This window comes from Natator depressus, chromosome 7 (assembly GCF_965152275.1).
Source record: "Natator depressus isolate rNatDep1 chromosome 7, rNatDep2.hap1, whole genome shotgun sequence".
NCBI lineage: Eukaryota > Metazoa > Chordata > Testudines > Cheloniidae > Natator > Natator depressus.
Window position 1 is genome coordinate 27,667,964 of NC_134240.1, and position 560,415 is coordinate 28,228,378.

The 560,415-nt window shown below is 40.1% G+C and overlaps 6 protein-coding genes across 9 annotated transcripts; 3 read left to right on the forward strand and 3 right to left on the reverse strand.

Moving 5' to 3' along the window:
• Positions 1–6,536: 6,536 nt before the first annotated feature.
• Positions 6,537–25,150, forward strand: ACTR8 (actin related protein 8). Its single transcript, XM_074957781.1, has 13 exons — positions 6,537–6,738; positions 7,840–8,010; positions 9,052–9,162; positions 9,398–9,502; positions 10,393–10,566; positions 11,340–11,433; positions 16,116–16,248; positions 16,634–16,787; positions 18,205–18,300; positions 19,750–19,890; positions 21,582–21,846; positions 22,238–22,401; positions 23,129–25,150. Exons 1-13 carry the CDS (start codon positions 6,616–6,618, stop codon positions 23,270–23,272), a joined length of 1,875 nt encoding a protein of 624 aa, XP_074813882.1. The 5' UTR covers positions 6,537–6,615; the 3' UTR covers positions 23,273–25,150.
• Positions 25,085–62,504, reverse strand: IL17RB (interleukin 17 receptor B). Of its 3 annotated transcripts, XM_074957782.1 has the most exons (11): positions 47,620–47,766; positions 45,589–45,613; positions 42,448–42,588; positions 38,527–38,654; positions 37,361–37,487; positions 35,531–35,578; positions 34,196–34,347; positions 32,120–32,185; positions 30,697–30,781; positions 29,556–29,660; positions 25,085–26,714 (listed from the first exon to the last, which is right to left on the reverse strand). In XM_074957782.1, the coding sequence occupies exons 1-11, from the start codon at positions 47,689–47,691 to the stop codon at positions 26,140–26,142; spliced, it is 1,524 nt and encodes a 507-aa protein (XP_074813883.1). In that variant the 5' UTR covers positions 47,692–47,766; the 3' UTR covers positions 25,085–26,139. The 3 variants fall into 3 exon arrangements, with proteins under 3 accessions (XP_074813883.1, XP_074813885.1, XP_074813884.1); XM_074957784.1 differs by lacking the exons at positions 42,448–42,588; positions 45,589–45,613; positions 47,620–47,766 and adding exons at positions 62,191–62,254; positions 62,362–62,504; XM_074957783.1 differs by lacking the exons at positions 42,448–42,588; positions 45,589–45,613; positions 47,620–47,766 and adding an exon at positions 62,191–62,504.
• Positions 62,505–62,668: 164 nt separating this feature from the next.
• CHDH (choline dehydrogenase) lies at positions 62,669–88,409 on the forward strand. Of its 2 annotated transcripts, none has more exons than XM_074957786.1 (8): positions 62,669–62,787; positions 66,367–67,196; positions 67,532–67,683; positions 74,970–75,099; positions 80,949–81,083; positions 82,483–82,625; positions 83,337–83,439; positions 84,125–88,409. In XM_074957786.1, exons 2-8 carry the CDS (start codon positions 66,437–66,439, stop codon positions 84,541–84,543), a joined length of 1,842 nt encoding a protein of 613 aa, XP_074813887.1. In that variant the 5' UTR covers positions 62,669–62,787; positions 66,367–66,436; the 3' UTR covers positions 84,544–88,409. The 2 variants fall into 2 exon arrangements, with proteins under 2 accessions (XP_074813887.1, XP_074813888.1); XM_074957787.1 differs by lacking the exon at positions 62,669–62,787 and adding an exon at positions 63,030–63,235.
• A 4,588-nt stretch (positions 88,410–92,997) lies between these two features.
• CACNA1D (calcium voltage-gated channel subunit alpha1 D) lies at positions 92,998–422,315 on the reverse strand. Its single transcript, XM_074957788.1, has 48 exons — positions 422,194–422,315; positions 419,621–419,939; positions 416,332–416,437; positions 287,697–287,836; positions 278,585–278,727; positions 276,531–276,683; positions 274,971–275,167; positions 253,987–254,090; positions 235,289–235,458; positions 220,992–221,079; positions 220,143–220,169; positions 213,246–213,406; positions 212,427–212,652; positions 212,080–212,287; positions 209,569–209,689; positions 208,222–208,336; positions 207,458–207,527; positions 206,587–206,656; positions 204,764–204,908; positions 202,485–202,614; positions 197,517–197,576; positions 192,217–192,323; positions 190,009–190,096; positions 188,664–188,771; positions 188,424–188,476; positions 187,876–188,022; positions 184,853–185,054; positions 183,381–183,539; positions 179,666–179,776; positions 171,891–171,974; positions 161,519–161,557; positions 160,974–161,102; positions 159,562–159,627; positions 158,445–158,536; positions 153,330–153,489; positions 151,789–151,916; positions 151,576–151,672; positions 149,282–149,384; positions 148,286–148,387; positions 142,573–142,703; positions 114,670–114,786; positions 113,343–113,710; positions 112,878–112,904; positions 111,751–111,900; positions 109,320–109,483; positions 99,308–99,429; positions 96,375–96,695; positions 92,998–95,107 (listed from the first exon to the last, which is right to left on the reverse strand). The coding sequence occupies exons 1-48, from the start codon at positions 422,234–422,236 to the stop codon at positions 94,814–94,816; spliced, it is 6,465 nt and encodes a 2,154-aa protein (XP_074813889.1). The 5' UTR covers positions 422,237–422,315; the 3' UTR covers positions 92,998–94,813.
• Positions 422,316–492,836: 70,521 nt separating this feature from the next.
• Positions 492,837–541,897, forward strand: DCP1A (decapping mRNA 1A). The gene is made up of 10 exons (XM_074957789.1): positions 492,837–492,996; positions 494,507–494,547; positions 497,297–497,424; positions 507,442–507,508; positions 518,411–518,549; positions 521,536–521,658; positions 528,819–529,577; positions 531,832–531,897; positions 534,705–534,923; positions 538,070–541,897. The coding sequence occupies exons 1-10, from the start codon at positions 492,862–492,864 to the stop codon at positions 538,145–538,147; spliced, it is 1,755 nt and encodes a 584-aa protein (XP_074813890.1). The 5' UTR covers positions 492,837–492,861; the 3' UTR covers positions 538,148–541,897.
• Positions 541,898–555,505: 13,608 nt separating this feature from the next.
• LOC141991410 (uncharacterized) lies at positions 555,506–557,128 on the reverse strand. Its single transcript, XM_074959700.1, has 3 exons — positions 557,080–557,128; positions 556,587–556,983; positions 555,506–556,007 (listed from the first exon to the last, which is right to left on the reverse strand). The coding sequence occupies exons 1-3, from the start codon at positions 557,125–557,127 to the stop codon at positions 555,721–555,723; spliced, it is 732 nt and encodes a 243-aa protein (XP_074815801.1). The 5' UTR covers position 557,128; the 3' UTR covers positions 555,506–555,720.
• Between the last annotated feature and the right edge of the window lie 3,287 nt (positions 557,129–560,415).

Here is a 560,415-nt window from a genome sequence, read left to right on the forward strand (position 1 = left end):
ATGTATTGACTATAAAAGATAGATTTTAAGTGATTATAAGTGATAGGCAAAAAGTCAGAGTTAGTTACCAAAAGAAAACAAAATATAAGCATGCAGTCTAAACTCTCAACCCTATTAGACTGGACAACATCTAGGTTAAGCAGTTTTTCTCACCCCACTGGATATTGCAGTTCATAGTACACAGGATTCACCCTTGAAACCTGGGCTGCTCTCTCCTCTCTTGGACTCTTAAGTCTTCTCAGTGTCCTTGTTGCTTGCAGCATAGGTGGGGGCAGGAGAAAGGCCAAGCGTGTGGCCACTGTGTTCTGTTTTATACCCTTAGTCGATGTGCTTGGAGAACACAAGTCCAGGCATTTCTGGTGGGCATTGCTAAGGGCATGTCTTCACTAGCAATGTTAAAGCACTGGCCGCAGCAGCACTTTAACGTGGCTGTGTAGTCGCGTCATAGCGCTCGGAGAGAGCTCTCCCAGTGCTATTAAAAAAACAAAACAAAACACTTCCACGAGGAGAATAGCTACCAGTGCTGGTGCACTGTCTACACTGGCACTTTACAGCACTGAAACTTGCGGTGCTCACAGGGGTGTTTTTTCACACCCCTGAGCGAGAAAGTCGCAGCGCTGTAAAGTGCCAGTGTAGACAAGCCCTGAGTCCCCAAGCAAGGTTGAGCAGTTCCCCTGGTGTGGCGTTATGCAGGGGAGTCATTGAATTGTAACTCCCTAGCTGGACAATGGCTGTGGATGGGTTGTCTGACACCCCGCCCGGACATTGATTACTTTCCTTGCTGTTGTCTCTGGGGAGCTAATATCTGGCTGATTTCCCAACTCACATCATGTTTTAGTGACAACCGTACAACGCAATTCTCATAACTACATATACATTAATGATATACATATATGATTAGAAAAATGACTTTCAGCGGATCGTAATCTTTCCCCTGATACCTCACATGGCCCACTTTATATGTGAGATCACAGTTCTATAGAAATGAGGAATATGGGGATTACAGGGCACTCCTGCAAGGTACAGAATGTCACACGCTGTACTTAGCCTTTAGATCTATGAATTGCTATTTCCTTTGTTTAAAATGGGTGCTTTATGTAATATAAATGTAAAATAGTAGGGCAAACAAAACTTATTTTACCATTTATTTGTAGGTAAATGCCTGCTTCTTAGGACAGGCAACTGGACTTACACATTTGCAAGACTAAAGGGAAGAAGCATTAGATGATGGACCAAACGAGTGGGAATGTTGTGAATGTGTATGCCTAATGGAAACTGCTCTGCAATTAAGCAGATAATGAAGTTGTGCTGGGAATTCCTTCTTCCGGGATCCAGTGTAACTGAAGTGCAGTGTTATTAAATGCACATGTTGTTTACTGTCTGTCTCAAAGCCTTTTTGTATAGTTTGTGAATATTTTATTGTAGTGGCAAAGTAATAAGCAAATATATTTGGCTTTGCAAAACATTGACTCTCTTCATCCTTGGTTAGTAAGAACCATTAAAATAATTCTATTGATAATACAGTAAGTATGTTCATGACCAAAGAAAATTCATTCACATGCCACTTTTTAGCATTTGGTATAGAAGATCACACAAGGGACAAACTTTAAGAAGGGGTATTTCTTGGCACATTTCATATCTAATATTGTATCTTAACAGAAACTGACAGCATTTTCCTTTCCATTTCTTATATTTCTGTTAGACTATATATTATGTAGTCTAACAATGTTACCTTTTCAACCTTATACTATTTTTGAGACCTTTTGTCATGCAACGTTTTATACTGTTTCCTTTTCACACATCAAAAAGATCACCTTTTCATGCCTAGTAACTGGATATGCAGCATATTTATCTTTTAAGATCTGTGTCTGTGATGGGCTAAACAACTTCTAGACTTCAACTGAGGGCTTGTCTATAGGGCTAGTTAGCGGCCAGGATGTGAATATACAGGGCACTAACTGGCTGTGTGGACCCTGCTACTTGCACCAAAAGTTCTCTAGTGCATTTTGGCATACTCCCATTTTAAAATACTACTCGGGCAGGAGCTCCATTTGTTATGCTTATACAAAGCACACAAGATTTTTTTTTTTTATAGGGGAGAGGGCAACATGCCGCATTTATTGAAGATACAACAATTAGCATATGCTTTTTCGTTACACATACGCACACCATGCACACTGTCCCGCCAGTTGATGTTATAGTTGCCAGCTAGGTTAATCACCAGTAGGGAGGAGCCAGGTTCTGTCGGTCATGACATGATGCTCCGGGGAAGTCTTGGCAGGACGAACCCAAAGTTTTATGGCAAGGCAACCCGTTTATATAGTGATTTTTCCTCATTGGGACCAATGAGTTTTGCTCCATTATGCTGTAATTAACTGTTGTTTGACGAGTGCTTGCTTTTGTTTTTTTAAATTGTTTTTGTTTTTTATCACAGCTATTTTGTCCCCATTGATAGGTGCCTGTCTCATCTTTAGAGTAGTCAATTTGCCATCCTCTGACATTTTAAGAGGGGCATGTTGCAGCCTTCTGGCGCCCTTGCGTCTGTTTCTGGTTTCTTCCTTGTACATCTGGTTTAGCTATGGCCTTTACACTTATTTTTTAACACATTTTTTATTTACACACAAAACCGTTCTTTAGAGAATTTGTTACCTTCAAAAGGTAACAAATAGTGTTGAACAAAAAAGGCACTGTAAATTAGGCCTTACTAAATCTTGCAACTATCTTTTTCTACATTGGGGCCTAGGCCTTCAAAATTTCTCTAATCTAATTAACATAGACACAGACAAGATTCTGTCTGTTACTTGCAAGGCATGAATAAAAAGAAAATGACTAATACTAGTATCATAGAATATCAGGATTGGAAGAGACCTCAGGAGGTCATCTAGTCCAACCCGCTGCTCAAAGCAGGACCCAATCCCCAACTAAATCATCCCAGCCAGGGCTGTGTCAAGCCTGACCTTAAAAACCTCAAAGGAAGCTCTCCCTAGGTAATGCATTCGAGAGCTTCACCACCCTCCTAGTGAAATAATGTTTCCTAATATCCAACCTAATCCTCCCCCACTGCAACTTGAGACCATTACTCCTTGTTCTATCAGCTGGTACCCCTGAGAACAGTCTAGATGCATCCTCTTTGGAACCCCCTTTTAGGTAGCTGAAAGCAGCTATCAAATCCCCCCTCATTCTTCTCTTCTGCAGACTAAACAATCCCAGTTCCCTCAGCCTCTCCTCATAAATCATGTGTTCCAGTCCTCTAATCATTTTTGTTGCCACTATTCTATTTATTTTATTACCTTAATTCTTACTATAAAACATACACTGTATATAGCCAAAACATAACCAATTATATAGCACAGTACCTATGGTACAACATAATCCCACTTTTGACCCCTCAAGAACAATTCTTGAGTGGGTCATATTTTATATAATTGTTTCATAGCAATGTATTGGGAGGCAATTTGAGCTTGTGGTTGCAACTTAATGAACTTTTTTTTTTAATCTAGCAACACCTACAAAACATTCCAATTAGGTAAGAACAGGATAGTACCAATACAATTAACAATGGATGAAGCATAATTGACAATATGCCTTTGGAAGTGGGTGACCAGCCTGTAAAAACATCATACCAATGATATGCAGTGAGTTCTTTTTTAGAATTAGTAATTTTAATTACTGGTATATCTTCATTTGCATGTGTTGTTTTGATAATTTGTTTTTCCACATCCTTTTGGGTTTCTTGCAAAAATGGAGTTACTTTTGCTTCTAGAAGCAAATGATCAGCTAATTCCTGCCAATCCAAACCAAGGGAGATGTGGAAAAATTAACGAAGAGGGCGATCACAGTACTTTGAGCTTTCTTTAGTTTAGGGAGGCAATAAGTGTGGTTATTGGTGTATATAAATTGGTGTATATTTTGATATATTGCATCCTGGAGAACAATATTTTTTGAAAATATTGTTCTCCAGGATGCAATACACACACATTGTTCCATATATAAAATATGGGTTAAACTAAAAAATGTATCCCAAACTCATGTGCCTAACAACATACCCTTACTGCATGGTTTTGTGGTGGCAGACAGGGAGAGGCATACCCATTTGCAAGAGTCCCACTCTGTACACTGTTGTGTGTTTAATACTATTCTCCCCCCCGGCCCACTGACCCATAATGTGAGGTAATCAGAAAGATCCCATGGGCAGTTTTGGTAGTGGACTGACTTTTCATAGCTCTGCCTCCACAGATTGCTGATGTGCAATTTTGACAATAATTTCTCCTAGTAGCAGTTCAGGCTTAACCATGTTGGAGACAACCGGGGGTGAATATACCTAGACAGTTTGTGTGTGTCTGTGTATATCTATCTATCTAATCTGTATAGTTTTCCCCAACAGATGGGTCAGAGAGAGGACTTTAATCCTCCCCCTGTTGCCCAATCCTGCTACGATTGGGGGTATACCCACCTTTAATTATTTTCCCCCAGCAGTCCGGGGTGGAGAGAGGAATGCTAAACCTTTCTTCTGTTTCTCAGCCCTGCTACGACCGAGGTTGTGTATACCTTTTTAATCATAAAATATTTTAATTCATAAAATACCAACAGTGAATACACTATTAACCACAACTGGTTCCCTCTTTACTGCCTGGTATCTTTATGAGTGGGGGTGTGCACACCTGAATGATCTATCACCTTTAAATGTATGGTATGCCTTCTTAGCAGTATTGTTAACAATTACAGTGCATATTCTTCCCCCTTTCGCAATTCTCCAGCAAAAATGTTATGCTTATACAAAGCACACGAGATTTTTTTTTATAGTGGGGAAGGCAACACGCCGCATTTATTGAAGATGCAACAATTAGCATATGCTTCTTAGTCACACATATGCACACTGTCCCGCCAGTCGATGTTATAGTTACCATTCCGGATCAACCTAGTGGCCAGCTAGATTGATCACCGGTAGGGAGGAGCCGGGTTCTGTTGGTTGTGACACGATGCTCTGGGGAAGTCTTGGCAAGACAAACCCAAAATCTTGCCTGTCTCATCTTTAGAGTTGTCAGTTGTATTTGGTGCTGTTCAAACATGTGAACAGTTTTTTCTTCACAGTGAAAACAGGCTAAAGAATAAATACAGATTTATTGCCATGCGTTTTCATCATAGAGGAGGAGGAAAAAGAACTTCTCCCAAGTTATGTGTAAATTTTGTTTACCACTTTCACCTATATTCTCAGACTGAAGATACTGATCATCTTGTTGTTTAGTCCCTGATTCAACATGCGAGTGTTCCTGTTGACTTCAAAGGAACTGCTCATGGGCTCAAAGTTAGGAACACATTTAAGTACCTGGCCAAATCAGGATCAGATGCCTTATGTATTATTGTGTGATTGTTGATTTGAACTTTTTTCTAAGCATCTGAGGCAGTTAATTATTGTAACAACCGAAGCTATACCTTAGAGTAGTATAAATTCCTTGTTTATTTGATTATGCCATAGTCACCAGATGGCAAAACGAGCCCTTCCTGTAGTTCAGAACTATGACTTATAGGCATTTAAAGCAAAGTTGCTGTCTGTAGTGAGCTTTCTTTCTAGATTTCTTTTTAAACCCCATCTCTTGTAACAAGAAAAACCTATTTCCCAGCATATCTGGTGGTTAGATGGAGATTATCCTTTAAAAAAAAAAAAATCCTGTTAGTGGTCCGTAAAAAGAGCTTCCTTCCCACCATGGAAAACAGGTGGAGAGATACACACCATGTAGGTAGTTAATGTTTTAATATTACGTAATGTGCACAGAATAACTATGGGGGGAAATAAGCATAATATTAAAAAAAAAAAAAACCTGTCTGAATTCTGGATGCAGTTTCTAAGAAAGGTAGCTTTCTACATTAGCTTGATGAGTTTTCTCATCAAATCTGACTTGCATGTTTTCCTAAATAAATAGTGTGGAGTATTCTTGACTTCTGAAGGGATTAGACCTTGAACAGTTAAGAGCTGAGGGTTTGCCTGTGCAGTTTCAAATTTTGAGCAAATGTTCCCAAGGGGAGGGAATGATACCATTTTCCAACTTCTGTGACACACGCAGCTTTACCAGATAAACACCACCTCCCCTCTCCCCCCCCTTGCCCATAGAGTGCTGTTCTGGCCTTCGAGCTGCAGTAAAGCATTGCACAGGCTGCTTACAGAGATGCCAAGCCATGACAGGCTGGTCAGTGGGAATGTGACAGTATCCGCCCTTGCAAAATATTCGACCCTTGCAAAATTGTAAACTGGGGGAAGGGGGAAAGAAGGTGGGAATAATCATTGCTGTTATTGTGACAACTCAGTAACGGGGGGACGGTGACCGCTGGCCCTTGGGGCTGCAGGAGGAACCCGACCCTTTGTCGGAGGGTGTGGGTGCCTTGGCACTGTACCGCCCCGGAAGGGGAGGCCTAGGCCGCGGCTGGAGCAAGGGGCCAGGCCTGACTTTCCCCTGGGAACGCGGGGAGGGGCCGTACGCGGGGCGCCGCGCTGCGCCGGCCCCGGAGCGGGCGCAGGGACACGCCGGGCGCGCTGCCGGTCGGCCTGTCTCCGCGTTCGGCGTCGCGCGGCCGGCGGGGAGGGGACGGGGACGGGGACGGGGACCCGCGCGGGCGGCCATGACCCAGGCCGAGAAAGGCGAAGCGGAGAACGGGAAAGACAAAGAGCGGGACAAGGAGCGGGAGCAGCGCGGGGCCAAGCGGCCCATCGTCCCCGCCGCCGTGCCCGAGTCCCTGCAGGAGGTGAGCCCCGGCGGGCAGGTTAGACCGCCCGGCCCAGCGCCCTGCGGCAACTTCCCCAGCGCGGGTCGGCCCCGCCCCCTGCCCTCGGGTCCTCCCCCCCCCCAACCCTCTCTCCCCTCGGGGCGCGGGTCCCCTCGTCTGCCAGCCCCCTCTGCTTTCGGGGTGCAGGTCCCCTCCTCCCCCAGCCCCATCTCCCCTCGGGGTTCCCTCCAGCCCCTTCTTCTCTCAGGCGGCCCCCCAACACTGCACGTCACTCAGCTGTCTGGCCACCTCCGTCTCTCCCCGGCAGGCTGTTCCTTTCTCCTCTCGGCTTCTCGCTCCTATGCCTTTGCTGCCCCCGGCGCGCCCCCCGCTTGCTGCACGAGCAGCTCTCTCCTTTCTCCTCGCATTGCCCCTTCCCCGCTGCACGGGTGCTCCGCCTTGTGCTGGCTCTTTGTGCCTCCTTCCCCGTGGCGGCTGCACTCGCATTCTCCGCAGGGAAGACCCCTGAGACGGAAGGGAAGGGGCTGCCCTATGAATCCAAAGAGATTCCCTGTTGCCCTCTCTGGTGAACCCTGTGCTAGTTGGTTGTTTTCCCCTTCACAAAGACTTTCCTCCCCTGTGGGATCGTGGCAGGCCTCTCTCTTTCTATGGTACATGGGGTACTTCAAAATATGTGCTGGGGACATCCTCAGAACTGTGCAATTGGCATTGCCGAACTTATCTAGGACTAAATCTGGAGCAAACATCAGTTATAAGCATTAGTTGTGGAGTGGTTTTGAGATATTAAAAGTTTAGCATCTGCCTGCATTACACACACTTTGGCATCCGGAGACAAAATTTTCTCAGTGTGAAGCATTTTGTGAGTATCCCTGCTGGCTGTCTTTTTCCACCCCAGACTTGCATTTCAGTGGTTTTGTATGTATATATAGCACTTTGAAATCCTTTGGGATAAAAGGCACTACTTTATAATGTACATTTAGTAGCACTTCATTTGTAGAGGGTGGCATCTCAGGGAGAAGTGACTGTAAACTCAAGAAGATATTAGGCAATTATAGGCAGACGTGGACTACACTTATGGACGTGCATGTAATATACTACTGTGTATTTCAACGTTTCCAGCAAATACAAAGCAACTTCATTGTTGTGATACATCCTGGATCAACAACTCTGAGAATTGGGAGAGCCACTGACACACTTCCTGTTGGTACTCCCCATATCATTGCAAGAAGACAGAAACATCAAGGACAGCCTGTGTACAAAGATAGTTGGCTCCTAAGAGATGGACTCAATGTAAGTGCCATGTTAAATTTTAGAAATTGTAACAATTCAAGGCCAGCTAAAACTATTTCCATTTTTTTCATTTTACTTTTGGTTGTGAATTGTGGGTTTCGTATTTTCCATGTTGTTAAATTCAAACATACTTTTCCGAAGAAACACCAAAGTATGGTTGTTTAAAACTAATATCAAAAGAATGAAAGAAAAGACAATTCAGTAAAAATTGTGACTAAACAACAAAGAAAATATATTAATAGGCATTTAGGTGAACTTGTTATTACTGGTGGTCAAGGTTACCGTTGGTATAAGCAGGTGCCATTCCACTGAAGTTAACAGAATTGCACAGTTTATGCTGTTTGAGCACCTCTGCTTGTTCTGAGCACATTAAATGAAAGAATCATATGCACACTTTAACAGATCTTCCTATTTGCTCCCATCACACTTTACATTCATATTTTGGGAATGGTGATTGGAGTGGAATAAAGTTAAAATCTGATGACTTCATTTGCAGCATATTCATTCAAAATGAAGTTTGTAATTTATTTAATACATTACACTGTATAATCTTTTCTAAGAATATGATTGAACAAGCAAATTTAGTTTAAATAATTTAAATGTACACAGTAATGTTTATAATTTGAGTCTTTAATGTAAATTAATTCACCAAATTAGCATCTTAAATATTTTTAAATTTTATTTTCTGAACAGAGTATTACTTAAACATGTTACACCTATCATTTTATATTTGTAGAATTTAATAGACAATGTCACTGAGCTCCATGGAATTGGACCCAGTCCAGTATCCATTAAAGTTAATGGAAAGACTCTGATTGACTCAAGTTGTGTGTTAGGGCTCGTGAAACAAATGTGTGTTTTCCAAAAGTCAGTGTACATTCACCATACTTGCATTCTCATCATCTCTTGTCATTTAATCACTGTAGGGATCTCACATAGTTTACTGACTGTCAGCTTTAGTATTCATTATACAGAGTTGTATACTTTACCTGTATTTTGAAAGAGAGCTTTTTATGCTGTATGTGTTTGTTTTTTGTTTAGAAACCTGAAAGTACCGAGCAAAGACAAAATGGCCTTAAAATGGTGGACCAAGCAATATGGTCCAAAAAGATGTCAAATGGTGCAAGGCGTATACCAGTGTCACCTGATCAGGTAATTCATTCAGAATAGTTTGTTAAATTGTTCTGTTATACAGTAGTTCAATTTGATATCTTCTAAAGAGTAAAAGGAGAGCAGTTCATCCAACAATAAGCAGCAGATGTTCCTTGGCCATACTGAAGAGGAAAGTGCATTCTCAAAATGGGCCTTCAGTATATTTTTCCACTTATGCATAAAAGATGATTGGCAAAATATTTCCTAATAATGCATGACTTAATTTACATTACAGTCTCGATCATACAATAGACAGATGCGGCCGGCTATTCTAGATCACAGCTCTGGGAACAAATGGACAAATACATCCCATCATCCTGAGTATCTGGTAGGAGAAGAGGTAGGAGTTCATTATCCCCTTGAAACAAGGTGCTGGTATTGTCCTTTAATGCAAATATTTAAATTCACAATTTGATATAATATGTATCAAACGGCAAGTTATCCTAAATATTCAAACAGTAGATAATGATGAAATCTCTAGCTGGGGGAGGGATCCTCCCAAGGAGGCTACATGACCATTTAGTGTCATTTAGCATGACATGAAAATTCCCTAACCTGGAAAAAGTGCTTATTTGTTAATTAGAGTAAACTGTAGTTCTTTTAAGAATCCTTTTCCTCCATTGTTTTTCCCTCATACAAATAAAACATCAATGATTAACACAAGAAACTTTTTAGTTAGATGTTAATAAAAGCAATAGGTCAAATCCTCAGCTAGTGTGTAAATTAGCATTTCTTCATTGACTAAATTAAACTGTCCCATTGTGTATAATGTGCAGAAAAGGCAAGAAATCGGTGACTGGATCAGCACAAGGCACCATATGCTGCATAATTTGTTCATTGGTTACTTCAGTGCTTCAGAGTGTTTGGTTTTTTTAAGCAGTCTTTTTCTCTCTGGTCTGGTTTAATACTTGAAATTTGTTACCAACCACTCCATGGGGTTACTTCTATTATTATGTGTATTCAGATTTCTAGCTTCAGATCTTTAACTACTTACCCATTTTTTTCCTATTCTGTATTGGATTGTCCAATCATGCTCCCATTGCTGTAGTTGGAAAGGCCTTTCCATTTGAGAAGAAGTTACTTTTAAAAGTATTGCAGTAGTGTATAGGGGCCCCAATCCTGGATCAGGGCCACATTGTGCACTCTGTGTGTGCAATCTGTTGTATCTGCTAATGAACAGAACAAATTGTTAGCGTTAATTATTAACCTTTCTTTCTCTTTTCTCTTCAGGCGCTATATGTTAATCCTTTAGATTGTTATAATATTCATTGGCCTATCCGAAGAGGACAGTTAAACCTTCACCCGGGGCCTGGCGGCTCCCTTACTGCAGTACTAGCAGATCTTGAAGTTATCTGGTCGCACGTAATACAAAAATATTTGGAAATACCACTGAAAGACTTAAAGGTGAGCTCGTGGTGACTTTCAGTTCAGCTGACTAAGTTTGTACTACACCCACATCTGAAACCTCTTATTTTAGCTCCATCTCTTGCATTGTCTGGAGGGTTCCAGGGGGTATCAACTGAAGAGCCACCTATCTTACTCTTGTCGCTGACAGTGTTGCCTCTCAATCTTTCAGTAAATTTTGTCCCCCAGCATGCATTGCTCCCATGGATTTTACTTGGAGTTGTGTGCACTTATCTGAGGGCAGCATTTGGTACTGAAACTTTAAAAGTAAGTTGGATCGTCTTTGAACATTCAAATTCATAAAATATTTCACTTCATTGTTCTGTCTTCATAGGCTGATTAGAGTTTTTAAGGGACTGAGGTCTAGAATCAGAGTCTAAGGCCAGAAGGAAACACCAGATCATCTACTCTGACCTGCATATCACAGGCCACCAACAGCACACCCAGTCTAAACCTGCTTAATTTTTCTTATTGAGCAGGTAGCTTTTCTTGTGTCTGCCATGTCTATTACATGAAATGTTTTTAAACATTTCTTGAGCTCCTGTAAATACAGACATTTGATACCACATTGAACTGAATTTTTAAATGATGAAAATAAATGTTTTCTTACATTACCACTGTCTCTCCAGTCGTTCTGCTTCTTCTCAGTGCCTTTACATCTGTATTTTTTCAGTAGCGTACCATGGGGCATCTAGCATTCTAGCATATATAAAGGAATTGTTTTGAACTCTACATTGATTTGAAAGCTGCCCGTAATTTGCTTTTGTCTTCAGTATTACAGATGCATTTTACTAATACCAGACATCTATAATAAACAGCATGTGAAAGAACTGGTACATATGATCCTAATGAAGATGGGCTTTTCAGGTAAAAGTGAATAAGTGAGCATTTAATATTCATTTGTATAGCTTAAAGATTTTTTTTTTAAAGGCATCTGATTTCTGAGCCAGACCCACTTTCTATTCTGAGACTGGCACCCCTTGCTTCTTGCCAGTCACTATTGCAACTCTTGTCTCTTTTGGCAGGGCTAACTAGTAAGCCAGCATTATGGCAAGTTACTCATGCTCTTTGTTTACTTGTTAAAAGACCAAACTTATCACTTCAGGTGAGGCTTGCTCCCGACCATCTTACACAAAGTAAATCATAAAGCAGCTCTTGAAATGGGATACAGACGCCCCCCAACTTACACAATCGTTCCATTCCGGAAAGCCTTGCATAACTTGAATTTTGCATAAGTCGGAAATGTATATCCGTACGTTACGCAAAAATTTCCGCAACTCGAAAATCCTATTTCTCACTTATGGAACTTTTTCCGTAAGTGCGAATTTGCATAAATCGGGTCTTGCATAACCCAGGCAGCATCTGTATCTTGCATGGTAACAGACTGATGTCTGAAGCCTCATTGCCTTCTTATTACTGTTGCATTTTAGTGATGGGTTTAAGTGTCCGTGCAAAGAATGCTGAGATCCTTCAAGGTTTGAAAAAAAGGGTCTATATAAATGCAAGGTGTTATTCTCCTTTTCATTGATGGATCGTACAAAAGGAGTATCTGGATGACCTAAATATTTACACTCGAAGCAGGAGAAGATTTTTTTTTTTAAAATACTTATAGAGTAAAGTACATTGATTTTTGAACTGTTGAATTGTTTTCTGTTCAATGTTTTTCCCCCCTAGTTTGAAAGTCCCTTCTTTTTACAGGAAATAAGGAAATGTAATTCCTTCCAGTTCATAAAGCTAACAAACTTTCCGTGTAATGTAATGATTTTTTTTTTTTTTTGAAAGTCCAAGACTCACTTTGTGTCATATTGTGTTTTGTTTAGAGGGTCACCATAGCACTGACAGTGTAACTTGATGTATGAACAGAGTGCGTAAGTTTAAACTTATCAAACAGTCCTTGCAGGAGCCAGAAAGTCCACTTCTGTGTTAGGCACTTAAAGCTCTTAAATAGATTTGAAAGCTCAAAAGAGAGGCTTAGAAAGTGGAAACAAATAAGTTTTACAATAATTTACATACTAAATGATAACATGAGGTTAATTGCAAGCCATTAGAGCATATCTACCCTTGTGAGCCTTTTATGTTTAATATCCTTTATTGTTGAGCATTCTCACAGCAACAAATAGTTTCCTCTTCCTTGCTAGACACCAGTAGTATGAACTTGCTTAGCCTTTTCTGTAGCCGATAAAGAAAATTCATAAGATAAAAGGAAGGGATTTAAATAGGTGGAAGGAAAACAACCTGCAAAAGGCAGAGCGTCTTAATACATGTATATGAATGAAATTGATTTGCTGCTTTTTTTTTAAGATGAAATAGCCAATTAGGTCCCTTCCTCACTTTACAGGTGTTTTATAACTTATACCTGTAGTTTTTGGTTGGAAGGTCTTACTCTTAGGGGTGCATACCCTAATGAGGAGAATACTACATGTTTAATGGTATGTGGAAAGAAAAAATGTTCGTTCTTTGACAGTAAAGGCTTATGTCTACATTGCTGTGCATACAGGAAAAAGTAACAACATACAAGAGGCTGGGAGAGACATTTATTCAATTCTTCTAAACTTTCCTCCTGTTCCTCTAAGTCTGTTTGATGACAAAGTTTAAAAAAAATAAAGCCTCCATTTTTAGATTTTGTTTGGCTAAGTCTGACGGATTACACAGTGTACATGAGGGTGCATGAGTATGAAATACTGGAAATTTATAGAAGTTAAAATATTATCAGCTCCACTTGAGGGCGCCATTTCCTAAACATTAATTCAGTGTTAAGATGAACTAATTACTGAATAGGAGTACTTGTGGCACCTTAGAGACTAACCAGTTTATTTGAGCATGAGCTTTCGTGAGCTACAGCTCACTTCATCGGATGCATAGCATATCGTGGAAACTGCAGAAGACATTATATACACACAGAGACCATGAAACAAAACTTCCTCCCACCCCACTGTCCTGCTGCTAACAGCTTATCTAAAGTGATCATCAAGGAAGGCCATTTCCAGCACAAATCCAGGTATTCTCACCCTTTCCCCCCCCCCCCCCCCGAGTTTGTATGTGTGTCTGTGTGTGTGGGGGGGGGGGAAAGGGTGAGAATACCTGGATTTGTGCTGGAAATGGCCTTCCTTGATGATCTCTTTAGATAAGCTGTTAGCAGCAGGACAGTGGGGTGGGAGGAAGTTTTGTTTCATGGTCTCTGTGTGTATATAATGTCTTCTGCAGTTTCCACGATATGCTATGCATCCGATGAAGTGAGCTGTAGCTCACGAAAGCTCATGCTCAAATAAACTGGTTAGTCTCTAAGGTGCCACAAGTACTCCTTTTCTTTTTTCTTTTTACGAATACAGACTAACACGGCTGTTACTCTGAAACCTGTAATTACTGAATGTAACTACTAAACTCCGTGTCTTCTATTTAAAAGACCTACATTTAAAATTAGTCAAAAGAAAAGGAGTACTTGTGTGTCACAAGTACTCCTTTTCTTTTTGCGAATACAGACTAACACGGCTGTTACTCTGAAACCTTAAAATTAGTCCTTACCTATTGTTCTACAAACTACTTGCCTAAAATGAGCTATTCTCTTCCTTCAGAGTTCAGAAGAAGGGGATTTGAATGGAGTCTTTGTTTAGTACTCTTCAAGTGAAAGTGTACGGCTGGGATGTAAACATGAAAAATGTGTTTGTGAGGGTTGAAAGTGGGTTGAAGGGGATGCATAGAAGCATGGTATCAAACCTTGTCTATCCATTTAAAGAACTTACTCAAAACGGAAATGATCAGATTAAAATCAAAAATGCAAGAAAAATGTCTTCCTTGTGTGACAAAGAGGCCCATTAGTGGCTCACTACTTTGTGTCAGGTTTCAGAGTAGCAGCCGTGTTAGTCTGTATTCGTCACAAAAGCGTATGCTCAAATAAATTGGTTAGTCTCTAAGGTGCCACAAGTACTCCTTTTCTTTTTACTTTGTGTCAGCAACTCTTGTCAGGCCTGACATACTCAGTATATACCAACTCACTGTTGTCATAATCTGTGTCTAAAAGGTATCATAGAATATCAGAGTTGGAAGGGACCTCAGGAGGTCATCTAGTCCAAGCCCCTGCTCAAAGCAGGACCAATCTCCAATTTTTGCCCCAGATCCCTACATGGCCCCCTCAAGGATTGAACTCACAACCCTGGGTTTAGCTGGCCAGTGCTCAAACCGCTGAGCTATCCCGCCCCCCTCGTGAGGTGTATGCGGGCTGGTAACATGCTGGTTGTAAGAGTTGTTAAATACACTCTAGAATTATGTTCTTAAAATGTGTTTGCCAAGCAATGCATAAATCTTGTCAGTCTTAAACAAAGGAATGCATATTTGGTATGTCTTAAACAAAGGTATGTCTGACCAGCCTGATCCTCAGGAAGGGACAAGGAAGGTACGTTTACATACAAGATAAACATAGCCATCAAATTAGCAAGTGGGTTAGGTAGCCTTTTAACTCTCACAATGAGAGGAAAAGACTGCAAAAATTAACAGCTCCCTGGTGGACACAGCAAGCTGAGTCCCCAGCATGGCTTCTTGCCTCCTGAAGCAAGGTCATTGAATTTTGGAAAATATAAGCAAGGACAAAAAGCCATTTTAGCATCCATCACTTGAGGGAGTGAAGGGGCCAGAGTTCGTGAAATCACAGAACTTTGGTCTATCAGGTAAGAGGGCTGAAGTCTCTGGAATCTGAGTGTAGGTGAGAAAACTGCTTAGGCAAAGATTGTAACTTACTGAAATTAAGTTTGTTTTAGAAGCATATTTCTACTTTTGTTCATTTGTAACCATTTCTATCCTTATTCCTTCTATTTGATGTCACTTAAACCTATGAATTTGTTAGCAAATGTTTTATAAACCAGTGCAGTGCTTTGATTGAAATAAGTTTCTCAAACCCCAGTTAAAGTAATGAGCTGCTGTTTACTTTCTTTTTAAAGGAGCAGAAAACTTAACTTCTGTGACTGTTCCAGGAGAGGTGGACACCACAGGACAGACAGTTTTGAGGAAATTCGGGGTTGGGGGAATGTTGGGCTCACCTTGCAAAAAGTAACTGGGCAGTGGAAGCCAAGGTGTGACCTGCATGCTTGTAGGCTGGCTGTTGGTGTCAGGGCTGTGAACCCCAGCAGCATAGCATTTAAGGCACTCAGAGTTGCAGGGCAGTTGGTGACATGACTCCTTAATGGTCTGGGTTGAACCTCAAAGTGTCACAGCCTGCTACTGGTAATTGAAGCCCTTTAATACCCACTACAAAATTAAGGTTAATGTTAGGTCCAGATTTTTTCCTAAACCCATAAAAGCAAGGAAACTTTCAGTGTAGACTTCCACTTCACCCTTAATTTATCTTTCCTAAAGGCTTAAAATATCTCTTCACCAATGGGAAGATAAAAACTTTTCCTGGCAAATGTGGCTATTTTTGCACAATTTAAACTTTCAATACAGGATCAGGATCTCAGTGTTATATATTTTAAAAATGTACTACACAAAAACTAAGTATTTACTTTAAATGTCTGGAGCTTGGTTTAAAACCAGACTTAATCTTCCTCTCATATTTTTAGGTATAGTGGTCCATCAGGAGTCTGTCTGTGCTACTTTTGGAAGTGGCTTAGGTAGTGCGTGTATCGTAGATGTAGGGGATCAGAAGACAAGTGTTTGCTGTGTAGAGGATGGCGTTTCACACCGTAACACCCGGTAACTTTTTCTTTATGAGCAAAATTACTACAAAACCACTAATGAGGGTGGGGTGTAGATGTTTTATCTTACATTACTTGTTTTTAAAGTAAGAAGGATTTATTAATAGATATACATAAGGGCAACACTGTATTAATGTAGTTAATTGTTTTTTGGTTTAATACTTATGACTTTCACAACAGGAGCATCCCATTCTACTATATGATCCATATTGGAGAGTTTTTGCTCCTGTAAAGAGAGCAGGAGCTGGCCCTACGTGCCATGTAAACTGTGTGGAAGTCATGAGCACAGTATTGTACATGTTCATTTTTAGGCTGATACATAATGTTAGCTTTGGGCTCGATGAATAAATTAATGTTCATTTGTTACTTTCTCTTTGTTTTAGGTTGTGCCTTGCATATGGTGGGTCTGATGTATCGAGGTGTTTTTACTGGCTTATGCAGCGAGCTGGGTTTCCTTACAGGGATTGCCAGTTAGCTAATAAAATGGACTGCCTTCTCCTTCAGCACTTAAAAGAGACATTTTGTCATTTAGACCAGGTGGGGAAAAAGTCTTAAGCTTAAGTTGTTGATTCTACATGACGGTTTTTGGAACAATGATTATCTTGTCTTCCTGAGTTGGGTGAGGATTTGCTTGTGCATTATTAGTAATTAATTAATTAATTCCCCGTTAGTATAAAGCAGTGGTCCCCAACCTTTTTGTGGGAATAGCACATTCCTATTCCCAACAGACTGTGGTGGGCGCCAAACACCCCGCCGCCAAGAAGCGGCAACGGAAAGAAGCCTTGCCACTGAAATGCCGCCGAGAAATGGCAGTGCTTCTCGGCGGCATTTTGGCAGGCGGTTCTCAGGTGGCCGCGCTCAGCGGCGGCATTTCGGTGGCATGGTGTCCTGCAGGCGCACACAACTTCCCTGGCGGGTGCTATTGCACCCACGGGCACCACGATGGGGACCTCTGGTATAAAGTATACTTAAAAGGCTTCTAATGTTAGTATCCAGTTGTAGCATCAAATGACCTTGCTATATTTGTGCATAAAACATTTCATCGTCCTATAACCATGATACCAGGCAGTTAGTACATGAACTCTTGCATTTAGATACAAAATATTTGCGCACATACATCTCTAAAGGTGTTTGCCATTTCAACATTTAAGAAATCAACAAAAGTTTAAAACACTTCCAACTCCACATGTTTTTCCTGGAGTTCAAAAACACAAGCAGAGATTTTCCTTTGAAAGGAAGGTGTTGGTATAGCCACTTTACAATTTAGATTTATGGTCTGATAACACACACTACATTCTTTTTTCACACTTTGGCCTGTACTTAAAACATGCATGTCTGACATGGTTTGTTGTTTTGATATTTGCTTGTCCTTGAGAGATGGAAGCAGAAACCTTCTGGAATTTCTTTGATTAGCTTTAATATTTTGTAACATAACTAACTAAACATATTCATTGTTATGTTTCCAAACATCCTGGCTATCATGTACTTGAAGCTATGTCTTAATTTTCAGTAAAGGTGCAAACAAGTTTGTAATGTCCTAATTAAAAATAAGTTAAAATTTTATTAATATAATTTTTGCATCAGTATTGAGGTCTCCCCCCCAGCAAGCTTCTTGCTGAGCTCCTTCCATGTGGTTCAGTTAATCCTCTGGGTTGTTGAGTCACGTAGTTCCCATTTTAGGCCTCGGTCCTACAACAGGATCTGCTAACATGGATTCCACTACCCAAGCACAGCCATGTTGACTTCAGTGGGAATCTGCATGCAGAAGAGGCTGCATTAGCAGATCCTGTTGCAGGACAAAGGCTTTGGAAAACAGGAAATACAAACAAAATTCAGATTCATAAGTGAATTTCATTATTTGTTTGTCTTGATGAATACAAGTAAAAAGCTTTGAGATAGGAATCTTAGACTGTACAGAATTGATTACCTTTTTGCCATATTCCATTAAAAATAGGATATTTCTGGATTGCAAGACCATGAGTTTCAGATTCGTCATCCAGACTCTCCAGCCTTATTATACCAGTTCCGGTTAGGGGATGAAAAACTACAGGTAAATTCAAAATGTGTGTGCACAACAATAGAACCTTGTGATGAAGTCAGTCTGGATGGGTGCAAGAGGGTACTTAAAGGTCACTATATTAGCCCTAGAATGTTAAAGGCCCTTTTTCCTATAAACTGAGAAAGGGTTACATCAGGTCAAATTAGGGACACCTGAATCCACTTAAACACGCTCTGAGGCCTTAAAAACCCCTCCTCTGGGGAGAGCAAAGGAGGACACACACACACACACCCAGTGGCAGCAGGGGAATAGGCTATTCCAGGGTGAGAGGCTGTGTTCCTTCCCATAGGGGAAACAGCCAAACCTGAATGCCTGCTAGGGGAAGGATTGACACCCCAGGGCAACCAACCAGATGATCCCTTGCCCCAGCGAGGGGGGCAGCGAAAGGTACCCCTCTGGGGTTTTTGTTCAGGAGACTGTTTCCTTTTGTTTGGTGGAGGATCACCCCTTAGGCCGACTCTCAGACCTATCCTGAAAATATGATCAAGGGAGCATAGAAGGGGGATGACAAACCCTGGCTGAGTGGGGCTGATTACCCCAGGCCCACCATCACGAGAGGGGGAAACACTAAGTCTGGCAAGAGAAAAGAGGTGCCTTGCCACAACTTTAAGAATGGCCATTCTGGGTCAGACCAATGGTCCATCTAACCTAGCATGCTGTCTTCTGACAGTGGCCAATGCCAAGTGCCCCAGAGGGAATGAACAGAACAGGTAATCACCAAGTGATCCATCCCCTGACGCCCATACCCAGCTTGTGGCAAAAATGTACGGAGGATGCATATCTGTCACTACCCTCCCACAGCATATGCCCCATTGCCCAGTACTCCATGGAATGTCTTACTAAGCTGCCTCACATTTTAATGGATGTACCCTACAGAGGTTGTATGCTTTACCCGTACTTAAGGGCACTTTGTTAAAAGCTGTTAAAATCAATTTGCTGTAGATAGGAGCATCTCTGATACGTCACTGGTGACCACCTCATTACCTCTCTGTCTTGTGGCTAATACCAATTAAGTATCTGACATGCCTCCTATCTGTGGTCCTACCTCCTATACTTGATGAGTGGTGATATATACGGTTTTTTTCATCTCTCACTACTATGACTTTTTGTAATACACTTGTAATGCTGATGAACACTAGTTGACAGTCTGATACCATTTAACATATATATAATGTGCGTGTGTACTTGTTTTTTTTTTTAATGGTTTACAACTTCATTTTTTAAAGAAAACTCAGTTACTTCTCCCTGTTAAAAGGCTATTTGAAACAAAGTAGTAATCTGTTGATTCTGAGGCATGAGACACTTTACAATTGTAAATTCAGTAAAAAATTATTAGGCTTTATTTTAAAAAGAATATTTGTTAATGGACAAACATTGAACTTCAAAAATATTTGTTTAAACAGAAGATTGTATTAAACTTTTTCATCTTTTACTACCCAGGCTCCAATGGCTCTGTTTTATCCAGCAACTTTTGGAATTGTTGGGCAGAAAATGACATCTTTGCAACACAGGTCACAAGGTGACCCAGAGGATCCTCATGATGAACATTATCTATTAGCTACCCAAAGTAAACAAGAGCAGGTGTGTTAATGTTTAGTTTTCACAGAAAACTACCATTTACCTAGGAAAAAGAAAAGGAGTACTTGTGGCACCTTAGAGACTAACAAATTTATTTGAGCATAAGCTTTCGTGAGCTACAGCTCACTTCATCGGATGCATTCAGTGGAAAATACAGTGGGGAGATTTATATACATAGAGAACATGAAACAATGGGTGTTACCATACACACTGTAACGAGAGTTATCAGGTAAGGTGAGCTATTACCAGCAGGAGAGCTGGGGGGAAAAAACCTTTTGTAGTGATAATCAAGGTGGGCCATTTCCAGCAGTTGACAAGAACATCTGAGGAACAGTGCGTGGGGGGGAGGGGAAAAGGGGGGAATAAACATAATTACTACCTGTGTGTGTTTCACTCACAATTGAAAAGCAGCCATCTCTTAAGTTGAGAGATGGCAGTTGTTCTGTGTCCAAAGCATTAAAGAACAGGTTTTAGGCAGGGAAGTGAAGAATAACTTGTCCACTAGAAAAAACAGAGGCAGCTTACATAGGCCAAAATGTAATTGCCCATCTTAGAATTTACCCAGAACACTGAAGCTAACACAGTTTTGCAGAAATTGCCATGGAGTTTTCACCAACTACACCTAGTCAGGATCTCTGCCTCATCTCATCTGAAAGGCAGCACCTTCAGCATGCTTTGTAATAATTGTAGAAGGTTAATTTTGTAATTATGTGCTAAATGTCACTCTTGGCCTGAGTAGTGGAGACATTCAGCACGTTTTCGTAGTAAATGAAATCTCTCATAATTAGCATTTTTTTCACAAAGACTTATTAAAAAAACCTGTTTACAGTGAATTATAAATAATTTTAAATAATTATACAGCACTTGGAGCACTTCATAAATATTAAGTAATGGGAATAATTAAAAATGTACACAAATCCTTTAACTACTATAAAACTTATGGGCTAAAAAAAATTAACTGATTTGTAACAGGCAAATGTATAGGATTTTGTATCAATTTAAGGCGAATCTACAGAGTTTTTGTACTGTTAAGACTATATGGGTTTAGAAAATGTAGTGAGAATAATGGCTTGTCTACACTTGAAACGCTACAGCGGCATAGCAGCAGCACTGCAGTATAGACACTATCTACGCTAACAGGAGGGGTTCTCCTGTCAATGTAGGTAATCCACCTTCCTGAGAGGCATTAGCGAGGTCAACAGGAGAATTCATCCATGAACCAGGCACTGTCTACATGGGGCCTTAGGTCTGTTTAACTATGTCACATAGTGACCTAGTTTTCTAGTGTAGACCAGGTCTAAATTAAACTGATATAAGCACCTCTTATACAAGTATAACTGTATCCACACTAAGGGGTTATACTGTTTTAACTATGTGTAGACAAGCCCATAGATAAAACTTCTGTATTTGTGGAAACTACGTTATGACTTTATGCTATGATACCCATTTGAAATGTTTGATGGACTTCGAAAATGATTTTTTTTAAAAGTCGTGGTTTAGAATAATATTTGTATGGGGTGGAAATGCAACATTCAACAGTTCTTTTCAGCAAGCTAAAGAGAAGCAAAAGAACAATTAGTGCTATATTATTTGTCATTAGAACGCTGTTCCATGCCAAAGCAACCTGCAAGGATTTGAAATGAATTTTTTTAATTAATAAAATTAACTTACCAATTTATTATTTTGTTTTTAAGTCTGCAAAAGCTACAGCTGATAGGAAGTCCATGTCCAAGCCTGGTGGATTTGAGGGAGACTTGCGTGGCCAGTCCTCAGACATTTCAGAGAGGATGTATCCACAAGAAGTGGAACTGGGATCCTCTCAGAGTGATTGTATAATAGCTGGAAATGAATCTGAGGAACCCCTAGCAGCACACATGTCCAGGAAAACCGCTATATCCCAGTTTGAAGGCAAAGCACTAGGCCTTGACAAAGCCATTCTTCATAGTATTGACTGCTGTGGTAAGAACTATATTTGCATAATACTGTCATTAGAGCCCAATCACTTGGTCCAGATTCATACCAAATTCCGACATCTTTCATTACCTTACAGAAACTAGAATTCTCTCCTTTAGCTCTGTCGTCTAGAAAATAAAGAATTCATCCATCTAGTCTAGTCATGTCTTCTAGAAAATAAAGTGCTGTACGGTCTCTCATTTCCAGTGCTTTATGAAAGCCCATTTTTGTTAAATATCTTCATGCTTTTAGTAACTGAGAAATGTCTGCTTCTGCAATAACTTTCACTCATCCTAACTACTTTGACTTTTATGCAGTTCTTCATAATCCAAGTTTAGGTAGTATTAGCGATTCATTTATTTATATATATATATAATGATCTATCATATCATTCCAGCATCTGATGATACCAAAAAGAAGATGTATAGTTCTATCCTAGTAGTGGGAGGAGGTCTGATGTTTCATAAAGCTCAGGAATTTCTTCAGCACCGAATTCTCAACAAAATGCCTCCTTCTTTCAGAAGAGTTGTTGAAAATGTAGAAGTCATTACAAGACCTAAGGTATGATGTTAATGAAGCTGAATTAATGAACTATTCATAGACTATTTGGAATCTAAAGGTTTAAAAATCTATTATTTCAGAACTATCACAGTTTAGTTACATTCCTTATGGGAGACCTGAGATCAGATTGTTTTTCAGATCACTATACTATGAGCTACCACTACAGATATATGTATCTGGAGGTAGAATGGTTAGTTATAGTAGCCTTACAATTGATAGATTAGCGCTAATTACTTCTTTCAGAATAAGAAACATAACCAACAGCTAGTAAAGTTAGTTTTAGGAAAAGGGACTTGGAGTGGCCATGAGAAATATGGTAAAAGATAACTAATCCTGTCTACTTGTCAGTAACATGAGTTAACATTAGCAAAGAAGGAAGAGTAAGAAATATAAGAGGATGCATAGTATTGTGTGTAAATAATATTTGGCATTAATCAGCTAAATTTCTAAAACAAACTCTAAGTATTCCCTTTTTCATTAGTTTTACTAGCGAGGGTTGATTTTCCTTGTTGACATACTGTAAAATCAGTGACTTCCAAGTTCCTTAATAAATTAAACATGGTGAAAATATTTAGGTTTATCACACAAAAACATTTGGAGAAATTGTTGGCCTGATTTTTCAAAGGTGCTGAGTGAACTTCCATTACATTAAATGGGAGCTGCCCGTATTTAGTACCTCTGAAAATCAGATCCGTAATTTTTATGCAATCCTTGTTCTTAATTTTAGGATATGGATCCACGCTTGATTGCATGGAAAGGAGGTGCAGTTTTGGCCTGCCTGGATACAACCCAGGAGCTATGGATCTATCAGCGAGAATGGCAACGCTTTGGTGTCCGGATGTTACGTGAGAGAGCTGCATTTGTGTGGTAATCTAACGAGATTATAGTGGAACCTCAATTAACTGAATATTACTTTTCAAAATTGTCCTGTTGTCCGAAGAAAGCTCATTTCCCCTGCTTGTGGTTTGAGACTTTTTTTTTTAAAAATATGCTAGTTTTTGGCTGAGGTTTTTCAGAAGAGCCTGAATTAGGTGCCAAAATCCTATTGAGTCAAAAGGGAAGTAAGTGCCTAAAATGCATGGGCACCTTTAAAAATCCCAAGTTTTTGGCTTTTTACATACAGATTTCTGTGCATATGGGTGCTCCTGCTTTATCCAAATAAATTATAAACAGTTAGGTCACAAGTCAAACTTAGTGTATAAAATACTAAAGTGGCATACAGACAGACATGCATTTGTAAATAAGTAACATTATACTGAATGATTTGGTCTTAACTTTAGAAGCAGTAAGTCTAGACCTGGAAGCTTTTAAAGGAAAATTGCAGTGCCTCTCAATAGGACTGATTTAAAATGTAATGGATATGACTCCTTTTCTTAAACATTTTAAACCATTAAGACCAGAACCCTGTGAAAAAGTGAAATTAAGTACCGTTGAGGAATAAAGTAAGTATCTTAACACAGCTTTTTCCTTCTGTATGATCTTCATGAATTTTATTTAATGCAATGTTACTTCTCACACTTCTTTTATTCTTTAGAAAAGAATCCATGTAGAGTTTTTGTCCATATAAATATACAAACTTCTGGTGGTTACAAATACTTTAATTGGACAAGTTTAATGAAAAAAATGGAACAAAATAAATACAAGATATACATATCATCATCCCTGTTAAATGTTTAATAACTACTAAAATGAGTAGCAGCTTACAGCTACTCTTCCTAGTGGTGTGTTTTCTTCCAGAATCAGTGCTAACTTCAAAGAGAGAGACCATTTCTCTATAACAATTGAACTGTGTTTCACCTATTTTCTTGCATGTTTTCACTGTCAGGAAGACTTGTCAACATCCAAAATCACTGACACAGTTTTTGGCTCCTACCCCCTTAAAATATCCCCAAAACACTGCATCTAAGCCAGCACACCAATGTTCAGTGCTATCACAGTACAGGCAGCAGGAGCTCACCTTTGATAGGTAGCCCTTATTCACACAGAAGGATGAAGAAGATCATGAAACTGAAATCCTTCTCATTACTGTCCACTGCATAGATAGGCAAAAAAGCCGTACACTAACTGTAAAAAGTTATCAAATGTTATCTGAAGTGACAGTTTTGAAATCTCCAGCTCACCCACAGTGGTACCACCCTGCTACTGTTAATCCCACCCCACAACTAGTTGATGGCAACATTCAGCATTATGGGGGAGTACGCCCAGACCATTCCTGCACTGCTAGTGCTTTGTGTGTTGTTACTTATCCCACCCTGCCTGTTGTAGCAATCTACTCTAGACTATAAATACAAACCTCATAGGGATACTTCCAGCATTTTAGTGACTACCAAAGAGGCATCTACTTTTTTAAAAACAGAAGAAAATTTTGTTCTTTTTAAGAGCTAATTTTCCTGTCACTGAAAGTTCTCTGGGAAAATGCATTTATGTTAAAACATTGGTGTAATCTTAAACTAAAAGCAGCGAGCTATATCAGTGTGCCATTCCTGTACATTTGTTGCAGGCAGCTGAAGACAGTCTGTCTCTGACTTTTTTTCGTCCCAAGGTACTGGAAGCATAACCAACGAATACCCAATCTGGTATCTTTGTCTGTCCAAGTTAAATATTGTTGCTAGTTTTGCTGTAACAAAAAGGGTCCACAAATCTAACTGTATAAAACAATTATTTAATTTTTTAAAATGTGGTAGCTGAACCGTATTACAGAAAATGTACATATTTACAGAGATCATATTTGATTGATAGACTTCAAATGGGTTCTGTACAATAAACGTTTCATAATTCCACATGGTTATCAGTATCATCAATGGGGCTTGACTTGTACATGTGACAGATGATTTCATGAACCAAACATGGGTATTAATGGCCTATCCAGTTGTTTCCTTCTTGCAGTCAGGGTGGGAAACAAGTGTTGCTTCTTAAATACACTTAAGTTCCTTAGCATTTGAGTGTCAGGAACTCCAGGAAGAGAACTGCTATAACCATTACATAGATGTATTAAGTCCTTTATTTACACTACAAAACTTATTCAGACACAAATTTATCGTATAGGAGTATAATAATCTTTCATAGCATTAACAGTCCAGAGGAGGACATTAAATTTTAGTCCAATTAAATTCAGTAAGTAGATAAAGGGAAAACCCGCTACCATAGGCACAAGATAAATTTAAACAATCATATGCACAAGATAAATTTAAACAATGAAACATAGAAAATTGTAATTTTTCTCCTCTCATCAGAAAGTAATTCAAGATATTTTCCCCTCATGTTTTAATTTACCTATTTTTCTCCTTTTTTAGAATGTGTTTTAAACATAAGACCAAATCATGCCCCAAAGTCTATAGGACCATTAATTTTTAAAAAGTTTGTTTTGTTTTCCAAATACAATATAGTAACAATGATAATTCCATGTCAAACTGACCATACCTAGCTTTTCATTCTATACTCTTTTCCTTAATTTTAAAAACTAGCTTTACAATTAAATGACTAGCTTTAAATATTTCTTCCTAATTTACATAAAGGAGTTTACAATACACTGGTGAATGGGTAGCTACCTCTCCTATGTAGACTTTTATAGCTTCGGTTTCTCTTTACTTTCAGCCTCTTAATTGCAGGATCAGGGCAAAAATCAGTTAAGCATGTTTTATCCAGAATTAATTTCACCCAAGCAAACTCATTTTAAATCCATCAAGTGCCTTACAAAATCATATTCTTCTGCTGCTGAAACCTTGTCTATTGTATTCCTCAGCTTGTTATATATTTGGTGCTAGGTCTCCAGCCACACACTAATTTTGTATTTGTGCCATGGGCCTGCCTATGTGAACTAGAAAGATCTCTACGAAAGATGTCAATGTCCTTCATAAGACAATATTTTGGACAGGTGTTCAGAGCACCTGGGAGAGTGTCTTCTGAATTTATTTCATTGAAAGAAACCACCATGTATTTGTGCAGAGAAGACATATTTTTCATATCGCTGCAGAAGAGGTTAAATGCAAGAGTGAACATACACTCAGAGTTATCTTTGTGGCTGTCTATGCTTTTGTAGCAAACAGTATCACACTCAGTAATGATATAGCTTGAACTGAGGAAAATTATCTTATCTGCAGTTTCTTTCTGAATAGCAAGCCATTGTACTGGGCCTTGATCAGCAATTCTCCTTCTCTGCCACATATCGATAATAACATCACTTTGACAGTGCTTGTGCAGAAATTCAGCAAAAGCCAGGACAGTATGCTGAAAACACACTTCTTTTGGATATATAACCAGTACTTTAACAGGTTGTTGAAGCTCTGCATGATGGAAGAACATTTTCTTTGTATCTGTTAATAAAAAAATATATATACTGTATTGAATTTAAACATTTTTAGCAGCAAATAAAATCAACATTTGAATGACTTCCTAAACTAGGTATGGAGGAGTTATGTACTTGTAAAAAAAAAGATTTATTCCAGAAGGTTCATTTTTAAAAGATTAGATTATGCAAGTCAATCACTAAATCAACCCTCATTTTGACTCCAAACCCTGTCTACTAGGAAACTGCTGACACTGGTTGGCAAATAAGTCAATGCGTCCCCATGAACCAATGCTGAAAGTAGATTGACAAAACAGTTTTTACTAGTACAAGACAGTACACGTTCCATTGTGTCTCAGTCACCTTTCTGTAACAGTGCTGTAAACAGTTTTGTGCCATTTAATGTAAAACTGTGTCCTCACTCTGAAAACTGCAATGTTATTTTCAGAATTCAGTGGTACAGAACTATTTTTATGGCTAACGGAGTTTCTCATTTTGAGGATGTGGTTTAAACTTCTCCCTGACAATGGGTGGAGTCGTTATTTCCAATTCATTGCCATGACTTTTAAAGCAAAGGTGAGAGGAAGTGTAATAAAACATAGTGTGCTGAAATAAAGTGCATGCTACCTATACAGTGAGTATCCAAGAGCTAGTCTAGGAATTTGTGAAGTGGTATAATCTCCAGCTAAGACCAAAGATGTTCAGTTTAGTAAGGACTATACCCCCAATTTTGTTTCTCTGTATTTTAGAAGCATAATTCTAGTAGGTGAAGTGTGGGATGGAAACTAGGAGATCTAAGAGGGAAATTAGCTAAAGAAACTCTCAGTATAGCTGAAGCAGGAAGATTACATGAAAATGGGTGGGTTTGCTGAACTACCAGAGAGCTAAGAGGGAGCATTTGAGGAGAACAAGGCCATCGCAGAGACGTTAAATGGTTTCTTTGCTTCATTCATCACTACAGAGGATGTTGGGGAGATATCTACTCTTTTCAGATAATAAAGATGAGATGCTGTCTAAAACTAAGGGGGTTAGAAGGTGCTCAGCAAACTGAGATGAGCAGCAAAAAATTACCAGGACCTGATAAGCAAATAGTTCTGAGTGAGGAATTATGGGGTAACAAAAAATAGGCACTAGGTACTATATCAGAAGACTGGAGGGTAGTAAAATGTACCTATTTAAAAAAAAAGGTTTCAAGACTTATCCTTGCAATTCCAGACTAGTGACCTTTACTTAAATGTGAGGTAAACTGGTTGAAATATTTAGGGTTATAAAATACCTAGATTAATGTGATAGTATAGGGATAAGACAGTCCTGGCTTCTGTACAGAAAAATTACGGCACGTTAGTAGAATTCTTCATTAAAAAAACCAGTGGATTAAGGAAAGCATCCAGTTGATATAATTTATTTGGACTTCCTAAGAGCTGCTAATAAAGTCCCTCACCAGAGGCAATTAAGGAAAGTAGGTAAGAAGTAAAGAAACTGGTTAAAAATCAAAGCAAAGAGCAGGAATAAATTATCAGTTTTAAACATGGCAAAAAGTTGGGGAATATCAATGTTCCCTAATAGGACTGGTGTTTACTATATTTATTATTCAAGTGGAAAATGATCGGGAGGGTAGGGGACAAAACTTGCTGATGACATTTATTTAGGTTAGTCAAGACTGGCAAAAGCTGTCATGAGTATCAAAGTGAGCTAAAAAAGCTAGGAGAATGGGCAGCACAATAGCTACTGAAAGGCCATGCTGACAATTACAAGGTCATGCCCACTGAAATGAAAAAAATTTAATAGGCATTGTGGGGTACAATTAACTACCACCAAGAGATGGAAGGAAAAAGACTTGGGCATCCTTGGGACAACTCCACAAAAACCTCAAAAAGAACAGGAGTACTTGTGGCACCTAGTTAGTCTCTAAGGTGCCACAAGTACTCCTGTTCTTTTTGCGGATACAGACTAACACGGCTGCTACTCTGAAACAAAAACCTCAGGCTTCTGTTGTGATATATGACAGTCAATGAAACTGAAAGATGACCTGTAAAACTGGCAAAAGGAAATACTTTTTTAACCCACTGAATTATTAACCTGTTTAATTCATTGACACACATTACCACTGAGGCAAGAGAGAGCCTAGTAGCATTAAAAAAAGATTATACTTTTATGTTGATGATGAGAACATCTACAGAAAATCAGAGGTATAAAACCCTTGTGTTTCAGGGCATAAACCAAGCCAGCCACTAATCTTGGGGGTTTAGGAAGAAAGTTCCCTTATGTGCAGGTTATTCTATAAGTGAAGTCTCTTGTACTTTCCTCTCAAGCATCTGGTACTAGGCGCTGTCATAGATGAGATACCGAACTGGAGAAATCACTGGTGTGATCCAGTATGGTGGCTTCTCTAAGTTTATCTTAGCTCTATATGGGTTTTGCTTGAGGCAGTGCTTCTTATAAATGATGTCATCTGAGACTTTTCTACTTCTGGTTTGCACCTAAAACATAAGTCTTCTCTTCCCACCTTGCCATTCTTTTATCTCCTCTAGAGACATGCATACAAAACAAGTAATGAATCTAGTGAGCCCCAGAATTGGGCACAATTTGTGTTTTAGGTAATTTTCAAACTACTGTTGTTGTTGGTTTTTTAATATAAATAATTATAGGATCGAACATTTACCCTGAAATTGACATATAAGTGAAGGGCGGGCTAAGAGTTTCATAAATTAGGGTATAGTAATGCTTGCTTGTTGTGATATTTAAAAGATATGATATATAAATGCACTGCAACACCTTTAATATGAACTGCCTCACTAAAAGGAAACTGAGGCAAAGATCAAAGAACCTTAAAGTACAGCTTTTTCAAAAGAGTGAGTAAAGGTCTTACCACAGTTCCTGAAAAATACTACAGCAGCAATCACACACACAATTACAAATAAAGCAGCAAGGATGAGACACACATATCTTCCAGATGAATCAATTGTGATGGTCCCTAAAAGAGAGAGAACCATAAGTCTTCAATGAGGAGCCTTTTGAATAATTGACTTTAAAGAAAAAAAGGCTTTTGGTTACTTAACAATTGAACTAAGCATTTCCAGGCTGTATACATGAAAAAGAAATTGCACTAAAATATGACTTCCCCACAAAGGTTATGCAGAAATGTTAACACTTGCTGAGGAACTTGAGAAACCCTGTTCTCTACACTGCAGCAGGTGCTACCTTCTTCCCATCCTACTCCCTTAAGTTTCCTTCCATGTCCCTGCCAGAGACTGGCAAATACTTCCTCCTCCCAGCAGACTGACATCCCATGTGTCATTCTGACCTCCCTCTGCTGTTTTGTCAGCACTGATAGTTGTTAACTGGCTTTAATTTATATAGTTTAAATATGCAATGTATTTAGCATGAAAACAAACATTTTGGAAGGAGTGCTGTAAGAGGAAGGATAATGAAAGACAAAGTAGACCAAGGACTTCAAAGGGACTGCCAGAGGTACAGTATATGATCCTAGAGTGCTTATCATCTACTTAGCCTTAACATTAATCCTTCCCATGCTGCCAGATGTTGCCTAGGGTACAAACAAGACTTTCCCATCCTGGGCTATCATGCTGTTTGGCAAAATGGCGATCTTGTGTTTTAATAACTTAACTTTTTTTTTTTAAATCAAGGATAGGTTGTTGGCCTATTGCTCAACCCCCCAACCTTGTGGACCAGTGGATTGCTGTCCATCTGATCTACTACCCTTTGACCTGTCCAGTTTAGGTGGCCCTACCAGGAGTTAAAACTGCTGCCACCACAGCTCTGAGGGGCATTGGAACACAGAAGCCTTTCTACCACGTCAAGCTGCAGTCCCTAGGGAAGGATCGTTAAAGAAGTCTCTGAAATTCACATTTTTCTTTACCAAAGAGTAACTGCTCTAGACTTGAAAGCGTAAGAGACACACAATGGTAGGTCAGTGGACATAGTAAGAGACAGAACAAGCTATAATTCCTACTTCATCTGTTTTGAATACTGATAAATACTCAACTAACCATTACTGTGGTTTTGAACACACATTGTTAGGGTTCCTTTGTGCCTTCGACAATCATATTCACATTTAGCAAAATAAGGAATTATCTAAAGAAAAAAGAAAGTAGAAGAAAAATTCTAATATGCAGACAAATAAATACTTAGTGACAGCTTTATTCCTTCCTGTTTCTTTTATCCTGTTTGGCCCTTTGGTGCCCTATTCTGACTACTGAGTTTCTTAAAGAGACTTTATCGCGTGACAATACAGAAACTTAAAAATACTTTCCTTACTAATAACTTATATGACTAAAACGAAAGAGTAATTTCCTTTTCACTGTTTATTCTGCTGGTTTATCTTGTGCATGACCATACTACTGCAATGCCTAGTTTGCAAACACTAATTGGGAATATTTAAACAATACATTTGTTAAAATTAAATAGTTTTAGAAAGAGTTCCATTGAACCACCTCTTTTCATTTTAGTAATTTCAATAAAACCTAGATTTGTGGCTCAAACTGCCTGTGTCTATTTAAATGATGCACATTGATAACAGGAATAAAGAGCCCAGTATGTGTGTCTTCTCAGGCTAAAAGGCAAAATATAGTACTAGTATATGCTCTTTCTGAAGCTGTACTTAGTAAGAGTCAAGGCTTTTCTATATTCTCTGGTGGTTCTATAACTGGGAAATGCATCTGAGACTTACTGGAGTTGAGGTCAGAGTAAGGTATATAATTGAAAATAGGCTGCTATACCGTCCTATATAAACCTCAATTTGGGTACCAATAGTTTATATGGAACGACATTTTGGGCCCACACTGAAATTAATGGGAAAATGCCTATTGATTTCTATGGTACAGCTTATTATCCTACAACTTATTATGAACTAGACCGTTGTGTATAGAGAACAAGAATACGTGATCCCAACCTTAAATGGACCAATTTAGAATACAGTCATTTGTAGATGTTTTTAAGAATAAATATAAACTCCAGATAATACATTTCCCAGCTTATCTGCTTAACTGCTCTGTACAGTGAAGCAGTTTTAAGGAAATAGAAACCACAGGATTATAGATTCATCTGTTTGTCTTAGTTGTTCGCACATATATCCCCAAAAGGCAAGAATCTGGATCTGAAAAACACCCCAATAATACCAAGACCTCAGTGTAAATATATTAAACACGTTTGTCTTAAGCGTTGTAGCACAGGAGATTTATACTGTGCAGTTTATTTAATCGCTATTAGTAGAAACAAAACTTATGTCCAGTAATCCATGTCCATGAAGTTCATTTAATGCAGTACAAAGGTGAACTCGAAATCAAGAGCTACATGGTATTGCACACAGGTTTACTAGACATTAGTCAGAAACAACATAGTATTTGCATACAATTCATTCATTTTAAAGAAGCTACTTTTCCCATTGCAAATTCAATCAAAATTGAACTTTACCTGTACAGAAATATTGTTGCTTTGATCACTCACTGGTATTCTAACAGAAGTTCTGGTTTCATTGATCTAATGCAGATAGAAACCAACAAGAAAAAAAAAGTTGAAGCAAATGTGTTACACAAAGGAATAATTTAAAAATAATACATAATAAGGGGAAATATATTTAAAATATTGATCAGATTTGTTGACACTATTAAATATAATATACATTTGTTGTTTTAAGTGATGATTATATCATTTTTAAATCTAACCTCTTTGCTAGGTAAGAAAAAATTTCAGAATATCTCAGCATGTAACCTTCATTAAGAATAAGTTTGAGTTTAGGTAAAGCTTATTTAAACTAGTACTGTATTACCATTTTACAGTCTATTATTCCACCTTCCCTGTAGAACACTCCCAATTTGAAAATGTTACAAATCGAAGCATTTTTAAAATCTGAAAGATAAATGGGTAAACCACGAAGTAGCACCATGGAGAGCAAAATGTTTGAATCGTAGAACCATAGAAGATTAGGGTTGGAAGAGACCTCAGGACGTCATCTAGTCCAACCCCCTGCTCAAAGCAGGACCAACCCCAACTAAATCATCCCAGCCAGGGCTTTGTCAAGCCAGGCCTTAAAAACCTCTAAGGATGGAGGTTCCAACACCTCCCTAGGTAACCCATTCCAGTGCTTCACCACCCTCCTAGTGAAATAGTTTTTTCCTAATATCCAACTTAGACCTCCAGCACTGCAATTTGAAACCATTGCTGCTTCTTCTGTCATCTGCCACCACTGAGAACAGCCTAGCTCCATCCTCTTTGGAACCCCCCTTCAGGTGGTTGAAGGCTGCTACCAAATCCCCCCTCACTCTTCTCTTCTGTAGACTAAATAATTCCAATTCCCTCAGCCTCGCCTCATAAATCATGTGCCCCAGCCCCCTAATCATTTTCGTTGCCCTCTGCTGGACTCTCTCCAATTTGTCCACATCCTTTCTGTAGTGGAGGGCCCAAAACTGGATGCAGTACTCCAGATGTGGCTTCACCAGTGCCAAATAGAGGGAAATAATCACTTCCCTCGATCTGCTGGCAATGCTCCTACTAATGCAGTCCAATATGCCGTTAGCCTTCTTGGCAACAAGGGCACACTGCTGACTCCTATCCAGCTTCTCATCCACTGTAATCCTCAGGTCCTTTTCTGCAGAACTGCCACTTAGCCAGTTGGTCCCCAGCCTGTAGCGGTGCATGGGATTCTTCGTTCCTAAGTGCAGGACTCTGCACCTGTCCTTGTTGAACCTCATCAGATTTCTTTTGGCCCAAGCCTCCAATTTGTCTAAGTCACTCTGGACCCTATACCTACCCTCCAGCGTATCTACATCTCCCCACAGCTTAGTGTCATCTGAAAATTGGCTGAGGGTGCAATCCATCCCATCATCCAGATCATTAATAAAGATGTTGAACAAAACCGGCCCCAGGACCGACCCCTGGGGCACTCCACTTGATACCAACTAGACATCAATCTGTTGATCACTACCCGTTGAGCCTGACAATCTAGCAAGCTTTCTATCCACCTTGTCATCCATTCATCCAATCCATACTTCTTTAACTTACTGGCAAGAATACTGTGGGAGACCATATCAAAAGCTTTGCTAAAGTCAAGGTATGTCACATCCACTGCTTTCCCCATATCCACAGAGCCAGTGGACAGTGTGTGCTGCAGATTATTGACTAGACCTTCCAAATTAGCAGAACTCAAATACTCATGCTCTGGGATTTTACACAGTTCTCTTACCACCTGAAGCACAAAGAAAAACTTGCTGCCTTCTTGGAGAAAAGGAGCATAATTATTGGAGCACAGCTCTTCCTAAAGTTGGCTGTCATTCTCCTAGAACCCGGCACACAGACTTCTCATGGACTGCTGGCCAGTTCCTCTAATTTGTCTGAAAAAAGCATGCCCCCCGCTAACTTGGTAAAATGTGTTGTAATGTAGATTGTGATAAAGGAGAGGAAAAATAAAAGAAATTGGATTTACCATTTTTAGGTATCTAAAAAAGCATGTGTATGTTTTAATGTTAGCTGTTATATGTACAAGAAAAATACCTTTGTCATCAAATCCCTTTCAATAGGTACATCACATTTCTCACACTCATAGAGAAGTATGGTATATTTGGTCCCAAGGCTACTTGTTGTAAAATTCACTTCCACTTCTGCCTCTGTTTTACATGCAGTTATATTTGGATTCCACAGACTTCCTGTGGGTTGTAAAAAATACAGTTTAAAATTCTTAATAACTGCCTACGTGCTGAAGGTTGTTCCCATTTGAATGTAGTGCTCATAAAAGGTGCCAGACTGACAGCCCAAGAGACTGGCTGCCTGTTTGGACAGCATGGGCAGTGGGAAAACAATTGCTCCACAGTGCCCTAATTCTGACCAGCGGAGACAACCTTTAGAAGTGAGAAAACAGGCTAAATTCCACACTTGTTGGCCTCTCTGCTGAAGTGCCCTACTGGGGGGAGAGGGGGGTGTGTCTCAGAGTGGCAAGTCAGAAGAGTGGTTGGTCAAAGTAGCTATGTTGCTGCTGAGTTCAGGCACTGATATTTTAAAATGAAAGTGGCAAGCATGTCCCGCATATTTAAGACTCAAACAAATTCACAAAGGCTTTTTAGCCTCCTCCCTACCAGATCCTGTATGGAATTCCTTTGCCTCATCACAGGTGCCTTTTGCAATCTGGGACCTGTCCAGTGGTAACTGGACTAACTCTACCATCTTATAAGCACATGCCAAATTAATCTCTTGATCCCACAATATATTAGATTAGGAAGTATGGAAATATCCTCTAATTTAGACTGTGCCTACTGCTACTTTAGGAATGTGCAGGATTCTCAAACTTCTGATTTCAGGGGAATTCAAATTTGGTACCAGAAGCAAGATTCAGATTTAGGTCTCTGCTTCCTATTTAACAGCAGCAGCATTCACTTCATCCTTCATAGCTGGGATTGCGGTTGGCACATGGTCAGATCTGATATCACACACAAGACACCAGATATCAGCATAATGCTATCACATTCTTTATTACAAAGAATGTCCAAAAGGATACAAGGAGGGCTGTTTGTCAAAACTACAGGGGACAAGATAGTTTGATTTCAATATTTGCACATTTACATGGGATTTTTTTTTATTTAATTAGTCTCAAAGGGCAGATAGTCCCTTATGGGCCTATTCAAGATTGGATAAATATAATCTTGTGAAGAGTTATGAGCAGTTTTCTTTCTTCTCGTTGACTGCATGTATATCCTGGCACTGAAATTGGCCCCAACGTGTTCATCCCCCCTTTTCAGTATTTTAAAGGCTTTATAAGGTAGAAAATAAATACCAAGATTGTCCATATTGCTACATTTGTGAAAATAAATCCAAAGATACATCTATTGCACTTACCCACTTCTATGCAACTTTTGCTGTATTTCATTACATTATCTTTACAACCTGTGGATTTAAATGGATTTTATATATTTTAGCAAATATATTATCTCTTTGCAGCTATATATTTTCATTGAAGCCTATCACGTGCGCATATGAAGTTATTTCTCACCAACAAACTGTAGATATCACAATTAGAGTTATTTGCATTCCTGGGCAGCTCCTATGAAATGAGCTCCACAAGCAGCATTCTCGTCTCCTCATTTAGTTCTCCCATTTTGGAAGTGTCACATCCTTCTCCCCTGTCTCAGGCACAAAAATGTGGGCAACTCTGCTCACGTATGCAGGTAACCACGCTACAGACACATGATTCTCTTCAGATAAAATCTTCTGGTGGCAATTTATGAACCCAAACAAAAAAAACTTGGCCTTTCTGATAACAGTCGAAGCCTCTTCACACGTAATACATGCATCTACCCCCACTAAGAAGGTTGGTCCCCCCACTACAGAAGGGATGTGGACAAATTGGAGAGAGTCCAGCAGAGGACAACGAAAATGGTTAGGGGGCTGGGACACATGACTTATGAGGAGAGGCTGAGGGAACTGGGATTATTTAGTCTGCAGAAGAGAAGAGTGAGGGGGAATTTGATAGCAGCCTTCAACTACTAAGCTAAGCTGTTCTCAGTGGTGGCAGATGACAGAACAAGAAGCAATGGTCTCAAGTTGCAGTGGGGGAGGTCTAGGTTGGATATTAGGAAAAACCATTTCACTGGGAGGGTGGGAAGCACTGGAATGGGTTACCTAGGGAGGTGGTGGAATCTCTATCCTTAGAGGTTTTTAAGGCCTGGCTTGACAAAGCCCTGGCTGGGATGATTTAGTTGGGGATTGGTCCTGCTTTGAGCAGGGGGTTGGACTAGATGACCTCCTGAGGTCTCTTCCAACCCTTATATTCTATGATTCTATGATATTACCACAGTTAAAAAAAAAGGCCCCTGAACTGCTTCCTCTGCTTTTTAATTATCTAATTCCCAGCAGTTAAAAATCTAAACAAGAAAATACAAGACAAGGCCATGCCTGCTTACAGTGATTTAAAAACAAAGTGAACATAGTGCTTTTTAAAGATGCTAAATTGACAGCCCTGGAAGAGGACAATCCTCTATCTGTCTACAGAACAAGTACAGCACAGGCAGCACCTTAACCCTGGTGGGGGGAGGTCCAAATCTAGATGTGAAGGTAGTGTGGATACCCATATAGCTTCCTGAGTGCCAAGATGGATGCCAGTTGTAGTATCACTTGTGATGGTGCTTGTTGTGGTATGGAAACCTTGTTCTCTCGGAAGAAATACTCATTTCACAGAGTCACCAAACAAGGATTGGTCACTCAGAATCACCTGAGCCATCTGGCCCCACTTTTTGAACACTTAGCCTATTACCAAGCTGCCTTATAATTTTAGAGAAAGCTTAATATTCTTGATTAGTTTATTAAGAACTAAAAGTGAGAATAAAGTTAGCCACAGGTGTGACATCATAAAAAAAAAAAATCTACAAAGCCGACAGTTTTCTGCCTTAAAAAACTGACTTTACCTGTTACTAGAAGTTAGAGAGAAAGAAAGTAGGAAGAGAAAGGAGAGCTTGGAAGGAAAAAGTAACTAAGGATGTGTTATCAAAGCTGAATTAATTATCTCTGCATCTGCATGTTTATTATGCAGTCTGTTTAAATATAAAAATACATTTGTTTTTGTTGATTCCTAGCTTTTCAAAACATCCTATACAATAAAGTCTGGAAATAATTTAGTATCATAAATGAGATTTTCATATGAACCAGGTTAAATAGAGACTGGTAAATTACCTGGTGAAGTTAACATGATGGATTTTGATGGAGAATCCTCATATATATTTGCTGGGGGAAGGTTGTAAGCACTGACAGAATAAGACATTTCTGGTTCTACAGGGAATCCAATGTAGTGGAACTGCCACTAAAACAAAACAATTAAAACAGCAGTTTTGAGGGCCAAATTCTTCTTTCAGTTATGCTTGGCAACTTCAGTGAACTCTGTGAGCTGTGCTGGTATAACTGAGAAGAGAATTTTCCTCTCAAATCATTAAATACTGAGAGAGATGTACATTGAAACAGTGAAAATATAATTTTAAGGTACATAGAATGTCTGAGATATACACTGCTGTGAAACTTGTTTGGTTCTTAAGATCCTGATACCAAAAATCATTCAGTAACTTTTCCAATATCAGTTTATGCCTGGTAGAATAACAAATTTCATTTCCAATCCTATATACTTGGAAAGAACTGTATTCAGAATAACACATCCAAATCCAGCTTTGAAAACCCAGGGTTTCTCTTCATCTTAGTAACAATTAAAAAACAACAACTAACATTTGAAAGATACCACAAAGCTAATCATCCCTGTCATTTTCATGCATTCACGGGAGCCAGATCAGGCATAGTTGGGGAGGTAGAAGTGCAGAAAGAAGGAGCAATGGCTTCACATCAAGCTGTCCTAGTTCCTCAGTCTTTTAGAAATTCACCACTGGTGTATCATGGGCTTGGGGTTCCACAAGATTGGAGAGGGCAGTTTGGGAGGAGGGCTGCCATCCAGGATACCATCCCCTACCCTCTGATCGTGAAATGAAAGATAATACTGAACGAGTCTGTATTATCTCATATTGGCTGCCCCTCTGTACTGTGAGCTCCAAAACACAGAGACAGCATGGGAGCAGAACTTATTGGGGAGACATGCTGCCACGGGAAAAGGCGCAGCTAGGTCCTCCACACAGCTTTTCCCTCTGCCAGTGTCTGAAAAAATGCAAGTTTGTACAGCGAAACCCGTTTTACTAAATTTTCTGAAGGAGTCCAATTCACAGCTCATTCTTTACCAGCCCTCTGTGCATTAACTGTGGCACAGAGGAATGATCTGGCCTTAATTTTTAAATGACACCTCCCTACTCTCTCCTCCCTAACAACAAATGACAAAATAATCACTTTTTTAAAAATGTTCTTACTCTTCTATTCCCAAGCATGGTTTGACTTTGAAACTTCTCTGTGTAATTGCACCGAACACACTCAAAATGTTCTCTAGTTCCTTTACTCATCACACAGATCTTTGTAGCTGTGAGTTCTTTGATGCTGGCTGGAAGTAAAGAAGAAAAAATGGTATTCATAGATATAAATATTTGCATAGATCTTTGCTGCTCATACATAATATAAATATTTGCATAGATCTTTGCTGCTCATACATAAAGAAATAAAATAAACCGTGTGCAGTATTAAACAGAGAAAACTATAGTGATACAATAGATCCTTGCATAAACTAATGAGAGCAATGATATTTTAAGGTTGTCATAATACTCTTAACCCTCTGGCTCTATTTACAGTATAAACCATGGTCTTAGCTATCACCATGTTTTTGTAATAACCAGTTGTTGCCAGACTCATCTGACCAAGTTAAAACAAACTTGACTAAGTTAAGTCCATAATGCATCTCTTTTCACAGCTCAGTCATATGTATACAGTACATCTATAACTACAACACTAACTTTTATGTGTAGCAGTGCACTCTGGGAAAATCTAGGCAGCTATCCCAGAGTGCCGTAGCAAGGTTAGAGCATCAGTAGCAATACGTGAGGTAATATGCTCTGGGATGTCCTTCCACCAAAAAGCTGTGAGGAAGGAAAAGTGGCCATACACATGTATTATTAGGTGGGTTCTCCATATACAGCAAAGAAACAATGTTATGAACTGGTTAAAGAAAAACAACTATAAACCAGCATAAGCCATTATGGCTAGGCTGGCATATGATTAGCTGCTGTGCTTACTAACTGTTTATTAACTATGTTGTGTGTGTATGATTAGAGCCAACTATGTCACTAACAAGTTACAAACTTAGTTAAAAGTTTGCTGCTGGAATATACCAGCTACATTCACCTCAGTGATGCATACAGCACTGTGAAATCAGTGAATACTTCACCCCCAGCCCCGAAGCTCATTCGTGAGATTTTCCCTCTACAAGGTTACAAAAAAGAGAGGTGGGGGGAGAGGGGGCTTAAAATGAAGCCTGGAGCCAGTTGAGTTTAAAAAAAACAATCTTTGATAGTGGCACATCAACTCCTACATTGACACTTATCACAACATATGTAGAGTTCTAGTGGTTTGTACTAAAAATGAAAAATGCTTAAAATATTGAGATTTTTTTGAGTACAAAGCAATGTCTGATTTCTAAAACTGTATTTCCATTACATTTGTACTAACATGACTATCCTTTGATTTGCATGCACATGTATGTGCTAGGAATTGCCATGACAAAGATCACAGTAACTATGATTAAATGTTAGAGCAGTGGTTTTCAAACTTCATTGTACCAAGGCCCTCTTCTGACAACAAAAATTACTACATGACTCCAGACCGGGGGCAGAGTCGGGGTGGAGCATGAGCCCTGCCACCCTGGCTGAAGCCCTTGGGCTTTGGCTTCAGCCCTGGGACCCCAGCAAGTCTAACGCTGGCCCTGGCAACCCCATTAAAATGGGGTTGCAACCCACTTTGGGGTCCCGACCCACAGTTTGAGAACCGCTCTGTTAGAGCAAACTGCACAATCCTCTGAACCCCCTGACCACATGATTCAGTTACTACTGTTAACAAAAGAAAAAATCATATGTGGGGGATGGGGAGAGTGGGAGGTAGAGAGGAATTGAAAAATGAACAAACAATGACTTTTAAGGTTGTGGTTTGTTGGCTAGAAAGCATGCCTGCAAGAGATTAACTGTAACTCAGGCCCTATGCTACCAGCACTCCCAGCTATCTTTGAGACACCACTGACTTCCTGAGGAAACTACAATCCATCGGTGATCTTCCTGAAAACACCATCCTGGCCACTATGGACGTAGAAGTCCTCTACACCAAAATTCCACACGAAGATGGACTACAAGCCGTCAGGAACAGTATCCCCGATAATGGCACGGCAAACCTGGTGGCTGAACTTTGTGACTTTGTCCTCACCCATAACTATTTCACATCTGGGGACAATGTATACCTTCAAATCAGCGGCACTGCTATGGGTACCCGCATGGCCCCACAGTATGCCAACATTTTTATGGCTGACTTAGAACAACGCTTCCTCAGCTCTCGTCCCCTAATGCCCCTACTCTACTTGTGCTACTTTGATGACATCTTCATCATCTGGACCCATGGAAAAGAAGCCCTTGAGGAATTCCACCATGATTTCAACAATTTCCATCCCACCATCAACCTCAGCCTGGACCAGTCCACACAAGAGATCCACTTCCTGGACACTATGGTGCTAATAAGCAATGGTCACATAAACACCACCCTATACCGGAAAACTACTGACCGCTACGCCTACCTACATGCCTCCAGCTTTTATCCAGACCACACCACACGATCCATTGTCTACAGCCAAGCTCTACGATACAACCGCATTTGCTCCAACCCCTCAGACAGAGACAAACACCTACAAGATCTCTATCAAGCGTTCTTACAACTACAATATCCACCTGCTGAAGTGAAGAAACAGATTGACAGAGCCAGAAGAGTACCCAGAAGCTACCTACTACAGGACAGGCCCAACAAAGAAAGTAACAGAACACCACTAGCCATCACCGTCAGCCCCCAACTAAAACCTCTCCAACGCTTCATCAAGGATCTACAACCTATCCTGAAGGAGGACCCATCACTCTCACAGATCTTGGGAGACAGGCCAGTCCTTGCTTACAGACAGCCCCCCAACCTGAAGCAAATACTCACCAGCAACCACACACCACACAACAGAACCACTAACCCAGGAACCTATCCTTGCAACAAAGCCCATTGCCAACTGAGTCCACATATCTATTCAGGGGACACCATCATAGGGCCTAATCACATCAGCCACACTATCAGAGGCTCATTCACCTGCACATCTACCAATGTGATATATGCCATCATGTGCCAGCAATGCCCCTCCACCAGGTACATTGGTCAAACTGGACAGTCTGTACGTAAAAGAATAAATGGACACAAATCAGACGTCAAGAATTATAACATTCAAAAACCAGTCAGAGAACACTTCAATCTCTTTGGTCACTTGATTACAGACCTAAAAGTGGCAATTCTTCAACAAAAAAACTTCAAAAACAGACTCCAACAAGATAGTGCTGAATTGGAATTAATTTGCAAACTGGATACAATTTACTTAGGCTTGAATAAAGACTGGTAGTGGATGGGTCATTACACAAAGTAAAACTATTTCCCCATGTTTATTCCGCCCGCCCCCGCTGTTCCGCAGTTCTTGTCAACTGTTGGAAATGGCCCACCTTGATTATCACTACAAAAGGTTCCCCCCCACCCCGTTCTCCTGCTGGTAATAGTTCACCTTACCTGATCACTCTCGTTACAGTGTGGATGGTAACACCCATTGTTTCATGTTCTCTGTGTATATAAATCTCCCCACTGTATTTTCCACTGAATGCATCCGATGAAGTGAGCTGTAGCTCACAAAAGCTTATGCTCAAATAAATTTGTTAGTGTCTAAGGTGCCACAAGTCCTCCTTTTCTTTTTGCGGACGCAGACTAACATGGCTGCTACTCTGAAACCTATAATTGATGGTCTCAATCCACTTCCCATTTGACAAGTGTCCCACATGAGAAAACTCACAGTCGTCAACAACTGACACCATGGTTAGTAGTGTCTATGGAGAAGCCAAGTGTCAAATAGGCCATGCAGACAGACTTGCTCTTAAAAGTGTTTCCTTCCATTCAAAACAGAGAAAAGATGGCAGGGCAGCATAAAGAAGCTTTCACTGCCACTATTCCTGTTGTGTGCTTGGAGGATATCGGTGTTCAGAGCTGTTAATGCAACATGCTTCACAAGCACTAAATTCAAAAGGAAATGTTATATTGTATAGTCTTATGTACTTGGATGTCACACCTACCATCCATGCTGAGGCTCCAGCTGATATTTATAAGATATGACCTGAAGTGTGTCTCCACTTCTGTTTCAATTAACTGGGCAGTGAGATTATGAAGATCGGCCGGTGTTAGATTGTGCCACTTTCTCAACTCATGAGCAGGACCTTGCAAAGATGAGTAGACATGAGTTAAAAGTAGAGCAGCTACCTAGTATTAAAACACTTTCCATATTGTCAATCAGTCTGTGAATTCTACTGGTATTTTTCACCTACTTATGAAAATAATCACTTTTTGTGTCTCAGAAACAAGAATTCACCATTAGGAAAACCACTCCTCTCCCATGCACCCAGCAGATTCTGTTTCTGACACTAACAGTTCATTTCAAAAACTCTGATTGTTTGTTCTTATGTAACTAAATGATACATTCTTTTCATGTGCTGAGAAACTTCAAATCAGATATATCTTATAAAGTCAGTCTGAGCATAAGTTTGGAAATCATGTACATTGACGACATTTGCAGTGTCTTTCCTGTATTAATAAGCACATTTAACCGCATTTAATGTAAACCAGGGTTGTTTTTTTTTTTACCAAGAAATAGAGCAATATCTAAAATATGGAGGTGGGAGGGGGGGAATGTCCTCCCAATGCCATCAACACAAATGAGATATCTCCAGGCTCTAAACTAGTACTGCTCCTGAGACAGTATTGTGAGCTGGGACAATGTAGCTGTACTCAGGGTCCCCTGTAAGAGATCAGAAATTCTGCAATGAATGAATAAAGATACAGAACTACCTTCTCTGCTGTGGTAGTGACTGAAACCACCCATACTATGTCAGTGTACCTGGCCAACAGTCAAGTGAGAGACAGTTTGGAAGGGAGTCAAGTACTTGATAGAGACTGAGAAAAGAGATGGAGAAAATCTATCCAACTGGAAACTGTCTCTTATCAGAGAGAGAAAGCTTTAAAAAAAAGAAAAGTCAACGCTAATAGCAAAGTGGCAGGAGCAAGGCTCCCCTTATCAGGCAGCGTGCCGTAGGGGTGTCACATTTGTATAATTTTTGGTGGTGCCCAAGCAGAGCCATCCCGTCCATAGGACGGACTGGGGCAACTGCCCTGGGCCCCATGCTTTGGGTGGCCCCGTGCTTCAGGGGGACACCAGGCCCCCTGCTACCCCCCCAGGCCGCCCTGGACCCCATGAAGCACAGGGCAGGGGTAGACACCACTGTGTTGCATGACGGACACTTGACAAAATTACCGGACTTAGTGATTTTTTTGGGGGGTGGGGGTTATTATGTCATTCAGTCATTCAACCCCTAAAAAAGCACAGAATTTTCCACACTGAAAAAAACCCAGTAACCTAGCTAATAATAAATAGTAATAATAATAATAATAATAAATTAAACTCACATAATTAAAAATGTGTGTATATTGAATATGAGATTATTACATGAGAAATGAAAATGAGCTTGCTTTGGGATTTTACAAGGCACTTATATCATTTAAACACATTTGGTACCCTGAGTAATGATAACACTTCTTGCAAATCACATAAATAAGGAACCCATGGTCCCCTTCCCTCACCCCATTGCAAAGGCACAGGGGTTATTGCTGGCTGCCCTAGGGTTGCAGAAAACCCTATGGGCAAAACATATGGAAAGAAGGGGATCAATTTATACAGAGGGCTGAAGGGGGACTCCCATCGTGCATTAATTAACACTTAATAAATACATCAAAATTAAATACATTACAGAGATAAGAACCTGTAATGATAGACTTTACTTCATGAGAAGCTCCAGAGAAAGCAATGGTAGGGTGAATCCTAGGGAGACCAAAGGGGCTGGTAGAGGGAGCAGACAGAAAACAAGGGTAGAAGCAGAGTCGCTGCAGGATTGACCCAATCTTGTGCCTCTCCCCTGTGGGTGAAAACACTGATCACGATCACTATAGGAGGGAACAATAGAATAGAATACCCAGAAGAATGAATGACTTGAGGACAATTTCCTGAAGGGACCCTTACCCTTCCAGGGGTTTTCTAGCTCCAACAACATTTACGTTTCTATATAAGGTAGTTTGGCACACAGAAATAAAAATCTGCACATCTTCAATGTGTTTTTGGGCCAATGGAAAAACCGGGTACAATAAATGACTTTGAAAATTGCCTATGAAACTGAGTTAACAAAATAAATGAGCTTATGAACAACCAGAAAATAGACTTCTCAAGTGAAAAACTATAAATGGACTTCTTTGTAAAGAAATCGTAAGTTTCCTTACACGAAAAGCCACAAACTGCCTGGAAAGGACAATTAGATTGAATTACTTAGATTCATAGATATTTAGGTCAGAAGGGACCACTTGCTTCTGTGAAATTAAATACCCAGAGAATTGCTGTGCCTGTGATGATGACTGGGGCTTGCTCATCTGTGGCTCCCCCTCCCCCTGCTGTGGAGACATGGTCAGGCAGGCTGCCTCAGGTGCAGCTCCCATTAGCCGTGGTGGCCAACGGGTTGGGAGCCTCCCGGCCAATGAGCTTGGGAGGGGAAGACTGTAGTGAGCAGGGGAGGCAGGGGGGAGGGGAGCTGTCTCTGGAGGCACAACGGGGGGGCTCTCTGGAGAGGGGGTGATGGGGGCACAGGGGCAGGTGGGGGAGTCTTTCGGGGGGGCAAAGGGTTGTGTGGGTCTCTGTGGGGTGGGGGGGAGTGATGGACGGAGCCAGCTGCAGCCCGGGTCTGGTCTGCGGCGGGGGGAGGGTTGCTATAGCCCCCCCAAGGAAGCCACCTCAGTACTTAATGCCAGCCCCGGGGTGCCCATCACTGCTCCTCCCCTGCCCCATCTGTCTGTCCCCACAGCTGTGTGTGCCTGTCCCTTTCTGGGCTGGGAGCTGGCTCAGCAACTCTCCGCAGCACGCAGGGACGTGGGGGTAGGGGGGCTGGCTGTCCCCGGGGTGAGAGTGCCCCCCGTTGCCAAGCCAGGGCGCGGGGCCCCCCAAAGCACGGGGCCTGGGGCCCAAACATTGGTGGAGCCGGGCCCACCTTCATGAATATTGATGGTGCAGGGGCACCACGCCCATATTACTCGCTTCCTAAACCTGAATAATCACAGATTAGCTATTTTTAATTAGGTACCTCTTTTAACAGTGTAAAGAGATCCATTTTATTTATACATACCAGTTTCAAAGCCACAGTTAATAGACTGTAAGAAAGAAAACAGCATTAAAATAAAACAAACTAAAAGAAGACAGATCTACTCTAAAGATAGAAATTCCCTATACTTTTAACATATTAAAATCCCAACTTTAAAGAGACAGCATTAACTTGAAACAAAATCATACTTCTCCCTGAAAATTATGTACATACTATAGTTACAAGCACTGTCTAAAATTTCTAACACTGAAATAAATTAGAGAATAAAATTATTGCTCTTTTTAAAACACAGGTTGCTTTACTTTAAATAAAAATATCCTGCCAGAAGTATAATCAGTTTAACAGTTTCCCTTGAAGGCTGGTCAACTTCTCCTTGCTGCAAAGACTCAAATATCAACAGAGGAGAAGAAAAATCCATATATGATATTTAAAGATTAATTTTTAAAATTCGTGACATACTATGTAATGTATGGTTTCAGAGTAGCAGCCGTGTTCGTCTGTATTCGCAAGAAGAAAAGGAGTACTTGTGGCACCTTAGAGACTAACAAATTTATTTGAGCATAAGCTTTCATGAGCTACAGCTCACTTCATCGGATGCATTCAGTGGAAAATACAGTGGGGAGATTTATATACATAGAGAACATGAAGCAATGGGTATTACCATACACACTGTATGTATTTCCTTCAGAAAATGACAGAAGTGCACCTTTAGGTCGTTGTTTCAATCATTTCTACAAGATTCTAACTCTATAAATATGCTGCTCTGTGTTTGCTAGTTTGCAGAATGAGGATGGACTGATGTAAAAAGCAACATAGCCTTCTTACTTTTTTTCTTTTTCATTCTGCATTTTACATGTCCTTTTCATAGCAAAGTTGTAGTGCACAATGACATTTTGTGACTAATGACACTTGGACATGACAGACTATCTTCCAGTTTAACAGCACGGACCCAGAAGAGAAGATCCTAAGACTGTGAAATGTTGCCTGCTAGCAAAATGTTTTCACTTCACATTGACATCTTTTAACATGGGGTTGAATGGCATCTAAGCACTGTGCAACAGAGCATCAGAGTCCGAATGAAAACACAACCAACCCACATAAAGCCAGCCAGAACCAAAGAACCTGCCACCTATTTATCTAGCAGAATTTAGGGGATGGTGAGGCCTAAAATTATCTGGAGCCACGTTTTTGAGGTACTGTTGTGCCTGGATGTCTAGGGATTTTGGTGCAATAGGAGCAGCTATTGTAAAAAAAGATATTGGAAGGGATATAAATCCTCATGCTTTGGAGTTTAAACCAATCTTTATGAGGCTGTGGGTTAGGATGAGACCTTCATAGTAGGTATATTATCCAACATCTGTCTACTGCTAGGTTTCTTTCACCTGACTGAAACGTCTGATGCTGACCATTTTTGGAGATAGGATACTGGTTTTTTTTTTTTGCGGGGGGGAACGACTTGACAGTCAGAAGTTACTGAGCAGGAGCACAGCCTGCTCTCATGCCTGTCATACACATATTATACCCTCTCTTTGATAATTCTGCCTCCTCTACCTTCCTTATGACTATCAACAAAAAAACAAAAACAAAAACGAGGAGTACTAGTGTCACCTTACAGACTAACAAATTTATTTGGACATAAGCTTTCATGGGCTTATGCCCAATAAATTTGTTAGTCTCTAAGGTGCCACAAATACTCCTCGGGGTTTTTTTTTTGCTGATACGGACTAACACCGCTACCACTCTGAAACCTATCAACAGGCATTCTTGGGAAAGCAAATGACAACTCCCCCACTAACCCCCATTAATTTAGGGAAACAAATATACTGACTAATAGGGGCTGGAAGCAGACTCTGCAGATTTAAAGCAGTGTCCCACTCAAACAGGGAGGACGGTTACACAGCTGTCACCACCCACTCTGTGACATCCATCCCTTTCTAGTGCACAAAGAATCAGCCACCTTTTGCACAGATTGGAGTGAAAAGCTCTTCAACTCCATTTGATGGGAATGGGTAGAAGCGGAAGAGGGGTGGGTTATCCTCCCTCCTTGTATCTTACCGGCCAGCCTTGTCCCCAGGAACCACAGCTACTGAGCAGCAAGCTCAGCAGGACACTGGCTGCTAGAGTCATCTCCACTTGCAGGAGCAATGCACCTTGGCTGAGATTCCCCTCTGCTCTTCCTGGGACTCTCTCTACTCACTACAAATCACTGAAAGCCTAAGCTCGGTATCAAGGGTGTAGAGGCCCCTCCACCTCCCTCACAGCCAATGTATTACTCAAAGCCTTTCCCCTCCCACTCCCCCAGATTTGGCCTGTCAGCGAGTCTGAAAACACCGCAGTACAAATCAACCCCTAAAGAGCTTTGGCTCAAAGCCAATACATAAACAGAAGAAGGAATACACTCACTGTAACTAAGAGAAGTCACTTTTACAACACACAAGGAGTAGCAAAAACAAGGCTCAGAGTAAAACCTGACATCCCCCTCCTGGACTCTTTCTGCTGTGCCTAGCTAAGCTGCAAGATCCCTCCCATTCTGGGGAAGCCTATACAATAGCTGAGGTCATGTAATTAATAAAACAGAATATCTTGCTATATTTTCAGCTTTAACTCTTTGCATGCCTTGTTTTCTGGATTTTAGAGCTGCTCACCATGGACAACAGTGAAGTGGAGTGCTCAGCAACAAAGAGTGATCAAGTCCTAGGACTGAATCCATCCCTGGTGTTACAGGGAAAGAATGGGCTGGTACTCGGTGTTGCTTTTTTGTGAGGCATAAAGAATATGTTTTTTCCCCTCCCTGTTCTTTATGTTAGAAAGTCAGGTCCTGTCTGTGTGATGGGCACTAACATCTGGAGAACTAACACAATAGTGACATCACAGGAACCAAGACACTGAAACTGACCAATTGAGTGGGGAAGGATTTTTAAGTCTGGCTGCTTGAAAGCTATAGTTTTTGTTAACCCATATTTAACTATAATAACCAACAACCATTTTGGAGCAAGGATGCCTCTGCCCACCTCTTCAGTTTGGTTTTAGAGCCCACAGTAAAGTTTCTAAAACATTTAGAAGGTCCTCCATCAAATCAGGGAAGATCAGACTTGACATTCTTAAGGTAAAAGAACATGCTGAGAAAAAAATAATCCCAAAAGAAAAAAGTGCCAAACTTGGTTTAATTGCAAGTATAGACAAGGACAAACTGTTCAGCATAATTTCAGAAACATACAGGTCTGGGCATGTGGTATACAAACATACAATTCTGATTTATAGACAAATATACTGTGGCAACTTTATCATCTCAGGTCTGTAGATTTTGGTAATCACATGAGGACTGAGTACCACTCTACACACACTTTAGGAGTAGCTATATTGCTGTAAGTGGCCTCAATGATCTATGTATAGGTGGAACGAAAACATTAGCTAGTTGGCTCTTTGGTCTGTTCTTTCTAAATTACGTAGCAAGAGTAATTTAAAAACAAATATCTTTAGAACATTTTTCAACAATTTGAAAGCCAACAAATTTAACACTGATCAAAGATTTACTTTTAACACAAGATACCATTGTGGCCAGTAACTTAGCAGGATTCAAAAAAGGATTAAAGATTTTATATGGAAAATATCCACATTTACATTGGATAGAATAAAATAATGAAATGGGTAGAAAATTTATTGTTTCTGTGCATACACTAGCTGACAGAGCTTCTGAAGAAACGGAACAGGTTATTCCAATACACCTTCCTTCACCTTCTTTTGAATCAAACAGCAACCATTGTCAGTATCCTGGCCTAGTTGATTACTAGTTGATCTGATTTGGTAAAGCAATTCCTATGTCCTATGTTCCTAACTTACAGGAATGTTAAGGTAGGTTATACATTTGAGGGTAGACTGCTTAACAATATTTTAAATACATGAAAGAAAAAAAATCAGTACAAAACATGCTTTTTAATAACTTTGAGTAGTCATCTTTTGAATAGGCCATAATGGTCTCAAGTCAATAGCATTGTTGCCCCTGGGGTTTGAGCAGTTAGCCAATATTCAGAGCCATGCTGGGCTGTTTCTGTTAGCAGGATAAATTGATTACACCAATCAAGTATTTCTTTGGTGCAGTCCTGTTTTACAAAGAATTTACACAACGTTCTGTTTCTCTGAACAGTCATTTGTGTATGCAGAATGTGCCCAGCCATTTAATGGCGTCATCATCAGCCAGGTGGAGAGCCAGTAGCCCGCTGTCGAAATAAATAAGTCGGCCCTGGACACTGTCTGAAGTTGACCACAGCTGCATTGCGAGTCATTAGAAAGCCCCCATTTAAAGAGACTAGCTGCACAGTTGCCCTGTCCTGTTCAAACTGATTCAGAGATGAACACAGGTGGCTTGGCAGATCAAAACCAGGTAGACAGATGATGGGTCAGTGATGAGAGAGTGATTAATGACTGTCATCACTGACCACTTGTTGCACCAAGCAGATTCCACCATCATGTCCTTTTTTGATGGCCGCTGCACATTGAGTGGATGTTTTCAGAGAACTATCCACAATGACTCCAAGATCTCTTTCTTGAGTGGGAACAGCTAATTAAACCCCACCATTTTATATGTATAGTTGGGATTATGTTTTCCAATGTGCATTACTTTGCATTTATCAACACTGAATTTCATCTGCTATTTTGTTGCCCAGTCACCCAGTTTTGTGAAAGTCTTTTGTAACTCTTCGCAGTCTGCTTGGGACTTAGCTATCTTGAATAGTTTAGTACCATCAGCAAATTTTGCCACCTCACTGTTTACCCTTTTTTTCAGATCATTTATGAATATGCTGAATAGGACTGGTCCCCGTACAAACCCCTGAGGGACACCACAATTTACCGCTCTCCATTCTGAAAACTGACCATTTATTCCTACCCGTTGTTTCCTGTCTTTTAAGCAGTTACCAATCCATGAGAGGACCTTCCCTCTTATCCCATGACAGCTTACTTTGCTTAAGAGCCTTTGGTGAGGGACCCTGTCAAAGACTTTCTGAAAATCTAGGTACACTATATCCACTGGATCCCCCTTGTCCACATGTTTTTTGACCCCTTCAAAGAATTCTAGTAGATTGGTGAGGCATGATTTCCCTTCACAAAAACCGTGTTGACTTTTCCCCCAACAAATCATGTTCATCTATGTGTCTGACAATTTTATTCTTTACTATAGTTTCAACCAGTTTGCCTTGTACTGAAGTCAGTTGCACCGACCTGTAATTGCTGGTATCATCTCTGGAGCCCTTTTTAAAAATTGGTGTCACATTAGCTATTCTCCAGTCATTTGGTACTGAAGCTGATTTAAATGATAGGTTACAAACTACAGTTAGCAGTTCTTCAATTTCACATTTGAGTTCCTTTAGAACTCTTGGGTGAGTACCATCTAGTCCTGGTGACTTATTACTGTTTAGTTTATCAATTTGTTCTAAAACCTCCTCTAAAAACACCTCAATCTGCGACAGTTCCTCAGATTTGTCACCTAAAAAGAATGGCTCAGGTTTGGGAATTTCTCTCATCCTCAGCCATGAAGACTGATGCAATGAATTCATTTAGTTTCTCCGCAATGGCCTTATTGTCACTGAGTGCTCCTTTAGCATCTCGATCGGCCAGTGGCCCCACTGGTTGTTTAGCAGGCTTCCTGCCTCTGAGGTACTTAAAAAAAAAAGCTATTACTTTTTTACACTTCATTTGCCAGAGTTTATGCTGCTGTCTATTTTCCTCACCAGGATTTAACTTCCACTTTTTAAAGGATGCCTTTGTGTCTTCACTGCTTGTTTTATTTTGTTGTTTAGCCATGGAGGCATTTTTTTGGTTCTCTTACTATGTTTTTTAATTTGGGGTATACATTACCCCACTGCTGGGCAGTGGCTTCCATTGTTTAAGGTATCACTTTGGGCCATTTAATAACTCCCTCATTTAGTGTGAATGAAACGTGGCTACCATGCCCCTCAACTTCAAAGAGGCCTATGATTACCCATAGCTCAAAGACACACTTGCTGGCAGCCAGCAACACGCTCCAGCAAAAGAGTACAGTGTGAATTACATAATAACTCAGCAGATTTTATGCTCAAATTTCTTCCCTTCAGTTGAGGTAAGTAAGTATCCAAGAGAAACTGGACTAGAAGAAATAGACACTTATTTAATACTGGATATTATGTTCAGTGTTAGAATGTTTTATCTGTATCTTTGGCTTATTTATAGTTACTCCTATGTTTGTGAAAGTTTAGCAAGAAGTCTCTCTGCAATGTGACCCCATATTAGCTTGGGAAGGCACTGTGGTCCAATAAGAGTTAGCATTCTTTTCTTCCTCTTTTGCATGGGAAGTTTATAAAAGACTCTTTTGTGTGAATGTGGGAGCGTGGGGGAAGGGAGAGTGTGACTCAGAGTATGCTACAGACAGATGCTGGAAAATAAGTTTTCTACTAGTAAGTGAAAAAGGCTGTGTGAATGAAATGGAAACCCTGCCAAGAAGAGAGTTTGTTCCCCCTGGTTTCAGGAGAAGTTCCACTACAAAACCTAAAAGGAGGCAGTCCTGGTTAAGTGAGTTTGTTACATTCTGCAAGCATTTTAAGAGTTGTAGAAGTAGTCCTAAATATGACTGCCTTTTCAATGCAAAACAAGAGAAGCTTTTTTGAGGGATAAACTATATGATAACATTGCGAGTAAGTATTAATCCTTTGTAAGAATGTATGCTACTTCTATAAATCCATGAGGGACCCTCACTTGTGGAGAGTCTACTAGACTTGACTGTGCTATGCAGATTAAATAAATTATTGTTAAAGGTGACCTGCAAAATTTGAAATTTTATTTGCTCCTTTACGACGTATAATAAAAGTTTTTGTAAAGTTTCTTTTCCTGCTTGTTTTTTTATGTTAGAAATATCAGAAAGATCAAGTCTTATCTAACTTTCTTCCCCCTAGTTGACTCATTAGGTAACTAAAAAACCTATTTGCTGACCTCAACTGAAGGGACAAAGGTGTGAGAATCTTTATCAGAGCTTTTCTTTCAAGTCTTTTTCAGGACTTTAAGTTAAATAGTATAACAGTCAGCCTGACATTTCCTTCCCCTAACAATTGTTCAAATTTTAATTTTGTCTTTTGCATGTCATCCTCTTGCTAATCTTCAGGTATCTGTCCATGCCTCCAGCAAAAATAGGGCACACAAAGTGAAAAAATTCTAATGTAAAAAGACAAACAAAAAAAAGCTTTAAAAAACCTTTGGGAAAAGCCCTGGCATTTGTATTTTATTTTTATTTATTTTACCTGTATAATACCTCTGTAATGTCTTTTCTTGTTGTACTTAATATTTTTAATAAAAAAAGAATGAACCAAACTCACACTTCGTAGTAAATTTTTAGAATATGCCTTTCAGACCTGATTGTGGAATTTCATAACTGCTCAATATCAGTCTAACATCAGTCAGCCTATTGTGACATTACAGTCCATTATGCTTTTGCTCCATAATCATGGCAATCAACTATTAATAATTCAGTCTACTTATCCTTGTGTTGCCAGAATATGTCAGTGCTTATGAGATAAGTTACTTATTGTTCAACTCACCAACTCATGATGTCCTGCAGAATCAGGATAATAGGGTCTGTTCTGCAGGGGCTATACATAAACAACTCTCACTACCATCAATAGCTATTATTCATTTGTTGTAATGGAAAATTAGAACCAAGTGTACTCTGAGAGAGGTACAGAGGTGGCATAAATTGACATAGCTATATTGAAGTCAATGGAGTCACAAGTTCTGGCCCTGAACTTTCTTACCAAATGTTAATGGAAAACATTAATGCACATACACAGCAGGAGTCTGTATTTCTAAAGGAAATACTTGGTAGGTTTTTTTTTTCAGAACCATAAAAGTAGTTCATCAACAAAAAGAAACTAATCACCTATAACAGTCCATTAAAAATAAAAATATCACTGAACAGAAAGCATATTCATCTTGGTCTATGTCAAAAAAGGAATGTTCCACCCATTTCTCATTAGTTTCAACAGAACAGAAACATCTGACTGAATCATCAGTGGCTTATTCCCTGCTCTTACTATAAATGGTCAGCTTTACATTCTCACCATCACCAGTCATAGCTGTTATTTTCAATTACTGTAGAACTGAAGACTATCAACCTCACAGTGATCAGGAATGTATTTCTTTTACAATACACTTGACATTTTTAGAGCACATTTTAAAAATTATTTTTCTGGCATTGCTTAAAACTAAGCCTCCCCTTAGATTTTTCCCTCATCTTCATCAGTGGCCAAAGTGAGGAATTAGTTTATATAATACATTCAGGTCCTGATTTTCTTTTCATATGGGAGTAAAATCAGGGGTAACTCCACTGAAGTCAACTCAGTTATACCATTATAAAACCCATGTATGAGAAAAACCAGCCCCTCCATCTCCACTGCTGAGAAATAAACAGTGTTCATATCTTTTATGTGACAGCAGATCACCCAACCACCATGATACAAAATCTGCTAACATTTATGACTACTAGGTCATGCGGACTGGGCTGCAGGGGAGTGGAGAGGGAAAACCGAGAAGTCTGCTGCTTGCCAGGAGCTAGGATTCACGATGTGATGGAGAGACTGCCGAGAATCATCAAGCCCTCGGATTGCTACCCCTTCCTGCTTCTCCACATGGGCACCAATGATACTGCCAAGAATGACCTTGAGCGGATCACTGCAGACTACGTGGCTCTGGGAAGAAGGATAAAGGAGTTTGAAGTGCAAGTGGTGTTCTTGTCCATCCTCCCCGTGGAAGGAAAAGGCCTGGGTAGAGACCATCGAATTGTGGAAGTCAACGAATGGCTACGCAGGTGGTGTCGGAGAGAAGGCTTTGGATTCTTTGACCACAGGATGGTGTTCCAAGAAGGAGGAGTGCTAGGCAGAGACGGGCTCCACCTAATGAAGAGAGGGAAGAGCATCTTCGCAAGCAGGCTGGCTAACCTAGTGAGGAGAGCTTTAAACTAGGTTCACCGGGGGAAGGAGACCAAAGCCCTGAATTAAGTGGGGAAGTGGGATACCGGGAGGAAGCACGAGCAGGAGCGTGCGAGAGGGGAGGGCTCCTGCCTCATACTGAGAAAGAGGGACGATCAGCAAGTTATCTCAAGTGCCTATACACAAATGCAAGAAGCCTGAGAAACAAGCAGGGAGAACTGGAAGTCCTGGCACAGTCAAGGAATTATGATGTGATTGAAATAACACAGACTTGGTGGGATAACTCACATGACTGGAGTATTGTCATGGATGGATATAAACTGTTCAGGAAGGACAGGCAGGGCAGAAAAGGTGGGGGAGTTGCACTATATGTAAGGGAGCAGTATGACTGCTCAGAGCTCAAGTATGAAACTGCAGAAAAACCTGAGAGTCTCTGGATTAAGTTTAGAAGTGTGAACAACAAGGGTGATGTCGTGGTGGGAGTCTGCTATAGACCACCGGACCAGGGGGATGAGGTGGATGAGGCTTTCTTCCGGCAACTCACGGAAGTTACTAGATCGCAGGCCCTGGTTCTCATGGGAGACTTCAATCACCCTGATATCTGCTGGGAGAGCAAAACAGCGGTGCACAGACAATACAGGAAGTTTTTGGAAAGTGTAGGGAATAATTTCCTGGTGCAAGTGCTGGAGGAACCAGCTAGAGGCAGAGCTCTTCCTGACCTGCTGCTCACAAACCGGGAAGAATTAGTGGGGGAAGCAAAAGTGGATGGGAACCTGGAAGGCAGTAGCCATGAGATGGTCCAGTTCAGGATCCTGACACAGGGAAGAAAGGAGAGCAGCAGAATACAGACCCTGGACTTCAGAAAAGCAGACTTTGACTCCCTTAGGGAACTGATGGGCAGGATCCCCTGGGAGAATAACATGAGGGGGAAAGGAGTCCAGGAGAGTTGGCTGTATGTTAAAGAATCCTTACTGAGGTTACAGGGACAAACCATCCTGATGTGTAGAAAAAATAGTAAATATGGCAGGCAACCAGCTTGGCTTCACAGTGAAATCCTTGCTGATCTTAAACACAAAAAGGAAGCTTACAAGAAGTGGAAGATTGGACAAATGACCAGGGAAGAGTATAAAAATATTGCTCAGGCATGCAGGAGTAAAATCAGGAAGGCCAAATCACACCTGGAGTTGCAGCTAGCAAGAGATGTTAAGAGTAACAAGAAGGGTTTCTTCAGGTATGTTAGCAACAAGAAGAAAGTCAAGGGAACTGTGGGCCCCTTACTGAATGAGGGAGGCAACCTAGTGACAGAGGATGTGGAAAAAGCTAATGTACTCAATGCTTTTTTTTGCCTCTGTCTTCTCGAACAAGGTCAGCTCCCAGACTACTGCACTGGGCAGCACAGCATGGGGAGGAGGTGACCACTTCTTTCTCCACAGAGGGCTGGTTCGGGACTATTTAGAAAAGCTGGACGAGCACAAGTTAATGGGGCCAGATGTGCTGCATCCGAGAGTGCTAAAGGAGTTGGCGGATGTGATTGCAGAGTCATTGGCCATTACCTTTGAAAACTCATGGTGATCGGGGGAAGTCCCGGACGACTAGAAAAAGTCTAATGTAGTGCCCATCTTTAAAAAAGGGAAGGAGGAGGATCCTGGGAACTACAGGCCAGTCAGCCTCCCCTCAGTCCCTGGAAAAATCATGGAGCAGATCCTCAAGGAATCAATTCTGAAGCACTTAGAGGAGAGGAAAGTGATCAGGAACAGTCAGCATGGATTCACCAAGGGCAAGTCATGCCTGACTCATCTAATTGCCTTCTATGACGAGATAACTGGCTCTGTGGATGAGGGGAAAGCAGTGGACGTGTTGTTCCTTGATTTTAGCAAAGCTTTTGACACAGTCTCCCACAGTATTCTTGCCAGCAAGTTAAAGAAGTATGGGCTGGATGAATGGACTATAAGGTGGATAGAGAGTTGGCTAGATTGTCGGGCTCAACGGGTAGTGATCAATGGCTCCATGTCTAGTTGGCAGCTGGTATCAAGTGGAGTGCCCCAAAGGTTGGTCCTCAGGCTGGTTTTGTTCAATATCTTCATAAATGATCTGGAGGACGGTGTGGATTGCACCCTTAGCAAGTTTGCAGATGACATAAAACTGGGAGGAGAGGTTGATTTGCTGGAGGGTAGGGATAGGATACAGAGAGACCTAGACAAATTAGAGGATTGGGCCAAAAGAAATCTGATGAGGTTCAACAAGGACAAGAGCAGAGTCCTGCACTTAGGACGGAAGAATCCCATGCACCGCTACAGACTAGGGACCGAATGGCTCGGCAGCAGTTCTGCAGAAAAGGACCTAGGGGTTACAGGTTTCAGAGTAACAGCCGTGTTAGTCTGTATTCGTAAAAAGAAAAAAGAAAAGGAGTACTTGTGGCACCTTAGAGACTAACCAGTTTATTTGAGCATGAGCTTTCGTGAGCTACAGCTCACTTCATCGGATGCATAGCATATCGTGGAAACTGCAGAAGACATTATATACACACAGAGACCATGAAACAAAACTTCCTCCCACCCCACTGTCCTGCTGCTAACAGCTTATCTAAAGTGATCATCAAGGAAGGCCATTTCCAGCACAAATCCAGGTATTCTCACCCTTCCCCCCCCCCCCCGAGTTTGTATGTGTGTCTGTGTGGGGGGGGGGGGGGGGAAGGGTGAGAATACCTGGATTTGTGCTGGAAATGGCCTTCCTTGATGATCACTTTAGATAAGCTGTTAGCAGCAGGACAGTGGGGTGGGAGGAAGTTTTGTTTCATGGTCTCTGTGTGTATATAATGTCTTCTGCAGTTTCCACGATATGCTATGCATCCGATGAAGTGAGCTGTAGCTCACGAAAGCTCATGCTCAAATAAACTGGTTAGTCTCTAAGGTGCCACAAGTACTCCTTTTCTTTTTTCTTTCTAGGGGTTACAGTGGACAAGAAGCTGGATATGAGTCAACAGTGTGCCCTTGTTGCCAAGAAGGCCAATGGCATTTTGGGATGTATAAGTAGGGGCACTGCCAGCAGATCGAGGGACGTGATCATTCCCCTCTATTCGACATTGGTGAGGCCTCATCTGGAGTACTGGGTCCAGTTTTGGGCCCCACATTACAAGAAGGATGTGGAAAAATTGGAAAGAGTCCAGCGGAGGGCAACAAAAATGATTAGGGGACTGGAACACATGACTTCTGAGGAGAGGCTGAGAGAATTGGAATTATTTAGTCTACAGAAGAGAAGAGTGAGGGGGGATTTGGTAGCAGCCTTCAACCACCTGAAGGGGGGTTCCAAAGAGGATGGAGCTAGGCTGTTCTCAGTGGTAGCAGATGACAGAACAAGGAGTCATGGTCTCAAGTTGCATTGGGGGAGGTTTAGGTTGGATATTAGGAAAAAACTTTTTCACTAGGAGAGTGGTGAAACACTGGAATGTGTTACCTAGGGAGGTGGTGGAATCTCCTTCCTTAGAAGTTTTTAAGGTCAGGCTTGACAAAGCCCTGGCTGGGATGTTAGTTGGGGATTGGTCGTGCTTTGAGCAGGGGGTTGGACTAGATGACCTCCTGAGGTCTCTTCCAACCCTGATATTCTATTCTAAAGACAAATTATAAAGTTTCTCTTCCTCAAACTCCATGTTCAGGTGGATTTTGCCACCTAATACTGTGCTAGCTCCAGGAACTCTGTCTTCTGGTGTATCATTATCATAAAGAACAACCAAAACTTCAGACATATAACCATCTGAGCTGAAAACCAATACTTTGCCAGGGAAGTAATAGCAACACTCATCCAACCTAGCTGCTAAGAAATATCAACACCCAAACTACTATGCTGGCCCCTCCTCAGCACTCAGGCCTTACCTCCTCCCTCATTCCACTCTCTCCCAGAGCTGTGTCTAAAGATAACAGGGCAGAAGCTGTACTATTGCAAATGTCACCATTCCACTGTTTGCTTTAATATATACTTTGAAATGAACAAAGATTGGCAGGCACACCTGTTTTTACATGCAGATGTGATCACAAGTATTTAAGAAAAACTTTAAGGCCCAAAATCTGCTCTCAGTTATTCACAGAAATCTATAAGGTTGGACATGGATGTTGGAAAGCAGAATTTATCCTTAACTTATACATTTAATATACTAAAATATAACTTTAGATCTTATTTAAGAGTCTGTTTCTAAATGTCTATAGTCTTATAATATTTTACACTTAGGTGCACCTTTCATCATAAAGGAACCTAAAATCCTTCATCAATTATGTACTTGACATACAACAGCAGAGAAATGCAGCCACCTTTGAGGTTTGGCATGTGACAAACAACAACATCCAGTACACTACACAACAGTAAGTGATGTCCATTTTTACCAAGGGCAAACCAGTATTTTTATGGAAAATGCCAAGGTGTTTTTATTTTATTTATCTTGGTATTTATATGCCCATCACAGTGGTATCTGAGCACCTCACAAAGATTATAGGTAATGGATTTATTCTACAACAACCCTATAGGGAATTTTTTATTATCCCCAATGTACCGACTCAGTGTGACCGGGGTCCCAGTGGGGAGCCAGCTGAGGTCACTCAATTAGGGTGAACTGCAAAGAATGGGGTAGACAATCCCCATAAAGCTGGTGAATATTCCAATACTTAGATTCACCAAGCCAGCATAAAACAGCTTCTTTATTACCTTACTGGTTACTCAGAAGTCCAAACAACACAGTTCACCTTTAGAGTGATCCAGCCTCAGGCTTCCATCCAGGTACCCACATCAAACGTGATGAAAATTTCTGCAAATCTTTATTTCATCACATAAAAGAACAGGTTCTACCAATCCCAAAGGATATGACACATTACCTCCCAGGCTAATAATGAATGTTTCAGATCTTACCCAAATACACGCTACAGCCAATTCTTACTAACTAAACTAAAATTTATTAAAAAACAAAAGAGAGTATGGTTAAAAGATCATTATACATACAGACATGAGTTCAATTCATGGGGGTTCAGATTGATTGAAGAGATGGTGAGCTTTGTAGTTGCAAAGAGTTCCTTTAGTATTCAGTTCATAGATCATAGTCCAATGTCCAAAGCTCATATTCAGGGCATACCAGCATAACTGGGACCTCAGTCTTGTGACTCAAACTTCCCCTGATGAAGTCTAAGCAGATCTGAGATGACAGAATCAGGACCCAAGGATCTTTTATACAATTTCATTTTTGAAAAGTTGGGATTTCCTCCAGGAACAAAAGGTAATTAGGATGACTTTGAAGGAGGTCCATCACCGGTACTTAGCTATACGAATTAGCATAAGGCCATTTGCTTGTTCCTCCACCATTGACAGTACATTTCAAAGAGAGATGAATTCCGAGATATCCCAGTTTACAATTCATTTAAATGATAGGATCTTCTTTTGACCTCTGAATTATCAGAATACAGCGTAGACAGGGACTGTTGATTACATTGTCAACCCTACTCATACATATATAAATACACAAAAACACAAACATTATCTCCCTATATGTCTTTTGAGCGTTATTTATTTTGCAGCAATAAGGCTGATATGTTCTATATTTATGGTAATAAACATGAACCATTATACACAAATATGACTTTATATTACAGAATAAATTAAGCTACTGAAGAAGCCATAAATCAACTAAGTCTTAATCACATCCTTTTTTCAATATTTACTCATATAAAAATATGATGGATTTATGACTCTTCCTTTTTAATATACAGTACCAAAGATAATGACACTTTACAGATAAACTGTGGAATACTAACTTTAGTATTGTCACTGAACTGATCTTTTCAGATGTCTATAAACATATCTCAGAGTATTGTTACATTTCAAGAACAGAAAAGAACATAATGCAGCTGTGGACACAATGCCTATCCTGCAATGAGAGGTACTGGTTTAAATATTATATACTATAGTCAATTTAGAATAGATGTTAAAGCTAAAGGAAAAATAAATTAGATATAGTTATAACATTTTTATTGTCAAGTGTAATAGATTCTTATGTCTGTACAAACAGGTTCTGTCCTTTGAAGTTTGTGATATCTAAAGATTTGAGATGTAAATCCTAGCTGAATTTGCAAATACGTATTGGCCCAGTAACCATAAACTTGAAGCAGAACATGTAAAACATTTAAATAAACAATAACACATAGTATGTGAGGTACCCCACAGTGAACAGCAAAATAATGGTACAATTACAGAATGATCCTATTCTCTCCCCTGCCCAGCAGTGAACTCAATGGGAAATTTCCAAGTACATTTTCCTATTGTCCTTTCCAGACCATTTCTGAATGCTCCATTCAATGAAGCTTCTAACATTCCCTATCCCAGCTTAGTTGATATTACTGTCAAATATTTTTTCTGAAGATTTCTTTAATTAATTTCATCCATCACTCACAGGGTGGAAACTGCTGAAAACTTTCCATTAAAAGAAAATAGCAGACATCCACCATTTTAATAATTATTTCTCTGCAAATTTCCAACATCCCTACTTTTGAGTAAAAACAAGTTAGGATGCCTTAAAGTAGGTTTACACTATGGGTCTTTCTCGTTTTATTTAGCTGAATAGAAAAATTGAAACTGAATAAACAACGAGGAGTCTTTGTGGCACCTTAGAGACTAACAAATTTATCTGGGCATAAGCTTTCGTGGGATATAACCCACTCCACTAATATCCCACAAAAGCTTATGCCCAAATAAATTTGTTAGTGCCACAAGGACTCCTCGTTGTTTTTACTGATACAGATTAACATGGCTACTCCTTTGAAAACCGAAACTGAATAGAAAACACCAGTGTATAGATGCCTTAGGGCTCCGAATGTTGCTAACAGGAATGGTGATAAACCAGTGTTAGTAATGGAACGACATTTTTTAAACATTTCCCTAGAGTAGTTCATACTAGGGTGAAGTATGCACCAAAAATAATAGAGGTGAGGGATTTACTTAAATGATTTATCTGTATTACAGTAGCATCTAAAGGCCCCATTGTGCTATATGCTGTATTGTACTATATCTTTGTTGTGGAGAAGATGGATGATTCAATGATTAGAGCACTAACCTAGGACTTGTGAGCATCAAGTCCCTGCTCTGCCACACACTAGCTGGATGACCAGGGGCAAGTCACTTAGGGCAGTGGTTCTCAACCTTTCTAGACTACTGTACCCCTTTCAGGAGTCTGATTTGTCATGCGTATCTTAAGTTTCACCTCATTTAACTTGCTACTTGCTTACAAAATCAGACATAAAATACAAAAGTGTCACAGCACACTATTACTGAAATATTGCTTTCTCATTTTTACCATATAATTATGAAATAAATCAATTGGAATAGAATATTCAGTGTATAGATCAGTATAAACAACTCATTGTATGAAATTTTAGTTTGTACTGATTTCACTAGTGCTTTTTATGGAGCCTGTTGTAAAACTAGGCAAATATCTAGATGAGCTGATGTACCGGATGGAAGCCAGTGTACCCCCAAACCACTGATTTAGGGAACAGAGGCACAGAGAGGTTATCTGTAAAAAGGAGATAATGGCATTTCCCTACCTCACAGGAATGTTAAGGCTAAACATATTCAAGAGCTGAGGCACTTAGACACCACAATGATCCTTGTGAGTACCACAGACTGACGTGTATAAAGTTTTGCCTACCTTAAACTTTACGATTCAGCATTTCTATGCCGTTTTGCAGCCAGAAAAGTGAAACAGCAGCAGGCTGGCAAGGGCAAAAGACATAACTGGGGTTAAACTGCGGGACACTCTTCCGTGTGTAAACAGGGAGATGTGAGGAGGGACAGTAATCAGAAAAGCGGTGGCTTTTACCGGCTGTAAAGTTACCAAGAAGTAAAGCTACGTGCTGACAAGACTGGTTTTCCAGGCAAGTCAATGTTTGAACAGCTCCCCACGCTCCGTGCAGGTGCAGGCCGGCCTCGCAGACTCGCTGCTCAGGAGGGAGACAGTCCCCGGGCTCAGCTGTAACTGGAGCCCGAACTGCGCCGCAGCTCGTGGAAGCCCCTCCAGCGCCGACGCCAGCCCTGCCCCAGCCTGCAGCCGGGACAGGGACAGGGACGGGGGGAAGGGGAGGGGGCTCGGGGCAGGAGCCCGCCCCCCTCGGCTCTGGCTGCCCTTTGGATGGTCCAAGGGCCAGTCAGCGGACTCCCGCTGTCCAAAGTTCGGCGCGGAGCTAGAAGGCTTCGGAGTCGAGCGGGGCCGTGGTTGATGGTGCTGAGGAGCCGGGCTCGCTGCCCCGTGAGTGCGGCTGGGGCCTGAGGAGGGAGAGTCGTGGGCCGGGTGGGGGCGAGACTGCGGGGGGGAGCCCCAGAGTGCGGTCGCCTTACCAGCCACCCGGGCCGAGCCTCAGCTGCGAGCTCGGTTCGCGCCAGGTGCTGGAAAGGCTCCGGGCGGGGGCGGGGAACTTCCCTCAGCTTCATTCCCTGCCCCCCCCGCCTTTGGCTGAGCAGCGCCGGCAGAGGCGCTTCATGGGGTTCAACCTGCCTCGTGGCAGCGGCGTGGCCATGCTCTGCCTGCTCCTTCCCTGGCCTACGTGGGGGGCTTCCCCCTCCTCCCTGCGTTAGGCCTCTCCTGCCCCCCTGCAAAGGGGCTGTGATGTCTCTGCTGCAGCTCCATGAAACTTACAGGCGTTCATGTGATAGCGACGCGTTTTACCGGACCGTCTTGTCGTTTGTGCTGGCTGAAGGTAAAGGCTCCCCAAAAGCAAATGGAACTAGGCCGATTGTCGCCAGCTTGTTGGGAGTCTGGCCCCCATGTTTACTTTATATTGAAAGGTTTCTCTACTGCATGAGTCACTTGCTTATGGGCCCTCGTCTGGGTGGGTAGGTTTGAACACAGACTTTTAAATACTGCAGAAACACTTTAAATGAAAGGATCCTGCCATATGTCCTTAAACAAATTAACTTCATCTACTAGCAAAATTGCTGAGAAAATTATCTAAAATGTTTCCATAGACATTCACTTAGCTGTGTTTAATATCTCACCCTTAGGTTGGAATGGAAAAAGAAAGGCAAGTCATACTTCTTGCAGAGGGTTAACCACTAGGTAATACTATTAATGGAAGCATTGCAAGAGTGAAGATAAACATCCAGGAAAACTAAACCATGATACTTTTGAGATGAGTCACAGTAAAACAGTATCTATGTTCTAACAAATCCTCGGTGAAAGTGGGTGAACTTTACATAATTACCACTGAGAACCTTATTCTGACCCTAACAAAATCTGAAAGGAATTTATTTTCAACAATAATAAAGATCTCAGTATGCCTCTCCTATATAGTCCAATACAGGTATAAGGAGATTTGGGTCATTCCCCACAAACCGAAATAGGAATTTGTATGGCATTCTATTTGAGGGATTAACAAGATAAAAGCAATGAGAACTGTGTACATTGGATTTAGATTAAGAATCATGGGACTTTTCCGTGCCCACACTAGCACTCAGATTTATTTGAATGCCTTGGTGTCTGTCTGTAAGCTGGTATCTCACTTCCATCTTGACCTTTCTGGTGTCATAGTTCATTTTCTCTGGTCAGGGATTTCCAACAGTGATTAACCCTTATTTAAGAAATTTGAAGTTGCAATATCTAAAATAAAACAGGTCTAGTTTCAATATAGAAAGCAAAACAAACAAACAAAAAACCCATGAAATGTAAATTAGAATTTAAACTCTGTTAAACTAACAGTGAAACCTGTACCAGAGATCACTCTCTGTATTCAGACGGTTTCCCTAAAGGTCTCTGACCAAATGCATCCCCTGAGAAAAGAAGGGCACCTCTGTTCCCCCTCTTAGTAACAAATATGTATTGGTTCCTTGAGCAATTATTTAAAACAGGTTTAATCCTACTACAAAAAACCCCCACAGCTAATAGGGCATATAGCTTATATTAGAGTTTTGAATAACAGTGAAACTTCATTGTATGGAAATGATTTGACCCCTTACTATTCTTGTATAACCTGCTCTTGGATGAGTGTGTTATCAGCTGCAGTTAGTTTCTCAGGAGGTATTTGTTTAGCCCTTTTAGGTGGGCACTATATTCTCTGAAACCAGACTCTCCACAGGTTTTGAGGTGTTGAACTGGATTCTCCCTGGTTAGGGTTAGACTTCAAGCTCCACCTTTTGTACTGTTGCTGAGAAATCATGAGTGATCATCTACAACTAAATGGTTCTGGAAGATTGCATCTGGTTCTAGCCTCCCCAGGAAGTAGCATTCTCTGTTTTGAAATAGAGGTTTAATTATTCCCTGGCTTCTCTTTGGTCACCCATTACTGGAGACTCCTTACAAACCTGTGTTAGAAACTACCCTAATTACATATATAAACTGGGGATGGAGAGGAGATTCACCAGCCAGGGTAGTCAAAATAAAGCCCAAACTTTTAATTTCAGTTTCATGCCTCTTTCCTCAAGGCCAGTTTTATTAATAAACAGAAGATGCAAAAGAGGTCAGAGTAATAGAAAACACTGGATAGCAGAGGCCTGTTCCACTTTCTACAAGCTAGACTGGGACAAAACATACCCTTTTCCCCCTTCATAGCCCCTTGCAGCTACTCCAGGCCACCTGCTTCAACAAGCTTACCCCCAATCCTCCTCTTTCTCAAAGTGACTCACATGCATTCTTTTAAAAGTCTCCAGCAGGCAGTCACATGCTTGATCAGCTGACCTATCTCCCTCATGTATCCTGCCTGGAGACTACAACTGTCAGAATCTTCCATTCTCCAGGGATTTACTCCTGTAACACGTACTGGCCATATCTGTAATTACATGTAAGCATTCTGTTACAAACCTCCTGCCATAAGAGACTGACACAAAGTCTCCTCAAATATGCTACACACGGTTCCAATCCAACTCTATTAGAAAATCTATCTCGAAAAGCTATGGATTGTCAGTATCTTTGGTAGCTGAAAACAGCTTTCACGGTTATACCTGTAAATTATACACAGCACAAGACCCATGGCTGACCTAACAGCAGCTACAATAGGCATGATTCTCCTCCTTTACATTGGTGTAAATCTGATGTACAGGTTTGCTGACTCACACTCTTTATCATGAGTCTCACAATATTTAGTGTTTTTCTTAAATTCCCAGATGATGGAGGAAAGAACACCTACAATTTTATTATTCTCATGACTTTTGAACAATTGGGATTAGTAATACCGGGAGTAATGGAATTACATTGATCTAAAACTAGTGTGAACGAAGGAGATTGTGGCCTGCTGTTTCTTGCCAAACCCCCTGTTCTCTGTAGCTATTCCACCCTGTCTTGTAACATCTGCAAGAGCAGGCCTGTCTTCCTATGGTTTTCAGACCCCTATTAAATACAAGGGCTATATTATATCCTTATATATCTACATGGACTGGGCACTAGGGTGGGAATCAAGACACATGGATTCCATTCTTAGGGTCAGCTATTGCCTAGCTGTGTGACCTTTAGCAAATCACTTCTCTGTGCCTCAGTTCCCCCTTAGGCAAACTGGGAGTAGTTATGCTTAGCTACCTCTTAAAAATGTTAATAAAAACAGATAAGCATTTTGAATAAACTAACACATTTAGGTGGACTGCATATAATGCAAAAAACAATGCTAATCAACTGGCATTAAACTGCTTGCATATAAAGAATAACAAAGCAGCATGTTGCAATAAAATAAATGTTTATTGTCATTCTGGCACTGCAGTTATCTATTTGGATAGCCATATAATTAATGTGGATGCCAGCTTTGCTTTAAAATGATGCATCAAAATTTTAGGCCACATGTTGCAGTCCTTTATGATTGAACTAGATGCATCATAATACATTTTTAAGATCTTTTTTGTGTTCTAGGACAAGATATTTGATGCTGCATTGTATGGGACAAGAAGTTCTTAAAAAGAGAAGACACATATAAGAAAGGATGTCTCATTTAATCAAAGGAGTTAAAAAATGTTATGGTCCTTCTATCAGACAAATGCACAAAGTAACAGGATTTCCATTTAAACCACCCCTACTCAAAAGCTTACTAGCCTACAGTGGGCAAAAATTAAAAACTTCACGTACATGTTCTAAACTTAGTTCTGAAAATGCAGATTCTTACAGTTACATCGTAGTTGGAGCTGGATCGGCAGGGTGTGTATTAGGCAGCCGATTGACTGAAGATCCCCTTAGTACTGTTTTAGTTTTGGAAGCAGGCCCTAAAGACACCCTTCTAGGTAGTAAAAGATTAATGTGGAAGATTCATATGCCTGCTGCATTAACCTATAATCTTTGTGATGAAAAATATAATTGGTATTACCACACAACACCACAAAAGCACATGGATAATCGAATTATGTACTGGCCCAGAGGTAGAGTGTGGGGTGGCTCCTCATCTCTCAATGCTATGGTGTACATTCGGGGGCATGCAGAAGACTACAATCGATGGCATAGAGAAGGTGCTGTGGGATGGGACTATGAATTTTGCTTGCCTTATTTTAAGAAGGCACAGACCCATGAGCTGGGTCCTAACCTGTACAGAGGTGGGAATGGACCGTTGCATGTGTCAAGAGGAAAGACAAACCATCCTCTTCATCATGCATTCCTGGATGCAGCCCAGCAGGCTGGCTATTCTTTCACAGATGATATGAATGGTTACCAACAAGAAGGATTTGGCTGGATGGATATGACTATACACAGAGGTAAACCTTAAAGAGTTACTTTGGGAGTGTATGTATCTAACCTATAAATGGTATTTAAGGGTCAATCCATTTTCCATTGAATTCAATGGGAGTATTTTCATTGACTTCAAAACATTTCTTCCCTTAGAAAGGAGAGAGGATTTCATAATGCTGCTATCAGCTGTTTGCATACGTTCCTTTAGTCCTTAAATTTAAAGCTCTTTCTTCTGAATGATAAATGTGGCACCCCACTCTGATTTCTGTATAGGAAGAAAGACAAGAAAATACCTTGAAAATGAGGGCACATGAACTATTTTGATGCTTGCAGATGTTAAATGAAAACACATATTTTGTAGGTCAAAGATGGAGCACAGCTAGTGCTTACCTTCACCCTGCCATAACACGACCAAACTTGTCCACAGAAGATAGAACGCTTGTAACGAAAATTTTGTTTCAAGGAACAAAAGCCATAGGGGTTGAGTATGTCAAGAATGGGCAAAGGAAAAAGGTAAGAATTTTTATTTCCCTTCCTGAAAGAATGCGGTCAAAGAAAAATAAGCCTTATTTAACAACAAATAGGAACTAAGACTGACACATCCTTTCTGTACAAAAATTCCACTTTTCAGATGTAATACTGTAGCTCAAAAACACTAGTCAGTTTCAAGAATATGATTCTTTGTTAGATAGTTATGTTAGAAAATATATTTCCTTTTTGTCATTTCAGACATCAGGATATTTTCTGTGCTGAAAGAGGGAATGATGAGAGTGTAGAAAGGAAAAGGCTATGCTTGAGGTTTGAAATTGGAACCTACTCTGTAGTCATGCACAGTTACAGTGTGTTGGCTATTGTACTGAATTACTAATGTGCTGGAAAAACAATTTAGGAAAATCTTTTAAAACTGAGTATCTCCTGTGGAGTCTGAATAGCTTAGGGGATAGATAATGGAACATAGAATCATTCTTTGTTGCCATTTTGAATCCAGTTAAGTCTAGTAATGACTAACTACTATAAGGCACATTCCCACCTGCAGAATAGACATACCCTAACTGTTTTATGGCTATTTGGTAGCCTATATGAAATGGGTTTGTGATTTCACTCCAACTTCCACTGAACAGGCATCCACATCACAGAGATCGTCACAACCAGGGGGACATGCGCTGGTAGTCTCAGCACATAAGCCAAGAATGGAATGGGAGTCAGGACTAAAATGGCCTTTGATATTAGGTTAGGATCGAGGAATATTAGCAAAACAATGAGTAACTGCCATTACTTCTTAGCTTTTCTATGGATAAATGGAGGACTTCAGTTTCGGGGGCTTTCAATTCAGTACTTTTCATAAGAAAAGAAGTATTCAGTGAGGACTTATCTACATTGTGAGGTAATGTGCTCTAGGAGGTATGATTTCTAAAGTGGACTAATGTACTGTGCATTATTTGGTCTGGATAGACCCTGCTGGTGCATACTAAAGGTTCCTTAGTGCACTTTAATGTAGTACTGTTTCAGATAGCACTATGTTAAAGCACACCAGCAAGGTCTACACAGACCAATTAATACACAACACATTAGTGCACTTTAGAAATCACTCCCCTGTAGCTCGCATTACCCCACCATGTAGACAAGCCCTTACTCTTCCCTTTTGAATATTACTCCTGATTATTACATATGTAACTAGGTAACTGCCTAAGGTGGATTCAGATATTATTTTAAAGTTCTAATAACAAGGGTGAAATGTTGGAATAATAATACACCAAAGGAGAGGAGAGCATAAATCTTGACAGTTTGAGTTCACTGAACATAAAAACGGCCATGCTGGATCAGACCAAAGGTCCATCTAGCCCAGTGTCCTGTCTTCCGACAGTGGCCAATGCCAGGTTCCCCACAGGGAATGAACAGAACAGGTAATCATCAAGTGATACATTCCCTGTTGCCCATTCCCAGCTTCTGGCAAACAGAGGCTAGGGACACCATCGCTGCCTATCCTGGCTAATAGCCATTGATGGATCTATCCTCCATGAATTTATCTAGTTTTTTTTTTTTTTTTGAACCCTGTTATGGTCTTGGCCTTCGCAACATCCTGTAGCAAGGAGTTGCGCAGGTTGGCCGTGCATTGTGTGAAAAAATACTTCCTTTTGTTTGTGTTAAATCTATTGCCTATTAATTTCATTTGGTGGCCCCTAGTTCTTGTGTTATAAGAAGGAGTAAATAACACTTCCTTATTTACTTTCTCCATACCAGTCATGATTTTATAGACCTCTATCATATCCCCCCTTAATCGTCTCTCTTCCAAGCTGAAAAGTCCCAGTCTTCTTAATCTCTTGCCATACGGAAGCCGTTCCATACGCTTAATCATTTTTGTTGCCCTTTTCTGAACCTTTTCCAATTCCAATATATCTTCTTTGAGACTGGGCGACCACATCTGCATGCAGTATTCAAGATGTGGGCATACCATGGATTTATATAGAGGCAATATGATATTTTCTGTCTTATTATCTATCCCTTTCTTAATGATTCCCAACATTCTGTTTGCTTTTTTGACTGCCGCTGTGCATTGAGTGGGTGTTTTCAGAGAACTATCCACAATGACTCCAAGATCTCTTTCTTGAGTGGTAACAGCCATCCCAGATCCCATCATTCTATATAGACAGCTGGGACCACGTTCTCCAATGTACATCACCCCGCACCTATCAACACCAAACTTCATCTGCCACTTTGTTGCCCAGTCACCCAGTTTTGAGAGATCCCCGTAGCCCTTCGCAATCAGCCCCAGACTCAACCATCTTGAGTAGTTCTGCATCATCTGCAAACTCCACCACCCCACCGCCCACTCCTCCTTCCAGATCATTTATGAACATGTTAAACAGGACTGGGCCCAGTACAGACCCCTGGAGGACACCACTATTTACCTCTCTCCGTCCTGAAAATGACCATCCATTCCTACCCCTCGCTTCCCATCCTCCAACCAGTCACCAATCCATGAGAGAACTCTTCCCTTCCATCCCACGACTGCCCACTTTGCCCAAGGGACCTTGTCAAAGGTTCTCTGAAAATCCAAATACACTATATCCACTGGATTCCCCTTGTCTTCATTCCTGTTGACCCCCCTCCAAGAATTCTAGTAGATTGGTGAGGCATGATTTCCCCCCACAAAAACAATGTTGACTATTCCCCAACAAGCCATGGTCATCCATGTGTCCGACAATCCCGCTCTCCACCATAGCTTCAACCAGCTTGTCAGGCACACCGGCCTGCAACTGCCAGGGTCACCTCTTTCAAAAATTGGCATCACACTAGCTATCCTCCAGCCACCTGGCACAGAAGCCAATCCAAATGATAGGCAACAGACCACAGTGAGTAGTCCTGCAATGCCACACCCAAGTTCCCCCGGAACTCCCAGGTGAATACCATCTGGCACCAGTAACCCACCACTGTTCAGTCTATCAACCTGTTCTAAAGCCCCCTCCAATGACACCTTAATCTGGGACAGCTCCCCAGACCCGCACCCAAATAGAATGGCTCAGGCCCGGGAATCTCCCCCACATTCTCAACTGTGAAGACCAATGCAACGAATTCATCCAGCTTCCCCACAACAGCCTTATTGTCCCTGAGTGTTCCCCCAGCATCCTGATCGTCTGAAGTACATTATACCCACAGGAATCAATATGTAGAGGGCGTTGAGTGACTGAACACCTGCTAAATGTTAAAAGATAATATAAATAAACTATTCTTTGATCTGCTAAAGCACAGAACATGTCTATTCTTTTCTAAGCCAATTAGAATGATGCTTTCCATTAATAATGCAGGGCAAAAGTTGCAGAATTCTCATTGACTTTAATGGGAGCCCCATATGTGTCTGAGAGGAGAAGTTGGCCAGAAACAGCACCTGTCACTTTACTGAGCAATTTACTTACATGAACATGAATAATCTTTCATTATTATAGAGAAGGTGTTTGGCTGAGAACGATGGCACAGGACAAGTGTACTTTTATTAGTTTTGGCCCTAAAAATAAAGTACTAGATACAGGAACATCATGTGTACTGTGTATAAATATTGATATGATTTGGTGAGCTAGTTGACCACATGATGGGTAACAGGAGACCCAGAAGCTAGTCTCATCTCTGCCACTGATTTCCTGTGTGACCTTGGATAAATCACTTAATCTCGCTGCCTCAGTTCACCATCTAAGTAAGTGCAAGACATTGTTTTTTCTCTCTCTCTGCCGAGTTATTATATATTTTAATATATTAGGGCCAAATGTGCTTTTTAAAACTTCAGCTACACAAGTCTTATTCAATATATTTTCTTATATGTTCCTGGAAAAAGAGCGCTCTGATTCCTCTGTCATTCTACCACAGTGACTGATTTTTATTTTCTGCCATTTCTAATTCAAGTGCAAGGGGTCTAGAAAAATGCATGCATTTGGGAAAACTAAATTGGGATCTGCATGACAGTTTCAAAATTTAACTTTCAGCTTGATCTCATTAAAAGTAAAAGCTTGCAAGAGTAAAAAGGTGACTCTTTCTTGCTTTATGATACATAAAAAAGATACCACAGTTTCTTCTCTCCTCCTCCCCCCCCCCCCCACTTTTTTAATATTAGAAATTGAAGCCTCGTTTTTTTCTGGGAAGATTCTAAGGATGACGGGAGAACTAATAGTTTTATGACATCAGAGAAACTATGCAAGGAAGCCTGATTGAGAAGAGAAATGATTTTTATAGACTATTTATTTAAAATTCTGTGTTATATTTGTTTAGTTAACAACTATTGAAATCAAACAGTTAGGAAAAACTATTTGATTGTTGAAGTTTCCTCAGTCTTCCCTTTTAAGTGAAGATTTAGGGCCTGATCCAAAGCACATTAAAATCCGAAAGATCCCCACAGATTTTAATGGACATTGGATATGGCCTTAAGAAAGCTCCCAGTCATTTCAGAAGTCCTTCAGAAAAAACAAATAAAATGGCCTTGGTAGTCCTAGTATTTTTTAAGTAAAAAAATCAAGCAAAAAAGAATATTTATAGGGGTTGGGGAATGCTTTCAGGCTTTTTTTATGTATCATAAACTATATATGTGTGTGTACATATATAAGGGACCAACTTGATTGTTTTTCCTCTGAGGTCACCTTTAAATGCACTATATGACTATATACAACATGAATTACAAGCTATGAATGTCTATGCAGCAGGGTTGCACTGGGTATAAACGCATAACCTAGAGCAGAGATAAGAGTACACATTTGGAAATAGTATGATTTGAAACGAGCCACATTTTCATTAGGAAACAAAAATGTGAACACGTACTTCATTTACACAGTGACTCTCTGATGATTCGCTGAAACTATTTTTGTATACATTATGCAACGTACTGTAGAGATTTTGCATAGCTGTTGTTTTATGAACCAATTCAATAAACCTGAAGGTTTTGTGTATTAGTTCTACCATACTAGACAATTGTCCAGGGCAGAAAAATACAAGGGGGAGCAAAATGTCACCACTGCATGTGCCAGCAGTAACATCAGATGAGTAGTGTGAAAACAATTAATAAAAATCAAACTTTTTGTAAGTTTTGTTCTGTTCTATCAGTCAGAAAGAAAATAGGAATAGTAAAAGTAAATGATACTTCGCATACTGGTATTGCCTGTATACATGAAGGAAAAATCAAGTTGGTCATTTTTAGAAGACTACAGAACCATGCCTAAAATACCACAGCTAAAATTAAAGTGGAGACATACTGTAGAGTCTTAAATTCTACAAAAGTAAACACTGGGCTTAAATTCTAGTGTCTGCAGATGAGCAATACAAGAGCTGCCTTCTTGAGCTCTTTTTTTGTCATTTCTAGTGATTTTATTAAATTGAGGCAAATCTCTATATACACATTTAGCAGAAGTCTATTTACATGTATTAGATGGATAATATCTATGTTTACTTTTAAGTATTTTTATTTTTGTTGATTTAAATTTCACAGTTGTGGAAAATTATGGGGTGAGGGGTGTGTGTGGTGGGGCGGGACTCACCCCTGCGGCACCTCCTGCTGGTCATCCAAGGAATTGGCGTTTCCAGCCTCCGGAGAGCCCTTTGCAGGCCGGTGTCCCGCTTGCTGCTGGGCCCCGAGTCCCTCCCGGACCCCGGTGCCCCTTTCACGAATGGGTGCTGCCCCCTGGGAGTACCCCCACTCCATGGCATTTGCTTTGCAAGTTATGAAAAGTATGTTCAAAGATGCAACACGTGCCGATTGCTCAATGTATGCTCAGTGATGCTAGATGAGATGTATTACAGGACATTGAGCACCAGTGCAGTGTTAATTTTACAACATTCTATAGCTCAAACAGGCAGTAGTAGTAGTAGCTTTAGGATTTGTATCAGATTTAAATGGCCTTTGTTTCTACTTCCCTATGTGAATACACTCCTATTTGTCCCTTTACATGTATTTCATGTAATCTAGTCACTTTTAAGTTTCTTGAATATTTCTTTCCTAACCTCCCCACTATGCAAAAGTTTGAATTTATTTCCCCAATGCTGATAGCACTTTCTCTGACCCTAAGATCTCAAATATCTAAGGGCAAAATTCTGCTCTTGCTATTCTGAACCTTATAATGGAAAGTGCTGGACATGTGGAGAGTTCCTGAGCCATTTTGTTAATATAAGGCAGGTTGATTTCAGGGGTGCAGGGGAGAAATGTGCTCTATAGCAAACTGTAATGGTCCTTTAAACAGACTGAGCTCCCCCAAAGCACCTGTTGCCAAAGACAGAATTTCTAACCTTGCCTGGAGATCAGTCCCCTTGGAGACATGGTTTCCTGTTGGACACATTCATTGCTCTCCTGTCTAACAATGAAGAGAGTGATAGATCAGAGTTCTGTCTAGCTGCTGACTGGATGTGTTGGGGATGAGGAGAGGAAGAGCAGCCTGCACACTTTTCTCCAACCCCTCATGAGACAGGGCAGGATTTTGCCCTAGATCTGCAGTGCTGATCTGACAACTGAGAGCAAGAGAAAACAAATGAATATCAACCATGAAGCTTATGGGTGGAAAGAGTCAGAGAGGAGATGATGAAGATGTTAGATAATGAATGTCTACTCACTAGGTACCGATGAGATAAATAGGTCTACCTCTGAGGTCCTCAGCTAATGGTTAGCAGCATAAGTAGTAACCAGTTGAGAGATGCACATTCTTTAGGCTGTTTAATGAAAAAACTGTCATACAAAACAATGTATGTATACATACTTATAAGGGCTCCCTGCTATAGCACATAGCTATGTGTGCCAATGGAAGTGTGGAATCCATGAGACCACAAGGGCTGTGAAACCAAAAATTCGCCTCAGTTGGACTGAGGATGTGACAATGCTTGAAGAGAGACTTTGTTGAGCTAACATATTACAGAATACCTCGGAGTGTAAAGTCTTTTTCAGGATTTTTAATGTATTAATCACTAGTGAAAATGGAACAGGCTCTGGCTGTTTCCTTGCTTGAAGTTACTGTAGATCTCTGTTCTGGAAAGAAGTGTGCAAGTGTACTGCCAATCATGCTATTTGATCAATTGAATGCTTGTGTACCCTACAGTCTTAATAAATTACAAAACTTTGTTCAGTTCACATTGTGTTCCAATGTGACATCTTAGTTATTTCTGTCCATAGAAACTTATACCAAGGTGAGCAAAACATTTAGAATAATAAAGATGGATGCTGGTATGATTCTAAAGAAATAGTTCCTTTTTTTTAAAAAAAAGCTCTTGGAAATATTGGTTGTGGTCTAAAATCAAACCTGTAATAATCTTCTTTAAAATTTATTTTTAATTTTCAGGCTCTTGCCAGTAAGGAAGTGATTTTAAGTGGAGGTGCCATAAATTCCCCACAGCTGCTTATGTTGTCTGGGGTTGGAAATGCAGATGACCTCAAAAAATTAGGGATCCCTGTTGTTTGTCACCTTCCTGGTAATCTTTTTATTGGTTTTATCTTTCACCTCCCTAATGGTCTGATCCAGAGCCCATTGAAGTCATTGGAATGACTGCCATTAACTTCAGTGGCCTTTAGATCAGGCTCTGTGGACCCAAACCAACTACCATTACAGTCAATGGAAAGACTCCCGTTGACTTTAATGGAAGTTAGAAAAAACTCTTTTATACATTGCACCTCTCCATGTAATGGTGTCCAATATTCATTCCTTTCTGAGCTATGGCAGTAGATAACTTATTTTAAAGCAAAGAAGCTGTATGTATCACTGATATTTTTAAATTAGAACTATACATTCTCTTTGATCCACAGCGGATTGCCTACCGATAGTAATCAGAATTTAATATAAGGATGGAGGGTAGAACATGGGCCTTATGTAGTAACTGAACTTTTCTAGCTAAAAGTTATCATTGCATTTAGAAATTATGCCTACCACTGTTAGAACCAGAACTATTTCTGCTATTTGTTTATATGGCTTCTTGCATGCTCCATTTTCCTATGTGTGCTCAAGAAAATTAAACAAACAATTGCATATCTAAATTATTTGAAAATCTTACTCAAATGATCATTGTTAGGTCTAAGAGTCAACGCACCATGAGGAATAACATGGGGGAGTTTTTCCTTGCATTCTGCAAAACTGGCATATGGCCTGAATAAATACCTTAAATTAAGCATGTGGCAGTTCTCCAAAAAGGGCCATATTTTTGGAATGTAATGTGCCCACGCTACACATACCCACGTCATATGTACTTTGAAAGCTTATTTTATGTACGTTTAGATGAAGTATGATGTGGTGCTGCCAACTGGTGCCATAAGCTTGTAGGTGAGGTGAAACAATGATACCCACAATGAGAAAGTGTCATTTTTTTGCACAGTTCCAGAAACACTAACATGACTATGACAACATTTTGGATAAATTAACTTCAGTACCTTAATAGTGTTTATTGATCAAAGCTACCAAATGACAACCTCTGAATAGGGGCCCTCCCAATCGGGGGTCTAAATCCACTGCTCTTGGCTACTTCCTACCACTATCCCTTCAGTCTGGATCATGGCCCTTGTAGTCCAATTCACTGGGATGGCTTGCCTCTGATAGCACCCTTTTGTGGACCTTGGGTGGTGCCCTGCCATGATCCCAGGCTCCTACCTCTTTGCTAGTCAGCACTGAACTGAGCCAGGCTCTCGCCTTTTCTCCTTTCTCCAGGCCTGGCATTGGCTGCCAGGGGGCAGGGCTAGCTGGGCCCAACGGCTCTCTTTAACCCCTGCCATGCTGGTGGGTAGTTTCTCTGCTTCATCACAGTCCAGAACTGATTTACTATGAAAAAGTACCTGGGAAAATAAACGCCTGTCACCTACAATGAACACGTCTGAATTCTCTCCTGGTGTCTTTTAAAACTTTATCTTGTGATGTCCTACCAATACTAAATAACGCTTATCATAGAATATCAGGGTTGGAAGGGACCTCAGGAAGTTATCTAGTCCAATCCCCTGCTCAAAGCAGGACCTAATCCCAACTAAATCATCCCAGCCAGGGCTTTGTCAAGCCTGACCTTAAAAACCTCTAAGGAAGGGGATTCTACCACCTCCCTAGGTAACCCATTCCAGTGATTCACCACCCTCCTGGTGAAAAAGTTTTTTCCTAATATCCAACCTAAACCTCCCCCACTGCAACTTGAGACCATTACTCCTCGTTCTATCATCTGGTACCACTGAGAACAGTCTAGATCCATCCTCTTTGGAACCCTCTTTCAGGTAGTTGAAAGCAGCTATCAAATCCCCCCTCATTCTTCTCTTCCGCAGACTAAATAATCCCAGTTCCCTCAGTCTCTCCTCATAAGTCATGTGTTCCAGCCTCCTAATAATTTTTGTTGCCCTCCTCTGGGCTCTTTCCAATTTGTCTACATCCTTCTTGTTGTGTCGGGCCCAAAACTGAACACAGTACTCCAGATGAGGCCTCACCAGTGCTGAATAGAGGGGAATGATCACATCCCTTGATCTGCTAGCAATGCTCCTACTTATACAGCTCAAAATGTCATTAGCCTTCTTGGCAACAAGGGCACACTGTTGACTCATAATATTGTTCTCATTCAGGTGATTCCATTTTGGGCTGGTTTCAACCACAAGCTTGCAACAAAGAAGAGAACCTACCCAGCAGTTGCATATTCACCTATTATGGATGCCAGACCAGCTGACATGGCCACAGTCTATACTACTGTGCTGAAATGTCAGCAACTGTAGGACAGGTGCCTTTTGTTCAGATCATGGATCAGCAGCTGTGTGCTGTCACTCAACAAGTGAAATGGACTCTCCAAATGAACTTGGTACCAATGTGATTCACCTGGATGTTTTTCACACCCTGTGCTGTTTTATTGCATGTGTTACAAAATTTTGATGAGACGCAGGATTGCTAGAACTTCTTGTTGATACTGATGTGTATGCTGCTTGTAATGCAGATCAAATGCTTGCTGCTAAGCAATTCAGTTGTGCTCTATAGGTATGTCTACACTGCAATAAAAAACCTGCTGCTGGCCTGCATCAGCGGACTCAGTCTAAAGGGCTGTTTAATTGTAGTGTAGGCATTCAGGATCAGGCTGGAGCCGAGCTCAGACACGCTCCCCCTTGTCAGGACCCAGAGCTCGGGCTCCAGCCCGAGCCAGAATGTCTACACCACAGTTAAACAGCCCCTTAGCCTGAGCCCAGTCAGGTGACATGGGCCAGCAGTGGGTGTTTAATTACATAGGGTATAGACATACCCCTATGGCTTGGCTCTAGCATTAGAGGCCTGGAGTGCTCCAAAACTTTATTCTTTTGTTAAATTGTGTGAGCAGGAAGGAGGTACTCGTGTAGTTCCAGCATTTGTCTGGCAAATGTTGGCTCACACTCAAAAGGTGTCTAAGTCTGAAGACTCAACAGTTCTTACAATGTCATTAAAGAGCTTGTTTGTGCTGTAATTCAGTATGTGCGGTCACTACTGAAGGACTTTCAGATATGTGGGTATGCCCAGTCTCCTACACTCAAGGTCTGGGATCTCCAGGTTATGTAGACACTGCATCTAAATGTCCATGCAGAGTGAGTGTGTGATTGGAAACTTCACATGACATAGCAGGTCATGCTTCAATGCTTCTTTACTGCAAACAGAGCCAACTGTGCCAGATGGATATCAATCTACATTTTTGATATGTTAAAATTTCCCTGAAGTAGTATACACTGCCTTTGAATCTGGGGGGAATTTGCTGTATGTCATACTTCTGTTTTTTTCAGTGGAATTTGGAGTGACATGGGAACAGGGAAAACTGTCCTCAAAGACTCAAAGGGCAGTAGTGGGATTGTAGTACTGACAAGAAAGAAGCCAGCTCTTGTCAGATAGACAATCACATGACATGTCCTGAGTGAATATGCAAAAACTCTGAGAGAAAGAAGTAGCCTAACAAGAAGTAGTGAAGTCTAAGTTCACAAACAAGTCCTTGCCTCTGCACTGAAGAGGAATGAAAAGCATTTTACAGCTCTTACCAACCATGTCATCAGCAATATGACAAACCCATTTGACCCTGAGTCACATCTAGAGGTGCTTATCACCATATATAATGGACACCATGTAACATCAGAGGTACAAGACTCTCTACTGAAAATAGCAGATGTTGGTGAAGAACAAATGGAGAGATTTGTGAGAGGTGCACTTGATTCTGATTGGACAGGTAACATCTTCAGCCCAGTCAAGAAATCTGGCACCAAACATTTGCTGACATGATCAAGAAAACTAAATTTAAGCCTGCCCAGGGAGGGATTATCACAGAAGCTATCAGACCAGAAATTGTTTTCTGAAGAGCGCTGTCCTTAGCAAGATGCAATGATGCTGTTTCAATGGCAACTGTTCTTAGTCACCAAGTAGGACCTGTGCCTATATTCCTCTTCCATGCTGTGGAACAATGAGAAGAACAGACAAAGCTGAATTAGGACATCATCTGGAAGCTCAAGCTGAAAGGATCCATGAGCTAAGAGCATGTGACAAAGAAACCACAGGGTATATCAGAGATGCCGTGGGTGGTCATACAAAATGATGGCTGGAGACAAATTCCACACTTTTTCAGTGAATTGGCTGCTGAGTACTTGAGGCATGTCCTAAAAGGATTTGACAAAGCTAATTCTGTAATCAAAGTCTTTGAGAGATAATGACAACAGTAACTCTGTGAAAACTGCAGAAAAATAGCGCCAGACAGGATCTAACAAGGATGCAAGAAATATCAGGTGATTGGTGGATGTCTGTGCCTCCATGGAAGAAGTTTCTAAACGTGGCATCCAACAAGCATTCATTTGTAAAATTCCTCTGTAAATATATGGTTCAAAGTGAACCTGAGGGTTTAGGAGCACACCCAACACAAATACTCCTTCTTGCTGAGGCCTAAGTAGGAAAGTCCATCATCACCAGCAGAAGTGAAGGTGCTGAAGAAGCCCAAGACTTGTACAGTATTCAAGAGGAAGCTGTATGTGCCAATATAGCTTTTGGGTCTCTTGGTGTCAAAGGAACTATAGGAATAGGTCACTTGATATAGATGTTTTGGAACTTGCTGTTCACTACTTTCCAAAAGTGGAACATATAGATAATGTGGATTGAAATAGGCAACATTACCAACACAACTGACAAGTGTTGCTTCGTACCTGTGTGTGCAGTTTATGATGCACTCACTCCTGACTTCTGCAACATACTTCCTGCTGTATACGCATTAACAGGATGTGACCTAGTGTCATTCCTGTTTGATATTGAGGGAAAAAAATCTGTGTTTAATGTCAAAACAAAGGTTCAGAGATCTTGCCAAATTAAGATAGAGTAATGGACAAGTTGTAATTTCTGCAGCAAGGAAGTTGGTAGCACTGCTGTATGACCAGAGCAAGAAAGAAAAGGATACCCTCAAGGACTTGAATTTCTTGTACCTCAATCTAGCCATCAAAAAGGACAAATGTCCAAACTACCATCATGTCAGGGCAGTTTTGAAGATCATGTCAAAAGAGCAACTTGACAAACAAAGATTTGCATGTCTTTGCAGACAGGTAAACCAGATACTGGATCACCATTGCAACATGGATGGAAAAATGGGGAGGATGAACTACTTCCTGGATTCTTCAAGGGCCAATGGAGACCTTATTTGAGCCTGTATCAGTAGGGATCACAGAAGAATCAACTGTGTCTGTAGTTAGAACAATCTTCCTTGCACAGAACTATGTACCTGCCAAGGCAATGAAGACCATGGTAACCCCCACACACTCAACAGAGAACATAACGATAAACAAGATGATGATGATGTTGACTGGAAATGTCACCAGCGTTCTACATTTAATGGTACCTCTACAAATTATTAGACTTTGTTTTACCCTTTAGATGGTTCGTGTGATGCATGGAGGTCACAAAGAAATTAAATTTTATGTCTTGAAATAGCACATAGCCATTAAACGAACAGAAACAAATGCACATATTTCAAAGTGGTCATTTTAACGTGTTGATGCTATAATTGTTTATGCCCCTTTCTGTGGTAATGGCACCACTTGACAGCTCCACATTATATCTCATCTTAAAGTAGACATAATAAAATGATGTGAGTGTGTGTAGATAGGGTACATTAACTTGATGAAATCGGTGGTGTCTGCTGCTTGCCTAAATGGGCTGGACTAGGCCCAGGGTCCATGGTGTTTGACACCACTGCCTTTGTAAGAGGTTATTTCAGTTTCCATTCAGGGTAGTTTATAGAGGAAAGTGTACCTGCTTGTATATAAACATTTACATTTTGCCTGTATATAATTTCCTGCGGTTTTTGTTTTGTTTGTTTGTTTGTACCAGGGGTAGGCCAGAATCTTCAAGATCATTTAGAAGTGTACATACAGCAGAAGTGCACCAAACCTATTACTCTCTACAAAGCACAAAAGCTTATTAACATGGCAAAGATTGGTTTAGAATGGCTTTGGAAATTTACAGGTATGAAAAAAATGTGAAACTGTCCCACTGTTCAGTTCTATAGGATTACCAAATTTGGCTTTTAGCTGAACTATGTATGTCAGAATCCCAGAGTGTCTTTCCCAATGAAGCTTTATTATTACCAATTCTGCAGAAACTGGAGATTTTAAAAAATGAGTTCAAATGAGGAGAGACTCTGCAGTTTCTTTAGCTTTAATTTGCTTTGTTTTTTCCAAATTAGAATTTATTTTAACAAACGTAATGTTTATTGTAACAAATGAGGTTGAGATGCACTTTTTTTGTAGCATTTCGTTCCCTACCCTTAAATTCAGGCAGGGAATCTTTGCATGTTGCTAAATGTTTGCATTTGTGCCTAGCTCCCATTTTGGGATATGTTCCATACTTAAATCTATGGGCCACTGAGAAAAGCTACTGTAAAAAGTGAAGTCAGAAAATGATGTATTAAGACACTGTCTAGAAAACAAATATACTGAACTAAATTCATCCTTGGTGTAACTCCATAAAAGGTAGTTATCTCATTGCATTGTCCAGAACTCTTAAAACTTACTTGTATTGTCCAGAAATAATGCATTCTCCTGTCTTATAGTAGCCCAGTCCCTAAATTACATTTTCAAGGATAAATTGTAAAGATTTTTCTTAGCAAGTAAAACAAATAAGCCAATTTCAGTGCTAAACTACCCCCCATGCAGTTTCACTGTCTTAGCGTAGTGTCACAGCAAAGCATTTGGCCCAATATATCATGTGCTATTGCATACATATGACTTTTTATTACTGCAAGTAACTATTTTTAAAAGGCTGGATTGTGACTCATCTAGTTGGGTGGCACAGAAGTTTAAAGGCGTGCTGTACAGCAGTGTGGAGGGGAAGTAGGGTCTGCAGGTGGTGTCAGGGGGCAGGGAGTGGGCAGAGCTCCCTGGTGCATCTGGGAGCATTAACTGCACTGGATATCTAGCTGCCACAGCTTATTCCCTCCCTCAACCAGCGGACACTCCCAGTGACAATCTTCCATCTAAGCTGCTTCAGAAGCATTGCAACAGTGCACTGCCCTTCATATTAAGCAAACTGTAATACCCCATTGTAGCCCAAAGTAAATGGAAAGATTTAGGAAGCTGGAGACACCTTGTGATTTTTTTTAAAGTCAAACACATTTTACCTTTATTTAGTGATAAACATGATGAAAATAATGTACATTGCACAAGTTATAAGTTAATTGCATATGGATTTGCACCCCTTGCAGTTTCACTGTCTTTGATTGACATAATTGTGTGCATTGCACAAGTGGAAAGGTGTATAGGGCATGGAGAAATAGTGCTGAAACAAAGATTTTAAAAATACACATTTTTCTTGCCTTTTGAATATTTTAGAATTTTTCTTTCTTTCTTTCTTTCTCAATCTCTAGGAGATGGAGCTACTGCTCACTTAGAATCTGGTGGATTTATTAGAAGTCGGCCAGATGTTCCTCATCCAGACATTCAGTTCCATTTTCTTCCTTCTCAGGTGATTGATCATGGACGTGTTGCTTCCAAGCTGGAAGCTTACCAGGTCAGTGGTTTAAGGACACAAATTAGCAATGTCCTGAATTAGCAAGGAGATTTACAGTTTATTGGAAACATTAATACTAGTACAGTGATCAAGTTACAGATTGTTCAGTATTGTGTAAAATATGTGACTTAATTGCCTACATTGCAAAAATATTTACAAATTGTATTTGTTGCTGGTGCCAGAATAATTTTACTCTTTATCTTTGGAAAAATACGCAATAAGTTTATTAGGGGCTATGAACCTGATTCTGTGTCATTGTCATCAGTAGTCCATAATCAAGTTCTATATTATAATATTTTGTTTTCCCTTTAACTCCTTTGTAGTGTGTCTTTTTGTTGTCTCAATATACAATGTAGATTCAAAAGTCTGTAGTTCATACTGTGAAACTGTCACTATATACAGTACATCTGTTTTCTTTGGCTGGTTTTTACTTCACGATGATAGTAATTTGGTCATCCGAACTGTCAGCTACTGCTAAACTGAAATAACATTTGCTTGTTGTTGTATTAGAAATAGTTTATTTCCTGTGCTGTGCATATAACCAAAAAACATAAGAAAAAATGTTCATATTGTGGCCTCCCTTTTCATTCTCCCTTTTTTATATTTTGTTTGGGTAATCTGTAAGAAGACTCCATGTTTTTAAAAATTGCATTGGACTCTGAAGTCTGTCTAGATGGAATTTTGTCATGTAGTGTGTTGGGGCTATTGCAGGTTCATGTTGGACCCATGAGGAGCACAAGTGTGGGCTGGCTAAAGCTGAAAAGTACAGATCCAAGGGACCATCCTGTGATTGAACCAAACTACTTGTCTACGGGTAAATGCCTGGTATCTATATTGAGTTGGTCTCATTCAGTTCCTTCCCTCTTGCTCCCAGGAGAAGTGATCTAACTACCTGCCCCTATCAGTAGGAAATTACTCCCCACTTGACACCGGCTCAACTGTGCTGGTTGGCACATTGGTATTATTATTACTATTTATGTTGTGATAGCTCAGAGGAGCCCCAGTTAATGACCAGAATGCTATTTTGCTAGGTGCTGTACAAACTCTGAGCAAAAAGACAGTTTCTGCCTGTTCCCTGCCCCTTCCTGTTCACCCCACACCCACCTGTGCAAGAGGGGGAGTAAAGGCCACCACACACCTTGCTTGCCTCCCCCCACTCAGCTGGTGATCACATAGCCCATACCCTCCTTATTCCTGTGTATCATTTTTATTCATCCTACTCTCCTGTACAAGTGTGTAGGACAAGTGACAATTTTGCCCCTGGTGAATGTATCTTGGAAAAAAGTTCCCATTGTTTTTTCTTTCAGTAAAAAGTTGAGAGCCTTTAAATTGTATATAAGCCTCCTTCCACTTTAATTTTGCTGCCTTTTCTTGGTATAGCACACTGTCCTGTACTAGCACTATGATGCTGCTGTTTGTTTGTTTGTTTGAATTATGCACAGGGAAGTATTTCTAACCAGTGTGTGTATTTACAGTCTCTTTGTCTCCTCCCTGTACAGAAGCAGATGTGTGGGAATTTCGTCAGTGTGTCAAGTTATCCAGAGAAATTTTTGCTCAGAAAGCTTTTGAAAAATTCTGTGGTCCTGAAATTCAGCCAGGAAGTCATATCCAGTCTGACAAAGAAATAGATGCTTTCATAAGACAGAAGGCTGATAGTGCTTATCATCCTTCTTGTACCTGTAAAATGGGGCAGCCGTCTGATACCACTGCTGTGGTTGATCCTCAGACCAAAGTAATTGGGGTTGAAAACCTGAGAGTTGTAGATGCCTCAATAATGCCCAGTGTGGTCAGTGGGAATTTGAATGCCCCAACCATTATGATAGCAGAAAAAGCTGCTGATATGATCAAGGGGTTCCCATCACTCAGTGAGAAAAATGTTCCTGTATATAAACCTCAAACCTTGGAAACTCAGCGATGAACAAAATGCCCACGCTTATTTTCCAGGTGAGTTTTTACCCCCATGGAAATCTTACATTGGACTTTGCCAAGAGAACAAATGTATTGCTACAAAAAATTACAGGTAGGTATTAATTCACTACCTCTCTGATATTGAGAAGGTTGTAACAGTAATTTAAAAAAAATCAAGTTATTTGCAGTAACTGGTCATTTTAGTCAAGCATTTGGGTGATGACCAGTTTTTGTAATGTAGTTTGAAGTTTATGCTGAAGAGGGTCAGTTCTGCCTTACAAAAAGAAGAGGCAATCATGTGAGCTATCAAGGAGTTCAGGACCTGTATGGCTGAGTGTGGGATGGTAGAAGTGGATGTTTGCTGCTTTGCATAGAACAGTAAGACACTTAAAACCAGTGATGAGCTGCCAAAATCTGAAGAATCGGTTCCTTCAGTCACTCCGGGTCTTCGGCAGCACTGAGGGACAAATAAATGTCAACTTCATTTATTGGTGGTTGTGTAATAATTTATAGTAAAATGGATAATGTATTATGGAGGTACTGATCACAGCTCCATTGTTAAGGTTGAGTTGAGTTTTAAACTTAAAGGCATACATATAGCATTAGGTATAGTCAAGTTAAAAAGATATCCATATTTGATATACAGATTGCCTTAATAGCTTCTATAAAAACAAACAGCTGATTATTTAAAATTTCTATAATGATAAATTCTCCATGTTCTTTGTATTTAACTTAATAAAATTCAGTTAATAACTTAATTTGTTTTGGTTGCGTAATGCAATATGGAAACTTACCTTGTTTCACTACTGTATGTTTAAGGGGGCCATGATAGGTGACTACACAGCTATAAATGATGAAACAGACTCTAAGGTCTGGATTGTTACTAAAGTGTAAACACTGGTTTATTTTTTTTAAAAAAATTACCTGCTGTCTAGAGAGATCTTTTACCACATCAGATAGATGCTTGTCTGCCCCTGTTCAGTTAACTTGAACATCTTGGCTCATTTACTTTTAGAAAGAATAAATACATCTTGGCTCTACTACTTTGATAATGCTTGCCTAATGCCCAGACTTTTTTCTGGATGTTTGCTGAGAAAAATCCTTTACAGATATCCATCAATGGCCCTTTCTTGAGTGTGTTCTAATAGCTTTCCAGATATCATTAAAGATCACAGGAGGTACAAGCCCCTGCATTGTGATGTGTTCTTGCAAGGTAGTATGGAAATCCCCATAGAATGGAATAGTGAATGGAGTAGAAACAGGATGGAAATCACAATCCTTCTTTTCCCCACCATTAATAGCAGAGGAGGGAGGGAAAAGATCTTTATTCTAGCCTGGACCTGCACTCCTTACTCCTACAAATTTGAATGGGAATTTTTGCTTGGGTAAGGGGTGCAGCCTCAGCCCTATAGCTTGTACATTTTTTTTAAAAAAAAGGGCATTTAAATCCTGTTTTATACTTCGATTCTTTTTAAATCTGCATGATGTTTAATGTAAACGAGGAAATGTGCATAATCCTTGCATAATCTGTCATTATGACAATTAAACTCCTGTGAAAGTTTTTGCTATTATGCTGTTTTAGCTTGCATAACCATCTTAATCAGCGTCATGGTTTAACAGACAAATTTCTGTAGCAGATTTCTCCATTATCTGTTTTCATAAAATAAGCTATTTAGAAATGGGAACATGTCAAAACTAAAAAAAAAATCAGATGTTAGAATGTCTGCAGAGCCCAATTAATATTAGTTCGCAGAATAAGGCTGAAATGTTTAGCATTCATAATTAAGTTCCCATAATTAAGTTTCCCATGTAGAAACTGTCTGTTGTATGAATATGCCGGAAGGAGGAGTGGAGACACTGGAGGTGGTTTAGTTAGGCTGCAACTTCATTCCCAAACATCAGGGAGTACGGGTAGATAAAAGTGCAGGTAAATCTACAGGTTTCAGAATAGCAGTCGTGTTAGTCTGTATCTGCAAAAAGAAAAGGAGTACTTGTGGCACCTTAGAGACTAACAAATTTATTTGAGCATAAGCTTTTGTGAGCTACAGCTCACTTCATCGGGTAATTCCATAATCATTTACATATGCTGGGGGTGAGGGGGAGTTGCTCTCAGCTCTTCCCCTTTACTCCTCCTGGTCCACAGCCAATCTGCACCTGGGACCTCATGACCCCCCTTCCTCTTGAATGAGGGCTGTGGGGAGAGTTGGCTCCCTGCCATACCTGTCATAAGTATCTTGAAACCCCCTATTCCACCCATTTCCGCTCCTTTATACAATACCTCTTTTAAATCCTTTACCAAGGAGCACCATGGACTTTATCTATGGAGTACCTGCACTGGACATCTGCCCCATACTGAGCTGCATCATCATAGGCTAACCCCCATTTTCACTTGGTACAACTGAGCCCCCAACACACTGTGCGGAAGGCAAAACAAAAACAAAAAAAACCCTTCACCCTGACCAATCTAGAGATGAAGGAAAAAATTCTTTCCCAGCCCCCGCGAGAAAGGAGCAATTAATGCCCACAGTGTATCATGACAAAACCTGGTGTTTAGCTGCTATCATGCAAGGGTGGGGGCGGGGATGTTGCTCCACTTGTCCCAAGTAAAAGAGGGCTTCTATAGCACCAGCATGGATCTAAATAGTCTCCCCTTTCTTCCAGTCACCTAAGGGAGAGGGAGAAATGGGTTCATGTCCTCAAACTGATCTGGTCTGAAGCTGCTGCAGCTATCTAGCCCTTAAAGGGACCACGCATCTTTTCCTAAAGGCCAGACAACAGCCTCTACTGCTTAATATACGGTGAGGTCATTTCTAGGATTCCTGTGCCGGTTTTTAAAAAGACCTGAAAAATTAATACAAGAAGAATGTGGATTTATTAAATAGTCTGTGAACTAAAAGAAATCCTACAAATATAACTCAATTATTGAGCAAGTAGATGTCAAATAATAAAGCTAGTACTCCTATGGCTGAGACATTATGAAAGATAGTATTATCTTAAGCCAGGGACTGTTACCAACATGTAAAGGACAAAAATTATTATTAAATGCAGAAAGAGAAAATGCTCACAATAGCTTAGCATACATTGGCAATTGCTGAAAGTACAGTAAATACAGGTCTTGCAGCTGCAAGTACGTAACTTTAAAGCTTGCTTGAGCCTTCCAATGAACAGTGGAATAATTTACTCCAGAAAAATGGAATTTTACACAGTTCAAGCAGGTTATAAAAAAAACCCTGCTGACTCAAAAGTTGGCTAAAGGAACAACTGCAGATGTTCAAGGCAGATATTCCTACCTGGTGCTGCTGCAAAGCACTGGTGGAGCCCTATAATTAACTGAGGAAAAGACATGCTGTGTTAGAATAATTGCATAAAACAAACAAAGAAACTGAAGAGAGAAGATGACAGCACTGAACACGCTTCCATAATGAGACAGGTAAACCATTTCTGTCTGCATATCGTTGGTAGGAGGCGAGCAATAACAATGTGTTAGGTATTAGACTATCTACTGTGTTTATAAATCAGCCTATCTGATACAACCCTGTGGGGAGGGCAGCTGTGTGTCGGATGAGACTTATATACGTTGTGCCTTTTATTGTGTAATATTTTACTTGGTACTATTGCATTCAAGATTTTCAAATAAAAAATGCACAGTATTGAGGCTCTTTCTGGCATTTAGAGTAAGTGGTACCACACCATTAAAAATAATAATATGTATCGGCCACACTTGCCACAGCAGTGTGCAACTGACGTGGGGAGCAGTTTTGAAAGGCTGCGTAGTGGTGGAAGTCCTTGTATATGATGAATAATAGTATAGTATACCAGGGTCACATTTTTGGCATATGAATTGTTGTTTATACTATTCGCAAAAAGAAAAGGAGTTGTTGTGGCACCTTAGAGACTAACCAATTTATTTGAGCATAAGCTTTCATGAGCTACAGCTCACTTCATCGGATGCATGCTGTGGAAAATACAGAAGATGTTTTTGTACACACAGACCATGAAAAAAATGGGTGTTTATCACTACAAAAGGTTCTCTCTCCCCCCCCCCCCCCCACCCCACGCTCCTGCTGGTAATAGCTTATGTAAAGTGATCACTCTCCTTACAATGTGTATGATAATCAAGGTGGGCCATTTCCAGCACAAATCCAGGGTTTAACAAGAACGTCTGAGGAACAGTGGGGGGGGGGGAGGAATAAACAAGGGGAAATAGGTTACTTTTTATAATGAATCAATCATTCCCAGTCTCTATTCAAGCCTAAGTTAATTGTATCCAATTTGCAAATTAATTCCAATTCAGCTGTCTCTCGGAGTCTGTTTTCGAAGTTTTTTTGTTGAAGGATAGTCACTTTGAGATCAGAAATCGAGTGATCAGAGAGACTGAAGTGTTCTCCGACTGGTTTATGAATGTTATAATTCTTGACATCTGATTTGTGTCCATTTATTCTTTTACGTAGAGACTGTCCAGTTTGCCCAAAGTACATGGCAGAGGGGCATTGCTGGCACATGATGGCATATATCACATTGGTAGATGTGCAGGTGAACGAGCCTCTGATAGTGTGGCTGACGTTATTGGGCCCTGTGATGGTGTCCCCTGAATAGATATGTGGGCACAGTTGGTAACGGGCTTTGTTGCAAGGATAGGTTCCTGGGTTAGTGGTTCTGTTGTGTGGTATGTGGTTGCTGGTGAGTATTCGCTTCAGGTTGGGGGGCTGTCTGTAGGCAAGGACTGGCCTGTCTCCCAAGATTTGTGAGAGTGTTGGGTCGTCCTTCAGGATAGGTTGTAGATCCTTGATAATGCATTGGAGGGGTTTTAGTTGGGGGCTGAAGGTGACGGCTAGTGGCGTGCTGTTATTTATTTTGTTAGGCCTGTCCTGTAGTAGGTGACTTCTGGGAACTCTTCTGGCTCTATCAATCTGTTTCTTCACTTCCACAGGTGGGTATTGTAGTTGTAAGAATGCTTGATAGAGATCTTGTAGGTGTTTGTCTCTGTCTGAGGGGTTGAAGCAAATGCGGTTGTATCGCAGAGCTTGGCTGTAGACAATGGATCGTGTGGTGTGGTCAGGGTGAAAGCTGGAGGCATGTAGGTAGGAATAGCGGTCAGTAGGTGGGGAGAAAACCTGGATTTGTGCTGGAAATGGCCCACCTTGATTATCATACACATTGTAAGGAGAGTGTTCACTTCAGATAAGCTATTACCAGCAGGAGAGTGGGGTGGGGGGAGAGAAAACCTTTTGTAGTGATAAGCACCCATTTTTTTCATGGTCTGTGTGTATAAAAACATCTTCTGTATTTTCCACAGCATGCATCCGATGAAGTGAGCTGTAGCTCACGAAAGCTTTTGCTCAAATAAATTGGTTAGTCTCTAAGGTGCCACAAACACTCCTTTTCTTTTTGCGAATACAGACTAACACGGCTGTTACTCTGAAACCTGTTTATACTATTGCAGCGCATTCCCTAGCTACAGTGTGGTATAACTTATAATCATACACACATCCCATAATGCATTAAGTGAATGCTGTGGTATCATAATAGAGCATTTAAAGGGTCAGGAAATGGCAAAGTTAATTTTGCATGCACCACTGCATTTGTACTTTTTTATACATACACATTACTATAATATTCAATCACATAGTTAAAAACAAGTCCTCAAATACGTTTTTCCTGCACCCAAAAATACACGTACATATTGCAATATTTGTTCACTCCTTTATCCTTACAGTATTTTCATGGTCATGCTACTCTAGGTGCTTTATTGATTTAGGCCTCAGTGCTCCAGAATGCAGGACTGCTTTGTGGCGTTCCTTTGGTGCAAAGCAGCCTTAAAGGCAGTGAATCAGCCATTGAGAATTTTGCCTACCTATGGGAATCCTTAGGGTGGTGCAGAGTCACAATAAGCGGTTCCTGTGTTACCCCCTGGCTGCTGCTGCTGTATTCCTGGTTAGGTGGGCCTCAGCTCCAACTGATCCCAGGCTGCTGTAATGGCTTCTGGGGCTATTGGTGTAATATGCTTGAACATGCTCTGGGGACTGGGCTGGTGCCTAGCAGTGCCAGCACTGGGATGTATTAAAGCCACTTTACTCCTCCATGTCTTGTTTTATCTGAGAGCACAGCTTGGCTGATCCAGAAAATCTGGCTCTGACTTTTTATATGGTAAATGCTTTCTTTGCTATGGTGTATATTTGAGTAACGTTGTTAGCCCCATCTACTTACAGGGCCTTTCCATAAATTATGTAGCAGATTAGGGGTTGCCTGAGTGGGGCCTTAATTTTGTATGACAGTATTTGTTTCAGTGTTACAAGGAGAGGTAGGTGGGTCTTGAAAAATCACCAAAAAATGTGTTACATAATTTATGGACACTCCCAAATAAGCAGATGAATCCTGCTTTAAGAGCCTTCCATGTGCTAAGGCAGTTAGTTACAACCCAGAAACTAGCTGAGCTGGGAACTTTGTCATTAAACATACCAGCATTTTCACTGTTACTCTGTGCTGTGGTAGGTGCTCTTTGTTCTTTTTGTTGTCCCCCCTAAGCTGTCTGTTGAATCTTGCTAGAGACATTACCATCATTTCCATGGCAATAAGTGTCTCAGACACAGGTCGAGGGCCCTGGCAGATCATATTATTCACGCATAAATATTCTGAATAACAAAAAGGGCTAAACAAATGAAAATTGGTCAAAAACAGCATTTTGTATCAATATTCCTATTTCATGTTTCCTTCGGTGTGGAAATTGCTTTCAAAAACAAGAAAATTAGCAATATTTGTAAAGCTGTATTTTGTTAGTCTCGGGAGAAAAAAAATCAATTAGTTGTTTCTATAACCTGAGTTTTCATGTAAAGCCTGTTTAGTCTAAAGCCTGTTTGCAAAGGTTTGGTTTCAGCTGAGCTGCTAACAAGTGATGTAACTATAATTGAAGCATGCAGCTGTCAAACACAGCAAACCTGATGGGTCGGATTGTAATACACATTTATAAAAGACTTAATTTAATTGTTCCTATCTTCATTTCAGAAACAGCAATGCATTTACTCATCTTATTTCAAAAATAAATTTAAAATGAAAAATTTTCTCAGATTATGATGATGCAAACCACTTTTTTGGATGATAGGCCTCTGTCCTCCAGGCTCCCAGAAGATATTATTGAAATACTAGATGACATTGTTCATACTTGCCTGTGTTTGGGCTATGTGTTGATGACTGGAAACTATATGTTTTATTAATCTCTAGAGCCCTATATATACAGACTCAGTGATCTCTGCCCAAAATCTGCCAAGTTGCTTAAATGAATAGTTAAGGTTACCTGAGTATTTGTAGTATTTCCTATATTTATGAGAGAAATTAGTGAGTTATCTAATCGAATTAGCAAGATTTTAATATATAGAGACATACAGAGGGAGACTATTTCACTCTTACAGTGCCATAACTGAGCAGAAAGGATGTTTTATGTATCCTTATAATATATTCTCATGATTTTTTTTAAAAGATTGAATACGTGGTATATTGTAGCCAGATTTTCAAAACCCTCTATTTTCATGCAAAATAGTAACTCTGCCCTAAGAAGAATATTCAGGGTAGACACTAATCATATAAAAGATTTGTGTGTAGCATCCCAGTGAAGACAGCGTAACTTTGTGCAGTCATGAGGTTCCACCTGGGGAGATTATGTCAGAAGGCTGCGACCTTATAGTTATAAAAATGCCATGTACAGTATCTACAGAATTTGGAATATGTTAGTAGGAATCACTGTAGTGAAGAAATTTAGTTTGAGTTTCTAAGGTGACTAGTGATTTTCAGCATCCAACTTCAGACACCTTAACGGGGCTGATTTTTCAGAGGGTGGGTGCAATGAAATCTGTGAAGCTTCACTATTACCCTCGGCCCACCCCACCCCCCTCCCCAAGAATCTGACCCACAGTAATCTCATCTGATACAGAAACTTTATTCTCTTGACTTCCAAAGTGTTCTGTTTTTGTAAGCCAGGGAAGTATAACTAAAAATGTGAAGTTACTAATGCTAAACAACCTAACCAAGCATGTTAAGAGGTGACGTGTGCATGAGTCAGTCTGACACAGTTTGTAGGGGCTTTTAGGAAAATTTTCCTATTTGTTACGTGTTACTTTTTACAAAATTCTTTGCTTGGAGTCTGATACTGCTGGCCTTTTACACACAAAATGCCTTATCAGCTTTAAATGCATGTTTTATATACTTCAGATCAACGATTCATAAAAAGTTTAGGCTAGAATAGCGTAAATCCTTAGGCGTGCATTTTCCAAATGAAAGACCACCATTTTGCCGAATGCTGCAATAAGCGTTTAACTTTTGGAGATTACAATGGTTGAAAGTGTTAGACGAAGGAGCCCCAAGTATAATAAAATTATTACACGGTTTTATTCTGAAGAACATTTTGCATTTGCTTTAATACAAAATGATGTAGGTCAAGAAATAATTTACAAACCCTTACGTTATTATCCTGGCATTTGACATAAGAATGATTCAAGAAGAGGTCTGAAAGGTATCCATAGCAAACTTTCATTATGTACAAAAATGTTTATTGACATGTTTTATATGTCACATTTTAAAAATGTGAACTGAATTGCTACCTATCTTGTTAAGTACAGGTAAACCCTGATAAGGTAACTTTGCAGAGCAAGTCAATTTTATTCAGTGTTAATAAAATAGAAGATTTTGACATTTCCCCCCAAAATTGTATTTGTATCAGGGTTTTACTGCATCGTGAACAGAACCTAATCCCTCTTTCAATTGCATAAAAATAAATCCTTTAAAGTATATAATCTGCACATAGAACAGCAAAAGGGGAGAGGCAATAAAGTAGTATTTTTACATATCAGGACTCTGATTGGTTCTGGGGAGAGTCCTTTTATCTTGTTTTTCATTATGAGCGGAATAATTAGTACACAGGATTGGAATTAAGACATTTTCATCCACCTGCAAAAAAATTTCTGCCCCATATTCTGAATACAGAATTAGGCTACCTGGTCAATTTAGTTGTGATAAAATTATAAATGTCTCAAGACCAATGAAGACTTGGCCAATTTTTTCAGTTAATTTATTATTTATCTATAATTTTAGGATATTTATAATAAAAAGATCACAGCTTATTGTCAGTCAAAAAAATTAGCAGATAATTTCCATTCTTTTAATTTTCTGAATATAGGACTGAAAATAGACATCTGTGCATCCCTTATGTAAAGAGAGATTCTTATTGACTCAAAATATTTTATAAAATCTGAATATTGTCAAGTTTCTCTAAACCTGACACTTTACCCCAAAAAGAGATTTACATTGAGTGGTGGCTCTAGTTAAATATTTATCCTATAGCTCTATATATTCCAAGTAAAAATACTTATCTAGAATTCTGCGGAGAATTACAATAATTAGGTTTCATAAATATTGCTGCAGTTCAATTACGGTACAATAATTACAAAATATAGAACATCTCTTTACAAATACAAATTATTGTATATTACAATTCATTTACAGTAATTTCTACTGTATAATTTTTAACAAACTATCTTAACTAATTCTACTTTAACCTGGTTGCAAGTGCATTAGTAAGAATGCAATTATTCCAGTATATTTTGCCCTTAACATGATAGTCATAAAACAGACTATCTGAATGATATTTTCCTATGTAAACTAATGTTACATATGACAGAAATGTTTTTAGGTTCTTTTTTCCAAAGATTTCTGGTAGGTAGAGTTTGACATATTTTAGAAGAGTGTTAAGAAAAATAAATCAGGAGGCAAGTTTGAAAACAATATTAGAATGGATATGCTGAATGCAGTGAACATTTGATATGCTATTGAATGCTGAGGAAATTACACTTTTGATTGCCATCACCTGTCTCACATAGTAGTCTTCCCCCACATATTTTTTGTGCTGGACCTACATGCATTTTTCATTCAGAAACTCCTGCTTCACTATGAATGACAGTGGCACAGGTTTGAAAGACAGGCAAGATATTACACCTCAGAACTCTTCTCTAGTCCTCTGGAAACGGGATCTTCAGAATTGGCTTGGTTTTACATAACTCTATTCCTACTGAGGAAATGAAGATTCTGTGGTAAAGGACTTGACGTACTACAGCATTGATCACATTTCAACAACCTGGAGACGCTTACTTATAAATAAATTATGGCTTCCTTGAGGTGTGACATCACTTGTACAAAGCTTGATTAGTTATTAATTCCAGCTAGTGCCTAGCATCTTTGAACTATGAGGCACTTTTTCTGTTATTAAAAATTATTTATTTGTTTCTTGCTAAATACTATAAGGTTGTAATGCATATCATTTCATCAGCTAAGTCTTCTTCATATCTACCAGTGTCTTGTTCTTCATCACTATAACCAGGACCAAAATCTTGAAGTTCATAATCTTGCCTGCTTAAAATGGGGAACATATCCCCAGTGGTCCCATTGCTAATATTACCATTGAGAAGGTTACTTGCTGCGCTTTCCATCTCGTCAATAGTCATGTCACAAGCATCAGCAATCTCATGTTTAGTAGCTGAAACAAATTTAGGGTCCTTTGCATACCGCCCTAGGCCTTCAGATATAAGTACCTGAAAAAGAAATAGGATAAATGTGGATTCAATGTTTAGAATGAAGAGCAGGTTATAAATAAATACACAGCAAGCGTCACGTTTCTCCTGGATAGCTTAGGTGCAAAGCCCAAGAGAGTCTATGAGCTGAAGTCACTAGAGTAACCAGAACAAAATCTTACGTGTAATTAACTTGCGTTTACAATAGTCAAATGGACCCAAAGAGGGTTTTATCAACATAGTAAGGATGTCACTGACAATGCATGACATTCAGTTCTTTTATAGGAGGTTTAAAATGAATCAAGCCCCTGATAAACATCATACACTAAAAACTGGTTTACTGTAATAAAATTTAAGGAAGAATTCTGCTTGAAGCCACACTAGGCAATAAAACTTCAAGCAAGTGTATAATAAAACTTCAGCTAAAATGTTTTCTGTAGATGACAATTAAGTTACATTCTGGTTCACAGCTGTGGGAGGGAACTGATGTTGGAGATGGGGAGACTGAAAATTATATTCCTGAGCATGACACATGCTACTTAGCTAGACTGATAGGGATGTTCAATAACATTTTACAATTGGGAGAGTAATGATAATGATAATTCTCAGCACCCTACATAGTATTCTTTGTTTTTAAAGCTTTGTAAACAAACAAAAAACCACTTACTAATTCATAATATTATTGAGAGTACATGCAAAGAAACAACTGTGCCATTTCTTCGGAGTGCAATGGGCATTCCCCATCAGCGCACCCCTTCCATATCTTTGCACATCCTTGTGTTCAGGTTAACAAGTTAATGCAAGGACTTTGATGACTTTGGACCTTGCATAAAAGCACCAGAAGGACAGGCACCTTCTGCCATTCCTTTTCAGTAAGCCATTATGGAAGGGCAGCGCAGTATCTAGTTCTTAGTATTTAGCCAACAGTGAAACCTTGTTTTAAGTCATATTCTTGAAGTGCTCCCAATTTTCATTCCCCTCTTTGTTTTATACTTTAATACATTAGTTCCTGGGATGAAGTTGTCAACATGTTCTCTCTCTGACACTCATGTTATGACCAAGCCCTCAGGTGGGGAGTCAGTGGACTTTGATTTACAGTAGCTGAGGATCTGGTCCATACCTTCTTTTCCCCACCTTACTTTTTGGGAATTTGAATTTGAAATACAGTATTTCTAGTGAAATATGTGGATTAAGTACACTCCAGTGTGGTCTGTTCCAGGTATACAGTAAAATTAACATAAAACTGAACAGACACACTTGGCTACTTCAGGGATTATTCAATACTTACCGCTTCTACCAAACTGTCTGCACTTCTCTGTTTGTCACTATGTTTATGCCTAAAGTCATTAGGTACAGTTAAATTGGCTGGTGTGAATGTTCGGTAGGAAATATCAGGGTCATCTGTATACCAGGAGCTCCTGTTCAAAGATGGTAGGCTGCCATTCATCTGCTCTGTAGATTCAGCCCTGTCAACTTGGATTAGAGGTGTATAATATGGAGTTCGGTCCCGGTTGGGTGGGGTAGCTGGTGGGGTGGCCCAGGAACGTGTTGAACGACTTGGTGAATGTTTGTGAGCTTTACTGGAATCCAGACCTGCAACTGCCATGACCTGGTAAAGGGAAGTAAAAATAGTACAAGAGTTAGCGCTCAGACAATCCTGTAGTCAGGCTTATTCCTCATTTCAAATCCAATCTAATTATTATATGTTTGATACCTGACAATATAAAAGACGGGGAGAAACGGAAATAAATCAATCGGCAACATAGGCAAGTATCTATCTAGTGGATCGTTTATTGACCAAACCCTATTTGATTGAATATTTGCTTAATAAAATATATTCAGTAGGGCTGTCAAGCAATTAAAAATATTAATCGCGCTTAATCGCACTGTTAAACATTAAGAGAATACTGTTTATTTAAATATTTTTGGATGTTTTCTACATTTTCAAATATATTGATTTCAATTACAACACAGAATACAATGTGTACAGTGCTCACTTTATATTTATTTTTGGTTACAAGTATTTGCACTGTAAAAAAACAAAAGAAATAGTATTTTTCAGTTCACCTAACACAAGTACTGTAGTGCAATCACTTTATCATGAAAGTTGAACTTGCAAACGTAGAACTATGTACAAAAAAAATGCATTCAAAAATAAAACAATGTAAAATTTTAGAGGCTGCAAGTCCATTCAGTCCTACTTCTTGTTCAGCCAATTGCTCAGATGAACAAGTTTGTTTACGTTTGCAGGAGATAATGCTGCCTGCTTCTTGTTTACAATGTCACCTGAAAGTGAGAACATGGCACTGTTGTAGCTGATGTCGCAAGATATTTATGTGCCAGATGCACTAAAGATTCATATGTCCTTCATGCTTCAACCACCATTCCAGAGGGCATGCGTCCATGCTGATGACAGGTTCTGCTTGATAACAATTCAAAGCAGAGTGGACCAACACATGTTCATTTTCATCATCTGAGTCAGATGCCACCAGCAGTAGGTTGTTTTTCTTTTTTGGTGGTTCAGATTCTGTAATTTCAGCATTAGAGTGTTGCTCTTTTAAGACTTCTGTTTAGCATATCTGGCACATAAATACCTTTATAATGGTGGCTACAAAAGTGCCAGACAAATACCTGTTCTCACTTTCTGGTGATATTGTAAACAAGAAGACGGCAATCTATATTTGTAAGTTGCATTTTCACGACAGAGATTGCACTACAGTACTTTAGTGAGGTGAATTGAAAAATACTATTTCTTTTATCATTTTTACAGTGCAAATATTTATAATAAAAATATACAACATATAATACAATATATATGAAAATGTAGAAAAACATCCAAAATATTTTATAAATTTCAATGGACATTCTATTGTTTAACAGTGCGATTAAAACTGTGATTAATCACAATTAATTTTTAATTGCAATTAATTTATTTGAGTTAATCGTGTGAGTTAACTGCAATTAATCGACAACCCTAATATTCAGCAAGTAAGGCAAACAGACTATAGTCCCTGATCTTTGCTCCTTCCTTCCTGCAGGAACAGGTGAGGAAGAAGCTGGTTTTAATCTTTAAATTGGCTTTAAGCTCCTTGTATTTTATGGCTGCCTGGGTCTTTCCCAGGTGGCATGATATAATTCAGTTTAAGAGCTGCTCTGGCTGCAGCAAACCCTGTGAACCATCCACCATACAATCAGAGCAGTGTAAAAGGGACTAACACTGCTCAGAATTTGTCCCATGATACAACAGCAAACTATTTCATTCTATTTGAACTTTGATCTAGAAATCATAGAACATCATGAAGTTCAACATGTCACAGAATATAGTATGTAGTTTAAACCAAATGGCATATGAGAAAGTAAACACCAATGAAAGCAGTAAGTGATAGTTGATTTATTCAGATGGGATACGGTATAAGGAGGGAGCTGTGGTGAAGGGTTATTAGTATGTATTGCCAGTATTTTTAAATGTTTTCATTATTCCAAACACAGATTCCACCATCGTCATACATTACAGTGACCACCTATTACTCTATATTCAAGGGTCTAGGCATCAGTACAGTTTTGCCATTTTTAACTACTCTTGATCCCTTATTTGATAGGTCTGAAGGGACTAAGCTTATATATTTAAAAAATGAAACAGCTGTCAAGATCTCAGACTGCATGAAAAAAAAGACCAGTCGAACTTCTCTGAAAGAAAAGATTAAAAATAAACCCGTGCACGGCAAAGTGCAGTGCCTGTAAAATAGATGGTAGTGTTGCTGCAGAGGAAGACTTTGCAAGGGCATCAGCTGTAGGGTAACCATATACCTGAAGCAGTTGTTCCAATATACTCATGTGTTAAAAAGCCTGAGGAACAGCAGTACTATTAACAGAGCGGCTAAAAGACCCAGTACCTGACAATATTTCTTAATCTGTGGGCATTTAGAATGGTTGGGAACATCATATTTTTATGGCATTCCCCAATAATATTTCTGTTGGTTGGTGTCAGATCATCTACAATATCTGAAGTTGTCATTGCTGAAGATTCAGCTTTAGGAGGCCTTGTTTCTGGCATCTACAGCAAAGATGGTGAGGTACACAACTGTTTGGAAGCAGGTCAAGGTACACAGGCAAAGTACAGAGCTTACCGATGGGTTTTCAAACAATCATGAAGCCAGGAGGTACCAGATCTAAGCTAAATTGGTCTAACTAAACATCAGTTTATAAAGATTTTTTAATTACCTGTTGTTGCATTAAATGCAGTGGTAAAGCAGTGCGGTGGTGAAAAGTAGGCGAGAGAGGTATCTCATCTTGACTGCTTTGTCTGCGGAGGCATTCAAAGTTGAAGGAAGAGTGGCGATTTGCTACAATGTAACAATGTTTCATTAGTAAAATGATTATGATCATTCTCAATGTCAAATATTTCCAAATTCCAGTATGGGTCAACCTAATACAACCCTGCAGGTATTGGGACAGATTTAAATGGGCTTTGTTGACTTACTGAAGGAGGCAGCTCAATACCCAAACTGGATATACAGGAGGTGGAAGCTGCATTTGTTAATAGAGCTAAAATTCAGGAAGGGTTCAAAGTGAGCACTTTAGAACAGACTGGGAAAGGCGCTTGACTTTAGCTGTATATTGTAAGCTTCTTGTGTATAGTTAAAATAACAATTAACTATTTATTTCTTCACTGAAGCTTTAAGTTCCTCATTGTAGCCCAGTGGGCTAGCTTGCCTTTATTATATTCAGTGGTTTGCATTATATTCAGCAGTAATGCAAGGAACCTACAGGCCTGTATCCTGTAAGACATTAGCTTCAGCAAGTTAACGTAAGACTTAAGGCCTATGACCTTTGAACAGATAAACAGCCAATGGAAACCCTAAGTATTGGGAAGCTGAAAATAGAATGTTTAAAGGGAAGTTCTGGCCACAGATACATGATCCAACCACATGAGTGTTATGGCAATGAACTGACATATAACAGGTACACAAGCTACATCCACAGATACCTAACCACAGAAGGGCCATGGTAACAAATTAACATATAAAATAATAAGTTAAGATCATTGATATACTAACCTATAGAAAAAAGATACTCCAACATTAGTAAGTTGAGGAAATACAAATAAGGAAAAGAGGGAAATCCCCTACTGAATATGCATCAAACATAGTGGCATCAGCACAACATATTATAAAAGTGACATCCCAGCCTAGGGGTGGTACGAAGAAGGAGATGTAGTACTTGGGAGGTGCCAGAATGATGGCCACTGGTGATGAGGGGGAAGGTGATGGTGATGAGGAAGATGATGGCTAACACTTCAGGTTGTTCTACAAGGGATGGTGTGAGTATATGAGTGTGCAGATGTATATTTTGTAGTATCTCTATCTACCTCACTGAGCTGGGGTGTTTGAGACTGTGCTAAATGTATTAATAAACTATTTGTAAATATAGAGGCGTTTCTATAGTGTGAATATTGCAACTGTGCACATTGGGGTTCCCAACTGTATAATAATTTGAATAATACTGGGCCTGATCTTGGGACAAAAACCTGTCGACCCTCCAAGTGGCATCTGGGGATCTCTCTCTGTATATAGATATATATAAAATCTATAGATCGGGCTACATCATGCTGAAGAACCATGCTTCCAAAGAGAAACTACCAAATCCTTGGCTCTTTGCAGGTCAATGTAATGTGTAATTTTGGAAACATTACACAAATCAAAGTAAATTAAAGTAGTAGTTTTTTGTACTAACCATGTTTTTAATATTGAGATAGATAAGAAGTAGGGCTGTCAATTAATTGCAGTTAACTCACGTAAGTAACTCAAAAAATTAATTGCGATTAAAAAGTTTAATTGCGATTAATTGCACTGTTAAACTATATACCAATTGAAATTTATTAAATATTTTGGATGTTTTCTACATTTTCAAATATATTGATTTCAATTACAACACAGAATACAGTGCTCACTTTATATTTTTATTACAAGTATTTGCACTGTAAAAAACAAAAGAAATAGTATTTTTCTATTCACCTAACACAAGTACTATAGTGCAATCTCTTTATCATGAAAGTTGAACTTACAAATGTAGAATTATGTACAAAAAATAACTGCATTCAAAAATAAAACAATGTAAAACTGTAGCGCCTACAAGTCCACTCAACCCTACTTCAGACAAACAAGTTTGGTTAAAATTTGCAGGAGATAATGCTGTCTGCTTCTTGTTTACAATGTCACCTGAAAGTGAGAACAGGCATTCGCATGGCACTTTCGTAGCCGGTGTTGCAAGTTATTTACGTGTCAGATACGCTAAACATTCGTATGCCCCTTCATTCTTTGCCACCATTCCAGAGGACATGCTTCCACGCTGATGATGCTGGTTAAAAAAATAATGAATTAAATACATTTCTGACTGAACTCCTTGGGGGAAAATTGTATGTCCCCTGCTCTGTTTTGCCTGCATTCTGCCATATACTTCATGTCACAGCAGTCTCGGATGATGACCCAGCACATGTTCATTTTAAGAACACTTTCACTGCAGATTTGACAAAACGCAAAGAAAGTACCAATGTGAATTTCTAAAAATAGCTACAGCACTTGACCCAAGGTGTAAGAATCTGAAGTGCTATCCAAAATCTGAGAGGGACGAGGTGTGGAGCATGCTTTCAGAAGACTTAAAAGAGCAACACTTAGATACAGAAACTACAGAACCTGAATCACCAAAAAAGAAAATCAACCTTCTGCTGGTGGCATCTGACTCAGATGATGAAAATGAACATGCGTCAGTCCACTCTGCTTTGGATCGTTATCGAGCAGAACCCATTATCAGCATGTACTTATATTAGCTGAATTGAAAAATACTATTTCTTTGGGGTTTTTTACAATGTAAATACTTGTCATCAAAAATAAATATAAAGTGAGCACTGTACACTGTACACTTTGTATTCTGTGTTGTAATTGAAATCAATGTATTTGAAAATGTAGAAAACATCCAAAAATATTTAAGTAAATGGTATTCTATTATTGTTTAACAGTGCGATTAATCACACAATTAATTGTGATTAATTGTTTTAATCATGCAATAAATCACGATTAATTTTTTTAATCCCTTGACAGCCCTAGTAAGAAGCCATTCCATGTTATTAGGAAAAACATATTCGAAGGCTAGAAAAGACAACTGTAATCATCTAGTCTGACCTCCTGTATAAAACAGGCTACAGAACTTCCCAAAAATTATTCCTAGAGCAGATCTTTTAGAAACACTGAATCTTGATTTAAAAATTTCCAGTGATGGAGAATCAGCTGTGACCCTTGATAAACTATTCCAATAGTTAATTACCCTAATTTGTTTATGATATACACTCTTATTTCCAGTCTGAATTTGTCTAACTTCAACTTCCATAATCCGGGTAAATTCCATCATATGTGGATTTCATGATGAAAAACCTGCGAGGTACCAATCTGTCCATGGAAACCATTCTTTGCATCTCTTTGAAAAGTACAGAAATTTGAAGATAGTGAGTAAGAAATAAGCACTTAAATCCAGATCCTCAAAGATATTGACTTCAAAGACAGTTAGGTGGCTAAATACCTTTGAGGATATCTTACGGCCTGATCTTTGCTGTACGGCCCCAAATCTCAGAGCTCCCAGAGCTGAATCTACTAACAAACTGCAATACTCACCCAAGGCACAGTGTGTTACATTAACTTGGATCTTATTTGGATGCTCATAGACATTACACTGGAGAATTTATCAGTTTTGGAATGTACACATAAATGTATCCTTCACAAACATCTCAAACATTAACTGAAATGACTTAGTTGGATCTTCCTTCTTTTAAACCCTGCTGGGGTATTAAAGTGCCAAAATGCACTGGTTTAAGTCAGTTGATTTCACTGGCGTTACCCCTGCATTACTTTGATGCAACTTAGATCAGAACCAGGCCCTAAATGTCTTTTCTGGCAAGAACATAAGATGGAACAGTCTTTCACTGGTAAATCTTCTTTAAAGACTTATCAGATTAATATTGTTTGTGACTGGGAGGACTTTAGCCCACCAACATTTTATGAGGAAAAGCTGAATGAGGCTGACAGGCTGTTACCATAGAGAAACCTCCCACTCCACCGCTCCTGAAGAGAAGAGACCATAGAGAACTTTTTAGCTCAAGGTTTCTCTCTCACTTATATGTACAGGGTATATATATTCCACTCTCATCTGAACCATATAGAGGCAAACCCCTTAACTGGGCTGAAGGGAAGAGCCTGAGATTTTCCAGTATCTTTGTTATCAGAGGGACTGGTGAAAAGCTATATAGGAGCCTGCTTCCCTGAAGGACAGAGGAGTCCCTTTCTAAGTTGGTGTTTCCTTGATGCCTTTAGCAGAAGGCTTGTAACTTTCTGGTGGCTTCACTTCTCACTCATTTGAAGGAAATTGTGGGAACATCTGGAGAGCAACATTTATACTCTCCAGTGTGATGACCTATAGGGATTTTGTGCTTTATCTCACTACCACCACCAAGGGTCCAAAAGGCAAAAGCTAATGAAGCTCAGAAGTGAGAGTCCTGCATAGATAGCATTATTAGAGAACTTATTGCAAAAACTGCTTATGTATTTGTTGCTTTTCATTATGGTTTTCTACTTTTTCTTAAAAGAGCCGCTGACCCTACCCTGGGGAGGGTGGCAGTGACCCCATTACACTTCCCTCCCACACAAAAACTAATTCTTAACACACTTCTGAATCTTAATCAGATTTGGGGTCTTCATGCATTTTCACATTTTACAAATCAAAACTGCTCTTATTTGGCATTTCTTACATAATGAGTCCCAGGGCATTTTAGACTCTAATGACCCTTCCCCACTGAAGAAAATAAGCAATAGAAATCAAATATGTTTTATGTCTAGCATTAAAAACAGAGTTACTATTTGCTTCTCAAAACAAACAAGGAAAAAAATGGTTCATACCGATGAAGTATCACAGTTCAAAGATCAAGATCCAAGTACTTCGTTTGGCTTGAAAATGCACCAGAAGACTGGCATTGCTAATTTATTTATGCTTGACTGGTATGTAAATCAGGACTACATTGGGATTTGGAGGATGAGAGGAGCAATGTTGGATGTAATACAAAAATTAGTTGGAAGCCAAAGTAAAGATTTGAGCAGTGGACAAAGTGACTGAAAAATAGGAGTACATGTCAGAAACGTGCTGGCAGCGTTCTGTGGAACTTGAAGTCTACAGAGTGTTTTATTGTCTGGTCTATGTAGCAATACACCACACTACTTCAACATAGAAACTAAAGTAGAAATGACCATTTCTGCATGCATGAGAAAAAACACAGACTAAATTCTAGTAATGTTTCTGAGATAATAAATGGAGGATCTGGTGTGAATTTCAAATAAGAGATCTTGATGATGAATAATACCAAGATATTTTAATAGGATTTGAAAAAAAGCCCATTGAAAGGGCAATGCTACCCCCCAAAAGTACTGAGGGGAAAACACCATCAATCCATTTTAGCTGTATTCAATCTGAAATTATATAAGAATATAAGAACGGCCATAGTGAGCCAGACCAAAGGTCCATCTAGCCCAGTATCTGGTCTTCCAACAGGGGCCAATGCCAGCTTCCCCAGAGGGAATGAACAGAACAGGTAATCATCAAGTGATCCATCCCCTGTCACCCATTCCCAGCTTCTGGCAAACAGAGGCTAGGGACAGCATCACTGCCTATCCTAGCTAATAGCCATTGATGGACCTATCCTCCATGAACTTATCTAGTTCTTTTTTTAACCCTGTTATAGTTTTGGCCTTTACAACATGCTCCAGCAAGGAGTTCCACAGGTTGACTGTGCATTGTGTAAAAAATACTTTCTTTTGTTTGTTTTAAATCTATTGCCTATTTATTTCATTTGGTGACTCCTAATTCTTGTGTTATGAGGAGTAAATAACACTTCTTTATTTACTTTCTCCACACCCGTCATGATTTTATAAACCTCTATCATACCCCACCTTAATTGTCTCTTTTGCAAGCTGAAAAGTCCCAGTCTTAATCTCTCCTCATATGGCAGCCGTTCCACACCCCTAATAATTTTTATTGCCCTTTTCTGAACCTTTTCCAATTCCAGTATATCTTTTTGGAGATGGGATGACCACATCTGCACACAGTATTCAAGATGTGGGCATACCATGGATTTATATAGAGGCAATATGATATTTTCTGTCCTATTATCTATCCCTTTCTTAATGATTCCCAACATTCTGTTTGCTTTTTTGACTGCCGCTGTGCATTGAGTGGATGTTTTCAGAGAACTATCCACAATGACTCCAAAATCTCTTTCTTGAGTGGGAACAGCTAATTAAACCCCACCATTTTATATGTATAGTTGGGATTATGTTTTCCAATGTGCATTACTTTCACAGTTCATAACACTGAATTTCATCTGCTATTTTGTTGCCCAGTCACCCAGTTTTTAGAGATTCTTTTGTAGCTCTTCACAGTCTGCTTGGGACTTAACTATCTTGAGTAGTTTTGTATCATCTACAAATTTTGTCACCTCACTGTTTACCCCTTTTCCCAGATCATTTATGAATATGCTGAATAGGACTGGGCCCAGTACAGACCCCTGGGGGACACCACTATTTACATCTCTTCATTCTGAGAACTGATCATTTATTCCTACCTTTTGTTTCCTATCTTTTAAACAGTTACCAATCCATAAGAGGACCTTTCCTGTTATCCCATGACAGCTTACTTTGCTTAAGAGCCTTTGGTGAGGGACCTTGTCAAAGGCTATCTGAAAATCTAAATACACTATGTCCACTGGATCCCCCTTGTCCACATGCTTGTTGACCCCTGCAAAGAATTCTAGTAGATTGGTGAGGCATGATTTCCCTTTACAAAAACCATGTTGACTCTTTCCCAACAAATTATGTTGTCTGGCAATTTTGTTATTTACTATAGTTTCAACCAGTTTGCCCGGTACTGAAGTCAGGCTTACAGACTTATAATTGCCGGGGTCACCTCTGGAGCCCTTTTTAAAAATTGGTGTCACATTAGCTATCCTCCAGACATCTGGTACAGAAGCTGATTTAAATGACAGATTACAGACTACAGTTAGTAGTTCTGAAATTTCACATTTGAGTTCCTTCAGAACTCTTGGGTAAATACCATCTGGTCCTGGTGACTTATTGCTGTTTTGTTTACATTTATCTGTGGTGTTTGCTAAAACCATATGGATGGAGACTGCCTCGGTTATATCCACAAAAAGAGAAGCATTATGAAGTACTTGTATTGTTACTGACAAAACACCTGCGACAGACAGATAATATTGTGTAATATTCTGAATAAAATTTATCAAATTAAGATAACCTTTACTGAGTTATATTTAACCTCACTGAATTAGAGCTAATACCTTTGTAGTACATTGTATTAAAAATGCAATTGTGTTTATGTTGTTGTTACGTTGTATGGACCTTCTCTAGTGGGAGTGGGGGGATGCTAATGAACTTTCTCTGTTATCAGCCTTTGAAGCCACCTCCCTGGAAAGATGCACATATACCAGTTAAAACTGGATTCCGCAGAGACCAACAGACAAAGAAAATACTTTTGGATAAAAGCCTGGCGTTTAACCTCAATCAGGGCCTTCTTTCTGATCCAGCAGATGGGCAGAACCCCTGGGGAAGAAGGGAAGGGAAGGAGGAGGATCCTGGGAACTACAGGCCAGTCAGCCTCACCTCAGTCCCTGGAAAAATCATGGAGCAGGTCCTCAAGGAATCAATCCTGAAGCACTTACACGAGAGTAAAGTGATCAGGAACAGTCAGCATGGATTCACCAAGGGAAGGTCATGCCTGACTAATCTAATCGCCTTCTATGATGAGATTACTGATTCTGTGGATGAAGGGAAAGCAGTGGATGTATTGTTTCTTGACTTTAGCAAAGCTTTTGACACGGTCTCCCACAGTATTCTTGTCAGCAAGTTAAAGAAGTATGGGCTGGATGAATGTACTATAAGGTGGGTAGAAAGTTGGCTAGATTGTCGGGCTCAACGGGTAGTGATCAATGGCTCCATGTCTAGTTGGCAGCCGGTGTCAAGTGGAGTGCCCCAGGGGTCGGTCCTGGGGCCGGTTTTGTTCAATATCTTCATAAATGATCTGGAGGATGGTGTGGATTGCACTCTTAGCAAATTTGCAGATGATACTAAACTGGGAGGAGTGGTAGATACGTTGGAGGGCAGAGATAGGATACAGAGGGACCTAGACAAATTGGAGGATTGGGCCAAAAGAAACCTGATGAGGTTCAATAAGGATAAGTGCAGGGTCCTGCACTTAGGACAGAAGAATCCCATGCACCGCTACAGACTAGGGACCGAATGGCTAGGCAGCAGTTCTGCGGAAAAGGACCTAGGGGTTACAGTGGACGAGAAGCTGGATATGAGTCAGCAGTGTGCCCTTGTTGCCAAGAAGGCCAATGGCATTTTGGGATGTATAAGTAGGGGCATAGCGAGCAGATCGAGGGACGTGATCGTTCCCCTCTATTCGACATTGGTGAGGCCTCATCTGGAGTACTGTGTCCAGTTTTGGGCCCCACACTACAAGAAGGATGTGGATAAATTGGAGAGAGTCCAGCGAAGGGCAACAAAAATGATTAGGGGTCTGGAACACATGACTTATGAGGAGAGGCTGAGGGAACTGGGATTGTTTAGTCTGCAGAAGAGAAGAATGAGGGGGGATTTGATAGCTGCTTTCAACTACCTGAGAGGTGGTTCCAAAGAGGATGGTTCCAGACTATTCTCAGTGGTAGAAGATGACAGGACAAGGAGTAATGGTCTCAAGTTGCAGTGGGGGAGGTTTAGGTTGGATATTAGGAAAAACTTTTTCACTAGGAGGGTGGTGAAACACTGGAATGCGTTACCTAGGGAGGTGGTAGAATCTCCTTCCTTAGAAGTTTTTAAGGTCAGGCTCGACAAAGCCCTGGCTGGGATGATTTAATTGGGGATTGGTCCTGCTTTGAGCAGGGGGTTGGACTAGATGACCTCCTGAGGTCCCTTCCAACCCTGATATTCTATGATTCTATGATTCCATGAAAGGCCCCAATCCTTAAGGAAGGATTAGAAGGACATGGCCTACTGAGGCCTTATAAGACTGTGTGCTTGTGCTGAGCTGAAGCACCCATGAACTTGTAATCACAAAGAAACGCTTAGGTTGGAGTGATGCCTGGTAAGATTATTAGCATACAATCAAGTTATTTTATTGTTCTTAATATGCTTTCTCTGTAGACTTGCAGAGGAAGTGCTGCATGGTAACTTATATCTCTAGCAATCACTCTGTTATCTATCTCTGAAGAGAAAGCAAGCAGGTCTGTTTAGGCAAACTGCCTTTGCTGAGAAATACATAGTGAAGGCAGGGAACTGATAAGCATGGAGATACCCCACTGAGAAGGGAGGGAGACGTGTCTCCACCCAAGAAAGGCAACGACAGGGGAGGTGGAGGCTTGAGCATGGGTGCACTTACCCACTGAGGGGAGATACAGGTGCAGATGCCCTTAACTGAGAAAACACCTTTTTCAAATTAAAAATAAATGGGAAAGCTTGTGTTGCTTTCATCTGAAAAACAAAATCAAATAAAAGCTATAATAGTATTAGCAGGTGGTGTGTCTGGTTTGAAAGAGTCATGGAAAGTGCCAGAGGGTGAGTCACTAGAGTGACAATTGTTTGGTTTGATTTATATCAACATAATAAACCTGTGAACATGAATAACCCTTTGTTTCCCTTAGGGGCGCGCGCACACACACAAAACACTTCCTGATCCAAGCTCTATGTAGGGCAAATCTCTATGTATGCTGCATCCTACCTGACCATTTTCCACTGACTTCATAAAGTAAACGGAGACCAGGGACTTTGTTTCTTTGCAATGTTTTCTATATTAGCTGGAGAAAATGCAGGACAGTCACATCATGTTAATGAAATGATGAAGGGATGAGGGAAGCAAGGGAGAATGAGAGACACATGCAGTTATATGCTGGGACCTGTAGATTCTGTGGGCTGCACCTCAAGATAGACACTTCTATCTGTTGTCTGCAAAGTTGGTAAATATACTAATCAGAGGGGTTTACTCTAAAAAAATCACAAGGAGTGATGGTGAGAACGATGTCAAGGTCCACAGGAATGTTCTCTTTTTCATCCAAGCTTCTATGTAGAACTGACCACGTATTCACTGTTAAAAATCTGACACACTTAGACATTTTTACTGTACTCACATGTAGGTGTTGGAGGTAGCAACCGTCTCCTAGGAGATCTTTTTGAATCGTAACAGATCTGTGAATCGTCGTCCTCAAAAAATCCATGTGGGTGATGGTAGCCTTTTGGCCGCTCAAAATCTAAGTCATTGCAGTGATATCTGTTGTGATAGTCATACGTATGCCTGAATTAAAGAAACATACTGTTAATAAGGGCAGTTTCAATGAACTGATCAATAATCTTTTCATTTACCAGGCCAAAGGACTCCAGGCATTGTTCTTATAATGATTCTTGCCGCAGCATGAGAACTAAACAAAACATCCAGAAAAACATGACTCATTATTAACATATTGGTTTCTGATTGTGCACTGATTATGAGAAAATTGCCATATGCTGGTCTGTTTAGAATAAGTCACACATTAACCTTCATGGTTTAATTAAATAATATTATGCTTGGTAAAAAACCACGTGGTTGTAATCCTTGACATCAATGTTACTATTATCACTGAAGATTATAACTCAAGGCCTCAATATTAGCCTCTGGTTAAAAACAACAAAACTCTTTCCTCACCCCCACCACATCTTTCCTTATGATTTCTGGGTAATTTGCAGGGCTCAGTGCAAAAAGTTCAGACTGTTGCTGCTTGAGTATTACAAAGGCCTATTTGACTCTAATTAATATTATATCCAAAATGAGTGGATACCTAATGAAATGGAAGTGGAGGGGGTTCTTAGTTACTAACTTGGATGGACCAATTCAATTTGGGGCCAGCTGCCAATCTGAGTTGTTTGGAGTGCAGGTAGGGCACAGAGAAAAAAGAAGGTGGAGACTCCACCTGAACTAGGAGTAGAGAAGATTGTTATGTTTGGCACATGTGGATATGCATAGGTACATCTAGGACAAGCAGGGAATGGAAGCAGGGAATCTGCCCTTGCAAATTAAAACCAACACATGGAGGCTGAGGAGACTTCTGAGGCTGTGGAATTGGTTGAACAGCTGGAATCTTTCTAGATAGCAACTTAGGAGAGATGATAGCAGCCTTTTGTAAGGAAGGTGGAAACAATCTACCTTTAGTCCTGTAAGTACAAATCTGTGTATAATTCATGATGAGGCAGGGGTTTCTAACAGGATGTATGAAACAGTTGACATGTTTGAAAAAAGGTTACAAGCAGTTTGTAAAACAGAGAATGTTGACTGTTGCCAAAAAAGTAGGAGACCTGTTCCATGAAATGTTAGCACAGTAAAATGACAGACCATGAAAAGACAGATTGTTCTAAATGCAAGGAAAGTCAGGAGAGGGCATACTAATGACCTAATGACTGCCCCTCGCCCAGTTCAGGGAACTGTATGAATCCAAGCTGAAGTGGGAAAGCTTGGATCTACATGGAATAGATACACACTTTTTGAATAAATCTGAGCAAGTGACAGCAATAAAAGAAGTTAAACTGTTGAATGTGAAAGTCACAAGAATTGTCGACCCTGGATCAAAAAGAAAGTTGTTAGAACAGGCCTTCTAAGGATGCTACAGGACAGAAATATTAAAACTGTAAGAAACGAGTTTCAAATGGAAATTTTGGCTGGGGAAAATCCAAACAAGTCCAAAAATGGGGAGAAATTGGGTGGGAAAACTGGACCTCAGGAATTAGAGTAGGGGCCAGGAAGGAAAGGGAAAAGGGTGTGGACTCAGATTAATGTAAATTAGAATTTCACTCAGGGTTATGAATGTGTAATAAATACAGATTCAGCAATTCTGCAAATTCAGTCCATGAAATTCTTGTGAAAGACGTGACTTGGGTGAAACAAATGTGTAATACTAAATATTTATAATGCAGTGGTGCCCAAAGGCCAGGTATCACAGTATCAACTGGTTGTACCAGGTACATGGAAAAAGGTGATGCGATTAGAACTGATAAAGGGAGGTTGTGCCTGTAGTTTATTTGGTCTTGTTTTACTATACAGGGTCCATCATATAGTTTATCTGTCTCATTATCATCCTTCCTTCTGCTGAGATTATGGAATCAAATGAACCATCATTAAAAGCTTCCCCAAGTGAGGCTGATCCGGCTGCCATTGAAGTTAACGGGAGTTATGTCATATACTTCATTGGGAGCAGGGGCAGGCCTTAAATCTTCATTTATCTCAAGCGGTATTCAATTTTTCCCCAGTAAATGTAGGGACTTCTCTGATTTTGGACTGTAGAGTTTCTCACAGTCCAAATGAACTAACTTCCTTTGTCACTACTCTGGAATTATGTATTAGGGATTTGCTGGGGTCTCATTTCATACCCCAACATGAGATGTGCTTGAGTATATTTTGCATTCTCATTCACTGTTCTATTTCCCTAAGAAAGGAATAGTGAAATTTTTAAGGTATAAAGTGTGTTTAATGTAACGCTAGGTGTACGTATATAATTTATTGACATTTTTTGTAGTTAAGACTAATAATCTCACCTGCTTCCTGACAACATATAGTCTTCTTCGTAATACTCTTCTCCGCTAAAATATTCCTGCTCTCCCATATAATGATCATCATTGCAGTAATCCTGAACTTCATGGTCTTCACGGCAAATAGTTGGTAGATGCCCATCACCGGAGTCTGACCTACAATTGGTACAGTGGTTTGGGATTTCACTATACTTTATCCATAACGGTTATATTTAAACCTGCACTTTTAGCATAGTTTTTTAAAAAAAATAAAGACAGGCATACAAGTTCTCTCGTAGCTGGACTGATGCTTTATAGTAACTTCCATTGAACTACAGATGGGTACATGGGTATTCTGTCTTTGCTTTTCTGTTTTAAAGCGTTAATCGAAGTATGGTAGATTTACTATGTTTCTGTAGTTACTGTGAGTAGTTAGAAAAGTCAAGCACATTTAAATCAGTCTTTCAAGCTGGAAGTCTACAGTACATGTATGAAAAAAGTTTCTCAAATACCTAAAATTTGTCAGTGGGCAAAAATATAAGAGCACTCAGTAAAGTCTTCCAAAGCAAAGTGTGAAAACAGCTGTGCAAATTCTAAACATAAAAACTACTAGATTAAGAAATACTTTTCAGGAGGTGCCCTCTATCTGACCTCTAATATTCATAACGCAAGCAACTCTGACAAACACTAAATAGGTTATCTTTTCCTTGCCCATAAATATCATTAGCCAATATTAAGTAATTCTTACAGTAATACCTTTAACATTGCATACTTTTTATCTCCTCCAGTCTAAGTGAAGTAGGATTAAACTTGACATTTTTTAAACAGGAACTACCCTTTGGGCATGCTCCTGTGTCCACTAAAGTCATTGCCAAACATACCATTGATTTTAATAATGCAGAATCAAGTTCAAAGTCTTGAACTTTATCAGCCCATGTGAGTCACTTACCATACAGACATGGGGTGAAATTAGTCCCATAAAATTATCACAAATTTGTAGTCATTTTGTATCTTTTAATTCCACACTTTAGTTATTCTAAGTTTGTTTCCGGTTAACTCTGGCTACTTTATTATTGTTTTTCCACTGTAAGAACACTGAGAGCTTTTATGTTGTCTCATGATTTAAACATATGTCTTAAACAATATGCACTTACCTAATGTAAGTTTCATAATAGCGTGTTCTATCCAGGAAAGCCATAAAAATGTGGAGAGAAATTTTTTTAATCAGACTATTAAAATAATTTTCAGAACTTCACTATTAATGGTGACTACACTCTTTCTATACTGTGACTGTCCAATGGATTTGTTTAAAAAAAAACATATTTTAACTCTTTGAGACAATGCACTCCTAGATTACATGGGCTATTGTGTTAAATATATTTTTCTAATTGGGTAAGAAATTAGTTATATGTTAAATCATAGTTTCATTTGTCAATACAATAAAAAAGAAAAATGAAAGCAACCACTACCTCTACCACCATCCTTAAAACAAATAGCTTTTGATATATTAGGTAATAAGTAGCACAGTATGAGTTTTGGAGTAGCACTACACCATTCTAAATTATTGCACATGCTATAGGATGTTTATTTACTGAACACAAACATATCATAAAGTTTACCTCTTACTGTTTGATCTTCTATGCCTCTCATGATCAGCTCTGGAGTATGAATGGTATCCATTTTCGGACCTATGCTCATGATTTCCAATGTTTGGGTGCCTTCCATTAGCAACTTTGGACATATTGGCATTATTGAGATTGGCATTTGTTGAATTTGGAATGTGCTTTCCTATTGAGTTGTGATTATGATGGTTATGGAAAACAGAATTTGAGGCTTGGTGGTACATATTTTTCTCAGTATTACTTGCAGATGGAATTGAAGGTCGTTGGACATGCAGGGGACGGTGTGTGGTATTGATTTGTTGAAACGAATCTCTCCTATCACTGCTAACATGATTTATATGGTTTCCAAACAGGGCACCATTCCTCTGTTTAAAAAAAAAGAAAAAGAAAGGATGTCTGAACATTTTTAAACGGGCTAATAATTAATAAATGCACTTCTTGAATGCATTTTTGCATGAATAAACATTTGTGCTAAAATTTGTGAACATTTTTGATTTTGCATATATTTAAACAAATACATGACAGCCTTCCAAATATTAATGAGAAATTAATAACATGACCCCACAAATAATAACAAACAGAACCTGGCATTCCTTTTTGAAGAAACATTCACAAACCTGCTTTTTAACTATTTGACGAGCTCTACCTTTGACCTTGTTTCTTGGATGTGGAACTCACCCTTTTATTGCTTTTAGTACCTCCTAGAGTAGACAGCTGAAGCATGCTCTCCATGGGTGCCCTGAAGACAACTCAGAAGGAGCATCTAATGTAGAAAGTAGATTCCCCCTTAATTACAAGTGTCTGCCACCACAATCAGTATTTTACATTTATTATCCCAAGTCTTCCAATTGGCTTTTATGTGCAATTCAAGGTGCTGATTTTAAACTATGCTGTCTTAGTCTGGAATCTGGCAACCTAAGAATCCACCTTTCTCTATCTACCATTGTAAAAGCTGAGACTAGTTGAGGTACTTTCACTTCCAGTCCTTGATTTGAACTTCTGGGGTAAGGTGTGTAGTGCATGGCCTTTGATGCTGGAATTTTCTCCCCCACTGGCCTAAGAGAACATGATATTGTTGACTTACTGAGCATAGCTTAAGACTCATGCCTTTTCTCGTGACTTTTCCTGTGTGGGGTAACTATAGGAAAAATATTTCAGCTAAATTTTGAAGGGGATGGAATGTGTCCTTTTGTTAAAATTGTTTTTGGTTAAAATATCTTTTAAAATATTCTGGTAGATGCAGTCCAAGTGGTCTGATGAGTTCTAGAAATATAAAAACATATAATAAAACATTCTGCCATGTGGCTACTTTCTGAGTAATTACTTTATATATATCTTCCTCTTCCTCATGATTATTTTCCTCAGGTTCATCATCTTGCAAGTCACAGGATATAGCTCGACGAATTTCAGGGCCAATGTCATGAAGAGTTCTTAGTCCTGCCTAAATCAATGAAAATATCATAATACATTAGGAATATAGTTTCCTTTTTGAAATTAAATCACAAGCAGGTAACTTATTTTAAAAGGATAGTCTATTTGTCAAGGTAAAGTCTATAAATCTTGCTATAAATGTAATTACGAGGTGCTACTTTACAGAACTAAACCTATATAGCCTTTGTCCACTCTCATTAGCACCTTGCTTACACCAGCGTAACACCGAGTCCAATATATCTCCTTTTTATCCTGGTATGAGGGCCAACCCAAAGCCCATTGAAGTCAATGGAGAGACTCCCATTGACTATACTGGGCATTCGATCAGTCCCTCAGTGCATTATTCATGGGCATAATATCCATCCTGCTGCAGAGTGCCAATACATATTAAAAATCAATAAGCTCTTAATAAAAGGTATTTCAATAAGAAAAGCATTTCATTCCAAAGGACGACATGCCCCAAAAGTTGTTTGCAGCCTTGCCTTCCCTTCAGGAAGCACAGGGAGATAACAGTAACAGGATTAGAGAAGATCTGAAAGAGACTGAGGAAGAGAGAGGAAGGTCAGATGCAAATGCCGACGAAGTTAAACCAGTATGGTGTCCAGGTCTTGCAGTGGCAAATTTCTTTCATAAAAAATATGTTAAAAACCAATGAAGAAGTGGACCTACATGCCACACAATAAGCAGACATCGCACTCCATGCCAAGAAAGCAATGCCTTTGTACAGACAGGCCTTTTAACGTGATTTTTAGGAGAGCTTTTCCCCATTTAATAAACATACAGTAAAATTGTGCTAATCAAGGCTTTGCTGGTATATGCAAGGAAAAATATCATTGTCTGGCCATCCAAAACAACGAAAATGCAGTCTGTGCAGGTAAAATGTGATTATTTATTGTCCAGAGGGCAGTCCCAAGAACCTGACTTAAGAGTTGTGATTGCTGGGATCTGAAGTTGAAAAGGAAACCGTGGCTTCCTCATCTCAATTTCTTTCTAGATGCCATCAAACTGCAGAAGAAATGGATGATTTTCCTGCTTAGTCCATTACTTTACTAAATTCCAATTCAGGTTCCTCTCAATTGCTCTTTTGGAAGCCTGCATGTGGCAGGGGACAAAGGCTCTGTCTGTGTGAGGCTTTTGCTGGGCACAGATCAGGAATGCTCTTCAGAACTCCTGTAAAAAGTTAGCAAACAATCTAGCTAGAAACGCATTATATTTTCTTTTGTTTAATGGCTGGAAAAATAGCTGTGCTATTTTATATGTATATTCCTGTTTTTGTGTCTTTTTGTAAGTTAAGGTTTTGCCTTGAGGGATTCTCTGTGTTTTGAATCTGATTACCCTGTAAGGTATTTACTATCCTGATTTTACAGAGGTGATTCTTTTACCCTTTCTTTAATTAAAATTCTTCTTTTAAGATCCTGATTGCTTTTTCATTGTTCTTAAGATCCAAGGGTTTGGGTCTGTGTTGACCTATGCAAATTGGTGAGGATTTTTATCAACCCTTCCCCAGCAAAGGGCTTGGGGGGATATTTTGGGGGGGAAGACGTCTCCAAGTGGGCTCTTTCCCTGTTCTTTGTTTAACACGCTTGGTGGTGGCAGCATAGGGTTCAAGGACAAGGCAAAGTTTGTACCTTGAGGAAGTTTTTAACCTAAGCTGGAAAGAATAAACTTAGGGGGTCTTTCATGCAGATCCCCACATCTGTACCCTAGAGTTCAGAGTGGGGAAGGAACCTTGACAGTGCCTTTGGAGTATGTGGGTTCCCAGTCTGGGGGATGCTCACACAATTACGCCTGGGGGCATTCTGTGCCAAAAAATTAAAAATTCTGCACACAATATTTTAAAATTCTGCAAATTTTATTTGTCAATAAATAAATGCAGAGGGTCCAGCATGGCAGTGGGGAGCACAGACCACTGGCTGCACAAAGGTGGGAGATCACCCTGCAGGCCCCTCACCCCTAGGACACGGACTTAGCAGTGAGGCTGCACCTGAACCTGACACAGCACAAGGTCTGAGCCTGCCCCAGAAACACTGTGGGGCCCTGCCTCTGTGCCAGGCACACCAGGTGTGGAGCAGGCAGGCTCAACCAGGCAGGATCCAAGTGTGGAGGGGCTCAGTGTGGAGGGATCCAGGTGTGGGGTGAGAGGATTCTGTGTGTGACAATCTGGGTGCAGGCAGCTCAGTGGGGGGGGTCTAGGTGTGGGGGGATCTGGATGCACAGAGGCTTATTGTGGGGGAGGGTTCCAGGTGCAGGAGCAATGGGACTTTGCAGGGGCTTCCAGGTGAAGGTGGTTTGGGCTCAGCAGAGGGGTCTGGGTGCTGGGAGAGTGGGGGTCTGGGTGCAGATAGTTGGAGGTCGGTGTGGGGGTCTGGATGTGTGGTGGTGCAGGGGGTGGAAGCATCAGGGTTTGAGTGCAGGGAGCTCAGTGTGGGGTGGCCTGGGTGCAGGGGTGGGAGTCTGGAGGCAAGAGGTCTGGGTGCAGGGGGGATTCAGATGCAGGGGTTGAGGTTCAGTGGGGTGGAGTTTGGGTATGGAGGGCTAGGGGGGTTCTGGATGTACTGGGTGAGGCTTGGCAGGGGTGTCTGGGTGTGGGAGGTCTGGATGCATAGGCATTGGATGGATGGGGGAGCAGCTCCCTGTACAGTGACCCCTCCCCACACACCTCTCCTGCCTCCAGCCTAGCCGGGACTAGCAGCTGATCCTGGCTCAGAGTAGGTGCCACTAGCTGGGGTGTCGCCAGCCCCACGGTGATTTACCTCTCCACCGGCTGCTCTGGGTGGAAGAGAGCATGGATGGAACGAAGTGTTTGTGCTGCTAGGGAGTGGTGTGTGACTGCTCTTGCAGCTTCCTATTGCTTCCCTGTCAGAAAGTCATTTTTCTGCGAGGAAGCAAAGAAATCTGTGGGGGACATGAATTTTTCACACGCACAGAATTCCCCAGGAGTAACACAATTTTTGCCACACATGCCAGAATGTGGCACTAGGAAACCATTTTCTTCTTAAATAAGAGCTGCACAAGAACTACTGTAAGTGCTATTATAATTAAATGTTATGACTGACAAGGCTGGGCCACAGACTTGAAGCACCACATATTCCAATAAATTTAGCCCTGTAGCAGAAAGTTCAATCAATGTATTCAAGGCTCAGTTCTCCACTGCCCTTGAGCATTGTTCACTAGAGTCTCAGGGGAAGAGGGAAAAGTGGCTCCAAGTCCCTTTTCCACTACTTTCAATCTTGGAGGAGGCTAAAGGCTTCTTTAACTTGCAGCAGTCTGTGATGTTCCCCTAGAGACCATCTTGCCAATAAAGATTGCTGGAGGGGTCCCACACCTTCCAACCCTTGATATGTCTCCACCCCCCATGCTAGGTTACACCCCCTGCGGGTTCTCCAATGTCAGGGGAAATCCCCCTTAGGGAAGCTTTAAGATCACTTTGTGGCACACCAATAGCAAAACTGGCCTTAATGTAAGGCAGGATCTGGTCCTCAGATTTTCCAATTGACTGTAAATTTTAATGTAAGTACTGTAGTATTTCACAAAACACCCATTTTAAACCATAGTACCATACAAGTGATTTCAAAAGAACTGGGGCTCATTCTGCTCTCATTTATATCAGTTTGACATCCAAGTAATCTCATTCGATCTGTAAATCTTCCTGACTTAAACCACTCTAAGTGACATCAGCTACATGATTTTTCTAAGTTAAAAATGTAAGGATATTTAAGAATACAAAGTTCTTTGGACATACTGGTCAATTTATCTTCAAAATACAGTGTAAATATTAACATTGGCTATATGCAAAACTGTTATACCAGAGATGCAGAGATCTCTGTAGCTTGAAGAAAAAAAAAAACATTCCATGGAATGTTCTAATATTTATGCTGCAGTCACCTGATGCCCTTTAGTAAGCTATACGCTTCCAACACATATGTTTAATATTTTGTTTTGTCCTGTGATATATGCAACAACCAATTCTTAAAATGTGATAATAAAACATGTGCAACAGAGTTTTAGACACTTGCCACCACATCTCTCTAGGGATAAAATGTTATAATTAATCAATCAAATTGCATCACTGAATTATTCATGGTGTTCTGTGATACAGGACAGCATGTGTTGTTCTGAATTTTTGGGGGAGGTAGAGATCCATGTTAGTGTATTTCAAATGGCAACAACTGTCTCACCTTTATTTAGCAGTTATGCTTGTAAAGTTGCAAAAAATAAAGGACTTTATTCAGATGATTTCTGCCCTAAATTGAATCCTGCAGCTTTTTCCCACTGGGCATGAGTAAAACTTGCTGGATAGATCTGCTTGTCTGTTAGCAAATCAATGACATATGTACTGTGTGATGAATGACATAATCACGTAATAAAATCAAGGATGTCTCTTCAATAGGTTTTTCAGTAGTGCACAAAATTATGACTTCAAATTGACATGATAATTCAGTGCAGCTGTGCTTTATGAGGCATAATAGCACCTACAATTTTTTCAAGACAGCGTAAGTCATTAATACCCCAATGCTGTGTGATAAACAACATCTCAGAAGACAACTAACGATACCCCTCTCTTTGAAAAGATACTAAGTTGAAACAGCATGTGTTCTTTTAAATGGTGAAATGATCTAACCTCAGGAAACCCCTCAACTGAAAAAATTGTCATATAACTAACAAATATATTAATTTGGGCTGGTCATTAATAGGAAACAAAGGCAGGCTTAAAAAGATACTTGAAAAAAACTTAAGCACCATGGATCATAAAACTGAAATCAATGAGTCGCTGAAATTAAAAAGGATTCTTTTAACAAATCCTACTCATAGTTCTTTTTACCCAAGTTCAGAGACAAATAAATGAAAGTTCAAGATCATGTACTTATTAATGCATTTTAAACGATTGCTTTACATATTCTATCTAAATATATATTGCATATAAAGATGACAATATATCTATAAAAATCCAGAGCCAATGAAATTTCTTGAAAACTCTACCCATATTTAAACAACTTTCACTGTTATATAACACATACACTGCTTTTAATAATTTGTGTAAATTGTTCAATCTTTATTTTTATTCCCTAATAACGTATATTCTTTCAACTAAAAACAAATAAAAATCTTCACTCTATAAAGTTAGTAAACTTTATATGTGAGCTATAATGCAATCTAGTTATCTTTTTAAAAAGACATAATTTAAGCCTATTTTTCAAATTGCATTCATAACTCTCTAGTTCAACACTTATCATAAAATTTTTATTAATTTAAAATATAAAACACACACACTCCCCACTCCCTTTGAAGATATATTTTATAGAGACATTATAAAGTATTAAAATGCCTTTAAGTTTTGCAGCTCAGATTTTAATAGAATGCTAGAGGTTTGGATATATCTCTACCTAAGTAAAAATACATCTGAAATATATTACAAATATTAATTGTAAATTACTAGACCTGAAGATCCTCAAAACACTGTAAGAACAATGAATAATCTATTTTTAGCTCAGACATGAATTTTCACAAACCTGCATGTTTTACAGCAAAGCAAATGAAAAAAACCCCAAACAAACTTGGAAAAAAACATACTTGGAAACCTACACTTTTACTTAAGCTAAGTCAGTACTAAACAAAATTCAATACCAGAACAATTCAAATAAGAATATAAATCATGCACGAAAAACCAAAAACAACAAAACTGAATGGACCTACGCTATAGCAGTTAACATAAGAGACATAGTAGTCAAGTCTTGATTCCCCAGATCTCTTTGTCTTCACAGGACCCATCTTATTTAAAACCCTCCAGCTCAGTGCACTGCACTGTAACTATACAAAGGCTCTGTGCTCTCTGTCAAATCCAGGCTCTCTCCAGCTAAGTCTTACCGTGAACACAATATGAACATGGCAGCCCAATTAAACTGAAGCTGAGCAGTGTATTAACCCTTCAGCGGTTGCCCACTAGGGCTTTTTCTTAATTTACCATCGTATTGGATAGCGCCTCTACAATTTTTATACAAAGTAGCATAGTTAGTTAAATCTGAAAGATGTCCCCGAGATTAAATCCTTGTCAGATCAATATATCAATACGTAAAATGTTGTATGATACACACGGATTACATTTCTTACATACCCACAAACATATACATACATGCATACACACACTGAAATATGTATGATGTGTATATATATTATCTGTAATAATTATCTTCTCTGACAAAAGTGGAATGAATGAATGAATGAATCCAACTCCAAGTATTAGATATAAATTAAAATTATTTACGCTCTACTAAACATTATTTTACAAGCACCGTTACTCGTGTTAGGCTCAATACAAATTTCCATCATTACAGAAGGATAGTTTAGACTAACTGTCCGGCAGCTCCCAAACTACTGTCACAAACATATTTTGTGCAACTTCAATATAAAGATTTGTTGTTTATCTGTGGAAATTTGAGCGTGAAGCATACTGTCAGAAAATGGTAAGGGAGTAATGTAATCAGTACAAAATTTCATTGTAAGCAAATCAATTAAGGGATTTTTTTGGTCTCATTTATTTCTTAGGAGTTTTTATAACATCAGAATAAAAGCATACACACAGTGTGAACTAGAAAAGGAGCTGAGCCACACTACACTTTTTTTGACAGCAAGCTGAAAACCTTGGGCCTGCAGAGTTCATTCAGATTGTTACAATGCTGATGGTTGGCTCAATCTTGAAGCAACTTTTAGGGACTATGAACCAGACATGACAAGCTGATGGCAGGTTTGAGCTAGTCAAATTGTCCTGCTTCTATTGTAAATAAATTCAAAGTCTAGGACATTGCATGTTGCAGAAAAGGCCATTTAATGACAGATAAAGAAAAATATTCCAGTAGACCAATAGTAATCTGCTGATAAAATGTAAAAACCAGAAGTCTTCACTGACACAGCAGGGCATGCTGGAGAGGAGACCTCTGCTCCAGAATTTGACTAGAGAGCAAGCTGACCTCCCTCCCCACTAAACGTTCCATCCAACAACAGCCAGGCTAATTAGTGTTCAAAAGTGCGCCCAGACATAGCCCTTTGCCTGGAGACAGTGTTCCCAGAAGTTTTTCACGTGGAGAAAAAGGAAGGAGGAGCTCCTGCCTACCCATTTCTTGGAGTTAAGGAACTATCAAACCAAAGTGCAAAGACTCCTAATTCCCTGCCTCAAACTGAGCTCCCTGAGAACTTGTCTCTTCCTCCCTCAGCATTTCTTAATTCCAACCCTGCAGAAGGCTTTTCTCCCTCAATTCCTGATGTGATGAGATTCATACCTGATGAAGCCCAGAGAGTGCAAAGCAACTAAAAGCACCTATCCATCATTTTCCATTCACTAACAGAGCAGCACAAGGTCCACCCTCATTACACCCAGAAGAGGAGTTCAGTCAAAGGGTCAGATTCTCACAACTCTTTGTATGCAAATCTCCCCATGGCTTCATGATGAAAAATGTATCCACTGCTTTAGTTTATGTCAGGGGCAGTTGTGATCTTTGATACCCTGGTCACTGCCCTATCCCTCTGAGTGTAGCAATAGCCTTCCCTCCCATAGCAGTGAATGCAAAGACACTTTCCTAAATCATTCCTAAGATTAAGAACTTTTAAAAACAACAGACTGGTTCAGACTGTGGCACCGACTCCTCACCACACCAGCAAGCAAGCAAGCAGATGAATGTGAAAGAAATAGGACGCACCCAGTGGAGGCACATATAATGTCTTCTGCAGTTTCCACAGTATGCATCTGATGAAGTGAGCTGCAGCTCACGAAAGCTCATGCTCATATAAATTGGTTAGTCTCTAAGGTGCCACAAGTACTCCTTTTCTTTTTGCAAATACAGACTAACACGGCTGTTACTCTGAAACCTGCTGAGACACACTCACTGTCAAGGTACATGGCTGCACATGGCAGGCCAACAGAGGAAAGCATTCCTTGCTGGCTAAAGGAGAGAGCAGGAATGGGAGACAGACACACTTTAAAAAAAACTGTTTCTATTTTTTTTAACTTTCACTAAGTTCTGTTAGTACTTTCAGTTAAATGTTTAAATCAATGGAAAAATTCTTTCAAACATTTATCATATTTATTGTTCTGTTAAAAAATGAACTGTTATTGATTACAATCAAGGTGTAACAATTTTCTTTCTGCAATACTTGCTTCAAGGGGCCACAGAATTATACGTGCCCCCTCCCTTTCTTTTTTAAATAACACTCTATTTGATTCTCGGTAACACTGATGATATCTTTGGACAAGTCCAAACTGCCAACCTCAGCAGAGGTATGATTTCTAAGACCAGTGCACAGGAAGTGCTACTGCTTAAATACATATTCACCAAAGTGATAGGAGAATTAATAGATATACAACTGCTTAGAGAACAGTGTTTTTCATTTTGGTGATGAGGTGATAGTGGGTTGCAATAACCTTGAAATAAGAAGTGTGCCTTCTCCCTTTATCTGTATTTGGCAAACACACAGTTCTGCTGCAAATTTAGGGCAGCAGAACCCAATGAGGATCTTTTGTAGTCCACTGCCCTGTTTATGCACTAGCATCACTGATGTCAGCAGTGTGAACACTACCTCCCCAGGACTGGTGTTTGTTAGTTACATGTTGCATAGCAGCTGGGGCACCCACACTTTGCATTTGAAGGGGTGGTGAGTTTTTTGTTTTTAAGCACTTGACAATATAATTGAGGAATAAAAAAGGAAAGGAATAGACCTGGAGAAAAGAGGATATTCTCCACCAGTTATAAAAACTTTTCAGATAACAGGTTAGTACTTGTTCTCAGCCTTGAGAATTTAGTATTGTTCCTCTAACTAGAAAGGACACAAGGATGTAACAATTGTGTTGTATTTAGGGAAGCAAGATTAATAAATCCTAACTTGTTCATTAATTCAGAAGATATTAAAACTATCATATAAACTAGGTTCAAGGTTCTTCAAACGATGGAATCAGCCTTAGCTGTGAAGCTGGTATTCACATATTGTGATTATTTTGTATTAAAACCCACAAAAAACATTCTTTAAGGATAAGAAAAAGCATAGGTGGTTGTTCTTCCCCACCTCCTACCCCCAATAACTTGGAATAGATGATAGATACTCTCTTTCTGTTTCTTGAGATCAATGAATGACTGGGTTAAATGCCAGTCAGATTCTTAATACTTCTTCGTCCTAGTTAAAGGCATACAGTTAATTTTCTACCAGTAATGTACTGGTCTTTGTAATCTTCCTTGCTTAAAATTATGACAACAGCAAATGCAGTTTCATAGATATGGACTCCAATGGAGATTTAGATTCCAAATTCAGATTCCAGTTTAGAGATTTCCTAATCTGTCTAGTTTTAAAATCAGATTCACAGCTCTTTATAAATGGGGATTAGATGACAGAGTTCTCTATAATCTTATTAGACTGCTTCAAGTTGTCACCTGAAGTTCAGGAGCTAACACCACACAGCCCTACAGTTGTAGGTTCTCATGTAGCAATCCCAAGCCTTTTCTGTGGTTTATGTGTTTTCTCTTATTCCAGTTATTAAACATGAGAAGATTTATGCCATGATCTGGTTTAATGGAATATTTCTCTCTGTAACTATACTGTCAAGTGTATAGACTTGACTGGACTAAGTGAGCTATTAGGCCTGCTTCAGTAAATCTTGTTTAAAAATCTGATCAGCTGGCACACTGACAACCCTCCCCATTCAAAATACTGAAGTCTGAGAGACAAGTTTGATGCTCATGAATCAACCCCTTCTATTTTCATCTACTGAGCAATATATAGTCAGAGGCATTGGGGAACATGCTAAAATAAATAAAAGTTCCATTCGTCTTTGGATAACACATCTACCACCAGAGCAGTCTGATGTCTTTCTCAGAGAAAGAACAAAAAAAAGTCTTTGCTTTATTCCCTGATGTGAAAAGAATATCTGAGCTTTCCTACACTGCTTAATGGCCATTCAAAAATGACATTATTCTTTATAGATCTTCATCTAACCAAACAGTTTAACTTCTTGAGGAACACTTCTCTGCACTTGTTCAAGTAGGACACATGGTTAAATGACTAACACATGCACTGATATAAAATCTAACAGGAGGGCCCTGAGCTCAGGAAATTGCATCCTGTTTTTCATTAATTTCCCTTGAACTGAATAGCAGTCACCTGGGGGCATATGAAGGCAAACAGCTGATGCTGCAGAAAGGAGCCTTACCGGGAAAATTTTTACCTTTTTCCCGCCCCCCCAGGAGTGTACCAAGCTTAACTGCCTCTTACTTTTAAAAAGGGGAACAGAGATCCAGAGAGAGGAGGGAGGCAAGGAAGAGGGGCAGTCATGGAAAAATATTTTAACTTTCCTGCAAATTAAGTGGGATAATGAGACTCTTCAGTTCCTAGCTGCTACTTTGTCCGAACTATTAAATGCTGGAAGACAGCTTGTCATTTAGAACAGATAACCACTAAGAAATGGAAGCTTGCCATATATGATAAAGAAGCTGCAGTAGACATGACTGGCCTTATGATTTGTCAGAGTGCTAAACTGCAGGAAAAGGGAAAATCAGGGCATGATTTGCCTTCCCTTCCGCTCAAGTTGTTGGATATCAGTTTTAGGGTCTGCTGGTGTGTTGTTTCCTCCCCCTTCTGCTAGAGAGGGCAGATATAGCCAGCCAGGAAGGTGTGGTGTTTGTATGGAGTTATGGGACTCCTAAAAAAGCAGGTCCTTAACCATTAACACCCACAACTGCCTCAATAGACAATTACAGATGTCAGGGGTAGGATAAGAGTATTTATTGCATATATTTCTTCTGCACAGATTGGAGGTGATGGTGCTCTCACCTGGATGTTAGCTGAGGATTTTGCAACTAGACTATTAGTCCTCAATAGAGTGACATTTGAAAATGTATGGAAATTCTTCTCAGTGATTGTCTTTGTCATGATTGTCAGGTGGGAGGGAGGATTGTCTAGTGGTTACATGGGTCAGGACTATGAATCAGGAGACCCGATTTCTATTTCCAAGCTCTGACACTGACCTACTGAATGATTCTGGGCAAGTCACTTAAGCTCTGCTGCACTATTTACCTGCCTCACAGAGACTTCATTAATTGGAAAGCACTGTGAAAATCCTCAGCTGAAAGGTGCTCTGTGAGCAAAATTAAACAAATAAAAGTTAAATAAAGTAGCTAATAAGAGCTCAGTATTTAGTAACTGTTTGCCTCTTAGGTGAAACAAAACTGCTGGGCCTTTATGCCCTGCCATACTCTTCAATCCCAGCGCTATTCTCAAATGGCTCTAGGTAAACAGTGTGCTGGAGTGATAGCCAGAGCTGATTCTTAGAGATACTTCTACTCTCCTGATTATCTGCCTCTTTAAAAACAAAAATCCTTTAGTATGTAACAGTGTAACTCACTGGAGAAACGAAGAACCATGTGTTTTCTATTCTGTTTTATTTACTGACGGCCTGGCCAGCCTTCTGCCCCTCACACGTGCTTCCACTCTTCTTTAATCACATACTCAAACATTTAACACTGAGCAATAAAAGCCTCCCTCCTTAAACCACAGAACAAACTTCCCTGAGAACTTTTTAACCCACTGTGGATCAGGGTCTTTATTGCTCTTTTAACCTTAATTGTCTTTAAATAGGCTCAGAACTCATCCCTCCTCCTAGACTCTATATAGTACTTTTCAGTTGGTTCTGCAGAACTAAAAAAGGAATTCTCTTTCCTTGAAATGGACTTCCTTTCTGCCCCATGGCGTGTTCATTTTTCACTTGGCTCTACTAATAAAATACCGTATCTTTTCATAACCATTGTGGATCCTCCCATATATGTTTTAACTGCTGGCTAAAAATTAGGAGGTACAGTGGGGAAGAGAAAAAAAATTACTGAGATTGTCTGTTTAATTCCACTGACTTAAATGTAGTTACTTCTGAATTATACTCCTGAAGTCAGATTTGGGCCACAGAAATTGTTTCCTTATCTAGGGACATAGAAACACACATAAAAAGTAATGAGGCAATAGCCACGAAGAAAAATTTTTACCTAAATATTTCTCCCTGCAGATGTACAAGAAAGACCTTCACATATAGCATTGTTGTTGTTCCCAACAGAAGTGATTTTAACTACACTTTTCTCTCATGGCTCATTATGCAACATTCCTTACGTTCAGATGTTTCTTTTTGGTTTGGTCCTCACCATTTTTTGTTTGTTTTATACCTTAACCAGTATATAAAAAGGAAAATAGATGGATCCAGTATAATCATGATAGAACAGACACTATCATCTTTCCTAGCTGGGATGTAGGGCTTGTTGACACAAACAGGACCCCTTAGTAAAGAATTCCTGATAGAGGCTATGTCTTGTTCTCCACTGCCTATAAAATTATTTTAAAACAATTGTGTTTAATCAAATATCATGTGGGAGTGTAAGAGGATCTGATAGCAGGCACATACACAGTGCACCCCACAGTTCTGCTGGATCAAGCATGCTCATGTTGTATGCTAAACATCTGGAAGACACTCCCTCACCCACATAATAAGTTTTCAGTTTCACAGAATTATATGCAGAGGCCCCACTCTAGATCTAGCAGAGTGGGTGCTAACTTCCTCCTCAACTCTGGAGCAGCCCATACAGATAGAAAAGATAAGACTAAGATTAGGTTCCTCACTGAAGCAATCAGTGCTCACTGAAGTTAGCAAATACCTTGGAAAAGGCAGACTGATGGTCACACTAAGTTAACAAAAGACCTATTTCCCAAAAAGCCAGTTTGGGTTTTGTTTGTTCTAGGTTCTAGTTAATCTGTTGATAGAAGTTGTTACATTAAGACTCTTGATGACAGACACCTAGCAATGTAACATTCTGTAGAAAACTGTTTTGCTCTTGGTTCCAAGTTCCCTGTGCATCTACCTGTTTGCAGCTGTTTATAATTTTACTTATTTAAGAGAAGTTGTTTGAAATTGTAGGGTAGGGCTCTCATTTAAGTAATGAAAGTCTCTACCAACTTAAACAAAGAACAGTAAAAGAACATAGGCAGGGGGTACTAGCTCTTCCCAGGTTGCAGAAAGTTCCCAACTCCAAAAATTTTTTTGAAAGCTTCAAAATAATTCAATTAAAAATGTTTAAGAATGAATGCAAATCCTATCCCCAAGTAACAAACTCAGATAATTAAAGCAAAACAAGCTTTCTCTCACAAAACAGCAAAGTAATCTCATTGTTCAGTCTAAGACTAAGAGAAGCTGCTAGTGAAACCCAGGTGCTTTTATATCCAGAAGAACTCCCATAATCCCCCTCTTTAAAGGGACTACCATTAATTTTCCAATGAAAATTAAATCCCAGAGAAAAACATCTTCTCTTCCCCACTGAGGAATGCACAATCTCCCTTTTAAACATGTTTGCCTTGTTACAAGAATCACAAAACATTTATATTCTGTCCTTCCAATTCTGTATTCTAGTCTACATAAGCTTATGTGAGATAAGAAAAGTACAGATCTCAGACAAGAGACAGAGTCTAAAGAAGAATATAAGTTGTCCTAGTGAGCAAGCTGCACATAGATTCATAGATACTAAGGTCAGAAGGGACCATTATGATCATCAAGTCCGACCTCCTGCACAACACAGGCCACAGAATCTCACCCACCCACTCCTGCAAAAAACCTCTCACCTATGTCTGAGCTATTGAAGTCTTCAAATCATGGTTTAAAGACTTCAAGGAACAGAGAATCCTCCAGCAAGTGACCTGTGCTCCATGCTACAGAGGAAGGCGAAAAACCTCCAGGGCCTCTTCCAATCTGCCCTGGAGGAAAATTCCTTCCCGACCCCAAATATGGCGATCCGCTAAACCCTGAGCATATGGGCTAGATTCACCAGCCAGATACTACAGAAAATTCTTTCCTGGGTAACTCAGATCCCACTCCATCTAACAGCCCATCACAGGCCATTAGGCCTATTTACCATGAATATTTAAAGATCAATCCTTTCCCAGATTTTAAACATTTTTCAAAAATGCAAAAGTGCTTTGGTCTTTGGACTCAATTAGTTACTGTACTTGGGACTGTTGGTGGCACAGGTGGGCACAGTGGTGACTTAGTGGTGACAGTCTTATACAGTTGCTAGCAGAAAACCCTAGGTATAAAGGCAAAATGGTCCTAGATTGTGGTGGAGATGGGGGTACTGTCTGAAGCCATCATCCAGCAAGAAACATAATCCAGCAGTAGATGGGCATGGTATGACAAAAGAAGAAACTGGAGGCCCAGAATTGGCTCTTCAGCAGCATCTGAAAGAACTGGGGTCCCTGTACCCGGAGAGGTGCCAGAAGTATCATCCTTTCCAACCAAAGGCACTTGTGCCAAAGGCCATGGCCAGCAGTGGTGCCACTGTGATTCTAGTGGAAGAGGAGATACTGGGACTGCTGGTGCAGGCAGGGCTCCAAAAGGTGTGGATGCCAGAGGGAAGCAGTACCACCCTATCCTGAAGTGGTCATCCTACACCCTGAAGAACAGCAGACCCAACTGATTGCAGCTTCACCTGTTCATGGAAAGGTGTACTGGTGAAAGTGTGTAGATACCCTGCAAAGAACTGGGGGTGTCTCATATTAACGATTCAGCAGGTTATTTTGTTTATTTCAGTGTTCTAATGGTATTTATTTTAGAAGTACTTTATTCAGTTCTGTGATGGTGAGGGAAGAGATCTTTGTGAGTTTTATACACAGGTAGTACTACTTCTATCACATGAGGAACTATGTGCATGAACCACTCGTGAGCTGCCTGGATTTCATCATGAGTGAGCAACTGTGTGGACTTGATGGGAGGAAGAGGAGGAAGATGGACCAAGGTGGGATGACCCCAGCAAGGATACATTTCCTGTGAGATTTAGTGGGGCTGACCCTGTGAGGATTCATATCTGGTCTGGACTGAGTATATCTGTTCCTCATAGAGATCAATATCCAGTAAGACCAACCCCAGTAGGGATGCTTATTACCCAATATCAAGCCAAAACGTCTGGCCATATGGTCCCCACCCCGGATACTGCTTGGGAGTCACCTGTATGTTCTTACATTACCACTGCTGGCCGAACCAAGACCACAGACTTTACAATCCAACCTGCCCCTGGTGAAGGGGCCCTGCAGAGATACAGACAATATCTTCTATTGGAACTTTTACAGGACCCTGTTCACTAGTTTCCACTCCTTCACTTTTGGGACAGGGACTTATGCAGGATGATTTATCTGATGGACATTCTTATTTACTAGTATCATTGCCATACACTTGCCCTGTCCAGCCCCAAACTGGAGCTCTCCAGTTGAACATGTGGCTCCCATTAATAAACAAGGATTAGGTACTGCTCCCTGCAAGTTAAAGACTGGACTGCCCTTTCATGATCATGTCACTGTAGGTGGCCTAACTTCCCTTTTCTATTTATCCTGACATTGTCTGGTTCCCCTCAGTCAGGGGAAATAGTACTGCTCCTCCTCTAGGTTTATCAACAGCCTGCATCTTGATGCAATCATTGTTTGATTATTGGGAAGTTAATGGAAATGGTGTTCAAAGATATATCAGAAATCAAATAAACTTTTTTGTCTTTAAGGGTATGTTGGGGGTGGGGCGTGGCTGGCTTGGCAGGAGTTTAAACATCTAGTCTTGAGGATCCCCTGTTTTTATCTACAGGGTGTTGGCATTCTTTCTGGTTCAGAACAGTGTGGCCATTTCTGCCATGGTTCCATGCCTCATAATGCCATTTAATAATGTTTCTAGGGAAAAAGGTGAGTCATTTGTCTGATTGCAACACCGGATATATATATATATATATAGAGAGAGAGAGAGAGAGAGAGAGAGAGAGAAGGAGGTATTAATGGAAACAACAGTATATTATTCTCTATCAAGAAATCAAATTCAAAATGTAAAGAGGCTTTCCAATAAAGAATTGCAGGACAATATTAAGGTGGAATTTAAAGATTGGTGGGCTGTTAAGAAAATCTGGAGTACGAGAGCTCTCTTTAGCTAGAACGATTACCTATTGAAAAGGTTAAAAAGAAACAGTCTAAAAATATTCAGTTAGGCAGAATTTCTGCTTCACATAAGAAGAAAATCAATGGCAGATTGTTCAAGTAAATCTTGTCAGCCTATACCTGTAACTTGGGTGAAATCAAATGGCTCAGATGTAGGCCTTATTGCTTAAGACTCATGAGTTAGTCATAGTGTTAAAGATTATAATTAAGGGACAAATAATAGGCCTAATTATAAAGCCAACTGAGAACCCTAAGCTTGCCAGAAAGCTCTGTAACTAACATCTGTGGCAACCCATTATCTGCTGACTTGTGGCTAGGCTATTTCCTCCACTCCCTCTAGAGCCTGACTGTGATCCCTACTCTGGCTATTGTGCCCCCTCACTTGTTTATGAGTCTCTGTTGCCTCTTCTGACCCCCTTTCTTTCCGAAAGCCTTCAGGATTTAGAGAGGGAATTGCGGATGGATGGTGCTCTGGCTACAAGTGGCCAGTGACAGATGATTTTATTAGTTTATTTTTAATATTTTAGTTGACTTGGAACCATCAATTTGTGCAATAGCTTCCCATGTCACCGTGACCTTATCTTTCCTACCCTTGTCCACCCCACTTCCTTCCTTTTGTTTGTCATCCTCACTTGCTGTGTCTGGCTTCAAAGTAGAATGTATACCTTCGAGAGCAGGGATCTATGTGCTTGAACAGCACCTCGCACAATGGGATCCTGATGCTACAAATTAATAACAATAACAATACAATCTATGATTCAATGGGGATATAGCTGGATGAATCTGCACCTTATTTTAACTCTGGATTGGAAGGCCCATCCTCATTTGGATGCAATAAATCACCTTTCTTTTGTTTTCAGAGGTTATCATCTAGAGGTTAGGAAGCAGATATGGTGCGTTTGAAATGGGGATAGCAAAATGTGGGCAGGATACAGCACTGAACATGACATGCTTCACTTATGCAATCTTCACATCCAGGCTAAGGCAACTCATCCTTCACTTAATGATCTAGCCTAGTGAAAAGCTTCTCTCCAGCAGGCAGAAATCAGGGTGAAAAGGAGCACTTGGCTAGTGCTAGAATCATCATTCTGCATCAAGTAGGCAGCTCCCTCAAAAGACCTCAAGATGTGACATACTTTTCATCAGCAATGATTCTGCAGGCCACTGTGGCCTGTATGTCCAATGGTTGAGTAGCTCTGCTGTATTTATGGGGATGTCTCTTTGGATTCCAACAATTCACCACCTCATGCTTCTTCAGCTGTTAGCAGGGAAGACCATTCTGAACCTGTAGTTCTTTCGGGGTGTGAAGTGCCACGTACAATCAACAAGGGCTGGAGGCTCTAGGAGCCAGTGTCAGCTTCCTATTCAGTATTTGTTTTTTGTTTTTTTTAAAGGAACTCCTACACAACTAAATTCAGATAGGATAGCATGCAAGGCAATGGACAAAACCCACCATTTGCAGTATCGACTGCTCTAACTCCAGTGTTCGGTGCCATGAACTCTGAGGAGGGAGATGAACTGACCAGTTACTCAATTATCCCTTCTCTCTCAACTTGTGCTGCATATGATGGCTTATAACTGCACATTCAAAGTGAGATATCCTGCCCTAGCAGAATTTCTTCCCACACAGCAGATCCCTGACTAGATTCTCGTGTAGGTACAATACTCACTGGTCTGACATTTGTTCTATGTTGAAGTGAACTGTCTTGCCCTCAGAACCTCCCAAGGCAAAATGCACTAGTTGGAATTTGTCTGAGGCAAACTCTATGTAGAAAAACATCTGACTGGACACTTGATAGCTGAGCTTCTATTAGTTCCAGGAAGCCCTCACCATTCACAAACAAGAACAGCTGTAACTCAAACATCACCATTTTAATCGGCTTGGAATCAGGCCAGAGAGATGAGAGTTCTTAGGATGGAATTTAGTCACTCACTGTTCTTCCAGAGAAGTGGCTGAGTTGTCGGCTTAATCCCTGACCCTTTCTGACTGTTCTTAGATGGAGTGGTTCTGGTACTGTTATTTATTTTGCCTTCCAAACTACAATGGCCCGTGCAATGACTGTATCAACTGGGTTGAAGGGTTCCTCTATGTAAAGGCAGGGGCAATTATCATTATTATTACCCATATTTATAAGGTTACAGTGCTGTGTGCCTCTGTGTACATTTTACACAGAAGGAAGCTCTCTGAGGTACATATGTTTATTTAGCAACTCTATCAGGTAAAACCATTCCTGGTTCCTGTATTTCTATGTTGGAAGAATATATCTTTGTTGATGAACAAGGCAAATGTTTCTATGATATAAACTGCAGTATTAGTATTATAAGATGCTTTTGCACATCTATAGAGAAAACACACGATAAGGTGCCCACTGCAACTTTTATGTTAGGGGTCTCTGCCTGGCTAGCTGGAAGAAAAGGGCCACTGCCTTTAAGGGCTCCCTTACAGCAGTTGGGTAGAAGGGGGAAAGTTTACAGAAATGGACAGGAAGGGCTGGAAGCAGTTGGGGCCAGGTCAGGACAAGGTCACTACACTGCTCTTCTTGCTGATCGGAAGAGTGTAGGGGGTGGGGTAATACCCTTGTAGCCCCAGAAAGGCCCTCTTTACAAGGTTTGGGTTGGCAGCACCAATTCATGAACTTGGGGAGCTGGGAAGGAATTTTTCCCTCACCACCAGATTGGAGGGCAGAGGCAGGGTGGATTGTTTTCTTTCTTTTGCCTTTCCCAGAGCTGGTTGGGGACCCCGCGTGGTGAAATGGGGGTTTAGGTTATAATGTTGCAACTTAATATGTAAAAGGATGTTCAGTGCAGTACTCAGTATGGAAGGTATACAGTTATTGGATAAAATGCATTAGAAAAGGATTTCAAGGAAAGCATCCCTTTAAGGGAGTTGAGCAAGGGGGTTTCAGGCTCCTACATCTGGAACAGCAGAGAGCCGATTCTCCTCCTTTCTGCACTGTACAATTTATTGCTGGGTACTCCCAGATTTTTAAGTGGCCTCATTAAACCACGTCCATTGCCTCCTGTCTTTCTTCCAGTATGGGCAGACAAAAAATATGTTCAGCTAACCCCCCCCCCCACAAATTTTAATTTGTAGCCAGGTATTTTGGGAATGAGGCAAGTTGTGCAAACTACATTCTCATCCAGATGTGCAGAGAATTCAAGTATATAGGATACTTGGTATGTCTTTTTAATTTTGATTAATAAAGTCCTCAGAAAAACATTTACTTCCAAGTAGTTGTTATACCAGACTAAGCGAAAATCGAAGATGGATGGTAAAATAAGCCATCATGGGCAGCAATACACTATGTGATAAGGCAGGTCTTCTTTGTTTATGGTTTCACTCTCCTATAACCCGTTCAAGATTACAGGTTTCAGAGTGGTAGCCGTGTTAGTCTGTATCAGCACAAAACAAAACAAAAACAAAAAAAAAATGAGGCATACTTGTGGCACCTTAGAGACTAACAGATTTATTTGGGCTAATGCTTATGCCCAAATAAATTTATTAGTCTCTAAGGTGCCACAAGAACTCCTCATTTTTTTTTGTTTTGTTTTGTTTTGTTTTTTTCTGTTCAAGGTTAGTTTATGTAAGCGTTTCTCAAACATTGGTCTGCAGACCACTGCTGTTTTGCAGAGCACACATGGGTGGGTGATGCTACATACCAGGTGTAGCCCCATTAAGGACACTGTTAGAATATCTAGAGGCTGTTCTAAATGGAATTTAAAAACTCCAAACCAAAACGAAAACAAAAAAATCCTGAAAGGCCACTTCTACGCACATTGCCCAGCTGTTTCATGTTCCTTCATCAGTTCTTCTTCTGGTGTAAATTAAACTAATCAAATTTGTGAATGACACCAAAACTGTAGCGGTTGCTACCACCTTGGAAGATATAACGCAACTGCATGGCGAGCTGGAGACATTAGAATAGTGGGCCCTGACAATATACAGGGGAGTTTATACTAAAAAAAGTAAACCCCATGCCCAGGAAGAGAATATGAGCAGCACAGATACAACACTGGTTATTAACAAATAAACTTCACTCACTGTATTAAGATGAGTTTATTTCCATGCTGGCTCCTTAGTACTCACCTAATATTCTTTTCAATTAATACTATATTTGCTGCAGGGAAGATGTGGAATCAGTGTGGGAAGAAGAGTTAGCCCATGAGAGGATCTGCTGCTTAAGAAGTGGTGCATTATGTGAAAAAGTAGAGAACTATTGGTTTTCTTAAAATAAACGTGTATTTATGCTGTGATGTTATCCATTCAGCCACCTCCTATCATCACTATATAATGAAAAACATGCCAAAGATTTCATAAAGTATAAATGAAATGCAACTACATATTGATGAGATGATCAGTAACAAATAACTTATTAAAGGCATCCCAAAGCATATGGAAACTGCAAATTTAATCAGATTTTGAGAGATAATCTACATTTTATCTAGGGAGATAATTCTTTCATTTGTCATTTGCTCCTAATCAAAATGCATTATCTCAATTTTTTTATTAGCTATATAACGGACTTTTCTAGTTGCATTAGCATAATTAAGGCTCTAGTAAGATTTAAAATGGAATCATGTGACTATTTCCAGATATCATTACTCGATTGGTAGTATTTTAAATTTCATCAAATGATTTAAATTTTAGGTAGAGACTTATGACACACGTAAAAAGTTTCCTCTATCACAGAATAATATGCAAAAAGATATGTGTAATATAATGATAAAAACAAATAGTATATTATGTTGCATGGTGGGTTTTTTTCACAAAAAGGATTTCCAAATACTTATAAAACTTTAAATATTCAACACTTACTTCATCCACCACAGAAATGCATTAATCTCTTGACTAGAATGTGACAATTCTTTAATAGCACACAATAGGTAAGGAAAGGAACTTTGGGGAACTGCAGGGAAATTTGATAAGCCGGCAGAATATAATTACTCAAACTGGAATTCAGCCAGGATACCTTTTGTTTGGGTCACCTATAGAAAAGCCAGTACGCTCTTGGGGGTGAGGGCCTTGGTTTTACTTCTCATCCAAAAGATGGGGGGACCAAAAGCAAAGCTGCCTCTTCTACAATGCTGAGAAGAGTGCTACTTATTATCTCACCAACATTTGAGTTTCCCAATAAGGAAAAAACAGCTCAAGATAGCATGGATTTATCAAGCAAGTTGCAAAATGGCTTCCTGAGTTGACTTTCATTTAGCTTAAAGAGTATTATGTGTAGTATGGAGGCTGTTAAATACTGCCCAAAGAGCCCTAATATGTGGCCTATGACTAAGCTCCTGGGTTTAAACAGAACTGTGACTTATCATATTTATTTGTAATGTAACTGTAACTGGAGGGCAGTCAAAAACCTAATCAGCCATAGGTTGTCATATTTCTAGTAAATTATTAAAAAAGCTGATTTTATTCATCTTTCAAGGCAGACACAAGTACAACAATATATTAGGGTTGTGTGGGATTTATTTAAAAAACAGTATGCAAATGATATGTACATCAGGTGCATCTTTCAGGCTCCAAGTGAGTATACAGTTGGAGGGGACTAAAAAGTGTCTTAAACTTTTGGCCTTTCTGAAGAGTGATTGAAAAGGCTGCAAGAGCCTTAAAAGTAGTGGCCACAGAGTTGCCTTGGTCTGGCCACCCTGGTCTCGGTGGCAGGAATTCGTGGGTACTTGAGGACATTTCTCATTCAGAAAGGTGGGAGAGGCCAACTAGTTTAGTGCTTTTATGCTGGGGGAGGAGAAGAGTGCTTTCCAAGCATGACTGTCACTCCTACTATGAGAGCTTTAGTGTGTGTGCGTGTGCATGAGGGTGGAAGGTGGAGCAACTCCCATGGATTTCTCTAGGCTAAATTCAGGAGAGGTGGTGTGAGGTACACAATGGGTGTAATGAGTCATAAAATGGATGTCACAGCAAAACAGAGATGTTTGCATCAATTTGGCATTAAGTAGATGTGTAAAATGAGGTTAATTTACATTTGAAAGAGTGTAAAAAGGGTTGTAGCAGAAAAGCAACAGAAGGGGGTAAGGTAAGTTAATGCTTTCCAATGGGAGAAGAGTTTTAAGACCAGATCTGACACACAAATTTCACTGACTTAATTGATGATTTTCTCCTAGTGATAACTGGATGTCATCAACTCTGTCCTTTTTTATTTTCTCTGTCAGCTGCCTTTGAACCGGTTGACCATAATATTTTGTTGGCTGCCTGCAGCCCTACTGGTGATAGATGGTTTTGCTCTTGGGTTAACACTTGACATTTGAAATAAAAAAGTTGCATTTTGCATGTTTTTAGCAGTAGTTGCTACAGTACTTCAGCATGTGTGATTTCAAAAATGCAATGTGAACATTTTGCTTTGCTTTTGCTAGTCGTACTAAAAAGGCTATGTCATTCTTTGTGAAAATATGTACAACTAAGGCCTGGTCTACACTTGGGGGTGGGGCGGTGAGCTAAGTCGGTCTCAAGTTACACAACTTCAGCTACGAAAATAGCGTAGCTGAAGTCGACGTACTTAGAACTACTTACCACGGTGTCTTCACTGTGGTAGGTCTACTACTGCGGCGCCCCTGTCGACGTTGCCTATGCTTCTCACTCCAGCGTCAACGGGTGAGCGCTTGGTGGTCGATTTATTGGGTCTTCACTAGACGCGATAAATTGACCCCCGCTGGATCGATCACTCCGGAAGTAAGTGTAGACATGCCCTAACAGCCCTACTGGTGATTACCAGCAACTAGCCAAATTCTACCCGCAGACCTTGCTACCCTACTGGTGTCAATAAGTTGGATTGGGTGTAATGAAGTGCAGAATTTGGCTAATATTTTGCCTTTTAGGCACATACTGCACTGAGCGAAGAACAGAGGCCAGTCCCTCCTGGAAGTTCAAGGAATGCCAAGAGAGTATTCCCCACTCAACAGCTCACTGAAGTCAATGTAATGACCAGCACTGACTATAGTGGAAGTTCAGTCATGCCCATGAAGTTGCTCTATGGAAAGACCAGCACCAATGGCAGCATGGAGCACACAGATTGCCATAAAGAACAGCCCCTGTGTAGGCGGGCAACAGGAGGGGGAAGCTCCTTGCATCCTCTCTCCCTGGTGCACCCAGGCAGAGGCCAGGCACAGTCTCCCACTTGGACTTCTTGTCATGTCTTTTCAAAAAATGCAGGAGATGACCAACATACCTCCCCTGAGTATCTGTACATGTAAATTAACCAGAGTTCTAAAATGAAGGGTTACATTACATGAACAATAGGATGCAGTTGTAGGAAAGCCTAGATCAAAATAAGGGAGTACTTCAAAGGCTTTCTTACGCTCTGTTCCATCGCAACTTTAGTGAGCAACCTCACCTCTCAAAGTTACTTCAGTGACTAGAGCAGTGCTTAATTTGTGCCAGGGCTTGCCAGGGCTGTCCCAGCTCCTCTGGGCTTGGCAGTGTATAGCCCCGGCCCCTCTAGATTTGGCAGTTCATAGCCCCAGCACCTATGGGCTTGATAGTTCATAGCCCTGGCACTTCTGGGTTTGCTGCATTAGTTATGAAAGTATCTAATTGCTTGAGCCCCGGCACCTCTTTCACTACAAATTCAGCACTGGACTGGCGGTGGTATTCTTCACTTCCTGTCATAGAATCATAGAATATCAGGGTTGGAAGGGACCTCAGGAAGTCATCTAGTCCAACCCCCTGCTCAAAGCAGGGCCAATCCCCAATTTTTGCCCCAGATCCCAAATGGCCCCCTCAACGATTGAACTCACAACCCTGGGTTTAGCAGGCCAATGCTCAAACCACTGAGCTATCCCTCCCCCCCTTGCAAGCCATTCTGTATTACCTTATGGCACTGCTAACCACTTGCCATCTTTCAGCACAGGGGTGATTGCATTGCAGTAGTAGGTAAAGGAATATATGTACCTTTCGTATGGTTTAGAAAAATATATAAATCATCTGGCAATCAATTCGACTGCAAGTGATCCTCCATATGTAAGATTATTATCATTATTACATAAAGCACATATACAGTTTATCATGGAAGTGTGGTATACGTTGCAAAAACAGTGCCACCAAGGGCACTGGAGTCGAGTAAAAGTGATATTGTATGCTGGCTACTTTCATTATTTTAATCTATTTACTGGGGAAACTTGCAAAAATTCTTTTATAAGATGTGAGGCTTGTGGGAAAAAATAAAAACACCTCTTTGTGTAATAAATTATAGTTTCTCAGGTATAACTCACAGGCCTAGAATTATAAACCCTGCACACACACCATTCAACTAAATCTCTTTAGATAGTTTAAACACAAGTTTGATGGCAGTGGTGTGTCCCTAAATTATGCAGTCTAAGAGACACTGATACACATGCTTAATAACCTTTAAGCTTCCATTTTGGGAGAGGTGATCTGAGGTGGGCTGGGGGAAGCAGACAGAATTTGGAGGCAGGCAGAGGGGAAACATGGGGCAGGGAGAGACAGATAGAAGTGGCCCCTACCATCCAGCAGCACCAGTTGCCTCATCACAGAATGGTCAAAAATGTTCCAAAAAATCATGCCATGCTCCAAATCCCACAATTATTTGCAGGTATATGAGGGGAGGAGCATCGTGGGCCGATTTTTCAGCTATTGTGTGCTGAGACCCACTGGTATGAAGGCAACAGAAAGAGTAATTCTGTCCTGTCTGTTTCTTCATTTTTTAATCCCCACATTTGAGCAATTTGCTGCAAGTAAAGTAACAATAAACAGAAAAGTCCATTCCTACTTGGAAACAGTGTTTTTTCAACTAATTATTTGATCTCTTATTAAATTAGAATGGAGAATTTTGATCATGGGCAGTGGGTGAAGCTTCCCCTTGGTGAGGCTAGCTCCCTGTCCTGCCTCTTCCGCCCACATCCACCCCCACTCGGCCCCAGACCCTGCCCCCTTCCCACTCGGCTCCCCCTGCTGCTGCTCGCCACATTCCTCCTCTCCTCCCGCTCTTCCCCCGCAAGGTCCCCACTGCCTGTCACTTGCTGTGTCCCTTCACTCCTCCACCCCCCTCCTCTGCGAGGCCCTCACCACCCACAGGGACCAGGCAAGCAGCGGGCAGGGGGTGGAGGAGAGGAGGGATGCGGTGAGCAGCAGGGACCTCCGGAGACGGGAGAGTGGAGTGGAGAAGAGGAGGAACTGGAAGGCACAGGAAGAGGCAGAGGGCAGACGTGGCCACCACAACCCAGGTGTTCGGCAGCAGGTTGGCAGCAGCTGTGCCAGGGGAGACTTGGCCTATTATACGCACCATCTGTGATTTTGGTACTGTGGCTTGAAAACTCACTCAGTGCTTTATGCTATCAGCTATCACATGTCCAAATACACAGCAGGGGGAACACCATCCTATCATCCTGAAATACCCTCTCATAGTCAAAGTAAGCAGGCATAATAGAGGGACTACCTAGAGCTGGCACATGCATGTGGGTGGAACATGTGCACACCCAATCCAGGTAGTAAACCCAGAGCCCTGCAAGTATTTGCCATTTTAACGGTGCGGTAGCTCTCATTCTGGAGGCCTGATAGATATTTTAGGATCAGGAGGAAATAAACATTTTTTTTTGTAAGGTGAGCTAATTTCTGAGCCTGTAGGTGTTAAGATTTCCACTTTAAAGAATTCCAGTAGTCAGACCAGTAACAGGGTCACCAGTAGTAAGTAAGGGCCATAACAAGTAAGCTATGCTACTCTAGGGCATGTCTACACTTGGAGCTGTGGATGTGATTCCCAGCTCAAGGAGACAACTTACACTAACTCTCATAAACCTTCCATGCTAAAATCAGAATTTAGCTGTAGTAGTGCAAGCCCTGAGTACCTGCATAGGATGTCAGACAGGTATGTACTCAGGATGGTTAACTTGTCCTGCAGCTCACGTTTCTGCAGTTACAGTCTATTTTTAGTGTACTAGCTTGATGAGAGGTACGGCAATTATGGAGTTGGAAGCCGCACCCACAGCTCAAACGTGGACAGACTGACATGTTCAAGTCCATTTGATTTAGAGAAAGATTTTGTAAACTGAAAATGTAAAATTTACATGTATAATTTTGTCATTGCAACAGTGAAGTAGAGGAATTTTGCTAGTGTCAGGATGTCCAAGCTAACAAGCAGGGAAGGAGATGTGTTATTTACAGAATTTCAATAACTGTACAGTACTGAGCAGTTCCATGAAATCTGAATGCTGTATGTCTCTCTCCACAGTGGTTTGCCAGATAAAAGAAAGGAAAAAACAGACGGGTATGTTGCAACCATGAGAGAAGAATAATTTTGAATCTATTATTCCATTCTACTTTTCTTACTGATCATAATACACTGTGGTTAGCTAATACACTGTGGTTGGCTAATATTGACATAGTTAGATTTAGACAGTGGGTAGGACTGCCCACGGTTGGGGAAATGGTCCTGCTCCCTTGCTGTCTTTCATCTCGTTTAAGCCCCTTTCCTTTGTGCTGGGAGACATTCTGATAAGACTTACAACCACACAATCCCACTGAAGTTAGGGGGGCTGCAGATGGCATAAAATTGCTCAGAGTTAGGCCCACCATCTCCCAGGTTTCTCCTCCTCCACTCACCTTCCTATCTGATCTCTCCCAGGCCTCTCTGATACCTTTCATTTTTCTCCGAACCTGGACTCCACTGTTTTTGTTTTTATCTCTTCTCAATCTCCCAGTATTTCATCTCTCCTCTGATATGCAAATACAAGATCTTGCTGCCCTGACATGTCCTATTTTCGTATGTCAACTTCCCAGGTGCTATAGTGAATGTCGGCCTGTGCTGCCCCTCCTACCTGTATGTCAACTTGGAACTACAAATCAGCATCTAGTTCTCAAGAAAACAATATGTGACCCATGTTAAAATACTCCCTGGTGGAAACTGTTATCAACTGCTTCTCAGGCTAGTGTACTAAAATTCAAGATCAAAATAAGAAGTTATCACTCTTATTAAACCTGTTTAAACTATATGGACATTTACCTAGCATTAATTGAATGTCAGAAAAGTCCTGATCCAACATAAACTGGGAAAAGTGTAACAACTGGGGGTCTTATAAGGGTAGCCTTTTGTTTCAAAGCCCAGTTCACTAATCTAGAAGGCATCTTCCTAGGGCAGAAGTTTCCAAACTATAATCTGTGGACCAGTAGTCCATAGACCACTTGCTGGTGGTTTGTGGAGAGCTGGCTGATCAAATGGAACTGTCTCTCCTTGTTTTCACTTGCTAAATTGCATTAAAAGACAGACAAAAGTACTTTGCAAATATTTATTTTCCATATACACAATTGCCAAAGTGACGTTATATAATTGCAAACAGGAGAGGAGATGGTATATGTGATTATCTGTGGGAAAGGAATTGGACAAGTCATGGGAGAGAAGTTTGTTCCTTAAGATAATCTGTCCATTAAGAGATGGTACATACTATGAAAATATTTAAGAGTTCCTGCCCTAGGACATTACAGAAACACAAGCAAAAAAACCAGTAGCTTAAAAGAAAGTGGCATGAAGAAGAGAAGGAAAATGACAGCTCAGAAGTGACACTTCATTTCAGCTGACTTATTATCAGCTTTGTCTCATATTTCTGCAATGAACCTATTAAACGTAAGCAGTTTTTATATAACTGCTTGCTACTGTTTTAGCAGCACACCAAGAAAGACATTTTGCACTTACCTTGTTATAGATAGAAAGCCTACTTCTTATGTTTTGATGAACGAAGGACCCAAAGTGTCAGTTAAATAAAATCCTTGAGGTACTACCCAATCATCAACAGTCATCTACCTGCTATTTCAAATAAGCTTACAAAATGGTTAGTTAAAATGTAAAAACAAATTCACCTGTAGAGCGATTGTGGTGTTCTTCGCTGGATGTTTCCCCACCAGTCCTTGTTCTTTGCGTTTCTTGAATTTCCTAAAGTAGTCCTGTATCAGGAAGGTGGCATAGAACTTCCCCACGGTTACCTCATCATCTAAATGAACAGACCAGACAGATCTCTCCCAAGTCAGCACATTTCACCAATAGCCTAAACACTCACATCTGATTCAGGAAAACAAATGTGATGGGTGCAACAAGCACTATGCTTTCACCTTATAATAAGATAGCCTAAACCTAGCATAAAGCAATATTTTAGCAGACAGTCTAGCTCAATATTAGAATTAAGTGAAGTAGTCCTTAATGTAGAAGAAAACAGAATATTTTACTACGTTCTAGCAGGTAACTTTTTAATTAAATCATAAACATGTTAGTATCTGCACAGGAGTTGAATTACTGGCTTTGATTACTTTGAACAAATTTATTAAAATCAGAGCTACAGAAACTGAATATGCTCAGAAGATTGACAATATAAAAATGAAATGTCCTGTTTTTAATTTATTCTTGCTCAGTTACTTCCTACCAAACCAAATTTGCACAGTTAACATATCAAAATACAATTTTTTGAACTGCACCATCAAAGTGGTCTCAAATCTATTTATCTGTCTTTGTAGTTCCTGTACTGGTACTCCACCAGCATAGTATCTGAGCACCTTTCCGGCAGCATTATATCTGCTTATTATTGCCAACCAGCAACAAAAATTCTGAAATGAGAATTTAGGGACAAATCCCACAGCCCTCATAAATTCAAAATTAATAAATAAATTAATTAATTAATTGAGAGTCTTGTTTGAGTAAGAATTTGCTCATTGGCTAGCATATGACAATAGTAGCATGTATGAGGCAGAACATGATGTTTCCTACAGCAGCATATTGACTCTGAAATGCTAATAAATGTAAAGGTATGTTTTGCCAGTTAATTATCTAGCTATAATTCAGAAGATACTGTCATTTGGTGAGCAGCATAAAAATGAGCAATTTTTACAGAGTCGCTTTTGTGACCCATACCACACTTTTATATGGAAAGCCCAGTCTTCAAATACAGGTGCCTTAATAAGATAGCCAGATCCCACATTCAAGTTCTCAGCTCAGCACTTAACTATGTATTTGCTTATTTTATGAGACCAAAGGCCAGTTTGAGCACCCAAATATGGACTTTTGATGTCCTAGTAAGGAATACATATTAGAGAGCTATGGACATCTTATTGCTTAAAAAGATCCCATGTTGGGTATTCTTTACTTTCCTGGACTTACTTTTAGAGTGAAGTTTGCTGCCTTATTTGTTTGTTGCCTTCTCTCTTGATATTTTTAACATACTGATAAAGCTGTTTGCAATGCGGCTGCTAATTAACACGGTATTATACCTCAAGGGGAACTGATGTGTTTTAGAATATTGGTGGTGCCAAAGTCTACTTTGCTGTTAGTAGGCCAAATCCTGACGGGTGCTAAGTATCTGTAACTTCTGTTGACCTCATTGTGAAAGACAAGTACTTAATACCTCTCAGGATCTGGGTTAGTAGACACAACTGTGACTTCTATTGGCTGAATTTAGAAAGACTATATGAACACTAAATACTATGTCTAGACACACTGTAACATACGTTTGTTGGGAAACATATTGTGGATTGTATATTACACACATTTCAAATGCTCCTCTGTCTTTTTTTGTATCATGTCATACAGTATCACTTTGATTAAAACTGAGTCTCCCTTTGACTTTGCATTATATGTTATCTCATGTCCTGAGAGATCCAACAGGTTAACTGGTTCCACTGCTACCTATAATATGGCATCTTTTAAGAATTTAAGTTTAATTAATTTACTCCTTTTAATAATGCTACTGCAAGTGCACATAATATTTCATTTTGATGGTCTGTTTCTGTACTTAGTTTCAGTAACTACAATGTCCTTTTTAAAAAGCAGTATAGAATTAAATCCATTATGATGACATTTTTATATTTATAGCAGCATCGTTCTCAAACTGAATTCTTTAATTATCTACTGTTCAAAATAAGCTCCTTTCAGACAAATAAATATCGGTGACAGTAAAGTCTGATGTGGGCCAAATTCACCCCAGACATAACACCATTGAGTTCAGTGGAAATACAGTAAGGATATATTTGGAGCAGCTTTTTATTTTATGTGCCTTTAAAAGTATCAAAGGACAGTAAGGAAAAAACTATTGCTAATTTGTTTAAAGTGGCTTGGGTTGGGAGCCCAGTCTGTTCCACCGTAGCATTCAATGTAGCATCATTGGGCCTGCTCTTGCCAAGTGCTGATGCCTCCTTAAAGGTACTGAGCCTCCCAAACTCCGACTGGCTACAGTGGGAATGGAGGGGGCTCAGCGCCCCACAGGAAGAGCTCATCACTGCACAGGATCAGGTCCTAAGGCAGAATGTTTTTCCTAGACTCTCTGAAGTTAGTTATTTAATCTCTGTGTGAACACTTCCTTTGTTGTACCTGTCATCACTCTTGGCAGCTGTTCAACTGACTCATTGTTCTGTTTTGAATGTTTGGAAGATTTCCCTGAAAGTCATCTAATCTCAACCTTTCTTCTTTAGTTTAATTAAGACCATTACTTCTTGAAATATGTCCTTGCTCCGGCTCCCAACATAAATCTTTCCCCATCCTTAATATTATTTCCTCTCCAGTGTTTGAACAGAGCTCTTAAGGAAATAATATGTGAAATGGTTTGTGAAAAGAACAAATGAGTAGAAGTGAGACATTGTATCACATACACTATGGGCCACACTGACAGCATGCCTCAAGCCAGTCCATGATGCTACACAACCACTTTTGCACTGCAGCTTTGTGTGCCTACCAGCACTGGCATACACCCACTTTTTCTGTGCAAATTAGACAGACTGAGTTCCCAGCTGCCTAATTTGTTTATGTAAATGTTAGTGTGTGCATGCAAAAGGGATGCACACATGCTTTTGCAGGCACAGTCAGTTGTATATGGAGACCTGGGCACAGAAAATTTGAGACTGGGCCAAAGGAAGTTATCCTTGACTTTGTTTTTGAGTAACACACATGACTAGAGATGTATAGGCAGGGAAGCAGCTAAGTAGAAGTGATCACACCACAGAGAGATTTTAATTACAGCTAAAAGGAGAGCAAAAGAAATTATTTACATGAAACATATTTTTAAAGAAGGCAGAAAGTGTTAAATGAGATTGAATGGGCTTGGAGGCAAAGGATGGGGGAAATCAGAGGAAAATTCCTTTTCCAGAAAGGAGATAGACCTTAGTGGTTCTTGGGTATGTCTTCCGCCCTAGATTCTCTTACATTAAGAACATTAATTCATGCTAAACACAGCAAACATCTAATATTTTGTCTTTTGCAAGGGACTTTCTTGAGCTGAAATCAGTTGTTAATTACTAATGATTTAATGAAATCTGTTTACAGTAATTTGTAATTTAATTTGTGCTAGTAAATATTTATTTAATTTTTTTATATTGCATCTATGTATAGCTCAGAAAAAATGTAATGATTTCTTTCCATTCTGTCAATCAGGGAATTGATTGGTTCTGATCCTGTTGTGCAGGCATACTGCATGTGTAAGTATATGAAAAGATCTAGCCTGCATCAACACAACAAAAAAATACTGCAGAAAAAATTAGTAGATTGGCCAATTTAAATACCATTGATGTAACAGATTTTGATATACTGAACCGAGATACTTTGCTCATATTTGATTAAAGACTTATTCACTTACAGATTGTTACTTAAACATCAGCTTTTGTATTGCTATCTCTTATTTTTCTATTGAATACTGTTTCAGTAAGAACTATTTTATGTTGTATACCAACTATTTTACATTCATAGCAGATATGAATGTAAAATAGTTGTATTTCTCTTTTCTCCTTTCAGTAGGATAAGATACCATTGATTTCTGTATTTCACTTACTCATCTAAATCATACTGACTAGGCTCTGCAAGGAAACAAAACAGGACTGAAACAGAAAGATTTGATCTTGTCAAGTGACTGGAAAAAGAACTTGGCCACATGGTCTTATATTTGTACTATACTATTGTAAATCTTTGGAGACAATCTGTTTTCTACAGTTTTAATGATGGTCCACATTTTTTATCTTCTGTCCTACCTACACTGAAGAACTACATTTTTGAAGTAAGAATTATGGTACTAGCAATGGATTTTAGTATAACCGAAAGTTAATATACAGCTTGTAATCAGCAATGAAATGAAACCAAAGTTTAAAAGGTGAACTATAGTGCAACTGTAGAAGATTAATTCTAAGAATATAATCTTTAAAGATTCTCTATGAGATTAATTTATGCAGGCACAGCTAGCTATTCTGAAGCATGCATCCATATTTCAATAAAAATGTAGGGGAATAAAGAGGCAAGAGGCAACACTAATTCCATGCCACCACCCTAAAACAGAATTGCTTCAGAATATTCTGAAAGACTGATAGTTGAAAGGAACAGAGGCTGCAGAAAAAGCTCAAGCACATAGTTACAACAGTAACAAAGCAATTCATATATGCCATGCAAGCACTTAGGTGTAAGGCTAAAAAGAATAGAGTAGAACACACACAAAAAGTTGTTTTAAATGTGCAGTATCAGTTCCCCTTTTGGTAGCCAAATTGTCTACATTTTTGGCATCATCCCCACTTTTAGCTGGCAGCCACCACACCAGTAGCAAGTGGCTCCCTCCAGCGCTAAAGCTAATGCTGCTTCTTGAGTCATGCCGAAGAGCAGTGCAGCCAGCATGCTCTCTCTCCCCTAGAGCCTGAGAATGTCACCTTCAGAGAGAGATCAGCCTCCACCACCATCGGGTCTGGGATCTTGAGTCTGCTTCCAAACCTGAGTCTGATCAGTCTTGAAAGTACAGTAAGCTACAAAACATACCAGATGATTACAATGGATCTGTATCTTGGATGTCTGGATGTATTACTGGTATGGATGATACTGTGCAACAGATCCTGCACCTTTAAAACTTGAAAAAGCAAGTCAAAAACAGTCACCTAACCCTACAGGATATTACTATACATGTATATATTGTAAAGAAAAGCTATATATATATATATAATATATTTATATATAAATATATAACAAAAGATTTGACGTGTCATTTTACAGTACGTAATAAGAAGTAACATACATGCCTTGTAGTTCTTGCCAACGTACTGAAATCAGTGGAATTTAAAAATCTATTTATTTTGACCCATATTCCAATCTCAGTTATGCTTGTGTAAATGTGGACCAACTCCACTGTCTGCAGACAGTGGAATTGCTCTGAATTTAAATGAGTGTAACAGAGTGAAGATTTGAGCCTTTTGGCTTAATAAATATAGCAAAATGTTATTTTTTAAACAGGAAATAGAAAGGTTTCAGTTTTCTCCCAGAAATATTCAAAATATAAAAGAATATAAACAAAAATATAATGTTAAGCTTAATTAGTACAAAATATATGTTCTGCTGAATGCACTGAAATCAATTTTATTTCAATTAATTAAAGATATTTTTGCAAGAAAGAAAATTAACAGAAAACCTCTCTTTTCTGTTTCCTCTTTTGATCAGTCCTGCCATTATATTATCTAACGTAACAAAATATAATATCTGATATATTTATTTTGGCATTATAGTTTGCTGTTGGTTAATGACAAAGTTCTGATTTTGCTCATAGTTTATTGTAAAGTTTATCCCACTAACCGCCAGCTGGAGGGACAACTTGATCAAGGAGCTTCATGCTGGTTTTCTTCCAGATTTTCTTTATAACTGCTCTAAGTTCTTCATTTGCCTGTTCTAGGTTACCTGTAGAGAGACAGACAAAATGATTATGCTACACATAACTTAGAAAACAATTACATTTCAGTTAGTGCTGCAATTAATGATTCTTTAGTCCTTACATTGAATTGTTTAGTTTAAAGAAAAAATAAATAAAATGGCTCACAAGGGTGCAAAATACCCTGAGATCCAGGAGAAATTAGGGAGATTGAGTTATTCATTTAAATGTATGCAAATTCTAACAAAAATACACAGTGAAAGGGACCTTCTCCAGGTTAGCGTGCAGGCTGCAGCCAGAAGCATTGACTAGCTTGGGTAGTAGGATTCCCTTCTCTTGCCGCACTGAGCTCAGCATATGGATCTGCCACACAATGCTACATACAGAGGCTTATTCTAAGCAGCTTGTTATGGGTAATGGAGCATGAAGTCTTCTGGGGAATGGAGGAGCCACCAGAGGATGGAGAGCAATAAGTAATCAAATACATAGAAAAATAAAAAATTAGAAGGAAAAAGGAGACTGAGACAGTAAATGACAGAACAGAGTGAAGTTGTTCAAGGGTATAGTTATCACAAATCATTTCTTGAAACTGTAATGTCTTTTCTTAATGCACAGTAATAAAAGTCTGCTAAAACCACTCAGATTCAGCCTCCACAGTATATGCCAGTGTCCTTATCTCACCAAATATAGGTCTGTAACGGTTTCCAAGGTCTCCCTGTACCTCAGCACTCTCATGCAATTTCTAACCGCAGAACAAGAAAAGAACACTCCAGCCATTTGGGAATATAGCCCTCAATCCAAAACCAGTATCAGGCTTGCTGGTGTCCAGCAAGAAGGAATTATGCAGAATATCACATCTCCTGAACTTTTCTTCACCACATATTTTGACACACAAAGTGTCATTTTCACAGATATTATCTTACCTTCTGTTTTGATCTTCAGCGCAGTTCTAACCAAGGCAAATAAAGTAGCATTGAACATGACTGTTCCGTCACTGTTCAGAGGCATGTTCATGGCTACTAACCTCTGTACGTGGAAAAAAGAAAACAAATGAATCTTTTTAAAAAATGAATTCTTGAGGGAATATATTTGGACAACAATGTTTAATTATCTTCATTTATCTAAAAAGCTGACATGTATGAAAAGAATAACACCTGACAAGGTATGTAGAAAAAAAAATCATATCCCTTAGCTGATAAACAGGCTACAGCTCTGCAAGAGAGCATTTTTGCTTGACACCAGAAATGAACCATGGCATTCCAAAGATCCATCTCAGCTGCGTACAATTTATAGATGATATTAATAACACAATTTTTTCCAGAAGAGCTGAAAATGTTCGGTGGTTTTCATATTTTAGTCACTAAGCCCCTTTGCAGACATCGGGCCAGGCCCTTGGTGAAGGCTGAACTGCACACAGCAGAAAGGTTGGGCAGTGTGGTGTAAATGTAGCTTTGTATATGCAAAAGTGTATGTTCCTGATCCTGCTGCCTCTGCAGCACCAGACCCCTGGCATTGAGCTAAAGGAATTTGAGGTCTGCTCTAGCTTACACCAGCTGCTAACAGCTCCAGGAGACCAATAAAAGCAGCTGGGGATCAGAGTAGTGCAGGGGAGTTCTAGTTACACAGCCTTCCCTCTGGCCATGCCTCCTGGTCCCTGCTAGGCCAGCAATGGGGTGGGGGTTGGTGACGTGGTGCAAGAGCCTCTGTGCTGGCTCTTTGCCACCAGGGATCCCCTGTATTGAGGAGATCCTCTCAGGGACAGTTTTGACAACTTTAGGGCCAGATTGTGCCAGTAGTGCTGCACAAAACAGCTGCACTGCATGAGAGAATTTGGCTCACTGTTTTCAGCAGCTAGCTTGTTTCAGTTGTTCGTATTCATGTGTATGCCCACCCAAGAGCCACATCATCAAAACTGACTTGCAAACGCTACTACATTTTCCAGGAGTGCTTTACACAGTATCACGCATCTCAGACTCATTTAATTAAGTAAGCCAGCGTAATTGGAAAATCAGTAATAACTATGTTGAATCAATCTGGAAAGGACCTCCTGATTCAACTAGGGAATGGCTCTGCATGAGACTTGAATTGTCATCTACTCTATCACCATCAGCATTTTAAGCAGTAATCTCTCTCACAGAAGTGCCTCAGTGAGCTTGATAAAATTACACTATTTGATCTATCAGAATTTTTTCCTATCTAATTGATATTTCCTCTGTTCTAGCGTAGTACCATGTCTACACTCCGAGCTAGGGATGCGATTCCTCTGCTGGCGCACACATGCTTGAACTAGCTCTCCTCAAGCTAGCCAGAGTATAAATAGCCGTGGAGACACTGTGGCATGAGTAGCGACAGTGGAAGCATAGCTTAGCCATGCCAAGTACATACCCACTAGTTTCAGGCCCCTGTGCAGAACTCCAACCCTTGATTAACAAATTAAGGGATGGAGTGCTCTCTCCTACACTTGTGTGTACACCTGAAAATGGAATTTCTGAGAATTTGTCTCTGTGAAATAATTGCTACAGAATGTAAAATGAAAACAGAACCATTTTTATCACAATTAGATGTTTAACATGTTCAGAAAAACTGCAGGGGCTTTGTAAATCTGACTTCTCTCCTTCTGAATGCAGGTAGCAAAAAGGCATCCTGGGGAAATGAGCTTATGTCATACATGCAAGGCCACTTGCAATCACTAAGTTAAAAAAAAGTAAACATTAAGTAAAAGCTGGCTTCCCCTCTAAAAGAGACTATTTCTCCATAGCAAAACCCAAGATTCACTGCCAAGTATAAGAGCTGCTATGGTCTCTTGTAGGTACATAGTTAAGTAGCACAAATGCTGTTTGACTGAAGGTTTATTGAAGAAAAAAAAACATATTGTTTTGTATTTCGTTGGTAAAATGATGTTTTAGCCAGTTTCTTGGAAATACACATAAACTATGACAATGAAAATAGAATAATGATACATTTATACAGCCACTTCTTTAATCCTAAAGTGCTTTATGTTGGTATAAGGACACTGAAATCAATTCACTGAAATAACAAACTGATCTGAGTGGGCAGAATAAACCCAGTGCAAAACTGGAGTAATTCGGTGGTGAATGAGAGCTTATCAGAGGGACCATTTCCCCCACCCATGAAACTGGACAGCATTATCGTGGTAATGCAGTAAAATTATGAACTATGGAGAAAAACGACAAGGGGAACTTATTTTAAGACCTACCTTGCACGCCACTCTGTGGGGGCATAATTTGCCAAAACCAAGTGGAGGCTGAATGCGTCGCAGCAACGTAACTACATCAAGATGCTTTATTCTTCCCCTACAAAAAATACGTACCAGTTGTCACATTTATACGTGCCTCTGAAGAAAGTCTTTTAACACTTTACTTTTATATATTCATTAGGGATATTTGGGCAGAGAAATGATCAAACTTACTTTGCTTCAGGATCATATTCTGACCATATTCTTTTGAATTCATCCAAATGATGTGGACCCAGAATAGACCAGTCACGTGTCAAATAATCAAAGTTGTCCATGATGACAGCCACAAACAGATTGATAATCTAAACACAATTCAAAATTTATATTTGCCTTCATTTTGCTGGCATATGTGTTTATATGAAATAATTTAACTTTCAGCAGAGTTAGAATTCAAGCTGGTTAAATAGTATCAGTGGATACAAGATTTGATAAATATTAATCTTTCTCCAGCAAATATGATATTATTATTATTTATATTGACATAATGTATGCAATCTTGTCCTGCTGCTATCCATTCAGAATACTGCTGCGTAGATCATTTTTAAATTATCATTTCCAGTTGCTTGACCATGTCACCTCTCTCTCTGAATCCTTTTACCAGCTCTCTCTTCTCTATCTTCTCAAAAACTATTTGGCATCACTTTCAAGGCCGTTCATGACCTATTCTCACTCTACTTAGCATCTCTCATTCAGTACTGAAGGTCGACTCCTGCCTCTGATTGGCCCATTTTGTCAGCCTCTATCGCCCAATTGTTATATTTTCAAACAAGCATCCTTGTTCCTTATCCCAGGCTGACCATCATGCCAGGGAGAAGCTTCTAATAAACCCTTAGAAATCCATCTCATTATCCTTGTTTAAAACCCTCCTTAAAAATCTACTTTGCCATGAGGTACAAAAATCTTGACAATGGTTAGCCTGCTTGTGAGCTGATATCACAGCCTATTATGCTGACAATATTGTCTCAGGTTATGTCTAGATTGCAGCTGGGATTCCAGCCTAGGCAGACAGACTCACACTAGTGGGACCGTAGCGAGCACATTAAAAATAGCCTTATAGATGTTGCGGCTCAGGCTGGAGCTTGGGCCCTCAAGTCTAGGAGGCCAGGTGGGCTTGAGAGCTGAGCTCCAGCCCAGGCTGCAGTGCCCATACTGCGATTTTTAGAGGATTAGCTCAAGAACCACTAGCTCAACTCTGTCTACCTGGGCTGGAAGGTTCACTCCTAGCTGCACTGCAGAGATTCTCTCAGTGTCTCCTCATACTCCCGTCAGTCTATCTGTATCTGTTGTCTCTTGTCTGATACTTAGACTATAAACTCTTGGAGCCAGGGACTTTTTGTTCTGTGTTTGTACTGCACCTAGCACAATGGAGTCCTGGTAAGTGAACAGGACTCCTAGATGGTATGATAGTACAAATCAATAATAATGATAAATTATCATAGCATATTTCATATATCTTGGGACCCAATCCTGCAAACTGCTACTCCTGCACATATGGCAAGATTGACGTCAATGGGACTTCACGCTGGAGTAACTATAACTGCTGGTAGGATTGGGCCTTTAGTTTGAACTAAAGGACTTGGGTGTCCTTTTGAAACATATAATGCTGAAAAAAATATTTTACAAACTGGATTGTGGATCTGGGTTTTTGTTGTTAGCTTATTGTCCAATCAAAATGCTAAAACTCACTTGTGTTTGTGGACACTAACTGGACTCACCAAAAATGCACAAAGCATGTAAAAACTGATGAAATAAATAATTGCAAAGTTGCTTCCACATGTGAATTCTTCCCCTGGACTATAATCAGATTCTGGATCACAGCGTTTTCCAGGCAAACAAGCCAGCATGATTTCCTGCCATGCTTCTCCAGTCGCACACCTTTATTAGGGCACAAACAAGACAAGATCCATCAAAAATTATGGTTTCAAAATGAGCTCTCCATTAGCATTCTAGCACTTGTTTTTAACTCCAGAAGAGGGCTGGTAGTGTAGTGTATAGTGTGGGATGTGTGTGTGTGTGTGTGTAGCTAGAACCCACAGAATTTATTTGAGAATGGCGCCTGTGGGATAGTGTTTCAATATCCAGAAAATACCTTGCTGTCTAAAAGTATGTCTACGTTCCACCTGGGGACGTGATTTCCAGCTTGAGAAGACGTGCTTGCACTAGCTCTCAATGAGTTAGCAAACAAAAAACAGAACGTAGCCGCAGCAGTGTGGGCGGTGGAATGGGCTAGCTGCTCCAAGTGTGTACCCATCTGAGACTCTGCAAACATTGTCTGGGCAACTGGCCCACCCTACTGTTCATGCTGCCACAGCTACAGTCTATTTTTAGCACACTAGCTGGAGCTGGGAATCACACCTGCAGCTAAAAGAGTTGAAAATACCCTAAAAGATCACACAGAAATATATGTCGCGGGTTAGGAGTTGCATGTTAAATCCTGAAAAATTGTTATTTTCACCTAAATTTGTCATTTGAATATGAAATGCAATAAGCTGTGTCATCTTGAGTTGTACTGGACTGTTTCATGGTGTCCCTGTATTGGAGTTGGAGGAGATAGAAGAGATTGGCTATCACCTAACCACTGGTAATGTCGGCAGGTGTCTTAATCAACATCAAAGCTGTGGTCTTCCCATTAGCTTCAACCCAGCAGGGATCCGACCCTCTTTGGTTGGAACTGTAATAGCTCATGAGGCTGGGACTGAGTTCTATAATATCCTCTTCCTTTTGAGGCTAAGCGTTGCTGCCATTACAAATCATTACGTAGTGCTTCTGAGCAATTATTGGTTTATTAGCTATAATTGAATCAACCTGATAATTAGATTAATTTGATACTAACCCACTTTTTTTTTCCGTATGTATTTTATGCTTTTGCTTAGTTATTTAGTTTAGTTAATGAAATACTGTATACAAATTTGGAAGCCCGTGCTGTTTGGCTGTTCCTCCCCAGAAGTCAGGTTTCTGAACCCAAGAGGTCCCTAGGGTAAACAAAGGGCAACTGTGTGACCCACCTACTAGTGGTCCACAGAACTGCCCCTACAGGGACAGTTATGGGAGGACTGAAGTAGAACACTTGGTTTTTGAGGGAAAATTGATCATCTCTCTCTATAAGCAACATGAGTTCCTGAAACTTTGAGGGACTGGTGTGGTGGATAGGAACTGGTCAACCTAAAGGCTGACCAGTTACCCATGAATTGTATACACCTCACACAGTGCTTACTACCTTGAGTAGTCTCACTGAAGTCTGAAGGGACATACTTATAGTTGGAAGCACTATGCCAAGCTGAGTTTGTAGGAGTGGACCCCTCGTTCGGTTATTTTTGTTTCTAATGTGTCACTTGCTTCTCTCCATACATACTACTGTGGTGAAGGAGTTTGTTGTACTTTAGTGTTCAGGATTGGCAGAAGAGAAGCACCCTGAATGAGGAGACAGAGGATAAGGCTGGAAGAAGCTGGCTCTTTCTGGCAGGACACCATATACAGTGTTCATTATACATACTCTTATTATAGCCGATTAACATTTTCCAAAGGGGGAGGAGGCAAACACATATTTGTATGTGCAAAGTGCGTAAAGATAACTGACTGTGCCTAAAGTACCTGCATGCCAAGTAATTTGTTTGTGAGTACATTTTTTGATTTATGCCTGAAAACGTGGTTTATTTACGGCAGGCCCACCAAAATGCCCATCTGTTGGTAATTTGCTTTAAAATATGTTGTTTTCTTGATGGATCATATTCTCCATTCACTTATACCAATGGAATCCCAATCAGTACCTGGGGGGGTTGCATGGCTGTAACTGAGGCCACTCTGCTCCCTTTTAGCGTGCTGTAGCACATCTTTAACCTCAAAAGTACATGGGGTAAATAAAAGAGATGAAAAAATTAAGTCAGAACAGAGACCAAAGCTTGGTTAATAACCCATAGAGGTCAAAAGTGTTACAATATAAATGGAAAGGTGAAAAATAGAATACTTGGATAAATGTATTAGATTAGCAAAGATTTTCTATTATTCAATAGTGCAAAAGGAGACTAAAACCACCATCCCATGGATCTGTTGAATTTCGAGTAACATAAATGTGTTAACAATTGTTATTGTTATTTGCCCAAATTTGCTAACCTGAGTGTGGCTTTGATGGGGCCAGACAGCAACTGAGATACCCCCTTTGGGTTAAAGGGCCTGTAGGTGAGGGGAACATCCTTCTTGTCTTCACCCAATTTATTCAGGTGAGGACAGAGCCACACTTTGTTGAGGGGGGAGTTGCACGCTGACAAGGGGGTACACTTTTGTGCCTACCCATCCCATTGCCATTAGAGTCCTCAAGCAGTACATCAATCTGGATCCACTCACTCCTAGCTGGGGTTCAGAAGTGGCTTCGCAGGCGTGGGCTGCCAGTGTGAGACACCCTTTTCCAGCTTCCCTTTCCCCTCCCTTTACATCAGCAGTTTTCAAACTTTTTGAGCTGAGCCCCCGCTTTGAATTACAATTACAGATTTTGAGCTGAGCACCGCCACAACCCAGAGAAAAATAGACACAATACCTCCCGCCCCCCGCAACTTGGGTTTTCAGGGTGGGGGAAGGCACATGCAACAGTCTCCGAGGGCAGAGCCAGCGCTGGGCATGGAGGCTGCTGGCAGTGTAAATCGGCACAGCTGCGGTGGATGTTGACACTGACCCATAGGCTGGGTGTCCCACTGAGGTGAATCGGGGGTGGAGGTGGTGCTCCCTCCTGAGCCCCACCATGCAGAGCTGAAACCCGAGCTGCCTAACATCACCTCTTGCCTCCTTGAACGTTCCTCAGTGCCCCCTATGGGGGATGTCCCAGAGTTTGTAAACCTCTGCTTTAGATGATTTGTCACTGGGGTGGCCAATCACCCTTGTGGGTTGTCATAAATATAAAGGGAAGGGTAACCACCTTTCTGTATACAGTGCTATAAAATCCCTCCTGCCCAGAGGCAACATCCTGTTACCTGTAAAAGGTTAAGAAGCTCAGCTAACCTGGCTGGCACCTGACCCACAGGACCAATAAGGGAACAAGATACTTTCAAATCTTGGGGGGAAAGGCTTTTGTTTGTGCTCTTTGTTTACGTGGTTGTTCTCTCTTGGGATTGAGAGAGGCCAGACAGAAATCCATCTTCTCCAACCCATCCTAATCCAAGTCTCCAATATTGCAACCAGTATAGGTAAGCCAGGCAAGGTGGATTAGTTTATCTTTTGTTTTATGTGAATTTTCCCTGTGTTAAGAGGGAGGTTTATTCCTGTTTTCTGTAACTTTAAGGTTTTGCCCAGAGGGGGATCCTCTGTGTTTTGAATCTGAATACCCTGTAAAGTATTTTCCATCCTGATTTTACAGAGGTGATTCTTTTACTTTTTCTTTAATTAAAATTCTTCTTTTAAGAACCTGATTGATTTTTCATTGTTCTTAAGATCCAAGGGTTTGGGTCTGTGTTCACCTGTACAAATTGGTGAGGATTATTATCAAGCCTTCCCCAGGAAAGGGGGTGAAGGGCTTGGGGGGATATTTTGGGGAAAGATGTCTCCAAGTGGGCTCTTTCCCTGTTCTTTGTTTAAAATGCTTGGTGGTGGCAGCATACTGTTCAAGGCCAAGGCAAAGTTTGTACCTTGGGGAAGTTTTTAACCTAAACTGGTAAAAATAAGCTTAGGGGGTCTTTCATGTGGGTCCCCACATCTGTACCCTAGAGTTCAGAGTGGGGAAGGAATCCTGACATGGGTTCTGAGGGATTTTTTCCCACAATACAGAACTGCCAAACTGCTTTGTGGTGTTTTTCATTTCCCTCCTGGCAAGTGTGGTTCTGGGCTTCACTGAGTTAATTGGCATGACTTGTGGCTGGTGATTTCCAGTGCAGATTGTAGATTAGCACAAATAAACTTGGGACCCTTCACCTCACTTGAGGTCTTGACTTGGTCCTCAATTTTTTAAGCAATTTGAATTAAAACAGAAAGAAGGTTCCTCTTATTGTCTGAAGCATTTTAGCAAACAGCGTTTGATCAGGAAATGTCACATTAGATATTGTATCTGAACTACTGCCACATGACATTTTTATCTAATAATTTGGATGTTCCTTATCTCTTGAACAAAGGACCTTCATTGTTCAAAGTTAATTAGGTAACACCATGGAAATATCAGTACTTGAGTACATCCAACATATTGAAAAATCTTTTGTTGACTTTTTTATGTGACCAAAATCCTTAGGGTGAAATTGTGGCATGAAGCAACAGTCCTACATTGGAGTAGTGCAGAACTGCATCACCACAGAAGGCATTCCGTTTTAATATTGTGGCACCAATCCCCCTGGTGTTCCTGTCAAACACAGCTGCATTGACACTGTAAAAGAGGATTCAGCACGCAGTCCCCTTACCCTTAGCAGAGGCTAGTCACAACAGTGGATCACAGCAAGTGAAGTCATCATGTCCCCACTGTGCTTGGCCCCTGTGTATGAGGGGCCCAATGGAGGCCAAGTCTCCTTTCACCCTCTCTATCCCTTGCACATTCAGGCTTGGGACAGGTATATTCCAGCCCTTAATGCATCAAGAAAATTACAATACATTTCCCATTAGATATTATTCATGGTAGCTCTCTTAACAGACTGAGTGACTTTAGGTTATTCTTCTGTACACCTTGTACACTCTTAAGACTATTCTGTGTCAGTGAACAGTAGAAAGTATGGCAGAAAGGATTACATACCGTCACACTAAATTACTTTTAACTTTCAAACAGATTTTAAGCAAACTGACATTACACAAGCTAGAAGAGTCTTCCAAATGTCAGTTTAAGAACCCGTAGGCGCTAATAAAAGCAAAGATTAAAATATATTTACCTGAACAAAAGCAGGACTGCTTGGGGAAAAGTCTGAAAATTGTTGTTTCTGTTAATTTGGTTATTGTCCCTCATGGCAACTTTACCAAATACCTGCAAGCAGAAGTCGGGATCAAATATTATTTTTGATTCCATTCTACATAATTTTGTCTAAATGAACAGTGGCCATAATCCAGCAGTATAAATTAGCATCTCTATGTATGAAAAACAGTTTTACAAATATGATAATTGCTTCATCTGATTTCTTCACTTCTTCCCTGGTAATAATGCAAATCTGACAACATGCAGTAAATATTGCATATTTACAGAATAGATCTTTAAAAATTTGGTGCAACATCACTGAATCTATTATTACACATTTTATGCATCCTCCTGTGTTCTGGGTCAGATTATGTTATCTTTATTATTTATATTACACTAGCACCTAGTGGTCACAACTGAGATTAAGATCTCATTTGTGCTTAGTGCTGCATATACTCATAGTAAAATATAATCCCTCTATTAAAGACTGTGCAATCTAAATAGACAAGACAGACACAGAGCAGGGAACTGAGGCACAGAGAGTTTAAGAAATTTGCCCAAAGTCATAGAGTCAGTCAGTGGCAGCACAGGGAATTGAATCGAGAACTCCTGAGTTCAAGTCCAGTGCCTGACCACTTGACCAGCCTTCCTTTCCCAGTACAGTATTTTAGATATTATATGATATTGTATTATATATGTATGTGATATTACAGTATATTAGAGACCATTATCCTACCTGTTTTAGGAAGATTAATATTATTATGCTGTACATGCATAATGTCAGATTAAAAATCATAAGGGCATCTGTCCCGTTCTGGTGAATGATGGGGAAAAGGGGAGAATTAGAAAGGAAAGCCACTCCATATAGGATGTTCCTCACCCCAGCCTAACTGTGGAGACTTCCCTCTTTCCTGGGCTGTGCCAAACTCTTATACCCTTTGGGGACACAGGAATTTACATGGGGATCATTCTAGCACACAGATCTAGCCTAATGTCTTCATTAGCATGGGCAAAACCCCAGTGTCATGGGAAAGAACAGTCCATCAGCAGGAATATGGCAACATACTCATTTTCAGGGGCAAATTACTCATAATTACCTGCATTCCAATAACAGCATAGATGAAAAACAGCATAGCTATCAGAAGAGCAACATATGGCAGAGCCTAAAACAATGGGAAAAGCCTTCTATTATTTTTTAGGTTTCAGAGGGGTAACCGTGTTAGTCTATATGAGCAAAAACAACGAGGAGTCCTTGTGGCACCTTAGAGACTAACAAATTTATTGGGCATAAGCTTTCGTGGGCTAGAACCCACTTCAATAGTGGGTTCTAGCCCATGAAAGCTTATGTCCAAATAAATTTATTATTTTTTAATAATTTTAATTTGTGGAGCTTTTTATTTTTTTTTTAAAAAATTTAGCCCTTCTATACAGATTTATCCAAGAGTTTAGTTTTTGTACAAATTATTAAAATGTCGGAAAAGAGCTCAAATCACTTATTACTCTTCCATGTACAATGGGGACATTTTTAGAGTTTATAGCCCATTTATAGAGATTTTGCCAGAATCTCTCCTGCTGGCAAAAGCCCTCCCAACCATAACATGCCCTCTCCCAAGATACACCCCTATGCTGGGGTGGAAGAGGCAGTTTATTCCAGGTGAGAGCTACCCTGTGCTAGGGGAACTCTCAGCTAGTTCCTTAGAGACAGATTAGGCCACTTTGCTCTGTCTAAGCAATGTAGAGTAGCCACAGGAGGGGACAGAATCTGAACTGACATGTAATATATGCACTTCTGTGGCATGGATGGCAATTCCACTCTTCAGAACCAGCATATTACAACCAAATAATAGATATTTCAGATGATTTCTGCCAGAAAGATATTTCTTTATTTCAAAACATCAGTTCTATTTTATTTTAACTACAGTTAGCTCCAGATTCTCCAAAAACATAAACACTTAATATTATACATGCCAGTAGTTCGACTGATTTCATGTGCATAAGTGTTTGCAGCTTCAGGACCTTAGACATCTATCTGTTAAAGAGGTAAATACCTCATTTACATAATCACAAAATTAAAGCATTTGAAGACATGTTCATATCCCTCTGAGAATTTTTGATCCCAACAAGCACTGGTAAGCATCTATCTTTAGTTATGTATGCTGTAGGTGAACATAGTCTACATAAATATGTCATACATAACCTATTGTGCAATTGTATGAAAAGCCATCTTTAGAATTACAAAGTCACTTCTAGAATAAGTACTCTGATCCTTATAGATCTCATTGTAAAAACTAAGATTACAGACTAAGGGTAAAATCCTGGCTGCATTGAAGTCAATAGCAAAGCTTTTATTGACTTCAGTGGGGCCAGGATTTCATCCCATATACTTTAAATTCCATGTAATGAGAGGTAACATATAATTACTAGAGTAATATTTTGCTACTTGCATCCTGAGCCATAAAAATTAAATTTATTTGCAATTAAAAGGCAGATTTAACATTATCATGCTCACCTGAAATGACTTAATAAATGTCCACAACAATGTTCTGATTCCTTCACCCCTGCTGAGAAGCTTCACCAATCGCATCACCCGGAAGAGACGGAAAAAAGTGATGGAGATTCTAGCGCTGTCTTCAGAGTTCTGAAGGGTATCACGGAGAAGTGAAACCAAGTAAAAAGCAGAACATGCAACACTTTCAGAAAAACAACAACAAACGCAATGGTGAAAGAGGTAAGATTTGAAAATGTACTTTAGGGTCTTTTCATCTTTATAAGCATGATATGAAAGGAAAAAATACATGCGAAGAACACAGGATCTGTAGAAATGCTTCACACATCACATGCATTTCCAAGTTTCCTAGTTTGTTAATAGGACCATGTTGGGTTCATTTGTAGTAGAGTTCAATAGTACACTGACAACGAATGCAAACCACTGCATACACCTTGCTAGTAGGACAATTATGAAAAATACAGAAAAATTGGTGGGAAAAATAGGCATGGTAAAAAGAATAAACTCAGGTAGAGGTACAACCACTGGGGTCAGTTTACTAATCTTACCCCAGACTCATCAGTGGTGACAGTTTCAGTTGGCTTTGGCTTTAAAAAATTAAGAACATTATATATTAAAATCAAACAAAAGATAAAAAAAATTAGTTCAACTTCACCATAAATAGGAGGAAGGACTTTCTGAATTTCTAAATGTAAATTAACAATTTTTGTTTGTAAAGTACATACTTCTTGGATAAACATGGTTATCCTTATTACAAGATACTTCTTAACGTTTCCTATGACATTACTGGTTGAGTAAAATCAAATACTACAAGCTTACTATCAAAAAGCTAAATGGAGTCACTGTAAACTAAATACGAAAATAGGACCTAACCCTGCTTCCATGCAAGCCAGTGTGAGTTTTGCCACTGTCTTCAGTGGGAACAGGATGTTTCAAATTGTAGATATAAACAATAAGTGAAACTGGAGACAAAGACTTCTGTGTTAACGCATCATCTCAAAGTGCCTTTGCTGATGAGCAATTTTTTTAGGTTTAATTCATCCTTCACTGGTTGTCCAACCATGTTCTAATCACTGGGTATTGATAATATCACATCAGGAGTTTCTTAAAGTGAAGTGACTCACTGAATTATTTAACATAACTATTCTTTGCTCAACATTCTTCTCTGCAGCGCTTAACAGAAACAGATACTACTTAGCTAGAGAGAGAAACAAAACATTTTTAATGCAGTTGACATTGTTAGGAAGACAGCCTTTGCTGCAAGCTTTGTCATTGCCAATTTCTCTTTTATTCCTAACCAGGCATGTTTTGAGTTTGATTGTTAAATAAGTCTGTTAGAATTTCAAAGTCTAAAAACTATCCATCATAGATCTAATAATTTACATGTGGGGCAGCTAGCCCCTCCTGTCGCTCACACCACTGCAGCTACTCTTCTATTTCTAGCACACTGCTAGATCAGAGCTAGCACATATATGCCTTCCTGAGCTGGGCATTATACCTCCAGCTCAAAATGTAGAGGACTTTATATCTATCTGCTCCTCCTGTTGTTTTGCCACATGATTGCACAACAGTTTGACAGCATTTTCCCTAATAGAATCATTCTTACTAAGGTGACCGTTTGCGCTGCCCACAGAAGGCTCTCCTTATCAGTTTAACATGGAAAGAAAAGCGGCTCTTCACTCATGAAAATATTTTGGTTAAAATAATAAATGTATGTTGGTCCAGTCTGTGGCATTTACATCTCTGCCCCAAGCAGCTTTATCCCAGGAGGAACACTGGGGAGACTGTACTTCAGGCATACAGTCTCTTCTGGGGAATCTCTGCACAACAGGTGTGTCTGTGTGTACCATATGCTCCATCCTATAGAGAAGATTGCTTTCCCCACCCCCAACACCCCACCTGGAATTTTATACATATTTGACAATTGTGGCCCAAATTCTAGGCTTCCTCTACTCATGGGAGGAGGAAAGGGAGGTAGAAAACCACTCCAAGGTTCTCCTTGAAGAGTTTTCCCCAGATGGTTCCATCAGAATGAAGTGATGATGAGGACAGAGTAGGCAGAGTTAGCACTTCCTAGGAATGAACATAGGGTTTCACACTCGGAACCTACAGATCCCTGGCAGAATAATACACGTGTAGGCGCTGGGCTTCCATGCTGATTCTGAAAACACCGCCTGCGCTGCAGCACTTAGCCAGTGCAACTCCACTGCAACTGTGCAAAACAAACACCAAAATATGAGAGCCCATTACAGCCAGATCATTACTAGTAATATTAAGAGTCTAAATGTTGTGTCTGTTGCTTTTTAGACAACATAGGTACTATGAAGGGACCATAAGGGGACTGTGGAATCAAAATAACCATGTTTTCTAACTATATACAACCTGCAAATCCTATCTAACTATATACATTGCTGCTGTGGCTGGGTTCTAGTAGTTTCTGAAACACAGAAAACAGTAAGGCATACTAAAGGCATTAAAAGCTATTTAAAAGGATACTACCCAATTCCTAAGCACTGCACTAATGCTAACTAAGGGCTAGGTCCTGTCCTCAGAAATATGAACAGACAACACCATGAACAGCACCTTGTAAATCAGATATAGTGCCTGTGCTCTGTAAGCATTTGTACAGAACACACAGAGAGGTTAAAAGAAAGAACAATGATATCAGATCATTGCTGCATAGGAAACCCACTGAATATATATAAAAAAGAACCCTCAAGATAAATCATTTACATAGTGACCTACTTAAATCAGCCACAGATCAGCACTAATACATACAGACGCACAGCTTGTCAAAATATTGGTGCACTTGTTATTTTCTACAGAAAAAACTATTCTTTTTCTGAACCTCTTAAAAATAAAGGGCCATGGAGCTAGGAAGATTTACACCAGTTGAAGATCTGGTCCAAAATTAGAAAATCTTCCTTGTATACAGTGTTGTTGTAGCTGTGTTGGTCCCGGCATATTGGAGACACAAAGTGGGTCAGGTAGTATCTATTACTGGACAAACTTCTGCTGGTGGGAGGCAAGCTCAAAACAACATCAGAGAAAGTGGGTAATATTTTGTGTTTGCCAGCTGATCTCTTTACACATCTAAAGACTGGGAGTTAAGATAGTAATTATAAAAGAGACTGTCCAGGACAAGGATGACCAATGTATTGGATAGCAGGCTTGAGCTCCATCTTTTCCATGTGTTATGATTTAATAAGTACTTAATTCCTATTCCTGCACAGCAAGACAAAGACTAGATTACCAAATTTGTATGTGAATAGTACCACTGCGGGTGCTCAAGAGAAGACGAGTGTAAAATCCCTCTGTTTGTTTTCCTATAAAGGACATTTGTGTACACGCACATTCTCCTCTCATAATTCATCTCTTCCCCCAGCTTCCTTAGTCTAAGTAGTCTTAATCCTTTATTTGTGACAGCTAATCTGCAACTGCTGGAGAGGGTTATGATGTCATAGACAAGGGATTATGAATTATAGATACTTGTGAGAGCAGGCCAGGAATGAGAAAAGAAAACATCCTCCTTAAAATGATATGCAGTAAAATAATAACTAGTGTAGGGCTTGGCATTAAAAACCAAAAATGAAAACATATTTCTGATGTAGTGTTATTTTTTTCTCTAGAGGCCAAAAACATTCAACATTTGTCCATTACAGGAGAGGCACTTTCAATACCAAAGCTTTAAAGTCAGACCCTTTTTATCTAATCTCTCTCTCTCTCGCTGGCATTTATAACACATCTGTCAGGTAGTATCTAGGTGTCTACTAAAATGAATGACTGTAATGAATGTAACTGTGTGATAATTCATAGAGTACACACATACACACTGAGAAGCAAAAACTTCATTTAAAAGGGATGAATGTGGTTAAGGGTAATATACATCCATTGCAAACTTTTAAAAGCAAGGAATGTCAAGGTGTGGAACATCTCTTAATTGTAGCCTAAATGTCCACACAGCATGTTTCTACTGACAATGAGTCAGTGCATCTTCACAAAAGAACTTCCTTCCACCTCCTACTGATAATCACCCTAATAAAAAATCTTAATTACAATCTCTGCAACATTAACTAATACTCACTGTTTATATATGTGAACGGACTAAGCAGGTAGCATATTATGTATTTGTGGTACAAGTATGAGGTTATAATTAAGGTTTTGGGGTTGGGCAGAGAGGGCTCTTTTTGACCTTGCATGTTGACAAAGGTGTGAGTTTGAAGAACTACTTCCTGTAGGCAGCCTGTTGAAACCTCCTGCATCAACTCCTCTGATGAAAAGGGTATATTACAGGCATCCAACCACACGGAGCATTGACTGGCGTCTGTCTGCCCAATCTGGTGGGGGTCTGTATTTGAACTCACCTTTTGTATCAGATTACAACGACATGATTGGAGATTTGGTTTGTCACTCAGTGTATCAATATTTGTCTTGGGAATAAAGCTCTGGGATAAGGCACACTCACAATCACTGACCCAAATTCTGCCTTCTGCCTTCCTTGATTGCCTCGCTGCACATAGTGGGGTGGCCAGGTATGCATAAGGTCAGAGTTTGGCCTAATGTTTCTATCTTTTCTCTCAGCCATGCGCCAACTACACCAAGAGCCTAATTCATCAAAACATTTCAACATGTTCAATTTTAAGCCTGTGATAAAGTCCATGCTTATTAATAGTGTTTTAATAACATGTGGTTAATAGTGTTTTAATTGCCTGGCCATTCTTATGTTCTGGTGACTCACAGGCCAAGTTAGCAGTTTTCTTTAAGATTAACTGAGAACAAACCTTTCCCTTACACTTCCTGATCCAACTATTCACAACCTGCTAACAATCTAAAGCCATATTTTTGTTGTTGCATACAAAGAAGTAAATATATCTCTCAATTACTTCAGTTATTATCTCAATAATAACTCCTCTGACATCTCTCACCCTGCAGTGAAAGTAAAGTGACAAATAAACCTCCTGACTTTAGAAATGTATATCTTTTAAGATACACTATATCAAACTGTAAACAATGCAAAACTGATTGCATCATGCATTTGAAGCAAACTGCAGTTCTGTGATAAAAATTTAAAATATACAGATGTACACATGTGATATGAGACAGTAGACATGAATAGACAGTGTAGATCAAATGCTTCCTGTTACAGAAGTGTACCAAAGGGCACTACATTATGCCAGGGTGTGATGCAGTAATTTATTGATATGATGCAGCAGGACACATCTGAGATACAAATATATGATGACAAGAACATAGTTTAAAAAAGCATCCAAGTTGTCAAAATATCTTTAAAAACATGAAGGACACAATAGTGTTTTTTAAGAGCATAAAGGCAGTGATTCAAATGTGGCTGTTGATTTTTTTCATAAGGATGCCTATGATCCTAATTCAAAAACCAATGAAGTGCTTACATATATATTGTTCAGTAAACATTTGGAAGCATATATTTATGTAGACGGAAATCTAATATGGGCATGGAAAATAATTATTTTCCCTCTAAAATACATGCATTCAGTACTATAAGATTATATTTTAAATGTTGCATTTATATCGTACCCATTGAAATAAGTGTGAATTGACCAGGTAACTAAATGACTGTCCCTTATTTAGTAATACTAACTAAGGCCCTGATCTTGGAAAGGGATCCATCCCCGTGGACCCTTATGTTCACATGGTCAGAGTTACCTTATATTATGAGTCATCCTGCCAAAGTAACTCAATTGTCATAACTTAACACCTCCATGAAGATAACTCAGAAAAAAACTAATATTTTAGGGGTAGTGTGTGGATAAATTATTGCAATGTGCTTTGATGTCCTTAGATGGAAAGCTCTATATAAAAGCACAGTTTTCTGAACTATTCTTAGACATAAAAAGATAAATTTGCAAACAAGGCTTAAGCTGATCCGGCAAAATATGCACAAACAGTAAATGCATTCACAAAACCAACTGCAAATGAATACATGCAAATACCTGGTTGTGACAGTGACCCTCTAGGGCCAGATTCTGCCACTGTTAGTCATGCAGAGTAGTAGCTTACTTCACAGGCAGTCTCATTTAGTTCAGTTAGACTATTCCTATGAGTAACTGCTCCCCAGCGTCAGCAAACGGTTCACAATCTAGCCTCATAGTCTGCATGTGCTAACATGTTTTTTTAGTACAGTTACCCCTGCATCTGCATATGTAAAAATGAGTAAATAAAAAATAAAGGCCTGATTCTGATCTCACACTGGTGTAAAGGAAGAGTAACTCTGGTGAAGTCAAAGGGTGAAATCCTGACCCTACTGAAGTCAATGGAATTTTTGCCACCAGTGAAAATCAGTGCAGGTGAACTACAACCCAAATGAGGACATAAAGATCCCTTCTTTGTTTTGCTTGATTTGCAACCATAAATTTAGACTGAAAATTATTCGTAAGTCAATATTATACTATTTATAGCCCTGGAATGCTAAAGTGGTATTTCTTTATGCCCATAGGACAGACTGGCCAAGTTCTATTTTTATGGGGGATCTTCCTGTCCTGTCCTACTGCCTTGGCCCACTGATGTCTGCAATGGTAGATTAGAAAATTTTACAAGTCTCACCTATGTTCATTTACAGACTCATAAATTCCAAGGCCAGCAGGGACCAATGTGATCATATAGTCTGACCTCCTGTATAATATAAGCCAAAGGACTTCCCCAAAATAATTCCAACTGGAACTATTGTGGGGAAGTTCTATGGCCTGTGTTGTAGAGGAGGTCAGACTAGAGTATCACAATGGTCCCTCCCTGCTGTCCTTAGAATCTATGAATCCATAAATAAACATAAGTAAGACTTGCAATATTTTAGACGAGGTAAGTCGAATTTGAATGGTTTTACTGGGGAAGCAAGAGCCAAGATTACTGGTACTGTCACCTTAGGTCCTGTTTCAGCAAAGCACTAAAGATGTGCTTAACTTTCAGCATGGGAATAGTACCATTGGGACTAAATAAAAGAGAGACACTTGAGACCAGGAAAGCGAACCGTCCATATTTTTTTGACATTTTAGCAGCTTGTGAACAATCAAATGTTAATGATGAAAAAGTAAAAAGCATGTGAATGCGAAGCTCTTGTAGACAATCTACCAGTGTACAACACAATGTGAACATGTTCTGAGTCACCCACTGATGGTCATCCAAACTGTTTCTCAAGTGACAAATGCAAAATATAAAATAACCTTTCTGTAACCACAAGCTCCAAATGTGTTCTGTAATTACATTTCAGACATATTTATCTTTGATTGTCTTGTGGTTAAGTTACATATGTTCAAATCCCAGACTGCAGCAATCACATTTCATGACTCACAGTCACCATTCTCTGATTTTTTAATATTTTTTTTATTTAGAAGGAACAATTTAGATGACCAAGCAAGATCTTGTGTGTCACTGGAAACTCTGGAAAACAAAATGTGAACAAAGAAATAAAAAATATTATATGGTTTTAGTAGTGCTTTTATTATTTAAATTGCTATACCGTATATATATTTATTAATATATACTTGCCTCTAAAAATTTCTAAAAATAAAATGAACATGAAAACCAATTAGGTGGCAGAAAAGAAATATTGGCAGAGGGTAGGGAGATTAAATAACAGATTAACTAAAAAAACAACAACCGCAAACTGTGTATATATTTTGCTCTGAGGTTATCTATATCATAAAATGTGTCAAGGAACACATGTGGTTCCTGGTCACGGGCTTGATCCTGCAGAGTGCTAAGCACTTTTGTGAGGTTCTAAGCACCCTGAACTCACCCTGACTTGCATGGGAGTCGAAGGCATTCAATATCTGATATGACTACAGAGCAAAATCCTCTCCTGGACCCACTATGAAAGAGAGGTTACAGGACCACAAGAGTCAATCTTCAGGCATCATATATATTATTATAAAACTTTGAAATAAACATATCTTATAAAATAACAAATTAAAAAGATAAGATGTATTTTACTAGATCTCACACTACCATCAGTATGACACTTTAATGAAAAGTCCAACCCACTCACTTGAACAAGTTGAGTCAGGTACAGATCTCACACTAATGTAAATCTGAAGTAATCCCATTGACCCTTGGAGTTATTCTGGATTACACTAATGTAAAATCAGAATGGAGCCCTGTTATTTTCACAGAATGAGGCAATTTCTATGTGGAAATATGAAGAAATGTTCAGCTGTTGGTCTGAACATCCCTATGTGTTGGCGAGACTTCTAAGACCTTGTTGACACTGATATTTAACTCACTAGTGTAGCTGCACCAGTGCCAACCCTTTATGTAGATATGATTTACACTGTTGCAAAACAGTTTGCACTGGTGCAACTTACAACTATTTTTAACTACACTGGTGTAAATAGTGTCTATACTTGATATTTGTGCGGGTGCAGCTACAATGGTGCCTGAAATTTCAAAGAGAAGGCCTTAATAACATCCTTGCGGTGCTACAGATATCCCAATATCAATCCATTTTCTATCACTGTTAGGGGGAAAACATAGTGTTGTACATAACATGTTTGAAGATGCCATTGAAAAATGTTAATAAAGGGATTTTGAAAATATAAGATTCTAATTTTAAAAGTTTTGATCAGTTGTAAGAGACTAACAAAGTAGGAATACTCACTAGAATCACAAACAGTAGCCATATAAAAGCCGAGCATTTTTATAGAGAGTCTACAGTAACTAATATTTCATGTTGGAAATGGGAAATCAAACCTAGAAACCAACTACAAGAGATCCACATTTTCACAAACAAATTAAGTGCACTAAAGGTGATACAGAGTAAAAACAGATGAAAAAAGAGTCTGTTGTGCAGTAGTAGAAGACACCAACAATAAGACTTTTCTATAGCGAGAAGGCATGAAATGCTCAGAAATGAAAGTGCTCACACTTTAGATCTAAACACAAAATACAGCACATGCACTGAACTAGAGATCACCAGCTTTATCTCTAGACAATTTTCAAGCCAAATACGTGAATTAGTACAAAGTCATAGAGTTTATCACAGATGAAAGCTTAGCAGTAATCAGTTATACTTACAAGTAATGCTGTCAGATAAACCACTGTCAACATAGTGTTAACTGCAGACTATCATAATTATATCCCGTATACTATTTTTACTACCCCTTCATATGTGACTACATTTTGCAGCTTTGGGGGAAAGCAATTTTAGGTGGCCACATTTCTGTATGTCCCAAAAGTCATACTTCCCCATACAAAACAACATTTGTGCATGCAAGCTGGATAATGAATAACTACTTGAGCTGAACTTGGAAGTCCAAGTTTGGGGCATCAAAAAACTTGGGCCTCGAAAAACCATGACAGGTAATTTTGGGCACACAAATGTAGAGGCTGCTTTTGAAAATCTAGCCAATGAAGTGCACCTATCCTTTTAGAAGTGTCTTTGTAAAAACTCCCACTCAGATTTACTCAGTCCACTAGTAAAAAGATTTCTTTCCCTTAACTGCCAGCTGTGCAAACTCTGCATGAAATCTGAAAGTCAAACCGTGTTCTTTTTGGCTTCTGCATCATCACCATTGTTCCCATACCCCCCTGTGTAGCACTAGCCAGGGTAATGAGCAGCTTTTATACTGTATATAATTCAAAATATTCTAGACTTGTCAAAACCAAATAAGAATGGAATTTTATTCTACAGTAACTTGAAATTATTTTGATCATGTTTATTCTCTTATTTGTTAATTTTCAAAAATGTCTAATCCACGTAGGAATTTCAAGTTCTTAGTGCAAATTAGCAGATACTTACTGTGTGCTGGTTTGGACATTTTAAAAATCATATTATAACCTGATAAAGCAGCATATTTGTTTCCATATCAGGTTTCAACACATGTATACATTTTATTAAATGTGTATTACAGTGCTTACCAAATAGGCTAGAATCAAAGAAGCTTAAAGCTTTGCATATTATTGTTTCTCAACTACAACCACTCTGATTTAGGGCAACCTCCATCACTCTTCTCCCCTCCCGTCTTCATGTCCCTTGAAACACTAGGAAGGAGGAGATACAGGGGCACAAGAGATATATGTATGTAGTGGAAGCTCCTTGTGTCCTGTCCTCCCCTTGCACATCCCCTCAGGAGCTGGCTAGAAGCTGGGCCATAGTTTGTTAGTTTTCAATTTATTTCTTCTCATAGTTTATCTTGCTTGGTGTAATGCCAGTAAGTGTGATACAAACTAAACAGAAAGCATTTACTTTCTATATCTGCTGCCCTCCATGGCCTTGGGAAGAGCTCTCACTCTTGCCCAAACAGTCTCATCCAGAATGTTTGTCAAGAGGCTGTGGCTCAAAATTTTAGCCAGTCTAAGATGGGTTTATGGAATTCACAAACTTTTCAAACTGCACTGAAACTCCAGAACAATTTCCTGGAGGAAGGAAAGAGGAAAAACTGACAGCAAAAAAAAGCAGTAAGTGCTACGCTTTTTCTCAGCTACTGAGAGTACCCTAATTCCACCAGCCTGGGAGACATGAATTCCTAGATCATTCGCAAACCCTAGGATTCCCACCTGAAAGTATATGGCTTATTGAATCATTGAGCCTTGAAGATCATTATTAGAAGCCTGATGGATTAGGTCAAATTACTCACAAAAATTACTGGGCTTCAAACTGAAATGGGTTAGCAAAGACCTGTTTTTTTCCTTATTAAAAAAAAATTAAATGATTTAAAATATATTCAGCATATATGTAGAAAGAAAAATTAATACTCATTGTTTTACTATTTTATCTCTGTGAGTACATATCTATCTAACTATCTATAGTTATAGCTATAGCTATATCTGTATCTGTATCAATACTTTAGTCTCTTACTCCAGAATGTAAAAAATGGATTTATGGGGAAAAGTTTACATTTTCTGTATTGATGACAGCAATTACTATTTAGTGCACGAACAGTTGTTACTTACATTAACTTCTGTTATAGCAATATCAACGACGCTACCAACAACAATTAAGGCATCAAAAGTGTTCCATGCATCAGTGAAATAGTGCTGTTAGGACAAGCATTCAGCAGAAAGAGAGCAAGAGAAAAACACAAACAGAAAAAGAGAAGAAAAGGACAGTGTTATAACACAAAACCATTCTAGACTTCTGTGATGTACCAACATACAATCTTTCTGTTTGAGATAATTGGAAGTGAAAAAGGCTATTTATTTCCCATATCAACATAACTCAGCTATGACTGGCCTGTTTCTAAATTCAAAGTTTAGAAATGTTGGATCAAAATCTGTGACTTGTCCAGATGATGGAAATAGTGGGGAGACAGAGAAAGAAGTGGGGACTGTGGGAATTATGCTGAGGTATACTCACATCGGCTTCACTGAGAACGACGTCTACTATGCTGCCAATAACGATGAGGGAGTCAAACGCATTCCAGGCATCACTAAAATAGCCCTGAACAGAGCAGGCAGGGTGCAAATGTTTTGTGATTACACATGAAATGTCAAATATTTGCATACTTCTGTTTAGTTTTGCATAAACAGAAATTACTTAAAACAAAACCTGGGGTCTAATGAGAAAACAAAACAAACAATATTGCCTACTGAAGGAAAAGTATATTTCTATGTATATATATATACACACTCACACATACATATAAGTATATATATAGCAAATATCGATACACATGTGTATACATACACACACACATCTTATAAGCACTGACATGGCAAATAGGCATTATATAAAACTCTGTTTATTAGACTCTCAGCAGTCTTGTAACAATTCTGACTTACACATCCTGACAAATGCTAACAAAATAACTTTGATGTTGGAGATATAGGTCCATCCATGTTGGGACCTCCTTTGTGTTGTGACTTCATGAAAGTCTGTGACAAGGGTCAGACGCTTCCCTTAACTACACATCCTCAATTCCCATTCAGATAAATGAGTTTGTGCATGAAGATCACCGGTAGAATTTGGTCCTATAGAGGTAAATTAATCATTTAGTGCAAAGAGTTAGGGCTTAGTAACTCAGATGTCTATATTGCAGCTGGGAGGTATGATTACTAGCTTGGATAGACATACACATGCTAGCTCTTTTTGAGCTACCATGCTAAAAAATAGCAATATGGCTGTGGTGGCACAGGTGATAGCATAGGCTAGATGCCCGAGCACAATCCTGGCTGAGCTCCGGTATGGACTCGGCAGCTAGTCTGAGTCACCTCCCATGCCACTGCCCATTCCTGTTAGCACATTAACTCGAGCAGAACCAAACTTCCCAGCGGCTGTGTAGACCTACCCAAAGTCTTAGCATTTAGGGCCTGATCCTGCACTACTGAAATCAATGAGTTTGTTTTTGATTTCAACAGGAACAGGAGCAGATCCTTAACGATGCAGCTCCAGATACTACACTGCAAAAAAGGTAGATTTATGTAAATCACTTAATTCTGCTTCCTCAGACCCCTTCTGACTTTAAATATATCCCATTAATATAGCCTATATATGTTACTCATGCACCAAATGGTCATAAAATAGGAATGACTTAGGGACCAATTCATCACTGCCCTATGGGTCCTTCACACCAGGTTGGCTGGCACAAAGAAGGAGTTTAACAGAAATGTTGTTGAGGTATTTCTCTTGGTTAAACTGGGATTAAATCCAGACACTGATTACAAATCCAGATGTTGAATATGACTCTACAGAAAATATAGATGTATTATAATTTTCTCTTATAATTATATTTGGGTCTTATCTGGTTACTGAAGCAATCCAGATGCTCTACTGCAATTTCCTCAGATTTCAATATAATTAAACCTATGGGATGACCATATGTGTTCATTTTTCTCATAGAAAGACTGTTTTACTAGCTAATCTCTTCTAATGAATCTAGAGTGGATACCAACATACGCTTTTGGAGAAATCTTAAAACAATCTGGATCTCCTACTGATGTCAGTAGAATAGAATCCTGGGTCAATTAAAATATTAGGAAAACATCTACTTTGCTTTCATAGTAACAGTGCATTTTTTAAAAAGCATTAGCTTTTTGGTTTTAGTGCAATTTAAAAAAAATAAATGTACCAAAATTGATAAGCAATCAAGAGTGCTAACCTAAAATTGATGTCTATACACCTTTCTTATTAGCACACCATTTACTGTAAAGAATTTTTTTAAAAAAATCAATAGATTATTATGTTATGCTATCATAACATAATAAGAGATATTTCTTTAATTGCAGACCCAAGCAAAATGAGAGATATATAATTTTGCTAATTTGTTTCTCAAGATTTGGCACTTCCTGGAGTTTAGATATTTTTGACAAGCTTCTACAGTTGAAAATTTTTCACTCTGAAACGTGAAAACAAAAATCTATTTTTATGTGGAAGTTTGCTCGTGAGAATTTTGAATGAGCTTCCCGGGAAGGAGACAGCTCTGTATAATGGTCTAGGCAGGGCAAGGAGCACAGGGCTGGGAGTCACAAGAGGCGGAGTTCTATTTCCATCTCTGCTATTGTCTGGCTGAACAATGATCTGTACTTATACAACACTTTACAAATATTATTTTTAACTATCAATCATCCAAGGAAGAACATAAGTATCATTGCTATTCCATATTGCAAGTGGGGGAAGGGCGTCACTCTGGTCACCACTCCTGTCCCTTTGTGTTGCATTAACTGGCTATCTGTAGTTGGCCATCAATTCCAACACAGGAAAATTGGTGTATTTAGCATCCCAAACAATCACATTCAGTTCTCAAACCTATGTTCACTCTTGCCCCACCCCTTTCCATGAACAAATCATCCCTAATGTTTCTGTTAGATATCATGGGAAACTACCTTGACAATACTGAGTAATGTCTACACTAGCACTTATGTCGGCAAAACTTTTGCCACTCAGGGGTATAAAGAAACACCCCCCTTAGAGACATTAATATTGCTGGCATAAGTGCTTTTGTGCACAGCGCTATGTCAGCGGGAGTCCCACTGACATAGCTACTGCTGCTTGTTAAGCTTGTTTTATTACCTCGCTAGGAGAGCTCTCTCCCATCGGCATAATGTGGCTACATGAGCGCTGTGTCGGTACTGCTGTGCTGCTGTAATCTTGTAAGCGTAGACATGGCCAGGGAAGCTGCTCTAACAACATTATTTTCATCCTTTTATTTTCCTAATTTCTCCTACTTATTTTTTAAATCAATATCTTCACTGATTTTTAAACAATGATGCAAAATTATATATAAAAAGAACAAACTCGAGACAAGCAACAGTTAGATGCTCTACAAAACCAAAATCCTGATGCGCTACTACACCTCCCAAAAGTGTAGGACATAAGTGGTGTATAAACTGTGTGTTGGTCTCTGTAGAAGGGTAAATTTCACTATAGAAAATATTATTTTACTAGACATTGCTACAATGTAAGCCACATAAATAACACATTCACATTTTGATTCCATATTGCTAAAATACCTTAAGACATGCTTATTGTATCAAATCTTTTCCATCAGTATAGACAAATATTGTTCAAAATAATATGTAAAGCAAAAGCAAACAAAAAACTAAAAGATAAAGATGATTTTGGAGAAGGGAGAAATGTATAAATGGACAAGTCACAGCAAATAAATATTAACACACAAATTAGTAGTTTTCACCACTGCAATCACTCAGGATCAATTCACTTACTAGCCATCTTTCCTTTTTTCTTACAAAAATCTGACATAAAACAGCATGGAAAATCATTACAAATTCAAATAATGGTTGGCTTTCATAAAACTGTGTAAACAGTATTTACCGATGTATTACTTTAGATTTCACAAAAATATTTTATTTTGTAATGTTCTAGGCACACTAGACAAATTGAGTTTGGCATTTATGAAGAATAACTTGATTTAATCAAGTCTCCCCTTTCAACTGACATTGCAAACTTTTATTCAGCAAATGCTGCAGAGTAAAAACAACTCCTGGGGAGTACCTAGGTTACAGAATTAAATACAAAATACATTTTCATTTTGATCTATTATCTAAATATTTTGGTAGTTACAATGCGCAACTGAAAAACTTAGGGCCCAATTCTGCCAGCTACTGAGCACCCTCAGGGTACATCTACACTCCAGTTAAAAGCCCATGGCTGGCCCGTGCCAGCTGACTCAGGTTTGGGCTAAGGGGCTGTTTAATTGCGGTGCAGACATTCGGGCTCGGGCTGGAGCCTGGGCTCTAGGAACCTGCAAGGTGGGGGGATACCAGAGGTTGGGCTACAGCCTGAGCCTGAATGTCTACACCGCAGTTAAACAGACCCTTAGCCTGAGCCCCAGGAGCTCAAGTCGGCTGGCACAGGTCAGCCGCAGATGTCTAACTGCAGTGTAGACATACCCTCAATTTCCAAATCAGTCAATGAAAGTATAGGGCACTCAGCTCCTCACTGCCAGATCAAGCCCTTAATATCTGACACTCATTGAAGATTTTCTATATTTCAGAACTGAAAGTCAGTCTGCAGTACCTTGATTTTACATGCCACAATATTGTACCCAGAATATCAGTGTATTTTAATCGCCATTAGGTTTGAATGGGCCTTAGAATAGGTGACCATATCTTTTACAGTATTTGACTCAAAATGCTGAAGGGACACTGTCAAATAGCTTAGGCCCAACATTTAATTAATTAATTAATTAATTTATGTGGATTTATATACACTACAGTAATGGAGTGTCTAGCCGATGCCCCTGAGAGCTTTTAAAGAAGTACTAAGGCATGGATCCTCAAAGGTATTTAAGGACCTGTGACTCTCACTGAACTCAGTGGGAGTTAGTTGCCTAAATAACTTTGAGAATCTGGGACTAAATACATAAGCAGTTCTGTCAATTCCCCCACATCAAGTCAAATAACCCAGTTACAACATAAACATAACAGAAATCAACCTCCACACAACAACCCCAAACCAAAATGTAGGTTTGGTTTAAAATTTGCATTTATAGACCCAAATATTAATAAAGATGATTTTACCAGTTTAAAAAAATGTCTTTTTTATACTTAGATTTATAAATGGCATTGACCCATTTCCTAGCCTGTCAAATCATTTACAGCAATTAAAAACACAGCCAATACTATACTGCTATATAAGTAGCTTTAAAAAGGACACTTCACAATAAAAAGCAAAGGTAAAATCTCCAGTTGATAACAAGAGCCACCTTAAAGATATTTAATGCCTTTGCCCCCTAGGTTCCCTGCTTGCTAATTGATCTCAGGCAAACCTCTGACTAAACTCATGGTCCTTTCACCATGCCCTGCTGGTCAACAAATTTGGGCTCTGCTGGACCAATGGGGGAACTGAATTCTGGAAATAAGGACTCTCTCCTGAAAATACCTTCCCTCCATCCAGGGGATCATTTCAGAAACATTCTGGGGAGGGCAAAGTTTGCTTTCCTAATGATCATATCCAAAGTCTGGAGAGGTAGGGGGGGTGGCAAAAAGTGGAAGACATAACAGAGTATACAGAACCTATGAAAGTTCGGGGTTGGGGAGCAACTGCACCTCTTACCCTATAGCAAATGATGCCCCTGCCTCCAGCCCCGGATATTCAAACATATAGACCCATGGTGATAATGTACCATCAAGAGCTCTTCATTTGGGGAGAGGCAGAGTCTCACAGAGTTAGAACCCAAACAGCACAGGTCTTACAGATCAGTATCAACATCTTGAATAGCATCCAGAGGTGAACAGGTAGTTCATGCACTCTACAGAGCACTGATGTAATGTTCTGCCATCCATAGGGCCAATGCATTTTGCACTAGCTGAAACTTCTGACCTGTCTTCAGGGATAGTCCTATGTAGAGCCTTTTATAGTAATCTCAGTCTTGATATCACAAAAGCATGGGAAAGACTCAATCTTCATGCTAAGCACAGATTGTAAAAGGCACTTTGGGTCACTAAAACTAGCAGAGACCTCAGTAGCCAATCAGCATACAGAAGAGGGCCAGGACACAGAATCAGCATAATGATGGCACTGCAGCCTAAACATCTTCACTATCTCTCTTGTGGCCTCCAATAATATTAATTTTAATGTGGCGAAGCAGCTAGTATTTGAATAAGACTAGGGATATAACAATTAAAATAAATAAATACATATACATTTAAAGCAGAACCCGTAGAATCTTGCAAGAGAAAGCCCTGTGGGTGTGTAGATGAGCAGTTATCCAAAACCTCACACTCTGGGTCTGAATACCAGGTCTTGGTTACACAAGAAAAAGTCAGGACCCTAATCAGCCATGATCAGACTAGGGATGGTTCTAGCTTCATTAGCTTGAACTGAAAATATGAAAAACATTCCCCAGCAGGAAATGGAACATGAAACATACCAGATCCAGTTGAGGCAGGTCAGTAAAACTAGACTGGCCAGTTTCACTTTCTGTTTATAGTCAGTGGGCCAAATTCTGCTCTTATTTCTGCTGGTGTAAACGGATCAAAGTAAATACTGATTTCATTGTAACTGACAGCAAAATTTAGTCTAATTTCTTTTTCTGGTTCCCATTCACTGTCACAGGTGGAATGTGAAAAGTGAAGAAACAACACAGATGATGACAATCAAATTAGATTGTTACCATTTCTTTCTGTTTTAATCCTGCCAGGCGTTGTTAGAATCAGTGGGAATTAACTTTTTAAGAACTTATGGGCCAACATTTTCAAAAGCGATAACTAGAATTTTGGATGCCTAAAATTTTGCGTGCTCAGCTTGACACAGTGGGCCTGATATTCAGAGCCTAACATCAAATGAAGGCAAGGGATATTTTTCAGAATGTTTGAAAACCAGGCCCAAAATGTTTCAAGTGGGGCATCCAAAAAATGGAAGCATCCAAAATTAGGTCCCAGACTAGCACAGAGATGCCTGAAGGTAGACCTCTGCTTCCACACGGAGCCCCACTAAAGCCAAGGAGGCTTCATGTGGGCTCAGGGTACATCTGCATGTATCTCCTTGGAGGTTCAGGCAGGGGTGCTGGAACAATTTGTATAGTGGCGATCCTGAGAGCCACTGAACCAAATTATAAACCCTGTATATGATGGAAACTCTTCAAGTTAGAGGGTGGGGCAGCACTCCCAGCAACATGAGTTCCAGCACCTATGGGTTCAGGACCTTAATGACTCCTTTCAAAAATCTGGCCATAATGTTTAGTTTGACAGTGTCCCTTTAAGGCAAGGAAACCAAAATGTCTACTCCGGACCCAGTCAGTTTTACATCTGAGTAACCCCAGAAAATTAAAGGAGTACTTGTGTGCATATTTGCAGAATCAGGCCGTATATCTGCATTTTATACAAAAAAATAAAATCATACGTAGTTCTTTATCATAAGTTAGATTTTATTTTTTTAAGCTTATCAGTATTTTTTAAACAATCGTGATCATAATTTAGTACCTGTGTACATTATGTTTGGTAGTGCTTGTAACAGGAAAGTATTTGTCTGGGTTAGACAGTGACCTTTTCATGACTTCAAAAATATTCCAGATCTCATCAATTACTCAGTAATATTTTTTTCTCTGATATCTACATCTCATTTCCTGTAGATGCATATATATATATATACACACACACACACACACACTATCAGATTAACATTTCTATGAAGATTTCACAGATATTTTACCATGAAAGATATATAGGTTCTTCTTTTATTTGAATAATATATAACTAGTGGGAAATTCATGTTATGATTATATAACTGATCTAGTGATAACCTACCAAAATCCTGTCTAATCACTTACCTTGGGTTTGAATGCAATGAGTTTCAAAACCATTTCAACAGTGAACACGCCTGTGAAAACCATATTCAGAATGTCCATTGCATCATTAAACAGCTTAGACTGTCCGTAGTGCTGTGAATTAAAAATATGACACTTTTTAAAAGTAAAGAATTAAGGAATATTAATTGAAAGTAGGCTGACATAAACCAACAGTTGTCAGTAATAAAGCCCAGTAAAGTGTAGGCCCATTACTAGCTCTGTAAAAGATTGTTCAGTGCATGAATGGACCTCAGATACAAGAATAAATTGATGGCTCCTGTTTAAAAATGGATTCATCTCAGACTGGTATTGGTTCTGGTTCAGGTACTGGATGGAACAGATTGCGCACCCCTCTGTGTATACGGAGCAGGTCCTGGGGGATGGTGTTTGACTCAGGCATAATCTCCCAAGTGTGCCTCTTGGGACAATACAGCTCCATACTGCTTTCTACTCTGAGTTTTTTAGTCGTTAGTTATTACTAGAGTTCGCTAGTTATTACGAGAGTTCTTGTGCCCCTGGTGTTTAAAATAGCTCAGTTCACATGTTTATGACATGCAGTTTTTAGGTTGAAATATTGTTGTTGATATGACAGGCATTATAAATATAGATATTTTACAAACCTTAAAAGACTTTTCAAGCCATAACCTAGGCCAAGCATATCAACAACTGGAATAATACAATTTATTTTAGATGCCAAATAATAAAAAAAGACCTGACAGTAAACAATAGCATATAAGAAAGTACTAACCCTATGTTCCAGCTAAAGCCACACAGAAAGAGGAACTGACAGGTACACACACAGGTGGGATAGAGTAGTTCTTGAATTATGTGTATTAATCATTTAACAGAAATCAAGGCAAAAATAAATTTGAATAACCTTCTCCTGAAGCCATGATCCAAAGGATAAGAAATATGGATTCAGATAGAAAACTGTGCTTTAAAATGATCAATGCAGTAAATACTATATAACTATATAAACAACAGTAATTTCCCAGGCTGTATATGATGAATTTTAAGGATTTATTACACAACTTTGTGTCACGCCTTTTAGATACCTATTTAGAATGGCCTGACATATTTTATTCAGACTATAATGCATTATTGTACGGTGACTGTAATCTTAACGGGGCACTGCCAGCATAAATGGAGATCACTAACTGAGTGAAATACAAAAAGGAAGCAAAGAACATAAACAGTGGCATGTAAACTGGATTTTAACAATTCTTTCTCTTTTGAAAATCTGTTGCGTTGGGGAAGAAGAGAGAAATAACTCAGGCAGGAAGCACAGAAGAGAGGCGACAGGTGAAAAAGAGACAATGTATATAGAGAAAATAGTAAGAAAGACAGGAAAAAACAAAAAAGGAGATCAAGACAAAATGAAAAAGAGGGAGAATATTATCTATTCTACCAGGAAGAGCTCATGTTTATAGTTACATAATGTAGGCACAGCCTAAGGAAGGGTTGAATGATGCATCAGAAGCACAGGAGCAGTAGCGATGGGCTGAATCCAGGTACAGGAAGAAAAGTGAAAGATAAAGTAAACATGAAAGGGCAGTAAATGTTTCCTTGACTACATCAATTTTTCAATTATGTTCATGGATGAGATGCCCAGACACACCCTCCCTTCTGACATTTCAGATTCTAAAACACCTCCAATTTAGATTTCACCCGTAATATCTTCTCTTCCTCTATGTCATTCTGAATCAATGGTGGTCACAGTCTACAGCTCTTCTCCATGCCCCACAGAGCACTGGGGGGTTTGTGGCTTTCATATATACACTTCACTGGGCTCTCATTACTTCTATTAGTGGGTCAAGAGCGCCTGCATTTCCAAAGATGTTGCTTGTGCCACAAAAGACATATTTTTTCTTAAACATTTGGCGAGAGAATGTCAGAAAAAATCAACACAAGAAACAGAAAGAATGGCATAGCACATGCATGAAATCAGCACTGAACAAACGCAAGTAACTAACAGGAGCTGAAGTAATACCGGCATGTGTTAGGCAAAAGAACAGAAACATAATAAAGTGTTTAGCTGGCTGAGGGAAACATGTATCCATATAAACAGGCTTCTTTGTTCTTTCTACATAATCTTCTGCATGGACAATTTTGGGAATGAACAAATGTACCCTAAGTGAAATTATGCTGAGGTGCAAATTAGCACACCGAGAGCCCTAAAGGAGCACAAGTTACCACAGAGAGGATTTGAGTTTCAGCAGGGCACTCTCAAGTGCAGATCAGATATTCACCATCTAAATGGCAAGATTACTGCGGGCATTAAAAGTACCTACAGGAAGATATACTACCACCATGACTACTACCACGTCTTCTGAGCATGTGGGCCCTGGGGTCCAATACTGCGGTCCCTGTGTTAAATGCTTGTTTTGCCTGGGAAAGGATACAGGATCTGGCATTTAGTTATTTTGGATTCAGCTGCTGCACTGATTGCTTAAACTACGCTAACTGATGAGTTTGAGATCCACAGCAGTCTAACAATTTTCTGAATTACTGCTATTTCAGCAACATGTCCGTGGTAAAAATTTTGAGGTCCATGGTAATTTTTCCCCAGGCAAGTAAGCATGCATTATTCTCCACCATTGTATAGAAGGAGGAATTTTGGTACAGCAAGATGACCTTTGATACAGTGATATCTATAAAAAAGAAACTAGACCTCCAGACTCCCCTCCCAATCTTGTGCTCTAACTGCTTACCATGCTTCTTCTTTCTTACCTACTGTTGTTTAACCAGTTATTTGAGACCTTTCTCTCCTTCAGGTAGAAGGGAGCAATTTGTATCAATAATGGAATGGTGGCAAACAAGTGTAACACAACACAAAACAAAACATATGTCCTGCACGTTTAAGGGCAGTGCTATATTCTTATCCTTACCCTCGCTAAAATGTGACTCAGAATAACATGTCACTGTGTCCAAGATTGTGCGGCGTTAGGGAGAGTTATTTAAGAGGGGGTTTTTTTTGGTAAGGCTTCACTGCTTATTTTCACTCTATTCTCCCCTGAAAAATGATGGCAATAGGGCCTCATTTTCAAACATTTAGATGTGCAAGTGCATGCACAAAAATACAAATGTATCTGTGCACCTAATTTATACTTATCTTTGTGTAGGAGTAAAGGATGCCATGGGAAAGGGCAGGGAGACTCTTTTTTCCCTCTCTAGATCCCTGCCTGGGGCTGGTGTGTACGAAGCGGGACCAGGGTGGGGATCTCTACTTTCCAGAACTCTTATTACTTGTGATGCCAGTTACCTCAGTGCTTCTGAAGAGGCTGGCAGGAGTGAGCATGAGGGAGGAGGAAGGGGGAAAAAAAGCTAAAATATGTTTTATGTTGTTTCTCTCAGGTCAATCACTCTCCCTTACTGGAAAGCAGGGGCGGCTCTACCAATTTTGCTGCTGCCGAATTGCCGCCGTGGGACACGGACTGCCGCCCCATTCTGAATGCCGCCCCAAGCACCGGCTTGGAAAGCTGGTTCCTTGAGCCGGCCCTGCTGGAAAGGCCTTTATGAACATCAGCAAGGCAGCAGGACACACTACAGGTAAGCTGCTTTATCTTGACATGGAATTTTAAAAAATGTGTCACTTTATAAAAAATGACAGGTTGACAGTGTCCTTTTAAGTCCTATTAAGCACCATCATATCATCAAAGGCTTTATACAGTAAATTGGCAGCTTGTTTTGTTCCTACCTGCATGGCCAAGCAAAGCGTGTTCAGCATGATGAGGACAAACATGATGTACTCAAACCCAGTGGAGTTCACCATATACCAGAACTTGTACTGGTAAGGATTTTTTGGGATGTATCTACGCAGGGGACGTGCCTTCAAGGCATATTCCACACACTGACGCTGTAAAAGCAGAAACACCAAAAGTTTCAGTTTAGGCTTCAAAATGAGAAGTTATGAAAACCTTGCACTTCATGTATGATTACTTCTGTTATAAATCCATGCATTGTATTTCGCAACTGAATATGATTTACTGTGAGTGCAAACAGTTATAAAATACATAGAAGCCTAAGAAATAGGCAGTGTATATTTTTATTATGGAATGTTTACTATTAAGCATATTAATCTGGTAGTTTAGCAGGCCCTGTTCCGTCTTTAAATTTGGGGTTAGTAATGTATACCACTTTGCTCAGTTGTATAAGAAAAAAACATAAAATAATGCGAAGGAAAATCCTAAAATATTCAGCATTTATTTAGTGATTTGCATCTTCAGAGTGCTAAACAAACATTAATTAATACTAATGAAATTTTCCTATTTAATCTTAATTAATACTAATAAATATGATTTATCTGGTTATAATCTAGCCCTTGTCTACACTGGGTTTTCAGCCACCCATGCAGCTGCACCAATATTAAACCCATAGTGTAATTAGCAACAGTGCAGTTCTGAAACCAGGGTAAAGCTGCACTAGCAAATTCATGCTGCACAAGTGTAAATTGTGTCCACACAAAGGGTTCTGCATCAGTGCAGCTACAGTGGGGTCTGAAATCTTATTGCAGACCAGGCCTTAAAACTGACCAGATTTTTAACTGTTTGAGGAGCGCTTAATATACCTAATTCATAGAGCATAATACATCAGTGATGCTACCCACTGTACTAGGTATGTTCTTGCTAAAATAGATGTTACAATGGACTATTAGTACTTCAAAGAACATTACTACTGTACAAAAATTACAGCAGCTTTCTCTAGTCAAACAGTTAAGCCCAAGAAAGAGGACCATTTTTTTCTGAAGGTGCAAATCATTATTTCCCTACTGAACATGAAATGAAGGTAGAACAATCCCTTTGGTGTGGGATGGCTATTCCAGAATATTATATGTACATGTTGCATTTTATATTCCTGTTCCCTGTTTCAAGATCTACCTCTGTCTGTCCATAAGCAAGTTTGAAATGGTTCTCCTTTCCTTGCTGTGCTAGTAGAAAAGTACTATATCCCAATGAAAGGACCAAAATGTTGGGCTCTTCCCCCGCCCCCCAAATATGATGACCTTTTAGAACCAGTTTTTACTAAAAAGCCTTTTTTTGTACAGTGTAGGTAAGGTAGGTGTCTAGTGCCCTCTTCTGAAACCACAGCAGAATGGATGCTGGTTTTGTGCATGGTATGAATGCAAAAGGGATAATTTTATAAATGAAAAAAGGCATTATTTAGTTTAACCTGATTTTTGTCCAGCTCACAGTTCTTATACTCTTGTTCTCCCTGTTCTTGGAATGTAACAATGACAAAACCGACAAATATGTTCATCATAAAGAAGGCAATGATGATGATATAGATGATGAAGAAGATGGAAATCTCCACTCTGTAGTTGTATACAGGGCCTATATTCTCTGCATTTGAGTCTATGGCTTTGTATAGCAGCCTGAAAAACAAAAAAGAAAAAAATATGTTTTAACTGTTGTTAAAATGACAAAACCTGTAGATTATATTTTCACTTAGAGTCAGTGGATAGTAACTAGAAATATATTCCACGTTATTTGAAGTTTGCTAGCAAAAGTTTCACCCGAAGGCCAAAACCTTTATGTGCTAACAATGGTTTCACTATTTAAAGGGGCAGGACTAAGGATCTCAGAAGATTAATTGAAGTGTAACTAAAGAGACTATTTGGCTGCAAGATCAGGACCTAAATATTATAAGATTCTTCTAATTTTAACAAGAACAACAACCAAAAAACCCCAAAAACAAATGTTGTAGTCAGGAGTCACTTGGTGCTCTAAAGATCAATTTTTTGAGCAGCCTCACACTGATATCCAATGTGCACCCCCAGCTTTAAAATTAAATTGAGTTAGCCTGCAAAGGGAAGCTTGAATGTTGACCAGAATGACTTAATGTGCATTACAAATGTGTCCACAGCCACTCTGATTGAGACACTGAGCTGTGCTTGCCACAGTGATGTCACACAATCAAAGACCATCATGGAAAGCCTGTCCTTGAATATGTAGCCATTGTCCACAACAGACTAGAAAGATAGTGAATACCACCTGTTGGAATTACCTGGATACACAATCTAAGGAATATACTAAACACATTGCACAGTTAAGACCCTCCCTCATTATTTCTGCTTCCTTGACTTATAAATGGCAAACCTGGTCTATTTCAGAAGCAGGTAGATTAAGAAATACAGAATACAGGATCGCATGCCATTGACTGCATGCCTAAATGCAAAAGATGGAGGCAGGGAGGAAAGAAGTGCAATAAGAACTGCAGTATAAAGACTAGACTATTTTAGGGCTGCCCATTAATCACAGTTAACTCACTCGATTAACTCAAAAAAATTTACTGCAATTTAAAAAATTTATCACGATTAATCACAGTTTTAATCGCACTGTTAAACACCAACTGAAATGTATTACATATTTTTGGATGTTTTTCTACATTTTCAAATATATTGATTTCAATTACAACACAGAATACAAAGTGTATAGTACTCACTTTATATTATTATTTTTATTACAAATATTTTCACTGTAAAAATGATAAAAGAAATAGTATTTTTCAATTCACTTCGCAGAAGTATTGTAGTGCAATCTCTTTATCGTGAAAGTGCAATTTACAAATGTAGATTTTTTTGTTACATAGCGGCACTCAAAAACAAAACAATGTAAAACTTTAGAGCCTACAAGTCCAGTGAGTCCTACTTCTTGTTCAGCTAATCACTAAGAGAAACAAGTTTGTTTACATTTAGAGGAGATAATGCTGCCCGCTTCTTATTTACAATGTCGCCTGTAAGTGAGAACAGACATTTGCATGGCACTTTTGTAGCTGGCATTGCAAGGTATTTATGTGCTAGATATGCTAAACATTCATTATGCCCCTTCTTGCTTCGGCCACCATTCCAGAGGACATGCTTCCATGCTGATGATGCTTGTTAAAAAAATAATGTGTCAATTAAATTTGTGACTGAACTCTTTAAATCGCCTTTAAATCGCTGCTGGAGCCCCCTGCCACGGCCGCTACCCTGGGGATCCGGCAGTGATTTCAAGGGCTGAAGCTCCAGGCCCTTTAAATTACCGCCAGAGCCCCAGGGTTCCCGGCTGCTGCCAGTACGGTTGGCTGTGTACCAGCTCTTATCGGTATGCTGGACTGGACCAGACCGGCTTACTTTAACCTCTGGAGAGGGACAAGGTGTTGAACATGCTTTCAGAAGTCTTAAAAGAGTAACACTCCGATGCGGAAACTACAGAACCCGAACCACTGAAAAAGAAAATCAACCTTCTGCTGGTGGCATCTGACTCAGTTAATGAAAATGAATGTGCGTCCCGCACTGCTTTGCATCATTATTGAGCAGAACTCATCATCAGCATGGATGCATGTCCTCTGGAATGGTGGCCGAAGCATGAAGGGACATATGAATCTTTAGTGCATCTGGCACATAAATATCTTGCGATGTCAGCTACAACAGTGCTATGCGAACACCTGTTCTTACTTTCAGGTGACATTGTAAACAAGAAGTGGGCAGCATTATCTCCTGAAAATGTAAACAAACTTGTTTGTCTGAGCCATTGGCTGAACAAGAAGTAGGACTGGGTGGACTTGTATGCTCTAAAGTTTTACGTTGTTTTATTTTTTAATGCAGTTATTTTTTACATAATTCTACATTTGTAAGTTCAACTTTCATGATAAAGAGACTGCACTACAGTACTTGTATTAGGGGAACTGAAAAACACTATTTATTTTGTTTTTTACAGAGCAAATATTTCTAATAAAAAATTAATATAAAGTGAGTACTGTACACTTTGTATTTTGTGTTGTAACTGAAATCAATATATTTGAAAATGTAGAAAACATCAAAAAATGTTTAAATAAATTACATTCTATTATTGTTTAACAATGTGATTAATCGCGATTAATTTTTTTAATTGCACAATTAATCGTGATTAATTTTTTTTATTGCCTGACAGCCTTAGACTATTTAGAATGTTTATAGGGCTGAATTCCCCCTTCATTAGTGACAATCAGGCTTTATATCCTTGGAGAAGATCTGATCTTTCAAGGTACCAAGTGCCACAATTCCCCTTGACATTAGTGTAAGCACATCCCAGGATCAGGCCCATCATCTCAAGACTCTAAAAAGCGCAGGTGATTGTTTGCCATTCAGGAAGCGTCAGTGAAATTTTATTCAACTGTTTTGAGAAATGCAACATCTGTTAAGGATATTATGGAAATAATGAATGTTCACTTACGCAGGCCAGCCTTCAAAGGTAGACACAGTAAAAAGGGCCATCATAGCAGACAGAACATTGTCAAAGTTGAAATCACTGTTTTGCCAAACCCTTTCTCTGACCATTGGATTATCAACATCTCCATCTTTATAAACAATGAATATTCCCCTGTGGAAGAAGAAAAGAAACAGAAACTGATTGTATAACACTTGGGAAGTATTCAATTAGTCACAGAATGATGCCATCCCTTCCCTGAGATATATGTTCATTTCAATCAGTTTATTGGCGCTGTCTGCTCCTGACTTCATGTGCTCTGTGACATGCATTGGCTGCCTGCTAGTTTCTGGGTGGATTTTAAGGTGTTGGTTTTGACCTATAAAAAACTAAATGGTTTGGAACCTCCCTACCTGTGTCTGATGTGCTGGAGTTTGGTTTTCTTTATAATTCTGCTAAGGTGCTCAGAGGCTTCAGGGTATGACTGTCTTATAAATCAACATATTATATTATTATTATTATAATTATAATTCAAAATAGTATATATCTGATTTATAAAATGAAAGGGTTCTCACCGGCAATCCTCAGGATTCTGTTTTGCTTCATCAGTGCATCGATAAAATTTTCCCTATTTATAAAACAAAAGAGGTAGATGGAATGTAGGGCATAAAAATTAACTAAACTTAGAATCTGATCCTGTTATTGGCTCAGCAGGGGTACAACCCAGTTCCAACACAGAACCCTACTGAAGTCAGTTGGCAGGCCTTGGTGCAGGATCAGGCCTGAATGTGTTTTGAAGGAATTCATTTATTTACCTTAAAAAGCTGTACACCAATACAGGCGAACATGAACTGGAGCAGAGTTGTGACAATCATGATATTACCAATAGTTCTAATAGCAACAAAGACACACTGAACAACATGCTGTGAATAAAAGGGAAAAATAAAAGGATTTTAGTATAATTTAATTTTGTTACTTAGCATTATTGTAGAAAAATGTACCGCCGCACACATTTTCTTAGATTTATAAGAAAAAATATATATTTATAAAATATATTTATATATTCACTTTATAAATTAATCAGTTAGAAAATATTCATTTAATGTTCACAGAATTAATTTAATGCTGCTACCAGAAATTAGCATGATTTTCTGAATGTATCAGCAGTCTGTTGAAAGTAGGCTACTTCAGATCTTAAAGTGACAGGCAGTACATATACACAGTGGAATTACAGTGAATAAATTGCAATGATATTTGGCTTGCTGCACGCATTATGTGTCAAAATCTGCCTTCAGTGATGCTGGTGACGCTCCAGATTTAAATGCTGTGACTTAGAGCAGGATTTGGCAGGGCCGGCTCTAGGCACCAGCAAAACAAGCAGGTGCTTGGGGCGGCACATTTCTAGGGGCGGCATTCCGGTGCCGGCCATGCCACCCCTAGAAATGTGCCCCAGCTCCCCTCCGCCTGCTCCCCTGAGCATGCCGCCGCTGCTCCGCTTCTCCCCCCTCCCTCCCAGTCTTGCTGTGCGCGAAACAGCTGTTTCGCGTAGCAAGCCTGGGAGGGAGGGAGGCAAAGCCGAGCAGCAGGGCGCTCGGGGGAGGTGGCGGTGGTGGAGCGGAGGTGAGCTGGGGCAGGGAAGGATTCCTCTACTCCTCCCCCTTTTACTTCCTGCGCTCCCCCCCCCCCCGGCTCACCTCCAGTCCACCTGCTCCCCTGAATGCGCTGCCTCTCCCTCGCCTGAGAGGAAGAGGGGAGAAGTGGGAGCAGGCGGAGCAGAGGTGAGCTAGGGCAGGAGGTTGGAGGGGGAGCAGCAGGAAGCAATGGGGGGGGGGAAATGCGGCACGCCCGGGGGAGGAGGTGGGGCTCGGGATTTGGGGAAGAGGTTGGGAAGGGGCGGAGTTGAGGTGGAGCCGGCGGCGTGGGGGCACGAAAAAAAAGCGGGGGCGGCCAAAAATTTTTTTGCTTGGGGCGGCAAAAATCCTAGAGCTGGCCCTGGGATTTGGACTAGCATATTTAAGAATCAAAAACTGATTTACGGCCCAGACCTGTGTCCTTATCCAGGTAAATTTCCTTTGGCTTCAGTGGGGGTTTTGCCTGCAGTAGGACTGCAGAATATCAGGGCAATAGAAACATAACTTGGAAAAAAATACAGATAAAAACCTTAAGTCCTTTTGCTCTGTTTATTGCCCTTAGAGGCCTCAAGACTCTTAAAACTCTCAGAATCTTCACAACAGAGATAGCACTTGATCTAGTGGGGGGGAAAAAAGCAAGCATTAGCCTGTTATTTCCTAAGTTTATTATTTTTCAATTGTCTTATTCTTTTACTAAAATTATCTATGTTCATGCAGTTCCCTTCTAGAAGGAAAAATTCTTATTTACTCCTTGGAGTAAATAAATATTTTGTAAGTTAGCATTTTGAAATACATCTCAGCTTCTTTACTGTTATCAAAAACACCTATTTAATTTCTCAAACATATCATGTGAGTGTGTTGGTTTCAGGAACAACTTAGGAATTAGAAGTACATGGGCTGCTCATTCACTGTAGATCAGGTATGTTTTGTCATTGGGGAAAGATACTGGCCAAAGCATTCTTCAGTATTTCTGACAAACTACGGGCTCTACCCTGTGAGATGCTGAGAGCCTGCTGCAAGATGATGAGCACCATCAGCTCCAATCAAGCGGAGCTGGAAATTTTCAGTACCCCACAAAAGATGCTCAGCATCTCGTGTGACTGGGTCCTTTATTTGTCAGAGAGAGATAATACAGAGTATTTTGCTCAGTGCTGAGTAGCATGGACGAAGGTTTCTAACCATCAGAGGAGTGAAGTTCTGGAACAGCCTTCCAAGGGGATCAGTGGAGGCAAAAGACGTATCTGGCTTCAAGACTAAGCCTGATAAGTTTATGGAGGGGATGGTATGATGGGATAGCCTCATTTTGGCAATTAATTGATCTTTGACTTTTGGCAGTAAATATGCCCAATGGACTGTGATGGGATGTTAGATGGGGTGGGATCTGAATTACTACAGAGAATTCTTTCCTGGGTGTCTGGCTGGTGAGTCTTGCCCACATGCTCAGGGTTTAGCTGATCACAATATTTGGGGTCGGGAAGGAATTTTCCTCCAGGGCAGACTTGCAGAGGCCCTGGGGGTTTTTCACCTTCCTCTGCAGCGTGGGGCACAGGTCACTTGCTGGAGGATTCTCTGCACTTTGAAGTCTTTAAACCACGATTGGAGGACTTCAATAGCTCAGACATAGGTTAGGGGTTTATTACAGGAGTGGGTGGGTGAGATTCTGTGGCCTGTGTTGTGCAGGGGGTCAGAGTGGACGATCACGGTGGTCCCTTCTGACCTTGAAGTCTATGACTGGTGTGGTACTACCTGCCTCGTTGAATAACATAATTAATGAGATACTAGAGCAACCAGTGATAGGTAGAGTAGTGGAATAAAAATTGAGGAACAAGTTAATGATGCCCTACTCTTGCTCATTTCTAAGTCAATGGGAATTTTACTGTTGATTTCAAGTGCAGCAGAATTGAGCCCTCGACAAAGTAGTGGGAGCTGGAGCCTATTCTAGGATGGCTGTGGCTTGCCTGATCACAAGGGTAAAAAAATCCTGCTTCACCACCAATTATAGTTCTAAATGGCACAAGGCTACTATTTTGTCATGGAAATCATGGTATTCTCACTAATTGTGAATTTGAATAAAGTCTGCGATCCCTGCACTGGCCAGTGATGGTGCCTTTCCCCTCCAGGTTGCAACCTGACCCACAAGGTCACAGCACCACTCAGGTTTGATGTATCTGCCCTTCCATAGATGGAAACAGAGGAGCAGATATGCCAAACCCGAATGGTACTGTGACCACATGGGTATGGTTGCAATGCCTGGAACAGGGAGCTGGTCCCAGCCGCACAGGACAGGAGCTACTGCTGCAGAGGGAGCGTGGGGTGAGCTCACTCTCCAACAGTACCCCACCCTGCATGACACATATTTCTTTTCCTGCACCTCTGCCATGAAATGTATTAACATTTTAGCCGAAAAAATCGTAGCCTTATGCATAAGCTGCAACATACCAAGGAGTAGCTCTGTGAGTTACCCCTCTCAGGCACAATGCCCTCAGCTTATCCTGCTCTGGTGTGAAGGTAGGGAAGTAGTAATTTACTGCTGGCCCATACTTGAATTATAACATTTTCTATGCCACATTTTATTGCTCTGGAGGTGGAGGGGGAGTAACTAAATGCTAATTCTGCACACCCAGACTCAAGGTATGAATAAAGGTGGCAGAATCTAATCCCTTACAAAGGGCCACTTTTACTTTAAAACCCCAGAGGAAAAAATATAGGCCACTTAAAATGTAACTGTAATACTTACTGAATCCCAAACGACACCAGAGAAACACCCACAACTAGCAAATCCAGCAAATTGAAGTAATTCCTGCAGAAAGACCCTTTGTGAAGGAATGCTCCAAAAGCTGTCATCTAAAAATAGAATGGTTACACATTTACTCTCTGTTTTTCTTCATTTAACCTGAAATTTAGGCTGTTTACAAGACATCTGTTGAGGCTGCAAATGTATAATCAAATATTTTATCGGTTACAATAATTAATATACAAAAAACAGTCTGAATATATATTCCTCCAAATTAAACAATTTGTACTTAAGCTACAGAATGAGATGTGGTAGTTGTTCCGGATATCAAAATGTTACACTTCTGTGTGTGCACAAAAGCTGAACTGATTAGGCCTTTACCATAGCACAGTAAAGGGGCTGCAAAAGCCTGGAAGAAAAATCTCATGCAGAAGCAGTGTAGGGCTGTTATATGCGGCCTTAGGCTGTCCCCCCTCACTGCCCCCACTGTAGGGGATGTGCTGGCTCACAAAGGGGTGTATCAGGGGATAGGGGAAGGAGTAGCTGTAGTGTTGAGGGCGACAGCCCTTCCCGTGTGCGAAGTAGCCCACAGGTAGCTATCAAGAGATTGCAGTTAATTAGAGCAGCCCCTGTTCTATATTATGCTAGAGACTGCCCTGGCCTTGGGTGCAGGCAGAATTTGGGAAGCACAGAGATGTTCTCGGGTGGTACAAAACACTCAAGTCTATTACAGATATCTCTAACTTAATTAAGGTTATATATTGGTTCAAAAATGGATAGATGGAAACCTATTAAACCAATTATAATCAGAAAACAGGCATTTCAAATAGAATTTTCTTTTTATGTATGGATTTTAATGGGTATAGATTGTACCACACCTAATCTGAACAAAAGTTGTGGGTACTGTCAAAATACCTGGTCATCAGATAGACCCAGTTCATCTGCTATGTGAATACAGAATCTAATCTTCTAAGGTTCTAAATACCTCTTGGGAATTGCTGAGCACCCTCAACTACCATTGAATTCAAGGAGAATTGACGGCACTCAGTATCTCTCAGGAAGTGCTTGTTATTATCTCATAGTACTGGGCCCATAATTCTCATTCATTACCTAGAAAGAAAAAGCTGCCAAACTATAACATGGTGGTCTGGCCCCTTAGGGTATTTCTACACAGCCCACAAGCCGCTAAGCCCAGGTTGATAGACTTGGGTTCATGGGGCTCAAGTTAAAAATAGCAGTACAAACATTGCAGTTTTGACGGGAGCTTGGGCTCTGAAGCCTTGGGGTGGAGATAGCCCCTGAGCTCCAGCCCAAGTGCTGACTGCACAGCTATTTTTGGCACTGTAGCATGAGTCCTGCGTCTTGACTCTGGCTTGGAGGCTCACTTCCGCAGGCCGTCACTGGCTATGTAGACATACCCTTAAGGACCAAGGGGTATGTGGGAACAGCTGGCTCTGTTCTGGAGGAAAGCCCATCAGGCATGGTCCTTGGAACCAGCAGACCCTGCTGAACAACACCCAATGATTGGGTCTGATTCCCAGCTGGAGGTTATAAATGATGGCCCCGGCTCCAAGAGTGGGTGAGGGGCACACATTCTCCTGTGGTTGCAGCAGAAGGCTGCAGGAAGGCCCCATGGATCCAAGTCCTAGGCTGGGAAGGTCCAGACCCTTCATTTACCAGAGACCAGATGCCCCACGGTCTCAGCCAAGAACAAGACTATTAATTTTGTTATTGTCCTACATTTCCTTTTTGTTTTGTGTTGGAGACTAAACAGAGCCCTGGGGAAAGAGGCTATAAACTGAACTGGGAGTGGCTCTTTGTCCCAGGGTGGTGATCAGCTCCATCAGTGAACACCTTAAAAAAAGATTCCACAAGTTATAAGTATATGTGTCCTACAACATATATCACTGTTTATGGGCTTGATCCTTGCAGCCCTTTCACACAAGAGCTCTTGTTAGCTTCAGTGGGCATTACACGCCTGAAAAGGGCTGCTGGATCCAGAGACTGTTCTTTCTTTTATATGTCCTTCTGTTCTCATCTTCCTGTTAATCTTTCCCTCTTTGTAAGCCAAATGTTGCTCACCTGCTAAATATCCCCAAAGGTAGAAGAACAAAAACCTAGATTTAATACAAGCCCGAGGCTTATTGAAGTGAGATGTATGGAGACAATAAAGTCCACATAATATTCACAACTGTATTCTCACATGATCATATAGAGCACATCCTCTACCTATCCATATATCTGTCGGTCTATTCATTCCATCCCCATCACCATAGTGTGTGAGCACCTTCATAGTTAGTGTAACGTGGGACACTCCCACACTGAAAGATAGAGTTGTATAAAAAGACAGATCTAAGTCTCACCATATTTATACGGTTGCTCTCTGCTTTAATAATTATAAGTCCCATTTGAAGTCTTTGACAAAAACCATTATGCAAAAAGACCAGCTTGTTCTTTAAAAGGGTCAAGGGCAAGGCTTGGAAGTGGATGAGAAGAGTTGAACATTGTTGCAGCTCTCACTCAATGGAAGCTCAGTAGTTGCCCAGAATGTACTCAACAGGGCGAGCTTCTACTGCTCTGTGCTCAGCTAGCGCTGCTGTCTCTTTCTTTTGTACAAAATTCCACAGGAGTGCTGACTGGCCTACATAGGTATGCCATGGGCAGAACTGGCAGAAGTCTCGCTCTGTCCGCTCTGCACTGCTCCAGGAGAGCAAACAAGATGGACAGCTGGTTTAAAGGAACCAGTTGATTGGCATAGGTTTGTATAGTTGCTTCTGTATTCAGTCTTGACCCCCACATGGGGACATGTTGGAGTGGTTGTGGCGCCAGTGAAATGGACCATAAGTGTTGTTCCAGCTGATGAAAATTAGACTAGCCCAGAAACTACTTTGACTTGCAACAGGAGCTAACCCAGCCCCAGTTCCCCCATAATTAAGGTTGAATTGGGTATTCGCATTTAAGCAGACATTCAATGTCTTTGCTATGTATGAAATTAATACTACATATCCTCCCCCAACTTACTGCACTTACTCTTTGAGATCAGAATTAGTTTTCTGAGAATTTACTTCTAGTGACACTACATGATAATGATAGAGGCTTTTTTAAACATTGATGATCCCACATTAGATTATACTTACATTTTAAAGAGTTTTTCATTCTGCCCCTCCCCTGTGGTGTCACTATAGGGCAGAGTTAAGGTTTCATGTGTGTTTTAACTGCGTATTTCTGTATCTTACTATGGATTTCTTTATGTTTTAATCTTAACTCTGAATTTTTTGGTTTTAATGCTTGTTTTGGGGATAATTATAACTTTCTTGTAATATATTTTACCTTTAAGTTACATTAACTCCAGTTTCATCTTTTTTTTTTGGTCTGGAATTTAAATGAGATGTGCATTATTGTACCATAATGTTCACTACATGTTTAACCCTGAATTAACTCTTGTTGTGAGTGTTTAGCAACAGGACTTGGCATTGCAGAAAGCACAGTGCAAAACCCAGCATGGACAGTATGGAGAGCTCTAATCCTAAGTAAGCATAGCCAAAGTTTGAGACATGTTAGTACAGCAACTTTACTGTTTTTACTTGTTTTGTCAAGTGTATAATTCTCTCTGCTCATCTCTCAGCATTGCTTTGATTTAACAATGGCAAGGACCATAGGAGGTTTTCACTTTCCTTGGCAGCATGGAGCTTGGATCTTCTGCTGGGCTCATCTGGGCATGTCTCACCTGATCAGTTCCCTGCCATTCAGTACATTGGTGACCCCTCAGTCTTTCCTGTCCTCTGTCTGGGGCTCACAGCAGTTTCATCCCCTAGGGACTGAAATGCTTTAGTCTAACCCAAGTTATTGGGTTCAATTAGGAGTATCTGGGTGAAATTTAATGGCCTGTGTTATACAGGAGGTCAGACTAGATGATCTAATGGTCCCTTCTGGCCTTAAACTCTATGGAACTATGAAATAATAAATAATAAGAATACTTAGTACTTATGCTAGCATTTTACATCTTCAGAGCTCTTTACAACTATTAACTAATTTACTATTTTCTTAGCAGGCTCCTCACTACTGAATATAAGAAATCACGGGATATAAGCAGGAGTAGGTGAACATTTACAAATATAAAAATAGTTTACTATATAAAATACAGGTTATCTTGTAAACAGCCCAAATATTGCATTATCTGGTATTAATCAAAATGCACTGTGAAAAGAACAAACCAATATGAACAAAGCTGGTAGAAGAGTTTTTGTTATGCTTAATCCTCAGCTGGAAATGCAAAGTTTATGTACGGATTCTTACTGTACCAAAAATTCACTGGTATATGTCAAAGCTAGTCAACAAGTGACTTATGGCTGTTGTTCATTGCATGAAGCTTTCAAGCATCTTGTGATGGCTATAAAATGTATATAGCTCTAAAAAAGTGTTTTATACATATCTAATTATTCTTCATGATTCATTCTCCATTTGTCACCTAGACTGCACCAGGTAAACATAAACCCTAGTTTTACTGCTGCTTTGCCCGAGTAATCTTCATATATCTAAAAGCTGAGGAGCCCCAGTGTATGGTCTTAATAATCAGTACACAAACTGTACATTCAAATATCAGTTCTGAACTCATGCATGGGTAATACATTTAAGCAAGCATATTTATGCCTTTCTGAGTATTTAAATGTATGCCCAAGATAAGGTAAAATGCAAAGTATCTTAGACTATAAATAAACGCAATATATCTTGCAAGTCCTGTTGCAAGAAAATAGTTGTCTACTATTTTAGCTCTATGAATATAGTTCAGCAAGAGAAATGAGAAAATCCATGCTCCCTCTTTAAAAGATTTATGATCTTTTTGGAAATGCCAGAACAAGGAGGAGGAAAGCTCATGCGCAGTGAATTATTTTTCCCTTTTCTGACAAACTGTAAGTGTAAAAAAGGGTAAAAAATGAATTATTAAATTGATGTGATGATAAAAAGTAGCTTCTACATGCACCCAAAGGTCAAAGATAACCAATCAAAACTATAAAATATTGTCAAATTAAAAAATCCTTTGGTTTAAAAAGAGTTTAGCTTTGATCGTTTAGGGAAAAGGTGGAGAACACTTCAAGTGCCTTTTCTTGGTAGGTGACACACAAGGAAAATCCTTTTAAACAAACTTCTTTATAAACCTGTTACCTTCAAAATGATCTCAAATGTAAACATACTAGTGAAGACATAATCTGCATACCCTAGGATCTGGAAGGTAAACAAAAAGTTACAAACATTATTGCTAAAGCTGCTATTGAGCTAACAAGGATCAATTAACAATTCATTACCTTTAACAGGATTTCAACAGTAAAGATGGCTGTGAAAGCATAGTCAAAGTAACCAAGTATCTGCAAGGTATAATATGTGCCACAGTAAGAAATCCATCTATAAATAAATATTTACAATTTAGATCACATGCACAAAAATACCTACTTTAATCTAAGAATTTAGTTGGGAAATGTAGGCAAAGTAATTTGAACTTTTAGCTGCTGCATAACTATTTTTTGTTTATTTTAAAGTTCATTAGAAGTTACTAAGTTCAAAGTGAGATTTCTTCTATCATAAAATGATAGGACCAAATATGCAATATTTTCTTTCAATTTAGACCTTTCTCCTATCAGTAGGGCCCTATGAAATTCACGGCCATGAAAAATGCGTCACGGACCATGAAATCTGGTGTCCCGCGTGAAACCTGGTCTCCCCCGAGAAATCTGGTCTTTTGTGTATATAGTATACAGATTTCATGTGGGAAACCAGCGTTTCTCAAACAGGAGGTCCTGACCCAAAAAGGGGCTATGGTGGGTTGCAAGGTTACTGTAGGGGGTCATGGTATTGCCACCTTTACTTTTGCGCTGCCTTCAGAGCTAGATGGCCGGAGAGCAGTGGCTGCTGGCCATGCTCTGAAGGCAGCACCCCGCCACCGGCGGCGCAGAAGTAAGTCTGGCAATATTGAGACTCCGCTACAATAACCTTGCGACCCTCCCCCACAACATCCTTTTGGGTCAGGACCCCTATAGTTACAACACCACTGAATTTCAGATTTAAATATATGAAATCATGAGATTTATGATTTTTAAAATTCTATGACTGAAATTGACCAAAATGGACTGTGAATTTGGTAGGGACCTACCTATCAGCTTTCAGATGTTCTTTCTTCTGATTCCAATATACTGACAGGCTCTCACACAAACAAAAGCTTATTAATAATGTACTTTTTCCATCACAGTATTGAATCAAAAAATTAGACTGTCGTATACTTTGTCAGATTTACTAAATCAGTCTAAATATTGCTATGTGTATTTTGTTGCTGTGGTAGGCAGTATGTACTGGCTACAGGATCACATAGCAAAATTAATGAATAAGTAAAGTACCTAAAATCTACTAACGCATTTACTTTTTCTCTTGTATTTTGGCATATATAGCTGTGAGTAATTTATGGAAAATTAAATAAAAATAACAGTAGAGTCAAAGGTGACGTGCAGAGCTTTCAGAATGACCTTGGATGAAATCCTCACTCCGCTGAAGTCAATGGGAGCTTTGCCATGGACTTCAAGACAGCGAGGATTTCACCTGTGTAAGGAAACAGTGCATTTATCTTTAGCACCTACCCAGGGCAACTAACGAGCAATCCAACATTAGTTTTCCTTTCAGGGGAATTACCCAACTACACATTTGTTCTTCCGGTCAGAAACATGATGCCAGTGATCAGCAGCTAATGAAATGGCAGGGAAAATTCAATAATGGACAACAGGGAAAAGGGGCCCATATTAGATTAGACACAGGGAAATCTACTTTTCATTTCAGCCAAAGCTCAGATGCTTCTGGTTCCTGCAATAGCTGAAAAAATATAAATAGCAAAGCCTTTCAGCAAAGACTGGCAAGAGACCTATTCTAGAATATGAAAGGAAGTATTGCAAACCATTACACTGCAGCATGACAACAGTGTTTTATTTTGCCTTCTGAATTTTAGCAATGGAAGGAAGAGGTCACCAAGAACCACTTTTTCCCCTCACTATATCTGTGTTGGAGCTAGGCAAAACACTGGGGGTAGCACATTTTGAACTCGTCAGCTAGCACACAGAGAAAGTATGACCTACTGGGTCAGAGATATAGCCAAGGCAGGCAGCCCCTCTTTCTGCATTCTTACTAATATAATGAGCTATGATAGCATAGGTAAAGACAGCATGGTTGTCGCTGGGGATCAAACACAGGACATTCACACCAAAAGCACCGGACACTACGGAGTTAAAGAAGTAACTCCTTCAGCTTTGAGCAGAAGGCTCCCATAGTCACATGGGTCAGCCTCTAAAAGAAGATGTGATCCTGTGCATGAAGCCCCATTAGCAAAGCTTGCACTGAACAGATCTGAGGCCTACTGGAATTCAAGACCCAGCTTGAGAGTTATTTAGAATGGGGCCCTATTTGTAGAGATATCATTTCCAGCAGCAAGGATCAAACTTTTCAGCACTTTCTGGACTTCAGCTTTCAAAATACAAGTCCCTACCACCTGAGCTAACAGAACAGCACCAGTTGCTGTCACTAATTAGAAGGTTCTTTTACTCACTGGGCCCAGCCACTGGTGGGAAACATGGTTGTATGCATTAGGTCAATGTAGAATCCAGATGCCGGAGTATAGGCGCAACACACTGCACATCTCTGAAGGGCAAGGAGCACACCTGGCCCCACCTCTACTTCTCTCAGGCGTTCTGCCTGTGTGCCCCCTGCAAAGGGATAATCCTTTACAGCCTGTCTATTCAGGAGCTACACCTGCTCAGCATTCTTCTAGCTGCAAAAGACAGTATTCAGCCCTTCAAACTGTTTCCAGAGTAAGTCTCATACTGTGGGTGGAACTCAAGGACTTGCTACTTGCTGTCTCTTCCTTATCTGTTAGTGTGACTTATTTATAAGAATATACTTAACCAGATTGTATAGATAGGAAAAGCACATACTTCCACTGAATATTTTATGAAGGAATACAAGTGTCTGTGCTCTGACCTCTTTTTACCTCTAAACAAAGTTAAGATTTTTTAAAACATTTTTTTTCTTCTATTGTCAAGCGCCAAGTTCTGTGGACCACACAGCAACCCCTCCCCCGCTCCAGGTTTCAGAGCCCAGGCTCTCACCCGAGCCTGAATGTCTACACTGCTATTTTTAGCCCCGTAGCACAGGCCCCATAAGCCCAAGTCAGTTGACCTGGGCTCTGAGACTCACTGCTGCAAGTCTTTATTTGCAGTGTAGATGCACCTTCTGAGGCCTGGAAGAGGTCAGGGGCTCTATTCAATCCCCCTCTGATCCTGCCCCATCTTCCTTCTGCAGGGTCTGAAGAGGCTATTGGAGCCGCAGAGCAGCCTCCGTACATCAAACTACAGGCAAGAGAAAGAGGGGGCCTGGTGATATAAGCTCAGTCATAGCAACCCAAAATTCCCTATATGGTATTCCCTATAGCAGGGATCAGCAACCTTTGGCACACGGACCATCAAGGTAGGCCCCTGACGGGACGGGACGGTTTGTTTACCTGCTGTGTCTGCAGGTTCAGCCCATCGCAGCTCCCACTGGCAGAAGTTCATCGTCCCAGGCCAATGAGGGCTGCGGGAAGCGGCAGCCAGCACATTCCTCAGCCCGCGCCGCTTCCCACAGCCCCCATTGGCCTGGGACGGTGAACTATGGAAACTGGCGATCGGCCAAACCTGCAGATGTGGCAAGTAAACAAACCATCCTGGCCCGCCAGGGGATTACCTTGATGGGCCGCGTGCCAAAGGTTGTCGATCCCTACCCTATAGGGTTGCTTCTTTACATTTCTTTTTCGTAACAATAATTTCATACTTATATAAAGTGTATAAAGCTGATAGGAAGCTGAGGGGCTTCTTCTTTACATCACCACTAATGCTGGATATGCAGCAGTGGTGAAATGTTAGGAGATATGATATTGGGCCGGAGTATGCACTCCTTGTATCTAACTCAGTTTGTATAAGGTCACCCATCACCATGGTATATGAGTGCCAAGCAAAGCTCCTGTTGAACTCAAGAGCACAGAGTACTCTAGATGGGTACAGTGCTTGTTTCAGCTATAGGGAGCCATTTTTAGGTAACATGGTTATTTACTTAACAAATGAGCTCCTCTTTTGTTGGATTGTAACTCACCCACCCATTTTTCATGGGAACCTTAAGGGTGCCCAGAATTATAGTGATTTTTTTTTACTCTGTGGTTACTGTTTTAAAATTATTTAAGTAGAAAAACATATGTATAAATCACATCCAACCTAACCACTTCGTAGTGGTCATTTCAGACATTTAAGATGAATACAGCAGAAGTTTTATATTTCTGAATTTGAAAGAAAGAAAGAAAGAAAGAAAGAAAGAAAGAAAGAAAGAAAGAAAGAAAGAAAGAAAGAAAGAAAGAAAGAAAGAAAGAAAGAAAGAAAGAAAAAGACAATTTCTCAAGCTGACCATTAAAAATCAGACTGCAACTGCTGAACAGTATTACTTTGTTAATGTATGAATATCTTCATACACAGAAGTGATAGGGCTGTCCATATGTCTGTGGATTCATCATAAGATAACTCTTGCATATATGAAAGAAGAAAATGGGAGAACAGGAGAAAAGAGATTTCTATTCATAGATGAATTGCATACCAATGTATGTAACACGTGGCTCTCCAGAAACAGATACATTTCTACCTAGTACCTTTTTCTTTCGTTGTCAGGGTGTATAATGTACATTTATAAGCTGAAAATATATTCAAAATCAGATTCAAATAATAACACTTTTAAAAAATGAATTAAAATGTTCTGCTTTTCATGTCATAATTTTTTAAAATTAAATTGTTCATTTGATTTTTTTATTTACATGTGGCCTGTAATTATCTGCCACCAATTACTCATGTAATTGAAATAACTAATTTGCATGAGAAAAGATCAGACCCATAACGTCAACACAGATAAAAAGTAAAATTCATTTAGAATTAAAATATGCTCTCTCTGTTCCATGCATTACTTTTCAAAGGGATCCACGCTAGTTAGTAAAGGTAGTATAAATAGTATTTTATTCTTTGTAAAATTGTAAAATACTTAACATTTTACTATGTGTAGCGAGAAAAAAAAATCAAATATATGTAGACTAGTTAAAATGTGCTATCATGTAGGTCTACACTATAAAAATAAGCATATTCCAAGCATAATGATTACTTATCAGTCAGGAGAAAGGCATAATAAGTTAAAAATTTGTTATGTAGACTCATCTATGTATTTTTGCTTACGTTATTTCGAAAAGAGTGACTGCGAATTGGGTCTTCTGCCGCTAGGGAAACACTGCTGAGCATGATGAAGACAAGGATGAGGTTTGTAAAGATGTGGTGGTTGATGAGCCTGTGGCATCCCACTCGAATTCTGAAAAAGAGGCAGAAAAATACGCATGTGTAAATAATTTACAGCAGGCAGGGCTCACAAAGAGCAAGTGTTCTAAACTTCTCTGCCAAGCTTATGGCAACAATTCTAAGAGCAGGGCTGGATTCGGCTTTCAGATATACCCAGGTAAATCCAGAGCAACTGCTTTGATTTAAACTTCGGTAAAGGATTTCAAAATCTGGCCCATAGACTTTGAGGCTAGGATTGTCAAAGGAGTCTAAGGGAGTTAGGTTCCCAGTTCCCACTGATTTTCAATGGGATTTTGATGCCTAACTCCTCTAGGTTTCTTTTAAAACCCCAGTATTGGGCCACACTGCGCATATGCAAAGGGGTCCATGCTAGCAGATATTCCTATGAAGGAGTAAAGCCTTAATTTCAGGCTCAATGAGAAAGGCTTAATTTCAGGCTCAATGAGTCTGGACCAACTCTCATTAAAGCCAATGAAAGTATTCCTAAATTGACTTTGTGGGAGTTGGACTGGACTCAGTGTCTCATTTAGATACGCCAGGGCTCTATTCAAACCAGAATTTCCTAATGAGGCTACCAGCTGTTCCAAGATTGTGCTTGCTACTAGGAAGCCACCACGTAATGCTGATTTCAGCTTTACACAGGATTAGAGTCATAGAACCCAGTTCGGGTCTCATTCCAGCTGAACACTTCAATAGAGTTACTCCACGTTTACATCAGTGGGAAAGCAGAATCAGCAGAATGAAATAGTTTTGAAAGCTTCCCATGAGAAGTCAGTGGGTTCTTAAGGAATCTATTCTCCTCTTAGTAAATAGAGGATTTCTGTATGTTCTGGTACTGTTAATTACCTTCCATGACAACAGAAGCTACCTAGGTTTCAGAGTAGCAGCCGTGTTAGTCTGTATTCGCAAAAAGAAAAGGAGTACTTGTGGCACCTTAGAGACTAACCAATTTATTTGAGCATAAGCTTTCGTGAGCTACAGCTACAGCTCACTTCATCGGATGCTACCTGCTTTACTTAGAGAAGGAAAAGCCACAAAGCAATCCTACAGTCCCTTTGCAAGCAAAATTCCCCCCAAGTCAAGAGGATTTTTGGGGTGTGTGAGGACTATAAGATAATGACTTTGGGCTATTGATGTCAACAGGATCTGTGGGTGTTCAGCATTGTTGGAAATCTGGTCTTAATGTCTGAAGAGCTCTATTTATTATTAAATTAAAGTTGAATGTGTGTAAGTTTTAAACTATTTAGTTTCAATAACTTACTTTTTTAGTGAATTTTGTCTTTCTGTGAAAAGTGCTGCTTGACAGGTCTGGAGACTGAAGTCATTTATTAACTGAATCGATATAACAAGGGCAGCAGTCGAATAAACTGCCCCACACATACACTGCTCCACAAATGTTCCTCAAACCTGACCTGGAAGGACCTCTAGTGGTGAGATGGTAACTCTGTTTCCAAGCCAAGTCATTCTTTAACCTGTATGCTGAGACTGCCAGTGAGATTGCTAATTGTGTTGATGGTTTTATAACGTGGACTCTACTCACTTCACATGCACAACTGAACAGCTACTAGATGGTCACAGGTTTCAGAGTAGCAGCCGTGTTAGTCTGTATCCGCAAAAAGAAAAGGAGGACTTGTGGCACCTTAGAGACTAACAAATTTATTTGAGCATAAGCTTTCATGAGCTACCGCTCACTTCATTGGATGCATTCAGTGGAGCTGTAGCTCACGAAAGCTTATGCTCAAATAAATTGGTTAGTCTCTAAGGTGCCACGAGTCCTCCTTTTTTTAGATGGTCACAGTTTCCATCGACTAACAAAACAGCTTTCTTCACCACTGCCCAAGTCTGGAATCATACCTAGAGATGAAAGGCTCTATATCCCAATCCCAATTCCCTAAAGCATCCAGGTTTTATTGTTTTTATTTTTATTTTTTTCATTCATCTTTGCTTTTATTGTTATCTTCAAAGTTGAATTTTGGAAAATACCACCATACCAATGGGATATAAGGAACCAAATTCATTTATTTAATGAAATATGTAAGGTCCAATCTTGCTCCCATTGAAGTCAATGGGAGTTCTGCCCTGGACTTCAATGAGGGCAGAATTTGCTCTTCAGTGATGAAGCCCCCAGGCACAGAAGTGACATTTAGAAAGGTGATATTTACGGGTTGGTGCTGCTGAAAATGAAGAAGGCACTCCCTTCAGGAATTGGTGTTATCTTCTCCTTCATATTTAGTTCAGATATTCTTCGGGGACGTGGGCCAACTGGTACCTCTGGTTCATTTTCCTCATCTTCCTCATCTTCACCTACTTTAAATTAAACACTTTTTTACTAAAAATAAAAAAGATTAAATTTTTGTTCATAACAATATACAATTATTGCTTGTATTAAAATATATATTCAACAAATGGCGTTTAAAATCTGTTAATTAATACAAAAACATTCCCATAGGTGTCAGAGACATATCTTTCATTAATCAATTTACACACCAAAGGGACTCTTTAGGGAGCTTTTCATAGTCATTTAGTGCCTAATTCCTATTGAAAGTCAGTGCAGTGAGTCAAAGTCCTTACCACATCTTAGATGGAGAGGGGTAGTGGCTTTAGGTTAATTTTTGCAATGATTGGTGGCTTTCCCTCCACCCATCCCATAACCTATCACTTTCCTGTATATAAAGTCCAAGTAATTGGACTCTGCACAATGGTGGATGTTAATGCCACTCACCTGCCTCAGTGGGTGCAAAACCAGATGGGCAGTGATTGGGACAGCCCCATTAGAAAGGGAAAGGACAGCACATTCTGGAAGTGACACCTCCCCCCGCCAGAGACTCTATCCACTCACTGGTCAGCGGGGGGAGGTAAGGAGCTGATTGGTCCGTCATTCTCTCATTTCATTAATTTAAACCCTACCCTGGGGCATGTGGAGCTCTATTTCAGCAGCCCAATCCTCACTTCCTGTAGATGTAGTTTTGGGAATGTGTTTGCAGATGCTGCAGGTCTGACCAAGTGCCTGTTTTGGGGGTCAGGAAAGAATATTTTCTTCCCGTTGGGGCCAAACTGGCAGAGGCCTGGTAGGTTTTTTCACCTTCCTCACAGCATCCTCGAAGCACAGTTAGATTTAATAGGAATAGAATTCAGTCATTAGTGGTAGTACTTAGTAGGATGTTAGTTAGTTGCAACTAGTGGACCATTAGCCTTGGTGAAAAGGCTAAAAGGGACGGTTCCCAGAAGTAAAAGACCTGGGATTTTGCTGATGGGCCTTGCACTCATGGGATAGGAGGACACCTTGTTGCCTTCGTAGGTCAAGGTTCCCCCCATTTTAATATCATCTGTCCCCTTCCTGGGGTGTGTGAAATGATTCAGAAGAGAAGGCTGAGTCCTAGGGCTAGGCTGAGAAGAATCTATCCCAACCTGTGGGTTATATGGTAGGAGCCCTCCAACCCCTGCACTGGAACCACTTAAAATGCCTAGTAGATGAGAGTATGGGTAACAAGGTGGGTAGTGCCCCTCCCCTGTGTTAAGTTTAATAAAATTGCAGCCTCTCAATTAACATCCCTGCGTCTGTCCTCACTTGCCAATGTGTCTAGATTAAGGGTTCACAGAGCGGGTGGGAGGTAGTAGGATGTATGTAACAGCTCTACAGCTGGTGAGACAGAAGCAACCTGATTTCTGACTGAAATGTGTGTTAGCAGGAAGCCATCAGAAGCTCATAAGATGACATCTACCCATTTCAAGGAAGTTCCAGATTCTGCCCCAAATCCAGATAACTATTATTAGATGAGCCATCAGACTTTATGTGTACTCTCTAAATGGGCTGTAGAAAAAGCAATAGCACTGCATTCCACAGGCCAGTATAACTGTTGACATCAGAGGGTCTAACTCCACTGACTTCAAAGGAATTGAATCAAGACAAGGTAATGGTAAATGTGACTGTACATTTACATTTCAATGTACTGACTTAAACATGTTTATAGTCTTGCTGGCACACCTGGTACGTCGCAAGGTGGATAGGGGTCTTTGTCCTCATCTTCTCCTTCTCGATATTCAGCAATTGTAACCTATGGCAATGGCAAAAAGACACTTCAGAAGAAAATTAAACTTCAGCATTTAATTGATGCATGTAGATGATCCAAAAAACAAAACAAATAAATTATTCAATACCAAAGAAGCCAGGTACATGCTTACTCTCTCAGTGTATCAACAGAGCCATGATGGTTTGATCACTTTGGAAGTGAGCAAGAGAGGAAAGCTGTAATCTTTGTTAAAAGTCTGGTTTTTTAAACCCTATATACATTTTTGTGATTCTACACTTAGGCAAAAAGATCTGCAGAATGTAATAGGGATAAAACTGGTAGGGTTCTATGGAAATTACATGGAGTGGTTTGAAAATTCCATAAGAAGTTTATAATTCAGTATTGCCTTCTAAAGGACTTTTCCAGCAGAAATCTGCAAGGAGCCTAAAGCTATAGGTTATGCTAAACCTGACAATGTTAACTTATTCTATGCTCTAAAACTCCTCTCCCCAGAGAAATTGTAGGGGATCGGGAGGAGCAGGTACAGTCATTCTGCCAGGAGCTATGCATCCGTAGGAACGGTTGGGGCCTTTGAGGTGGTCTGAAATTACATGGATCTCATGTGAACAGCAGATTCTGTGGTCCCTACCCTTTGCCCATTCTGTGAGAATGAAAACCCTGTTCCCTGACAGCTTCCTGTCCCTTATGTGGGGGAAAAACACTTAGGAGAAAATGTGGCCCTAAAAAAGAAATCACATCATGCACATCTGTGTTGAAAAGAACTTATTGGCATGAACAACAGAGCCACTTTTTAACAGTATAAAATATTTTTATAGAAATAAACACCTTATTATCCTTGGCCTTCTTTTGGTCACCTTCTGATTTGTCACCTTTTTTATTTTCCAGACTCTCTTTTCTAAAAAAAAAAAAAAAAAAAAAAAAAAACAGAAAGAAAAACAAAACCAAACAACAAACCCCATTAAGTAAAGAGCAAAGACTGATGAAAGAATGATTGTTAACTTATTCTACCCACTCTATTAAAAATGAAGAGGTCATGCCTACAGAAATATAGGTACTTGATTTGAAGGGACATTTACAGAGAAGACATACCACATACAAAGGTGATAAAGTGTGTTTCATCCCAGTGCACTAGATTCATTCAACAGATTATCCTTTTAAATATAACTCCAGAAACTAATTCCTTAAAAATGCAATGCATTGTCTTTATAGGAATACTAATGGATATACTGTGCTCTTGGATTCTTACACACAACTCTTCTGGTTTCCATGGGACTACACTGACTTCAGCTGGAGATTTGCTTGTTGTCTATGTAAGGTTGCAGAATTGGTCTAAACAGAAGTTGCACATATAGATCTAGGGATACAATCATATTCTAATTGCACAATGAATCCTATATTCCAATGTTTAAACCTCAGATGGATTATCACCATTCATTCCATCATCCCAAGATACCCAGTATGGTATCTTCTTTCCTTTTCTCTTAAATTAATAATCTATTAACCCTGTCAAGATATTCAAATAAAGGATTCAACACACTTGTAAGTGGGTGAATACTGAACTCCCAGCTAGCACCCCAGTGCTATTTTACCTGGCATTCTTTTTCCTCTGCTTTTCTTCTGCTTCTTCTTTCTGAGCTGTATTCAGGCTTTCCGCATCTGCCAAGTTATCCACAGCAATGGCCAAAAAGACATTTAGCAAGATATCTGATTCAAATAATCTTAAGGACATTATGCATTACCACACTGTGTTGGTCTATTCCTTATCAATATGAAAAAATGACAGTGTGACAGACATGAAACCCATGCTCCCAAACTAAGTATATAACTTTACAGAGCTGGATGTAGTGCTTATAATACCTTTACTTACTGGGCCAAATTAATGCCTGCTGTAACTGCATTTAAGACAACAGAGTTACGCTAGTGATGCTTTAAGCCCATTGATTCTATCACAACAAGAATATACAGCGGACTGCTGAGCAAAAGACTAGTCATTTATAACATTAATTTTAGAAAGGAAATAAAATTGAAGTTTACATGGGCATAGACAAGTTCCACCTACTACACAATGTTTTTAGATACTAATTCAGATACTTCAAGTTGATTTTTACACTGCAGTATTTTCCATATGTGCTACATTCCATGTCAAGTTCTGTACTTCAGCCCATATCAATGAAGTGTGAATATCAATAGAAGGAGCATAAAAATATAGTAAAAAGAAGTCTAATATTTTTGCCATATCTATTGACTCCTAACCTTTCCAGTACTAAGTTGTGTCTAGGAGAAGTGTATGAGAGCTTACTGGAGTTTTGGGTAGCCACTGAAAGATGCCATACTGGGGACAAAGGAGAGCTTTCGGAAGATCGGGGGCGTGGAGGGCAAACACTTTGGTGGAACTAGTGCCAAACAGCTACATATTCCTACTGCTAGGATCCCCCTGCAATGTAACCTGTATTCCCTGTGACCCACTTCCATCCATTGTCATTTGTTCAGAAAGTGTCAGAACTAACAAGGTGGAATCAGGGAAGGATGAGACATTACTGACATGGAGTTCAGAGCACTTCTGTGGATCAGGATGGGGATGGCGGCCAAAATAAGACAAGCAGACAGAATGAGGTTGTCTGTCCACTGAGGAGGAAGGGGCATATGTGCTGGTTCTTGTCAGAGTGGTGAGATGGCGACACCTAGGGAGCTGGCAGGGGTCTGATTTGTTTAGGGAAAGCAGAGAAAGGGAACGGGAGCCGGAGGGAGCTCCTGTTTAGAAGAAATGTAGTACAGAAAATGTGCATACCGTTCAAAGCAATTCACTCAGTTACACAGAGGGCAGATATGTGTCCTAAGTGTCATAATGGTTCAGTCCTCTTTACACACAAATTCACTGCTCTATTCAGAAATGCTTACAGTGAATGCCAGTGTCACTTGAAGAAATGAAAGGATACAGTTACCACAGATGAAGAGGATAATGAAGTATATACAGACGACCATTCCTGATGACGATGGGCCACCATATGCCATAATCCCATCATACATCACAGCATTCCAGTCTTCACCTGTTAGAATCTAACAAGCAAATTCATCTTTACTGACTCAACAGTCAAAAGACTGAAAGAGGATTTTATGTTTCCTCTGTACACAACACACACAGCCATTTCTATAACATGAAAATGTTAACTGATCACTCTGCATAGGATGCTTTATATAGTAAACATGGTAGTAATCTGTTTGTTGTTATGCAATATTTTAATATTTCCATTTAAATAAGAATCTCTTGGTTTAGCTTTACCAGTTTCCATCTATATAAAGCATTTATGCCAATGAACCGTATGTCTACACTTATGGTCCAAGATCTAGAAAAAAAAAGAGTTCCTAAAATTAAGCTGCTAAATTCTTATGTAGGCACCTAAGTGTCCTGATTTTCAATGGTGCTGCATATACAGCAGCTCCTATTGAAGCCTCCATGCTCAGCACCTTTGAAAATCTGGACTCTCATTTAGGAACCTAAGTATGGCTTAGGAGACTAATTTTAGGCACCCATTTTTAAAGAATGTTGGCCACAAACCCTTTCCAAAACTACACATCATAGTGTGTTATCCCTTCAAATTAAATTGTCCCAATCTGAGTCCTAACTGGAGACTGGGGTCATTACGATATTGCTTTAAATGGAGGGGGGTTTATACTGAATTGGAGCTCAAATGCTATTGGAGAATGAATAATTTTCCTACTTTCTACTGTTTCTTGCAACTTTGCTGCTGTATCAACGGATGAAATCTAAAGGAATTGATTAGATCAGAGGAGGATAGTTTACAGCTGGTCTATTATGCATTTAGCACTTTATTTTGCATTAGTGTGGGAGGCCTGATTATCAGAACACAGATTACAGGGATACTGTATATATTTTTCAGCAATTTAGAAGCTGTTAGTTTTCTCTCAAAAAAACCCCATCACAATTTTCAGAGTAGCAGCCGTGTTAGTCTGTATTCACAAAAAGAAAAAAGAAAAGGAGTACTTGTGGCACCTTAGAGACTAACCAATTTATTTGAGCATGAGCTTTCGTGAGCTACAGCTCACTTCATCGGATGCATACTGTGGAAGCTGCAGAAGACATTATATACACACAGAGACCATGAAACAATACCTCCTCCCACCCCACTCTCATGCTGGTAATAGCTTATCTAAAGTGATCATCAAGTTGGGCCATTTCCAGCACAAAAAGAAAAGGAGTACTTGTGGCACCTTAGAGACTAACCAATTTATTTGAGCATAAGCTTTTGTGAGCTACATGACTCTCTCCCCAGACAATTAAGTGACAGTGCAAGAAAGTCATACATGCACAAGGGCCACTATTTAATTCTCCTAAGTCCATATTTGGGCACCTAAATAAGAATTCTGGTTTTTCAAAGCTGTTCAGTAACCAGCAGCTTCCTTGGGAGCTGTGGGAGCTTGGCACCTTTGAAAATCAGGCCATTTATTTAGGTGCCTGGATATGGATGTAGCAGCCTGACTTTAAGCTCCTGAGTTTGGAAACACTAACCGAAGTTTTCAAAGGAACACTGTCAGGCTAAGTGTGACCCATTATTTTTAATATTTTTTAAGGAAATTTAAGACTTACAGAAATATTTCTCATTAGGATGTCTTTATTTTTAAATTCATTCCAAACAGCTTTTTCTTTGTTTGTTTCAAGCATCATTCTACGGAATCTCTGTTTGAGTGAATGGAAATTGTGACACACAACCAAATATTCACCCAAACCAAACACTGCACTATTGTGTTAATGCCTATAACCTTAAATGCAAAAATAACTAGAATAAAAAATGAAAGAGACTAGCCTAATTTCATTGCCCACGCTGAGAGAAATACAAAAAGTAAACAAACACCATAAACAGTGAAAAGGAAGTTAAACTGTAAGAATTCTTTTAGTTTTAATAATCAGTTAGTAGTAACACAGATATGAATGTTTTAAAATATATATAATAATAAACTGATAGTGTCCCTTTAAAGAAATCCATATTTAGTTTTTTATGATATGAAGTGATATGATTCACACAGATATATACTTTTACAATGTTTCTCAATTTATCCTACTAAGAAGTCGTTGAACATTAGAAATACACACATCTACCACAAAATAGATGGTTAACAAGCTTACAGGAAAAACATTAATTCAAATTAAATAACTTCCAGTTTTTATTTCTAGTCATGTCTTTGATGGACAAAGAAGACTTAATTTAATGAAGTAACATGAAAGCTATGTTGCATAGATAGATCAAATAAGATATGGAACAAATGGTACAAATGGTGCAAAATTACCAGAGTATTGAATATGATGAGCAGAATGCTACTTAAAGTAAACAGAATAAATAGTATTTGTGATTTTTTTCAGGAGACAAGATTACCTAAACATTTTTGTTGTTCAAAGGTAAAACGTTTCATAGGGGGTGAAAGAAAGTTACCTGGAATACAGTTAAAAGAGCTTGTGGAAAATTATCGAAGGTGCTCCGTTTTGTTTGAGTTTCATCAAAATTAAATTTGCCTCCAAACAGCTGCATTCCAAGCAATGAGAAGATTATGATGAAGAGGAAAAGCAGAAGCAACAGTGAAGCAATGGACTTCATTGAGTTTAACAAGGATGCTACCAAGTTGCTCAGGGATGTCCAGTGCCTATAAATTAAAATGCGTGTGTTAACACAAAAAAAAACTGTAAAAGAACAGTGCGTGATGAAATATTACAAAAGAGTTGCTGATCACCATACAAGTACCCCTAAAATTAGCAGCAGGAAAATGCATTTCGTAATCTTACCTTGTCACTTTAAAAATACGTAGAAGACGAACACAGCGAAATACTGAGATTCCCAGGGGTGACATAATTTCCAACTCCACCAGTATGGTTTCAACAATGCCACCACAAACGACGAAGCAATCAAAACGGTTAAAGAGGGATACAAAATAAGCCTGTAGGCCCAAGCTGTACATCTTTATTAACATTTCACAGGTGAATAACGCCAGAAGTACTTTGTTTGCAATATCTGGAACAAAACATTCAGAAAATTATAATGTTTTAGATATTTCTGATTTATTTTGTAGATCTCATATTCTGACTAATTTTTATCCATTTTCCATGCCAGTTATCTTATCTCTTTGGAGGGAAATACAAATTGCTTTCTTTGCATTTGACACCATTTTTTGCATGAGGTATATAATCCCTCCCTTTGATCGAAAAATGCTACATCCTTCCAACTTATTGTGTAAATTATCCCAGCTAAAAACATAGTTCAAACCCAGACTGGAATTAAGGCAAAATGATTCACAGCCTATTCTGATGTGCAAGTTAACATTTGTCCTTCCTTATCTTTAATCACACGGGTTGATAATGGTAATATGTCTAAAGCATAATGGCACATGCTTACAATTTGGCACTGTAGGATTTTGCGTGTACATTATGTCATTAAGCTGTGTTGCAGATGTGGAAATAGAAAACATTTGATCATTCTCTATATCAATTTCTTTAACCTGGATGTACTGAAGGATAGCAAATAAACTTCAAAATGGCAAAATGCAGAAGTAATCAAGCTTTCATTTTTCTGTGGTTAAAAACAGGAAAAATGATCTTTGCTTGTACCTTGGATCTGTGTCAGCCAGTCAGGTTGATTGTAATGCTCAGAAGAGATAGTTAATGTGTTCAGAAAGACCAAGACAATAACCAGCCAATAAAACGAGACAGATTTTACTGCAGCTCGACATTTTCTTCGATTGAATCGGTTCCAGCGACGCCAGCGTCGACTGAAATTTAGAACAAAAACAAATGCATTATTCTATGGAAAAATATTACAGTATCTGAACTTAAAGATTTGTGGGAGATTTGTGGGTGTACATGTGTGTGTATATATGAAACTATGAAAGAAATCTGAGAGGCAGCTGTGTGCATTACTACCAAGTGCAGCCAGAAAGATGATAATTTTGTTCAAGTTTAGAACCAAATAAAAAACAAAAAATGAAAACTTTAACAAATTAGTCTTGAACATTTCTATATAATCTTCATATCGTTTAACAGATTGTGACATCACTAGATTAGGGCATTTGTCAAAGCCAACTCAATATTGCATAACCTAGTACATGGCATTGCACTTCATTTCATAACAACATATATCTAAGTAAACCAGATCTAGATTCAGATTAAGTTTTAAGATTCAGAATTTGCGTTTCAGGTTGAACCATGGATACAATTTGGGTTTGGAATAAACAATGGAGAAATTTTATGAGATGAACTTGTGAGAAACTACCCCATAATGATGGAACTCTCACAACATCAACTGTTCCCAAGAACGGCTACTGACTTGGGCTGAAATCCTATGATGGTGGGGGGCATATTCATGAGATTTTTGATGCACACAAAATGGAGTTGTAAATTAGGCCACATCTAGTTCCTCAGAGAGGAAGGATTGTCCATGGTTAAGGTGCTACCACAGGACTTGGGAGACCTGAGTTAGTTCTCTGTTTCCTCCAAAGTTTCCAGTGTGACCTTGGGTCTTGGGTGTGACCTTGGGTTCAGTGTGACCTTGGGTATTTACGAAACTGGGATAAAAGTACTTTACCTCACAGGGGTGTTGTGTGAATAGATAAATACACGAAAGATTGTGAGGCGCTCAGATACTACAGTAATGGGGGCCATATTGGATAGATAGATAGATAGATAGATAGATAGATAGATAGATAGATAGATAGATAGATAGATAGATAGATAGATAGATAGAACCAAAACTACAGGAGTGGGTTTGGATAATAAAGCTGAGTCTCCCATGCCAACATTCTGATCCAAACCCCACTGGAGTCAGTGGAAAGACTCCTATGATTGCAATGGGATCCGGAGCTAGTTTCAAAATGGAAAGAGTTTGAATTTAAGGTTGTGGGTTCAGCCCTTCTCCAATATATTGTAATGCACTTTACAACTGAAGTTCATAAGCTGATCCTATTTCTGACCCTAAACTTTTCTATTTTGTTTTGTTTACACTCTATAATATTTAAATAAATTGCTACAAATAATTAGATAAAAAGTCTTAGTACCTTTGCTGCTCTGAATCAGCAGGTACCATACCTAGTATATATAAAATTAGAAACGTTCTAATCTGCCTCAGGTGGTAGATCCAATATGTAATGGTGTCTTCATAAAAATAAATGAACTTAGCAAAATAAACAGTCAAGCAGTGTGTGAGGTTCTTTCACTCACCTTAAACTCATGCTTGTGATTATGGAAAATAGTAATTGCTCGGTTACTGTTATGGAAAAATTTCATCGCCTATAGAGTATAATAATAATATGAAGAAAAATCTCTGCATTGAACTAACTTGACAGTGTGTTCAAGAACACTCTTGTCCTGCCAGCTATGTCCTTAGCCATTATCAGTATATTCACCGACTGGATATGCAAAAAACAGTATTTTTTACTCTTAGGGCACAATTCTGCATTGCTGAAGTCAATGAAAATAGGATAAGGCCACAAGAGCTTGATCACTCATAAGAGTTGGGGGGACTCATGGTCATCTCCAAGCACCTGATCTATGAAGTCAATGGTAAGATTCCTATTTGACTTCAATGGTCATTGGATCAGGCCCTAAATCCTTAAACAGTGAAAGTTTTGTAAAGAAATGACAACAGTTCTTTTCAAAATATTCAGTGTTTATGGATTTATGGCCTGACCCAGAGACCACTGACAGAAACAGTACAGCTAAACCCAGGAAACCTTCTGAAAATGTAGCCCAAAGGGTGTGCAATTTTAGGCACATATGTAAGGGTTGACAGGCTTTAGTGTGAATTAAGCTTACAGTTATAAAACAAAACAAAGTCTCATTTGAGGGGTATAGCACATATTTTCTTCCCTTCCTAAAATATTCACAATTGTGCACACACACACAAAAGGGAGGAGGAAGGCATCAAAGTCTGAGATTGTCCCACTGTGATGCATCTTCAGAAAAAATTGTGGAAATTTGAACTTGAAAATAATTGAGACCTTTTTCATTCAATATCTTCCTAATTTTCAGGGGAAGCACTGAAATTTTTGTAGTGAAGAATGAAATTTAAGTTTCTTTTTTATTTGACGTGAACCCCATTTTGCACAAATTTGTAATAAAGTGGAACGTCACTGTTCTGAAATTATCAAGGCATTTTTCCCAAAATGTTTGTCACAGCTGTAGTGCCAATTCTGAAGAAGTATTTAAATCAGAAGGGACACTCATCGTTAATATAATGTACCACAGCTGGGCCACTTATTCTTTATGTTCATTCTCATCTAAATAATTTACCTGCTTTTTTTCCATTCACATTTATGAACAAGTCTTGATGTTTACAAATTTGTTGGTAATTTTATTTTTATTCATTTATTTTCAAATGGTCCTTGGGCCCCAATCCTGTAATTGAATCCACACAGGTGGATGCTCTAAAGTCAGTGCAGGGGTCCACATTGTAAAATGTGAGTCTTATTTTGATTAACAGATACCAATAATAACTCTTCTCTACATTTGACTATTTATTCAGATTTGCTAATAAAGTTGTGTAAAATTAACAATTTTTTAAAAATTTCCAGATGATTTTGCATCAGCAACATCCTGCATTATATGACATTTTGCAAAATTAAAACCATATGCACAGTAGTCATTCATGAGAGCTCTGGGTGCCCAGCATCTCTGTCAGGTCACAAGGGTGTAAAGTCGGATGCCCAAAATTAGACAGCATTTCTGAAAATGTGGGCTTTAGATTGTGTGCATGTATCCAAGGCTGTAGGCAGTTACAAAACTTTAAAACCTACCATCCATAAAATATAGTACTAAATAATAAAGTAAACCAATGAACAGTCCAAATAAGCCAGTGAGAGTACAGTCAAGTACACCCACTAATGACAACTCCCCTCCAAACTATTTCTCCACCCCTCAAACCTCACATCCCTGAAAGTCAGAGAGAAAAGAGGAGCTTCTCAGCATGCCCTGAAGGTCAACACATTTCAGGCTACTGTATTTTGAACTGCTGGGGAAGTAAATTCCAGAGTTGTCAGCCTTTCACAATAGAACACCTTGCAAGAAGCTCCTTTCCATTTGAAACATGAGTACTCCTGCTTAAGTGTTTCCACTGACTACAACTGTGGCAGTTTTGTACAGTGTGAGAGTCTGTCCAAAAACTGGGGTCCAAGCCATTTAGGGCTTTTATAGTGGAACCCCCAAGCCTTAAATTCCACCTGGAAGCTGGTAGGCAGACAGTGCAGGTCATAGATACATTAATGTAAGATGGTTTTGATATAAATATCCACCTACTAAGTAGGCAGCTGCATTATACCTGTAGCTAGGTTTTTATACTATACCCATTATCATGGCATCTGAGCACATTATGAATTTACAGAAAGATACACATGAAGATCTGCCTCTCTTTGGCTTCCTTTCTTTCTTGTCTTATTGTGGGTAGGTTAGGTTGGACAAGTGAGTTTTGCATTTTGATCTGAAGGCAATGAAGTCTGGTCAACCTTATGTCTTCTGGAAGTGACTTCCAGATTAGGGAGCCAGTTGCTAAGAAAACTCTTGAGTTTATGATTCTTGAGACTAATTGTACCACTGTTCCAAAAGAACACAGCTGTTGTGGGATGTCATGACTGTGTAGGGAAAGATGTTCCTTCAGAAAACTTAAACTAGTCTCATGGAGGAGCTAGATGATGACTGAAAACTTGAATTTGACTCATTACTTACCAGGAAACCAATGAGAGTTGAACATGAGAGCAATGTGTAATTTGTAGCCTCTGCTACGGAGCAGACAGGCTGCTGTATTTTGAGCTAAATTTAGTTTTTTAGGAATCAGTGATTCCATTCCCAAATACAGAGAATTACAGTAGTCAAGCCTGAAGATCACAAATATGTGGATTACTGGGTTTGGGTCCAAATACAAAAGAATGGGGTGCAGTCTTTTTTCTTGACATTTTTAGGTGAAAAAGGAAATTTTGCAGTCATGGTTATTTGGGTATCCAGAAGCAGTGAGAAGATTAGGAGAACAGCTAGTTTGCAAATGATAGAAGGGCAGAGGTGAACAGTTCTTCAAAGCACTTTCTCTTCTCAACAGCTGTTGAATGCAGCCAGGACCTTGGTGCAAGCTGCATCTGATATGATGGTAATGTAGATTTGGGTATGATTGATTCTTCAGTTCATGCTGTCTCACAACTTCCCCTGCAGGTTCATGTAGAAGGAGAAAAGGACGGAAGAACAGATAGATCCCTGTAGGACTCCACAAGTAAGAGCTCTAGAGGTGGAGGAGCCGATGGCCATTATGACTTTCTGGAACATATGAACCCCTTTTAGTGTGATCCCAGTAAACCTCCTGCTGAACTTCTGAAGTGGGATAGCAACATTCAATAGTTGATAATATCAAATGCTGTGTCTCGCAATATAAGTATGAAAGTACAGCCCTTGTCTGTGGCCAAGAGGATTTCATCCTTCAACTCCATGAGCACTGACTTGTTCCATGTTTCAGCTTAAAGCCTGTCTTGGAGACATCCAGGGATACTGGCTGAATCTAGGGAGAGCTGGAGACTGGCTGGTGATCTACTCAGTAAACTTGCTTGGGAATAGGCAGTGATGGAGAGGTTGGTTGCATCAATTAGTGGTTCCTTACATACTGGCTGGATTATGGCAAGCTTTAGGTCTGGTGGGAACTTTCCCTCCTCAGAGGAAGTGTTTATAGTGTCATTTAGTAGAGGTCTTAGATGCTCATGGCTCTCTTTCACTACAATGGGTGTATATCAGAGTACAGTGTTGGCTTGCTTCTCCTATAGTGCTTCTAAGATTTGCTGTCACGCAAATGGGCCAAATTCAGAAAGGAGGTGTGTTATCAATCTGTTTTGAGTGTATGGTTACTAAGTCTCTGGTGGCATCTCAGAAGCAGATGTTCCTCTCTGAGGAGTAGATTAAAATAGGCTTTGCAGGAGTAGATATTGGTTTGTGGAATTAACTGGAGACAAATTAACAAAAATACTTCAGCCAGGCATGATTTAGAAGCTGCTAAGGTGGCGGAAGAGAGTAATCTCTTGGCTTTCTTCTCTTTGATTTTGCATTAGCTTCAGCTTCCAAACAATCTTATCGCATAGTCCCAGGTACAGTCCATTTCAGTTTTCTATTCTCAAGATGAAACAAGCATGGGTAAGTGTAACAAGGTATGCGTCCAAAAGAAATGGACACAATTTTTTCACAAATGCAGATAAAAAAGCACCCACCTGTTCATTATGCATAAGTAATCCTATTTCAAACAAAACTCCAAACTGTAAAGCTGCTTAACAAATGGCGACACCTGACCTTGATCGGGGGTGAGACGTAATCCACTCCAGCTCTTCCAGTTGCTTTCCACAACTTATCTATGCTACTTCAGTATATTGACTGATCCTCAACCACCTAACTCTTAAAAAAGCCACAATCTCATGCATTTGTTCCATCGCACTGTCAGGGTCAGAAGCAATGAAACACAGAACCTGGGATCATTGGCAAACTGAAATCAACTTCTCTTAATTAACCTACCAGCGAACTCACATACACGTTGAACTGTACGAGTGACAAGATGGAACTATAACACATCTCACATGAAAAGACCTTCAAAGTGGAAGAGCACCATCTACAACTACCTTTTGGGATCTCTCATTTAAAAAGGAAGAGGGCTACTCAAGAGCAAAACCCACCCACTCCTATTGGAGATACCAGGCACATCAGAAAGATGTTGTGATTAGCGGTAACAAAGCAGCTGCTAGATCTAGTAGAATAAGCATACATACAATAGCTAGGTCAACTGCTAAAAACACAATACATCAGTGTTGTCAGTGCAATTTTTGCTACAGATCCAAGCCTGAAACAAGTTTTGCCAGGAACAAGGAAATTGGAGGAGTCCAGCTTCCAGAATTGCTTTGTTAGAATCTTCTCAATTATCTTCTTGATTATCTCTATTGTTCAATGAATGTCTGTGAACAACAGTTAGCCTGTGGATTGTTTGCAAACTGGTCGTTATGAGTATTTGCTATCCGTGATTTTCTATATGTGCCACATGTCTGGTCACCTAAGTCAGATGGCATTGTTTTTGTTCCGTGATTGAGCAACCTGACCTTTATAAACAGAAGGAGTCTCTTTTCTGTTTGCAAATTTGTTTGCTATTTGCAATTTCTCAATACGTATTCTATGAAAATGAAAAAAATTAAGTAAATAAAAAGATTAAAATATTCTTGCTTGTACTCACGGCACTTGCTTTCCATGAGCATTCTTGTGAATAAAAACTCATTTGCCCGAATGTTTGAGAATAAGTGAAAAAAGAGTTGCAAATACCAGCAAAACAAATTGGGGTGCTTTATTCCAAAGAATGTTCATGAATCCTCTTCAACTGTATTCCCTAATCTCTGTCAGTAACATTTTTCATCCAATCAAATTCTAATACAGAAAATACAGAATCACGTGGTCATGATGCGTAAACCATCGCAAAGAAAAAAGTGATGGAAAAGAGAGGAAAATACTGACCTGAACTTGGATTTTGAGATAGTTTGACTAAAAGAAAAGGAAAACACAATTTTAAATATATATAGAAACAATAATTTACACAATCCCTTCTCCTCGGAATGCTGTACTTGGCAATCAAAACACTGGAATTACTCAAAGTTTGTGCATAAAAGTGTATTCTCAACATAACGCTGCATGAATGCTGAAATACTATTGTCATCTGTTTACCACTATTTTTCTAATATTATTCTTTACAAACATATGGATTTTACATGAGAAAGAAAGGAAATTAAATCTTATCCTCTGGGGACCAAAATATATATATAAAGCACAGGTATTTGCAGAGAAACAAATCCTGGATTTTAAATGGCTGTTTCAATGTGCTTTGGAAACCTTCTGAAAGAATGATGTTATATGAATGAAAGTCATTATCACAATCATTATGTTAGTGCTATATTCATATATCAATCTAATAATTATCAATTTTTAGCTACTTGTAAAATATGCATACACCAGATCATGTTTCGATTATTAAAAGACATTAGTCTCTGTTGCATTTCTTAGGTTACATCTCTTCTTTTCTTCTTGGTGCTTTTGAAGCAGCAAAATTAAAAGCTCTATAATCTTTCTAAATGTAAGGCTCAAATGGATACTTTATGAAATATATATTTGTCCTGACTTCAGAATTTTAGATAAAATTGTGGTTAGATTTTACCATGAATGACTAAAAGCCAAAAATATAAGCATCTCACAAAGCTTGAATATTTCAAAGCAAATACGTTTGAATAGGCAAAAGAGAAAAAATGGCTCTTTTTAATCCTACGATGTTGGAAACACTTTGACATCTTAATTGGAGCTCTATGTACTCACCACAGACTGCCACAGCATGCTGGGCTCTCTCCTTCTCCGCTGACATTCTCAGTGTTCACAGATTCAGTTTCACTTGTCGGCATGCTTGCTGTTAGGAGATAAAGTAAGTGTTAGATTTACAGCCAAAGCCAGCCAGTTACAAGTGATTTGCTTTTATATCTTATTAAAAGAACACCTACGCTCTACTTTTTTAGGGTTACCAAGCGTTTTATTCAACAGGCGGAAGAATAGCAGAAGGAAGCCACATTGTAGTAGACTCTTTACCAGCCCTCCTTGTTTTGGCAAAGGTAAAAGCACAGGACTTTAGGATGGATTAGAGAATGTTTCTCTTGTTTCAGCAATTTAAACTTCTACTGAAAATGTATCACAGAGCTTAGTGAAGAGACGTTGCACTTAGAAGATGCTGTATGGAAAAAGCAATATGCCTGACCTAGTTTGTGAGACCTCTTTTGTGTGATGTGTTTCAGTATCATGTTTGAGGTTCTTTCAGAGCCATACCAGAAGAATGGTAATAGTTAGGTCCCAGCTAACATGCCTGGAAATTCCAGTAAGTGCAATAAAGATCCTTTCAGACACAAGAGAAGAGAAGCCATCACACTCTGAGCAATCTGTCAAAGTTGAGCACTCTCTATTTTTATTTTCCAAATTAAAAAAGGAAAACATGAAGGCGAAGTGCTAGGGAGGTAATTAGATCTGAAAATATGACAAGAGTAGACAGGAAGGAGCACTGTGAATGGTAAAATGGGTAATACAAAGGATAAGGAGGATTGCCAATGATAAAAGGGGATTATAAAATTTGTTACACACCAGTGATTTATGATACATATGGTGAAATCACTATTGAATAATTAGCAACCGTAGTTAATTGTTTGTTAGACAAAAACAGCCGATATTGGTAACACCCACTGATCCTCAATTCTACAGAGGCCTAAGGAGATACGCACATGCTGCAACAGGAGTTAAGGAAGCAGGAATGAGTATAACTATCAGCAGTTCCAGAAATGAACATTATTTCTTTGGCTTTGCTTGTCAACATGAAAGGAAAACCTTAGCATGTGACTACAAAGGCTTACTCTTGCCCATTTATGAAGTGGGGATATCATTGTAAGTAGGAAAACCAGAGTGAGTATAGAAGTAGCATTGAAGTCACTGCGGAGTAGCAAGAACAACGGCCAATTAGACTTTTGCTTCTAGTATTAGCAACTGTTGCTGGGACCATCGTAGGCTGTTTCCGTATCTAAGGTTTTCTTACCAAACTGATAACTAAAAAGTTTTTTCATCATTGTTTTTGTGAATTTTTTGTATTTGTTACCGTTGCTGGAATGATAGTCCTGAAGCCTGAAGGGCCAAATTTCCATTTACACTAAGGGTCCTTTACACCACTCTGGCATTTTAAAGAAGCTATAGAGTGGGTGTAAATTATGCACACCTCAGTGTAAATAAGAATCAGGACCTCTAGTATTTATTCTCCACAGGTCAGGTACAGAACAGGCAGTACAAGCTTCTCCACACTGACCTGCAAAATTGCATCAAACCTGACCCTAGACAGACCATCTCTATGTGGCAAGGGTTAGTTCAATTGCATACCCAGTCATTCCTGGACTTGATGGTAAGACTGCCAACTCTATGTTAGCCAGATTCTCAGCAAATATTTGCAACAGCTGAGGATCTGGTGCTACAAATACATCTTTACATGAAATTTCACACCTCCTCAGTGTTGCATTACAGAGATAAGAAACAAGATCTAAAATGCTCATGCAATTGCTCAAACAATAGAAGACAGTCCAGTCAGTAAACACTGCAAAATATATTTTTGTTTCACAAGGTTCCTTTGTCTCAGATAGTTCTTTTAACATAATATAAGCAGCTTCTTTATACTGAACTTAAATCACACATGTGCCTAGTTACTGCATGTGCATCATTTATGATATCATGTTTTTCTTTATAAATGAGACAAAACATTTTTAAAAATCAACAATTAATATTGTAAGTCTTGTATGAAAATTATAGTTATTTTTTAATGTTCAATAGCGTCACTGGCAGTCACGATTTCCTACTTAGGATTCTGTCTCATGTCTGAAGTTTAAACAATTGCCAAGTTTTCTTCCTCTGGTAAATTCTGAAATATTATGGCATATGATTTTGCAAGCAGAAAAATCAACATTTTAGCCATGGCAAAAGAAGAAAAAATACAGTTTATCTTTTATAACATAAATTAGTATTATTGAACTAAACATGAAACAAAGCTTCGGTTGTTCTGAACAACTGGAAAACCACCACACTTGCCATACAAAGGGTAATGAAACATTAAAATATTTTGGAAAGAAGTCTGTGAATCTTTAACACACAGCTGCATTATTGTATGAATGAAAAAGTAGACCTCAGGACTTCCACTGATGAATTAATACAGGGGTTTGGTGAGACTATTCTGTAGCTGAGCATAGAAATACGTATACTCATTTGTTGAAAAAGCTTGTCATTTATGAAGATCAACTTCAAACTATAAACACACAGAAGGTGAGCTCTGTATACCATCCAAACAACTTTGTTTCGCACTATTCATATTACTCCCAAGAGCAATATTTTATTTTATTTCTGTCCGTTATAATAATCTCCTCACATGTTAAAATAGGGGAGGGGAAATAGAAAACCACTATGTTTAAAATTACATTAAGATGAATTAATGTGTAAGATACAGAAAGTATTTTAAATTGGGAAAATATTAGTTTATTATCAGTGCTTTTTTAAAAAGAAAATTAAAACATCAAGTACCCTCAGGCCACAGTTCAAGAAAGCATTTAAGTATATATTTAAGTCCATTCCTGTTCAGGTTAGCACTAAATCAGATGATTACACGTAATTGTAGCTGTGTTTCTTTAAGATATTGGAAAAGCAGAAGTACTCTACTGTACTATGGGGTTGTGGCACTTGCTATGGTAACTAGTGGGTTGCTGGATTTTTTTCTTCTGTGTAGTAGAATAAAGCAGTTATATTTAAACTACCTAATTCAGAGGATACATTAATTCTCCTTTTCTTAGACAACTTCCCTGTTCACAATTCTTCTCATATTTTTTGCATGGATACATTTTTCTCCACATTTGTTCAGAACCCCTTCCACTTCCCTCCCCCAACTCTTTTATGAATAATGTTAAGCCTGATCCCACGCAACAGTCATCAATGAGAATTATGCTTCTTATTTTAATGGGAGGAGGATAGGCTTCTTGGGACAAAGTTTCCTCTCAGATGCACCAGTGGAGTTATTCTGTATTTACACTGGTGTAACAGAGCAGAATATGACCCTCTGTCTTCTGTTGGAGTTCTGCAGTCTTTTTACTTGCCAAAACTGGGAATGGCTTCTTTGCAGATGAGGGGGGAGGGGGGAAGATTTACCAAGTGCTGATCTTGCAACTCTTATTCACTTGAATAGTCAGTGAGATCGGTACCCAATTCATAGAAATAAATGCATACTTTAGCACAACCCCTTATTTCCCTCTCACATACACCAGTGCAAATCATGAATGACTCCAGTGAGATCGGAGGAGCTGCAATGGTATAAAACAGATGTCAAGTGGAAGGGGAATTAGGCCCACTGTTTCTAGGCTGTAGTATACATACATCCAACAAAAATGGGAAATTCAGGTCCTGTGGCACAGGGCTATTGGTTGTCCTCCAGTTAGAAAACACGAAATGGAGGCTTTCTGCTACTATCCAGTTTCTTATAAAGTGTCACTCAATAAATAAATATCAGATTGTTTATAGAACAGGGAAAAGCATAACAATAATATAATTTTAAGACAAGGCTAGAGTTCAATCCTAGCAAGATTCTATTACTGGTCAATACACAGTCAGAAATTGCACCCCACTTTTCCTGAATTTAGCTGTTTTAAGAAAAATAAAGGTTCTAGGTAAAATCCTAGGCCCTGTTGAAGTCATTAGGAGTTTGGCCATTGATTACAATGAGGCCAGGTTTTCACCCTGTTTCTAACAGGGTCATAATCAATCCTATTTCAATTTGTGACATTGTAAGTGTAGTGTTGGGGAAAAGTGTGGGGAGCAATCACAGAATAATAGACAATATAGGGGAAATTAGAAACCCAACATGTATTAAACTCTAATAATAGGCCAACAGAGAGGCTTGGTAGTAGAACTATGAATGGCAGTATAGAGAGACCTAGCTTCAGGAGTGATAACAAGCCTTTCAATCCCAAGTGGAGCTCAGTAGCAACACTGCACGAGCACACCCACCCTAGCTAATCCAAACTGGCACTGGCGTCTGCACTAAACAGGCTGAGTTATATGACCACAGCCTTTTAAGGAGAAGGAGTTTATGGGGGAAAACAACAGTGTATAGGATGAATCAGTGGGAAACCTTATGAGCTTAATGAGACTGGCCTTCTGTTAGAGCTCAGGTGTGCTAAGCGAGAGACATGTTTTTCCTCCCTAGAAAATATGAATGCACAGAAATATACAGGGATTATCTGCTTTATTAAGATTTGCTCCCTTTTTTTGGTGCTCCCCTGAAAAGTTCAAGAGCACTAAAAATATCACCTGAATTCAAATTATATGAATCAATTTCAAATGTAATGTGATTGTTTTAAGCAATATAAACACCGCATGTAACGTGATATTTTCCAAAGCATACAGTATTTAGGTCAAATATATCAGCTACTGCCAGACTCTTAGCTATTATTCAACTAAAATGATTGTGCCTTTCTACCACAAAGCTGGCTGCTCCAATAATTCTGTTATATCTGGGATTTGCAACTATATATTCCTTATTTATATCACTGTGACTTGAACAAGTTGCTATTTCTGTTATTTTCTAAAAATACACAGCAGAATTTTTTTAAGCCAAGCTTATTTGTTTAACAGACACATATCTATTTGTTTATCCGCCTACATCTGGGAAGTACATGAACTTTCTAAAGGTTGGCATTTTAAAGACTGACCAGATGATGAAGGGGCAAGTTAAACAGTTTATCATTGAAAATTTCCCAGGCATCCTTAAATTGTAATTCGGTTCATTTCTACAGGAGATCTTCAATAAACACATACATCTCCTAATCCAAAGAACTGAGTAGAACTGGTGTTCAAATCATACATGATGGAATTTCTGAGGTTTTTTTCAGTTTGCATTTTTTTTAAACCTAGGAAATTACAAACAATAAAGCACATTAAAAGAACATTATTATAGTTGCAAAATCAAACACTCTAAAGTTAGGAAATGCCAGAATTAAGATTGCCCGTGCAACCTTAATTTGGCCTCCCAGCAAGTATGCATTATGATACAGTCTTTAATTATACAATTACATAATTTTTTTTATACACCAGACCCCTGCCTCATTTGTTGCAGAAATTGGAAGGTATAAAGAGAATGAATAGGGGCACTATACACCCTGACATTGAAGCCACTCAGTGTTTGTGCTTAAGAGAGCCTAACTGGGAGGGAGCTGCTCTGTGCCGCACCGTAGATATGGGATTTATTTTTCCCCTACAGAGATAGGACTTGTCTGCACTAAAGGGGGTACAAATTCTAGTGCGCACTAGTGTATTGCACACAAACTGGCTTGTATGGACCCTACTGGCATGCACTAAAAGTTTCCTGCTGCGCATTTTTCAAACAGAACTACATTAACACACATTAGGGAATTTTTAGTGCATGCCAGCATGGTCCACACAAGCCAGTTTGTGTGCAACACGCTAGTGCGCACTAGAATTTATACTCCTTTAGTGCAGACTAATGCACCATGTAGACAAGTCCTTAATGTTGATCCTGTCAGTATTAGTTCCCACAGATTCTCACTCTCTGCTGGCAACTCCATAGAAGGTCTGGTGCAGGTGGGGAGGCTTGGTAGCCTGGCTCTGGACAGTAATAGTATAAATGTGTCAGCTCTCCATGCAGATGTACCAAATGAACTAACCCTCCACAGATTACTAGAGATCTAAGGGATTACTACATGGATCTTGGGAACCTAGTACACTCAATAAAACAGATGGAGAACATGATTTATCTGGAATCAGCTGAGGAAAGAGGGCCTAATCTTGCAGTCCTTCTGCAATTTTTCCATGGAGGTGGAAGTTCATGAAAAAATAGATACGGCTGGAAGAGAATGGGTTAGGGTGGGATTTTTAAGTGCACAGTGGCAGCCTAACTCTCATCCCATTGAAGTCAATAGTAAAATTCTCCTTGACATACACAGGAGCAAAGTTAGTCCAATGCTGACTGTTTTTGAAAATCTAACTCTCAAAGTCAAAGGCCCCAATCCTACAGCCCTCTCTTACACATGAATGGTCTCAATGGTTTAGCTGGTTCACTTCCAGTATGTATGAAAAACTATTGCAGTCTTTTAGCATGTTTTTAAAAGGTATTCCAGCTCGTAAAAATTATCCAAGCCACTAGAAAAGTAGATTGAATAGTTCAAGCCGTATAAATAATTTCAAATTGAATCAACAAGACCATTTAAAATATCTAGTAAGGATTTTCCTGAAATGTTTTACATATATTTTATTCAATTAGCAGATACACTTACTTGTAGGATATAATCTAACATCAAAATAATTGACTTGAATTTTACATTTTGTTTATTTTTTCTAGTATTTTCCTTAAAATGCATCTCCTGTATCCTTTCAATTTACAAATTTCTGTTTGGATTGATATTTTTCATATCATAAAGTAACTGGGTCAGATTTGTCAACTGCACTCCAGATCTTAGCTGCTATTTAACAAAAGTGATTGCCTCACCACAACAAGCAAGCCATAGCGCTGATAATTCTGTTGTACGCAGGATTTTAAACTAGATCTTCCTAATTGCTATCATTGTGATTTTGACAAGTTGCTATGTTTGTCATTATTTAAAGGGTGTAGACCGGAAATTATTTACATTCTAACAGTTTCTCCATTGGAAAAAAAATTAACAAGATGAAAGGAAAAAAGTAGCATAAGAACATTGTATTTAGTTTGTTAAATTTTGCATTAATTGAGGGTGGGAACAACAACCGAAACAATATGATTGTACAGTCTATAGTTCTAAAACATGCTGTTCTAAAGTTACACTATAATCAGTTATACAGCTTCTGAAATGTTTTGGTAGGTTTTTTCATATCTGAATTTAAGAGATGCTTTTATATCTGGCTCACCTGCCTTTTGAAAAGGTAAGCCTACGCTTAAACTAGAACACTCTCAAACAAAGGCACACTTCAGTGGAAATCTAAATGGATAAAAATGAGCCTTTAGAAAGTTAAAGCACTGCAAACACCAACCTGTTTGAAGCATGCATTTGAAATAGCAGATCATTTACATGCATGATGCGTGTCTGCATGCAAAAGCTGTTTATTTCTATATTTTAGAAAAGGCATATATGTTTTCAAGAACCAACATATAAAATGCATCATCTGCACAAAAGAATGCTCAGCTGCAAAACAGAACACATTTTACCATGTTTATTGGAAGAACTGCTAAAGCAGCTAAATCTGCCTTTCTTCTTTTCCATTAAGTCGTCCAATGTAACCCCTTCGTGTTAAGTATATGTAATCCCATCATTTACGCAGTAGATGGCAGCAATTGCAATGCAAAAAAATAAAAATGTGTCCACATATACAATACAAGCAATGTCAGACAGAACACAGAATGAAATCACCAGCAGCACAACTAATTACAGCCTAAAATCTTTCACCGCTTACACTAATTTCTGCATTTTGGACCAAAATGTTCCTCTGAAGTCAATGGGAGTTGTTTCACTGAATTTGAAGGAACGGGGATTTGGTGCATAACAACAGTTTATGAAGTATTTTAGCAATGTATTTCTCATCTTAATAGTTAGAATGTGTGCCATTATTCAAAAGTACCTAACACTCACTGGTTAACAGTAAAAATCTTTACAGAATTACAAGGGTATCATATAAAACAGGGGTTTTCAAACTGGGGGGGTCAAGACCCCACAGGGGGTCATGAGGTTATTACATGGGGGGTGGGGTAGCGAACTGTCAGCCTCCACCCTAACCCCTGCTTTGCCTCCAGCATTTATAATAATGTTAAATATATAAAAACATGTTTTTAATTTATAAAGGGGGGTCGCACTCAGAGACTTGCTATTTGAAAGGGGTCACCACCAGTACAAAAGTTTGAGAACCACCGATATAAAATGTTTAATTTACTGAAGACAGAGGCATAGATTAAAATTTCAGAAATGATGCACTGAATGCATCCGATGAAGTGAGCTGTAGCTCACTAAAGCTTATGCTCAAATAAATTTGTTAGTCTCTAAGGTGCCACAAGTACTCCTTTTCTTTTTGAGAAATGATGAACTGACTTAGGAGCCTAAATCCCACTTAAGAAGTAGGTCACTTAGGCTAACCCCCATTGATTTAGGCTCCTAAGTGACTCAGGCACTTTTGAGTATTTTATCCACAGTTTAATTTTGCAGTGATTGCAGGACTGAGTCCCTTATTTCTGAATGTGTAGAGATCTGACAAACATCTGTGACCATGAACATTCCATGTGGAAAAGGGGCATGAATGGAGCTAGCAGGTCTACACTTTATGCTAAAGAATCCTTTCCGGAAATTAGTAATTTGTAGGAGTATATTCGGAAGGTGACCAAATTTATCTCACAAGTCTTTACAGACCTTTTCTGCAAGCTCATTATTCTGGTGCTTGTCATTTAAACTTCACTAAGCTCCCAAACCAGAAATTCAACTTCATAATGCAGACAAGAGGGCTCCTTCCTTCACCGAAGGGATCTGCTGAATATCTACATAGAAATCTTGCCTCCTTTTAGGCATACCTTCACAGGTAATCTGAAATGCAGCAGAGCACCTTCAGATAATCTTTGAGTGTCAAATGGAAGGAAGTGAGGCCACTTTGCAGCCCTTACACCTTCTTCACACATTGTCACAGATCATGCACAAAATTATATTTAGCTCTACTTTTTTAAACACATTTGCACAAATAGGCTAAGAGATTGCCTATTCAGTGGAAATGTCCATTCAGTATACATAAGTGGGCTTGCTTAGTGCCAATATGACACTGGCATATTATTAGTTTATTGTATAACAAAAACCAGTGCACTTTTGCACAGCACATTATAAAACTTTTATGACTCAAGTCAAATCAAAACTCATTTTCACTTAGTATCCTAAAGGGCACAACAACCCAGAGACCTTCTCAGATGCTTACATGTGCTTTGTTTGTTTTGTGGGGTAAAATAGACTTAAAGCCTGTGCCTCTGCCCACAGGAGGATCACCCATATCTCAGCTGCACGTGAGGTTCTAACCCATTGGTGCTTTCATGGTCCTAATTTTTGTTCATTGTTTTCATTTTCTTCTGCTTTATTTCAAAGCAGGTGGCATCCCTGCAGGCCAAGGTGAAAGTAGGAGGAAAGTATGGGTACAATTTCCAAAAGTGCCTAAGTGACTCAGTTTCAGAGTAGCAGCCATGTTTGTCTGTATCCGCAAAAAGAAAAGGAGTACTTGTGGCACCTTAGAGACTAACAAATTTATTTGAGCATAAGCTACAGCTCACTTCATTGGATGCATGCCATAGGACTTAGTGACTTAGGAGTTTTAGTGCTATTAACAAACACAGCTTTAGCAATAAGGACCCTAGGTCCTATTGACTTTCAACGAGATTTAGGCTCATATGTGCCTATGTCACTTTTGAAACTGGGACTTAAGGCTTGTCAACACAAGTTTTGTACTGATTTAGCTATAATTGGCATCTAAACACTGGCAAATTTTTAAACTGATAGAGTTAAAATGATATGAAAACTGTGTAGGCACCTAAGTCACTTAAAGAGCTTTTGAAAATTGTACCCACTGTCTAGAATCTGGCATCCTTAACTCCCAAACAAGCTCAGCTAGTAGCTAAAATACATGGACTTTTTTATTTACTTTGCAGGCACTAGGGGAAAGTTCTTTGGTGATGCTAGAGCTCCACTAGGAACAGCTGAAGAAACATGAGGGGGAAAAGTGGCTTTAAGCTACCTTTGCACTCCCTGATTTCTAGGGTTGCTGAAGGGCAATTTTGGGGTTCCTCTAAATTACATCTGGCTGCAAAGTCCCACTACAGCTTGGGAAATCTTCAGCTGGCCAGATCTGCCAGCTTTCTGGCTGCTTTCCACAGCTGGAACAGTACAAAACAGCCAGAGGAGGAACTGAAGCTCTGTCCCTAAGTGTCTAAAAGCTGAAGGCATCCAAAGGAGACCTTATCAGATCAAAGACAAAGCAGTACCAATGGAGTTCTGATAAATACATTAGGGTCCAGATTTTCAAAGAACTCTCACTGAAGTCAATAGGAATAATGAGAGTGCTGTGGTGATTAGTTAGTTCATTTGTACAGGGCTTTGAAAATGTAACCTGCTAAGTGCTCAGCAGCAGAGTTGTATTGTATTGGTTGAAGTGACTCTCCCCTGGCATTCCTCATATATTTCTCATGTTATCAATTTCATTTTGACACAGTATAAATAACCATCCTTGCCCCTGAAAGGCTGCCCATGGTCTGAACATCAACATCAAGGTTTTCCGCAAAAATGTGTTTTAATTTCTTTCCCCCACAAATTCCCTGCCCTGAAAGTATCTTCTGACAATTAACATAACCTAAAATAACATAATCATTAACAGTGTACAGACAAAGGCCGCCCCATTCTTTCCACAGCTAAGTAAAGACATGGTTCTGCTGTATGGGGGAACCTAACCCACAGGGAACCCATTCCCAGATCTCCACAGCCTGTTGCAAGCTACTGAGCACTGCTCTGGGGCAGCTCTCTCTAGGGCAGTGAAAGGATAGGTCTGAGATTAGGACAGGCTGCAGAAGGGATGCGATCTGGCCACTACGTCTGCATACTGCATGGGTTTCCTGGCCAATAACCCCATTAGTGGCTGCATGGATGTACAGCACTCTGCCATTGATTTGGGCAAGAAGATTGTGACCCTGTATAGGTCCCATGCACATGGTCTGTTTTCTCAGGATTTGTTCAGTGACCACCGTGACGTTGCACTCCATATTTTTATAAAAATATGTTTATAAGTGTGGATATGATATAACTGGAATATGCTTTATGCAAAAGATCTCTTGTAAGGTATCATTACAAAGCTTATAATCTACTGAGGGTGGTCATCCTATTTGTATGAATGTATCGTTCTTGTATCTGAAACTAGGAATATGACTATAACTCTGAGGTCCTATTGTAATTATGCAAAGTGTGGGCCATTAATGGTGGTCTGGAATCTTGATGGCTCCCATTAACTAGGACAATTGGTTGTAGATGGCTCTGTCTACTTGTAAGCCTTCCTGTATACTGTGTGCCAGCGAGTGGGTAATGAAGTCTCACAGGACATGTGAACATGTCACATGATACTGGAATCCATCTTTAACCTGGTGCTTTCCCATTTAGAAGGAGGGGGGAACCCAGAGAGACACAAAGGATTCCCACCTTGTGCCAAAGCTATAATAGGAGGTGGAACAGAACAAAGGGGTCCCAATCATGTTGAATCCTCTGCTTTTCCCCTAAGATGCCTGCTGGAACTAACAAGAACTGTACTGGGGAAAGGACTGGGCCCAGACTAAGAAGGAGTCTAATCTGTGAAAGAAGCTTATTGAAACATCTCTGAGGGTGAGATTTACCTGACTTGCGTGTTTTGGCTTTATTTTACTTGGTGACTTACTTTGTTCTATTTGTTATTACACCAGACCCTCGCTAGAACGCAGGATTTGGGATCCATGCGCGGTACCGCATTAACGTGGGGACCGTGTTAAAATGGATTCCAATTAAAGTAATTAAATTTGGGATCCATGGCCGCGACCGCGTTATATGCAAATTCGCGCTATATAGACGCGTGTTCTAGCGAGGGTCCGGTGCACTTGGAACCACTTAAATCCTACTTTTTATTCTTAATAAAATCACTTTTGTTTACTATTGAACCCAGAGTAAGTGATTAGTACCTGGGGGAGCAAACAGCTGTGCATCTCTCTCTATCAGTGTTACAGAGGGTGGACAATTTATGAGTTTATCCTGTATAAGCTTTATACAGAGTAAGACGGATTTATTTGGGGTTTGGATCCCATTGGGAACTGAGTGCCACGGTGCTGGAGACAGGAGCACTTCTTAAGCTGTTTTCAGTTAAGTCTGAAGCTTTGGGGGGGTCTGTGGGTCTGTGTTTGCAGCAGGCTAGCATTCTGGCTCAACAAGGCCCAAACTGGCAGAGAAAACGGGCTCAGAGGTAGTCTCAGCACATCAGGTGACAGTCCCAAGGGGGTGTCTATGACTGAACCCCTCACAGCCACCATGTGGACCCCAACTGTACTCTCTAAAACATACAAACTTCTTTTATATCTTAGTCTTTTATACTGAGACCCATTACGCCAGTATATGAGTGCTTTCCACATAAGATCAATAGCAATAGCAATGCCTAGTGAACTCCAGACTGTCTCTGCCTCTTCTACCTTTCAAGGATTAAAACTCTGCATGGGCTGTCTTTTATACATACACATTACCCCTTTTAGGTAACAGCACCAGCCCAAGCTTGCGTCCCACTCTCCCATAGTATCAAGGATAAAACTCTGTTTCCTCTAAGACAGTAACATGGGTTCAGACTTTATTGGCACTGTGAACCAAAAAGTCTAAAATTCTGGAATCTGGAACTCTGGGGACGGGAGTTAGCCTAAATATTATTTTTATGTAGCAATAAGTTCCAAAAACAAAAAAACGATTTCAATAATTTTCAGGAACAAACCATGCAATATTTACCAGTTGTGACAAACGTTATGCCTGGAAATCATTTCTAGCTACAACGCTGATTTGCAAATCAATGAAGTATTACACTGATGTTCAAAAGCTAAGATATTATTGAAATATTTTAAACATATGATAAATATGTTTAAAAGAATGCAGTTTTTCATAATTAAATAACAATACTATAATAGCAATATCAATAATAATGAATATGCATTAATGTGATATGGAATACTGTTCAGTTTCTGTCTATGACAAATCACTCCTTGCCAGATTCTGATACCCCTATTTATACTGAATAGTATCTTGCTGGGTAAATAGCTCCCATTGGTTCCAGTAGAACTATCTGAGGAGTACTACTCAACATAAATAAGGGTGTCAAAATCTGGCCCTCAACCTCCAAGGGTAACTGCACTTCGTTATGAAACCCCACAACAGAAATATTCTAATTCCACATGATCACTCATCCAAAGCATCATACATTTCATATTAAGACTTTAACCACTACTTTGCAAATAAAGTAGAAAGTATAAAAACCTTTCCATTAGAGGTATATTTGAAATTTCTGAGTTACACAGACTCTAACTGACAACTACAAACCATGTACAATTGTTGCAAAATCATAAAATTAACATCTTCATTGTAGGCATTTCTGCTAAGACTTTTTGGTGTAGAAGCATTTGAGGACTGTCGTGATATAAATCTGAATGCGTTAAAACATTCATCGTTACCATTGACATTAGTGCAGTACTTTATAATAGGTGAACTATATAAAGTAAGCAACAGTGATCTTTTTATAATGTTGACTAAAAGTCCCTAAAGATTTCAAGTATTTCACCTCAAGTAAACACTCCTCATAAAGATATTTTCATATACCAAATTGGTGCACTGTGGAGTCACACCCTGGCTTGCTGTACAGTAACCCACTGCCCAGACCTAGCCTTAACTGCTAGACAGGAGGGGATGTCTGAGGTGAAATTTCTTTCCTCACAGAATTAGTGGAAACCATCTTTTTTAACACAATAGAAGGCTTTAACATTTAATCTTTAGGTTTTTCTCAATGTCTCCTATTTCTTGGGCTTTGAATGTGGAGTTAAGAATGTACTTTTTTCTGAGCCATTTTCTTCTAACTCTAATACACACAGCCACTGACAATCATATATCCCTTTTGGCTATGCCAGCAAGAGTCTAGATTTGAAATGTCATTGAGATGCATGCAATTTGTATAGCCACTATTATTTTAGAAACCAAAAATAAAATAAACAACCTTTATAAAACAATGCTTTTCAAACCTTGATAGTGGGTATCAAAATAGAGTGTGGATCATGGTTTGTACAGGAGTAAAGCAGGGCAAAATCTGGGGATATGTTTCCAGTCCATTTTTTTATGGCAGTAGGTAACTGAATATTGTATTAATAAAGATATGAATGCTCAACTAATGCATATTTTTACACAACACAAAATTAGTATAGTAATATTTGATATGCTATATCCTCTCCCTTATATTAACTCTTCTCCAAGCAGTCCAATTGTCTTTCAGTGGGAGTATAACATGTAAAGAATACGTACTGTTCCGTTTGCCTTCTTCATCACCCTCCTCCTCATTCTCAGGGTCAATGTCTTCTGCCTGTGTAATCCAATCTAAATATCCCTTCAGATCCTCTTCAAGCTGCTGCTTTTCACGCAGCTTCTGAAAGTCCCCTCGGGCTTTGGCTTTTTCTCTTTCCTTGGAAAATTCCCTATTGATTTCAGATAAAACAGAACAAATATTGATTATAAGGCTGCATGGCATTTTTGACCAGGAATTTACATTGAAGAATAGATATTGACACAGCAAAAGAACTAAAGATACTATACAGAAGATTTGAAAGATTCGTTCAAAGCAAGACTGTGGTGCTAAAAGTTCATGACAAATTTCTTTCAAGCTACACTTTTCATAACTGGTAATAAATACAGTTTATAAAAATCAAGAATTCTATGTATCAAAGAGTACAGTTTCTATGATTTTGGCCTCTACACTCTTTGAAGCCTCAACTATTGTGAAGTTTAAGTCTAATTAAAAAAATTAAGCATTATTCTGTCTGGCTCCACCACAATTTATATTCCCAGTTTTAGCAGCGTACTCCCCAACTGAACTGAGGGTACTTGGAGAGAGTGCTGCTTCCAACACAAAAAGTAGATGCTGGTTTAGAGTTGCCCTCACCTTTGTTAACTCTGAGTTAGGTGCTTTGCCAAAACTATTTATGTCAGTACATGTCCTGACTATGCTTCACAGACAAAGGATCTCCCTTAGGTGGTCTTACTTTCCATTAGGTCAAGTAGAGAGGTTGCTCAAGATTTTGAACCTTTTTCCCCTTTATTCTCTGTGAGAAGGCCTCCCAAATCCTGTTACTCATAAATCAGGATTATGCCCTTTTGACTGGAAATATAATCTATCCAGTACAGCCTGTTGTGATTCCGTTCATCCCTTGTGCCACTGCTTATCATGAGATTCTCTTCAAATGGTGTGTGGCTCATACTCTGCCCTTACTTTTGCCAGGGTGTTACCACAATGACTTCCAAGTGAAGTACTTTCTTGCAACATGTACTTTGACACATGGTCCACACAGGTTTTTGAGACACATCATGCAACATCATGGCTGTGAGCTCCAGGTCTTCCTTTGCTAGAGTGTTCAAACATTTTCTAAGGTGCTTACGTACCAACAGATATGGTACTTGTGTATAAGAACCATCGGTTGCAAATAGGTCAAAAGTGATAGTACTGTCACTATAGGACTTCTTGCAAAAGATCTGAAGGGTCCTCATCTTAAACCTATCATTGGACCTAATTTTATCCACAGGTAGGCTGGCAACTCTTCCATTTGATTCAATAGGAGTTTTGCCCTTCTACCAGGGGAAGGAATTGGTTCCATTATTTGGAAAGTGAAGCGTACTCTATTGGAAAATTTCCAGCCAGTTTGTGACAGGGCACAAAAGAAGCTTAACAAAGAGGTATTAAAATAGGAAGCTCCGAAATAACACGGGCTAGATTGTGCCTGTTCGGCTGGCCCACATTTACATGGGTGATTATTACAAAAGAAAATGCCCAATGTTCAGGTTTCACTTTAAGGAAATGACATTACAGCTTGGGGAACGACTAACTGAATTTTTAATTCAATCGTTTACAAAAAATATTACAACTGCTAGGTATTAGTAATTAAATATCAAATGTAGGTATGCAGACCAGATATTTGTAGTTCAACTCCACTTCTAATCTAATTTATAAAATCTAATAGTGATCAATACATTGCACAGGAAATGACAGAACAGACACCACAAGCAAATGAACATTGCAAAAGAAATGTCCACCCACAATAATCCCACACTGGCCAATTTTTAATGTCCTTCTATTAACATTTTTGTGTGATTTCGACTTTCTCTACAGTTGGACTGGCTACAGTTACAGAGAGTGAGGGCAGGCACTATGCAAACTTCCTCACACAGCTATGCTACTGCATTTCAACGTTCCCATTATGCTACTTCTGACAGCTCTAAATAAGCCTTAGGATTACGTTATTTAGTAATTTTATTATATGGACAAATGTCTATTGACAATGACAAGTAGACAAGTAAGCTCGTTTTCATTTTTGTTCAGAACTGGGATTTGAACCCAAGCCAATGTATTAATACACGGAGGGCCGTGTCCTCAAGTCCCAACTCAGCCATTGCTCAGACAAAACTTTCATGGATTTCAGTCAGAGCAAGGACTTCATAATTGATCTTGCTGCCACTTATAATCCATAGAGAAGGAAAATGCAATAGAGAGATATATAATATTAGCTAGCTAATTAACTATTTGTGCCTGCTATCGCTTAGCTAAATACTAATATTTCCATCCACAGTTCTTGCAGGAGACGAAAGGCAGGCCCAGAATTGTGCTTACAAAATAAGGAGGCTGGGTTGAGGCTTTGCTTAAAATCTGGCTTTTCATGTGCAGTTATACTCTGAAAAGTGACTGGGAAATGGCATTGTGGGGTTCCTAGTTTCTTGAATCTATGATTTCCAGGTCAAATTTACTCAGTTTACAAGTAAAAAGATGTTTTCCCTAACTACCAGCCCTAAAAATTTTAACATGGAATCTGAAAGTCAAATTGAGCTCTTTTTGCTCTTGTGCATTATCACAAGTAAGGATTTGGCAGTGGGAAAATACTTAACATTGCTGTTGACGATGAATGTACACGCCAGAAAAGAGAGCGGCGCACTGTCCCAGTGTGGTATTGGCTCTGCAGTGCTAAGAGGAGTAACAAGTAGCAATGACTTATTTTTCTTGGTAAGCCTGGAAACGTAACTAGGAATACACACAAGTAGCAGCAGGAGCAGCTTTAGGGGAGCGTGAGAAGGTTCCTTACATTGTCATAAGGAAGAAGATAAAACATGGCGGATGTATGCATTTATAAACACACACACATTCACATGTATATATCTAAAATCAAACTGGGCATACACCAGCAGTAAATGCTATACCAGTAGCCAGCATTTGCAGGGTCAGGCCTTAAAAGATAGCACACTTCAAAAGTGGAAGAGCCATTAGTGAATCGAAACATTGCGTTTAACTTTAGTGCAAATACAAATGGCATCAACGTATCTTCTGCAAATTAGATTCTGCCCTCAGTTACACCACTGTAAATCTAGAGTAACACTATTGAAGTCAATGAAGTTACTAAGATTTTACACCAGCGCAAGTAAGAGAAGAATCTGGCCTTCTGTATTTTTAATAGAATACTGTTTGTGTTGAGATAGGTTTATTGAAAGTTAAGAAAATTAATGACTTTCTGGAAAGAAAACTGCAGACTTATGAGATGGGACCAACTCTTGGGCAGTGCACACAGGTTCTTGCACAGTGGACCTATGTCCAGTTTGGCAGGATGGATAGAATCCCTCCCAACCCAGTGGCAGAAAGTGGGACAGCCAGGGAGACACACCCTGTGGTCTCCTTAGGAGAGGAGTTTTGGCCAGTGAATTTGTGTAGCCCTGCGTCTGATGACCCACATTCCTCCATCCACTTTATTACAGAGAGTGCCAACTGGGAGCCGTGCTCCCTGATGTACAGATAGTGCAGAGTCCCCTTGGGCACAGGGCTGTATTAAGGAATAAGTATGGGCACATACCTAAGGCTTCCGCCCTGGCTATGCCATTGAAATTGCAACTTTCATTCAAAAATAAATTGTTTCTAGACCTCATGGTTGCCAAGAAAACCTTGTAAACATTACCTGAGTGTAAATAATGCAGACAGCCTGAAACAATAGTTCTGAAAGGTATGAACTGCCCTGTTCATCTTAATAGAGTATTCAGCTCCATTCTCTGAGTCCTCCCCCTGCAGAATCTTCTCGGTTGACTGGAGGCTGAGTTATCCCTCACCCATACAGAACCCAGCCCTCCTGAAGACAAGGCGCTGTAGTCCAGTGAGGGAACTGTACTCCAGAGAGGAGCAGTGGCAAGCCACCACCTGCCCAGCAGACGGATCTTGTGTGGATGGGTGGCCCCTGACACTGCTATTCCAGGGAGAGGCATGATTATGGTGCAGGGACATAACCTACTTATAACCTTCATTAATTTATTGATAAGAAAAACCTGTCAAAATATGAGCTGCAATTATTTTAATACTGTTTAAAGAATTGTGAGAATATGTAAATAAATCTAAAAAAATAAATAGCAGAGTAGAATCTATTTAGTTTTCTCCCATTTTGAATGATTGTATAATTTATAGTTTGCAGCGTTGTTGTTGCTGTGTTGGTCATGAGAGAGATAAGGTAGGTGAGGTAAAACCTTTTATTGATGGAAGGGACAAGCTTTTGAACTTCACAGGAAGAGGAAGAGCTCTGTGAAGCTCAAAAGCTTGTCCCTTCCACAAACCGAAATTGGTCCAATAAATTATATTACCTCACCTAGCTGTTCTCTCTGTATAATTTACACGTGAAGGAGACCAGTTTATACTGCTCTTATTCACTGTCGCTTTCCATGTAAATAAAAGATATTTTCTTGGGATTCACACATGATTCAACTCCAAACTATATATATTTGACCCATTATTTCAAGAGCAATGGCATTAGTATTTGGTTGAACGGTGAGCTCAATAAAGCAGCTGTACTTGTAATTGTCATGAAATCTGGAAATGTATATTCAAGCATAACACAAACCATCAGTGGCAGACCCAATGTGGGAAAAGATCCCTTTGAATTTACAACAACATTTCCATAAAATCCCTAGACTGTCCATAGTCCCTGGTAAACCCCAGTGTCCACAGACTGGCACACCTTACAGAAGATAGTCTGGATTTATGCTGACCTTTGTGGGAGTGGGAACTACAGCCGTATTGATAGAGAAAGCAGTGGGAACCCCAAACTAAATAGGAGAATATGATATCCTCACACTCTGAATTTCAACTGTTACACCCTGAAAAATTTTTCATTCCACATCACATATTTCTAAAAGGTATGGATTGTTAATACCACTAGATTTACCAATGCAGGCCCTCCACTGCCAATCCTACATTTTAGTTTGCCAACTGACAAAGTCTACACTGGTGTAAACTTCCTCAGAAATTTTCCCCTTTCGGTATTTCTTTTTTCTTAAAGGAACTACTACTTAGGGATATGTCAAGATCTGAAAAGTTCTTCCCCATTAAATTTTTATACAAAACTCAGTGACCATAGACAGTTTAGGAAGCTTTCATGAGCCCCTCCTTAAAATTAAACCTGTTCTCTCCATCCTTTCTCAGTTTGGTACAGTTGTTCATTAAGGGCTGAAATTCAAACACAGGCTGTAATGAGCAATTTTAGTATAAATTTTATGTCTCTTTATTTAGTGTAGGTTTCAGAGTAGCAGCCGTGTTAGTCTGTATCCGCAAAAAGAAAAGGAGTACTTGTGGCACCTAAGGCCACAAGTACTCCTTTTCTTTTTGCGGATACAGACTAACACGGCTACTACTCTGAAACCTGTCATTATGCAAGGCACTGAATTTAGCCATGTGGAGTGGAAATCAATCAACTTCATGAAAAAACTCGTACAGATACAGACAGACATCATCTTCCTTTCCAAATGCAAACAGATGGACATCATACCAAAAGGACTGAAGGTAAATATGTTAGTCTCTAAGGTGCCACAAGTACTCCTTTTATTTAGTGTAGGAACTGAATTTTGTCAGCCCCCCATCAGAAAATACTTCCCAGTTAATATGATATCACAGGGACAATTGTTGAAGAACTTATCCTTTTGAAGCTAGTATCTTTTCTTCACATGAAATGACATATTAGGAAATAAATATGAGTTTTAATCAACTAAGAACTGCAGAATTTAGCCCACATATTTTTAATAAGATATGTGCAACCATAGGTAAGGTATTGTGTTGCCAATACTGTATGACATGGAAATAATAGAAAGCCTCTTACTTTTAAATATTACATCTAAGTTTGGTGTCAGTATATTACCTTCCTAGAGTGGCACAAAAGTGTTCCATGAACTGCTTTGGGTCTTTCGCAAAGCAAATATATTAATTGTTTAATTTATTCAAGAATTAAAAAGCTCTTCACATGCATTCACTCCACTTTTGTCTTTCACTTGATATTGCAGAAACTAAATATGGAGGCATTTACTACAGCTCTTCCCAGTTAGGACTTAATTCAAAAAAATTAGATTTGGCATACACAGAACATAATCCTGATTTATTAGATGGTATTTTAATGAAGCTGGAGAACACCAGCACTCGCTTTCCATTTACTACTCTCCACCAAGCATCCCGAGAGGAGATACTTTAAAAGGGCATCTCCTTTTACAAAAATGTTTATGAAAAAAAAGCCACTCAGCAGATCTGTCTGAGAATTAAGTGCTTTATTAAAAATTTTAAAAAGTGTAATTGTTTGGGCAGACAGGGTCATAAGTCCTTTAGAACAGTGGTTCTCAACCAGGGATACATGTACCCCTGGGGGTATGTAGAGGTCTTCCAGGGGGCACATCAACTCACCTAAATATTTGCCTAGTTTTACAACAGGCTACATAAAAAGCACTAGCGAAGTCAGTACAAACTAAAATTTCATAGAAACAATGACTTGTTTATACTGCCCTATACACTGAAATGTAAGTACAATATTTATATTCCAATTGATTTATTTTATAATTATATGGTATAAATAAGAAAGTAAGCAATTTTTAAGTAATAGTGTGCTCTGACACTTCTGTATTTTTATGTCTGATTTTGTAAGCAAGTAGTTTTTAAGTGAGGTGAAACTTGGGTTACGCAAGACAAACCAGAATCCTGATAGGGGTACAGTAGTCTGGAAAGGTTGAGAGCCACTGCTTTAGAAAATCCTGTTTTCTTCACAGAAGGCTGGTTTTAAGCTCATATTGGATACAGAGGGTACAAATGGGGCAGTTCTCGTTTCCGTCATTTGCCAACTTAGCTGTGGGTCTGCTATCCCAGGGGTGGTATCTCTTGAGAAAATAGATACCCTGGTGTGCTGTGGAATCAAGACAAGGGACTTTTGTTGGCTGCTGCTAAGACTTCTTGATTTGCTCAATTAAGTTGTTCAAGTTTGCTTCATAAGAGTGATGGATATATGGTGTTTCTGGGTGAAGCACTATTGACAGCTGCTGCTATTGAAAGGATCAAAGTAAAATAAGTCATTTAAAAAATACAACAATTGGCAAGGATGCTACTTCTAGCAGCACTTCACTCAGGGCTGAACCAGCTACTAACTTTTTATTAAAATAAGTGCACGCAGGGAATTAAACACAGTCCTCTACATACACAGTTAGGTTTTGGGGGGTTTTGTAAACACAGCGTAGAAGTCAGGCATTGTCATGGTGAAGCATGACTGCAATTTATCAGTGGGGGGAGTTGCAGCAGCATTCTATCTCCAAGATTATGATGTTTTTCACTTTTATTTAAAAAAAACAGCTGATCATGTAAGGGAGTGTAATTCCCTTCCTGGGTCTCCATTTACAACAATGTGTTAACTTCAGTGGAGTTGAATAGGTTTAACTGAATGCAGAATTTGGCTGTATGGTAGGTTTTCTGTCACAGTACAATGGTGAAAAAATCATCCCTTAGACATACACACCTGGCCTTCTCTGAAGTTAATAGAAACCATGTGTGCATGTGTAAGAGTAGAATTTCGCCATATGGGATTAGCTTGTTATCACTATCGTCTTCATAGGTGTCCTCCCCCAAATTTGATTGGGCCAGACTCTGCTTTCACACCAGTGTAAACTATAAACTTTGGCAAAGTTACTTTGGGTTACACTAGCATGTATGAGCTCAAACTCTGGCCTATTGCCTGTAAAATCTCAGTTTAAAAATAAAGCTCTTTTAATGAGCATTTAACAAGCATATGAGTCAACAAACTTCTATTTTTGTTTTAACTCCTACAGTTTAAAAACAGCCAAACTGATTCCTGTTTCATATTTTTAAACACAACATGCTCCCAGACTAAGACTTTATAGGCCAGCATGCCTACATTGCGAGGGATATCTTTTTGCAAGTCTGGCCTAATGAGAAACACTTCTACAAAATCTTAAAATCAAATATGCTTTTCATCAACTTCTCTATTTTCCTTCAAAGTGCCTTCTTCCTTCAAAGTAACCTGCCTTTTGATTAGTGACCTATTCTCCACCTAATTCCGATTTCCCCTTTTTCCCAAATACAGCACCACTGAATCAGGAGACAAAATCTGCCTGTAACGTGACTGTCCATTGATCAAGTTCAACATGATCGTAATTTGTAGCACACACAGGTCCTTAAGTGAGCTGTAGCTCACGAAAGCTTATGCTCAAATAAATTTGTTAGTCTCTAAGGTGCCACAAGTACTCCTTTTTTTTTTAAATAATATTTTGTAACCAGAGTAAAGCTTTCTGAAGTCCTGTCTACTCTACAAAAGGCAGCCTTATTATAACTGACTCAAAGTCGGTTGGGTTCACAGTGCAGATGTGAGATCACTGAGTACAGAATTGCTTACAGATTCCCCTTCAAGAATCCAGTGTATTTAGTGACTGGACTGGCAGCTTTGCTCCTTGCTGAGTGAAAATGTCTCTCTTGTCTCTTTGCCAAATGAGGATCTGGAGACTGCCCCTGATCAGTGTATCTATGCAAGTACAGTACCACCTGCAACGAGCAATGCTGAGGCAGAAGCATACAAATTGCAGCAGTGTACATTCATGCTCTGACACTCTGGAGCAATTATTTCATGCCAGGTCTTTCTAAAGAAGCCAAATGGTTCCTGCTTCTATGCATAAACAGAGGTTCTGTCTTTACATTGGGATAGATTTTCTGCTGTGGGGGAGCATTGCTTAGCATAGCAGAGTGGAGGTGGGGGACATGCAGTCTGGGAGCTGGTTACAGCTCTGATTCTCTGCCTGGTTCAGCCCTAACTCAGGGCAGGTTAGACCAACCTTTATCTCCTAAATGAGAAGAGCCAGAACACAGCACTGAGAACCACTGATATAGTCTACCCAGCCATCAATGCAGATTCCTCAAATTCCCATTTGTCTGAAGAGAGGACTCACATAATAATGGAATTTTTTGTATTCACATATGTACAATGTGGATGAATTGTACACAGAGAGGGTTTCAGGGAGTAGTAACCAAATCAATCAATGAATTAGCAGACTCAAATCAGACAAAGAATTCAAACTTTAAACAGTACAAATAAATATACGCAAGCACTCACACCTGGTTGCGCACATACCATGAAACAGATAGACAAATAAAATAAACAAACTATAATGTAGACTATATCCTTAATTACTGGGTTTTTATATAAAGTATGGTTACTTGCTCTGTTGCAAGTCTAAAATAACTGTATGCTGGGTCCTGCAGTCTTTATTTATCCTGAACTCCTATTGATCCCAATGGGAGTTTAGCTCAAGTAAGGAGGATTGGGTCCTTTATAAGGAAAACATGATGTACAATATTCACTTACTTTATTTAGTTAATTTAGTCAGTTAAAGTTAGCAATTGAGCAAAATATACAGTACATTCTGGCCACGGCAGTCCTGGTGCAGTTCTGCTGCACAAAGGAGTGCAGCTAGAGGTGACAGACTTGTGCAGGGGTAGTGGACTCCTTGAATGGCATGGAGCCAGCTCCATGCAAGATGCTGGCTTGTTAGCACACATGACTGAAAGACACCATCAAATTAGGCCTGAATAAAGACTGGGAGTGGATGAGTCACTACAAAAACTAATTTCCCCCTGCTGATACTCACACCTTCTTGTCAACTGTTTGAAATGGGCCACCCTGACTACATTGGCCTCATTAGCACTACAAAAGTGATTTTTCCTCCCTTGGTATTCACCCTTTCTTGTCAACTGTTGAGAATAGCCCACTTCCACCTTAACTGAATTGGCTCATTAGCACTGACCCCCCCACTTGGTAAGGCAACTCCCATCTTTTCATGTGCTGTGTATTTATACCTACCTACTGTATTTTCCACTCCATGCATCTGATGAAGTGGGTTTTAGCCGACAAAAGTTTATGCCCAAATAAATTTGTTAGTTTCTAAGGTGCCATAAGGACTCCTCATTGTTATAACTGAAAAGTGGAGACCTACGGGTTCTATGATGGAGTTGTCCTGTTATGTGTGTGAGCAACCTGAAGGCACGCTGCATTTCTCCGAGGAAGGGACCTTTTTGAGTCAGCACTAAACAAAGGCATGATGGATTTATTAGCGGAATTTACACTGTGGAAGGGTGCTTTTTATGTGTGTTACTACATCTCTTAACGGGCTCAATCTGCCAATGTAATGAGCACCCTCAAGATCCATAACATTTTTGGAGTTGATAGTGCTAACCACCTTCCAATAAGTGATCAGCACTGCACAGGATCAAGCTCTAAGAAACCTGAGCAGATAAGTGAGTCCAAAATAAAGCCTGTTGTATTTCACCCTGATCCAGCTTCCACTGAAGACAATGGAAACACTTTCACTGATTTTGATGGGAATTGGATTGTAGTTTGGGTTGAGGTTGCAGATGGCTAAAACCATTTGATGAGTATTTATTGTTGGTACATTTGATCTGCCTGCCCTTTCTTTTACCAAGAATTTATTTCCCCCTCTCTTTATTTTTTTAATGTTATGGCGGAGTCAGACTTTTATTTCAGTCAGCCATGTGGTCACTCGCACAACAATAAAATAACATAGTTCAGTTCATAACCTGCAGAGTTCTAGAGCTGAATACCATTTCCTCTCCTTTCTCATGCATGCTTTGTTTATTTATATACTTTTTATCTTTTCCTTTTGCTTTTTTTTCTATTAAGCCTTTGCTCTGCCAAGAAAAGGAACACTGTCAAAATCTGTTCATTTTCCTTTAGCCAGGAGACTATGGATGAGAGTTCACTGCCATTTTCTATTTTGTGTATCATAATTTAAATGTCCTTTTCTATGATTTTTCCATGTGTCCTGCAGATAAGGGTTCTTAGGTGTACATGCTTATCTTGGCTAGCATATTTTACATTACATAAACTGATTATCATTGCAGGTGAGATTTGCATGTATGAGTGCTTTGCTCTTAGTTCCTAGAATTTTTTTACACATATATTGCTGCATTGCAAATAGTGTCATAGTAATGAGATGCAAAAAATATTTAAACTATTTTAGTAACCTGCAAGACTTTCATGTAGGAGGATATATATAAGGACATGTCAAAGCATATGCTTTGGTGTTCTTAAGTAAGGAAGTAAATGCAACTTACAGAGATTTATTAATGTATTTGAAAGATCTTCTTATTTGTTCCCATGGCTACCCAAAGAAGTACTAATGCCTTCAGCAAAAAATGCCTTCAACAGAATACAACCTCCAATGATAAGGACTGTCTTGAGGAACAGATTATCATAAATCATTAAAAGCTGTGCCTCTTGATAAATAAATAATGAAGTTTTGTCATTTATTATTTTCTTTGTTCATAGAAAAACAGTTGTGTGTATTGAATTAGTGAGATATTATTTTTACTTGAAAAGGTATCTGAAAGGTACATGTATGTTTATGCATTTCCCCTCCACACTGTGTTTTTGGGTAATGTACCTAATATTCTATTTTATTTTAAGCTGTAATGCAGATCAATACAAACAAGACCCACTATCAATTTCTGTGCCTTGTACTTTATGGGATTTATGAGCTCAGAGTGCATGGGCCCCACCTTGTGAGGTGCTGAGCACCTCTCTGGAGACCTTCAGTATCTCTCAGAATTGGATCTTTAAGGCCAGTTCCTCAGCTGTGATAGGACTACTCTGTGCTGCTCCATCAGTGTAAAGCTGCCCTAAAATTGCCTTGCCTAGTCCACCTGCCTAGGGAGATCCTTGAATGGATCAGAGCAACTGTAGTGCCTGCTACCTTACACCCACCTCCCTGTGTTTGGCCCTGTGGACACAGCTAGCAAAAGAAAGCATGACCACAGATCCCTGTACAATAGCGAATTCTGGGTACCGTCAGGACCACAGGCGGCCCTAGAGGGTATGCAAGGGGATCCAAGACAGATCATACTAGGATAAGGACAGGGGCTTCAGAGCACCATTTAAAGTTTTTGTGGAGCACAGATTTGTCCCCTCTCCCTGAACTGATCTCCTCTTCCCTGCTTAGGCATCCCTCCACTCCCCTACAACAGTCTGACCCCCGCCCCACCCTCTCCAAATATGAGTGAATGGCACTGCAACCAGGCACATGAGGTCTCAGCACCACTCAGGTTTAGCCCAACCAAAAAGTGGTCAGCCCCTGGCCTGAGTAGCTCCCCTGGCTCCACGGCTATGATAAGGGGAATGCAAAGGTGGCTAAAGACCAGCTTTGTAGCAGCTAAGCCCTCCTCGGTTTCAGGTAAGCATCTGTGTGGACAAATACTGCAAGAACAACGTGAATTTGAAAATGTGGCCCATAGTGCAAATGCTCAGCTAATGTGTGCCTGCCTGCCTGTCAGATTACTGAAGGCTATTCTGAAGGAGATGAGTGAATGTGAATGTTTTGGATCAGTCTCATGAAAGAAGCAGTTAAAATAAAAGAGCAAAAAATTATGTCATCTGGTGCACTGGCACTGCTGTTCACACCTATTGCCATGGATAAAAATGTTAGCTTTGATGACAATTAAACAAGCACCAGCATACACTTCACTTTTCTTTTTCTCACTAACAAACAGTAATTCCAATGGAAACAGCAGCCTGTAGCCAACAGCGGAGTTAGAATTCACTTGTTAATTACTTTCAGGTGTGGCTTCCAGCTGAACCCTGCTGAGTTGAGTGTAAGACTCTCTTAAGTGGTTAAATTCCCTTACAGTTATGCACCTACTTACCAAACCTATCTCTACCCAAAGAGTCAGAAAAAGATGTAAGCTGAACATTGCATTTGCTACTATCTACTTTAACTTCTGTGTCTCAAGAAATCTAGCTGAAACGAAGAGAGTCTAATTTACACTGCTTTACAAATCACATCTGAACTTGGCCCACAAAAGTCACAGCAAAATAATTATTGCATACCTATGTACCTTTTTTCCTGATTCTTACTCCTAAATTCTAGAGCTGAGTGAATGATTCACTATGAATAATTTATCTGATGAACCTAGCCTACTTTTGCACCCACAGGATATCTGGTGGCAGATTGCAATTTCCTTGAATGTATTTGTTATTGAAATTATTCTGGGGTTGGGGTTTTTTTGCCATTTTTATTAGATATGCATAATGAACAGTTCTGTTGGAGAATTGGAGACACACCATTCACCAATCAGGCTATTCTGGTTAATTGTGCTTGGTCAGACAAATCTCAGGGTATTGCTCTGGTACCTTGAAAGATTTAAGTGTGCTATATGAATATTCACATGGGCAAATTAAAGTCCAGTCGCAGTGTTTACCTGCATATGCAACTTTGAAATTCTCTTTCTGCAAATATTTGTGGCATTAAGATTGAACGCCCAAATATTCGTTGAAAGTGAACACTAAAATGGCATAAGCATGGCCGACATACAGTCATTTAAAAATGTGAGCAAATACTCATGGGGATTTGTTTGCAGTAACTGCTCAGCTCTACTTACTTCTGACATTTTACTATTATGAAGTCTCCAATATTGACTGACCACCACATTATCTCTGTTCAAAAATATTAAACCTGTGTGGCACCATTTATTCTTGCCCTGATTCAGTGGTGATTTCTACATTCTCTTATTTGAAAAACTAGTTAGTTTTATCCCAAACAATGTATTAGAGCTGTATAGTACATGACCCATTAATCATCTGACTGCCTTCTTAATGGTTGTTGCACCTTCATATGCTGAACAGAGGTGTTATGAGAACATTTAATATATGCAATACATACTGAACATGAAGAAGTGAGCCACAAACTTTTCTTAGGTAAAATACACAAAAGCTGCTTGGCTATGAGTCCTATCCAGCAGTCTTTACTCAAGCAAATCTCCAACTGACTGCAGGATCAGGCCTTGTATGACTTAGTCTCACCTGTACTGCCAGTTATTTAAACTACATTTAACATCAGATCTCTACTTTTATGACTCTTCTTTGTATTATCTGTATCTGAAAGATAAGAAAGTACCTTGTCTGGAAGATAAAACAGGGGTTGGAAGGTTTGATCCTATTACCTTACTCAGACAGTATTTATATTTAGGGGCAGATTGTGGCCTTAATCTGCATCCAGTGGTGGAGAGAGTGCAGAATGGTCACACTGCAGTAAAAGCCAGGGGAAGAATTTTGACTGACTCAGCAATAACTCTTTCTTGGGCTGCAAGGCACTGTACTTGAGGGGCAGCTCTCCCATCCTTTGCATTCTCCCCAAGTAGATCATGCCTAATTCATGCACAGAGGTGCAAGATGGGAAATGCTTCTGCCACCAACCCCTTATGCACCTGCACAGGGATGAGGACAAACCAGCCTTTGTTTGTAGTAATATCATGCAACTAAAATAGTTTTGCCATTGAAATTTCACTGTGAGAAAAACACAGTCAGGACCAGTGGTTAATAAAGAGAAAACAAATGCAAGACTTTTGATAAGGTGAATTACTGGAAAATGGTTTATGCTGATCTAATTTTTATTTGTGAATCCCTACTGAAGTTTACTATTGGAGGGAATATTTAGAACAAATCCTCTCTTGTCAGCTTGTGTCTTAAAATTAAAATATTTACTAGGTATAGAGGCCTCTCTGTGTTAGTTCTCTCATTTTAAATATCAGCCATTAAAAATAAAATTATTAATTTCATTTTAATGCATGACTACTTAAGGAGATACAATTTACACTGATGATCAGGACATACTCACCTTCAGAAAGGGCTAGATGTAAAACAAAAGATCTCCCAAATCATCAGTGTCATCCACATGTACAATATCTAAACAACATATCAAATACGCAGTGCACAAGAGAGAGGCAGTACAGAATATGATGGTGTAGGTGGCCACACAATAAGACAGGAGTGCAAGGACAATGAATGAGTATTTTAAAACAGAAAAGAGAGATAAAAACAGCAGACAGATTTAAATGTACACAGAATAATTTGACACTACAGAAAATGCCATCATAAGGAAAAAAGGCATGTTAAGACACAAATCAGATTTCAGCTTTTAAAATCCAAATATCTGTGTGCAGAGCCCTGTTTTTTAAATCAGTTGGTGTTATATTTGTACTACTAGAGTTTGGTCAGTTTAGAACAATTTGTTAGGTTTATCATGAATTAAGTTTCATTTGACATTTTGGAGAAGGTAAAAAACAAATCTGAAAGGCACGCTGAGAACTTTTCTGATAAGAATAAAGAACACTTGTGCTACACATTTTACACCTGACTCATTGTGAAAAACACTAGTTTTCTACCGATAAATACTAGTATGTTCTGAGGATTTTGCTAACATTGATTTTTTACACATAAATCCCGAAAGGCCTAAAGAAAACCTCTGGAGATTATGTTTTTAAATATAGTGGAATTTGTATTACAATGTATTTATGTCATTTTTCTTAAACATGGAAGTCACATACAATCTGGAGATGAGAGCGTTAGATTGCTTACTTTGGGCAAACCCTGCTCATTCTTCCAGGGTCACAAAAGGCTCAAAGTGCTGCTGAGCCAGTCCACTTATGCAGCCTAGGGGAGGGAACTAAATTTGAGAGGACTTTACCCTATGTGCTGTGGACATCCCAGTGCAGCTGCAACTGAAGGTGGGTGACAGGGACTTGGGGAAAGAATGAGATCTCTGGACTAATGGATCAACCACTTCATGGATCCACTGGCCACTGACTCACCTCAGAATGGGCATACATAATAGGAGATACTGCATGCCTGGTGCTGCAACAATTGCCTTTACGAAACTTGGCTAATTGGGCTAGCAGCAGGGAATCGTATTTAGCCTTCTAGAATCTCTATCCCAAATGTTTGGGTTGGCAAATACAATACAGGAGCAGATAAAAAGTTTCATTTTTACCTTTTCACCAGTTCTAGCCAGAGTCCCCATTCTAAGTATATAGGGAATATCTGGCCCATCCAGTAAAATTTTACCTAGTAGTAAAAATGCAAAAGAAAACATTTAACTGGCCCCACTGCATTTAAAATATTAGCGAGCTTTATAAAACATTTAAATTTTACTATCTCAACATTCAAATTGGCTATAAGTGTCTATCTGAATTTCCTAGGCTTTGTGTGGATTATGATATCAGATCTGATATTCCTATTCCTTACAAATTAAAAAAAAAAAGAACTAAACCAATAACAATGCATCTGAGTCTGGCAGCAGAAACGAGGTATATTTAATTAATTGCTCTCAGAGCACATCTTCACAGGATAGGAGGAAAATAATTGCTAAAAATGACCCTTCCAAGGCTCAGGAGATGGGATCATTGAAAGCCTGGTCCTGCATTTACTTCAGTGAGAGCTCTGGAGTCACAAGGAATGTTAGATGTTGGCATCAAAGTATCAGAGGTAAATCATGCAGCAAACATCCTCCTCTCTCTTCCTCTTCCTTCTCACTCCTCTTTTTCAGTGAGATTGTGACATGAAAACTAACCCCTGAATCCTGCAAAGACTTACACATTTGTCACTGAATATAATGAAATCAGTGGGATTGTTCACAATATATAAGCTAAGAATGTATGTAAGACTTTGTAGGATTGAGGCCTAAATCAGACAATCATCACCTGCCTTTATTCACTCTCTCTTTTCCTTTCTTCCCCTTCCTCCTTACAGAAAGCTTGTGACATTCAGGTAATTCATCACTTTCCCTATTTTCCTCAAATTCTCCGCATAATGAAATCCTACCCTATAAATAGCATATAATTTTTTAAATTATATTTTTGAAACCAACTCTTTGACAAACAGAATCTTACAGAATAGATATTTAGCAGGGTAATGGGACATTTTCCGCTTGATTCTCTAAAAAAACCATATTTTCTCTGTAAAATATTGTGATATTTTTTAAATATCAAAAGCACACCATGGAGAAATAGTGAAAAGGCTATGCACACAATCGAGGTCTGGTGACACCACAAACTACTCTAGCTTTTTCTCATAAGGCTTGGTCCTACTCCCATTGAAATTAAAGGGATTTTTCCATTTACTTCAATGACAGTACAATCTGGCCCAACGTTCCCAAGAAGCCATTGTTCCAAACCTCAATTGTTAATTCATAGTTAACTATAGATAATATAATTCACACCAGTATCTAATGTTTCAGTTTAGGTTCAAATACCTGTAGTATCTTTTCCTTTATTCTTAAACAAACATAAAAGATCTTTAACATAAACCACGTTTTATAACTATACTCCACAGATAAAAACACCCAGTCAGTTCATTAGTATTTGGCTAACATCTGTTTGGTTCTATGTACATGGAACAACAAACTGCATATAAATTTATCACTGAATAATATGCTACATGGACAGCTGAGTTCAGATAAATGTATAAGGTCCATCCTGCACAGTGCTGGTTGCCTGCAACTCTCATTTAAGCCAATGGGAACTAATAATACCCAGCGCTATAGTACAGAAGGCAGAATAGGACACTGCAGAATAGGGAACTTTATAATCCAAATATACCCTCTCTGTATATTAAAGAACCTGGTGCACCTGTTAAAAATATTTACTATGCATGAGTGGTAATTATAAAGAGGGCTCTATTTACTTTATATACATTTGAACAAAAACACAAGTCAGGCTTTCAGAAGGGGACAATGGTTCTTACCTAGCGGAAAAATGTTTGTACAGGTGTCATCCATCTCTCATTGTGTGCAAAATAAAGTATCTGACTACTGGAAGTAATTTTACAATGAGGTAATTAGTGCCTCATTTAATGAATAGTTTTTGGCAAGCACTGTAAACACACATGATGTCGCAGATAGATACAGGCACAAGGATCACACAATTCAGTCAAAAGAGCAAACGTTGGTAGGATGACATAAGATTTGAGACACATGCAAAAAGCCATCACTGAGAAGCTTGAATAAATGCAAAGGCTACCTTACAAGTTGCAGCAAAATATACAATGTTAACTCAACTGCTTACCCACTAAGTACACCAAGAACCAGGTTAAGTACGAAAAATGAGCCAAGGATGATAAGACTAACAAAATAGATCCATGGCCAGTCACATCCTATTGCATCATTTACCTGTAAAATGTGAGGAAATAAGTTATGATTCAGCCATTCATTAAATAGCAGAGTCCTTTTAGCAGCTGCCAGATCACATAGGTGTTCCTTCTTCCAAAATAAGCCCTACTTTTTAGTATCTGTCATCTCCAGCACTTAGTTACACGTCAGCCTCTAATTTGTTTCCATTGTATATTATTAGGAAAAGAAAAATTGGTTCCTCTTCTGAATGTTGAATATATCCATTAAATCTGTTAGTTAATTTTTAAGACAAGTGGACTCATATTTAACTTCTTTACTTACCCAAATAAATTTGCAGATGTTATGCCCTGTAACAGAAGGCATGTTTTAAAACATCACATTTAAATGAAAGGTATTTATAGTGTTTTGTTTTGTTTTATAATTTAGCCTCAAGTTAAGTACGAACACAAAGCCTATATGCTGGTAACATTTTAAATTTTTCAAAACAAATCTCTGGTTTTGGTATCTGTACTTTATTTTCAGGGACTATGTCTTGGTTATGGTAAACTGTTTCTGCTTTAGGTATACAGCACAACTGCAGGAAGAGAGGAAGCTCTTTTTAAACCACATCAACACTGCACATAAGCTCACCTGTATAATATAACCTGTGTGTTCATAGCAACTGAATTCAGGACTCTGCTTTCATGATGAAAAAGGTGTATGCTTACCCGCTCAATACACCAAGAACAAGATTTAGTACGAAAAATGACCCAAAGATGACGAGACTGACAAAATACACCCATGGCAATTCAAATCCCATAGCATCATTCATCTGTAAGAAATAAGATGATCTTATAGAAGTAGTTTCCTATAGTATGTAATAAGGAAGAATTAGAGAAAAGGAAAAGAGAGCTTTATAATGCAGTGAGACAATATTCTATGCATTTTCCTTAACATTCATTGGAGGCCCATATGAGGAAAAGTAAAGCACTGGCCACATTCACTTCACATTCCTAGCACACACACTGAAAGAAAAGAATGACTATTGCATAGCTTTGCAAATGAAAATTATTTTGCCAAACATATAAAGGTAGCAAAGCAGGAATTTTGTTCTGTGCTTAATACTTTGCACACAATCCCAATTTGAGAAAATGTTTCTCTTCACTATAAAATAAAACAATACTTATAAAATGATATTTAAGACATTTGGGATCTTTTTCATTTTTAATATCAGCATATTTCTTACCTATACCTACTTGGATTTTCTTTTAAAAAGCATACACTAAAAGGTAAAACAGATTCATTGCAATAATATAAATATCCTATTATTTTTCTGTAGCAAATAATTTCAATAAACTCCTTACCATAAATATATAATTGGGTGCAGTAAGATATTCTTAATCAGTTTGTTAAGAAATATAGTGGGAATATATTTGTGTAACTCAAAAGTTTTATTTATAAAGTAAAACCTGTGTTATCCAGCATTTGATCAACCAGAAAGCTCTATTAACCGGCATTTCTGATTTCTCCCAATATAAATCTTCTGTCTAGTAACCAGGACTAGTATATTGCCCAGAAGGTTATGCAATTGCACATTCTGCACTTTACTTTTATGCAAAAGAGGCAGAAGTAAGCAAACTGATACCAGGGATTTATTCAAAAAAGCAGATTCCAGGGTATATCATAGGTTTCAGAGTAGCGGCCGTGTTAGTCTGTATCTGCAAAAAGAAAAGGAGAACTTGTGGCACCTTAGAGACTAACAAATTTATTTGAGCATAAGCTTTCGTGAGCTACAGCTCATCCGATGAAGTGAGCTGTAGCTCACAAAAGCTTATGCTCAAATAAATTTGTTAGTCTCTAAGGTGGCACAAGTACTCCTTTTCTTTTAGGATATATCATAGGATCATTACAGAGTCAGCCCAATCTTCTACATCTACAATGATAATTGATATTGATAATGATGACTCTGAGGCACTGCAAGATCCTGGAGTGCCTTCTGAATCACCAAAGAAAGATTAAATTATGTTCAGTATAGTTTTAGTGTTCAGTGTACTTTTAGTGATCTGGGTGTACATCATACACTGCCCATAGTGATATGTAGTGTCATAAGATAACCTACTGTATAGAAACTTAACCTGTGCATACCTAAGTGCTTCAAGAAACCAACCGCTCTGCAGTGCAGTACTACTACTGGATTGATGAGTACCTGTATACTATTTTATACTTCATTCATTTTATTGTATTCTAATTATTTGAAAATTGGTATTCCATTGGTAAGTATAACTCTTAGTTAACCAGAATTTTTGATTAACTGGCACCCTCATCCCTCCAACATGCCGGATAACAAAGCTTTTACTGTATATAACATTTAAGCCAATTTAGTTGCAAACCGAAAACATGGAAACATTCCAGAAAGGGATTTTGAACCAAAATTATATAAAAGCTAAAGTTTATACATACATGGTAAAAAGTTTTGTTGTGGTTGTTATAAAATTAAGGTTAAATTAACTGAACATGAATATTCTATTTATATGCATACAACCTTTATGTGAACTTATTTTTCATTCTCTATTTTTGGAGAACCTCACCACATCCATCTCAAAAGACTGAATCAAGAAACATATCCACTGAAATCCAAAATGTCATATTTAGAAGAAAAAAGAAAATATACGGGTGCAATTACCAAGATATTTTTCACATGTCATTTCTGACAATATTCCAAGAAAGGAAAATAGGTTAAATTGTGCTGGCTTTTCTTTCTAGGTTGTCACGCTCACATGTTGACATTTTGGGCTTGATCCTACAGTCCCTTTCCAGGAAAAATCCAACTGACTAAAATTAGAATTTTTTAAGGACTATAGGGTTGGGCACTTTTTTGTGAAACAAACATTAGGGAACGCTTTTCCTCCTTCTTTAAAAGTGGGGGGGGGGGCGAGGCATGAAATAGGGGTTAAAGACATGTAACTTCCACTCAAAGTCCTGCTAAAGGATTTGAATCCTCTCATTAACATTGCTACTATAAGAGATCTGAGTCTTTTTTAAACAGAGAAAGAAAACCTTGATAAGTTTTATTTCTCATTTTATTTTAAAATTTTATTACAAAGCCTCCATTTTCACAAGATAAAGGTATGCCCTACACTTGGTCACAGTTAAACACATACATAAATCTTTGCAGAATCAAGGCCTTGGAGAGTTCTCAGTGTTACTCAGTTAGCTGTAGTGAGGTAATGTATATTAATTTTTGTTTCTCTTTAAAAAAATGGCTAATTCCGTTTACTTCCAATATGACTAAAAAGAGAAGATCTATCACCAAGGTCTTCAATGTCTTTTTAAAACAATCTACCCCAGGTCATTTTTCTATTTAAAATATTTTATGTAACAGAACAGAAGAGGTTTTAAATAAGTGACATATTTTACAGGACTCCATAGAAAAATTAAATACAGGAAAACTTTTAAGCAGCACAGGTTTGTGGGGAGGGTTTTTTTGGTAGGGTTTTTGTTTTGTTTTGTTTTGTCTTGTCTTATTTTGGTATTGGGGGAAGACTGTCACTGTATCGCAACACCGCAATATTCTTGTTAAATTAAATCTATCCCTAAAAAACCCCCTAACTAAATAGCAAGGACCAAGTCATCCCCTGCTTCTGAAAATTCACAGGAAGGGAAAAAGCAGACTCTTCCAACCTCAAACTTTCTGTGTGGGTCCCATAGGACTTGGTCCCATTCTCTTTCCCCTCTACACATCATCTCTAGGTTATCTCATCCACAAACACAGATTCAACTACAGTACCGTCTCTATACCGATGACTCACAGATCTACCTCTCTGCTTCAGACTGTCTCTTTCTGTCCAAATTAAAATCTCAGCCTCTCTCTCTGACATTTACTTGTGGATGTCTAGCCATCAGCTCAAGCAAACATAGCTAACACGGAGCTCCTATTCTCTCTCTTCGCCACTACCGCCTTCTTGATTATTCTAGACAGCATCGCCATCCTGCCTGTCATTCAGGCCCGTAACCGGAGTGCCTTCTTCAACTCAGACCTCTCTCTAGTCCTCATATCCAAGCTATATCTAAATCTTGCTGATTCTTTCTGTATAACACCTCTAAAATACAGTCTTTCCTATGCATCCACACAACTAAAACTCCTGCCCAGGCTCTCATCATCTTGCATCTCCATTGCAGCAACATCCTTCTCTCTGGCCTTGACAAATGCAAACTTGTCCCACTCACATCCATTCACAATGCTGGGGTAAAATTCATTCTCCCAGCCCATCACTTGCACCATGTCATCTCTCTGAGTCCCTCCACTGGCTCCCCCTCCTCTGTCACATCAAACATAATCTGCTTGTATTCACTATCAAGGCCCTTCACATTCAATCCCCACCCTATCATATCGTTCATTTGCTTTGTCGAAAGGCCCATGATACCAGAAGGAAAAGGTCAATCTCACCCAGTGTTGATGACAACTTTTTGCTGGTGTAAACCACCTGAGAAGACCCCAAATGATATTTACAGCCCCACTCGTGTGAAGTTCAAGTCTGGGGAGCTCAACATGATCATTGCAAGCCAACAAGATGCTGATTTGCTCAGCAAGGGAGCATGCCCAGAGCCACCAGAATTTGTGTTAGTTTAGCACTATGTACCTCCAGAATGAACCAAAGCTGCTTTCCCCACTTCCTTGCAGATACCCAGACCGGGGGGAGGCTAAGTTTGAAACATCCTCTCTGTGTCACAATGGTCATGTTAGCACTTGTGCTTTGCACATCCTTATGGTTGCTTCCCTGAACCTTGCCCTAATGTTTTTTTTTACCATAAGCACTAGTTTCTAACGTAAAATTCATGTAAGAAAAAATCACTTTACATTACAGTGATGCAATTTTAAGGCCAACATTATGTCACCATCCAGGGCTTACACCACTGGCATGAGGAAGTTGGGAATCACAGCTATTCGATGGTATAAATAATTTGTTAGGCTTGGTGGGTGTTAGTTATTCAAATTAAAGCTATTCTTAGTACTTTGATGGACTAGTGCACTTTTGGTGCTGATCTAAGATTGAATTCAGCATATCCTGGACCGCTGACCAGCATAAAAAGCCATGCAATTTACAGTCTCCTTCAAAGGCATGTCCCCTGGTCCAGTAATGTTAGTTGGGTCCCATTCCCTGTACGTTCAAAGGCAAGCCAAGATGTCACTCGGGATGCTCCAGATGACAGGGACTGGATTCTTGCCCGACTCTATCAGATAGAGGTCTGGAATGTTAGACCCGCTCTACCATTTTACAAGGTTAAGAATTTGGATTCTATTACTGCACTATTCCAGGGGGAAAGATTAAAAAGAAGAGGCCACAAATGCCCTATCCCAGTTTTGTCCCAAATCCCTACTTTAAGCCTTTTCTTCAATCTACTTTGCATCTTTCAAAATAAGCAAGTAAAATCAGGTCATCCCAAAGAACACAGTTACTGTGAAATACAGGACAAAATAATTAAGGATATTCAGGTACCATCCATACCTTATTATCTACTGAAAAATTATCTCACTCTAGTCTACATTCCAAAATCTGGAACAGATTCCAGAATTGGTGTGCAGATCAGGACTTTAACGTGCTTATGGCCTTTCTATTTGAAATACCCTGTATTTTCTGCAAACTGGTATCACCCTTGGACTCAGAGAGAACATATTGGAGGACCAAATGTCCAATTTCAAGACAGTCTTACGGAGCTCAGGCTTGCTCTCCTGTCTCATTTTCTGACTCACAGATTTCTAAAAACATAGGTCTGAACCCGCCTCCTCTCGTGATTTTTTACTACCTATTTCTTCAGGCACTTATTCAATCTCCATTCAAACCATTTTTATACTTCCTGTACATTAAGCTATATTTTTAATTGCAATAACATAGGCAAGGTGAATATCTGAGCCAGAAGCCTTTTTCATTCAGAGACACCTCATTTAATGAAAGCCAAATGGCACTGTGCCTATCTCAAAGCTTTATTCCAAAATTCAGGACAAATTTCCACAGGTCAAAAGAGGCAACCCGAATGTCATTTTGTCCATAATCCAAAACAAAAACTGAGACATGGCTTAGCTATCAGCAAGGCAGAGAAAATCTCCCTCTCCAGAAACAAGTATATTTGCAAGCCCAAAGCATTATTTGTGGTCTCTCATCCAAAGTGCAGAGCAAATCCTGGCTCTAGCCAAGGATTCAACTGTGAGATGGATCAGGAGTTGTATTTAAGAAGCATAAAAGACCAAAGGCCTAAATCCTCCCCATGAATGCATGTCAAATCCCTGCCATGTCATTTTTCTGGACCAAAAAGTCCTGTACATTGCCAAAACAGGTTTGTAAAGCTGCCATGTGGACCATTTTTTATATGTGCCAGTCACCCCACCTTCTTTCTTTTTCTCTCACTCTAACCTTAGAGAGCTCTCACTCTGATTCATATTCTGACAGTACTAGACCAGGAAAGATGAAGGACAAAAGGAATACTTTTCATACCAGTCAGTTTGATATCTCTGTAATAGCAGGTCCTCCAGTACAGAGGCATGTAATCTTCATTTACATCAGTATTTGTCAGCATTTATTCTTACATTGTTGCCACTTCTTGACTATGCTGTGTCATTTTTATGCCATTTGCATTGGCATTAAATCAGTTTACATGGTACATTTTAACAGCCTTGAAACACTCGTTCTAGTGAAGAATGATTGCCCTCCCTTCCATGAGGGACACAGTGACTGACAGATCTGGCTGCCTGTTAGCTCCTAGTGAAGGGACATAACTTACAGTCCAGGATCAGGGAACATGCTATTTTGGAGAAATAAAATTGGCAGGGAAGAAACAATTTCCTTTGCATATCAATCTGAATATACCATCAGAGCCCAAGGGTACATCTGCCCACTGAAGACAGAGAACGTTTATCTGTGTATACATATCCTTACCAATATAGATAATACAGAGGTGGGTACAAGAAGAATGTCTCATTGTCTCAACTCTGTCGAAATGCTATAGCCTACCATGGCAGGTTAAAAACCTAAGAGCACTATACTTCCATAAGGCACAGCTCTGTCAACCAATGAGGCATACCTCCTGGTAGGAGTTCTAGGGAGCACTATGCTTCGTATAGGACCCAGGAGTCCCAAAGAAGAGACATTGCTAAATCTTTCCCCAGGGAACAGAAAGTGCTCCCTTCTATGCTATAGCCCCACCACTGCAGTCTTGCTGTCAGAAACCATGATGGGAATGGTCAGTTAGACCCATGGCAGTCTGGCTTAGTGTTTGGAGCCAGAATCAGGAGTCCAGAGTGGGGCTGGAGCAAGGCTGGAGTGAGAGCAAGGCTGGAGTGGATTAGGAATAGGGCTAGAGTGAGAGCAGGAGTAGGAACAGGGTTGGAGCAAGAGCAAGGCTGAAGCAGGCTAAGGCTTGGGGAGTCTGTTACTACAGACAGGCAGGAGAGCATTCCAAACCCTGGGGTAACATTGAGCAGAGCAGACTGAGCTGCTATTCGTCCTGTGGGGCTTACATACTTGCTCTGGGAGTCACCAGACCAGTTCCTGGCTTGTGGATTGACTGGAGCCCATCATAGGAGTGACTCATCAACTTACACTTGCACTGAACGGAGTGCCAGGATCAGACTGTGAACAGGTCCTTTATAAGGCTGCAAGAGGTGGCGCAGGCACCTTTCTCCCCTCTCCCCACCACCAGCTTGTGTACCTGCCACAATCTTTTTCGATTTAGGACCTGATTTCAGGAGTGCTGGGTATCAACAGCTCCCACTGAAGTCAATGGGAATTGTCTTTGCTCAACACTTTGACTCCTGCTGTACAGTTTGTATATTGGACTAATTGTTCCAAATATACAACTCTCTCAGGTGTAGCACTGAGAGTGTAGCATAATTTTCAAACAAAATGGTAACACTTTACAATAAGTCCCAACGGAATCACATCGATTAACAAATCAACATTTACTGAGTTATACAGGGGTATTTGAAATACTCCAGTTTAACCCAACACAAACTAAAAAATAGCTACTGTATCTCAGATACCAGTGTGTAGTAACTGCTGGTGAGGTATCCCAAATCTGGGTAAAGTCGCATGCAAATCCAGGCCTAAGTTCTCTTAAAATGTAGCACTGGCTTGCTGAAGAGTTGAAAGCTTCTTTGAACCTACTGATGAATCTGGATCTGAATTATGGGATTTTAATAAAGCAGTGTCATCACATCTCTAACATTTGTTTCCATCCTGGCTTCTTTTCCATAATGTTTCAAACTCTTTTCACTTCAAAAGGGTTTTGGTGTGGTGGTTTGCTGGTTTAAAATTTATAACACCTTCACTGCCATTTAAGTTGGTGAATTTATTAATCAGGGCTAGAACATCCTTCGTAGCACCTTAGAAATGATAATGAACAACAAACCTAATTTTGGATGGGTTTACAAAGCCCTCAGAAATCAGGGTATTGTGAACAGGGGGAATTGATCCAGCAGGCTTTTAAGTCTGCACTGTAGGTTCACAAACCTGAGAGCACTGACTTCGAAGCCTGCTGGAAAGCTCCATTCATTTTAGAGGATTCCAAACAGCATTTCAGCCACTCCAGAGCTCTGGGGTCCCCCAAGCTGCAATGGAGTTAATGTAAATCTGGTTAAAGGGGCCAGGCTTCAAGTATAGCAGCTCCTCTAAAGCTGGCCACCTGTAAAAGGGCCTAGCTTTACCTACGCTATACTCTGGGTTCTGGAACAAAAGCACAGATTTCTCTGACTCCTTCCTGAGCTGGCTGGATTCATCTTCACTGCACTGCAGACCTAGGGATCCTGCAGCCCACTGACAGGTGCACCTGTGGGTTGTGAATTCTGAGGCTGTTACTTTGTTGTGAATTTCACTTCACTGCCATTTCCAAAACCAGGTTTGTAACTGACATGCTGGTAAGGGTTCTGGCTAAAAGAGTCTAAACAAGTCTAAAAGAGTCTGCTGAAAGCTGAGAGACGAAGCGAGGTTCACTTGTGGAATCCACTGAAGAGAATGGATGAAGGTTACATAATCTTAGATTCCCTTATAATTACTTAAGGTCACTTCTGAATTTGAACTTCAGGTTTCTAAAGGTAAAACGTGCTATTAAAATGCATACCATTACTATGTGTCCAGACGACTCTCTCCAATTAAACATCATGTAAGAAAATAACTTGAGTATTATTAGAATCATAGAATATCAGGGTTGTAAGGGATCTCAGGAGGTCATCTAGTCCAACCCCCTGCTCAAAGCAGGACCAACCCCAACTAAGTCATCCCAGCCAGGGCTTTGCCAAGCCTGACCTTAAGAACCTCTAAGGAAGGAGATTCCACTACCTCCCTAGGTAACCCATTCCAGTGATTCACCACCCTCCTAGTGAAAAAGATTTTCCTAATATCCAACCTAAACCTCCCCCACTGCAACTTGAGACCATTACTCCTTGTTCTGTCATCTGGTACCACTGAGAACAGTCTAGATCCATCCTCTTTGGAATCCCCTTTCAGGTAGTTGAAAGCAGCTATCAAATTCCCCCTCATTCTTCTCTTCTGCAGACTAAATAATCCCAGTTCCCTCAGCCTCTCTTCATAAGTCATGTGCTCCAGCCCCCTAATAATTTTTGTTGCCCTCTGCTGGACTCTTTCCAATGTTTCCACATCCTTCTTGTAGTGTGGGGCCCAAAACTGGACACAGTACTCCAAATGAGGCCTCACCAATGCCAAATAGAGGGGAATGATCATGTCCCTCGATCTGCTGGCAATGCTCCTACTTATACAGCCCAAAATGCTGTTAGCCTTCTTGGCAGCAAGGGCACACTGTTGACTCATATCCAGCTTCTTGTCCACTGTAACCCCTAGGTCCTTTTCTGCAAAACTGCTGCCTAGCCACTCCGTCCCTAGTCTGTAACAGTGCATGGGATTCTTCTGTCCTAAGTGCAGGACTCTGCACTTGTCCTTGTTGAACCTCATCAGATTTCTTTTGGCCCAATCCTCTAATTTGTCTAGGTCCCTCTGTATCCTATCCCTACCCTCCAGCGTATCTACCACTCCTCCCAGTTCAGTGTCATCTGCAAACTTCCTGAGGGTGCAATCCATGCCATCCTCCAGATCATTAATGAAGATATTGAACAAAACTGGCCCCAGGACTGACCCTTGGGGCACTCCGCTTGATACCAGCTGCCAACTAGACATGGAGCCTTTGATCACTACCCTTTGAGCCCGACAATCTAGCCAGCCTTCTATCCACCTTATAGTCCATTCATCCAGCCCATACTTCTTTAACTTGCTGGCAAGAATACTGTGGGAGACCATATCAAAAGCTTTGCTAAAGTCAAGGAATAACACGTCCACTGCTTTCCCCTCATCCACAGAGCCAGTTGTCTCATCATAGAAGGCAATTAGGTTAGTCAGGCATGACTTGCCCCTGGTGAATCCATGCTGACTGTTCCTCTCCTCTAAGCGCTTCAAAATTGATTCCTTGAGGACCTGCTCCATGATTTTTCCAGGGACTGAGGTGAGGCTGACTGGCCTGTAGTTCCCCGGATCCTCCTTCTTCCCTTTTTTAAAGATGGGCACTACATTAGCCTTTTTCCAGTCATCCGGGACCTCCCACAATCGCCATGAGTTTTCAAAGATAATGGCCAATGGCTCTGCAATCACATCCGCCAACTCCTTTAGCACCCTCGTATGTTGTGCATCCTGCCCCATGGACTTGTGCTCATCCAGCTTTTCTAAATAGCCCTGAACCACTTCTTTCTCCACAGAGGGCTGGTCACCTCCTCCCCATACTGTGCTGTCCAGTGCAGTAGTCTGGGAGTTGACCTTGTTTGTGAAGACAGAGGTAAAAAAAGCATTGAGTACATTAGCTTTTTCCACATCCTCTGTCATTAGGTTGCCTCCCCTATTCAGTAAGGGGCCCACACTTTCCTTGACCTTTTTCTTGTTGTTAACATAGCTGTAGAAACCCTTCTTGTTACTCTTAACATCCCTTGCTAGCTGTAACTCCAAGTGTGATTTGGCCTTCCTGATTTCACTCCTGCATGCCTGAGAAATATTTTTATACTCCTCTCTGGTCATTTGTCCAATCTTCCACTTCTTGTAAGCTTCTTTTTTGTGTTTAAGATCAGCAAGGATTTCACTATTAAGCCACGCTGGTCACCTGCCATATTTACTATTCTTTCTACACATCGGGATGGCTTGTTCCTGCAACTTCATTAAGGATTCTTTAAAATACAGCCAACTCTCCTGCACTCCTTTCCCCCTCATGTTATTCTCCCAGGGGATCCTGCCCATCCGTTCCCTGAGGGAGTCAAAGTCTGCTTTTCTGAAGTCCAGGGTCCGTATTCTGCTTCTCTCCTTTCTTCCTTGTGTCAGGATCCTTAACTCGACCATCTCATGGTCACTGCCTCCCAGGTTCCCATCCACTTTTGCTTCCCCTACTAATTCTTCCCGGTTTGTGAGCAGCACTTGCACCAGGAAATTGTCCCCTACACTTTCAGAAAACTTCCTGGATTGTCTGTGCACTTCTGTGTTGTTCTCTGAGCAGATATCGGGGTGATTGAAGTCCCCTATGAGAACCAGGGCCTGTGATCTAGTAACTCCTGTTAGTTGCCTGAAGAAAGTCTCATCCACCTCATCCCCCTGGTCTGGTGGTCTATAACAGACTCCCACCATGACATCACCCTTGTTGCTCACACTTCTAAACTTAATCCAGAGACTCTCAAGTTTTTCTGCAGTTTCATACTGGAGCTCTGAGCAGTCATACTGCTTTCTCATATACAATGCAACTCCCCCACCTTTTCTGCCCTGTCTGTCCTTCCTGAATAGTTTATATCCATCCATGACAGTACTCTAGTCATGTGAGTTATCCCACCAAGTCTCCGTTATTCCAATCACATCATAATTCCTTGACTGTTCTAGGACGTCCAGTTCTCCCTGCTTGTTTCCCAGCCTTCTTGCATTTGTGTATAGGCACTTAACTCGCTGATCGTCCTGCTTTCTCAGTATGAGGCAAGAGTCCTCCCCTCTTGTGCTCTCCTGCTCGTGCCTCCTCCTGGTATCTCACTTCCCCACTTACCTTAATCTTTAGACCTCTCAAAACTGAGCCCAGATTCTACAATTTGTAATTTATAACCATTGTAAGAAATCTATTTATGCTAATAAAGAAGTGCATAAATTAGCCATCTACATATTTATTCCTTAAAGCTAAACCTCTTCTTTTTATAATCATGATTTTAAAATCTTGGAATAAAGACTCAAAGTAAATTAGTATGCAGAATCTTACTGTTCTTAAATGCATTTTAGATACTTTTCTAGCACCCAGTATCTATGCGTTGTTGGTGATGACTCATTATTAGGTTAGTGTCTTTGGCCTGGCAAATAAAACATTTTCAGGTTATTTCTCCAAGGAAAGCCTGGATATCAAATGTGGTTGTTTGAAAACAAAATAAGATTCTCCCATTTCTAAATAACCAGCATAAGATCCCATTGTAACTTGCAGCCAGAGGCCTACCTTGGTGGCAGACCAGAGCTAAACCACCACGATGGGAGCACTGGGAAGTCCTCAGACATGGTTTTCTCTTACACCAAGAAAATGAACTAGTGAGTGCGGCCTCACATGCTGGGTAATCCAATGAGGGCACTTCAAATGGGGGCATCCTGCACCATCCAAGTGTCCTGAGGGTGATGAATCTTTGCCCTGTACCAACTAATTTGATTTCAACATGTTAAGATGGGGTTAATACTATTCACTGTGTTTTTCATCTATTGGTCTGATGAAGTGCGTGTTGCCCAGTTTATTTCACACATGAAACTTGTAAAGTATATGAAAAGGTTTGGTCATCTAAATCAATGTGCTCAACAAAACTGTCTATTTATAATTAGTAAAGTGTATGAACAATAGTGGGAAAGATGGGTCCATCTAACTGTGCTCAATATTAAAGGACTATAATACAGAGACTAATGATACCAAGTATGATACTAAGTATATAATATCTTTTGAAACAATCTGTTTTGACAGCTAATTCTGCTGTGGGGTTTTTTGGATTTTTTTGTTTTGTTTTGTTTTGTTTTTTCAGTGTTTTCTGAAAGACATGGATTCAAATATGGTATAATGGTCTACATTATTTGGATTGAAAAACAGTGTGTGACTGGTATCTTAATTTATACAGAAGCTGTAAATCAAACAAAAGTACCATATGCAGGTCTGAACTCTATCCAATAAGTTGTGTTATCGCCTTAAGAGATTTTGGTTGCTTAAGAAAGACTGTTCAAGTTATTGATCAGTTTCCCATTTGTTTCTTCCAGTAAAGGTTTTGGAGCAAGGTGTAGTAATTCAACTGCAGGACCTTTTAGCAGATACCCAGAGTCTGATTTATTTCTAATCTAGTTTCTAATCTAGTTTATACTTTTGGGGGGCAATATGCTCTTTTGAATATTTACAGTGATCTCTGTCAAAGAACTACTTCTGATATACTATCTGTCAGCAGTCAGATAAACCTGAGATACTAGAAATGAGGTCAGAATAAACCATCTTCAATTCCTGGGTGAGTTCATGGGAATTGGCATCCTCCTGTAAGTAGTTTAAAATCATCTCTCTCCATGTGGACTCTGTGTGTTACACTGATCATTTGAAACTATTACATTAAATCACCATCCTTCAGGGCTCTGTATTCTAGACTTTTTAATATTTATATTTTCCCATTTTACAGTACTATTTGCAGGCCTGGGTTTGATTATCATATTTATGCAGATCTCTACCCTTCTCTCTGTTCCTGAAGTTTCTAATGAGCTGGTATAGCAGTCTATTTCTAGCCTCTTTGCAATCTTAGCTTGGATGTTTTTTAGCTTTTTAGATCTAAATAAAAAAAGGTTTTAATTAGCCCAAATCAACATCTGAAATCTTTTATTGTACTCTCAAATTAAATTAGGTTCCACTGATTAATACTCAAGAATAAAAACCCAACATGCTATCTCTGGCTCTTAAATGTCATCTATGAAGCATGTTAATAGTGTCATCCAAAATTCCTACCAGTCTATATGTAGCCAGAGATCCTGTGCTAGATTTCTTGCTGCCTAAGTTATCAAAGGCTGGAAGAATTGTGCACACTGAACAATCAACCCCTTTGGGGGAAGAAGGGCCTCGCTTCACTTGAGCATTTCCCTTGGATGCCCCAAGAGTGGTGTTCATTGACACTAGGGGAGCATGTCAAGCAATCCTTAGCAAGTGAAAGAAGCAATTAGGGGATTCTGTAGGGTATCCCATCAAAAAAAATCTGGCATTGTCTGGGGAATATTTCTAGTCTATGGCCCATACTTACTCAGAAAGATCTGAAGACTCTCATATGTGCTTTGGTCTTCCTCAGACCGTAGGCTGCAATTCACGGTTGACTAGTATTTGTTTGGGTTCTGTAATGTGTCTTCCATTTCTGTAGAGCTAGGAAGCTAAATTCCTAATAATGACTAATGTCTTACTTTCTCTCTCCAGCTCTGGATGCTCTCTACTGGTTTCTGGCTTATCAATATACCGACTTCGAAATTTTAATATTTGATCGTTTACAAGACTGTATGTTTTTCACCAAGATATCTCCTGTGTCTCCAGCTGAGCTTCCTGCTCAGTCTTGATAATACTTCAGTTGTGGGCTGCATCATTTTGTGTGTGGCTCAGTGGTGTATTTTGTACTTCACCTGTGGGATTTTTTGTGAATTAGATCTGCAGAATGTTTGGCTACTTGTCAGACTAAGGTCTAGACTTACTTATTTGGCTGTTCTTTCAACTAATCTATACACGGTTTTATTATGTTTTTGGTTAGCTGCTCTCTGCAATGCTTGCACTAAGAACACTATATAAAATGAAGTGATTATTTGATTATCTGGTTGGTTTCCTGAATGTTTGATTGACAGGCTGAACAACCAAAAGCCTGACCTGTTTTATTATTGTAGTGATTCTCTTTTAAGTATTAATTGTGTCTTGTGTCCAGCTGTATTTAAACAGGAGCTATAGCCATTCTTTAAAATCTTCATTCTATTATTAAAAGAATTAATGGTTGCATTACATTTTTCTATGCACAAGAAAGAAAGATTTCCTTGTGCTTGTAAAATGCTAATAAGAATATGATGGCTTTTGTTATCTGTTATGAGAGTAAATTTAGAGAGGTGTTGATGCTGTTTGGAGACTTTGTTAGTAAACAATATTAGGGTTTTTCACCCTTAGATATAGGTGTGTTAGTCCCAGTAACATTAATAGGAGGGACATGTTTACAAGGGATGTTCAAAAAGTTCACTATACCCCTAAAGTTTCACTGCACTCAGACAATGTTATAGAAATGATCATTTCAGTTAGAAAACTCTAAGATGTTACAATGAGTTTGTGTTGCAGGTAAGACTTAATATTTGAGACAGACAACAGGTTGTGTGATGTTTCTTTCTAATGTTGGATTATGTTATTATCACAGTATTGGTGTTAAATGATATAATTTTAAAAAGTTAATATGTTAAGTAAAGGATCACTGGGACACATGCAGACAACATCTCTACTTACCCAGTGCAAAAGGCTTAAAAATACCTCAGTTTACATGGGAATATTTCAATGAGAGAATTTAAGACTCCTAACATGCATCCCTGATACGGTGTGTTATACAGGGGTACCCATTAAAATCAGCATTTTTCCAGTTGACAGCCAGGCATATCTGAGATACCACCATTTTTCCTTACACTTATGGCTTGTCTTCACTGCAATGTTAGCTCGAGGAATAACTCAATCTTTCCCCTAATCCAACACCTGCCCACTCATAAAATCTCTAGCTCAAGTTAAATGATGTTTAAACCTGAGCTAGCTGGCCCATCAGGAGGTGTGTGGTGAAGTCTAAGCGCTGTTGCCACTCAAGCTAGCAATGCAATGCGGAGCCAGCTACAGGCTACATATTTGATTTAGCACAACTCATCAAATGCTAATCATTCTGCTAATCCAGTCCCTCAGTTCTGCTATCAAATTACTTTGTGTAGCTGAGGGTTGTTTCACAGTATGGCCACTGACACTCAAGCTATGCTAGCTCAAGTATAGTTACTCAAATATAGTAATTCAAGTTAACTGTTGCAGTGAAGAAAAATCGCTATGATATCAACGGTATTAAGGGCAAATGATGGCTTTTTAATGACAGGCACCATAATTTATTATATGTACCCCTGTATATCAAATGAAACTGATTAAAATAAACTGAAAATTATAATGCATCATTACTTTATAAATTAAGCATTAGCCATAAATGTCATATAAACCTAGAAAGTTTTATTTGATCTTCAAGGATATAAAAGCACATCTAGGGCCAGATTTTCAGTGAGAAGTCTGCATTTGCAAAATCGAGGTTCAGATTTCTGAACTCTTGAGTGTTTGCTAAAGCAAACAGGAAACATGGCAAAGAAAGTGGGCATACTCAACTTTAGGACTGATTCAAAGCATTAAGAACCAGTGGGTGTGACACCTGCCATCCTGTCTGACAAAAAAGACCTCCAGAGCTGAAAGCATAAGTTTCTCCAGACTTAACTAAAGTGCAAGGTTCCACAGCTGGGGCTGTCACAGATTCACATTCTCTGTTTATCAAACATATAACATAACACACACTGACCAGTGGGTTACAGGTATATGCACAACTTAGAATTAGAGAAATATACAAGCATGGGCGCACACACATACAATAACCTTATTTGAAGCAATCACAGGCAAGTATGTGAGTAGCAGGACCCATATGAGTCAATAGTAATTGAATGGTGCTCAGCACCTACCAGGATTAGGCCTGAAATCAACTCTGGATGTGTACAAGAGAATATTATTATTCAAACTTGGATCATTTCGCAGAGGAGTTCACTGTCGTTATCCAGGTGATAGTGAGCAGTATTAGTGAATGTTTTTGGAGGCTCTCATTTTCTGCTGACAGAACATAAGAACATGAAAATATAAGAATGGCCATACTGGGTCAGACCAATGGTCCATCTAGCTCAGTATCCTGTATGCTAATGCCAACAGTAGCCTATGCCAGATGCTTCAGAGGGAATGAACAGAACAGGGCAATTACACAGTGATCCATCCTGTTGTCCTGTCCCAGCTTCTGACTGTCAGAAGTTTAGGGACACCCAGAGCAGGGAACTTATCTAATTCTTCTTTGAACCCAGTTATGCTTTTGGCCTTCACAGCATCCCTTGGCAATGAGTTCCACAGGTTGCCTGGGCATTGTGTGAAGTATTTCCTTATGTTTGTTTTAAACATGCTGCCCATTAATTTTTTTGGGTGGCCACTGATTCTTGTGTTATGTGAAGGGATAAATAACAAATAATAAATAAATTCCTTATTTACTTTCTCCAAACCATTCATGATTTTATAGCCCTCTATCCTATCCCCCCCCTTAGTCGTCCCTTCTCAAAGCTGAACAGTCCCAGCCTTTTTAATCTCTCCTCATTTTTGTTGCCCTTTTCTGTACTTTTTCCAATTGTAATATATCTTTTCTAAGATGGGGCAATCAGAACTGCACACAGTATTCAAGGTGTGGGCACACTATGGATTTATATAGTGGCACTATGATATTTTCTGTCTTATTATCTATCTTCTTCCTAATGGTTGCTAACACGCTGTTCGCTTTTTTGACTACTTCTGCACATTGAACAGATGTTTTCAGAGAACTATCCACGACTCCAAAATCTCCTTCTTGCAGGGTAACAGCTTCTTTAGACTCCATCATTTTGTATGTAAAGTTGGGATTATGTTTTCCAATGTGCATTATTTTGCATTTATCAACATTAAATTTCATCTGCCATTTTGTTGCCAAGTTCTATGAAACCCCTTTATAACTCTTTGAGGTCAGTTTGGACTTAACTATCTTGATTAATTTTGTATTAGCTGAAAATTTTGCCACCTCACTGTTTATCCCTTTTTCCAGATCATTTATGAATATGTTGAATAGCACTGGTCCCAGTATAGATCCTTGGGGGAACCCGCTATTTACCTCTCTCCACTGTGAAAACTCACGATATATTCTTATCTTTGTCTCCTATCTTTTAATTAGTTATTGATCCAAGAGGACCTTCCCCCTTATCCCATGACTCCTCACTTTGCTAAGAGCCATTGGTGAGGGACGTCATCCAAGGCTTTCTGAAAATCCAAGTACACTATATCCACTGGATCACCCTTGTCCGCATGCTTGTTGACACCCTCAAAGAATTCTAATACATTGTGAGGCATGATTTCCCTTTACAAAAGCTGTGTTGACTCTTCGCCCATCATAGTGTGTTCATCTATCTATCTGATAATTCTATTCTGTACTGAAGTTTCATCCCATTTGCCTGGTACTGAAGTTAGGCTCACCAGTTTGTAATTGGCAGGATCACCTCTGGGACAGTTTAAAAATATTGGCATTACATTAGCTATCTGACTGTCATACCACATTTAGTCATTCTGCAATTTCATACTTGAGTTCCTTCAGAACTCTTGCATGAATACTATCAGGTCCTGGTGACTTCTTATTGTTTGATCTATCAATTTATTCCAAAACCTCCTCTACACCTCATTTGACAATGTACATCAGGATGCACGTACTCCCTCCAACCCAACTTGCACTTGCCCACAAGGTAACCCTACATAGGTACTGTTACTGGTCACACAGTGAACAAATGAAAACTAGGAATGTGTGCAGATTCTATTTGTATTTGTGTTTCTATTTGCTGCAGTATTTTTAGCACCTCAGGTAACTATAAATGGGGCCACATTTAGAAAGGATCTGTTCTTCTTATTGTATTTCAGCTTCTGGATTATTGAAATACCATTAGGAGAGTTGATCTCATGTTATATCGCCCCCATCAATAGCTCCCTAAGACTATAAAAAGCCCACAATAACATAAACACAAGTTAAAATACAGAGATAATGGGGTTTCTTTGGGTTCTGTAAACAATCCTATTCAAAACTAATATGTGTGCTTTCCTGACTGCACAAGACTTTTACACTTTTATTCATCATTATTACTAAAAATGTTTCACTTATTAGTTAATAGCAGATGAACCGCTTCATCAATAGATAAAACCAAATTGAGAAAAGTGACATTCTTCCATCCTGGTAAAAAGATTCCAGCTTGGGTGTCAACAGAGAGAGAGGACCAAGAACCAATTTTATTTAAATAGTGTCTTCAAAGCAAATTCAGAGCAAAATATCTGCTATATTTTACAAGGTGGGTATGCTTCTTCGTGTTTCTGGTCAATAAGCTCAGTATCTTTTCGAATGAAATGAAAATTGACATCTATGTAGTGCAAATATCCTCCATGTGGAAAAACTGTATACTTAAATAATGGGTTTTTCTGAGTTAATTCTCAACTTTGCTTGTTATTGCCTCTCTTGGTCTCAAACAGCCTGTGTTTGATGACTTCAAGGGCATATTGCAAGGCCCGTCTGTTTTTTTAATGTTTGGGGAGGGTGGAGTTTTATGATGGTGGTCTTGCTTTTATAATGGGGGGGGGTTATTTTAATTTTTTATGCATTTGATGAACCAATTGGGTGATTAATTATTAAAGGAAAAAAGTCATCTTAATTTATTTATTTTATTTTGTATGAATTATGTATTTTAAAATGTGTTATATCTCCTAGCGCTTTTAGGATAAGTTATCTTTGTATATATTGAAAGAAATAATAAATAATAGGCTCATAACTACCAAAATGTGAGTATGCTCTGGCTTCCAAAAATTAAAACAGCATGTGTTCTCTACTGCACCCCTCCTCTACTCCGACTTCACTTTTATGGGGCATGGAAGATCTGGGTTTTTTCCATCACAAATACAAATGACATAATCACATGCACAAACTGAACATTCATAAAGTCTCCTGAGACAATTAGGAAAAGATAAGGAGAGCAAGCAAGCAAGCGAGACAGTGAGAAAGAGAAAGACAGAACAAGTGTATGTTCTGATTGTTCCAAGAAACCAGCACCAAATTATAGAAGGGGAAAAATATACCTTATATGAGTAACACTTATGTCATAAATGTCTGATCTGGACCCAAGCCTGCATTTTAAGTGTACTAGTAAGTGCAGAACTGAGCTCTCTTTCAGAGCTCTGACAGTATTTTCTGGTAAGCAAAGTTCAATATTTTGCCAAGTTTGTATCTTGCAATCTTACAGATTGTTGGTTTGCCATTTTAATTATTTTGTAATTGTGATATCATCTTAAGAAGTGTCTCTGTGTAGCTAGGCACCCCAGTGTATCACGTTGGATTAAATGCCAGGGCTACACATGCTGATGTGGTACTGTATTTCATTTTTAGCTACAATATGCTTCATCTTGATTCACAGCAAATGACCCCAGGCTACAGAAGTACCCATTCACTGGGATAATACCGTATCCTTTACTGCACTAATTATTTCATAGAAAATTTTAACATTAGCAAATAATCCCACTTGGCCACACTCAGCCACAAAGCAATCTAAATTATGGGCTACTGTGAGCAACAGATCCACAGACTCACTCATAGGTTGCAGTTCCAGCAACAAAAAAGTTCAAATTTGTTTAGCTACCTCCCCCCGCATTTTAACATCATTTTGTTCAGAATTTTTAAAATTCACCATTTTTTGCTTCATCAGTCCTTTAAAATCCAATTTTTTTATCTTGCATTTACTAAGATCCTGATTTTGTAAACACTTATTACTGAGCAGAGTGATTATTATGAACATTCCCATTGACTTTAAGCAGGAAGCTTAGTCTTGTGGTTAATGTGGTTAATTAGACTAGAACTCTGCCACAGACTTCCTGTATGACCTTGCACAAGTCACTTAGGGTCAGATTTTTAGAGGTACTGAGGGGCCTAGATACACAGATAAGTGCTTAATTCCCCTTGACTGCAATGAGAGTTAGGCTCTTCTGCAAATCCAATTAGGTATATATTTGCATATTTAGATGCCTAAATACCTTTAAAAATCTGTGCCTTACTCACCCTGTGCCTTAGTTCCCCATCTGTAAAATGGGAATGAAAATATCTCCTGATTGTCCATTTATACCATAAGATCTTTGCAGTAGGGTTTGCTTCTCACTATGCCCCAGTGCAGTGCTGGATACAATGGGACCATAACCTTAGCTGTGGTCTCTAAGAGATAATGTAATGCCAAAAAATAAGGACTGTGCTTAGTAACACAAAAGTGTTTTCAGGATTGGTTCCTATGCAGTAGTGATGGCCTTTGATATACATTTTTGTTGTTTCTATGGAGACATACTTGGGCCTGAACCTTTCTTGAAGCATAATAGTCAAGGCTTGGTACGTCTGAAAAAATGGTTTGTAGGCCTCAAGGCAAATGAAGACGGCTGAGAGCTTGCTTGGGTCTAATTTACCATAATACTAAGAAAAACAGAGCTTTTAAACAAAATCAGAAAAGAGCTACTTAAAAAGTATAGGCTTGCAAAAGAATGCTAGTCCAAGGGACACAAATATAAGATTAAATTTATCCAAATGGAATAGGCTTAAAAAAAACCCAGCAGTGCAGAAATCTGCTTCTGAAAGGGCTTTTTAGCCTGAGGAATCCAGTGAGATGCTGTGACTGGAAGAAGAGTGCAGCTGTGCTCCTTTGCAGCAGAACTATCTTGCCAAGATTTCTTGCTCACAGTGTTGTTAAACATAGTTAGTTTCTCATCTGCATATTGAAGCTTGTTTTAAGAGTAAGCAAAAAGTTCAGAGATTTCTATTTCCTACCAAGCTACTTACCCAGTACAACACATCAGTCCATCCTTCCATGGTTATACATTGGAACACAGTTAACATCGCAAAGGCAAAATTGTCAAAGTTGGTTATGCCTCCATTTGGTCCGACCCAGCCTCCCCTACATTCGGTGCCATTCGTGGCACACTGACGTCCATTCCCTGAGAATGCACAAGGTGCTGGATCATCCTCAACTAATATATCTGAAATTGACAAAAAACACTTCAGAATTCTGCATTCTCAAAATTTTTGTGAAATAACTTGTGAGGAGAAACTCCAATACTGACGGACTACAGACAGCATTACATGGAAAGATTATTCATTCAAGGCTTGATCCTGAAAGGTGCTGGGAGTCTAAGGGTAATGCAGGGCATTCATCTCTCAGGATCAGGTCCTACATGTGTAAAAATTGCCATACTCAAAAATTAACAGAGAAAACAGTTCAAATAAAATAACAATGAAATGAAAGAGAGAAGGTGGCGAGGTAATATCTTTTAATGGACCAACTTCTGTTGGTGAAAGAGACAAGCTTTTTATACATACACATATATACAGAGCTCTTCTTCCAATCTGGAAAAAGTAATCAGAGTGTCACAGCAAAACAGAAGGTAGGGCAGATTGTTAAACACAAGAAGTTAACACTCTGTCCCACCTCGTATTTAGCTGTGACACCCTGATTACTTTTACCAGACCTGAAGAAGAGTTCTGTGCAGGTCGAAAACTTGTCTCTTTCATCAGCAGACGGCCCATTAAAAGGTATTATCTCACCCACCTTATCTCTCTCATGTCTTGGAGCCAGCATGGCTACAACAGTGCAAATGAAATGAAGCATTTTGCCAGCTGTAGGTAACACAGTAAATTTTTCAATTACTGAAGTTTATCTAACATATGCTTTCTTCTCATTACTTTTTCTTCGCTTTTCCATCCCATATTAACAATTTCCTTCCTCTCAGCGGGTAAGCAGTCCAGGACTAGATCCTGCATTTAGTCTATTCCATTCCAGACTTCACTGGTGGAAATGTACCCTACTTACTAAACTTCATTTCTCTAGTGATGATCTTTCACTCCTCCGAAGACCTCCCATTCCAAATATTTTCACTGTATCATTTAAACCCACATCTGAATGTAGGAGGATTGGATTCCTCTATTACTCATCTCAGCGCTTGCTCTTATAATCATGCTGCCCAAAGTGCTGAAGCAGAGAGACAGCCAGCTATCTGCCTCAGGAGGGAAAGTCTGCTCTGTGATATGACTAGCTCTTCACTAGCCTGGGATTCAAAGTCCGATGACTGTGTTTCCCACTGTAGGCTGTCGCTATCTTATTGGGCTGACCCTTTGGCTACATTTTTTTAAAAAAAGATCAGTTCATAGCAAGTAGCAGGGCTCTATTGTTTAGTTAGCATTTTAAAATTTAATATGCTTTTCCTACAATCACGCAACCTTATGGAAACGAAGATTTACAATAGTTTTAACATCTAGGACCCTATCATGCTCCCACTGAAGTCCCACTGACTTGAAAGGGAGTGGGATTGGTCCCTTATGTAAATTAGTGGCTTCATTACTTACCTGAATCAACAAGAAAACATGATTTGTGCATTTTTCCAATAAAAAGTTCCAATCCTATAATAGCATAGATTATGATTACAAACAATACCAAAAGGGCAATATGGAGCAGGGGAACCATGGCTTTTATAATGGAGTTCAGGACAACTTGTAAACCTAAAAAAAAAAACCACACACAAAGATAGTGAGTTAGACTTTATATGGCATTAACTTTTCCTGATTATGAAATCTTTTGCAATTACACATAATTAGAAACACATAGAAATGCCATCAATTTAAAAAGTGTGATGAATCTATGGTTTCTGCTGAACAAGACACACCAAAATCTTCCCGCACCAGCTCACAGCCAGAATTTTCAGGCTGCTCAGTTTCAAAAGCAAATGTCCAAGCACAGGGCTGCTTTAAAAAAATGTAAAGCTTTGTATTCTGTTAAAAAATTCTAACTGAACATCATCTGTAACAGAAAGCAATGCTTGAAAGACAGCAACAAGAATCCATACTCCTTAGATGGTATGTATTCCAGGTGGTCGCTGGGATTTTACATCACCTGAAGAATCTTGAAAAATCCTGTGCTCAGGCCGTCATCTTGCAATGAGCTCAGGGCAGCCAGGTGCAGGGGGGTCCATCTGCACAGAGCTCATTACAGGATTGGACCTTTGGTCTGGAAGGTCTATAGTGCTGGTAGAGAGCACTGCACCTGTATGGTAAAGATCTTTAAAACAAATACACCAAATACAACTTTAAAATATAAACATACTTGGACACATTCATTTACCTTTCACATTGTTTTTATAGGTTTCAGAGTAGCAGCCGTGTTAGTCTGTATTCGCAAAAAGAAAAGGAGTACTTTTTGTTAGAGACTAAGAAATTTATTTGAGCATAAGCTTTCGTGAGCTACAGAATGCATCCGATGAATGGAGCTGTAGCTCACGAAAGCTTATGCTCAAATAAATTTGTTTGTCTCTAAAGTGCCACAAGTACTCCTTTTCTTTTTATTGTTTTTATAGTTTTTCTTTTCCCTAAATGTATATTGGTTAAATTCTGCACTGATAGCACTTCAAGCTTCAAGTGACTGGGGGCTGGCCCAGTATCAATGAAGCAGAATATGGCTTGCTTGTATTTAAACAAAGGCTTTCTCCATCACAGCATACCCTTCCCCTCCCCCCATTCTGCGTGATTCTCCACTGAAGTTATTTTCCTAAATCTGTGTCATCACAATCATATCCATGGTAACAGATTATGATGTAATAAACACAGCATTATTACTTTGCTGCTGGATCAAATTTGAGAAACTGGGTTGTGAAACAGAGAGGCCTCATTCAACTGAAAGCATCAATAATTAATAATGAATGAAAAGGAAATAGAACGGATAATTATAAAACTCAACTGTCTTTTTAAAATAACTGCTCTATTTTTCAAGTTTCCTACTTTTGGAAATTGCTCTTTTATTCCCTGTAGTCTAAGCATCAGTAAATCCCATTAAGATCAACACCAGTTATTTGCAACCACGCAGGGCAGAAAACATGTTGTTTGCTTTGGCATACATTTACCTGCATATGGGCAATTTTAGGAGTAGCTACATAGTATGTTTCCCAGGATTTGGGTATCAAAAATCTCAACTTTATTTTCTGGTGTTTTTGCTTTTGATATTTAAATTACTTCATAGAAAACTTCTCAAAGTTAAATGTATTCTTCTGTCTGCCTAGTGAACTGTGTAAGACAATCATACACTGAATGAGTTCACAATCCCTTATTCTACTTCAAACAGGATATCGTACATCTTGAAACACATTTTATCTACATAACCTAATAACGAAAATCAACTTTACCCTGTCACTTTTATTCTACTTTCTAGAGCAAGAAGGTTAAATAATCTGAAAAGATAAGTGAGCTGTAGCTCACGAAAGCTTATGCTCAAATAAATTTGTTAGTCTCCAAGGTGCCACAAGTACTCCTTTTCTTTTTGCAGATACAGACTAACATGGCTGCTACTCTGAAACCAACAATGGAATGGTTATTTTATTCACTCCAACAGAATTAAACAGAAAATAGCTTACTGGGCACTCCTGATACAAGCCGGAGAGGTCGCAACACACGAAAGGCTCTGAGGGCTTTGACATCAAAGCCACCTGGTTTGCCACTTGAGTGGCTACCTCCTTCTGTTTCTTTGGTTAATTGTTCCAAAATTACACTAAACAATCTACCAAATAAAAAAAAAGAAAGGTCAGCATCACCATCCATTTATCAAGTAATCAAAAGTGTTAGGGAATTGCTTGAACTGAGGATAGTTCTGAAAAACTGTTCAGCTGTCAAAATGACATATACTTATGTATTAAATCATGACAGAAGGGTTATGAAGTGCAAGAGCTCCGAATCCCCCAAGAGAGGGATGATCACACAGTATCCACTAAATTAACATGCTGTTAGTACACAGACTCTGCCAGTTTTACACAGATGAAGCTACTTTATCACAGCTTTTTGCTCAGACATTTCAGACTGTGAGGTTTGCAAAATCAGTTTTTCCGTTAGAACATTAAATAGATAATGACAAAAAACTCACAGTTTTAAATTGTGTAGATGATATGAACTCCCTATGACACTACAGTTCAACATTCTAAACATAGTAAGCAAAAGAAAAAAAACCCACAAAAATATTCTCCTTACAGTCAGACATTTCATAAAGTGTTTCTTAACTGGCAGAAGCCATTTACTAAAATAGTGTCAGAATGGAAGTTCAGTAATCATAATAGTTAAAACTGAAGCAGGTGGTTAAGATCAGCAGTGGTCTTAAGTTTTGCTTCATTTTGCATGCTATATTTCAATTTGCATTGTGAAAACTTCCATGTTTTCCTAGATTTCAGGTGTGAGCCATGCAAGCCATAGTGAGCATCATCCAGTTTTCCACACAGAACTATCGTGCAATGCCTGATCAGAACTCAGCCTAGTTCCACTGGAAGGTCTGTGAACCTCAGCAAAAATTTCAATAAACTTGGCCTGTGTTTTAGATTTGTAAAATACACCTGAAAGCAGGAAAATTTTCTCCAGTTTTGAGTTTTGTCAGGAAAGTTTTTCACAGCTCTGGTTATAAATCATCAAGAATCACAGACTAACACGGCTACCACTCTGAAACCTAAGAGACAGATGTTATGTTTAGTAGCTTGCCAGAGATGGAATACTGGAGGCTTCCCCTGGACCCCACTGTGACATTGCACCCCATAATGCTTACGGAAATATGCTTATGAGTGTGAATATAATGTAACCGGAATATGTTTCATGCAAAAGGTCTCTTGTAAGGTATCATTACAAAGCTTATAATCTAGTGAGTGTGTTCATCCTATTTGTATGAATGTATCATTCTTGTACCTGAAACTAGGAATATAAAATATAACTCTGAGGTCCTATTGTAGTTATGCAAAGTGTGGGCCATTAATGGTGGTTTAGAATCTTGATGGCTCCCATCAACTAGGACAATTGACTGTAGATGGCTCTGTTTACTTGCAAGCCTTCCTGTGAGTCAGGCCAGGAAGAATGAAGGCTTGGGGTCTCACAGGACATGTGACCATGTCACCTGGTACTGGAATCCACCTTAAACCTGGTGCTTTTCCATTTAGAAGGAGGGGTGGGGACCCAAAGAGACAAAAGATTCCTGTCTTATGCCAAAGGTATATAAGGGGGTGGAACAGAACAAAGGGGCTGCAGTCATGAGAAATCCCCTAGCTACCACCTGAGCTGGAACAAGGACTGTACCAGGGGAAAGGACTGGGCCCAGAATAGAAAGGAATCTAGTCTGTGAAAGAAGCTTATTGGAACATCTCTGAGGGTGAGGTTTCATCCGTAATCAGTTTCTTACTGTTTTAGGCTTAGACTTGCGTGTTTTTATTTTATTTTGCTTGGTAATTTACTTTGTTCTGTCTGTTATTACTTGGAACCACTTAAATACTACTTTTTCTACTTAATAAAATCACTTTTTGCTTATTAATTGACCCAGAGCAAGTAATTAATTCCTGGGGGAGCAAACAGCTGTGCATATCTCTCTATCAGTGTTATAGAGGGTGGACAATTTATGAGTTCATCCTGTATACGCTTTATACAGAGTAAAACGGATTTATTTTGGATTAGGACCCCATTGGGAGCTGGGTGTCTGGGTGCTGGAGACAGGAGCACTTCTTAAGCTGTGTTCAGTTAAGCCTACAGCTTGTGGGGGACGTGGTTCAGACCTGGGTCTGTGTTGCAGCAGGCTAGTGTGTCTGTCTCAACAAGACAGGGTACTGAAGTCCCAAGCTGCCAGGGAGAACGGGCTCAGAGGTAGTCTCAACACATCAGGTGGCAGTCCCAAGGGGGTCTCTGTGACCCAACCCATCACACCCACAAACACCCAGCTTGGGTCACCCACTCCCCTTCCCCAGTCTGTTCCACCATCTGTGGAGCACCTAGATCTTGGGGTCATGATCTGACCCACTTAATTTACACAAATCAGAGATCCACATATTTTAAGAGATGGCAGACATTTAACCGTTTATGCTTAGTTCAGCAGAGTAATTAAATACGGATCTAACTGTAAGCATGTGAGTAATCGCATTGACTTCAATGAAACTATTCATGTTCTTAAAGTTAGGTACATGTTGCTGAAATCAGGGCCTGAGTTGGGGGGGAGGGGTGCTGTCAGGCACTCAGTGCATAAGTAATTCCTCAAATTAGAGATCCACAGGTACAGTATACTGCTGTGCAAGCTATCTCCTTTGGGACCCGATTCTGGACTCTTTTCTCAGGTGAAGCTCCAACTGAAAACCGTGGAAATTTGGCCTGAAAAGAGAATGCAGGGCCAGGCACTAAACAAGTGGGTGGATTATTCTCTAAGCAATCCATAAACTGCTTGATTTCAATGAGAGTTTTGACTGAGTTAGGACAGAGAAAAATGTGCAGGGCTGGCCCTCAGCTCTGCCAGCATATATCAGTCCTATCAAATCCATCAAGCCCTTGATTTTCTTTGAAACATAACATTTACTATCCAATATGGTTTACTAAGGCCATTTAATATTCTTTTAATTAAATGTCCAAATTATTTATGTTAGAAAACTACCTTTTGTATATGCACCATATTTTCTTGTCTTATAGATGTACATTTTGGAACGTTGTCATGATTTTACCTTTGGAGCCATTACATTTTCTGCTGACAATGCACAGTAAGAGCATTTAATTTAATGTATCTGGTGCTAGACACCAGTGGCAGCTCCTTTGAAGCTATTAAAATGTCTAATGAAATTCCATAACAAAACCATTCAAAAGGAATCACATCCAGAGATGATTCCATCTCTACATAGGGTCAAATACAAAAATCAATTTTTCAGTAGGCTTCTCTCTTAAGGGTGCAAGTTAATCAAATAACTGGCCCTGTACTGGCTTATCATGTTCTGTAACTGATTATTTTAAAACTAGGGTGCTTGGGTAAGAGGGCTGCATTTCCTGTGAGCCACAGACCAGTTTTCTGAGGGTTTCTTTTACTCTATCATGGTGGGTTGATCTTTGACTACATGGTTTGCACCTCGTACACCAAGCCTTCCTATTCTGGACTGGTGAAAGGGCAGGGACTTGGGTCATAGAATGAGGCTTTGAGTATCTGATGGGAGACAATCCAATTCTTCTTATATACCGTGGATTCAGGGTTAGCATTTGATGTAATTAAACTTAGCCAGTTGTAGTGACTGTTTTATAACTAGGTGGTAATTTTCTTGTTATCACATGATGTTTTGGAGACAGAGGGCCAAATATAGAGGTGACATACCAGATGGTATGACACAGACCTCCCCTTACACTAATTTATCCTCCCTTACACTCACTTACACACACATCACTCAGAGATGTACGAGAATTTGGTGTAAGACACACCCATGTCCACGAGCAACATGGTTAGATGAGGTGTGCTAGTTTAGGGATTTGCTCAACTGCCCAGGGCTACAATAATCACATGGCCACCAGATAAGGGAGACAAAGAGGTAGACTATTTCAAAGATTGCTTGGTCTGAGAGAGGAGCTCCCTTGTGTGAAGTCCACAGCGCCTGACCACAAAGCACTCCACTACAGAAAGGCCTCACCAAGCACCATTTGCTCTGCGTCCAATCTGTTGAGGATCACTTGACCTGATGCAGAGCCTGATTACATGATGATTATCTATTATTTGTATTACTATAGAACCTAGGAGCCTTAGTCATGGACCTCCTGCACATCGCAGGCCACAGAAACTCACCCACCCATAACCTCTGGCTGAGTTACTGACATCCTCAAATCTTCATTTAAAGACTTCAAGTTATAGAGAATCCACCATTTACTTACAGCAAGTGACTTGTGCTCCACACTGCAAAGGAAGGAAAAAAACCACAGGGTCTCTGCCAATCTGACCTGGGGGAAAATTCCTTCCAAACCCCAAATATGGTATTCAGTTGGACCCTGAACATGTGGGTGAGACCCACCAGCCAGGCACTTGGGAAAGAATTCTCTGTAGTAACTTAGAGCCATCCCCATCTAGTGTCCCATCTCTGGCCATTGGAGATAGTTAGTAAAAGCAGACCCGGATGGACCATATGCCATTGTTGGCAATCTCATCATGCCATTCCTTCCATAAACTTATCAAGCTCAGTCATAAACCAAGTTAGGTTTTTTGCTCCCTACTATTCCCCTTGTAAAGCTGTTCCAGAGCTTCACTCCTTTAATGGTTAGAAACTTTCAACTAATGTCAAGCCTAAACTTATTCATGGCCAGTTTATATCCATATGTACTTGTGCCAACACTGGCCCTTAACTTAAATAACTCCTCTCCCTCCCTGGTGTTTATCACTCTGATGTATTTATAGACAGCAATCATATCTCCCCTCAGCCTTTGTTTTGTTAAGCTAAGCTCTGTAAGTCTCCTTTAGTAAGGTAGGTTCTTCATTCCTCCGATCATCCTAGTGGCCCTTCCTGTACCTGTTCCAGTTTGAATTCATCTTTCTTAAACAAGGGAGACCAGAATCTCACACGCAGAATTCCAGATGAGATCTCACCAGTGCCTTGTTTAATGGTAATAACACTTGCCTATCTCTACTGGAAATACCTCACCTGATGCACCATACAATTGCATTAACCTTTTTCATGGCTGCATAACATTGGTGGCTCATAGTTATCCTCTGATCAACCAATACCCTAGTCTTTCTCATCCTCTGTCACATCTAACTGATACATACCCACCTTATAGAAAAAAATATTTTTATTAGTCCCTAAATTCATGACCTAGCACTTTGCTCTATTAAATTTCATCCTATTTCTATTGCTTCAGTTTTCAACGTCCGCCAAATCTTCTTGTATGATATTCCAGTCCTCCTCCGTATGGGCAATACCTCCCAACTTTGCCTCATCCACAAATTTTGTTAGCACACTCCCACTTTTTGTGCCATGGTCATTAATGAACATGTTAAATAAGATCAGTTTCAAAATCAATCCTTGAGGAACTCCTAGTAACCTACTAACCTCTCTTCCAGCCTGACAGTTCACTTTTCAGCATGACCTGTGCTAGTCTCCCTTTTAATTAGTTATTTACCCACCTTTCAATCCTCATAAAAATTCCCATCTTCTCCAATTTAACTAATAATTTCCTATGTGGAATTGCATCAAATGCCTTACTGAAATCTAGGTAGATTAGATCTACAGTATTTCCTTGTCTAGAAAATCAGTTATCTTCTCAAAGAAAGAGATCAGGTTGGTTTGGCATGATCTACCTTTTTTGAAACCATTTTGTACAGGGGTTCTCAAACTGGGGATTGGGACCCCTCAGGGGGTCATGAGGTTATTACATGGGGTGTCGCGAGCTATCGGCATCCATCCCAACCCCCATTTTGCCTCCAGCATTTATAATGGTGTTAAATATATTTAAAAGTGTTTTTAATTTAGAATGGGGAGTCACACTCAGAGGCTTGCTGTGTGAAAGGGGTCAGCAGTACAAAAGTTTGAGAACCACTGATTGTTGTATTTTATCCCAGTTATCCTTTACCTCTGTGTGCTTTAACTACTCTCCCTTTCAAAATTTGTTCTAAGATCTTGCATATAATTGAAGTCAAACTACTGGGCTTGTAGTTTTTTGGATCACTTTATTCCCTTTTCTTTAATATAAGTATTATAATTTGCAATTCTCCAGTCATAGGATACAACCCCCAAGTTTACAGATTCATTAAAAATCCTTGCTATTTGGCTTGCAATTTCATGTGCAAGTTCCTTTAATATTCTTGGATGGTGATTATCCTGGCCCCCTGATTTGGTCCCATTAAGCTGTTTGAGTTTGGCTTCCAGCTTACATGTGGTAATTTCTACTTCCATACCCTTGTTCCCATTAGCCACCCTCCTACTGTTCGCAAGCTCCTCATTACCCTTATTAAAAACTGAAAGTATTTGATAAGATGTTGACCCATATCTACATTATCTTTTATCTCCACCCATCCTCAGTGTTCAGCAGTCACTCTTCTTTTCTTGTTTTCTTTTTATTTATATGGCTAAAGAATCTTTTACTGTTGCTCCCTTTACTCCCACTTTAACCATGGGCCAGAATGTGCCAGCAGATTGGTACTACGGCAATAATTTCAGTAATTTTCATTATTTAAAAATAATATTTGAATATTGGGTATTTACATGTACACAAAACAATAGCAGATTTAGTAATTACAGTTATTTCCCCCAAATGCTGGCCTTTCCCATTAAATCACATTATCTTCATTATCTCAATGATGTGAGTTAGGAACTCTCTCTCCATCAAATTCCTGGCTCATTTCAGTTAAAAGCAAACTCTGAGTATCATTTAAACTATTTTAAAAAATGCATTATGAGACGTTGCATTATGAGACATTGCATGCCAAGGGTTTCTTTGCAAGTCAGCAGCAATATTTCAAGTGATGTTAAATGGCAGAGCATTTCACTAGGATTCCCCCCCCCCCCGCGCTTTTTTTACAGTTAACAGGATCTTCACTATTGAAAAAATTCCTTCTTTCAGTCTAATCAGACAATATTTGCATATTTAGGGAAAACAGAATATATGCTATAAGATTAACTCTTTGATGCCTGAACATAGGTTCTCTTAATGCAGCATGTAACACAAAGAGAATCAATGCTAATAATATAAAACCTGCTGACACAACAAGGGACAGATGCTGCAAAGCCCTTACACAGTTATACAGTGACAATGAGGAGGGTGTAAGGAATTTTCCCATACTTGTGGGCTAGGCAAAAGGGCAGTTAGAATCATAGAATCATAGAATATCAGGGTTGGAAGGGACCCCAGAAGGTCATCTAGTCCAACCCCCTGCTCGAAGCAGGACCAATTCCCAGTTAAATCATCCCAGCCAGGGCTTTGTCAAGCCTGACCTTAAAAACCTCTAAGGAAGGAGATTCTACCACCTCCCTAGGTAACGCATTCCAGTGTTTCACCACCCTCTTAGTGAAAAAGTTTTTCCTAATATCCAACCTAAACCGCCCCCACTGCAACTTGAGACCATTACTCCTTGTTCTGTCATCTGCTACCATTGAGAACAGTCTAGAGCCATCCTCTTTGGAACCCCCATTCAGGTAGTTGAAAGCAGCTATCAAATCCCCCCTCATTCTTCTCTTCTGCAGACTAAACAATCCCAGCTCCCTCAGCCTCTCCTCATAAGTCATGTGCTCTAGACCCCTAATCATTTTTGTTGCCCTTCGCTGGACTCTCTCCAATTTATCCACATCCTTCTTGTAGTGTGGGGCCCAAAACTGGACACAGTACTCCAGATGAGGCCTCACCAGTGTCGAATAGAGGGGAACGATCACGTCCCTCGATCTGCTCGCTATGCCCCTACTTATACATCCCAAAATGCCATTGGCCTTCTTGGCAACAAGGGCACACTGTTGACTCATATCCAGCTTCTCGTCCACTGTCACCCCTAGGTCCTTTTCCGCAGAACTGCTGCCTAGCCATTCGGTCCCTAGTCTGTAGCGGTGCATTGGATTCTTCCATCCTAAGTGCAGGACCCTGCACTTATCCTTATTGAACCTCATCAGATTTCTTTTGGCCCAATCCTCCAATTTGTCTAGGTCCTTCTGTATCCTATCCCTCCCCTCCAGCGTATCTACCACTCCTCCCAGTTTAGTATCATCTGCAAATTTGCTGAGAGTGCAATCCACACCATCCTCCAGATCATTTATGAAGATATTGAACAAAACCGGCCCCAGGACCGACCCCTGGGGCACTCCACTTGACACCGGCTGCCAACTAGACATGGAGCCATTGATCACTACCCGTTGAGCCCGACAATCTAGCCAGCTTTCTACCCACCTTATAGTGCATTCATCTAGCCCATACTTCCTTAACTTGCTGACAAGAATACTGTGGGAGACAGTGTCAAAAGCTTTGCTAAAGTCAAGAAACAATACATCCACTGCTTTCCCTTCACAATGAGGCGTGCAGGAAATGCTCCTTCACCACTCCCCTGGGGGTTCATGGCACCCCACAGGGGACAGGGAGGGCAGAATGTAAACAGAGTCATGGTTCCATCCTACCCTCTGCATCATGCTGTCCAGCTGTGTGGTGGGGAAGGGGCCAATGTGCTGCATCCCATGAAAGGGGATAGAAGTGTCCAGTCTCCCTCTCATGCCAGGGAGGTGCAGCAGGTGCTCTGTCTCTTTGAAGCACGCAGCGCTTTTCTGGTGATGTGTATGGGGCAGTGCAACTCTACAGCACCCTCAACACTGGGCTCTGCTTAAAAGGCACAGCTGAGCCCTGAAGGATTATGGACCCAACCTCTACTCATATGAACAGTCCCAGTGGGTGCAATGGGACAACTCATACATATACGAATTTGCAGGACAGGGCTCTAATATTGACCTTGTTATGCCATCCATTTTTAGGCAGAACTCATTGAATGCATTGTGGTCTTCTGCTTTAAGGCTGATTGTACAATATGACCCAAGTTCCTCCATTCTGAACTGGGAACCTTTTAGGGCTTGATTCTGCATCTTCACTCATGGGAGCTGACCAATAAATTATGTGTGAGTAAAAGTTAGTAGGCTTTGGCCCTTAGTCCCATCAGAATAAGGCATACAGCTACGTTGTCATAAAGACAATACCACATTTTCAGAACAATGTTTTTAAAGCCTTGTTTAAAATGAAGTGTGAATGACTTACCCTACTACTACTATGACAAAATCCAGTAAATTCCATCCGTTTCTAACGTATGCATTGGGGTGTAATAATAATCCATATGCTATAATCTTCAAAAATGTTTCAATTGTAAAAATAATCAGGAAGGCATATTCTACTTTTTCCTGTAAAAGAGGAGAAGAAACAAGTATTAGAATAAAAGATGAAGTAATGTAAAAGGTTCTTTCTTTAATTAAAGCTTAATATGGATAATTGAATAATTGCATCATTATTATTATTATTATCATCACCCAATCAGTATTAGGAAGACACACTGGCTCAAGATGGTCTCTCTCTTTGAATCTAAACAGCCCTTTTATGGCATTTGACATAATATTTAGAACAGTCAATACCACTGGCTATAATTAGATGGGAATTTCCTTGTTTTGATATTGCTTTGGAAACAAAGGTCCAAATTTATGTCCCAATTCTGCAAATTCTTGTGCACATCCTTAACTTTACATATGTGAGTTGTCCCATTAATGCCAGTGGGAATACTCACAGACATAAAGTTAAGCACATGCCTAAGTGTTTGCAGGACTGGGTCCTTAGAGTGCTAATTAAAGAGGTATAACTTAGTTTCCCTTACATTCACCTAAACTCAATTAGAATCCATAAATCCTAACTGGTCCCACTCTATTGATGTGTAAAGGAGTCTGAGTTGCTGTACCTAAGGAGCAGGATGGCATATGTTAAGGTGGCCCTTATCATACTTTAATTTTATACCTTCTTACAACAGCAAGTAAGTTACACATCATATCACCATAGCACATCAGCAGAATAGATGTAAGTTGGCCTAAACTTAATATAAAGGAGTCTACGTTAGTTTAAAGAAAGGGAGTACTTATGGCACCTTAGAGACTAACAAATTTATTTGAGCATAAGCTTTCGTGAGCTACAGCTCACTTCATCGGATGCATTCAGTGGAAAATACAGTGGGGAGATTTATATACATAGAGAATATGAAATAATGGGTGTTACCATACACACAGTAACCAGAGTGATCACTTGAGGTGAGCTATTACCAGCAGGAGAGCGGGGGCTGGGGGGAAACTTTTGTAGTGATAATCAAGGTGGGCCATTTCCAGCAGTTGACAAGAACGTCTGACGAACAGTGGGGGGTGGGGGGGGGATAAACATGGGGAAATAGTTTTACTTTGTGTAATGACACATCCACTCCCAGTCTCTATTCAAGCCTAAGTTAATTGTATCCAGTTTGCAAATTAATTCCAATTCAGCAGTCGCTCGCTGGAGTCTGTTTTTGAAGTTTTTTTGTTGAAGTACTGCCACTTTTAGGTCTGTAATCGAGTGACCAGAGAGATTGAAGTGTTCTCCAACTGGTTTTTGAATGTTATAATTCTTGACGTCTAATTTGTGTCCATTTATTCTTTTACGTAGAGACTGTCCAGTTTGACCAATGTACCTGGTGGAGGGGCATTGCTGGCACATGATGGCATATATCACACTGGTAGATGTGCAGGTGAACAAGCCTCTGATATTGTGGCTGATGTGACACCATCATAGGGCCTAATCACATCAGCCACAATATCAGAAGCTCATTCACCTGCACATCTACCAATGTGATATATGCCATCGTGTGCCAGCAATGCCCCTCTGCCATGTACATTGGTCAAACTGGACAGTCTCTACGGGTCTCTCTGTCTGTGTGATGCTTTTGCCGGGACCAGAGCAGGAATGCAGGTCAGAACTCCTGTAAAGAGTTAAAAGAAAAGGAGTACTTGTGGCACCTTAGAGACTAACCAATTTATTTGAGCATAAGCTTTCGTGAGCTACAGCTCACTTCATCGGATGTGCATCCGATGAAGTGAGCTGTAGCTCACGAAAGCTTATGCTCAAATAAATTGGTTAGTCTCTAAGGTGCCACAAGTACTCCTTTTCTTTTTGCGAATACAGACTAACACGGCTGTTACTCTGAAACCTGTAAAGAGTTAGTAAGCAATCTAGTTAGATATGCGTTAGATTCTGTTTTGTTTAAATGGCTGATAAAATATGTTGTGCTAAATGGAATGTATATTCCTGTTTTTGTGTCTTTTTGTAACTTAAGGTTTTGCCTAGAGGGATTCTCTATGTTTTGAATCTGATTACCCTGTAAGGTATTTACCATCCTGATTTTACAGAGGTGATTCTTTTACTTTTTCTTTAATTAAAATTTTTCTTTTAAGAACCTGATTGCTTTTCATTGTTCTTAAGATCTAAGGGTTTGGGTCTGTGTTCACCTATGCAAATTGGTGAGGATTTTTATCAAGCCTTCCTCAGGAAAGGGGGTGTAGTGCTTGGGGGGATTTTGGAGGGGGAGACGTTTCCAAGTGGGCACTTCCCCTGTTATTATTGTTAGACACTTTGGTGGTGGCAGCGTTTAACCTAAGCTGGTAAGAATAAGCTTAGGGGGTCTTTCATGCAGGTCCCCAAATCTGTACCCTAGAGTTCAGCGTGGGGAAGGAACCTTGACACAAGGTAAAGGGAAACAAAATCTGAGCAAGGATCTACTTTGTGGAGTTTGGGCTTTTATGAACCTCACAAATTCCTACAGATTTGCAAATATTCCTCCCTCCCCTCACCCCTTAAGTGACCATGATAGTCTCAGGGTTATGTTTTTAGAAGTGTTTCTAGCTCACCTAAAATCTGTTCGATATATTGGAGCTAGAAGAACTCCTTACAATCTAGGCTAGCGTAAGTGGAAGCAGAAACCACCCACAAGTCCTCTCCTGGAGATTCCCTTGTTGGAGGGACTCTGTAGGAGGCATAGAGTCAATTTAAGCAGCTTTCACACCTCCCTTCACACATTTCCTAGTTCAGGTGGCATGTTGGGGCAAGGAAGAAGGGTAGCCCGAGTGTGCTACACTCCAGCTATTCACAGCTGGCAGATGGTCCTTGTGTACCAATGTCAGATGGCTCAAGTTACAGCAGTCCTCAGGCTGCTCTAAACACATGCCAGGGCCATAGCAAGCTCTCTTACAGCTCCCCTACTCTGCTGCATCCAGCACAAGCTGAGTGTAGCAGAGAACTTCAGCCATTGTATTTATTTTGTTTATTCTCCCCCCCCCCAGCGCCCCTGCCCCCGCCTCCAATTGTTACCACAATGTCATCTAGTAATGTTTGAGTAGAACATCTAAATGCAAGCTTTTCTAGTAGGTCTTCAATCAAACAAAATAAATTGATTCTTCTCTGCTGGGTTCACAGGTTTTAAAAGAAAACAAGGACTTGAAAAACTTGAATCAATAATTATATTAAATCAAGGAGTGGATTCTACGAACCCTTACCCACATGAACAGAACTCATAATCTGACTGTAAACTCACAAATAAATCATACTGAAATAAAAATCAGTTGTACCTAATTCTACATTTATTCTCACACCAGAATTGTTATATTATTTAAACCATAACCTATAGAAAGACCATAAATATTTTTCTGCTCATCCATTTTATATTTTCATAAGCAATGTTGATATGCAAGTTCTAAGTTTCTGTGTGTTTATTCACTAGTTTTTCAAAGCATTTACGTGGACAAAAAATGCTAAATTCATTTTATGATGCTCTATGACATTTTTCATAATTTTATATTTTCAGAATTTAAGGTTAGAAGGTACCATTTTATCATCTAATCTGATATAATCCTGAATATCGCAGGCCATTAAATGTCACCCAGTTACCTCTATATTGAGCCCATTTGTTTTAGTTAGACTAAAGCATTTCCATTCTCAGAAGACAAACCTGTTGTGTGTTACATGCAAAGAACTGGAGAGACTGAGGTGCCACCAGTACCTTTGCAATGGCAAGGAATTGATTAGGTGAGCTATGCCCAGGTGATCCTAGCAAGTGATCCATTCTCCATGATGCAGAGGAAAATGAAAAAAACCATAGTCCCTGCCAACCTGACCTGGGAAATAATTTCTTTCTGATCCCAAATCTGGCACTCAGTTTCAATCTGAGCACATGAGCAAGACACTCCACTCAGATGTCTAAGACAGAGGATTCTCTGTACCATCTCAGAGCACTTGTCTACCCCATCCATTGTCGCATCTCCATCTGTGGCCAATCTCTGATGCTTCAGAGGCAAGTGAAAAAACCAGCCCAGAATACATCTGGCTAATTATGTGTCAGGGAAAAAATTCCTTCCTGACCTCAGCAGACTACTCGCTGAATCATGAGATTTTATTATAGTCATTGTCTTAATGTAGAGCTGCAAGTGTAATGAGCATACCAAAGGCAATGCAGAACTTCCTGCTCTCCCCATAGCCCATGAAGAAAAGTGATGCTGACAGGCCAGCTCAGGTCAGAGCAAGAGGCCAATTAATTCGTGTGTGAATATCAAAGCAATGTTAAGGGTACTAATTCACTCAAGCAATAATTTAGTTCAAAGCAAATGTGAATGATATTGTCTTCACTTATCTGTAACTTGTCAATTGCCCTTGATTTACATTATGTATATCCCTGTACTTATTTAACCCTAGATCATAAGTGTAGGAAGCAGCCAATCTGGGGCCAGTTGGCCCATATAAAAAGAGCTGCAGTGCAGAACAGTCAGTCACTGCTGGAAGCTCAAGGAGTGAGGACTATATCTCTAGTCGGCTGAGAGACCTGCGGGACCTTGGACAGAGAAACTGCTGGCAGGGACAGGACAGGGTGGGAGGAGGAAAGAGGGAGCTCCTGGCTGGCTGCTGGGACTGGGTAGTTGAATGCCCTGAGGTAAGGGGCGAAGAAGGTGCTGGGGCTGTGGGGAAGTGGCCCAGGGAGACGTAGCAGCATTGGGAGAAGTTAGAGTCACAGCAAGAGGCTGCTATTTATAGGGTCCCTGGGTCGGGATCTGGAGACATAGGCAGGCCTGCATACCCCCCACTTGCCATTGATGAAGTGGCTGGACTTTTGGACAGTGATACTCTTTCCCCCACACCACTCCCCCGAAGCGGGAAATACAGAGCAACCTAGCCGGAAGACCGTCATGAAGAGGACATGGCAGTTCATGAGGCTGAGAGAGAGGCCGCAGACCAGTCAAAGTGATGGTGTCTAAACCACAGATGGGAGCATCAGCCTCCAGGTAATCCCCAGAGTGACCAGGAAGAGGCATCAGCCCAGCAGTGAGAGGTGCACCCTGTGAGAGAAGTAAACAAACATGTGGGTTGTAGTGGAGTCAGCCACCTTTCATGAACTCCCCCAAGGCCAGGAGTGGCTCTGCAATGCCCTGCTAACAATTTCTCCCTCAAAGAGCTTCTTACATTCCTCAGAATCTCCTCTTGTGCATTCCCCACTGCTTCTTGGGGGACTGACTTTATTCACATAAACAAAGCTCCAAAATAAAACTCAAAGACCCCAAACACAGTCCATCAGTTTTATCCTCTTGTTGCATCACTCCCAGGCTTTTCCTACCTGTAGACTCAGTAGAGAAACCCCACATCCCAGGTCTTTCTGCTGGCACTCACTCACTCCCAGTAGCCTCTGATTTACCCTTCTCCCAGGCCTTCCAAATCCCCCAATATCAACATCATCCCTGCACGAGCCTTTCTTACTTCTGCAGTTTCCTAAGCTTGCCCCCTTCTCTGCAGCCACCTGCTGCCCTTTATACAGAATTATCTGATCCAACTCAGATGTGCCTCTTTAGTAATCAGGGCTGGCTAGCCCCAGGCCCCCCAGCCCTGAAGGGGCAAGTCACCCTGTTACAGATTCCAAGGCCACAAGGATCCACCACAACCATCTTCTAGCCCAACCCCTGTACACAACGGCTGGAGAATTTCTCTTGGATTAAAGCATCTCTCTTGGTATATCTAATCTCATTTTTAAAAACTCTGAGCAATCACCTCCCCTGATAAACTGTTCCAATGTTTAACTGCAATCCTTGCTAAGATATTGCATCTTATTTCAAAGTTGAATTTGTCTAACTTCAGTTTCCAGCCACTGGCTCTTGTTATTCCTCTGTCAGCAAGATTGAAAAGCCCCCACTATAAGATGTCTTTGCCATGTGTAAGTACCTATACACGGTTATCAAGTCACCTCTTAACCTTCTTTTCGATAAGCTAAATAAGTTGATCTCCTTAAGTCTCACACCGTAAGGCTTTTTTTCCAGCCCTTGGATCAATTTTGTGTCCATCCTTTGAACTCTCTCCAGTATTTCCACCCCCTTGAAGCATGGACACCAAAATTGGACACAGAATTCTAGTAGCGGTCTTACAATGCTGTGTATAGAGGGCAGATCACTTCCCTACTTCTGGTTGACATTCTCCTTTTTATAAATCCAAGAACTGCATTTGCCCTTTTTGCCCAGCACTACACTAAGAGCTCATGTTAAGGGGATTAACTAGGATGACCCCTAAGTCCTTCTCTGAGTCATTGATTTCCAAGTCAGTTTCCCATCCTGTAGAAATAGCCTTCATTGTTTGTTCTCAGATGTATTACCTTGCATTTGTCTGTATTAAAACGCATGGTGTTGCATTGTGACCGTTTAACCAGGTGATTCAGCTCACTCTGTAACAGTAATCCTCCCAATCTTTGTGTTCTCTGCAAACTTTATCAGCAAAGATTTTTATATCATCATCTGGATTGTTGATAAAAATATTAAATATCACTGGACCAATCCCTGGGGGAACCCGCTGGAAACCACCTGCTTCGTGATATCTGCCCATTAACAACTGCATTTTGAGACCTGTCAGTGAGCCAGTTACTAATCAATATAATCTGTGCTCTGTTAGTTCCATATCCAGTTTTATAATCAAAATGTCATGTGGCACTAAATGAAATGCCTTGGAGAAAGCAAAGTATGCTATATCAGCACAGCTGCCTTTATCAACCAGACCTGTACTCCTGTTAAAAAAAGATAATAGGTTTGTTTAATAAGACTACCTCCCACAGAACCATGATGACTGGCATTAATTGTATTTTTAGCCTCTAATTCTTTATTGATAGAGTCCCAAATTAACAGTGCCATTATTTTACCCAGAATCAGCATCAGGCAAATTGGTGTATTGTTCCCCAGATCACCCCTTTTATGCTTTTCAAATATTGGATCTAGGTTGTCAGTCCTCCAATACTTTGGAATTTCCCCTGTTTTACAAGATTTGTGAAAAATTAATATTAGTGGTTCAGCGAGTGCCTCAGCTAGTTCCTTAAAGATCTTTGGGTGTACATCACCTGGACATGTGGATTTGTACATGTTTAATTTTAGCAGATGTTGCCTCCCATCCTACTTTCTCACAGATGGTAAACTTTCTATTCCATCCACAACATCATATGAAAAGGCTTACGGATGAAATACACTATATAAGAACTAGAATAATTAATTATTATTATTATATGGGATGGATACATTCCAAATTCAGAACAGAAATATCTATTAATCATTTCTGCTTTTTCTCCATCACTTTTTAAAATGTTACCATCTGCAACTATCAATGGAGTTTTACCTGACCTAGGTTAGTTTTATTTTTGTTCTTAATGTTTAAAAAATGCCTTCCTGTTGTCTTTAACCTACTGGCCACTGATATTTCATTGATTCCTTTATCTTGCCTGACCAGTCACCTACATCTTTTAACTTGTAATTTATATTCTTTGCCATTTACTTCCCTTCTTTTCCATCCTATATATTAGTTTTATTGCTGCTTCCACTTCTCTTTTTAATGTTTATCTTGCCCAGCATAACTTTTTTCATGTTTGTGAAATTGTATTTTGGGGGAATCCAATAGGATATCCTTGAACTATTCCCAGTTTTTATTAACTCTTTTCACTTTAAATTTATGTTCTCAGTCAGTTATGCCTTCTCTTCACTTTTTTACTATTGAAGAACTAAGTCAATACTACTGAGAAAGAATTAGCTTCTAACGGGACAGTCATTGGGATATCCAGGAACCATTTGATGTAGAGCCTTATTGCCCCTGAGAATCTTGGAAAGGGTGAACCTGCACAGGGACTCCTGAAGGGCCCAGGGCAGGATGATGCAGCTGAGGCACCACTCCACTGTTCTCCATGCCACCACCCTGTATTTACCAGGTCTTAGTTCCCTCTATTTAGGAAGGCAGAAAGGATGATCTGGCCCAGTGACATTGCAGCACCTGGTGAGGGGGTGTTCAAACAGAGAGTTAAGAAGCAGGTCTGGGCCCAGGAGACTCCACACAGCTGCATCTGCTTGCAACTGAGGTGGAGATTAAAAGGGAGCTGTACAGTTCAGTCAGGGCAGTCGGTGCAATGGAGCAGGCTTGCACTGGTAGCTCCTGCACGGATACAACAGGTGTCCTATGCTGCCTGGAGCATATCTTAATACAGAGCTGCAGGCCACCACAGAAGAGACAGCAGAGAACCTGTGAGTGAGGAGGAAGAACCTCCAAACCCCTTTCATTTGAGTGTATGTTACAAGTCAATAGCCAGGTCCCCTTTGGGCCTCTGCAGGAGCAGGGGTACAATAGGAAGTACCCAGGGAGCAGGGACTGCTCAGGCTGCACACCTGAACTATCAGCCTTAGGGCTCTGGGTTGGAACTAAGTGGAGCCAGAGGGCCCAGGTTCCCCTACTGCCAACTCAAGCTACTTGGTGCTACCACTGATTTTGGACTTAAGCTACTTGGTGCTATCATTACCCTGCAGATTTGAGCCACTAGGCACTTCTGATGATTGCAGACTCAAGTCACTAAGTGCTACTGCCAAACTACAGACTTGTAGTGGGTATGGTGATCTAGAGCGCCACCCACGTGGGGACCCCCACATCACATACCTACAGTAGAGGGAGCTGCTTTACTTATACAGCCTTATGAGGCCAACAATGGTTGCAACACAAACTCAGAATTTCTGAACTTGGTTCCTGTAAGGTAAATATAATAGGAAATAATTTTCAAAACATATTTATCATTAACACTGGGTCTTTGAGTGTCGCTGCTCTGACTTGCACTGAGGGATGAAGCAACCTCCAGCTGCTCTAAGACTAAGAGGGAGGGTATCTTAATGCTCTTCTCATGTTTTCACACACACACACTGCACATGAGGATCCAACTTCTTATCTTTATCCATTAATCAAGAGGAAATTAGACAATACCACCTGTACAGCTTCCATACTAGACACAGGTTTAAAGCCAAAATCAAATCTAGGGAAACTTGATAATCCTTCTTTGTAACATCCTTCTTTGTAACACCCCTCAAAAATGGAAGATTTAAGACATGGTGATAGTTGGAAAGCTTGTCCATGTCAAGAGATAGTGTCTGGAGCAAAAGACCTAACAATTGCTTCATTAACTATTATTAGTATAATCACTGTTATTACTTTAACAAGAGAAACTTGACACCCAGCCCTCCCTCCCTCTAGGAGGCACTGGTAGTCATCAGAACACCTCTCCACCTTTTGCCAACCAATGTGGACATAGATCTAAACCACACTTTGTAACCCATCCATCTTTATAGCCCAAACATCCCAGAGCATAATGACAGATTAAAAAGGAAGTCTATAGATCTTACCCTTTAGAAGGCACTCAACCAGAATTAATGTGTCAATGAGATAAATGTTTTATCTGCTTTCCTCTCTGATCACTAAAGACTTGTATAAAACTCCATCTTCTTATCTTGCTGGTATTACAAAGGTCTTCAAATGAACACTTGTGCCATGAGATATGTAAGTGACATTTTAGAAATATGATAAATAAATGAATACATAATCTCTGGGCCACCAAAAGCCATGAGAAAGAGAAACTGTGTTGAATAAGAACTGAGATGAGTGTCCTCATTCTACCTAACATCTAGAATCACAGAGAAAGAATTGATGACTGTAGATATAAAGAACAATTGGGTCATAAACAGATTTAAAGGACATATGGGCCATAAATAAACCCATGTTATCTAGGGGCCCAATCCTATTCCTACTGAAGTTAATGAGAGTCAGGCTACTGACTATAGTTACAGCAAAACTAGTTCTAGTCTCCTTACCAACGGCCCAGTCCTGCAAAGGCGCATAGCACTTTGCCAGTGTTGCTCAGTGCCTTGAATCCATTTGCTCAACAGAATGAGATTTAAAAGAATCTTATTTCTTTCCATATTAAACACTGCAGATGCTGTACTGAAGACAAATATATATATAAAATTTCCCTGCATCCTATGTACAAATGTTGTGAAACACAATGGAATTAATTAGGAGGTTTTAAGAGGAAAAACAACATAACCAAACATCAGAGGGGTAGCCGTGTTAGTCTGGATCTGTAAAAGCGGCAAAGAGTCCTGTGGCACCTTATAGACTAACAGACGTATTGGAGCATAGCTTTCGTGGGTGAATACCCGCTTCATTGGATACATGTGACCAAACAGTATCCCAGAAGTTTAAAGCAACAAAAAAGCAGCAGCTGAACAGGACTGATTAGATACAACATGGTCCTTCAGAGAATGGGAGAGACTAATGAACTCCATTTCAATATCAACTTAATTTATATTGATCATGTATTACAAAAACAAATGTTACCCTCAGACATCTTTAGCATTTAATAATTTCAGTGAAGACATTAAACCTTCATTTTCTTAGTAGAGAAATGTGTTTGCTTTCTTCTTTTGAGTAAATCAGCTTAGTAGAAACTCAGTTGCACAGGAAGAAATCTTTTTTTTTAACCCAGCCAGATGGTGCACATTAGTCATCATTTATTATCTTTAAATTTTCACAATCTCTGAAGAAAATATGCAAAGCTATTGCTATATGCAGTAAAATAATACACTGAAACGCAGAAGAAAATTGTTTCAAACTAAACTTAAGAAGTTTCACAAGAAAATTGTTTCAAAATAAAAAAAAATTAGTTTGGAAAATCTTAATTTAACATGTTTGCACTCAAAGAGTTTTCTCAGATTCTCTGCTCCCCGGGCACCTTAGAGCTTGATTAGTTCTGAATTGGGAAAAAAATTGCTTCTGCAGTCATCCAGTGACACTTTTTGATATCCATGAAGCAAAATGGGAACTGATTTTGGTATGAAGTGACTCATTAAAGTGAAGTAACCAGGTTCAACTTTCTGCAGTGCAGACATTTGCAAAGGAAAACAGATGCTGTGGTATGCTTGATTTTTGGATTGATAAATCAATCACATACTTTTAAACTAGTCAGTGACCTTCCACTGCATTGATAATGCATAAGGCCACTCATCTTTTTGATGAATACAATCCATCATTTCAAATTCTATTTTGTTCACTCTAAGAGAAGAGACAATTATGTTTTGAAGTTCAAAATGTAATAAAGTCATTAGTTTTTTGATATGTGCTTTCAGATCTCTCCAGCCATTTAATTGCTGCATCAGAGCAATACCTGAAAGGGAAAAGGAAAGGGAAACTAGTCATTTCCACACTCGGAACATGACTTTTTTATATTGATAAAAGATGATAAAACTAATTCTCTCAACAGTTGGTGATCAATGTAGAAAATTAAATTAAAAACACTAAAATCTGGGCTTTCCATTTGTGAGAAAGAAAACTGAATTACAGTTTTATTTTGTTTGTTCCTTTCATTCTGTTTAAATACTGTTTACTTCCTGATTTCTATTTAGAGATGGCTCTAAACCAAAACACCATATCTGTACCTCCCCAACAATTCTGGTGAGATACTGTATGTACTGTCTCTTTAGATCTGTAGCAGGAAGCCAGGTAGGAAATGACAGAAGATCTTCAGTGAAACAGAGAGAAGCAGAGAAACTTATGGAATGGTTACTTACTTTACAGTGACAGTGGTTCTTTGATATGGACATGAATACATGGACATGGATTCCATTCTTGATGTGCATGTACCCCATGTGCATGAGATTGAATTATTTTCAGCCCACAGTGTCTGTTGGGGCCATACCTGAACACTAAATGTCCTTGTGCACCTCTGTGACAGGGTATACAAACCCCACACTGGAGAGGAAGGAGTTAAAGAGCTTCTTTGGGCCCTGGCAGCCCCATACAGCCACACCTATAAAGCATGTGCGGGCTGGCGCAGTAGCTTAGAAGGAGAGCAAAGCAGCTCGTTAGCAGGCAGCTAGTGGAGGTGAACAGATGTACACTGTTAGTGTCTCAAAGGGAGCACCAAGAGAGTTCCAGCTGCCTGGTGCCCCAGAGTGTTGAGAAGCTACCTGACCTGAGAAGGGGGAAAAGACTCTGGAGACTTGCAAGGTCTGGAATTTATCCTTTATTAATTTTGTTTATGTGTCTTTGCATTGCCTTTTTGTGTAAGGAGTCTGGTAGGAAGCAACCTAGGGAAGCAGTGGTACAGCACCTTTGTGGGTGCAGAAACTTGGAGCCCACCACATGGTCCTTGAATGGAATCTGGTGGACAGTGTGGGCCCAGGTTTCCCTATCAACCCCCAGATGGGGCTGAAATTGAAAGCCTACCCAGTTACAGGGGAATATGGACCAGGAAGACCTTATAACCCAGAGGGTCAGGACTCTGGGACGTTGGCCTGGCGGGGCCTGGAACTCTTTGCTTGACAGTGAATCTATCTTTTGTAGGACTCTTTGTATAACCTGAGGGGGTGGACACAATTATTGGCCTGGCTGGAGAGCTGTGTCACTGAAGGGACAGACCACTGTGGCACTGGAGAGACTGTCAGCAAGGGGTCCCAGACTTGGAGAGAGCTGCTACACCACACCTAGCCACAAAGAGGCACTCCTGCAATGAGTATCTCCCTTATCACCCCTCTCCCAAGGGCAGAAAGGGCTGAGCAGGCCCAACTGCCACTAAGTTCCTTCACCAATACAGAATCCAAGAGCAGTAGGACTCTGCAGTACTGGGAAAGAAGGACAGGTCATAGGATCTATGTGGTCAACACATCTTGAAGAACCACAGTTACTCTAAGGTAAGTAACCATTCTTTCTTGGAGTGGTGTGGCTCTGGGAGATCGTTCATTGTTTTGACCTCTCCTAGACAGCACCACTACAAGAGATCCCAGTACCGGCTGGTAATAAAAATATTGAAATCCCTTGAAAGGGAGCTGGTACCTTCTGTCTGCTCAGTTGGATGTGGCCAGTATTAATATTGGTGTATCCCATAGTTCCTTTGCAGACTCCATCAGTCCTTCATTTAATGGCATGGCAAACCTACTGGGCAAAGATGAATGCAAACACCCAGGAGCTTGTGGGACTTCTCTTGCACCACCGCACTAGTGGTATATCCAGAGTTTCTACCATGCATTTGCTCAGGCCCTGCAATGCCTTAAAATCATCCACTGAGGCAAGTGTAGAGGGGCTTACTGCCTCACCAGGACAGGATGAAGATATTGCAGGCCCTTTGATTCTGGGCCTCTTTATTCCATCTACATTAATGAATAGGACCACGTAGAAACATAGTGAGGATGGCAGAATTATGTATACATTTCTGTGTACCAAATCCCCACTCTCCCTGTTGAAAAATACACTACAAATTACTGGTTTCTCTATGTTTTGAACTGTTCTGAAGGCACAGTTTAGGGTGCATAATTTTGAAGTATGTTTACAAGTGACTAAGGCAGTTGTGGAATAATGTTTACTATCTGATGAAGAGACATCATCAGGAAAGGGATGGCCAACCCGAGCCTGAGAAGGAGTCAGAATTTACCAATGTACATTGCCAAAGAGCCTCAGTAATATGTCAGAAGCCCCACATCAGCTCCCAGGGCCTCCCACCCACCGGCAGCCCTGCCACAGCACCACCCCCTCCCTCCCTGCACCTCCCAATCAGCTGTTTTGTGGCATGAAGGAGGTTCTGGGGGGAAGGAACGAGGGCACTGCAGGCTCAGGGGAGGGTGCGGGAAGGGGTGGAGTGGAGGCAAGGCCTGTGGCAAAGCTGGGGTTGAGCAGTGAGCACCCCCTGGCCCATTGGAAAGTTGGCACCTGTAGCTCCAGCGCCGGTGTCTGTGCCTATACAAGAAGCCGCATATTAACTTCTGAAGAGCCGCATGTGGCTCCGGAGCCACAGGTTGCCCACCCCTGCCCTACGTCTTGCTGCCCCTTACACCCCAAAGAAGAACTTGAAGCCTTCTGGTAACTGCAGCCTGCTTTCAAGCGTGAGAGGTGATCAGCAACCATGGAATGGAGGGAGAAGGGCATCTGCATATGTAATAATGAAGATTGGAGCCCTAATCCAGATGGCAGCAGCTCAAATAATTTAAGTTCTTACTATGTTCACCTCAAGGGAAGCATTTATTTGGAATGTTATTATATGCAGTCATAGAGTTTAACACCAGAAGGGATCACCAGATCCTCTTGTCTGACCACCTGCACATCACAGCCCACTAAACCCACCCAGTTACCCCTGTACGGAGCCTGATATGCAAACAATGCTAATTTACAGGAACAAAATTTCTATAGCAACTATAACTGAGAATTATAAAGTATGGTAGAGTTTAGACTCCTATTTTCCATTAAAACCAATTAATGGAAACCATTCCAAATGCCCTAGACTGCTTTGAAAATCTCAAGCTATGTGAATACTGTAAATAAAAGTCAACTAAGAAAGGATATTCTGAGTCTGTACCCATTCATTTCTCTCCAAACAAGAGAATAACCCTGTGCCTAGTGAACATAATTTCCCGATGACTCAGAAAACATGACAATGCATTTTGTAAAACCATTCACTACGAGGCTGGTAACAATTATGCCAATTACTGGAAAATGTGAACGTCAATTAAATTTTCCAGTTTTCTGATTGGAAAAAAAAGGACACCAAGGAGGAAAAATCCTGAAAAACCAAAAATATAATATTTTTGTTTCCTATAACCAAAATGAAATAACACAGTAAATCAAAACTAAATTAAACATTATTTCATTTTGACATTTCAAAATAAAAGTTCACACAGAAAATCCAACATATTTTGGATAAATAATTTCTGATGTGGATTTTTCCCACAAAATTTTCTGTGGGGAAAAAACTTGCGATTTCCTTGCATTTTTTCTTATAACTATGGACACACCCTAATCATACTGATTTTGATGAGCACCCTCATAAAAATTTTAGTCAACCTAGTTTAACACTGCAACAATGCCAATATGATCCTCATCACAGTCTGTCATATTAACATCTCCCATCTCAGTATCTTGACTTGTGCATAAATTGTTAGCCTGTTTCAATTTTGGAAAAATCACAGTCCTAAAATAATTGAAATAATGTAGCTTTCATGTATAATTCTCTGGGTCAGAGAGTATTTAACTCTTAACTCTTACATGACTAGGCTTGGTGGAGCACAATCATAAACACAAACCAGAAGGATTGCACCCTCCATGTCCCTCTGAAGGCACACAGAACCCCAAAGTAGGCAAGAAGAGAAGAAGAGGAGGTAGGATCATGGAATGGAGTATGCTGCACCCCTTGAAAGGTAGCACTGGTGAGTTCTGTGACAGTGACGTGACTTCATACTGCCCCCAGTGCAGAGCTGTGCCTCACAAAAGCTGGGGCCTTTGACGGTTTGTTTATGTAAAAGGCTGAAAGCTAATACTGAGCACAGACATGCTCTCTAGCTATATTCTCTATCGGTAGTGTCAGCTGTGTAGCAGAACAAAGGGCATATTAATTGACTAGGTGTTCCCTCTCTCCTAGATTTATCCATCTGCATGTGAATCAAATTTTTGCTTTGATTACAAAAGGATTGTGTGAAACTCATGAGGTGTTTCAAAATAGCACTTTATTCAAGAAGCTGTCAGATATATAATTACTGTACGTCTTTTGGCTTTACCAATTTAAACACTATAGTATGCTTAGTTAAAATCCCACCCAATGGGACTGTTTGCTTTCCTAAATGCCTTTAGTAGAGCAGAAACATTCATTATGTAAGGCTAATTCAAGATTTTGAATACCTTAAAGAAATTTAAAGTAATTCTCAAGACAAACTTTGAGCTATCAAAATCTCAACCACAAAAATCAGGTACATGTCTACAACCCAACCTGACCTGTCCTTCAACTGCTCAGAATTTGAAGGAAGGACAGGGACACTTCTGTTGTTAAAGTCTTTCTAATGTTCTCAGGTATAAAATTAATAGCTATTTATCAACTGATCATTTGTGTGTTATCCCATAGCTCTTCCCTCAAAGCAGGCCAAGTAAAGAAAACAATACATGAGTCAAATTCTCTGGTGCTGTGAAGTGGTGCAGTTCCACTGCAGTCAAGGGAGATGCATCAGCTTACATCTCCAGAGGGTTTGGCCCCTTTTGTTTTAATCTTCCTGCCTGAACTATCCTCCTTTGAAGATGGAGAAGATGTGCTCTCCCTCTTCTGAACATAAAGATGGCCAAGAGTTACATCTTAACAAAGAAGATTTTGCATATCCTTGGACGCATGAGTAGTGCAGTTACCCAAAGGGAAGCAAAATCTTGTTCTAATGATTTCTCTAGATGTCCCTTGCTGTTATTGCTATAATTGTCCAAACTGGGAGAGTTATCAATTTACAAGTCCTGTAAATAATCAAAGAAAGCTGCAATCATTACCTTAATAGAAGCAAACACAAGCTAAAAGTAAGGAGACCATTTAAAATTATTTTTATAGTTTTCTTTGAGTTTCTATTTTCTTTTTCCGGTGGAAACTTATCAAATATAAATCTTAAGAGAGTTCTGTGTGAAAGAAATTAAATTCAGACATGTTTTCAGTAGGAAGGCTAATGTGACTGAAAATATTTATCACTAACATTTTATTAATATTTGTGAGACAGTGTTTACCATCATTAAGCTTAACACTCTTTATCTAGCAAGGTTTTTTGTTTTGTTTTTTAACAAAGTATTTAAAGGTTTCATGTTCTACAAAGTTTAGGTCCAATTCTGAGCAGCAGACAAAAATGAAAAAATAGTGACAAATGAGAACACAATGAACAGGGAAAGTTAATGGCCAGTGTGCTGTTTGGCTCAGGATACTCAAAATAAGAGTTTTAAACCAGATCACTAATTCAAATAAAACCCAAAACCTTATCCTGCAGGTTCCTCCATGTGTGATACCTGACCTTGCATAGATACCCACTGAAGTCAATAGACTCTGCCTGGGAAGAGGGATGAGCATATATGGTGCAGTTTGCAGGACTGGAGCCCAGGAAAGCAGTGCCAATCACTACCATCAAGCAGATGTTTGGCATCCAAGGTTAAATGAATGACTTATCTCAGCTAAGGAATAGACAGGTGATCACATCAGGAAAACTGCCATCACAGTTGTTCTCTTCTTGGCAGTCCCAGCAAAGAAGCAATGAATGAATGGGTCAAAGAGACTTAAATACCCTTTTGTTCCTAGTAGTGATCCCTTTAGGTCACAGTAGAGGGATGAAATGGATGATTTCATTCTCCAGGCCTGTCAGTCCATCTCCTTTCACAACCAGTCATGATTCTGTGCATACTGTTAGTGGAAATTGCTTGCCAGAAAAAGAGGCTAGTACTAGGAAGCAACCGTTTTACGCTGAATGCCACTTAAATCAATGCTGTCCATTGCAACGTATAATTCTCTTACTCTGAGATGCTAAGCACAATCGACTTTCAGCTAAGTCAATGGGCCTGCTTTCTCATTTACACTAAAGCTGCTTTACAATGCTCTAGCAGTATAAAGGGACCTATAGGACATAAAACAGTCCTTTCACATTGTCAGTGATGTAAACTGGCTTTGGTGTAAATGAGAATAAGGCCCAATGAGAATTCAAGGCACTGAGCATCTCACAAGTGATCTCATGAAAGTTCACTGCTCCTTCCATGCCATCACTTCCTAATGAAAGGGCATCAACCACAATTTTTACAGCACTTTACCCCTTTCTCTGACTTATTTTCACAAGAAGGAAGAATTTGATCCCTAAAGATAAAAATAATGTCTTTTCATAAAGCAATCTGATAGCAATTTCTATACCAAATATTAACACCCATTGATAATGGGGGAGGCCATAGACACTGTTCAGCTCTAGATACATAGGAGGGCTTTTGAATCAATGGCATCTTTTGAGGATCTTCAAAGGCAACAATTCAAAAGTTAACCTTTACGCCAACCCTAATGCCCTCCCTTTGCTCCCATAAATCTACACTGGAAGTAGGGTGTGGGGTGAGGCTCATTTTCTAATTTGTGTGACAGTTAAATCCAATAATAAAGAAAAGGGCATTACTAGTAAATCTTTGCATTTTTCAGCTAGAGAAGGCAGCTATAGTAAACTTCCAGGAACATTCTGCTTGATAGACAAAAGAAATATGATATATATTATATATATATATATATATATATATATTTTATGATATATAAAAACTACTGGAAACCTTTACACAAATACAGCATATTAAAAAGAGCCTGACAATCCTTCATGTGCGAACTCACAGGCAGACAAATTATGAGGATTGTTTGGTTAAAAAACATGAACTAAGCTTTGTTACACTTACACAGCACATGTCAAAAAAATGAATTGTAGAAACAAAGGTAACTGCCACTGAAGGAGCATTTGCAAAATTTAAAGGATCAGTTAACCATAACCCACTTTGTACATTGTATTTACCCTTAATTTCTACTAGACTTAAAAGAAAGTATCACCGCTGTGAAAAATGAGTTAAAATAATCATTTCTGTTGCTTACACTAAGTGTTACAGCATTTATCCTTAAGAATTAGGTTAGGTGGTCCTGTAATTTGGTATATAGGCACTCACATGCAAGCCAAGTACATACAGTACACTGTTTCCATTTTGCAAGGTTATTTTTAAGAGCCAGGAAGTTTACAGTAGCCTTTAATAGGACTTAGATCCAAAGTACAATAGGTTTATATCATGCCTTATTATAGTCAACCATAGGGTAGAAGGAATACTGTATCTGAGTTCCAGTTGCCTTAGTCTGGCCATCCTTAGGGGGCAAAGAATGGATGGTGCATTTTTTTTTGTAGGGAGCCAATGTGGCTCCCCTCCGAACCAGAGGGTAAGGAGCCACCCTCTGGGTCTGAGTGGGCGGGGCCAGGCCGAGCTTCCGCCAATCCCCGGAAGGGGAAGGGTGGGACAGGAAGTACAAAGGGCGGGGCTCTCTGCCCAGTGAAGAGAACACCAGGGAGGGAGACAGACACAGGCTGCTGGCTGCTCCCTCGCAAGCCTGCTGCTGACCCAGGTGAACCCCTGGGCAAGGAGAGGCCTTACTGGGGGGAAGGCCTGTGGCAACCAGGGCTACCGGCCGCTGAATATCCGGAGGAACCGGGGCTGCCTGCAGCAGATTATCCGGAGGAACCGGGGCTGCCCGCAGCGGGTTATCCGGAGGAACCGGGGCTGCCTGCAGCAGATTATCCGGAGGAACCGGGGCTGCCCGCAGCGGGTTATCCGGAGGAACTGGGGCTGCCCACAGCGGATTATCCGGAAGAACCGGAGCTGCCCGCAGCGGATTACCCAGAGGAGATGGAGATTCAAGAGCTGCCCGCAGCCGAATACCCGGAGGAGATGGAGGGACCGGAGCGACCTGCCTGAGAGAGACCGGGTAGGAAGTAGCCCAGGGGCCCAACTACACCGTGGGGTGGGTGTGTTTTGTCAGCGGGTGCGGATTGCCCGCTGACCCAGCGGCGGGACCTTCGCCTCCCGCCACTGTCAGGGCCCTGGGCTGGAACGCAGTGGAGTTGGGTGGGCCTGCGTTCCCCTACCCCGGCGCTCCCCTGCCTGAGGGGCGCGCCATTGACTTTTGCCGGCCATTGACTTTGTAACTCTTCTCAATCAGCTTTGAACTTAACTATCTTGAGTAATTTTCTATCATCTGCAAACTTTGCCATCTCACTCTTTGCCCCTCTTTCCAGAACATTTATGAATATGTTGAATAGCAATGATCTCAGTACAGATCTTCGGGGGACACCATAAGCGCTCTGAAACTTAATTCGTTAAGGTGGGCAAAGATGGTCTGTAACTGCAAAGTATTAACTCAGATAATTTCTCTCTAGTTTATCTTAAACTATATGTTTTTAATTTTGTGCCTTTGTTACATGAATCAAGTGCAATGTATTCCATTTCAATGAGGGCTACAACTGTGTACCTGTGATGTTCCCTATGATCCCGTCAAAGTCCCAACACCCCAAAATAATGTCCCTGTTAATATATTCTATACTGTCATAGCCATTGTTTAGTCATAATTATTTGTACTGTATAAGAGCAGTAACCCCCGTTTTGCTAACTATTTTAACCACAAGGCAGGAAAAAAAATTAACATCAAAAGGTTGACAAAAAATCAGTTGTAAGGAGAAAGGATGAGCCATTGGAGGTGCTATAAAGAGGAATTTACACAGGTTTCTTTTGCTTTGGATATTCTGTTTATTATGTATTTTTAACAGCAGAAGTACAAACTGTCTAGGAGAACATACACCATGAAAATAAAGATTTTATATTAAAGCCTCACTAATTCATAGTTTGGCAAATTGCACGCCCACAAATCTGCACTGAAAGTATTTTTCGAGGTACGCAGTTTAGTTAAGTGGCAGTCATCAATGTCTTGTGGTGAATGATGGGGTGGAGCCTTTGGTGTAATGTCACACTCATGAGAGAACCAAGTCTCCCAGCTGGCTAAGTCCCGAGACAGGGCCACTTATTTTACCATGAATGCACCTCCTGTTCCCCCTACTACTGTTGCTTGCGATGAAAGGGAATAACACTAGGCTTACTTCTCCCATGACTGTAATGGACCTACTTGTGTGAAGGCATATCTACATGAACATTTACTACACAGCAAGGTGCAGTATAACTCTGCAGCACTCCAGCATGGCACGTCCCATGTGGACCCTGATGCTGTAGTTCTCGAGCATGCACTGAAGTACTGCAAAAAGAAAAGGAGGACTTGTGGCACCTTAGAGACTGACAAATTTATTTGAGCATAAGCTTTCGTGAGCTACAGCTCACTTCATCGGATGCAGTACGTCAGGGTCAGGATCTACACAGACAGTTAGGGTATGTCTACTCTTACTGGGGATTGACGCTGAGGCGATCAATGCACCGGGGATCGATTTAGCTGGTCTAGTGAAGACTTGCTAAATCAGAGGTGGGCAAGCTACAGCCTGCAGGCCACATCTGGCCTGCGGGACCCTCCTGCCTGGCCCCTGAGCTCCTGGCCCAGGAGGCGAGCCCATGCCCCCCCCCCCCCGCTGCCCCCCTTCCCCCACAGCCTCAGCGTGCCATGCCGCCGGCGTAACATTCTGGGCGGCGGGGCTGCAGAGCCCGGCCTGACCCAGTGCTCTGGGCGGTGCGGCTGTAGTGCCGCCAGCCACCAGTGCTCCAGGCAGCATGGTAAGGGGGTAGGGGGGGTTGGATAGAGGGCAGGGGAGTTTGGGGGCTGTGGTCCGGGGTGAGGACGGTCAGAGGGCGGGGAACAGGGGGGTTGGATGGGGCATGGGTCTCGGGGGGGGGGGGCAGTCAGGAATGAGGGGGGGTTGGATGGGGCGGCAGGGGGCAGTCAGGGGTGGGGGGTCCGGGGATGGTCAGGGAACAGGGAGCAGGGGGTGGTGGATGGAGCAGGAGTCCCGGAGGGCCGTCAGAGGACAGGAGACGGAGGGGTTGGATGGGGCAGGAGTTCCAGGGGAGCCATCAGGGGGCGAGAAGCATCGGGGGGGGGTCGGATAGGAGGTGGGGGCCAGGCCACGCCTGGCTCTTTGGGGAGACACAGCCTCCCCTAACCAGCCCTCCATACAATTTTGGAAACCCGATGTGGCCCTCAGGCCAAAAAGTTTGCCCACCTCTGTGCTAAATTGACCACAGATCACTCTCCCATCAACTCCGGCACTCCACCGGAACGAGAAGCATAAGGTAAGTCGACAGGAGAGTTTCTCCCATTGACCCAGTGCGTGTAGACACCGCAGTAAGTCGACCTAAGCTACGTCGACTCCAGCTATGTTATTCATGTAGCTAGAGTTGCGTAACTTAGGTCAACTTAACCCTGCAGTGTAGACCTGTCCTTAGAATACAGTTTGCTGCAGTGCTGTATATTTAAACCTCAGCTTATTGTGCAGTAAGTGTTCACATAGACATGCCCTGAGTAAGTGCTTTTCAACCTGAGTAAAGGTTGCCTAATCAGATCTGTTATTAGCAAAGTATTGTTTTTATAACACATAGTTCCCTTTTCAAAATGCCTGAATTATAAAAGCTTGACTAGCTATAGTCATACAGCGCTGCTTTCCTACCGAGCTGCTTGAAACATACGATTTCTGATTTCACTTTAATCACATTTCTATTACAGAAAACGTAGCTTAGCTACTTTCAGACGACTCAGAAAGACGCATCTCTGTTTTATTGCTCTAGTCCAGAGGTGGGCAAACTACGGCCCACAGGCCACATCTGGCCCATGGGACCATCCTGCCCAGCCCCTGAGCTCCCAGCTGGGGAGGCTAGAGCCCCCAGCCCCTCCCCTGCTGTCCCCCTTCCCCCGCAGTTACGCCGCTGCGCGGGCAGCACGGCTGGCTCCGTGCAGGTGGTGGGGCTGCGAGCTCCTGGGGGTGGGGAGCAGGGGGCTTGGATAAGGGGCAGGGGATCCAGGGGGGCAGTCAGGGGACAGGGAGCAGGGGGGGTTGGATAGGGGGTGGGGTCCTGGGGGGCCTGTCAGGGGGCAGGGGTGTGCATAGGGGTCGGGGCAGTCAGGGGACAGGGAGCGGGGGGGTTGGATAGGGGGTGGGGTCCTGGGGGGCAGTTAGGGGTGGGGGTCCTGGGAGGGGGTGGTCAGGGGACAAGGAGCGGGGGGGTGGATGGTTTGGGGGTTGTGAGGGGGGCAGTCAGGGAGTGGGAAGGGGTGGATAGGGGGCGGGGGCCAGGCTGTTTGGGGAGGCACAGCCTTCCCTACCCGGCCCTCCATACAGTTTCGCAACCCCAATTGTGGCCCTCGGGCCAAAAAGTTTGCCCTGCTCTAGTCTCACCCTTGTAACAGAGGAAAGGCTTGAACACAACTATCTGAACAACCACACTTAAAAGAGTTTTGCTCTGCTTTATTTATGAAAAGCAAACGTGATTTAAATTTTTCCTTCAAATACACAAGTGTGGCTGATATTTGAAACACTTAACAGTGCACCTTTTAAAGTTATTCAAGAGGTTACAGGTTATTGCAACAATATTTAATTTTTTAAAATAGCCATTCTAATAACTTCCACATCCAATGTTATTTATTATATGAGACTTCCAAGAACTTTTTAAAAAAGACATGGGGCATGATCCTTCAGGATTACAAGATCAGGCCCATACCGTGAAATGCACGCACTATAAAACTGTGTGATCTAACCCGCACCTTTATATAAAGCTACAAGATCTTGGTTCTTTGAACTACATTGAATTCCAGTAATTACTTTTTCAAACTGTTCAAAAGCTATGCTCCCAGTTATAATGGAAGCTGAGTGTTCTTTCCACTACTCACAAGAACTCTGGTAGATTTTAAATGTTCTCAGGAGGGGTTGAGTGGGAATACACTGTGTTTAATTGCTATGTTTCCTGAACTGTAAGTTACTGTACTACTTCCTCCTCTCCCCCTCTGCCTTCCTCCCATCTCCCCGCCTCGAAAAAGGGTTTTATTAAAAGAATATATTTCGAGAACAGGAGATACTAGGATAAACAACACCTGAAGGGATCATTATTTGTGTATTATAATTTATCTGCACAAACTCAAAGTAGATCCATATACAATTTCATATCAGCTTTCTCTGTGATTTCTGCTTTCACTCTCAATTTTTGAGTGAGGCACAAGGAGTTCAAATTATTTGCCCAAGATGACCTAATGAATCAGCTGTTCAAGTCAGATTAGAACCTCAAATGTAACACCTGTCAGCTCAGATGCAACTTGTGTTTACACTGTGGATCTCTGCTTGGACTTACCCAATTTTACAGCTGGGTGATTGAGGAACAAAACGGGCAAGTTACTTATATGGCCTAGGTCATATAGGAAATCACAGTGTTAGCACGTTAGAATCTCTTACTCTCTTGGCTTCCACACTTCTTTGCCCCCACAACTAACCTAAACAAAGCCACAATCATCCAAAGACATGACATTAATATAACTTACATCTCTAATATTTATTTTTAGTAATTAATTTTACAATAACTTGAGTTGATGGGTTGATTTTGTATCCTTAATGTAGCTTTAAGAATTTTCTTACACATTCATGTCCTCACTTCAAGGTAATAGTTGAGGAAGACTGAATGAGACCCATTTTAACTAGACGCATCACTGTTAAGCAACATAAAGCATTCCCTCTTCAAGTATGAGCATACCACCTATGCAGTGCTTCCACCCCATTTCTGGCTCACGAAGTGAGAGAAATTAGGAATCAAACCAAGGAGGGTGAGAGAAACCACTGCTCTCTTTTGAGGGTCACTCCTTCTTTCCTTACTGTATTCTATTTACAGATGATGACACACTGCTACATTAAAAAAAATAACTTTTAACGTAAGTTTGGGATGACTTCAGTACTTATGACTGGAGAGTTTGGCAGAGCATAAAAAAATCACAAACTAGAAAAATGTCGTCAACAGCAATGACGCTAATGAAATTAACTTTAGACTATCAGAGCAGGCAGCACAGAACACTGATTGCAGTCAGTGTATTAAACACAGAAATGAAAAAAAAAGAAAAAAGAAATGAGCATATCAAATCTGACAAGGGAAAAGTCTGCAAGTGTCCGTGTAAATGTTATAGAGAGCACAATCAACTTTGTTTTCCTCCATCAGGGTTTGCTCCACACACGATCCCTAGCCCTTTTTATCTTCTACATTTGCTTCTTGAACAAACTGTTGATCTGTCTACTCAAAGAGTTTATTTCTTAGTTTACCTTGTATCTATGGTAAACAAGAACCTGTCATAATGGTGTGCCATTATGTGATGATGTCTCTTAGGAGACCAAGTATGCACACATTTGTCTAGGTTTTATAGACTAGTTTACGCCTTCCAGCATCAGCATGAATTACTCCAGCCTTCTGTCATGGGTAAATAAGACTTCTGTTTTGTGAGTTCAGTCAGGAACAAAATGATCTCCAGAAGTTAAGACTGAAGCTGAGCCATCTAAGGGTGAAATCATATTAGCTTATTAACATAAAATTGTGGCCTTCAATGAAAATTTTGTGTGAGAAGACAAAGATTGGCATTAGGTGTGTAAAAGAAAAGGTTTAATTGTATGGCTCTGAATGAAAAAATCCTTTTAATCAAAAGAAAAATAAAGCCAGGTGATCACTTTGAACCAGGCAGGATGAGATCCTTACAGATATCTACGAAAACATATTTTCTGTTTCAATTTAAGAAGGTAAGTTCATTGTTCTTATATGCTTGCAAAGGGAGCTGTTCAATTTCAGAACAAGGTTGAAACTCCTTTGAAATGATGCCTCCTTCATGTTTTAACATTTCTGCAACTTCACAAAGATAAGACACCAAATGTCATCACTGCTTCATTTACTATACTCGGACAATGATCAAAGAGATGACAACTGTGATTCTTTCAACAAGTTTTGGTAGGTGAACTGAACTGAGCATGAAAACTACATCAACTGCATACATCAGATTATGAGAGATCAGATTGTGCCTGGCTACCTCATGAGAAGACAAGAATGAGTGAGAGAGAGAGAGAGAGAAGCAAGGCCGCAACAAGAAATCCACTTCCGTACAGCAGTGGACAGCTCTACAAGCCTTGTGCTCCCCAAAGTACAGTGTTCCCTCTATGTTCCTCCTCTGTCTGCATCTCAAATGGGGCAGAGAGCGGTAAACAGATGGTGAGGCTCTTGCACTAAACTAAGAGACTAGTTGCAGACAGGTTCCCTCTACATGCCAGGGAGCTCCAGGAAGAATTTGAGAAGGGGTCATACCTAAATGGCATAACTGACCCACAAATGTGTATCCGTTCCCATATTAACCCAATACTATCATCAATTTCATTTCAGTGTAGCTGGTAGATTTAAATGTTTGGTTTATTTATACAGTTTAGTTATACAAACAAGACGTCTATATTCAGATAAAACACTCCAAAGATGGTTCATGCTCGTTGCATTTCACTCTCAAAATTAATATGTATTTCAGTAAAACACAGAGCACAGTCAAATCCCATCTCTGGCTTTTTTTGACCCTTCTATCAAGTCCACAGCTCTAAGATGAAGAGGTATGTTTATGTAAGTGAAATTAATTGTAATATCAATAAGAAGTCAGCAGATATTCACTATTATAAAAATTCAATAGTCTGTCATCGTGTGAGTAATTTCTTTAGTGTTGAACATCTTAATAAAAAAATGGAATAGATACAAGAGGTAAATTAGAAGAACAAAAAATGCAAGAGTGCATCTGATAAATTCATTATACAGTATTGCTTTACTCTTGTTTTCATCATAATTCACAGATATTCATTTCAGAAATCAACAGACAATTAAAGTGATAATAAGTAAATGAAATTAGAATGAGATCAGCACCTCATACAGTAGGCTAATAGGTACTATAGAAATAACAAAGATAGTAAAAATATAGAAAAAAATGTTTAACTCTGTTATCTTCGGTCCTACATTGGTATCCTACTCAGACATTCTTCCACCAGTTTATGTAAGTGGGGGGAAAAAACCTTCTTGACTGACATTATTTAAATAAAAAAAAATATATTTAGAACCCTCACATAAGACTCTAAGTTTAACTGGATATAAAATAGCTACTTCAGTTCCTTTGAGCTGAAGATCAAACCTTAGAGATGTAAATCTGCAACTTCTAACAGAAAGGAAAATGTGAATCTCTTTGCCCTAAAACTGAATTTCTTTCTCCTCTGTGGATGAATCAGAACTCTTTCTATCCCATATAATGTTACTGACGTTAGTTAGTGCCCCTCCAGTAGTGACTGCAGTTGCAAGTTTAGGTCCAGATCCTGCAACCCACTACTCGTGTGAATAGTTTTCTTTCTCACAACAGGAATCCTACTGAGGACTATGGGAATTCTCATGTAAGTATGAACTACTCATGCAAGTACTGTATAGGTATTCAGGATCTAGCCAATAACAGGATCATCCTCTAATTTTCTTTCATGTTCTTTGTACTTTTTGTTGACATGAATAGCCATAATACTAGACAGCAGCAAGCATCACACAAGAATCTGCAATATTTCCTAAGTGCACACCAGGGGAACAAACTCCTAACCACAAGTTAGAGGATAAATTATCTTTTTTCTCCTTTCATGTAGTACTGACCATTCCAAATGACAGCCCTGGAATTCTCTCTCTCTTTTTTTTTTTTTTTTTTTTTTTGGTTCTTTATTCCATTTTTCCACCTCTCTAAACATTCCCTTGGAAAGATTCTTCTATTAATTCTCTTATTGTACTCAATTTTACTACACATTTCTTGAACCATCTGAACAGCATCTAAGACTTTTTTCTTCAAAAGTTGTCTGCATTCACTATCCTGGGAACGGGTTTTAGCTAACAGAGAGCTCATTGTCTTAAGCAACACATTCATCATAGTCACCTTATTTTATTCTCTTATTGGTTCTAGTCCTACAGACATCCATATCTAAGTTAGGCTACTGAAGGAATTTCCATACACCGTGCTTTGGGCCTCCTGACTTTTTGACATTCCCCATTCAGGGCAGATCCATAGTTGGTGTAAAGTGTCATAGCTTCACTGACCTCCTTCCAGACATTCAGGTAAATGGACCCCTCTGCTCAGCGAAATTTCAAATTTCTTTCTCAGATGCTTTTCCATATAACTTCAGTTCATAGCTCCCTGTCAAAGAAGTCATAGCCCTAAGTTTTTGCCAGGGTTGTAAGGTCTAACTTTCAACTAGGCAGGAGTGGCCTATTAGTTTGGTCAGTTCCAAATCATTGAAGCTATAAGCAAAAATTTATTTTTTTCCTGACTCAGTTACTTAAACAGAATTTCAGACAGACTCTGTCTAATCTGTCCTATTCTCCCCCATTATCTTTGCCATTTCAGTAGTTGTAAAGAAGAAGCCATAATTCTGACCAATGAGTTATATGATACTGAACCAGTCTGTAAGGCTAAGAGTGATTTATACAAACCTTTAGGCAATTGGATGGCAAACTCATATTGACTATTCCTGTTTGTCATATATAAATGGATAGGAATTAAAGCTTTTAACACGAATATTTCATAGGAATCTACTTTAATGACACTGGCACAGAATAAGGAAGGTGGAACTTCAGAAGTGGAAATGAAAGAATGTGAACAAGTTACTTCAGGGCAAGAATGTTTGAGCAGGACACATAATTGTAGTCCTAATGGGGCATCTGAATGTTGGCATTTTCTTTTTGATGAAATGGTTTTTCATCTGAAAATGGTGATTTGTCAAAATCCAACCTGTTTGAGAGACCATACCAGGTTCAATGAAAGTTTGGTCAAGAAAGGTTTATTAGGATCAGGATGGAATTTCTCCTTAGAGCACACATCCTCAATCTATGGGGTGCACCGCCCTAGGGGGGTGCCAAGGAATGTTTTGGGGGACACAGCTGAGGCCCAGACCAGCCCCCACAGTGGGTGAGGAGGGAGCGCAATCCTGCCCTGCTCCTAGCCCCGGTCCCGGCTGCAGCCCCATGCCTGGGGCTCTGCCTGCAGCACTGCGCCCAACTGCTGGCCCCACCCCGGGGCTCCGCGCCTGCCCCCAGCTGTGGCCCCAGCCTCAGCCCCCTTACCTCTGTTTGTGTCCCCTCTCCCGGAACCAGAGCCCCGCTCCCAGCCTGTCTCCAAGGGGTGGGGGGGCATGGACAGGGGTAACGGAGGGGGTACGAGGTCTATCCACCAATAGCCTCATGGCTAGGGCACTTATCTGGGGTGTCAGAGATCTAAGTTCAAATCCCTGCTCTATCTGGTTTGGAATAGGGACTTAAAATCAGGTCTCCCACATCCCAGCTAAGTGTTCTAACCATTAGACTACTTGATATTCTGGAGTTCACTTTATGTCTCTCTGGGAGTTTTCACCAAAAACCTTTTAAAGGTTTTGGTTTCATCCCAATGCAGAACAGGACAAATTTCCAAAATCTCAAAAATATTTATGGGATGAGAGAGCCATTTTCTCCCCAGCTCTATTTATGACTACTCTTTTTTTTCTGCTTCTCCCTCAGTTTGCTGTGTCTGCATCCCTCCTTCTGTAAGTGACTAATCCCTTCACATCCAGTTGTCTGTACTATGCGACACTTGTACTAATGTCACTGCCCCACAAAAGTGCTTCTGTATGAACCTCAAAGGAAAGCAAAGTTTCAACCTGCAACAACATATAAGAAAGAGTGGTGCAAGACAGCTACCAAAAGAGAGGAGGCAGCATGGGAAAGATTATAGGTAGGAGGGGTGTGTGTGTGTGTGTAATATGAAGAGAAGTAGGGGAAAGGAACAACAAATGAATTAGGAGTTGGAGGTTTGACAGGACATGAGAAAAGAGGGCACTGCTCTTGTCTTTAAGGCCCTGAGTCACCAAAATATGAAAGCATGTTCTTAAACACATAAGCAGTCTTAAATGGGATTACTCACATGCTTAATGCTTTGTTGAATATGAAAGGAACTGTTCACGTATTTATGTGCTTTACTGAGTTGGGCCTAAAAGAAGAAACAGAGAATTTCTCAAATACAGAGAAAGGGGTGATATATATGAGAAGAGAATAAAAGGAGAGAAAAGGTTAGAGAAAAGGGAAAACAGATGGGTAATCTGTTGAAGATAATTAAATAATGAAAGAAAAAGTGTGTGAAGACTGCACATGAAGCTTTGAAAGTTAGTGATTTACAAGTTGCATCCAAGAGTTTTAAAAGAACTGGTGGTGGAGTTTGTTGGACCATTAATGTTGATTTTCAATAAGTCTTGAAATACTGGAAAAGTTCCAGAAGATTGGAAAAAAGCTCATGTTATACCAATATTTAAATAAAGTAAATGGAACGACCTGGGTAGTTATAGCCCTGCCATTCTTATATATATAATTAATGCCAATCAACATGGGTTTATGGAAAATAGATCCTGTGAAACTAACTTGATATCTTTTTTATGAGATTATAAATTTGATTGATAAAGGCAATAGTGTTGATGTAACAGACTTCTATAATGTGCATTTGATTTGGTTCTGCATAACATTTTGATTAAAAACTAGAATGATACAAAATTAACATGACACACATTAAATGAATTAAAAACTAGCTAACTGATCGGTCTCAAAATGTAATTTTACAAAGGGAATCACTGAGTGGATGTGTTTCTAGTGGAGTCCCACAGGAATAAGTTCTTGGTCCTATGCTATTTAATATTTTTATCAATGACCTGGAGGAAAATATAATATCATGATTGATAAAGTTTGCAGATAAGACAAAAACTGGGGGAGTGGTAAATAATGAAGAGGACAGGTCGCTGATAGAGAGCACTCTGGATCACTTGGTAAACTAGATGCAAGCAAACACTATGCATTTTAATACAGCTAAATGCAAATGTATACATCTACAAACAAGGAATGTAGGCAATACTTGCAGGATGGGGGACTCTATCCTGGGAAGAAGTGATTCTGAAAAACATTTGGGGGTTATGGTGGATAATCAATTGAACATAAGCTCCCAGTGTAATGCTATGGCCACAAGATCTAATGCAATCCTTGTATGCACAAACAGGGGAATTGAGAATAGCAGTGGAGAGGTTATTTTATCTCTGTATTTGACACTGGTGTGACTGCTGCTGGAATACTGTGCCCACTTCTGCTGTCCACAATTTAAGAAGGAGGCTGATCAATTGGAGAGGGGTCAGAGAAGAGCCACAAGAATGATCAAAAGATTAGAAAACATGCTTTATAGTGATAGACTCAAGAACTTCAATTTATTTAGCTTAACAAAGGGGAGGTTAACGGGTGACTTGATTATGGTCTATAAGTACCTACATGGAGAACAAATATTTAATAATGGGTTCTTCAGTCTAGCAGACAAAGGAATAACAGGATCCAATAGCTGGAAGTTAAAGGCAAGCAAATTCAGACTGGAAATGTGGTGTAAATTTTTAACAGTGAGGGTAATTAAACATCAGAACAATTTCACAGATTGACCAAGGGTCGAGGTTGATTCTCCATCACTGTCAATCTTTAAATCTAGATTGGATGTTTTCCTATGGTCTAAGAATTATTTCAGGGAAGTTCTATAGCCTGAATCATACAGGAGGTCAGAGTAGATGATCACAATGGTCCCTTCTGGTCTTGGAATCTAAGCATCTATGAATGAATCTGTGAAGTTGCTTCCAACATTTTACAGCATTTTTTCTGGAAGATTTTCCTGCAGCTGCATCAAGACCTCTTATTCAGTTTAAACGAATAGGTGTTAATATTAAATAAATATAAAAGTTATAAAGGAATACTTAACTTTGAGTAAGTGGAATGGGAACATCTGAAATAAAGGTTAGGTAGATAATACTGTTGGGGCTCTCTACCAGTTTTTAAAGACAGATGCTATAAAAAGTGTGTAGAAAGAGTAACATTTTATTCCAGGTCCAAAATTAAACAACAAATAAAGGTAATTACTAAAATTATGGAGGACTTCTGGAGCCATATATGGTCATCTCTCTGCAAAAAAAGGGGGGCAGGAAAAAAGAGAGGTGTACAGTCTAAGATAGTCTTTTAATTGGCACAGAATCATTAAAAATACAATGAGGAAAGGTATAGAGTTATTAATACTAGTGTATCTTCTCTACAGACAGAAAAGGCTACACTGATGCTGCTATCCTGCAACATGCATCATGTTTATCCATCCCTCTTCTCTTAATGCAGCCTAAGTTTAGGGCCCAGTCCTACAACCCTTTTAATCAAATGGCCAAACACAATTCATACAAGCTGCTCCATTGATTGTGTAGGACAAGAGGTTAGGATTTCGTCCTTATTCTGTATGACTTCTCTGTAGCTAAATATATAATTAAGACAAGATCTTCATATGCAAGTAGAAAATCTGATTGCCTAAATCCAAACTAGTCTCCAAGGACTTGAGTGGATCATCCACAGCCAGAGTGCCAAAATTCCAAGTTTTACTTTTATTTTTATGAAAGAGCCCTGCAGCTTCAATGATTTTCTAAAGTTGTTGAAATTTTTGGATACAATTTCAGGTTTAAATATGTATAACACACAATAAATTAATTAATAAATAATACAAACGCTAAGATTTTTATCTTCATCATGTGCATTAAAATGTTATGGAAACATAAGGTTTATATTGTATATTAGCTTTGTTAACTGCTATTAACACATTAAAAAATTAAAATAATCCATCAATACAAATACCCAATGGCCAAGTAATTACTGGGAAGGTTGAAATTTGAACCTTAGTTCTTAATATGGGCTAAAAACCTAAAGGGATTTACCCAGAATGGCCTCAAATTATAATGTTTTGCATCTAGGAGATAGTGCTTTCTGTTGTTTTTCTAACTACAAATCTTATGTTGCAAATTTCTTAATGTCTGATGCTGCATGGGGCTGAGCAGTTTCAACTCCCATTTGCTTCTCTGGGAACTGAGGAGCCTCAGCTTTGCAAAGAAGGTGCTCAGTACTTTGCAGGATCAGGTCCTTAAAGAGCAACAAAATGTTTAATTAAAGCTACTACTTTTGCTTACTGCTATTTCTAAATTATGATATGCCAAAGGCAGTGTTTTACTCATGTTTCAATGGAATACTTAGCACAGCGTGAAATAGATGGCATCTCCTTTGTAGCAAAAGTGAAAGGTTGACTTCTGCCTTGGGCATCTTTTATTTTCTATTGAAAGCTCCAAGCTAGAAACTGAAGCATGATAATTGGACCTGCAGTGAAAAGTAGTGACATTATAACAACTGTTTCCTCCAAGTAATAAGTATCCTATGTTGTGATACATTTAATTTATAAGAATACATTGATATGCTATTGTTAAACAAGAAATTAAGGAAGCTAAGCTACATTAAATGTGAAATGTTCGAACACACATCACTCTCGTCACAGTTCCAATAAAGATGCAGGTTATTATCAGATGAAAATGGATAATTCCTCTAACCTATAGTATCTACTTTTTAATTTCACTGCATTCACATTTGTTATACATGGCATATAAAAAAGGCGGTTCTGATATTTTCCAGTGCTTACGGCATAAGCCTAAAAATGCCAGTGGAAATCAGACAAAAGATGTGATAAAACTGTGTGAAACCTGAGGCAATAATGCATCATACTTGAAATCCAATGGTTTTGTTTAAGTGACCTAGGCTTTTGCATTCAAAAGTTTTGTCTTTTTTCCCCTTTGGTTAAGACTATCAAAGCAGCAATCTCCCAGTGAGGTGTGTCAGGACTAATGTAGCTGAATGTAGTTCACCATAATTGAAAGTAATTCATGCTGTCACATTTACTGTAACGAGAGGTCACATCTCCAGGGCCATAAATGCTGTTCACATTAATCGTAACTGACACCTACTTCCTCCTTCAGGGAAATTCAGCCATATTACATGGCTTAGTTCACATTCTTTTTAAGCCACTGCACTTCCTTCTGTTTTTTTTAAAGGGAAATGATAAAAATCAGAAAAAATATAACAAAGCAACAACATGTGCTGTACATGTAGTAAAGCAGTTTCTATGTAGTGTTATGCCATAATAATAATATTTATCTCAAAGAGTCCCAAACCTCTGTACAAACTGTGGGCCAAACTGTGCTTTTTGGGAGCGGAATCAGGCCCTCTATACATCACTGTCAAGGACAGCACCCAGACACACAGCACACTACACCTCTCAAGGGGAGGGAAAGCTGGGGGATAATCCCCTACTATTATGAAATATACCATCATTTTTGAAGTTTCATTCACCAGGGCCTCAAAGCAAACTCCCTGGAACTCAATTTATCTACTTAGCATGAGGTTCTGTGGGGGTGGCTGATGATTCCGTGTCACTACCCAGCAGCCATGGTAAGGCCTCATGATTACCACATAGACCCCACGGAGATTGCCAGGCACCCTATTTAAGCCCATGAAGACTCCAGGAAGTGTCAGTACAATGAGGTAGTTATCCCCATCAGCTGTAGTGACAGACTTGAATGTTGGCTTCTTGGGCTCCAGCTCTGACCCCTGGTTTGACTCTTGACCCTTGACTCTGGCTCTGATTCCTGACTTGACTCCTGACTCTGGTTCCAACACTTCATTTGACTCCTGATTCCCAGACTTCGCTTAACTCCTGGCTCTGGTTCTGATCCATGGCTTACCTCCCTGGCTTAGGCTCTGACCACTAGACCTGACTTCTGCTCCTACCTGCTAGACCAGACTGCCCATATCCTGGTTGTAACACTTAGAAATATCAAAGAACTGAGCATCCTGAGAGTTCAATCTGTGACCCCTACAAGGGTAGGTATTACAAAACGCATAGGACAATACATCTCCTTTCCTAACAATTTGAATCCAGTTATGTGGCTATTCACTTAATGAAGCCAAAATCAAATTCCTCAAAGAACTCAATACATGTGTACCCCATTATATAATTAAAACATATTGTGTCACATTTGATAGTAATTCACAGGCTTTTAATTTTTATTCTTACTGTACCCTGGAAACACAGTTTAAGTATGAAAGATCCCAAAAGAGAAAAATGTCAAATGAAGATCTGCTTTAGAGAAGGCATACGCTTCTCAGTGTTTACTACAAGACGACAGAGTTCTTATCCCTTTCTTTAATTATTTTAGTTTTGTCGGATTGGGGGAAAGGGCTGTTTTTTCTCTGTAGAAAATCCCACTGACTATATCAGACACAGTTGGTAATGGCGTTATTGCTCAGTCACAGATATTCTTGTTATTGAATTCATCAGTTTAACAAACTGCTATTGATTCTAGCAGATGTTTCTACTTTTAAGTGACTGCAAATCAGTTTTCAGTTCTTCTGAGGAGCAAAAAACTTAACATATTCCAGATCCAAAGGAAAAGCTCATTTATGAATGTCATAATCTAAGGCCTGTCTACTCTAGAAAATTATGTCGACCTAATTTACTTCAGCATACAGCCATGGCAGTTATTAAATTGTTTTTGTGTGCACACACTTGGCTCCTTGTGTTGGCAATGCACATTCTCACCAGGAGCACTTGTATCGATTGTATTGTCATCATGACATGGCATTAGATTATGACACCACCAATTCCCATCTCTGCCTGATGAGGAGAAGGGATTTCAACAGGGATCTGCCACCTCTCAGGTGAGTGCCCTAACCCCTGGATTACGGGATATTCTGATGTGGGGCTTCCTCAGTGTCTCCTATTGAAGTTGTTCCACTTTAATTAAATAATAATGGGGTCATAGAAAGAATGAGAATGGCTCTATTGTTCAATGGTTAAGATGCTCATTTGAGAGGTGACAGATCATCATCAGGCAGAGGGGGACTTGAACTGGGTGGTCGGTAATGTTGTTCCCGTGATTTTCTAGGCACCTAAAAGTTAGGCATTGTGACACTGAGTGTCACAATGCTGAAGTCCCTTTATGGATCTGGGCCTAAGTACTAACAAGGGAAGGATGTGGGAACAGAAAGTCAGAGACGAATTCAGAGCTACCATAGGTAGGTTAAACTAACCTTGGGGAAATAGTCAAATTATCTCTAATTGGGTCTTACTTAAAATGGCCATTTAAATGAATAATAACTGTTTTTACAACTTATGGGGCCTGATTCTCCTCTCATGCTAGTGTAAATCAGGAGTAATGCCACTGAAGTCAGATGAGTTAGACAGATGTAAAATTGGTGTGAGAAGATAAAAAATTCTATAAACACTCCAACTTCATAATAACAGCAGCACTATTCACTACACAAAAGTCATAGATCTCCTGGCAGTTCGTTTATAAACCTATTTTCCAGAGGTTTATACCACATACTTTTGGCTGGCTCCTCTTAGGAAAAAAATCCCACTGAAGTAAAGCATCCAAGGGATTATTAGTAACAACAATAGGTAAAAGCAAGAGCTGGCAAGATTGGATATTTTTATTATTATTATTACTTTTCATTTATTAAAGTGCTCTGGCTACAGATTAACTTTCTTTACTCTGTATTTATTACTGTTTCACTTGCCCTGGAATGAAAACTGCAACCACTTTAAAAAATGGATTGAAGGGTCATCTAATTTCACTGTGGCGATTATACACTCCTCAGATGAAAGTGCAATTTTGTAACTTCCTACAGCTATACCCTTTGTAAAGCAACCACAAAAATCCTTAAGACTCCAGCAGAAAAAGTGCAGGAATGGGACTAGTCCCCCTTTCCTTTAGTAAAAGTACATCATCATAAAAAAGAAAAAAGAAAAAAAAAAGATGATTTCCTGGAACAAGAAAAGGTCATATTCATGCCTGTTATTTATGGTTACTATTAATCTGACTTTACATTTTTTAACATCACTCAGTCCTTCACAGAAACAAATGTAGATCCATCCTACCTCATTTATACACTTTATTATTTATTATTATTATGTATTATTTGTATTGCAGTGGGCCAGCACCCCATTTTGTGAGGTGCTGTATAAATATAGAATAAAAACATGGTTCCTGCCCCAGTTTACAGTTTTCATTACATCTTCACCAATAATGTGATTCCATAGATTTCTTTCTCTTCGTGTGAAACAGTTCTGCCCAAGTATCCCATTTATTTACACTTTCACACTTTTGATTTGTCCTTAGTTTCTGAACCCCTTAGCAGTGTAAAAAGCATTTCTCTTCAACTTTATCAATGCCCTTTCTAAGCCACTGAAAAGACCTCCTGTCATAAATATAAAGGGAAGGGTAACCACCTTTCTGTATACAGTGCTATAAAATCCCTCCTGGCCAGAGGCAAAACCCTTTCACCTGTAAAGGGTTAAGAAGCTAAGATAACTTCGCTGGCACCTGACCCAAAATGGCCAATGTGGGGACAAGATTCTTTCAAATCTGGAGGGGGGCAAAAACAAAGGGTTCGGTCTGTCTGTGTGATGCTTTTGCCAAGAACAGATCGAAAAGCGAGCCTTCCAACTCCTGTTAAGTTAGTAAGTAATCTAGCTAGAAAATGCATTAGATTTTCTTTTGCTAAATGGCTGGTAAAATAAGCTGTGCTGGAGGAAATGTATATTCCTGTTTTTGTGTCTTTTTGTAAGTTAAGGTTTTGCCTAGGGGGATTCTCTGTGTTTTGAACCTGATTACCCTGTAAGGTATTTACCATCCTGATTTTACAGAGGTGATTCTTTTACTTTTTCTTTAATTAAAATTCTTCTTTTAAGAACCTGATTGATTTTTCATTGTTCTTAAGATCCAACCGTTTGGGTCTGTGTTCACCTATACCAATTGGTGAGGATTATTATCAAGCCTTCCCAAGGAAAGGGGATGTAGGGCTTGGGGGGATATTTTGGGGGAAGACATCTCCAAGTGGGCTCTTTCCCTGTTCTTTGTTTAAGACGCTTGGTGGTGGCAGCATAGTGTTCAAGGACAAGGAAAAGTTTGTACCTTGAGGAAGTTTTTAACCTAAGCTGGTAAGAATAAGCTTAGGGGGTCTTTCATGCAGGTCCCCACATCTGTACCCTAGAGTTCAGAGTGGGGAAGGAACCTTGACACCTACTCTTTACAAAAACTAAAATAAGGCAAAATTCAAATTCCTTATCCTTTCTGCAAATCAAAAGATGGGCCCAAACTAAACTGACAGATCAAAACGCTCCCAAACTTTGAGAACATCTGGATCTGGATCCCAGCTTTGCAGCTCAGATACACCTCTACCCACATCTTAAAGTCCTGAAAACTGGAGCTATCTCTGGGCTAGATTTGCAAAAGCACTTAGGTGCCTCACTGCACTTTAGGTGACTACATCCATCTGGCACCACAGCATTCACAAAAACACCTTGCTCAGCTGCCACCTAACCCTGGAGACACCTAAAATCCCTGGGTGCCTAGGTTTCTGTTGTTAAACGCCTCTAGGCAGAGGCATGTGTTTTGGCACCTGGACGTGTCTCAGTCCTGACCCCACCCAGATGCTTGGCACCTATCTGACACCTACTCCCCAGCAAGATCCTCAAACTAGGTGTTGACCTGTCTCTCTTGCACATGGGGCCCAATCTGTTAGGTATATTCGGAGCACACCTAACACCACACACAGTAGTCAGGGGAGGCAGCCTCCTTTATAACGTTTAGCTCAGTGCTTAGGGCATTCACCCAGGATGAGGAAGAGCCTAGTTCAATTCTTCCCTCTTGGCTGATGTGGTGAAGGGATTTGAACATAGATTTTCCAGTCCTCTGGGAAATGCCCTAACCAGTGGTCCACAAAGTCATTCTCATTTGCTCTCCAGCCCAATGCATATTAAGTTATTTAAGTATTTCATACATAGTGGAACAGCTTCAACAGGAAACAAACAGCACAAACTATCCCCTAATCTAGTAGCTAAGGAATGTGCTAGAGAAGTAGGAGACCCATGTTCAAATCACTTCTGCGTATCAGTCACAGAAGGAATTAAAGTGGGGCTCTCCCACATTCTGGATGGGTACCCTAACCATGGGGTTAAAGGTGATAAGGAAATACTCCTCCGCTGGATATTTTGTGTGGAATTAGGTGTGCGCCCCCACCCTTCTTGCTACAAGCAGCTTAGGGGCCTGACTCCTGGAGAGGTTCCCGACTGTGAATCCCAAATGAACATAACCACCTCCCCTCCACCCTGAACTTAGTCACTGAACTTCCTGAAAGGGGCAGGGCTTAGATATACCCTTCTCCTGCTGAGGCAGCTTCCCACTCATCTTGTGGCTTTTGTGGATTCCATTCTTAGGCACCTGTCTCTCCCCATGCATTGCACAGGGAGCCTCTGTGCCTAACTCAGGGTTTGTGGATTCCACTGGGAAGCTAAGTACCTAAAAGTTAAGCACTGAAACACTGAGCATTGTAATGCTTAAGTCTCTTTATGAATCTAGCCCTCTGTTGCTCTGTACTAAATGATCTCCAAGGTACTAACATCTTTCAGAGGTAAGATAAGCACAACTATTGAAGTCAAAGGAGCTAAGCCCATTTACACATGGTTGAGGAACTGGCCCAACATTCTGCATGCAGTGTAGCCTAACAAATATCAATTGGACTTCAGAGAGAGCAGAAACAAGCCCTTATGAACTGTATCATCATAACTATTTGGTATTTTGTCCTTTTGTTACTACAACTGTTTATTTTTGTATAATATTGTTCACATAGAAATATCAGATATGCAGCCTAGCACGGTTAGGTTTTGGAGGGTTCTTCTTAGCAGCTGCACATTGAACTGGTGGTTTCTGTGGCCCTTTTCCTTATTAATATGCTTGATAACTCTTCAAGTTTGCACGTAATCCTACTTTATTTCTTAACTGCGTTTCAGTGATATGTGCAGTGGTCCCAATTTACAGGGCACAATCCTGCATACACATATGCATGTGAGCAACTTTATACACATGAGCTGTTCCATTGAGTTTGAGTGTTTGCATGATCAGGGCCATGGTTTGTAAAGTGCCTTGCTTCAGGCTGGAAGGTACAATACACATATAAGTTACTACCTTTGTAAGCCGCTAATCACATGGTGCTGCATTTTTGCATATATTTTCATCTTATTTTTAAATGATTTGGCTAATCTAGGCCCTTGCAATAAACTGAAGATTGACTTGGTTGTTCAATTATAATTTTGAGGGGAGAAAACTAGCACACATGTAAGACACTGAATTTATAGTCCTAGAGGTCTTCTCCATTCCACTTGTGACACTGTGAGTATTCCAACAATCTACAATTTGGAATGTTCCAGGGAGGTCTATAAGAACATAAGAAGCATAAGAACATAAGAATGGCCATACTGGGTGAGACCAAAGGTCCATCCAGCCCAGTATCCTGTCTACCGACAGTGGCCAATGCCAGGTGCCCCAGAGGGAGTGAACCTAACAGGTCATGATCAAGTGATCTCTCTCCTGCCATCCTTCTCCACTCTCTGACAAACAGAGGCTAGGGACACCATTCCTTCCCCATCCTGGCTAATAGCCATTAATGGACTTAACCTCCATGAATTTATCCAGTTCTCTTTTAAACTCTGTTATAGTCCTAGCCTTCACAACCTCCTCAGGCAAGGAGTTCCACAGGTTGAACTCTAATAGACGTAGTAAGACATGATTTCCCTTTATAGAAACTATGTTCTCTGCTTTCTGTTAAAGGTGACCTGGAATACAGACTCTTGGAAGCCTGATAGACAAAGGCCTTCCTTATCTCAGAGGTATCTGGTGGGATTGTTCTTCTGCTTCTTCCTCTAAAGAATAATGGGGGCCGGGGGAGGAAAAAAGGCCTTTACTGCAGATTTCTCCTTTTTCTAAACGCAAACTGGGGGAGGTGAAAGAAGAGATGTAATTTTTCCCCCTCCAAAAAAAGCTGGGAAATGTTTCCTGTGAAGAAAACTCCCAAATCCCTCACAAGGCTGATTTTACACAGTCCTTCCCACCAACTGTATGCTACACAATTTTGGCAAGAACTGGAAAAGGGTACAAATCGAGGGTGTTGTTTGAGAAATGAACTGTGGTTTTACCTGAACGTGGTGTTGTGGCTCTTACTACTGATATCCAGTGCATCAAAGGAACAAGGAACCTCCCCTTTTCTTCCTACATCTATTTGTCCCTCCTCAACTGAGCTCTTTTAAGAGTAGATGAGATGAGGTGCATGCAGGATTCACTTGACATGATGCCTGTCATGGTCAGTGCAGCTAGAGTACTTGTAGTTGAAGAAACTCACTCTGAAGCTTTCAAAAGAATACAAATGTGACCCCTCTTATCTTCCCTGACACAGCTAGCTTACCTCCCTGACACATCTTGGTATGACAACAAAAGGTGAGAAATAAAACAAAGAAAAAAACCAAGAGAACAATTAACTACAACTCAGCACTGTGAAAATATAAAAGGAAAAATGTTACTCGCTAAATAGGGAGGGTGTTGCCATGAGGGCAACCAACCCCATTTGAGGCAAGAAAACCACTGAGCACATGAAGGACAGCCCTCTGGATGACCCAAAAAGCATGGATATTCTGCTATATAATTGGCTGGCACTTTCCTGATTTACCAAGAGAAGGTACTAAAAAACCTAAAGCCAGCCCAGACAGGAGTTGATCATAGAAACACTTTAGCCTGATGAATATTCACACTCCATGATCTGGGCATAATTATGTAGATCCTATTGTTTTAAAAGGTGATGACGGATTTATGACCCATTGTCAACCAGCAATTTTGACAGTGTTGCACAGTATGGATGCACATCTGTTACGCAACTGCTTTTGTTTAAATCTTTGTCTGCAATTTCAAGGGATGCGTCTAGAACCACCTGCTTTCATATGCTCATAACTTTTTGAAACATTCACGCATAGGTGCTGGAACAAGGGGTGCTGCCACACCCCTGGCTTGAAGTAGTCGTAAAAACCCAAATACATGTTTTTTGCCTTCAGCACTACAACTATAAAAATTGTTCCAGGACCACTGCATTCACCTTTAGGATGGAAATTTTCCAGGCTTAAACTCTGACAGAGGGGGTGAACTTTTTTTTTTTTTTTAAGTTTCAGCAAAAGCCATTTCACTGGTTTTGAGTCCATCACAGGTTGAAATCTCAGACAGGTCAGCTCAGGCCTTTATTTTTCCTCAGAAAAGAAACTGAGATCCACAGAATTTGCTCTGTGGGGGTCCTTTGGGTTAAAGCTTAAAACCTATGACACTTTTCATAATAATAGGGGATAATCCCCATATCACTGCCTAAATTTCCTTCTTCATTGTTGTGTTTGCCTAGTGGGTGCATTTTCAATGCATAGGGCCTGACTGAACTCTGACTGAACTCCTGACTGTTTGAAGATCCTTTGGGATTAAAGATGCTGGATAAAAGTACAGTCTATTTTAGCATTATAACAAAAGACAGTTGGACTGTGCCTTTTGCCACAGCCCAGAAGAAGGGGTCCTGCAAAAACTGCACACCTGAGGGGCACTGTGCCCCTGCTATCCTATCACTCCAGTGTAGTAAGTTAGTGCAGTCTTTTGAAGCATGCAGCTTAGTTCTCACATCATATGCAGTCAACTAGTTTAATTAGCAACCACGAGTGAAGAACTCCAATTTGGGAGCATTTTACAGCCACTTTGCACAGATGTAAATAACTCCACAAAGTGCAAAGCAGGGAAGAATCAGGCTCATCGGGAGACAATCTGTGTATCTATCCCTTTTCACTCTGTTTTAACAGCTGGATGTAACCCTTTATTTTGCTGCTGCCTGGGTCCTGGCTCCTACATAAATACTGTATTGCTCAGAACTAAATGGCCATCTCCACTATATCTATAGTATCATTACTACTAATATATATTAAGAATACCATCCCTAAGTTACACCAGCGAAAATAAAATTTTCAAGACCTATTGTATCAGTCCTCTTGCTTCAGGGAATAAGCTGATGATAAGCAGGGATCAGGGAGAAATGTCCTGTAGTAGGATACAGTGTTACCCAATTAGATGTATTTGTTGGGGGTCATGGCTTCTTCTAAGTTCCGCACACTGTAGGAGACAGGATATCAAACTAAATAGACTGCTGGATTTCAGGGGGAAGGAGGGAGCGTGCTATGTTGCCTCATATTTCTAGGCCATTTTCTTGTCAATGAAGTATGTTTGTTTCGTACTGCAGAGGTGAGAATGTGGCATTTACCTTGTCCCTAAGTATTTCAGGGTATCTTCCATGGTAGGAAATTTTGTGCTAAATACTTTTGTGCTAAAAACATTATGTGCTAAATACTGCTCTTCTTTCTTATGCAAGTAGTCCAGCTGACTTCAAGCATAATTTGGCTGCACAAGGGGTGAGTTAAGGACAGATGACCTGATACCGAGGTGTTTCTGAGTGGTGTTCACTGCAGGTTAGTGTGGGAGCAAAGGTAGCTTCCTAAAACTTGGAACAGTGTGGCCCCTGGAATGAGTTACAGCAGCCTGGCTGCCTATGACCCCAAGGGGCCATTCTGGCAGCTAGGAATTATTAGGGCATAGAAGTGCCTCGACCACACACCAGGAATACAGTCAGAGGCAGTGGAGCAAAGCAGCCATTGTAAGGGTCTAGAATCTAACTCAGAGGGCCATAGTGCTGAATTTGGGGGCTTTTGCAAGAATGTTAAGTATAACATTATTTGTATTTAATTTCCTTTGCTGTTGAATGATATCTTAAATAAAATTATTTAAATTGTACAAGACCATCAGTATTTCAAAGAACAGAAAGTAGCAAATGTTTTTCCTGTGGGGACCCTTACATATCTGATAAGCTTGGTATGGAAGATTAATTAAAATTTTATAAACAATAAATAGTGATTTTCTGTAAGCAAGTCCTGATCAATGGAGGAAAGGGGAGGAGAATTCTGTCCTTCCAAACATTCCAACCCAAACATTTGGGTTTCTTCAGTGACGTGTCTAAAGGGCAGACCAAGGAGAGCAAAAGCTTTTTTTCTTTCCTCAGAAAAGAAAATAGGTCAGCATGGCTTACTCATACTTCTGGACAGACCAACTATCGCAGCAGCTACAAAATGGATAATAAATAAATATCCATCAAGGGGTGGTAAAAGTAAATAATTGTCTAAAAGTCTTTTCATGTATTTTCTAAATAAATTATAATTGTCATACTCAACCTAATTTTCAGGATATGGCCCACACATGTTTCTTCAGTAAATCTTTATTTCTGAGAAATAATTTTTAATCTCACTTTCTACAATATAAAAATCAGAGATGAGAAAATGCAAACTTAAAATGGTATTTTACTTGTCCCTATCCAAATAATGCTGCCCTTTTCTGACAGAAGCAATGCCTTTTCTGCAATATCACATTGGCAGGAGGTAACAAAAAAAAAAATCTTAAAGAAATACTCCCTTGTAGCAGGTATTATAACTTTAAAATGCACAGTATATTGCAGATACACGATTCCAGAAAAACAGAAAAAGACAATTACTTTACTGTTTGCCTCCTACCACTGCTCCTATCTGTCCATTTCAGAAAAGAAGCAAGAGACAAAATATAAGATAGGCCTTTGTTTTTTCCTTTGTGACGCAATAGCTTTTAAATATTGTGAATATCAAAATTACATCAATGGCACTTTATATTTTAGGGCTCTCTGTTAGTATTTGCCCTCAGACAGAAAAAGTTAGTTAAAAGTTAGTTAGTTAAATTAGAAGAGCAGCAAAATGTCTGAAACACCTGCTTCTCTGAATAAAGTAATTTGATTTTTCTGAACATATTCATGCATAGAAAACCCATGTAAGAAAATGTCCTAGAGAAGTAATATCTTCTAAAAATGTAACTGAAGAGGACTTAATGGGTCAAGGGATTGGTAACAGGCCATAAAGCCTTTCACATGTAGATCACTTGTTCAAATCTAGCCCAGGCTGGTCATGATTGAAAGCAGTCATCCGAAGGTTCTTCAGTGGCCTAAAGTATGTTTACATGTATGAGCATTCTTACTGCAGTTCCTAACATACATGTGTCCACAGTGCAATAGACAGTGGCACTCTCAGCACAATGTATTCAGAGGTTATTGAAACTACACTACTTGAGGCACATGATGGAAAATCTGAGAGCTTTCATTGCCAGAGAGTATTTTTCTGTGAACTGAGGATTTCTATTTGCTTTAAGCAATGAATTAACTTTCCACAAAGAAGGTAGGTGAATTATATACCCTTGTGATGAATGTGGTACATAGATACATAGATAAGATAGGCATCTGTGGCACAGACCGTTTATAAAAGATGTCTCTTGTTTGCTGAAGGAAAGTTTCTTGGGTTGGTTAGCATTCAAAGTTACCTGGCAAAGGAATTTTTATTCCTATCATATCACACAGCGACACATGCAATACAAATATTTAACTGTGCTGAAATGTTTGTGCACTAACTCATCTTAATTTACCAATATAAAAAGCATTACAAAATTAATCATAAAATCATCATGTCAATATTTAGAAAATATATAACTCAAGACTCTCCCATTCCTGCACTGCAGGAGGTTAGTTCTAGTACATGATGAGATTATGCTCTTAAATTTGTGTAATGTAGATGCTGTTGTATTCCACTTACATCATACAATACCAGTCCATTAAATTGCTTAGGCATCCTTTTCCCTAACCACTTTCACAAGCAATGGCACCAAGACAATTATAGGTACCATCCTAAATTATATTATGCAGTCAAATGTGTAGTTGATACATTATTTTGATTTACCTGGAAATTGCACATGATAACTGTTGAACTATTTCCAATGGCAGACAACAATTACAGTAAAACCTTAGAGTTACGAACACCAGAGTTATGAACTGACCAGCCAACCACACACCTTATTTGGAACCAGAAGTACGCAATCAGGCAGCAGCAGAGACAAAAAAAAAGAAAAGAAAAAACAAATACAGTACTGTATTGTGTTAAAAGTAAACTACTAAAAAAATAAAGGGAAAGTTAGAAAAAAGATTTGACAAGGTAAGGAAACTGTTTCTGTGCTTGTTTCATTTAAATTAAGAGGGTTAAAGCAGCATTTTTCTTCTGCATAGTAAAGTTTCAAAGCTGTATTAAATCAATGTTCAGCTGTAAACTTTTGAAAGAACAATCATAACTTTTTGTTCAGAGTTACGAACATTTCAGAGTTATGAACAACTTCCATTCCTGAGGTGTTCGTAACTCTGAGGTTCTACCATTCATTTGTAATCAAATTTCCTGTTCAACCAAAACTGTAACCCATTCTAAATGGAAACTTTTTTAGCCTACAAGTTTCTGGAAGTTCTTCTATCTATAACACTTGTTCAAAAGCTCTTTTGCAATTTCTTAATCCAGTAGTCTCTTATAACAATTGGGGCCTAACTAACCTACCCTAATTGTGAGTTCAGCTGCGTGGAACTGGATAAAAGTTGATAAAGTGTTCCAAATACCTATAACAAATATTGATGGGAAAAGGTGAAAAAGGGAGACAAGAGACTGGGTTAGTTCAAACAAGAAGACCTAATGATATAACTGAAGGACTGTCTTGAGATCACGTCTGTTAACCAGAAATCAATGGATCAAAATTGTTATGTCAGAAATTAGGCCTAATTGTGAGCAGAATAATGAGAGGATGGGCTATTCCATACATCGCCCCTTTTTAGCGTCCCTAATAAAGGAAACTCGGGCAGGGGGGAGCATGAACAGATTGACCGAGGAATTCCCAGAGGAGAGGGAAAGACCAGCAGGCCTCCACTTTGCTCCAGGGATTCTGTCCTTCATTTGTGAGCCTCAAGGACCAGTGGAGATGCCTGACCATCACTGCTGCATCAGCAAGGACCCCAGCTCGATACATGTGATATCCTGCTCTGTCTTCCCTTCCCTCGTGTGTTACTTTCTTCCATGGCAGGAACACTCTCACAAATCTTGGGAGACAGGCCAGTCCTTGCCTACAGACAGCCACCCAACCTGAAGCAAATACTCACCAGCAACCACATACCACACATCAGAACCACTAACCCAGGAACCTATCCTTGCAACAAAGCCCATTGCCAACTGTGCCCACATATCTATTCAGGGGACACCATCACAGGGCCTAATAACATCAGCCACACTATCAGAGGCTCGTTCATCTGCACATCCACCAATGTGATATATGCCATCATGTGCCAGCAATGCCCCTCTGCCATGTACATTGGTCAAACTGGACAGTCTCTAGGTAAAAGAATAAATGGACACAAATCAGATGTCAAGAATTATAACATTCATAAACCAGTCGGAGAACACTTCAATCTCTCTGGTCACGCGATTACAGACATGAAAGTTGCGATATTACAACAAAAAAACTTCAAATCCAGACTCCAGCGAGAGACTGTTGAATTGGAATTCATTTGCAAATTGGATACAATTAACTTAGGCTTGAATAGACACTGGGAGTGGCTAAGTCATTATGCAAGGTAACCTATTTCCCCTTGTTTTTTCCTACCCCCCCCCCAACGTTCCTGTTAAACCCTGGATTTGTGCTGGAAATGGCCCACCTTGATTATCATACACATTGTAAGGAGAGTGGTCACTTTAGATAAGTTATTACCAGCAGGAGAGTGGGTCTGTGTGGGGGGGGGGGGGTGAGAAAACCTGGATTTGTGCTGGAAATGGCCCAACTTGATTATCATACACATTGTAAGGAGAGTGATCACTTTAGATAAGCTATTACCAGCAGGAGAGTGGGGTGGGAGGAGGTATTTTTTCATGCTTTGTGTGTATATAAAAAGATCTTCTACACTTTCCACAGTATGCATCCGATGAAGTGAGCTGTAGCTCACGAAAGCTTATGCTCAAATAAATTGGTTAGTCTCTAAGATGCCACAAGTACTCCTTTTCTTTTTGCGAATACAGACTAGCACGGCTGTTACTCTGAAACCTTTCTTCCCTTTCTCTCTCTCTCTCTCTCTGCTTTTCCCCTGATCCCTAGACTGTTTTGCACAGCAGCAGCCCGACCAGATGAGACAATCCATCCAGATCTGCCCAGCCTGAGAAAGACCAGCAAAGGAGAAGGACATGACCAGCCCAGACAAATGACATACCAGAGAGAAAAGGTTAGCCAGAGTCCAGGGCAACAGCTGTTGTGGCCGACCTGCCAGCCCAGACCATGTCTGTGATTGACCAGCCACCTGAGAACACCAAGGAAAGGCTATATTTCCCCACCTTTACTAGCTAATCTCTTTTTCCTCCTTGTGCCTCTTTTTTGTCAACAGCAGGGAAAGTGACTATGATTCACAACTCAGAATTCAACAACAGAACTAATCCTGTCTTCACTACCAAGAAGGACTGCCTGCCTCTAACCCACGTCCTCCCTCTGAAAAGGGGATATTGATAGGCTTTGATTAAGTTTGCTCCATGTAATCACTCAATCTTAATTCCAAAATACTTTGTCTCATTCTGATTCTTTTTCTCTTGTGCATCATGATCAATAAATTTCCAAAATTCTGCATGAATTTTCTAGTGTGTTTGCCATGGCACTAAGCAGACCATGGCCTCTTTACTCAAAAACCTGAACCATTTAACTCTTTAGTGTTGTATAATGACAGTCGTGTTAACCCCTTTGACTCTCTCTCTATTCCATCAAAATTAACATAATTGGTCTTCAGTAAATCATAACTGATCTTACACTTAGAGAGAACACCTAAACATTGCAAATGTGAGATTCCAAACTTACCTTCTTCACTTTCACCTCCACACAAAAATGTTCTTGTAATATTAAGTTCTGAATTTGGTTTTGACTTATCATCAGGAATGCAGGTCACAGATAATCAGGAAAGGCATGCTAACATGTAAAGTTACTCAAATATATTGCAAACCACCTGTCTGAACCCAGGTATAACAAAAAATACAAAAATCTGTGAGCTTGTCCAGCACTGAAGCTTGCACAAACCTATAGAAACTAGCCCTTTACCCGGTAAGGTGATTAACCAAGAAATTAGCTGGCCCAGAGATTCCTGTTTCGTGTTTGTTGTGTTTTATAAACCAAGTTGTGAGAGTGGCAGAGCTGTCTGAGAAATGGAGCGCACACGTAAATGATCTCTCCCCCTCCCACAGACCTCTAATCCTGATGCATCCGGATTCTTAATTCCATATCAGCAGCCACACAACTGATTTTCTATTCAGGATGCTGGCAGAGCATTACAAGGTCATTAATTGCAAAATATTATTGCTAAATAGTGCTGTCGTTTTGAAAAGAGAAAAGTACCAAGTTTGCAATTGTGACCATAGGCCTCTCTCAGGGAGAAGTTTATAACATGACAGAAATGTTAAGATGCTTCATGTGAAGGCATTTTAGAAGTCATTGTGTATTACAAGCAGTATTTCTAGTACAGTACCCATATTTCACAGAATTACCTTACTCTGGTTCTCAATTCAGAGTACGTTTTTAGAATAACACTAAGATTAAAATCTTAAATATAAAAAGCCCATAAATGTTACAGAGTGAAAATCACTGAAAAAAATTTGAATGTTTTTTTCATCACCTGCCATGATATGATCTTTAATCCACAGCATGACGACAGACTAGTAAAGAGTAGGAAACAATGTTTTGAAGAACATAAGTACAGGTTTGTGCTTCAGAAAAGCCTTTCAGGGAATAAGTGTATTTCTCTTGTAATTAGAAAATGAGGGCACACAGCCGGCGCTTCGCAGCTCCCAAAGGGTGGCTATGTTTGGAAAGATATTCCTATCACCAAATTGTAGTCATAGCAATAGCCTGTCAAACCACTACTCACTAAAAACAACTTGACATATACAGAGTTAGCCAGTGTGCTCATCTTTGTTATCTAAATACTAGATTTTATATCCCTGAATTGCTTGTTGTACACTCATACTGGAACTGTTCAGTAACTTTCACAATTTTATCACATAAATACCAATATATGGTAGATCATAGAAAAACTATTTGAAACAATCTACTAGCACTGATAGTGAATCCAACACGAGTATGTAAGGAAGAAATCTGTACCAGAAAAGTCAATGGGAGCAGAAGCAGACCAATGATTTGGAAATTCTGGTAATAAAACATTCATTCGTGACCTGGATAAATTGGAGAATTGTTCTGAAATCAACAAGATTAAATACAATAAAAATAAGTGCAAACTACTACACTTAGAAAGGAAAAATCAAATGTACAACTACAAAATGGGAAATAAGTGGCTAGATTCTAGCATTGCAGAAAAGGATTTGCTTGTTATAGTGGGTCACAATTTGAATATGAGCCAACAATGTGATGCAGTTGCAAATAGATTAATTTTCTGGGTTTATTTGCAGGAGTGTTGGATGTAAGACATGGGAGACAGTTATTCCACTCTACTTGGCACTGGTGAAGCCTCAGCTAGAGTTTATGTCCTGTTTGGGTGCCACACTTTAAGAAATATGTGGGCAAATTAGAGAGTCCAGAGGAAAGAAATAAAAATGATAAAAGGCTTGGAAAATCTGGCTTATGAAGAACACTTAAATAAAACCTCGGAATGTTTAGTCTTGAGAAAAGAAGCCTAAGGACAGACCTGATAACAGTCTTCAAATATGTTAAGATCTGTTATAAAGAGGACTGTGATGTTCTCCACATCCACTGAAGGTAAGACAAGAAGTTGTCAGCTTAATCTGCAGCAAAGGAGATTTAGGTTAGATATAAGGAAAAACATTCTCACTATAAGGACAGCTAAGCACTGGAACAGGTTACCAAAGGAGGTTGTGGAATCCCCATCATTAGAGGTTTTAAGAACAGGTTAGACACACACCTGTCAGGGATTGTCTAGGTATACTTGGTTCTGCCTCAGCATAGGGGAGATGGATTAGACAATTTTTCGAGGTCCCTTCCAGCCTTTCATTTCTATGATTCTATGATGTAGAATCCAATTCTGCCACCCTTACTCACATTGAGTAATACCTAACCCCAGGAATGGTCCTGCTGATTTCAATGAGGCTACTCATGAAAAAAATTGCTACTCAATCTACTCAATCAACCATTCCCAAATTTGTTGGTCATGACCCCAAATGGTTACTACTATAACAAATAATTTCTAATAATTACAGCTCAATTTGAGTAATGATGGCAGAATCACACCCTCGGAGCCTAATTAAGAGATAGATTCTTCCCATATACTGGTTGGGTAGTACCTCACTCTCCAAGCAATTCCATCAAAATCAGTAGTACTATTCACAGAGTAAGGTACTACTCAACCAATGTAAAGGTGGCAGAATTACACCATAAATTTTAAAAGGTCAAATTCTGCACATGAATAATTTCTCTAATATCAAGGCAACCAAGCGTGTGAATAAGGATTACTCCTGTTAGTAAGGCTTGCAGGGTCAGGTCCTATCTTTGGAAGTAAATTAGGATGAGTATAGAACATCAGTTTGTCCTAATGAAATTTTATTTAGGATCCATCAGTTACTAAGCCTACATGTTCATTTTACACTAAGAGCCAAAGTAACTGCCTGAATTAAAAACTTCTGTGATAGAAACCTCCAGCTCATAAGAGTCAATACTTGAAGGGAGAGTTTCACAAGATGAGTAAAGAACACGTATTAATATTCAACAAAGGGTGCTTTTTTGAGGAATGGGAATGAGTGCAATGAACACTTCATACACTTGACTGCTAAAATCTAAAGAGAAACTGTTCTATCTTCTGTGTTTGTGAGGATCCAAAACAACAGCCAAATTGTCTGGTCTGAGACAAATAAAGAAGACAGTCAAGCAGTCCTTTGAGGTGCTGAGCACTTTCAATTTCCACTGAAAGCAAAGAACATTGAGACTGCTTCGTACCTCAAAGGATCATACTCTTTTGGAGCAGCCAGAACAACCTGACTCATGAAATCAAATAGTCATTCTCAGGATGGCAATAGTCACAGAGATCTAAAGTTAACGTCTCAAAAAATGCCTGTTTTGCTCTTTCTGGAGACTCTTTCTTGCTCTTTCTGGAATGTCTCATGTTCTGTACTTGATTGGAACAGGTTTAACCTTCTATCATGAACAATGCAAGCTTTCCATGGCTTTCCATTTACAGGCAAATTTTTAAAGGAAGCTGCTGAATTTGGATTCCTCAGTTTCATACACCCAAATTCTGCCACCACTTTTGAAAAATTTGACTTTAATCTTCACAAGAAGTCTACTTCTTACCCAGTTTCTTGCATAGAACACTGGCACATTTTCTTAAGAAACATGCTGCATTCAAGAAAATTTTGATTCAAGAACCACTCATGGGGGTTTATTTACAGATCAGCTTAGCTTATCTGTCCTCTAACAACTATTCCAAGAAGGGATCAAATTGTGAGCTCACCTAAGTACACAATTAATAGCCAGCATTTAATTAGGAAGAAAAATAATAATAAATATGTGTGAATTTTATATGTTAATATTATGTGTTTTCCTTAACAATTGCTGTTATTCGTAATACTTCACTAGTTTCAGAACTATAAAATCTACAAAATGAAAATGTCTGTGGAACAATTTGAGGAATGAGATACAGAGTCGACAAAAAAAATGTGAAAAAATCAGCCATAAACTTGTTTACCACATTATCCCTACTACAAAGCATTTTTTTATCATCTTATGCCAATGAAAACACAAACTGTCAGGATCTGTTTATGTTATCGTGAACTCAATATAATAAAAAGCCAGCGCCTTTTCTCTTGATCATTATGTTACCTCGTTATTCATGTCAGAAAAGTTTTTAGCAACCTAAAATGATTTAAATGTCAAAGTTTTAACTAAAGATTCAGAATAACTAGAACTATAAACAGAAGACAGTAAAGTAGTCCATCAGTAAACATATTGGGCCAAACCCTCAGCTGGTATAAACCAATTCCATTAAGTTCAATGGAGCTATGCTGATTTATACCAGCTGAGGAACTGGCTCATTATAACTAATGATTGTTCAGGGCAAAACTGGTTGGGCTTCATTCTCATGTCAAGTATGCATACACACACACTAAAGTCTTCTGGCAGAAGACCTTGTATGTGAAGACATAAATTGTGGATGTTTTATAGCTCAATGCTTATTCTGATATTTGAATACATTCATTTATTAAAGCTGTTTTATTAACCCATAAATAGTGAGATACACTTCACTGGTTCAAAATTACAGATGTCTAGTCTCTCCATACATGAATGTAACTCCTATTACTGTACATGAAATGATTAAGCGATAAGGCCACACATAGTGGCCCTATATCAGTCCAACAAGAACTGGAGGTGATAGTTACATACACTTCTAGGACCATATCTCAAGTCATACCTGGCTACCTGGAGATTCTTCCTCGTGTGCCATCCCTTTCCAGCTCCCTTGACATAGGGGTCATGGCTGGTGAAAGAGAGGATAGTCAGAGCACTATTGCATTCACGTGATCACTAGCTGCTGGAACAGTCCCATGGGATTCATTGCAGCTCGTGCAATTTAGAGTAGCCCTGAGGTTTCTCCAAGTTACAATTCAGACTCAGCTACCTTTACTTAATGGAACTATTTGGGGTATAAGTTATTGCCCAACATGAGTAAAGGTAGCAGAATCAGGCATACAGAGAGAAAGTACAGTATAAAAGAATCAATCTCTTTAAAATATACTTACCTAAACCTTCATATTAAAGTCCCATATGAAAGCTTTATAGCTCATGAGAGAAATCGTTACAGGTTTTAATATTTTGTGCGGATTGAAGTGGAGAGTGATTTTAGTCCTTTGATTTAAACAGAAAACATCTCTTGAAATCCTTTAAATCTGAAAACTTAATGGAAACTAAAGAAAACTCCTTAGAAATAAAGTGTAAGGGCAGATAAGAGGTTGGGGCTTGGACAGTGTGGGACAAGGCAGAGAGAGTGGAGACATGATGCCAAGATTGCCCAAAACATGGATTTAGCAGCTGTAATCTGGAAGCATTTGCTCCAGCTGGCAGACTCTGTATAGTTGCTTCTTCAGGCTATTCTAACTTATGCTGGGACACCAGCCTGGCATAGCCTCAGGATCTATGTTTGTATCCCTTGTCCTTGGCTACAGCTGGGAATCTAGACATAAAAAAACCAGTTACTAACCTTTCATAACTATTATTCTTCAAGATGTGTTGCTCACGTCCATTCCATGGTAGGTGCGCTGCATGCACAGTTGCTAGAGATTTTTCCCTCAGTGGTATCTGTAGGACTGGCTCTACTGCCCTCTAGAGTTGCATATGTATGCGCCAGTATAAGGAGTGCCACCGGCCCTGCGCCCTCTCAGTTCCTTCTTGCCAGTAACTCTGACAGTGGGGTAGGAGGGTAGGTTATAAAATGGACATGGGCAAAACATATCTCGAAGAACATTTACAAAAGGTTAGTAACCATTTTTTCTTCTTTGAGGGCCCACTCATGTCCATTCCATGCTAGGTAACTCACAACCAGTATCCCCAGAGTTTGCCTCAGAGTTCATGGACATGCTGACAACAACACAGCTTTCCCGAAATTGTCATGGGTCTGTTGAATGATGGCGTAGTGGGACGCAAAGGTATGAACAGACAACCAAGTTGCGTCCTGGATTGGTACCTGCATGAGGAATGCTGCTGACGGAGCCTGGGCTCTCATGTAATGAGCAGTCATGATGGCCGGAGGCGGAGCCTTCGCCTGCTCATAGCTCAGATACAGGCGGTTATATAAGACAAGATTCTTTGGGATGATACAGGTAACCCTCTCATCCTTTCTCCTACTGCTGCAAAGAGTTGCCTGGACTTGCGGAAGGGCTTACTTCTCTCAATATAGAAGGTGAGGGCCCGCCTAACATCTAATGTACGAAGCTGATGTTTCGAAAAGAAGACAAGAAGAAAAATGTACTGGTTGTTGTGGAACTGCAACACCACCTTTGGTCAGAAAACCATATGTGGGCGCAACTGGATCTTGTCCTTGAAGAACACCATGTGAGGGAGGCCCCATGCATCTCGACAGAACGGGTTTGTCATAAATAGAAAGGGAAGGGTAAACCCCTTTAAAATCCCTCCTGGCCAGAGGAAATCTCCTCTCACCTGTAAAGGGTTAAGAAGCTAAAGGTAACCTGGCTGGCACCTGACCAAAATGACCAATGAGGAGACAAGATACTTTCAAAACCTGGGAGGAGGGAGAGAAACAAAGGGTGTGTGTGTCTGTCTACATTTTGTCTTTGCCGGAGATAGACCAGGAATGAAGCCTTAGAACTTTTAGTAAGTAATCTAGCTAGGTATGTGTTAGATTATGATTTCTTTAAATGGCTGAGAAAAGAATTGTGCTGAATAGAATAACTATTTCTGTCTGTGTATCTTTTTTGTAACTTAAGGTTTTTGCCTAGAGGGGTTCTCTATGTTTTGAATCTAATTACCCTGTAAGGTATTTACCATCCTGATTTTACAGGGGGGATTTCTTATTTCTAATTACTTCTATTTTTATTAAAAGTCTTCTTGTAAGAAAACTGAATGCTTTTTCATTGTTCTCAGATCCAGGGGTTTGGGTCTGTGGTCACCTATGCAAATTGGTGAGGCTTTTTACCAAACCTTGTCCAGGAAGTGGGGTGCAAGGTTTTGGGAAGTATTTTGGGGGGAAAGACGTGTCCAAACAGCTCTTCCCCAGTAACCAGTATTTGTTTGGTGGTGGTAGCGGCCAATCCAAGGACAAAAGGGTGGAATATTTTGTACCTTGGGGAAGTTTTGACCTAAGCTGGTAAAGATAAGCTTAGGAGGTTTTTCATGCAGGTCCCCACATCTGTACCCTAGAGTTCAGAGTGGGGGAGGAACCTTGACATGGTGGCATAGCGGTGGGATTAACCTGAAATCATTTTGAGATCCAGTTGAGACTTTTTTGAACTAGAAATACAGATTTTAAAAAGGAAATTTTTTTTTTTCCTTTGGAAAGGAAGTCCAAAAAGCAGCTGGAACTGAAAGCAGCTTGTTTTTTCTCTGCTTTGTGGCCAAGCAGAGACAAAAGGGGATTATCTTTGTGAATTGCAGGTTTTCTTTGCCTGGAGGCAGGGTACTTAACTCCTGCAGGGAAATTCACAGTCTTCCAACCCAGAGGTTTTTTTTTTCCTAAAAGTAAATAGGGGGGGTGTGTTCTACCCATTTGCTTTTTCTTTGGGCTGGGTAAACAGGTTTCAAAGTAGTTGGAAGTTTTTGCTTTGATTTGGGCCCAGAGCAGAGACAAGGGAATTGTCTTTTTCTGTAGGCTGACAATCACTATCAGAGAATAGGTATTCTATTCCAGCACAGCAAAATTTTACAGCCAAGTTTTGTTTGTTTATTTCTAAACCTCGGGTGTAAAGTTAGTTAAAAACAGAGAGGTTAGGATGACAGAATCCACAGCACAACAAAAGATGGAATTAGCCAGATTTCAGGCTGAGGAAAAACAAAAGGAACATGAAAGACAGATAGAACTCATGCGGCTGGAAAAGGAGGTACAGGAGGCTGCCCACAGGAGGGAAATGGAGGCAAGGAAGCATGTGGAGGAGGAGAAGGAAAAAGAGAGGAAGCATGTGGAGGAGGAGAAGGAAAAAGAGAGGAAGCATGTGGAGGAGGAGAAGGAAAAAGAGAGGAAGCATGCACTGGAGATGGAGAAGGTAAAGGCTCAGCAGAATATACCAACAAACCCTAGCAATCCTTCTCCAGGTACCACTCCCCATCCCAGAAAGTTCCCCACCTACAAGGCAGGTGATGATACTGAGGCCTTCTTAGAAAACTTCGAAAGGGCCTGCCTTGGGTACAACATCTCTACTGACCAATACATGGTAGAGCTGAGGCCGCAGCTCAGTGGACCCTTAGCTGAGGTGGCAGCTGAAATGCCTAAAGAACACATGAACAAGTATGAACTGTTTAAATCCAAGGCGAGAGTCAGAATGGGGATAACACCCGAGCAGTCTCGTCGGAGGTTCAGAGCCCTAAGGTGGAAACCAGACGTGTCATTTACCCGACATGCCTACCACATTGTGAAACATTGGGATGCCTGGATATCCGGAGCAAGTGTTGAATCTCCAGTAAATTTGCCCTTCCTAATGCAAATGGAACAATTCTTAGAGGGTGTTCCTGAGGAAATAGAAAGATACATCCTAGATGGGAAGCCCAAAACTGTAATCGAGGCAGGAGAAATTGGAGCCAGATGGGTGGAGGTGGCAGAGAAGAAGAAAACTGGTCGCAGTTGGAGCGGAGACCAGAAGGGACAACCCCAGACCACACCCTATTACCGGGGGCCGCCCAAAGCCCCACCTACCTCCCAAAGAACCCTCCAGACCCCTTATCGTCCCACCACCCCGTTCTCCAGCAACCCTCCTCGCCCCAGTGACCCGTCAGCTGGACGATGTTTTAAATGTAACGAGCTGGGGCATGTAAAGGCCAACTGCCCCAAGAACCCCAAAAGATTACAGTTCATTGCACCGGAATCGCACCAGAGGTCCACAGGCCCAGATACCTCCCAGATACCCTTGGAGCGGAGGGAAACTGTGAGTGTGGGCGGGAAGAAGGTCACCGCGTGGAGGGACACCGGAGCACAAGTGTCAGCTATCCATGCTTCCTTAGTGGACCCCAAGTTAATCAACCCAGAGATCCAAGTGACAATTCAACCCTTCAAGTCCAACTCTTTCGATTTGCCTACAGCCAAGTTGCCTGTCCAGTACAAGGGCTGGTCAGGAACGTGGACTTTTGCAGTCTATGATGATTATCCCATCCCCATGCTGTTGGGGGAAGACTTGGCCAATCATGTGAAGCAGGCCAAGAGGGTGGGAACGGTCACCCGCAGCCAGGCTAAACAAGCCGTGAGGCCTAGCTCTGTTCCGGAAACTTCTATCAGGACCCGGTCAGAGGTGATGGACCCGGACCCCAGACCAATGTCTGCAACAGCAGTAGTGGATCCAGTCCCAGAGACCCAGACGGAACCAGTCCCAGAACCGGAACCAGCCGGACAACCAACACCAGACCCATTGCCAGCACTGAATCCAGTACTTGCAACCTCAACACCAGAGGGCCCCACCGACCCTGAACTGGTAGCAGCCGATAACCCTACACAAGAGGCTCAGCCGGAGCCTGAATCCCAACATAGTGCACCAGCGGAGAGCGGTTCACAGTCAACAGAAACAGCTCCATCCCCTATATCACTTCCAGAGGGACCAAGCCTAGGTCCACAATCCAATGAGGAACTGATGTCTCCAGCATCAAGAGAACAGTTCCAGACCGAACAGGAAGCAGATGAAAGCCTCCAGAGAGCTTGGATGGCGGCACGGAGCAACCCACTGCCTCTCAGCTCTTCTAATCGATCCAGGTTTGTTGTAGAAAGAGGACTTTTATACAAGGAAACTCTTTCTGGTGGACACCAGGAAGACTGGCATCCTCAGAGACAGTTGGTAGTTCCAACTAAATACCGGGCCAAGCTCTTGAGCTTAGCCCATGATCACCCTAGTGGCCATGCTGGGGTGAACAGGACCAAAGACCGTTTGGGGGGGTCATTCCACTGGGAGGGAATGGGCAAGGATGTTTCTACCTATGTCCAGTCTTGTGAGGTGTGCCAAAGAGTGGGAAAGCCCCAAGACCAGGTCAAAGCCCCTCTCCAGCCACTCCCCATCATTGAAGTTCCATTTCAGCGAGTAGCTGTGGATATTCTGGGTCCTTTTCCGAAAAAGACACCCAGAGGAAAGCAGTACATACTGACTTTCATGGATTTTGCCACCCGATGGCCGGAAGCAGTAGCTCTAAGCAACACCAGGGCTAAAAGTGTGTGCCAGGCACTAGCAGACATTTTTGCCAGGGTAGGTTGGCCCTCCGACATCCTCACAGATGCAGGGACTAATTTCCTGGCAGGAACTATGAAAAACCTTTGGGAAGCTCATGGGGTAAATCACTTGGTTGCCACTCCTTACCACCATCAAACAAATGGCATGGTGGAGAAGTTTAATGGAACTTTGGGGGCCATGATACGTAAAATCGTAAATGAGCACTCCAATGATTGGGACCTAGTGTTGCAGCAGTTGCTCTTTGCCTACAGAGCTGTACCACACCCCAGTTTAGGGTTTTCCCCATTTGAACTTGTATATGGCCGTGAGGTTAAGGGGCCATTGCAGTTGGTGAAGCAGCAATGGGAGGGATTTACACCTTCTCCAGGAACTAACATTCTGGACTTTGTAACCAACCTACAAAACACCCTCCGAACCTCTTTAGCCCTTGCTAAAGAAAACTTACAGGATGCTCAAAAAGAGCAAAAAGCCTGGTATGATAAACATGCCAGAGAGCGTTCCTTCAAAGTAGGGGACCAGGTCATGGTTTTAAAGGCGCTCCAGGCCCATAAAATGGAAGCATCGTGGGAAGGGCCATTCACGGTCCAGGAGCGCCTGGGAGCTGTTAATTATCTCATAGCATTCCCCACCTCCAACCGAAAGCCTAAGGTGTACCATATTAATTCTCTAAAGCCCTTTTATTCCAGAGAATTAAAGGTTTGTCAGTTTACAGCCCAGGGAGGAGACGACGCTGAGTGGCCTGAAGGTGTCTACTACGAAGGGAAATGTGCTGGTGGTGTGGAAGAGGTGAACCTCTCCATGACCCTTGGGCGTATGCAGCGACAGCAGATCCAGGAGCTGTGCACTAGCTACGCGCCAACGTTCTCAGCCATCCCAGGACTGACTGAACGGGCGTACCACTCCATTGACACAGGTAATGCTCGCCCAATTAGAGTCCAACCTTACCGAGTGTCTCCTCAAGCTAAAACTGCTATAGAACGGGAGATCCAGGATATGTTACAGATGGGTGTAATCCGCCCCTCTGAAAGTGCATGGGCATCTCCAGTGGTTCTAGTGCCCAAACCAGATGGGGAAATACGTTTTTGCGTGGACTACCGTAAGCTAAATGCTGTAACTCGCCCAGACAACTATCCAATGCCACGCACAGATGAACTATTAGAGAAACTGGGACGGGCCCAGTTCATCTCTACCTTGGACTTAACCAAGGGGTACTGGCAGGTACCGCTAGATGAATCTGCCAAGGAAAGGTCAGCCTTCACCACACATCTCGGGCTGTATGAATTTAATGTACTCCCTTTCGGGCTGCGAAATGCACCCGCCACCTTCCAAAGACTTGTAGATGGTCTCTTAGCGGGATTAGGAGAATATGCAGTCGCCTACCTTGACGATGTGGCCATATTTTCGGATTCCTGGGCAGACCACCTGGAACATCTACAAAAAGTCCTTGAGCGCATAAGGGAGGCAGGACTAACTGTTAAGGCTAAGAAGTGTCAAATAGGCCTAAACAGAGTGACTTACCTTGGACACCAGGTGGGTCAAGGAACTATCAGCCCCCTACAGGCCAAAGTGGATGCTATCCAAAAGTGGCCTGTCCCAAAGTCAAAGAAACAGGTTCAATCCTTTTTAGGCTTGGCCGGTTATTACAGACGATTTGTACCGCACTACAGCCAAATCGCCGCCCCACTGACAGACCTAACCAAAAAGAAACAGCCAAATGCTGTGCAGTGGACCGAAAAGTGTCAGAAGGCCTTTAACAAGCTTAAAGCGACACTCATGTCTGACCCTGTACTAAGGGCCCCAGACTTTGACAAACCGTTCCTAGTAACCACAGATGCGTCCGAGCGTGGTGTGGGAGCAGTTTTAATGCAGAAAGGACCTGATCAAGAATTCCACCCTGTAGTGTCTCTCAGCAAAAAACTGTCTGAGAGGGAAAGCAACTGGTCAATCACTGAAAAAGAATGTTACGCCATTGTCTACGCTCTGGAAAAGCTACGCCCATATGTTTGGGGACGGCGTTTCCACCTGCAAACCGACCATGCTGCACTGAAGTGGCTTCACACCGTCAAAGAAACTAACAAAAAACTTCTTCGGTGGAGTTTAGCTCTCCAAGATTTTGATTTCGACATCCAACACATCTCAGGAGCTTCTAACAAAGTGGCTGATGCACTCTCACGTGAAAGTTTCCCAGAATCAACTGGTTAAAATCGTCCTTGAGATGTGGAAAATATTGTTAGTCTTTATGTACTTGGTAGTATATTTAGAGATGCATGTGTCTTATTAACTCTGTTTTCCTAGAGCTCCAGGAAGAAATCCCAGCCAGTGTTTCACCCTAGCTGAGATTTGGGGGGCGTGTCATAAATAGAAAGGGAAGGGTAAACCCCTTTAAAATCCCTCCTGGCCAGAGGAAATCTCCTCTCACCTGTAAAGGGTTAAGAAGCTAAAGGTAACCTGGCTGGCACCTGACCAAAATGACCAATGAGGAGACAAGATACTTTCAAAACCTGGGAGGAGGGAGAGAAACAAAGGGTGTGTGTGTCTGTCTACATTTTGTCTTTGCCGGAGATAGACCAGGAATGAAGCCTTAGAACTTTTAGTAAGTAATCTAGCTAGGTATGTGTTAGATTATGATTTCTTTAAATGGCTGAGAAAAGAATTGTGCTGAATAGAATAACTATTTCTGTCTGTGTATCTTTTTTGTAACTTAAGGTTTTTGCCTAGAGGGGTTCTCTATGTTTTGAATCTAATTACCCTGTAAGGTATTTACCATCCTGATTTTACAGGGGGGATTTCTTATTTCTAATTACTTCTATTTTTATTAAAAGTCTTCTTGTAAGAAAACTGAATGCTTTTTCATTGTTCTCAGATCCAGGGGTTTGGGTCTGTGGTCACCTATGCAAATTGGTGAGGCTTTTTACCAAACCTTGTCCAGGAAGTGGGGTGCAAGGTTTTGGGAAGTATTTTGGGGGGAAAGACGTGTCCAAACAGCTCTTCCCCAGTAACCAGTATTTGTTTGGTGGTGGTAGCGGCCAATCCAAGGACAAAAGGGTGGAATATTTTGTACCTTGGGGAAGTTTTGACCTAAGCTGGTAAAGATAAGCTTAGGAGGTTTTTCATGCAGGTCCCCACATCTGTACCCTAGAGTTCAGAGTGGGGGAGGAACCTTGACAGGGTTTAAGTCCCATTCGGGCACTGGATCATGAACTTGAGGACAGGGTCGTTCCAGCCCCTTGAGAAACCTGACTGTCATCTCGTGGGAGAACACTGATCTGCCATGCACTGGAGGCTGGAAGGCTGAGATGGCTGCCAAGTGAACCTTAATAGATGAGAGAGCCAGACCTTGATGTTTTAGGCGGAGCAGCTAGTCCAAGATAGACTGCAGAGAAGACCAGGATGCAGAGAGATTCTGTTTGGAGGCCCAACAAGTGAAATGTTTCCACTTGGCCAAGTAGGTAGGCCTGGTGGAAGGCTTTCTGTTACCTAGCAAGACTTGTCGAGCCTATTCCGAACAAGCCTGCTCTTCAGGGTTCAGTCATGCATCAACCATGCCATTAGGCGCAGCCAGCATGTCGATTAGGCTGCGTGCCGATTCCTTAAGCCCTTCCACCTCCAAACCCAAGTTCGCTGCAACCCTTTGCAGGAGGTCCTGTTGGGCCCTGAAGTCGTCTTACTAGGGACTGCAACTGCCTCATCTGAGGACTATGAGGAGGAGGCCTGTGCTGGAGGAGGGACTCCCTCCTCTTCCTCTGCTTCCACTACATCCATCCCAACCACCTCCTGGACGTCAGCACCAGCATCGGTGCCGGAGTTTGGGTCCGGTGCTGGGCAGGAAGAGGCGGTGGTCCGCCTTTCTGACACAACGAAGTTTGAGAGGTGGGAAGGGGGCCCCGATGCTGCCACTGCATCGGTCAGGGGCCCAGTGGCCAGGTGCCACTGGAAGGGCCGGTACCGAAATCCAGAGGCCTGTAGACTGGGTGCTGGTAGGTCTTAGCCAGAGAGAAGGAGTCCCCTTCAGACTCCAAAAAGGATCCTTCCCTTGGAGACCAAGGTGGTATAGTACCTGCTTTTGCCATTGGGCTGTGCAAGAGATCAGGGATCAGTACCCGCTTCCACCTCCTCTGGACGGTGCCATGGCGGTCGGTATAGGGATGGAGCTTGTCGGACCTTGTGCCCTTCTGACCCTGATCACCCTAGCCGATGGGGATCTTTGAGGGGTCATTGGGATCAGGAGTGACAGCAGATCCTTCACCGCCTGAAAGGCCTCCGGTGTCAAGGGGATAGCACCTGTCTGGCCTCACAGCTACTCCCAAGGGTCAGTGGCGGGTCCTGTACAAGACTAGTGCTCTAGGTGGTCTGTGGAGCCATCAGTGGCTCGGGAAAGAATGAGTGGCCGATGCAGGTCTCACTATGCCAGTCCCTCCCCACTTTACTCTCTTTGGCACTGGAGAACACCCTCTCTCAGTGTGCTATGTTAGTTCCTCAGCATCAGGGATGGAGAATGGTACTGGAAAAAACATAGTTCTGGGGAAGCGCTCTGCACAGATTCCAAAATATGCTGCAGCGATTCAGAGCGGCTCAGTTCCAAGGCTGGTCTGAGGGCCATCTCCATAAGAATGGTTTTCAGCTGAATGTCCCTGTCCTTTCCTTGTATGGGGTTTGAAGTCCCTGCAGATCTGGCACTTTTCCTTGACATGAGATTCCCCCAGACACTTTAGACAACTAGTGTGTGAGTCACTAACTGGCATCAGTCTGCTGCAAGAAGCGCACGGCTTGAAGCCCGGGAACTGGGGCATGCCCAGCCCTGTGGGCAAAGAGTCCCTCGACAACAGGGACAAGTATTAACACAACTATATACACTAACTCTAACTAAGAACTATATACACTAACTATGATAACTGCATAGCATATGACCAAGAAAGTCCAACCACTGGGAAAGAAAACTTGCCACAGCAAGAAGGATCATTCCAGCAGCCATCACAGGTGGCCAGAAAGAACCAAGAGGGTGCAGAGCCAGCAGCACCCCTTATACCGGGGCATAAGTGCATGGCTCCAGAGGGCGCCAGAGTAGGGCCTACAGATACCACTGAGGGAAAAGTCTCCAGCAACTGTGCACGTGGTGTGCACACACCTAGCATGCAATGGATATGAGCAAGCACTCGAAGAAGAATATGCTATTTCTCCATGAAAAAGTATGAGGTCAGAATTAAGTCACATTTTGTGTGTTTTAAGGAACTGTATGTGTGCACTGTTGGTTCTGTGCTGGAACTGAAAATAACAATTGTACATCTGCAGAATTTGTGTGTTTAGGCAGCATGATGACTCGATGTAGTAGCACGAGAAATGAAGTTGGGGTGGATGTTAATGTTCATTTAACTAATGTTTTCTCTAATTTTTAATTAGTGCATTGATAGGAAATGCATTTAAACAACCTTAATTCTAAGTTAACAAAAGTATTTTGTGTGGGAATAAAGGTAAATTTACAATTGCACATGTATTTAAATGTAAATATTGTGGTTTTAACTTTTAATTAGGCACGATTTCATGTAAATGTTTACCCACGTCTGTTAAAAACAGTCCCCAATATTATCCATCATACAATATTCTTCTTTAGTTGTCAGTATCTTTACTGATTCAATCAGGTGCTTAATTCATTTCAAGGCATTTTGTGTAGGAGGAAGCATAAAGACAGCTTTGTAAAATTTAGGGTTAATAAGCAGGTCAGCTCAAAGATTCAAATCTGGTCTGAACCAACAGGTCTAGAAAAAAATCTATGATCAGGCTTTATATGATAAAAACAATTCTAGCACTATGAATCTAACTGGGACAAACGCAACTAGCTGCTGCTGAGAAACAAAGACTGATCTATGCCACACACTGTTGACAAAGAAGATTCAGTTTTTCAGCATATTACGAAATATGGAGACCCTACTAGAACAGAGACAGGCTCTTGTAATGCAACAAATGTAAATTTGAAAACGTTTGTACAGCAGTCCTTGTTATTTAACTAACATAGGCCTTGATCCTAACAATAGGATCCACCAAGGTGAAAATTGCACCTATGAAAAAAGCCCATTGCAGGATGGAGAAATACTTCTTTGCATGCAGAAAATACCATATATTCCAATTTGAACATAGAGCTATCCGCTGTCTTTTTCTTTTCTATAAGCACGTATTTTAGAGTAATCAAATACACTAGTTCAGCAGAAATTCTGGGAGGTTTAGACTGAAATATATTTAAATATTCTGAATCTTTGATGTACAGCATAAATGAACTAAACCACCTAGTTAAGACATAACTTTTTAAAAAATATTTGTAAATCAAATTTCTCTAAAAACATTTTAGTGTCAAAGCCTTAAGTAAATTTTTACAATTTCTTAACCTTTGGTGTTACGACACAAGAAGAGACTATTTCTAAAGTGTTCAAAGATCCAGTGTTTCAAATGCAATTAGAAATTAGAAATTCAGTCTCTTGTAGATACAGGCCACGCCCCTGTAATATCAATGGTATTGCATGTGCCTACCTGAGATGAGACTATCCCTTTAACATGCAACATAAAATAGAACATTCAGATCTTTAAAGAAGCACCTTATGTATGTTGTGAAGGACAGTTTTTTACATGAGATCTTTACTGCAATTTCATTCTTAAATTAATAATTATTAGTAATACTTTGCACTTCTATAGCACCTTCCTCATCATGAGAATCTCAGGGTACTTTAAACATTCATTAAGGCTCACAACACCACTGTCTGGAACTATTATCCCCATTTAACAGATGATAAAATGAGGGGGTTTGATTTCACCAAAGGCATACAGTAAGACTGTGACCGAAATGGAACTTCAAACATTTGACTCCCCCAGCACAGGATAGCCGCTAGATCCACGCTTCTTCAATAAGACACTGCAGTTGCTTTCAGTATCATAAAGGCATCCAATGAAAAGTATTACATAATTAAAAATGATTGCTGCATGGATGACAGTTTCCAACAAATCTTTATGAGCTGTGTAGCTGGCACATTTCCCAGGGAGACCACAGTGGGTCACCTATGCTAGTGTACACATCTCTATTGGATGGGAATGTGAAGCACAAGGGTTGCTTGCAAATCCAGGCCTCTGCATGCCACTGAGCCGGATCAGTTTGACGTTTTCTATAACATGTTATTTCAATTTACACTAGTTTGTGATTAAATTATGATTATATAATTGTGCTTCTGTTAATTGACTTGCAACACCATCAACAAAATATACCAGTAAAAATAGTAAACTCATTTTACTGTGCTGAATCTGTACTGAAGCATGGTAACAACTGCTATCTTTTAAACTGCCGTTTTCCTGCAGAGATGCCTATGTACCCTGCAGAAATGCAACACAGCACTTCCTTCTTCATGCTTTTGTTTTTAATTTATTTTTAATTCTATGAAGGAGAAAAGAAACTAATTGTTCATGTTTTGAAACTTTTAAACCAAAATGAAATGGCCTACATTAGAAAGCGAGTTGACAGAAGTAGCTGGTGTAAGAAAAACAGAAATAGATCCATTTTATGGTTAATAGTACAGTTTAAAAAAACCACAATAATTACATGTAAAAGAGAAAAATGTCAAGACAGAAAGAAGCAAAATAGTACAACTCGAATAAAACTACACAGTGTTGCATGTACACACAGGGCCAGATTACTGGGAGTGCAGTTTGGGGGTAGCTGCAATTCAACCTCTGAGAAGTATGAGCTTTTAAATCCTATCATGGTTGTATAGGATCTTTGCTGCCAGAAGGGGCACTGAATCCATTTCTCCTCCAGCTGGCCTAGCCCTACCTCATCCTGGGCTCGTCTCTTCTACTTCTAGGGCTGTGATGGCTTGTGGTGGAAGAGGGCTTTGTGGGTAGATGGTGCATCTGTTCTCCAAGGCCAACTCTACACTAGGAAATCCATTATGTTAGACAATATAAATCATGACCAGCTCTACATGACTGTCCTTTTCCACAATACAGGCAGTAGAGAAGGCTTAGATGGATTTCCCACCCCTGGGCTATAGTCAGGGATTTGCCTAAGCAGAGATGACCCCAGATACTGAACCAAAGGCACTTTTTAATATATAGAAATCTTTCACATCATACATACGTTTAGCTGAGTCTGTAATCTTTGTTTTGGGATAGTTACAATGTTATTGTAATGTTTGTACTAGGGCTGTCAAGCAATTAAAAAAATTAATCACGATTAATCGCGTTCTACACGATTAATCGCGTTCTAAACAATGATAGAATACTATTTATTTAAATATTTTGGATGTTTTCTACATTTTCAAATATATTGATTTCAATTACAACACAGAATACAACGTGTATTTATATTTACTCACTCATTTATATTTATATTTGCTCACTTTATATTTATTTTGATTTCAAATATTTTCACTGTAAAAAACAAAAGAAATAGTATTTTTCAATTCACCTCACACAAGTACTGTAGTCAGTACCGGATTTACTATGGTGGCGCCATAGCGCCGGGCCCAAGCTCAGAAGGGGGCCCATAACGCTCACTTCCTCCCCTCTCGCAGCGCTGCAGAAATGGAGCCTCAGAGCAGCAGGGATCCAGCATGGGAGCTGAGAACCCACGGGGCCCTGGGAACTGTAGTTTTGTGGCCAGCTCCCTGCCTATAGTGCTGGCCCTGGAGCAGGAAGGAACTACATTTCCCAGCATTCCCTTGGCCACTATCAACAGGAAAGGGAGGGAAGGGAATGGGGAAGCTGTGAGACCCCATGTGCTGCAGCTTGCTGTGAATGGAGAGCTAGCTGCTAGAAAGGGGTGGAACTGTGAATGGGGAACATGTATGCCCAAGGAGTAGAAGGCTTTAGCCCAGATATCACCCTCAGAAGACTTCCCCAGGCTGGATTAGGGATGCGGGTGTGACCTTGCCTGGCAGCCCCCAAAGAAGGAACTGGGTGGACTAAATGGACAGTGCACCTCTCTATCTGAAGCCTAGCAAGGGAGGTATGTGGATCCCACCAGAAGTTAAAATGGAAAGTAAGGGAGGGGAGGAGGACCTGGGCAGCTTCAGATACAGTACAGGAGGATCTCCACTTCTGAGCCATGAAAGTAGAAATTGACTTTTCCTTTCCAGATTTACCTAACATTCAGAAAGGGAATCTAGCACCTGCCTTCCAGATTTGAACACCCTCAAAATTCAGGAGTGCTCAAGCTCAATTTGGGCAGCTGTTACTTCATTCCTCCCGAATCAAATATACTGATCCACTGTACTTTGCTGTAGAAGAAGTAGGATAAAATTGAGCAACAAATGCTGTGGTCTTCCCAGTGCTAACTAGGACTGGATTTGCTATTTTCAACAGCCATTCCCATTTTTATTTTTTTGTTAGTTTCATTTGTTTAAAAGGAAGACAGTAATATTGCATTGGCAAATTCCCCATAGAAACGAAGAGTGGAACAAAATAATAATAAAGACACCTCAACTTTTCCTCATTTATGTAGGACACTCTTATAATATGGATCCAGATATCCTCCCAATCACACACACTGAAAATTGTTCCACTTTACTGCAGTTCCATAACCATGTGGGAACAAGTCCTGTCTGTGTTCTGTGCACATCCAAAATTCTTACTGAATTCAGAAGTGCCTTGCTTTTGTAACCATACATCCTGATATTTTCAGCCCAGGTAAGCGAAGCAGGTTTACATTTAGTAACTGGGTGGGAAGCCTCGCAGAAAAAGTTAGGTGCTGTAGGAGGTGTTGCTTATTCACTAGGTCATGTGAGACCTTCCTATTAGTAAATAACACAATAGGACAATAGTAAACCAGTGCACCATAGAATGCACTTTGCTCCTGGAGTCTAGAATAGGGTCCTTTGCTTCTATACACAGCCCATTAAAAGACTCCCACGCACTTCAAGAGGCTTTGGACAGAACTGGTTATACACTGGGTAACTCCACTGTCTTCACAGGGTCCTGGTCCCACAGCAGAGTGGGGGCATGTGAGCTTGTTGCAGAGCTGCTGCTCAGGGATAGGAACCTCCTGGCACCCCAGCCTCCAAAATCATTCAGGCTGCACTTTCTTCATGACTATGTGCTAGCTGAGGGGTGCATGGGAATTGGTGGCCTCTGCTGCAGGTGATGGGCATCTCAGGTACTTAAAGCCAGGGTCTAGAGGAAGGAAGTGCATAACTGCAGAGTCTGCAGCTGCCTAGGGCCAGCGCTGAAGATTTAGAGTCCCAAGTGCTGCTGTTGCAAGGTTCAAGCATGCTCAGCCTTGGAATAGCCACCCTTCCCTTGACTAGTAGCTGCAGCTATCTAAGGCTGGCCTCTGGCAATTGGCCCCATGGCTATAGCCAGAGAAACTGCAGGTGGCTTTGTAACTACTGGGGGCCATTAAGCTAGAGCAGATAAAGAAACTGGAGTTAACCTCAAGGAACAGAGGTCACCAGCAGGAAAGGAATGTCAAGGGGAGCAGGGAAAGAGGAAGCAGGTCAGGCTTGCAGTGGGAGAATAGCCCCAGATGGTTGGGGAGCATGTCCAAAGTAGAAAGGAAACAAGTATGGGGAGAGGTAGTGGTGATCAGGTACTAGACTAGCATGTAGAAGGGAGCAGAGGGAGACAGGCTGGTGTCTTCAGATTCCCAAGGGCTAAGTCCTCACTTCGGGGAAATGGTGTTTGCAAGTGGCTTGCTCAAATGGCAGGATGGGTACTCTCATAAATATAAAGGGAAGGGTAAACACCTTTAAAATCCCGCCTGGCCAGAGGAAAAACCCTTTCACCTGTAAAGGGTTAAGAAGCTAGGATAACCTCGCTGGCACCTGACCAAAATGACCAATGAGGAGACAAGATACTTTCAAAAGCTGGAGGGGGGGAGAAACAAAGGCTCTGTCTGTGTGATGCTTTTGCCGGGAACCGAAAAGGAATGGAGTCTTAGAACTTAGTAAGTAATCTAGCTAGATAGGCGTTAGATTCTGTTTTGTTTAAATGGCTGATAAAATAAGCTGTGCAGAATGGAATGTATATTCCTGTTTTGTGCCTTTTTGTAACTTAAGGTTTTGCCTAGAGGGATTCTCTATGTTTTGAATCTGATTACCCTGTAAGGTATTTACCATCCTGATTTTACTGAGGTGATTCGTTTTACTTTTTCTTCTATTAAAATTCTTCTTTTAAGAATCTGAATGCTTTTTCATTTTTCTTAAGATCCAAGGGTTTCAGTCTGTGTTCACCTATGCAAATTGGTGAGGATTTTTATCAAACCTTCCCCAGGAAAAGGGGTGTAAGGTTTGGGAGGATTTGGGGGGGAAAGACATTTCCAAACGGGCTCTTTCCCAATTATATACCTGTTAGACGTTTGGTGGTGGCAGCGATAAAGTCCAAGGGCAAAAGGTAAAATAGTTTGTACCTTGGGGAAGTTTTAACCTAAGCCGGTAAAAGTAAGCTTAGGAGGTTTTCGTGCAGGTCCCCACATCTGTACCCTAGAGTTCAGAGTGGGGAAGGAACCTTGACAGGTGCTGAGGGAGGGATTTGTCAGAACCGATCAGGTATCTACCGGCTTTGGAACTTTGAGCTGAGACTAGGACCACATACAGTGACTGGTGACATAGGATGGTACTGGAGACATGGTTATAGAAGGTCTGAATGAGGAAGGAGATAAATCTGTGGGGAGTTTCCCTGAACACTATGAAAGTTCTGCTCACTGTGGACACTGGTATACCCACATGGGTGTACAGCTCAATGAGAAAAACTGGGGGCTGAGGGAGCTGTGTATGGAAATGCATATAGTCATGTAGAGGTGTGTGATCAAAATGAAAAATGTCTCTGAGATTCAGCACTGGGTATACTATGGCGCCAATGGCACTGCCACACCAGGCTCACACTCGGAGCCCACAATGACTACGTAGAGGCCCACAAATTATGTTTGGCGCCAGGGCCCACAAAAGGTTAATCCGGCCCTGACTGTAGTGCAATCTCTTTATCATGGAAGTTGAACTTACAAATGTAGAATTATGTACAAAAAATAACTGCATTGAAAAATAAAACAATGTAAAACTTTAGAGCCTAAAAGTCCACTCAGTCCTACTTCAGCCAATCGCTCAGACAACCAGATTTGGTTACAATTTATAGGAGATAACGCTGCCTGCTTCTTGTTTAAGTCACCTGAAAATGAGAACAGGCGTTCACATGGCACTGCTGTAGCCGGCGTCGCAAGATATTTACTTGCCAGATGCGCTAAAGATTCATATGTCCCTTCATCTTCAAACACCATTCCATAGGACATGCATCCATGCTGATGGCGGGTTCTGCTTGATAACGATCCAAAGCAGAGCAGACTGATGCAAGTTCATTTTCATCATCTGACTCAGATGCCACCAGCAGAAGGCTGATTTTCTTTTTTGGGTTCGGGTTCTATAGTTTCTGCTTGTTGAGATTGTTGCTCTTTTTAAGACTTCTGAAAGCATGCTCCATAACTTGTCCCTCTCAGATTTTGGAAGGCACTTCAGATTCTTAAACCTTGGGTTGAGTGCTGTAGCTATTTTTAGAAACCTCATATTGGTATCTTCTTTGCATTTTGTCAAAACTGCTGTGAAATTGCTAATCACTTAGAGATATGACATTAACTTTTTAATATTATTTTAACTTTTAGTGCCAGCTTTACCCATATATTCTGGCTGTTTTAACCACATTCCGCAGCAGTGCAAAGCAGCCAGAGTGTATTGAGTAGCTTCCTCCAAGTCTTGACCTCCACATTTCCCTGAACACACGCACACCAGTTTCCCCTTCCCTCCTGTCCCTCACATTTACTCTCTGGCTTGTCCCCCACCCAATCCTCTGCTCACACACCCTCTGAATTTACCTTCTCCTGTCCTCCTTGTTGAGTAGATAGGGTGTAACAGGTAGTCCTTTTAAAAATATTTTGTTTAGTATTAACGGTCATTTTTGCCATTATTCTTCATAACTGAAAGTGTCTTCTTCAAAGGGGCTGGAAAATGTTCTTCTACAGATAATTCCACAAAGAATTGTTCCCCTTCAAAATGGTCTTCATCCCCATTGTTCTCTATGAGAGTGAACCCAAGGTGCGCCAGTGTAAGGCTCCACCCTAGAGGTTCAATTGGCTGAGACCCAGGGTGACTGGCCCACTGGCCCCACTTCAGCCAGTGTTTTGTCTTGTTTTGTTTCTTTTTCCTCTGCTGACTGCCCCCAGAGGTACTGGCCAGCCCTCTTATTCACGTTTCCCACAGTACTCCTTGAATTACTGGTCAGTCATCTTAGTGCATCTAAAAACAAGCAAACAAACACAAACACTTCTAATCCAAAAGGGGGGAATATTTAACAATCTAAGGCCTGGTCTACAGTACACGGTTATTTTGGAATTAGCCAAATTAATTCGAAATAAAACTGATTCCGTCCACATGACCAAACCGGTTTTTTCGATTTAAAGGGCTCTAGAATCCGATTTCTGTACTCCACCTCGGCAAGTGGAGTAGCGCTAAAATCGAGATCACAGTTCCGGGTTACAGGTACTGTGGACGCAATTTGACATTATTGGCCTCCAGGAGCTACCCCAGAATGCTCCCTTCTGACCACTCTGGACAACACTCTCAACTCTGATGCACTAGCCAGGTAGGCAGTAAAAGCCCCGGGAGCTTTTGAATTTCATTTCCTGTTTGGTCACCATCAGCACAGTCCACCCTCACAGGCGACCATGCAGAGACCACCATCACAAGAGACCACTCAGTCCCGGATTCGCAGACGAGCTCCAGCATGGTCCGAACGGGAGTTACTGGATCTCATTGCATGTTGCGGAGACAAATCTATTATGGCAGAACTACGTTCCAAAAAAAAAAAATGCAAATAAGTACACTAAAGTCTCCAGGGCCATGATGGAAAGAGGCTACTCCAGGCACACAGAACAGTGTCGTACAAAAATCAAGGAGCTCAGGAAAAGATACCAAAAAGCCAGGGAGGCGAATGGGCGCTCTGGGTCACAGCCCCATACGTACCGCTTCTACCGTGAGCTGCATGCAATTATGGGGGGTGACGCCACCACTACCTCACCACTGTCTGTGGACACCTGCAAGGGGGGAATTGCACGGAGCGAGGAGGATGAGTTATTGGAGGACGAAGAGGAGGAGGACAGTGCACAGGCGGCAAGTGGGGAATCTGTTTTCCCCCCTAGCCAGGAACTATTCTTAACGCTGGACCCAACAGCCTCCACCCAGATTAGAAGGCAGAAAAAACGAACTCGGGACAACATGTTCGCCGAGCTCATGAAATGCTCCTGCACTGATAGGGACCAGATGAATGCATGGAGGCAAACAATTGCAGAGTCCCGTAAAGTGTTAAATGAACACGAAGACAGGAGGGACGCACGCGATGAGAGCAGGCAGAATGCTATGGTCAAGCTCATGGGGGAGCAAACTGACATGCTCTGCTGTATGGTGGATCTAATGCGGAAAAGGCAGCAAGACCACAGACTGCCGCTGCAGCCCCTGTATAACCACCCTCCCTCCTCCCCAAGTCCCAAAGCCTCCTTACGCAGACGCCCAAGAACATGGGGCGGGGAGGCTACGGGGACCCACACACTCCACCCCAGAGGAAGCAGCAGAAAGCTGACATATCCGAAATTTTGATTTGGTTCCTGGACTTGTCCTTCCCTCCTCCTCCACCCCCCTCCCTCAATACCCCTCCCCTCCCCTCGTCTACCTTCTGATTTCTCTCAATGTGTTGTGCAACAAATAATAAAGAATGTTTTTTAAACAATTGTGACTTTATTTCCTTTCATATATATATAGGGGGCGGGTAACTTCAAGAGAAACAAACACAACTGTCACACCGTACCCTGGCCAGTCATGAAACTGGCTTTCAAAGCTTCTCTGATGTGCAGCGCGCTCTGCTGCACTCTTCTAATCTCCCTGTTGTCTGGCTGTGTGAAATTGGCCGCCAGGTGAGTTGCCTCAACCTTCCACCCCGCCATAAACGTCTCCCCCTTACTCTCACAGATATTGTGGAACACACAACAAGCAGCAATTACAATTGGAATAGTACTTGTGCTGAGACCTAACTGAGTCAGTAAACTGCGCCAGCGCGCTTTCGAACGTCTAAAAGCACATTCTACCACCATTCTGCATTTGCTCAGCCTATAGTTGAACTGCTCCTTACTACTGTCCAGGGTGCCTGTGTTCAGCTTCATGAGCCATGGCATTAAGGGATAGGCTGGGTCCCCGAGGATAACTATAGGCATTTCAACATCCCCAACAGTAATTTTCTGGTCTGGGAAGTAAGTCCCTTCCTGTAGCTGTTCAAACAGACCAGAGTTCCTGAAGATGCGAGCGTCATGCACCTTTCCCGGCCATCCCACGTTGATGTCGGTGAAACATCCCTTGTGATCCACCAGTGCTTGCAGCACCATGGAAAAGTACCCCTTGCGGTTTACATACTGGCCACCCTGGTGTTCTGGGGCCAAGATAGGGATATGCGTTCCGTCTATTGCCCCGCCGCAGTTAGGGAACCCCAGCGCATTAAAGCCATCCACAATGGTCTGCACATTTCCCAAAGTCACTACCCTTGATACCAGCTGGTCAATGATTGTGTTGGCTACTTGCAGCACAGCAGCCCCTACAGTAGATTTGCTCACTCCCAAACTGATTCCTGACTGACCGGTAGCTGTCGGGTGTTGCAAGCTTCCACAGGGCTATGGCTACTCGCTTCTCAACTGTGAGGGCTGCTCTCATTTTGGTGTCTTTGCGCTTCAGGGAAGGGGATAGCAAGTCACAAAGTTCCATGAAAGTGGACCTATGCATACGAAAGTTTCGCATCCACTGGGAATCATCCCATACCTGCAACACTATGCGGTCCCACCAGTCTGTGCTTGTTTCCCAGGCCCAGAATCAGCATTCCACAGCATAAACCTGGCCCAACGCCACCATGATCTCCCAACCGCCACATGCCGTGCTTCTAGGAACGTCTGTGTCCTCATCACTATCGTAATCACGCTGTTGTCGCTTCCTCGCCCGGTTTTGCAGGTACTGCACATACTGCTGGATAATGCGTGAGGTATTTACAATGGTCAAAACTGCAGCGGAGATCTGAGCAGGCTCCATGCTTGCCACGCTATGGCGCCTGCACGGGTAATCCTGGAAAAAGGGCACTAAACGTAGGAGAGCAGAGTGGCAGCGGAAGAGGTGCTGTTCCATTCACGACAGTCGAAAAAAGGTGGGAAATGGTTGTCTTCTGTAGCTTTCACGGAGGTGGGAGCCCAGGACAGACAACATGGAGAAGCTCATTAGCGTGGCAAGAGCGGGAGAGCAGAGTTGGCGGTGGAAGCTGTGCTGCTCGGTTCACGATGGTGGAGCAGAGTTGACAGCGGAAGCGGTCGATGAGGAAGAGAAAGAGTAGATGCTTATAGAGATTACATAGAAAGACGAGAGGAAATGCAAGGTGGATTCATAGTACCAGGAGAGAAGCAGTGCACCGCACTGCACCGCACTGCACCTTCTAATGAAAGCAGTATGGCGTATGCATGCCAAAAAGGCGCAAAACGATTTTCTACTGTAGCTTTCACGGCAGAAGGAGCAACTGATGACACACACCCAGAAACACTTGTGAGAATGTTTTTGCCCTATCATGCACTAGGAGCTTAACCCAGAATTCCAGTGGGTGGCGGGGACTGTGGGAGAGCTACCCACAGTGCACCGCTCTGACATTCGATGCTAGCCTCAGTACTGTGGACACACTCCGCTGAATTTTCATGCTTTAGTGGGGCATACAAGACCGAATGTATAAAATTGCTTCTGAAAATTTGAATAGAATAATTTCGAAATAATTTCTTACTGTAGATGTACCCTTACACTCCATGACTCTGACCTATCCTTAACACTAAATTTAGTTACCATCCAATCGATTTTGAGCGTTTAAAAATACATCAAAACAGGATTCATACTATTCAAAAATCAGTTAAAAATAAAGATCTTTCCTGCAGCAACATGCAGCTCATTACTGGAAATCTGCTGCTCCTAAGAGTTATTACTACAATAGTTTAATTCCAAAACAACAATAAACATGATTCTCAAAATACTGAAACCCCATAGTGAAGACTTACAGCAGATTTAAAACCTGACCTTTTCCCCCCCACAGATTCATTATTTTAAATAACCACAGACCTAATTACATCCAATCTACCTGAGAGACAATATCTGAGGAATAAAAATAGCAAAGGGCAGTATGGTCCCCTGGCCCAGAGTCTGAAAAGTGTAACAGCTCGCTACCATGCCAGCCTCTGAGTTCTACACACAAAGCCAAACTTCCTCCTCAATGCTCAAATCTGGACCCACAAAGAAGATCTGTAAAAGATCTTTGAACTCCAAAACTAGGGTTGTGGTCTGAGGAAACAGGGATGGAATTGCAGCAAAGGCAAACTACATAGCCCTGGAGAAAGAAGGAAAATTACTATTAAAAACTGAATGCAAGATAATACAGCAAAAATCTGCACTATGATGTAACAATAAATAAACTCTTAAGTAAATGTCTGGGAATACAGGGCCCAACTAGAAATGGTGTTGGGGGGTGAGGAAAGAGGGGTAGGCTTCATTTCCAATTGCAAGGGTCTTAGGAAACGTCATTGCAGATTTGCCCATGGCCTTAACCCTCACACTCAGGTAGTCATATGTGTAGTAGCATAAGTTGTCTGCATCTTCCCCAAGAGAATGGTTACACTGTGGAGCTAGCGGTGTGATTCTCACCTTGCGTAGACATACTCACGCTAGCTCTAACCAAGCTAGTGCACTAAAAAATAGTAGCGTAGCTTGGGTAGCATGGGCAAGAGGAGCAGTAGCACAGGGTAGCTGAGTATGTACCCGAGGATGTACTTGGCATGGCTCGTCTGTGCTGCCACCCCACACTGCCCATGCTACCCCAGTTACACTACTATTTTTAGCACGCCAGCACAATGAGAGCTAGCTTGAGTATGTCTATGCAAGCTAGGAATCACACCTACCTTCAAGTGTAGACATAGCCTAAGACAGGGGACTGAATCCTGCTTCTTATACCAGCACTACCTCACTGACTTTAAGTTTCAATGGTTTATTGTCTTTTCCATCAATGTTTCTAGCCTGTTAGTACAAAAAAATTTTCCTCATCGCCAGAAGATTTGATTGTTTTAGAGTCAATTATTGCAGATCTTAGCTTTTCTGCATCTTACTACCAAGAGGAGCGTATTATTTAAGGGAAGAGACATTTATTTTATGTGTTTTAAGCTCAAGTAGTAGGCAAGATCTGCCTCTCCTGTACACAGACTCAAGGGAGGGAGTCAGAGAGAAAAAAAACTCTTTGAGTTTCCCTCAGTGGAATTTCCCTAAGATCATTCTGCAGGAGGATGGATTGTAAGGGAGATTCCTGTACCATAGCATGGGCAAGAAGGCAGAGGACTACACTGAGGGCCTGTGGATCTCTCAGGATATATGCAGATCTTGGAGAATCCATTGAAGGTCAAGGCCACCTACACAGAGGCTCTGTGCTTTTAGCACACTCTGAGGAACACTGAAAACCCTGCTTTCAATAGAATTGTGGTTCCAGGGACTCTGAAGCTCCCCATAAAGTGAGGGTTTATTTTTTAATATTTAGAGGCCCAAACCTCAATATTCAGAGCCAGATTTCAAATCTCTTCAAGTCTGGCTGTGTTTCGAGGTGGTTGTTTGGTCTATACCAAGCCAGTGCAAAATATCACTGAACATAAGAATGGCCATACTGGGTGAGACCAAAAGTCCATCCAGCCCAGTATCCTGTCTACCGACAGTGGCCAATGCCAGGTGCCCCAGAGGGAGTGAACCTAACAGGTCATGATCAAGTGATCTCTCTCCTGCCATCCATCTCCACCCTCTGACAAACAGAGGCTAGGGACACCATTCCTTCCCCATTCTGGCTAATAGCCATTAATGGACTTAACCTCCATGAATTTATCCAGTTCTCTTTTAAACCCTGTTGTAGTCCTAGCCTTCACAACCTCCTCAGGCAAGGAGTTCCACAGGTTGACTGTGTGCTGAGTGAAGAAGAACTTCCTTTTATTTGTTTTAAACCTGCTGCCCATTAATTTCATTTGGTGGGCCCTAGTTCCTATATTATAAGAACAAGTAAATAACTTTTCCTTATTCACTTTCTCCACACTGCTCATGATTTTATATACCTTTATCATATCCCTCTTATATTCCCCCATATCCTCTTTTCCAAGCTGAAAAATCCTAGCCTCTTTAATCTCTCCTCATATGGGACCCGTTCCAAACCCCTAATCATTTTAGTTTTAATCCCTGATTGTTCAAGCCATAAATTCTACAGTAACAAGCTAATGCGTTCAGATTAAAGGTTAGCCTACCTTAGAAGAATTTCCTCCCTTTATTTGCTCTCACTTACCACCACAAAAAAAAAACAAAACAATGTCCAGTGGCTGGAAGTTGTGGATCCACAAGAGAATCTGACAGCAGTAGAGCAGGTCAAAAAATTTTCAGCGCAACTTTTTTTCTGTTGAAAACACCATTACATTCAAACCAAAGTGTTTTGGAGAAACATATCAGTTTTGATAAAAAATTTGTCAGAAAGGTTTTTCAGCTGCAGGATGGAATTTCCATTATGTGTGGGTAAGAGAAAGCCCAGAATAGCCTGGTGGTTGGGTCACTCACTTTGGATGTGGAAGGCCAAGATTCAAATCTCTCTCCAAAACAGACAGAGCAGGGTCTTGAACCTGCTGCTCCCACAGCTCAGAACAAAACACAAAAGTTCAAAACATCAACACTTCCTGCAAAACATGATTCATGTTTCCAGCCAGCCTAGATAATAGCTCATACAACTATTTTTGGGTGTTTTTGTTTGTCATTTGTAGTTTCTTGTCATTCTCCCAGCTCCCAATTCCTTCTATTCACCCACCATTCTGTGTGTGACTTTCTTGGGCTTCCAACCAGCAGACCAAATTCAGTGATGAATCCTGGTCACGTGCCACCAGAGGCACGCTGCGCATATGCTAAGAAGGGATTCAAATGCTGAAGGCCAATTTTAACTGTATTTTAATTACAAAAGGCTGAACAATTTTTTTTGCAGGCCTTGCCTGTAGGGCCAAAGTCAATAAAAAATTCTCTTTCAAGATCACAACAGGCCCAAAGAACTAATCTAGTAAAGTGTGGGTATGTTTAATGAAAGGAAGGCACCACTTAACTTTTTCCATTAAAAGTCAAAGTTTAAAAGTCAACCAGCTATTAGGTGAATCACAGTTGAAATCCAGAACCAAACTACAGGTGAAAATGATCTGAGCATCTAGAGTGTGTGTTCAATAAGGAATCCCAATAAAGTATATAAATTAAACAAAAAATAGCAGCTCAAGTGTCCACACAGACAATCAACTTCAATTCTTATGTGATATTTGTTTACACTTATGGCTCTTATTCATAAAATTATCCCTAAACTATTGTGTAATGCTGCTGCATGCTATTACAGTAAGTAGTGTCATCTCGGATCCCAGCAGTGGCTGAATTTCAGTGCCACATTAAGCATGTACTGTATGCTTTGCCTACTGTCCCTCAGAGAGATGCTGTGAGCCTTACAGTAATTAAAGAATGTCAGTAAAGTGCTTTTCAGAGCCTCAGATAAAAGGCTTTATATAATTCCAGCACTCACACAGAATGGAAGACTGTGCATAAGTGATGAAAGATTAGGCTCACTTGTCTCCTTCTGTGGCCTTGGGAAAGTCACTTAGGCCAACATTTTCAAATCTGGATAGCTAACATTATGGATTACACACCTAAAAATGTATGAGCTGGCACACTGCAGAGCGGGCGATGAGCTCCCTGCACTTCAAGTCAATGGAAGCAGTCTGTCCTGAGCACTCTGGACAAATCAGGTCACTTATTTAGGTGTTTAACATTGGGCACCCACAAATGATTATTTTGGCCTTAAACTCTCTGCCTATTTGTCTCCTTAAAATGGAATCAATACTTACCTGTTTCAAGGATGGTATTGGGAGCAGTATTTAGTAAGGCACCAATCCTGCAAGTAGATTCATGAAGCAGACAATTTGTTTGTGTGGATCCCTGCTTAAATCAATGGGGCTTGGCATAGGTCTGCTCACACAGATCAGCTTGCAGAACTGGGACTTTAGTTTATACAGTGATTTGAAGAGTTAAGTGCTATATTAATGCTAAGTATTATTACATAAGTGCAGCATATTCATATTACATTTATAGTATGCATTTAGGCTCAGCAAACAAAAAGTATTACTGACCAGTGAGCACTGTCATGTGCGGGGGCTGCTTTTGACTACTGAAATCACTAGGAGTATTAATGCTATTATGTAATCTAGAAATAAGATATGACAAGAAGGGAATTATTACACAATTATTAAAGGCCTAAAGTACCTCCAGTGATTATAAATTAATATTTGAATTAAAAAAATAATTTTTGTCCTACTTTCCCCCCCTAAATATATTTAATTGGAAATAGATCTGAAATACTATCAGCTTGAGGGCACTGAAGTTGCTTCTTTCAGAACTGAGCTGCTCTGACTCAACCAAAAGCCACTTTAAAGGCAGATGTATTTGGGGAACAAAATAGACTGCAATAGAAATTTTATATTTGGGAGGGGGAAATCAAATTCCCATACTTTCCTTAAGAGATTAATGCAATATTAATACAATAGCTTAGTGGTAGATTATGGCTACATTATGGCTCACTTTGCCAGGGTGCTATAGAGGGGGAAGACAAGATGTAGGGAACCCTCTTCCCCCTACATATGCACTGCCACAGGACACAGCCAGAATGGGTATGCAAGCGATACCCATCCCCAGAGTACAAAACAAGTACTCTAGACAAGACAGGTCTGGGTACATGTCTAGCTATGGCTTCACCTGCTGTGAACCAGTAGAACAGCACTGGCAGAGGACAGGTTACACTGGTTACATAGGAGCAGGCACTAGCTTACAGTTCTCCCCTCTCACCTCCAGAGACATAATACCTACAACAGCCAGCTTTCAGGGCATGACGCAATCCTCATCCCATCAAACAGCTCAGGCTCTCTGAGCAGTAGTTGAGTTCTTAAAGCCTGATTTTTTTTCCATAAACGTTAAGCACCTACAAATCCCCCTGGAGTCAATGGGAGCTGCAGGTGTTCAGCATAATTAAAAATCAGGCCATTATTGTATTGTCCAGGTGACAGACAAAGGCAGGTTCACTAGAGCTGTGTATCTTTGCCAGCACTTTGCTATATTTCATAATTATGTGAGAATAGTGGCAGCTACCCAGGTCATTTTTACTCCAAGAGGGTAGTAAATCAGCCCCCAAGTGCATGAAAGGTGGTTATAAACATTACTGTTTTTACAATCAGATGCATATGTGATGATGCATACAAGCATAACTCACTGAGCATGTTTTACTGAAAAGCTTCACCCTCTCTCTGTTAGATATACAGTGGACCATAATACCATTTAGTGACCTTCTATACCTCTGACTTAAAGTCAACAAAGAACAGATGTTCAGATACTTAATTGGCAAAGTACACTTTTACTTATGCTAGTGAAAGACTGTCAAAGTATTCTGAATAAAATCATACACACACATTATACCTATGTGTAGGGTTTCATTATTTTAATATGGCCATTTGTCAATGATAACTTCAAAAATTTATTTAAATAGCCAGGTTGTTCCATAGTGAAGGCAGCAATGTTTTTAATCATGCAGAAATCAGGAAATACAGAATTAAAGTTCCAACAGCAGGTTTAACGCTGTCCTGTTGTGCGTATGCATGACAACAGAAGCACCGTTACACGATAACATATCTGCAGTAGTCTGAAGATTCATGATTGATTCATGAATATGCATTGGGATAAGAAACCTTAACTCTGAGTTTCCTGAGTTGGTGTGATTAAGATCTTATCCTTACCATTGCATTAATGTAGGTTCCAATGCTCTGCTTTGCAGGAATATCCCACATACAGGAGCAAAAATTCCTTCAGGTTTCTACTTTCAGAATTTCCACCTAATTCTTTCATAAAGGTTGGGATTTGTGCCCCCTCCCCACATTCCATGGCAGTGACAGACCCTCCCCCTCCCCCGCCCAATCTGTTGATATTCTTAGATCCATACATCTCTTGGGAAATCCACAGAAGCAACTGCATGGAAGTTCCATGCCCAAGCACTGCCAACTGCTCCCCTCAACTCCCTGCAGCTCCTTAACAGCAAGGCAGTCCCCCAACCTCTGCTTCCCCATTTGTTCCCCTCAGAGAGGGTTCGGACGTCCACGGTGCAGAAAGGAAACCTGCACAAATTCAGAAGTGAGTCTCAGCTGTTATAACATGACTTCTTCTAGCCTGCTCAGTGTGTTTGTTACAGCAGCTTAGATTCCTGCTAGATTTACTTAGATATCTTTAGTCTTATTCAAGGCCTTTTTCTAACATGCAATTTACACAAACCTTTTACACATCCCAGTGCATTTACAGGAGTCTAATCTGGTGTAATGCGCATGCCAAGGAGTCCAGAAGATAGGAAAGAAGTGTGTTAGAAGATGTAATTTAAAGTAACCTTCACCATCTCCAGCCCCTGACTGGATCAGAGAGGCACAATCTTTCCCCAAGATCCATTTAGGATGACCTAGTTCACAGGCACATGGATGGAGCACTCCTGTCACAGCCCTGGTAGTGCAGAGACCACAACTGTCCCTGACCCTTGCACAGTATAAGCGGGGGACTGGAGAGAAAATACCTCCTTACACCTTTCGTGCACCTACACAGAGCTCAAGAACAATGTTGCTCAACATTAGCATAAAAATACAATCTAATTTAATCCATTTTAAACATAACCTTTAATTTTATCCCTTTGAGTCCAATACCTTGTGCTGCTTTTCCCTGCTGGGATGAAAGCAGCAGGTTTTCCAGCAGACAAAGGCAAAAAAGTTTACGAGCCAATCCTACAAAATGTTACTCACATAAATAGTTCCTACTCACACAAGCAGTCCCATTGGTCTCATAGGCCCTTCCTCAGGTGAGTACAGTTCATAGGGTCTTTTGTTGATAACAGCTGCTCATCATGTAAATATAATATTACTGATAACTGAGTTATAATCTGGTTTTCAGCTTCATTAAATCCCACTATAAAAAGATACCTCTTCTTATCCTTAAAACTGTGAATGCCTGTGGTTATATATGCTGGAAACCTCTCCATGGATCACCACCTTGTAGTGGTGGAGAGGCTTGCATGTCTCAATAACCCCAAGAGCGATGCTGCCTAGAGTCATGTACTCCGTTAGGGCTACCCATGGCAAAATGGTCAAGGGCGAGGTTCCAGAAAAAGTGTGATCCAAGAAGTCCCTAACAGAAGAAGCAGACGGAGGATAACTGCACAATGGAAGTGAAACTGTTGTGTAATGTTACAATGACTGTGAAGGTGGATGAAGGCTGCAGCAAACAGAGGATCTCCAATCGTCATGGTGCCCATGCAATTGGTTTCAAGTTCTCTATCTGTCAAGGATAGAGTGATGACTGTTGTGCACCAATCTTCCCACTTTAAAAGAAGTCCTGCACAGGCATCTTCCAGTTTTTGGGAAAAATAATATTGCACAAGTCAAAAGTCCAGTGGCGATCGGCAAGTGGCGACGGGAACAGGACAGTGAAATCCGGAAGTTCCTAGTTACAGACCGACACACAGGCGGTGGGTGTGTGAGATAGTCGTCTTGCTCGAGGATTGAGGGTCGAGCATCTTGGCAGCTGCACCCACGACTGAGCAGTCCTTTTTAGGATTCAATCTGCTCACCCCACATGGGGAGAGGGTTAGAAAAGGTACCCTAAAAATAGTCTTGCCTCTGTTTTTCCTGGCTGGATAGCCACATCCAGCAGGATCACCACCTCAGCGGTCGAAAATGCAAGAAACTCTTCAACTTTGGAACTTGAAACGTAAGTACCCTGACGGACAACTCAAACAGCGACCGACCAGAGTAATGTACAGCCATTATTGCTCGTGAATTGAGTCTGTTTAACATTGATATTGCTGCTTTGTCTGAAACTAGAAGAGCTGATGAAGGATAGGTGAGGGAGGAGAAAGGAGGATACACCTATTTCTGGATGGGAAAATCTATAGATGAACCCCGATTGCATGGAGTGGGCTTTGCTATAAAGAACAAGCTCGTAAGATGCCTCTCTGAGGTACCAGTTGGCATCAATGAGTGGTTTATGACACTCCGATTAAGGCTCACCAAAAATCAACAGGCAACTATTGTGAGCGCCTATGCATCAACACTGGATGCTGATGAGAATGTAAAGGAAGATTTTTATTCTCAGTTGGAAACCATCTTATCAGAGACCCCTACAAAAGACAAGATCATCCTTCTGGCGGATTTCAATGCACAAGTGGGACAAGATTCAGACCTGTGGAAGGGAACAATCAGGAAAGAAGGAGTTGGCAAAAGCAATTCAAATGGAATTCTGCTCCTGACCAAGTGTGCTGAACATGAACTTATTATTACGAATACTCTCTTCCGACAAAAGGAAAAGTTCAAAACATCTTGGAGACATCCACGGTCAAAGCACTAGCATTTCCTCAACTACGTTATAGTTCATGCCCAAGATCGTAGCGACGTACCTCTCACAAGAGCAATGACAAGTGCTGATGACTGTTGGACTGATCATCGCCTTATTCGATCCACAATGAAAATTAAGATTGCTCCCAAATAGAGGCTGCAAAAAAAGCAGGTCAGGCGCAAGTTGACGATTCAAGATTTGAAGGACCCTATTAAGCGTGACCACTTCCAAGCAGTCTTAGAAGGAAAGCTCCCATCAGAGTTTCCGGAAGAAACTGAGGAACGCTGGAGCCAGTTGAAAGCAGTAATCATCAATGCCTGTGAGGAAACCATAGGCTACCAAACCAGAAAACATCAGGACTGGTTTAATGAGGATGATGCTGAAATTGAGCAACTCATTAACGAGAAGAGAATGGCATTTTGTGCTTGGCAGAATTACATAAATTGTAATATAAAGAGAGAAGCCCATGCCAAGGCTAGGGCGGAAGTCCAGCATAAAACCAGAGAACTCAAGAATAAATGGTGGACTGAGAAAGCACAAGAACTCCAACATCTTGCGGACATCCACAATACATGTGGTTTCTTTCGTGCCACCAAGGCTGTTTATGGGCCAATTTGCCATGGTATGAATCCTCCTCTCTCTAAGGATGGAACCACACTTCTGAAGGACAACGAAGCCATCAATTCTTGCTGGAAAGAAGATTTTGAAGATCTCCTTAACTGTAATTGTATGGTTGCAGATGAAGTCCTTGAGCAAATCCCTCAATGACCATTTAGGGGTGAGCTTGGAGACCCTCCTAATTTGTCTGAGGTACACAATGCCACCAAGCAGATGAAGAACAACAAGACAGCAGGTCTAGATGGGATCCCCCCTGAAATCTTTAAAGACGGTGGACCAGAGCTAATTCGGCAGCTTTACCTGCTTATCCTTAAAATCTGCATAAAGGAGGAGATACCCAGTGAAATGAGGGATGCCCTGATTGTCACCCTCTTCAAGAAAGGGGATAAAGCAGATTGTGGAAATTATCGTGGTATCTCCCTCCTGCAGGCAAAGTTCTTGCGTGAATCCTTGCAACTCGCCTTCTGCCCCGTCAGAAGAAATTTTACCAGAGTCACAGAGTGGTTTCGGATCATGTCGTGGAACTGTGGATATGATCTTCACAGCACGGCAGCTGCAAGAAAAGTGTTGGGAGCAAAACCAACCACTGTACATGGCTTTTATTGATTTAACTAAAGCCTTTGATTCAGTGAATCGCCATGCCCTCTGGACTGTACTCTCTAAGATTGGATGTCCTGATAAATACATAAATGTCCTAAAATTGCTTCATGATCACATGAAAGTGACTGTTCTGAGTAGCACTGGCTCCCAGAGCAAACCTTTCAAAGTACAAACAGGAGTAAAACAAGGTTGTATCATCACTCCAACCATGTCTGTGGTTTTTATCACCATCGTTCTTTACCTAGTTGCTAGGAAGTTTACAGCTGGCGTTGAAATCACTTACAGAATGGACGGAAAGCTGTTCAGGCTTAGCAGTCTGAAAGCCAAGAGAAAGATCTCCACAACATCTATTGTGGAACTTCAGTATGCTGATGACAACGCAATCTTTGCCCACTCTGAGAAAGATGTTCAAACTATCTTGAATGTGTTTGTTGATGCTTATGCATGTCTTGGTCTCACTTTTAATATCAAGAAGACTAAACTGCTCTATCAGCCCTCTCCAAATGAGGTATTACATGCCCCATCTATCAAAATCAATGGAGTGGCACTGAGAATGTCGATCATTTCCTCTACCTTGGAAGTCATCTTTCATCCAAGGCAGATATTGATGCAGAAATTCAACATCGCCTGAGCTGTGCCAGTGTAGCTTTTTCTCATTTACAGCACGGGGTTTTAGAAGATCACGACATTCGAACAGACATGTTTATCAAGCCGTTATTCTCCCAACACTATTGTATGGGTCCAAAACTTGGATAGCCTATAGACACAACTTGAGAGGCACCATCAACGCTGCCTTCATAAGATTCTGAAGATCAAATGGGAAGACAGGCACACGAATATTAGTGTCCTGGAAGAGGCAAAGACCACCAGTATCAAGGCAATGATCATCCATCAGCAATTCCGCTGGACTGGTCCGGATGACAGACCATCACCTCCCAAAACAGGTCCTGATCTCTCAGCTGAAAGAAGGGTACCGTAACGCGGGTGGACAACGAAGCGATATAAGGACTTACTGAAGGACAACCTAAAAAAGTGTAATATTGACATTGACACTTGGGAGACACTTGCCCAGGATCACTTAAAATGGAGTGAAGTCCTACGTGATGGTCCCCTGCATTTTGAACTTGTTCACCAACAAGCTGAAGAGGACAAGAGGCGCAGAAGGAAGGAGGGACTGACTTCCAGTCATGGTTAATAGCCTCCTGCTGAGCCTGAAAACATCTGCCCTAATTGCAATAGAACTTGTGGTTCAAGGATTGGCTTTATTAGCCATCTGAGGATCCATAACTCCCATGGAAGATGATCATACTCGGTAATGAGTGATCACCCATCATCATCATCATATGCTGGAAAACATTAGAACCAGGGTGGATAAAAATCAATTATTATTTTTTAAAAAAATCAAAGAAAGCAGATTTTTTTATTTAAATCGGATTTCTTTGATAAAAATGCTTCTGGAGGAAAAAACCTATCTAAACATAGTTTTAATTAAGATACATTATAGCTCAAAGATATCTTATCATGGAATAGGGATTATAAATTCTATAGTATGAGACAATATATTCATGTAATGTTTAAGAAAAGTTTTGTAAATGAGTTTCAATAGTTCATGGATTAGGGGACCCAATCTATGGGGTTCCAGGGGCTTCTGGATAGATTATTTAGGTTAATCTTTCTATCTACGCAATGGGACTCAGTGTTCAGTCTAGAAGATACCATCAGAGATCCTTAGTTTTGCAGTTCTCCAGCTGTGCATTTGTATCTCCAGAGATAACATGCTTGTTAACAGCAAAAATGGTTTTAAATAAATAATATACAGAGGTGAGAAATAACAGACCTCAACCCTATTGTCCCTCTGCAAATTTGTGTACACAGAGTCAATCCCTTACCTCTCTCTAAAAGTGCAACGTTCCAAAAAGTTCAATGAATAGAAGATTGTTGGGGGTGGAATAGATCTGGACAAGAAGTCTGGAGATAAATGTGAGAAGGGAGGGACAGGCAGCAGAAACAAAAATGAAACTGTTAGAGCAGCATGTTCCAGATGTCTTGAGGTCTTTCTGAGTGTACCCTTCATTGATTTAAAATCTACCTAACCATTCTCTCGCTAGAAGGGAAAACCTATAATGGCAGCAGGCTGTAAAAGAGACCCAGTTTGGGAATATTTTAATGAAGTTCCTATACCTGTGGGTAAGACAGACATGCGTGCAAAATGCAAACAATGCAACAAAGAAATGCAAGGCCTGGTTGCCCAAATGAAACAACATCATGAGAAGTGTTCCTTCTCAGGAGGAAGCTGCATTGAAGATGATGAAAGGAACGTGTCTGAACATGCAGGATCTTCAGGTTGGTAAACTGTTTTATTTCATACTTTTCTTAAGGACTGCCTGTCTTCCTTCGGAACTATTCTTGAATTCTCATGTTTGAGCAAAAAATATAGTTGTTAATCTATGGTACTATCATTTTAGATGTAGTTGTGATAAAAAATAAATAGCTGAAATAGACAGATCTTTCTTTTACAATTTCACCTTTAAAGTAGTACTGAGTGTCAGTGAATGCAATGAGTAATACTAAATGAGCAGTATGATAATAATAATTAAATAACTGCATTGACTTATTTTGTTTAGGAGAATCCATCCTCAACATACAGGATTCTGAAGACTATCCACCTTCAAGATCACCATCATTTTCTATAGTTTCAGAGTTATCTGCCAATGATAGTGTTTCAGTCACATCATGTATGTCACATAGCCACAGTATATCACCTGTAGCAAAAAGAAAAAAAAACTCCATCATCCAGAAACAACCATAGATAAGTTTGTGATAAGAACCAGCAGATTACAAAAAGAGGTAACTGATGAAAAAATTGCCCGATTTGTTTATGCAACAAACTCTCCTTTCCGTATGATTGAGAACCCACACTTCATTAACATGGTTCAATTATTAAGACCAGGATACAGTCCACCCAACAGAGCAGATGTCACAGGCAAATTGCTGGATAAAGTGTATGAAAGAGAAATTGAGCAGTGTGCAAAAGGTCTAGAGGGTGAAATTGTTAACCTGAGTCTTGATGGGTGGAGCAATGTCCACAATGATCCTGTTGTATGTGCTTGTGTGTCAACAGAATAAGGGAATTTTGGACGAATTCCTTACAGAAACAATTGATACATCAGGAAATGCACACACAGCAGAATACTTACGAGAAGTAGCAGTAAAGCTATAACAAACTGTGGGAAAAAAATTCAAATGTCTAGTATGCAGCTTGGTCACAGACAATGCTGCAAATGTATCCAAGATGAGAAGAAATTATTTAGAAGAGAGGGAAGAGAGTCCCAAGCTAATAACATACATTTGCAGTGCTCATTTCATGCACCTCGTAGCCAAAGACTTCAGTGTTCCAAAAATAAAGGCTAATGTTGTTGAAATTGCAAAATACTTCCGTAACAACCACTTTGGAGCAGCTGCTCTGAAAAAAGTGGGAGGAACCAAGCTAACTCTCCTACAAGACGTGCAATGGAACTTAGTAGTGGATTGTTTTGAGCACTATATCAAGAACTGGCCTAATCTGATGACAGTTTGTGAACAAAACCGTGAAGAAATAGATGGCAGTGTCACAGCCAAAGTTCTCAACATTGGGCTTAAGAGAAATGCTGAACACATGCTGAGTACCCTGAAGCCTATTTCTGTAGCCTTGACCAAAATATTGTAAGGTTTTATTGCTGACGATGTTGAAATTTGGAAGGAACTGAGTGAGATCTTAAAAAGAGAAATATGCAATGACAGAGTTAAATTACAAGCATTAAAAAAACAAATGGAACAAGCACTATCTCCAGCTCATTTTCTTGCATATATTCTCAATACTCTGTACCAGGGTCAAACCTTAACTGCTGAAGAAGAGGAGTTGGCTATGACATGGACATCCAGCAATCATCCCTCCATAATGCCAGCTACAATAAACTTCAGAGCTAAGGGTGAACCATTCAAGAAATATATGTTTGGTGATGATGTTTTAAAGAAAGTCACACCAGTGAACTGGTGGAAGTCACTTAAGCACTTGGATTCAGAGACTGTTGAAGTGATAATCTCACTTTTAACAGCAGTAGCTTTTTCTGCCAGTGTAGAAAGAATATTTTCTTCTTTTGGACTAATTCATTCCAAATTGAGAAATCGTTTGGGACCTGAAAAAGCAGGAAAGCTTGTTTTTCTTTTCCAAATTATGAACAAATAGGAAAATGAAGGTGAAGACGACTGAGTTAGCTGCAGAAGCCAATATTTTAAGTTTCTCATGTTGACCTGGCTGACACAGTTGATGTAATTTTTGTTTTGTTTTTTAAAATATTTCATTTAACTATTTTAGTTAAAAACAATTTTATCAAAAACAAACCTGATTTTAAAAAACTTAAATGTTTAACGAAATTCAAAAATTCATATGCTTGTTTTGTTAAAATATTATATGTTTGCTGTTGAAGAAAAAAATCCAGAATACATAACGTTGTTGTTTTAGTTAAATAAAACAATTTAAATGTCTGTCTGGTGATGTTCTCTTCCTAATACAGCATGGCAAGAAAATCCTCCAAATATTAATGTTTAACCTGTTGAACTGGAGATAGTTCACCTCCCAATGACTTCAAAAATATCTGCTTCAATTACCTTTGGTAAATGAAATAACCAAACAATCATTCATTTTCTGATACAGCTGTAAAACTAAACTGAAAAGTTTTCAAAATAAATCGCTTTAAAAATGTACAGTGTGTACCTTCTAAAAATGAAACCTACATGTATCTCTAAGTTGTGAAGAATATGTATTAAGGTTATAACAACCAACAAGAATTCGCTTTTATGTAGAAATCCACGATTAAATCGAGTCTTCCTGACTAGTGATTTAAATCAAATCCACCCTCATTAGAATTGTGAAGTTTCTCAATCTGTGTTCCTGAATCAGCAATGTATGAAAACTTAAATGGTGCAGGAGAACATCACTTTATTCACCCAGGGGCAACCACCCTCCTTGTCATGAAATAGATGAATGCTTTTACCAGCAAATCAGATCCAAAAACCCACTGCACTGTCATCAGAAATGTGAGTCTGAGGAAGTTTAGACGCTTTATAGATGGAACATAATATTAATGCAATAACCCAATTCCAAGTTAACATACACTGACGTTTTAACTTGCATCACAATGATTTATATGACCAATAACAACCCAGATCATCCCCAACAAGTTGGACGTACTTTTGTATGCGTTACTTCTTATAAACAAATACCTATTTTATGTGACCAATAAACTGAAGCTAATGCAGGCCATTTTACTTTTTAAGGGAATAATAGTTTATGTAATGTCAAAGCAAACTTTCTAAGTTTACAGTTTGGACAATGAAGAGTAGCTATAGTCTGAGGCCCACTCACTGCTCACCCACACTGCACATTTAATTCTGCTACCTAATTACTTATAGTATTTGAAATTTAGTTCTAAAACTTCTTCCATTAGCTATGAGTTCACCCCAAATAATTCCTTCTTGGTGGCTTTACCTCTGCTATACCACTTTATTTATTAGGGGATTCAAGAGATCTGGCTCCAATTCCCAGCTCTGCCACCACTTTGCTGGGTGACCTTGGGCAAGTAATTTTTCTTCCTGCGTTTCAGTCTCCCCATCTGTAAAATGGGGACAATAATACTGAGCTCTTTTGTAAAGCACTTTGAGACCTACAGATTAAAGGTGCTCTGTAAGAGCTAGGTATCATTACTAGTATTTCTTTGGAGGCTTTCTTATAAACACCATGTTTACATAATTTAAGACAGATTCTGCAGACACTAACCATATGAGCAATCCTTGAGTGGAACATGTGCTGAGCCTCTATTTGTGGATAGGTTCCCCCTGCTGAATTGATGGAGGCATCTAGAGCTCTGCATCTAGGCCAGCCTGGTCCTAACCACCAATTCTCCTCCAAAAATGTCTGCCTCCCTCCAGAGTAGGATGGATGAGAGCTCAGGAGGTGCCATTCTTTTCATCTTTGTTCTGCCTCTTGGCAAAAGACCCACCTGACACACACATTACAAAGGTTATAACTCATATCAAAGCTCCAAAGAAGAAACAGTGTAACCTGTCAGGTTCCCAGACTCCAGAATCCACCAGAGACAATATCTACCCACCGGAACAATCAGGAACATCATCAGATTGCTGCGGGATGATGGTGCACCATATCAAGAGGTTGCCTTCAGCATGATGCAAAATAAGGGAACAATGAGTATTTCCTTCTCACCCAGTGGCCCAAGGCACATTCGTGCCTAAAAGACATACTACAGGTTATCCAAACTGTCAGATTGCTCAGAGGAGAAACACATCCCATGACAGATCCCACAGAGGTGGTATTCCAGATCCGCAAAAGAGTAACTCCCATGATTGATGACAGCCGGAGAGGAGGTGAGGCCCACATGGCACCACTCTCTCCACAGGAGGTATGAAGGAGAAAGAGGGAAAAGGTATGAAAAGATCAAAAGGAGAAGGGAAAAAGTGGGGAATGAGACAGTGACATGAGGACTTGAAGGAGAAATAAAGACTCTCAGAAGAAATATAGATAAAACACTTATAATTAGGGGAGGGATATGTCTACCTATGAGTTGGTTCACTGCCTATTAAAATGGGGCCCAATCCTGACTGGGGCCTTTGGACATTATTGTAGTGTAAATAATCACTGACATCTTTCAAATGGCTAGGCTAACATTAATTGGTGTTCGCAATATCCTTGGGCCAGATTAGGAGCCCATAAATTATACTGATGAGCAGTGACTCAACCAAATATTTTCAATGAAATCAATCGGACAGTAACTGACAGTAACTGTCACCAGTGCCAGTAGTGGCCCCTTGTTAGGTGGGTAATTATCATCCGCATTTTATAGACTGGAAATACAGGACCAGATTGTCAGGCAGCATAACTGCATTAACGTCAGTGATTTCTTCCAGCAGAGAATTTGGCCTAGGGGGTGACTTGCCCTAAGTCACACAGTGAATCAGTGTCACATCCAGGATAAAAATACAGGAAGTATTGATTGACAGTGTTCATGATGCTAAACCATGCTGCTTATCTAAGGCAGTGGAATGACTAAAAGGGGAACAGAAAATAGAAAGAAATTGGTTAGGTGGTAGAAATAGACAGTTAAAGGAGAAATAAATAAGAGTTCCACAAGATGTAGCCTATACTGAGCAAAAGTATCTCACCCATGGATTTTTAAAAATCCCGATTACCCTCATTACTCTTGCTTGTTACTGTTGTAGTTACCCAGTTTTAGGATTCTAAGCACCATTAACAGATTTACTCTGAATATCAGAAAGAACAATCTAAAGTAAAACAGGAAACAACAAGAGATCAGAAAGTTAACAAGAACTTGCACAAAACACAGCCATTTTCTCACAACGCTATTAGGTTCCATCCCCTTCCATGTCCCATTACCCCGCCCTTCCCCCAGCTGATTTCTTACTAAGATATGTGGCGTGCTCTTCTGCACATCTTGAAAAATCTGCTACTATCTTAGGAATCCTTCCAAACTATGAGATTGTCAACACACTGAATTGTGCCCAGATGTCTAATATTAGAACTGATTCGAATGCCAATGCCCTGTGCTTAATATGCTTGCTGCATTCTTTAGGAAATTATAATTATTTCAAAAATATTGTAATGCAGAATGTTCACCATGCACAGCTACATACCATACCCTGAACTGCACCTTGGTAGGTTTCTCCTAACAAAACTATTCTAAAACTTATGATATGTTACACAGCCAGATCTACTGACAGAGTTAGGCAAATGTTTATACTACCTTATGTAGCGGTATCTCAAGGTACTTCACAATAGTATTGGCAATACAACTCAGTGCATCTCATAGAGTTACAAATTGATTAAAAGTCATTGAGGATTGGGGGAGGAAATTTTAGGTTAGACATTAAAAGGAAAATTAAGGGATGTTTCTGATAATAATAGCTATTGATGTCCACAATGGAGGACATATACATCCTTACATGGCACAACTGAGCTTCTAAGATTAATAAAAAGAAAAGGAGTACTTGTGGCACCTTAGAGACCAACCAATTTATTTGAGCATAAGCTTTCGTGAGCTACAGCTCACTTCATCAGATGCATACTGTGGAAAGTGTAGAAGATATTTTTATACACACAAAGCATGAAAAAATACCTCCCCCCACCCCACTCTTCTGCTGGTAATAACTTATCTAAAGTGACCACTCTCCTTACAATGTGTATGATAATCAAGGTGGGCCATTTCCAGCACAAATCCAGGATTTAACAAGAATGTCTGGGGGGGGGGGGGTAGGAAAAAACAAGGGGAAATAGGTTACCTTGCATAATGACTTAGCCACTCCCAGTCTCTATTCAAGCCTAAGTTAATTGTGTCCAATTTGCAAATGAATTCCAATTCAACAGTCTCTCGCTGGAGTCTGGATTTGAAGTTTTTTTGTTGTAATATCGCAACTTTCATGTCTGTAATCGCATGACTAGAGAGATTGAAGTGTTCTCCGACTGGTTTATGAATGTTATAATTCTTGACATCTGATTTGTGTCCATTTATTCTTTTACCTAGAGACTGTCCTGTTTGACCAATGTACATGGCAGAGGGGCATTGTTGGCACATGATGGCATATATCACATTGGTGGATGTGCAGGTGAACGAGCCTCTGATAGCGTGGCTGATGTTATTAGGCCCTGTGATGGTGTCCCCTGAATAGATATGTGGGCACAGTTGGCAACGGGCTTTGTTGCAAGGATAGGTTCCTGGGTTAGTGGTTCTGTTGTGTGGTATGTGGTTGCTGGTGAGTATTTGCTTCAGGTTGGGGGGGCTGTCTGTAGGCAAGGACTGGCCTGTCTCCCAAGATTTGTGAGAGTGTTGGGTCATCCTTCAGGATAGGTTGTAGATCCTTAATAATGCGTTGGAGGCGTTTTAGTTGGGGGCTGAAGGTGACGGATAGTGGCGTTCTGGTATTTTCTTTGTTAGGCCTGTCCTGTAGTAGGTGACTTCTGGGAACTCTTCTGGCTCTATCAATCTGTTTCTTCACTTCCGCAGGTGGGTACTGTAGTTGTAAGAATGCTTGATAGAGATCTTGTAGGTGTTTGCTCCAACCCCTCAGACAGAGACAAACACCTACAAGATCTCTATCAAGCATTCTTACAACTACAAGCTTTCGTGAATTTATGCTCAAATAAATAAGATATTTAATGTGACTTCTTTAATTCGAATGGGGGCCTCAGTGAGAGACTATATAACCCATCCTCTCTGAACCTGAAGTGCCACAGCATTTTAGATTCTCTGAACAAAAGAAAGAGGTGGTTACAAATCTGCAGAATCAATTAAGAAAGCGGGCATATTCTGTAATGCTATACTCAGTTAACTGTGATGCTATCAAAGAACTGATTCTAAAAGGAAATGACCCAAAAGCAGGATCACAGAATAAACATAACCATCTTGACTTAGCATTTAATAGGCTCTGACACTGCAAAATAGACATCTGGCTATACAAAATTGACGTTTATTAGAAGCTATATGGAAACCTCTACGTATGCCAAACCTGTGATAGAAAAACTAACTCTAAAAATATTTTGTTCTGAAATAAAAATCCGATCTAGCTAGTTAGCCAATAAGCTATTGCTTAGATATATTACGTTTTTTTAACAGCTATTCCTTTGATTTGAATCAAATTTCAAGTATCCAGTTAGATGTTTGTTTGTATTATTTTAAGCCAAATGCAGAGTAATATATGCTGTTAAATTGTTAGTGGTGGCTAAAATAACGTTATGATAGCTAAAAGAAACAGAAAATAACACAAGATTCATAATCCTTTCACTGTGTGGTGGAGGTAACATTAATGCCAATTAATAAAACAAAAATCCCTTGTGCTTTGATGAAAGAATAGCCAGCCACCTGAGTAGGACTGTTTTTCTTCCAGCATGAAACAGCCATCTCTTCAATAATTCTGAAGTATTTATCAGCAATGAGGACAGCCTGTTACATTCCTTTCCCGGCTGTTGTCTACATCTGAGATAAAGGTAGAAGTTAGGGCTGATTCAAATAAATGAAAAGGTTATTTTGAGAAGTAAGACAAGCTTTAGAGAGAGATCAGCCCTCAAGACAGAATAATTTGCTTTTCAATTTAAAAAAATGGTAAGTTGCAGTACTGTAAAAAAATATGGTAACATCTTCAAATGATACATTGATCTATATTCTTTGGAGAAAACAGAATTTGCAAAAGTAGACCTTTAGAAAACCTACTAGTAAATAATGAATATCATTTAACTAATATATACAAACAGAAAACTACCAAACAATATTTGTACTTTACCCTATATATAAAGTTCCATTATCAAGCAATTTTATAATTTCTGGTTGAGACAATGTAGCAATCAGTACATCTTATATCCTATTGAAGTTTTATCACACACATTGATGATACTAGTTTAAATTTTTACAAAATCTGTCAATTTATTTTTCTCTGTGACAATAACACAGCTTTGTGTTGATCAGTACATAATATGGCAACATCTGTAGTCTCCTTGGGAAACAAACAGACAGGACTTAGCTGGGATGCATACAAAGGAAATTCGCTACTGACACCACTGAATGCATCCGATGAAGTGAGCTGTAGCTCACGAAAGCTTATGCTCAAATAAATTTGTTAGTCTCTAAGGTGCCACAAGTACTGCTTTTCTTTTTGCGAATACAGACTAACATGGCTGCTACTCTGAAACCTAGACAGACTCTGTAGTTATCCTTGCCTCTAACACAGCTGACTAATTAACAGTCTGTATGACTAGAGCACTAGAGTCATTATACAGAATCTTCTTAAATCCTGGCATGGACTAGGCAATCATGCAGGACACTGCTGACTATACTAGAATATCTTATCTGAAAAATAAATTTCTGTGACTTATGCATTATCATTACTATATCTATTATTACATCCTTTAGTTAGGCAGTAGACACCATTAAGAGATTTTTTTTCTTTTAGGCTTGTTAGAACTTCCTCCTGAATAAAATCTGAGAGATACTCTAATAGTTAAGGGTAAGAAGACGGATGAAAATAGGAAAAAGATCTCAGCTAGCCTACCAGCATTTAGAGAAATTAAGACACTGAGCGGCTGTCTGGATTAGTCTATTTGTGTCAAAGAAACAGTTTTTCAGATATTACTCCTTCTGTTGCCTCAGACTGCAGACCCATTCTGGATTGATGAGATCTCATCTGTATAACATTACCTCCCCTTCATGTGGGCCACAACAGTAGATATAAAAAGCAAACTAATCCATATATATTAGAGCCATAAGCTCTCTCTGCCTGAAAGTGGCAGACCTCCAAAAGAGCAGCCTTGTGGGTCTTGTCAACTGAGGACTTCCCCACATATCTAATGATGCTCTCGAGGACCTTGTGGAATAAGCCACAACCTGAACAGTACACAGGACCCACTCATTCTTCCCAAAGACAGTCTGAGATCCATCTGGCAAATAAGAATTTAGAAATACTAAAAGCTTGCCTTTAACCATCCTATAAAACAAACAGCAGCAACAGGATAGGGATATTTCTAGGATTGTTTGTTTAGCCTTTCACCTTCAATTCCTATTTTGATGTGGCAAGAGGTCTGATGAAGTACTGGCTGATAAGCCTTGAAGCCAAAGTGTGATATCCACATGAAAAATCTTGACTTTTGTTGTGAAGACTTTCCAGCCATTTTTATAGCAACCACAGTCTGGGGGAAGTTTTCATTATCTGGGGAATTTACAGAAGTTCTTCTAGATTTGTCAAGAATGAACCACCAATGAGAGGAAAAACAGCAGAAGGGGATTGCAGACCTACTCTTGTCATAAGGGCAGTATGAAGACAGAAGTTCATAGCCCGAAGAGATAAACAGAATCTCAGATTTTTAGTTTTGTGCTTCAAGTGACCTTGAAGTTGGCAATTTCTTAGGTTTTAAGGCCAGAAGGGAACATTGTGATCATCGTGTCAGTCATTGTCTTCATGCCCCCTTTTCTTTGATGTAAACACCTTCTCCAATGTGGTCATAAAAATATCTCCTATGAAGGAGGAGTTTCTGAAGTGATGAATGAACAGTACATTTCTCCTTACTACCCAGTTTAATTAGGGACGAGAACAGCTGAAGGACTACAGCAATGTTTAACAATGTAAAAGTTTGAGGAACAAAATGTATTCACTATCTCTATAAGGCATTCCTGGGGAACCACCATGTTTTTCCTGAAAAGTTCCAAGATGGCACAGGCTAAAAGCATGAAAATGAGGGTTGTTCATCATAAATCCTACCAACTTTCTGAGAAATGTTACTGTTAACACATACCTGCAGCATAAAATCCACAGAAAGTTATTTCTGAGATAATGGTTCTTGAAGGTTTCTAAATGGATTTTTGAAGACCAAGTAAGTTCAGTGACGATAGCTCTAGAAGGAAGTTTTGATAGGTCTCATTTGAGAACTCTGAAGTAAAGAGATTGTCCTCACTTTCTCAGCTGAAGAACTGTGGGGAACAAATGCCTGAATGGCTTAATGAGGCAATGTTGGAGCAGAGCTATTTAGGGACTCAGGATTTCATGAGAATCTCACTTTGAGAGGGCAAAGGGCACGACTGGAATTTTTAACAAAACAAATAATTTGGCATGATTTAATTTTGACAAGGTTGTGTTGCCTACTGTTTAATTACAGTGTCTTATTTTCCTCTAGATGCTTGCAAACTGACTACTTGATTAACTAATTTAACCATTCATGAGGTACTACAGATAATGTTAGTAAGGCGAATACACCAAAAAGTTTATTTCCTATCAGCATCTGCTGCCTGGAATTATTTATCAATTTCAATCCAACTAAATTTTCCTTTACAGAATTTTCTTTTGTTGGCATTGCCAGCTTTTCTTAGTTTTTTCTAAAACTTGCAAATAGTATGTAAGAAACTCCATAAATTATTTATTTATTGCAATCTGATAACAGAAAATCTCTTTTCTTCAAGGGAGAAGAGCTGTATAATAACAAGCAATGCAGATATACAGCATAACATTAGACTAAAACATTGATGCAATGAAAGAGTCGTTAAACTAAATCTATTCCCCACTCTACCTGGTGTTCCAATAATGTCTCGTAACTCTTTATAAGCTACCTGGTCATTATCAGCCTTAAGAAAATATTAACCACTTTATCCTGCTGGTACAATATAGAATCTGTTTTTAATTTGGTAAAGACTGAGTTATGAAGACATTCCATTGTTTCCTAATGCACTTTTTTGTGAGAAATCATAGAATCATAGAATATCAGGGTTGGAAGGGACCCCAGAAGGTCATCTAGTCCAACCCCCTGCTCGAAGCAGGACCAATCCCCAACTAAATCATCCCAGCCAGGGCTTTGTCAAGCCTGACCTTAAAAACCTCTAAGGAAGGAGATTCTACCACCTCCCTAGGTAACGCATTCCAGTGTTTCACCACCCTCTTAGTGAAAAAGTTTTTCCTAATATCCAATCTAAACCTCCCCCATTGCAACTTGAGACCATTACTCCTCGTTCTGTCATCTGCTACCATTGAGAACAGTCTAGAGCCATCCTCTTTGGAACCCCCTTTCAGGTAGTTGAAAGCAGCTATCAAATCCCCCCTCATTCTTCTCTTCTGCAGACTAAACAATCCCAGCTCCCTCAGCCTCTCTTCATAAGTCATGTGCTCTAGACCCCTAATCATTTTTGTTGCCCTTCGCTGGACTCTCTCCAATTTATCCACATCCTTCTTGTAGTGTGGGGCCCAAAACTGGACACAGTACTCCAGATGAGGCCTCACCAGTGTCGAATAGAGGGGAACGATCACATCCCTCGATCTGCTCGCTATGCCCCTACTTATACATCCCAAAATGCCATTGGCCTTCTTGGCAACAAGGGCACACTGTTGACTCATATCCAGCTTCTCGTCCACTGTCACCCCTAGGTCCTTTTCCGCAGAACTGCTGCCTAGCCATTCGGTCCCTAGTCTGTAGCGGTGCATTGGATTCTTCCATCCTAAGTGCAGGACCCTGCACTTATCCTTATTGAACCTCATCAGATTTCTTTTGGCCCAATCCTCCAATTTGTCTAGGTCCTTCTGTATCCTATCCCTCCCCTCCAGCGTATCTACCACTCCTCCCAGTTTAGTATCATCTGCAAATTTGCTGAGAGTGCAATCCACACCATCCTCCAGATCATTTATGAAGATATTGAACAAAACCGGCCCCAGGACCGACCCCTGGGGCACTCCACTTGACACCGGCTGCCAACTAGACATGGAGCCATTGATCACTACCCATTGAGCCCGACAATCTAGCCAGCTTTCTACCCACCTTATAGTGCATTCATCTAGCCCATACTTCCTTAACTTGCTGACAAGAATACTGTGGGAGACCGTGTCAAAAGCTTTGCTAAAGTCAAGAAACAATACATCCACTGCTTTCCCTTCATCCACAGAACCAGTAATCTCATCATAAAAAAATGTTGTGGACCTATCTCATACTATAATTATTTGAAGAGTTTTGAACCAGCATTGTACATGGTGCTTACGTTATTAGCAATGCGATGCAGAAGCAGTATACAAGTATAAGATCTGAAAAGAATTTGGTTTGGCCAAATTCATTTGGAATTTGAGCAGGACTTAATGACTAGCCCCTTGTGATGGGGGTACACAAACCCCACACTGACCGGGAAAGGGTTTACAAGCTGCTGTGGGCTCAATGAGCCCTGGCCTGCTTCACCTGCAATAGGTGCCAGGCTTGGAGGAAGGGATTTAAAGGAGAGAGCCCAACCCAGTTGGGAGCTGGATGGGAGGAAGTGTAGACATCCAGCTCTCACCATGCACTTCAAGCTGAGGGTGTGATTCCCGGCTCAAGGAGACACACCCACACTAGCTCTGATCAAGCTAGTGCACTAAAATGCAAGCATAGCCATAGCAGCACAAGGGGCTCACCCCTCCCCCCAAGTACAGACCTAATGTTGGACAGGTATGTACTTGCGATAGCTAGCCACTCCTGCTGTTCACACTGCTGCAGCTACACTCTATGGATATGTCTACAATGCATGCATCTTTCAGCAGTGTGTAGCATACATACACATGTAGCCCACCTAGCATGGGTATATAAATAGCAGCGTAGACAGTGAGGCACAGGTCAAGAGAGTCATGACACACCTGAAGGGTGTCAGCATGTACCCAAGTACAAACCCTACACGACTCTCTACTCACCCAAGTCATGCCCGTACCACTACTTCTATTGGGTAGGGTCCTGCTGCCTCCTGGCTGCTGGAGCCCTTCTCAGCTGCAGGGAAAGACTCTGGCAACAGTGAAAGGCTCTGGGGGTGGGAACGCAGCAGGGAAAGGCATTGGGAGCTCCCCACTGCTGTAGCCTTTCCCCACCACAGGGAAAAGGCTGTGGCAGGAAGGAGGCAGAGGGGAAAGGCTCTGCCAGTTCCCCGTTGTGGGAGCTGCTGCAGGGAAATAGTCACTGAAGTTTTTCCGTGCTGCCTCTGCTCTGCCAGAGTCTTTCACTGACATGCTTAGCTACACACCACAGTGTGGACACAGCCTGCTTTTCAGTCCAGTGTCTAGCTACATGTACACTACACAACACAACAACACCTACGGTGTACAGTGTAGACATAACCTATTTTTAGTGCACTAGCTTGATCAAAGGTAGCATGGGTATTCCTCCTCAAACTGAGAATTACACCCCCAGCTCAAAGTGCAGACATACCTCATGTCTTATATCCTGTGAGGGGAGTGTGGCTGGGACCAGGAATTGCCTAGATTGCTGCCTGCCAGAGCCTCTCTGAGTGAGGGTAGGCCTGATGTGAGATTATTCTTTTGATTTGCTACCAGTGACTGGATTATGAGTGCTGAGTAAGACTGCTAGAGCTGGTGCTCTGGCTTAAGTGGGTGATAATCAAATAAAACCCTTTGCACCTGACTGGGGATATAGCAGTGAGTTGTCATGAGCCCAGGAGTGATCCTGTCACACTCCTCCTGTGGTAAAAGGAGCTCAAGGTTATTGCTCACACTGAAATTTCAATGAGGAAACAAGGAGAGTAACTTGTGACATAATATGACATCATTCAAGTACAAATAACTATATGTTGGAAGCTTATGGCATGGCCATAAGCTCTGTAGCAAACTCCACCAGACTGGTGCTTTGTAGTGAGAAAGGCAGCAATATGATGTGGACCCAACTGCTATCCCACTGAAACCAGCTCTCCTCACCACCCCTTCCTCATACAATGGAAAATGCTACCGCAGAGAAACTGTACAGTGCAGAACACCAGGCACCAATATCTTCTTGGGCAAACAACAGATGGCAATTGGCATCATTCAACATCCGTTGTTGTCAGCTGCCAGAAGGTGTCAGTAGTGATAATCTGCAGTCTCAGTTGCCAGCACATCACAAAGCAATACTGCCTCAAGCAGCATTAGCTTGAGAGGGTTTTAATGACATAACTTCCATGTGTTTGAGGGGATCATATGGAACAAACTCTGTCTCACTTTATTCCTCCTGTCTTCCATTAACTATGTCCATATTTCTCTCTTCATTCAAAGAACTATGGATTGTGTCCCCCACTGCCCATAGCAGAATGGAACTGTGATGACATTATACTACTCAGGAATCATAACATTCTGAAGTTTATTTTGAAGAAGGTTTAGTTTTCTCTTACACCATACTTTGACTCCACCATATGGAGGTAATAGGAGCACGTGGTCCTAAGTTTGCATGCAAAGACATCATTTGCTGCTCTCCTACAATACAAACCATCTGAAGCCAGCAGGCACACATGAACATGTTATGAGTAATATCAGTGACAGAATGAAATATCTCATTTCTTTTCTCTAAATGGACTGAATCTTAGTAGCTAAAAGGAAGATAAGCAATCGAGTCCTTTTTTCTATTAAAAGTATTCCTTTAATAATAAATCTAACCCAAATTCATCTCAAAAGTATTTGAAGAAATACAGCTCCTGCTCGGCAAATATTAAACAAGGCATGTTTTTGAAATTAATTTGGTCTAGTTAAGCTGTTTCACGCTAATAAAGAAATTTATTGCAAAGTACAAGAAATTATTCTGAATAGCATTTTCAATCAATTTGATCAGATGCATATTTTGTTTTAAATTATTTGATATTATGAGACTACATCTCAATAATGAAGTAATTACTTCGACTAGTAAATGTCTCTGCATTTAAACAATGAATAAGATTAGCAAGTTCAGCTCTCTTCCAGTTGTAAAAATACATATTTTCTTCTACATTCTCCCTTGCACCAAGGTCCCGATCTAATTTTTTTTTGCACACTATACATCTCATTTAGGCCTGTAGACATTTCAAATGCACAAGGAATGTAGGAGCAATTCTTATATCTGTCTATTTTAAACATTACATTCTGTATTATTTAATTAACATATATTTGCAACACACTACAAAATTAGATAGCAATAGATGGAAAAATGCTATGGAATGTGGTGCAATTAATAAAATAACCTCAATCTTAACTAATAAATAGCTACAATAAATAGTATAATAGCTTGAAAAGGTTAGGTTCTTAAGCTTCACTGATAAATGTGACACTTGGAAGAATCAGAGTTAATAATATTATTCAAACCCAGTGATGCTTTACATTTTTAAAGGCACTCTACAAACATAACTAATTAAGAAATGCCCCTTAAAATATAGAGTTGGCACACATTAGAAACCCTCTAAATCTAGAAATAATGCTTATTATAACAACCTAATATCATTTGGCTACATCCTTAAACAGGAGGATTAATTCTCCTGTTTTAATAAATAATACCACCATTTTACCCGTATTGAGTGCTTTTCATCCATAGACCTCTAAGCACTATTAAGGGGCTACAAAAATATTATACAGAAAAAGAAACTGAGGAACACAAAGGTTAATGCCCAGATTCCTGGACAGGGATGGATTTACACATGTGCTATTTTCTTTTGCTGAATTGGTGCCTAAGGTCCACATCATCAAGGGTGTTTATGCGCCTAAACCTCACTGGGAGTTTGGCACATAAATACTTTTGAGGATTTGGGCTCAAGTGACTTATCTAAGATCACACAGTAAGTCAGTAGGAAAGCTGAGAAAAGAACTCAATTTTCTAACCTACAAGACCTACATTCAATTCACCAGAAAACAGCTGTTTCTATTTTAGTTTCCCTCTGTCAGTATTGTTGTACTTGACTCCCCCTACCACCACCACTGTCATTAAAAGGAAAAAGGAAATTTAAAACCTAGACAGTAGTACAGAAGCATGACAGTGCCATGATATTTATTACTCTAGATCTGTAAGTATACCAATTAACTGATTCTTTAGATACAAACAATTAACAAACCTATCAAAACATTTTAAAAGATTTCCCTCAAGAGGCTTCCCCATCCTAAAAAATAAGCCCTTCTCCGCTATCCACTCCACTGCCTTCATTATCTCTATTCCCAACTCTTTGTACACCTGTGAAACAAGCAAGCTAGAAAGGCTGGTTGGTTTGTTTCTAAAGGAGCTCCCTCAGGGATTTTAAATCCAAAAAAAGACCTTTTGTAAAATCCACCCTTTGATCAGAGTTGAACCTCATCACATCCACCACTTTTCCCCGGTAAACAGGAGGCTCTTTATGTGTACCCTGAATGTCAACCATATCTGGGTTCTGGAAAACCAAGTGGGGTAGCAAGTTCTAGAGCCAACAAAAATGTTCTACTGCCAGCCCTCTCTCCTTTAATCCAGAGGGCTGCTAGCACAAGCACCTCATATAATTGAACTGCTGCAACATTACATGAAGAAAGAGGTGTTATTTCAGAACAGTCAAGGCCCGAATAGGTCAGAACTTCGCCAGGAAATAAGTCAGAAGTCAAAGCAGATCACAATACATAGTAATAAGCTTCCTGAGTGAAACATTGCTCATTAAGCAAATAGCCATATTCTGCACTAGTGCAATTTATAGATGAATTTAAGATGTTACCCCACAAGTAAAGTGTTCAATTTTGAGGGAAGAAAAGCATGAATAACTAAGGCAAGGGCTACCTCAAAAAGGAGAAGATGCAACTTCCTAGAAAAATACAGATGATAGGAAGAGCTCTCAGCAACCACTTCAAACGAAGAATTCAGAAGCAGCTGACACTCAGATCGTGATCAAATAGTGGACACATTCTCATTTTGGGGGTGCTGAAACAATATCTGTGATTTCTTTTGGTTACTCCTCCCATTCTCCAAGCATCAGCTCAGTTTTATCTAGGCGGAGTCTTAGCCAGCTAGCTCTAATCCCTACCTCAGTCTCCATTAGATACTGAATAAAGCATCCCACCACACCTGCAGGATCTGAAATAGGAGATGGAAATAGCAAACTAGGTTTCATCAGCATACTGAATGCACTGTAATTTACACCTCTGAATGGCCCCATATACATGTCACACACCTGGAACCCCAAATTGTGACCTCAGAAAACAGAGGAACAGAGCCACTTCCGAGTGACTCCATCTAATGTAAGCCCTTTGGGACAGGGACCATCTTTTTGTTCTGTGTTTGACCAGCGCCTAACACAATGGAGTCTTGATCCATGACTGGGGCTCCTCAATATTCTGGCAGTAGAAATAATAATAATAATAATATTCCTTAAGGACCATCAGCATCATCTCATGATGAATGGTATGAAAGTAGTTGATAGATCTAAAAGAATCTTTATCACCTTCAATCCAAAGAGTCCAAAACCACTTAATTAATATAACTACACTAAGCCTCACAATACTCCTGTGAGGTAGGTAAGTATTGTCCCATTTTACAGCTCTGGAAAGTAAGTTTCAGGCAGCAAAATTAAGTTGTCCAAGATCACACAATAAGAATGTAGCAGAGCTGGGAAAAGATTCCAGATCTCCTGATTCCAAGCTTGTGCCTTAACCATCCCTCCTCACCTCAGTATGAAAGAAAATGTTTTTCTCCAAGTAGTAAAACATTTAGTTTAGCTTTTTTTAGATGGTTATGAATAAATACATGTTCATTATCAACTTAAAAATTATTTTTCAACTCACAAGTAAAGATTACCGGGTATGGGTTGTAGAAATCTTCCCTTGGGTCTTAGTCTTTCTGTTTTTGTTTTCGTTTTTGCTGAGTGAACAGGAATGAGATGTTAAGTAGAGATGGCCACTCATGGATGCCTGAAGAGAGACATATCTGAACACAGCGGCTAGGAACTAAGAGATCATTTACATTTAGATTTTTTTAAAATGTAAAAAGTGATCAAGTTCAGATTCTTTTTAAGCTGCCCTATGTGTATGAGTTGCTATTATACAAAAGACGTTCTCAGTAGGAGGGTTACACTGATTGGCTTTTTGCACTAAAAGGATTTATAGTCATGATAATGAAGGGTTTAGCCTTTTAAGGTCAATCTTTGCAAGTCTTTTATTTTTTCTCACTGTATCCAAAGTTTCCTTTTTTCATGTATAAATAAAGAAGAACACTATGACCTTTTCAAGCTGTCAAAATAAAGTAAATTATTGCTCTGGTATGACAGCACTGGCATAAAGCTCCAGGCAACAAAAATGTGAAGCCTTACCTAACTCTTCCAATGACTTGCTCTTCATTTAGCTTAAACAAGGGGAGGGAAAAGGCTTCTCTCAAGCTTAGCATTATCTTAGACATTTGTTTTGAAGAAAGTGTGTTCCTTTAACTTCTGCAGAATATTCATTATTATACATATAGTTACATAATAAATAAAGTGGAAATTTGGTATTTCGTGCATAGCCAATAAGATGCCTATCACACTCCAAAGAATATCCTATTTTTTACTAATCAGATATGATTTCTGCCTATATTGGAAATGAGCACACAGGATGATTATTAACATGCTATGCTTATATCTGTATGCTTCAGATACAGATTAAAGACCTTGTCCTATAGTCCCTACTCAGGCAAGACTCTCATGACTTCAGGCCCTTGCAGTTGCATAAGGTCTTACGTTATAGCCATACTTTTGGTTAAACAATAATTCAGGATCTGTGAATATCGCTTCAAATACTATTTTCACAGACTTACTTCTGCCATGCAGTTTGCTCCTGGTTGGAATCTGACTACAAAAGGGTCTGATCCTGCATATCTCAAGAAAAATCACATTGATTTCAATTGGACTTTTGCTTCAGAAAGAGTCAGACCAAAATACATGTCAAAGCAGAGTGCCAGCACTACTGTAATAAGGTGGAGGCTTTCCTGTTTAAAGGCTGACATATCTAAGGATATGTCTATACAGGAGCTGGGAGGTGTAATTTCCAGCTCAAATAGTATGTCTGTGCTAGTTCTGATCAAGCTAGCACACTAAAAATAGAAGTGTAGCCACAGCGGCACAAGCAGCAGGACAGGATACCTGCCCCACGTACAATCCCATCTGAGACCCTACGTACATACTCAGGTGGTTGAGCTCTCCCACCACTCAGGCCACCATGGCTACACTTCTATCTTTAGCAGGTATGTCTAATTGAGCTGGAAGTTACACCTTTCAGCTCCAGCATACCCTAAGTACTCTAAAATATGCATGCTTACTTGAAATGTCTTGAAATTTGCTGTGCATCTTGTAGGGCCTGGAGAAGGTGAGTGTTTCAAATTTGGGGTTATTTGAGCAAGGGATTCCTGAGATAAAGATCCCCCCAAAAAACAGCATTTCATGAAGTCAACAGATTAAGCTATTTTTTTTTTTGCACATACTTGGGGTTCAAACCATGACTCTCATCATATCCCAACTGATCTCAGATGTTCGATATTTATCTCAGCCAGTACATGGCACCCACTGACCCTTTGGGGGAGAAATATTGAAAATGTTTACATTGAAATATATATAAAAATATATTTAATATTGAAAGAGTTTAGCTCTCCTGAATAGTACATAATAAACACTCAGGAGCCAATCATATTGAAAGTGCATGTGCAGAATTACCAGTAAGAAGATTTCAAGCCAGCCTAGTTTCACGAGACCTGGGTGGCTCAAGGGGACATGATATGGCCATTGAACCTGAGCTACATCCAGGCAGCGTAACCCTACCATTGGTAGAAATCTGAAAAAGATCTGTAGCCATGTTGTTACTATCTGCCTCTGTCAAGATTTTTTGTTTGTTTGTTCCTGGAAAATGTAATACGAGTACAGAATACAATTCAAAGGGGCTCAAACTATTTTCAAAAAGAAAATGATTTACATATGTGTATGCTTGCTGCACAGTGCTTGGGGGTGTGAGGTTTGGAAAGTGCAGAGCAGTGAGGGGACAGGTGGGGTGGAGGAGTGGGGAGGAATAGAGGAGAATGGATTAGAGACTGCAGAGAGAAGAGGGGGGATTATGAGGAGAGGGACAGACTGAGCTAGCATCTCAGGAACCCTGAAAGTAATGCAAATTTCAGCCTCTGAAAACCAGTGGAAAAAGTTAAGTTACATGCCACCAACATGTGGGGTTGGGGGCAGGCTGGAGTGGGATGAGGGGGATCGGCTTGTATGGGGAGGGAATTGGGGAGGCCAGTGGTATGGCTCAGGAGGCCTGTCTGAAGCAGAGGCTGGAGGCATAGTGGGGATGCAGTGCCCAGCTCAGTGTACAACTTGGGCTACCTAACAAAGGAAGCATGCGACCCTCCAGTAAGCTGCTGCCTGTGATTTAAATACAGAAGAGCAGAAGGCACCAGACAGCAAAGAGAAACTTGCTGCAAACTAATGGCTTCATGGGATGGGATGGGATGGGAAGGGGAGAGTTATCTTTAAATGTTGGCAGGGTGGCTATTTGTTGTGGGGAACGGTGGATAGGGATGGAGAAGGAGAGACAGACACCAGTCTTCTCTCACGATCTTAAAGTTACTGTAACCAACATGGAATAAAACTATCAAGCTTTGGGGCTGTAGACCATGTCTGTGATTTCTCACCCTGCAGCAACTCCACGTGCCAAACATTTCAGAGAATGACCATTATCACCATTCCACTATAACAAAATGTACAGGAAGGGGAAGGATCACTTAGGAATCACATAATATCCTATGCCTTTAGGTAGCCACAGTAGACCATCAGCTGCATCCCTACGAGATAACTGCAACTGCCTAAATGAACACTAACACCTACAAAAACATTTCTCTTCTTTAAAAACACTAGAAAATTCACTGACAAAAACTTTGTCAATGCAGAGTTAAAGTTACCTAGTGGTATTTCATGTCCTTCCAGAATATTGAGTTTAGCAAAACTCAAACCTCTGAAAACCAGGGTATACAAAGTTAAGGTACATGCCAACACAACCCTAACTGTGCCTTCCTTGAGCAATACCAGTACACCCATAAAACACATACACTCTGCCTTTGCAGATGGTACAGAACATAGGGCAGGTGACTACTATAGGCTTAGAGGCTAATGCCTTCTCTTTGCTAATGCAAAACTTATGTTTATGGGAACTGTACTGAACAGCAATTACCTATACCTGCCCTACACTCAAACACTAGCCACAGAAACAACACCATATCTGATTATTTTACAACCTCTTCATCCCCTTTACAAAGCCTTCACACTTGCACACAGGATGCCATCTAACCCTGTACTTTCACTTACCCATCATTAAATCCACAGATCACTCATATTTCACCTCCCTGCAGACAATCCACATGGCATGTAGACCTCAGTGCAACACCAGTGACAAAACCTACAGAACTCATAGCTGGAATGAGGCATACTGGATATCTCAAAATACACATGCACCTCTTTCCTTTGATTATACACATGGGAAGGGGCAGGTAAAGGGGCTCTGGATGGGAGCAGGGGGGAACAAAATTAAGGCTGCAGTGCTATGTACCTTAACTCTGTTTCCTGATTTTCTGAAGTTTAAGTTTGAAACACCTTAAGTCTTTATCTCCTGGTTTTCAGAGGTTTGAGTTTTACTTAACTTGACATTATAGAAGGGCACAAGATACTGTCAGGCAACCTTAATTCTGCATTAATGAGGTTTTTTGTCAGTGAATCAATCTGGGATTTAGATTTCACTCCACCCCTAAAACTTAGAAAAAATAGTTTGGTCAACTGTTCACTTTTAAATTATATGATTTCCAAAATAATAAAAATAGAATAACAACCACTGACAAGATTTTAGACATTGCATTTTAGGCCTAAAGTACTTGACAACATCATTTTATATGTAATTTCTGTAGATGAATATTTTGTATGGTTATTCATATATAGTTAAAATACATTTGTATAAAGCAAGGTTTTTATTTAACAGTGAAGTTTATCATTCCTGTATTGCTTCCAGCAACACCAAATTCACTTTGGCAAACCATCAAAATTAAAAGAAAAATCTTGACACTTAGCTTCACCTACTAATTACAGAGTTTAAATTTCTCAAAGTATTTTTAAAAATAACTTTTTTGCCCTTTTTAGAGCCATGACTACTTTTAGAGTTTCCCTAAAAACAATGTTGCAAGCAGACTACAAAGCAACAGCTCAGTACAAACACAATGCTCTATTTTAAGCTGAGGTAAACAGTATTTTAAAATAGCATAACTAACATCAAGTGCTTGATTCTACCCTTTTGAAAGTGTGTGTGTGTCCAAGCTGAAAAGGTCTCAAGGTCTCAAGTCATTATGCCCAATTAGGACAGCAGAACATAAACCAGATTTAGTCCTTTGAACAGAGAATGCCAAAGCACTCCTCTAATTTTCTTACAATTATTTCAAGTGATGCATTGCAAACTATGTAGTTTTGGTTTCTTTACTATGGTTGCTAGACGTATCAGATTATGTGTTGTGGCTCTGAACTAAAATAATTAACTAATCCTTTATACTCTACTTGATAAGTACATGGTTCAAAAGATGCAGGTATCAGTTTCTCAACCCAGTGTTACATTATCACACCTACTGATGGCTTATACATCTTGATCCAAATACTAATGAAATCAATGGAAATCTTTCCATTGACTTCAATGGGTATTGGATCAAGCCCATAGTTTTCATGATTGAAAACTTTTAAAAATCTAATTCTATTAATATCAGAAGAAAAATATGTGTTATTCAAAAAGAACAAAATGTTTCAAAGTTCAGCCATTTTGGCAGACAGTTTAAGAACACATTTAGCAAGCATTCGGCTCTAATTTACAAGTTGAGATATGAATACAACTTTATCATCAAAACCATGTCATAATAAATAGGTTGGGATCTCCAGAGCCAGTATGGCACCAAAAAGATTCAGTTTAATAAACTAGAGTTCAATAGTACTCCCCAAGACTGAAATCATTCAGATTTTGTAACCCAACTTTTTTGAATGATGAAATCAGTGGGAATCTTTCCATTGACTTCAATGGGTTTCAGATCAAGCCCATAGTTTTCATGATTGAAAACTTTTAAAAATCTAATTCTATTAATAGCAGAAGAAAAATATGTGTTATCCAAAAAGAACAAAATGTTTCAACGTTCAACCATTTTGGCAGACAGTTTAAGAACACATTTAGCAAGCATTTGGCTCTACTTTACAAGCTGAAGTATGAACACAACTTTATCATCAAAACCAAGTCATAATAAATAGGTTGGGATCCCCAGAGCAAGTATGGCAGCAAAAAGATTCAGTTTAATAAACTAGAGTTCAATAGTACTCCAGAAGACTGAAATCATTCAGATTTTCTAACCCAATTTTTTTTGTATAGTCAGTATAATGCATTGTTATCAATGCGGATAGTCCTTGGGACCTTTATTTCCAAAGTACAGACCACTATGACTTACACTAAAGCAGTAATTTGATTAGTGGGTAGCAGTAGTAACCTTCAATTATCTGTGTAGATCACCACTAGAGGGAGACATGAAACATTTAACTAGCATATTACAAAAAAGTAATATACAACTGATGAACTCTTGATCATATCGCTACTTACACAGGATTAAATTCATCTTTGTGCAGAGCTCCAGTACAAGGCTAATGCAACACCTAAGCCCTATTTTAAAGGCTGATCTGGGACTTAAGAAATGCATTGGCCTTGTGGTAGCCTTCTGCACAAGGGTGAATTTAATTCTTGCTTAGCAGTGCTTTCCACTGGGAGCAATGGTTTCCATTCAGATCCAGGAGCAAATTAAGGGTTGGTTTTGATTTATTAAGCCATTTATGGATTAGTTCCTCTGTACCATTCCAAACCCCTCTCTCTTTGTATTATAGCTAGTCACTTGAGATCAACCAGAATGTTCAGCTTGACAGTGCCTGAATCCGTTTTTCTAGGAGTTGGAGCCAGGCATTCTTGGTAAGCAGCTCTCAACACAGAAAGTTTTTCTCCTTTTATCTGCCAGAGGCTGAATTTGTTGGTATTTAGGACATGCTGCAAGGCTTATCTATTCTCCCAGCCTTTTGCAGTGAGTGAGAAAGAAAAGAATGAAGTTTTTCAAGAGGAAGGGGGTAAGTCTTTAGTTTTGGATGACATTGTGTCAATCTTGATATTTTTAAAAAAGTTTTTAAATTAATGTATGTACTAATACCGTTAATATAAGGTCCTAGAAGCTAAGATGGATTCATACTGAAGATGGAAATAAAGAACTGGAAGGAACAAAGTATGCTAGTCACCAACTCTACAAAAAGGCAAAGTCAAAAATTAAATGCCAATAGGCTTATTTTAGGAATATGAAAACAAGAAAAGCAGTTGAATTACAGAATTAATTTTCTAGAAAGCCAAGTTCAAGGTACTACATTCATATTTTTGGTCTGCCTTAAAAAGGGTAAGAATTCTTCAGACATCTATATCCTGCTACATTTTGGAGGGTGTTGTGACACTTAGTTCATTACAATCTATAAAGCATTGGACCACACTAATGAGGATTCGTCAAACTCTTCAGGAGCTGTGTGGGAGTTATGAGCTTACACGTAAGGCACTACAAATATGTAAAGGTTAATTAGCATTTTATTGTGAGGATGGTCGATCTGTTTAATTTCAGACACAATTTTCAGTTCAAGAGCTATTTTTTGTACGTCACACTTTGACATTCTTTAATATTTCTTCACACATTTTATGGAATTTGCTCTTCACTTCTGAGCTGACAAGGCTGTAAAAACCCATTTCTTGTGAAGCGTTCAGAAATTTTAAATCACTGATAAGCTGATACATTGTTAAAATGCTAAAGATTCTGAAAGCCTCTTTTGACAAATGCAACTTCATCTGCAATGTGAATACACATACAGAACCTTGACCCCTTCAAAAGAGAATGTGCTTCAAAACAGATTAAGCCCTTTGAATCATTTTACATCACTCCAAAAATCAATACACATGCATAAGACTCTCACTTTTTCATTTTTAGTAAAAAATATTTCACCATAAACCTAAAAATGCATATGATCAAATTAATGTTCAATATTGGGTTTCTTCCACTCACTGCACCCCAAAATACATAACATGTGTCAGGCATAGGAGCAAATTAGACTGAGAGCGGGTTTGCAGTGTTACTGGTCCACAGAGTGTCTATCCTAAACACATGGCCTACAGCCACCTAAATTCTGCCCCGAATGACTCACCTCTGTGGTTTGCATACAGTAAACCCATGGAATATAATCCCACAGATTTTGGAGGAAGCAGGATAAGAAAGCAAGTCTTGCACCCTGAAGTTTCCCTTTTGGTTGCTCCTTCTCCACATATTCAGAAGGTTTCATATAATTTACAACATAAGTATAGCTGCAGTTTTAGGGCCAACCCTGAGTCCTGCTCCCTACTCAGTGCTAATCCCAGCTGGAGCTGTCTGACAAACTGAGTACTATTTGTTCAATGAACAGGAAACTCCTACTCAAGGCAAATGTGAGCCCAAAACATGCTAACCCCTACCCAAAGGGAGTACACAGCTTCTCCATTGGTCCTGGGAAATGACTTAGCAAAGATGTGAAATAGGCACACTGCCTCCCTGACTTTGCAGTGGAGAGGCCAGATAGATCTCCTTAACTGAGTGATAACAGACTGGGCCAACCAAGAGGCCATGCTCACCTTAGGAAATATTAGGATAGTCAATTGGGTGAGGGACAGAACCCATACAGAGAAAAATACATACACACACACACCCCAACAAGGCAAGCCACGCCTCACCACTCCTCAACAGATAACAGGGGTATTTTGGAGGGATGGGGACTCCAGTTCAAAAACTCCACTCCTGGCTCTCTCTCCCCATCCCTCCATGATACCTCCAAAGGTGAGGGAGGTCACAGAAGACTTAGGGCTTGGTAGCCTTCCTGACCTTAGCACAGGATAGAGAGATGAAAGAAGCAAAGTGACACCTAGAATGGGGAGACTACATTTCAATGAGGACCTGGACCAACCTGTTGAAGATTGCACACCCTGTCAGAGCTGCTTGATGTAGTAGTTAACGGCTAACATAACCCTTACTCCTGGATAATCAAGGGCCAGACCTTGTCCCTTAACAATCAATTGTTTGAAATTTCATAATGATAGAAAATCAAGACAAAAATACAGAAATTTATATTTTCATATACGTTCTGTAAAATGGCCACACACAACTTATTTTTTTTTACTATCTTCACCTCTTTAGTTAAAAAATATTTTTATGGATTTAGACCATTTCTTTTTTTTTTCCCCTTTCTTTTTTCTTTCTTTCTTTTTTTTCTGGGTGTGTAAGGAAAGAGTTTATACTGAAAAATGTTACATACATCTCTATAACCCCTGATTATCTAGTCTAATAACTCAATTTTATCCATATTATCCTCTACCATGCACTTGGACACACATGACTGTCTGTTTCTCACTCCTCCTCAATTTATAGCTACAGCTTAAATTTTTAAATATTAATCTTGGAAAAAGTATAAAAAACCCAAATCCAAGCAATGAATTGTCAAAATATAAAACATAATTGTTCCTTATTGAAGGGAATTCAAATTCTTTTTGACTCTGAGTACTAAATCTGCCCTATTCTGCTGTAAAAGCAAAATTGGAGACACAATCAAGAGCACTTTTCACAGTTACTACTTTTGCAAGGTACAACATGCAAACAGAGACAAAGTTACTGTATTTTTAAAAAATAAAGAGAGGGAATTTAGATTAGCATTTGTAAAAGCAAAATCTTGCCATCCATAAAGTATGCTGCATTGGTCATGCAAATGGCTTCTGATGCATGGGCCACTGATCAATTCTTCAGCATCACCACCTTGCCCCAAGAAACCATCTATATAGGCTAAATAGAGAGAGTTTTTCAAAGTGCACAGACACACATACACAAAATAGACTATAATGTTTATTGCATTTGTAACAGTATTCCTTAGCATTAAACACATTTGTACACATTTGCAGATGCTTTATGAAGACAGTTGCTGCATCCTTAGCAACCTTCAGAAACTGCCACTTATTTAACCATTAAAACAACTATTGTATAGGAGTCTTTAAGGGAAGATAGAGATGCCTTAATCCATCTCTTTATCATTCATGTCCTCCCATATCTCCTCAGACCAACCTAACACCTATCATTTTCTTAACTTGTTCCTAGTGACTAATCTGCCCAGAGGCCATCTACTAACATTCATATTTTGTTTCCTTATCTCTTGCATAAAGTTTAGAAAAAGCAAATCTAAAGTGCCTGCATCACGTATTATTTAACCCTACAAAAGATCTGCTTCATTCACAACACACCAGCTAGTGACAGGCCGTTCGAATCACCTGTTAATCTTTATGCAATATATTGTCCTGGAACTCAACAAAGTACATTCAAAGCAGAACAATCCAAGACAGATATATCTTTGCTTCAGAAATGGATTAAGTTCATCCCATGGCAGCTAATTTGCAAGTGACCTTCCTTGATTATCTCTTAAAGCAAGATACATTTAAGAACATCAAAACTAGTGTTTCTCTGTAGTTGCTCTTCCAAACTCAGTCTCTATTAGCCTTCCTAGCTGTTGTGCTCTTTCTGTTGCCTTCTGAAACTGCCTCATTAACAGTGTGGATCAGATATATTTTATGTTTAAAAATTTGGCCAAAAAAGATGCTAGGTACCTATGCTCCTTAATATTCAGATCCACGCTAGACTAACAAGGTCATCTGAGTGATTAAAATATAGTGGGTATGCAGAGTTTTTGCATTAAATTCTTAATAAAGGGCATGAACTGAAGTCAGCAGACACAATACCCTATTTATTCCATGACTGGAACACCTGGGGACTGATTCTCCATTGTCTTGCAGATTGGGTGCTGTCATTAACATCTGTGCAAAGTGGGTGTAAAACATTCCTAAGTGTGAATTCTCCACTCATCCCACAGCCTGCAATAGTGTTTTTACACATATTTTGCACAAGTATATATGATGAGAGAAGATGCAGGGAAACAGAGACTCAGGACACTTGCATATGAAGAGGAATGGCCTTCATAGTAGTATGCTGACCTCCTTTTCAATTAGGAACACAAATATGAGACTATGGCCCAGATCCACAAAGGTACTTCAGCACCTAACCCTTAGACTTAGACATTTATGTGCCAGTATTGGGCTCCACTGTGATCTACGATGACATCAATAAGTACTGCCAAAAGAATGCTTGCAGGTCAGAATAAAAATACAGTATTTGGAACCTTAAATCAATGTTCATGAGAGCTAAAATCAGATTATATATAATGCCCATTGTACTCACATTACTTTATGGTTCTGAAACTTGGGACTGACAAAGCATCTGGAGCAAAGGCTGCAAACATTTGAACTGAGGTGCCTGCATCATATCCTAGGTATGACAAGGCTAAACAGGAGAAGACATGACAACTTCCACAGAAGACTGAAAGTGCAGTATGTGACTAGAATCATCAAAAGGTGTCAACTGCAATGGTTTGCCCGTGTTGATACAATGACCCTACACCGATTGCCTACAATTGTTCTCTATGGAAGAGTGCTTGAAGAGAGAAGCTGTGGACATCCAAGGAGACAGTGGTATAACACAGTATATAATACTACCCAGATGACACCTCACCAGGCTCAAATGGCAGCTCAAAACAGACATGGATGGAATCTGCTCATAATCTCAGGCCTACCCTTAATCTTGGAAAAAGTAGATGATAATGAATCTTTCATTCCCCCAGCTATTCACACATGTCCAAATGCTATTTAGGTTTGGAACCTGCACTGTGTAGTACATAGACAGACTGCTACAACCATGTTGAGTCTGACTGGAGTAGTCCACAATCCATGCATCACAAAATGCTAAATCAGGGTCTAAGATATTACTCAGTCTTTACTAAGACAAATGCCTTATTCAGGCAAAACTGACTGTGCTTTTGGTTAGTCATGTGTATGTTTGGCAGACTGATCTAATCCTGTTTTGGGAATCCCTGAAGTTCCACTGGTAACTAGGGTTTGGCCTGTTCAGCCATCCCATGAATTCCTGCAAGGAGACACAATTATATCACCACTGTATGGACCATCCAGTACAGTGATCTTCAGGACTATTGCCACAACCTAAGATCTATCAGAAAGCTCCACTCAGCAAGTTCTCAGATGATTTCCTAAGGCTGGCAAGGTTCTGAAGAGTCGGTTTCTTTCAAGGGGAGTCTCTCCTCTGAAAATCCCACTGGGGAGAGAAACACTGTTAACAGAGCTTCAACAAGCAAAACTGCTGCTTGTGGGGAGTTCTGCTGTCCGAGACCCCCAGAACCTGAAACTAGACGACAAGGGATGGATTGCACGATATTACACAGTTCTGTTCATTCCCTCTGAAGCACCTGGCACTGGCCACTCTCAGAGACAGGATACTGGACTAGATGGACCATTGATCTGACCCAGTGTGGCCACTCTTTTGTTCCTATGAGTAAGAACCAAGGACTTGAAATCACACTCATCTGTTTGAGATTGTATATGTTAAGAGAATAAAGTAACCTAATACATACGTAAAATGATTTTGTCAGATCAATAGTATTATTGCCACAAGGGCTTCTATAAATACCCATTGTCATCTGTGTGTCATGTGGTCTTGCTGAAACAGCCTTCTGTGGTACCATTCCCAACCAGCTGGATAGTTCGCTTGAGCATATTTGCAAACACCCAAAACAACATGCTATTTTTGTTAACTGAAATGCCAGTTTCTGCTGAATGGAATGTTGACTGCCAGTGTCCAAAGATGTCTGTTCTGGCTTCCTGGGCATAGCGCCTGTCTAGGCAAGTGGTTAAACTCCCCACTACACATTCTGGGGCTTTCATCCTGCAGAGTAGCAAGTACTGGATTAACATTTCAAATACAGAGTAAACACCGTATGGAAGCTGACTGTGTCTTCTGAGACTTCTAACACTAATTCCCTCAAATTTACTTGCCTGCTGCTGTTTACCTAGATGTCACTGTTGTTGCTGGGTCACTATGGGAACTGTGGCTGTTCCTTCTGTTTTTATATTGCCACTACCCGTCATTTTCACTTCACCAAAATTTGCTGCCAAAACATTTTGCATCCTGAAAAGCTGAAATGAAGCCTCTGATAATGCACTGAATGCTGAATTTGTGGGGTGCAGCACCCAACCAGCCAAACCCTTCTTACTAAGAGCAATATCAGAAGCAGTCTGTTAAGTTTAAAGAGCTCATACTGTACATCTATCTAAGATACTTACATGATCCCATTACTGTGGTATCTGAGCACATCAAGATCTTTAATGTGTTTATCCTCACACCACCTCTCAGAGGTAGGGAAATACTATTATCCCCATATTACAAATGGGGGAAAGGCTAAGTGACTTGCCCAAGGTCACATAGGAAGACTATAGCAAAGCAAGGAATTGAACCCTCAAGTCCCAAGCTAGCTCCATACCCACTGGACCAGCCATTCTCCCATTGCACTACTCCATGGTGTTCTTTAACTACCCTTGTTCAAAGTTATCTATTGGACAGAGGAAAGATTTCCCTCTTTCTTTAGCTAGTTAAATAAATTTCCCATCTCGTAACAATAAAATGTGTTTTGAGGAATATTTCATTTATTTTTAGTAACATTTCCATTATAAAAATTGTCTGTGTTATAGAAGCCAAGTCATACATCTGTAAGCAGAGTCAGAATGAGCTCTACCCTGACATTTGGTGGTGAGTCATGGTGGGTTATGGAAAAGAACTTCAGGGGCTGATCTCATTTGCATAGGCACACCCACCCCACCTAGATGGTCACTCTGACTGCTGTAGGAGCCCCAATTTCTCTGTTATTGGGGCAGGAACAATAAACTGTTATTGTCCTGATTATGTGAATCAAGGACAGCGGAACTGTACTTGGCCTTTTGTTATGATGGAGGGACTCACGATCAACTAAACAGCACTCGCTAGGCAAGGGTCATGGGTTCCAAAACCCAGTGAATTGAGAGAGGTTGGGGACAGGTATTAATACCTGGTAGTATAGGTACCACCACCTGATGAGGTCATTACATGCCAATTGTACCCTCTCCTCGCTCCAAGGTAGAATATCAGAGCTAGTTTGGATTCCAATACGAGTCTAGTTACAGGCTACTGAGATGAATTCACTTTGGGCCAATGGTATACCAGCACTGAGGCTCCCCTACTACAAGCTTGAAATCACTAAAGAGCTAAAATTACTAAGAGCTGAAATCACTGAGTGTTGTGTTAAGTAGTGGGGAGGCCTAAAGATATATTGCGGAGCAGTTCATGGGATAGCTGGTGGAATGGAGCAGTTTGCGGGACGGCTGGAGGAGTGGAGCGGCTGGCAATTCGTGGGGTGGAGCGGAGCTGCACGAAGAGGTTGGGCAGTCGGCTTCGGACCACGTAAGGTGCCCCTTAACCCCCTGCATTTCCACCCAGGTTGGGAGGTAAAACTCTGCAGATAAACTTTCAAACTCTGGGGCTGCACTGACTAGGGACAGAGACTTTTGGGTGTTGGACTTTTGGGACTTTGGGTGACTTTTGTGTTGCTGGACTCAAGAACCAAAGGGAAAGGATATGGCCCAATTTGCTTAGGGTGGGTTTTGGCTCATGGGTTGTGTTGTGAATCCTGTTGGTGGTGTTTCCCCAACATAATGTCACATTGTTTCTCTCTGTTATTAAAAGGCTTTTGCTACACTCAGACTCTGTGCTTGTGAGAGGGGAAGTATTGCCTCTTAGAGGCGCCTAGCGGGGGTGGTGTATATTTGTCCCAGGTCACTGGGAGGGGGCTCGAGCCAGTTTTGCATTGTGTTATTGGAATGGAACCCGTAGATACTGAACCCAGCCCTTATTGCTGCCAAATCTGATGGGCAGAAGGGTTACAATTAGATCATCCAGGCTGGATTACTACAACACGCTCTATTTGGTTCTACTCTTGGGAAGCCTCCTCAAGCCTCATCTGGTGCAGAACCCAGGAACCTGTCTTCTGGGTGGGATGAGTTACCCTGAAAACAGGACACCTGTGATCTGTACAATGCACTAGCTGACTTCCTATTTGGTTCCAGGTGCAATTCAAGGCATTAGTGGCAATCTTTAAAACACTATCTGGCCTGAACCTCAATTGTTGTGAAACCTCTTCCTTTTCTATTTCATGCCCCAAGAGTTGAGGTCATTTCCACTGTTGGTATCTGAAGCTAGCTACATTGCTTTAGTTTAGGAAGTCAGTGGCAAGGCATTCTCAGCTGAAAGTACTCACATTTGGAGCTTGTGTAACCCACACATCTCCTAGGTGTTGTGTTCTGGCCCATCTAGTGGCACTGAGACCACTCAGAGATAGCTAAATGAGTCTGCTCTACAGCATTAGCTAAAAGGCAGTCGGCTTTTGGCTCATGTGGTAGAGGCTCATGCACTAAGCTCCAGAGGCCCCAGGTTCGATGACAACCAGGGTCTGTCAGTGTTACACTTGCTTGCCTTGACTGTCCATCAGAGCCCAAGCAGCATGAATTTCAGCTGATGCTGCAAAGCTTTTAGGCTCAGTCATCTTTGAGTTCAATATTACTGTGTTTTTGTTTCTATTCTGATTTTTTTTTAAATTTGTTTTGGTTAGTTTGCCTTAGGTTAGGTGAAGGGTAGAACTGTTTGTGAGTTTTGAGCTAACAATTTTTATATTTTTAATAATAAATGCACAGGACCTGAGCACTGTTGATATGGGCACTATGTGACATTAAATAAATTAAGCAACCTCAACTACGTCATTATCATATAATGAATCTCTGAGGTAACATGGGGTAGGATTTTCAGAAAAACTCATCACTCACTTAACTCTGATCTCCTGGAAGTCATTGGAAAAACTTCCATTGAATTCAGTGGGAGCAGAGTTAGACCAATGCTGAATGCTTATGAAAATCCCACCCTGGATACCAACTACACAAGGCTTTAATAGAGATGGCACTTTCTGTTGCACCTGCAAAATATTTCAGTCTAGTGCTGATCGCTGAACTTAAGTGTAACATGCTCCTTGCAAGAAACATTCTTTAACAAATAGATAGCCAAGTCTGGCACCAACTGAAGTTTTGGAGAGGTTTTACAGAGTAGCCCCATACTGAATAAATTGCAATCCAATTATAGGCAAATGGGAATGTGGTAGAATTCTCCAGTTTACAAAAACTTGTGGGGTGGGAAATTGCTTCAGAACCACAGTTTAAGAACATTTTGTTTATGCAGCAATTGAAATCACTGTTTTCTCAGGGAGTAAAGCAGATATGAACTAGTGTTTATGTGAGGTTTACCTGCATTAACATTGGCTGGTAAACTGACAAATTGCATTGTTTGCATATGCTCTGTAAAATGATTTGATAATCTTGGGTTACATATATATTACATTAAACTTGCACCCCTGCTGTTTCAGTAATGCATAAGAAAGGTGTGACTTTCCCCCACTATTCTTAGGTTTTCACTTTGAACCTTAATCACAACTTAATGTCAACATTGTTCATTACAATACTTTCCCACTGATCATGCCACTGAAAAAGTACCTAACAAGTTTCTTCAATATGTCAGCCATACTTGAATTTATTTTTATTAGCAGAGATTTCTCAGAGGAATAAGCTGCAAGTTTGAATAAAGAAAATACATTTCTTTTCAAACAGAAGGAGTAAGTAGTACTCTATGAACTGGATAACAGAGAAGCTTTTCACAAAAAACAGGGTGATGTTGTGTTTATATTGCATCCTGTAATGTAGCTTGTGGGCCCAATAATCCACTGACTTGTACCTTGCATGGTCATTTACACCTATTCTAAGAGAGCTAGTTCCTCATCTGTCGCCAAGACATGTTTGACACAGATGAAGTAGAGCCATGGTAAAAGTGATTTTAAACCTCTTCTCCCTTTCTCTTTTTCCTATCTGAGAGCAAGTCTAGTCCCTGACAGGGTAACCCTGAGGATGATCTAAATTAATCCCAGCTGCCCACAAGACCAAGAGACTATTCCAGCAGCTGGAAATTGCCAGGTGATAAAGGCATCCCAGTCACACATTCCCTTTTCCAGGGGCTGAGGATGGAGATAACATAGAGACATTATGCTGACTCCATGTCACCTGGGGATTCTCTTTTCACAGAAGGAGCAAGGAGCCCGTTAAGCTAGACTTCCATTTGCTTTATGCAACCACAGTGGTGCAAAGTTGCAAGAGTGGCTGTAAAATGTTACCAATTCAGAATTTTCATCTTTTTGTGGCAGTGTAAATTACTACAAGAGGTACAGGGATGTGGAGAACCAGCCCCTGTGGGATTTTATAAACCTTGATCTAAACAGACAAAAGAGAATGCAATTCAGAATAATAAGCATATAAATGTTGTTGAATAACCCTCTCTGCCCTTGTTATAATATCTGAAATTTAAATACAAAGATAGGCCCAAGTACAATTACATTTTTTTTAAATAGTCCCCTTGCAGAAATGCTTCCTACTGAAGAGTTCTTACAGCTTTTCAAAAGGTTACTTGCTGATGCATATTGTCGCCGTTTATAGCTATTAAATGGCATTTTTCCCATTGCTTTTAGAAAAGGAAGTCAGGTTGTTCTGGCAGTCAAACAGCTATTGCATGTTTTGCTTATGTCAGAAAAGATGACAAAGTAATCATCGTACTGAAAAGACAACTGCAACAAAAAACTTATCAAAACTATCTTGACCACACACACGAAAAGTAACGAGGAGAGAATTCAAAGCCTACTTGATGTTAAGCTTGTTTTGAAAGGGAAAAAAAGACATTTCCCATCATTTGATTTCAAAACTAAACTACTGACTTTCTCTCAGACCCTTCTGTGTACTCATTCAGTAAGCTATAAATATATTTTCACTTCCTTTAATTGTCATTGATATGCCACCTGAAATTCAGGTGGCATATCAGCTACAATTATATCTTATATTTTGAATGCTTTTTCAAATGAAACATATTGAGATTTTTCTTTATTAAAAAGAGCATCAGTGAACAACTACACTACCTGTATTTTACGCTTTGGCTAAAAAGTTACTGAAGGATTAGATACAATAAATAAAGTTTTAATTTCTCTGACATGTTTATCTGTTTGCTAAGTAGCTGATACTATTTCCAGTAGAATCCAATCCTTGCCTTTCCTGCATACTAGTTAGTTGTCTGGCTTTTATGCTATAGATTGCACGAACTCTAAAGAGTGTGAATGAACTGAGAATCTGAATGTAGGACATACTGAAACAAAAAGATTAAAAATGTATATGATCTGGAGCACAGGCGGATGAGGGTGGGGTTGAGCACAGAGACCTTTGAACCAAAAGGACAAATATAGCAAAGACAATAAATATGTGGTGTACAATTCTTAAAAATAACAGAGAAAACTGTAGCCATTAAACAAATGCGTCTTCATAGGCCTTTTTTACAAGAATGCTTTAAAAATTAATAATGGTATATACTGATTAGTTTCAGGCTTTTATTAGAAGTTCATTGTGCATATAGGATTTCAATAAACTGGTTCAAGATAAATTAACCCACCCATTGAAAAATACATTTATCGTTCGGCCTGGTGATTGAATGACTCGTGAGATTACTAATGAGATATGGCTATGGAGCCTGACACCTCTTTGTCACAAGTCTGATTAGGTCTACAGAGTGTAGTCTTCTGCATTCCAAAACAATGCCCTGGAATGTACTGTGTAGTTGACATTTCTACATCACACTAGTGGAATGGGCTTGCCTATGGGGGACTGAGTGTGCCTCCTAGATCTGCCTGAGGAGGGGATCTCCTTCCTCTCACACAAACAACAGGAAGGCGACTGAGCCATTTCCATGGGCAGCGTCATCCACTCTGGCTCCTACAGCCCTGTTAGGGTGGTAGGAATGAGCAGGCTGGGGGTATGGCTGGCTGTGCCAACAGCACTGCAAGACAGGGCATGTATGCTGTCCTTTCTTCAATCCTAATGGGGATTCTCCCAAAAAAGCAACACAGACTGGGGAGGCATGATCTTTCCTGTAGAGCCCCCTCCTTTTAAGGGGATCCCCAAAGGCAACTGTAGCCAGAGCTGCCAGGGACACAGAGTTAATGAACTGGTACGGGGGCCTCTGTGCAGATGGCTCTACCACCTGGTTATCTGCTATAATCCATGTGAAGTCCTAACAATCCTTCAGATTCTTGACTGGGCCTCACTGCCTATTCCCTGGAGACAGCAATCCCACCAATAAAACAATGTGTGGGGTTTAAACACAGGAAGGGCCATCCAGCCCAGCATAAGCAAAGTCCAGATTCCTTGTACGTAGTATTGATTGGTTCAGTACATGTTCATGTTTATTATTCCTATTTTATTCCTAGGAAAGAGAACAAGAAGAGCCTCATAGGAATCCCTGCACAGTGGCAAAAATGCAGACTTATTTACACCAGCCTGCCTGCACATTTCAGAGTGAGAAGCAGAGCACACTAATCAGAGAGAAGCACTGCCCAAGCAAGATAAGGAAAATTCCCATACCAAAGGGGGAATGCAATGTGGGGAGAGAAGACAAAGCAGGAGTAAGCAGGAAGGGAGAAAAGGAGATGATGCAGTGGGGTGGTATGAAGGAGGAAAGAAAAGGAGAGAAACTGAGTGGGAAGGGATGAGGTAGAGCAAGGAAGACAGGGGGAGAAGGCAAACAAAGGGGAAGAAAGAAAAGTGAGCTGTAGCTCACGAAAGCTCATGCTCAAATAAATTGGTTAGTCTCTAAGGTGCCACAAGTCCTCCTTTTCTTTTTGCGAATACAGACTAACACGGCTGTTACTCTGAAAGGGGAAGAAGAGGAAAAATAGAGGAGAGTGATAGGGCAGAGACAACAGATATCAAGAAGAGAAGAACTGAGCTGGTAAGCACAAAGAAAGAGACATGAAGGGAAATAATATAACAGAAGGGCAGCAAAACTGAAAAGAGAAGAGAAAAGGAAGAAACAAAAGAAAGATACAGGGAGGAAATCCATCTGGCCAGAAATAGTGCCTCATAGCAGCCACTGACAGGAGACAGTGCTAAAAGAAGAACTGATTCACGCACTTGGAAGACTCAAAGCACCTGAAATACCAGAGGGAAGGAGAAAGAAATCACTTTAAAGTCTGAATGAAGTAGTGAGGTTATGCTCAAATATTCCATCCCAGTGCTCCTGCTACGGGATAGTAATGATTCCCACAGAAGTCAATAGGGATTTCTTGTATCAACTGGAAGAAGAACTGAGCCCAAACTGAATGTTAGGTTTTCAGTTTCTGCTCAGTCAGTGGGAGTTTTCATTGAGTTAGGATTACTTGAAAACAGAACAAAGACTTCATGACTTGGTTCAATAACTAGTTTTCAAGAACATCATTTGTCATTGTAAGAATGGTCTGCAATACATTTCAGGCAGTTCAGACAAGCATGAGCACATTGCTCCATTCAGGTAGAGGAGACTTCTCACACTGGCATACATCAAAGGAAAAAAATTTCAAAAAGGCTCAAATATGCATGCACCTGCTCAATGCAAGACTGTCAAATTGGTGAGCAGCCAAGCACAGCCCTACCTGACAATTTAATTTTCCACTGCCTGCTTTGCCTGAAACACATTGCTCCCTTCTTTCTTCTATGTCCTCCCAGCCTAGTAGGCAGCGGAGTACCAATATCTAAAGGGAGAGGAAGTTCCATCAAGAGAACCCTAGTGGAAGAAGATGATCATACTGCCTTCCCAATCCCTATAGCTAGGGAAAGAGAAGAGAGCACAAAAGCCTCCTTTTTCCCATTCAGGAGACAAAAAAAAGAGAGGATAAAGAGAGCAATACACACAGAGGAGCACACTGAACTCATCACAGCAGCCATGGACAGGGAATTTATGTTTACTAGACATCTATCAACCAAGGAGATACATAAGATTGGACTCCCCCACAGTGCAAGGAGGAAGAAACCTGAGCTATCCTTTTCCAACAGCAAGGAGGGGAGTGTGCTGGGCTTAGAGCCACTAACACTACACAACAACCTTCCCTTCTTCCTTTTTGATTTACTAAATGTGTTTAGTTCTTTACCATTTATTTCACAGTAGACAGATGGCTATAATCACAAAAACCATAACCACTACCACGGACACCTTTGATGGCTGCCTCCGCAGACGCAAGTAACTGAACATGCACAGATAATGAACAACCTTAGGCCTCTCATCCTTAGGCCTTGTCCATATTAAATTTTTCTTAAATTACTGCATTGTTACAATAAAAATGGTGCAAATCCCTCTAGAAAATAACTTCCTGAAGTTTGAGAGTTGAAAATTGACTCACTTGACTCTCAAAATCTAAGACATGAGCTATTTTGTAAGTTTATTAATGTGCATATATTTGAGCCATTAATACTGTTAGTCATATCCATTTCTCTTTGCCCTGTGATGTTTCATATATTTGTAATCAAATTAATTTGTCATAAAATGTATTTTATAATGAATATTGTGATGTATAATTGATTGTGTTGACTGTTTTCATTGGAGAATGAGTTGCACAATATATTTTTGCAAGTTAAGTCAGCAGTAGAGGACTGAAAAAGTATTCTTCCTCAAAGGGATTCACCAGTGGCTCAGCCAGTTATGTGATCTAATACTTCACTGATTGAGCTATAGGCAAGCATTTACTCTCAGAATTTGTCTCCTGGACCACCCAACCTGGTCTTGGGAAGCCACAGGAAGGGAGCTCTTCTATTACAGAATGTCTATTCTGTACGTCTAAACTGGATAGAAGGCTCTGCTGCAGATTTCCCAATGTTTTCAGGAGAAAAACACCTCTCCTGAGTACCTCCTAAGATGTGCAGGATGGGAGATCCTCTCAAGGCCCAACTGCTCCTCTGGGACAGACTCCTTTTCCAGTTCCCCATTGACCACTGCCCCACCTCTGTTTCCCCCATCCTCGACCAGTGCTCCCTCTTTCCAGGGCCCTATCTAGGTTTTCAACTTCATAAGCATATGTATATAAATTTTGCAAATGTAACAATTATGGCCCAAATTCTGAGCTGGTGTCAATGCATTTTACTCAATAGAGCTACAGTGACTTACACCAGTTGACAACCCAGTTCTCTATTTTAAAATGTTATACAAATTTAGAGCTATAAAATTTCCGCCTTTACCATTTCCTTACATTTTAAATGAATGCTTTTTTTGTTTAGTGATGCGTGTAATTATTTTGTTTTTAACTGCATTTATAAATTTAAAGTTTATAGATAATCTGAAAGCATATGAGATATTAGGACAGCCACTGACCAAACACAGTTTCTACTGGAGTATCAGACTAACATGAGTAAAGAGGAACAGAAGCTGGTGGAACTCAGACATAGCGGAAGAAGGGGGCAACAACAGTTCTATAACAGAAGCTCTACTTCTTCCATAATACCACAGAACTCCCTCTATCTCACATCAATGAGTCCAGGGTCCAAGGGGCTGCCAGGCAATAGCCACCCTTCATGACAGGTTCTCGTGTGAGCCTAGAGAATTTCCAGGAAGATACCTACATGTAGCTCCTGTACTTTGCCTTCACCCACATTTAGAGGAGAAATCGGGCTAAACTGGGCAGATGAGTCAATAGATGCAGGATTCCACAGAAAAAGACATGTCAGTCCATTTCATGATGGAAATGCTACCACCATGGAAACAGCCAATCCAGTTTGATTCCAGTCTATTTATTTTATTTGATCATATATATATAATACAGATAAAATATGTGCCTTCCCTTTCACCTGACTTACTCTGACCTGGTATCAAAAAAATGCTGCCAAAATGAAAACACTAGATTAAATTCTGCTCTAGAGTTGCTCAGAATTTACACCAATATAACACAGAGCAGAATGTGAATAGGAGAGTGATCAAGATGTAGAATTTGTTGATGTAAATGAAAGGAGTCCAAAAAAAGCCTCTCTAAAATGCTAAAAAATGAATATGAATCTCTGGATAAAAGACTATAATTTATTTCTACTTAAAACAATATGGCTATATGAGTTCAAAAAGCTACAAAGCAAGAAAGGAATAAGCACACACTTTAATCCTAAATGTTAACACATTATAAAATTAGGTCAGAAAGATATGAGTTCAGCTTTTGTAAGAACTATTGCTTAAAAACCCACCAAATTTTATAAAACTATTAGCCTTTGACACACAAATATTTTACGCTTTCATGTGATGCTTTATGAAATTAGTTATTAACAGAGACTTTCTGATGGATTGACAACTATGGAGATTTCTGCCCTGAATTTCTCAGAGTTAAAACAGATTGTTGATTGGCTCAGATATTCAGCTGCATAAATTGTTCTTTACATTGACCTGAATTAGTCTGCCTTTTGCCAGTGTTTTTATTGTCTATATTTGTTTAATCTTGTACCCTTGGTAAACAAAGAATGCACAAAATGAGTCAATGTATACAAATTATCATTTATAGTAAAATAAACAAGATTACAAATTGTAACCTGAACAAATGTCTTCATTCATGTAAGGCTATGCATTAACCCAGATATTCCATACAAAAATAATCCCACATTATCTGTTTACTAGTTTGGGTCCAATCCTGTGTTGTTTCTATTGTTTGGTTGGGGTTTTTTTTGTTCATTTGTTTGGTTTTTTTTTTTTACACACCCAAATCTCCCATGAGGATTTTGAGTGTGCAAAGACTGCACAGTCAGGACCTATGAACTCTTCCAGCTTTTTAAATGTATCATTAATGTTAAAGTTATTATTCAATATAAACAATGGAAGCAATCCAATATTAATACTGGATACCATATGTATTACAAATACTATTATAAAATATATTCTTGCAATTACATTGCAATTTAAAAATTATTGATATATATTTATGACGAACAATAAAACACAACTGTAGTAAAAAAAAATTGATCCTAGATATACTCTGCTGTACATGATACACTATGCACATTGCAACCCAGGTTAGAAATCTCTGTTATAGCAACAGCAGTCTCTTTTTAAAACTCAGCTTTAAAGTACATAAACCTTCCTTTAGATTTGTCTTCATTAAAGCAACACCTCCCCCTTACAACATTTCATCTTTTACATGAAGGCAGTGATCTAATTATATAACAACTATAAAACAACACTCATTGTATAAATTCTTGTCTTGGACTAGTTTATTATAAAGAAAAACCTCAACTAATATAGACCCTAAAATATGGTTAAGAATTTAGCATTAAAATCTGAAAACACATGAGACTAATATACCAGAAAGCACAGTATGACTTCAGCAGGACTGATTTCAGAAAACTAAAGAGCAAAAAAACAGCAAAGTAATTTTAATCTAAACAACAGTAACAGACAAATTAAATTACATTCTTTTATATGCAACATTATCGTCAACATATATTGTCCCAAAAATTTATAATTTTTGTCAATTCTTTTTACAGCAGATACTACAGAACACACACTGAAATTGACAACCAAAGCAGTGAAATATTTCAAAGACATTTTGTTTCAGAGTATCACTAAATGCCATTTTTTCTAACTAAAGCTACTATTCATACTGACAACTGCTCCCTAATATTAGCAGTTAATTGTCAAAGTATATAATAAACCAACATAAATATAGAAAGAAAATCAAAGAATACTTACCAAGTTATGATTAGTTGAATTAGAATCATCTTCTGGGAATGGGATGTAAACAGCTAAGGCCACACAATTGGCAAAAATAGCCAGTAGTATAAATATGTCAAATGGTCTGAAAAATCTTGTTAAGGAATATATGGATTTTGAATGTATACACTACTCCAGTCTCATTCTGCTTTTGATTTCTATATCTTCACTCACATTTTATTTTTAAAATAAGTCTGATTTTTTTCACTACAATCTTTTGAGTGATGACTGACAACCAATTCCTCCTCAGCATCAATTATATCACCATACCCTATTGTTTTCGATCACAATGACATTGAAATGCCCTCTTTTCTTTTATGACAAGGAGCATAGCTACATTCCTTCTGCCACACAGTATTTTATGTTAAATTCTGAGACGTAAATCTCATCACACAATATTAAATCAATAAGTTGGCCATTGGATTATATGGTATACTTACAAATCTATGCACACACACCTCCAATTAACCTTAATGGAAATTACATGTGTGTATCAAAGGAAGAATAAACCACACAGAGTGAAGATTGTAGTAGGGGACAAGGAAGGTCCCAGTGAAACAGAACTTCAGCAGTTTTGCAGCGTGAGGGCTGGAAAGCTGCAGCGTAAGTATGCAGGAAGGTTCTGCACCTGTATCACGTCTGTAACTGCTGCCTTCTGTATCAGGTCTGCCACAGTCAGGGCTTGGAGATAAGGGTTTAGATAAGCAGAGCCAGGAATAGGGACATGGTCACTTGCTCTGCAATTACATAGACCAAGTGGCTATAAACTACCATATAGAGGATATGCAGGAATTGCAGCCACTATCCTTGTCCAAGGGCTGAAATAGCAATAACAGGTAGCCAATTCCATTCCCACTGGGAACAGGATTCCTCTTCCCCCAGAAATAAAAAAGCTTTTGAAGTTCATCCACACACAGCTTATTTACCCTGCCTGTGCACTGAATTTGGGAAGAGAAGCAGGATATTTCACTTATATTTATTTAGAGACATATACTATCCTCAATTCCATGCACAACTCTCATTGATTTCTATCTATGGGTATTTTGTATGTGCATCACAGGCACTATACTGAAAATGGTCTTAATTGCCTCAGAGGCATAATCTCAGCGGATGATATTCAATGCTATGGAGAGAGCCAGCACAAGGACTAGGCATACCTTAAAACCACTTAAGCCCTATTTTGCTGGCTCTCTTCACAGGAGAAAATTAATCCATCCTCAATAACAGACTTTATGTTTGCAACTCCCATTAAGATCAATGGTTGCTCTTTTATGTACAATAGATCTCAACATACAAAGTAGGAACATACATCTATCTAAATCTGCATTTTCCTGCTAGCTGAAATGAGTAGATTATATCAATTTGCATTTTAGTAAGTTACAACTTTGTTTTATGATGTAGTGCTACTGGGCCCAAATTCTGCTCTCAGTTATTCTATTCTGAATCCAGAAGTATTTAACAGAGTGGAACTCAGCCTGAGAGAGACCAACTCATTGGAGTTTCTCTCACTTTATACCAGTGTAAATGAGAGAAGAATTTGGCCCACTAAATCAAACTTGTAATTAAATTATGTTTAAAAAATAACTCAAAAGAACATCTTTATAAAAGAGAGTAGCACTGGCCATTGCCAAATCCTTTACATTAACAGCTCTCATGCTGGAGGGTCTCTTTGAAGTAACACATTTATTTTGGCATTTAACAATCTACTTGCTAGCGCAGTCATTTGCTATTAAAGGGAAATTATCTAGGTTGACAGGCCAAAATTTTACATCCCCTTCCCAGGACTCCCACCAAAATGATATCATCTGTTTCAAAATGTTACTTGAGATTTATGAAAATACATACTATCAACTCTTCAAAAGAAGTTTTTAAATCCCAGCCCAAACCCATCACCACTGAACCAAGAAAAAACAAAACAAAACATATAAGCCATTGGGAATATATGCTAGCAATTCTGCTCTCTCATCTATGACTATATAGGGAACATATCCAAATATGTGTTTTGGCTGTCGATATGTCTTAAAAGTTCAGATGAATCATGTACTGCAGACTACTTGTATGTACTCAGAGTGAATCTGCAGCTTGGCTCCTAATGTCTCCCTACTTCTCCATTCGGTAAGCATTATTTTGAAAGGACTTCTGCAGCAGGCTCACTGGGCCTAGCAGTAATGCAGGAAATTGCCATGTGGAAGATCTAGACTTGACTTCTTGTTCCTTGGGCAAACAGGCTTGGGAGAGCTATAGGGCAATAGCCTGTGCGGAGGAAATACTTCATATTACTCAAGCAGTTATTTATCTGCCAATTAGAAAGAAGCACTGACAGGTTTTGTCCCATCAAGTCTCCCTTCATCAGAATGATAACGGTTGCAACCTGGGGATTTGATGAAGGGATGTGAAGTAAAGGAAAGTGTGTGGAGGGGTAGGGGAGGGGGAATAGGAGATGTTGTTATCTTGATTTCAACAGAGAAGTAAAAATTCCACATGGCAGGTGAGGAAGGAAGGGGCTACCTGGATCACCGGATGCATCAGTCAGCCTGGGGCAAAGTGAATAAGAAATTTATTTAATTTTAAAATATATAAATATGTAACCATATAACTATCTTTTACAAGAGCATGTCCAGAATATTCTCTAGGGAGAAAATTATTTGAGAGTGTTTTTTCCTGGGGCAAAATAGCTGGGGAACATACCACCTGCTACCTTGCTTTTCTCTGTACATTTATGTTTCATATATTTATTTTAATTAGGGAAATGAAATTCCATGTAATGATGACAGATTAAGGGATATAGTCTCATTTTGATGAGCAGGGATTTAAGTATGTAAACACCATTAACATCAATGAGTTACACATGTACATATAAGTGCATCAACATGTGTTATCTCCCCAACAGTTAAAAATGCTTCCACTGCCAGGAAGGCTATAATTTTAATATACAATTTATTAACTGTAAAACAAAACCTGAAACATAAAACATTACAAAACATTGTTTAAACCAGTGACTTTTTTTTTACCTACACACATATGTATATGAAAATTAATTTCATATTTTTAAAAATGTAGACTTTGAGATTGCTATTTATTACAAATAAAATACTAAATGTAACTCCAAATCCAATACCATGTAACTTTACAACAAAAGAATTTAAATACTGTTCTGCTCCTGTTCCAAGGCCTCATTGCTTTTTTGTGCTGTCCTAGACAATCTCTCTGACATATCTGGAATATTGAAAGAACAGATGGTAAAAACAAAATTGCATCAAAAGGATACTTCCATTCTACTAGACTAATGCAGGCTCTTCGTATTGGGTTATTGAGGGATAAACAGAAAAGGGCACGGGGTGGCCGACTGTTAGATGTATTACCCTGTTTTTTGCTCTTGGCATATTGCTGGCGTTTTCTTTGGGACAGAGATCCTACGGGTTGGGCTGTGGTAGTGCTCATAGTTTGGGCAGCCTTGGCTTGTCTAGCAGCATCAATTGCAGCTTGCCAAGATAGAACAGTTTGCTTGGACGGTGCTGAACTGTTTGACTGAATAGTTGGTCCGTCACCAGGGAGAGGAATTCTGGTACTACTTGCATAGTTTGCCTCTGCAGAAGAAAAAAAAAAAAGTCATTTCATTTTAGTTTTTTTACATTCAAATATAAACATAGTATTCTAAATAAAAAGGATGGAGCTATTTAAATAACTCCTGATGTTTCCTTTACACACACACACACACACACACACACACGGATATATATTAAATAGTAGGCTCCTTCTACCATAAGAAAGATACAGGAATCGGTATTATAAATGTCAGCTAAATAGGACTGTCAAGATATGTGCTGACACCGAAACACTGTTCATCTTGACTCCTCCACTTGAAGCACTGTATTGGAGTTTTCCAAATTGGATGACAGCTTGCACATCATCATATTTATATCTAACAAATCCTATCTTTTGTATGTGTATGTGACTGAGTTTGTTAAAACAGCACAGTATTCACTATCCCCCCCCCCCATTTTGGGCAAAACAAAGTCTAAAAGTTCAGAATATTCTGAATCATTTATCAAATTAGAAATATTCTTGTCAACAAGTTAAATCCTTCACCTTTCTGCATTCTTAAAAAAGGAAACTATATGGACACTTCCCTCCAATTAAAATTCAATAGCCTTTGATGATAAACACTTCCAAAAACATCAGTATCCCCCACATTGTAAACTGCCATACTGAAAACCCTCCAAAACCTTTTAAGGGGAAAATAAACTACAAATTCAAAATAATAAACCATTGAAATAATCTCATCTAGGTGGTCAACAAAGAAGGCAAAACAGCCCTACAGAGCAGGGATATTTGTCTTGCAAGCTTTCCAGCTGAAGCAGCACAGTCTAGTACCAATGGCACCTGTAAGAAGGCCATATAATGGCACCTGCAAGAAGGCCCCAGTAAACTCAAAACTTGAAGATATCTGAGGGAGGAAAAGATGGAGGGTTAGCACAGGATATGTGCTGGAAATTAGGGGAGAGAATGACACTCAGGCAGATCTGCCAGGGCAGGAGATGGAAATATTATCACCTGATCGTTCACCTGAGGTAAAACAGATAAAAGTTCCATTTGCAAAACCAACACCACCCCCTACCCACCCACCCACGCAACCTCAACGAGGCAGTAAAAAACCTGCCCTGTGAGCGTGTGGGTACGATGGAGATGCGGATAGAACCGGGCCTCAGCTGCTGCTGCTTCTCTCCTTGCCCAACTTCGTGTGTGTGTGTGTAGGGGGAGGAGAAGGGGTAATATTAAAATGGCTCCCTAGGCTGGCAGCTGGGAAGAGGTCACTCCTGGAGCTAGCCTACAATATCTCCTGCTGCCCACGTGGATCTCCCACAGCGATGTGACACTCCGCACATCAACAGCTGGGTCCATTGCTAGGTTACACGAGAGAGAGAGAGAGAGCGCGCCTGCTGCCTCAGGTCACAGTTTGACACTGGCAGTTTCACCTGACTCATTTTCCAAATAATCCTTTCGTTTTCCAACGGCCCCACATGCTCCCCCCGCCTCCCTTTCTGGGATGCCATGCAAGGGGACTCGGCACAGATCAGCCACCCTCCATCTGCCTTTAAATCAAGCTTTGACAATGAAACAAAGCCCGAGCGTCAGGGCTCCCCGGGGGAGCTCCTGCCCTCCAGCACGGCCACACAAGCCCAAACTTACTGTTAATTTCAGGAGGGGCGAATCATTTCAACCCAGCCCGGGGGGCAGCCGCAGCGCCTGAGCCTGTCGGCAAGGGAAATTAGCCCACACGAGCCCCATGTGTCGTCTCTCTCCGTGCGCTGCCGGCAGCGCCGCCGGGGGGTGGGGGGGTGGGCTGAACGCATCGCACCGAAAGCCCGCCCGGTAACAACCCCTCACCTGCCCCTGGCCACGCACCAAATACACCCCCCCCCCCCCCCCAGCCAGCCCTGGGAAGCTGCATTTCCAGCCAGGTCTGTCCACACGCGGAGAGCGACACACACACACACACCTCTCGCTCGCAGCCCCACCAGCTGATAGTAATGGCCTCAGGGCAAAAGAGAAGCGTGTACACATTAATTAAACCCGCTCCCATGTTGGTCACACACCGAGGGCAGCATCCCTACCCCTCTTCCTTGTCTTTTGTCCCCGTGCCCTTCCTAAATCCCTGCTATCCCCTTCCGTCTATATCTATCTTTAGCCCTATTCCCAGCCTTAATCCCCCACTCGCATCCCTTCTCCCTCCCAAAGCCCCCTGGGCCCCTAACCCCCCCCCACCCCGCCTCCCACACCCCGCAGTCACCCCCGCCCTGGGGCATGCTGCTGCCCTGGCCGGCTGCACCGGGCTCTTACCTTCTGGCTGCTGCCGCTCCGGCTGCTGCTGCTGGTGGTGCATTATTATCACTTTCTGCCGGGTGTAAACGGAATAAAAGCAGAAACGCTCCCACCCCACCTCCACGCCAGGCGTGTGCTGCCCCCTGCGCCCCCCACTATCCGACCCCCATGGCAGCGACTAATGAGAGGCGAGGGGCTGCTCCTCTGCTGCCGCCGCTGCCGCTGCTGCCAAATCCCTTGGAGTTGGGGCCAACATGACACTCACATCCGGGTGACACGGGATCTCTCCATCCCTAGCAACCCGGCGGCGGCTCGGCCCCGCTGCTGCGCTCCCCCGCCGCCGCCACAGGGTTAACTCCCTCGCTGCCACCGCCCCGCAGCCTCCGCAAATGGAACCCCCCCGCCGGCCTCGTTAACCCTTCGCTGCCCGGCTCGGTGCAGCACCGCCGGTGGGGGGCGGGGGGGAGCTTACTGCAGCCCCTCGTGTCCCTGCTATTTACTAGCCACAGCTCTCACTTCCCTCACATACCGGAGACCTGCCCTCCACCCCTCCAACCACACCCCAGGCCTGCCCCACACACTCCCTCCCTCAGCTAAACTCACACCCTGCCCCACACATTCACACCCCTAGCCATTCCCTGGCCCTGCCCCACACACTCCCTCCCTCAGCTAAACTCACACCCTGCCCCACACATTCACACACACCCCAGCCTTACCCTGGCCCTGCCACACCCCATCCTCTAGCCGTACCCAGGTCCTGCCCCACACATTCAGCCCCTCGGCCCTACCCAGGCCCTGCCTCCCACACTCATCCCCACCTCCTATGACCCATACCCACGACTTGCCCCAGCCACAGGCTATGCAAATCAACCCTTCACCCTCATCCACTTCTCCTGCTGTCCCTGCCTAGCTTCACTTAATCATCCTCTCTCCTCTCCTCATCTCTTTACCATACCCATGACCTGCCCCAGCCAGAGAAGCAGGCACTCATCCCCTTTCCTTTCCCTAGCAACCAATCTGGTTCTACTGTTTTAGCATCAGCCACTCATACCCATTACTGGAACTCTCTTTCCCTGTTCACAATCATAGTTATATCCACAGCTCCTTCTCTTATTCCCCATCCCTATATTATTTATCCCCCGTTTCCATCTGCCATGCTTATTGTACAATACTTTAGCCCTTTTGCCATCTCCACATCCATCCTCCATCCTTATTGCTATATTCATTTCCAATCTCTTTCCCTTCACCATTGGTATCTCCCGTGTCTTTCACCTCTCAACCTGTTATGAATGGCTAAGACCATACTCAAAGACTAGTCGTCAAAGGTTTGCTGTCAGACTGGGAGGATGTAGCTAGTGGAGGCAATCAGCACTGGGTACAGAACTATTCAAAATTTTAATTCATGATTTAGATAAATGAGTGGAGATTATGCTTATAAGATTTTAGGATGACACCATGCTGGGAGGGGTTGCAAGCACTTTGGAGAACAGGCTTAGAATTCAAAATGACCATGACAAATTGGAGAATTGGTCTGAAATCAACATGATGAAATTCAATAAAGACAAGTGCAGAGTACTACACTTAGAAAGGAAAAATCCAATGTGCAATTACAATACAACTACAACGGGGAATAACTGGCTAGGTTATAGTATTGCGGAAAAAGTTCTGGGGGTTATAGTGGATCACAAATTGAATGAGAGTCACCAGTGTGGTGCAGTTGTGAAAAAGGCTGATATCATTCTGCAGCGTATTAACAGGGGTGTTGGATGTAAGACACAGGAGATAATTGTCCAGCTTTACTTGGCACTGGTGGGGCCAAGAGTTAGGTACTTAACCTGTGTGGGTACTTTTTTAAATACCACCAGTGCCTAAATATCTTTGCAAATCTAGCCCTAAGTGCCTATGTTACCTTTGAAAATGGGACTTATACTTCTCAACCACTTAAGTATGTTTGAAAAATGTACCCTAAAACTAAAAGGGGCCTGGATCCAACCCAAAGGGCCTACAATAAACCAAGGTCACATTTACCCTTCCACTTCACAAGTGTTCATTAAATTCCTAGCTTTTGTGTCCTGCCAATGCTACCTCCACTTGCTTGGTCCTCATGATAGACCCCAGCACTTGCCAGCAGAGGACCCCCACTTGGATCCTTGAAATCAAATATTTCAGGTCCTTGGGCCTCTCTATCTCAGGTCCTGGCACCATGGATCCTGACATAATCCACCCTTGCCTCTAATATACAACTGTTCTTTTCACAAACTGCCCAAACCTTAGGCAAATAGTCTCCCTGACTTCAGCGGGACTGATCAAGGTGATTTGGCCCCAGCCACTACACCAAAATGTCCAATGAAGTATGAAAATCAAAATGTCAATTTTACCAAATACTTCTTAATAACAAAAAAAGTGTTGTTGCCATTCTCTTTATGTTATTCAAGAAATGTAGTGTACACAGTCAGAAATGAAATGTTTTAGTCGGTTTTGAGATGTTTAATGTCATTGATGCTGTTTATTCTGAGAAGAAATAATATTTTTATTTCTCTTATTTGTATTGTAGATGTAATATGTTCATATATTGGATTGGTTGACATACGATAGTTACTGGATGAAGTCATGAATTCTGCTGAAGAGTTATTTTCCTGCCTTTTTAGTAGACTGTAGTGTCTTTAATTATTTCACTAACATTGCTTTATTTTGATTATATCATTTTAACGTTGTTTACTGACTCATGAATGAAATGTGCAGCATTAAATTGATGTTTTAGAATGTTTATTGGCTAAAGTAGTAAATGATCAGATTGTGAATAAAAACAGCCTACAATGAGAAAAACAAATTAAATTTCAGTGTCTTCATGTTGGCAATACTAAATATTGCTCTTTGTACTGCAGAGGCAATGCACTTCCCTTTATATTTTGAAGGGGTGAAGGGCAGGCAACCAATATACTCAGAATCATCCCCCGGTACACCATGGAATTTGCTGCAAAAATGCCTTTCAAAATTAAAATTGAGTTTTAAAAGTAACTCTACATCCAGGTTTCCCCTTCCCCTCCTTGGACCTATTGCACAACATTAGTAAGAGAGTCATGCAGCCATGGAGGGAGCATGGCATACATAGCATCGAGATACAGGCCATTCATGCAACAAGCTGGGATCTACTGAGTTGACTAGATTGCCTTCCTTCTCAGGATTTGGTTAGTTGGAAGGCACACAAATCTGTTCCAGGGGGGTAGTATCTAGTCTTGTACAGCCTCCGAAATATTTACTTATTTTCCCCTTTCTTCACAATTGTGCACAACAGAGGATGATTTAATCATTTATATCACTTCACCAAAACTTCGGCCACCTCTGCAGTAATACCCTGCACTTGTTTAACAGTGCACAGCAACACTACACAATAATTTACAGCAGAAAGAACAGACTAATAACACATCCAATTGAAATGTGTCTGGGAGCTATGCAGGCCTAATATAATTTTTTATCCTACATGGAGTTAAAAAATGCAGCTAATCCTCCAAAATCAAATAATTCTTCCCCATGCAATAGGCCAGCTGAAGTTAATGGCAATCTTTCCATTATAGCTACTTGTGTGTGTAAGGAATATTTGCATGAGTAAGGACTGTGTGAGTAAGGGCTTTCAGGACTCAGTCTTTTGCTAGTATATGTCACATATTTCATTCTAACATATAGAATTTCAGCTACATATTTTGCTTGTTGTTTTCTAAAGACCTATTTCCATTTGCCTAGACTGAAGGTGATGCTGCCATTAGCAATAGGGAGCAGTTGTTTCAACATTTTTTCTAAAATGAAACAACTGAAGCTTAAGCATAGCCAAAATCTGTAGTGCTTATGTCAGATCAGTAGATAACTTTCTGATGTCAGTACAACTAATGATGATTCTTTAAGGAACCTAAAATAACACTTGTCATTATCAATATAGTTTATAAAGGCAGCTATGAAAACTGCATATTTTTGAAATCCATGTAAGTAAGCTCTAAAAATAGATCACGAATATATTTAAATGGGTTTTAAAATGCATAAATTTGCCACACTATAAAAATTTATAGATCTTTCAGCTTTGTGCTCTGGCATTGCTTTTACCATACCTAAATCATAGACTCAATGTGCAATATGTAAGAAATCTTCCATAAATAAATACATTTTTGATTTGTTCTCCACTAAAACTATGTAATACATTATTAAAAAAATAGACTTCTCTTGCCTGACATAGATGGCCTTTTGCTAATTTGGTTAAACACAGTGAATCAATATGGGATCAAACATAATTCTGTTTTTCTTTTCCTTATTTACCATTTGGCAAAAACATGCAAAATTCCAGTGTCATACAAAACTTAGATTCTATAGCCTGGTAATTTTCAAATAAGGTTACAAGAAAATATATATTTTAAAAATTTTAAATTGAAGTGAAGAGCACCATGCTAAATAGCACCAGCTAAGGATCTGTCATGAGTATATTGGAATAAATCTCTCATTTTGAGGGTTTGGTATATGGAAATAGGAACACTTCAACAATGGAAGTGGTTGCCAGCCTCAAAAAGAATGAATATAGAGACTATTGGATAACATGGATGCCTTTGTCACGGATGGTCTGATTTTACATTAATTGTGACCCAAAACTTCCACTGAGGTTTCTGGGGGTTCTGAATAGAAAACATATGCAAGATTGAGCTCTTATTCCAATAAACAAGGAAGAACAGTACCAAAGCCAAACACACTGACATTTTTATTTGCCTGTTAGGGCAGGGACATTTGCCCATCGAAACCAATGATCTATCTAATAAGCATATTTACTGGCAACATATGAGAAACTCAGCATAAGTATCATCCATAATGTAAACCAATATTGTTAACACAAATAGTGCTTTAACTGTTTCTCATGTTATTTTGGGCTGGGTTATTTTTATTTAGGTTTTTACTATATATAATGATCTGTAAACCTACCTATCAATTTTGTATCAAGCTTCATCACTAACTGAATTCTGCTCCCATGGGATTCAGTGGGTGTTTTGCTAGTTACTTCACTGAGAGACAATCAGACCCTAAAGCAGTATGAATGATTGCAAACACATATTACATTTTTACCGTAACTGTATTTTTGAAACTAGATTAATTTTTAATCGTCTCTGTAGGTAAGTGTGGAGAACATAACAGACTTTTGAACACATCAAAAAGTCTGTTGTTTAACCTAAAATGTAAAACATGATTTTATTCACAGCAAATTACTAAAAATGTAACAAACTGTGGTTTCCTGACTAATTAGATTATTTGGCATCTTGTGACATGAAAATACATAATAAAATTGGCTTGATGGACCTCCCAGGATTCAATCACTCAACAATACACTCTATCTTCTTTCAGGGATTCCTCTACCTACATATGTTGCTCCCTCTATCTGCTTTCAAGGCTCTCTATATCACTTTCTGCTAACATGTTCTTAAATCTTTGGATGAAACCATGGTCCCATTGAAGTCAAAGGGAGTTCTACTATTGACTTTCAATGGGGCAAAGATTTTACTCTCTATCTCCCAGATTCCCATATCCTACTAGACTCCTTTTTCTTCTTCAGGCACCCTGTTACCCTCTTACCCACTGTCTTTAGCTTTCTTCACATTTTGCTCCAGTGATCCCTTCATTACTAGTTCTAACCTTATTTACTAACCTAAAGGTTAGAACATTACTAGTTCTAACCTTCATTACTAGTTCTAACCTTATTCTTTTTTCCTTATTTCCCCACAACCTCTTAATGCTGGTTATATTATATTCATGTGTTACTTCTACTCACTTGGGGCCCAAATCAATTGAAGTCACTGCAAGTCCTTCCACTGGCTTCAATGGGCATTGGACCAGGCCCCAAGCCAGAAAGAATTTCCAGATATTTTCACCATGCTACTTAGATAATTGTCAAGTGGTGCCAGCAGGACTACATCACCTTAATTTTAGAGAATCTATACTGAGAGAATGCAAAATGTATAAAAATATTTGTCTACATGACTACATTTCAAACTGGCATTCAAGTAGGTTCAAAATTTGCTTAAAACAGTTTAATTCCTATTTTTAGGACTCAAAGTGATGATTTCACAGATGGGCAACATAGCCAGCTACCAAAAAAAATTATACTATAGATAATTGAGCTTTGAAATGTCACAGTAAAATAGGCAGATGACTCACAGTATTGGCACATATACCTCGTGCAAACTAATAACTTTTATGGAAACAGGCTGCATGTCAGATCATGGAGGACATTCTGATTGGGCATCTACCAAATATTAATACTTTTTCTAATAAATGTCTGACAATCACCAATATTGACTAAATAGTTCATGAAATAACTATATATCCAAGACAGACAGAATTCCCTCGAACAATGGTTTTGCAGATGATGCTGTCCCAACTGATTATTTTAAACGTATTTATGCAGGGTAACAATTTTGTACAGTAATGAATACTTATCTGTCTGTTACATAATAACCCGCAATAAAGCAATTAATAATTACTTTAGAAATAATACTTTATTTATTTAAATGTATAAATAACAGATAAAAGAATGCCATCCCAAACTCTAGGTCCATATTATACAAAGCTTAAAATTAACATTATTTAAAAAAATAAGACATTAAACCATTTAAATCCAGTTCTGCTGCCCCATAATCACAATCAGATCTGCCCTCCGCGTTTTATTATCCCACATCTGTGAAGAACTACATCCATCTTTCATCCCAACATCTTTGGGAAAAAAAAGCTATGCAGCATATCTGTAAGGTTAACAAATCCAGTCTGTGGCAGACCCAAGGGAGAAATGCATTCCAGAGATGAAATGCCCTTAAAATGAACACCCAGCCAGCAGATTCTTCTCTTCTGTATCAGTATAGCAACATATACAACAGGCACACTTTAAAAGTTCATTATGGTTTTAGAGGTATTACCAGTTCCAGCTGTATTCCTCAATTATCTTTGGAATCGATAATATCTCTAAAACAGAAATTAATTTTTCAACAAAACCCACTGTATTAATATAATCTTTTAGATTTAACAAGATACTTGAATGTTAAATAAACACCAGTAGATCATCAAAAATGTATTTATTGATGCTTACCAACTATTTATTCTTAAGTCTCATCAAATATAAATGATTATCAACTTATAAGTTTTAAACATATTATGACATTTTAAATCTACATTAATGGTATAATTTGAAGTCCTTAATTACAATAGCAATACTTTGAACATTTAAACCATCTTTCTTTCCAGTACCTCAAAGTATTTTACAAATGTGGCTAAATATCACCCGTCCTATTTTAAATATGGAGAAACTGATCCCGAGAGATTAAGTGATTTTTTAAAAAAAAATCACACAGCAGAGTAAAGAACAAAATCAAGGTTTCACAATTCCCAGCTCTAACCACAAAACAATGCTGGACTCATTAGGAGGCTTAGATAGAATTTTCACCTTTTGCAATATACAGGTCTAACATATTTATCAAATTTACCTGCAGAGTTGTTCCCAAATAGATTAAAGATTCCATGCCAAAAACTACACTAAAAGAAGATTACTGTTGCATGGTTAAGCACTCAAAGGTCAAGAAATGCCAAAGTTAAAGTTTCACACACAACCTTAACTCTGCCCTCTTGTGTGTGTACAGCCTTTGATTACATTATCACTTTTTTCTTTTACAGGACCATGCTTCATTCATTGTGCAGGATGGCGCATGCTCAGCAAATGCAGTGGGTATTCAATATTAATATTTATCTTCTGTGTTTAATGAATCAATCTGTGCCTCAGTCACTGAATACCATCCAAATTGTACACTGTATAGGAGGCAGTGCTCCTCCACCGCCATACTAGGGATTGCAGGATTTGGCACACAGAGAAAAGGATGGGTACAAATCTTACATCTCCTTAAACTGGGTATAGCAATCTCTGGGAAAGGAGAGCTTGTTGGCTCTGCTAACTGGAGTCCAGTGACTGGAACGTAAACAACAATTAGTCATGTCACATATTTGGTGTTGACATCCAAGACTCAATCACTGAACCACACAGTCAATAAACAGGAGATCTATCAACAGAGACAAGTTAGCTAAAAGACTCAACTGGGAGTCATTGGGTCTGATTCTCTCTTGCCCTGCACCTTGTGTAGGCATTTGCACTAGTGAATGCAAAGTAGGTGTAAAATGCTACCAAATCAGAATGAATATCCTTCATCTGAATATCTACGATATGCTCTATGGGCTCTTTACTCACACTAACTTTCCTTACTCATAATAGTCCCATTGATTTCAATGGAATTACTCATGTGAATATGAATTATTGCCGGATCAGGCCCTGTATAATATATAAGGTGAAAATGTGATGTAGTATCAGGAGTAAAAGATATGAAAACAGTAACTTTTAAGATATCTGAAGTGGCAACAGGAAGAATATCAGCAAGAGCAGACTCCAACCTGTTCTTCTCAGCAAATGTCTTTGCTTTTGCTTTTCAGATTAAATGGTCAGTCAGTAAGAAACTTTTATAGTTCCCATATTTGGTTTAAAACAAATTCTCCATCTCCAAAATCCACACTTAAACCATGGCCTGAGTGGGCCATTGAACACAGGCACACTTGTCCCGATGTGGGTATACTTCAGAGATTCTTTCTGTTGACTTTTGAATTCTGCAGGAAGTCAAAATTGTTACACTACTAAACAGATGCACAAGGGTCCCTCCATGGAACATGATTTATGCAGCTGGCAGTACCACAAACCCCAACATGATGGTGTAGGGAAGCAATTCTCTTAAAAAGAGCACTCAGGGATAGTGGCATTAGATTGAGGTAATGAGAAGAAAATTCCAGGCAATACACCAGTGATATATTGGCTGCTAACAGTCATCTCCCAGTAGTCAGCTGCATTTCTCCTTATGATTTCCAGCCCTTCCATGAAGCTATCTTGGAAGCTATCTAATGCCTTCTTTCTCCATCAGAGATGCAGAGCATCCAACCTCATCTTGGTGTGCTTGAGCAGAGACAAATGAAATGCTACAAAATAACTGAAACATTTCCAATTCTGCATCATATTAATATTTCTGAAATAACTAACAAAGTCCTGCTACACTTTTGCTTCCTACAGCATGCCCTTGAAACTAACTGAAAACCACTGAGTGAAGCCAAATCTCAATATTCTAAAATCAACTGCCTCGTACATCTGCCTACTTGGTGCAATTCAGTTATAGCTTTGAACCTATGTGTATACCATGGAATTTACATCCCAATATAAGGATTACCAAAGAAGGGTGCATACCAAGATAGATATCTGCTTGATATAGCTGGCAGGTTGTTAACACACGCTTCAATTTCACCTACAATAAAGCTCTTCATTATGCATGCAAAGTAAAAGTTCGGTGGATTATGTCTTGTGGCTTTTCCAGTTTGCAACTGTGGAGTGATTCTTTCAAAGCACCTCTTTGTGTAGCGACCTGGCCATGAAAAACATTGGACATTAATATCTTCAGTCATTTAATATGCATGCTGCATTTTTGCCTGAGGTCTTTTCTTACTGTCAGCAATTAAAGGGATTATTCTTCAAAATGACTCTCAGTAAACTTGGCAAGATTTTTCCATTTCAGCATCAGAAAGGTCTGCATCATCAAATAAGAAACTAGAGATTATGGCTATGAAAATATGTGAATTACAGCAAGAGACCAGATGCTGAAGCCATATAAAATACAAAGCCATAATCTGTGTTTGCTGTTACATATAAATATAGTTTTAAAAAAAATCAGTCTATGATATAGTACATGATCTCAACATTTATGTCCAAATTCTGGTCCATTTTTCTAATGTTCTCTGTCTTTATCCTATACTAAACCCACAGTGGAGCTTATTTATTTGCATTTTTTAACTCTAAAGAGAAACCACTAGCCTCTTCTAGTCTCATATTGAATATAAGGATTACTAAACAAACTAATAGTTGAGTTTTATTTAAAAGTTCAGTTCAGGTTAATTGATTTTGGTTTGGGTACAGATGTTCTGCAAAGTTAGAGCATATTTAATGTACTAAGTAGTACAAACAACAACAACCGATGAAAAATGAGTCAACCTGGATATATCTTACTGAGGAGCAACATTGATGTCCAGCCAGTATATACTTCTAAAACACTTATTTTGGTTAGAACTATTTGGTCCTATCCTAGAGCAGACCAAAGAGAGTGTGTTACAGGTGTACTTTAGATGCTGCACTTTAGAAGCTCCCATCCACTCAAATACACTGATCCGATGACAAAATGGGACAAATTCAAGGCCTCAAAAAAGCCGAGAAGTTCCTTCCACTGCTAGTACCATTAATAAAAACCTTTGACCAGAACTTGGCCCCTACTATGACTGTTTTGTGCTGCTCTGGTAACACAACGCAGCCTCAAAGCTGGTTTAGCCCTCAGTGCAAGGGACAATCCCAAGGAAAAGAGGGAGTGGTCAGGTCATCCCTAGGCAACAGTGATTCTTGGCTCCCATAACAATTGCTTAGGATCATGGGCAGCCAGGGCCAGGCATAAATTAGAACAGCTTAATGCATGCTTTAACTTATGCTAGGGAATAGTCTACCTTTACCCACCTATGTCTGGTCCTATATGGAATAGGTGTCAGCCAGACCAGAGGATGCAGGCTCTCTGCTGACCGATTTTGACTTATGGGGAGAGGCTGAGGGAACTGGGATTGTTTAGTCTGCAGAAGAGAAGAATGAGGGGGGATTTGATAGCTGCTTTCAACTACCTGAGAGGTGGTTCCAAAGAGGATGGTTCCAGACTATTCTCAGTGGTAGAAGATGACAGGACAAGGAGTAATGGTCTCAAGTTGCAGTGGGGGAGGTTTAGGTTGGATATTAGGAAAAACTTTTTCACTAGGAGGGTGGTGAAACACTGGAATGCGTTACCTAGGGAGATGGTAGAATCTCCTTCCTTAGAAGTTTTTAAGGTCAGGCTTGACAAAGCCCTGGCTGGGATGATTTAATTGGGGATTGGTCCTGCTTTGAGCAGGGGGTTGGACTAGATGACCTCCTGAGGTCCCTTCCAACCCTGATATTCTATGATTCTATGAATTCAAGTTTGAATATGAAATTCAGTTAAATTTTTTTCTTTTTTTTTGTTTTTGGTTGTGGAAAGGAGGAAGAGAATGGCAATGTGAGAGATCAGAGTGAAATTAAAGATGAAGAGACATGGATGTCAGCAGCAGTAGTATTAACTAACAATCACAACTTTGGGACCTGATCCTCCAGTTCTTACTCAAAGAAAACATTGATTGATTTCATTGGGAGTTTTTACTGACAAAAGAGCGCAGGATCCCAACTTTTACTGTTATTACTGGAACATCAAAGGGAAGGTGGATGTTAACCAGATGTTGTCCCTCCTGATGCTTTAGAACTATGCAGACAACAAGTATAACAGGAATTTTGAAAAAGAAGCTTTATGAACCCATTTTTGATAACATAAATACATGGGAGAAGTGCTTTGGTACCATGGTAATTGGGGCTAAATGAGCATTACGCAGACAGACAGACAGGTAGGTATGCTTTTTGGTGTTCCTATGGAATATCAGGAAGTTTTACATGTTTTACCAACCTCACAAACACATGTAAAATGTTGCCCATTTTTTATAGTCTTTGATTACATCTAGCTCTATCTTCAGATATTCCACTTCAGTGTTATGCAACTTCAGAAGCAACACTTGTAAAATTATGTCCAAAAACAAAGACTCTGGGCTATGACATTTGCTTTCTAGCAGGTGAGCGGGTGGTAGAGATGAAGGGTTTTATCACATCTCAGAATACACAGAAACCTATCATAAGATCAGCTCCCATATGTGTGCACATGCATGGCAGGCTGATTTGACAAAATATGATACTAATTGGCCAGGTTCTGGACAGTGGGTTCTGCTCCCAAAGGTCTTTCTTTTGGGTTTCCAAAAATGCAGCAAATCACCATCAGGCAAATGCAGTTATTTAATATTTTCTTAAGTATCTTCCTTCCTCTCCTGAAGCACACTGTTCAGATATGGTTGTGCCTCTTGTCAGTCAAAATTTACATCTATCCTGTCTCTGCCTACTGCATCCATGGCACCACCTCCTCCAGTGCTCAAATAGTCTACAATGCAGCAATGGCTTAGGGGCAAAGGTTGACTCAGAATCACTGAAGCTAATCGTTGATGCTTCCCCTAAATAGGCAGACACTTCAATATCATTGACTTTAGTGAGTGATTTGTGTACTTCTTGCAATCCAGACACATCTGATTCAAAGAAATGAACAAAAAAAGAGTTGGGGTCAGGGAGGAGGAGGAGAGGAGATAGAGAGATCAGCAATAATACTACTGCTCAACCCGACATTTAGAGGACGACGTGGATAATCACAGTTTGTACTACTGGGTCTTCGCATGGCTCCACGGACCAATTTGGGAAGAACAGCGTTTACCGCACTGACCACAGAGCCACTGGCCTGGTTGTGTTAACTGAGCTGCACATTGTTTCCATGTCTGTGCTATGCTTCCAGATGCACAACGCAGTTGTTCTCAAAGTTGAGGACACCCCCCCTTATGGTATAGTGCCAAATGATGTGATCGGTTGCCAGTTGCTCAAAAGTCAAATCAGAAATATTTGTCTTGTGGGGATTTTTTTTCAGAGCATCTTTTCATTTGCCTTCCACACTTACGGCTGCCAGAGCTTAATTCAGAATATAGAATTTGTTTTACTAGACAAGTCCCAGGCATATGAATTACATGACCAGTCCATCGCAGTTGGGCGCAAATCAAATGACCCTTGATACAAACTAAATCAGCTTTTGTCAAAACTTCCAGGTTGGACACCTGGTCATGCCATCTGATGCCCACCAGTCATTGTAGGTATCACAAATGGAAACTGTCAAGCTATTTAATGTGGCATTGACAACAGGCCCATGTTTCACAACTGTAAATCAATGTTGTGAGGACAACAGCATTATACACTTTGATTTTTATCTATAGACAGATTCAATGTTTCTTCCAGATTTGGTGATAAAGGTGACCATCTGCAGTGCTGGTTTTCTTAATTTGCACATCCACTTCGTGATCAACGGTCACTTCATTATTTAACACACTGCTGAGATAAGTCAACTGTTTGATGGGTTGGAGCACGGTACCTTCCAAACTTATCAATGAATTTTGGTAAAGTTGTTGAGGAGCTGGTTGATACATACCCTCAGATTTTGTTCTGCTAATGGCAAGGCTAAAGTTAGGAGCCACCACAGCAAAGAAGTTTGTGCTTCAGAGTGTGCCACCAAGGTGCAATCATTGGCATAGAACAGCTCCTGGATCAATGCTTTGATCACCTTGATATTTGCACATAGACAAGAGAGATTAAAGAGCTTGCCATTGTGAAAGCATATAAAGATGCTATTTGAAGAGCCACAGAAGGCTTCCTCAAGCGTTGTAGTGAAGAACAAACCAAAAAGGCCAGGAGCAAGGACACATCCTTGCTTCACCACATTTGTGCCTGGAAATTGGTCTGTTAAATCACCATCAACACTAACTCTTCCAATCATGCCTTTGTGGAATTGCCAAAAAATATTAATAAATTTGTCAGGACATCCAAATTTAGCAAGCAATTTCCAGAGGGAAGTGCAGTTGACCGTGTTCAAAGCTTTGGTTAGATCAAGAAACAAGATGTACAAAAGTTGATGCTGTTTGTGACATTTTCTTGTAACTGTTGGATGATGAAAATTATGTCAACAGTGCTCCACTGAGCGCAAAAGCTGCACTTCAACTCAGATAGAACTTTGCTGATAATTTGGGCCAAGAGCCTGTTCAAGAGGATCCACACAAGAAACTTACCAGCCACTGAGAGCAAGGAGATGCCGTTGTAGTTATCATAGTTGCTTTTTACACCTTTGTGCTTATAGATAGTGGCAATGGTGGCATCTTTCAGTTGTCACAGTATGATTTCTTGAAGCCAGACATGTGAGAAGAATTCCAAAAGCATGCCAGTGAGAAGATTTCCTCTGTGTTTGAAAACTTCAGCTGGAATGGCATTGGGACCAGGAGATTTTTTATTTTTCATTGCTTGGACAGCCTTCAGCACCTCAGCTCATGTGGGTGGATCGGCCAGTGCGTTAGATGTAGGCAGTTTGCAGACATTATCCAGTGACTCATCAGAGATCGTTGATAGATGATTAAGTAATTCACTAAGTGTTCACACCACCATTGGTGGATGGCAGTGCAATCTGCGATGAGAAATTCACCATCAGCTCTTGTTACTGATGTCAAGGCAGATTGAATAGGGCCATACATAGCTTTGACTGCCTCAGAGAAGTCTTTGGAGTCATGTTTTACAGCAAGGACCTGTAATTCATCTGCTTTGTGGTTAAACCAAATATTTTGCATTTGGTGGAGTTTGTGTTGGAGAGTGCTGCAAGCTACTCTATATCTGTTTTTTTTCTACTCAGAGAATGGGTCAGTTAAGAGCGTGCCATGCACTTGCCATTTGGCATCAAGATGATTTGATATTTCAGGATCATTATCAACAAACCAGTCTGCATGACAGCATTCTGTATATCCAACACAGTCCACAACGGTAGTGTAGATTCTATCACACAGGGATACCCATTCAGCAGATACATCATCACGGCTCATTGGAAAAATTTCCGACATGGTAATTAGCAGTGTTGAGGATTGTTCACCAGTTGTTGGATCTTTCAGCCGGGCAACATTTAGTTGCTTAACTGGCTGGTTTTTATGCATTTTTGGCCCAATAAAAAAAGAAAACTTTGATCAAACAAGACAGTGGTCAGTTCAGCAACCAGCTCTGCATAATACCTGAGTTATGCTCACATCTCATAGGTCCCGCTGTTGGACCAACACATAGCCAATCAGATGCCAGTGATGTGAGTGAGGGTGCATCGAGGTCATTTTATATTTGCAAGGGAGTCAAAAGATAGTGTTTTGATAATTAATTGGTGCTCGACACCTGCTGTCAGAAAATGTAAGCCATTACTGTTCAGCTTGCCGACACTATGTTTGCCAAGCATGCCACATCACATGGTGTACATAATCAGCAATACTGTAATAATAAATGAAGAGGGATAAAACTGATGTTGATGACTAAGAATGTGAGAAAAGCTTTCAAGAAAAACTAGAAGGTACATGACATGTATAAGAACACAAACTCTAAAGAGGACAAAGAGGATTATGAACTGAAGCGGAAAGGGTGTTAAAAAAAACAATCCTGATTAATGCAGCCAGAATTGACAGACAGAGAAGGATTGCTCATAAAGTGAAGAAAGTCAATAAAAGGATCTCAAAATATTTAAGGAGGAAAAGATCAAAAAGGAGTTAACCTCTGAGCCACTAACTTAATCAGTACAGGAGGGACTTAATAACAAATCAACTGGATATTGCTGAAAATGTAAATGCTATCTTCTGTTAGCTATTCACAGGGAAAAGAAAAAGGAAAAATGCCAGAAATGTAAACACATTTTCCAGGGGTGGGTAATACAAAAATAGGGCTTCATTATCAATAATAAAAAAACAACCTCTGTTCAGTGAAGTCACCAAAGCCAGATAAGGTTGTAGGGTTAACTTGTTTGCACCATAGACCCTAGAAAGAAACCCAAATACATATTGGCCCAATAATAGTGATTTTGCACAGACAGCACAAGAACAATTTGATGGACACAAAAGTATTGAATATAACTCCAGCTTTCAGCAAAAGAATTGGGAAGAGCCAGGAAATCAGAGATGAATAATTCTAAGCTGAGTGGCAGTAATGATCCTAGCAACATTGAAGTATGAGACCACAAAGCATTCAGAGAAATATAAAGGAATACAAATTAATCATGGTTTCATAAAGAGCAAATCTTTAAAAATTTGGTACAATTTCTGAAGAAGAAAGTACAGAGAAGAAGCTGGAGGGAAAGCAGGGAACTTGAATTTCAAAAATTCACTTTGAAGAATAGATGAAGTTAACAAGTTAGTTAATACGAAATGGATAAAGAAATGGAAGCCAAGGGTGGATCAGGGAAGTGGAAGATGTTGGATTTAGAATTGGACTTGATACTTTCCATCTGTTTATAATGATTTGGAATACTGATGACATCAGGCCAGGGACAACTAAATTAATATGTATTCAGACAGGCTACAACAGCTCAACAGAGTCTTTACCATGTTAAGTGAACCCATACTTTGGCAGGAAAAAGGACAAAAAGAACAATAATCTGTAATAAAAGTGTATTGGCATCATTTTCAAAATATGGGTTATTTACTCTGCCTCTCAGATACAAAATCACTAACTTTTATTTATAATATTTGTATTTTACAATACCAATAAACAGAGCCGTCCCTAGCCTACAGCGAATCTGGAGGACTGCCCCAGACCCACGCTTTGGGGGCCCTGCAAGAGGCAGGTGGGAAGGTGAGGTGGGAGGGCAAGCGGGATGAGGAGGCAAACAGGGAGGTGAGCAGCAGGCAGGTAGGCGGGCGCCAGGGAGGAGGAGGAACCCCCTACCAGAACCTGTCTTATGAAAGGAGACTCAAGGAGCTTGGCTTGTTTAGCCTAACCAAAAGAAGGCAGAGGGGAGATATGATTGCTATCTATAAATATATCAGAGGGACAAATACCAGAGAGGGAGAGGAATTATTTAAGCTCAGTACCAATGTGGACACAAGAACAAATGGATAAACTGGCCATCGGGAAGTTTAGACTTGAAATTAGACGAAGATTTCTAACCATCAGAGGAGTGAAGTTCTGGAATAGCCTTCCAAGGGAAGCAGTGGGGCCAAAAGACCTATCTGGCTTCAAGATTAAACTCGATAAGTTTATGGAGGAGATGGTATGATGGGATAACATAATTTTGGCAATTAACTGATCTTTAACTATTCATGGTAAATAGTCCCAATGGCCTGTGATGGGATGTTAGATGGGGTGGGGTCTGAGTTGCTACAGAGTTACTACAGAGAATTCTTTCCTGGGTATCTGGCTGGTGAATCTTGCCCACATGCTCAGGGTGCAGCTGACTGCCATATTTGGGATCGGGAAGGAATTTTCCTCCAGGGCAGATTGGAAGAGGCACTGGGGGTTTTTCACCTTCCTCTGTAGCATGGGGCACAGGTAATTTGCTGGAGGATTCTCTGCACCTTGAAGTCTTTAAACCATGATTTGAGGACTTCAATAGCTCAGACATAGGTGAGAGGTTTATTGCAGGAGTGGGTGGGTGAGATTCTGTGGCCTGCATTGTGCAGGTGTCTCACTAGATGATCATAATGGTCCCTTCTGACCTTAATATCTATGAGTCTATGAGTAACCTCTCCTCCCCGCCAGCGCCTCCTGCCTGCTGGTGGGCCCCACCAATCAGCACCTCCCCCTCCCTCTCAGTGCCTATTGTAGATCAGATGTTTTGCAGCATTAAGAGGCGCTGAGGGGACGGGAGAGGAGCGAGGGTGCAGCGTGCTTGGGGGAGAGGGTGGAACTGGGTGGGGAACAGGCAGAGGAGGGCAGGGGTGGGAAGAAGCAGGGCGGGGTGGGGCCTTGGGGGAAGGGTGGAGTGGGGGTGAGGCCTGGGTGGAGTCAGGGGGGAGCACCCCCCAGCAGATTAGAAACTCAGCACCTATGTCACAGGCCCTGCACCCCAGTAGGGAGAGCCCTGCAATAAAACATCCAAACATATTTCTGCCTCTTAAAATTTAAATAATAGTCAAGCAACTGTGCACTTACCACACTTTCCAGTCCTCTGGAGTGAAACTTCACCAGCTTTGCCCCTTGCCACAGCACTTTGCCCAATGGTGTTGAACACTCTTGTCTTAACCTCAGCATCTAGTGTATCCCCAGAACTTTTTGCTGACTGACAGTAACAACATTTAAAATTCAAAATTTCTCTTCCCCTCTCCCAGTGTTACCTAGAAGAAACACCCACAGGAAATACAAACCAGCAACTAGAACATAGCTCAACAAGCAGCTGCAGCTAATCATGCAATAGCCACTGTATATAAGCTTACAACAGAAGAAAAAAAACTTGACTTCAAACTCCCCCTGATAATGCAAGATCAGGGGTCACAATGTCCTTTTTTATCTATGACCTCATCACAAAAGAGACTTGCAACCTGGCCACCAGCATGCAACGAGTCTGGATGACATTGCAGGTACACTGTTAGCATCAATTGACCCCTACTCATTATGCTACAGACCTAGATCCACAGAAAAAAATGATGGAAGGGGAGGAACCATCAGATTCCAGTCCAGCCACATGTACAAGAGAGGCCATCTTTAGACAAAATACTTCAAGAGCATGTAACTACTTTGTAAACCCAGAGACAAGTCCACGTCTATCCTGCTAATCTATAGCTCTCCAAAAAGGAAAGGCTTTCTAGAGAAGCTGCCAGAGATGTTGTCTGACATGGTGATAAAGTTCCAAAAACTTGTTGTTCTGAGAAACTTCAACCTCAATGTTGATATCACCTCTGAAACAATGGCCCAAAATCTCCCCCTCAGACTTTCTACCCTTAGTTTCTCACAGGCAATTACTAGACCTATACACAGTGGGCCACACCCATCATAGAGCCATTCAAGAGCAACTTCATCCATCACCACCTGCAGTGTCCTCACAGACTCAGCAAAATCTCAAAATTAATTATATCAAAAGCTGCTGACAGATCTAAAACAACCAGCCCACCAAATTCTAAATACCTCTGCCCAAACCTCCTAAATTACATAAAGATCTACCACAAACAGTTCCCCCATACTCATCCTCCGTACATAATTACCCATCCGTCTCCACTTACATCAAAACAACCTTGTGGGTGTCTCATCCCTGTAGTGCCATCTCCTCATCTGGCCTCTCACTTGAACAATGCTAAGTTTTAATGCTTGGGAATAAAATTTCTTGCCTACCTACTGACTTACATCAACCTTTTCCTTCCATGAAATCTAATTCTATCCTATGTTTCAAGTAGGGCTGAAATTAATATGGCTGTTTAATTTGATGACTTCAGCTTATAGAGACTTATGCCAAAACATCTTTGGCCACCGCCATCATTGCTGATGTTAGCACAGCTTGGAGAACAATGTCAGTTAGATAATTGCTTTGTAGAACCATCAGAGGCAGCACAAAGCTTTGAGCCAAACTTACTGCTAACATGAAGAAGCAAAAGCCACTGAAGGCATCTATTCCATTCCACCCAATTCACTCGTGTGCAGAGTGCCTATGCTTGAAAACATTGTTTACATGAGGCTTATGTGGTGCATAGGCCTTGTGCTGGTCAACTGCACAGGGCTGAATATGATCAGTTACCTTTCGTGGGCACTCAAAAATAGTAGCCATTGCTGCTTGACAAACCTCTTAGCAAGTATCAGAACAAACTAAACACATAGGGTGAAAATCTTGGACCCATCAAAGCCAATGGGAGTTTTGCCATTGACTTCAATTACACCATTAGATTGTTATAAAGCTGACTGAAATGTAATAGAAGATCAGACGTTATGTCCTCACAGAAGAGGACAAATTCTGCAGTCAGTCACAGTAGTATAAGCTCACTGATGGCAGAAATCAGTTCAATGTCAATGGAATTCCATCAGGACAAGAGACAGCAGAATTTGGCTCAGTGCCATTAATATATATCACTAATGTCCCTTCCTTTTTTGTCAATCTATTAATTTCCAAGATTGAAAGGTAAATGCTTTGGAATTTCTAGTGAGAGGTATATTGTATTTTCCCACACAAGTATGAAGTGTGGGCTAGATCTGTCCATTTTTTTTTTACTAGGTACTGTTGTACTTACTTTTTATTTCAGAGATATTTTTAAACAATTATGCTATTGTATGCAACTTCATTAACTAGTCAGAGAAGGTCAAATTCATTTCCATCCCAAATGCCCAGAGGAAGATCTCTAATTCTTTTATGGACGACAACAACACAGAAAGCAAATCTCCATCAGTGGGCTCACCTATACCTATATATTGCTGCTAATTTGTGTTACTGATATACTTAAAATTATTATTATAGGTTCATACCTCTAACAAAGAAATCAATTATTCAGAGCTAAAGGATGATCATATCTGCATTAGTTATTTTTTATTTGAACTGTATACATCAAACAGCTAAAAATAAATTAGGTCAGAGTTATACATTACTTTCAATGAACTATGGCCGGACATTATAGGGGATTTAACAGCTACATAATAAAAAATATTTAATGCCCTCAAATCATGCCTATAGTGCCTGATTTTGCTTCCATACATGCTATTACAGAAACAATCTGGATAACTGATGCACAGTTACTAATATCAGTGTTCTATTTCACATCATATATATTAAAGTATTTTAACAATAACTAACTAAGAATCCATAAAGAAATGTATAATGGGATTTATAAACTTGATCTCGAATAAGTTAAAATCTTGTTTTCTGGATGGTTAAAATTTCCTCTATACTGGACTGGTAAAAGTCTACGTTCTGTTCATTATTTTATGCTATATAGCACAATTCCAATATACATATCACACTAGACTGTTGATTATATGGTTTGCAGTAATTAGAGTCATAGAGTTCAAGGCCAGAAGGGACCACAAGATCATAGTCTGACCTCTTCTATATCACAGATCTCTAAACATCATGCAGCCACCCCCACACCAGGTCAACAACCGGAATTAGACCAAAGCATTATAGCCCTCAGGAGCCCAAACTACTGTAAAACTGGTTGTCAAATGACATGAGTTATAACCAAAAAAATGAGATAAGTTATGACAAAAAATTCATGTCACACAATATCTTAATTAATACTACATATATTTCTTGTGGAATGTTATGAGAAAAATTCAAATAAATACTTTTATTTTATAATAAGATTGTTTAAATAGACTCCACTACTCTGGACATAGGCAGAACTAAATTTGTAAAGATACATAGAGGAGTCTTGCTCAATAATGCACTGGATGGCATAAGAAAGACCAGGACCTTTTATGGAAAAAAGCCCGTAGTATCACGGTTTTGTCCAAGAAGTCACAGCCAGGAAAAACATACATCCTTAACTATCATAAACTCTAAATCCTTGAGGCACAAAACATTAATACCAGTAAGTCTACTGAAGACCTCACAGAAATCAGATGTGCAATCACTTTGTTTAATGTACTACAGGATGGCACTCAGATACCACAAAGAAGAGCACAGTATAAAAACACAATCAAAATGGTAAATCTAGGAGACTGCCACACACAAAACAAAATGAGCAGATTCAATGTAAGGATATAAAAATATCCTAAACACTTAGGATTTTACCCTACTCCTTTAAGGGGCTGTAGTAACCCATGGACCTGAGTCTCTGGCTATACTAAAGTAGATGGTTAAACAGGTTGCTCAAACTAAACTGACAGGCTTCAGAGTAGCAGCCATGTTAGTCTGTATTTGCATAAGCTTTTGTGAGCTACAGCATCCGATGAAGTGAGCTGTAGCTCACGAAAGCTTATGCTCAAATAAACTGGTTAGTCTCTAAGGTGCCACTAGTACTCCTTTTCTTTAAACTAAACTGTTATCTTCTGCCTAGTATTTGTGTATATACGTGGAGGTCTAACTCAACATGGGCCATGATACAGGAAAACACTTAGGCATGTGCTTAACTTTAAGCATATGGTTGTCTATTGACTTCAATGAGCTATAAGCATCCTTTCTTGAATCAGGACTCTGATTTGTGTTGTAATGAAACAACTTTGTATCAAAGTGTCAAACTGTTTCATTACAACACAAACAGGAGATACGTTTCAATCAGTACTAAGTAGCAGCTGCCCTTAATAATTTTAAAAATGAAATAAACTATTGTATTAGGTCACGTTATGACATGTAAATAGCAGAAGCGCATTATATATATATATATATATATACACACACACACACACACACACATTTCCCATGAACCAGGAACACTGAGTTTTGACCAGGTATAGTGCATTAATTAGTTAATGACTAGCAAGAGTATTAAGATATACTGGCTTTGCCACTGGCCTTTATCTGTTTTACCTTTTCTTTACTTTACCTCCAAATGTATTATTATTATTAATGCTGAAGTAGTGATATTCCTAATAATCTGATCCTATAGCCATTCCATATGCAGAACTCCCAATGATGTCAATAAGAGTAGCTCCTTTATGTTTTCAACAGAAGAAATATTCAATTCCAATTAAGCTATGCTAAAAATGATAATAATTAATAATAGTAAGTCATCTCCCTGCTGTAATTTGCCCCGAACTTCTGAGAATCATCACTGAGCAGGTGTGTTTCTAGTGGGATCCTACAAGGATCAGTTCTTGTCCCTACCTGATTTAATATTTGCAACAATGACTCCGAAGAAAACATAAAATCATTACTGATAAAATATGCATAAGACACACAAAGATTAGGAGATTGGTAAATAAGAGGATAGGTCACTTATATAGAGCAATCTGAATCGCTTGGTAAACTGAGCATAAGCAACCAATATATATTTGAATACAGCCAACTGTATATGACATTCATCTAGGAACAAAGAATGCAGGCCATACTTACAGAATGGAGGGGGCTCTATCCTGAGAAGCAGTGACTTCAAAAAAGATCTGGGGGTCATGGCGGATAAGTAGCTGAATATGCACTCCTAGTGTGACACTGTGGCCAAAAAGGCTAATGCGATCCTTGGATGTATGAATAGGAATATCAAATAGAAGTGGAGAGGTTATATTTAGGGCTTTCAAGCAATTAAAAAAATTAATCGCAATTAATCAAGTGATTAATCGCACTGTTCATAATAGAATACAATTTATTTAAATATTTTGGAAGTTTTCTACATTTTCAAATATACTGATTTCAATTACAACACAGAATACAAAGTGTACAGTGCTCACTTCATATTTATTTTCTATTACAAATATCTGCACTGTAAAAAAACAAAAGAAATAGTATTTTTCAATTCATCTAATACAGGTACTGTAGTGCAATCTCTTTATCATGAAAGTTAAACTTACAAATGTAAAATTATGTACAAAAAAATAACTGCATTAAAAAATAAAACAAACAATGTAAAACTTTAGAGCCTACAAGTCCACTCAATCCTACTTCAGCCAATCACTCAGACAAACAAGTTCATTTACATTTGTAGGAGATAATGCTGCCCACTTCTTGTTTACAATGTCACCTGAAAGTGAGAACAGGCGTTCTCAGGGCACTGTTGTAGCCGGGGTCACAAGATATTTAAATATCCAGTGCGCTAAAGATTCACATGTCCCTTCATGCTTCAACCATCATTACACAGGACATGCATTCATGCTGATGACGGGTTCTGCTTGATAACAATCCAAAGCAGTGCAGATTGACGCATGTTCATTTTCATCATCTGAGTAAGGTGCCACCAGAAGAAGGCTGATTTTCTTTTTTGGTGGTTCAGGTTCTGTTGTTTCTGCATCGGAGTGTTGCTCTTTTAGGACTTCTGAAAGCATGCTCCACATGTCGTCCCTCTCAGATTTTGAAAGGCACTTCAGATTCTTAAACCTTGGGTCTAGTACTGTAGCTATCTTTAGAAATCTCACATTGGTACCTTCTTTGTGTTTTGTCAAATTTGCAGCAAAAGTGTTCTTAAAACAAACAACATGTGCTGGGTCATCATCCAAGACTGCTATAACATGATATATATGGCAGAATGCTGGTAAAGTAGAACTGGAGACATACAATTCTCCGCCAAGTTCAGTTTAATTAACATTTAGTTTTTTTAACTAGCATCATCAGCATGGAAGCATGTCCTCTGGAATGATGGCCAAACCATGATGGGGCAAACAAATGTTTAGCCTATCTGGCAGGTAAATACTTTGCAATGCCAGCTACAAAAGTCCCATGGAAATGCCTGTTCTCACTTTCTGGTGACACTGTAAATAAGAAGTGGGCAGAATTATCTTCTGTAAATGTAAACAAACTTGTTTGTCTTAGCGATTGGCTGAACCAGAAGTAGGACTGAGTGGACTTGTAGGCTCGAAAGTTTTGCATTGTTTTGTTTTTGAGTCCAGTTATGTAACAAAAAAAATCTACATTTGTAAATTGCACTTTCGTGATAAAAAGGTTACACTACAGTACTTGTATGCTGTGAATTGACAAATACTGTTTCTTTTGTTCATCGTTTTTACAGTGCAAATATTTGTAATCAAAAATAGTAATATATATATATATATATATATATATATAGTAAATAGTAAGCAGTGTTGTAATTGAAATCAACATATTTGAAAATGTAGAAAAACATCCAAAAATATTTTATAAATTTCAGTTGATATTCTATTGTTTAACAATGTGATTAAAACTGCGATTAATAGCAATTAATTTTTTTAATCATGATACATTTTTTGAGTTAATTGCATGAGTTAGCTGTGATTAATTGACAGCCCTAGTTATATTACATCTGTATTTGGTACCTGTGTGACTGCTAGTGGAATACTGTGTCCAGGTCAGAGGTCCACACTTCAAGAAGGATATTGAAAAGTTGGAGAGGGTTCAGAGAAGAACCACAAGAATGATCAGCGGATTAGAAAACATTCTTTATTGTGAGAGGCTAAAGGAATAAATAGAGAAATAAAGGGCTCTTCAAAGTAGCATACAAAGTTATAGGCCACAAGTTTAAGCTAGATAAATTCTTAATAGAAATAGCTCGCAAATTTTTAACAGTGAGGGTAGTTAACCACTGAAACAATTTGTTGTGGGAGATTCTCCATCTTTGGAAGTCTTTAAATCAAGATTGAATGGTTTTCCTAAAAAGATATGCTCTAGTTTAACCACAGTTATTGGACATGAAGCAGGAATTAATTCATAGAAGTGCTATGTTATTAGAAGTGTTATTCCAGAGGTCAGTCTGATCACAGTGGTCCCTGCTGGCCTTAAAAATCTATGAATCTGTACTTGCTATTTTTACATGCAGAACTCCCGTGAAAGGAAGGCAAAACATTGCCCTTAGTGAGGATCATCCTTTAAGATCTGGGCAGGATACAATCTGATTGTTGCATTTCCCCCCAGATCTGTAAGGTTATTATTGAAAGCAGGAAAAAGTTGCCAGGATATTTCATGTGCTAAGACTTATTAGTGGGTGCGAGTGGGCTTTGTGATTTTATAGAATAGATAAAGTAAAGTTATTAGTCTGAGCATGAATTGCTCTCATTTGTGTTCTTGCAGTCCAGAGGAGAAATAACCCCAGTAAATATCATGAAGTCAAGCAGGAAGATCAGGGCATTTTGTTATACACCAGTCTAAGTAACTAGAGTAAAAGTTTTGCATAAATTCACAAACCTCCCATTTGGTTGACATTAATACCTTTCCAGCTTTCAACAACAACTTCAGATCTGGTAAAAAGAAGCAACATTTTTGTTGCATTCTTCCGCTAGAAAGCACAATGTTTGGATAATATTCTACCCTATGATTTTATGCAAAAATGCTATTGCCTTGAGCTGGTGAGCTCAGTGTGTTTAAAACAAATGAGAGTGACATCTAGCCCAGTGTCAGCAGACTGGAGCTCCTCCTAGGAAGTAGTAGTAAAAAGTCAGCCCTCAAATTTAAGCATATGCTTAAGTTTATCTCTATTCAGCAAAGCAATGAAGCACATTCTTTTGTCTTAATGAAGTGAATGGCACTTTAGCATATCCCTAAAGTTAAACACATGGTTAAGTACTTTGCTGAATAGGGATTGACTGCTGAACTGGGGCTTGAGACACCAGCATTGTTACTACAGAAATATTGCAAGAGAGAAAGGGCCAAGATATGTATGGTGTGGTATAAAGGCTCTATTAACATATGTTCTGGATAACCACATTACTCACAAATGCTGAAGATATAAATTAGTTATGCAGGTCACTGAAAACTCATCCTACTAAAAGTTTTACACAACCCCCATATCTATTATTTATATGCCATATATTTTACTCAAAAACTATTTTAGGAAAACAACTGATAAATTTAACTCAAGTATAAATATTACCTGTTTTGCTATGCATAACCATTGTAAGACTGAGTACCTTAGAACCTACCATGGGCAAAAGAAGAGGTTGTATGCTGGAAAGCTGTGAATTGTCCTGTTGCAATGGTACAATTCTCTCATTTCTAGCCCCAAAGGTTCAAACGATATCAGAACTTAAACCTGTCTCATGTCCAAGCCTGAATATTACTTGTTCTGCATGTCAGAGCAGTGTAATGTAGTGGTAGTGGTGATTTTACATTTGTGGGGAAAGTAGAAGACATTTCTCTGCAGACAACTTTTAGATTAAGACTTTCATCAGCACAAATTCATTTAAAAAGCTTTACATACACCAATGGGACTTGGAAAAAGAAGAGATGAAAACAACTGTTTTGACTTTCTATGATTTCTTCATAAATGTTATTTAATGCTTTGATGATAAGGCGAGAGAGACTCAGAAATACATTAGGCAGACAGGCAGATAGACATACAATATATACGTTTTTATTCACCATGCATTTGGTTACCTAAGAGCTTTATTCTGTACCCTTTACTCACATTTTGTAGCCCTCGGGCACGAGAACAGTCCAGTTGAAATCTATCCATGTGGGAAAAGGTTACAGAATTGGGGACCAGGGAAGAGTATTATCACTGAATTTTTCCTTTGATATAACCCCAATATTCCGGTGTTTTTCATTGTATTAAGTCATAGGAGTCTTGTATAATGCAATCTTGTTAGTCTGAGCATACTGTCAATTGCTTCTTATTAATTGCAGTACTTTAGATCCGGATTAACACAAAATTGTAAAGAACTGAGAATCTTCATCAATAATTAGTTCGTTTTCTGGGGATGTTGAGGAACTTTTATGTAAAACTTGGTTTCCAACAGTATTATTAAAGTTGATGCTACCTGTTGGTTGGTTTGCTCCCTCCCTCTCTTGGCACTTCTCCCACTGAGCCCGATTCCTCCTTCACTTGCATGCACTTAATCCCATTGATTTTGAGGGTATACCTAAACTGTAATCCAAGGTGTGACTGCAGCACAGGTAGCCATACTTGTGTCATCTTCCCTCAAGGAAAAAACAGCTTCTGGGCAGGCTGTACAAGCATGCTGGGGCCATGGGTGTATACCAGAGGTGGGCAAACTACAGGCCGTGGGCCACATGCATCCCGTGGGACCCTCCTGCCCAGCCCCTGAGCTCCTGGCTCAGGAGGCTAGTCCCTGGCCCCTCCCCTGCTGTCCTCCCTCCCCCGCAGCCTCAGCGCACCGCGCCGCTGGCACAACGTTCTGGGCGGCGGGGCTGCAGAGCCCAACCTGACCCGGTGCTCTGGGTGGCGCAGCTGTAGCGCCGCTAGCCACCGGTGCTCCAGGCAGTGTGGTAAGGGGGCAGGGGGAGTTGGATAGAGGGCAGGGGAGTTCGGTGGTTGTGGTCAGGGGTTGGGGGTGTGGATAGGGGTCAGGGGTGGTCAGAGGGTGGGGAACAGGGGGGTTGCATGGGGCAAGGGTCCTGGGGGGGCAGTCAGGAATGAGAGGGGGGATTGGATGGGGCGGCAGGGGGCAGTCAGGGGTGGAGAGTCTGGGGGTGGTCAGGGGACAGGGAGCAGGGGGTGGTGGATGGGGCAGGAATCCCGGGGGGCTGTCAGGGGACAGGAGGGTTGGATGGGACAGGAGTCCCAGGGGAGCCGTCAGGGGGCGAGAAGCAGGGGGGGTCGGATAGGAGGCAGGGGCCAGGCCACGCCTGGCTGTTTGGGGAGACACAGCCTCCCTTAACCGGCCCTCCATACAGTTTTGGAAACCCAGTGTGGCTCTCAGACCAAAATGTTTGCCTGCCCTTTGTGTATACTCACCTTGCTAGCCCATGCTGAAGCCTGTGCCACTGCTGTTTTTATCCATGCTTGCAGAGGTGAAGCTAGCATGGGCATGTCTACCTCTGCTGCAATCACACCTCAGACTACAGTGTAGGCATACTCTGTGGCATACAGTGTAGGCTAAAAATCAGTAAAGGAGGAAAAATTTGAGTTACTGTGTAATTTTAGCAGTGAGCCGAAAAATGTCTGCCCTTAAGGGACACCAGGGACTCTTAGACTTTTTGTCACCAGTGCAAGAGCCTGGGAACCTCTCAATGTTGCTTTCTTTCTCTCATCTTCCCTCCCTATCTCCCTTAGTTTCTCTTCACTCATTGTGGCTCCTACTATTCCAAATTGTGGAAAAATGAAATTTCGCACCAAACTGCACTCAGAAGAGCAGGAGCAGCTTGCACATAACTACCTTCATGAAACTATGCTGAAAGCATCGATGCTCACTCAGCACCAGGAGCGACCAACAGTAGTGGCACATAGGCAACATAAGGCCTGATCCAACAAGCAGCAAAAGTTAGTGTGAATATTTTCATTTACTTCTGTAGACACTGGATCATGCCCATAATGAAGAGAGGCCAATGAATTTTTCAGGTCACTAAAGTTTTTAAGGCTGCATCCTAAGTCTTTGTCTATAATAAGTTTATATAGCTATACATACACAAAATTACCACTGTTGCTGACACTGGTTCAACTTCAGTGGAAGTAGCAAAGGTGAGTGCTTGCAGCCACCAGCATTTTTAATATGGAGTCATTTAATATTTAACATTTAATATGGAGTCTAAGCAGAATTAAACAACAAAGTGTTAACAACCCCATCAGGCACCAAGAGCCTGGCCCAGCCTACACTAGACTAGTGTTCCCACTGTGAAGCTGCACCAGTATTCTCAACAGTGAGTCTTTCCTGGATAAAGGGCATGCCTCATAAAAATGTCCCAGAGTGTTCCATGCAATGGATTTCAGTTGGCTTTCTTAAATACATCATAAACATTACATAGCCGCTCATCATGATCCAGAGGAAGCTGGGGTGTTTAACAAACCTCCAATTACAGGAAGCTAATTGACTTTCACTCTAGCAGTGGTATGACCATAACTAACACATCACTCTAAACAAAGATACTCACAAGTACCCTTGACACAGGGAATAGATAAGTAAGATAATCTTCTTTGTCACATGCTTCTTATAGAATATGTTCTTATGGCCATCCCATGAGTGCAGACTAGTAAAAACAGGCTCCATAGAGAATCAGCAGCAGAAATGAAATCCCTGCATGTGACTGGATACACATTGCTTGGCTGGATTTGTAGCTCTAATATACTTACAAGAACATATCTTCATAGATATGGGCAAAGAGTTGGCTTTGGAACCTGAACTGTGATGGGATGGGTATCCTGTCACATGTACACATGGAGTGTTAAATATTCTGCATTAAACGAAAGTGTTGGGGAAATGACCTGGGCTTAGGCCTTTACATGCTATTCGTGTGAACTGCAATACAACAGTATTCCAGAAACCTACAATATAGTGCCAACTGAGGACCTAGCTATAGTAAGACCAGTCAATGTTAACTAATCCTTTATGAAACAACCTTCTAAACATGAAAAGGGAAGGAGAAATTACAGGAGATTACAGTTCAGCAGACATAACAAATAAATAAGGGTTTGGCTCTGAGCCATATCTTGGCAGGGGCTGATCAACTCCCATAAAACTTCACTGACTGCATCTTCCAGGATTGGTCCTGCAAATATGCCAAGTGCCATGATGCCACATGCTCTTTGTATAAGACAACAATGGCTTTGGGTCTAACACCTAAGCGAACGAGTTGATATTAGACTCTGCAGGTAATGAAGAAGGATTCTGAAAACAGGATTTGCTTCAGAACTATTTTTAACCTTTGGGAATATGAGATAGTATTTACTATTTCAATTCATTATGCAGAGCACAGATCCACAGCACAACTTGCTGCACACACATTAAATCTATTAACATTTATAGAAATTAAATGTGTCTCACTATAGAATAGAGGGCCATATTTTGTCCCCCTGCACTAAAATCTGTGGGAGGAAGGCAGAAGGCCCATTCTTGGAATGACTGTCTCAGTAGGAAAGGATTTCATGGGTTCACAGACAAGGCAGAAGTACAGGCTCCAAACTCTTTGGGGAGAGGATACTGCAGCCATATAATGAGATCTGATGTCTCCATGGTGATGATCGGTCCCCTTTCCCCCAAGGCAGCTAGATCCCTCAGGAAACAAACTGCTACTGGCTTCCTCTGGACCCATACCTCCACAAACCCATCTTCCTTGCCCCCTTCTGTGCCCACAACCAGTTCTGCAGGCTTCTTCTCATATAAATAGAAAGGAACATGTTTGCCATAGTTATTAGGGAACAATCCTGAACGGACAGGGGGATGAACTAGAATGACCTAACAGAGCTTTCCCTCTCTACTGTTTATGATTCTGTAGCTCCACTAGTGATCATGAGAATGCTAATTTATGAATGGCTGAACCACAAGTGAATTACAGTACAGCTGTAATGGAGTGTGATCTGTGGAGCATGGAGGAGGCAGGAATACGGAGCTCAGTGTATTATTCCTTTTACATATGAGCTGATGTTCAGTTTAGAAGGGAAAAAACCACTAATGATGCAGCTGTTGTCTTGTTAGAAAACATCTGAACTGTGACCAATTTTTCCTGACAAGAACTCGTAATCGGTATAAAAATGAGATGCTTAGTCATTGGGAAAATAAAGACTAAATCAGTGACGTAAACTGAGTCAATGATGGACTCTGATTTTTTTTTCTTTTTTAGTAAAGAAGAAATTTTTAACTTGTTGAATGAGCCAGTGCATTTATAAGCTTCCTTCTCTTCAGCATCAAAAGGAAAGTAAGAGTACAGGACCTAGAGGATAAACAGTGAAATAAAACTTTTTCTTAGTATTTTAAAATTCAAAGCATGCATGTCTCTGCATAAGGCCATGCATGTGTGACTAGCACCAAATATCCTTGACAACTTTTAGCCTCTTACCATATGTGAATGAAGGGCAAATCTAGAAGATAATTTAATTTGACAGACCTCTATGCACACTCCTCTCCTATAGAGAAAGACATGAGTTTTCCATAAGACAGAAGTAATCCTTGTAACAGAATGTAGTTACTTGCTGACCACATACCATAGACATTCAATTGATAAGAAGGAAGATAAGCCAAACTGTTTTGGAAATGTTTTGTCACTCTTAATTAATACATAAATAAACAATGGACCCAGATTCTGGCCAGCTAGTGAGTGAGTGCCCAAGATACGGGGGTGGCTCAGCTAACTGCTCTCTCAAAACTTGCACCCCCGCACAGGGCCTTGCCAGAGTCCCTTGGAGAAGCAGAGTCCTTGTTCCCTATTAGCACCCCTGTGGACTCTAGCTGTCAGAAAAAGGGTTTGAATGGGGTCAGCTGAGAACAGGAGCACATCACCGTCCTTCTCTGCCCTTGGAGGTGCACAGAGGAGGGAACATACTAGGTCCCTCTCCTAGGCAGGCAGAGCTACCACTCTGGCATTCATGCCTTGTAAGCTCCCAGAAGCAATTTTAGCTGACACAGCCAGAATTCCTCCTGGAGGCTCCAACTGCAAACCTGCCCCTCTGCACTGTCAGTCTGTCAGAGGGCACCAAGGACAGAATCTTGATGAATAAATAATAATATTTATATGTATTTAGTACATTTCATCCCAAAGGATCCCAAAGCAATTTTCAACTGTAAAAACACAGCATCACCGAAACTCTGCTACATCTGGGATGAAGGGAGGCAACCAACTATGCAGTTTAATGTGAAAAAGTGTGCATGGGACAGTTTTTGCCAAGGATTCTAGGGAGAAAAACAACTTTTACAGAAAGTGCCATGGGATATTTATAAAACACTACAAATATCAACAAGCTTTCTTGTAAAAAACTATCATTTCTATACGTCTTATGGGTTTTTCTAGGCCTCTGACTGACCCAAATACTACGTGTATATGTGTGTGCATACACATGCGGATACATATGGTCCAGCACAACAGAACTATCGGTATTCTCTCAGTGTGCCGGGATGGCAATTTTTTGTTATATATCATTTGCAGCTTGCTGCAGTCATCACACAAAAATCAGTATATATCCCTCTTGCAGAGAGAAATATATATATTCAATTGTTTTTTTAAGCTTCCCTCTTCACTGCAGTGTGACAAGCTTTATGAGAAAGCAATATTTTATATACACATGCATACGTATTCTGATACAGCGTGGCCAGAAGGCAGCAGGAGAGTGATATAGGAGAGATATGTAAGCCCCAGGATGAGGAGAAGCCTTATTCCCTGTAGAGAGAAGAAAGGTTTCTATAGATTAATTAAAAGCACCTGAAGCTAGTCACCTGATAAAACCCCCATGCTTCAATCAGCCGGGGGAAGGAGGTAGAGCAGAGTGCAGTTTGGAGGAGTTGAAGTAGAGGAGAGTGTGGAGAAGTGCCAGGGCTGGCTAGAAGACCAAGACCCTAGGTAAAGAGACACCTGGCTTGTGCAGAGAGAGAGAGAGGGCAGGAAGCCCCACAAGCTGAAGAGCAGGAGAGGGAAGTAGCCCAGGGGAAGGAAGCACTAGTTCAAGTGGTTTACCACTATCCCTAGGGCCCCTGGGCTGGGACCCGGAATAGACGGCAGGCCCAGGTCCCTCTCTCTCCACTACCCTTCTCTGGGTTACTAGTGGGACAGTAAATACCCTAGTTCAGGGGCAGAAAACTGAGCCCTGAACTGCCCCCAAGAAGAGGAAGCGCGGGACCAATCATAATCGTACCGGCAACTTGCCACAGTATATACACACACATATAAACAATTATTTATCTTGTTTTTGAAAGTTCTTTCCAAGTTTAGCAGACACTCGACAAAGTATCACTGTTGTCTATTGGTAGCCAGGTGTCTCAAATCATATTCGTATCATAAATAGCAATAATGGCAAAATCATGAAGACCTTTAAAATGTACTCTAGGAGTCCAAATTTCTATTACTGCCTATCCACAATTGTATATGCAAAAATAAACCCCACTATGATAACATGCATGACCAGAGAGACATCTAAGCCTGGGCCTATCTGTCTTGGAGATGTTATATAATGGCTTTTCTGTTATCGTCCCTTTATGGGTTATGTGTTCCATCCCAATAGCACTGGAGAGTGGAGAAACCATACACTCGGATTGTACATGGATTTAATTACTATTGCTATACAACACACCGAACTATCTCAGAGAACAATACCTCAGAATTATACATGCCTTTCCTTTAAAGATTTCAAAGTGCTTTACAAAGATTAATGAATTAAGCTTCACAACCGCTCTGTGAGATAGGGATGCATTATCCCCACTTTAAAGCGATGGACACTGAGGCACAGACAGGCAAAATGATTTATCCAAGGTCTCACATCAGGACAGTGGCAGAGCTGAGTCATGAGTCCTGACTTCCATTCATCTACTGTAACCTATTGTACTACAACACAAAATCAATTTAAAGCTACCTAACAAATGAGCCACTTTGTTTTTTTTCCACAAGTTTTCTTGTCCATGTACCTTTTATATCACAGTGAAATGTTATCGACTAAGCCCCTCAGTCAGTTCCCAGAAATCTGAAACAAAGCTTCTCAAAAATGTCAAATATAATGAAAAAAACAGAAAGTGGGTTACAGCCACTTCTGTGGTTCCCTCTCTCAGAGGCTTTGTAGATTCTTTTAACTTCATTAATTAAACCTGACTTACAGGAGCATGCTACCACCTCCGCTGCTGCTGTTCTCAACAGTATCAGTATATTCCCATCCCTCAGAAGAATACATCTTGAAGAACAACACAGTGCTGGTATTAGCTGACAGTTCAAGAAACCATTTCACAGAACCTTATGATTTTAAGGTCAGACGGGACCATTATGATCATCTAGTCTGATCTCCCGCCCAACGCAGGACACAGAATCTCACCCACCAACTCCTGTAACAAACCCCTAACTTATGACTGAGCTACTGAAGTCCTCAAATCGTGGTTTAAAGACTTCAAGTTGCAGAGAATCCTCCAGCAAGTGACCCGTGCCCCACGCTGCAGAGGAAGGCGAAAAACCCCCATGGCCTCTGCCAATCTGCCCTGAAGGAAAATTCCTTCCCGATCCCAAATATGGCTATCAGCTAAACCCTGAGCATGTGGGCAAGACTCACCAGCCAGACACCCAGGAAAGAATTCTCTGTAGTAAATCAGATCCCACTCCATCTAACATCCCATCACAGGCCATTGGGCATATCTGTCACTAATAGTCAAAGATCAATTAATTGCCAAAATTAGGCAATCCCATCATATAATCTCCTCCATGAACTTATCAAGCTTAGTCTTGAAGCCAGATATGTCTTTTGCCCCCACTGCTCCCCTTGGAAGGCTGTTCCAGAACTTCACTCCTCTAATGGTTAGAAAGAGTCATCTAATTTCAAGTTTAAACTTCCTGATGGCCAGTTTATATCCATTTGTTCTTGTGTCCACATTGGTACTGAGCTTAAATAATTCCTCTCCCTCCCTGGTATTTATCCCTCTGATATTTTATAGAGAGCAATTATATCTCCCCTCAGCCTTCCTTTGGTTAGGCTAAACCAAGCTCTTTGAGTCTCCTTTCATAAGACAGGTTTTCCATTCCTCAGATTATCCTACTAGCTCTTCTCTGTATCTGTTCCAGTTTGAATTCATCCTTCTTAAACATGGAAGACCAAAACTGCACACAATATTCCAGATGAGGTCTCACCAATGCCTTATATAACGCTACTAACACCTCCTTATCTCTACTGGAAATACCTCGCCTGATGCATCCCAAGACCGCATTAGCTTTTTTCACAGCCATTTCACATTGGTGGCTCATAGTCATCCTGTGATCAATCAATACTCCGAGGTCCTTCTCCTCCTCTGTTACTTTCAAGTGATGCGTCCCCAGTTTATAACAGAAATTCTTGTTATTAATCCCTAATTGCATGACCTTGCACTTTTCACTATTAAATTTCATCCTATTACTATTACTCCAGTTTACAAGGTCATCCAGATCTTCCTGTATGATATCCCGGTCCTTCTCTGTATTGGCAATATCTTCCAGCTTTGTGTCATCTGCAAACTTTATTAGCACACTCCCGCTTTTTGTGCCAAGGTCAGTAATAAAAAGATTAAATAAGATTGGTCCCAAAACCGATCCTTGAGGAACTCCACTAGTAATCTCCTTCCAGCCTGACAGTTCACCTCTCAGTGTGACCCGCTGTAGTCTCCCCTTTAATCAGATATTTTCCTGAAGGCCAGAGGCCAAATCCTCAACTGGTGTAAACTGTCAAGGCACAAGTGAAATCCCCGGAGCTTTGTAGTTTTACAAAAGCTGAGGATCTGGCCCCAAATTCCTACCTTAGGACCTGCTCCTGCTCCTCTGGAGCCAATGAAAAACTCCATGGGAGCAGGATAAGGCCTTTTGTTACTGTGCTGTCAGGCAAACCCACTGCAACTGTCAGGCAAGCACAGTGCAAATCCACTGGATGGATATTTCAGTCTTGATCCAGCTCCATTATTATTTATTTTATGGTAGTACCCAGAGTGCAATCAGCATTGTACACACACACGAAGATACAGACCCTGCTCTAAAGAGCTTACAGTCTACGATGTTAAATCCTATACCAACTGCTGTTTCTTTATGGTGAGCTAAACTTTCTCCCAGTTAATGCCTCAATTCCTCCCTCTTTTCATTATGCTGACAAATGTCCTCTTTCTCCTACCTCAGAGGACACTGGCCTTCCTTTTCTGAGTCATATAGAACAAGGTGCCATCACAATGGTTACTAGGGGGCAAGTGAAATGGCAGCTCTGCAATGGGGTGTGGAACACCTCATGAGCAGACTTTCTCCTCTGTGCTGCCCTTGAAGTCTCCACACTGCTCAAGTGGAGAGGAGCATGTAGCCCCTAGTGAGCAGCCCTTCCACACCACAGCACAACTTGCTTAACTGCGTAAGTTTTAAGCCATAAACCACCTGAGTGATCTTCATGCTCGACAAGGGATAAAGGCAGAAAATAGCATTAAAGATTTAAAGTAAAGAACACTGCAGACTAAAATGAGAGCAGCACCATTCACGTCATTAGAGCTAAGGGTTTTTCAGCACTTTTATTATAATGCTCATTTTTCTGCTGTCACTCCAGGCTAAAATTTGGCAGAGCATAAAACTCCAAGCACAGAGACACAATAAGAAGAGGGTGAAAAAAAGGAGCAACGGCTCCAAGGATGGCACCCAGCGATACCATCACATGTCAAGAGCAAATAGATTTTACAAAATAAGAAATGAAGTTTTCTCTGTGTACATTTGAAGCTAAAAGGGCCTGATTCTCCTCTTACCTGCTCTGGTAAAAGTCAGAAGTAACTGCACTGAACACAACAGAGATATAATGCTGTGAAACTAGTCAGGGAGGAGTAACAGACCAAAAGAGTGCAAAATATTACTATGGCAATTTAAGTAACAGTATAGTGGAAGTCAGGAGGTTAGGGGACAGAGAAGGCTGACTACACACATATACACTTTCAATGCCCTGGAATCAGACTTCTCACTAAGGACGGATGGGTGAGTCCCAGTGGCTCATGAGATTGCTATTCAGCAAAGTAAGGTATCTTCCTTCCCTTCAGAGTTGAGAGCTGTGCACCATAAATTCCCAGTCCACAGAATGAAAAAGCAGAGTTGAGAATCAAAACACCTCCCATATTGCAACAAGGACCATTTTAAACTAGTTTGATTGCCTTTAAGATCAATTTAATTTATAGAAATACCTTTAACAACTTTTAAGAACTTAAATGATACAGCTAATATGAAACAAGTGTGGCCCGTAAATAGAAAACAGGATGGGACGTAAAGACAGTGAACAGGAGCAGCCAGCAGGGGAATTTGCAAGGGAGTTCTCCAGGCGAAGGAGGAGCGACAATGTAACCCCAGGGAGTGAGTTTGTTGTCCGTTAGCTTGTGTGTTGTGTGCTTGCTTGCTCTGTGCCTTGACTGAAGTTAATAGAGTGGTCTGTTTTGGGGGCTGTGTGCTAAGCATAGCGGACTGCTAAGCAAGGCTGAGAACTTCCTAACAAGGCTCTATCCTTTGAGCCCTAACCCCTTTAGAATCCGGTGACAAGGGGATTGGGCTAACTCAGGGAGAACCGGGTTTTAAAAGACAGCTCCTAAGCAACTAGAGGAGCTAGTGAACAGGAAGCAGCACACAAGGGAGTTCTGCGAGGGAGTTCAGAGAGGGGACATGAGAGCCAGATACACCAAACAAGTGTACTCTAATCTTAGACCAGTAAAGCCCCCACCTCCAACAAAAACAAAAAAAATACCCAAAGAACAAACAAAAACCCTTGCAACACTAAAAATAATGCAGACAGAAGTCCAGCAGCAAAGTGGGGGCTATCCAGTTTATTGCACTGAATGCAGAAGATATGATTACCTGCCTCGTCAGCAGGCATATGTACATTCGGTGCAAGCAACTCATGGTACTCAAAGACCAAGTATGGCTCTTGTAATCTGAGTGGCTGAACTGGAGGAGCTAAGGGAGACAGAGAGGCACACAGATGAGACTTTCAGGGACACAGTACAGTGGTCCCAACCCCAGTCGGACAGCTTCTGTGCTGTAGAAGAGGATGAAAGTCTTGGAGAAGGAGAAGATCAAGCTGAAGCCGAGGGAAATGATCTCATAATTGGGACACTCTTTCCAGATGATGTCATGGTTCTTTTCACACTGATGATACCTTTCTGGTGGAGGGGAACCCAGATATTAGGAAGGGACAGGTAATAGTAATGGGGGATTCAATTATTAGAAATATAGATAGCTTGTTTTGTGATGACCAGGAGAACTACATGGTGAGTTGCCTGCTCGGTGTGAAGGCTGCAGACCTCTTATGACATCTAGACAGGCTTATGTGCAGTGCTGGGGAGGAGCCGGTGGTAGCATACATGTAGGTACCAATGACATAGGGAAATGTAGGAGAAAGGACCTGGAGGCCAAATTTAGGCTGCTAGGTAAGAGATTAAAGTCCAGGACCTCCATGGTAGCAATGCTGCCAGTTCCACACACAGGGCCAGTTGGAAAGGCAGAACTGCAGGGTCTCAAAGCGTGGATGAGATGAGGATGTTTGGAGGAAGAATTCGGATTTATTCAGAATTGGGGAACCTTCTGAGAAAGGAGGAACGGAGGACTCCATGTAAACCAAAATGGAACCAGATTTCTGGCATGTTACATTAAAAAGGTCACAGAGTAAAGTAAGGGCTGGGGAGAAGCCGACAGGTGCGGAAGAGCATACGGTTCGGACAGAGATATCTCTTGGCGGGGCTATTGAAGGGGATACTTTATATCTTAATAAAGAGGAGAGGATAGAATCTCAGAGTACAGCTAGAACTGAAGAGAAACAGTCAAACAAAAGAGTCCCATTCAATTATATCACATGAAGGCAGACAGCTAAATATTGTCAAATTTTATAAGTGCTTGTATACAAATGCTAAAAGTCTAAACACTAAGATGGGCAAAATTGAGTGCCTGGTTTTAAATGAGGATATTGATATAATAGGCATCACAGAAACTTGTTGGAATGATGATAATCAATGGAACATGGGAATACCAGAGTACAAACTATACAGAAATAACAGAGCCAGTCGTGCTGGCGGGGGAGTGACACTAGAGCATTGAATCAAATATAGTAAAAATCTGAAATGAATCAAACTCTACCATAGAATCTCTACAGCTAGAAATTTCATGCTTGAATAATAAGAGTATAGCAGTAGGAATATATTACTGATCACCTGACCAGGATGGCAAAAAGACATACTTTAAAAATTGGAAGTCCAATCCTAGTGAGGAAAACAGAAAGGAGCATAAACTCTGGCAAGTGAAGTATAAAAGTATAATTAGGCAGGCCAAAAAAGAATGTGAAGAGTAACTAGAAAAAGACACAAAAACTAATAGCAAAAAATGTTTAAGTACATCAGAAGCAGGAAGCCTGCCAAACAGTCACTGCACAATCAAGGTGCTAAATGAGCACTCAAGCAAAAAAGAGCTTCACTACAGAGGATAGGAGGGAGATTCCTACACCTGAGCCATTCTTTTTAAGTGACAAATCTGAGGCACTGTCCCAGATTGACATGCAAATAAAGGAGCTTTTGGAATGAGTTGATAAATTAAATAGTAATAAGTCACCAGGACCAGATGTATTCATCCAAGAGTTCTGAAGGAACTCAGATATGAAGCAGCAGAACTACTAATTCTATCGCTTAAATCAGCCTCTGTACCAGATGACTGGAGGATTGGTAATGTAATGCCAATTTTTAAAAAGGTTCCAGAGGTGATCCTGGCAATTACAGGCCAGGAAGCCTAACTTCAGTACCAGGCAAATTGGCTGAAACTATAGTAAAAAAGAGAATTATCAGACACACAGATAAACACGATATGTTGGGGAAGAGTCAACACGGCTTTTGTAAAGAAAAATCATGCCTCATCAATGTCTTAGAATTCTTTGAGGGTGCCAACAAGCATGTGGACAAGGGTGACCCAGTGAATAGTGTGTACTTAAATTTTCAGAAAGCCTTTGACACTGTCCCACACCAAAGGCTCTTAAGCAAAGTAAGCGGTCATGGGACAAGAGGGAAGGTCCTCTCATAGATTAGTAACTGGTTAAAAGGTAAGAAGTAAAGGGTAGGAATAAATGGTGAGTTTTCACAGTGGAGAAAGGTAAACAGTGGGGTCCCCCAAGGATCTGTATGGGGACCAATGCTGTTCAGCATATTCATAAATGATCTGGAAAAAAGGGTAAACAGTGAGGTGGCAAAGTTTGCAGACGATACAAAATTACACCAGATAATTAAGTCCAAAGCTGACTGCAAAGAGTTACAAAGGGATCTCACAAAACTGGATGACTGGGCAACACAATGGCAGGTGAAATTCAATGTTGATAAGTGAAAAGTAATGCACATTGGAAAACATAATCTCAACATTTCACACAAAATGATGGGCTCTAAATTAGCTGTTACTACTCAAGAAAGAGATCTTGGAGTCATTGTGGATAGTTCTCTGAAAACATCCACTCAACATGCAGCGGCAGCCAAAAAAGCTAACAGAATGTTAGGAACCATTAGGAAAGGGACAGATAATAAGACAATAAATATCATAATACCACTCTATAAATCCATGGTCTGCCCACACCTTGAAATCTGCATGCAGTTGTGGTTGCCTCATCTCAATAAATATATGTTAGAATCAGAAAAAGTACAGAGAAAAAGTACAAAAATGATTAGGGGTATAGAACAGCTGAGGAGAGATTAAAAAGACTGGAACTGTTCAGCTTAGAAAAGAAATGAATAAGGAGGGAATATGATAGAGGTCTATAAAATCATGAATGTGTGGAGAAAATGAATAAGGAAGTGTTATTTACCCCTTCACATAACACAAGAACTAGGGATCTCCCAATGAAATTAATTGGCAGCAGGTTTTAAACAAACATAAGGAAGTATTTCTTCACACAAAGCACAGTCAACCTGTGGAACTCATTCCCAGGAGATGTTCTGAAAGTCAGAAGTATAACTGAGTTAAAAAAAGAATTAAATTAAGTCCATGGAGGACAGGCGCATCATTGACTATTAGCCAAGATGGTCAGGGGTGCAACTCCATTATAGGGGTGTCCCTAAACCTCTGACTGCCAGAAGCGGGGACTGGATGACAGGGGATGGATGACTTGATAATTGCCCTTTTCTGTTCATTTCCTCTGAAGCATCAAACTCCACTTATTGGAAGACAAGATACTGGGCTAGATGGACCTTTGGTTTGACCCACTATGGCCATTTTTATGACACCTGAGATTTATTCCTAGCTCTACCATTAATTGCTGTGTGATTTCGGACAAATCATTTAACTTCTCTCTGCCTCAGTTTCCCCATCTATGAAAAGGAGGATAATAATACACACTTTGAGATGTGTGGATGAAAAGTACTATACATGTAAAGTATGAGTATTGCATAACACTTGAGGCCCATTTTCAATATTAATTATGATGGACAACTTAAGTTGATAATTATACAGACCCCAATCCTATCAACCTTACTAGGGTAAAACTCCCAGTGATTTCAGTTGGAATTTTATTTGAGTAAAGACTTCAGGTTTGGGACAGTGATACTTATCCCCTTACTCTTGAAGAACAGGTAGATCTTTGAGGGTGTCTGAGTGAGATGCCATGCATCGTTCTTATACCAGTGGATTTGCTGGTCAAGAGAAAATGTGTATTCTGCTCATCACATGATTGCACTGATGGATGCAAAATAAATGCACTATTAAAAACATTCACACACACCCTGAGTTATTATGAGTTACACTCAGATTAGAGTTGGTAGCTGAGTAATTTTTGTTGTAGGTATTAAAAATATGGTTGCTAACGTTGCTATTTTTATTATATAATAAACTTGTTGGGGATAGTTGTGTGTGTTAAGACTGCTGAATAATTTTTTGGCATTCAGCAACACAGAGGAGAAAATTGCTCTTCTTTCTGTTGATTTAAGGTTGAGCACAATGGCTAATGAGCAGAACTCTGCTTCTCTCCTTGTGATTGTGTGACTGGAGAATGGCATGCTGTTTGCTAAAGACACAAATCAAACATACCAGTCCATTTTCCTGGCACTCTCAGTCTGCTTCCTTTGTGCAAAATACTGATACTTTAGAGATGCAATGATTTAGTGTGTCATTGTGCTAATGTAACAGATGGCACATGTATGGAAAATGAATGAATAAATGAACAGTGAGAAACTCACTTTGGGTTCTGTCAATATATGAGCTTTTAGTAATACCGATTCAAAAGAGCTAGTGTTGGGTCTTTCTGATAAATTTGCTCTCTTTTTTTAATGCTATCTAGTTTGTAATGAGATATGAATTTAGAAAATACGTAAAAGAAAATTGGTGCAAGGTTTATATCCACTTATTTATACACAGTTAGGTGAATGGTGTGACGAAGTACAACATTTACTGTATCTTAACAACTGAGGTTATCATCTGTCTGATGGATCAGGGAATACCAATTACTGTACTTAGCTCAGCTTTGGACCTAAAGTGTTCTGATTCCAACACGGCAAATGTTTGTTAAAGTCTACGACCTCCAGAGCAACTCTGAGAGCATGTGAAACTCAATCCTGCGCAGAGGGCCAGCACAGGACGCATCCTCCACTTAATCCCCAACTAACACCCCAAAAGAGGTATTAAATTGGAGTTAAGATGTACATGGGACTCATGCTGGCCATCTGCACAAGGGTAAACTTTCCTCAAAAAGAATAGACTAGATAGGACAGAAGAAAGCTGAAGAATCTTCTGAATTGTCTCATCCCCTCACTAGAGTCTACATGCATCACTTAGGTGAAATGGAAATGTGTATTCACACAGTGTGCATGACCCCAGTAAGCTGTTTTGCATATTTCTACAAGCATGAGAAGAGCATAGAAGATAGTTTTAAAAGTGTGGGGGGGGGGGCAGGGAAGGCGGAATGGAAGTGCACATGTCTTGGGGTGAATTATAAGATCCTGAAGTGTAGCTGCTAGCACAGTGAGACATGCGAAAGTTCTACAGTATTCCACAGTAATGGACAAAAACACTAAAGCTTATAAATCAACCTCCATCCCCAAACTAAAAAAACAAACTAACCTTCAGAAATAGTACTGAAGTATTTTCAGAAGGAAATCTGAGGACCTGATCCTACTCCCATCGACTTCAGTGAGAATAACTCTCGCTGTAACTTCAAACTTTGTCCTGAAGCAATTTGTCAAACACTGTTAAAGCAGCTCTGCTTAAGTGTCTAGAGACATAGTGCTTGTTTTTTACTTTTGTAAAATCAGGGGGAAAGTCACCCATCTTCTGGAGAAATCATTACTATTTCTGAAGGTTGGTTTGGTTTTTTAGTTTGGGGATGGAGGTTAATTTTTTTCATCTGGTTTTGAACAATTATGCACTCATGAAGTTTGTGTGTGTATTATACAGCTTGTAGTCATCTGGCAGCTCTAATGTTTTGATGTTCAAGACAGCAAATGGGAATGTGCTGCTCAGCCTGGAGAATGTTACTAGTCCTGCTTTAGAGCACTGTAGGGGGGAAAAAAACATTTTAATTAGAGCAGATCAGAAAATGGAATTTCCATCCTGCAGAAAATTCCAAATTTGTTTTTGATGCAAGTCCAGATGAAAAGATACCTTGGGGACTGAAAATTCAATTTGGAAGCATTAAAACAGCCATATTGAAATGTTTCGTTTTGATAACAGGTAATGGGGACTCACTCATTACTGGGGTGCCTCCTTGTAGCTATATCTGGGTGTGATGGGGCATCTGCCCCACGCTAGCCCATAAAGGGTTAATAGAACCCTAAGGAGGCTGTGCAACAGACAGCCAATGGAAGAGGACCCTAGGGAGGCTGTGCAGGAGACAGCCAATTGGAGAGTGCTATAAGGAGCAGCAAATCAGGGCCAGGCAGGCCCGTATAAGAAGAGCTGCAGGGTAGAGAAGGTCAGTCACTCCCTGGAGCTTGAGGAGGACTGGCTGCCTTGCAAGCAGAGGGCAGTTAGCACCTTGAACAGAACAGTGCTGGGCAGGATCAGGGGAGCGAGAGTGAGCTCCCAGCTGACTGCTGAGACCCTAAGACAAGGGTGAAGGTGATGCTGGGGCTGCGGGGAAGTGGCCCAGGGAAGTAGACTGCTGGGTTGGAGGGGATACAGCACGCGGCTGCCATCTACAGGGTCCCTGGGCCGGGACCCAGAGTAGTGGGTGGGCCCAGGTTCCCCCCCTACCACTCCACCCCTCGCCATCGAGGAAGTGTCTGAACAGTGGACTGCCGTTCACGCGGAAGGAGGGAGGGGAGGGGAGAACAGAGTGTGACACAGCCAGAGGGCTGTGTCCTGAAGAGGACGCTGTATCTTTTGGGACGACACACATCTTGGAGCATAAGTGACGGCAGCGAGACATCACCAGACAAGGGTACAGGGGCGGGCTAACCTAATTCCCAGTACAGCCAGCAGGAGGCGCCGCAATGCTAAGATGAACCCTGTCACACTGGCGATTAGTCTTGTCCAGTCTGGTACCTCCTCCTTCAGTTGCTCGCCCCATAGTCTCTCTCTCTGGATTCAGGGTGCTCTTTCTTTGTGACTTGGCCCTTTGGCCAGGTCACTATAGTCCTCCCCTTCTGGGGTTTCAAAGTCCCACTGGACAAACAGTCTATCTACAGTCTCAAGCAGTCTTCTGATCCACTTCCAAGACTGTGCTACTTTCTCAGTGACTGGTAGGGGAACCCAAGCCCACCCACTACTCCAGGCTCTAGCCCAGGTACCCTGTGCCCAGCAATATGGTCTTTCAAGCTCCGACCCTGTTGCTGTTTCCCTGGGCTCTTTTCTATCTCTCTCCTTTACCATCTCTGGATTTACCTACTGGATTTACCACTGAAGCTTCCTCCATTCCCTGTGGCTACTTCACCCCACTCAGCTTCTTGCCAGAATCCGTAGTCCAAGGCAGGATCCTAGGGCTTCCTTTCCACCTAGAACTCTACCTTGTACCTAACCAACTCCCCTCCTCTCTAGGGAGTGACTACAGAGCTCTTCCCTGCAGACTCTCTCCTACCACCAACTTCCTCTCTTTATAAACCTATCCCAGCTCCTCCCCACACTGGCTACCAGATTAATGCCTGGAACAATCAGCCATTAGCTCTCATCAGTCCCTGGTTGTCCTCCAGCTGCAGCCTATAAGGTTAATTGGTCTATTTCACCTGGTCAGGCCTTGTGTAGGGTAGACACCCCATCACACAAAACTTTATAAGAAAAGATAATAGTCTAAATGAAATAAAGTTGGAACAAAACACAAAGTTTAAACAAAATGAGCGTTGAAATTAAATACTCCATTTTGATTTTGAATTGTTTCAAAATTTGTCTGTCAAAAATATCACTGAAATTGACAGGTTCTTGCAGAACATTTCAAGTTCAACAAAACAGATTTTTCCAACCAAAAATGTTGAGTACAAAAGTTTTTGACCAACCCTAAATTTAATATTTCTTATAAAGCTGACAAGATTCCACAATTACTACCTAAAGCTGTCTCGATTTCTAGAAATATGACCATCCTTATACGTTCTATGAGTAATACATCCTTTGTTAGTGTCAGGTACTCAATGAGGTGGGAGGAAACACTAGAAACAGATTAATGCCTGGAACAATTTAACAGAAATGTATACAGTAAAGGTGTTAAAGTTGATGCACAGAACATATTTATAAAGTGATGTTTGAATGTACAGAAAAGGAAATCACAATGTCACTCCTGAAATGCAATGAACAAATACTGTTTTTCTTGCAAATATTTTCTTCACTAAACATGATGAACACTAACACCTGCTTTTAACTCAAACATATAACTTCTCCACCTCTCACACTCGCACATCAAGGTATTGCATATTATCAGGCCTCATTTGTGTTCCTTGAGTAGCCAAAACACCCTTTACACTGAGAGTTCTGGGTGTACAAAGAAGGTGAAATTAATGTATTAGTACTGGACCTATGCAAGGTCCTCCACGCTGTGGTACCCCTGCACAGGGTGAGGCTGGAGCAAATATGCAGGGGAGACTTCCACCCAAGCCCAGGACGTGGGTGCTGTGCAGAGTATTGGGGGTAGACTGGAAGAGAAGCCACTAAATCTACACTTACACGGATTTTGTGGCCAAGAAACCCCACGTACGGTTTTTGGAAGCCAACAGCAGCTTCTCTAGCCACTAGGCCAGAGTAATGATCAGGGAGGGGATATGCAGCAGCTGGACAGCCTGTCCCCAGGCTGATAGGGTGGATTCTGACCCCTTAGTCCTCTGTTAGTTAGTTCCCTACACAAAGTCTATTTAGGCAGGCTGTGTACCAAGGGAAGAGAAGTGATGAATTTCACCTAGAATGCAGTACTGAGCCAATTGCCAATTACTGGTTACCACAGCAGTGCTAAGAGAAGGAAATTAAGGAATGTGATTCAGTGTGAAAGAGAAGCTCGTGCCCCCAACAGGTGATTAGGATGAGAAACTTTTCAGAATATCACTGCAATTTTTTCTGTTACAGCAACTTATGTTAAGCAGCCTCAACAAAGTTCCTCACCCGGGGTTCAGTGTTTAACTGTAAGAGTGATATAACAGCTGGTAATTAAGATGAAATATAAATAAAAAGTAATGTGTAGGAAGTACCAGAAAGAACAATGCTGCAGGAGACAGAAGTCTATAACAGAGAAACTCTAATGTAAGGAAAAACTATACTGAACTTAAAATACAGGGCCAGATCCCTGGCTCTGCTCTGGCAGTATGAAGCCAGATCTGCCCCATAAGCATCTCCAGTTGTCAGAACTGCCCCTTAGGAAACAAGACAAAAGATAAAGCCTCCTTTATGCCAGTCCCAGGATTGGGGGAGTATAAAAATGGCTTAAAACCACCTTTGATGCCTCCACATTCTGGTCTTGCATCAAGCACAGCCTGGCCAGATGGAGAGTCTGGCCCAAAGAATTAGATACAGTAGAGGTAGGTAAAAGAAGACTTTGAACATTGAACTACTCAAAGGTACCAAAATCAGTTCAATGTAGAAAAAAATCTGCCTTTGGCTAGTCTTTATCATACGTACACAGCATGTGTGCATCATAAAATAAAAAAGTGAAAAGGTACATCCGAATGCCATCATTAATGACTAATGAAAAACAGAAAATCAAAGTCAAATCTGAATGCAATGAATAATGACAGCTTTGATTAATCTTTATCATACAAGTTATAGGTGCATTTTCTAAAACATCAGAAATAAAAATGAGTTAGAGAGCTCACATAGCAAGAGACAAGTCTTATGTGACATCAAATATAAGGAAACCATGGAAACTTCTCTTGCAAAAATAATAAGCTTGGTATATTCTGTTGAAACACATCAAAGTGTATATCAAGTTAACATAAACAAACTTAGATGAAACAGAATTCCAAAGAGTTCCACAGAAACAAAAGCTGGCAGCATTAGCTGTACCTAAGATATATATAATGTAATAGTAGCTGCCCTGCTAGCTAACCGGGGGTCATGACAAAGCAACTTGAATAACTGGGGGTGGGGAATTCTCCTTAGACACTGATGTCTTTCCATTTCATAATGTAATTCATTTTAATTCTGTGTTTAATTGTATTTGACTGTTTTTAATTACAAACAAATAACAGAACAAAACAAAACCCCCTACAGTAGCTTATTTCAGAGGGGAGAGATTTTAGAAAGAGAAAGGAAATAAGAACTAGGTAACATTTTGCACCTTAGTTTTGCTATACCTTCATTAAGCCACCCCTGAAAGCCCGATGAAAGGACCACAGAAAGACCCAACATTCTTTCAGCAACAAAAATCCTCCAAACAACAAGGAGATCATATTTCTACTTTACCATTTATACGTTTGGTGCTATAAGCAGGCATAGTTTCAGTCACTGAGACAAAACCCAAGGCAACTCCCCCTCCTTCTACTGACGACAAAAATGTTCTCCCTTCTACAGCAAAAAGGCAATATATAATATTTATTTTTGTTTCCTTTATCTATTTTTGTTTGGCATGAGCTAGCCTGCCTACGTTGTAAAGAAATTCCTTCCTGAACACTTTACAGCTTTGCTATTGTACAATGTTACAGCCAAACAAAACTCCAATCTTACAGCCAAACATTACAGCAAAACTCCAGACACCACCGCCTTCCCTTAAAAACTTCCCCCAACAATACGCCTATGTTATATACGCAACCACAAAATACAAAGAGCTAAACACACAGTAATAATGATTAAGAATACACAGCGGAACTTTGCTAATTGCGGCTGTGCTGATTGTGAGGCTGCATTTTACTAAAACTTCATTAATTTTGCATACTACAGCATATTTAGTGCTATTCAGAGAAGTACTAGCATAAATAATCAAAATTAAACTACAATTATAGAACCAAGTACTTTGATTTTATCATGTTTGTTGGTTTACATGCTAATTTGCAATGATCAATCATTTATAATGGGTCTTCCAGGCATTAGTGAAATTATCCAATACCTAGATACAAGAGCTGGTGCTTCAGTTCCTATTCAGACAAAATTCCTGTTGACTCAATAATTTTCCCTGTACAAATGCTGCAGGAGCAGGACTACAATAAGGCTATGTAAGATAACATGCTATATAACATGCTATAATTGTTCCTTTATTTTGGGGCACACTCTCAAATAATCTATAAAAGAAGACATCAGTGACTGGGACATGTGCTAAGAATGGAAAAAGAACACTTACCAAATACTGCCCTTGAATGGAAGCCAGAAAACGCAAGAAGAGAGGAAGACCATGAATAACATGGAAATGAACAGTTCTGAACAACATCAAGCACTTCAAAATGAAATGGGAAGATTTGGAGAGAAGGGCAATTGACAGGCAAGGATGGCAAATGTAGGTAGCCCAATGTACAGCAAAGCATGGGATGGACTAAGGTCTAAGGTCACTTTGGGGCAAGACAGTGTTCTTTGGGTCCATGTGCATAGAGGGAACCCTCCACACACAGATCTCTCGCCTCCCTTGTACAAGCAGAAGCCAACTGCTTCCACAGCACTCTTCCCCCATGTTCCAAGACTCCATGATGAGTTCTCCATGGATCAGGAGTGCATGGCTAGTGAGGGAATGGTCTGGGGCAGAAGGGCATGAGTTGGGGTTAGGTTGGGGAATGCTCATTGTCAACTCTCAAGCTCTGCTGGGAAGCCATGAAAAAGGCTGCCCATCTCTGTTGTAGCATGTCCCTTCACGGGGGGTTGCAGGCGTAGCCCCTCGCAAAGGAAGCCCTGGTTGTATGGTTCCAAGGTAGTCAATGGGAGTGGAGGCATTCAGCACCTCACAGAATTAAGCCAAAAACCTACTTCATTTACTATCTGCAAAGAAGCGACTGAGAAACTTAAGACTTTTTTCCACACTTGGTAAATTCCAACATCCAAACTGATTATTAACATTGAATTATAAAGCTAAGAACACACTGGCTTATTAAACCTATGCCTTATAGTCAGGAATACTTACTTAAATGCACGACGAGAGAAATGGTACCACAAAGCAGCTCCTGTAGTGCTTATGAAGGCTTGATCATGTATCCCTTGTGCACTGAAAACTCCCAAGTCTACAGTGTAATGGGAGATTTGGGTGCTCTGGGAATGCAGCATCAGGCCCAAACACGGAAATCACTAGCTTTCCCCTTTTACAACATTAAACAGAAATGTAACAATGTATAAAGAACAAATCATTTGTTTAAGGAACGAGAGCAAGGGGAGCTTGTGCAGACACAGTATTTTTGGTAACCTCAAGAAGCAGAACAATTATCAGTCTATTCCACTTAATTTCTCTTTTTAAATTAACAGCTGCATCTACCATGGGAGAAAGGAAAGAAGAGTACTGGGCTTTTTAGTCTCTAAGGTGGTTTGAGCAAATAAGACACTCAGCAGGCAAGTTTCAAAATTCTGCTCTAACATATGCCTCTTCATACTCACCAGGTTTTCTGTTTATAAAATGTTCTATACTTCACTAAACCAGATTAACAGTGTGGGGGAAGGAAGGGGAATAGCATCAGCACCTGATGTGATCAACTGTTAAACTGACAATATGAGGTGTTGATTCCGTTTTAAAAGATAATCCATAGCAAATTCTGCTCAGTTACACTCAGGCAGCCCTATAGACTTCAGTGTATCTCAGAATTAAGTCCCCCTTGCTCAGAGTAGTCAGTGCAGCATACACATCAATTCACCCTCTTTAAGTATCTTAGTATATTCTCCAGAAAGCTAGTATTATCCACTTGATTACTGCTGAGTGTTCCATGATCATTTTACTGAAACCAATGGCATGTTAATGGGTAACAGCAGCCCAGCAGATGTGACAGGGGAGCAGCAGTGAAAGAGTTATCGTGCATTTCTACAATATACACTCTTCTTTGTTTCTACACAGACACCAGCATTTATTGGAGCTGAGTTGTACTATCATAAATAGCCTCATTAGGGTATAATAATAACTCCAACATGAAATGTTGTTTTGCATTTCTAAGTAGTCTGAGATTGCAATAATTTTGGGAGAGCAAAATAGAGGGTCTCCTCCAAGATACACAGCAATTTCTTTGCACTGTGGACCTGCCTCTTATCAGCGGTGTGCCTCAGTTTCCACACCTGTAAAATGAGGACCAAAAGAAAATGTATCCACCTTTGGAAAGTGCTTTGTCATCTTGGATGATAGGTATTATAACATTGCAAAAGTAGATGACTATTATTGATCTCCTCCCCGGCAACAAGTACATCCCTTCCAATATGTGCCTAATCTCCATCCACCCAAAGAATTAAGGCCTCTGAAATGTAAGCCTCCCACACAGTAACATGCTACTACCCAGCCTAAAGGGCACAAATGTAATAACTGAGATCTTAGGTGAAAAATGATGTATTACAGAACATTCCGAAGATGGGTACATATTGTTACCCCTATTTTACAGAAGAGCATAACAAAATTAAGGCTCTGTGCACTGTTAAGGGAATGAATGAGCTCCAAAGAAGTGGGTCTACTCATGTGAGTAGGTGCTCATCAATGTGAATAACAAGTCTGCAAACAGGCCTTCTGAATTCTCCTAGTTTTGCGTCACTTTTTCATTACTGCCTTTCTCCTAAACATGATTTTGTTGTTACATCATATCCAAACGTTTGAGTATATGAACTGGTTACATTTTGAATCCATTCAGCATTTGTCTTTCTGGGAAATTAAATTAAATGAGCCAGTTAACAAGTCGGTGTCTCTTTCAGTGACAGATACATATATGGTATGCCGGAAATTGACTAGGCATCCATACATTTTGCAGAATGTCCAACCCTAAAATAGACATCCCATCACTGCTTGGAACTTAGACCTTAATGAAAAGTTCCCACCTCCATGTAGGCAGAATGCCATCCTAACAGATGGGCATGAGTGTACGCAGCCAAAAGACTATGTACTGTACATGCATTGTGTGAGTGTGGAGGGCAAGGATTCCTAGCCAGGAATGTCCAAACAGCTGTGCATCCTAAACTTAGGTACCTATGAGTAAGGGGATGTGCCATAATTAATCCAGCTCAGAGCTGGATTAACTTTCAGCAATAAATAAAAAGTAGCTTCCATAGTGACATAAGGAGAATTTTGGCCCATTTATATGAAGTGATGCAGAGGAAGCACAGAGAGGCGCCAGTACAATGAGTTATTTTAGGGGGAGATTTCCAAAGCCACAAATCGGAGTTAGGCGCCCTACTCCCACTGCCTTTAAATGCCAGTTAGGTGTCTAACTGCCCTTTGTGCCTTTGAAAATATTTTCATTAGACATCTAAATGTTATAAATTATGTCCATATTTATTTGTGCTACTAAAGTTGTGGGTGCAAATACAAAGAAAATCCCATTAAGAACAGAATGAAAATACAGGTACAAAAGCACTAAATATTTTTTATCATTCTGCAGAAGCCCAAAGAATCAAAGAATCTAGCTGACTTCTACATTTTAATATTGGCTATTGTTTATAATGTCTTATTACTTTACTTCTAATAACTTTGTAGCTAAACATTGCTGTTTCAATCTCCTTTTTGGTCCACGATACCATTGGAAATGAGATAGTATTTTTAATAAATTGTACCAGGTCATATTTTTCATTAAAAACCAATGCTAGGAGTGGAGGATAGGGAGAGAAGGAAATAAAGAATTCAAAAACATTCATTCCTATAAAATATTCACAAACATCCATTCATTTTAACAGTATTCATGGCCCCCTGTATTCATTTTCCAAGAACAATGACAAGAAAGAATTTTTATTCATAAACAGGTTCTCAGAAAGAGAAAGTGCCTTAATGCTTCTATAAATGTATATTTGCAAGACTTCTGCTCCAGAAATGCGTGCATCCATCTTGAAAACTCTTGCTTCTCTCAGGAGCCATTCAAGAAACAATACCTTGTGATTCAGATAACCAATCACACAGCATAAAAAGTGAATTATCACTAGCAAAAACCTGAAGTAATATTCATTATGAATAGTTTACAAATGAATTAATCAAATTAGCAAAAATCCACACTTGTACACAGAAAATTCTGAACCAAAAAAAAAAAAAAAGAGAGAAATTCCTCAAATGAATTGTTTGCTGCGAATATTTCACACAACTCTGAAAGAGACAGACTACAGAAACTTTTATCTCCCCGCTCTGTGCATTTGTTTTCGGTTGTGAAGAGATCATAGGGAGTGGAGGATAGTTAAACGAGTGTCTCTAATCCTGTCTGCTTTGCTTCAACAGGCCCTTCTGTGGCAGTGCAAGAAAAATACTGTCTTTTTAAAAAACAGTTGTACATGTGCTGAAATAATTAATTGATGCCCTCAGATTACCAACCATCTGTAACTTTTCCTTAGATGGTAAAACCTATATTTTAATAACTAGTCTTCATTTGTATTGGATTTTAGGCAATATGCCTTTGATCACTTAAAATAAAATGTAAATGACATTGCCCTTAAAACATCTCAGCAGCTGGCATGCTACCAGTGAGCCATGGAGAGCACTCTGCACTCGTGTGTGCATTAAACTGACACTGTTACGTAGATTAGGCCCCCAAGTTGAAGGGTTACTCTAACAAAAATAAATTTACAATACCTGATATTAACAAAAATATTTTCATGATTTTCTAAAAATGAAATGAAAATAGTTATTTGGGCTCTTTTAATTTAACTTAAACATTCTCCTGCAGTGTTTACCCCCCAACCTTTCAGCACTGGCTGGCTGTGATGTCTTGAACATTAGGGCTCATGAATCACACTTCAGATCATGGAATGTTAAGTTTCAGAAGTTTACACAGCCTACTTGGCCAGCACCCATTACAGCTGGAATTTTTGATTAAGTGAGTCCATAAAAAAACCAGACTATTTATAATAGGGAATCCAACAAAAAATGTATGAACACAAAGTCATATGGGGCCCCTTTCTACATCAAAAGAGGACACTCTGTATCCTCCACAGCACTATGAAAAGAAAATTCTCTTCATCCATTCAGCCCCTCCCTAAAACTGAGTCTCCCAGTTTCTCTTGTAGAGGCAGGGTTGCTATCAAGAATTAAAGTAAATGGAAGGAAAGGAGTGTAGCTCCCCCTCTTCAGCCTGGCTTGGGACAGTAGCGGTGTGTCTCAGCTCCCCTTCATACATAGCTGGTGCACTGAGAGGACCCTCTCCTGTTTCAATCTTGTTTAACCAATGGGTACAATCATATTAAAAAGTTAGGGAGTAAGGGCACTGGGTGAGATTTAGAGCTGGACAGGAGATGACTTTTTTTTTTCCTGATGAAAAATTTCAATGAACATTTTTAACAAAAATTTTCTTTGAAATATTTCTGGTTTTCATCAAAATATCAAAAACCTTTTTTTAAAAAAATTTTGGCAATGAAAACTTAAACCACTTAGTTTTAAACCATGTTTTGGTTGAAAACTGAAAAAAATTAGGGAGGAAATTAGGAGGAAGCGTTGGTGAAAAAAAAAAATTTCTGCCAAAAACAAATTTTCCCCCCCCCACAAAAATATTTGTTAATCCAAAAAGCAATTGTCACCAGAAAAAAGTTTCAGTGAAAATCTTTTGACTAGTGGGAATGCATTTGTTTTGCAGCAATGTTTCAAGGGACATCAACAATATATCAAAAAATGCGAGGGGTGGAGGGATGGGGGGGGGACACCCTTCTTACTGATTGCATCTGTCTGTGTCTACAGCCTTGCCTGTGCAAGGAACTACAAACATTATACTCTCTCAATTGACCATTGACTTTGAGAGAGCCAGGACTTTATGCAAAATCCATGGACAAAAAAATGTTTACAACACCACCACATGTGGAAGCCCCCGTGATTTAAATTGGAATTTAAAGCAGGGAGCACCAGCAAAATTGAGTCCTAAATATTTAGGCCCTGATCCTCAGGTGATTTTGAGTATTGTTGAATGTAGCTGAGAAGATGGGGGAAATACATAGCCTTAGATCACCTCTGGTTCTCAAATCCACAGGGCAATTTAGAACTACTTTAAATTGCACCAGTTTGTAGTGGTCCCTTGGTGACGCCAGCTGGAGATTGCCAGAATACAGCATGCTCTGAGAATACCTTTGCTATCAGAGCTAGAAAGGGGTGGCATAGAATCAGCTGTGCTATCTCTACTCTGCTGAGGATTTCAGCAGAATCCGAAGAAATCTTCAGCTGCCTCTTCAGCGTAGATTTAAGGCCCCTTTCCAGCACCAAAGTGGAACAGGCCTCAGTGTGGATCAGAATCTGGTTCTTAATATTTTAAATCTTTAGATAATGTAACACCCACAAATAACAAAAAATAAATTGTAAAGCTGAAATTTCACCCTTAATTCTCCACTCTGCACCAAGGTACTAAAAGGTATAAAATAAGTGTGCAATAATACAATCCAGATAGTACACACTACAAAGTCAAAGCCATTACATTGTATGTTATGAAAGGAAGATGTTATCTTCTTATTTTAACAGTGGATAAAAGAAAAGAAGTAAACATGTATCTGACATTACAACACAGGTTGCAATAGCCCAATTTAAGGCAAATTCTGAGCTCTGTGTACATGGTCATAAATAGTGTGGTAGAGTAGTCTGCACAGAGACAACCAACCATGAGGATGGCTGGGCCCAGCGTGGTGTGTGGAGACAGGCGATCTGTAGCTGTTCTTTGCATATTCAGTGAAGACCCATCATGAGACAAGTGAGGAGTTCATGCAAATAAGCTCCTCCCTCATTTCCCCACCGCCTCATTCTTAGCAACCCTCCATAGATTAAGATTCTAGTTTCTCCTGAATTGTGCACCTGTAGTGCAAGGGAAAAGGGCTAAAAACCTCTGCTGCAAAAATAAGATGACTAACTCCTTTGAGTGCAAAATTTTCCTGACTGGCTGGTAGTGTGGGTGTCCTTCAGTATTATGGGAACTGATTTTCTCTCTGGCTGACAGCTCTGTTCTGGAATAGCAGCATGTGGGCCCTTGAAGGTTCCCCTTGTCTGTCTGACCATCAGTCAAAGAGAAATCTCCCCACGCCTCTAAGCGCGCACACACACACGAAATAGGGAAAGCAAAGTTTACAATCAGTGCCTACCCATCACCAGCCTCCATGCCCAGCTGTTGTCAACCTTATATTGCACTCTTGGGCAGGCGAGGGATTGGGTAGCTGTGTGAGCACTAAGCTTTGACCACCATGGCTGTGGCGCTCAGCTGAGCTACCCAGCTCTGAAAGGCACCATGCCAGAGAGGGAGATACAGCCAAGATTTGGTCTTTAGGCTATTTTTCCATATGTATATTATTTACACTGCAGTTCTCAAATATATATTAAATATAAGCACTTCAGAAATATCAGAGCTTATCATCATGCAATTAAATATAAGTTTAAATATGTGTACAAATTTTGAAAATCAGCTTTATTCATCCTATCGATCATGAGGGCTTGGAAAGACACATTACAGCCTCTCATGGAAATTGATACTCAAGACAGTTTTTAAATAGTCATTTCTGATTATTACAGTCAGTTGAGCAAATTCTTATTAGCTCACCAACCACTGACCTGACGCAATGCATTACCTCTGTACAAGCTCTTCGGGTGCATCATTTCAGTGCATTAAGTGCACATGGTAAAGTCATTTCAGTATGAAAAACTACTTGGAAAAAGTTACTATGCACATGTGGTAGATGGTTGTATAAAGCTCAGTGTCTTGGCTGGTTTTCTTTTCTTTTCAAAACACACCAAACTAATTAGACCACCCAAAGTGTGGAGTAATCATTTACCAAGTTTTCATTTTTAAAATAAAGTTTATTTTCACAGTTACTGGATTATAAAACAATTTAAAATATTTTACTGGCTGACTGCCATTTTGTTTTACACAGGTATAATTTCAAATAGGTCAAAGTGATTTTAAAAAAAATCAGAAAAATCTATTCACTCCCATTCTGAAAACTTATTTACTAGGCTGTGAATTCTCAAAGACAAGATGAGTGATAGCACAGAAGGTTGTTACAGAAATAGACTTTGGATTAGGTCCCCATTGAGGAATGGTTGTGACAGGCTGAAGGGATTCCCCAACTCACTTGTCCTTGCCTGAAGGAAGAATATTGGCTGAAAAGACTGTGGGTATTAAAATGACTACTCATTTCTGAGAGGAATATAGATAGTCCAACCTGCAGACAAAAACCTCTCATAAAACAACAGGTAAGATTCTGTGCTAAGCATCTAAGAGGCATGGCACAGAATTTAGCCTGGGGGAGGGGAGCTATGGTGGCTTTAAGCCACCTTTGCACATCTTCCAATCCTGGGCTGCTCTGGGGCTGGAAAGGCCCCCAGCATAAAGACAGCCCTGGGGGCCTGTCTAAGTTATAGCAGCCTCCATGGCTGTCCTATGTGCTGCAGTCATGCCTGGAATCCCCACAGCACTGTGTGCTATCTCACCCTGACACACACACACACACACACACACACACACACACACCTCTCCCGCCCTGCTCCAAGCACACCCCTAGACCAGAACTTGCAAGGGGATACTCACAAGACACATACCTACACGGCTGTCTTCTGCAGTGCCTACACAAAAGGAATCCTCCCCTGTGGGGAATCAGAGCTTTTGGGTGACTTTACGCCATTTTGGCATAAAGGGGACACAGCAGGGATAAGGAGCTCACCTGACATATCTACTCTATTATGTTATGATAGTTCTTAATTTGAGGGCAAAGTGTGAAGTTTCCCCTTTCCCAGTGTAATGCCTTCTCTACCCTCAAGTCGCCCGTCCTTCCTTCCAGCTTATTTCCCAGCAAGCCCTTCCCAAACTAGGCAATTGTGGTGGGAAGCTTATTGTGCTTTTGGGTGTAACTATCAGGGGCGGAATTTATCCCGATAAGGGGACACTGTATCCTGTGTGGCTATGGCATTGGATTCTGTGAGACAAAGTAAGTACTGGAGAAGGCTGACAGTGAGTTACACCCAGGATTAAATTAGCTTTACGTCTTTGATGTCTGAATACATATATCTCTTCTAGTTAATAGCCCAAACCTAGTCTTTGTGCCAAGCCCAAGTAAACAGACTGGAACAGGAATGGGAGATGTTTTATGTCAATGGGTGGTAGTGGAATCTACCTTTCTAGAGCTACAGAAGAGCTGCTTCTTGGTCACTTTTCCAGCCTAAGGACTATAGGCACATCTGCAGCTGGTGCCTCTACCCTACAAGGAATTTTGTTGTTAGATCAGCATAATGTTCAATCCACCAACCCCTCATGCAGTTTACCACCAATATCATCCCTGGCGGAGTGGAAAGATCCCAAATCATGAGAGGCCAATTCTTTGGTCAGACTTAATAATAATACCTTGAACTTTAATGCTTTAGTGCTTTACACATAATGACTACAATGATGGGTGTCATTATCTTCATTTTACACGTGGGGAAACTGAAGCACAGTGCGATGAAGTGACTTAGTCAGTAACACACGAAATGGCAGTGCCCAGAACAGAACCCAGGTTTCCTGACTCCCACTCCTGTGCCTTCTACACTTGATGTTTCTGAGTAATACAAAAAGCTACCAAAGAGACATCATGCCTCTCTACATTCCTTTCTATCCATGCTGTGAATGTCTGAAAAGTTCTAGAAGTTATTTAGTCTCATAATGGGGTGCATCCTATATATAGGTACTGTACTATACCAAGATAAACTACTAAAAATACACATTACTTCTTGAAAGAGTCATCCTTTACTAGCTTATTTTTTAAGGCAGACACCTCTGGAATGCAAGAAATGCCACATACTGCAGTGCCCTTAGATAAATGTATTACCAGTCGTATGTCTCACTTACAACTTAGTTTCAGAGTAGCAGCCGTGTTAGTCCGTATTCGCAAAAAGAAAAGGAGTACTTGTGGCACCTTAGAGACTAACAAATTTATTTGCGCATAAGCTTTCGTGAGCTACAGCTCACTTCATCGGATGCCTTCAGTGGAAAATACAGTGGGGAGATTTCTATACATAGAGAACATGAAACAATGGGTGTTACCATACACACTGTAACCAGAGTGATCACTTAAGGTCAGCTATTACCAGCAGGAGAGCGGGTGGGTGGGTGAGGAAGGGGGGGAAGAATAGAGACTGGGAGTGGATGGGTCATTACACAAAGTAAAACTATTTCCCCATGTTTATCCCCCCTCAACTCCCCACTGCTCCTCAGACGTTCTTGTCAACTGCTGGAAATGACCCATCCACTCCCAGTCTCTATTCAAGCCTAAGTTAATTGTATCCAGTTTGCAAATTAATTCCAATTCAGCAGTCTCTCATTGGAGTCTGTTTTTGAAGGGTTTTTTTTGAAGTATTGCCACTTTTAGATCTGTAATCGAGTGACCAGAGAGATTGAAGTGTTCTCCAACTGGTTTTTGAATGTTATACAAAAAGAAGGATTCTGGGTGGACTCCTCCTGAAGTTCGAAACAACAGACTGGACTTCTACATAGAGTGCTTCCGCCGACGTGCATGGGCTGAAATTGTGGAAAAGCAGCATCACTTGCCCCATAACCTCAGCCGTACAGAACACAATGTCATCCACAGCCTCAGAAACAACTCTGACACCATAATCAAAAAGGCTAACAAAGGAGGTGCTGTCATCATCATGAATAGATCGGAATATGAACAAGAGGCTGCTAGGCAGCTCTCCAACACCACTTTCTACAAGCCATTACCCTCTGATCCCACTGAGGGTTACCAAAAGAAACTACAGCATTTGCTCAAGAAACTCCTTGAAAAAAAGCACAAGAACAAATCCGCACAGACACACCCCTAGAACCTCGACCAGGGGTATTCTATCTGCTACCCAAGATCCATAAACCTGGAAATCCTGGACGCCCCATCATCTCAGGCATTGGCACCCTGACAGCAGGATTGTCTGGCTATGTAGACTCCCTCCTCAGGCCCTACGCTACCAGCACTCCCAGCTATCTTCGAGACACCACTGACTTCCTGAGGAAACTACAATCCATCGGTGATCTTCCTGAAAACACCATCCTGGCCACTATGGATGTAGAAGCCCTCTACACCAACATTCCACACAAAGATGGACTACAAGCCGTCAGGAACAGTATCCCCGATAATGTCATGGCAAACCTGGTGGCTGAACTTTGTGACTTTGTCCTCACCCATAACTATTTCACATTTGGGGACAATGTATACCTTCAAATCAGCGGCACTGCTATGGGTACCCGCATGGCCCCACAGTATGCCAACATTTTTATGGCTGACTTAGAACAACGCTTCCTCAGCTCTCGTCCCCTAATGCCCCTACTCTACTTGCGCTACATTGATGACATCTTCATCATCTGGACCCATGGACAAGAAGTCCTTGAGGAATTCCACCATGATTTCAACAATTTCCATCCCACCATCCACCTCAGCCTGGACCAGTCCACACAAGAGATCCACTTCCTGGATACTACGGTGCTAATAAGCGATGGTCACATAAACACCACCCTATACCGGAAACCTACTGACCGCTACGCCTACCTACATGCCTCCAGCTTTCATCCAGACCACACCACACGATCCATTGTCTACAGCCAAGCTCTACGATACAACCGCATTTGCTCCAACCCCTCAGACAGAGACAAACACCTACAAGATCTCTATCAAGCATTCTTACAACTACAATACCCACCTGCTGAAGTGAAGAAACAGATTGACAGACCCAGAGGAGTACTCAGAAGTCACCTACTACAGGACAGGCCCAACAAAGAAAATAACAGAATGCCACTAGCCATCACCTTCAGCCCCCAACTAAAACCTCTCCAACGCATCATCAAGGATCTACAACCTATCCTGAAGGACAACCCATCACTCTCACAGATCTTGGGAGACAGGCCAGTCCTTGCTTACAGACAGCCCCCCAACCTGAAGCAAATACTCAGCAGCAACCACATACCACACAACAGAACCACTAACCCAGGAACCTATCCTTGCAACAAAGCCCGTTGCCAACTCTGTCCACATATCTATTCAGGGGACACCATCATAGGGCCTAACTGCATCAGCCACAGTATCAGAGGCTCGTTCACCTGCACATCTACCAATGAGATATATGCCATCATGTGCCAGCAATGCCCCTCTGCCATGTACATTGGTCAAACTGGTCAGTCTCTACGTAAAAGAATAAATGGACACAAATCAGACGTCTTATAACATTCAAAAACCAGTCGGAGAACACTTCAATCTCTCTGGTCACTCAATTACAGACCTAAAAGTGGCAATACTTCAACAAAAAAACTTCAAAAACAGACTCCAACGAGAGACTGCTGAATTGGAATTAATTTGCAAACTGGATACAATTAACTTAGGCTTGAATAGAGGCTGGGAGGGGATGGGTCATTACACAAAGTAAAACTATTTCCCCATGTTTATCCTCCACCCCCACCGCTCCTCAGACATTCTTGTCAACTGCTGGAAATGGCCCACCTTGATTATCACTACAAAAGGTTCTCTCCCCCCCCCACCCCACTCCCCACCCCCGCTCTCCTACTGGTAATAGCTCATCTTAAGTGATCGCTCTGGTTACAGTGTGTATGGTAACACCCATTGTTTCATGTTCTCTATGTATATAAATCTCCCCACTGTATTTTCCACTGAAGGCATCCGATGAAGTGAGCTGTAGCTCACGAAAGCTTATGCGCAAATAAATTTGTTAGTCTCTAAAGTGCCACAAGTACTCCTTTTCTTTTTACAACTTAGTAATTGCCGCTTCTCAGTTTAATTAAGAAGCATGCAAACACAAATTCTGAAACTTAAAGGATGAGCTCAAATTCCAAAGGGCTACAGACATATCAATGAAAATTAAAAATAGCTAAGGGACCATTACATAATACAAAAAGATCTTTGCAGGAAAGTAATAATGTAAGCAAACAATAATGCTCTAAAAGTTCTACTTAATATCTGCATAATAAAATCTTTGATAAAATTAGAAACCTGAAATTATTCCACTATTATCTTCTACCAAGGTAATTATCTCAAAATTGTCATGTGTAATTTAAACAACCTGCTGCCACTATATAATTTGTGGTATATTTTCTCAGTCCTGTACACAGTAGAATCTAGCTAATCCTCAATTTGCTAATTTGCAAAATTTATAATCCACAAAAGAAAATTGGCAGGCTCTCCCTATCTCTCAACAACAGGTCTAATAGCGCAGGCTGCAGTAAGCTCTCATGTTTCTGAGAGATCACTGTTTTTATAAAATCATTATATTCACAAAATATACCCAACTTGTCAGACTAAATGAACAATGGACAATCTGTTATACTGCCTCCTTGCTTTTGTACTGTATTTAATTCCCTTGCTAATTTACAAAAAATTGGGGATTTGCAATAGGTATCCCTGTCAGTAGTCAAATTAGCGAGGTTCTGACATATACAGCATCTGTATCCGCATCATCCACACTTATATTTAGATATTGTGTAAAATAAGAGAAAACCTAGGCAAAGACACAGGAAATATCCATATATTTCTTAAATTAAATATGTAATAGCAATAAAAAACAGTGCGCCATGCTTGTTTCTACTACACTTTTAACCTGCCATCATTGGAAGGATGATATCCGAAAATAAATTGTACTGAATTTTTGGATAAATTCAGTCAGAAAGTCTGATATTTCGCTAAATATTTATGCAAAATGTACAGAAAATAAAAAAACAGAAATAATATCTCTCTAGTTATGATTTGCATTTATGATAAAATGCTGTTTTTACCATGTATTGTTTTCACTGATAGTTCATACCTAATAGTGAAAAGGATACAATTTCTGAACCAAACCTAGGTGCCACAGCTGAAAATTTTACACTTTTACTTGTCTGATTTCACCACTTACCTTCCTCAGATAAGAGCTGTCATATTTTTGATGCAAATTCCAGCGATTTACGTGTTTCAAACTGGCAGGCAGACAGTGTCTTCCTAGAAAAGTTGCCACACTTGCACAATCCCCAAATGAAATGGCATTGCAGGTTAGAAGGATACAGGAGATTGGATTACCTGTCTGCACCAGATCATTGTTTCTAGGAGATAATCTGTAAATTATTAATCCTTCTAATGTTCTTGAGCAATGTAAGGAGGGCTGTGTGTGACCTATTTCAACCTCTTGTACCACTGCTGTGGGAACAGCTTTATTCCACAAGTGAAATTGGTTATTTTCAGTGGCCCTTAGTTTTATTTAATTATAAATGTAATTTATTGCCTTTTCTTTAGATAATGGTTAGTTAGCATCTGTTAGAAGAATCACAACTCTTGATAATACTTAAATCCCAAACTGCAGGGAAATAAATGTTCTTTTGTGTCATTATACTTGTACTTTATTAAATTACATGGTTTCAATAATGCAGTTTTTTTCTAATGCTTCCTGCTTCCCATCAGTTCCTACAAGATTTTACCAGCTGCATGGGAAAAAACAGATAGCACATCAAATCACATTAGGTTGCTCTCTCTTTCTCATCATGTGAGGCCCAAAGGTGAGTTAATTCAAGCCTTCCAGCTAATCTGAAACAGAGGTTGGAACAAATACTGCTTGAAGTTTATATAAATTTATTTATTTAGGCATAAACATTTAAAAAGATGAATTCTTCACCTTTATAATAGTAAATGAAGAAGAAGAAAGTCCATCCACCCTGCTCTATAAAACATCACAATTAGGGCTGTCGATTAATCGCAGTTAACTCATGTGATTAACTCAAAAAAATTAATCGGGATTAATCGCAGTTTTAATCACATTGTGAAACAACAGAATACCAAATTAAATGTATTAAATATTTTTGGATGTTTTTCTACATTTTCAAATATATTGATTTCAATTACAACACAGAATATAAAGTGTACAGTGCTCACTTTATATTATTTTTATTACAAATATTTGCACTATAAAAATTTTAAACAAAAGAAATAGTATTTTGCAATTCACCTCATAGAAGTACGATAGTGCAATCTCTTTAATGTAAAAGTGCAACTTATAAATGTAGATTTTGTTTGTTACATAACTGCACTCAAAAACAAAACAATGTAAAACTTTAGTGCCTACAAGTCCACTCAGTTCTACTTCTTGTTCAGCCAATCGCTAAGATAAACAACTTTGTTTACATTTAGGGGAGATAATGCTACCCGCTTCTTATTTACAATGCCACCTGAAAGTGAGAACAGGCATTCCCATGGCACTTTTGTAGCCGGCATTGCAGGTATTTACGTTCCAGATATGCTGAACATTCGTATGCCCCTTCATGCTTCGTTCCAGAGGACATGCTTCCATGCTGATGACGCTTGCTAAAAAATAATGCGTTAATTAAATTTGTGACTGACCTCCTTGGGGGAGAGTTGTATGTCTCCTGCTCTGTGTTTTACCTACATTCTTCCATATATTTCATGTTATAGCAGTCTTGGATGATGACCCAGCATGTTGTCTGTTTTAAGAACACTTTCACTACAGATTTGACAAAACGCGAAGAAGGTACCAATGTCAGATTTCTAAAGATAGCTACAGCATTCAACCCAAGGTTTAAGAATCTGAAGTGACTTCCAATACCTGAGAGGGATAAGGTGTGGAACATGCTTTCAGAAATCTTAAAAGAGCAACACTCCGATGCAGAATCTACTGCATCCGAACCACAAAAAGAGAAAATCAACCTTCTGCTGGTGGCATCTGACTCAGATGATTAAATTGAACATGCATCGGTCTGACTGCTTTGGATCGTTACTGAGCAGAACCTGCCATCAGCATGGATGCATGTCCTATGGAATGGTGGTTGAAGTATGAAGGGACATATGAATCTTTAGCGCATCTGGCACGTAAATATCTTGCAACACCTGCTACAACAGTGCCATGCGAAGATCAGTTCTCACTGTCAGGTGACATGGTAAACAAGAAGTGGGCAGCATTATCTCCTGCACATGTAAACAAAACAAACTTGTTTGAGCGGCTGGATGAACAAGAAGTAGGACTGAGCGGACTTGTAGGCTCTAAAGTTTTACATTGTTTTAGTTTTGAATGCAATTATTTTATGTGCATAATTCTATATTTGTAAGTTCAACTTTCATGATAAAGAGATTGCATTACAGTACTTGTATGAGGTGAATTGGAAAACACTATTTCTTTTATTTTTACAGTGCAAATATTTATAATAAAAAAATATAAAGTGAGCACTGTGCACTTTGTTTTCTGTGTTGAAATTAAAATCAATATATTTGAAAATGTGGAAAACATCCAAAAATATTTAAGTAAATGGTATTCTATTCTTGTTTAACAGCGCGATTAATCACAATTGATTTTTTTAATCGCTTGACAGCCCTAATCACAATTTAAATTCTTACAAGTGAAAACTACACCAAAGTCATTTGTAGTGAATAAATATATAAATAATATATTTTACTGTTATTGCACCTTTCATCCAAGGAGCTCAAAATACTTTACTATGTATTATTATCTCAGTTTTAAGTGACGAAACCAAAGCACAATAGTAAATCAACTAGCTCAAAGTCTCTGTCAGTCAGTCATTGGTGGAACCAGGCAGACAACTCATTTCCTAACTCTCAAGTCTCTGTTCTAATTATTAGACCACGCTGCCTCCCTGAAAGAAACCAATACAGTGCATGTGTAGAACACATGAATAATACCATACGCTGCAACATTCTTTCAGAGTAAATGTAGCCTATTTGTGTGCACAAAGCTGGATGAAATCCCAGGACTCTATTTTTCCACTCCCTGTCTCTGTAAAGTGACAATTCCACAAACACATGAGTAACTTTGCATATCTGAGTAGTCCCTGAGAAATTTAGTTATACAAATTATTGCTTTGCTGTAATACTCCATAATGAATTTGCAGAGGTCCTAATAAAGTGTATCATTAGATAATACCCTGGTCTGAGGGCTTAACATCTGGCGAGCCAGGTAGGACATGATGAACTGTGAAAAACCATAGAATTTGTTGTTGACTGTCCCAAAAAAGATCTTAGATGTACATGTCGAGCAGCCTCATTGTAGTGATAACAGAAAAGTGATTTCAAAACAAAAAAATTAACCCTGGTAACCAAGGAAGGAAGGACATTAGGAGACAGAAGTGGTGACCAAACAGCACAGCTGAATACCTACAGTACCTTTCCAAAGCTCTCAGGAAAAAACAATAGAAAATGTTGTTGCTTGCAACTTCTGTGGCTGGTAATAAGATTTAGGAAAACGTTCATATAAAGGTGGAAAAATATTTATCTCAGTCAAAAATAAGCATCTATCATCCTGAATCTCTGTGAGGGTTCAGCATCTGTCCATGCTGAGCACATTGCAGATTCGGGGCCTATAAGACATTGTGATTCCTGGAACAGAGTGCAGTAAAACTTCAAGGAAAAGTCATTTTGCTTTAATTAAGAATATAAAGAGTTACTTGAATAGCAAAGAGTAGGAAGAGTCAGATTATTGGAGAACGTCAAGGCTGCTGAAGCTAAAAGATCAAAATCTACAACCCACAGTACGCAAAGGAATACAATTGAAATATTCTTTTAAAAAAATAAGCAACTTTAAAAATGCTAACTATTTGCTGAAATTACAATTAAAACAAAAAAATTTTAAAGTTGAACCCTAGCAAAAAGCTGTCATTCTCACTTGTTGAAACCAGTTTAAGAGAAACCAATTTTAAAAAATGGGAGAAATGGGCAGCCCTTACCAAAAGGACAAATAAGCTTTAGCAGTCTGGGTCATGGAAGGAAAAGTAAAATAAAAATCTACAATAAGGCATAAATCATGGAAGTGATAATCAGGGCAGCTAGCTCAGGACAGAGCCTGAGTAGCAGGAGCCTGCTTAATAGTTCTCTTTGTAGAATCAGCAACACAGTATTGCTAAAATTAAAAGTAATTAAACTGAAAATGACATAGTAAACGAGTAGTCCAAGTTACAAAACCACTCTTATGGTTCAAGAAAAAACATAGCTAAGCAGCCTCAAGAAAGGGAGTATGCTAACTGCAGAAAATTGGAGAATGACAGTACTTGTGACCATAGTTTCACATGGGGAAGCAAAGAACACTACCTTCATGGATGTCATGCAAATTTACCTCTGTGACTGCTGGACCACAGTCTACTCCCAAGGAGACTTTTCATATCCCAAGTACAGCGGCTGGGCTTTTGAGAATGATATGAGATGCACAGACTGGGCATGTTCAATGAATTCTTCCAGTGTCCTAACCAAAGCAGCAAACTGTTTTCTGGTGACTTTCAGTCAGCCAGGGAAGAAATAGAAGGTGATTTCAAATTGAAGACTTTTTCTACCTAAGGTCTGAAGAAGAGTTATCAGAACCTCTGGGGAAATTTTCATTATCATCTGCTCTGCAAAAGATAGTAAAATGGGGAGAGGCACAAAGGAAGATCCCACAAACAGAGCTCCAGTCCAGGGACCTGACCATCAATGGAGATAGCTTGTCCTGGCAAAAGCAGACCATTGGTAGAGGAGAAGGAGAATCGCTATCTTTTAGTTTGTTTTAATTTTACATTATGTAGTAGGATATAACTTTGTATTTTTCTAGCCTGTGAAACCTTGATTGAATAATTGAAATATAGAAAATAAAGTACTTTTAATTTGTTGAAGCACAACAAATGGAAAACATCCTACACAAACAGAAAACACCAAAAGATTGTTATGAACATCACCCCACTTCTGTCCATGTCAGTACAAGAAATGAAAGTATAGAATAATAGGTGAACATATTCCCACCACTAACTGCTGCATAACTCAAAGGAGGACAAAGAGATTCACAATATACAATAGCTACTGAACAATCCTACCAGGATGCAACATTTACACAGAGATCTAAGTTTGAGGCTAAGCACATACTTCAGTGTACTTCAGGGCGGAGGAAGCAGATGGGAGCCCACACTATTCATTCATTTCTGATATAAAATATAACACAATGAGGCACCAGCAGAGAAGAAGGGAAAGGAGAACAAACCGGCTAGAATGTGGAACTAGGGTTACAGGATGAAGGAGGAAAACAATCCATTAACCAAAACTCCCACTTGATTCTGTTATCAGTGCTCTTCATGTTTCACTTTTAATTCAAGATGCAGTAAAGAAGATCTGGCATTGCAGAAAGCTGCCCTTTGTCAAGATTTTCTCATTACATTAATTTGAAAGCTATGTTTGCTTTAGAGCAGGCTTGTCTGAGCCTGACATGAAGACGAGGATCATCCTCTTTGTTGCAACCATTAGAAACATTACTGAGATCCAAAGTTCAAAAGGATTTTTAAATTTTTGTACATATTTCCTTCATTCTCTAGAATGTTAGACATCCTTTTTGTTTAAAATAACTTTCAAATAAATTTTTTGTTTTCTCCTTTTCGTACCTGTTTTCCCTCCATTTAATACAGAAAAGAATAGTACTCAACCAGTTTAACTCACAATATACAGCATTTTACCTCATCATAGATGCCATTTTCTGCCCTTGTAAGCCCCCATTAAAGTTAACAGACTTGGGGTTAGATTGTACCAGATACAAGGGAGGCCTGAGTAAAGGACAATGTGGAGTGATACTGCCCCTGGGATTGCTTGAGGTGAGATTGTGTCACAGGGATGCACAATCCTATCTTGAGCTTCTGGATGCACAGTGGGTGTGCAGACTGCACCCTCCTTGAACCTTTCAAATGTTAATCCTTTAGGATGGGGGAGCCTGTTCTTCTGGTTCAGCCAGCCCACTCAGCAAGCCCTGGACTCCTCCCTGACCTTTTTGAGCAATGCAAGACTCCCAGGGCACCTGACAAGAAAAGTTCTTCATTCTTGTAAGGGGTATGCACAAGGTGAGAAGGTTCCTCCACTCTATGTATCAGTACATGTGCACTTTACAGTCTGGCCCTTAATGGAAATTATGCAAGAATGCTGAAAAGCAGAATTTGGTCCTAGCTTTGTACACCTGCATCACAAATTATATCAACAGCATTCTGACAATAGTGTTTGCTAGTTTACTACTACTGCAGAGCCAATAGAAGACAAAACTTTACGGGTTATATCAGGCCTTCCAGCTGCAAAACCCCTGGAAGGGAGACAGAGAACCTAGGAACACCATAAGGTTTACCTTGTGAACTTTTCAACTATTGCACCCCTCATAAGATTTGGGGATCAGAGAGGAGGCAGGACTTTGTACATTCCTCGTAAATAAACAGGATTTCATCAAAACAAATACCAGACTCCACTCTCAATTTCTACTCCCAACTGGAACAACCTGCAGGGCCCCAGACTTTGACTAGCTACATGGTCTAAAGAGGTAGCATTATGAAGGCTTTTCACAAAATAAAACCAGTTCCCCTAAGATCAAATTAAATGCAAAAAACCCACAAATGTGAGGTTTTCAAACCATTTTATGACAGGTTTCAGAGTAGCAGCCATGTTAGTCTGTATTCGCAAAAAGAAAAGGAGTACTTGTGGCACCTTAGAGACTAACCAATTTATTTGAGCATAAGCTTTCGTGAGCTACAGCTCACTTCATCGGATGCATTCTGCAGTTTCCACAGTATGCATCCGATGAAGTGAGCTGTAGCTCACGAAGGCTTATGCTCAAATAAATTGGTTAGTCTCTAAGGTGCCACAAGTACTCTTTTTCTTTTTGCAAACCATTTTATGAATATTTTGCTCAGGCCCCTACTACACATATACAGTTACATTAAACAGGCTTTGGATGGGACATAAACCCACATGTTTCAGTGCAGCAACAAACCTCTAAATACAAGGGCTTAGAAAAAAAATATTGCCTATAGGCAGGTTATTCCATGTTTTTTCCATAACTGTCAACTACATTTGCTGTACTCCAGGGAGGAAGGATGGTCCAGTGTTTAGGGCAATAACATAGGGCTTGGGAGACCTGGTTTCAAGTCCCTCCTTTAGCACAGATCTCCAGTGTGACTTTGGGCAAGTCACTCAGCCTCAGAACCCCATCTGTAAAATGGGGATAAGAGTGTTTCCTTGCCTCATAGGAGTGTTGTGAGGCTGAATACATTAAAGATCGCAAGATACTCTGGTAATGGAGGCCATGTAAATACCTAAGATAGATAAACTTGGAGTTCTGGCTACTGTCAGAGACATAATATTGGACTAGTTGAACCACTGGTCTGATTCAGTAAGGCTCTCTCTATAAACCAGTAGTATCCATCAGGCCCAATTTTAATCAAAGCAAATAAACTGAGGCTCCACATCCATGTGTGCTGGAGGCATTACCTATATATGTCAATGATTAATGCTGTAGCCCTGTTGGTTCCAGGATATTATGGTGGGTGAGGTAATATCTTTTACTGGACCAAATTCCATTGGTGAGAGACTAGAGAGTCAAGCTTTCGAGCTACACAGAGCTCTTCGGAATACTTTCTCCAGACCTGAAGAAGAGCACTCAACAGAAGTTGGTCCAAGAGAAAACATTACCTCACTCACCTTGTCTCTCTAACGATTAATGTAACACATTAGGATGCTAAAGTATTTATAATACAACAGCCTTTACCTTAGCATGTTGCAGAGGGTCAGACGAGTTTGTTTCTGTGCACATGGCTTATCCAGATGTGGGAAAACTGACCAAATGGAGAGTGACCTGTGAATCTCCCCACTAGACCAGTAGCTCAAAGGAAACAAGCTCAGGGCCAGAATAAGAAGGCAGGGCACGAGGGAAAGCCTCACCCCATAAGTGCCTTATTTTGTCCTCTCACATAATTGCCAACAAGGCCCTGAGGCAACCACCTGCTCCTCCTCCTCCTCCTTCTTCACCCCAGCAGCTTCATATTAACTGGGCACCATTACGGAGTGGGAAAGCCCCCCTGGTAAGCAGGAAGAGTCCTGCAGGCCTCTTAGCTGTGTGAGAGACTTTAGGTGGAGCTGGAGCTAGCACACAGGAAATCTGAAATAAAACCCCATAAGGCCATTTGCTTTTGAATCCCACCATGCTGTCAACAGTTCCTTGTTCAGGGTTGGTAAATCCCACAGGACTCAGGGGTCAATAACTCTGCTAGGAGTGTGTACAAGGGTGTGGGATAGCCAGGTCCATGGGAGGCCCCTCAGGGCTCTGGGGACACATCTCTACTGGAATGGAGAGTACAACCTCAGGGATTCAAGCCAAGGACAGGAATCTGCTGGGCCAGGAGCGGTGGAACCCCTGGGGCTCCAGGTGTTGGGGAAGGAGGAAAAGGTCCTGCGGAGCTCCTGGGAGAGGTCCATGGTGGGAGTGTTACTGGTTTTTGCAGAGGTGCCTGGGGATGCAGGTAGGGGTGTCAGTCCCTCCGGATTGTCTTCAATAGAAGATTAAGCTCTGTTACCTAATATGATGCTAAACACGATTTTGCAGCAAGTGCAGACAGGGATTAGTGTGTTCAGCCTCTGTCAGGCGCCATCCACAGGCCCGGTCTGCACTGACCGCAAAGTCGTGTTCAGCGCCAGGCTAGCTAGCACCACCTCGTTTTCTAGGGCAGGCAAACTCTCCGACTGCCCAGCTCGGAGCAGATCCTTACTAGGGAGGCCTGAGCCCGCCGGGGTCCCTGGGGGCTCTGTACTCGGAGCAGTGCCTTGCCGAGGAGCTGGGGTTCCCGGGCACAAGTCCCCGTTAGGAGCTCTGCGGGGGTACGGGGAAGGGCGCTGCCTCCCTAACAGCTTCCCGGGTGGCCGGCGGGCCGCAGCCCTGCGCCCAGCAAGCGGAACCAAAGCGCAGCGGCTGCAGGGCGGAACGGGCGGCGCCGAGGCCGCAGTACCCGGGCGAGAACAGGGAAGGCTGCACACGTGACTCCGCGCTGCTCGCTCTCTCCGCCTCCGCTTCCTCCCGGGATCCAAGATGGAGTCGCTGAGTAAAGCGGGACAGGAGATGAGCCTGGCGGCCTTAAAGCGGCACGATCCCTACATCACCAGCATCGCCGACGTGACCGGCCAGGTCGCGCTCTACAGCTTCAGCCCCAAAGCCAACGAGTGGGTAAGTGGGGAGCTGGAGCCTGCCTTCCGCCCGCCCCCTACGAGAGCTACAGATCCCTCCCCCAGCCGTGTGGCGAGACACCAACCCCCCCCACCCCGCGTTCCCCCCGGGGGAGAGTTGGGCACAGGCCCTGCCCCTATTTCCGGGGAGCGGACACCGACACACACACTCGTTCCCTATCATCAGCGCGCGGATGTAGCCACTGACCCTCCCTGCCCCTTTCCCGGGAGAAACCGAAACACCCCCCACCAGTGCGGAGTGGCAGCCCCAGACCCGCCCTTCCTCTCCCCACACCGGGACTGGCGGCCACAGGGGTCAGGGCCGTTCAGATTATGGGACTGTGATTTGCGGGGTAGGGGCTGTGACTCTGAGAAGTTTGGGATCTTCACACCTTCCCTCCCCCCAGCAGCTCGGACTCTTCTTAGGCTGTGGAGACTATTTAAATCAGAGGAAACACCAGACAGAGTGAAATGGAATGTCTGATAGGAAAGAACAGATTTTCCTTGTGACATTGCTTGAATGTATGCTATTATAATTGTAGCACATATTGTAGTCTAGCCTGTCACCCTTTTTACTCTCACTCTTTTGTTTTTGTAGATTTTTTTTTTTTTTTTTAATTTGTGTGTGTGTGTGTGTGTGTGTGTGTACACCTTTTTAGTTGTCACTTTCCACTAGCTGGTAATGTTGAGGTTCACAAAGTCTGGGATTTGAGAAATGTTGAAAATGACTGTTTTGCTTAAATAAAATTTCTGTTTAATTTCAAGAATGTTTTTCAGTTTTGAAAATAAAGGCCATCAATATATACTACATTGCTAAAAAAGAAGGTAGCATGAGTGTAAAGAGATTTGGGATTACTTTTTAAAAAATCTTGTCAAAGACACATAGGCTTCCAGTTACATGGTTGTAACTGAGTAGCCTCTGAGATCTCAGTCCTGCAAAAACGTAAGCATGTGCGTAACTTTCCACATGAGTAGTCCAGTTGAACTCAGAGTTATCTGCAGGAGTCAGATGTTATTTTGCAGGTGGTAAACCATAAGGGTTTTTTTCTTTTTAGCTAAGTTTTAATGTATAGAACAAAGTGATGGTGCGTAGCTTAAAATTATAATACAAGATATGTCCAAAAAAGTCTCATTGTAACTTCTCATTACAAGATATAACTTTTTTTTAATTTGCAAAGTAAAACATGTATTAGTATGCATGAATATGGGGTTAATATAAAGAAAATACTTAATTTTAACTTTTCTAGTGAAGCTGGTTAGGAAGGGAAAGTAATCAAAAATTTATCATTTCTTTCAAAATTGAATAGTTGTTTTTATCAACAAGGTGACATGTATAACTACATATTTGCCTTAAAGGGTTAGCAATTCACTGAAAAGATAAGAGATTAAATCTGAGGCCTATGATGTCAAACCTCTTTGTGAGAAGATACTAAAAACTCTTTTGTTAGAATGCTGCATAACTGTGTGAATAAGCATATCACTAAAATAACTATAATTGCTATCTGTTGTAGGAGAAGACTGACATAGAAGGTACCTTATTTGTGTACAGAAGGTAAGTTACACACACATCCTTTAGTGTAGTATGTAACTATTTATTAAGTTTAGATTTTGTCATAGTAGGCTTTCCAGCTAATTCTGATATTTGACCAGAAATTCACCTCCAACTGCCTGTTTTAAAAAGCCTGTTCTAAAAAGAAATTTAGCACCTCGGCATATAACTCTTCAAAAAGCACATACACAACTTTTCAGTAACAATCTTGAAGAAAATAAATGAATAAAACAAAGAGAGAATCATAGAAATGTAAGTCGTAATTAGGTTGTTTTGTTAATAATTTTGGTAATAAGGCATCATTCCCTAATATATTCCTGAGTGATTTAAATGACCCAAGTGATGGTGTTTCCTCTACCTTCCATATTCCAGAAATTATGCATTATATAATTTTATATTCTTTTCCAAATCTCTCTTAAAATAGTTTCCAGTGAACGGGTCTGCCATTTTCCACTGGTTGTGATACAGATTATGTCACTTAAAAACTAACAGTCTCTATGTGTGCAGATTTGGGATTTTTGTTTTGTTCAACAGGTGACTTGGAGAGAAATGTCCCAATATTTCCTTAATGAGAAATAACATGTAAATATTTCATCTTAAACCAAAGGCAAATAACTAATTTAACAATGAATTACTGCTCCATTAGATGCAAGAAATGTGAATGGAGAATTAATTTATCCATCCTGAGACAGGCAACAATCCATTTAATATTACTAGTATTTATTTTGTCAGTGGCACTGTGAGGTTCTGAATGTCCATTGGGCTCCATTCCTGTAATCACTTAAGCAAGTGCTTAATTTCACTACATGAGTAGTCCTGTTGATTTCAATGGGACCTGCTTGCAGTAGTAAAATTAAGCATGTGCATAAATCTTGTAATCAAGTATGTTCAGCGCCTCTCAGGAGGCTCTCAGCACCTTTCATTATTGGGTCCTTAGTGAATGTGGCCGTGATGTTGATGAAATCTGTACAGCTAATCACATCTGAATATAATGTAGCAGATTTTTGTTTATGGTTGTGTATTTTTCCTCAGAGTATCCTCACAATATGACCAGAAAAAAGTCATCTTGCTGCTATGTTCACATAAGTGTTAAAAGGCATAGCTGAGCATAAAGGATATATTATAATCTAATAATTTAAGAGGAAACAAATATGAAATTGTTTTGTTTTGACCTTAAAGTGTTTGCTTGCCTTTTTCTAAAACTAGACTCTAAAGCAAGTCTTACACAGAATATTTAGAAATTTAAATGTTGTTATGCTTGTCAAAGCAATTTTTCTATATATTCATTTTCTTTTCGGAACTATTTTGAGGTCATGGGGGGGAACTCCCCCTTTGTGAGGCAAGTTGGGGTGCTTTTGCATCCTCTCTGAATATATTCCCTGCTCTTTTAATCATGCTCAACTCTCTTAATATTTTTGATTCTAATGAAATTGTGTCTATTTAAGGTAGAGGTAAATTTTGCCAAGAGAGTTTTTATGAGGAAATATAAACATTCTTTTCAAGCTGATAAAATCTCATAAGCCAGCAAAGGTCTTTCCAGAACACTTTAGGAAACTAGCATTTGCAATACCAGTTTAACCAATAAGACTATCTAGTCCAATATCCTGTCTGGTAGTGCCCAATTCCACTGAATCACCTTGTACAAGAAACATATGAGAGAAGCTTCTTCCTAATTCCAGGCAGAAAGGGTCTGATCCCAATGCCCAGTTAAATCAATGTGTTTCCATATACTTCAGTTATCTATGGACGAGGCCCTTAGTAACTGTCCTATGCCATGAAACCCACAAGGGGTCTAAACCCACAAGACCCTGATCTTATAATGACTCATTGCCCATTCTTACCTTTATACACTCTGAGCAATTGCATTGACTTCAAAGGTACTTTTTCGCAGTGCATAAGATTCAGTATTTGCATAAGTCTTTTCAGAATTGTAACTTTTCATAATGGATGTCATCTGTAGTTAAATCCTGTTCTGAATCCTTATTAAACCCGTTGGCCTCAATAATATCTTGAAGTGCCAAGTTCAACAAGTCAATTATAAACTATAACATTTTAAAAAGCAAAATTTAAACTGAAGTATTTCCTTCAATCAGTTTTAATTTTGCTGATTTTTTTAAAATTTCATTGAGTGTTCTCTTCTAATAATATGAGGAATATTTTTAAATCTGTTACTGCTTTGATTTTTCACTGTTTTGCTCACCGAAAGTGTTAGTTTTATCCATTCTTGCCATTACTTATTAAAACTAGAAAGTTTTTCCACGTAGATCACTTTAGATAGATCATGTAAAGTACTTCTATTAAAGTAACTTTTGTTTTTTACTCATCTTTGACTATTTGTTATGCTGTAGAAATTCATTTTGAACCTATAAAATGTTTTCTTATGTGCATAGGCTTGGTTTGATATTGCATGATATATTTGGTTTGGGGTATTTACATGTAAACATGATTATATAACTAGTTTAGTATAAACTAGATATGTTTATAAATGCAGAAACCAGTAAATATATCTGTCTATCTTGGTAAAGTTTCATGTGAAGGGAAGGAACAGAATATTAGTAATGCTTGGTTGAACTGCATAACAGTTTGTCATAAAAATATATTCTGAAGGTGGCTATTTAACTAAGCATATATGGCATTACAAATTATACTCTTAATCCAGGCTTTGTTTTGGCATTTGAAAGCATAGACGTGATAATATTTTTGTTAAGTAAAAACTTGATATACATTTAACAAATTATTCTCAATGAAACAGGTCAGCTTCTCCCTACTATGGTTTTACAATTGTGAATCGACTGAATATGCACAACCTAGTTGAGCCAGTAAATAAAGACTTGGAATTTCAACTGCATGAACCTTTTCTTCTTTACAGAAACGCTAGCTGTGAGTATAGATGTTTTAAAAATCTATTATATAGAAGTTCAAACTCTGTCTTCTGATGTAGGCCACTTTCAGGTTCTGTGATCTAATGGTCTGTTTTCAAGCACAATGTAATATGTCAGATGCTTAATGAAATGTCTGCGGCTATTTCCTTGTCTATGCTACTTGATTTAATACAGTTATGTGTAGCTGCACATTACCTTGAAGTTGCTGTTTATTTTAACCATTTTTATCAATGTAGGGGCGCTATACATAGGTCATAAGTCAACTTTCCCTTTTAGAAAAGGGATCAAGTATACAGGGTGGTATGTTGTATGCAAAATGGAATTAAAGTTTTCTGAAACTTTGTAGAACAATTCTGCTGCATCCGGTTACGTCTTATGTGTAACTTTAAACTTAAAAAAAAATTTTTTTTTGTGACTGTGGCTTATGATTTGATATGGTTTTAGTTTTTTCAGTGTCTTATTTTGCAAGTGGAAGGTGAGAATATAGTCAGCTGCTTCCTGGAAATGAGGCTGTTGTGGAGTGGAGGAGACTGCTCAACTCAGGGGAAGGAGCTTCTTTTCTTTACATTAGGATACAGTGGACTCATGTTTATGCATTCCCTCTCCACACACATGTACAGAAATATTTTGTACCCTTTAACCATGCAAGAAAAACATTGAGCCTGAGCCTGTGTAACAATATGCAGTATTATTAGGTGAAGTTTTATAATTCTGAATTCAGCCCTTTTCCTTTGAGCCACAGACAGCTGACCCCCTTTAACTATCTCTCTCCGAGTCCATCAGTGTTTGCTTAGCTCCATCCAAATCAATTCTTAAGTCTCAATACTAGGGCATAGAGAGCTACATCTTGGCTTTATATTACATATGATTCTAGTTTCTTCTCCTACTCCCCTTTGTTCTCTCTCCCCATTTCAATTTTTGAGTTTTGGACTTGCTTCCTCACTTTTTCCTCACATATGTAAATTTCTTAATGTTTAGCTTCTCCCCTCCTATAAGAGAGGCAAATGTAGCTGACACAATCTTGAGTATCAAATCTGGGCTTCTCTGTCTGTATTGTGTCTTTCCAATTAAAAACAGTCAGTGGCGGCGTTTTCTGGAACACAATCCTTCAGCTTGTATAAATTCAGTGCATGGGTAGTTAAGCCATAATTTTTGGTTAGGGGTCTGGGAAACAAAAGAGGGGTGTATTTCTCCTCCTCCTTGCCTCAGCATCAGTGTATTTCTGTTTCAGGTGTTATACCCATAGTGCATTCAATTAACAACAGAAAGCATTTAGAGCCAGCTCTTAATGCCCATTCTGTAAAGATTTCAGTAGAAATGGTGCCAAGAAAGCCTTTGTCAAGGTTAAGCCATATTGTGATCATGTTCAGAGGAAGAACTGCTAGTTTGGGAGAGAAAAATTACCTCTTATACTGTGTAAAAATTGCATTGTTAGCAGCCTATTGTACATAAGCAGTACAGTAGCTTTAGATTTTGCACAAAGAATCCATTATGATGGTTAATTAGGAGTTGTATGAATAAATTGTCCTGTTGAGATTTCTGAACTCCTAGAATTTCCCTGACATGCAAACTTCAAAGAAAACATAATTTATGGAGATGTCCAGTTTTAAAAGAATACTGTTTCATAGAGTAAACCAGATAACCCCTTTCTTAGAGAAATAAAATGAGTGGGCTGTATCTGAAGAGCACTTACCCTCTGGTTAGTAAGTTGTATTTTAGAGGGAGATAATTCATGAATGTTGCCTTAAATTCTTTTCCTCCTTTCAAGGTGCAACTATGCAGTAGCCCATTATCTTATCTTTATGATAGGCTTTTTCTCTTACTTAAGGTCAAACAAATCATGGGGAATAATACTGCTCTGAAAAGAGAGTCTGCCCTTTTTCTTACAGTTGGTTGCTTTGAGAAACTCCTGTGCAATTTCAATACATTTGGAAAAGAAAGCATTATTTCCAGTATAATACAGTTTTGTTAGCCCCTAATTACAAGTTGTGGGGCTACAGAATAGTATAGAACTTATAAATATATTTGTTTACTGCATTTAGGAGAGAAATTGAGGATTACAGGGTTTAGGGGAGTGGGTGGGGAAAATTCTGGTCTCTTTATATATGCAAATTTCTCCACCCCACTCCCATACTAATGGATTACTTTATGGAAAATCAGCCTTTTGTTCTGCCCTTCATATTAGTAACATTTAACAGTTCCAGAGAGAGGATATTTAAACATTTGTGCGTTTTTACCAAGTCAACCAAGCATGGTCACTAGAAATAATTTAGGTTTCAGAGTAGCAGCCGTGTTAGGCCATATTCGCAAAAAGAAAAGGAGTACTTGTGGCACCTTAGAGACTAACAAATTTATTTGAGTATAAGCTTTCGTGAGCTACAGCTCACATCATCGGATGCTTATGCTCAAATAAATTTGTTAGTCTCTAAGGTGCCACAAGTACTCCTTTTCTTTTTTAGAAATAATTTAGTATTTCTGCCTTTTCAGCGATTCACTTTTAAAATCCTGAACTGGCCTAATTACATACTCCCTTTGTTTTAGTTAGTTTTTTTCACTGAATTTGATGAGGTCCATACAATGAGCACTTTTAAGCTAAAGAAAGGTACATTTCAAAATAGGCAAGGAAGCAGGTTCATTTATGAAACCCACTGTGGTAGTCTAAGTTAATGATAACTTTGTGCTCAATGTGATGAGGAAAACTTGTACTGATTATTCTGCTTCCTGAGCTGGTGGGCTGGGAATGCCTTGCATTTCTCAAGAACTCGTAAAACCTCAGCCTATATCATGGCCACCAAAGCTGCTCCACATTTCTGATCCTGAAAGGAGTTAATCTGTTTCATTTATCATAAGAATTGTGGTCCTGCTGTGAACTAAGATTTGCGCTTCCCTAGGGACATACAGCAAGGGGTAAAAGATGGTGAAGGGAAATTATTTTGCCAGGTTAAATGTTGACTTTAAAAAGTGCCATATCAATAACACTTTTAAAACATATCAGAAACTGTGAAGGCAATGGCATTGCAAAGTTCTTCACCTTGCCCTGCCGTTATTCCTTGACCTGAAAGGATCATTGGGGAAAAGAGGTACCAGTTCAGTCCGTGACACCTCTGCTGAGACTAACAGCATGGGAAATCCTTGAGTGATACAAATATCTATCGACTATGAACTGGATTGGTCTCATGTCAGCCACAAAGTAGCGCTCAGATGATTATTTTAATGCTGGCTGCTTTTGACAGGTAACTTGCCTGGCTGGAGGGGAGAGTAGGAATGATTTGCTTGTCAGGCGTTTGTTTTGTTTTTGTTTTTTTGTTTTTTGTAGTCCACACATTTCATAAAGGCCCCATGGGTTATGACTTGCATGCGCATTTTTGCTATGGCAGAATTGCTATGACTAGTTTATCGTGCATTAGAGCTGATTTGTAGCTACTGCACAACAAAAACCTCAGATATATTGCAGTATTCATCTGATGGTACAAATGGCCTTTAATGTTTTTAGTATTGGACTAATAAAAATGTTTCCTATTAGGTCGTTTAGTTTTGCAGTTAGAATTGAATACTATTCTGTTAGAGCGGTCTGTTTCTTCAGAAGTATTTATTGAGTACTCTGCATGTGTCTGAAAAACATTTTTGTTTGGTACACGCATTTATTAATTTAACAGTTATATTCTCTTTCATGGGTTGTACTGTCACAAGGATGGACTAAGTGACCTAATATGTTTTTTTTCCTATAACTAACTTCTATTTTTCATTTCATTTTTTCCTCTCGTTGAATTTTAGTCTTTAATGAGATCATTTATCCATTGTATCTGTCTCTGAGCGGTGTGTTACATGTAAATTTTATTCTTTAAAGTTATTTGTTTTAGAAACTCTATTTCTCTTTGTATCTTCCAAACTCAAGAATATAAACGGAAAAAGTTTTTCCTATTTCAAATACGTTTGTTTCCTCAAAACATCAGTAGGATTAAGACAGATTATTTGCATCCTAGAACAGTACCAAAAACTCTTTAATCATTAGTGAGGCAGGTCATATCAGCTTCAAAAATTGTATATAATACTGCTTTGAAATTCTAATCCTTTATCCATTATGTATCTGATCTCTCTGCTGCAGAAATGACAATTTATGATGACTTAAGATCTTATTTGACATTATACCAATTAAGGTGATATTCTGGTAGAGTGGAGTTATTACTAGACTGGATAACAAGAAGAAATATTCAATCTCTGTGTTAGGTAGTAGGGAATTCAATGGAGAAAGCATCAGAATGATTCCAAGTGTGAGACTTCTTGGAGTTAGCTGATTTCTTTTAGTCTTTGACACATTTTGAATTTACTTTAAGATTTTTCCTAGGAAAAAAAATCTTTGTTTTCTCTGCCGGTGTGCACATCATACTGTCTCACAGTACAGTCTATGTATGTATGGGACTGAATACATATGGATCATAAAATATATAATATGTGGCAAAACTGTTTACATTTCCCCACTCCCAGTATTGTTTAATACAGAGTTGTTGCTTGGACTGTGGTCACTTGTCAATTTCCCTTAATCTTTTCAGACATAAGGTGACTCTTATAGTTCATGCTGTTTGAGAAGTTTACATTTTTTTTTCCCCTCAAGAAGCATTTGAATCACAGTGATAGCATCAAAAACAACCTTTTAAATGTATGTTTACTGTTGTCCCAGAATCTTGTTTAAATCATGCATTATGAACTTTTCGCAGAATTCCACACCCCATGATTTCTCGTCCCTTCATTTGTACTGGTGGAAGTACATATAGCAACAACATTATGCATTTGTAGTTTGAAATGTTCATTGTGTAGTTGAAATCAAATCTTAACTTCATTTAAAATATGTGCCAGATTATGATTGCTCTGCAGTAATATTCTCAACAAGTTTAGTCTGCTTTACAGTGAAAGAAAATGTCGAACATATTAAACAGTAATAAACTTACCTCTAAAAGTTTGCAAGAAGTATGCTTCTAATTCTGTTTCATTTATAATTTTCCCTTTGTATCTGAAGTCTCTTTCTTGATGTAGAGGTTTTTTAATCAAAGCTAGTTCACTAGATAGGTCAGGAGACTTAATTTCCATGGTGCTGAAAAGATAGATTCTAAACATAAACTTTTAATATTAAGAAGAGAAGAAATATGGTACTCTGGTGTTTCCTTGCCTTAGTTCTCTGCTTGCCCTTTCCCAGTTCAAGGGTAAGAGAGCTAATGCAACAGAGAAGGTAGATCCTTGAGGGGGGAGGGGAGCGCACTGATATTCAAAATGAAATCTGAACTACAAGCTGCTGTCTTCTTTGCTTGTCATTTAATGACTTTTTAAAGCTTTAAAAGTACGTTCTGTATCCAGAACACTAAAAACCAAATTAGTTGTTTCATTTCACAAGATTTACAAACAAAACGTAAAAAAATAAGTTGCATAATTGCTTTTAGTGCTATGTGTCTTAGCCTTAAGATACTGTCCCATTATCATTTTTATCAGCAATGTTGCCAGCATGACATGTCTCCATGATTGCTGAAGGAGAATGGCTCTATAGCAACTGCATTAGCTCAACCTTCTGGTCCAAGATAAGGAGGTAGCTTGTTGCTTCTTTTGTAGAGAGAAGAGGTAAAATACAAGTGTGGGTTTTTTTGTGGTTGTGGTTTGGTTTGGTTTGGTTTTTTGAGAGGGGAGATAGCGTTCAGGTTGAGGATACTAAGAAGAGTGAATAGTATGGTCTTGGAGACGGTGTTTTAACAGCAGTGACTTTCCTATTCTGGGTCACTGTTGCAAAGTAGTAATCTATGTTGTGGCTGAGTGAGGCAACTTGATTTGTCTCAGAGCAAATCCATTAGCATTTGGCTTTTACAAGTACATTGGGTAAAGGATTTAGCACACACTACTAGTAAATCTGGAATACTATTTAGACTAGAGAATGTCTTCTCTGATCAAGTTAATTCATTTAATTTTTCTCTGGGACAACAGGTTAAATAATTGGGTTGTGGTTTAGTTTTAATTGCTAGGAGTTGTTTGTTTCCTTGATTATCCTCAGTTTGTTCTAACCAACTGCCAAGAAGAAAGGTGCATGGTTTCCTTTACTGTCCCAGAGTGCTGTGTTTTGAGGTTCCACACTTCTTTTTTGCTTTCGTGTGACCTACAGAATGTTTTCCGGCAGCTGTTGTTAGGTCTTGTTTTATGTGACGTTGTTGTTCTGCAATTTTTCCTGATTTAAAAACAACGGAATATGATACATTTGTATTTCTCAAAGCCTTCATCCTGGACTATAGTAACTAGTATTGTGCTCCCTTGGCAGGATAAACTCTTGTCGCCATTCATAGAAATTTCTATGAATTTTTTCTTTTTAAACATATTTCGCTAAGTAGTAATGGTTCAGAAAGAATGTAACAAAATAGCCATGGAACACAAAATACTGCATCGGAATTTTAGCCAGGCATTTTAATCTCACAGCAGAATTACATTAAAGATAACCAAATCTGAGTTGACAAACCAGGAATAAATTATGATGTGGCCCAGGAATGACACTAATTATGTTAAAGACAGCGTGAATATGCAAAATACAAATCTAACTGAAGATACTGGTGGCTGGTGTGAAACAATGACAGCATTTCTGTCTTACCACTAAAGATGTTGCTTCGCTTTCAGTAAATTTAAAATAAAAATAAAGGAAAAGCATTAGTAGAATGACATCAGTGAAAAAACTGGAGCAACACAATAGTGGATTAGACCATAATTTACTATTTTATGTTCAATACCATTTAAACTAATTCAGCAATTGTCCATTCTGAGTGAAAATGAAATCAAGTATTTTCTTGTTGCAAGAGGAAGAAAAGCGACTGTACACTTGATGCATCAACAGATGACACTGATACCGTTGAAATAGTGAAACTAGGTAATCTCTCTCTCACAGCGTTTTTAAAGAGATACATAGTCTTTACAATAAATCCCACTAATCACAAGCAAATAATGTTGTGTTCAATTAGCCTAGATGTAATCAGTGCTGTAATAGAAAGGATCTTTTACTGTTTTCCTTGCATACAAGGGCACATTTAGCAGGATTTTAATATAACCAGCTGAAAGGACATCAATTTAAAAGGAATTAGTAAACACTTAATAATTTTGCTGCATCTTGTAAAAGGATTGTTAAGCAATGTCTTAAATGTGCAACAATAAAATGCAGTAGTTTGCATATCAAACATGAACATATAATTAGAAACATCTTCAAAAATCAAATTTTAATATTAATTATTTGTGCATAAAACATCTGATTTTTGTTGTGCTGTTAAAAAGAGGGAGGAAAAGTGAGTACCATAATCTTTGAAAGTGTCTGAAATCCACACCAAATACAGGTATCTTGTTAGTAAACCTTGTAAATAGTTTGGTAATCTGTTTTCCATCATAAATGACACTGACAGCCTTTCATGGTAACTCCCTATGACTCTTTGCCAGCAGCACAGAATGAAACATTATGATATGTTGGTAGACAGAGCAGATTTGGGATGCATTTCTGGTCTTGTGCTGGTCTGTTTCTGGCAGAATTGAGTGTGACTGTTATCGTTTTCCCCCATTAAGCTATCGTTATAGGTTTCTTATCTTTATTTCTTCAGCAAACATGCTTTTGAAGAATTTTTTTTTTCCCTGTTGGCAGTTCTGTTAATGGAGTGGGGAAGGAGAAGATGCTCTTTTTATAATGCTCAATTATGCTACAGAATGTGTTCCTGCTAAGGGAGAAATGGTTTAAAATGAAACCAAGCTTTCATAATGTTAAGTTGGCAGCTCAAATAGTTGTTTGGGTTTTTTAATTCTTTCTCGATCATAAGGTTTTTTTCATATTATTTCCATAAAACATTTTTAATTTTTGCATGTATGAAGACTCTTTATTGGCTCAGTTTCTGGCAATAGTATATTTCTTCAATTCAGTCATCTTGATTTTTATGATTGAAGAAGGTTGTTGCCTGTCATCCATGCTGCAGATCCTAAATGTTGGGCCTCTTGCATGCTTTTTAATAAATTCCAAAGATTAGACCTAGAAAATTATATTTCAATTTGCCTTAAACTCTGTGTGTGTGTGTGTGTGTGTGTGTGTGTGTGTGTGTGTAAGAATGCGAGTGCAGTAGGTCAATCTACCTTGGTTGCGTGACACAAACTAGGAAGCTTTTAGTTCACGGCAGCAGCATCCACACTGGGGAGTTACAGCACAGCACTTTGGTGTGCACTGCTATTCACATTCCCATAGTCTGAACTGCAGGGCAGTGTAGACAAGTCCTTACAGAAGCTTAGTAAGTTACAGTTGGTAAATCAAGTTTTCTGGATCCCCATTGAGCCCTTATATGAAATTATTTTGGCCTATCTTAATATGAACTTCAGTTTTAAGAATTTTTTTCTTTGAATTTGAAGGATAGTTTAACCAAATAGTGGCTCAGACGTTGTAAAAATCTTAACAAGAACTGCAGTAGAAAGGTAGTGGATTTTTTTTTAATGTTATTTTTATAAAGCGACAAACTGAATTACTACCTTTGATAGGTGGAATCTTTTGCTCACATGTGTGAGGTCAAGTGCCTCTTTATGATGTGGAAATGTTAGACGCTAGTATCCTTTCTTTGACATACAGTAAATAAATGGAAACATTTTTGTTGCTTTCAGTATGGCACTGCTTCTAATTAAGGCTAGAGATAAATGTTATTGACAAACCCAATAAAAGAATCTGCCAACTCAGGAATCTCTTCTCTACCTGTTTGCATTCCATTTGTTGGCTATGAGTATCTGGTAAACAAACGCATTAAGCAGAACTAGAAAATCCAAATACAATTCTTCTAATAAACCAAATCTCCACTAGGCGTGTTCCATTTGCAAACTACAATATCTAAAAACTCGGCAAGGATGTCCTTCAGAGAAATAGCTTATTTCAATAGAACACAGAAATATTTCTAATCTTGAAAGATTTTAATGGGTTACTGAAATGACTCTGTCCAGAATCATGAAAAAGATCTTGATCTGTTTTGAAGAATCCCTCAGTGTTTGTGTTACTGAACTTTACAATGGCCCTATGAACTGATATTTTTCTGTTTAACCGTAATTCAGTTGCAGTGCACTTTAGCTAAACATTACTGTAGTTCACACACTTGGCAGATGCTATGATCCATCTCTTGGAAAGCCCATCTTTCCAAAGGCATGGGTTTCTTTCTGACTTCCATTGAGGGTGGAATGAAATATTATTTTTGAAAATTACTCCATTTCACTTGGTGTATCTTTCAACTCAGTGTGATTTTTAGAACCTGATTCAGCCAAGTTTTAGTTGAACTAATCTCATGATGAAAATTAAGCATATACTTAGTACCTTGCTGAATCAGAGCCTTCATGACCTCAGCTGATCTATGCTTACTAAATGTTAGGAGTAGAGTCTACCATGTACCTAGCGTTAAGTAGATCTGTAAACATAAGACTGGTATGATTGCAATTTCAGGGCTGCCTCCCTTGCACGCAGATTTCCAGTGGAGAGAGTTTTAGGTGAGTGAAGGTGCCAAAAAAAACCCTAAGGCTTAATTACCACACTGGAATTGAAGTCTCATTAAGGCAGTTTTATGTATGACTTAAACCATTACTGACCTCTAAGCAACAAACTGAAATAGTTCATGGTTTTATCTACAAATATTAACTGGAGTAGAACTACATAAGTTCTAGATGCTCTTGATGCTTTCATGGTCATTAAGCTGTAACATTTGGAAGGTGTATAGTACTTGCAAAACTAAAGTCATTTTGTCAATGAAAATTTATTTTATTTTTTTTTACATTTTAAGGTGCCCAATGAAATGTAAGTTCCTAACCTAACTGATTTTATTGTTTTTCATGCCTCTTCTGCACACAGTAGTATTCCTAATTACCTGGTAAATAATACTCATTCATACATAGGATTGATTGTAATCTGTGTATTTTAGTGCTAGTGGGCTGCTGCTCTGAGCTGTTTTATTACCAAATGATTTTTGACAGTTTTGTCTTGTTTTCTTTTTATGTTTTCAAGTGTCTATTTACAGTATCTGGTTTTATGACAAGAATGACTGTCATCGAATAGCAAAACTCATGGCAAAGTAAGTACCTGGTTTTTTATTTTTCCTCCAAAAATTCTGCCCTCCAGTGTCACTTATGTAATGTTCTCTCAATTTTTACTGTGAAACATGCTTTTTATATTTAAAATCAAAACTTTGATATTCTCACTACTGCTCTTTAACTTCTGGTAATAGCTAAATCTTTAATTCATGTTAGAACTTAGAGCATCAGAAGGCTTTCGAAAATGTTAAGTTCTTATAAATACTTGAGCTAAAACCAGACAAAATCAATAATTTGCCACCCTTCCCCATGCCCATCTCCCCAAAAACATGTGCACATGCGTTCTCGGTGGATATATATTTTTATACAACACTAGCTGAAATAAAATATCAAGGTAACCTAGATGGCAGAATATCAGCACAGATAAAAGGAGTCCAACAAATAAGTTGAAATGATTAACAACTTGAATGATGAATGCATTTAATTACCAGACCAAAAAAGTGAAGATTTTTATGTTGCCTGTTATTTCTGTAGTTTTTGAGTTTAATTATTTCCTATCTAGAAGCCAAGGGATGGGGGAAGTGGTTGTGATCACTGGTGACTGGAGAAAGGTGTGGGGCTGACTGGTGAGAGTGAGTGGAATTATGAACTGTTAAGAGGGCTTCTTTGTCAGAGTCCAGAAATTTGCTGGAAGATGGGCAGGAGGGCCCATGTAAAGCTGGCTATCTCATCTTGTTCTACAATTTTTAATCTTCATTGTTCAATTTACTAATATGTTTTTGTATTCTAACTAGAATAAATGTGAAAACTGCAGAACAATATTGCAAACAGGTGACTAGTGTTAAACTCATATATTGTACTGAAGTTGGTAATTACTAATCTTGACACAATTTGTCTAAAGTTGAAGAAAGTGGTGGTAAGCAATTAGAATGGAACAAAGTAACAAAAACAGTTCCTCCTCTAAAGCCAGATGTAAACATTGTGCAGAGTAAAATAGCAAAATAAAATTTAAAAAACTTGTCCAGCCAGCTTAGATCAAAAGAGTGTTTTTTATCACATTTGTATTGGTTTGATCAAAAATTTGTAACCAGTTAGGTGCTGAAAAAGCAAATAGATTGGTAAAATAATACAGATACCAACTTTTATTAATAGAAGGACAGATTCAAGAGATTGTTAGGCCTAATAAGTTAGTTGATTGAGGGTCTTGATAGCTGTGGTCTTATCTTACAGAACTGCAAGCTTTTCATTTTGGAGAATATATGTGCCTTTTTATATTTGAAGAATAAATATGCTTCAGTGAACCACATAATATGAATTTTGTTATTTCTAGGGTCGTCAAGCGATTTTAAAAAATTAATTGCTATTAATTGCACTGTTAAACAATAATAGAATACCATTTATTTAAATACTTTTGGATGTTTTCTACATTTTCAAATATATTTCAATTACAACACAGAATACAAAGTGTACAGCACTCACTTTATATTTATTAAAAATATTTGCAATGTAAAAAAACAAAAGTATATTTCAGTTCACCTAATACAAGTACTGGAGTGCAATCTCTTTATAATGAAAGTTGAACTTACAAATGTAGAATTATGTACAAAAAATAACTGCGTTCAAAACTAAACCAATGTAAAACTTTAGAACCGATAAGTCCACTCAGTCCTACTTCAGCCAATCGCTCGAATAAATTTGGTTACCATTTGCAGGAGATAATGCTGCCCACGTCTTGTTTACAATGTCACCTGAAAGTGAGAACAGGCGTTTTCATGGCACCGTTGTAACCGGCATCGCAAAATATTTACATGCTAGATGTGCTAAAGAGTCATATGTCCCTTCATGCCTCAACCACCATTCCAGAATACATGTGTCCATGCTTATGATGGGTTCTGCTCGATAATGATCCAAAGAAGAGCGGACCGACACGTGTTCATTTTCATCATCTGAGTCAGATGCCACCAACAGAAGGTTGATTTTCTTTTTTGGTGGTTCGGGTTTTGTAGTTTCCGCATCAGAGTGTTGCTCTTTGAAGACATCTGAAAGCATTCTCCACACCTCGTCACACTCGGATTTTGGAAGGCACTTCAGATTCTTAAACCTGGGGTCGAGTGCTGTAGCTATCCTTAGAAATCTCACACTGGTACCTTCTTTGCGTTTTGTCAAATCTGCTGTGAAAGTGTTCTTAAAACGAACATGTACTAGGTCATCATCCGAGACTGCTATAACATGAAATATATGGCAGAATATAGGTAAAACAGAACAGGAGATATACAATTTTTCCCCAAGGAGTTCAATCACAAATGTAATTAACGCATTATTTTTTTAACGAGCATCATCAGCATGGAAGCATGTCCTCTGGAATGGTGGCCAAAGCATGAAGGGGCATATGAATGTTTAGTATATCTGGCAAGTAAATACCTTGCAACACCGGCTACAAAAATGCCATGCGAACGCCTGTTCTCGCTTTCAGGTGACATTGTAAATTAGATGCAGTCAGCAGTATCTCCTGTAAATGTAAACAAACTTGTTTATCTTAGCAATTGGCTGAACAAGAATAGGACTGAGTGAACTTGTAGGCTCTAAAGTTTTACATTGTTTTGTTTTTGAGAGCAGTTATAGAACAAAAAAAAATCCATATTTGTAAGTTACACTTTCACAATAAAGAGATTGCACTACAGTAGTTGTATGAGGTGAATTGAAAAATACTATTTCTTTTTTTTACCATTTTTACAGTGCAAATATTTGTAATAAAAAATAATATAAGGTGAGTACTGTATACTTTATATCCTGTGTTGTACTAGAAATCAATATATTTTAAAATGTAGAAAAACATCCACAAATGTTTAATAAATTTCAAGTGGTATTCTATTGTTTAACAGTGCAATTAATCGCTGTTAATTTTTTTGAGTTAATCACGTGAGTTAACTGTGATTATTCAACAGCCCTATTTTTTTCATTTAATAAAACCTCCAATGAGATTTTTTGGAGCTGTGGAAAATCACAACCCTGGTTTGAGTTAGAGTAAAACTAAAGATCTGATCGAAAGCCCATTGAAGGAAGTAGAAAGAGGAAAAAGATATTATTAGTGAGATTTTGGATACCTGTCCAATATTTTATTTAAACTTCTATCTTCATTTCTTAAAGACACAAAACAGAGGGTGAAATTACTGCCCTTTGCCCCTCCATTTTCAAATGGAGGGTGAGAGGGGCGAGTCTTCATAATACACACTTAAATTAAAATCCTGGTTAATGTCTCTGAGAAAGAGAGGGGAGAGCTTTCAACTTCATGCTCTCGTTCTGCCTGCCCTCTCTAAGTTGCTTTCTCTGGCTGTGTGCTGGCTCTCTTTGAGCTTTGACAATCCCTGTGCTGCCTGGATGCTTTAGTCAATAAACTTATTGTGCAGTGATCCCACTTCTAAGTTAATAGAGCTGTCACACACCAGCTTTTAAGATCCAAGTCACAAACGTTTGGAAAGTTACAGTAATACAGGTAATTTTTAAATAGAGTGGAGTTTACTTCATCCAAAAATATTCTTTCCACCTGTATTTTTTCTAAAGCATCTCTTCTGATTGTCTGTAACTATTAAAAAACAGCTACTAAAGACTTCTAGCTTTAGATGACCTTCAAAATTTGTGTGTTTGCAACAGTTTGCATCAATCTTTTTTGTTTTTAATGTATGTGTATGTATGTATTATGTATAATATGGTGTTGAAAATACATTTCTGATTTTTGAATAAATTTTTTGATATGTATAAAATACACATTTGGTATGCACGTCTGATATATTTAGAGCATTGAAAAACCTGAAATATTAAAGAAAATTAAGGAACTGTAACTGTCCACTGCTATGAAAGTAGGAAAGATCCATTTTGTGGGTGAAGATGATAATGTTTGTTCTTTCTGGAGGTTGGATTGAACCAGTATGTTCACCTCTCTAGTGACCTTGTGAATTTCTGCAGACTTTAAGCTTTCTTGCCACCCCACCTCCCCCAAGTGGCCTGAATCTTCTCTGCACAAGAATAACTGGTGATGGAGGCAGAGACTTCAAGAGACTCTTAATCCATATTAGGATAAAAGATGTATTTTTTTAAACATGTTATCATGTTTTTAAGATACAATAGATGTTAAAAAATGTATTGTAGACAGGGCAACTTATGTTGAGGTGAACCCACAGACGGGTTTGGTTTATTTTTAAGTGCGTTTCTAATATATACAGGATGTTCAACATGGATGCCCTCAGGAATAAACATTAAGGTATTCTGCACCAAAAAATTAAAAATTCTGCACACACTATTTTTAAAATTCTGCAAGTGTTATTTGTCAATAAATAAATGCAGAGGCTCCAGCATGGTAGTGTGGAGCTCAGGCCACTGGCTGCACAAAGGTGGGAGATCACCCCGCAGCCCCCCTCCCCACCCCCAGGACACAGACTCAGAGTCGGGTGCAGCCTCATCATTGACATAGCACAAGGCCTGGGCCTGCCCCAACAACACTCTGGGGCCCTACTGCTCTGCGCCAGGTGTGGGGCAGGCAGGATCCAAGTGTTGAGGGGCTCAGTGTGGGGGGGATCCAGGTGAAAGGATTCTGCGTGGGACAATCTGAGTGCAGGCAGCTCAGTGAAGAGTCTAGGTGTGGGGGGATCTGGATGCACAGAGGTTCATTGGGGGTTCCAGGTGCAGGGTCAATGGGACTCTGCAGGGGTTTCCAGATGAAGATGGTTGGGGCTCAGCAGAGGAGTCTGGGGGGCTCAGCAGGTGGGAAGCGTCTGAGTACTGGAGGAGCGGGGCTTAATGGGGTGGGGGTCTGCATGCAGGTAGTTGGGGGGTCAGTGCATGGGGGGTCTGGATATGGGGGCTCAGGGTGATGCAGAGGGTGAGGCATCAGGGTGGGGGTTTGAGTGCAGGCAGCTCAGTAGGAGTGTGGGTCTGGAGGCGGGGGTCTGGGTGCAGGGTGGCTCCAGATGTAGGGGTTGAGGTTCAGTGGGTGGGGTTTGTATATATAGGGCTTGGGGGGTTCTGGATATACCGGCTGAGGCTTGGCAGGGGTGTCTGGGTATGGGAGGTCTGGATGCTCGGGGGGTTGAGTGGATGGGGGAGCAGCTCCCAGTACAGTGACACCCCCCACTCCCTCCCTACCTACCTACCTCCACAGCTGAGGAGCGATGGGGGCAGGAAGCAGGGGAGGATGCTGAGCTTTCTGCAGCTGGGGGAGGTTTCCGGGGGTGGGTCTGACACAACCCCACTGCCCCTTGCGGGGACAGAGGAAGTCCTGTCCTCTCCAGCCCAGCCGGGACTAGCAGCTGATCTCGGCTCAGGTAGGAGCCACTGGCTGGGTGTCCTCAGTCCCACAGTGATTTACCTGTCCGCCAGCTACTCTGGGTGCCTGAAAGGATGTATCTGCGCTGCTAGGGAGTAATGTGTGACTGCTCTTGCAGCTTCTCTTTGCTTACCTGACAGAAAGTCGTTTTTCTGTGGGGAAGCAAATAAATCTGAGAGGGGCATGAATTCTGTGCATGCACAGTGGTGCAGAATTCCCCCAGGAGTAAATGTTGCAGGAAATTTTACTTTGGCATTCCTTTATTCTTAGTTTTTAGGTGTACAAACTTATTTTGCATTAACATGCACTTTTGTCTTCAGTTTGTGTGTGCGTAGAAATAATATAGGGTGGGGGAAGGCTGCGTTTTAATTACTGCTTTTATAGTTCAGCTGTGTTCCTGAAGCTCCTTCCTCGTTGAGGTAAATGGTGTCAGGGAGATTTGCCCTTCGAGCATGCTCAGAAACTATTCTTTTTCAGTCAACCTTATATGTAAAATATTTTCCCCAACCTAGCAAAGGTATTTGCTATTGTCAAGGATTGTGTACCGGCAAAGTTTACAACTAAAGGTGGATGGGTTTGTGTTTGTCTTTGGTAGCCCTGACTAAAAAACATGAATTTAGAGTTTTATAAGATGGAAAAAGTGGCCCCTTCTCACGAAACCCAACAATGACTGACCAAAATTTTCTCAAAACTCTGGGGAGAACTAATTGGTTTGGGCTAAGGCTAAGCTCGGGAACTAACTGCCCTAAAGGAAACTTTTGTTCAGAAAGATGTAAGTAGAGCTGGGTGGGAACCAGATTTCCATTTAATGGGAAATTCCATATGTTCTCAAATAGAACAAAAGCTTCAAAATTTCCTGTGAAATGAAATTCCCTCCCCAAAATTGTTTTGAGTTTTTTTGCTGAAAATATTATATTCTGATTTTAATGGGTTTTTATTTTTTATAATTATAAAGAAGTTTCAAAACAAACCAATTGAAACAACATTCCAAACATTTCACAAGAGAATGCTTCCATATTCTTAAAATGTTTCATGTGGTGTTTTTCAAAAATGAAAATTAGTTGAAATTGACATGTTTCTACAACATGTTTAGCTTTTGACCAATGGGCTTTTCTGACAGAAAAATGTTCAGTCTGAAAACTCCCAACCAGCTCTAGCTGCCAGTATGAAATCAGATGATCTGAGTCTTTTCTCTTTGCCCTCAACACAGTGTGCTTGTGCAGTGTTACTGTCCAAGGTGCACCTGGAGGTCTCCTTTTATTAACTTGTATGACTTGGCTGTTCTTATTCCTTTTTCGTGCCAGACATGTTGATTCATTACCTAGCTCTCCTTTTGTCTGACTCTACACTTCCTCCTGAGTTGGAGCTACAGAAATCCACCTGCTTTGGTTGCCAGAGAAGTCAGCTGACTAGCCCTGTATCTCCATGTAGGGTTCTAGAACTAAACATGCTGTCTTAGCCATAGAAACTCTATCATCCAAATCGGCAAATGTTATAACACTTAAAAAATATCTGGCAGAGCAAATATATAAAACTATGGGTTGGCATCCATATTATGCCTGTTAGTGAATGTATGTCTGCTAATGGGGAGAAATTTAAATGCAATATAACTAATAACAATGAAATATAAGGCAATCCAGCAATTAAGTGGGCAGTTTTTGTGTAGCTGTACAATTAAATGTGTATAAAGCTGCCTTGGGTAACAAAACTGGGAAAGAAGCTGTGTTCTTCTGCCTCTTTCCTTGAACTGTACAGCCAGCTGTAATGTCTAACCTTACTTTGAAGAGCACAGCTTTTCCAAAATCCAGTGAAACAAATTAGCTTAACTGATAAACCGTCCAGGGAAAACTTGTAAGATTTTTAAGCTTTCTTTTTAAAAATAAGAATTAAAAAGGTATCCATAAATAACATACTTACTGGCCACTCTGTAAAATCAGCAGAAAGAGTTAACTTATCCTGGAACCCTTTATGACCTGGAAAAAAAAATGAAGGGTTGAATGATTGACATTTTCTGTGATTGTTATGATGGCACCTTTTGGCTTTCCCATCAGCCATTAGTTACACAGCATGAGATTTCTGAAGTGACATGCCAGCTCCTAAGCTCTACCCTGTCTACAATGCTTGTTTTTCTTGAAATACTTGATAAATGCGGATTTTAAAAAGGCTTTTAAAAGGTGTTGTGTTTACAATTTATCTTCTGAAGTAATGTATTTGTATAGATATATCTTATGAACTATTAAGAGAGTGAAAATGTATGTTACGTTTACTCTCCTCCCATCACTGAAATGTGTTAGCCATGTGCCTTCTCCTCTTGCACCTGCACTCCCTTAGATGGGGAGATAGGAGAACGGGCAGTGAAAGGACTAATGGTGTGATGAAGAACCAGCTATACCAGCACTAATGCAGCCAGGGATTCCTCATGCCTGTACAGGGCTGCTTGATGGCAGTGGTTGCAGAGTTACAGTATTATGTTGGTTTCAGTGTAGCAGTCGTGTTAGTCTGTATTCACAAAAAGAAAAGGAGTACTTGGCGGCACCTTAGAGACGAACAAATTTATTTGAGCATAAGCTTTCATGAGCTACAGCTCACTTCATCAGATGCATTCATTGCTTGAATTCAGCCTTCCCACTAAAGATTTCATTACGTAAATACAGCTCTAGTGAATCTTGGATGCTGAAAATGTATGAGACGAAAGTTTTGGGTTGTGGCGAGGGAGGAGGGTGTTTGGTTTTTTTTTTTTTTTTTTTAACAGTTTAATGCTATAGACTAGATTTCCCTTATAATTGTTGATTACCAAAATATATGTAGAAGAATCTTTCTTCTAATAGGCCTGCTTTTCCTCCTGGTAGTCAGTAATGTCCCAGCTCAGTGTTTGACATCACATTTGCTTCCATTCCTACATGCAGTAAACACATTTTCTTGGTATAGCCTTTCACAGCCTTATATCAGTTGTACAACCTTTTAAATTATAAATCCCAAATGATTTTTGAGAACAACAGGAGGTCTTTAAAGGAGCTGGTTGGTCAATGAAACACACTAGTTGTTATCCTCAATGACACAGAAAAATAACTGTTTGAATATTCGTGCTATAATCAAGGGAAAACTGTTTCAGACAGAGCAGATTTCCTACAACTTTCCTTTGTTACATATATCTTGTAATCCTCCTAAGAGGGCTGTTCAGGCCAAGGCAGTTATCACATCTCTGTCTAAAAATACATCACCGAGTGAACAGACTAGTGTCATATCTTTTAAAAAAAATATTGATCTATGGTAGCCTTAACTTCAGTAGCTCACTTGCCTTTATGTCTGACCCTTAACACTTCTTTTTTTTTTTCTCCTGTGTTTAAGCAAAAAAGGGTTGAGGGGTAGGTTTACTGGGGATTATTGACTGGCTAGGAAGCCTTGAGGGCTCAAGGCCATTATGCCCAGTCAGTGTCATGCACTGAAGTAGTTACTGCTGCTGAAAATTGATATGAAGATTTTATAGTATTATGTTAATAATATTGCTGAGTGCAGTGGTGTTGTAGCTTTGTTGGTCCCAGGACGTTAGAGAGACAAAGTGGGTGAGGTAATATCTTTTATTGGACCAACTTCTGTTTGGGGAGAGAGACAAGCTTTCGAGCTTACACAGAGCTCCGCGTCTCTCTCTCTCCCCAACAGAAGTTGGTCCAACAAACAATATTATCTCACCCACCTTGTCTCTCGAATAATATTTCTATTATAAAATTACTAGGATAATATTTTAGTGGAGTCACACTTCATGATTGCATATCGTGCCCCTCAGTCCCATACATACTGTTTTTTAAAATTGAAGTTTGCAGATGTTTGCAAGGCTAGCAGGGAAGTGAGAGGTAATGGGGTCATAGGAGGAGAGATCCTCTACAGCTACAAGAAGCAGTGAGTGGGAGAACTGCAAGGAGGATGAAGGAAATGAGGAGCTCACTCTTCTCTCCAGAGCCGGGAAGTTGGTGGCAGCCTGCTCTTACATCTCTGGCACTGTCAAGGTTCCTTCCCCACGCTGAACTCTAGGGTACAGATGTGGGGACCTGCATGAAAACCCCTTAAGCTTAGTTTTACCAGCTTAGGTTAAAACTTCCCTGAGGTACAAACTATTTTACCTTTTGCCCTTGGACTTTATTGCTGCCACCACCAAGCGTCTAACAAATATATAACAGGGAAAGAGCCCGCTTGGAAACGTCTTTCCCCCCAAAATCCTCCCCAAACCCTACACCGCCTTTCCTGGGGAAGGTTTGATAAAAATCCTCACCAGTTTGCATAGGTGAACACAGACTCAAACCCTTGGATCTTAAGAACAATGAAAAAAGCAATCAGGTTCTTAGAAGAATTTTAATTGAAGAAAAAAAAGTAAAAGAATCACCTCTGTAAAATCAGGATGGTAAATACCTTACAGGGTAATCAGATTCAAAACATAGAGAATCCCTCTAGGCAAAACCTTAAGTTACAAAAAGGCACAAAACAGGAATATACATTCCATTCTGCACAGCTTATTTTATCAGCCATTTAAACAAAACATAATCTAACGCATATCTAGCTAGATTACTTACTAAGTTCTAAGACTCCATTCCTTTTCTGTTCCCGGCAAAAGCATCACACAGACAGAGCCTTTGTTTCTCCCCCCCTCCAGCTTTGAAAGTATCTTGTATCTTCATTGGTCATTTTGATCAGATGCCAGCGAGGTTATCCTAGCTTCTTAACCCTTTACAGGTGAAAGGGTTTTTCCTCTGGCCAGGAGGGATTTTAAAGGTGTTTACCCTTCCCTTTATATTTATGACAGGCACTGAAGAGTCTTTATAATGACGCCACCAGTGGCAGCCAGCTGCTTTCCCCAGTGTATGTGTTTTCACAGCAGGCCAGATCCTTAAGGGTATGTCTATGCTGCAGTTAGACACCCATGTCTGGCCCATGCTAACTGACTCGGACTCCGTCTGTGTGGTGGTTTAGTTGCGGTGTGCACAAGCCTGAGCTTTGGGACCCTCCCACCTCTCAGGGTCTTATAGCCTTGGCTCCAGACCAAACCTGAACATGTATACTGCTATTAAACAGCCCCTTAGTCCAAGCCCCGTGAGTCCAAATCAGTTGGCATAGGACAGCTTCAGGTTTTTAATTGCAGTGTAGACATATCCTAAGTGTAGCCGGGCACACATTTTATTTTGGTAGGTGATGTGGCCAAAAATGGAGAGGCTGTACATTAGTCAGTGAAGACGGAGAAACCATGCTACTCAGTTTACAATGTAATACATGTGTTCTTTGTATAATCCATGTTTAGGTATCTACAAATTTATTTTATTGTAAAAAAACTTCTAAATGTGACAGTTATGCAGAGGCAGTTCATATTGCAGAAAAATTTTGTGGGACACAGATCAGGGCAGTCTGGGTTGCATGTTAATCGTAAAATAGTCAAACTGTCAGTTGGACTATAGAGATTTGTTCGCAAATGCATAGCTCTGATCAATGACTTATTCGTTTTTTTATTCACACAGTACAAAATTTATTCATAAATAGTAGTGTATCCATTTACTGCTGCATTCTGTATGACAGATTGATTCCAAATAACATTTTTTTGAAATCCAGTTTCTTTTCCCTCTTCTCTTCCCCGTTATAGAGTGGTACAACAAGAAGCTCAAAGATCTCAGCAAGTTTCACATGACAGAAAGAGTCCCAGCAGAACTAATGGTTGCAGTGAAAACAAACCCATTGATATCCTGGAAATGCTTAGCAAAGCCAAGGATGAATATGAACGAGTAAGGAAACTTTTTTGTTGGGTGGGAGGGGAGATGCATTGGAGGATTATCTATATTAGTAATGTAAAACTAGTCCAAGTACTTCTTTTGATTTAAGGACCTAATGTAGATCTCACTGAAATCAAATGGAGCTTTGCCTTTGACTTCAGTGAGCGTTGGAGCAAAGTGTAGTCGGGCAGTTTTGTACATAAGTATTATAACCTGTATCAGACGTCTTCAGTAATACTGTATAGTTCAAATTAATTGCATTCACTTCTTGAGGTTCCTTTTTTCTTCCAATAGCGAGATGCTTACTAAAGTGAGATGCTTAAGTAACACTTGTATTAAATTGTAGATTGAGGTGCCCGCCAGAGGAGTACACTATATTTTTTTTAAGATCTAGTATTTCACATATAATTTTAAAACTGGACATTAGGAAATAAAAATTAAATTTGTAATATTCTGATTTTGTTCTTTTCTGAAATTGAGATAAATGAGATTAAACACACGATACAGAGTATTAATCCGCTGTCTTATCTCTTTGACAGTATTCATAGTCTTTGGTAACAAAGGTATATCATGAGCAGCTCAGTAGAAATGACTTGTATTAAATATAGTCATAAATGTGTATTACAAAAAATTAAACATTCTCAAGAGATTCTGTTAATTGTACATGTTCTGCACTGTATTTCAGTCTGCATTTTTTCCGCGTACTGAAATTCACGGGAGGAGATGGATTGATTGAGACATGAATCATGATAGGATGTGCATTGCAGGTCCAAATTTAAATAGTGTAAGTGGTGTTGAATCATGAGGCAAAAGACCAAGGGCCTTCACCGACCCCCGAACTGTGATTTAGGCATGTTGTATAGCCTGAAATGACTTGCTGCAATTAAATTAAATTAAAACTAAAAACCTCTGATGTATTTAAAAACAAAGCATTTCCGAATAATATAGGGTTTGACATGTTTGATGCTATATGTATGAAACCAATCTCTCCTTCTACAATTTTCAGCCAATCTGATATCAAATTTGCTTTTGCCAATTGCATGTTTGCAATTTTTTATAAACTTCTCTATAAAAATACATATGATTTTAAACACTTATGGATGTTATGTTTTATTTAATTTGCTAAGTGACATTCTCTCATATTAGTTGTGACTACTATTTAAAAAAAATCTTTTAAAATAGTAATTAGTGTTTAGTTTCATTGCTTTCTTTGATTTTGTGTCAAGCTATAAAGTGAATCAGAGCCAAGGATAATCCCATGGTTTTCCACTCTTTTGTGTATTTGTTTGTGTCAAATTTTCCCAGATAAGCAAAATTGAGCTAGTTCAAGATGTGGGATTAATAAAAGAATGACCACATTAGTTTTAGAAGGAAACCTCTTGTGGAATAGATTGACATGTCTGCAATTATTTAATTATAGAGTCTTTCTCTTTATTCTTTTGTCCATGTATTTCCACACTGATGCTGTGTAATTTAAGTAAACATATTTGCTGTAAAGAAGAGTGTTTCTTGGGAGAATATGCAGTCTTATTTCTTTACCAATTCTTCTGGGGCACTCAAGTTGATAAGTACTTTCTGCTCTTAAATACTGAAACACAAATTCATGTGTAATTATCTGCCTAGTACGTTCCAGATGGATCATACAGTAATCCTTGTGTGCAGCTCACATGAGATTGGCAGAGAGTCAGCATGAGAAGGGGACAGAGGGAGAGCGAAAAAGAGATTTATAAAGGCCCGAGTGATTTAATCTAGGATTCTAAATCAGTTTAATCCTCCAAGTACGTTCTACATCAAGTCCATATGTGAAAATGAATGAATTCCGAGATTTTTATATCAAGTGGGTGGATGCTTTTTGTTGGTTGGGGTTTGGTTTGGTTTGTTCCTTCCCCTTTCTGGGAGATAATGAAGTGTATTATAGCCAATCCTTTGATGACAGTGAAAAAAAGCCACGCTTCTAAATCTCATTTATAAGCCACAAAACAGTCAAGGACTTTAGGTCTAATGTATGTTACTACTTAAATGTTAGAAGCTGATAGGAGTGGGGGAGAAATGTCCTGGAATCTAAATATATAGTCTTTGTTTTGTTTTGCTCAATTACTGAGAAATTTTAAAAACAAAAAATCGCAGCCTCATAGCCCTTTCAGAAAACTCCCAAAATGAACTGTAAGATGCCATTTGCTCGCCTTGCAGCTTCAGCAGTTAAGTAACAAGAACATTCCCCTGTTTTATGCTGACATCACTTGATGATGCTAGTGTTTAGAGAGATCTTAGGATAAAGTGCTATATAGGCTGAAGTTCTTATAGTAAGTTACATCAATTTCAGCTTTTGAAATAAATGCATCATAAACAATACTCAAGTGAAAAGCCACTTGAATCATGAAGTTGACTATTATCTTACTGTATTACAGCTGGGACATTTATCTAACATCTCTAAACAACATGGGATCTGTAGCCTCAGCTAATTTCCTGATTTTCTGTGCTCTCCTTGCCTTGTATTTTACAAGTGTTAATTTGTTCCTCCATTAATGCGCTTGCACATTTAAATAACTACAATAGAGATAACATAGATAACTAGTCCTTTTTCCAGTGAATGAACGTGTACAAATCTTTGAAGTGTAATTTGTATGTGGTGTAAATTCTTGCAGTAATGAAGTGTAGCAGATTTTATTGTTTACAGCTAGTGTCCGTAGTTTACATGATTGGCACCTTTTTATAAATTGAACATGTTTCTATTAAGTGGGGAAAAAATATGAAACTGAAGTCCTGTAAATTTCCCAGTAAGAGAACAACAAAATAATAGTGAGCACAGCTCATAGATTTAATATGGTGAATGTCACTGTCTCATTTTATTTAAAACTTATGAACTTATAAAAATCAACAAGATCTACATTCTGTATATATAAGAGTGGAAAAGGAAGTGCAGACGGAATTACAGCAATTGTGCTGCTGGGGTAAGGATAGAAAACAGATGTATTTATGTAAATATTTTCTTTTTTAGACTCAGATCAGTGACTTAAGTATTATATCAAGTTCTGGAATGCAGCAAAATGAGAATCCCACGAAGACAGAAAGCATGGAGACTTCAGAACAAACATCTTCAACGTTACAAATGCAAGACCAGGTACGTTCAATCCAAACCTAAATAAAGTAACAATCCTTTACTAATATTTTATCATCAGTAATAGAAATACAACATGTTCTACACAAGTGAGATTTTTTCCAGGACTTCTGCAGCACAAAAGGTATGTTTACACTTCAGTTTAAAAAAAAAAAATTAAAAATGCCAAGATGTGTGCGCTCCTAAACCTAATGACTGTTAGAGATCTGTGTCCTTTTGAAAAATGCAACCTCTTTTCTATATTCGGAAACTTTTTCTAAAAATTCCCCACCATTATTACTGCTGTTTATTTCCATTGGTAATAGCGCTAGTATAGACAAAGGGCTAGATCCTGAACTGGTATAAATGATCACAGCTCCCTTGAAATCAGTGGAGTTATGATAGTTTACACAAGCTAAGGATCTGACCCAAGGGATTAGTGACTACAAGTATTTTAAGTAATGTGTCTACTAGACCTGCTCTGAACAGGGTTAGAAGACATTCTTAAAAACCAACAGCTGGCCAGAGATTTTTTTCTATGTGAATGATCCATTGTTGCTCTTACTAGTAGAGTTTTAAACTGTGTCAACAGTGATGGGAAACTTTAGCAAAATATCCTAATTTAAACGCATTTCTTAATTTGCAATTTCTCTCTGACAGAAGTTTCCCATGGTTCAAAACCGGTTTCCTTTCTGATTCCTTTCTGCAGCATCACCGGACATTTTGTAGCATGGCTATTGTCAGAAGATACATAACTGACTAAATTTGCTCATAGGCATTCTCCCACAACGAAGTCATATAGCTTCCTACTTCAGAGAAGATTCAGTTAAAACAATTCTAATGCTGTAATTAGATGCCACACAATATATCAATAAGTTGTGCCTACTAATAATGCCACCTAGTGGAGGCAAAAAAGTAATGCTTAAGCATTAAGTAATACTTAACTTCAAAAAAATGTCCTTTAGCAATTTGGCTTGGTAATTGGCTAGTTTTAATTCCCTGGTATGTCTGTATTCTGTCATATCTTTATACAAAACAAAAAAACCCAAGTATTCTAGAGAAGCATCTGCACAAATGAAGGGAGAGTAAGGAACAGTTCCATCTCCAATGAGTAAAATCATTTTAAATGAAATGAAATGAAAAATTCAGAAGGGCCAGGTTTTTCATACTTTAAAGCAGGGGTGGGGAAATTCCAGCTCATGGGCTGGATCCGGCCCCCTGTTTAATTTCATCTGGCCCATGGCAAGTCTCTGAAGTGCGGGCCAGAAGCCCTGAGCCTCGGTGTCTGGCCCCCCACCCCACCCCCACGGGCTTGCCCCACTGCAGGGGGAAGCTAGGGTGCCAGGCCGGTCAGTTGGCTGCAGCCCCTAAACGCAGGGGCACTCAAGAAAGCTCCTAGTCCATGTGCACCTACCTCCGCCCACAGGCGCACTGTGCAGCGCTGCCTGGCCACATCGTGGCAGCTTCCAGGAGTGGCGTGGGGTCAGGGCAGGGGGAGAGTCTGCCTTAGCCCTGCTGCCAACTGTGAACCACCTGAGGTAAGCGACGCCCAGCTGGAACCCGCACCCTGACCCCCTCCCAGAGCCTGCACCCTAACCCCCAGCCCTGAGCCCACTCCCACACCCTGAACCCCTCATTTCTGGCCCCGCCCCGGAGCCTAGGGGAAGCCCTGAGCCTCCACACCCCCCGCAGGGCTGTGTGTGGCCCGTGACTGATTTTTTTCTTTGGGTCAGTGGCCCCCGATAGAAAAAAGGTTCCCCACCCCTGCTGTAAAGGGTAAGATAAAAAAATCTTTAAAACTGCATTCAAAATATTAGCTATTTACAAAGTTCATACTACACCCCCTCCAATAAAAACCCCACCCCAAAAAATCCAAACTTGTGTAATTTATCTATATAACATTTGTTAATCCACAACAAAGAACTACTTCTGACGTGGTTTAAAAAAAAATCTAGCTGCCCTAAAGTACTTTGAAGTTCCTCAAAAGCTCTGTATCTCAGCAACTAAGCAAGGAAATCAGTTATGTGGAGTGTTCCAACAAATCAACAGAACTAGGTAACTTCTAAAATAAATGACTATCAAAACAAAGCTTTCAGATTCATTGATCGAAGCACTCTAAAAAGCCTTTGCTCAATTGGAATTCTATACAGTTTGGATTTAGTTCTGCAGCTATTGGCCCACAGGAGTTTAGCTCTGTGCCATTGAAGAGTCCTGTCCCTTTCAAGGATCTCTTTCATTCTCTCCATAATGTCAATTTTGGTCTCTTGCATTTTATTAAACTTGCCCTCCCATCCCCCTGCCATGTATGGCAGTTGGGCTCTTTGAAGTGGCTTTAGGAGATGCACTGAGCATGCTACTGTGGAGAGGACTCAGTCCCTAATAAATTTGGTGACCAGATTGGCTTGTTGTTGAGCCAAGGGGAAAGAGTGCAAAGGGATGATATAGCCCAGTGAGAGAACCTACTATCTTGTTGACAGCTCTGAAACCCATCTCAGCCAGGGAATTGTTCCCAACCCCAAACTGGAGGTGAGAGTCTTCTCCAACAGCATTTGAGGTGATGGATGTGGATGGAGAAGGTTATAGTCACCTACGCTTAAACAGGAGCTCCTTCCTTTGCAATGACCCAGTATTTGAGGACTGTAGAGGATCACTCAGGAAAGATTTGTGAACTTTTCATATTTAAAGGGACTGATCTTATCCTTCTCCTCCCCTTACTCCTCTTAATTAAACCCTTCCTGGTCCCAGCACAGAGGACAGGCCTCAGAATAGAGAGAGAAATACACAAGAGGTGGGGAGCTCACTTACAGGAGGAATTCCTTGCCCAATGAGCAGCTCTTCAACTCTGAACCATGCAGTGGGATAGTGCTGGAGACCAAGTGGTATCCTGAACAGAATGGCCGACTGCCCAGCCCTCATTCTCATCATCTTGGGACTCCTGCAGTCTAGAAGCCAGAGTAAACCCAAAGATAGATAGGGCTCTCAATTGTTGTCTCTTGGATGTCTGCTTGGGTGGCAGTGGTAGTCATTGCACATTCTGAATATTGCACCCAGAAGCCGGGAAATAACTGATATATTTCAGGCTGTTGACATTGATTTCTAAAGCCCTGTGTGGTTTGGAACCTGGGTACCACTTCATAGAATCATAGGACAGGAACGGACCTCGAGAGGTCATCTAGTCCAGCCCCCTGCACTCATGGCCGGACTAAGTATTATCTGGATCATCCCTGACAGGTGTTTGTCTACCCTGCTCTTAAAAACCTCCAATGATGGAGATTCCACAGCCTCCCTAGGCAGTTTATTCCAGTGCTTAACCACCCTGACAGTTAGGAAGTTTTTCCTAATGTCCAACCTAAACCTTCCTTGCTACAATTTAAGCCCAGTGCTTCTTGTCCTATCCTCAGAGGTTAAGAAGAACATTTTTTCTCCCTCCTCCTTGTAACAACCTTTTATGTACTTGAAAACTGTTATCATGTCCCCTCTCAGTCTTCTCTTTACCAGACTAAACAAACTCAGTTTTTTAAATCTTCCCTCATAGGTCATGTTTTCTAGACCTTTATTCATTTTTGTTGCTCTTCTCTGGACTTTCGCCAATTTGTCCACATCCTTCCTGAAATGTGGCGCCCAGAACTGGACACAATACTCCAGTTGAGGCCTAATCAGTGCTGAATAGAGTGGAAAAATTACTTCTCGTGTCTTGCTTACAACACTCCTGCTAATACATCCAGAATGATGTTCGCTTTTTTTGCAACAGTGTTACACTGTTGACTCATATTTAGCTTGTGGTCCACTATAACCCCCAGGTCACTTTTTGCAGTACTCCTGCTTAGGCAGTCATTTCCCATTTTGTATGTGTGCAACTGATTATTCCTTTCTAAGTGGAGTACTTTGCATTAGTCCTTATTGAATTTCATCCTATTTACTTCAGACCATTTCTTCAGTTTGTCCAGATCATTTTGAATTATAATCCTATCCTTCAAAGCACTTGCAACCCCTCCCAGCTTGGTATCATCCGCAAACTTTATAGGTGTACTCTCTATGCCATTATCTAAATAATTAATGAAGATATTGAACAGAAGCGGACCGAGAACTGATTCCTGCGGGACTCCACGCGTTATGCCCTTCCACCATTACTGTGAACCACCGATAACTACTCTCTGGAAATGATTTTCCAACCAGTTATGCACCCACCTTATAGTAGCTCCATCTAGGTTGCATTTCCTTAGTTTGTTTATGAGAAGGTCATGTGAGACAGCATCAAAAGCTTCGCTGAAGTCAAGATATACCATGTGTACTGCTTCCCCCCATTCACAAGGCTTGTTACCCTGTCAAAGAAACATGTGACGTCAGCTTGCATATTCTTGCCAACAGTCCTAGATTTGAATTTCTGGGTTCTGGTGGAGGTATGAATTCCTTATGCGTTTCCTCAGTTAGCCAGAGGAAAAAATACTTGTATCGATCTTTCTGTTGATTTAGGCAATGTAGTCTTTTTTTTTTTCCCCTAAATGATGCACTTGGGCCAAGTGACAATGGTAATATGATTCTTTTGTAATTTTTACTTACATTTATTAAAAGTAACACTGACTAGGCTGATAGATGGACTGCGTAGTTGGGACCTAATTCCCAAATGCTCTGTACTCTTTGCCCTATTGTGGATACAGCTTTTAGAAGACACTATCACATCCATCCTTTTCTTTGTTCTAACTAATCTGCACTTTAATTTTGGGTTCCTTTTATAGGACAGCTGAGAATGTGTGACTTGATTTATTTTCCCTATAACCTTCATCACTTTGAATGCCTTGCTAATGTCCCTGCTACTACTACTCCAGTGTAAAGAATTCTTAGCTTTTCAGTTGCTTTTAAAGTAATTAAAAGGCAGCCATTTTCTACTAGAAGCACACAAAGTTAAAACATTTGCCAAATGGAAAATAAAGTCAATAGAGAGTACAGTATTTTCCATGTGTGTTGCACTGGAGAATGAAAACAAATTATACCATAACTGGTAATTGACCATGCTCTTCCTTTTTTGCTAATATTAAACAACTTGTATTTAACATTATTATGTTTAAAAGTAGCAAAGCAAAATTTTAAATATAGGAAATCCCTTAAAATAGTAAAAAGTATTATGACAACCCAGTCATGCAGCGTAATATAAGTGGGCCTAAGCTTGCTGTTCCAGGGTTCTTTGATTTAAACAAGAAGATGCTTGTCACATTAATTTTGTACAAGATATTTAATTACCTTCAGAGTATTTTGTTCTTCAGTGAACATTCTTTTATATAGGAAAAAAATTGAAGTTAATAGCACTCAGGTCATAACTCAGAGGTACATTTAAAAAAAAAAAATCTGGTTTAAGTATCAGGCTATACTTGGAAATTCCTGGAGTTCACTTGTCACAATATCTGTCATGTTGCCTACAAGAAGGGTTTTTAAAAAAAATTAAAAATCTAATATAACAGAACCATCAAGATGTGTATATGCCTTACTGTCTAACTGCTTAATCTTATTGTTGTAACCCTTCTGCTTCCTCCATCTTCCCCTCCCACCTTTTAATCCATTTATTTATTGATGACCTTCACTTTTTGTGGTATCTGAAATTTCAATCGTGAAACTCATCTGAACCGATGCAGACTGTTTTCTCCAAAGTGCATTGCACAATTATAAGTGATCAAAGTAATATGTAATGCTAACACTAATGGTGGTGTGTTTTTACTTTGTGTAATTGGCTTGTTTTATTTAAAAATAATAAGAGATAGGAAAACTTATTAAATGTACACTCACAAGGTCCCTTTGGAATGGGTACAGCTTGCATATTTAGGCCATTCATATCTTTTTTTGTTTACCAAAAAAGGTTTGTTTATTTAATACAGAAACCTTTTAAGTTGTTACACTGTCAACTTTGTTGCTGCAGGTAATGTCATGTGAAAGTAGATGAGTGGTCACCAACCCATCAATCGCGATCGACTGGCCAATCCTGGAGTCTCGGCCAGTCGATCGCGATCTCCAGGCTGCTAAAAGTCTGGCAGCGCACTGGGGCTTAGAGGCTAGCTGCTGGCACATCTCTGTGGCCCTGGGAAGTAGGGGAGAGGTGAGGCGGCTCCGCACACTGCCGCCTCCCCCAGCACTGTCCCCATTGGCCAGTTCCCACTTGCAGGCGCGAGCAGCGCATGGAGACCTGCTGCTCCCACCCCCAGGGGCTGCATGCAGAGATTGCCAGCAACCAGCTACTTCCGGGAGTAGTATGGGGCCATGGCAGGCAGGTAGCCTGCCTCAGCCCTGCTGTTCCGCCAGCTGGGAGCCGCCTGTGGTAAACGCTTGCCAGCCGGAGCCTGCACCACACACACTCTCCTGCTCCCCAGCCCAGAGCTCCCTCCCAGACCTCACACCCCCTTACAGATCCCAAACCCGTGTCCCAGCCCAGAGCCCCCTCCTACACCCAAACTGCCTCCCAGAGCTTGCACCCCTCACTCCTGTTCTTCTTTCCTTACATGGATCATGGGTTCCTGAAACTACCTTTGTTCTTATACTACCACCTACTTAAAATGCTTCAAGATCATGTGGTGAAAGTTGGTGTCATTCAACTAATTGAATATCTGGTATAAATTATTATACCCAAAAAGACTGATTATGAGCCATGTTGATGTGCACTGATTTTTATATTCCATTTACCACCTGTTTTGGCATGCAAGTCTAAGTATGCAGTATCTGACAGATCTTGAATACTCTGCCATTCAAGGCAGCTATGATGCTGTCAATTGATTAACACATTGTATGTCGATAGAGTGAGTGTCTTTTTGTTGAGTTTATGCTGTAGTGTATAGCCTAAGGGAGTCACTGAGTTAATTAGCTCTGTGGCAGTACAACAGTACCTACGACCTGGATCCATATAATGGCTTTGTAATTAATTTACAGTTAGTATATTCAGGTGGGTGAGATGGCAAGCTCTGAAATTCTTGCACACATAGTAAACTACTGCTTTCTGTGTAAGCTCAAGAGCTTGTGTCTCTTACCAACATAAGTTAGTCCAATAAAAGATGTTACCTCGCTCACCTTGACTTTCTGTTTCAGAAAGTCTTCTTCCCAACTGTGTTGTTCTGAATGCTGTAACAGCTTCTGTGTGTGGGACAGGGGATGTATTTTATTTTTTCACCAGTTCTCTGAACACTTTCTTTTCTCCCTTTTTCTAGCCATTCCAGTCAACGCACAAACATCTGACAGTGGAAGAATTATTTGGAACCTCCTTGCCAAAGGAACAACCAACAGTTTCATATCCCAATCCAGACAGAATGGAGAAGTTGCAAGCTGACACTACAGGCAGAGAGCACAACTTATTCTTACCTTTTTCACTTGAGCAATCAGCAGTGACACACCAACCATTGCGGAAACCAGAGAGTACAAGTGTCAAAAACAATGGCAGTACTTTGAATCAGCAAGAGCGTGTAACACCCATGCTGATTGCTCCAGCTTCAGTTTTGCAGCCTGACGTAAAGAATGTTTCAAACTATACAGTTCAGTTAAGCCCTATTCTTAATTCAGCCTCAACAACAGAAGCTCCTTCTGCTCAGATACTTCCCAACCTAAACTCAAACAGTAATATAATGCAAGTTATGCATCAAGCTGCTAAACAGATGTCCCCACTTATGAATCAGACACCATCTGATGTGAATCACATGCCACAAAATCTAATTGCTGGCCAAAACCAGTTCATAGCACCTTTGGCAGCAACTAATACAGGAAATGCTTCAAATACACCCCTTCTAAATGTTGACCTTCTCCAGAAACTCAGGTTGACCCCACAGCAGGACCAAATACAACAGTCTCTTAGTAAAACTACCATGGCACCTAGCATTTCATCCACAGTTAGCCAGCTTGCAACACCAGAAAGCTTCAAAGAATCCCACACCAAACCAGCATCACTGAGTAGCAAAATAATCACGCCACTTCAGGTATTCTATGGTTTTATATATGTTTGTATTTCTTTTAAAATATTGCCAGGCAACAAATGCTTTGTCCTTTAAATTTGAACTTCCTTAGAAATTAGCTTTTAACTCTAAGGGTTTTATTGTAAGCATTGGATGATTTGTTACAATACTTCTAGATGAGAAATCTGCTCTCTTCTGCTTTCTCATTAAAATGTTGGTTAATAATTTGAAATTTTTCTGACTGACTTAGGTGGCAGCTTTCTCAGAGCCATGTGAGTGTAGCTCTCTGTCATGCCAACAGAATTTATAACTTTGATGTGGCATGGACTTCTGAGATATTCTAGTTTTGTTTTTATCACATACCATTTGTAAAGTTTCCAACGGAATTTGAAAGTATTCCTTCTGCAGAATTCTCTTCTGTGTTGAGGGAGATTCTTAATTCTCCATCGCACTTCTCAGGATATGTGGATATATTAGTGGCTTGCTAAATGGTCAAGAAGTTACACTGGATTTCAACTATTTGTAGGTGAGAGTTGACAGGCAGAGCACATTTGACAGTTAAATTCTGCCAATAGGCGCTATTCTCCCCCTATAATTTTCAGCTATCATAAATGATAGAGCTGTTTGTAGAAGAACAGTTAATCAGGCTGCTATCACCATGGACAAGTATGCTGCAAGTAGTCCACTAATGTCTATAATTGCGAAAATGCTACTGAATGTTGATGGTGTGCATTCCTGATATGTGGAATAAAAGGTGTGTTGTCACAGATTTCCTTCCTACATAGTTCTGTAGTAGTGCTGCAGAAGTCAATAACAAGTTCCAGTCAAGGGTTTATGAAGGTATATAACTTAATATTATTGTCCTGTCTTCAGTTTCCCCTTTTGTCATTCCTTCAAAGCGCTTCACCATTCCTGTTTTGGACGTAATTCCTTGTTTGTGAATCTATGGTAATACCTCTGAGACGCTATTGGTTGTCCAGTTGAATGGGCAATAATTTTTGATCTACATCTTATGTAGACGACCTTGAGGTCACTGATGTTTCCTCTTAGCCTTATTTCCAGAATTTTATTGCTAAACTTTTTTTCTGAGACCCAATTAAGAGTAGTGAGCCTTTTCCGTGTATGGAGGCTGATACCCAGATATAAATGTAAGCACAAAAGGTTTTGAGAGACAGCTTGGATCTGCAATGCTGTTGTGTGTAGCTGTGGTTTGGTTTGGTTTTCTTTTAGTTTTGTGCAAACTCACCATTTTTTCCACTTGTGAGTGCTATTGCATGCTGTTAGCTACTTATATGGTCGTGTTAATTAAACTGAACAAGGTATAGTTGATCTTCCTTCTAAACAGATGAATTTTCTCTTGTACCTACTTATGGAGTCATCCAGAATTTTAGTCTTGTGTTTTTAGCATTTATGTAGATTAAGCAGATATATTTACAAAACATTTATGATGATCTCTTGGTTTTACTGTACTGATGCACTTCATCAAGATGTAACTGTAAACAGGGAATCATTATCACGCAAATGTGTTTCTAGTGGGGTCCTGTAGGACCAAGAATTAATTCATGAGCTTTTTAACATTTTTATTCATGAACTGGAAGAAAACCTAAAATCTTCACTGATAAAATTTGCAGATGACACAAAAATTAGACAAGTGGTAAATGTGAGGAAGACAGATCACTAAAACAGAGATCTGATTTTAAATACTTTTTCTGAAATTCTAGCAAGCTACAGTATTCTCAGATTTCAATTCTATATTGAGATTTTTACATCTGCTTTTAGCAAAACATAGAATAGAATTTTTTTTGTGAACTTGATTATCTTGTCTACTAAAATTTATTGAGCACTTCATTTCATTGAGATTGGTTTGCCATCATTTTCCCGTGTACCTTAAAATCTGGGTTCCAAGATTTAAGTTCTTTTTTCTTTTTCTTTTCTTTTCTTTTCTCTTCTTTAACTTCTATAGTCCCTGTCCTTGGAATTCTTTAACTATGGTTGAAGGGTTGCTGATTCTGGAGTCTTCAAATGTAAACTTCAATCTTGTAATCTTTTCAACTTGCCTTTACATGTTTTCATCTATTATTTTGTTCCATTTATGAAATATATAAATATAAAAAACTGCATAGAATTGGATATCATGTCTGTCTTATTGTAGTAGACCTTGACTTGTAATATCCAAGAAAATATATAATTTAGTTGAAGGAAAAACAGAAGATAACACTACTAGAAATTCAGACGCTGACAATAATGTGTACCACACTTTTTTTTTTTTAAATTGCAGACCATACAGCAAAACAAGGAGCCAGATGTATTTTCACAACCCAAGGCTTTGCCAAAAGCCAGCCAAGTAAGCATATAAACTTTTCTCCAGCAAATTAAATATTTCTGATGTCAAAGTTTTCTGTTTTACAGCAAATAATTTCATGTATCTTGAAGACTAAAGTACAAGACTGTAGTCATTAACATGCCCATTAGTCCTGTTTCCACCTCTGAAAGTTTGAAAAATGCTATTCTGGTTAGAAGAGAGACTATATACTAAAAGTGGCCCCTCTTTAGTAGGGGATCTTTTCCCTGCATGTTAGCTGTGCAGTGATATGGGAAAGTGAACTAGTCTCTTCTGCTTTGTGAAATATGAATAGGAATAGCAGCAGACTGCAGCATCTTTTATTGCTGGTGTTGTTGCAGGAACTAGAAAGAATATATCTTGACTCTCCAATCCTAGGTGCTGTTTCAACCAGTAGCAGTTTTTAAAAGCATTTTCATTTGTAGATGGTGGTAATTGAGAAGCAGTAACTAGAGAACTCCATATTTCCATCATTATTTTTACTTAATGTTTACGTTGGGGTAATACCTAAGGGCCTCAATCTATTCTGGATGCTGGGCACTGTTCAAACATGGTAAATGATAGTCCCTACCCCCAAAAAGCTTACAGTCTAAAAGACAAGGCAGACATAACAGGTAGATGGGACAAATAGGTGTGAGGAAAAGGGAAGGACAGTGTCCCAAAAAATATTGTGCTCTAGCACAAACTAGTTGTGGGCACAGTTTTGTAGCCAGTTGGTAGCAGTAATCATTGTAATCACCACTTGCTGTTTTTATAGATTCAGTTTTCAGATTGTTAGAACCACAAAAGAATAATCTTTGAACATCCAGGTCAATGTAATATCAAAAGGAACTTTTAGAATCTAGTCAGAAAATAATTAGCAGTAGCCTAAAAGCAAGATCATATCTTTTAAAATATACTTGACCTCCAATGATTTTTATTTAATTATTTATGTCTAAATGAAATGCACAGTGAAATGTAGTCCTTAGTGGTGGCCTGCAGCATCTAAACTGATTAGTGGCTTTACAAAAATCATGAATGGTAAGGCTTTTAAACACTATTACTAAATCATGCCATTCTAATTCCTCTTGCATTATATAAAAGCTGCTTTAGTTGCATGTTCATCTCTAATTGGGAGGGCAACAAAATGACTTAGTTCACAGTGCAGTCTGTAAATTGGCCAGTAGTCAATGATCAGTTAAGCAGTGTGCCCACAGTTTTTTTTTTTTTTTTTTTTTTAAAAAAAGCATCACTTTTGGACTCAAAAGACAATTTAGTGTGCTGGTGGTGTGCCACTGACTAAATGTGCAAGTTTAAATGTGCTGTGATGATTTTCAAATTAAATCTTACTGTGGTATTTTCCCTACTATGTTGAATTTAATATATATTTTGCAAGGTTTAACCTTTTTGATATGACTCTCTATGTAAACATTCAGGGTGAATAGTTCTGCCCTATTTCTTTTTATAATGGAAGATTTTGAATTTCCAAGGGAAGCTTTTTGTTTCTGTATAAAGCTTATTTGAGTTTCGCCATTTATTTCTGCTTTCCTTCTTTGGTAAAACTGCTGATGTTGCCAAAATGAATCCCAAACATTTTGGTCATCCAGAAAGCCTAAGCAAAAGAAGCAGGTAGATCAGTATATTCAATATAAAACTGAGGTGACAGGGAGTCTTCAGATTAATCACTGGAGAGAGTGAGCTTTCCCTACCCTCCTCACACAAATCTAGCCTTCTGACATTTTGGGGGCTCTTAAACTTGAGGAGAAGGTATGCAGTTATACTGACCAAACTCCTGGTGTAGACAGCACTATGTCAACAGGAAATGCTCTCCTGTAAGTATAGGTAGCATCTTCACTAAGTGCTACAGTGGCGCAGCTGCAGCGCTGTAAGTGTAGACAAACCCTCAGTTCTTGCTACTCTGATTTACTTTATACGGAGTTAAGAACACAAGAGGGTAGTGATTGCAGAGAAGAATTGTGCCTACAAAGAGGATAAATCTGTATCTTGTTCAGCTCCTAAAAGTTTGATATTTGTAAAGCAAACAGATATGACTCAACTAATTAAGCTCCAATGCACTTCCTTTTATGCATGTATAGCTTTAATGTTTTATACTGGTATTTTGTGTTTTATATGCTACAAAAGCCAGCTTGTTAGAAGTATACATTTTAAGGAACTCAGTATGATAATGATCATCCCTAGGAGCAGTGCCCTGAAGAGCTGCTAAATTCCCTAGGGTTCCTGAGGTTCCTAATGCTTCCCAGTAGTTGACGAATCTATTTTCTCCATCCTGTCATCTTTGAAATCCATGTTGTATATGGTTCTATTTATGTTAGTTTGTCTTTGTCTTTGCATGAGATTTTTTTTCAGGTGTACAACTACCGAAAGTGCCAAGTGTTCAAAAAAAATAATTTATGATCAAAAGATCCGCAGCATAGACGGACACTAGCAGTGAGATTTCAAATGGAGCCATTTTAAATCCTCCCAGTTCTTAATCTAATTAACTGATTTATTTGACCTTAACAAACATTTAGTCTGCATCCTAAGAGTAAAGAGAAAACTTCGGACACTTTTCTCATCCCTGTCATAGGTTGAAATGGTAAAATGCAGCAGTCTTATCTATGAAGGCAGTAAAGGTTCTTCCATAATCTACAGATATAGGTATTAGTCTTTACAAATAGGTATTTGTCTGATCAGAGTTTGATATAAAAACAGTCTCTAAATTTCTATTTAGATAACATATATCGCAACAATGGTTAATTCATCCAGGTTCTTATAAAGGCACTCCTCTCCCCAGTGTACATGGTGCTTAATTATTTTCCTTTCTTTTGCAGGTCGCACCTCCACAGTTTGCTACAGCCACAACTACAGTGACTCCTTCAATCCTCTTGTCTCCTAGTGTTTTCCAGCAGTCAGCTACAAAATCCACTGAAATGGAGAATAAAGCCAGCTCCTCTTCTCCTCTAACACTTGGAGCAACAGAAATTCAGACAATGCCTCCTACTGTTCTCAGTAGGTCTCAGCTCCAGGAAACCTTAATACATCTAATAAAGGTACTGTCAGTATCAGATTAAACCACTTTGGGTTTTTTCTGAATACAGAGGCAAGTAATGAGACTCCGTGCACTGGCAACTCCCATTGGATTCAATAGACGTTACAAGAGCTCAGCAGTTTTGAGAGCCTGATGATTCCACACAGGTCCCATGTGTAGAGATGGTCCCTTGACTCAAGGTGTCTTCCTTCCCAGGATGGCACAATTTACTTCCTCTCTGGGATCCAGGTTTAGTGATGAGGTGGGGAACAGCTGAGGGTAAGCCACGAGGGACAAGCATTGGACCTCTTCCTTCTCCATCCACATACATCTCTCTGAAAATGTGCAGAAAAGTTAATGCAGCTTCAGGGTTTTTTAACATTCCTGTGGAGCCCCTCCTGCTGCTTAGCTCCCTCTTAAAGGGCGTTCCAGGGATGGACTTCATGCCTGCAGTCTTTGGCAGCATAGCTCCAATGGATCTGCACGGAGCAGAATGGAGCTCGGGGATTTTTGCAGAGGCCTCTCTATAGTATTGCAAATCTAGCCTCTTGCAAATCTCACAGGATGTGCAGAATATGTGGGTAAAGAGAAAAGTTGCAGAGTCTCTATGCCATTCTGTAGGTTTTTATGCTGAAAGGGGTGATTTGATGCAGGATTTTGCCCGCAAGAAGTTAAAAATATATGTATGTAAAATCAAAATATATTTCATTAATAGCTCAACCTGGAAGTAACTTGACCATTACATTTTTATTTAACAAAGAATTCCGGTTACAGATGAGTTTTCTTTGTTCCTTTTTTAGGGGCATGAGCTCACCTTGAAATGGAAACTGCAAGCATTCTGATTAATGAATTAGAAAGTTTTTAATGAGTGTTTTAATGCTTCAATTAATATTTCTGCTGCAATTCTGTTTTGTAACTTCTACTGCAATGTTCCTCAGGCCAGGTCTACACTTAGAATGCTGTAGCCACCCAGCTGCACTGATGCAATTGCAGCACTGTAGCACTTCAGTGAAGATGCTACTATGCCAACGGGAGAGCTTCTCCTGTCGGCATAGTTAATCCATCTCCACAAGAAGTGGTAGCTGTGTCGACGGGAGAAGTCCTCCCGTCAACGTAGCACTGTTTATGCTGGGGGCAAGGTCAGTATAACTACATTGCTCAGGGATGTAGATTTTTCCCGCCCCTTGGTGTTGGAGTTATACCAATATAATGCAGATCTGGCCTCAGTAAATCACACCAGAGCTATTGCTCCTATAGAGCCATATAGCAAGAGGATTATTTAGCCTCTTACTGTTGTAAAATTACCATCAGTGTTACAAAACTTTGTGCGACATTAGGGCTCTCTTACTCTTTCCACACTGATCTCAACAGGTCTTGCACACAAAATGCAGCTCTAAAAATAAGACTACAGAAACCTAGCTCCTAGCAATAGAATTGTTAGGTCTGGAAGGGGCCCTTAGTAAGTCATATGATCAGTTTGGTGGCTGTTTTTGTTCTTTTGCATGACCTGCCTTTTTTTGCAGGACCTGCAGCTGTAACAAAAAACACTTGCTGACCCAGGAAAAACCTGAAAACTGAGCCAGTCTTTTATTATTATTTTATTATTTTATTTATTTATTGTTGGAGGCAGATTGCACAGATTTCTGCCTGTAATCTTGAGGACACTATTTGTGCTGTTCCAGTTCCAAAGGGAGCAGTTCTTTTTATGTGCACTCTGTATAGGCCGTATTTAGACAGGAACCTGAATGCTGATCAAAATTGTCCTCCCCAGAAGTGGGGGATTACTATAAATAGTGACGAAGTGAAAATAATGCTGAAGGAGAAAAATATTCATCTTCATGCTGATTGATTAGGTGTCTGTTGTAGGCTTTACCAGTATATCTGATTTGAATGGTTAGAACCCAAGAAAACTAGAATAGCTTTAAATATTGCATATAAGTTAGCATGCTGAGTTTCCTGGTAATATACTGATCTAGGATTTTAGACCAGGAACACACTGTGCATTGGTTTCCAAATTGGTCTTAGATTAGAAATGTAAGTAATTGCAGAAAGTCTTTTCATATAATTGGTGGCACTGCTTGGAGATGGATTTGGGAGTCAGTACTGTTCAGAAATGCACAAAAAGTAAAATTCACCGCACCCCTGCGACGCTCAGGTAATGGGTCTTGATGTGGTTGAAGTGAGCAGGAGTTCTGGGGGACAGTACCTTCCAACTCAGGGCCAGGACTGCAGTGCACATTCTTTTCCACCCACTTAAAATTACTAGTACATTGCAGGGGCTGGAATAATGGTGGCTGTTGTCCTGCAGTGTTACTTGTGCTGGATGTTAGGACCGCTTGAAACAGGGGCGGGCAAACTTTTTGGCCTGAGGGCCACATCAGGTTTCCAAAATTGTATGGAGGGCCGGTTAGGGGAGGCTGTGTCTCCCCAAACAGCCAGGAGTGGCCCAGCCCCCACCTTCTATCCGATCCCCCACCCCTACCCCACTTCTCGTGCCCTGATGGCTCCCCCAGGACTCCTGCCCCATCCACCACCCCCTGTCCCCTGACTGCCCCCTGCTGCCCCATCCAACCCCCCCCCCCCCTTCCTGACTGCCACCCCGGGACCCCTGCCCCATCCAACGCCCCTGTTCCCTGCCTTCTGACCGCCCCACCCACTATCCACACCCTGCCCCCTGACAACCACCCTGAAATCCCCTGCCCTCTATCCAACCCCCCCGCCCCCTTACCGCACTGCCTGGAGCACCGGTGACTGGCGGCGCTACAGCCACGCCGCCCAGAGCACCGGGTCAGGCCGCGGCTCTACAACTGCACTGCCCGGCCGCCCAGAACCGGGGCTGGGGGCTAGCCTCCAGGGCCAGAAGCTCAGGGGCCAGGCAGGAGGGTCCCGCTGGCTGGATGTGGCCCGCAGTCTGTAGTTTGCCCACCTCTGGCTTGAAATGTATAATCACAGATCTTACAGTCCTGGCCCCCCAGCCTCATGCTCCCCCAGTCTCTGATGCCTGTGCAGCAGTGCCTTCGTGCAGCCAGTCCTCCCTATATTCCCCACTCTGAAGAGACACCCACCCCATCTTGAGGCTTAACTTATTCACAATTAAGTAGCAAAAATCAGCACTTAAGTGTATGTTTTCAGTTAATGTTCTGCATGTGCTCTTTTCCCCTCTTGCAGAATGATTCCAGTTTTCTCAGTACTGTTCATGAAGTCTACTTGCAAGTCCTGACCAAGAATACAGACATCAAACTATAATTGAAGTTAATTCAGTTCAACTGACAATATGTCTGCTTCTGAAACAATTATGCCTCATCTATAAAGCTGTAATATTTTTTTAAAAAGAATATTTAGTTTTCAGTGTCTCAAATTTTGAACCTGTTGGCAAAGACTATTCCTTAAAAATGCTTCTAAAAAGTAATCTTCTCAGAAGTGATCTGTGATTTCACTGTGATCATCACCAGCAAACCTTTGTTTCTAAGGAAAAATTTAGTTGCATATGAGCTTTCATTAGCATTAAGTGAATGTGCAAATGTTTTCTCTGACTTTTTTTTTTCTAGCTATCTTCAGTACTGAAGAGTTAAGGGGAACAGTGCTGTTTTTAACCTATCAGGTGTACAGTACACTACACAGATCAGAACAAAACTCGGTTGTAAAACCCACTTCCGGTTCTGAGGGCTTTGTAGAGGCTGGGGAGGCTCATTTATCGTAATAAACTGGTTGATGGCAGATGTGCATGTAGTAAAAGATACTGCAGTCAGGCTTGGAGCTGGGTGCCCTTAGAGCTAGATGTTTGAGGTAGGGGTTAAAAATACTTTTGCCCATTCCCGAGCAACAAACAGCCTTTACCCAATGTACGTCCTTATTTTGTAACTGTTCCGTTAGTTTTTGGCTTTGCATCTTTGGCAACAAATGCGTGTCCATTGAAATATGCTTGGCTTCTCTAAAAAGATTGAATCCAAAGTGTGCACAATCCTAGGCTAGGGCAATCATGTGCTCTTTAAGTAACAGCCTGATTTCTGTAAATTTTTAAAATCAGATCTGGGGAAGAACATCACTCTAAGACTATTATTTTCCTATTCCCTGGGACTATATATGATATTTGAAATACATTGTTTCTGTTCAGCTAAGGATGAGCCAATGCCAGAATTGAGTTTCATTATTCACTTGTGTTGGCACTGTAGTGTTGAAAACTATACAGATGCGGAAAAATTGCAAACTGACCCCTTGCCTCCAAATTTTTTTTTCACGTTGTGTAGTACTGCGTTGTGTTTAGTTGAAAAGTGAACGCTTCTTACATATGGTTTACCATTTCAGTATTTACCAGTGTAAGAATCTGACGACTTCATGTCTCCCCATTTGAAGTCAGAAAAGAATCTTTAATGATATTTTATTATGCTGCTATTGGTCTATCTGTGACTTATATTTATTTCTATATGGCATGAAAAGGTAGTTAGTAATACTTTAAAGTAGATCTCAGTTGATTCCAGTAATACTAATTTTAAGGAATGGTTTTTGAGTAGAGAGGTCTTGGCATATTTGGTAATGGATAATTTGTAGTAAATTTAACCAGTTAGGATGCTTTGCTTATTTTTTCCAAGCACTATTGCAATGAAGAAGAAACGAGTTTGTTTGGCTCTACAAAATAGAATATCCTAGGGATTAGTTATAATAACGTTGACATAGTCAAGGGTTCAGGGTCACTTCATTGGAAATGATCAAATAAGCTTTAATTGTGACTCCATCACAAAGCAGTGGGTTTCTTCTAGTTATAACAAAATGTTTGTTTGCATTTTTCATGTCTAATAATTGTTTTAATTTGAACTTTGTTTTTGAATAGAAAAGATTTTTGTTTAGCAAAATTTGCCTTCTGAAGAGTTTTTCAGCCTTTGAACTCAGTGTTTTTAATTAAAAATATTTAGTATTTTTATGTTAGTATGCAGAATTCAGGAAAACATACTAGTGACCATGTGTATTTACCAAGAAATATATTAGCATTAATGGTAGCATTTGAATTCAGCAACAAAGACTTTCTGGACTTTGTAAGGAAGAAGGCGACCTAGTCACATACTAGAATTATAATAGCATGTGCATGCACAAAGCAATGTGAATTTGATTAGTTTATCTAAACCCATACACCTGATCCAAATCAAACTTGTGAGGGCCTTTTTGGAGGAGAAAGAACAGGAAAAAATGCCAAACTAGAGAGAGGTGCTTTTGGATATAGTCCTAGTGGACAATAACCAAGACCCTCAAGCAGGTGTCTTTCTCTGGCTTCAGCAAAGAGTGAAGCAGTAATTTTCTTGACTTTTATGAGCATTTCTACTAGCTTGAAAAGGAGGATGGATGGAAGGAGGAGTTCCCAAGTATAGAAACGAGAAAAGGAGCTACTGAGATGATACCAATTACAAACATTTCTGTTAACTTTTGGTTAAATACAGACTCATGTTTAAAATGTCATATCCAAAGATTTATATAAATGATGGGACACTGAGGATTTCCCTCATATGGATTGTACTTTCATTTTAAGTCTGTAAGTCATGAACAGTTGATGATAAAGGGAATGTTATTTTAAGTAGCAACAACATTACAAGAGTTTGATTATGATTTAAACCCCAACATTTTACATTTTTGTTTAACGTGCTTGTGTTATAACTGTCCAGGAACCTCAACACGATGTTGGTAGATCCAAGTTCTCTTAATTTTTATATTCTGCTAATCTGAAAAAGTGACATCTTCCCAGCTTGCAGAATGAATTTAAATCACCGTGACTAAGCAAGCTTTCTAATGAGTACAACTGATTTCTGTTCACATTGAATTCTTACTCACATTTACTCCACTTGCTGTATGTATAAACAGACGCACACTGGGAGAACAGGAGTATCCTGCATATGCAGAGTGCCATGATAGTGCTTTTTCTAATATGACAAAATTTAACAGATAAACCTCTTTAATGAAGAACTGCATTGTAAAACAAGCTCTGCTGCAACATAAAACTGGAGATGTTTTATAATGTGGAAGTTGTTTGACAGCTTTATTCTGGTTATTTTGAACTTTTGTATTCTAAAATGGTCAAGTTCGTTTCATTGCTTGATTCATGTTAACTGTATGTACTGATAGTTAATGCATAGCTAGTTACCATGGGTCATCACAGCAACTTAACATGATCATTTAAAGTGGCTTTTTGTTTTGGTAAAACTACTACTTAATGTGATTGTACCCATTAGTTCTGAGAGTGAAAACAATTAGTTTAGACTATATTCCCAAAATTAATTATCAGTCTAAGCACGTGTTTTCTGTGGTCAATGTTAAGTCACTTTAAAAATTATAACCTTCTAATCAAAGATGGTTTTAAGATTTACAGCTTTATTATTATTCTTCACAAAATTAAAATTGTTTCTCAGTTTTGTAGCTGTTAATATCGCAAAGTTGTATGAAAGGTGCTGAACAGCTATTAATTTGGAAGCCGTATATCTTATAAAAGTAGAAAATATTTGCAAAAGAATTGAGGCAAAGTGTGAAACTGCAAGAGTGATTATTAATTTTAGTTTCATATAACAAATGTTTGACTTGCCAGGTATTGATATTCAATGTTTGAACATTTGCTGCTGGACACGTTTCATTTTGCCTACATTTTGTTTTGCTTCATTTTTGATACATTCCTTGAACCTATAATGCCCCATCTAGTTAAGTATGCAATTACTGGGAAACTTTCAAAAGAGAGTGATTACTTTGGAAAGTTATCTTTTAAAAGTATGTGAGAAATCAGACACTTTTTTTCAACTATTTTTGAATTGCTTCTTGCTTACAGCATATCTTTACAGGAGGAATGTGTGCAATATATTTCACCTCAGTTTAGCCTGACATTGTTGTGAAAATGTTAAGATGCAATATCTTCCTTCCACTTTAAATTGGAAAAAATTGCAATATCTTTCCCTGATGGTCTATTTATTTTTATCTATTCTGTGTATGGGCACATTGGTGGGGGTGGGGGGGTGTTAAAATGTAAAGTATGCATTTTTAACTGTCATTTTTTTTACCACTTTTTTTTGGCTGCACCAGTTGTTATTTACTTGCATGTTCTTACGTATGAAGATGCTCAAGACATTGGGATTTTTAGTAATGATTTCTGGAAACATGGTATGCAAACAGGTTTTTTTTAAAGTCAGTAAACGTAGATACTGCATCACTAACATTATGGTATGGACTTCTTTATACCATCTATGTATGTTTGCAAATATTAAGTTATTGCATAAATGTTTAAGAATTAGCATTTTTCATCCAAAATTTTGTATGTTTGCAAATATATTTTTGTAATAAAATTTCAAAAACAAATATTTCAGCATCTCTTACAATCTTCCAGTGTTTTATTTCACTTGCAGAGATAGAAACTAGCTATGAATGTAAACTCAAAAGGTTCATTGGGGTCATCCATCCTGGTACCTTAAATTTTAGATTTTGAATTTGGCAAACCAATCAATCTTCATCCTTTTAAGAAGTAAATCTGTAAGATGTGCATTGCTAATACTACTGCAGTTGCTTCCATTGGCTTCCATCCTAATATTTAATTTTTGTAGTACCCTTCTCTTCCATTCTAGCAGATGTGTGACACGGGATAAACCAAATATTAATCTGAAACTGTTTAAATTTAGACTTGGTGGTGGTCTGGATTAATTCAGCAACTGTCACTGTATACGAATTGATGATGGTAATACTGAGCTATTGTTGTTTTTGCTGCCCAAACCACTGGTGAGTATTATAGTTTTGGTAATTTTTAATTTATTTGCAACAAAATCTTGTAGCACAATTTCACTATAACACTAACTTTTCCCTTTTATGAAGATGTTTTTTTCTGGGTTCTCCTTTGTTTGTTTGCATCTTGAATTTGAAACTTATTTTCAGCTGAAATGGAATATAAATAATATTATAAAATTCTTCACATATTCCTTACAAACATTATTTAATTGTTGTAAGATAAATCAGATAGGGAAATTGAGACAGACAAGGGGACAAATTCCGAAGTTGTATGTCAGGTGGAGTAAGCTAGATGCCCTTGTATTAAACTCCCATAAATTCAGTCTTTCTTGACTCTACTTACACCCAGTCTCCCAACAAATTAGCAAGTCTAAATAAGTCTAAGAGGATGTAACTTACACATTGAAGAGGCAGAACTGTATGTTAAAACAGGATGGTGCTATCTTTGTAGCTATTAGTGGACTGGGAACTGTACTATATATGCAAGCAGGTCCTCTCTAATTGCCTTGCATGGCAGCCTTCCAGTAGGAGAGTAATAACTTTTATGGAATAGTCATGAAAACAAAATAACAGCCATAATGGCCTGAATTGTGGCTTTGCTTGCCTTGTCGAATTTGTTGCATACAACAGTCAACACAGAGGAGGAGGATTGAGTACTGTGGGCACTGTCTCTTTATAGAGATTCAGTGAAGAGTTATATTTTCCTGTATCTAAACTACATCATCCACTGCGTAAATAAAATTCCTCTCAAATTTGGGCCAAACCCTTTTTCTCTGGCCTCCGATCGCACATGTCAGTTTGGCCTCTGCAATGGACAAGAGTATCTTCTGAGTTTGGGTGGAAGCATGTGTCAAAAATCAAATTTTATAAAAGAAAGATGGTTACAGTATTAATCATGAAGAAACAGGTGGGAGGCTGGGAATTTGGGGCTCTGCTTTCTGGTCTTCCTTCAGCGGGTGCTGTCCAGCAATGCAGTATATCCTCATCTGCGTTGGTAAATGTTCCAAATGCTGGGGCTAGCTCGCTCCTTTCCAGGCTATCAAAGTAGCTGAAAGGAAAACTATACTTTTCTCCAATGCCTCTTAGAGAATGAAATATTTAGCAAAACTAAATATATGAAAATGAATTTCCCAGTGTGTTTTGAAATACCTGTCACTGTTTTTATACCTCCCTCCAGTGAACTGGACTATGTGACTCTGATGTCTGACCTCTTAGTGATGCTGCATTGTACTTCCCAGCAGGAGGCAGAGTTTCATGAAATAGAATTAGGGCATAGAAAATTCACCCACTGAAATCTGACTCTTCCAATTGAGTTTTCGGGTAAATTCTTACGGAGTTAGAGGATGAAATACATACACGCTGTGGCACATACAAATAACATCACATGCTAAAGAAAACATTTTGACAGATCCTCAGCTTGTGTAAATAGGAACATCTTTACTGATTTCAGTAAAGCCATGCTCATTTACACCACTTTGGATGTGATCCATTGTGCAACAATATACTTATTAAAGCTCAGTTGTGCCTCACGCCATACAAAATGACTGGATTGCCGTGGGCCGACCAATATCCTATTACTGGATCAGAGGATAGGAAAACTGCTACCATCCTTTCTCCCAGTTAAAAATGTTGTTTCATGAAACTGCGGTGGATTATTCTCCCTTTCATTTAAAAGTTGAAAATGAATTGTGTGTTTTTATTTTAAAAAGTTTAACAACAATGCATTTAAGCAGTTCTTAAATTAACCCAAACATTACAAAATACACCCTAAAATAACTTTTAAACTGTTTTCAACGCTTGCTAGTGGAACTTGATTTGTCTGTCTTCATTCTGTTTCATGAAATTGTACTTTCCAAGAGTGAAGATGGTGGCTTCCTCCTTGTTGCTTTAAATATGTTGTTATATTTCAGGTGACTGCTTTTTTTTAAGTAGCTTTCTCGTCTTTGTAAGTAGACATCATGATTAGAATCACATTTATGCTACTCAGCTGTTTTCCTGTAAAGATGAGCAACCTAAACTGTTCCACAGAGATGAACTCTCTTGTCTTTCTTAAGGTGTAAGTATTGTTATTAATGATTACTATCATTTCAAAGACCTGACTGGATACTAATCTAGGCCAACTTGGAAATCTCATGAGAATAGCACTCCTATGCGTGCTCTCTACTTCCATCCAGACTGAAACTGGGAAATTTTGAGTCCATTTTTCTTTGCTCAATTGAACCTTCAAACCCCTTATCAAAGATTTGTGGGATGGGCAAAGATTAATTAATAGTTAATACAAACTGTTTGCACATCTCTAGGAGAAGGCTGATAGGCTAATGTAATTAGCTACATTAAACCATCTTACCCTATCAAAGTTAATTTCTATTAAGGATTTATTTTATCTGGCAGATAAACATTAAGTGTCTGTGTGTCTATATATATGTATATTTGAAGGTCTCCCCACAGATGTTAATTTTCACTAAAGTATAGAATTGATATGAGCGGTCATATTCTGATCTGTTACTCTAGTTTTATACCTTTATATTATCTAAATCGGGCTATTGACCATTGTGTCAAAAGCTCAATCACTGTGAATTAGTGCACTAATAATTTTGTTTGTAAAATGTTTGTACATGTCTTCCAATTTTCTTGTGCTTTCCATTAAATTCCTTCTGTGTGCAGGACTCCTGGAAGGGCCAGTTAAGCACTGGGAAAGAGAGGAGGCTCTTCTGTCCATCATAAGCACATTTTAAAGAAGAATTTTAGGAGTGAGGTAGAATAAAAGGAGAGCAAACAGGAAATAGAAGTGCGGGTAAACAACAGAAAAGACAACAAGGCGTCCTTGTGGCACCTTAGAGACTAACATTTATTTGGGCATAAGCTTTTGTGGGCTAGAACCCACTTCATCAGATGCATGGAGTGGAAAATACGTTGTTTTTGCTGATTCAGGCTAACATGGCTACCACTCTGAAACCTATCAACAGAAAAGAGTTGAAGCAAAATGAAGAGGGGAAATGTGGAGAGAGGTGACTAGCAGTGAGGTGATCAGGGATAAATGAGACACACAAAGATGTTACATGGAACACAGAAGAAACCAGTTGCTTTGCTGTAAGTTACCATTTCATTCCTGGGCTGCTGCATGCCTCCTTTGGATGATTTACCAGGGCTTAGTAGCTGAGGATGAAATGAGGTTCATTTCTAGGAATCCAGAATATTTCAATCCATACACTGATAACCAAGCTGAGTTGGGCATGACCTCCCTTCCCCAGTCTGTGCTGTGATAGCACACAACTATTTGCCAGGTCCATTATGGATTTTTTTTTTTTTAGCCTTCAGATATCCTGAAGCAGGATAATGGAGTTGCCAGACTAATGGCATATCCAAGTCCTATTTCTTTGCTGATGGCTCTTACATTAGAGCCCAAAAGCTGTAGCTCTTGCTAAGAAAGAAGTTGTTCCTAGTGAATTGGCTCAGTCTCTCGTTTTTCATGAATAAATCTGGAGGGTTTTTTTCCTATTTAAAATGCAAGTAGTACAATTTTATAAAATGCATTGCAGGAAGCCTAATCTCAAGGGCATAAGGAATATGCTTCCTTTTCAGGTTGACTGAAGGCACTTGTCCTTGGGCCTCACTTAAAGCATGCAGGTATGCGATGTGAATGTACAGCTGGTGTTTATTTCTTACATAAAGAAATCAAGAGGCTCAGCGTAACCACGAGAGAGAAGATCTAGTGTGATGCTAGCAGAGTCCTTATGTGCTCTTACTCTAGAGAGCATATAGCTCTCACATCCTGCCCCACTTTGTAGAAATCGGAGAAAGGTGGAGGAAGGCCTACAAGACTTTCTATTCCATCCCCTTGCCAATGTGGGATTGTGATCCACAGTATATTTTTCTAGTGTATTGTCCAGTTTCCTTCTAAAATGCCAAGCAACAAGGCTTCTACTCCTCCTCTGGGGAGACTAATCTCCAATCTGATAGATTTCACCGTAAGGAAAGTTTGGGGTATTAGAAAAACTTTCCACATCTTTCCCTCATTACAGTGTTTGTGTTCACTTGCTTCTAATTTTTTTCCTCCATCATTGATGCCGATGCTGTTCAATATTTGGAGATAGTTTTGCCCCAATTACCCCTTTATTTGTTGCTTAGCTAAACAATACATCAGGGTTAGGCAGCCTATAGCACGTGTGCCAAAGGCGGCATGCGAGCTGATTTTCAGTGGCACTCACACTGCCCGGGTCCTGGCCACCAGTCCGGGGGGCTCTGCATTTTAATTTTAAATGAAGCTTCTTAAACATTTTAAAAAGCTTATTTATTTTACATGCAATAGTTTAGTTATTATATTATAGACTTATAGAAAGAGACCGTCTAAAAATGTTAACATGTATTACTGGCAGGCAAAACCTTAAATTAGAGTGAATACATGAAGACTCGGCACACCACTTCTGAAAGGTTGCCGACCCCTGCAATACTTATTAAACTGCTTAGGCCCTATTTTTGCAGGCTGTTCCATCCAAGGCTAAAATCAATGGATCTTTGCACCGGTGCAGTGGTTTGGCAGTGCACAACAGCTTGCATAATTGGGGCAAGAATTTGGGCCCTAGCCAGTCCTATTCCCAAAAGGCGGCCTCTCCTGCTGCTCTTTCCAAACGGAATAATAATCCCAAAATCTGTTATGCTGTAGGAAAGAAACTGAAATCCCTTCTCCAGAAAAACACATTGCATGAAATCTTGGCCCCACTGAAGTCAATGCCAAACCCCCATTTATTTCAGTGGGGCCAGGATTTCTCCCACTGTAGTTTTACAGAGTATGACATAATGTAAATGGGAAGTCTGTTTTTATTATTTATTAGTAGTATAGCAGGAGTTGCCTATGAGCCCCATTCATAAACCAGGACATCATTGTGCTAGGTACTGTACAAACATTGAACAAAAAAGTCTTAATTTGACTGTTCTAGATGCCTCTCCTGTTCCCCTTCTCCTTTCTAGTTATACTGTAAACACGAAACGGTTGTTTTTTAAAACAATATAAATGTCTCCTTGTTTACACAAAGTAAGTTATTCCATTTTTGGTAATAAGATCTTTAACGAAGGAGTTCAGTCATTTGAATGTAGTTGTTCCTTTAAACAGTGAGTCCTGATCAGATATGCCAACCTATAATGACAAAGCAAATTCCTAGTCTGTTGAATGGAGGGGGGGAAACTAGTTTGTTTACTTATCATGATTCAAATGTCAGACAGCTACTCTGTAGATGTAATGAAGTTACTTTTAAAAGTGTAAAAAAAACAAAAACAAAGAGTACTTGTGGCACCCTAGAGACTAACAAATTTAGTACTCCTTTTTTTTTTTGCTGATACAGACTAACACCGCTACCACTCTGAAACCTCTTAAAGGAGGTGCTGTCGTCGTCATGAATAGGTCGGCATATGCACAAGAAGCTGCTAGGCAGCTCTCCAACACCACTTTCTACAAGCCATTACCCTCTGATCCCACTGAGGGTTACCAAAAGAAACTACAGCATTTGCTCAAGAAACTCCCTGAAAAAAAGCACAAGAACAAATCCGCACAGACACACCCCTAGAACCTCGACCAGGGGTATTCTATCTGCTACCCAAGATCCATAAACCTGGAAATCCTGGACGCCCCATCATCTCGGGCATTGGCACCCTGACAGCAGGATTGTCTGGCTATGTAGACTCCCTCCTCAGGCCCTACGCTACCAGCACTCCCAGCTATCTTCGAGACACCACTGACTTCCTGAGGAAACTACAATCCATCGGTGATCTTCCTGAAAACACCATCCTGGTCACTATGGATGTAGAAGCCCTCTACACCAACATTCCACACAAAGATGGACTACAAGCAGTCAGGAACAGTATCCCCGATAACGTCACAGCAAACCTGGTGGCTGAACTTTGTGACTTTGTCCTCACCCATAACTATTTCACATTTGGGGACAGTATATACCTTCAAATCAGCGGCACTGCTATGGGTACCCGCATGGCCCCACAGTATGCCAACATTTTTATGGCTGACTTAGAACAACGCTTCCTCAGCTCTCGTCCCCTAATGCCCATACTCTACTTGCGCTACATTGATGACATCTTCATCATCTGGACCCATGGACAAGAAGTCCTTGAGGAATTCCACCATGATTTCAACAATTTCCATCCCACCATCCACCTCAGCCTGGACCAGTCCACACAAGAGATCCACTTCCTGGACACTACGGTGCTAATAAGTGATGGTCACATAAACACCACCCTGTACCAGAAACCTACTGACCGCTATTCCTACCTACATGCCTCCAGCTTTCATCCAGACCACACCACACGATCCATTGTCTACAACCAAGCTCTACGATACAACCGCATTTGCTCCAACCCTTCAGACAGAGACAAACACCTACAAGATCTCAATCAAGCATTCTTATAACTACAATACCCACCTGCTGAAGTGAAGAAACCGATTGACAGACCCAGAAGAGTACCCAGAAGTCACCTACTACAGGACAGGCCCAACAAAGAAAATAACAGAATGCCACTAGCCATCACCTTCAGCCCCCAACTAAAACCTCTCCAACGCTTCATCAAGGATCTACAACCTATCCTGAAGGACGATCCATCACTCTCTCAGATCTTGGGAGACAGGCCAGTCCTTGCTTACAGACAGCCCCACAACCTGAAGCAAATACTCGCCAGCAACCACACACCACACAACAGAACCACTAACCCAGGAACCTATCCTTGCAACAAAGCCCGTTGCCAACTGTGTCCACATATCTATTCAGGGGACACCACCATAGGGTCTAATTGCATCAGCCACACTATCAGAGGCTCGTTCACCTGCACATCTACCAATGTGATATATGCCGTCATGTGCCAGCAATGCCCCTCTGCCATGTACATTGGTCAAATTGGTCAGTCTCTACGTAAAAGAATAAATGGACACAAATCAGACATCTTATAACATTCAAAACCAGTTGGAGAACACTTCAATCTCTCTGGTCACTCAATTACAGACCTAAAAGTGGCAATTCTTCAACAAAAAAAACTTCAAAAACAGACTCCAACGAGATAGTGCTGAATTGGAATTAATTTGCAAACTGGATACAATTAACTTAGGCTTGAATAGAGACTGGGAGTTGATGGGTCATTACACAAAGTAAAACTATTTCCCCATGTTTATCCCCACTCCCTCATCCCCCACTGTTCCTCAGACGTTCTTGTCAACTGCTGGAAATGGCCCACCTTGATTATCACTACAAAAGGTTTCCACCTTCCCCCGCCCGGCTCTCCTGCTGGTAATAGCTCACCTTAAGTGATCACTCTGGTTACAGTCTGTATGGTAACACCCATTGTTTCATGTTCTCTATGTAATAATCTCCCCACTGTATTTTCCACTGAATGCATCAGATGAAGTGAGCTGTAGCTCACGAAAGCTCATGCGCAAATAAATTTGTTAGTCTCTAAGGTGCCACAAATACTCCTTTTCTTTTTGCGAATACAGACTAATACGGCTGCTACACTGAAACCTTTTAGAAGTGTGTGTGCTCTAGAGATTTGCTAAAGAACATTTATCTAACTAAAACTGTGATCAGATAGAGTTAAAGGCTTGGCTTAAACAAGCACAAGCAAAGATCTTCATAACTAAGGCTGAAATCAGAGTGGCTGAATCAAAACCCTCGATCCAAATAGCCCCAAACTTTGCAGCATTTGAAATCTAGATCTGGTTCTAAATTTTGCAACTTGGATCCGTCTCTAGCTGAAACACTCCTGTAAATTATCCGCATTGGATAACAGATGCAATCCAATACCTAAGTACAAAGTAATTCATTAATGGGATCCCTGCAACACTATGGGGAGATGGAACACTGTGTATGTGTCTCTGCAGTAGTTTTCAACGGACTATCCATTCATTAGGGAAAGGTGGTGGTCTCCCTGTGTAAAGGCTGCAACAAGCTTCAAATATAAAGCTGTTTTGCCCCTTAATATTTTGGCTTGGAAAATAGGTTTGGTCTGAAAAATGCCAGATTTACCTTGAAAACAAAGAATTATTCTTGTTGGCTTGTTTTCTGCAAAGTTTAAAAAAAAAAATCACATTATTTTTGAGTAAGAGACCATTTAAAATATACCTTGACTGGAAATTTTATTTTTTGTCTAACATCTGCTTCAGTCCCTCTAACTCAAAAACAGCTGGTTAGTTATCCTCCAAGCTTTCTAGAAAATCTCCTTAAGCTCCTGGGCAGCTATATTTGAAGAAAACAGGTTGAAGTTAGCCACAAAAAACCTAGTCATATTTTTGCTTATCCTTGGGCTCTGTCCTGTTCCCAGTGACTTCAGTGGGAGTTTATTTACCATTGCTGCCTTCGGGAGCAGGTTCAGGCACTGCATGAGCATGTTGTATTCTATGGGCTGTTGGTTGCTCCTTAGAAAGAGCATAAGAGTGTTTACGTAGATACCTTCCTTTAGCTCTTGCACTCAAGTCCTGTGCCTGTTAGCAGACCCATACTGGACCCTCATGCTCTATCTCAGAGATAAGGCTCTTTTTTCTCAACTCTGTGACAAATTTTCTATGTAATCTTTAGCAAGTCACTTAAACTACATTCACCGGTTACCTGATCTGGAAAAATGACTTGTACGTGTTCTCCATAGGTCAAGGGAGCCTTTTAGTGGGAGAGGCGGGAGTAATTGTTGTTTTGCTAGATCTTGGAGTTTCCTCTTACAGAATGTCATCTATTTGAACAAACACTACTTTTTTAAATGGATTTTGTTTTGTATGTTGAGATCCACTGGTGAAAGAACAGTATTCACTCTCAGGCAGAGCGTGAAGGTGCAGTGCAGCCTGGGGGCAGGGTGTGTGGCTGTGGTGTGGCTTTAAGTTCTTTTTGTGCCCTCTTGATCCTCAGCTGCTACAAGCATGGGACAGGTCCCCTTCCCCCCCCCCCCCCCGCATAATTTACACAGGCTCCCTAGCCCTATGAGCCACAGCCCAGAATCTCTACAGTTGTTCCAAATTGCAGCCCCACCCCAAACACTCCCTCCCTGCCCTTGGCATGCCTCCTGACAATAAGGGCTTGCAAGGGGGTCCTTGGAGGAGAGCCTTACAACTGTCCGCTGCAGTGCCTCTAATGAGGGAATCCTTCCCATGGCCTGACACTGGACTTTTGGAGGTCCTTTACACCACTTTGGCCCTCTTGCTTGGTGTAGAGAGGCTGGAGTGGAGGTGAGGGTCCCACCCAGAGCTTTTGTACATTACTTTATACTTGATGTGAATAATTTGTTTATATATGAGGTGTGTAATGTCCTTGCTCTTAAGTGCTTAGGTTTTGTAAATGATGTGCTAGGTAAGGACATATTTGCCAGTCAGCACCCTTGCAGGGGAGGGATAGTTCAGTGATTTGAGCATTGGCCTGCTAAACGCAGGGTTGTGAGTTCAATCCTTGAGGGGGCCACTTGGGATCGGGGGCAAAAATTGGGGATTGGTCCTGCTTTGAGCAGGGGGTTGGACTAGATGACCTCCTGAGGTCTCTTCCAACCCTGATATTCTATGATTATTTTTTGGTTTTGGAATTTGATTTAAGGTGAAAATATTAAAGGTAGGCCAAAAGTTAAACACCTAACTCCATATGTAGATATCTAAATGAGAGGCCTGACTTTTTTGGTGGTGCGGAGCATCTGAAGTCAGTGGAGTTGCCTCTATTTATGTCACACATAGCCACATTCATTGCTGGGCTGTTTTGCACAATTATAGCAAGAACAGAGTTTAGGTTGGGGGTCTCTAAAGATGCTAATATGAGCACAACAATTTTTCTTATGCAGGAAGCAGGAAACTTCATGAGTTTTCATTTTGAGTTTCTAGCTCATGGCTACAATAGTTGTCAGAATCCCCAGGCTGCCCTCTGAGGCAGGAGCAGATGCAGGCTGCAACACAGGCTGGCTAGAAGCAGAATCAAGGGCAGTCTGTCAAAACTACTGGCAATGGGAGTGTTCGCAGCCAGGTAGTGATGTTGAGCAGACTAGAGAGACTGCTTCCCGATATACCTGGGTGGGACCTCACCTGTGGTTTGGCAGGACCCTGGTTGAATGGCATGGGGCGTATCACAAGACCTGCAGTTAATTGCCTATGATGTTTCATCTGGCTAAACGGGCTCAGGCTCAGAGGTCACTCAGGGGATGACTCAACGTTCTTAAGCAAGCTCAGAGGTGCAGTACGTGGTGGGATTTATCTCCTTTTGAACACAGTCACATCCAGAATGAAAATGAGCGGATTGTCTCAAACCAGTAGGTCTCTCATGATTGGTGGAAGACCAGTGCCTTTGTGCAGCCTTTCCTATATTATTGTTGACAAGTCTATCATTTCCATCTAGTAATGAACTGCTAACATGCCTTTTGTTCCTAATATACTTTTTTTAAAAAATCTTTATTGTCCTTAACTATGCAGTCCATAGATTTTTCCCTTTGTCCTTGTACTTCCCTTATCAATTTTTACAATTCCTAGTTTCTAATTAATATTCATTGTTTATCAACTTCCCCTTTCCTCCATTTGTTATATATTTAACCAGTGTAGCCTCCTTTTTCTTCTTACTAGAGACAAAAAAAATTTCTTAAGAAATTCCCAATTATAATTCACATTTTCTGTTTAAATTACTTCTTTCAGATGATTTGGCTCATAGCTGTTTTCAACTTTATGAAATTGGCCATTTTAAAGCAAAAGTGTATGTATATTGTACTGTGTGTGTGTGTGTGTGTGTGTATTACTGGGCTGGACTTTATTTATTGTTATGGACTAGCACATAACAAATGTAAATCATGATCACCTGCACCTAAGTAACCACTAATTTTTAGTTATGTGATCATCTGTCAAAATAAGTTATAATATAGAATTTGCCCATATTGGATGCAACACTTTTTGAGTTAGGAAATTATCTACAATTTTCAGAAAGTCCAATGACCTTTTAGTACTGGCAACATGAGACTGCTAGCGTATGTAGACGGACGTATCCCATGATAACGTAGGGTTATGGGGTTTTTTATACACCTTATAGACAGGTGCTTCAGGAACTGTTCATCCTGTTCTCTTGTGGGATTTGGTGGTGTGTAGCAGACACTAGCTAGTACTCCATCTTGAATTTTTCTGTTTGGACATTGATCCATTAGCATTCAAAATCACTTGCTTTTGAGTTGTCAGTGACTTGGAAACAGGTAATGTCATTTTTGACTTAAGAGTGCCACTCTCGCTACATTTTTGTCTGCTCTGTCCTTCCTAAATAGGTATTATCAATTTATTTTAATATTCTGATTATGCAAATCTTCCCACCAGGTTTCAGTAATATCAAATAGGTCTAATTTATGTCTTAAGAGGAATTGGAATTGCTCGCTTATTTACCTGTCTCTTAGCATTGGCGTACAAGCAATTAAAGAATTTCTTCTCTTCATCTCCTTTGATGGTACTATTAGGACTTTTGGGAACAATTTGAAACTTGTCATGTAACTTTTGGTCAACTGTGAGTCAGTAAAAGTTTCACGTATCTCACAATTAAGCGATAAGATGTAGCAAATGGGCACACTTCAGAAAAGACATTGTTTAACACTGAATGCAGCAATTTCAGTGGATTGGGTTGTGCTCTATAAACTATAAAGCAGTTGTCAAAGTTCAGGACAACTGCACCTGTAGTCCACCTCGGTGGTTCCAGCAAGGGCACCTACTAGAGGCTCCAGGCTCCTTTAGTTCTCACCTCTCCCGAGTAGAGACCTGCATCTCTCCCCCTCCTGAATGGAGTATTTCAACACTACACATTTCCCTGCCTACACACTGAATCCCCCAGCAAGTCAGAATGTCTAAGCAGGCCAGCTTTGCTTTTCTCCTCAAGGATAGTAAATGGCATAATTGCCCGCTACACAGTTAAGTTACTGCACCACTCTATAAACAATCACATTTATTCTTAAGGTAAAAGTCTTTGAGAGAAAACATTGAAAGCAATAAAAGAATTTACACGCATGCTAATAAACTTACCAGAAATCATCCCCTCACTCTAATAAAGGTTCTGGCTGGTAAACAGTCCTTGAAGCCACAACCAGGGGATTTTCTGTGGTCACAAGTTCATAACAGGTTTCCCTCAGAGCAAGCACTCTTGCGAATCTGTATGTCTACACTACGAAATTAGGTCGAATTTATAGAAGTCAGTTTTTTAGAAATCGTTTTTAAATAGTTGATTGTGTGTGTCCCACACAAAATGCTCTAAGTGCATTAACTCGGCAGAGTACTTCCACAGTACCGAGGCTAGCGTCGACTTCCGGAGTGTTGCACTGTGGGTAGCTATCTCACAGTTCCCGCAGTCTCCGCTGCCCATTGGAATTCTGGGTTGAGATCCCAATGCCTGATGGGGCAAAAAACATTGTCGCGGGTGGTTCTGGGTACATGTCATCAGGCCCTCCTTCCCTCCCTCCCTATGTGAAAGCAACGGCAGACAATCGTTTCACGCCTTTTTTCCGGAGTTACCTGTGCAGACGCCATACTACGGCAAGCATGGAACCCGCTCAGATCACTTTGGCAATTAGGAGCACATTAAACACCACATGCATTATTCAGCAGTATATGCAGCACCAGAACCTGGCAAAGCGAAACCTGGCGAGTAGGCAACGTCAGCGCAGTGACGAGAGTGATGAGGACATGGACTTCTCTCAAAGCACGGGCCCTGGCAATGCAGGCATCATGGTGCTAATGGGGCAGGTTCATGCCATGGAATGCCGATTCTGGGCCCGGGAAACAAGCACAGACTGGTGGGACCGCATAGTGTTGCAGGTCTGGGTCGATTCCCAGTGGCTGCGAAACTTTCGCATGTGTAAGGGCACTTCCATGGAACTTTGTGACTTGCTTTCCCCTGCCCTGAAGCGCATGAATACCAAGATGAGAGCAGCCCTCACAGTTGAGAAGCCCCCCCACCGCGTTCTTGGGCGTCTGGGTGAGGAGGCTATGGAACTTGGGGAGGAAGGTGGTTGGTTACACAGGGGCTGTAGCAGCGGTCTGTGCTCCTGCTGCCTTTCCTGCAACTCAACCATATGCTGGAGCGCATTAGTTTGATCCTCCAGCAGCCTCAGCACTGAATCCTACTCCTCTCATCACGCTGCCGCCACCTTTCAGCTTCAGCTCTCTCTTCAGCCTGCCACTTACTCTCCTCAGCCAACCACCTCTCCTCCCGGTCATTTTGTGCTTTCCTGCACTCTGACATTGTCTGCCTCCACGCATTCGTCTGTGCTCTGTCAGTGTGGGAGGACACCATGAGCTCAGAGAACATTTCATCACGAGTGCGTTTTTTTCGCCTTCTAATCTTCACTAGCCTCTGGGAAGGAGAAGATCCTGTGATCCTTGAAACACATGCAGCTGGTGGAGGAAAAAAAAGGGACAGTGGTATTTAAAAAGACACATTTTATAGAACAATGGGTACACTCTTTCACGGTAAACCTTGCTGTTAACATTACATACACAGCACATGTGCTTTCATTCCAAGGTCGCATTTTGCCTCCCCCCACCACGTGGCTAGCCCCTACCCCCTCCCCGTGGCTAACAGCGGGGAACACTTCTGTTCAGCCACAGGCAAACAGCCCAGCAGGAACGGGCACTTCTGAATGTCCCCGTAAGAAGAGCACCCTATTTCAACCAGGTGACCATGAATGATATCACTCTCCTGAGGATAACACAGAGAGATAAAGAACGGATGTTGTTTGAATGCCAGCAAACATACACTGCAATGCTTTGTTCTACAGTGATTCCCGAGTACGTGCTACTGGCCTGGTGTGGTAAAGTGTCCTACCATGGTGGACGGAATAAGGCTGCCCTCCCCAGAAACCTTTTGCAAAGGCTTTGGGAGTACATCCAGGAGAGCCACAAATGCCAGGGCAAATTAATCATTAAACATGCTTGCTTTTAAACCATGTATAGTATTTTAACAGGTACACTCACCAGAGGTCCCTTCTCTGCCTGGCGGGTCCGGGAGGCAGCCTTGGGTGGATTCGGGGGGTACTGGCTCCAGGTCCAGGGTGAGAAACAGTTCCTGGCTGTCGGGAAACCCGGTTTCTCCACTTGCTTGCTGTGAGCTATCTACAACTTCATCATCATCATCATCTTCCTCATCCCCAAAACCTACTTCTGTGTTGCCTCCATCTCCATTGAAGGAGTCAAACAACACGGCTGGGGTAGTGGTGGCTGAACCCCCTAAAATGGCATGCAGCTCATCATAGAAGCAGCGTGTTTGGGGCTCTGACCCGGAGCGGCCATTTGCCTCTCTGGTTTTCTGGTAGGCTTGCCTCAGCTCCTTAAGTTTCACGCGGCACTGCTTTGGGTGTCTGACCTTCATGCCCTGGGAGATTTTGACAAATGTTTTGGCATTTCGAAAACTGGAACGGAGTTCTGATAGCACGGATTCCTCTCCCCTTACAGTGATCAGATCCCGTACCTCCCGTTCGGTCCATGCTGGAGCTCTTTTGCGATTCTGGGACTCCATCATGGTCACCTCTGCTGATGAGCTCTGGCCAGCGTGGCAAGCTGAAGGTGACCATGCAAACAGGAAATTGAAATTCAAAAGTTTGCGGGCCTTTTCCTGTCTACCTGGCCAGTGCATCTGAGCTGAGAGTGCTGTCCAGAGCGGTCACAATGGAGCACTCTGGGATAGCTCCCGGAGGCCAATACCGTCTAATTGCATCCACAGTACCCCAAATTTGACCTGGCAAGGCCGATTTAAGCGCTAATCCCCTTGTCAGGGTGGAGTAAGGAAATAGATTTTAAGAGCCCTTTAAGTCAAAAAAAAAAAAAAAAAAAAAAAAAAAAAAAGGACTTCATCGTGTGGACGGGTGCAGGGTTAAATCGATTTTAACGCTGCCAAATTCAACCTCAACTCCTAGTGTAGACCAGGGCTTAGTCGCTCCTTTATCCAGTTTGGGTCTTTGAAACGTCTGTGAGTAGGTAATCAGCCAGATCAAAGGTCCCTTCTTCAGAGCAATGCGTCAAAAGGCTGAGTTCTTGCATAACTTGATGCTTCAAAGAATTTTAAACAATGTGCCAGACAAGAAGACACTTTCAGGTCTAACAAAGTAAAGTGAGTTTCCTAGGAAAAAGGGAGGGGGAATGCAAATTCCCACCTTTGGACCCACATTTTTGAAGCTATGTCCTGAAGACAGAGCCATTATCTGGCTGATTACCTATTCACAGTCTCTGCATATCAAAGACCCAGGCTATGTAAAGGAAAGGCTAACCTATGCATAGGTGTTCTTATTCTAAGCAAAAGGTGTAATGAACTTGTAACCATAGCAAAACCCCTGTGTGGGGATTGATGGACTGACTCCTACCACAGCTTTTTTTGGAGGTGGGGTGATAAGCTTATTAGCATGGACGTAGGCTCCTTTATTAATACTTTTTTTTTTGTGCAATGCTTTCACCTTAAGAATAAATCTGCCTGAAAAAACCCTAGTCATGACGGACAGAGACACAGGTCTGTGACCAAGAGAGAGAGGTGATGGCGGGGGAGCCATGAGCCTAAAAGTGGGTGCCCCTGCTGAACCACAGAGGAGGAATACAGGTGCAGTTGCCCAGAACTGTGACTGTGGTAACTATTGACTTATTTGTAAGTGAGAAGCTGGTTAAATTCTGTCCATCTTCAGTCTAAACTCTCTTCTCTGACCTTAAACTTCCCATCCGCAGAAGAATGCATTTTTCTTCTATATATTTTTCTGTTCTCTCTCTCTCTCTCTCTCTCTTTTTCTATGGTTTGCTTTATCATTGATTTAAATACAGTTATGGCACTGTTCAACAAAGTCCATAGTTTTGATAAATTTATGAGACTTCCCCTACGACCACAAGAAGAACTCTGTGTAGCTCAAAAGCTTGTTTCTTTCACCAACAGAAGTTGATCCATTAAAAGATATTATCTTACTCACGTTGTGTCTCTGATATCCTGGGACCAACTCAGCCACAAGAACACTGCAAACGTTCCCTTCATCCTTGCAATTCTTAGAGAAAATCTATTTAGTGAAGATGGACTTCTGGCAATGATGTCCAATATTTGTCAAGAACTTATGGTAGCTCTTTTAAAATCTAGGGGATGTAATTTGAATAGTCTGGAGTAAGAAAAATCCTACAATCGCTTTATTTTGTGCTGGTGTTGGGCTGGGCCTTTTAGAGCTGCAAAACTATTATTCGGGAGCATTTAGTTTTGTAGTAGGATGGTTAACTTTTGTAATGAATACAGAGAGTCAAAAGAATAAGCTAAAGCTAAGAAGACAGAAGTATTAGTTTGGCCCAAGAAACCCAGTGAAAGAATTTGATCCTAATATAAACTAACAAAAGATGTTTGGGTTAAAACTAAGTTTTAAAGTAAACTTACAGGCACTTCAATGGAGATCTGACAATTTGTACAAGCTGAAGAATTCCCCTCAATATTTTTCCCACTCTGGTTATTTTCTGAAATTCCTATACATCCATGTCTAAACCAAATTCAGGAATGAGGCAATATCAGTTGAAATTATGCAGAGGACTTATTCAATGTCTTTTATTTATTTATCCGTTAAACAAATGAAAACAGATTTTAATATGGCCCAATGGTTAGAGTGCTAGTCTGTCAGATGACCAGAGTTCAATTCCCTCCTCCACCACTGATTACCTTTGTGACCTTGAGCAAGTCACTTAATTTCTCGGTGCCTCCATTCCCCTCATCTGTCAAATGGGAATATCACTGCCCAGCGTCACAGGGTTGTTGTGGAGATAAATATATGAAAGACTGATATATCCAGATGCTATGGTAATGGAGCCCATATATTGTAAATACCAAAGATGCATGTTAATATTAATATGTTGTCTTTCTACTATATTTAGGCCTACATCAACTCCTGCTAACCAAATAGTTGTGGAACGTTAGATGTTTGAGATACAGACCAGCCACAACATTAGCAAGCAGAAAATCAACCCACAAAACTTGGGAGAAATTTGGACCCAGGTCTGAAAACTTTGCGAACCAGGCCCATCTCTACCTTCTAGAGAGATCCACAGGCTGATTTCCTGTGACATGCATGTAGTCATGTAGGTACCTAAAACATCTCTCTCTTATCTCAAATCTCAAACCTGCCACTGGCTGGTGAACAATTTGGGAAGTCTGTTGAAATGCACTGGTGGTGGACCACAGGTGGACAGTGAAGTGTATGACACACATGCCAAACCCATGAAAAAAAATGCAGAAATTGGGCTTGTTTTTGGCTTAATTGGCTTCTGAGTTGCTTTTTGGCTAGTATTTGGCATGTAGCTAGTTGCTTGTTGCTGCTGCTTCTTTTTTTTTTTTTGATCAGCTCCCAGCAAGCAGAGGCGGGGGGGGGGAGAGAAAGGGGGTGCATAGTGGGCCCACCACAGTCCCAGACTGCAGGCCAGGGGATCTAGTTACACATAGAGTGTTGGAGTTCTTAGGGATTGGCTTGTTTTGAAATGGGATTAGCTTGATTTTTGGCTTATTGTGAAAGTTGAGGTGCTCATTTACAGCATGAAAGTTGGCAACTGTGGTGTATGACAAATTGCAATGCCATGTGATAGGCAGCAGCGCTGGGTGGGTGGGTGTCTGTAAAAATGTGTATTCCCTTAGCTAAGTCTAATAAATAACAGTTTTGAAGTTACTACGCAGAAAGGAATTAATTCAGCTAATCTTTTATCCAAAAGATAAAAGAAAAAAAGGAGGAATTTATTTATATCTTCAAAAATAGTGGGGGAGCATGGACCCAGTCCCCTTGTTAGATCTAAGATCCCCAAGGATGCT

Coding starts and splice junctions, on each gene's coding strand:
- ACTR8 (XM_074957781.1), top strand. CDS start 6,616: ATGACCCAGGCCGAGAAAGGCGAAGCGGAGAACGGGAAAGACAAAGAG. Junction 9,503..10,392: donor AGTATCTGGTAGGAGAAGAG/GTAGGAGTTCAT, acceptor TTTTCTCTTCAG/GCGCTATATGTTAATCCTTT. Junction 19,891..21,581: donor CCCAAAGTAAACAAGAGCAG/GTGTGTTAATGT, acceptor TTTGTTTTTAAG/TCTGCAAAAGCTACAGCTGA.
- IL17RB (XM_074957782.1), bottom strand. CDS start 47,691: ATGACTCTAGCAGCCAGTGTCCTGCTGAGCTTGCTGCTCAGTAGCTGT. Junction 45,614..47,619: donor CCTGGGGACAAGGCTGGCCG/GTAAGATACAAG, acceptor TCTTTCTTACAG/TCTATTAACTGTGGCTTTGA. Junction 32,186..34,195: donor AAAGGGATTTGATGACAAAG/GTATTTTTCTTG, acceptor TATCTGCATTAG/ATCAATGAAACCAGAACTTC.
- CHDH (XM_074957786.1), top strand. CDS start 66,437: ATGTCTCATTTAATCAAAGGAGTTAAAAAATGTTATGGTCCTTCTATC. Junction 75,100..80,948: donor TGTTGTTTGTCACCTTCCTG/GTAATCTTTTTA, acceptor TGTTTGTACCAG/GGGTAGGCCAGAATCTTCAA. Junction 82,626..83,336: donor CCAAGCTGGAAGCTTACCAG/GTCAGTGGTTTA, acceptor GGGCTATTGCAG/GTTCATGTTGGACCCATGAG.
- CACNA1D (XM_074957788.1), bottom strand. CDS start 422,236: ATGCACCACCAGCAGCAGCAGCCGGAGCGGCAGCAGCCAGAAG. Junction 221,080..235,288: donor TGAAGAAGGCAAACGGAACA/GTACGTATTCTT, acceptor ATCTCCTAACAG/CAAGCATGCCGACAAGTGAA. Junction 148,388..149,281: donor GCTGAAGATCAAAACAGAAG/GTAAGATAATAT, acceptor GTCTCTCTACAG/GTAACCTAGAACAGGCAAAT.
- DCP1A (XM_074957789.1), top strand. CDS start 492,862: ATGGAGTCGCTGAGTAAAGCGGGACAGGAGATGAGCCTGGCGGCCTTA. Junction 497,425..507,441: donor TCTTTACAGAAACGCTAGCT/GTGAGTATAGAT, acceptor TATGTTTTCAAG/TGTCTATTTACAGTATCTGG. Junction 521,659..528,818: donor CGTTACAAATGCAAGACCAG/GTACGTTCAATC, acceptor CCCTTTTTCTAG/CCATTCCAGTCAACGCACAA.
- LOC141991410 (XM_074959700.1), bottom strand. CDS start 557,127: ATGGAGTCCCAGAATCGCAAAAGAGCTCCAGCATGGACCGAACGGGAG. Junction 556,984..557,079: donor CAGCATGGACCGAACGGGAG/GTACGGGATCTG, acceptor AAAATCTCCCAG/GGCATGAAGGTCAGACACCC. Junction 556,008..556,586: donor AGGCAGAGAAGGGACCTCTG/GTGAGTGTACCT, acceptor TTCCTCCACCAG/CTGCATGTGTTTCAAGGATC.